Source organism: Saimiri boliviensis, chromosome 6 (genome assembly GCF_048565385.1).
Source record: "Saimiri boliviensis isolate mSaiBol1 chromosome 6, mSaiBol1.pri, whole genome shotgun sequence".
Lineage (NCBI taxonomy): Eukaryota > Metazoa > Chordata > Mammalia > Primates > Cebidae > Saimiri > Saimiri boliviensis.
In genome coordinates, this window is record NC_133454.1 from 92,367,284 (window position 1) to 92,943,999 (window position 576,716).

The following is a 576,716-nucleotide window of genomic DNA, read 5'->3' on the forward strand; positions in this document are numbered from 1 at the left end:
GCATCTATTGAAGTATTCGTACTTATTTTTTTTAATTTACAGGTTGTATTTGTCTAAGAAGGTGCCACAATTTTTAAAAGCTTCAGTTGCCACAAATTATTTTCTTGCTCAGTCACATAATTTCACTTTCTATTTCACTGATTCATTTTGTCAATAAGTAAACATTGGATTGAAAATTAAGTGTCAGGTTCTGTGCTGGAGACAGCTACACAATAACGGTTATGATGCAAATTTATTTAATGTTGCCTCTAAGTTTTATTAAGTACTTTCTCTGTTCTGGGCACAAGAGCCCTAAAAGGTAGGTATTATTATAAAAATATGTTCTTCTTAGAGAATAAGAAACCAAGATGTTTAGAAATTAATGTTTAATAGCCAGTAAGTGGCACAGCAGGATTTACATTTAGGCAGACCAGTGCCACTCAGTGAACAGTGAATAATCTCATGCTCTAGTAAACTGTTTGCAGGAAACTTTCATGTGTCGAGTACTTTGGATGTCTAATATACAAATGCATTAGACATAATTGTGGCCTTCAACAATTCGCTGTAAGCAGGAAAAGTTAAATTTAAACAAGTAAAAGCTGTTACTGAAATTAAGAAGATGTTTTAATAACCAGAAGTTGTTAATAAACAAAGACATCTTTTAGAAATAATTTTATTGTTATTTATGTTCATTTCATCACACCACAAAGCAATTAAATTATAACTACAATAACAACACACTGGTAATGTTATTAATAATTTTATTTTTATTTTTATTTTTATTTTTTTTTTTGAGACGGAGTTTCACTCTTGTTACCCAGGCTGGAGTGCAATGGCGCGATCTCGGCTCACCGCAACCTCCGCCTCCTGGGTTCAAGCAATTCTCCTGCCTCAGCCTCCTGAGTAGCTGGGATTACAGGCACACGCCACCATGCCCAGCTAATTTTTTGTATTTTTAGTAGAGACGGGGTTTCACCATGTTGACTAGGATGATCTCAATCTCTCGACCCCATGATCCACCTGCCTCGGCCTCCCAAATTATTAATAATTTTAAAAGAAAAAAGTAAGCTATAGGAAAGTTATTAGATATAAAAATATAATAGATAACTTCAAGATACAAACACAAGGAGATTAAGTACCACACATAAACACATGGATCAAAGAAGAAATATCCAGAGAATTTTAAAATATTTTGAATTGAATGAAAATGAAACACAGCTTATAAAATTTGTGGAATGCAGCAAAATAATGATACAAGGGTCAATTCTCCAAGGAGACATAACAATCTTTAATACATATGCATCCAATAACAGAGCATCAAGATACATGAGACAAAAACTAACAGAACTACAAGGAGGAAGATACAAATTTACTATTAGAACTGGAGACTTCAATACTACTCTATTAGAAAAGAACAATGTTTGAGGGCAGCAAATCAAAAAGAACTTCGTTGAACTTAACAATACCATCAATCAACTGACTATATTCAACATCTACAGATGACTTCCTCAAACAACAGCACAATACATTCTTCTCAAGCTCACATGGAAGAGTCACTAAGATAGACCAAATTTTGGACCATAAAACACTTTAATGAATTAAAAATAATAGAAACTATACAAGAGTTTATTAGTGAATTCTACAAATGTTTAAAGAATAAGTTATACCGATACTCTACCATCTCTTTCAGAGGAGAGAAGCAGAGAGAATATTTTCTAATTCATTTTTGTGAGGCCAACATTACCCTAAAACCCAAACCAGACAAAGATAGATAGTACAAGGTAAGAAAACTACAGTCTGATATGTCTCATGAATGTGGATATAAAAATCCTCAAAATATTTCGGCAAACCAAATAAATACACCAACGTATAAAAGAATTACATAGTGTGTCCAAGTGGGATTTATTGCAGGGATGCAAGGCTGGCTCACATTCAACAATGAATAAAATGAAAAGGCTATGCATGTGCAGGGGAAGGAAGAAATATAAGATGTCTCTGCACTTTTCCCTCAATTTTGCTGTGAACCTAAAACTTCTAAAAAAGTAAAGTCTGATGAAGTGGCAAGATGACCTACTAGGTTCAGCTGGGAAGTGCTGCTCTCCTGGAGAGAGACCAGAATTTTGACCAAACCAACATAATTTGAACAGAGCTTTAGAGAAAAAATACTGAATGTGGATGAAGATGAGACACAAATGCTGAGGCTGAAAGTGAAGAAGCTGGGAACTGAACCCAGCATGAGGTGCCTGAATCATAGGGCTGGTTTCTACCCTGAACAGTTCCTAGTTAAGCAGTGAGTGAATGAACTAGGGGACTACTTACTCTTGCTGCAGACCTCTAAAATTCTAGTTGCAGGCGACCCCACCCCGGCCCCTTCCTTACCTCTGCCCCCCCACAACTGAATTGATAGGGGAATCTCCTTAAAGATTGGAGAAAGATAGAGCTGCAAGCAGACATGGTGTCAGGAACCTTTGTGTGCAGGATAGCTCCAGCAGAACCTGACCATAAGTACCCACTGCTCAGGGCTACCTGTATCCATCTGACAAGCTCTGGCCCCAGATAACTGCTGGGGAGAAAGCAGAGCCAGCTTTCCCAAGGGACTGGAGCATATCTGTCCTACAGGCCTGGCTGCCTGCCAGCTGCTCACAGAGTTCCTGCCTGGCTCCTCCACAGGGAAGTGTACACAGTGCAGCTTCTGCTGTTCAGCCTTGGTGCTTTGCTCTATCCGAATGCATTTCACCAGCCTAGGAGCCCTTTGAGTTTCACAGCACACCCAGAACCCAACCCCAAGGGTCCAGTGGAGGAAGCTACAAGCAGATCCTGGCATCCCAGGGTGACAGTCCATGGCTCAGGTATGCAGAGCCAGGATCTGTGCCTGGCACGTAAGTGGGGAAGGAGCTCACAGTCCCAGAAAACTGAGAGAGATTAGTCACACAGGTTTGTCAGCTAATGTGGTACTTAGGCTGCCTCCATCTACTGGGCTGGTTTGATAAAGGGATAGCCTAGCTCCCTACTAGACCTCTGCCCAAGGGGGTCATGTGGTCCAAAAGACCTAATGATAACAATGAAAAACATAGGCACAGTGCTAATGATCAGAGGTGGCTCTCCCATGGCCCAGGAGCAAACCTGGGGGAAAGGGTTACCTCTCTCCCCCTCGCATGACAGAGCACAGCTGAAAATGCAAGGATACACAAATAAGCCATATGGCTAAAAGCCTATCTCTCACTCATTGCTCTCAACCACCACATACTAGTTCACAGCCAACACCACAACACCAAAAATCTGCTAATTTTCTACCCTTTGAAACCACGAGCAAGATTCAGCAGTAAGCGATGACCAAGTACAGAGCCTTAACCCTTGGAAAGCTTCTAGAAACAAAGTCAACTGACTATACCCAATTTATACCACAGTTAAAGAAATACCAGCACTCCCAGATGAGAAAAAAATCAGTGCAAAATCTCTGGCAATTGAAAAAGTCAGAGTGTGTCCCTTTTCCTCGAAAGGAGCCCACTGACTGTCCAGCAATGGTTCTTAACCAGTCTGAAATGTCTGAAAAGACAGACATGGAATTCAGAATCTGGATGGCAAGGAAACTCATTGAGGTCAAGGAGAAAGTTGAAACTCAATTTAGGGAAGCCAAACAATCTAGTAAAGTAATTCAAAAGCTGAAAGACAAAATAGCCATTTTTGAAAACACCCAAACTGAACTTTTTGTGCTGAAAAATTCACTACAGGAAGGCCATGTTCAATTGGAAATAACAGTAGAATAGACCAAGCTGAGGAAGGAATCTGAGGGCATGAAGACCATTTCTTTGAGCCAACTCAGTCAGACTAAAACAAAAATGAATTCATTAACCAACATGAATAAAACTTCTGAGAAATATCGATTATGTAAAAACATCAAATCTATGACATGCTGCAATTATTGAGAGAGCAGGAGAGAGAATAAGAAACTTCAAAAATGTATTTGAGGATATAACCTACACAGTTTTTCTTATTCTCATTAGAGAAGCTGGCATGCAGATTCAAGAAATACAGAAAACCTCAGCCAGGGACTGCAAAAACGAGCATTTCCAAGGCATATGGTCGTCAGATTATCAAGGTCAATATAATGGAAAAAAATCTTTTTAAAAATATTTATTTTTATATTAAGTTCTTGGGTACAAGTGCAGGATGTGCAGTTTTGTTACATAGGCGAGCGTGTGCCATGGTGGTTTGCTGCACCTATAAACCTATAACCTAGGTATTAACCCCAGCATGCATTAGCAAAAGCTGCATCACCATTGGAAATGGAATTCTTCACTCCATTTAGTATTTTGGAGTGATTGACACCATCAGTGCTTGACACTATTCAGTATTTTTCTCATAACTATCCATAGTTATAAAAAATCCAGAAATGATTTTCACAGGTTCATTAAGATGAAGTAAATGCAGTACTGAGGCAGGGCTGGGAGTATCTACTGTTCCTGTGTTGCTGTCTGTCTGCTGTGTGGCTCTGGAAGTACAGAAAATATGGGATAATCTGGGTGGAAGCCAAGTGGCAGATCATGCCTAGATATGTACCTAGAAAGACAATGCTTCTACCTTTGTGTAGGTTGTCCTCCTTGCTCATGGCTGGAAAATACAATTTTTGATTGGAAGAATCATTTAAGTGTTCTACTTTTCATGTACTGAGTGCACAAACTTTAGGGATTCTAAGAGTATAACAAAGAATTTCAAGAGCAATCTTGAAATAGGATGTCAGAGAGTTGAAGGGAAAAAGTGCCTGAGAAATATTAGCTGCTCAATAAATTTTCATTGGCTATATCAATAAAAGTGCAATTGCAGCCTGAACTCAACTGGTTTGTTTTCCCTAAAGGCTAATATTCAAATCCCCTCACTCAGTAGGAAATCAGTTGAGAACAAAGAAACTTGTTTTCTTTTCTTTTTTTTTTTCTTTCTCTTTTTTGAGGCAGAGTTTCACTTTTCTTGCCCAGGCTGGAGTACAATGGTGCAATCTTGGCTCACCACAACTTCTGCCTCCCAGGTTCAAGCGATTCTCCTGCCTCAGCCTCCTTAGTAGCTGGGATCAAAGGCATGCACCACCACACCTGGCTAATTTTGTATTTTGTATTTTTTTGTTTTTGAAAGAGAAAGACAAAGGGGGAGAGAGAACAGAAGTCTTGCTCTATTGCCCAGGCTGGAATGCAATCTAAAAATAGGTATTAAAAACCTCTTTTATGCCGATAATTGTACTTAACAGCGGAGACAGGAAGGAATAAGGGAAGAAAATAACAAACAGCCAACCAATATTTCATTTAAATCTGTGAAATGCTATGCAAATGCTGAAGAGTGATTTACTTCTATTTATGTGGTCACTTTCAAAATAGGTGTAATGTGATACTGAAAAAAATGTATGTTCTGTGGACCTGGGGTGAAGAATTCTACAAATATTCACTGAGTTTACTTGTTCCAGGTCTGAGTTCAAATCATAAATGTCCCTGTTAATTTTCTATCTCGTCGATCCGTTGAATATTAACAATATGGTGTCACAGTCTCCCGCTATTATTGTGTGGGAGTCCAAATCTCTTTATAAGTCATTAAGAACTTGTCTTATGTATCTGGGTGCTCCTATATTGGGTGCATATGAATTTATGATCATTGACTCCTGTTGTTACATTGATCCTTTTACCATTATTTTATCAGTATATTGGGTGCATATGTATTTATGATCATTGACTCCTGTTGTTACATTGATCCTTTTACCATTATGTAATGTCCTTCTTTGTTTCTTTTAGTCTTTGTTACTATTAAAGTCTATTTTGTCAGAGATGAAAGTTACAGCTCCTGTTTTTGTTTTTGTTTTTGTTTGCTCTCCATTTGATTGGTGAGTCTTCCTCCAACCTTTTGTTTTGAGTCTTTGTGTGTCCTTGCTTATCAGATGGATCTGGATACAGCATGCCGATGGGTTTTGACTTTTTATTCAATTTGCCTGTCTGTGTCTTTGATTGGGGCATTTAATCCATTTAAATTTAGGATTAATATTGATATTCATGAGTTTATTATTGTCATTTAATGCTAGCTGGCTATTTTGCCCACTAGTTGATACAGATTCTTCATTATAAAGATATTCTTTACCTTTTGGTAAGTTTTTGGGATGACTGATACTGGTTTTCCTTTCTCTGTGTAGTGCTTCTTTCAGAAGCTCTTGTAAAGCAGGCCTGGCGGTGATGAAATCTCTGAGTGCTTCCTTGTTCACAAAAAAATTTATTTTTCCTTCATTTATGAACCTTAATTTAGCTGGGTATGAGATTCTGGGTTGAAAATTCTTTTCTTTGAGGATATTGAATATTGACCCCCACTCTCTTCTAGTTTGTAGGGTTTCAGCTGAGAGATCTGCTATAAGTCTGATATGCTTCCCTTTATGGCTAACCTGACCTTTCTCTCTAACTGCCCTTAGAATTTTCTTCTTTATTTCAACGCTGGTGAATCTAATGATTACGTGTCTTGGGGTTGTTCTTCTTGAGGAATATCTTTGTGGTGTTCTCTGTATTACCTGGAATTGAGTATTATACTGCTTTACTAGGTTAGGAAAATTTTCCTGAATAATATCATGAATATTTTCCAGCTTGGATTCATTCTCTTCATGATATTCAGGTACACCTATCAAACGTAAATTAGGTCTTTTCACATAGTCCCATATTTCTTGGAGACTTTGCTCATTCCTTTTTACTTTTTCTTCTCTAATCTTGTCTTCTCATTTTATTTCATTAAGTTGGGCTTCAACCTTTGATATCCTTTCTTCTGCATGATCAATTCGACTGTTAAAACTTATGCATACTTCACGGAGTTCTCGTATTCTTCAGTTCCATTCATTCACTTATATACCTCTCTCTCTAAATTGTCTATTCTCGTTAGGATTTCATCAAACCTTTTTTTCAAGGTTCTTAGTTTCTTTACATTGGGCTAGAACATGTTCTTTTAACTCACAGAAGTTTCTTATTATCCACCTTCTGAAGACTAATTCTGTTATTGGAACACACTCATTCTCCATCAGGCCTTGTTCCCATGTTGATGAGGAACTGTGATCCACTGTAGAGGGAGAGGCATTATGATTTTGAGTATTCTCAGCCTTTTTACCAAAGATGGTTTCTTCCAATCATTGTAAATTTATCCACCTGTCATCTTTGTAATTACCGACTTTCAAATTAGGTCTCTGAGTGGATGTCCAACTTGTTGATTCCCAGTGCTGAAATCTGAGCAACGACTGTGCTGGCTAAAACAGTGGCATTAAGATTCTTGGTGCTTTCCTGCCTGGGAATCTCTGGTCTGGCTTCCCTCTTTAGGTCCATTTTCAATCAGCTGAATGGGTGACTCTGCCTTCCTGGAGCTCCAAACATCAACCAAAAGGGGACCTAGTCCCATTTACTCTGCACTGAGAACCACCCCGCTGGCCACAAGAGTCGTGCTGGTGACCTGTGAGGCTCCTCTGCTGGGAATCTCCTGGTCCATGAGCAACAAAAATTCCTCTGAAAGTGTGGCATCTTTTCGTTCTCTGTGCTTTCACTGGGAGCTACAATCCTGAGCTGCTAGTAATCGACCATCTTGGATCTCTCTCCTAATTTTGTATTTTTAATAGAGATGGGGTTTCTCCGTGTTTGTCAGGCTGGTCTCAAACTCTCAACCACATGTCATCCACCTGCCTAGCCTCCCAAAGTGCTGAGATTACAGGTGTGAGCCACTGCACCTGGCAGAAACTCAGTTTCTATACTGATTTTAACAATACAATGTTTTATTATTATTATTATTATTATTATTATTATTGAGATAGAATCTCACTCTGTCACCCAGGCTGGGATGCAGTGGCATGATCTCAGCTCACTGCAACCTCTGCCTCTTGGGTTCAAGTGATCCTCCTACCTCAGACTCCTGAGTAGCTGGGATTACAGATATGTGCTACCATGCCTGGCTAATTTCTGTGTTTTTAGTAGAGATGGGGTTTCACCATGTTGGTCAGGTTGGTCTCGAACTCCTGACCCCGTGAACTGCCCGCCTTGGCTTCCCAAAGCACTGGGATTACAGGCGTGAGCCATCGTGCCTGGCCACAGTATTTTATAATTAAGAAATACCTATATAGAAAAGTTCTCAAATATTGCTTACAGACCGGATAGATCAGAATCATTTGGGAGAACTTTTAACAATCCATAATCTTGGATCATACTCCCTACACATTTGAATTAAATGAATCTGAGTTGGGCCAAGTTATCTGAATTTTTAAAAACTACGTAATTTTTTACATGATAGGTTTTATCAAAATCGTTTTTTCTTGGAAGCAAGCTGGAAAATCGTTTAAGTGGTTGATTATTTTAATATGACATAACTAAGTTAATATTTTTAACTGGTTGTTTATTGGATGTCTAGATTTTCCTTTGGGCACATGTTTTATTATATTGGCTGCCAAGTATGAAAAGTTAATTGAAAACAGGGAACTGGGCATGGGAAAACAAAAAAAAAAGATACAAGGATATTTAAAAATGAGTATATATATTTACAAGACATCCTGTAGAGAGGTAACATGAGTTTTCGCAAAATACATTTGCCATGCTGGGAGGAAGGAGTCATTAATTATACAAAAGGCGCTTATGCATAGAGTTTAGAATGTACTGCCTGGATTAATTATACTGTCATGAAGTCATTATGGTTGGAATTAATTTTTTTATTCTCTTAAGTAGGAGGTGAAGTTGAGATTCACTCACTTCTTTCTGTATGCTCAAGTAGAATCTTGCTCAATGAAAATGCACAGAGTATAAAAAATAAATTTCTATCACTTGAAATTACTATTCCTTGATGCAGAGTGATGAGATTTTCTAAGTGGAAGTTAAACAGAAAAACAAACAAACATTTTATTCTGTCCTAGTCTCCCTTAACAGTCAGGGTTCAGTCAGCAAAAGAAAAACCTTTGTAGAATGTTCACATAAAAAGAAGCTGAGATTGGTGTCTCAGGCCTATAATCCCAGCACTTTGGGAGACTGAGGTGGGCAGATCACCTGAGGTCAGAAGTTTGAGACTAGCCTGGTCAAGATGATGAAATCCCATCTCTACTAAAAATACAAAATTTAGCCAGGCATGGTGTTGCAAGCTTGTAATTGCAGCTACTGGAAAGGCTGGGGCAGGAGAATCGTTTGAACCTGGGAGGCAGAGTTTGCAGTGAGCCGAGATCACACCATTGCACTCCAACCTGGAATACAAGAGCAATAGCCCATCTGAAAAAAAAAAAAAAAAAAAAAAAAAAAAAAAAAGATTAACATAGCAAAATACATTGCATTAGAAGGGCTAGTGGAGGGGTCAAGAAGGAGTTCCATTAACTATCAGTCTCTGCAATAGAATCGGGATGTCACTACTGTCAACCAGGTCATGGTAGTCTAGTTCAGAAGGACCTTTAGTACTGAGAAAGGTGAGATTCATGATTCATGCAGAGGACCCAGAAGCTGATGTAAAATGCAGGCTTGAAAAAAATCTATGGGTATCCATCATTGCCACATCAGAAAATTTCCTGCTTTCCCTTTAGCAATCCAAATCTCGTGTGTGTCTCTTTTATTGGTAAACTCTAAGCTAAAATTCTGTAAAGGGAAATTTTAGAAAATGTAATTCCCAGGCTTCCAGTCCCTGGCATACAAGGAAATACCCTTAAGAGGTAGGACTGATCTAGAATATGGAAAAATCTGACACAGCTCTCTTCTTTGGCATTAAGGACAAGAAGTTTTATGTATTTTTGCTACAAACTTTTCTCGTCTAAGGTTCATTCAAGAATAAATAATTATTGACTCTCTGTGGAGCTAGATATGTTCAGGACACAATTATACTGTTGGATGATTTCTGTGTAAAAGTTTATCTGTGGTATAAAGCAGGTTTAATAAAGAAGCATTTTGAGAGCAAATAATTAAACATGAGGAAAACCATGAACTTTAAAGACCAGAGTTTATTAGTTTGCTTGGTCTACCATAACCAAAAAAAAAAAAGAAAGAAAGAAAAAAAAATCACCACAAACTGAGTTACCTAAATGGAAGACATTTATTTTCTTACTGTTTGGAGGATGAAAGATGGAGGTCAAGTTGTCCACATCATTGTTTTCTTGTAAGGACTGTAGGGATAATCTGTTCTGCATCTCTCTTGGCTTCAGATGGTTTGTGGGTAGTCTTTGGTATTCCTTGGCCTATAGGCACATAACCGCAGTGTCTATCATCATGTTCACATGGCATCATTTTTATGTTTCATCACATCATATTTTATCCACATGTCAGTCTGTCTCTATGTCTAAACTTTCCCTTTGTTCAAATACAAAATGTCATGGAGTAAGGGCCCACCCTACTCCAGTAGGACTTCTCTTGAAGAATTACATCTATAAACACCCTATTTCCAAATAAGACCACAGTCTGAGAAACAGGGTGATAGAACTTAAACAGGAACTTTTGCCAGGGGACCCAACTTAACTCGTTACATTGAGTTTGTATTTTAATTCCACTATTTATTAACTTGCAAAAAAATGTGAAATTCCATAGCTTCATTTTTTTTTTTTTTTTTTTTTTTTTTTTTTTTTTTTTTGAGATGGAGTTTCGCTCTTGTTACCCAGGCTGGAGTGCAATGGCGCGATCTCGGCTCACCGCAACCTCCGCCTCCTGGGTTCAGGCAATTCTCCTGCCTCAGCCTCCTGAGTAGCTGGGATTACAGGCATGCACCACCATGCCCAGCTAATTTTTTGTATTTTTAGTAGAGACGGGGTTTCACCATGTTGACCAGGTTGGTCTCGATCTCTCGACCTCGTGATCCACCCACCTCGGCCTCCCAAAGTGCTGGGATTACAGGCTTGAGCCACCGCGCCCGGCCCGATAGCTTCATTTTTTTTCTGACATAAAGAATACCTATTTCATTTCAAAGGGTTTTATGAGAAATAAGAACAAATTACAATTTTTTTGCATTATCTGCTAGAGCAGGTGTCAACTAAATATGAAGGTTTTATTTTTGTTTTCCATTTTTAATAGCAATTCAACTGAAACAATTGAACTGGGATATAAAAGGTAGATACGTTGTCAATAGCAGAGAGATTGAGGAGAAAGAAGCATAGATTCACTAAGCCATTCTAGGTTTGTAATCTGAGTTTAAATTGATGGGTTATTTAGTTTATACTCTATCAGCTGAAGTGGGATGATCTCAGAGAAAGGCAGCTGCTGATAGATTTGGCCATATTTTCTTCTCTAACAGATATTGTGTCACCTTTCTTTAGACCAGGATCCCAATTTTTTTAGTTAACATAAATTTGAAAGGTGAAATTTAATAAATATTAGTTGAAAGATTATTATGCTATAAAACGGAAAACAAAATAGTTCTATAAATAATTTATGCTGTTTATTACATGGAAAAATGTTAAAAATTTAAAATGTAAGTATGCTTACATTCAGTATTTTCCAAGCTTTGCTGTTATGTTAAGGAAAATAATGAGCAAAACATAGAAATGTTCATTATTCCCAAAATAATAACTTCTGCTTGAAGTTAAAATGATAAATATAGATTGAGAAATAAAATTATAAACATTATTCTTTGCTTTTGATAGCCTAGATAATTTTTTATACTGAATTTATTGACATGTGGACAACAATAGTTTTCCAGAAGATAAAATTAGCATTTATAGTCAAATATTTGTTTTTTAATAAAATTATAGATTTTAATAAATGGATTAATTATGTTAACATTTATATAAATCAAATATTTAAAACATTGAATTATTATAAGCAAGTACATTTTAGAATAGCAAGACTTGTTTAAGCAATGGCTTGGAAATTGATGGAAGGATTTGCAAATCAACTCTGTACCCATAAAGAAGAATGAAATGATAATAAATGATATTTATTGATTGCTTTCAATAAGCTTCACATTACCATAAATATTTACATATATTGCTTCAAATGAAAGCACTATAAATTCTCTTTTGGCCTCTGTAATCTCTAACAACTTTCAGCTCTTTGAGTTTCTCATCTGCAAAACAGACTGACTTAATGACTCTTTCCACTGTATCCTGTGCTTATATTCTCTTTTGCCTTTCTTCTGCTTCTAGGCAAATCTTTTCTTTCTTTCATTGTAGTCTTATACTCTGTTTTTTAAAATTCAATTTAATATATGTCAATATACTACTTAGCACAGGATACTGTATTTTTCTTCACACAGTGTTTTTCTTCAATAGACAATATGCTGGCCAAAACCAAAAAGTCTCTTCCACAATAGGCACTTCACATAAGTTTGTCCTTGGTTGTTCTTCAAGCTTCTCTCAACTTGCTTGGTAGGCTACTCTGGATCTGCTTTGAATCTTTCCTCTTTCAAAACACAATGTGTTTTTTTTTCTCTGAATTCTCTTATTAGTAGCATAATTTGGCCATCAGAAAAAAGTTATTTTTTTAATCAATAGTAATTACAATTTCTTACCCATCTATTGAAATCCTGCTACGTACAAGGCAAAGGTCTACATTGTTGTCAGTGAAAGGAAATTCAAAGAGACATAAATTCATCCTCAAGCTCTATACCTTTACTATGCATTGTAAATAATGTATCTACCAAGTAATAATTTAAATTAATCTATATTATGTGCTAACAATGTGTCAGGCTTCTCCTATCACCATCTTTCAGGTTACATTGTGATAATGTTATGAACACAGTACATTGGCACCATTTTATAAATGAGGAATTTGAGATTTAAGTAGATTATCCATGATTTCAGTGCTAGTAAGTACAGTAGAGCCACACTGTCTGATTCCAGAGCTGTGCTTTCAATTTCCCTACAACATGTCTTTCCCAACTTGAAGGAAGAATATGTCAATTGCCACAGCTGAGATATAATTAATAGCTCTGAGAAAGAACAGAAATAATGGATAAAAGTAAGGGAAAACAGTCTATAGCATTAGTAACATAATGCAAATTAAAATATCTCTATCCATTTCAATCTACATCTATAGATGCATATATATTTGTAATATATGTGTACACATAAATGCAGATTGGCAGATTTATATAATGGATAAGAACAGTTATAGAAATAACTTTTAGGTAGATTTAAATCCTTTTTCTACCTCTTAATAACTGTTTGATTTTGGCACTCAGGGAATTATAATAGAACCTAGCTTCTGAAGTCATCATTTCAGAAGGTGATTAATTACTGTGTTAAGTGAGATAATGTATATAAAGTGCTTGGCATAGTTATAGATACATATTCAGAGCTCGTTAAATGTTCGTGGAATAAATGAGTGAATGACTGTGTTCTAGATAGTTTGCTCTACAGGTATCTTAAAGAAAATATTTTTCTTTTTTCTTTATGTAATTTTGAAATTGAATATCTGATGCCTTTTAAATAATACTTTAAATTATACTTACACATCTGAATTTTTTATATTGAAGCTGAAATTTCGTTCTAGTTGTCTGAATTGGGCAACTATTTATAACTGGGAAGTATTTCAGAAGCCCTTTGAACAGGCATAGATCAAAGTGGGAGCTTTCTTCCATGTGGAGGGACATTTGAATGAGTAAACCAAGCCATGGACGTGAGTAAGTTCAGGCAGGGACAGTTCATGTAACGTCACAATAGTAGACAGGATAGTGGTAAGTGTTTGAGGTTCTGGCAAAAAGATAGGATAGAGACAGAGTATTAAGACCATAGAATGCTATGATTTATGATTGGAACCTGCTGTGATAAAACTTAATCTAGTCTTGGTAATGAAGCAAAAGGCAATGTTATGAAAAGAAGGTGTAAAGTGAGGAAGTTACATTCACAAAGAAGGAAACTTCTCTTTGCTAGATGTTGAGCCTCCCTTACCATCCTCACTTTCTTTGCTCATGTCTCAGGTTTGCTGTTCTCCAAGTGAGCAACTCCTGTTCTGCCACTTACCTGGTTTTCTTGTGCTGGACTTAATTTTCTTAATGTTGTCATTCATATTAAAGGCTTTCTACAGTTGTTCGTCTGATTGGTTTCATCACAGTTGGATAATTATGTTTTTCCCAAAGAAAGCCTTTGGTATAGGAGGTTAATATGAGTGTTTTTCTGGCAAAATGGCATCAGGATAATGAATGCCCCAGGAACAAATGCAGAAACTATGTCTCTAATGTGTTCTTTGCCTCTGCTTTAAAGTACCATCAGGGAAAGCAAGCTTTAAAAGATTGTCAACTAGAGTACTTCAGTGTTTGGGATTTTTAAATTATTGATTGAATGTATATAATTTTCACAAGTATTATAAAAGATTTTTTAAGAATCAGAGGTAAAGGAGAGGAATAATTTGCAGTATCCCAATTAAATAATAAATTAACATGCATGTATCAAAAATGATTAGGAAATTTCAAGTTATGTCCTTCTTGAATATCTTGGCCATTTATGTGTTCTTTAACTTATTAGTGGCACAAAAAAAACTCAGAGATTCAAAACTGATCAGATGGTATAAAACTAAGATTTAAGGGACCTGGGATTTTTTATGCTGAGGAAAAAAAAGACTGTTTCTCAAAAATTTTAGCAGAAGAGACCAGGTAGTGACCATCAATTTACCATTTCTATCACTGTTTCTGGCCATAAAAGATGATGAAAACTTTGGTGTGTTATGATTTATTCCTCCTAGAATATACACTCAGGGAACAAAGATGAATGTGGCCTACATTTATTCACATATTCAGACCCTGGCCTTGAAGAAGTCAAATTTAGAAAATTGCATATGAAACATTACATTAGACTATAAAATATTACATACAGTGAAGATGAATTTTAGTATTGGATACATTTATTTTGATATGTTTATAATTAACTACAGATGAAATATTTTAATCAAATCTTCAATATTATAGAAACTTTTTTTTAATACAAAGTTATTGTTTTACCTTTTATTTTTACCAAAAATACATTTTTTTTTCTGGTTGATTCTTTTCTTTTAAATTGCACTTTAGGTTCTTGTGTACATGTGCAGATCATGCAGGATTGTTGCATAGGTACACACATGGCAATGTGGTTTGTTACCTCCATCCCCCCATCAACTACGTCTGGTATTTCTCCCCATGTTATGCCTTCCAGACCTCCCCACCCCAATGCTGTCTCTCCCTTGGCACCCCTCTCCAACAGACCCCAGTGTGTGATGCTTCCTCCCTGTGTCCATGTTTTCTCATTGTTCATCATCGGCCTATAAGTGAGAATATGAGGTGTTTGATTTTCTGATCTTGTGTCAGTTTGCTGAGAATTATGGTTTCCAGATTCATCCCTGTCCCTATAAAGGACACATACTCATTATTTTTTACAGCTTCATGGTATTCCATGGTGTATATGTGCCAAATTTTCCTTGTCCAGTCTATCGTCAGTGGGCATTTGGGTTGGTTCCAGATCTTTGCTATTGTAAGCAGTGCCACTATGAACATATGTGTGCATGTGTCTTTATAACAGAATGATTTATAATCCTCTGGGTATATACCCAGTAATGGGATTGCTGGGTCAAATGTAATTTCTATTTCTAGGTCCTTGAGGTAGTGCCACACTGTCTTCCACAATGGTTGAACTAGTTTACACTCCTACCAACAGTATAAAAGTGTTCCTATTTCTCCAAATCCTCTCCAGCATCTGTTGTCTCCAGATTTTTAATGATTGCCATTCTATCTGGCGTGAGGTGGTATCTCAATGTGGTTTTGATTTGCATTCTCTGATAATCAGTGATGATGAGCATTTTTTCATATGTTTGTTGGCCTCATATATGTCTTCTTTTGAAAACTCTCTGTTCATATCTTTCACTCATTTTGGGATAGATTCTTTTTTTTTTTTCTTGTAAATGTGTTTTAGTTCTTTGTAGATTCTGGATATTAGCCCTTTGTAAGATGGGTATATTGCAAAAATTTTTTCCCATTCTGTTGTTTGCTGGTTCACTCTAATGATTGTTTCTTTTGCTGTACAGAAGTTGTGGAGTTAAATTAGGTCCCATTTGTTTATTTCGGCTTTTGTTGCCATTGCTTTTGGTATTTTAGTCATGAAGTCCTTGCCTATGTCTTTGTCCTGAATGGTTTTGCCTAGGTTTTTTTCTCAGGTTTTTATGGTGTTAGGTCTTATGTTTAAGTCTTTAATCCATCTGGAGTTAATTATATTGTAAGGTGTCATGAAGGTATCTAGTTTCTGCTTTCTGCACATGGCTAGCCAGTTATCCCAAAACCATTTATTAAGCAGGGAATCCTTTTCCCATTGCTTCTTTTTGTAAGGTTGTAGATATGTGGCATTGTCTCCAAGGCCTCTGTTCTGTTTGACTGGTCTATATCTCTGTTTTCGTACCAGTACCATGTATTTTGATTATGGTAGCCTTGTAGTATAGTTTGAAATCAGGTAGCATGATGCCTCTGGCTTTGTTCTTTTTGCTTAGGATTGTCTTGGCTATGCAGGATGTCTTTTGGTTCCATATGAAGTTTAAGGTGGTTTTTCCAAGTCTGTGAAGAAGGTCATTGGTAGCTTGATGGGGATAGGGTTTAATCTATAAATTACTTTTGTCAGTATGGCCATTTTCACGATACTGATTCTTCCTAACCATGAGCATGAAATGTTTCTCCATCTTTTTGTGTCCTCTCTTATTTCCTTGAACAGTGGCTTATAATTCTCCTTGAAGAGGTCCTTTACATCCTTTTAAAATTATCTTCCTAGGTATTTTATTCTCTTTGTAGCAATTGTGAATAGGAGTTTGCTCATGATTTGGTTCTCTGTTAGTCTGTTATTGGTGTATAGAAATTCTTGTGATTTCTGCACATTGATTTTTTTTCCTGAGACTTTGCAGAAGTTGCTTATCAGTTGAAAATTTTGGGCTGAGATGATAGGGTCTTCTAATTATACAATCATATCATCTGCAAATAGAGACAATTTGACTTCCTCTTTTCCTAATTGAATACCCTCCTTTTTTTTTTTTTTTTTTTTTTTTTCCGGCTGAATTACTCTGGCTAGAACTTCCAATACTATATTGAATAGGAGTGGTGACAGAGAGCATCCTTGTCTAGTGCCAGATTTCAAAGGGAATGATTCCAGTTTTTGCCCATTCAGTATAATATTGGCTGTAGGTTTCTCATGAATAGCTTTTATTGTTTTGTGATATGTTCCTTCGATACCTAGTTTATTGAGAGTTTTTAGCATAGAGCGCTGTTGAATTTTGTCGAAGGCCTTCTCTGCATGTATTGAGATAATCATGTGGTTTTTACATTTATAGACTTGTGTATGATGAACCAGTCTTGCATCCCTAGAATGAAGACTACTTGACCATGACAGATAAGCTTTTTGATGTGCTGTTGAAATTGGTTTGCCAGTATTTTATTGAAGATTTTTGCATCTATGTTCGTCATGGATTATTGGCCTGAAGTTTCCTTTTTTCGTTGACTGTTTGCCGGGTTTTGGTATCAGGATGATGTTGGTCTCATAAAATGATTTGGGAAAGATTCTCTCTTCTTGTTGGTCTCATAAAATGATTTGGGAAAGATTCTCTCTTTTTGTACTGTTTGGTATAGTTTCGGAAGGAATGGTACCAGCTCGTCTTTGTATGTCTGGTAGAATTCAGCTGTGAACCTATCTAGACCTGGATCTGGACTTTTTTTGGTTGGTAGGCTATTAATTGCTGCCTCAACTTCATCCCTTGTTATTGGTCTATTCAAGGTTTCAACTTCTTTCTGCTTTAGGCTTGGGAGGGTGCAAGTGTCCAGAAATTTATCCATTTCTTCCCGCTTTGCTGGTTTATTTATGTGCATAGAGATGTTTGTAGTAATCTCTGATTGTGGTTTGTATTTCTGTGGTGATATCCCCTTTATCGTTTTTTATTGCATCTATTTGATTCTTATCCATGTTATTTTTTTATTAATCTGGCTAACAGTCTATTTTGTTGATCTTTTCAAAAAACCAGCTCCTGGGTTTATTTATGTTTTTTAAGGGTTTTTTTTTTTGTGTGTGTCTCTTTCTCCTTCAGTACTGCTCTGATCTTAGTTATTTCTTGTCTTCTGCTAGCTTTTGAGTTTTTTTGATCTTGCTTCTCTAGCTCTTTCAATTTTGACAATAGGGTGTGGATTTTAGATCTTTCCTTGCTTCTCCTGTGGGCATTTATTGCTATAAATTTACCTCTAGACACTACTTTAAATGTGTCCCAGAGATTCTGGTACATTGTGAAGACATTGTGTCTTCATTCTTGTTTGTTTCAAAGAACATCTTTATTTCTGCCTTCATTTCATCGTTTATCCAGTCAACATTCAGGAGCCAGTTGTTCAGTTTCCATGAAGCTGTGTGGTTCTGAGGTAGTTTCTGAATTCTGAGTTCTAATTTGCTTACACTGTGGTCTGAGCGACTGTTATGATTTCCTTTCTTTTGCATTTGCTGAGGAGTCATTTACTTCCAATTATGTGGTCAGTTTTAGAGTAGTTGCAATGTGGTGCTGAGAAGAATGTGTATTCTGTGGATTTGGGGTGGAGATTTCTGCGGATGTCTATTAGGTCCACTTGGTCCAGATCTGAGTGGAAGTCCTGGATATCCTTGTTAATTTTCTGTCTTGGGTCTATCTGATATTGACAGTGGAGTGTTAAAGTCTCTCACTCTTATTGTGTGGGAGTCTAAGTGTCTTTGTAGGTTGATAAGAACTTGCTTTATGAGCCTGGGTGCTCCTGTATTGGGTGTGTATATATTTAGGATCCTTAGCTCTTCTTGATGCATTGATCCTTTTACCATTATGTAATGCCCTTCTTTGTCTCTTTTGATCTTTGTTGGTTTAAAGTCCATTTTATCAGAGACTAGGATTACAAATCCTGCTTTTTTTGCTCTCCATTTGCTTGATAAATCTTCCTCCATCCCTTTATTTTGAGCCTATATGTGTCCTTGCACATGAGTTGGGTTTCCTGAATATAGCACACTGACAAGTCTTGACTTTCTATCCAATTTGCAAGTCTTTGTCTTTTGATTGGGGAATTTAACCCATTTACATTTAAGGTTAATATTGTTATGTGTGAATTTGATCCTGCCGTTTTGATGCTAGCTGGATGTTTTGCCTGTTAGTTGATGCTTTTTGTTGTTGTTGTTTTGATGCTCTTTATCATTTGGTACATTTTTGGAGTGGCTGGTACTGGTTGTTCCTTTCCTTGTTTAGTGCTTCTCTCAGGAGCTCTTATAAGGCATGCCTGGTGTTGATGAAATCTCTCAGCAATTGCTTGTCTATAAAGGATTTTCTTTCCCCTTCACTTATGAAGCTTAGTTTCACTGGATTTGACATTTTAGCTTGAAAGTTCTTTTCTTAAAGGATGTTGAATATTGGCCCCCACTCTCCTCTGGATGGCAGGGTTTCTACCAAGAGATCTGCTGTGAATCTAATGGGATTCCCTTTGTGGGTAACCCGACCTTTATCTCTGGGTGCCCTTAGCATTTTTTCCTTCATTTCAACCCTGGTGAATCTGATGATTTTGTGCCTTGGGTTTGCTGTTTTTGAGGAATATCTTTGTGGCGTTCTCTGTATTTCCTGGACTTGAATATTGGCCTGCCTTGCTAGGTTGGGGAAGTTCTCCTATATAGTATCCTGAAGAGTGTTTTCCAGCTTGGATTCATTCTCTCTGTCACATTCAGGTACACCTATGAAACATAGATTAGGTCTTTTCACATAATTCCATATTTCTTGGAGGCTTCATTCATTTCTTTTCACTCTTTTTTCTCTGTTCTTGCCTTCTCATTTTATTTCATTGAGTCGATCTTCAATCTCTGATATCCTTTCTTCTGCTTGGTCAATTTGGCTATTGAAACTTGTGTATGCTTCACGAAGTTCTTGTGCTGTTTTTCCGCGCCACCAAGTCGTTTATACTCTTCTATAAGCTCTTTATTCTATTTAGCATCTCATCTAACTTTTTTCTAGGTTCTTAGTTTCTTTGCATTGGGTTAGCATATGTTCTTTTAGCTCTGAGAAGTTTTGTTATTACCCACCTTCTGAAGCCTGTTTCTGTCAATTCATCAGATTCATTCTCCATCCATCTTTGATCCTTAGCTGATGAGGAGTTGTGATCCTTTGGAGGAGGACAGGCCTTCTGGTTTTTGGTGTTTCATCATTTTTCTGCTGGTTTCTTCCCATCATAGTGGCTTTATCTACCTGTGGTCTTTGTAGTTGGTGACTTTGGATGGGGTCTCTGAGTGAACGTCCTTTTGTTGATGATGAAGTTATTTCTTTCTGTTTCTTAGTTTTTCTTCTAACAGTCTGGCCACTCTGCTGCAGGACTGCTGGAGGTCCACTCCAGATTCTGCTTGCCTGGGGATCACCTGCAGGGACTGCAGAACAGTAAGGGTTGCTGCCAGTTTCTTCTTCTGTTATCTTCATCCCAGAAGGGTACCTGCCAGATGTTGGCCTGACCTCTCCTTTATGAGGTGTCTCTTTGGGTATAGAGGGGTTGGGGAAGCTTCTTGAGGAGACAGTCTGTCTCTTATAGGAGTTCAGGTGCTGTGCTGTGAACTCCGTTGTTCTGTGCAAAGCTGCTGGGCAGGAACTTTTAAGACTGCTGCAGCGGAACTCATAACTGCCTCTTTTCTCAGGTGCTCTGTCCTAGGAAGGTCAGCTTTATTTAAAAGTTCCTGTCATGCTGCTGACTTTTTTGATAGATGCCCTGCCCCGCACGGATTAGTCCAGTCACAGTCTGCCAGCAGAGGCATTGCTGAGCTGCCGCAGGCTCTGCCCAGCTGCTTTGTGAACTGCCTCGGTAGTGGCAGACTGCCTGGGTAGTGGTGGTCACCCTTCCCCCCACTGACCTGGACCATCCTGGGTCAGCTGCACTTGCTGTGAAACTCTCAATCCAGAGCATTTCAGATTGCTTGTTTTGCTGGGGTGGTACCCACTGAGCTAGATCACCTGGCCCCCTGTCTCTGCCCCCTCCCTTTCAGCTGAATTGGCAGCTCTGTCTCCCAGGCATTCCAGGTGCCAGTTGAAACAGCCACCCAGGTTTGTGTGACTTTCTGTGCACCAGGCCGGCAGTAGCTGAAACCTCCATGCTGAAAACTTGTGGTGCATTTCAGCCTGGGAATCTCCTGGTCTGTGAGTAGTGAAAATTTGTTTGGAAATGCAGTGGGCACTCAACCTCTGTTGTTTTTGCTGGGAACTGTACTTCGGAGGTGTTCCTATTCAGCCATCTTGGATCCTTCCCTATGGAAAATTTCTATATACACTTATTTGTTGCATTCTACTTAGAAAAGGAAGTCCTGTCTCTACTACAAATGCAAAAAAATTAGCTGGGTGTGGTGGTGTACACCTGTAGTCCCAGCTACCTGGGAGGTTGAGGCAGGACAATTGCTTGAACCTGGGAGTTAGAAGTTGCAGTGAACAGAGATTGTGCCACTGCACCCCAGCCTGGCACCTGGTGACAGAGTGAGACTCTGTTTCAAAAAAAAAAAAAAAAAAAAAGTCATTCTTGGTACATCTGAACTGAAAATTCTTAGTAACTTTATGGATTTTTCAGAGTGACTGAATTTCTACATTCATCAAGTACTAATTCTCTAGGTTTATATTGTATAATTCTCAGAAAAACACAAAGAAAGCAATAACATTTTCTCAATATGTACTTGGGCACTGTTGAGCAATGTTCTAGATGTGTAAAATATTGTATACGTGATGTAATTTTCAGAGTAATCTCAATCGGTAAATCTTACTATCCCTACCTTGTGAGGGAGGGCAGAATGAAGAACATCTGAGTGTGGTCCTCAGTGTGGTTGTAGCTCAGTTATAAAAAAGACCTGCTGCAAAGATAATGGAGCAAATACGGAAAGACTCAGTTTGTTCTCAGGCATGTATTTCTAATTTGGCATCATTAGGAATGGTTCTTACAACCTTCATCTAGCAACCACTGCACTAACATTGTCAAATAATTATTTTGTGCTAATTAAAACTCTCATTTCAATTTTATATGAAAGGTGTTTGAACTATTAAGATCATTGCTATAGGTATTCATGCATTGAGGTATAAATTCAAAATTTTAAGAGTCTCATTTCATAAAGCCTGACCTCACAGAAGATAAATTGGCTTTTTGCAATGCTTTGTGGTAAAAAGGTCAGTTCCTAAGGAATCAATCCTGGCCACAACTACGAGCCTTGAATCCTGTTTCATTCTCATGTCATTGGAGAAGCTGGCACTACTACCAAATCTGAATTCTTACCTAAAGTCAATGGTTTACCATGACTCATTGCTATTTCATTCTGGGAACTCTCTAAGAGAAGTCACATTAGCCTCTAAAGGTATTATGGTCCTTTTCATAAATGTTGGTGGAAATACTTACAACTCTAGCATGTAACATTTACTTTTCCCCTGGATGCCCTTGTAAACACAGTAACTACAAATCTACATGCTTATTACTTAGTACAGAACTGGAATCAAATCAATATTCACAGCCCACCCTTAACATGGGTGCAGCCTCTGAAAATTACATACTGTATTGTGGTGGATCATATCTTCTGGTCTCATTAATGACTTTTATGAAATATTCAATCATTGGATTCATAATTCCAGGTGAAGCACCATAATATATGTGTATGAAGTGGCAATAAGCATGTTCATGTGTATCTTCTTTTGTTAACACCTTTGTTGAACTTGTAGTTTGGCAAAGGTAACCAACCTTGTTTTTATTCTCTGTCACCTTACATACACTCATGCAATTCTAACTTCCTTTTATCCCCTAAAAGTATTCACTTAAATATGTATGTCAATGTTTCAGCCAGGCCTTTTCCTCATAGATTGCTTCTTTGTTCTATTGGTGATCAACTGAATAGTAACAGGATTCTAGTCTAAAATGAGTGGCGGCTATAAATGTAATGAGTGTTTTCTTACTAATTATTTCTAAGATAAAACCAAATCATATTATTATCTGGGAGTATTTACTACCTACTTGTGCATTCTCTTTTATTTTTTATGATCTTAATTTTTACATAAATTATTTAAGAATTTTTGTTACTTCTTTTGTGAAACTAAAGCCTTTTTGCAGATAGACAGATATTGACAGAAGAAGGGCATTATCATTATTAAGGATTACAATAATTTGAACTTTGTAAATCTATTTATCCCCATTTGCTTGCTTTAAACACTAAAATAAAAACAGGAGAAATAGAGGCTTACATTTACGATGCAATATGCAATTTAAAAGGAAGGTGGACTGTTGTGATTTTTCTTAAAATAAGCAATAACTTAGGAAGATTACATCTCCCTAAATAAGAGAAAACTTTTAAACTTCGTTAGTAACTGAGCATCCAATCAGCACTTCTACATTGGGAACAGCTCTAAAAGTATACAAGTTATGGGCTGGGCATGGTGGCTTATGCCTGTAATCCCAGCACTTTGGGAGGCTGAGGCAGGTAGATCACCTGAGGTGAGGAGTTCAAGAGCAGCCTGGTCAACATAGTGAAACCCCATCTCTACTAAAAATACAAAAAATTAGCTGAGTATGGTGGCGGGCATCTGTAATCTCAGCTACTCAGGAGGCAGAGGCAGGAGAATCACTTGAACCTGGGAGGCAGAGGTTATTACTGCATTCCAACCTGGGCAACAAGAGCAAAACTCCATCTCAAAAAAAAAAAAAAAAAAGGAAAGAAAAAGAAAAGTATGCAACTTATGTGGAAGAGCTGAAGATAACTGATTTTTTTTTTTTTTTTTTTTTTTAGATGGAGTTTCGCTCGTTACCCAGGCTGGAGTGCAATGGCGCGATCTCGGCTCACCGCAATCTCCGCCTCCCAGGTTAAGGCAATTCTCCTGCCTCAGCCTCCTGAGTAGCTGGGATTACAGGTACGCACCACCACGCCCAGCTAATTTTTTGTATTTTTAGTAGAGACGGGGTTTCACCATGTTGACCAGGATGGTCTTGATCTCTTGACCTCGTGATCCACCCGCCTTGGCCTCCCAAAGTGCTGGGATTACAGGCTTGAGCCACCGCACCCGGCCCATAACTGATTGTTTTTAATTTGTTCTTGCTAAAAAATAAAAAAATAAAAAAAAAGTAACATAGTTATTTTAAAACAATCTAATGCCTTTCACTTGAAAAGTGGAAATTTTACTTGGATTAGATCTTTAAAATGAATGAGTTGAAGACATATTAGAGAAACATTAAAATCAAAGTGAAACATCTTCATATTTCTTCTAAGTACTGTTCTAGGCACTTTTGCTAATATGAAAATATAGACGGTGTACATTCAGTAATTATCTAATTGAGAGCAAGCAAGATATAATTTATTATAATTTAACTAGTAATGTATTAAGAATGCAAACTATGTAGGAAATGACATTTTTATTTACTAACTAAAATGAACAGATAATAGAAGTTATGATTTCAGAGTGGAAGAAATCCCTTTGATAAATACATCAGGTAACTTAATTCATATATTTGACTGCTTTCTGTTTTTGGTAATAATATTTTAGGAAGTAAATTACATTTGAACAATTTTCTTTCTCCAGGAAGAGAGTGTTTATTTTTTTAAAAAAGAATTACAGAATTTTGAAGGTTAGAAATGTTAATTAAAAGAACCGTATTAAAAAAAAAAAGGAAAAACAAAATAAAGATGAAATACCCTTAAAGGTGCCATCAAACATATCCTACCCAATTAAACTCTCTATTAACAAGTTATTATTTTTTTAGTATTGATGGGATGGAGGTGGTAGAGTGAGCAATACTCTACAAGTAGGAGAAAGAAGAAAGTATGAAATAATAAACTTGAGTTAGGAAAATAAAGGAAGTAAAGTTTTCTTCCAGTTGATGTCTTAAGATCAGCACATTTGAGTTCTATTTCCTGATAACTCTGAGATTTTTACTGGAAAAAATAGTAGAGGCTGTTACAATTTAAGTTTAAAAGAAGAAATCTTCATGAAGCATATAAAGTTAGCAAAAACATTACACATGTTATGTGAGATGCTCTGTTACAGGTTACCCTGTTATGAGCTGCCTAGGTAAATAATTCAGTCTACTTAACAGTCCTGTCAAAGAGGACTGTCCCCTCATCCTCCATTATACTGTGCAATATAATGAGAAATAAAGTGCAAAGTAAAAGAAAATGTGTGATTTTGTAAAAGTTAATTTCTTGTTTGAGCTCCCAGAATTCTGAGATGGGCATAATTAAACACTCTTCTACTTTATATTCTAGATAGTTTGATTATTAGTGTAAATTTGGCCCAAAAGATACTCCTGTGAGAAAATATTAGGATGTAACATTGCTCTTCCTTGGAGAGAATCTTGCTGTGATACTATAAGCTATAGATGCTTTTAATTTATTATTTCTAGCTTTTCCCATGACAATTGTTGGAACATCTCAGAATAATAATAGTTACCGTCATCCTACACAAACATAGCATGGCATTTTTGTAATATAAAGTTTTTCAATGCATAGTACATTAGGCATTGTGCTATGATATGCCAAGAATGCAAAAGCAGGGAAATTTTAGGTGGAATTTTAAGATGGCCCCAGAGATGTCTGGCCCTGCACACTTTCTTCCAGTTACTCAATACAAATTCTAACATATATGTTTCTGTGAAGGAATTTTGTATATGTAATTAAGGTTCAAGTCTGTTGGCTTTAATATCCGAAAATTATCATGGTGACTCTGACTTAATTACATAAGCCTTTTAAATCTTGGTTTAAAAGTTAAAGAGAGAGATGTCACAAATTTCAAGCAGAAATGCATGCTGGCTTGAAGTTTGGAGAGGCATGGGGTAAGGAATTCTGGTGGCCTCTAGGAACTGAAAGATAACCTTACCTGACAGCCAGTGAAGATATTGATACCTCAGTCCTACAACTGAATTCTAACAGCAAGAAAAAGCCAAGAAGTGGTTGTCTTCAAAGCCTCCAGATGAGAACCCAGTCTGGCAGACAGTGATTTCAGTTTTGTATTACCCTGATCAGGGAGCCCAGCTATTCTGTTTCAGACTTCTGAATGACATAAAGATGAACTAATATATGGATTTTGTTTTAAATTGCAAAATTTGTGATAACTTGTGATGCAAGTGCTCTCTTTTAAGATAATCACAGGAACGTTGCAGTCAGAGAGACTATTCAAAACGTCTGCTTCACAGGGCCCTAACTTAGAAATAGTAAAACTTTTTTATTCTTAGTTACCTTGTCTGGAAAATAAGAATGGTACATTAGCTCCTTCTATGGCTTATTATAAATATTAGAGAATATATGTAGACAAAGATCCATGAGACAAACTTACAAACAAACCATAGGTAAAATGACCTAATGCAAAGAGGTTTACCAGCTGCTCAGTGGTAGGTGTTACAATTACAAGAAATAAAGGCATTATTACTGTTGTTGAAAAACCTTCTAGTCTTAGAGAAGACACAAGCATGGGGTTAAATCATTTCAGTAAATATATGTGTATAGTTATGTGGTGTTCAGGACATAAAGCAAGTAAATATCTGAGAAGACAAACAGATTAGGAATCTACTTGGTAAAATGCCTCAAATAATGCAATACCCTGAATCTTGGGTAGGACATTTAAGTACATTTGCATAGCATTCCTGTTAAGTCATTTTAGAATGTTTTACAGCTAAAGCTCCTACCAGAATATCCAATTACCAGAGTTGCCAACTTCCTGAATGTTTCTGAGGATTAACTCTACCATGCTGTTTTCAAATCTATTTTTGTTATGTTATTGATAGGGGATTTTGTGAGTCGTTACCTTTACCAATGGTTTATTTAGAGGTTGTTCCCAGATGTCAGTATAGTCCATTTAAACTTTTCCCCTAAATTTCATATTTGAAACAAATGAGTTTTATAACCAAAATGAGATGCACAGTGGAATAAGAAAAGTAAATATAACCTGCTTTGCATCTCTTTTCCTTTATCTTTTGTTTGCCTTCTCATGAACTTTCCATGTGTTTGCTATAAGTACATGTTATTGATAGTGTAACAAGCAAGAGGAGAAAGCAGCAATAGAATTAATTATAAGGCTATGCAGTCCAAGTCCATGCTGGAAAAAAAATTAATGGCTTAAAAGTTTTGCACAATTCTTTCCAAAACTAAGTTAATTTTACATTTGTCACTTAGGTGGAGCTATTCAGTGTACTACTTTGAGACATAGTAGCAATTTCCCAGCACTTGCTAAATCATCTCTACTATTTAAAAAGTGGCTAGAACTCTTATTCCTTATGCTTAGATGAGACTATTCATCACTGAAATAGCCAATTCATGTTATTTTGTTATCCAGTGACCAGTAGAGTTCTTTTATATTTTGCTTAATTTTAGCTCAGCATAATACATGACAAACTGTGCATTACAGAATATACCTATTTATCAGCATCTGTACTCAACAGCTGTGAAATCTATAGATGCTGTTATTTGGTATGTGGTTTTTTGATAAAAGAATGTCAAAGTAAGGTTCTTGGAGATATTTAAACTTTGATGCCTGAATTCTATTTCTAGAAATGCTTCAATAGGCTACTTACTCTCTTTTAAGAACCTATAATGAATAGAAATGCATATTAGATATTTCAGAGACCTCAAAGATAATTTGACATTTCAAAAAAAGTTAGAAAAGTATAAAGCATGTTGGACTTGTCAGTAATTAACTACTTTAAAATCAAAAGTGGCAAATTTTAATCAACATACCAGCTTGGGACTCTAGAGAGGGATAAATGCCAGCTTCAGGTTTTCAGGAGAGCTTATGCTATCTTGTCAGCCCTGAATTATACAATGAAATCATTTCCAGAAAAGAATAACTTAGGAATTGAAAGAAGGATGACATAGTAAATGAAAATAACACATGCTAAATATGTAAGAAATTTAGAGATGAGGAAATATTAGTGGGTATGTGTACCAAATAATATCAGTTCTCTAAAAAGAAGACATACAGTTCTACAGGGACTCCCGAATTTATGACTTTGATTTCTTATGTTAGGGCTTACTATTTTTTAAAGCAAGAATGATAACTGCCCTTCCCAGAACTAAACTGGCTTTATGAAACTAATGAAAGCCCACAAAACTAGGATGTAAATATGACTATTGAAAATACCAGTAAAAATACGGGCAATAGATAGCCTAGTTTAAAAATTAGAAAGGAAACCACTAATTTATATTTTGTGTAATGAAGAATAGGAAGTGGAAGCAAATACAAAGTAATTTAAAAAATTATAATCAGATAGTAAATTGTAATACTCTGGTAACAAATTTGCACATCTGTATGAAATCTTTAGATTTCTATTAAAATTCAGTGAGGTTTAGAAAATTAGATTAAAATCATGGAAGAAACTTACAAATTTGTCAAAAACTCCTATGAAAATTTTACAGGTAAAATCTTTTAAGATATAGATAATTTCTATGTTAAACTGTGTAATGACATTCACATTAAAATTCAACATTATAGTATAAATAGAAATGCATTAATGATAAAGTTCCTGACATTTGATTATCTCCAAACATTTATATCCAACTTTTCACCACCTCCTGATAATGTATCTTTCAAATTTATCCAATTCTCTTTACCTCCAATACATTTACTCATAGAAAGTAGAAAAAAAATTATTCTAACATGGCTTACAGACATTGCCTTCTCTGGCCTCTACCCATCCCTCCAGATTCATCAGGCAATTAATTGTATCATTAACTAATGTCTTGTCAGTCATATGTGGACCGTGGTCTTTACAAGTCCAGTAAATAGGAGCTGAACTTGTGTCAAATTGAGAGGAACCTCACCTAGAACACTGACTGGCAAATTGATATAACCCCAATAAGGGCATCTGTGTAGGTTTGGAGACTGGAAATCTGGAGCTGTTTGGGGGTTGTAAGTGGCCAGATTAAAAAAAAAAAAAAAAACAAGTAAAATGTCAAGAATCTGAAGGTGGAGAGCTTCAGTAATGGAAGGAAGCTTTCAAGTAACCCTAAATTATGAAATATAAGATGGTTAGTAGGCCAGGCCTGGTGGCTCACATCTGTTATCCCAGCTACTTAGGAGGTTGAGGCAGGAGAATCACATGAACCCGGGAAGTGGAGGTTGCATCGGGCTGAGATCCTCCCATTGCACTCCAGCCTGGGCAACAAAAGTGAAACTCCATCTCGATCAGTCAGTAACATGGTTAGTAATGGGGCATGGATTTGAATTTAATACTTGTCTTCTAAATTAAAAATTTCTTCAATTACATCATTTGAGATTAAAAAATAGGTGCCCTTCCTCATCTAAGAGTTTGTTCTGTAATTTCTATTTTAAACTATTAAATTCCATGCTATACAGGGAAATATAAAACATTCCGAGGTATCTTTATGACTAATCCATTTTTTCTGGATGTAAAGTAATACACACCAAAGGATACTTTGCCTAATGCCTAAATAACTGATAACACTAACACCTATCTTTCTCACTTATTTTTCCACTTATTTTCATACTTTACATATATTCTACAGTTTATTTTTAATTACAAACAGTTACGGTTATTTTAAATGCTATAGCTTTATTGTAAAAAATATTTTTAAGAGGCAAGTGAGAAAAAGATACCCTAAAACATAGATGTGATTAAGTAGAAAGCCAAAATTATTATTTTGTTCTGTTAGACATAATGAGACTTTGACTTGGTGACCTCCTTGACTCTCCAAACGTAGAATTTGTTTGAAATAGGAATTGGTCATCCCACTGATCCTTTTATTTAGCTGTTTAGTAACTATTTCAATCTCAGCCATGTCTTTCCTAAATTACAATATAATTACAGCGTTCCCAAGTGTAGAGGAATCAAGTCTTTATTGAAAGGGAAAAATGCTATCTGTTTCTCTTCAGATACATATATTTCTTTTGAGATATAATATATATATATATATTTGTTTTGAGATATATATATTTCTTTTGATATATATATTGAAAGAAACAGCATAATTTTCAAAGCAGATAGCAAAATATATATATATATTCATTTTATATCTGAATATATATATCAAAAGAATATATATATATGTATGTATTTATATTCACCAAGTATTACATTTTGAAAGTGGTTTAGAAAATGCATTGGTAGGGAAGGGGAAAGCAAAAATATATGCAGAGTTCAAAAATCAATGTATAAACATATGAACATTAACATAATTTCAGAATTTTTCATTTTATTTTGCATTTTAATTACTTTATTTGCATACATCTGGAATTATGCTATTTTTAGTATGTTCTTGATTAGATTAGTTGATGGATATGTTACTTGTTTTATATTTAGAGTTAGTAAATTATAGGATGTTTCTGTTCTTGAATAAAGTATAACTAACCTCCAAATGGTTTTTTATCCTGCATTAGCATATTTTGTAAGTTGCCTATTTGCTCTAGAAAAACATGGCAAAACATGGTTGAAAGCTAACTTAACTTAAGATTTAAGTGTTGTATTTCAAAAGCAATAAAAGGACTTTAAAACAGAAAAAAATAAAGCACAATATAACATTATCTCACTTTAAGTTTGAGGAGATTAGCTCATATTTTTTGAATAGTAGATAACTATTCAATGAAAGCAAAATGGTCATTAAGACTTTGCCAGTAAGGATATATATATATATATATCCTTATTTTTACAGAAGTGTATAGTAATGTCCGAGACCTTCATATTTACTCACCAATCACTCACTAACTCACTCAGAGCAAATTCCAGTCCTGCAAGCTCCATTCATGATAAGTGTCCTACGTGAGTGTACAATTTGTTATCTCTTATGTTGTATTTTTATGGTATCTTTTCTATGTTTAGATATGTTTAAATATACAAATACTTAATGCTGTGTTACAGTTGCCTACAGTATTCAATACAGTAACATGCTATACATGTTTGTAACCTTGGAGCAATAAGTCATACAATACATCCTAAGTGTGCAGTAGGCTCTGCCATCTAGGTTTGTGTAAGTATACTTTATGATATTTGCACAATGTCAAAATAGTCTAATAATGGATTTCTCAGGATATATCTCCATCATTAAGCAATGCATGACTGTGTACACACACAAACACACACACACACCCCCCACAGATTTTTGTTTGTGATAGTTTCGGAGACTGTTAGTATTCCTTTTCATTTTTCCCGTCTCTTGCAGATAGGTCATGTGATGGGATTTTGACAAATGGAAATGTGGAAAACAGTATTGGCCATTTCCAAATCTGGCCCCTCAACACATCATACAAATCTCTAGATCTCTTTTTCTCTGCCTTGTCAGCAGTTTTAGAGCCCATATTTTCCAGATGGTATTGCTTGAAGACAGAGGAGGGCCACCCAACATATTATACCATACATAAATAAGAAGGAAACCTCTACACTGTTAAAATATTGTTATTACATGGGGGAAATCCTTACCGGTCTGCAGCAACCTCAATTCTTGCCTCTTCAGAAGAAAGACTTTAACTGAATGTCCTGAGGCAGAAGAAGAGAGCAAGGCAAGATTTAGAGCAGGAGTGAACATTTATTAAAATGCTTTAAAGAAGGAATAAAAATAAAGTACACTTGGAAGAAGGCCAAGCAGGCATCTTGGAGGTAAAGTGCCCAATTTGGCCTTGGGTCTAGGGTTTTATATGCTGGCATCCTTCTGTCCCTTTTCCCTTGACTTTTACCTTGGGGTAGGCTGCCTGCATGTGCAGTGGTCTGCTAGCACTTGGGAGGTGAACATGTGCAGTGTGTTTACTGGAGTTGTATGCATGCTCACCTGAGGTGTTCTTACCTTTACTGGTATAATGCCCCTGGAAGATGATACATGTTCAACTCTGCCATTTGGCCTCTTGATGTGGATGCTTGCGCCTGTTCACCCAACTCTTGAAATCTTATTGGGAAGCTGCTGATTACCAGTTTCAGGTGCTTCCTATCTGTAGGAAGACTACATTTCCCTGGAGCTAGTTGAGACCCATTACAAGAGGCAGTGTGCCAACTGCCTGACGATCACCTGATGGTTGCCTGGCTTTTTTGGTGGGGTGCAGGAACCCTCTCCTTCCCTGTTAGTGTCTGATTAGCTACGCACTATAACACTATGATTTCAGAATTAATTTGTTGTTGCAAGTGGAACAAAATAAATAGAGTAGAAGAAAGTTGATGAACAAAAATGGTATCATTGAGAAGGCAAGATAGCCCAATAGTGAATTCATAAAGTAGAATCAGAAATGTGGTTTTATAGATAACAAATAGAAACACAACCACTGCAAACATTCCCAAAATGATCTGAATAGATGTTATCTTTCTCATGACAACTGGGAAGGTTGTCAAGCCATTTTTATTATAATGTTCAATTTGGCCCTTTTACATGTCAGGCACTGTGTTAAGCATGCATTTGTTTTCATATTCATAAGAATATCCTGAAACGGTGTAATTATAATTCTTCTATATTGATTAAGAAACTGATGCTTAAGCAGATTATATAAATCACCTGTGGAAACAGAGGTGGAGCTGAGGTTTGAGCTCACTGTTCTATTCCAAAATAGGGACATGCAACCCACCATAGATACTACCTCTCTAGAACAGAGAAGTGCTGTCAATAAGTTGAAACAGCATTTCTGTGAACTGTAAATATCAGATGCAGTTTGCACTGCACCACTGAATACTGATACAGATATGATTCTAGTCACTATCCCTCTGTTTTTCATTAAGCTGTCATTATGACACTATAATTTTTTAAAATAACATCTTAAAAGCTAACAGTGGTGGGGTTTAAATGCCATACCTTTAATTCTGGTAACTTTGCTAACTTCCTGACTTTTTAACTCTCATCAGTGCACAAGAAAATAACAAATTTCCTCAATTTAAATAAAACCTTCCTAATGGTTTGCCTGTGCCTTTACAATATGATCTTAACTGCTTTGTCATTGCTTGCAGACTTTTAACATGATTTGTTGTCTGCTTTTTTTTTTTTTGTCTGCTTTTATCTCCAACCTCATCTCACTATAATCTCCATCACCCTGTATATTCTAAGGTTACTTGAACACACCAAGTTAATTCCCTCCAAATGTCTTTGCATCTGCTGTTCCTTCTGTCTAATGGTCCCTCTATTGACTCATCAAATGTTGGTGTTCTTCTCATTATTTTAGTCTCAAGAAAATTTGTCACCTACTCAGAGAGGTTCTTCCTGCTCAAGGGCTATGAAGGGATCCATCCCCATTATACTTGACCCTGTTTTATGTCTTTCATGGAGCTCATGCTGCTGCAAACTGCTCATGCTACTGCAAATAATTGGCTTATTTATTTATTTATTTATCTAACAAGAACATGAGTTCTAAGAGGGCAGTAATTTTTTTTCTACTGCCTTTAATTTGCTGCTGTATTTCTCCACTTGGAACAATGACTGACACAAAGTAAGGACTCAAAATCTTTGTTGAATAAGTAAATCAAAGCATATTTGATGTCTTTTTTAAAAGAACCGAGAAGAAACACTGGAGAATATATGAGGCAGTAGTTAGAAATTTGAAAGTGGGAGACCAGATTTAAGGGGCTGAAACCTGGTTTTGCCATTAGCTATTGTCACGTTGCACAGATTTCTCAAACTTTCTTTTCTTCAATTTCCTCATTTATATAATAGGGAAAAATAATAGAAACTCCCTCAGGGAGTTATTTATATTTACAAATCTAATTTAGAATTGTTCTCAACATACAAAAAACAATACATGTGCATTTGTTACATAAATAAATCATAGACAATATAAATTGTATGTCAAAAGCTTCACGTTTCTTTCTTTGCTTTCAGTTAGTTCAGATCACTGACTTCATTATTCAATTGAGACATAGAACTGGATTAAAGTATGTATTTACCCAGTTTCTATCAAAATTTCTATGTTTGGAACTATGTCCACAGCTGCTATTATTTGTGAGAGTGTGTGACTTCACGGGGTCAGGGTAGGGTAAAGTGACGCAGCCTTGGTCATTTCAGAAAAAAAAAAGGACTGTTTTTCATTTATTTTAATTCATTTTACGAAAAACGTTTGTTAGTTTGCACCCACATATCATTTTGTTTAGATAGAGTTTCTTTTTATAAAACTGCAAGTAGAATTCTTTTCAGAATTATATTATACTTTTTTCTTCTCTAAAAGTACTTTAAACCTTTCTCTGTATAACAATTTTCTAAGGCACTGGAGGAATTTAAATTTCACAATATCACAAACATGCTCGTACAAAACTCTTGTTACCACATTGAAAGACCATGAAAATATATGTTCAAAAACAGATCAATCATTTAAGAAGAACTGGATAGCTCTGACTGAGTCAAAAGTAACTTCTTCCCAGTTCTTCTTTAGATATGTTGTTCTATTGTTGTTTAAATATATAAGCCCAGGGCTGGCTCTGGGCAAAAATGTCAACTTTAAATCTTCAGCCTGTCATATAATGCCCTCCACATCTTGTTCTTTCCCTACTTTTTCATTCTTATTCAGAATACATTGTCCTTTGCATCTTGTTTTTCAGCCTTATTGACTAGTGAGAAGTCTTTTAAAACTCTGTGCAGTATTTTGTGTTTGTTGTCATACATCATTGCTAGAAGAATAAAGCATTGTCAATATGACTCTAGTTGCAGAAGATAACTAAGAGCTGGTGACTAATTTATTTTAGACTCTGCCCTATAAACCTTTTCTCATTGCTGATTTTAGTATGTATTATTTTATTGAAATAAACAATATCATTGAGTGTAACAGCTTTTCTGTGAGTACTTTTATTAAATAATTGAACTTGAGAGGACATCAAATTGTCCCTGTTTGCAGATGACATGATTGTATATTTAGGAAACCCCATTGTCTCAGCCCAAAATCTCCTTAAGCTGATAAGCAACTTCAGCAAAGTCTCAGGATACAAAATCAATGTGCAAAAATCACAAGCATGCCTACGTACCAATAATAGACAAACAGAGAGCCGTATCATGAATGAACTCCCATTCACAATTGCTACAAAGAGCATATAATACCTAGAAATACAACTAACAAAGAACGTGAAGGACCTCTTCAAGGAGAACTACAAACTACTACTCAAGGAAATAAGAGAGGACACAAACAGATGGAGAAGCATTCCATGCTCATGGTTAGGAAGAATCAATATTGTGAAAATGGCCTTACTGCCAAAAGTAATTTATAGATTCAACACTATCACCATCAAGCTACCAATGACCTTCTTCACAGACCTGGAAAAAAACACCTTAAACTTTATATGGAACCAAAAGAGAGCCCGCATAGCCGAGACAATCCTAAGCAAAAAGAACAAAGCCAGAGGCATCATGCTACCTGATATCAAACTATACTACAAGGCTACAGTAATCAAATAGCATGGTACTGGTACCAAAACAGAGACATAGACCAATGGAATAGACCAGAGGCCTCGGAGACAATGCCACACATCTACAACCATCTGATCTTTGACAAACCTGAGAAAAAGAAGCAATGTGGAAAGGATTCCCCATTTAATAAGTGGTGTTGAGATAACTGGCTAGCCATATGCAGACAGCTGAAACTGGAACCCTTCCTTACACCTTATACAAAAATTAACTCTAGATAGATTAAAGATTTAAACATGAGGCCTAACACCATAAAAAATCCAGAAGAATACCTAGGCAATAGCATTCAGGACACAGGCATGGGCAAGGACTTTATGACTAAAACACCGAAAGCATTGGCAACAAAAGCCAAAATAGATAAATGGGATCTAATTAAAATTAAGAGCTTCTGCACAGCAAAGGAAACTATCAATCGAGTGAACCGGAACCAACAGAATGGGAAAAAATTTTTGCAATCTATCCATCTGACAAAGGACTTATATCCAGAATCTATGGAGAACTGAAACAAATTTACAAGAAAAAAAAAAAAAAACGCATAAAAAGTCAACAAAGGATATGAACAGACACTTTTAAAAACAAGACATTTATGCAGCTAACAAACATATGAAAAAAAGCTCATCATCACTGGTCATTAGAGAAATGCAAATCAAAACCACATTGAGATACCACCTCATGCCAGTTAAAATGGTAATCATTAAAAAATAAGGAAACAGATTCTGGAGAGGATGTAGAGAAATAGGAATGCTTTTACACTGTTGGTGGGAGTGTAAATTAATTCAACCATTGTGGAAGACAGTGTGGCGATTCCTCAAGGACCGAGATAATATCATTTGACCAGCAATCCCATTACTGGGTATAGACCCAAAGGATTATAAATCATTCTATTATAAAGACACATGCACACATATGTTTATTGTGGTACTGTTCATAATAGCAAAGACTTGGAACCAACCCAAATGCTCATTAATGATAGACTGGATAAAGAAAATGTGGCACATATACACCGTGGAATACTATGCATCCATAAAAAGGATGATTTCATGTCCTTTGCAGGGACATGGCTGAAGCTGGAAACCATCATTCTCAGCAAACTGGCACAAGAACAGAAAACCAAACACCACATGTTCTCACTTATAAGTGGGTGTTGAACAATGAGAACACATGGACACAGGGAGGGGAAGATCACACACTGGGACCTGGGGGTTGGGGGGCTAGGGGAGGAATAGCATGGGATGGGGGTATTAAGGAGGGATAGCATTAGGGGAAATACCAAATGTAAATGACGGGTGATGGATGCAGCAAACCACCACTATGGCATGTGTATACCTATTTACCAAACCTGCATAATCTGCACATGTACCCAAGAACTTAAAGTATAATAAATAATTTTTTAAATGAGATATGTATGCAGATAAGATTAGGAAAGAAGAAAAAGAAAAGCAAATCAGTACAAAGCAAAAAATTTATAAAACCATATTTATGCATGTAAGTGAAATTAGACATGTTTAATAAAGAATTTAATAATTTGTTTAGAAAAATGATATAATCCTGACAGCAGTGTGAAAAACATTAGAATTAGTTTCAGTATATATGTTAATAGGCTATTACAGAGTTCTAGCGGATAAGTGATGTGTGCTTAGATTAGGAGTTAAAATCAGTAAGACTTGATAATGATTAGATACAGGAAGTTTTAAAGTTGACTGCTACATTCCAGATTGGTGCAGGGCCATCTGGTGCAGTAGGGAATAATGAAAGAGCCAGGTTGTTGGGTGGGAATTTTGTTTAATACATGATGTACCTGTACTACTTTGCAGCACCCAGGTGGAGATATCAAATAGAATGTTGAATGATTGGGTCTAGAACTTGGACTTTAGGCCTCAAAATGGAAATGTATGTATAATCTGTGTAGGCATGTTAATCAAAGCTATGAACTAGAATGAGATTACCTAGGAAGAGATAATATAAGAAGGGGAAAAAACAAAGTCTATGAATGATCTTTGGGTAACATCTTATAATAACAGAGAAAAACAAAATGCAGAAGAAAAGGATAACCAAAATAGAGAAAACACAACAGAGTACTGAGCTAAAGAATCCTTGATAAGACAGTGTTTCAAAAAAAGTCTTCTAATAGTATCAGTAATACTATTCAGTAATGAAAGATGATTGGGATCAATACGCTAAATTGACTAACATAAAGCAGATTGAAACATATTGAGGCACCAGTAAGGGGGTTAGGAAATGGAAATGAGTAATTGTAGACAATTTTTTCCAGCTCTTCAATGGAGCAGAGAGATAAAGTTGCAACTAAAGAACATAGTGTCGAGAGAGGAGCGTTGTTTGTGAGTGTGTGTGAATTTAATATGTTGGAGACAAGAGTATTTGAAATATTGAAGGTAAAGATCCAGTGAAAGGAAAATAGCAATAACAATTATTAAAATAGGATTTCAAGTAAGACAATAATAAATTGAACAGGAAAGAGTTTTAAATAATTTAGCTTAATGGTACAAGCTAGAAATTAATTAATTAATTAAACTTGGATTTTTACCATGCCCTAATATGAAAAGCTCTTCCATTTTATATTACATGAATGTTTTCCTTTAAATCTTATTAATTTAATGAGGTACTCATAATGCTATTTATGTTAATTTCAAGTTTTGATTTTGGCAAATACGGTATACTAATTTTAGGAGGAGTTTCCTTCTTATAAAGAGCTAGAAATGTGAATGGTTGAGTTTTAAATTGATGTTGGTTATCACTCTATCTAAATTGTTTCTTTTGCAAACAGTATGCAAATTTGAGCTAAGATTTAAAGTATGTTTACATTCCATATGCAAATGAAAGGTTTTGGTTTACTTGATAATGTAAATTTGTAAGATGTTATATCGGTTTCTCATTAGAATAATATTGCTAATTATGCCTTTAAAGATTTCTTTCTAATGTATCATTGCTAGGTAAAATATATGATTTAAATATATTTGATGAGCATTTAAATTAAGTAGTGAAGTCTGTGATATTATTTTATTATTATTATTATTTAAGACAGATTTGCACTCTGTTGCCCAGGATGGAGTGCAATGGTGCAATTTTGGCTCACTGCAACCTCTGCCTCCCAGGCTCAAATGATCCGCCTGCCTCAGCCTCCCAAAGTGCTGGAACCTACAGATGTGAGCCACTGCAAACTGCCTGTAATTTTTTATTTTTATTTTTTTTGAGATGGGATCTCACTGTGTTGCCCAGGCTGGAGTGCAGTGGCATGATCTCAGGCTCACTGCAACCTACACCTCCCAGGCTCAAGCAATCCTTCCACCTCAGCCTCCCAAGTAGCTGGGGCCACAGGCACGCATCACCATGCCCAGCTAATTTTTTGTATCTTTGGTAGAGACAAGGTTTCACCATGTTGCTCAGGCTGGTCTCAAACTCTTGAGCTCAAGCAATTCTTGTGCCTTGGCCCTTCAAAGTATTGAGTTTACAGGAGTGAGCCACCCACTGTGCCTGGCCCTGTGATGGTATTTTTAATAGGATTTTTAAAACTTCATTTCTAAGAAAAATTACATTCAGTCTCATTCAGTTTAACATTTTATATTATTTTGTCATGCTCAAATTCTTTTATGAATTAAGCAAAAGTTCCCTGAATGGTAAATGGCACTCAATACGTGATTATTGTTTCATTGACTGTTTATATCACCCTAGGAAGTACTTACCTAGAATTCACTCCACTCAAGTGACTTTAAAAGCTGAAAATTAAAAAAAGAAACCAAACCAAACAAAGCAAAAAACTATCTAAAGAACCTCCCAATTCTCAAGATTAAAAAAGACAAAAATAGTAAGTATTTAACGCATTTCAGGAAGAGTTCATTTTATTTGTACAGATTTGTTAATGATAACTACAACTGCTTAAGAGATTATCTGGATTTTTATTGATAAGTAGATTAAACTTTAAAATCAACCAGAAACTTTTTCCAGATGATATCATCAGGAGGTGCTAGGGCGGAAAGCCCACTCAGTTTATCCTCTCCAAATCCTGTGTTTTTTCAGTCATAGCATACTACTTGAGTATAAGGCTGTCATTTGGAGTTGTGGGTTGTAGTAATGATTAAGTTCCTAATCCTTGTTGCATCTTGAATAAGTAATTTACTATCTTTTGTTTTATGTTTTCTAAACTTTTTTATTTGCTTTTTGCCTTTGCTTTATTTATTTACTTATTATCCTATGTTAAAAATGGGAGTGGGATGAGCTAGATGATTTTTAAGCTATTTTCAATCCTGTATTAACACATAGCTTCTCCTAGGTCACCATTTTTCATGGTTAGCCCAGAAATATTTGTGAGGTTGGTAATGATGAATTTTTTTCTTTCAAGTTTTTTGTGTACATGTGTTTCAGTAAAGAGAATAAATAAGAGGCCCTATGCAGTAATTTTGTCTTTTAATATCTGAATCCTCTTTGCCCATGGGATACTCCACTAACATTTTCTCCTTTTGTCTTCATTTTCTGTCTTAATTATTGATCTGAGATTTAGTTGCCCTTGAAACTTATGCACTCAGCAGCTCCAGGGTGGTGGAGTGAGATGGTTGCTAGGCAACTTCACTGCTATCAAATGGGTCATTGAGATCTTTACCTCTGAGAGTCTTGCTTGTGGAGAATCTAAGGAAAGAGCTACTTCTAACTCTTGTGTTTTTAAGTCTCAGAAAACACAGAGAATTGCAACAAATATACAACATGTTTAGAAAGAATTATTAGAAAAAAAGTAGGTAGAATATTTGTGTTTTATTTTCAGGTTTAAGGAGATTGCTTTAAAAGAATAAGTCTTTTGATCCTGTTCTGGTTTTCTAGTGCTGCATAACAAATCATGGCAAACCTGATGGCATAAAAATATAAAGGTACATCTCACAGTTTCCATGGATTAGAATTGTAGGTATGGTTTCGCTGGGTCTATGCTCAGAGTCTCCTAACACTGTAATCAAGGTGTCTGCTGGGGCTGTGGTCTCATTTAAGGCCTAAGATCTTCCAAATTCTTGTGGTTGTTTGCAGAATTCATTTCCTTGCAGCAACTGGCCTCTTGGTGGTTTATTTATTTAAAGCTAGCAACAGAAAAAGAGAGAGTTTCTGTTGCTTCCAAAATCTGAGCTCAGAAAAGGCCAAAACTCTTTTACAAAGGGCCTAACTAGGTCAGGCTCATACAAGATAATCTTCTCTTTTTAATTGATATGTCATAATTGTATATATTTATGAAGTATGTGTGATGTTTTGATATATGCCTACAATGTGTAATGATCAAATTAGGTTAATTAGAATATTCACCACTTCAAACATTATTTCTTTGTTTTGGGATTGTTTCAAATCTTCTTTTCTGGCTATTTTGAAACATGCAATACATTCTTGTTAACCATAGTCACTCTACTGTGCTGTAGAACGCTAGAATTTATTCCTTCTAATTGTAGTTTTTACCTATTAACCAACTTATAAAGTCCTTTTGATGAACTAAATTTAACTGATTGAGGACCTTAATTGTATCTGATAACTTTCTTCCTTTTTGTCATATAACATAACATAACCATAGAAATAATACCTTATTATTGTCACAGGTCTCACCCACACTCAAGGAAAATAGCTTATTTAAGGATGTAGATTATTGCTGATCCCCTTAAATTTTACCAATGACATATATTTTAAGTGTATGATCAGTGTTCTATTACAATCTCAAAATATGGGCTGAGAGAATAATACAAATATTTTTTTTATTTCTAAGTTCTACTATCAATTGTTTTAACAGTTTAATACTTGCTGTGTGATTTATTTTAAATTTTACAGTTAGAGCTATTTTCTGTAAATCATTCTTATCAGAGCATTATTTCCAGAGAAATGAATGCATAATAAATATTGAAGAATACTATGGGGAGGGTCTAGTATTAGATGATTCTATTTTATGGCTATGCTTATTAGATTAATTTTGACTATGATCCAGGCCCAGGGAAGAAAAAATGAAGGCTGAAAATTTTACATTACTTTTGGTTGATGCAGGTAGTACATTTTTATATCAGATTAGCAACCAAATCTCGACTTCAAGCTTGTAAATTAGGGTAATATTTCCTCTTGGGAATACAAGAGCACAGTCTTTTTTGCCATTGTTCATTTTCTACTTCTCTGATGTTATCACAACACATAAGGGAGAAGTTGATACAGAAATAGGAATTAGTCTATTAAATGTAGTCTGTGTGCAAGGGCCATGAGGATATTGTTGGAGCAATTCTATTGGTTAGTTTGCATTTCTTGGGACCAGAAGAGTTGATGAATAAGAAAACATGGTAATAATATAAAAATAAGAAATAATACAAATAATTATAATTGTCTCAGGGATTTCTTCAGAGACATTTATGAGAGATAACTAGGAATATATTAGAGTCCATATTTTATTGGACTCATAGATTTTCATCTGCAGATAAACTTTCTTCTAAATTAGTTTTGTTTCATTTATAAACTTTATAAAAATTCAAGCTGTTTGTTTCTATTTAAATGATTATATGGACTTCAGAAAGAAATTGACAACCAAAATCATGCCACAATATGTCTGAATATATATTTTCCTTGGTAGACTGATCTACTCAGAAAATGTGTCTACAGATAACCAAGGCAGATGGGAAATATTTGAAAATATTGTTGTCCCCCTTCTTTTCCATCCCTTATGTCCCATCATGGGCCCCTTAAGGCAAATCATAAATATGAGGGGCATAATTTCTTATAAAGATTGCATTATTATTTGTTCCACCACCTAAAAAGAATTTCAAAGGCTACTACTCTAATAATTTTTAAATGTAATTAAGAAGGCAATAAACAGATAAAAAAAAATCACATTGGATGTAGTATTGCCTTGTATTCTATCTGTACTTGGAAAATTGGATAAACAGAATACTATTGCATAAACTATTATCAAAACATACAAATTCATACATATGCACAATTATTAATAGAAGAATACTTAGTAAGCCCTTAAATATGAGCAAAATTATGGACTTTCTAATAAGAAAAAATAAAACTATGTTGGTTGAAAAGTAGTACCATCTGTTAAAAATATTATGTAAGCTATATATGTAATTAACATTTTTAGACATCACATTAAAAAATAGAAAAAGTAAAATTAATATATTTTATTCATTTTCAAGAACCAATACATTTTGAAAGCAAAATATATAAATTATGATCTATAAAAGGGTCTGCTAGGTTCTGAGTATTTCATTGTCATAGTATCTCGAAAATGTCATGTAGTCACACCTAATGAGATGCAGCTGACCCTCTAATAGAGCTTTCTGGATGAATTGTGTGGCTCTTTTGGCATTTCTGGAGAGGCTCTTTCACTATCTTTATACCAGGCACTTCGGCATTTGATTGCAAATGGATGTCTGTGATTCTAGGAATCTACCTCATGATAAAACATCTTGCATGTATACTGAGATCCACTGTTGTTTTCTCAACACATGGCATATCAATTCAATGACACAGCTCTAATCAGCAATGTCATGGGCCTCTTCTTTTTTGTACCTCCCTATGGTCACTTAGACTGATGCTGGTCTGTCCCTTTGAGAGGAGTCCTAGAGTTACTAGAGTTACTACAGAGACTCGTCAGTGCTGCAGAAAATTTCTCGCAAGCGACCACATGAAAGCTCCCTCCCTGTTTTATCTCAGATTAATTTCCTGGTATTCCATCAGCCTGTCTTCTAAACTACACCATCCTAAACAAATTCAGATTGGTAAAAATTCATTTATCCATTTTAAAATGATATTACAAGTGGGCAAATGGAAGCAATTTTATTTTTCTGCAGACAGCAGAATTGATTTCTTAATATAGTTTGAACAGTCATATAAATTTCCCTTAAGTTATCAAAGTTTCTTACCTAGAGATACTTTGACTAATACAGTCAATTTTCCTCATATTTTTAAGCTTTAAATACTAATACAAACAATTGAGACACTGAAAGCTTTCCTTAAAATGATACATTATCTATACTCTCAATGTAGACATCAATTTTGCATTTTTCATAGTCTTCACCTACCAGTTATTTTAATATGTCTTCTATTGATTTCCTTTTTTCACTTACTCTTTATTTCTTGCTATTTACCACTTTCTCTATGGTACCCTACTTCTTCAAGTTTATTTCCAGTTTCTGTTGGAGTTATTTTTACATTTAGATTTTGGGCTGGGAAAAATACAGTAAACAAATTGTGTGAAATATGAGTTTTGAAAACTGTGTGGTCAGGATTATTAAACATACATGTTACTTTACATTTCACTTGATTTTTAAACTCAGATTGAATCTCCATTGAAGGAAGTATTTTACTGGCAGCACATTTAAATAAGGTGAAGAGTGACACTAATTCAAAATATTGCCAACTGAGTGTCTGTATCAGGAGGAGGGAAAATATGAATCTCTTCATGAGTGCTACTTTTTATCTTCAGTGAATATAAAAATATAAAACATGAATAATAAACATAAAAATTTTTGAAAAATACGCATTTGTTCATTTTACTTTACAATTCAAAATAAAATTGCCAGAGGTGAAGCTCCAATGTACAGCCTTTCTCTTCAGTCTGTTCTTTGTGAAATTTTGCATATGTGTATTTTGCATGCATACCTCCTATTAATGCAATGAAATTTATTTCAATAGAATAAATTAAGGAAATATACTGGCATAGCATAGCAGAGTTCTTTTTTCCAAGTATAATGAGGCTGAAATCAAGGTGTTATCCAAGCTGAGTTTTTCTCTGGAAACTCTAGAGAAAAATTCACTTTGGATCATTCATATTGACAGAAATTAGTTTCTTCAGATTGTAAGGCTGAGGTCCCTGCTTCTTTGCTGACTGTCAGCTGGTGGCTACTCAGTTCCTAGAGGATTCCTCTTTTTTTGTCACAGGGCTCTCTTCATTGTCAAATAAGCAATGACATGCCAAATCCTTGTCAAGTGCAAATAAATGCATTTCAAATTTCTTACTTCCCCTATCTCTAACCTCTAGACTTAAATTTAAAGGATTAGTGTGATTGGGGGTGGCCTGTATCAGATAATCTTCTTACTTTAAAGTCCACTGAGCCAGGTGTGGTGGCATGCCCCTGTAGTCTCAGCTACCCAGGAAGCTGATAAGGGAGAGAATGGTTTGAGTTCAGAAGTCTGAGACCAGTCTGGGCAGCATAGTAAGACCCCATCTCTAATAAATACATACATACATACATACATACATACACACACAACCAACCAACCAACCAATTGATTGGGGACCTTAATTACATCTGCAAAATCCCTTCTGTCATATAACATGAAATAATTATCATGTCATTCATCATATTTATAGGTTTCAGGCACAGTCAAGAGGAGGAGATTATATAAGAGTGTGTCTCATTGAAGGCCATGTCGAAATTCTGCCTACCACAATCATTTCATGTATAGTTCACATTTATAGGACAAATTTTATATATGAACAACTATCTGTAAATAAGCCACATGGTTTCAGAATGAAAATGAAAAGACTTATTTTTGTTATTTCAGGAGCTCTATCAACACACATTTTGCTTTTAGCTGTTAATTACAATAACTGCATACTTATGAAGATTCCAATTATAATTTACTTGTTTCTAATTAATCTCTTGCCACCTATCACTTTGAATATTTTATTTCTAATTTTTTTTGGGGGGGCTTTTTTGAACAATTAAATTCAAATTTTCTTTTCAAGGCTTTTAACTACTACTATCAATAAGTATAGGTATGTTAATATGCAACACAAATTTAAATCTGATAGTTATCTGGATTTGTGTTACTTTTACGTCACCTGAAGGGCTTTTAATTCTTATTGCTTAAAAAGTATACAATTTTATTTCTTTGTGTGCTGCATTATTGTGAAATAAATATTTTATGTATGCTATTTTGGAAATGAGCAATTTTGCACACAGTTGAGTAATATTTTGCAGATATCTTCTAGAGCTTCATCTGCAAATTTTGTAACTGATTTTGTTACAGTAGGTAGCTAGTCAGCCATAAGTACAGCAGCTAAGGGTTCTATCCCCATGCCTCCACTCCAACACACACCAGGAATGTCTGGCAACCATGAGGTGATGGTCAGGTGGTTGTTAACTGTCTCTCTAAAGTAATAATTTGTCACAGCCAGCACCAGGGACTGCAGTCTTCCAATAAACAGCAACACCTGAAATGGTGATCAGCAGCCTCTCTGGAGTTATGCCAGTGGGTTCCAGCTGCACATTAAGAGGCAAAATGGTGGAGTTTAACTGGCATATGACCTTGACCTTCTAGGAGTTGGAATTTAATTGGTATATGACTTTCTAGGAACATTTGACTGGTAGGGGAAGAACACATCAAACAAACATGCATACAACTTCAATAAACACATTTCATAGGCTCTGCTCCCAAGTGCTAGCAGGCCACTGCACATGTATACAGTCACCCAAGGGGCAATTCAAGGGAGAAGGAATGCATGACATTGGAAGTATGCCAACTTATAAAACCCCAAGTCCAAAGGTCAAACCATGCTCTTGATCGCTCAAGTTGACTGCTTGGCCCTCTTCCCAACTGTACTTTACTTCCTTTCAAACCTGCTCTAATGCTTTTTTAAAAACTTTCATGCCTTCTGTAAAACATGCCTTAGCCTCTCCTGCCTTATGCACCTCGTAGAATTCTTTCTTCTGAGGAGGCAAGAACTGACTTTGCTACAGACTCAAATGGATTTGCTGCCACTAACAATTTCATAAGATAATTTTGTTTCTGTATTCTATGCTTGCATGAACTTAAATGAGTTAAACTGTGTTTGTATGTGTGTGAAAGAGAGATGCTTTATGGACAGGTGCTGGTTTGATTTCCATAGCATCATTACTTATTTGATAACATTTACACGTAAATAAGACTGAGAAGCTAAGAAAGAGAAGTACTGGGTCATATAAATTAAAATTTAGATAATCCTCATTTATATTATGGAATTAGTAATGTACAAAATTGTTTTATAATTCTTGCATCTTGTAATCCTTATGACTTTATTGCCTTAATTAAAAAGTTATTCAGTGTAGTAGAAAAACATCTATTTACATGAAAATTGCTTAAGAGAGTTTAGGCCTAGGCCTTTATGGCTTTAGAAAATCAATTTGTCAATATAAAGTTGGATATATCTGCAGTCCTAAGATTATTTTAAAGCAGTTCATATTGAGCTTTACTTTTTTGACTGAGCATGCTGTAAGAAAATAGAAAGTGCTAGTTTTCATTGTCAGATGATTAAAATAATTAAAATATATAAAATATAGGTATATTTTACACTCATGTGCAGTGCAAAAGCAAGTTTAAAATGGTGGGGAAGAGGTGGATGTGACTGTAGAAGAATAGGTAGCACAGGGGAGATCTTTGTGGTGATGCAGTAGTTCTGTATCTTGTATACAGTTGTGCTTATATAAATCTCCACATATGAGAACAGTGACACGGAGTTACACACATAGTTTATATCAGTGTCAATTCCCTGGATTTGATACAGTAGTATATTTATATAAGATATGATTAATGTCAAGCCTGTAATGCCAGTGCTTTAGGAGGCTGAGGTGGGCAGATCATGAGATGAGGAGTTCAAGACCAGCCTGGCCAATATGGTGAAAGCTTGTCTCTACTAAAAATACAAAAATTAGCCAGGTGTGGTGGCACGCACCTGTAGTCGCTACTCGGGGGTGATGGGGTGGCTGAGGCAGAAGAATCACTTGAATCTGAGAGGCGGAGGTCGCAATGAGTCGAGATTGTGCCACTGCACTGCAGCCTGGGCAACAGAGCAAGACTCTGTCTTCTGATTAGTGAAAATACAAGTCTGTGTTTATAACTGTTGCAGAATGAATGATGCTGAGAAAAATTTATCTTTCCCTCTCTTATTTTCATACAGTCATCTTCAATTCTCAACTGACCTTTTATAGGAGATGCTAAAAATTTTTTCTGTCATTTTTTTACCCTTTGGCAAGCTAATCACCTACAAAAAGTAATAACCTTTACTCTGCATAGGCCAACTTTTTCTATAATTTACAGAACCATTTGTAAGTTTTCTTTGGTAGCATTTATCTGTGATGTTAATTAATGAAACGATTGACTGCAAGCTCATGTTGAGAGAGAGTGTATCTTTTGAATCTCCAAAACTACTTTAATGTTTAAACATAGCAGGTACTGATTAAATTCTCATTAAATTATTGGATGGATGAGTAAGGATGAGCTTTTCAGAGTATAGACCTAAAAATGCCAGATTTGATTGATCTGAAATCCATCACTTTGGGGATAATGTTTGAGGCCTCCAAATTTCACTACAGGAAGTTTCTGGCCTCCTGGACTGCATAGGCAACTGCAATAACGCATTGAGAATTCAAGAAGTCAACTAATAATTACTGCTAACAATTTATGAAAAGGTGTTGTCTTAAGAGATACTGGGACAATGCAGTGGCATTCACATAGTTCATTAAGCAAAGACTACAGCCTGCTAACTTCCCCAGGTAACTGGTTCTACCTAGGCCCTAAATCTGTAGTGTTTAATCAAATCTGCAACCTTCAAAGAAGTCCCATTCCAGGGAATCATCTTTGTCATTCTTGGTCACCAAACAAATGCAGTCCCCTCTTGCCAATTCCCATGTGATCGTATCCCATTATCATCTATTTTTTTTTCTTTTATTGCAATCTCTAATTCAGTATTTCCCACCACATACTCTGAGAAATCTCAGTACATTTTAACTTTTTGAATAAAGCATTCTACAGTTGCATCTCTCAATACAATGCAATCTCTACTTGCCTGTTTCCACTGCAACCTGGATTGTCTCTGAGGACATCACTCTTCATGTGCCTCTATAAGTAAAAGTAATTTCCTCTCCCATGATACACACACTTAGAAATCTAGATGCGTAAACTGTAATTATCCAGTTTCTGTTCACTGCTTTCTGGCTATTATGTTCTACAAACTTTTCAAAATAGGGAAAGTCAAAACCAAAACAAATAGAAACCTTTTGCCCTCTGCTTTTACCACTATATACTTCTCTTGGCTGTGTTTATTTATATACCTTCTGTCATCACCCATACCAACTAACCAGTTCAGCAATGAAATCTTTGTTTTTATTTACACCCAGACTTTTGTCATCATTACATTGATATCATCCGCATGATTTGTTGTTCATGCAGCTGACCCATAAATTATTTAAGACTCAGTGATTCTTGGTGTTATTCAAAACACAAAAGTTACCTCTTTCCTCTTAAATTCTTTTTAGTTTATTTGAATTCAGAATTCAGCCTCCACTGCCACACCCTGAAACTTTTCAACAACTTTGTTGTGATACAATGCAATTACTTATACCTGGGACAATTATATAAACAAAATTGGAAATGAATCAACAATAAAACTTCAAGTTCATTATCTTTTTCTGTCTCTCTCTCTCTCTCTCTCTCTCTCTCTCTCTCTCTCTCTTAAAACAGGGTGACAAGACTTCTCTTTATAGTCAAAGTCTGTCATGATATCTGACTCTTCAGATTCCTCACTGGGCTTCACAGGAGTTGGTTAAGGTGCAATGTCTTTTTAAGTCATATAAAGCCAAGAACACTTAGAGAAAGAAGAACGCCATGTAAATAGAACACAAGATCAAGCTTCTCAGTTTCCCACAGAACCATAGCTAGGCACTTGCTTTGCTTCTTACATGTTTAAAGGTACATTAAACAAGGTGACTTAAATCAGAGAAAGTTTGTCTCAAAGAGGAATAGATGTCTCCAAGCCTAGTGAGACAGAGAACTGTAACTTACAAATAACAGCTCATACAACTTTAACCTCAAGATACAAAAAAAAAAAAAAAAAAGAAAAGAAAGAAAGAAAGAAAGAAAGGAACAAAATAAAACACAACCTTAGATCAAAATTTAGACAGGGAAAGCAAAAGAGGAGCCACTGTTACTCTAGTTTTAGAACTCCCATGTACCCTGTTCCCTAGACACTATTTACTGTAAGCCACTTCGTGGCCATACCTGCGGTTTCGTGCTTCAGTACATTTTCATATTATTTGTTCAATTTCACGTCTCTTTCCACTTCCACCCACTAACTCCAGACTTACTTTTAAATATTGAACTAATTTAGCATTTGATAAAATATTTATGGTTTAGCATTTGATAAAATATTTATGGCTTGGGAGAACGGTATTACCAATAAAATTCAATGATAAGAACATACTGAGAAGTAGAAGTTAATATTACTAAATTTTTAATAGGAATCTGATCCCTGTCTAATAATATTAACTTGGATAATGAGAAAATGAAAATATTGAGACTTCAGTCCATCACCAATTTTTTAGTGTGACATTCTTCATCTATCATTTAATTCTTCACAAAATAAATTTAGGTACAAACTTTTGGATCACTTGGGAAGACAATGTTAGCTTAGATATGATGGTTTTTATAGTCAGAAAAGTAGCCCCCCAAAGATACCCACTTTCTAACTTATAAAACTTTTGAATATATAAACTTACATGACAAAATAAACTTTTCAGATGGATTAAGGTAAGAATGTTAACATAGAGAAATTGTTTTGAATTATCTAAGTGGACTCAACATAAACTACAGGCTGAAAAAGGCAAAGAATGGAGCCACCTTAAGAAACACAGTTCTTATGACACCTTGATGTTAGTGCAGCAAAAGTCATTTTAGACTTCTAATCTCCAGAACTGTAAGAGTATAATTTTGTATCATGTCATACAAATAAGTTTGGGATAATTTGTTACAGCCACTGGAGAGAACTAATGCAATTAGAAGCAGCTAAACTTAGAAATTTGAAAATGATTTAGGCTACAATTATTGATAATATAAGCCTAATAAATATGGTAGTTAATATTGCTATTCACCATGTATTTCTAACTTTTAGCATACAGAGGACATATAGGCCTGAATTTTTCTTGTCCTTCTTTGAAGTTAGGCAAAGCCGTGTTATTTTCCTAGGGCAATAACATATGGAGATATTGGAATAATTGATGTGTGCCACTTCCAGGGCAGGAGCTTTGAGTCCTTGCTACAGTGTTTCCCTCATTAGGTGATTGAGGAAGTGCAGATTGAGATGGACTTAGCCCACATTCTGCCAACCCTTGGTGCTTATGTAGCATGAACAAGAAATTACATTTTGATAGGACTTCCAAAATGTTAAAATAAGGATCTTCCTACGTCCATTCCCCCATAAAAGCAATGACAATATTGAAAAGATAAATGCAATTTACTATTTCAGAATTCTGAATGTTAGTAATGCCTTGCAACATGCTAAGGATCAATTATTCCAACAAATATGAATGAACTTCAGTGAAAACAATTTTGTAGTACTTTAACTTGGCTTATAACCTTTCCTGTCTCTCCACCTTCAGGATAGTCTTGAAATTCTGCAGATTCTGGGCTGTGCCAGCTGAGAAAACCAACAGTTTTGCAGCGAGCACAAGTGAGCACACTGCATATGGAAATTCTCAAAAGTCTCTTCCCCAAAGAATTGTCACTATTTGACATGTTATGCAGTTCCCAGAAAAAGCCCTATTCACAGAGTAGTATTATTGGACCTGATTCAAAACTCCCTCTCCCAAAAAGATTTTATCCCCAAGGCTGCACTCAGCTGCTTTTGTTTGGAGTATAGCTGTGTAAGGCTAAATACCAATTGGGGGAAACAAAATCCCACACAAATTTTTAAAATTATAATATGATATGGCCATTAAGTGTTCTAGAAAGCTTTGACATATTAATGAGATGTAAAAGAACACCTTCAAATGCAGGGCTATCCACATGGCAAAGAATACTTGAGAGTTTTCTAATCTGTCACTTCTGATTGACCTTGATGCCTTGTGCAAGGAGGAATTAGAGATTAAGGCAGGTAGGAAAAATGCTCAAGTATTAAAGGCTTTTACCAATGCACATTCAGAAGGTCTCAGCAAAGGGTGGAATATTTATTGATTTAAAGCATTTAAACAAATTGCTAAAACATTATTAGCTGACTGCTGAGCAAAGTGAGCAGACGCCTCAGTAGTCACACCCTGCAGAACATACTACAAAGTTAGTTACGTAAAGTTATAAACAAAATAAGGAAAACAAAAACAACCAGTCATGGAGTAATGATGTGATTTGTATAGTTGCCACATTATTTTATCTAAAATGTTTTTTTCTTTTATTTTTCTTTCTTTCTTTTTTTGAGATAGGGTCTCACTCTGTCACCCAGGTGTGGAGTGCAATGACACAATAATATCTCACTGCAGTTTCAAACTCCTGGGCTCAGGTGATCCTCTTACCTCAGGCTCCCAAGTTGCTGGGACTATAGGCACATGCCACCATGCCCCACTAATTAAAAAAATGATTTGTAGAAACACTTTCACACTATATTGCTTAGGCTAAAAATGTTCAGTGTTTGACAAAAAATTATAAGATGTGCAAAGAAAATAGAAAACTATTACCCATACAAAGAGTAAACAGCAGTCAATAGAAGCTGTCACTGAGAGGATAGATTTGGGATTACTAAAAAAAAAAAAAAACCCTTGAAATTGCTGTTATAAATATGCTAAAAATTAATGGTGACCTAACTACAGATTAAAGGTAATTATAAAATTTATGTCTCGTCAAAGAGAGAATATCAATATAATTTTTTTTTTTTTTTTTTGAAACGGAGTCTTGCTCTGTCACCAGGCTGGAGCTCAGTGGTGTGATCTTGACTCATTGCAACCAACCCTGTCTCTACTAAAAATACAAAACTTAGCTGGGCATGGTGGTGTGTGCCTATAGTCCCAGGTACTTGGGAGACTGAGGCAGGAGAATCACTTGAACCCAGGAGGCGGAGGTTGCAGTGACATAAATTTCATAATTGCTTTTAATCTGTAGTCAGGTTACCTTTAATTTTTAACATATTTATAACAGCAATTTAGAGTGTGCCAATGTAATTTCATTGATTGCAATAAACACATCGTCCTGATAGGGGATGTTAATAATGTAGAAGGTTGTGTATGTTTGAAAGCATTGGATACAAGGAATATCTGTATAACTTCTTCTCAAATTTGCTGTAAACTTAAACTTGCTCTTTAAAAATAAAGTTGTTAAAAGACAAAGAAACAAACAACACATGAAGAAATATACATCAGCTGGGCGTGGTGCCCCATACCAGTAATCAGAGCACTTTGGAAGGCTGAGGTGGGTGGATCAACTGTGGTCAAGAGTTCCAGACTAGACTGCCAACATGATGAAACCTGTCTCTACTAAAAATACAAAAATTAGCCAGGCCCAGCTACTCGGAATCTGAGGCAGGAGAATCACTTGAATTGTAGAGGTGGAGGTTGCAGCGAGCGGAGATACTGCCATCGGACTCCAGCCTGAGCAACAAGAGGGAAATGCCATCTCAAAAAAAAAAAAAAAAAAAAAAAAAGAAAGAAAAGAAAAAAGAAAAAAAATATACCTCATGCAAATTATTGACTAAATAACATGGAAATGGCTACATTAATATTAGACAAAATACACTTTAAGAAGTAAATTTTTATCAATCCTCTGTGATTTCAGAGTTGTTTGCTTGTAAAGCATAGAGTCTCATGATAGATATTACAAATCTGAGCCAAACTAATGAAAATAAAATTAACTTCATAATATGGAAAACTAGCTCATAAGTGTTCCTAAAATGTGAGTAGCAAATCAGAAATCAGTATTTTCACTCTTAAAAAAAGATTTTAGTGGCAATTACTGTCTCCGGGCATATATTATGGAATGAAAAAAAAGCTAAACGAACATAAGGACTATATGAATTGAATTTGCTAAAGGCCTGTAGTAATATCTGTGTTCTAGCAGGCATTCATACATGTTAGTTCATAGACCCTCATCAATATTTAATGTCATAGATGTTTCAAAGCATTTTTGTTTAATTCTAATTTCATAGTTCTGTGATTGAGATTGTTATCTAAGACAATTAAAATATAAAAAATAGAAATTGAATTTTAAATAACAGATTTATTAGGAAATCTTGAATAAAGTAATTGATTTCTTGTGGGAGTAGCCAGTTCTAAACCAAAGCTAAACTATGGACTAACAATCATATATATGGTCATAACAAACTTTTAAAAAATAACTTTTATCACAGAGTTCTATTAATGGAAGATATTCATATTTAATATAAAATCAATACAGTGTTTTCACCATGCAAATTAAGGTTTAATTAAAAACATGCTTAGGCAAAAGGCAGATTGTATTCAGTATGCAGAAAAGTTAGACATCACTTGAAAGAATAGGGACAACAAACTACACTAATAGGGAAAAAGGCATGTAAGAAATCATATGTTTCTTACATACAGGACTATAGGAAATAAAATACACATTTATGGTTCTAATAATACAAGAAATAATAAAGAAATAATAAAATATAAATTACTGATTCTTGTTAAAGATGAACACATTATAAGTATTATTTTATGAGAAGATTCTCAGCAGAGATCCCTTCAAGAGTCCATGTGCTCAGGGTTTGTCCACTGCAAAATAAAAGGAAGGGAAATGCCTTATATTCATTTGGCACTTCAGAAAGATTTTAGCATGACACCTTCCTTTGTTATTAAATGAAAAATTTCCCCCAGATTGAATCTTATCTTCTATTTTGACCAGAAAGTAAAGATCTTGTTTGGACAACTGTTGGGAATAATAGGAATAGCAATACAATGAAATTCCAAATTTTACTTACCAATATTTTATTGTGTTTGTTTGTTATTCTCATTAATGTTTACTTTGTTTACTGCCTATTCTACCTTCACTTCTAGATTCTCTCCAAATTGTCTAGTCTTCAAACATACACATACACACACACAGACACACACACACACACACACACACACACACACAGAGAGAGAGAGAGAGAGAGGGAGAGAGAGAGAATTTTTGCTAGGTGCATTCAAGTCACCATGCCCCTTGTTTAGTTTAATTTAATAAACATTGGTAGTGTTATTATTATTAAATTTCCAGGTGAGAAAAGTGAGACTGACATTTAGATGACTCTCCCATCCTCTATCATACAGCTCTAGACTATGAATCTGAAATACAAAATAGGATCAAACGGACCATGATCCAGGTTCTTAAATATAAATTGGAGCATCTTTATAAAATAATTATTCTTAAATACGAAAATATACTGCATTCATGAGCATAAATGGATTACTTTAAATAGTATTTTCATAATTCCATAGAACCTGTAGAAATTGAAATATATATATAATACAGAAATGAAAACTCAATAGAAATGTTGTAAAGTTAGATTGAAAAAAAATTCCAGAAAATATAACAAAAAGACCAAGATACAGGAATAGAAGCAAAAAAGAAAATTAAATGACCAGTGCGATAGATTCTCATAGATCAAAGCCTCAGCCTTGTTATCAGCCTCTCCTAACTTCCCCTTTTTGCTTTGTCCTTCTTAGTATTACCGAGGAAAGCTCCATGGAAACTTATCTTACCTTGTTCTCCTGCAGAGGACAACCACCACTGAGCAGAGACACTTGGGGAAGAGTTGAGGAAATTTTATCTGTATTCCTAGAGGGTCAGAATGCCCAACCTGGCACTGGAAAAAGACACATCCAAAATCGATGACATTCAAAGATAGGCTAAATTACAATAATTTTTCAGGATTTTAGAGATTACATTGAGTTATAAAATTTAGTGAGAATAAACGTTAACATATTCCAAGCTTACTTTTCTTCAGTTTTAAATGTATCCTGATCAGGTACTTTCAAAAAGTTTGTCTTTATTATTTACTGTAACGTTCAGTAAGGTTCCCTATTTGTATCAATCTATCATCTATCTTTCTATGTAGATATTTATATACTTCTGTTTATCTATCATCTATTTACAGGAGAAAATAACTTCTGTTGAATATCACAGAACATAGCTTTTCTTATGTAAATTATTTTAAATGTTGCTATACGATTTTTGGCACTCTTGCTTTTCAAAGCTAAGTTCTGTTCTATTTGGCTTTTCAGATCTAACGTTTCATGGTGATGTTTGCAATCACTTGTTCCAAAATGAGTCAATTTCAAAATAATCTCGGTGCTGATTTCTACAGTAGAGTGAAATGCTTATTGAGTAAAGACACTTTTCTCCTGGTGTCTGCCATACCTGGAATGTTATCTTTAGTGGTTAAATTTTTCTCCTTATTTGAGAATGAGCTAAAGCGTCTTCCTTAAGGAGACATACCTGTGAGCAGGACTAAAAACAGAGTGTAATTGTTGATCCTATTTTTTAATCCATCCTTTAGTTTTTGTATGGTATCTAAAGTACCTGTTTTCATTTTTTCAATAATTGCGCTTCCTTTTTAGTTTTCAGACCTGTGATAGCAAAATTGGCCTTATAAAGTCAAACACCTTATTAATTTTTCATAGTTATTTAAAAAAATCATACTCTGCAGTTCTGTTAATTACGTCTCTTTTCAATTAACTGTCCACAAAAAGTCAAGTATCTCTTAAAGTCCTCAACTTAAATTATATTACTTGCATGGTAAATGCAGAGATTTACTAAACATTAACCATCTGAGTCCTATTTAAAGACAGAAATGATCTAGTGTTTTCTGTGTTCTCTTAGTATAATCTGTTAAGAATTGAAAATGTATCACTTTGTGATTGCGTTTTTACAGCCTCATATTGAAAACAGAAGAGTTCAACAAAATACATTTTAGCTACCAAAGGAAAATAACTACATATTTTTAAATGTTGTAACTAATAGAAGTGTTTTTTATTTTATATTATTTTTATTTTTTTGGAAACAGTTTTTCTATTTTAATTTTATTTTTGGGAGGAAACCAACTTGCTCCATTGGTCAGGGTAGAATACAGTAATGTAATCATAGCTCACTGCAGTCTCCAATTACTGGGCTTAAGCAAGCCTCCTGCCTCAGCCTCCCATGTAGCCAGGATTACAGGCATGGGCCACAGCACCTCTCTAATTTGCTGTTCTCCCACTTTTGGTCTGAAACTATCCTTCCTCCTCTGCCTCTCACAGTGCTGAGATTATAGGCATGAGCCACCATGCCCATTGAGAAGTATCTTTTGTGATCTCTGAGTTAATATCTGCGTAGACCACAATGGGGCTATTCCAGAAATTTTACTGAGTGGATTAATGTTGAGAACATTTACTATTCAGTACATATTTATTAAAGATATTTATTTCACCTCTAAAAATTTTAAAACATTGCTAAATGTTTAATACAGTAGAAAATTTTGAACAAGGGATGAAAAGAAAGAAGCACAGCAGTAGCAGAGTTCTATGATTTAAGCATAAACTTGGTTTCTGAGCTTGCTAACCAGCTGTCTTCTGTTAGGTGGGAGAAATTATGCTAGTCAGGGGATTACAATACTTACTATTGAATTATTCTCAAAATGAGAACAACATGGTAGTAATACCGTATTGCTTACTCCTTCTTCCCAAATGTATTAAAACATGCTTGGAAGCTAATTAAATCTTACAATAAATGAATTAGAAATATTTGAATAGTACTGATGCTCCTTGGCTTATGATAGACTTACATTCTGGTAAATTCATCATAAATTAAATATCTTAAGTTAAAAGTATATCTTGACTTCCAGTATTTTTTAACTTATGATGCATTTATGTGAATATAACCCATTGTGTATTGAGAAATATGTTGAATGTTCATTGTTTTCCTACCATTATAAAGTTTAAAAACTGTAAGTTGAACCATTCTACATCAGGGACCACCTGTATTAAGTGAAACTATTTTAAAATATTAACAAATAGTTTGAAATTTTTTATTAAAGAATGCACTAATTTTAATTGGACTAATTCATTTCAACAGTATTGTTTTCACCATAACATTTTCCAGAAGATAAAGCACAACAGACTTAAGAGAAATTTGAAAATCTTAAATGTAATAACTGTAAAAGCTATCAGTGGCTCAGCCTGTAATCCCAGCACTTTGGGATGCTGAGGTGGATGGATTACAAGGTTAGGAGTTTGAGACCAGCCTGACAAACATGGTGAAACCCCATCTCTACTGAAAATACAAAAATTAGCCAGGTGTGGTGGTGCATAGCTGTAATCTCTGCTACTGTGGGTGGGAGTGGGGGGCTTGCTGAGGCAGGAGAATTTCTTGAATCCAGGAGGTGGAGGTTGAAGTGAGCGGATACGACGCCACTGCACTCCAGCCTGGGCCACAGAGTAAGATTCCATCTTCAAAACATAAAAATAAAATAAAAAATAAACAAGATTATGTAATAGTAAAAGCAGAAAGAACAGGAAAAAGAAAGCATTTTAAACACATTTAAGTGGGAGTTCTTTTTTTTATTGTTTTGTTTGAGTAAACTTGAAGCTCTCAAAAAGGACCTCTGGTATACTCTGTGTCAGGTCAAGCATGAGAAGTGTTGTAAACCGACTCTGTTTTCCAGCACAGACTCTCACACCACACATCCAGACTGGATAAAGCAATACTGTCACATTGTCCCTTCAAAGTGATGTAGTCACCAATACAGTGGTGGCCTAACTCCCGTTACTTTTCCAATGTCTGCCTACTCTGTGTTTTACAACTGTGATTTTTTTCAACACATGAAGAGCATCAGCTCTGCACAGTACTTGATAAGAAATACAATAAACTTAAGTATAATTGTAGTAAGTCTTGAACTCATGGTGTTAGCAAGGGCAACTTCAGTCCCACTGGAAAAAGTGTGACCTTAAGATTGATCGTGGGAAAACCTTCCTATTCTTCAGAACATTCAAGAACTGGAACCAAGACTAACAAAGCCCTGGAATACTGGTTACTGTTTTCTTGTCACTAGGTAAAACTTCAGCTGCCCTATAAATTATTTGTTTATTCAATCAATTATTAATTCCTTTATTTACTCTATAATACTTACTGCACACCTACTATGTACCAGACAGTATGATTGGTACTAAATTACCATAGTACTCAAACAGTAGTTATGGCTTTCCAGGAGCTTAAAATGTAGGAGATAATTTAAAACAACACAATTTCAATACGGTGTAGTAGTGCATTGCTAGGGTTATGCTTTGGATGTAAATGGTTAGGGGCATTAGACATATGTTATGACACTTGGATTAGTTTCCTGTAGCTGCAATACAAATTATCACAAATTTAATAGTGGCTTAAAATAATATGTTACCTTATATTTCTAGATGTCAGAAATATCACTGGGCTAAAAACGGCCATTTTACTGGTAATATTCTATTGATCCGGGAGCTGGTTTTAGAATGGTGTTCAATTTATTAAATTCATCTAGCTTTATACCTATAGTATATTCATGTTTCTTTTATAAAATACTTCCAAAAAGTACTACAAAGGTACCTGGGTCTGTTGTTTTAAAATTGATTACTGTATTAGTTTGTTATTGCTGCTTTAACAAACTACCTCAAACTTAATGACTTAAAGCAGCACACCTTTATTTTCTTAGAAATTTTAGAAGTGCAGATGGTTATCACTGGGCTAAAATAAAGAAGGCAGCAAGCTGGATCCTTTCTGGAGGCTCTATGGGTAAAGTTATTACTTGTATTTTACAGCTTTTAGAGGTGGTCAGCCTTCCTTGGCTCATGTCCCACTTTCATCTTCAAAGTCGGCAATGACTGGTTGTCTTTTTTGCATTGAATCACTCTGATACTGACTGTTCTGCCATTTCTCCCTATTTAGAAACAAAAAACTAAAAACAAAAAAAACTTGTGATTATATTGGAGACTGCTGATTCTTCTCTGTAGCATAGTCTTTCCACTGTGTTGACTTTATACTTGAGGTAGTATTGACAGTATGTGGTAAACATGGTCAGTGGCAACTTTCAGCTAATAGCTTACTAATTTAGGAACTCTGGGCCTGGGCCACAGAGAAAAACTTTTCTCAAAAAAACAAAAAACAGTTACCTAGTGTTCCTTACCCTTAGAAACTAGTGCATATATAGGAAAAAGCCAAATATCCAAATATGCTTATCAAAGCTGTATGACCAACAGTAACTGAAAGATGCTATTTGGTCCCATTAAGAAGGTGTGATTATCTATTTCTGTCACAAAAAAAGTTTTGCTGTGTCAGTAAAAGGGAAGCATTTTTTTGGTAGGAAAAAAAAAAAACAGTGATTAGGAGAGATAAAAGTGTTGCTGATTCAATACACAATGTTGTTTAAAATATTTTTGTACATTTTTGGGAAAAAAGGCTCAAAATTTAGTAGATTCTTGAGAAGAAGCATGGGTGGGTTAATGATGTTAATGATTTTTAGAAAGCAGAGAAGATACCAAAAGGCTTCTAATTTTCATCTCACACCAAGAACAGACATCTTTATTCTATTTTATTTTATTTGTTTATCTCGTATTTCAATTGCTTTTGGATACAAGTGGGTTTTCGTGATATGAATAAATTGTGTAGTAGTAAATTCTGAGATTTTAATGTGCCCATTACCTGAGTAGTGTATTTTGTACTGAATATATAGTTTTTTTATCCCTAACCCCTCTCTAACCTTCCCCATTTCTGAGTCTCCAATGTCCATGATACCATGTTGTATGGATTTGCATACACAACATGTAGCTTCCACTTATAAGTGAGAATATGCAGATACTTGGTTTTTCACTCCTGAATTACATCATTTAGGATAATGGCCTCTAGCTCCAACCAAGTAGGTACAAATGAAATTATTTTGCTTTTTATATGGCTGAGTAGTATTCCATGGTGTATATCATATCATATTTTCTTTATCTACTCATTGGTTGATGGGCACTTATGTTGGTTCCGTATCTTTGCAATTGTGAATTGGGCTGCAATAAACATATGCATGCAGGTGTCTTTTTAATATAATGATTTCTTTTCTTTTGGTTACTCAGTAACAGGATTCCTAGATCAAATGTAAATCTACTTTTAGTTCTTTGAGAAATCTCCATATGTTTTTTCATAAACGTACTAATTTATATTCCCACCAGCAGTTTGTAAGCATTCTGTTTTCACCTTATACATGCTAACATCTATTTTTTTTTTTTGACTTTTTAATGCCATTATGGCTGGGGTAAGGTGGTATCTCCTTGTGTTTTTATTTGCATTTCTCTAATTATTAGTGATGTTGAGCATTTTTTCATATGCCTATTGGTCATTTGTGTATATTCTTTTGAGAAGTGTCTATTCATGTCATTTGTACACTTTTTAATGGGATTTTTTTTCTTGCTAATTTGAATTCCTCGTGGATTCTGGATATTAGTCCTTTGTCAAATGCATAGCTTCAGAATATTTTCTCCCATTCTGTGAGTTGTCTTGTTTATTCTGATGCCTATATATGTTACTGTGCAGAAGATTTTTGGTTTAATTATGTCTCATTTATCTATTTTTCATTTTATTGCATTGCTTTTTGTGTCTTAGTCGTAAGTCCTTTGCCTAAGCCAATGTCTGCTAGAGCTTTTCTTGGGTATTCTTCTAGAATTCTTATGGTTTTCGGTCTTAGATTTAAGTGTTTAATCCATTTTGAGTGAATTTTTATATATAGTGAGGGATTGACATAAGGATTCAGTTTTATTCCTCTACACGTGGGTATCTAGTTTTCCCAGCACCATTTATTGAATAGGGTGTGCTTTTCCAAACTTACGTTTGTGTATGCTTTGTTGAAGATCAGATAGTTGTAAGTATTTGGTTTTGTTTATGGGTTCTCTGTTCTATTCCAGTGGGGTATGTATCTACTTTTATACCAAAGCATTGCTGTTTTGGTTGCTATAGCCTCATGGTATAATTTGAAGTCAGATAATGTAATGCTTCCATGCCTATTCTTTTTGCTTAGGATTGCTTTGGCTGTTTGGGCTCTTTTTTGGTTCCATATGAATATTAAGATTTTTTTAAATTATGTAAAAAATGATATTGGTATTTTGATAGGAATTGCATTGAATCTGTAGATTGATTTAAACAGTATGGTCATTTTCATGATATTGATGTTTCCAATACATGAGCATGTATTGTATTTTCATTTGTTTGTATCATCTATGATTTATCTCAGCAGTGTTTCATAAATCTCTTTATAGAAATGTTTCACCCCTTTGTTTAAGAATATTCCTAGGTTTTGTTTTTTTTTTTCAATAATAGGAATATTCTGTGGTATGTACCTTCAGTGCCTAGTTTGTTGTGGGATTTTATCAGAGGGATGCTGGATTTTACGGTATGCTTTTTCTGCATCAATTGTTATGATCATAAAGTTTTTAATTTTAATTCTATTTATGTGATGAATCACATTTGTTTACTTGTGTATGTTAAACCATCCTTGCATCCCTGAGATGCAACCCACTTGATGATGGTGAATAATCCTTTTTATGTGCTGTTGCATTTAGTTTGCAAGTACTTTTTTTTGTTTGTTTTTAGGATTTTTGCATTTACTTTCAAGGATAATGGTCTGTAGTTGGTTTTCTTTTCTGTTGTTGTTATGTTCTTTCTTGGTTTAGATATCAGGATAATACTGGCTTCATAGAATGATTTGAGGGAGAATTCCCTCTTTCTCAATCTTTAGGAATTGCTTCAATAGGATTAGTATCATTTCTTGCTTGGATATGTGGCAGAATTTAGTTGTGAATCTGTCTGACCCTTGGTTTTTATTTGTTGGCAATTTTTTTTTTTTTTAAATTACTGATTCAATCTCACCACTTGTTATTGGTCTGTTCAGGATTTTTACTTTTTTCCCAATTCAAGCTGGGAGGGTTGTATGTTTTCAGAAATTTACCTGTTTCTTCTATATTTTCTAGCTTGTACGCAGAGATGTGTTAGTAGTCTCAGGTTATCTTTTGTTTGTCTGTGGTGACAGTTGTAATTTCTCCATTTTAATTTCTATTTAAGTTTATTTGAATGTTTTGAATTCCTGGTTAATCTAGCTAATGGTCTATCAAAATTTTGTTTATCTTTTCAAAGAAACAACTTTTTGTTTCAATAATCCTTGATATGTTTTGCTTCAATTTCATTTAGTTCTGCTTTGATCTTTCTTATTTATTTTCTAGTGCTAGCTTAGGGTTTAATTTATTCTTGTTTCTCTAGTTCCTTGAGATATGATATTAGGTTATCAATTTGTGATCTTTCAGACTTTTTGATGTAGAAATTTAGCACTATAATATTTTCTCTTAGCATTGCTTTTGCTGTATCCCAGGAGTTTTAATAACTTGTGTCACTATTATCATTTATTTAGAAGAATTTTTAAATTTTAATCTTAATTTTATTGCTAAACCAAAAATAATTCTGGAGCAGATTGTATAATTTCCATGTACGTGTATTGTTTCTAGGGTTCCTTTTGGAGTTGATCTCTAGTTTCAGTCCACTGTGATCTAAAAAAAATACTTGATGTAATTACAATTTTAAAAAATTATTGAGTCGGGCACAGTGGCTCACATCTGTAATCCCAGCAGTTTGGGAAGCTGAGGCTGGTAGATCACCTGAGGTCAGGAATTCGAGACCAGCCTGACCAACATGGTGAAACCTCAGCTCCACTAAAAATTCAAAATTAGTCGGGCATGGTGGCAAATGCCTATAATCCCAGCTACTTAGGAGGCTGAGGCAGGAGACTTGCTTGAACCCAGGAGCTGGAAGTTGCAGTGAGTTGAGATTGTGCCATTTCACTCAAGCCAGGGCAATAGGATTAAAACTCCATCTTGAAAAAACAAAAAACAAAAATAAAAAAATAAAAATTATTGAGACTTATTTTGTGGCCTATCATATGGTCTGTCTTGGAGAATGTCCCATGTGCTGATGAGAAGGATGTATATTCTGCAGTTCTTGGGTAGAATGTCATATAAATATTTGTTGGGTTTACATGTTTTTGTTTTTCTTTTTGTTTTCACTCAGTGTGAGGCACAAAGGGCTCATGTGTTCTATATTGCAGTTTAAGTTCAGTGTTTCTTTTTTTTTACATTATGCCTTGATTATCTATCTAGTGCTGTCAGTAGATTGTTGAAGTCCCCCACTATAATTTTGTTACTGTCCATCCCTTTTCTTAGTTCTAGTAGTAATTGTTTTATCAATCTAGGAACTTTAGAGTTGGTGCAAATATATTTAGGATTGTAGTATCTTTTTGTTGGATTGATCCTTTTATTATTATATAATGGTTTCTTTATTACTTATTTTTTTTTACTGTTTTTGCTTTAAGTCCATTTTATCTGATATAAGAATAGCCACACCTGCTTGTTCTTGGTTTCTATTTGCATGGAATGTCTTTTTCCACTCCTTTACCCTAAGTCTATATGAGTCCTTATATGACAGGTAAGCCTCTTGAAGATAGCAGGTTTTTGGTTTGTGATCTTTTGTATCCATTCTGCCAATCTGTATCTTTTAACTGAAGAATGTAGACCATTTACATTCAACATAACTACTGAGATGTGACGTACTGTTGTAGTCATCATGTTGTTACCTAGATATTTTATTTTATTTGTTGTGTTACTGTGTTTATTATTTTATAGGCCCTGTGACTATTATTCTTTCAAGAGGTTATTTTTTCATTTCAAAATTTAGAACTTTTTTTTAGCATTTCTTGTAGGGTTCATCTGGTAATGACAAATGTCATCAGCATTTTCCTGTCTAAATAAAGGCTTTTATGAAATTTAGTTTTGCTGAATACAAAATTCTTGATTGATAGCTATTCTGTTTAAGATGGCGTAAGATTAGACTGCAATCCCTGCTAGTTTTTGTGTGTTAGCTTTCTCAGATGCTGGTTGCAGTAACAACGTGTTTGGTGCATGAGCAGGTCCACTGTCTCCTGTGTGGTTGGAATGGCAGAGGTCTTTTAAAACTTATCTCATTCCTAGTTGTGTGCATTTTTTATTTAATTATTTAAATTTCTGAGTATATTATTCACTGTGTTGAACAGTTCAGGCTCCCAGCCAGTAAGGCACATGTCCATGGGTAAAAACTGGCTGTGGCTAAAGCAGGTGGGTAAATGTAATACACAATGTTGGGCAGATGTCTCAGCATTGACAGTGTCAGCTGGGGCCACTTAGTAAAATTCGCTGATGTCTTTTCAGAGGGAAGGGAGGAAGCCACCTCAGCTTCTATGCCAATCCATTAGGAAAGCTATTTGCCTCCGAGTCATGCTCCTGCCACACTGCAGGCTGGTGCTGGGAATACCTGCGAGGGGTTCAGTGATACGATCTGTCCCCAAGACTCCCAGCAGCAGATCCTAGCATCACCTCTGATCGAGCTGGGAGGGGAGTGACAAAGATTCTGTGAGATTATTTGTTTATAAATAGCCTTAGTATACTGGCTTTCATACATGCCAGTTGTAGCAGTAATAAACTGGTCATATAGACTCAGGATCTCCTGGTTAGCCAGGGTTATGCAAGCCATGGTGATAGCTGAGATCATACAGTTTTCTCCTTCTTGGGTGCTGTTATTCTACCTGCAGATGCTGTAATGGACTCTGTCAGTTGCCCTCCAGCCAATATGGAGAACCAGTTGGCCTCCAGCTAGTAGCATCAGCTGTGGTGGTAGTGAAATTTGTGCTTGCCTTCTATGTTAAGTTACCAGGGTGTGTGGATGAGCAAAGCCGGGTGAGGGCTGGGTCAGGCAAGTCTGTGCTCTGGTTCTCTATGTGCAGGTTCTAGCAGTGGCCTCAGTGCGGATTGGAGGGCAGTTCTCTGGTAACTGGGGTAATGTTCCAGTCAGGAGCACGGCTGCCTCTGCAGCACTGAAGAATCCACTTAGAGAGTGGAGAGTAGCAAGTGCCAGTTGGCGCCACCCAACTCTCCCACACTTGGCAAGACAGGTCTCACAACTGCTGTGTTCTACTAGCAGCAGCAAGCTGGGCTTCAGATCGTCTATGCTCAGAACTCAAAACTGCCACAGACCATAAGCCTTCCCACAGAGACTGAAACCACAGCTTTCATGTGTCGCCCCCTCTGGCCTGCCCATGAAGCAGGAGTGCCCAGCTCCTGTGCCTGTGGTTACAGCACGCTTCCCATTTACTCCTTGGTTTGGGCTAATGGGGTTTGTCACTGTAATATTGGGGTTTAGGGGTTCAGGATGCCCTTAGCTCCCCTGAGAGGACATTTTTTTCAGGTTCTTGGTCTCCTGCCCTCTCAAGAATGAGAGGGGGACCATGGTGCAGTGCACAGTAAATTTGCCAGACTTAAGAAGCATTGCAGAAAAGTTATTTATTTTAGGTAGAAAAAGAGAAGAAAGGAGAAGATGAGAGAAATACTTCCACACACACGCACGAGAGAGAATGTGGGGGGACGCCAGAGGAAAAATCCAGGATAAATAAAGATGGCTTCCACAAGAGAGTGTTTGTGGAAGGGGATCCAAACATGGAGTCAGAAGGGGTGTGTAAGAAGGGGACTTTTAACCTGGGAGGAACCCCCACCTTCTCTAAGACCCCTCACCAATGAAAGGAATTCCTTCGAACTTCCGCTGGAGTGATTGACTTTTGTTTCTTTCGGAGCCCACGAAATTTAAACATAAACCAGTAGGAGAGAGATGGAAGTGGGAATGGCGCTGGGAAATTCTTGCCCTTAAAACTTCACCCCCTTGTGGACTCTGGAAAGAGAGCACCTTCCCTCATCACCACTGGACATTACATCGGAAATCTCAGCTGGGAGCTTTTCTCAGCCTGTAACCACCACCTGAATAAGCTGGCAAACTTTCACAAAGTCACTAGTGAGTTAGGATCAGGAATGACTTCTTATGTGGGTCTGGGAGTGCACTCACATGTTCTGATGCTGCTCCTTCTCAAATATTTTCCACTGCTGACTAAATCAGCTCCAGTGCTGGATAGGGTTAAGGCCTGGCCTTGTGGCCTGGACTGCCAGGTTTCCCAGTGAAAGAGTATGTCCCAGAGGTAGTTTGTCCCCTTTTCACACTCTGAGGACTTATGGTTCCCCCCTCTGGCTCACAATGTAGGCTGCCGTTCACCGCTTCTTTCAAAGGGTTTGTGGTTTCTTTCAGTTTTCTGCCAAGATCTGTGTTGCTTCCTGGAGAAAATGTTCACAGTGTGAATCTAAACACACTGATTCGGCTTTCCAAGTGAGAGATGCATGCTCATAATGCCCCCAGTGCGCCATCTTGGAAAAAAGACATTTTTGATAGCGAAACATTTCTTCCCCTGCTGGATGTGCTGCCTCAGGCTGTCAGGGCTGGCCTATGGAATCACAGCATAGCTCCATTCCTCTTGCGGTAACGGCATTTCTCACACAGAGGAGAATAATTTGGAGAGAAGGCATCTTAGTTTACATAGTCTATGAAATTTATCAAATTCAAATAATAGCATTATTCCAAACATCCCCTGAGGTAAATTTTGACTTTGTTTTAATTTCTAGGTGCTATATTGTGAGTTATTATTCAGTGTCTTTTCAGTTTATCTTAGCTGACGAAGCTTAAATTGAATTTTTTTTTTTGCTCTCATCACTTCTCAGCTAAATTGAGTGTAGTTTTATTGTCTGTGCGTACATAATGTTTATAATTATCAAATATCTTATGTCTCTAATCCCATGTCATACTTATTTATTGAAAGTGTCATTTTCTCAAGGAGACTTTTCTGAATCACCTCATGATTCATTCTCTTTCCCTGCTTTATTTCTTCCCTACTATCTGATGTTTTATGTGTTTATTTTTATTTTGTTAAAGTTTGTCTCTTTTCTCTTGGAATGTGCACACCATAAGGGCAGGAAATTATGTTTGTCTCCATCACCACTGTATATCCAGTACCTAAAATTGTATCCAGCCCATATTCAGTATTCAAAATACATGTATATTATAAAACAATCCTGCCAGGCAGGCATAGTATCTTTGTTGATGATAAAGTAAATGCAGTAGGACCTCTTAATTTGCTTAAGATTCAGAGCTAATAAGTACAACAGTCTATTTACCTTCACTACTTTCTGTCTGGGTACTTCCATAGATTTATTTTGAACTCAAGTTCAATTAAACTTGGTATTTTAAAAAAATGATTTGATATGCAGAAGAAGAATCTATAAACAATTTAGAATCATTAACCTTTAAAAGGAGACAAATACTTTTTTTTTTTTTTTTGAGACGGAGTTTTGCTCTTGTTACCCAGGCTGGAGTGCAATGGTGCCATCTTGGCTCACCGCAACCTCCACCTCCTGGGTTCAGGCAATTCTCCTGCCTCAGCCTCCTGAGTAGCTGGGATTACAGGCACATGCCACCATGCCCAGCTAATTTTTTCTATTTTTAGTAGACAACCACTTTTATGGTATAACATAAATGATGTAGATAAGCAACCTTTTTGAATACCCCAGATGCATTAAAACTTTAAAATTAGAAATTTCAATAGTTCAGAATTCTGTAACAAAGATATTTTGGAAGATTTTAAAGAAAGCCTCTCACCAAGCACTTGCCAGACACATCTCCCAGATAATTTCAATTCATGATTTATTTTCGCAATACCTAAAATCACAGTACTGTATCAAATTTCCATTGTAATTAATGTTCATTTCATAGAGACTAATAAAATAGATATATTTTCTGGATGTCTAACACCTTTAACTGTCCCTCCGAATTTATCAGAAATTTCCCTTTTTATGGTAATTATGACTACTGATTCAAGAAGAGATTTAAGATGTCAGTATTAAGTGTTCTGACTCTCTGTGGCCATAGATTTTTAGAAAGATGTTTACAGATATATTAGAATCCACATAGAATGACATATATCTATTTCTGTGATAATGGAATACATTTGAGATTGCTCAAGGACTTCCTACTTCACTAAACATAAAAAATAAATATGTGGATAGTACATTTGGCTGTTTGTGAAAAATTTGTGTTGCTCTCAGAACTCTTAAGGATTCACTCAAAATCATTTAGCTTCTTACCTGTTAGCTGAAAGCAGTGACCTTGAGATAAAGTAAAGGGTAACTTGAAAAGGTTCACCAGCTGTGACTGCACTCAATAGCTTTCCATCTACTCCTTCTAAAACTGCACAAAACACGTTGCTAACACAATATATGTTTAAGCTCTTTGTAATGGTACCCAGGGGTACTCTTCTCCCAGAGCCCTTTCAATTTCACTTATTTCTCTTAGGCCTGGGAGCAGTGAGCAAATTGCCACAAGGCTAAAAATATCACCAACATATGCATGTCCACCTTTTTCAAAAACTCAGTAAAGGGCATATGTTGGTAGTGAATTATTCCTTACTTCCCATTCTGTCCCACTTCTCAGAGTAAATAGAGATACACGACCTGTCTGCAATATTGCTGATGCCTAAAAGTTCAAAACAGAACACCTATTGGGAAGTATTAGAGTCCTTGTGTTTATGTACTGATTTCAGTAGAGCCCCAACCAAATTTCTCCTAATTTTCCCTTTCGTTTTTCACTGTTATTCAAGTGAATTCTGTTTCTTCTTAAACCAGTAAATAAATGTAAAACTACTTTGACCTGTAAAAGAACCTAGCATGCAAAAAGCTATGCAAATATTTGTTTTGATTCTGGACATTGCAAGCCCACACGCAAACATACACTTACACTGGCATAGCCATGAACATGAATTTGCAGCTTGTTTGTACCTTTTTAGCTAAATTCCCATTCTTTTATAAATCATTAATTTGACATATTTATCGTACCAAGGCATGCCAAGAGATTCTCAGGTAAAAGCTTGCTACATGTTTCTACATACTAGTTAGACTAGTGTTTAGAGGGTTCATTGAAATTTTTCCAAATTATTCCTGTGCCCAAATATTTACCTCACTGTCTAACAAAAACAAACTTCCTATTTCCTGAGGATTCTCCACATTTTCTATAAGTCATATTGTATTTTTGCTGTTTTATCTATCATTCATATCTACCTAATTTTTTCCCATCTTTCTCTTCAGTGATCAATTCAAAATTTTGTTCTGTTACGACGATTTCTCCAATTATTTCTTCAACCTGGCTTGGTTTATCATGCTTCATTTGCATTTTGGTTTTGTTTTATATCTTTCTTTAAAAAAAAAAACATTTTTGAGGCATAATTTACCTATCTAGAAATATATTTTGAACACACACAGTTCAGTAAGTTTTAAAAAATGCATTTTTCTATGCAACCCTACATTCTTATAGGAAGTTTATAGAAGTTTCTCCTTCACTCAAGAAAGTTATGTTGAGACCCTTCCCAATAAATCCTCACCAACCTTCTCAGGTAAGACTTGTTTCGATGTCTATCATCATAGCTTAGACTTACCTGTTTTAGAGTTTCTTATAAAATCAGGCAGTAAGTACTCTTTTATATGTGAGTTATGAATTAAAGAACAAAAAATTCTAGACAAGGTAATAGTAAAAGGTTGTCTAAGGTGAGAGAGAAAGCAACAGTTGATATATGCACGTACACATGCACAAACACACATATGTATATGTACCTGTCTCAAGTCACTAGTATAGAATCTGGCTGAGATAGCAGTGCACTGTATAAATATTTGCCTTAAGTAATATATTAATTGTAGAATTTTAGAAACAATAACAGCTTCATGCAGTATTAGAAATTCCATCTCATAAGAGAGACTAACATTACAAGTAGGGATTTCTCATCCTCCTCACATGATATCTTTTTCGCTCTTATATTTGAGAACTTCCTTTGCATTTTAACCATTACTACATGCATTTAGCAGATTATAAAAAAACAAAACCTTGACCCTGCGAAGAAAAAGTTGAGCCTAAAGAGTGCTTTATCTAGTATTTTATCCAAAGTTTATCTAAAGTTCTCCAAAGAAGTTTCATATTAAAAGATAATTTTACGATGTTTATAAAGATCATAATGAAATGCCACGTTGCATAATTTATTACATGATATGCAATATCTTGCTGCCACTGAGTTGATATCTTTTTAATATGTATAAGTAATTCAGCCTTCCCTAAAATATATCATCTTGTCAAAATAAAGAAACTTCAAAGTCCCTTTTGACTATATGCTTGATATACTGTTGCAGGAGAATTTTCCATATTTAGAAGGAATTTAATCTAAAAATATTCAACATTGGCAACTAGGGACTTCAAACCTATAGCTGTCACACAAGTTCAGATTATTCATGGAAACCTCTAAATTAGATTTTATTAACAAAGATGATGTAACTAACATCTGCATAAATACTGCCTACATCCAGTACTCCACATTGGAAGGTTATACACTTATTTCTCACTTCTTATTTCTTATTACAGGAATGATTCAAATACAAAGTTATAGAGCACCAGAATAAAATATTTTTTCTTACTGTATTTCTTGCTTATTTTTAATGCACTACCATTCTAATCACTCAATCCTTATATTGCATCTATACTTGGAAAACAAAGATATGTCACAGCTGGTGAAATCTTAAGAATGTGCTTCAACTTCAAAAAGAAACCCAAAATAAATATTCTAAAAATATAGCATTATTAAAAACACATTGTGAAAATTATATTACTCATGTAGATTACATATAGATACAGAAACTAATACATCAAAAATAAATTTCACAATTAACTATTTTAGTTATAACAACCCTCTGAAAAACCTAGGCCAACAAGATGTTTATTTATTCTCTCTATGACAGGCAAAGGATCTACAATACCAAATAAGACCTACACCTTCCCTACTTCCTTGGTACAGATTCCTAAATAAATAATGACATAAATGATTATTAAATTTATTTTACCTGTGTGCATGAAAAAAATCTCCAAATATATCACTGAACTGAGTATACCTCTTTTTTTATATACTCAGTTCAGTAATATATTCAGATTCTTTTGGCATCTTCTTTCTGTAGACACTCAGTCAGAGCTTTGACTCTCAGAACCATAGCTCAGTTCAATATTATCTAGGTGCTGGTTTTGAAATCTGAGAGTTGGTAGCCATGCCTCCACAACTTCTGCACTCTGTGTACCTTGCGAGTTCACACCGTGTGGATTTTTGCAAAGTTTAGAGCTTGTGACTCCAAACAGCAGTCTGAGCCACAGCTAGAGCTGCTTGAGCTACAGCTGGGTCAGCTAAGGAGAGCTGCACTGGAATTTTAGAGCAGAGATTTTATGCAGCTCTGAGTAGTAAGCCCTAAGTTTCCTTAGGTACCCTTGGTCTCTGAAACTGTTGTGTCCACAAGGTCCTGAGACTCTGAGCCTGTGATGGGAGTGTCAGCACCAATAATTTCTGAAATACTTTAAGGGTCTTTCTTCTGTTGTCTTGATGAATAGCATCTGACTTTCTTCTATCCATACTAATCTTCTTATCAAAACATCACTTGGCCATACCCTTGGTATTCTTTCCTAACACAGCTTTTGATTCTTTAAAATCTGGTCAGGCTGATGGTTTTCCCAATCTTGAAGCTCTGCTTCTCTTTTAATTAAAAATTATGTCTTTAACTCACTCTCCCTTTTCGACTTTTACTATAAGTTGCCAAGAGAAGCCATGCAGCTCCCTGAACGCATTGCTTAGATATGTTTTCTGCCAAATATACTACTAGTTCATTGCTCTTAAATTCTACTTTCCAAAAGGCAGTAAAATATGGACATAATCTAGCCATGTTATTTGCCACGTCATAAGAAAGATTGCCTTTCTCTAATTTCCAATAACATATTTAGCATTTCCATCTAAGACTTCATCAGAATGGCCTTTGCTGTCCATATTTCTAGCAGAATTCAGATTAAAATCACTTAAGTAATCTCTAAGAATATTTAGGCTCTCCCTATAACTCTCCTCTTCTGTGCTCTCAACAGGGTAGTCCTTTACTGTACAGCTTTGCACTAACATCCATTTCTCCATACCAATCTTTGCCTTAGTTTTGTTTCCATTGCTATAACAAAATACCTTAGGCTGTGTAATTTATAAAGAGCAAAGATTTATTTTTGAAAACTCTGAAGTCCAAGATGAAGGTATCAACAGGTTTGATGCTTGATGAGGGCTGCTCTCTGCTTCCAAAATGGTGCCTTGTTGCTGAAATCTCTTCAGGGGATGAACACTGTATCATCACATGACGGGAGGAATGAAAGGGTAAACTTATTCCCCTCAAGTCATTTTATAAAGCAGTAAGCCATCATGAGCACAGAACCCTCATGCCCCAATTGCCTCCTAATGACCCCATCTCTCAATATTTTGCTTTGGGAATTAGTTTTCAAAATGAATTTTGGAGAGTCACAAATACACAAAATTATAGAACCTCCAGAAAAAAGCGAACTCTTTCTTTGCCAGCCTCCAGAACTGTAAGAAAAAAATTTCTGTTCTTTAAAAATTATTCAGTCTAAGATATTTTACTGTGGTAGCATGGGTAAAAATAATGCACTCAAGAAAGAATCTTGCCTATTACAGCTTCTGTAAGCCACCAATTTTTATTAGCTAATAGATCCCTTCTATTTTCTAGGTCAGCAACATAGCATCTCTTTAGCCAGTCTTCCTTTTCTCACATTCTTTTCTTTGATCCCCCTTTTCTGCCTTCCCTTTCTGTTTTCATGGTGATTTAATTACACTTGGCCTACTTGAATAATCTAGCCCAAACCATTTCCCAGATTTCAGAATCTGGGAAAAATTATTTTTGGTCTTGGCACCATTTTTTGGGAGTGTGGCTCTACTGTTAAGTCATCCTTACTTCATCAATAGTAGTACCTAGTTGTAGTTGAGTAGTTTGATTAGCACATTTCTTGCTTTTTGAATTTTGGGGCTCTGCCAATCTTCTTTAACATACTTTTCTGCTCTCTTTAGCCCATCTAGTGATGTTTCTGCTGATACAACATTTTTGAGAACCTTAAGAGTATCTTGTGTATTAGACAAGAGGCTCCTCAATAGATCTTTCTTAGATAATTTCATGTTTACTTTTAGCTTTTACTGAGATAGCAAATGAATCCATTTCTTATTTCTCAGGTATGAAAGAGAGATTGTTCAGCCATACTTTCAGGGTATTTTTTTTTCTCTAAATCAGGCTTTTCTGAAAATAAATTTGTAATTTTAGGATCTTTTGCAATCCAAGTAAGCGGAGAATTTTCAAAGTCATTAAATTCTGATTTATTTTTGGCTTAATAGTTCTTTCCCAAATTGTTTATTTTCCTCTTGCATTTTGCTATAAGCAGCAAGAAGAAAATAAGCTACATATTTAAAACATTGCTTGGAAATCTCAGCTAAGTATTCAAATTTTTCGTTTATGTTTTGCTTTTCACATAACTATAGAACACATTTCAGCTATGCTTTTGCCACTATGCATAAGGGTTCTTTTCCCTCAGTTTTCAAAAACATGTTTCTCTTTTCATCTAAGGAAATACCGACCATACCTTTAATATGTTTTTTTTGTTGTTTGTTTGTTTGTTTTTTTTTGAGATAGGGTCTCTTTTTATCACCTAACCTGGAGTGCAGTTGCATAGTCATGGCTCACTGCAGCCTTGACCTCCCAGGCTCAAGAGATCCTTCAACCTCAGCCTCCCAAGTAGCTGGAACTACAGGTGTGCCCCACCCCACCTGGCTAATTTTTTAAATCTTTTTACAGACAGGGTCTCAACATTTTGCCTAGGTTGGTCTCAAACTCCTGGGCTCAAGCAATCTTTCCAGCTTATCCTCTCAATGTGCTGAGATTAACAGGCATGACCCAGCATGCCTGGCAAATGTGCATATTTTTATTGACATTCTTTTGATGACACTTAAGTCATTCTCTATGATTATATATATTTTTTCTTTCCCATGCTCCTCATTTTCTCCTGAGGCCTCAATAGAAGAATTATGTATATCCATATTTCTACTAACAGTATATCAAAGGCAGCCTAGGATTTTTCTATGATGTTTTTAAAGTTTTTTCAGGCTCTGTTCACTGCTCAAACACAAAGCCACTTTTACATTTTTAGGTATTTGTGATAGTATCACATCACTTCTAGGTAACAAAACCTGCCTTACTTTCCTAATTCTGCTATAACATTATCACTTTGTGACTTAAAGCATATATATTTATTACTTTATAATTTCAAAGATCAGAAATCTCACATGGATTACACTAAACTCAAGTTGTGAACAGGGCTTTTGGAGGCTCTAAAAAGAACCTTGTCTCTTTCAACTTCTAGATTCCACCCGCTTTCCTTGGCTCCTGAACCCCTTCCTCCATCTTCAAAACCAGAAATGTTGGGCTGACTCTTACACTCTGAGGTTCTATTTTTTGACCACTTCTCTCATTTTTAATAATTTGTGTGATGACTTTGGGTGCTATCTTAGTTGGCCCAACTTGGGATAACAAAATACCTTGGGCTCCATAGCTTTTAAGCAACAGAAACTTGTTTCTGGCTGGCACGGTGGCTAATGCCTGTAATCCTAGCACTTTGGGAGGCCAAGGCGGGTGGAAAGCCTGAGCTCATGGGTTCGAGACTAGTCTGGGCAACACAGTGAAACCCCATCTCTACTAAAATACAAAAGAAATTAGTTGGGCATGGTGGCATGCACCTGTAGTTCCAGCTACTCAGGAGGCTGAGACAAGAGAATTGCTTGAATCTGGGAGGCAGAGGTTGCAGGGAGCTGAGATTCCACAACTGCTCTCCAGCTTGGGCTACAGAAGAAGACTCTGTCTCTCCAAAAAACAAAAAGAAAAGAAAAGAAAAAAAAAATTTATTTCTTACAGTTTCAGAGTCTGGGAAGTCCAGGATGAAGGTGCCAGCATGGTCAGGTTCTATGAAGACCCTCTTCTGTTTATACTTATTATTGTGTCCTCACATGGTAGAAGGGGTAAGACAGCTCTCTGGGGCCCCTTTTATAAAGGCACTAATCTAATTCATTAAAATGGAGCCCTCATAACCTGACCACCTCTCAAAGGTTCTACCTTCTAATTTGATCATTTTGGTGATTAGGAGGCATGGTATGAATTTTGTGGGACATGAACATTCAGACCATAACAGGTACACCTGCATTATCTAGGATAATTCTCTCTCTCTCTTTCTCTTTCTTTCTTTTTCTTTTTCTTTTATCTTTTTCATTTTTTTTTTTTTTTTTTTTGACATAGGGTCTCATCCTGTCATCTAGGCTGGAGTGTAGTGACTGGATCACCATTCACTGTAGTCTATACCTCCTGGGTGCAAGCATTTCTCCCACCTCAACTACCGAGGTAGCTGGGACTACAGGTGTGTGCCACTACACCCAGCTAATATTTTGTATTTTTATACTTTTTGGTATGTTTCCCAGGCTGGTCTCGACCTCCAGGCTCAAGCGATCTGTTGGCCTTGGGATCCCAAAAGTGCTGGGATTGCAAGTGTGAGCCACAGAGCTGGCCATACTATTTTAAGAACAGCTGATTATCAACCTTACTTCACTTTAGAATATTTATTTTTCTTTACCATGTAACATGACATAGTCACAAATTTTATAGATTAGAACATGGACATCTTTGAGAGACAAATGTTCAACCTACCACAATGCCCTGTTTTCTTTTACTCTAGGAAATATTTTAATGATATGTTTTCAACATGTTGGTTCTAAGGTTTAATAAATTTGATAAATACATATGGAAGCTTTTTTGTGTTATAAAGTGATAAATATATTGAATTTATTTTGATCAGATAACTTTATTTTACAAAATATTTGAGAAAGATGACTATAAGCATATCTTAAATATTTAAAAACTTGCGTGCATTTAAAGTGATTCCATGAACAAATTAAGATGAAGAAACTTATGGTAAGAATGATTAATAATAATAATAGCATTTTTTTCAGTCATTGAACAGATATACCTGGCAAAAGTATTAGGTTCAGCTTATAGATTAGTTTCAATCCTCACAACAATCAATAAAATGAAGATTCATAATCTGCATTTTATAGACACTAAAACTGGGTCTTTAAAAATGGTCCAATAATGCAACTGCAAAATCACAGTTATTAAGCAGCATAGGCAAAGTTTGAGCTTCAAATTTCTTTGTCTTTTTACTACTATGATCTCTCTTTCTCTCTTTTAACATAAGAAAGCAATACAAATTTTTTAATTTGTCACTTACTGACATTCAGGATGTTTCTGGAGTATAACTTAACCTATCCTGACAGACAAACTTTCCAAATTAAAAAAAAATAATTTTAATATATCTAGTCCAAGTACATATTAGCATTAACATATATTACATGTATAAAATAGAATAAAACCCACATAAAATAAAGGAGAGTTCATTCATATTCAGATTAAGGGTTTAGTTAAGAACAATTTCAGGACAGATGCAGTTTTGTTGTTTTCTTAAGGATGGAATGGGATTTAACCTGAAGAAATTGGTGGTAGGAGAAGACTTGCCGAAAGATGGAAGGTAATTCCAGAAAGTGGAACCAATAAAAACAAATGTAGAATTTGGGAAACTTTAGATATATTTAGAAACTTTCGGCTGAAGCCTACTTTGCATGAGAAGAAGGAGTGAGAAATAAGACTTGGGAGGCAAAGCAGGGACAGACTGGCTCAGAGGCTTCACCATTAAGGTGAGAGGTTTGCACATAATTTAGTAGCCAATTTGGAGTCATGGAAGAATGTTGATTCAGAGGGAATTTCATATAATATAATTAATCTTATATCCTACCATTTTAATGTTAAAAAAATATTTTCTGAGTATCTAATGTACAGACAGACTATAATTAATAAGTGAGGATTTTGAGAAATGGATACAGGTGTTTTTGTTTGTTTCCTTTTCTGAAGTTCTGGCTCCACATATTTCAAACCCTGCCTCTACTGTGTTTCCGCATCTCATACACCATAGAGCATATTCATACTGCAATGCAACTTTAAACTCTTCATCTTGATGTCACTTTGCAAGATTTATTGGCACAGTGAGCAGTAAGAAAAGTCCTAGGAGCCATTTCTATATGAAGCTAGCTAATGTGATTATACATGAATGTGACTACAGGTAAAGAATATCTACTAAACCTGAACAAAATTTATCTCGAGATTCAGTCTTCCCTTGGCTGAGTCTCAAAATTGCCCACAATAACTAGAAATAGGGTGGCAGAAGGGAAGTTTGAATGGAAATAGAAAGCAGTCATAATTAATTTTAGTTAAAATGTTTTATTTTTTTCAAATTTGACAAAATCATATGACCATGTGAACACATTTTCTTTAGAGCACATTTTGGGACTTTAGAAAAGTTCCATTTAAGTGAGAATCTCTGGAACTTTGCTTCATTAGCAACCTAGCTTACTTTCTGTTGTTTACAATAGAATACTCACAAGTGGGTAAGTTTTAAAGAAAAATGAACTTATTTCTTATAGTTATGGTGGTCAAGAAGTCTCAGAATCAGGACTGCATCTGATGAGGGCCTTCTTGCTGGTGGGAACTCTGTAAAATCCTGAGGTAGAAGAGGGCATTATCTGGTGAGGGGGCTGAGTGTGCTAGTTCAGGTCTCTCTTCCTCTTCTTAAAAAGCAACCAGTACCACTACCATGATAACCTTTTAAACCATTAACCCATTAATCCAAGAATCCATGAATGGATTAATCCATTTATGAGGGTACCTCTTAAAGGCCCTACATCTCAGTACTGCCACATTAGGAATTTTTAATATAATTTGAAGGAGACAAACATTCAAACTATAGCCCTAAGTTTTATAATAAACATACTTGTTTTGTTTTTATTTGTTTTGCTAGGGGACCTTATCTGTGGCAACAGAGTTTAGAGGAATTTCCCTGGCCTGTACAGATGAGATTGATAGCACTTTATTAGCATTCATTTCAAATATATGCTCCAGTAGTATAGATCAAGAGGAGGTATTATATCCATATACATTTAAGATACAATTGTTAGGATTATAAGAAAGAAGAAAAATGTGCTTAAAAGCAATCAAAATAGTTTACTTTTCTTTCATTCTTCTTTCTCAGCTACCTGATACTCTTAGAAGTTATTTAAGTATATATTTAAGTCTATCCATATACAATACCTCCTCTTGACTTATACTGCTGGAGCATGTATTTGAAATTAGGGTAGGCTTTGAGCATAAGCTTCATTAGATCAGGGATTCATGCCTGTTGCTGTCCTACATGCCTACATTAGGTATAGTTTAGAATAGGCCTTCCAAAGAGACTTTGGCATGATTGAATACATGAATGAACTGTATCTAACTTTATTTTAATTTTAATGAGTTTTTGGTTATAAAATTGAAGTAATTGATCTATTCATTAACAGTTACACTCTTCTAAAATAGTATATGCAGCTAAATGATTTTAGTGAACATGAATTGTCCTAAAGCTATTCTTTGCATTTCTGACCATTACTACACTCTTATGAAGAAACAATGAAGTAAAATTTAGTTTCCTGCTGAAGAAAATGCCCGATTAGGAATATAAACTTAGAAAGTGGTACGAATTATTTTATGAAGACTAATGCTGGAGGGTTAGGATTATAAGAAAGAAAAAAAAAAGTGCTTAAAAGTAATCAAAATAGGTTACTTTTCTTTCATTCTTCTTTCTTAGCTACCTGAAACTCTTAGAAGTTATTTAAGTATATTTTTAAGGCCTCTAACAAACTTAAAGAAGTAATGATATCACATTAACAGTGAAAGATATTAAGGCTTAGAGCATTTAAATAACTTGCTCAAGATCTCAATGGATGAATGCTGAAGATGAAGTTTGAACTGAGAATTGTCTGGTTCCAAGATCCATGATCATTTCGCCTGATGATTACAGTCTCCTGTGAAATATAAAGAATATGTGAACATCCCATCTGTAACTTAATATATAAGGAGAAATTACAGGCATAATGATCACATATTCTTTAAGTTTCACAACATATTATAAATTTCTTCACTTAGCCTTCTAAAAAGTTAACTTGGGTTGCTCTTTCTGACTTTTTGCTCATTCTTTTATAGAAGGGTGTTTATTTACTTGGGAAAATCCGAAATGGTAATTTTGAAGAAGATGCATTTGATAGTTAATTTTGGCTACTCTTCCTTTTACCTTGTGAACTTTTTAAATCTTTGGTTGAAATAAATGTGGCATTTTACTTTGAGAGAATCTGCAAGATGATAAAAGAATGCTGCAGGTCAAATAGGGAGGAGAGAGAGGGACTGTAGTCACTTCAAAGGTAAGCTAAGTGATTTAAAGCAGGTTAACACAAAGGACAGCAAAGGACACTAATAAAAGGAGAACTAGAATGGGTTGGAAGCAGTCATCAGTCTTTAAAGGAGATCAATTGGATAATAAATGCAATGTATTCACTTCAGATCCTGTAGTGCTAACAATTAATATTTTATTATATTTAAATTATGAAGAGAAGCAAATGGGATGAGGAAAAGTCAGAGCAAAGGACATATTTCCCCAAATGTCAAACAAGAATGTACATAAAATATAGATCACACAAGTATTAGTGATCAAAGAGACACATGAGGCCCAAGGTCTGAGTGGAGCACTGATGCAGTATGACTCATATGAACAGTGTCTGCTGAATTCATACTTAAAGCTTTGAGTATCATAAAGAAATGAAAGAAGTCCCTGGGTCGTCATCACCCTAGTCCCGTGATGTAATTTGCAAAGTCTCAGACTTTCATGGTTTCAATTCTTTCATTGTAATATTGTTTTTAATCCAATTTAACTTGGTCTAACCAAAGCAAAACAGTAAATGTGTGTGTGTAATCTTAAGGAGACATCTTATATATGAAATGTATAAGAAATTTGTTTTACTAGTTTGTCTTAGCTAGTTAGCTAAATTTTGTCTATAGATAAAACCTAAGCTGGGTAAGAAAGGGGCATATTCTGCACATAAACATTAATCATTTCCTGTTTCCTCCAAGCTGTCCAACTTTTTGGAAGATGAGCTCTGCAGTGTCACTCTAGAAGCCAGAGAAACCTGAAAGCAAAATATTACCTTGACCAATGAATAATGTATGAAGAAAATTCATACCATGTAATTTCTTGATGCCAGCACTCAATTTCTGTTTTGATCCTCTTATTTCCCATGCATATTTTATGGTATGTCACTATAAGTCCTTTTAGAAAATAAGTAGTATATACATTATGAATTAATACACAGATAGGCCTGGAAATCAGATGCCTTATAACACAGATTTGCCACTTACTTGCTTTGTAACATCTGTTTATTATTCAATCTCTCTGGGCTACAACTTCATCAGCTCAGTGGTATGAGGTCTAATGTTAAGGCCCAATATTATGTGCTGCCTTGATATCTGCAAAACTGGGAGTTTCTTGAATGGCCTCATTACAAGTTTCCCTCTACAATCTGCTCCCACAGATAAGGTCCCCTAGCAAAACATTTAGTTTATGCTTATCCCTGAGTAATGGGTTTCAGTCCAAGCCAACTACAAAATTATTTAAACAAGCCAGTCTCATCCTCATGTGGAAATAAGGTGTCACTTCACTCTCTTGTTGCTACAAAGCTACCTAATACATTCCCTGCCTATTACCCGTATTTTGTTCCAAGAGCAACCAGGCTATGGCCCTGCATGGTGAGTGATGCACTCCTCCCCTGAGCTGTGAGTGTATGTGGCTAATAAAGTGCTATCAATCTCATCTGTACAGGTTAGGGAACTTCCATTACCCTATTGGAATTCTTTCCTCACTAATTGGGTGAAGAGTTGGTTATCAAAGTAATGTCCCATCCAACTTTGTCATTTTGTAATTGATACATAAAGATACATGGCTACCTTCTTTAGACTTGGAGAAACCTGGTAATCCGACTTCTCACTGGCCACATGATTTCACCCTCAGTCCATTCCCCACATCAACTCCAAGCAGTAGCAAATCTAGAACAGATTTTTTTCTGGTACATAACACAAGTAGGGACTCTTTATATATGAAACTTGTGATATTTATTGTTCTTTGCTCTAAATTAAGTGAAGACAGGTAACAATTTCCTACCTGGCCAAATGAAAATTTATACTGTCATAGTAGTCTTAAAGATCTTTAGGAAACTGTTTTCATTTGTTGTGAAGCTCTTAAAATAACAATCTTTATATTTTCACCTTTGGTAACTCAGTTGTATAAACAGTAAAATTATTGCACTTAATTGTTGGAAAATAACAGATATAAATAGATATGTAAACCTGCTAACAGATCTGCCATAGACTACATCCTGGCAAATTTTTGTTCTTCAAAATTTTCAGCCTAATTTCACAAAATATCTGAAGGCAAATACCATCACTTTAGTCTCAAGCATAATGGTTGAAAATTGTGTGTTATTAATACTTTACTTTAGGGCTTTTGCTGTAGTTATTTCTACTGCCCCAAGTGTTCTATTTTCAAATATCTATGCTACCTCCTTCACCTGATTCAAATGCTATTCATGCTAACAACTATATTTATTATTATAAGAGGTACTCCCTTGGAGCAACTCCACTGTCCTTTACCCACTTCTATGTTTTTTGTTTGTTTGTCTTTACCATTATATTCTTTGCCATCCAATATAGTATATGACTTACTTTTTAAAAAGTATTATATTTTTTATACTTCCACTGGACTATACAGTCCATAAAATTTGGAATATTTATTTTATTAATTGAAGTAATCCAAGTAACTAGACCATGTTTAAAACATAATAGGAGCTCTATAATATGTGTTAAATAAACAAATTATATTTCCATCTGTATCTTCTAAGTGGCTCCAGAAAAGACTATGGGTGAGTTTGGCCACCTTTTAATTTCTTCTGTGACAAGGCCAAATGATAGAATTATTTTCACTGTATATATACAAAAAGCTAAGGATTAGAGATATTTCATGAATAACCCACAAGTATGCAGCTAGTAAATTAGGACGTTGGATTTCAAACCTTAGATTTATCTTCTGTAAAATCAAAATAATTATGGAATCTACCTCTCATGGTATGGTGTTTTAGTCCTTTACCATACTGCTGATAAAGACATGCCTGAGACTGGGCAATTTACAAGAGAAAGAGATTTAATTGGACTTACAGTTCCACATGGCTGGGGAAGCCTTACAATCATATTGAAAGCAAGTCACCTCTTACATAAATGGCAGCAGGCAAAGAGAGAATGAGGAAGATGCAAAAGCAGAACCCCCTGATCAAACCATGAGATCTTGTGAAACTTATTCACTACCATGAGAACAGTATGGGGGAGACCACCCTGATTCAATTATCTCTCACCAGGTCCTTCCCACAACATGTGGGAATTACAAGAGTAGAATTTAAGATGAAATTTGGGTGGGGACACAGAGTCAAACCTTATCATTCTGCCCCTGGTCTCTGCTAAATCTCATGTCCTAACATTTCAAAACCAATCATGCTTTTCCAACAGTCCCCAGATATCTTAACTTATTTCAGCATTAACTCAAAATTCCATAGTCTAATGTCTTGCCTTAGATGACACAAGTTCTTTTCACTTATGAGCCTGGAAAATCAAAAGCCAGCTAGTTGTTTCCTAGATACAATGGGGGTACACAGACGTTGCATAAATACACCCATTTCAAATGGCAGAAACTGGCCAAACAAAAGGGCTACAGGGCCTATGCAAGTCCAAAATCCAGCAGGGCAGTCAAATCTTATAGCTCCAAATGATCTCCTTTGACCCCATGTCTCACATCCAAGTTACACAGTAGGTTCCCATGGTCTTGGGCAGCTTTGCCCCTGTGGCTTTGCAGGGTACAGCCTCCTTCCTGGATGCTTTCATGGGTTGGCATTGAATGTCTTTGGCTTTTCCAGACACACGGTGCAAGCTTTCAGTGGATCTACCATACTGGGATCTGGAGGACAATGGTCCTCTTCTCCCAGCTCTGCTAGGCAGTGCCCTTGTAGGGACTCTTTGTAGGGGTTCTGACCCCACATTTTCCTTCTGCACTGCCCTAGCAGAGGTTCTCTGTGAGAGCCCCACAAACTTCTGCCTGTGTATCCAGACGTTTCCATATACCTTCTGAAATGTAGACGGAGGTTACCAAACCTCAATTCTTGATTTCTTTGTACTCAGAGGCTCAATATCACATGGAAGCTGGCCAGGCTTGGGGCTTCCACCATCTGAAGCCACAGCCTGAGCTCTACATTGGCCTGTTTAAGCCACAGGTGGAGCAGGTTGGGCACAGGGCACATAGTCCCTAGACTGCATACAGCATGAGGACCATGGGCCTGGCCCACAAAACCACATTTTCCTCCTAGGCCTCCAGGCCTGTGATGGGAGAGGCTGCTCTGAAAACATCTGACATGCCCTGAAGGCATTTTCCCCATCATCTTGGGGCTTAACATTTGGCTCCTCATTACTTATGCAAGTTTCTGCAGCAAGCTTGAATTTCTCCTCAAAAAATGGGATTTTCTTTTCTATCTCACATTATCAGACTACAAATTTTTCAAACTTTTGTGCTGTGTTTCCCTTTTAAAATGAATGCTCTTAAAAGCACCCAAGTCATATCTTGAGTGCTTTGCTGCTTAGAAATTTCTTCCACCAGATACCCTGAATCATCTCTCTCAAGTTCAAAGTTCCACAGATCTCTAGGGCAGGGGCGAAATGCCACCAGTCTCTTTGCTAAAACATAACAGGAGTCACCTTTGCTGTAGTTCCCAACAAGTTCCTTATCTCCCTCTGAGACCACCTCAGCCTGAACCTTATTGTCCATATTGTTATCAGCATTTTGGCAAAATTCATTCAACAAGTTTCTAGGGATTTCCAAACTTTCCCACATTTTCTTGTCTTCCTCTGAGCCCTCCAAACTGTCCCATCCTCTGCTTGTTACCCAGTTCCAAAGTCACTTTCACTGAAAATTCATACCTTTTCAGCAACGCCCCATTCTACCTAACATTTACTATGTTAGTTTGTTTTCATGCTGCTGATAAAGACATACCCGAGACTGAGTAATATACAAAAGAAGGAGGTTTAATTGGATTTGTAGTTCCACGTGGCTGGGGAAGCCTCATAATCATGATGGTAGGCAAGGAGGAACAAGTCTCATCTTACTTGGATGGCAGCAGGCAAAGGAAGAATGAAGAAGACACAGAAGCAGAAACCCCTGATCAAACCATCAGATCTTGTGAGACTTATTCACTCCCACAAGAATAGTATGAAGAAAACCACCCACATGATTCAACTGTCTCCCACCAGGTCCCTCCCACAATACAGGGAAATTGTAAGAGTAGAATTCAAGATGAGATTTGGGTGGGGCACAGAGACAAAGCATATAATATGGTAAAATGTGTCTAAGCCTAAAACTGTTGAGATCCGTGCTTATCACATGGCATATACTTCAAAATGTTAGCAGTGATTAATTGCCACTGTTAGTCAATGTTTTATCTCATGAATATATGTGCTTTAATTTATAGTGAATATAAGTAATGTCAAATATTCAATATTAGTTTTTCTAATTTTCTTAGGTCTAATACCCAAATTCTTTATTTTCTATACTTTTAGGTGCCATGGCCATGATAGTTATATTAATGGATTAGACCATTGGTACTCTCATATTAAAATATTATAGACTGGGTAATTTATAAACAACAAAAATTTATTGGCCACGTTTCTGTAGGCTTAGGAGTTTAAGATCAAGGTGCTTGTAGATTCAATGTCTGGTGAAGGGTCTATTCCTCATAGGTGGCTCCTTCTGTGTCTTCATTTGGCAGAAGGACAAAGACAGCTTCTTTCAATTTCTTTTTTAAGAACACTTATCTCATTCATGAGGGTGGAGCTCTCATGACATAAAAACCTCTAAAAAAAAAACCTCACTTTTTAATACTATCGCAATAGCGGTTAGGTTCCGTGAATTTTGGAGGGACACACATTCAAACAATAGCAGTTGTGGCCACCTTCTTTAGGCAACATTTTTGTTTAATAATTTAAAGATCATTATGTAATGATCAATTCCCATGTACTAGTTTCAGCACTATGAAATATCCACATATGGTGTTTTTAAATCCTCATATCAATCCTTTAACTTAGGTAGAACAGATTAAAAACAAATAAACCCGAATTAGGATAAAAGAACAACCTAAACTGAAACACACGACTAGTAAGTGAGCAGAGCTGTTCTTGAACTCCCAGCAAAAACTGCTTTTTAATCATATAAAATGACCAACTCCCAGCTTATTTTGAAACCCCAGGATTCACATGGCAGTGTAACCAGATAAATTTTCTTAAAGGAAGCAGTAGTATTTATTTCCTTTCTCTGGTGGCTCCCATTTCCAACCCCTTCATTCTAAGAAATACTCCCCCAGCCAGATGGGCTATCACTTCCAAATCTCTGCTGAGGCCTTTTCTCTTCAGTCTGATCATTAGCCCTTTTCACTGTGGCAGAATTTCCCACTCAACTCCACAGGTTATCTTTCTTCTTCTTATTTTCTTCTATCTCATAAGAGAATGTGACTTCATCACATTCTGGGTCTTTCTCACATATCTCAGCCGTGAAATTCACATCCAGGACCCTTTGGCCTGCTTTGCAAATGTTCATCCCAGCACCCATAAGAAGATATTCTACATGCTTATTTATTACTTGCACAAAAACAATGCATGAAAAATTGAAGAGCCTACTTTCTGCAAAGGCAAACAAAGGTATTGAGTTTCTTTTACAGTATTGTTTTTCTTTGTTTTTTTCTTACAGCCTTTTGAGGTACACTTGCAGACGCAAACATCAGCAGTAATGTTGCCAATTTCCTTTGCAAAAGAAAAGCAAAGAAAATAGGATTTATTGGTTTGAATATTTGAGCTTTGTTGTTCTTGTTTGTATTTTATTTCTCCTTTAACAAATAATATTAACTCTTTCATCCATTAAAGGACAGAATAAAATTGAGGCAACATTTGCTCAAATTCTGGCAGATTCTAAAATATCCTTATAACCTAATGAGGAGGTATAGTAAGCATAGCTGAGAGACAACAGAGAATAATAAAGGTGATATGGAGAGGAGTCAGGGGCAGTAAGACTAATGAAAGAATTGTGGCCAAGCACAGTGGCTCATGCCTGTAATCCTAGCACTTTGGGAGGCCAAAGTGGGCTGATCGCTTGATCCCAGGACTTTGAAAAAAACCTGGGCAACATGGTGAAACTCTGTCTCTACTAAAAATACAAAAAAAAAAAAAAATAGCTTGGCATGATGGCTTGTACTTGTAGTTTCAACTACTCGGAAGGCTGAGGTGTTAGGATCACCTGGGCCCCAGAAGTTGAGGCTGCAGTGAGCTGCGATGGCACCACTGCACTCCAAACTGGGAGATAAGAGTGTGACTCTGTTAAAAAAAAAAAAAAAATTGCTCAGGTGTTATAGCAGGAATTATCAAGTTGAGGAGTAGGGGATAAAAATGATTTATGGAAGAATGACAGGAATTCAGAAGTGATGATATGGATGAATTTGAAAACACATTTGAGATTATAATACAATTTTATATATGAGAAACATAAGGAAGAATCCGAATATCTTTCTGAGAAATGTTTCGAGTGAAAAATGAAGAGTTGCAAAAAGCTTGAGAAGTGCTGCTTTAAAGAATCTGTGTGCTTAATTAAATAATACTTAAATAATTTGATTCAAATCTGACATAACTGATTGCATCTGCCATGCTCCAAATTCTTTATTATAGTAGGAAAATTTGCAATGATATAATTTAAAATACAGCATTACCCAGCAGTGACCTCATCATGTGTGAAGCAAGATGTAATCAGGGTTTTCTGATAAGAGATAGGAATAAAAAAGAAAAGCCATGAAGCTTGAAAATCCTTATATACTAAACTAGCACTTTTAACATCTTTCACTTAGCAAGCTGATTGTTGATTATGTTAATAGATTTAATTGAATAATAAGAAAGGCAATTGTCTGATAAATTCATGGCTTATATCTTTTAAAAGAGCATTATTTTATTTAAAAATGGAGTACCACTGTGTATAATGTAATAACTTCCTGTAATTATCAACAAAGCTGAAAGTTCACTTATTTTTCTTCTTTAAGATCAAGGATGCAGTATAGCATAGTAATAAAACTTTTGTTCTCAAGTGAGACTGCCTGGGTTTGAATCTTCTTTTCAAAACCCTCCTATTCTATATGATCTTAATGTAGTCACTTCAGTTTTCTGTTTCCTCATGTGCAAAACGGACTTGATGAGAGCACACATCTTATAAGATTGCAGTGAATATTAATTGAGATAATCTAAGAATGCTTTAGTAGAGGATCTAAGACAATAAAGCTCTCAATAAATGTTTTATAATCCTTTCTATTATGTCTTGTCTATACCAGGGCCATGAAGAAAATATTGCACCTTTTTTTGTCTCATCCTTAATCAAAAATCATGGTTTATAATGCCAAATTAAATGATAATTAGAAAGTTCAGGCTTTGAGTTCAGTATTCTCAATTACTGGTAAGTTTGAAAAGTAATTTAACTTCCCTGACTTCCATATTTCTGTTTGTAAAATTAAAATGCCACCCTGAAGAGAAGAATACAGCCTGACTGGCTTTAATACCTGCTTATTGTAGAGCCTCAGCACATTGAGTAAATATAGGTAGTATTCAGGGAGTGGTTGTCACATGCCTTGGGCAAGACTCAGGGCTGGGCTGCCTTCAAGTCTGACCCACCGCAATCCTAGTGGTGGTGACCACAGGGGTGCTTGCATCACCATACACCTATGTCCAGGTGATTCAGCCCAGAGAGAGACAGAGAGACATTGTTTCCGAGAAAGGGAAGAAAACAGAAGTCTCTACCTGATAATCCAGAGTTTCCAAACCTAAAGAAAGAACTTTCCAAACCTAAAGAAAAATATAAATATTCAAGTGTAAGAAGGTTATAGAATGCTGAGCAGATTTAACTCAAAGAAGACTACCTTAAGGCCTTTAATAATCAAACTCCCAAAGGTCAACTTTGAAGAAAAACATCTGAAAGGAGCAAGAGTAAAGAAACAACATGAAACTGAGATCCAATACATCTGGGAGCAGATTTCTCAGTGGGAACTGTATAGGCTAGAAGAGAGTGACACCTTTTGAAGCCTACTTCTGTCAATTCATCAAACTTATTCTCCAGGCAGTTTTGTTCTGTGGCTGGTAAGGAGTTGTGATCTTTTGGAGGAGAAGAGGTGTTCCTGGTTTTCGAATTTTCGGCCTTTTTTGCACTGGTTTCTCCCTATCTTTGTGGATTCATCTACCTTTTGTCTTTGATGTTGGTGACTTTTGTGTGGGTTCTCTGAATGGACATCCTTTTTGTTCATGTTGATGCTATTCCTTTCTGTTTGTTAGTTTTCTTTCTAACAGTCAGGCCTCTCTGGTCCAGGTCTGCTGTAGTTTGCCGCAGGTCCACTTCAGACCCTGTTTGCCTGGGTATTACCAGCAGAGGCTGCAGAACAGCAAAGACTGCTGCCTATTTCTTCCTCTGGAAGCTTCATCCCAGGGGGACACCTGCCAGATGCCAGCAGGAGCTCTCCTGTATGAGGTATCTGCAAGCCCCTACTAGGAAGTTTCTCCCAATCAGGAGACACGGGGGTCAGGGACCCATTTGAGGAGACAGTCTGACCCTTAGCAGAGCTCAAATGCTGTGCTGGGAGATCCAATGCTCTCTTTAGAGCTGTCAGGCAGCAGGCATTTAAGTCTGTTGAAGCTTTGCTTACAGCTGCCCCTTCCCCCAGGGAGGCTCTGTCCCAGGGAGATGGGGGTTTTATCTATAAGCCCCTGACTGGGGCTGCTGCCTTGTTTTTTAGAGATGCCCTGCCCAGAGAGGAGGAATCTAGAGAGGCAGTCTGGCCACAGCAGCCTTGCTGAGCTGTAATGGTCTCTTCATAGCTCAATATTCCTGGCAGCTTTATTTACATTGTGAGAATGTGTGACAGTTTCCACTGTCTACTCAAGCCTTAGCAATGGTGGATGACCTTCCCCACACCAAGTTCAAGCATCCCAGGTTGAGCTTAGACTGCTGTGCTGCCAGCAAGAATTTCAAGCCAATGTATCTGAGGTTACTGGGCTCCATGGGGATGGGACCCACCTAGCTAGACCACTTGGCTACCTGGTTTCTGCCCCATTTTTAGGGGAGCGAACAGTTCTCTCTTGCTGGCATTCCTGGTGCCACTAGGATATGAAAAAAAGACTCCTGCAGCTAGCTCAGTGTCTGCACAAATGGCCACCCAGTTTTGTGCTTGAAACCCAGGGCCCTGGTGCTGTAGGCACCATAGGGAATCTTTTGGTCTGCAGATTGCAAAGACCATGAGAAGAGTGCAGTATCTGGGCCAGAGTGTACCATTTCTTACAGTACAGTTTTTAATGGCTTTCCTTGGCTAGGGGAGGGAGTTCCCTGACCCCTCGTACTCCCTGGGTGAGGCAACACCCCCCCACTCCAGTTCGCCCTCTGTGGGCATCCACTGTCCAACCAATCCCAGTAAAATGAAACAGTTACTTTAGTTGTAAATGCAGAAATCACTCATCTTCTCTGTTGGTCTCACTGGGAGCTGCAGACAGTATCTATTCATATTCAGCCATCTTGCCAGCAATTTGAAAAACAACAAAAATTTTAAAAGCAGGGAAATTAGGTTAAAGTGTAGAGATTTTATTAATTTTATTTTTGTTTGTTTACACAATTGGTATTACATTGTCATTTGTTTAAAATAATGGATTATGTGATAGCATTTGCAAACATCATGGTAACCTCAAATCAAAAAACATACAACAGATACACAAAAAATAAGGCGGATGGATCATGAGGTCAAGAGATCGAGACCATCCTGGTCAACATGGTGAAACCCTGTCTCTACTAAAAATACAAAAAATTAGCTGGGCATGGTGGTGTGTGCCTGTAATCCCAGCTACTCAGGAGGCTGAGGCAGGAGAATTGCCTGAACCCAGGAGGCGGAGGTTGCGGTGAGCTGAGATCGTGCCATTGCACTCCAGCCTGGGTAACAAGAGCAAAACTCCATCTCAAAATAAATAAATAAATAAAATGAGAAGCAATAAATTAAATTATACCATCAAAGAAAATCATGTGGAAAAATCCTGTCTCTACTAAAAAAAAAAAAAAAAAAAACCAGGTGTGGTGGCACACACCTGTGGTCATAGCTGCTCAGGAGGCTGAGGCACAAGACTCGTTTGAACCTGCGGTGGAGGTTTCACTGAGCTGAGATTGTGCCACTGAACTGCTGCCTGGCTGACAGAGCAAGACTCTGTCTCAAAAAAAAAAAAAAAAAAAGAAAAAAAAATACATAAAATGGCTGAATGGGGAAAAAAAAATATCCGGTGATCTCTTGCAGCTGGGCAGTCCTATCTATGTCTTTGGCACTGTTGGAATTATTTGCAAAATCCACAGTGAGCTGTAGCAAAGGCGCCTCCTCACAGGCACTTTTCCTATCTGTGCCTTCATGCCAGTCCTCACCTAAAGGCAGTCTTTGTTTCTGAGTGTCCTGAACTTCTTTTCTCTCTGGACTCTGCCAACTTTCCTCATTCAAAGCTTGGGAAGGTCATAAGGCACAATAACTTAGAATTCCCCGTTACAGATATATATATATTCTTTCCTTTTTCTATCGTTATTAAATAATATTATTTTTATGAAGGAGACATTTTTAAAATATAAACATTTTGCTTTTATGATCAAAGATAACATTCACCAAAAGATTTATTTCTTTTTTGTGCAAATGATACCATTACAACGAAGACTTTCTATGGCTCTTTCATATATAAATCACCATGTGATCTTCATTAAAAATCAAACCCTCTGGATATTCCCTGGCTTATTTAATGTTTTAAAAGACAACTGCCTTTAAATTAAGACCATCTACTTTGCCTAGCTTGACCTTGACAGCAGGATCTTATCAATGCTTTTACTTAGTTATAATTCTGGAAATTGATTAGAGAATTGCATGATCTTAGAACTTCAAAGGACATTGGGAATCATCTCTCCAATCCCTGTTTCTTACACTGTAAGGATAATGAAAATCAAAGTACCTAAATGATCTCTACCCAAATCATTTACTTAATTAACTGTACAGCTTCCAATTTTAGAACTTTCTTCAGTAAGTGCTTTTTAAATACCTCTTGTTCCTCTCTCTCTGTGTTATTCTTTCCACAGCTCCTAAGCTTTGCTGTCATTGAGAAAAAACTGCTTTAGTCAGCTTGGAAACAGTCTTTCTCATCAAGTTGTAAAGAGCCAGTTTTAATACTACGTTCTGATACAACTTGAGAAACTAATTATTGTGACCTTGTCCCAAATTTTCACATGGAGGATGGCTGTCATTGACAGTTGATGGATTACTTTATGGTTTAAACAGAATTGGATGGCTGGCTGTTCTTCAACATTTGATTGCTGTTAATCAAATTATTAAGGTAACACAGAAGTTAGTTCATGTTTTATATATATATATATATATATATATATATATATATATATATATATAATAGAATGGTTAAGCAGAGAGAAAAACAATTGCTGACTATTTAAATATTTTGTATAGGTAGCTTAGTGAAATTTATTTTTATTTCAGCATGTCAGTAGGGGAAATGTATTTATTTCTCTAAGTGTTTTTATTTTTTGAACGTTCTGTTGGTTTATAAATTATCTCACAATACATTTGTGATAATCATCATGGCATATACATTATTTAAAATTAAATTATTTTAAATTAAACTAAAACATGCTTTCAGAAATATAATTGAATTATAAATATAGCAGAATGTTTATTTTTTCTCATTTATTAATTATTGATTAATTTAATAAAAGATACTAAATTTCAATTATATGCTAAGAACTTTTTAAGAATTGAGGACACTCAGTGCCCCCAAGGACTTCAAAATAGATTCAAATACTACTCTTCTCTGAAATGAGGGCATAGAAAAGGAAATGACTTTTACTTGAGCCATCAGAAATGTTGATCAGTGCACTGAACAAACCAGGAAGCGAACAGAGAACATGTGCTTCCTGAATTCTGCCTGGATCAAGACTCCTTCCTACTGCTAATCATTCTATATCTCAGTGATACCTTTTTCTTTGTGCTTACAATATTCTTTTTGTTTGTTTTTCATTTGATGCTTACCTAGAAAGACTTTTATGGATATTTTAATACACACACACACACACACACACACACATATATATATATATATATATATATATATATATATATATATATATACACATTTTTCTCTCCAACAATACTTTCAGAAGAGAAAGAATGTGTTAAATATAAGGCTTCTAAAAATATCTGGCAATGTACATTGGAATTGCAGGTATCAAAAATTATTTATTGACTTATACCAATTAACATCCATGTATTTTTTTTTTCTTAGTGTAAATTTCCTGGTCTAACTTTATAATTGCCTCTCCACAGCCATTTCATGGATATAGACTGGGTGGATCTAGATTTGGTTCACAATCATAAATTCTGCCCACATTTGCTCTAAGTATCTCTTACCCTCCTTGAACCAGCAGTTAACCAAATTGTATTCTTTCTATGAGAAAAGGCAGAAGAAAATAATAGCAACACCAATCATGAAAGCACAATATAAGTCTGATTACATCATGTATGCTATTCCATTGCACAAAGTCACATGGCCAGGCCCAAAGTCTCAAGAGATGAATAACAAATACTTTCTACAATGAGGTTATTTAAAAGTGTGGATTTATAGTACTTTGACTTGAATGTGAAAGTGTGTTTGGAATAAGTTTATCTGCCATACTAATAAAATTTACTTTCCCGATGCATTAGGGTTCTCCAGAGGGACAGAACTAATAGGATAGATATGTATATAAAGGGGAGTTTATTAATTCACATGATCACAAGGTTCCACAATAGCCCATCTGCAACCTGAGGAGCAAGGAGAGGCAGTCCAAGTCCAAAAACTGAAGAACTTGAAGTCCAATATTCAAAGGCAGGAAACATCCAGCACTGGAAAAAAAACGTAGGATGGGAGGTTAGGCCAGTCTAATCCTTTCAGATTTTTTCTGCCTGCTTTATATTCTACCCACACTGGCAGCTGAATAGATGATGCTCATCCAAATTAAGGGTGGGTTTGCATTTCCCACACCACTGACTCAAATGTTAATCCCTTTTGGCAACACCCTCACAGACACACCTAGGATCAGTACTTTGCATCCTTCAATCCAATCAAGTTGACAGTTGGTATTAACCACCACACCCAACTATGCCTATGTTGCACTGCAAAGATAAACAGGCCATTTTCTTTGGAGGTTTTTCTTTGCAGATTTTCTCTAGAGAAACCTTCAAACTTATAGACTGCCTTCACTTTACATTCATGGCCACTCCTCTAAAACAGATACTCAATATTGCCCAACAATCCTACACGATAGCCCATTAAGTTAATTTTGCTACTCTCTTAAAAACAAGTATTTTGTTAATTTCCCTCTCCCTTCAAATGTATTTATAATTTGTCTTTCTCCTCTAGAATGTAATCTAGGAAATCTTTTAAGGTTTTTAACACTGATGCATCCCAAGTGCTTTGAATAGCACCTGGTATATGGTATGTGCTCTGTATATATTTTGAATTTTAAAGATTATTTCTATTTAGATTAAATAATTAATTAATGTAATATAAAATATTTCCCACTGAAGTATAATTAATATTAGGAAAAGGTTTCTCCTTTTAACTAATAAAACCCCAGAACCCAGCACAGTTCCTTAAACAAAATAAGTTTTCCTTGAATGTAATAAATTATTGCAATATTACAAATGCTATTTCAAGCTAGTGAAAACCAGGTTCTGAGACTGCATATTTATTTATATATTCACTTGTGAAAGAGAAAAAAGTTAGAAAGAAGATACATTAATTACAAGGTGTTATTTATTAGACAATGGCTAGCTTGTTCTAAAACATGTCTCATATATATATATATATATATATATACACACACACACACTATAATTCCATAGTAGTTTTGTACTGTGTAACTTTATTTTACATCAAGATAAACTATCATCAAAGGTAAATACAAAATATAAAAATGCAGGACACATTTTATTTGTATTTTTTCTTTAATTATGATGTTACTCCATTCCAAATAAATTGCTTTCAAAAGAGCAATTATTATATTTGCAGATACAATAGCATATTAACTATCATGGGATTAAATGCTGAGACACCGTAGTCTTCTGTTTTGATATATGGAGTAAGATAGATTCAGAATTCATGTTTACTACATTTTTGTAAATTGTTCACCTTAGTTGTTGTAAGCAAAAGAATCAGACAAACATTTAATGACAAAAACACCAAAAGCAATTGCAACAAAAGCAAAAATTGACAAATGAGATCTAATTAAAGTAAAGAGCTTCTGCATAGCAAAAGAAACAATCATGAGAGTGAACAGACAACCTACAGAACAGGAGAAAATTTTTGTAATCTACCCATTCTACAAAGGTCTTATATCCAGAATTTACAAGGAACTTAAATTTACAAGAATAAAACAACCCCATTAAAAAGTGGGCAAAGAACAAGAATGGACATTTCTCAAAAGAAGACATTTATGCAGTCAACAAACATGAAAAATGCTCAGCATCACTGTTTATTAGATAAATGCAAATCAAAACCACAATAAGATACCATCTCACACTAGTCAGAATGGTGATTATTAAAAAGTCAAGAATCAACAGATGTTGGCAAGGCTTTGGAGAAATAGGAACACTTTTAGAGTGTTGGTGGCAATGTAAATTAATTCAACCATTGTGGAAGACGGTGTGGCAATTCCTCAAAGACCTAGAACCAGAAATGCCATTTGACTCAGCAATCTCATTACTGGGTATATACCAAAGGAATATAAACTATTCTATTATCAAACATATATACATGTGTATTGTATGTTCACTACAGCACTATTCATAATAGCAAATACATGAAATCAATCCAAATGCCTATCAATGATAGACTGGACAAAGAAAATATGGCACATATATACTGTGGAATACTATGCAGCCAAAAAAAGAGAATGAGATTATATTCTTTGGAGGGACATGGTTGGAGCTGAGAGCCATCATCCTCGGCAAACTAACAAAGGAACAGAAAACCAAACACTACATGTTCTCACTTATAGGTGGGAGCTGAACAATGAGACTGCATGGACACAGAGAGGGGAACAACACATACTGTGTCTTGCCAAGGGTAGGGGTAGGGGAGGGAGAATAGGAAAAATAGCTAATTAATGCTGGGCTTAATACTTGGGTGATCGGTTGACTAGTGCAGCAAACCACCATGGCACATGTTAACCTATGTAACAAGCCTGCACATCCTGCACATGTATTTCAGAACTTAAAATAAAATAAAAAAATACTTTTAAAAGGGAACAAAAAACCTTTCACTGTTAGCTAGGCTATCCAAGGGAAAAAACAGACTCAAAGAAAATCGGAATTCGGAAAAAGACATTATAAAGTAACATAAAGAATCACTAGAGACTATTATGAATAAGTATATACTAACAATTTAGAAAACCTAGAGGAAAATGCTTAGACACAGATGACATACCAAGATTGAACCAGGAAGAAATAGAAAACCTGAACAGGCCAATAAGGAATAGACACATTTAATCAGTAATAAAATGTCTCCCAACAAAGAAAAGCCCAAACTGGATGGCTTTGCTGCTTAATTCTACAATTTATATAAAACTAAGAATTATTTTCAAACTGTTTCAAAAAATTGAAGAGGACTGAATTCTTCCTACCTCATTCTTTGAGGCCAGCATTACCCTGATACCCAAACTAGACAAGGACACAATTTAAAAAAAGGAAATTACATGCCAGTATAGCTGAAGAACGTAGATGCAAAAAACCTCAACAAACTGAATCCAAAGTACAGCAAAAAGATAATATACCATGATCAAGTTGGATTTACCTGAGGGATGCAAGGATGGTCCAGTACAGGAAAATCAATAAATGTGATACATCACATTTACAGCATGATGGACAAAAGCATATAATCATCTTAACAGACACAGAACGAGCATTTGATAAAATTCAACATCCCTTTATGATAAAAACTCTCAAGAAGTGAGGCATAGAGGGAACATACTACAACATAATAAAGCCTCTGTATGACACACCCACAGCTAATATCATATGAAATGGTGAATACCTAAAGCCTTTCTAAGAACTGGAACAAGAAAAAGATGCATATATTCACCACACTTCATCAACATAGTACTGAAAGTTCTAGCCAGAGAAATCAGCCAAGAGAAAGAAATAAAAGGTATCCAAACTGGAAAAGAGGAAGTCGAATTATTCCTCTTTGCAGATGACATGATCTTATATAGAGAAAAACCTAAAGATACCTTAAAAAAAAATGTTAGAACTGATAAACAAATTTGATAAAGTAGTGGGATGCAAAATCAACATAAAAACAGTAGCATTTTTATACACCAGTAATGAACTCGCTAAAAAAGAAATCAGGACATCAATGCCATTTACACTAGCGACAAAAGGAAAGACAACAAAAACAACAACAATTGGTAGTGTCTTTTTGGTGATTCATTGGGCAGCAATTCACTTGGACAACCAGTAATGATAATTGATATGATTTGACTCTGTGTCCCCACCTAAATCTCATCTTGAATTGTAATCCCGCAATCCCCAGGTATTGAGGGGGGACCAGGTGGGAGGAATCATGGGGTCATTTTTCCCCGTGCTGTTCTCATGTTAGTGAGTGAGTTCTCACAAGATCTGATGGTTTTATAGAGCAGTTTTTTTCTGCTTTCGCTCACCCTCTCTCACCTGCCACCATGTAAGATGTGCCCCTTCCTCTTCTGCCATGATTTTAAGTTTTCCAAAGCCTTGCCAGGCATGCAGGACTGTGAGTCAGTTAAACCTGTTTTCTTTATAAATTATCATCTCAAATATGTCTTTATAGCCGTGTGAAAACAAACTAATACAATAATGTTAAAGTAGGAACTGATGTAGATGGCAAATTTTATGCATTTTTGTCCTTTTATATTTTGTTTATAAGCAAAATTTAATTCAGTTCGATATGTGACATATTTCTCAGTGGCTGGAATATGGTTTCCAGAAATGTGCAAAGGTTGTGTTTAGTAGATAGATCCTCTTGTATTAACAGTTGTTCCAAAGCTAAAGAAGAGAGTTGGTTTTGGAGATTTAAGATTCTATGATATTTACCACTATTCCTAGCGAAAACATTTCACAAAGGATCTAATTTTTTATGGAGCGTTTGTTATTTTCCTACTGACTTATATTCATCTCAGAATTATTTCTTACTGACTTATGTTCATCTCAGAACTATTTTTAGTAGTTATCATTATTAACAGGATCAACGTGATTAGTCTGATGACAGTGCACTAGCAGATAACCAAAATTACCAAGTTTTGTTGGTTGTCTAGTCTCTGCCAGACAAAAGTCTGGCCACTGAGAGTATAATAATGAATAACCTGTGGTCCTCTTCTTAAAAGAATTTCCTATTACAGAAAGACAAAAATGTACATTAGTTAAGTCACACTTTTGTATGATAAGTCACACAACAGAGGCTTAAGACAGCATTGAGAAGATGTTAACTTTGTCTGCACTGGTCACCAGGGTCATAACATTACATGATGAATTTCAGCTGGGTCCTGTATGGTGTGTTTAACGTTACTCGATATAAAAAGCATAACTGCAGCACTAGCACAGAATACATCACAGCTAGAAAGGTGATACACCCAGTTTCTTCATTTAATTATGATAAAACTGAAGGGCAGAGAAGGTACAGGATATAGCCAAAGTCATACAGATTTTGATATTGATCCTATACTAGAATGCACAATTCCCGCTGCTGGTTTTATTCACCTGTAGCAGACACTGCTGTTTATTGTTTGTGTCACTCCTGTCTCATGAAATGCAGGGAAATTCCGATTAGTTCAAGAAAATACATAATTGTGTTTTTTTTTTTTTTTCCCCCCTGGGATGTGGCAGAGATGCTTTTAGAAGAGGTTCTTGGGCTGTGTTCTCACCAGTTAAGGAGAAACAATGAAAGAAACAGATTTATTTTGCTGAGAAATTGTCTATGCTTGTGATGCCTAGTATTTTACAAAGTGAAGGTGAGAGAAGAGAAAGATGAAAAAGCCCTGGGTCCTTGATGACATTTATGGGTCATTGGATTAAACAAGTCTGGAACTGTCCTTTATAGAAACTAAATATATTCACATGATTTGGTTTTCCATATTCACTCTAGCATTTGGTATTGTCATTATTTTATATTTTAGCCTTTCTGATAGATATGCAGTAATAGCTTTTTGTGGTTTCAATTTGCATTTCCCTAATAGCCAAATAGCTAATTATGTTGAACAATTTTTTTGTGTGCACTTATTTGTCCTCTGTATATCCTCTTTGATGAAATGTCTGTTAAAGTCTTTTCTCATTCATTTTTAATTGGATTGTTTCTTATTGATGAGTCAGAGACTCCTTTATATTTTCTAGGTACAAACTCTTTGTCAAAACATGGTTTGCGAATATTTTCTCCCAGTTGACAGTTTGTCTTTTCATACTACTCACATGGGTTTTCTTTGAACAAAAGTGTTAATACATGTTTTAACTGATCAGTTTTTTTTTTTTTTTATTTTGTCAGTTGTGCTTTTGGTATCAATTTTAATAACTTTTTTTCTAACTCTAGATCCAGAATACCTACTCCTATAACTTTTTCTAAGTATTTATACTTTACATTGTACATTTAAGTTTGTAATCTATTTTTAGTTAATAAGTCATTTTCTAACATGTATTTTAGAAAACAGTTTACCTTTTTGAAATGACTGCTCAAGATATCCTTCAATTAGGCAGGGATTAACAAAATAAAAATGTCAAGACTGCAAATGTAAAATATTGATATAAAAGATTCTGGAATATAAAACAAAACTTAAGAAATAGAATTTACTTTCAAAAATTATTCTAAATATGGCTATAAAACAATGTAAGCATAAGACATTGAAAATACTATATATAAATATAAAACAATTTAGTATAAACACTTTTAGAAATTAATCAAGGTTTAAGTGGCCAAGGTTTTATCTTTCCATCTCTACCCTCCCCGAGGTTGTCCAGCTGCTCTGCAACATTGCTGAAAAGATCATCCTTTTCCATTGAATTGCTGTTGCATTTTTGCCAAATTCTATATTATGAGTGTATTTCCTATGGAAAGGCACAACCCCTGGAATATCTAAAATAATCCTAAATTTTTGTAAAAAAGAAATCAGTCTATAATTTCAAGATGCATTTAGAGCTATGAAATCAAGGCTGTGGTATTTGTGTAGGAATAGACACATGTTAATGGAGGAGAATAGAGAATATAGACAAATTCATACTTTCACTTTTTTCTTTCTTTAGTTTTTTGAAGCTTAATTATAGTGCATTAATATGAATTTAGTTAGGGTTATCCTACTTCAATTTCACTTAGCTTTTGAATTTGTAAATCTAGGTCCTTTCATCAAATGTGGGTATTTTCAACTATTATTTATTTTAAATTTCTTTCAATCCAACCACTATCCTCTTTTTCTGGAACTGGAAATATATACATATGGGATCTTTTTTTTTTTTTTTTTAATGTCCCATATGTCCCAGAGGCTCAATTCATTTTGTTTTTCTCTCCATTGGTCAGATTGAGTAAATTGTATTGCTCTGTTCTCACATTCATTGATTCTACATTCTGTCATCTTCACTCCACTACTGACGTCATCAAACAAGGTTTTTATTTATGCTTTTGTATTTTTCATTCTGTAATGTTATTTGTGGGTTTTTTGCCTTTAGATATTTCTATTTTCCTTCTACACAATATTTTAGATTTTTATTTTATTTTATTTTATTTTATTTTATTTTGAGATGGAGTCTCACTCTGTCACCCAGTCTGGAGTCAGGGGTGCGATCTGGGCTCACAGCAATCTCCTCCTCCTGGGTTTAAGTTATTATCTTGCCTTAGCCTCCCTAGTAGCTGGAATTACAGGCACCCATCACCAATCCCAGCTAAGTTTTTTAATTTTAATATATGGTGTTTCACCATGTTGGCCAGGCTGGTCTCAAACCCCTGACCTTAAGTGATCCACCTACCTTGTCCTCCCAAAGTGCTGGAATTACAGGTGTGAACTTCCATGTGGGGCCTAGAATTTTATTTTATTTCTATTTAAATACATTTTTTTGGACCCATTTTATGTTCACAGCAAAATTAAAAGTAAGATACAAAAATATCCTATATGTACACCCCTGACTCCAAACATGCACAGACTCTCCCATTGTCAATATTTCCCACCAGAATGGTACATTCATTACAATTGCTGAACCAAATTGACACATCATAATCACTCAAATCCATAGTTTAGAGTTTACTTTTGGTGTTGCACATCCTATGGGTTTGGATAAAGGTATAAAATGTGTTTACCTTGATAATATCATAGATTATAGATGTATAGACTTAAACATTTTCTGTGCTTCAACCTATTCATCCCTCCTTTGCCACAAAATTCTAGCAGCCAGTGATCTTTTTGGTGTTTACATAGTTTGACATTTCTAGAATGTCATATAGGTGTAATCACACAGTATGTAGCCTTTTCAGAGATTGGCCAGAGACTGTAGGAAGGCATATATGTGTGACTAATTTCATTTAGAAATATACATTTAAGGTTTCTCCATGAATTTCTTGGTTCAATAGTTCATTTCTTTTTAGCACTGAATAGTATTTTATTGTTTGGACATAATACAATTTTTTTCATTCACCTACTTCAGAACATCTTGGTTGCTTCCAAATTTTAGCAGTTATAAACAAAACTTCTATAAACATTTTTGTACAGGTTTTTGTTTGGACATATGTTTTCGGCTTCTTTCAGCAAGTACTGAAGACTATAACACTTGGTCACATGAAAAGAATAGATTTAGTTTTGTAAGAAAACTAACATGGTGGCTGTACTATTTTGCATTTCTAAGATAAGAGTTCCTATTGCTCCACGTTTTCCCTGCATTTGGTATTGTCAGTGTTCTGTATTTTGGTCCTAATAGGTGTGTAATAGATCATATTATTGCTCTAATTTACATTTTCCTGATGATATATGTCTATAATCTTTTCTCATGATTATTTGCCATCTATATATCTTCTTTTGTGAAATGTCTATTAAGTTCTTTCGTCCATTTTAAAATCAGGTTGTTAGTTTTATTGTTGAATTTCAAGATGTTTCTTTGTTTACAAATATTAGCTGACAGTTCTTTATCAAATATGTTTTTAAAAATGTTTTCCCAGTCTGCAGCTTGTCTTTTCTTTTTCTTGACATTGCATTTCGCAAGGCAGAAGTTTTTAATTTTAATGAAGTACAGCTAATCAATTTTTTTTTATACATCATGACTTCACTATTGTGAAGTGAATCTAAAAGTCATTGCCATACCAAAAGTCATCTAGATTTTCTCCTATGTTAATTTCTAGGCATTTTATAGTTTTGTGTTTTATATTGAAATCTCTGATCCACTTTGAGTTAATTTTTTTGAAGGGTCAAAGACCTTTGTCTAGATGCATTATTATTATTATTATTATTATTAATTTTGTCTGTGGATGTCCAATTGTGCCAACACCATTGGTTGAAAAGATCATTTTTGCTCCATTGCACTATCTTTACTCCTATGTCAAATATCAGTTGATTTTATTTATGTGTGTTTATTTCTGGGCTGTCCATTCAATTCAATTTTTCTATATGGCTATTCTTTGGCAAGTGCCATACTGTCTTGATTACTGTAGCTTTGCAGTAAGTCTTGAAGTCAGGTGGTGACAGTGCTAAAACTTTGTTCTTTTCCTTCGATATTATTTTTTTATTGCATTTTAGGTTTGGGGGTACATGTGAAGAACATGCAAGACTGTTGCATAGGTACACATATGGCAGTGTGATTTGCTGCCTTCCTCCCCATCACCTGTATCTGGCATTTCTCCCCATGATACCACTCCCCAACTCCCCATCCCCCACTGTCCCTCTCCTATTTCCCCCTAACATACCCCAGTCTGTAATGCTCCGCTCCCTATGTCCATGTGTTCTCATTGTTCAACACCCGCCTATGAGTGAGAACATGTGGGGTTTGATTTTCTGTTCTTGTGTCAGTTTGCTGAGAATGATGGTTTCCAGGTTCATCCACGTCCCTAGAAAGGACATGAACTCATCGTTTTTGATGAGTAATATTCCATATTACTCATGCATATTATGCATCCATTTGATGCGTAATATTCCATGGTGTATATGTGCCACATTTTCCCTGTCCAGTCTATCATTGATGGGCATTTGGGTTGGTTCCGGATCTTTGCTGTTGTAAACAGTGCTGCAATGAACATTCGTGTGCATGTGTCCTTATAGTAAAATGACTTATAATCCTTTGGATATATACCCAGTAATGGGTATATACAATATAACGGATTGCTGGGTCAAATGGAATTTCTATTTCTAGGTCCTTGAGGAATCACCACACTGTCTTCCACAATGGTTGAACTAATTTACACTCCCATCAACAGTGTAAAAGTGTTCCTATTTCTCCACATCCTCTCCAGCATCTGTTGTCTTGATATTATTTTGGCTACTTTAGTTATTTCACTTCTTCATATAAACTTTAAAATCAGTTTTGTTGATATCCATAAAGTAATCTGCTGAAGATTTGATTGGGATTATATTGAATCTATAGAACAATTCGGAAACTGAACATCTTGATAATATTGAGTCCTTTCGTTAACCATGAAATATTTTTCATTGATTTCATTCTTTGAGTTATTTCATCTTGTACTTATTTTGTTAGATTTATACCTAAATATTTCATTTTAGGGGATGCTCATGTAAATGATATTTTGTTTTAAATTTCAAATTTCATTTGTTCATTGGTGATATATAGGAAAGCAATTTACTTTTGTATGTTAGTTTTGTAAACTGTAACCTTGCAATAAGTTCTGATTAGTTCCTAGAGACTTTTGTTGATTTTTTCACATATTCCACATAGATAGATTATGTCATCAGTGGACAAATACAGCTTTCTTTCTTTCTTCCTAATTATAGTGACTTTTCTTCATTGTCCTATTGCCATAGATTGGACTTCCAGCATGATGTTGAGATGTGGTGAGAATAGACTTTCTTCTCTCTAGTATTCTCACTCTGTCTATATTATAGCTTTTATAGTTCTCCAACAGTCCTTGCATGTTCTGTTCTTTTATTTTTTTCAGTCTTCGTTTTTTTCACATTTCAGTTTTTTGGAGTTTTTATTTTATATTCTTAAACTCAGAGATTATTTCCTGAGGTCTGTATATTCTTCTAAAATCTTATAAAAGGCATTCCATATTTCTTTTTCAGTGTTTTTTTAATCTCCAGCATTTATTTTTGGTATTTCTGTCTGATTACATTACCAATCTGTTTTTGCATGCTATCTGCTTGATTCAATAGATTTTTTTTTTTTTTTTTTTGAGATGGAGTTTCACTCTTGTTGCCCAAGCTGGAGGGCAATGGAATGATCTCAGCTCACTGCAGCCTCCGCCTACTGGGTTCAAGCAATTCTCCTGCCTCAGCCTCCTGAGTAACTAGGATTACAGGCATGTGCCACCACAACCAGCTAATGTTGTATTTTTAGTAGAGACAGGGTTTCTCCATGTTGGTCAGGCTGATCTCAAACTTCCAACCTCAGGTGATCTAACTGCCTCAGCCTCTCAAAGTGCTGGGATTACAGGAGTCAGCCACTGCACCCAGCCATTAAATAGATTTTTTAAAGCATATTAATTTAGTTGCTTGCAATTTCTGGTCTTTTAATTTCAACATCCCTGCCATGTCTGATCCTCGTATTTTCAAATTGCGTTTTGGCTTTTAGTATGCCTTGTAATTCATTTGTTGATAGCCAGGTATGATGCACAGATAAACTGCTGCCAATATGTCTCTAGTAACATAGTGGTAGGGTGTTAGGGGAAGAGACACATTCTCCAGTCCTCTGATGAGTCCTCAGTCTTTTAGTGAGCCGTCACTTTGGGATGTAAAGTTTACAATTGTTTCCCATTAGTTTTCTCCCCACTTAGGTTTGATAGGAGGACTACAGTGGGGTAGAGCTGGATATTTCCTTTCTCCCACATGGAAGGCTGGAGCTGCCTGGAGTCAGGTGTTTTTCTTTCTCCCAGTTAGTTAGGTTCTGATAATATCCCAGAAGGTTAAGATCTAGTTAACTAATTTCTTGAGGGCAGAACTTGTTATGAACTTATTACTCTGACATATTTCAAAATGGTTCCTTTTTCTCTCTCCCTGCCAGAAGCAGAAGGAGATTTTGTGCTAATATTTACTATGAGAACCTGGAGATAAATTTCATAATATTTTCTCCCCACCCATGGCTGAGTCCCTCTGGAGTTTTCAACTTTGAATCTTGTCCACACTGAGCCTCAGGCAATTCATAAACTAGAATTCAGATTTTCCTGCTCAAGTACTGGTTCCCAGGTTGGTTTTTACTCATTAGTTTCTGCTTTTCTGCTGTGATAAGTTGTGACTCAGTCTTGGGGTCAGTGGTTTGCCCTACGTCCTCACCTTTCTTAGGAATCCAAGAGGAATTAATTTTTTATTTTCTTTAGCTTTACACTTGTTGAGATAACATGGCAACTTCCAAGCTCCTTACAAGCAGAACCAGAAACTGAAAGTCTTGGTTCATTTTTTAATAATTTTATTTCATTGCTGAGATTTTATATATGTCTATCTCTCTTGCTGGTCCAACCTAGTGTTTTCAGGTGGACTCTTGTTCAACCTCAGGGAAGAAAGAGCCTACCTAGGTGGCCTTTTAATATCAATATATAAATCAGCAATTACTGGGTCTGGATTGCTTTTGTATTTTGGATGGGGCATTATAGGATGCCATAGTGCTGTAGTGTTTCTCTACTCCTAGAGTTCCTTTTTTTGGTCACTTCTCAGAAGTGCCTTTTGATGATTTCTTACTTTATTTCTCACATTAAGAGTTGTACTTTGTGTAGGGGTAGTATGGAGAGATGAGTCTACATCATCTTGTCTGGACTAGATTTCTCTGTTTAGCTCATCCCCAAAATTTAGTCACAGCTATACCAAAGCATTGAATGTAGCCTATGGCTAGTTTAAATATTTAGTACAACATTCTAGTCTCAAATAGTTTTATTGTGGAATATTAGCATACTTCACAGCAAGTTGTTTGATTAATAATGATTTTTGTTTCAATTATAATACTATACTATTTAATTAGTTGTGTCCTTTAGCCCTCCTATTAATTTATGAGCTAATTTTTAGAGGTCAAAGAAACAAAAAAAAGATATTAAATAAAAACAAAGGTGAAAAGTTAGATGTTGGCCTCCTATGAATCAAGCCACTGCTGATACTAATTTTCCCTAAAATTTGGGAAAATATACTGGACATTAGTAGACTGATTGTTTGCCTCCTTGGTTATATTTTCAGGTATATATAAGAGACCTAAAGGGGTATGTATAAAGGTATTAGAAGTTGTTGTCTCTTGTTGAGTGGGATTTGACAGTATTTTTTATTTTCTTCTTTTTATTTCTCATTTTTCATAATTTTGATGACATGTAAAAGTTTTTCTTTATGTACATATATTTGAATAAAATATTATGTTAAAAATTTATACTTGCACATTGTTGATTTCCCCAAATACTTTAAGAGGTCAGGATAACAGAGTGATTAATGGCCAAGTTACTGAAGTCAACAAATATAGATAGGAACTCTGGTTCTGTTACTCGTAACTTATTGTGATCCTAGGTAGGTAACTTAAGTACACTAGGTCTGTTTTTTAATTTAAAAATTAGGCATAACAATAATATTAAGCCAATTCAATATGAGCAGCAAAGCATATAGCACTAGGGTCCTGGGAGCATCAAAAGCCCTTTATGAATTCCAAATCCACTCTTCTACGGCTATAGTAACACTAACTATTAAGATTAGCATAATCAAGAAGCCCCAAGATGCAGTTACTGGATTTGTTAAGAAGTCTCTAGTCTCTGAACTGCAACTTAGCATCATCTATAACGGACTAGGTGATTGCTTCTCTGGTTTCTTGCAGTTCTAAAGTAATTAATCTACATTTCTTCATACTTGGATTAAAAAATTAGAGAATTCTGAAATGTAGAAAAGACTGATGATTAAAATTAAAAATTTCTTTGAGCAGCTGCCAGCCAGAAATATCCTATGTGTGGAAATCCAAGAGGTTACTCCCTTATAACATAAACATCCTCTAGCCACAGGCGCACAGACACCTGTACATCATAGGCAGAGGCATTATCATTGGAATGGCATAATCTGGAATAATTATTGAGGACCTTGACATTGGATAAAAATTATATTTTGTTTTCAATTTCTTTTGTGCCCGATATTATAGTGGTTACAATTTCATACAGAACTCTGACTTGTGTTTCACCATTTGCACAGCATAGCTAATCTCACAGATTTCATGTTGATGTTAGGTGGGAGGAACTGCACTGTTTTGACCTAACTATATACACAAAATTTTCCATGTGAGAAATGCAAATAGGTATATGATAAATTACTTGTCCTGTGAAATAGGTATGTGATAAATTATCTGTCCTGAATAACTGTTAAGTTTATATGTGAAAATAAATTTCAGAAGTGTAAATTAAGTAGTGGTCAGAAATAAAAATATAGCAGGAATTTTTGGAGACAGATAAACTAAGAGCTAAGACCTAGCTAAACTGCTTATTATTTACATTTGTTTGATCAAAGCTGTTGGCTTTTCTGAACTTATATATATATATATTTCTGTAATACATGCAATGATGCCTAATCTCAAGGCTGTGGGGCTGAAATGAAAGAATATACAGAGCCCTCATGATGGGACTTCACACATAAATGCAAATTTTCTTTTCATTCCCATTAATTTATAACATTTCACAGACTTCAGAGTATATGTATATGCATATATATCTGTATATACATATTTATAATACATGTTTATATAGACAAACATGCATGTGTGCATACACACACATGTGTGTTGCTCATTTCATGCATGTGTTATACTTTAGAGAAATATTCCCAAATCCCCCTGATCCCAGAAGTTTAGAAAAAATAATAGATTTTGAATTCAGAGAAACATATTTATTTAAAACATGAAATTTCTGGGTTTAAGGCTAAATAATGTTGACTATGAATAGTTCAATATGGATTAATCCATTAACTCTCATAGCCTTTATTGCTTGTGGTTGACTAAGTCTACAGAGTGGATTGGGAGCAAGCACTGGCTCTTGAAGCATAGAGGAGATTTAAATAGACAGATGTGAAGAAGCTCATTTGGGGAACACATTCATGCCATGGTGACAGCAAGACTATTCAGAGCTGAACAAGCCAATTCCAGCATACCTGTTTTTCTCTTTGACAGAGGCAAAATTCTGCCCTCCCCACTAAGCTAAAGTATGCAAATTTTAAAGGAGAAAAAGACTTGATAGTTACCAGTAGCTTCTTTAATTATTTTTATTTGCTATTTCCAATTGTATTCAGCTCTTTGAGTATTTGATGGAACAGTGTAAAGTCACTAAAGCTCTTGTTCTTCATGAATGATCTTTCTATTCCCAGGGAAGACATTTTATTTAGTGAGACTCATTACAGTTTAATACCTCATTCCAATCAACTTGTCCATTGCAATTTCCTGGGTGTAAGATGTATGCTCAATCATCAAAGTAGAGCTATTCACTGATCCTCTTATGCTGCCCACAGAATCATACACAGAAAATTATTTGGTGCATAACATGAATTCCCCAATGTATTAAGTGCAAGTGATAAGATGCCTTAGAGACCACTGCAGACACTTGGAGCTAATGAGAAAATCTTACAGAAGAGGGAAAATACCAAGCTGAGAATCTGCTTTATTGCAGTAGATATGTGAAAGAAATTGTCCTCAGGACTCCAGTGTCAGAACTTCTTCTGTCACTTGCTCATTACAGACCTTGGACAATTTTCCTTAATCATTCTATGTTCTAGTTACCTTATGTATGAAATGAATCGGCTCTACAAAATTGTGTCTCTGTTGTGAACCACAAATGTGATAACAGGCATAAAATGCCTTAGAAGATAAAGTGAGATTCAAAAATATTATTTTGTTATAAGCAGATACCATGTTTCAGACACTTTGTCTATTTTGAAATAAAGATTATAATTGGATTGTTCATAACTCAAAGGACAGATGTTTGAGGGGATAGATACCCCATTCTCTGTGATGTGCTTATTTCACATTATATGGCTGGATCAAAACATCTCATGTACCTCATATGTATATACAGTTACTCTGTACCCATATAAAATTTTAAAAACAATTCTAAAAATTTAAAAAGCATTAGACATAGGTACATAAAAACAAACTAAAAGTTTTAAATATCCAAAGAAGGACAATAAATAACTCCATGTAATACAAAGGTTAAACAGAAAAGGAAATTTAATCAAAGTTTTCTGTGTAGCTTAGCTGTAATAATATATAAATGTAAATAACACAGCCATGTCTACAGTAATGGAAACATTAAGTAATGATTAAAATTACAAAATTGATATACTGGAAAACAGAGACAAAAATGTTCATGGGGCTTAGGATGGTCATGAGGAAGGGTGTACAAGAAAGGTAAATCTTCATTTAACACACTAGGAAGTGAATGTATAATGTCTAAATTTTAAAAATGAGTAATGGTTAGTTATATGCATATTATTTAGAAATATGGAAGTAATTAGCAAGGAAAAAGGAACTGAGTTGAAGGTTGTTCTTTCTATGTGCTGAGGACTAGGATTGGGGATGGTGGGGCAGGAGATTACTATAATCCATTCTAAATCTCCTTGTTCCATTTGGTTTATTGTGTTAAGAACACCAAACATGAGCTCTACCCTATTAACAAATTTTTAAGTATATAATACAGTGTTGTTAATTGTAAGTGCAATGCTGTACAGCATAATTTATTCATCTTCCATAATGGAAACTTTATACCTGTTGATTAGCAACTCCCTATTTTTCCCTCCTGCCAATATCTGGAAATCACCATTCTATTCTCTGGTTTCCTAAGTTTGACTACTTTGGATGCTGTTACCCACGTAACAGGTGGGTTTGACCCCTTGGTGATTGGCAGTCCAATGCACGCAACCAACAAGGTTTTAACAAAGGGCATTTTATTTCTTACAGCAAGTAAGGAGGACACTGGGGATAATTCACCAAATCAGTGCCTCCCCAAGCACAGGTGAAACAGGGCTTTTATTGGGCTGGTGAGCTGAGACATTGCATGTGGAGGTGGAGTAAAGGCAGTGCAGGCACCATTGCCAAGCATGCTTCCACATACGTCGCATATATAGAAAATGGTAAACGAATTCCTCCCTCAGTGGGAATTTTAGTATGGTAATGAGAATTTGCCAAAGTTCATCTCCAACTCAGGCATCTCTGGATCCAACATTTTTTTTTCTCCAGGGCTGAGCTCCTTCCTGGAACTTTTTCAAACAACAACTCAAAGTGCAACAGCTATAAGCACTTTTATAAAGTGCATAGGCCAAAACCTGGGATCTTATGTTGGCATATCTCATAGTTTTAGAACAAGAAATAAAATGCTATGGTATGAAGGTCTGTGCCACTCCCCAGATTCATATGTTGAAGCCCTAAACCCCAGTGTGAAAGTATTAGGAAGGAGGACCTTCAGGAGAGAGAATGCGTTCGTAAGGGTGAAGCCCTCATGAATGGGATTAGTACCCTTATAAGAAGAAACAGAATGCTTGTGCACACATATTCTTTCTTCTCTGTCTCTCACTTGCTCTTTCCACCCTCCTGCCCTCTGCCAGAAAATACTCCTCTGCAAACCCGGAACTTGAGGAACTTTATGCCATGGTAAGTGAAATAAGCCTGTCACAGAAGACCAAATACTGCATGATCACATTTATGTGAGAGATCTAAAATAGTCAAACTCACAAAAGGAGAAAATACAATAGTCCTGCGAGGGGCTGGGGAATGAATTTTAATTGTTCAAACAGTATGAAGTTTGTTATGCTAAGTGAATGATTCTAGTGATATAAATACAACATAAGGCCTGCAGTTGACAAGAATACAATTTGCACTTTAGAATTTTTTGAGGGTAGATCTCATCTTATGTGTTCTCACCACAAAACAAACAGAAAGCAAATAACAATGGGACACAAAGAAACTTTGGGAGATGTTAGATATATCTGTGACCTTGATTGTGGTGATGGTATCACAGGTGTTTGCATATATCCAAACTCATCAAATTAAATATGTGAAATTCTTTATATTTCCATTATATTTCAATAAGCTGTTAAAAAATAAAAGATGTTTCTAAAAATACTAAATAGAAAAGAAAGTACTAGAGAAGGCAGATTAATTTAATTAATTTAATTTTGCCAAATTAAAGCCCTTACCAATCATCCTCCCTACAGCACCTTCATTAGAAACAAAAATCAGGTGCATGATCACTGAAATAGGCACTGAAGAGAGTAGAAAAAGTCATGAATTGATGATGGCACACCTCCTCTTTTCCTTTCAGCCCCCACACCCTCATCCCCACAATGGGGTCATGGTGTGCACATGGTGTGTGGAAAGAATCAACATTCACCACAAGCTGACTGAAGAGTCCTCAGGCCTTGAATGAACATGGGTACTTGCCCTAATACTTGCTGAGGCAGTACTTGCTGAAGGCCTGGGACAGTGTTGGCCACAGGGAGATCGTCCTCTGCTTGTGGAAAGAGGAGGAAAGAAAGGAAAAGGCTTTGTGTTGTGGCTTGCTTGTCAGCACAGCAACAGTAAAATAGAGCAGTAGACTCCTAAGGCAGACTGCAGGCACTGACTCCCAGACAGCATCTGTGGACTCACACAGGACCAGGGGATCTTGCCACCTTGAAGGGTAGGAATTTTTACTCCACTATCTTGGTGACATCAGTCCTCTCTAAGATGCATTTAAAAATTTCTTTTTCTTCAACTAGCAGGAAAGTCAATAGAGAAACTGATTTCAAAAACAGTAACAGAAACATTGACCACAAGAATTAAAAATTGATGGGCTTTTAACAGTTCATTTACCCAAAGATGCAATATTTTTATTATTTTGTAATCAAATTATAATAATGACATAGATCCACTAATGTTGTAATTTTTTTAGACAAATTTGTTGGATACAATGAGTTCGAAATTTCTCTTCAAAGAATCAGCATGTCAGTATGTTCAGTTCATTGTCCTCCATTTTAAAGTTTAACCTCCTTGTCATTCCAGTAAACAACCTTTTTTACCAGTTCTAATTAGTAGTTCCCAGCTGTTCCCCTGGTCATCTACTCCTCCCTGACTCACTCCTGGTCACCTGCTCTGACCCAAGTCACCTTATTTAACTGTTCTGTAACTGTGCTTTCTATCAAACTTCTCCCTTTAAAATAGCCAATTGGAATTAGCTTAGACCGTGCAGTCCAACCCTAGCCAATAGGGAAAAAACACAGCACCAGGCATTACCTATGTCAGGAATAAGAATCGCTTCTCCTCCCCTGTTTGGGTGTGCACTCACAATTGCTCCATCTATGAGACACACCCTTCTATAGAAGTACATTGCCTTGCTGAAAAAATTTATATTCAAGTGCTACATCTTTTGCTGCACTGAAAAATTTACATATAACAAATTTGTGCTTGGTCCAAGTATGGAGACTTTAAGATATTTCTAATGTAAATATATACCCATATTTTTAAATAAAAAATGTTGTTTTGTACTCTTAAGTTATGGAATTAGCTGTACATGGAAGACAACTAAATAATAATCAATGTTGCTCTCAAACAGTTTAGCTACCAAACAGATTTTGCAAACCACAATCTCCTAACCTATTTTTAGATAAATTGCTCCTCTCAAGCATGTTCAGCTGTAACTATCACAAGGCTTTGAAACTTTCAGCTAAACAAATTACGTTACTTTCATGAGTCAATAAAGAAGTCAGTTATAAGTGAGAAAGGAGTTGCTCCAACATTAAAATTTAAATACAAAAGTCTGTTCTGCATGGATAAATAATTTTAGAGCATGAAGAAAGAGAACATGCATACTTGTGAGAAAAAAAGCTTATTTCTACCAATACATATTTGTTATGTACTTTTTCCTTGGCCAAATTTGTCATGGAAATAGGAATACTGGAATATTGAAGGCCTAGAACTACATTCAAGTAGTTCTCACATTTCAGTCAAAAAACACATGTATAAACAATAATTTCAAATGTGTGTAAAGTTAAACTATTATCTACATAATGTAAAAGTGTAAAGAAGGAGTGGTAATTTATAATGCTGGCAGAGTGAGGATGGGATGGAAATTTTCACATAAAGAAAATAAGCAGTTTGAGGCTTGTTATATTTTGGCTAAAATATAATAATAAAGGTTAGTACTGTTGATTCCTTAATATGTGATAAATGCATTAATTATTTCATTTAGTCCTCATAACTCTCTTATAAGATAGATAATGTTATCTCTGGTTTACTGATGAAGAACTGAGGTGCATGCCAGGTAGAAAGGGGTAGAGCTAAGATTGCAACACAAGCATGTTTTTTCTAAAGCCATTGCTGCCTCTCATGTAAAAAAAAGGAATGCACTTCTCGTAGAAGTCACATTTGCAAAATTCAAATATGTGAAATAGAATTAAACTTTTGCAGAACTAAAAATAATTCTGCATATTTGAAACAAAAGCTGTACTGGGAAGAGTGAACAAGTATAGAGTCAAATGGAGAATTAGAGCCCAAACCAAGTGGAACCATGTATGCTTTGATTATGGATTAAGAAACGGATAACTGTAAAACTGAAGACACAGAGATTAGATGAGAGGTTCACAATAATCAAGGTAAAATAAATTAAGGCTGCCTAGAGTAAATGAGAAGCAGAAAGGATAAAGAGACAAGAATTGGGTAGATAAATTATAAGAGAGAAGAGTAGACAGGATTTAGAGTTGTATTTGATATTGAGAAGAAGACTAGAATGACTCCTAGGTTTGTAACCTGAGCAACAGAATGTATATTAGTACCATGAACTAGGGCACAAAGGAGAAAGCTGCTTTCCCAGAGTCAGTTTCTTTATGTCCTTGTGTATTTTATCTTCATTATTAAGAAATGTATATGTCTAGTAAATACTTAAGAACTCATTGTCTATCATAAAGAATTCTCCTTTCCAATTTGGATACCCTTTATTTCTTTTTCTTGCCTGATTGCTCTGGCTAGAACTTCCAGTACTATATTGAATAGGAGTGGTGAGAGAGGGCATCCTTGTCTAGTGCCAGATTTCAAAGGGAATGCTTCCAGTTTTTGCCCATTCAGTATGATATTGGCTGTTGGTTTGTCATAAATAGCTTTTATTGTTTTGAGATACATTCTGTCAATACCTAGTTTATTGAGGGTTTTTAGCATAAAGGGTTGTTGAATTTTGTCAAAAGCCTTCTCTGCATCAATCGAGATAATCATGTGGTTTTTGTCTTTGGTTCTGTTTATGTGGTGAATTACGTTTATGGACTTGCGTATGTTGAACCAGCCTTGCATCCCCGGGATGAATCCTACTTGATCATAGTGGATGAGCTTTTTGATATGCTGTTGCAATCGGTTTGCCAGTATTTTATTGAAGATTTTTGCATCTATGTTCATCACGGATATTGGCCTGAAATTTTCTTTTCTTGTTGTTGTCTCTGCCGGGTTTTGGTATCAGGATGATGTTTGTCTCGTAAAATGATTTGACCAAAATGCCAAAAGCAATGGCAACAAAAGCCAAAATAGACAAATGGGACCTAATCAAACTCCACAGATTGTGCACGGCAAAAGAAACAGTCAGTAGAGTGAATCGGCAACCAACAGAATGGGAAAAAATTTTTGCAGCCTACCCATCTGACAAGGGGCTGATATCCAGAACTTACAAAGAACTAAAGCAGATCTACAAGAAAAAAACAAACAAGCCCATTCTAAAATGGGTGAAGGATATGAACAGATACTTTACAAAAGAAGACATACAGGAGGCCAACAAACATATGAAAAAATGCTCATCATCACTGGTCATCAGAGAAATGCAAATCAAAACCACCTTGAGATACCATCTCACACCAGTTAGAATGGCGATTATTAAAAAATCAGGAAACAACAAATGCTGGAGAGGATGTGGAGAAATAGGAACACTTTTACACTGTTGGTGGGAATGTAAATTAATTCAACCATTGTGGAAGACAGTGTGGCAATTCCTCAAGGACCTAAAAATAGAAATCATAGAAATCCCATTTGACCCAGCAATCCCATTACTGGGTATATATCCAAAGGATTATAAATCATTCTACTACAAGGACACGTGCACACGAATGTTCATTGCAGCACTGTTTACAATAGCAAAGACCTGGAACCAACCCAAATGCCCAACGATGATAGACTGGATACAGAAAATGTGGTACATATACACCATGGAATATTACGCAGCCATCAAAAACGATGAGTTCACGTCCTTTGTAGGGACATGGATGAACCTGGAAACCATCATTCTCAGCAAACTGACACAAGAGCAGAAAATCAAACACCGTATATTCTCACTCATAGGCGGGTGTTGAACAATGAGAACACATGGACACAGGGAGGGGAGCGCTACACACTGGGGTCCGTTGGGGGGAATGGGGGAGGGACAGGGGTGGGGAGGTGGGAAGAGATAGCATGGGGAGAAATGACAGATACAGGTGAGGGGACGGAAGGCAGCAAAGCACACTGCCATGTGTGTACCTATGCAACAATCTTGCATGTTCATCACATGTACCCCCAAACCTAAAATGCATTAAAAAAATAAACAAACAAATAAATAAATAAAAGAATTCTCTAAGAGAAGCCTAGCACTCTTTTTGTGCAACCAGAATTTTTATTATGGATTCAAGCTTTTTATTCAGTATTGGTTTATTTGGGTTTTCTATTTCTTCATAGTTCATTTGGGTAGGTTGCATTTGTCTGGAAATTTATCTGTCTCTTCTAGGTTATCTAATTTGAGGTGTGTAATTGTTCATAATGTTCAACCATTATACAACCATAGTTTATTTGGCTACTTTTTCTAGGTAAGAAAACATTTTCCCTTTTCTCCAACTGTCATGAATTTTCTCTTTATATTCTGGGCCATAAAGTTTAGCAGCTTGCTTTGAAAACATACCATATTATGTGTGTCTGAGAGACACATTAGAATTGCTATTTAGTCATGATCTCACAGACAGTAACGTTAGCTCCATGAGGTGAGCCAAGAAACATTTATGTCTGTTTTTAAAAGGCAAAAAAGGGTTAAGTAACTGATTACAGAATTGGAAACAGAAGCTCAGTTTCTGGAGTCAGCACCTAAATGGCTTCATAGTGAGTGCAAATTGAAGTTTATCAATACCTGATGTAGCTTGACTTGTTAGAGTCTTAGTTTACTTATAAACACTGAGCTTAGAAATGAAAGGGGGAATTGAAGAGACTTGCAATGTATGCAGTTTATTTTTTATTTCTTTGTAAGCTTTTTTTTTTTGAGACAGAGTTTCACTTTTGTTGCCCAGGCTGGAGTGCAATAGCGCAATCTAGGCTCACCGCAACTTCCACCTCCCAGGTTCAAATGACTCTCCTGACTCAGCCTCCCAAGTAGCTCTAATTATAGGCCTGAACTACCACTCCTGAAAGTTTGTATTTTTAGTAGAGATGGGGTTTCTCCTTCTTAGTCAGGCTGGTCTCGAACTCCCGACCTTAGGTGATTCGTCCGCCTCAGCCTCCCAAAGTGATGGGGTTGCAGGCATGAGCCACCATGTCCGGCCAAGCTTTTCTTCTGATTTGTGCTTTTTTATAAGCAAGAACCCTAAAGTGATGTTCAGTATCAAAGAAATATTCATAATATGTTTGACAGAAATGTCTACCATGTAAAAGTGCTGTTACATCATGTTTTTTTCTATTCTATCTTTTCTCATATTCTTTTGTCATTTTGTTTATAAGTCATCTCATATAGTATCAGATATGAATATATATCTCAAGCTCAGTTCTTTTTCCTGAATTCTAGACCCACATGTAGAGCTGCTTATGCACTTTCTGGATGACTAATAGGTCTCTCAAAACTTGAATATTCAAAACTCAGTTACTGACATTTCTTCCATCCTGGTTTTGCTGCTCCTACAGACTTCTTCATAGAGTTAATTGCAATTGTTTTCTTTCTGTGCTCAAGTCACAGTTGTGGAGTCCTTCTTAATACCTCTCTTTTACTCAGACCTAAAATTGTGTCTTTGACTGAATTCTACCAGCTATACCTTTAAAATTGATGTGTATTCCAACTACTTTCACCATCTCCATTGTCTAATTAGTTCAAACCACCAACATTCTTTCCTTAAAAATTATGATAGCCTCCTAACTGGGTTTCCCGTTTCAATTTTGCCTCCAAAACCTATTCCTTACATAGTAGCCCGAGTCATTCTATTAAAATGTAATAGCATATTATCACTTCACTTAAACCTTCCAGAGCCTTTCTCCTCCCTTGAAGTTCAACTTAAAGTTATTACATGATTTCCAAGACTGACTGACCTGGCTTCATCACTATTCCTCTGAAATTTCTCCTGCATTCCCTTTAACTCATTCCTTTCTGTTGACACTTGGATCCTTCATACATCATCAGGCAAACTTGTGTTTTGGTGTCTTTGCCTTGACGGGTTCAATCTGCCAGGAATAATATCTTACAGATATTTACATGACTTCATCCCTCACATCCTTCAGATCCTTACTCCTTACTTGGGGCCTTCCTGATTAATTGCTTTAAACTTAGAAGTCTTACTGCAACATACCCCATCCCTCTTCCCTACTCTGTTTTTTTTTTCTTAGCTCTTATTACGACTTATGATACTTAACATGTATTTCTAAAAATTGTATTGTACTCTATAATTTAAGCACCATGAGAACAGGCATATCATCTGTTTTGTTAATGATTTAGTACACAGTAACCACTAAATATTAATTTATTGAATGAAGGGCTATACATTTTATACTTAATAGAATGACCTAGAATTTTGTAAAAGGTACTAATTAGATTTTAAAGAATCCCATCATGGAAGAATGTTTACTGTCATGGCATAGACTTATACAAAATCTATGCCTATCTCATCTATTAGGTAGAGCCTCATGAAAATTCCAGTATGTAATTCTTGTGTTTATCAATTTTTTAAAAGAAAATTGGTAACTTATTTAGTTGTCAATGCTGATTGCTGTTCTCCTTTGACTTCCTCATGGTTTATAATTTCCAAATTCTTAAATCTAAAAAGAAAATGGCTACTGACTACTTTAATTAAAGGAAAAAAGCTGTCAATTACACAGACATTAATTACATTGGAATCCATTGCACCTCTGCTGAAGATTTTGAAATACTGGGTCAACTTCTCAGTTTTCCCCTTTCATCATTGTAATTCCTTTTAAAGTGGCCTTCCTGTGAGCAAAGCTAACATGGAACAAAACTCTGAAGCTTGTCTCCTTTCATTAAAAAAATAATAAAGAAGAAGAAAAAGAGGTTGTGTTAATGCCTCTGTTCTAGTGTGAACAATAATTAGCAGCAAGTTCGATATTTTAAAATAAAATATTCTAATTAGCTATTAAGAACACCCAACTCTCCTCTGTTATTTTTCTTCTACCTTAATAATTGGCTGTCCTCATATTATTTATTTCGTTACAAAAACAAAAATGAAACAAACAAAAAACACTCTCAAGTATGCTCAAAGCAAGGAAGAGAAGACTCCCATTTGAACTAGTCAATGAGGTACAAGAAAGGGAAAAAAATGCCCATGGAATCTGGGGAGCCATTTTCAGGTCAGATACTGTGACAGAAATGGGATGCTGAAATGACAACTTGGATGTCATCAAAATTGTGTTATCTCTGAGGTCTCTGTTCCATTGGTCTACATGTCTGTTTTGGTACAAGTACTATGCTGTTTTGGTTACTTTAGCCTTGTAGTATAGTTTGGAGTTGGGTAGCATGATGCCTCCAGCTTTGTTCTTTTTGCTTAGGATTGTCTTGGCTATATGGCCTCTTCTTTGATTCCATATGAAATTTAAAATAGTTTTTTTTTCTAATTCTGTGAAGAATGTCAATGGCAGTTTGATGGGAATAGCATTGAATCTGTAAATTACTTTGGGCAGTATGACCATTTTCATGACATTGATTCTACCTATCCATGAAGATAAAATGTTTTTCCATTTGTTTGTGTCCTCTTTTATTTCCTTGAGTATTGTTTTGTAGTACTCCTTGGGTAGGTCTTTCATGTCCCTTGTTAGCTGTACTCCTAGATATTTTATACTCTTTCTAGCAATAGTAAATGAGAGCTCATTCATAATTTAGCTCTCTGCTTGTCTGTTGTTGATGTATAGGAATGCTTGTGACTTTTGTATATTGATTTTGTATTCTGAGACTTTGCTGAAGTTGTTTATCAGCTTAAAGAGTTTTTAATAATATCTATTTTTTTCTAAGCTCTTATTACAACTTATGATATGTAACATGTATTTTTAAAAATTTTATTGCACACTATAAGCACATGAGAATAGGCATATTGTCTGTTTTGTCAATGATGTAGTACATAGTAACCACTAAATACTAATTTATTAGCTGGGTATGGTGGTGCATGCCTGTAATCCCAGCTACTCAGGAGGCTGAGGCAGGAGAATTGCCTGAACCCAGGAGGCGGAGGTTGTGGTGAGCCGAGATCGTGCCATTGCACTCCAGCCTGGGTAACAAGAGCAAAACTCCGTCTCAAAATAAATAAATAAATAAATAAATAAATACTAATTTATTGAATGAAGGGCTATGCATTTTATGCTTAATAGAATTACCTAGAATTTTGCAAAATGTACTAAGTAGATTTTAAGGAATCCCATCATGGAAGAATGTTTGCTGTCATGGCATAGACTTATACGAAATCTAATATAGAATCAATAGGGTTTTCTAAATATAGAATCAAGTCACTGCAAACAGAGACAACTTGACTTTCTCTCTTCCTATCTGAATACCTTATATGTCTTTCTCTTGCCTGATTCCCCTGGCTGGAACCAATACTATATTGATTAGGAGTGGTAAGAGAGGACATCTTTGCCATGTGCTGCTTTTCAAAGGGAATGCTTTCAGATTTTGCCCATTCAGTATGGTATTGGCTATGGGTTTGCCATAAATAGCTTTTTGTTGTTTTTGTTTTATTTTTTTTGAGACTGTTTTGCTCTTCTTGTCCAGGCTGGAGTGCAATGGCATGATCTTGGCTCACTGTAACCTCTGCCTCCTGGGTTCAAGTGATTCTCCTGCGTCAGCCTTCCAAGTGGCTAGGATTACAGGCATGTGCTACCATGCCCAGCTAATTTTGTATTTTTAGTAGAGATGGGGTTTCTCCATGTTTGTCAAGCTGGTCTTGAACTCCTGGGCTCAGGTGATCTGTCCTCCTTGGCTTCCTAAAGTGCTGGGATTAAAGGTGTGAGCCACCGGGCCTGGCCTAAATCACCCTTATTATTTTGAGATATGTTCCATCAATACCTAGTTTATTGAGAGTTTTTAACATGAAGGAATGTTGAACTTTATTGAAGGCCTTTTCTGCATCTATTGAGATAATTACATGTTTTTTGGTCATTGGTTCTGTTTATGTGATGGATTACATTTTTTGATTTGCATATGTTGAACCAGCTTGCATCCCAAACATGAAGCTGACTTTAGAATGGAGGAAAAGCTTATTGATGTGCTATTGGATTGGGTTTGCCAGTATTTTATTGAGGATTTTCACACTGACAGTCATCAGGGATACTGGCCTAAATAATATGTGTGTGTGTGTGTGTGTTTGTATGCATGTATGTGTGTGTGTCTGCCAGGTTTTTGTATCAGGATTATGCTGGCTTCATGAAATGAGTTATGTGGAGTCTCTCCTTTTCAATTGTTTGCAACAGTTTCAGAAGGAATGGTACTAGCTCCTCTTTGTACCTCTGGTAAAATTTGGCTGTGAATCTGTGACTTGGTCTGGTCCTGGGCTTTCTTTGGTTGGTAGGCTATTAATTACTGCCCCAATTTCAGAATGTGTTTTTAGTCTTTTCAGGAATTTGACTTCTTCCTGGTTTAGTCTCGGGTGGTATATGTGTCCAGGAATTTATCCATTTATTGTAGATTTTCTAGTTTATTGCATAGAAGTTTTTATAGTATTCTCTGATTGTAGTTTGTATTTCTGTGAGATCAGTGGTGATATCCCCTTTATCATTTTTATTATATTTTATTCTTCTCTCTTTTCTTCTTTATCAGTCTAGCTCGCAGTGTATCTATTTTGTTAAGTTTTTCAAAAACCCACCATCTGGACTTGTTGATTTTTTGAAGGGTTTTTTTAAATGTCTCTATGTCCTTCAGTTCTGCTCATATCTTAGTTATTTCTGCTCGTCTGTTAGCGTTTGGATTTGTTTGCTCTTGCTTCTCTAGTTCTTTTAATTGTGATGTTAGGGTATTGATTTGAGATATTTCCAGCTTTCTTTTGGGGGGATTTAGTACTGTAAATTTTCCTCTTAACACTCCTGTAGCTGTTTCCCAGAGATATGTTGTGTCTTTGTTCTCATTGGTTTCAAAGAACTTTTTAATGTCTGCCTTAATTTTGTTATTTACCCAGAAGTCATTCAGGAGCAAGTTGTTCAGTTTCCATGTAGTTGTGTGTTTTTGAGTGGGTTTCTTAATTCTGAACTCTAATTTAATTGCACTGTGGTCTGAGAGGCTGTTCGTTATAATTTCAGTTCTTTTGCATTTGCTGAGGACAGTTTTACTTCCAATTAAGTGGTCGTTTTTAGAATAAGCACCATGTGAGGCTGAGAAGAATGTATATTCTGTTGATTTGAGGTGGAGAGTTCTTTAAATGTCTATTTAAAGTCCACTTGATCCAGAGCTGAGTTTCTGTCCTGAATATCCTCGTTAAATTTTCTGTCTTGTTGATCTGTCTGATATTGACCGTAGGGTGTTAAAAATTCTCCTGCTATTATTGTTTGGGAGTCTAAGTCTCTTTATAGTTCTCTAATAACTTGTTTTATGAATCTAAATGCTTCTGTATTGGGTGCATATATATTTAGGATAGTTAGCTCTTCTTGTTTTATTGATCACTTTACTATTATATAATGCCCTTCATTGTCTTTTTTGATCTTTGTTGGTTTAAAGTCTGTGTTGCTTGGCATGGTGGCTCATGCCTGTAATGCCAGCTGGGGTAGGTAGATTACCTGAGCTAAGGAATTCGAGACCAGCATTTAAAAACCCCCATCTCTACTAAAAAATGCAAAATTAGTCAGGCATAATGGCACATGCCTATAATCCAAGCTACTTGGGAGGCTGAGTCAAGAGAATCACTTTAACCCAGGAGGCAGAGATTATGGTGAACTGAGATAGCACCAATGCACTCCAGCCTGGGCAATAAGAGTGAAACGCCATCTCAAAATAATAATAAAATCTGTTTTATCAGAGATTAGGATTGCGACCCCTTCTTTTTTTGTTTGTTTGTTTGATTTTCCATTTGCTTGGTAAATATTCATTCATCCCTTTATTTTGAAACTAAATGTGTCTTTGCATGAGAGATGGGTCTTCTGAATACAGCACACCACTGGGTCTTTACTCTATCTAATTTGCCAGTTGGTGTCTTTTAATTTGGGAATTTAGCCCATTTTCATTTAAGGTTAATATTGTTATATGTGAATTTGATCCTGTCTTTATGATGCTAGCTGATTATTTTGCACACTATTTGATGCAGTTTCCTCATAGTGTCCTCGGACTTTATGTTTTGGTGTGGTTTTTCAGTGGCTGGTACTGTTTATTACCTTCCATATTTAGTGCTTCCTCAGGAGCTCTTGCAAAGCAGGCTTGTAGGAGTTTGAGTTTTCATTGTCCTTTGTATAGTGGCTATTCTTGAAAAACCAAAATGAAACAAAAAAACCCTTGAAATTTTGTACCTCAGTTTTATAAAATAAGAGGTAATACCATATCTCAGCCATGGTCTGAGAATGTTGGATTTGCCAACATTAAGAACCTTAAATATCCAAATCAGAATCATTATAATAACACATGATAATATTTTAGTGACTTGCAAGTGGTTATAAGAGAAGCATTTAAGCATTTATTTCAAATTCATTTCCTCTCTATTCAAAAATAATTTGAGGTAATTGGGTTCAGATATGTTACAACAGTACCAAAATAATCATAAGTTGGCTTCCAAAGGCAGCTTAACTGACCTGAATCTAAAGATGAGCATAATTCAAAACTGCACAACTATATGGAAACTGAACAACCTGCTCCTGAATGACTACTGGATGAATAACGAAATGAAGACAGAGATAAAGATGTTCTTTGAAACCAATGAGAACTGAGGCACAACATACCAGAATCTCTGGGACACATGTAAAGCAGTGTCTAGAGGGAAATTTATAGCACTAAATGCCCACATGAGAAGCAAGGAAAGATCTAAAATTGATATCCTATCATCACAATTAAAAGAGCTAGAGGAGCAGGATCAAACAAATACAAAAGCTATCAGAAGACAAGAAATAACTAAGATCAGAGCAGAATGGAAGGAAAGACACAAAAACCCCTTCAAACAATCAGTAAATCCAGGGGCTGTTTTTTTGAAATGATAAAAAAAATAGACCACTTACCAGACTTATGAAAAAGAAAAAAGAGAAGAACTGAATAGATGCAATAAAAAGTGATAAAGGGGATATCACCACTGATTCCACAGAATACAAACTACCATCAGAGATTATGACAAACAACTCTATGCACATAAACCAGTAAATCTAGAAAGAATGAACAAATTCCTGGACACTTACACCTTCTAAAGACAAAAATAGGAAGAACTTGAATCCCTGCATAGACCAAAACAAGGTTTGAAGTGGAGGCAGCAATTAATAGCCTATCAACCAAAAACAGCCTAGGTCCAGATGGGTTCATAGCTGAATTCTACAGGACATAAAAAAAGGAGCTATTACCATTCCTTCTGAAACAATTCCAAACAATACAAAAAGAGAGAATCCTCCCTAACTCATTTTATGAGACCAACATCATCCTGATACCAAAACCAGGCAGAGACACAACTAAAAAGGAAATTTCAGGCCAATATCCAGGATAAGAATCAATAAAAAATCTTCAATAAAATACTGGCAAACTGAAATCAACAGCACATCAAAAAGCTTATCTATCAAAGCTTATCCAGTCTTCATCCCTGGGATGCAAGGCTGGTTCAACACATGCAAATCTGTAAACGTAATCCATCACATAAACAGAACCAAAGACAAAAACCATATGATTATCTCAATAATGCAAAGAAGACCTTCAACAAAATTCAACAGCCCTTTATGTTAAAACTCTCAATAAACTAGGTATTGATGGGAAAGAGCTCAAAATAATAAAAGCTTTTTACAACAAACCTGTAGCCAATATTATACTGAATAGGCAAAAACTAGAGGAATTCCCTTTGAAAACTGGCAGTAGACAAGGGTGCCTTCTCTCACCATTCCCATTCAACATAGTATTGGGCGTTCTAGCCAGATCAGGCAAGAAAAAGAAATAAAGTGTATTCAATTAGGAAAAGAGGAAGTCAAATTGTCTCTATTTGTAAACAACATGATTGTATATTCAGAAGACCCTGACATCTCAGCCTCAAATCTCCTTAAGATGATAAGCAACTTCTGCAAAGTCTCAAGATACAAAATCAATGTGCAAAAATCACAAGCATTCCTGTACACCAATAACAGACAAACAGAGAGCCAAATCCTGAGTGAAATCCCATTCACAATTGCTACAAAGAGAATACAACTAACAAAGGACATGAAAGACCCCTTCAAGGAGAACTACAAACCAATGCTCAAGGAAATGAGAGAGGACACAAACAGATGGAAGAAAATTTCCATGCTCATGGTTAGGAAGAATCAATATTGTGAAAATGGCCATACTGTCCAAAGTAATTTATAGATTCAATGCTATTCTCATCAAGCTACCATTGACCTTCTTCACATAACTGGAAAAAACCATCTTAAACTTCGTATGGAAACAGAAAAGAGCCTGCATAACCAAGACAATCCTAAGCAAAGAGAACAAAGCTGGAAGCATCACACTACCTGACTTCAAACTATACTACAAATCTGCAGTAATCAGAACAGCATGGTATTTGTACCAAAACAGAAATATAAACCAATGAAACAGAACAGAGGCCTCAGAAGTAATGCCACACACCTAGAACCATCTGATCTTTGACAACCTGACAAAAACAAGCAATGGGGAAAGGATTCCCTGTCTGATAAATGTTTTTGGGAAAACTGGCTAGACATGTACAGAAAGCTGAAACTGAACCCCTTTCTTACACCTTATATAAAAATTAACTCCAGATGGATTAAAAATTTAAACACCATAAAAACCTTAGAAGAATACGTAGGCAATACCGTTCATGACATAGGCATAGGCAAAGACTTCATGACTAAAACACCAAAAGTCATAGCAACAAAAGCCATAATAGACAAATGGAATCTAATTAAACTTAAGAGTTTCTGCATAGCAAAAGAAACAATCACTAGAGTGAACTGGCAATGAATAGAAGATGGTATCTCAAAACCGCATTGAGATACCATCTTACTCCAGTTACAATGCCAGCATTAAAATATCTGGAGACAACAGATGCTGGAGAGGATGTGGAGAAATAGGAATGCTTTTTTACTGTTGGTGGGAGTGTAAATTAGTTCAACCACTGTGAAAGACAGTGTGGCAATTCCTCAAGAATTTAGAAGTAGAAATTGCATTTGACCCAGCAATCCATTTATTACTGGGTATATACCCAAAGGATTATAAATCACTCTACTATAAAGACACATGCACACATACATTTATTGCAGCCCTGTTTACAATAGCAAAGACTAGGAACCAACCCAAATGACCATCAAGGATAGACTGGATAAAGAAAATGTGGCACATATACACCATGGAATACTATGCAACCATAAAAAAGGATGAATTAATGTCCTTTGCAGGGACATGGATGAAGCTGTAAACCATCATTCCCAGAGAAATTACACAAGAACAGAAAACCAAACACTGCATGTTCTCACTCATAAGTGGGTGTTGAACAATGAGAACACATGGACACAGGGAGGAGAACATCACCGTCTGTTGTTGGGGGTGGGTAGGGGAGAGATAGCAGAGGGTAGAGAGACTGGGAAGGGATAACATTAGGAGAAATATCTAATGCAGGTTACGGAGTTATGGATGCAGCAGACCACCATGGCATGCGTATACCTATGTAACAATCCTGCAAGATCTGCACATGTGCCGCAGAACTTAAATAAAAAAGAAAGAAAGAAAGAAAGAAAATTTGAAAAAAAAAACATAACCCATTATATAAACTGCAAGTTGTCTAAATATATTTTCATTACAGTTATTATAACTTGTGTTTTATAAACAATGTGAAATTGAGTACTGAGCTTCTTGCATAATCTCCTCCTGAAATATTTCTGGAATCATTTAGATGTCTTTTTTTTTTTTTTTTTTTTTTTTTTTTTTGAGACTGAGTCTTACTATTTCACCTAGGCTGGAGTGCATGATCTTCTCTCTCTGCAACCTCCACCCACAGAGTTTGAGCTATTCTTGTGCCTCAGCCTCCCAAGTAGCTGGAATTACAGGTGTGTACTACCACATACAGCTATGTTTTGCATTTTTAGTAGAGATGGGGTTTTTCCATGTTGACCAGTCTGGTCTCAAATTCCTGGTCTCAAGTGATCTACCATCTCAGCCTCTCAAAGTACTAGAATTACAGGCATGAGCCACCACCCTCATCATTTGATAATGGACATTTTGTTTCTCTTCTAACCAAGGGTTTTTTTTTTTTTTGTCTGTTTGTTTGTTTTTGGTAATGTAACCACTGTGTTAATAGAATAAATATTTCAAGAGTCCCTAACCAAAATAAACCCTATAATGAGAAGTCCAAACCATCTGTATCCATTTTCTATCCTATCTTTCTCAGGGCCATTAAAGAGTACTCTTTGTCTCATCATATATATTGAATGAGGTCTTTGGTAAAACGGGTATTTCTATGTTTGTTCTTGTTGTTTTTCTTGCCAATACTTTTTTATTCCGTAAGTCATACGTAATCCCAAAGAGAGATATACAGGGAGTCACTGCCAGTAAGCAATCCACATAGCATTCTAAAATGGCCTCTATGAACAGATGACTAAGGCTCTTAACTAGGTGAAGCTCTGTCTGAAAAGGCTCCTGTTTACCTTAGCAGGAGTTTCTTTCTAGAAGCTTACCCACACATGAAGATTTCTGATTGAAATTATCCACTATCTTTTTTTTAATTAAAGAGCACTGAATTCCAACCTTGGAAACATCTTTAGCTCAAGCTTCTCTAACCACATAACAATAGTACTAATAGTGTATCCAAAAATGAATTTAAAGTTATAGAAGGGAGTACATTTTATCATATTGACAAATTATATGTTGAAGCTTTTTATTTTCATTGCAAAATTTTCATTAGTTAATCTATTCTTTTTTTTTCTTTGAGACAGAGTCTCATTCTGTTGCCCAGGCTGGAATGCAGGGGTGTAATCTCGGCTCACCACAACCTCCGCCTCCTGGGTTCAAGTCATTCTTGTGCCTCATCCTCCCGAGTAGCTGGAATTGCAGCCATGCCCTACCACACTCAGGTAATTTTTGTATTTTTTAGTAGAGACAGAGTTTTGCCATATTGACTATACTGGTCTCAAACTCCTGACCTCAATTGATCCGCCTGCCTCAGCCTCCCAAAGTGCTGGGGTTACAGGAGTGAGCCACTTTGTCTGACCAAGAAACCAATTCTTGAGGTTCACTAGCCATAACCCAATCAAAATAGACCAAAACATTACTTGACAAATTTTGAGATGGCAAGAAGATTGTAAGTATCAGCACCAGGCCTTGGGTCAAAAGTTCAGAATATGAATCCCGACTAAATCTGAGTTGTGAATCTGCCTCTTTCTATCACTCAGAGTAAGCCAAGCATGTGAGGCTTCAGTTCACTCACCTGGTAAAATATAAAAGTACTGTATGCTTAATGTACTCATTGGGATAGTGGATAAAAAATAAAGTTACAAGTTTTCTTTTGAGGTAAGGTAGGATTTTCACATTGCTGGTTTTGAAAATTAAACATACACGATTGTTTTAAATTGAAAGAAAGTTGCAAGGAATTATAAACTCTGAAATTATATTTCTATACTTTAAATTCTGGTTTCATAAAATACAGACACTATAGTAAATGTATTTAGAAGAATTGATGGAATGAGAATTAAGATGGTATCAACTATATATATATATCACTAGAATCTCCTATTATGCATTCTGGCTTCAGAATTCTGGAGCCTTAAACCTTGGCAGTTATACTAATCTCTGTAAACACTACTTCACTTCTAGATATCACTAATATGGATCAAATTTTTCTCATTAGTAACTTTTGGCAAATAAATTAGATTGGTGATTCTCAAAGTATGTTAAGAGTATTATATGTACTAATCCAACTAGAGGTACCCACCAAAATAGTTTGGAAATTTTAACATGATATTCTTAGCTTAAAGCTATGCAAGATAAATTCAAATTGATATCCTAAAATATCTGAAAAGTCATAAAATAAATAATCCAATTACTATTTGATTAACCCAAATTTTCTCCAAAATGCTTTGACCATGGAATTGTTTTCTAGAGGTAACACATATTAACATAATGTAGTTGACCCTTTACTTGTCTGACTCAGACCCTCTCACTCTTGCAGTTTTACTGGCAGTTTCTCCAAGGGCTAGCATCTGAATCATTTTTCTTGTGGATTTTCTTTGCTTCTCCTACATGTTCCTTTGCCAAGGCTTTCCTCAAGATGGCTTTACCTACCTACCTTGCAGAAGGAAGTGCTGGGAATTAATACTCTCAACTTCCAAACAGCATCGAAGAAGAGATAGTGCACAAATACCCTAGTCTCTCTCAGTTTGTGTGGTGTGTTTTACTTTGTCTTCCAAAGTTTTCCATGAGGTATTAACCTCTAGTACCCATAGTGGTAGGATAGTTAAAAAGATAATCTATCTTGGCTGCCTTTCTTCTAGTCTCACTTCTCCACCACTGGTATTCCTTTTACATCCTAAACAAGCTGCTTGCACTTGAATTCTTGCCTCTGGGCCTACCTCTGCAAAATGCACTGCAACACACATATAGGAAACCTAATGCTTCCTGCTCTACTTTTCAATGACCCAAATATCTGAACAATTACTTTTGAAAACCTCTCAACACAAATTTCCAGGTTTATGCATCCTGAGCTCTTTCCATTATATTACTATACTCTTTTCACATTTTGTAAAAAGTTAAAGTTTACTGACATTCCCCCTTAGGCATTTTGAGTGCTGGGTCCATTAAATTCTGTCAAAGCAAAAATTTTACTGGGCAAATTAAACAGGCAAGACTTTTTTCAAGTCTACTGCAACCAGGAAGAAAGACTGAATTCAATCCTGCTGAAGCAAAATATGGAATGTTTAGGTGAACAAGTAAAAAGCACTGGATGACTTTAGAAGACAGGTTGGTCAATGAGATGTGGAGATCACATTTGGTTATAATTGAGTCTATAATTGTTTTCTTCTGTGATCTGGCCATCCATGTTTGCTAATTGGTGCCAATCCAGGTTAGGTTCCTACCCTGTTACAGAGACGATTTTTTTCAATGTTTATATTTCAAAGAGATAATTCCCAGGTAATTGAAGAAAACATTTATTTGGTTATAAAATTGCCAAGAGACTTGGAGATGATTTATATACACTTCAAAGGGGTAGTGAAAAAACATACAATTGCAAGTTTTTCTTAAAGCAAATGCTCTAAGATAAAGACAAGTCAGGAGCCTATAGTCAGGAAGCAACCTGTCTAAAGTTTAGTCAAACTGAGGTGAATGCTAATGCACACTTGGCTAATTCCTATAAATGAATATCCAAAGATATGCTTTTCCACTTTTCCCTTATGAAGTGGTCAAAGGTAGTGTAAGAGTTGTTCAGATTTGTTCCTCATTAGGTATGTGACCCTGGAACATTAAACCTCTCTAAGCCTCACTGGCAAAATACTGATATTAATCTATATTTTCTTTGGTATGTTATAATGATCAAAATACAAAATGTATGAAAAGTTTTTGACATACTTTTTTAGCTTGCTAGGGATGCCACAACAAAATAGTACAGATTTAGGGTCCTAAGCCACAGCTGGTGTGTGCTATTTAATCCCTAAAGAAAGAAATTTATTTTATCACAATTTTGAGGGCTGAACATCCAAGAAAGGTGCCCCCAAGATTGGTTTCTGATAGACCTTTCTTTTTGACTTGCAAATAGCTATTTTCTGACTACTTTGTCCTCATTGCCTTTCCTCTGTGTAAAGGCACTCCTGGTGTCTCTGTTATATGCACGCCAATCCTACTGAATAATGGCTGTATCTTATAACCTCATTTAATCATAATTACTTCATTAAAGGTCCCATCTCCAAATATATTCACATTAAGGGTTAAGGCTTCAACCCATGAATTTCGTGGAGACACAATTTAGGCCATAACACTTAGTTTTTTGGAACATAATACGAAACCAATATCTAGTATCTATTATCATTCACAAACATGCAGTAACTGGAAATTTTAAATAAAACATACCCCTAAGTTATGTGTTAAGGAGGTCTGATGAGCACAGAATATAAGGTCTTTGGAGGCAAATAGCTCTACTCTAAAAGTAGATACAACTTAGAGGGAGGCATTTTAGGGACAACAAAGTTGAAAATGGAAATTTTCTGATGAACAAATTATTTAGAGAAACCAACTTATTTCTAATTTCTCCTAAATTATAGGACCATCCTTCGACCCTTAGAGTAATTCATATGATTTTCAAAGCCCTTTTAAAGTAAGGTGGGACAATGTTTTTAGTCACTGTTCAGTCTCACACCAGGATCAAGGTATTTTCAGCTATTTGAGAATACAATCAGTAAAACAAACTACATGCTAACATTCCCAGTCACTGATGAGTTTAATGCCAAATAAGACAGTTAAATATATGCCCACTCCTTCATTCATGCTGATCTAGTATATTCAGTAAACCCTGCCTGAACTTGTCTTGAGACAAAGCCATTCGGCAGTTTTTGATGGTAACATAATGTCACAGATGTGATTGGCTTTGTAATCTTTGTCAAATTAATAGTGTGCAAACATTGCAGAATAATACAATGTAACACAGAGTCAGTGAGGCATATGCTGTATGTTGTATAAGGTGGGAGGATACCTCAAAACTCCCTTACAATCATATCCCAACAAACACTTGTGAGAAAACCTGCAAAGAGAGGCTGGAGAGGTGGCGGTTGGGGCAGTTTTACCTTTAGGATATCAAGTATTTATATAAAAAGAGGATAGAGGAAATGCCTTGATGTGTTCACTGCTTCTCAGATTTCATTCCTGACAATTCTTCCTTACAATGAAAGGAAATAAAATGAGGTGGGGATGAATAAGAATGAGAAGTAAGACCAAAAAGTTTGAAAAAATAGTTGTGGTTTTCTGAAACAAAATTAAGGATACCAAATATCTGGACCCCTGACAGCTTCATTTATTATATCTCTGGCATTGCTTATCCCATTAGCTAAATGAATTAAGCACTTCAATTAAAAGTCTCCTGACTGCTGATCAATCAACATGATTTTCAGAGTGCTTAAATTAATCTCTAAGGAAACATCAAATTCGACTAATGCTGTTACTTGGCTCATTCACACACACATAAGCCCAGGATATATTCACATGTACACACACACATATTAATTACAAATGTCATTACTTTGATATCTTAAGGTTAACTCTCTCAGATATTATGTGAAACATTTTGTACATTCTTTTTCTTTAAAAGTCACAACTTTATGACATACATAGGTAATATTATTTACTTAATTTTATGAATGAGGAAACTGAGACTTAGTATGTCTCTTACTTGATTATAGTCCCCAGATTAATGAACTGAAGATTTATAATTTTAGCCTATTTCTGTCTGATTCTGAAACTACTACTGGGAGAAAAGAGTTTCATTATGAAGAGTCTTGAGTCAGACTGCATATTTTTGAATTTTAAATACAGTAATTAGTATAGAAAATGCATGTTTGTCTTAGTGTTGCCCTCTTTAATATGAATATAAAATATTTTGTACCTTAAAGAAATGTTGTGACAATCAAATGAACAACTGCTAGTAATGTACTCAAAAGAGTGCCTGGAATGTAGCACCAGTCTAGTAAATGTTAGTCTTGATGATGAGGAGGAAGATGGTCATGACTGAAGATAATAATAACGGTGATAACTCATCTTGCCTCTGGTGACAAAACAGCTTTCTACACAGTGGGTGATGCTTCTGTCTCTTAGTAGAAACATGTTTTTCTGAAAGACAGTGAGATATGTATAATGGGAAGGCTTACCTCTGCTAAAGCAATCTGTTGAACCTATCCAATATGCACTTTCTACATTGCTGTTACTACGTTGACCACCCTTGACTATAATTTGTAGGATGATTTCTAAAGGAATATGCATATGATGTCCCCTGCTGAAAATGGAAATACAGATTATTTATCATACTCTAGGAAACTTCATCTCTTATTTTCTAATGGATTTTAATACTGGGCAACCTATAGCAGGCAAAAGGGATATAACCAGGCTCCTATAGCTTGTTAACACGACTTTCAGAGGAAAGGCGTATTCTCTCCATCCAAAGCCTCTAAATTTATTCTCCCTCATGCATTCCACTTCTATACTCACCTTCAATATGGATGTGAAGTTAAAGGACCCCTTATACCACATTTAGTCTAAAAGATTATCTGCCAAGTTATTCAAAGTAATCAAAGAAACCTTGGCTTCAAATGTGGAACCTAGCTAAACCCCACAATTTTTCAGAAATTTTTAAAGCACCTTTCTGTTTTAGTGGTTATCATTGCCAAGAAAAATATCTTTTTTAACACAAAGATACTCAATTTTAGAAAATGTGTTCTGTTTTTAGACACCCTATTTATATTGTGTTTGACTTGATATCAGGTAGAGACAGGGATTGTCTTCACAAATAATGATAGCATTAAAACACTTAACATTAAGATGGCTGATCACTAGCAGCTCGGGATTGTAGCTCCCAGTGAAACCGCAGAGAACAAGAGGACGCCACACTTTCAGATGAATTCTTGCTGCTCATGCACCAAGAGATTCCCAGCGGAGGAGCCCCAAGGGTCACCAGCGCGACTCTTGTGACCGGCGAGGTGGTTTTGCCGGTGCCTTGGAGCGTCAGTTCTTGGTGCAGAGTCAGAAAAGCACCATCAATCTTAACGCCGCTGTTTTAGTCGGCGCAGTGGGTTGCTCAGATTTCATTGTTAAGAATGAATAAGTTGGACTTCCACTCAGAAACCCAATTACAAAGACGGTAAATACAAAGACCACAGATGGATAAATTTATAACAAAGGGAAGAAAACAGCCAAAAAAGGCTGAGAATACCCAAGATCAGAATGCCTCTCACTCAGCAGGGGATCGCAGTTTCTCATCAGCAAAGGAAGAAAGGATATCGGAGGTCGAAGATCAACTTAATGAAATGAAACAAGAAGACAAGATTCAAGAAGAAAGAGTAAAAAGGAATGAGCAAAGTCTCCAAGAAATATGGGACTATGTGAAAAGACTTAATCTACACTTGATAGGTGTACCTGAATGTGACGAAGAGAATGAATCCAAGCTGGAAAATACGCTTCAGTATATTATTCAGGAAAATTTTCCCAGTCTAGTAAGGCACGATAATATTCAACTCCAGGTAATACAGAGAACACCACAAAGATATTCCTCAAGAAGAGCAACTCCAAGGCTCATAATTGTCAGATTTATCAGGGTTGAAATGAAGGAGAAAATACTAAGGGCAGCTAGAGAGAAAGGTCAGTTTACCCACAAAGGGAAGCCTATCAGAATTACAGCAGATCTCTTTGCAGAAACCCTACAAGCCAGAAGAGAGTGGGGACCAATATTCAACATCCTTAAAGAAAAGAACTTTCAACCAAGAATTTCACATCCAGCCAAACTAAGCTTCATAAGTGAAGGAAAAATAAAGTTTTTTGTGAATAAGCAAGCACTCAGAGATTTCATCACCACCAGGCCTGCTTTACAAGAGCTTCTGAAAGAACCACTACACATAGAAAGGAACAAACAGTATCAGCCTTTCTAAAAAAAATACCAAAAGTAAAGAGTATCATATAATGAAGAACTTAGATCAACTAATGGGCAAAACAGCCAGCAAATATTAAATGGCAGTATTAAACTCACATATATCATTATTCATTTTAAATTTAAATTGACTAAATCCCCCAATCCAAAAACAGATAGGCAATTTGGATAAAAAATTAAAACCCATTGGTATGCTGCATTCAGACCCATCTTACATGTAAGGATACACAAAGACTCAAAACAAAGGGATGGAGAAATATTTACCAACCAAACGGAGAGCAAAAATAAATAAATAAAAAGCAGAAGTTACAATTTTTGCCTCTGATAAAATAGTCCTTAAAGCAACAGAGATCAAAAGAAGCGAAGAAGGACGTTATATAATGATAGAAGGATCAATGTAATAATAAGAAGAGCTAAAGATCCTAAACATATATGCACCCAATACAGGAATACCCAGATATACAAGACTTATAAAGAGACTTAGACTCCCACACAATAATAGTGGGAGACTTCAACATTAATATTTAACAGATTAATGAGACAGAAAATTAACAACAATATCCAGGACTTGAACTCAGATCTGCAACAGGTAAACTTAATTAACATTTATAGAACTCTCCACTTTAAAAACACAAAATATACACTCTTATTAATACCACATCATATCAACTTAGAAGTTTAAATGAAACATTGATTGGCTCCTAGTTTGTTATTCTCTTCCCTCATTTTCTTTCATGTCTCCATTATTAAGCACAATTATAGGCATACCCATATTTAGACTGCATTCTAGACCGGGCAGATACAGATAAAGCAATACCCCCATTCTCTCTCCCTCTTCCTCTTTCTCTTTCTTTCTCTTCTTTATTCTTTTTCTTATTATTCTTTTTTCTTTCTCTTAAAAAAAAAAGTCATCAAAAATTAAAAAAAAAACACTTAACATTAGTATATGGAGAAAAAGTGAATTCAATAGCATGTTCTCAAATTTAACCCAAACTATTATTACTGACTTACTAGCAAATGTTTAAGGGGAAGTGGAGAAGAGAGTTCCTAAGCTATTTCAGGTTCTCTTTGGAGATCTTATGGAATGAACCTTAGAAGATTATTTTTTATGCTAGCAACATGTAATTTAGAAATTAAGCATAATTAAGACAATAGATGATCAGAACTGAAATAAGCTATGAATAGACAGGAGCATTTTCACAGTATGGAACAGGCTTACTGGGAGGAGAATGGGCTTGAGGTTAGTAACTTAAGTATGATATGAATGAAAAGTAGGTCATTGTGAAAGTTTTCATAGAAGACTATAGTTCCTCAGTCGTTCGTAACTCACAGAAGTTAAGCTACATTTTACCACAAGCAAATCTAACCCAACAGAATTAATCAAACCCTGATTGCAAGCTAAGAATGCTAGTTAGGATTAACATGAGTTTCCCTTCATTTTATCTGTTTTCAGCTCTTGCTTTTCTCTGTCTCTGTCTCTGTCTCTCTCCTTCTCTTTCTCCTGTACACACACACACACACACACACACACACACACACCCCACAAAGATTTTCTTATTTCGAAAGTAGCCTGTAATAGTAATTGATGTGCTATTTTATAAACAATGTATATTAATTGAAAAAGTGAATTACAAAAGGTTAGACGGTGGTAGTCTAATAACATCAAACAAAAAGATAAACTCTCTCTCAGTGGTAGAGAACGTCACTAAAATAGTACATGTTGTCAGGTTATTTAAAAGGACAAATGCAATTAACATTGAAAGAGTGTACCTTAGTTCAAATTTGGTGTTTGTCTAAGGTCTTAAGATTATCTACTAGAGATATTTTATTCTTAGAAATTATGGTCATGCTTGTTAATCAAATTTTGTCACTAGACTGGACCCCAAATGAAATCTAGCTGTATTGAAAATTAAAACTTGCAGTCACAGACAAAGTTATGGTACATTAGAGAAAATACAAAATAATTTGTTTCAATGTCTGAAGACAAGGCCAGGGTTTGTGGAAGGAAATGGATCTCTGGAGGACCATTATGTCAGTAAAATAAGGGGCTTGAATCATTAACTGTTCATAGTTAATAAAATAAGGTTGTAGTCACTATATTTCAAATCTTTCTATAGCAACAAAATCATATTGGGATTAATAGGATATAAATTATGTGGTATTTAATATTAAAATTACTTGGAGAACAGAATTGATTATTTTATCTCAATACAATTTAGTATTTTACATGTTTCTAGGTTTCACTAACTGAATTCAAGCATTTAAGTCCCAATTATATAAGAAAACTGCATTTTCACAGAAGAAGGGTGTAAATATAATAAGATCCTGAAAAAAAAAGGCAATTGGGAGCTGTGGAAAGTGTTCACACTTTACTTTCTCAAGTGATTTCTGGTTCTTGCCATTACTAAGTCTAAGAGCTGTGCTAAGTCACAATTTCTCTAAGCTTTACTTTTTTGATTGTTAACTGTGAGCAATAAATTATTCCTCACACAATTGTAAAGAGAGTTACAAATGAAAAAAATCATAAAAGTGCTTGAAAAGGTACAGAAGTCATCACTTAGTTATTTTATTTGTATTACAATTATTTTTATTCTGTATATATCAGCTAAAGTTGGTGGCTAATTAGTGATACTTATAAGTATAAAAGTAAACACAATATTGCTGATCTTCTAATTTTTTCCCAAGAGAATAAGAGAACAAAAAACCAATAATTGAGAATAAAGAAAACTTTAAAAAATCACTCTGCAGTTTGGAGACAAGTTTTATGTAGCAGAAGATAATGATAAGTAGTAAGAATTAGCATCACTGTTTTTGTAAAAAGCTTGTTTTGTCACTAAGATTGTGAGTGTGTGTGTGTGTGTGTGTGTGTGGTCACAAGATAATGGTCCAGACACAATATGCACAATACGTATAGGCTTTTGGGAACAAAATATGAATACTCAAGAGAGAACAGGGCTAGTTGTTTGAAGAACTACATTCTAGGTTTATTTGCTGCATGAATTTGAGCAATAGTTACCCTCACATTGCTCAAAATCTTTAAGGATAAAAATGAGAAAATTATCCATGCCAAATGATCTCAAAAAGTCATTCAAAATTTAATATTCTGGGAAATTATGAACTGCTTCTAAACTAACACTAGATTCATATCAAAGACATTTTTTATTATCCCATCTTATTAATAATATTATATCAGACATTTCTAAAGGTCAAAAGTTACTTGGATTTCCACCCTTTTGATGGTTGAAAGACTTCTCAGAAAGATAGAACAAATAATAAAATTTCTATTTTGTAGATTAAGAAATTAAAACTAATCTAACAACAGACAACATACTTTATTGTTGTAAATTTGATGTTCTAAGTTGTTCATAATCATTTTATAGTGCTGAAGTGCCTACTTCATTCCAAAACGATTCATTTCAAAATATTTGTGGCTATTTAGCTCAAGTAGAGCACAAAGGATCTGAGGTTGGAGGTTTGCATTTCATTAAAGCTTGTTGTTTCTCTTAACTCCATTTTCATGAGCTCAATTCTAGCCATTCTAAATACGTACAGTGTTGGGCAGTATTATAATCAACTGAAAGAAGAGAATAATTCTATGCACATCCAACTGCTAGTATAAAAACAAACTCAATCTGTGCAGCTGTTTGGATCAGAATTTCTATCTCTATTCCAGAAGGTCAATTGGAATGCAAACATTTACCCCGTCATTTGCATTCTGCTGGATCTAAATTTAGTGATGCCTTCTTCTTCTACTCTCTGTAGGATAACAAAGGGGTTCTGGCAAGGCTAACAGAGCCAGGCTCTCTGGTAAGACTTTTGATCTTTTATTTACTAATCAATAAAAAACTTGACATTTTATCAGCATTATTTTCAAGGGACCACTACTTCATATAAGAATCCCAAGATCAAAATTAGGTAAAATAAATGTTATGACAGTAGCGGTTGTCTTTATGATACTATTAGCCTCACATGAAGCTTCATGTCCTTGAAAAGAAAGAGCGGAATGATAGATTTTGATGGCTAAATAAAATTTTCTATCTACAAGAGAAAAGGTAGGATAGGGAAACAATGATTGGGTATATCAGAATAGGCAGGTTTCATTTCAAAACACTCAAGACATCAGCTGTTAAATAAAGCTCTTATTCATTTGCTTGAAAAAGAGGGATTAACTCGGAAAGTCACATTTACAACGTTAAACTACCTGCTCACTGCTGTTTGGAACTTGGATCACAGAGAAAAGAGGTCTTTGAGATATAAATTCCATTTCCAATTAGTTAACAGGTCTTTAAATGCTATGACTCCAATTTGGAGAGACTAAAATGGTGATTGATGAATGTTTCCTTCCTTTCCATTAAAGACTAACTGGTTAGTTCTTTTCAGATAAAATAAACAATAGAAAGATAAACAAATGAAAATGTATGAAAATATAAATCATCTATTCAAAGCAACTTCCAGTATTTCTTAAGAAGATCAGTTTTGGATAAAAATCTGAGTCTAAGTCAAATCAAACTAAGACCTAAGTTAACTCTTTTGATTTGAATCATGAACTCCTAGATAGTGGGTCCCTTATTTTTTTTTATTTTTATTTTTTAGACGGAGTTTCACTCTTGTTACCCAGGCTGGAGTACACTCGGCTCACCGCAACCTCCACCTCCTGGGTTCAGGCAATTCTCCTGCCTCAGCCTCCTGAGTGGCTGGGATTACAGGCATGTGCCACCATGCCCAGCTAATTTTTTGTATTTTTAGTAGAGACGGAGTTTCACCATGTTGACCAGGATGGTCTCGATCTCTTGACCTCGTGATCCACCCGCCTCGGCCTCCCAAAGTGCTGGGATTTCAGGCTTGAGCCACCGCGCCCGGCCAGTGGGTCCCTTACTTATTGGTTTTACATGTATATCCCATCCAGCATTGAGATTACATGGCAATTTTTGAGCATGAATGATAAATAAGAAAGACAAAGCTTAAGAACTATGCAATATATTAAGCATTGCCTGTCTAAGAACTTTAAAAAATGAAGTCAAAGATGAGTCTTCCATATAACTACAGAGAAAAAATAGAAGTTGTGCAGGAAAAAAATAAGATAAATGATTTATACTTTTGTTTATTGTAAGTGCACTTGTAAAAATGAGATTTATAATAGGTGAACAAAATATAATGGAGGTTTTGATATTATGCTGTGAAATTATATACTATACATAGCTTCCCTCAGATCATGATACAAGTAGCTTATATGTGTATTTGCCAGCTTTCCCCCAATATAGTGTGTATGTGTATAAATACCAATTAAACTTATAAGTAATGTATTTTATATTTTGGAATAGATTTATCTGATCTTGAATAATAATTTTCTAATCAACAGTACTGGGAACGTATGATTAATTACAGAGTAAGCAACTGGAAAAAAAAAAGAGCAAGACAATTTTATTTTTTTCATTAGGCAAGGGATCAAGCTGAGAGAGATGAGTTAAGTCATTGTCAGAAACACCTAGCCTGTCAGTACTGAAAATGAAATAGTAAGAATCACTGGCCAAAGAAACTGGGCAGTAGAATGGTCAATTACATGACCAATTTGATACTGTACATTGCAGTTAGTATAGTTTATCAGTATGTCTTCCAGAAAGCTGAAATGGCTCAGTTTATATATACCCCAAACTCTCTCAGTCACTGTATGTGGCTTTCCCAAGGCAAGGCAGCTTTCTGCATATCCTAAAATAGCTGGCAGATGGCAGCTGTCCATTGACTAAATTAATTGCAGCTGTGCAGCAAATGTGTTTTTGAAAAAAGATAGTGAATGTACAATCCATCTCATGTAGCATTTGGATCTACTCTTCCATATTCATTCAAGGAGCAGCCCAGAGAGACTATTTTGTCAAAAAGCTCATGACGAGTTAAGAGAGCAGCAACCTTAATTCAAGCTATTGATTCACCTTCTTTCTAGGGGTATACATACAAGATAAAAATTAGACAAATTACAGCTTGTCTCTGGGCTAAAAATGATACTAATTATCTTCTTCCTCCTCTGCCCCTTTTAGATTCCAAACACCCTCAGCTACCCAACGTTTTGGCCTTAGTAACTTGCAAGGTGAGATTACCTTTAAACCCTTTCACAGAGAAGTCTGAGCCCTCATTACTCAGCTCTTCTCAGAACATAGTTGTTATTGCTATGTATTTACAGTGATACTTGGCCACAGGTGTTACAAGAAACACCCAAGTATTAACAACTGGCTTCAACATACATTGCAGTCTGCACTCAAATGTGTAACATGGCTCTACATCCTTCTATCAGGGTTTATTACCATTGCCTAGGGTGTGATTCTATTTCTTACACATAGATGACTTTTCTCATCTAAAATGTCTTTTTTACAAGATGGTAGCTGAGTCTTATAATTACCTAACACATTTTACGTGCTTCTTGATGAAAATAGTTTCCTTTTGGAGATCAGGATTTTTGACCTGACAGAGTCAAGAGCTGCAGAGACAAAAAACACACAATTCGCCAGTGGGCCACCAGAAATGATGGTAAATGAGATGACTCCAGCTTCTACTTTGGTTCCTAGAGACAAATATATTTTCTGTTGGAAATTTTTTAGAATTTTAGAATTTTTATTTTTAAATTGACACAAATTTTACGTATTATGCACAACATATTATTTTGAGGTGTATGGTCACTATGGAATGACTAAATTTACTTGACATTCATTTTCTCACATAATTATGATTTTATTTAGTGAGAACACTTTATTTCTAATATCCTAGTATTTTACAAAATTACAACATATTTTGAAATTATAGTCACAGGGTTGTACAATAGAACTCCTAAGCTTATTCCTCCTAGCTCACTGAAATTTTGTATCTGACCTCACTGCATTCTGTTCAGTCACCAAGGAATGTCAAAATTTCCCCTTGTCATTGGAAACATGAGTTAAAATTGATCTTGGAAGATGGTGGCTGGATGGCTCTTGGAGGCTAACCTGAAGTTTGCTGCACTTCAGGAAACAGCAGAGAGAGTTTGGCACAGTTCATTATCTCAGGCTGTAGGATTTTGAAAAAGAACTACCATGCAGTCCATGTCCTGTTGATTAGAGGACTATCTGGGTGGAAAGGAGACAACCTGGGCCACTTGCCTACCATGTGCACAGTGTACCAATTACTTTTATTCTTTTATTTAGAGTGAGGACGGAATATTTAATCTCTTCTAGCCGTGGTATTTTTATCCTGATACTTTGTCTCAATTGCTATGGCTTGCCATAGTTTTTCTTTTTTTTCCTACAACAGAGACTGGTTTTGTAACTGTGTCTAGGAGAAGTGATTGATAGAGAGGTTGAAGGAGCAATAAAGCATAATTCAAAAATTCCTTTAGGATTCTTTCCTAATATAATGGTGTCTATACCACAAATATGACTTAATGAATGGGAAGAGTTTCCAGATGTTGCAATAGCAGTAGCAAGCTGTATAGGATTACACTGGTCAAATTGACAGCTAGAAGGAGTAATTCATTTGGTAAAAATGGGTATATGGTTTTAAGGACTGGAGAAGAATTGTGGAAGCAGTCTATCTTGAACTTTTATTGTTCCATAGGGCATTCAACTAAGTAGAACATAGAGATTCTGTTTTACAGGAACAGAATCTGATTTCCACTAATTAATACAACTACTATTTTCTGGGTTACTATTATATTCACAGGAACTCATTATGTCTTCCTAATCTGAGGAAGTTTAAAAAGGACAGAGATATTTTTCTTAAGTAGTTAACTATCTCTGGTTATGTAAATCTCTACAAAGTATAACTAAACAGGCATCAAAAGGAATAACTTGAGGTGAGTTATATCTGGTTACATTAATAATAGGATGGGAGCAAATGAAAGGAAGAAAAGAAAAATAAAAGGTAGACTAAGCTTTTCTTAACTTTAATTTGGTAGGGCTTGATCCTGGAACAATGGCCCATGATTCCAATGGTGATGATATTTTCTTGTCTCCGGTGTGATGTCCATCCCTTTTCTGCTGTGCAAATGACAGTCTCAGTGGTTAGCAGCACAAGATAGGTTCCTTCTCAGATCTGTTCATCTTTTGATGAGGATGTAGTCTCTAGGCTAGTGCTGATGTACTGGAAATTCTAGATGTGGTAACTGTGCTAAGAGACATTTTATAATCTTTGTTAAAGAGCAGGTTAGTCCTTTAAGAAAAAAAAAACCTGTGCTTTTATTTTAATGTCTAGTTTACAGAAAAACTGGATGATACTACTTTACTTTTAGCCAATATGTTTACACAAAGAATTTCCTTTACAAGTAATGTTTTAAAACTTGCTTAGACCTTCAAAACAAAAATTATGTAAGATTTCTTGCATAAATTCCTTTTGATAACACTTTTCATGACTTTCATAGATAATCTTCGACATGTCTTAACTTTCAGACTTTGTTTTATAACCTTCCTTACTAAAGGTGCATTCTTATATCTATAAATTTCTTCATATTTTCTTTCTCTTCTTCCTACTTTATTTGTATCCTTTGTCTTACTTGTTGTGTCTTTCTCTGCTTTCTGTTTCTTTCAGTCTCTCTCTTATTCATTCTTTCCCTCTATTTCTTTCTCTAATCTTTGTTTCTGTTTAAATCTTTTATTGCCAGACTCATAGGATCTCTTCCCTAAGTCTCTATTTCATTTGTGCTCTTTCTCTCTCTCTCTGGTTCTCCACCTCTGCCCTTTCCTTCCATTTCTCTTTCTGATTTCCTTTCTTACTTTCTCCCTCTTCTTGTTTCTCTTTCCTCTGTGCTTGTCTTTTCCTTGCTGTATATTAAATGTCTGGGTAAGATTCTGGGTTTGGGGTACTGATTTGTTAATTTCCTTTATTATTAATTCCTTAAAGTTCTGCATGTTCTAATGGGGATTTCTTACCTCTTTTTATCCTTCAAGACACCTAGATTAAGGAATAGTTTACCACCCTTGCAACTTCTCTTTCCTTGGTCCTGACCAAGGAATAATTTACCACCTTCCCCATGGCTTCTCTCACTTTGGTATGTCCTGACCAAGGAATATTTTATTAATTCCCAGCTTCTCTTTCCTATCCCTGTCTTTAGAAACATTCCCCATACTTGGTACCAGTTAGACTCAACTGCTCTCAACCCAGAAGTTTCTTGCCTATCCTGTTTTCCAGAGGCCTGCCCTTCTTTTCCCTGGGAAGGATTCTAATTATCCCCCTATCCCATTCCTGGAAGCCTCTTTCACTCCTTTTGTCTCACCTTCTCTGAACTCTAGGCCATGTGAAATGATCACAGAACTTGCATTTATGTTGTTTTGCCCTGTCGGGCCTCTAGGCCATATGAAATGATCACAGATCTTGAAGATCCATTCATTTTGCCCTGTCAGGCCTCTAAACTCGCAGAGAGGACTGCACTCAAGCCGAACTCATGCATGCACACCCACACTCACTCAACTTCCAGAATTTCTACCACCAAGAAAGTACTTTATCACCCCCTTGTGATGTTCCCTACCTTGTTCTATGCACAGAGTTGCCTGGTTGCTGTTGTGCTGCAAGCCTTTTCCCCTTGTTGCCAAGAGTATAGGTTTATTCTTCACACCGGGTGGGTCCTGATTCCTTAATCCTGAGGCCACCAGGAGGCAGTGGGGTGCACCTCCTCACAAGAGAGAACCAGAGACTGCCTCTGGAGGGGAATGGAGGCTAAACCCAATTGGCTAAAAACTTAAAACATTCCTAAATAGGTAAAGGCAATAGAGAACAAAGGAAAAGAGGAAGTTGCTTGCAAAAAAAACTTAGAAAAGTAATAACATTTCCAAATAAGGAAGGGGCATAGGCTGCAAGCTGGGATGTGCCTGTGAGCATGTCCAGCACAAATACCTTGGTTAAAGTACAAGGACATAGAATGTACTTATTCCCTTATATCTAACAGCTGCATAGGATAAGACTTAATAAAGAGTTAATAACAAAAAGCAAGAAGACTTTGAAGAAACTTAGTCTTTAAAATAAATTATTTCTAACATTTATTATTAGTATCCTTTAATAAGAAGAAAAACTTTGAAGAGAAACTTTTAACTTTCTACAAACTTCATACCTTAAATTAGCACTATTCAATAGAAACTCAATGAACTGTATAATTTAATGTTTTTTCTTACCTAATTTATTCATTTGCATTACCTGTCTGTCTCCGTTACTATTTGTGTTTACAATGCTATGTTACAGAACATGAGACATAGGAGGAGCTTTAAGGCATTTTGACTAGTATCTGCTTTGTTCATTGCAATACAGATGTTGGTGACATGTGTTTCCATTGCTATTTTAATAAATCATTAAATATAAAAATAACTTCATTTTTCCTTTGAAATTCAATATTTGGATATTTTAAACTTGAATATAAGTGTGTGAGCAACACTTACGAGAGCAATAGTTAGGGGAAATTAGATAAACACATTTCAATACTGGTACCCATGGAAGTGGTTTTGAACTGAACATCTACATGTTTCTCATTTCTTAAAAAGCATTGTCAATAACACAACATGAAAGGATAATTACATCTAATTGGATATTTCATTTTTGTGAATGAAAATATTTGCAATGTGTTATTCGTGACAAGATACTATAACAAACTGAAACCCTAGCTCTTACGTTGCTATATAACAGAAAATGGAATTAACAAGAAAAACAACAACAGCTTAAGAGGATCAATTTCATATTGTGTTTATCTGTTTTTATGTCTCCATAAAGAAATACCTGAGGCTTGCTTAGTCATTTATTTATTTTTATTTTTTATTTATTTTTTTGAGATGGAGTCTTTCTCTGTCACCCAGCCTGGAGTGCAATGATGCCATCTCAGTGCACTGCCACCTCGACTTCCTGAGTTCAAGCAATTCTTGTCCCTCAGCCCCCTAAGTAGCTAAAATTACATGCATGTATCACCATGCCCAGTTGATTTTTGTATTTTTAGTAGAGACAGGGTTTCCCCATGTTTGCAGGCTGGTCTTAAATTCCTGACCCCAGATGATCCACCTGCCTTGGCCTCCCAAAGGTCTGGGATTACAGGCATTGGCCACTGCACCCAGCAAGGCTGGTAATTTATAAAGAAAAGAGCTTTAACTGGCTCACAGTTTTATAGTCTATATGAACATTTCTCCAGCATCTTCTTCTGGTGAGGGTCTCAGAAGGCTTCCAATCACAATGAAAGGTTAACGGGGAGCACGCATGTTATATATAGAGGGAAGGAGCAAAAGAGAGAGAGAAGAAAGATGCCAAACTCTTTAGGCAACTAGATCTCATGTGAACTGAGTGAGAACTCCTTTGTCACCAAGGGGACAGTACTCTAACCACTCCTGAGGGATTCACCCCTAGGATCCAACCACCTCCCATCAAACCCCACTTCCAACACTGAAAATCACATTGTAATATGAAACTTGGATGTTTGGACAAACATCTAAACCATATACTGCATTTTGATTAAATGTCGTAAGATACAGTTAACTTCAATCTATATTAAATAAAGATATAGATATGGTACAAAACAAATCACAATACATTATGTCATTTTAAATGTATTTGCAGACAAATCATGTAAATTTTTTTTAGCATTAAATTAAATAAGACCTATGAACCTTTGGTTAAATATATCAGAGCAAAGGAATTTCAACCTTAATCACCATCTCTGAAATAATGAAAAGCTGTTGAAATGCATTTTTTAAAATGAGCAAAATGTAAACATATTAATCATTTTTAATATAACTAGGAAATGGTTACGACACCTAAATATAAATTAGGAAGGAGTAATGGTCATAAAATGTGAAGCTCAAAACACATCAAAGAGGAATGACAAAGTACCTGAGGCACATGATCAGATTTGACCAAAAGTACCTTTCTTTCCCTTTGGAAGGGAATTTGGGGGCCCATTCCTCTGGGTCAGGATGCAATAGATTGAGAGGAAGAGCTTAGCTGTGGCTATGTGGAACCTTTTTTTTCTGTTCTGATATTTATATTTTAAACATTAAATAAAGTATCTAACATTTTATTAGATATCCTTTTGGATGTTGATTACCAAATTAGGTTTATATATTACTCTATTGAGGGACACACATAGTTTGCATCATATACCAATTACCAGCTTCCATTGGGAAATTGTCTTCTTAATCACCTTTCCTGTTTTATTCTTGCTATTTTGCATAATAAAAGCAGTTTCTTAAATTATAATTACAATAAGATGAAAAAAAAATCATTATTTTCTACCTGTATTTTAACTATTATGCCTATAAATATTGCCCCAGGCCTCAAGCTGAACTTTTAAAATAAAATCTTATATAATAACTATATGTTTCTTGCTAAGTTACATTATAGTGGTATGAAACATCAAGAGTATAATGTTTGTTTCTTTCAGCATAGCATCAGTGATGTGTTATCAAAATAATTATGAAAAGTCAATTAATATGACAAATAATTATACTTAATGTTCTCAAAAGTAAGCCATAGTATCAGAGGGAAGGAAGAGGAAGACATTTGAAGGAAATGCTCCTTAAACCCTGGGATATCCACGTTTTACATGCATATAAGAAGATTAAGCCATTATGAATATGCAACTAGTATACACAGACACACACACACACACACACACACACACACACACCCACACACACGCAACAATTTAGGTTCTATGTTGATAAATGAAGCAAGAGATAAAAAGGTGTTAGTTTGGAGAAGCTGCTTTTTAAATAGCGTAAAAAGGAGGTTTTCCTGGGAGTGCAAATTAAGCAGAGACCTGAATGGAGTAGGCTGTGCATTTAATATACTTGAAAAATTTGTTTGAATCCTGCGATTGTGTGAAATCTGTCCAAGTTTTCTGGACAGACAAATATGAATACTATGTGTTTAAATTTTTTAACTTCTTAATATGCTGTCAACAAAATTGTGAAAAAATGCAATAACATTGGTATAAATGATGTAAAATCAACACAGGAAAGTTTTAAGAGTAGCAGCTCATATTCATACTATTATTTACTACATTCTTACACTCATGGGAAGTTGCAAGAGTATTAATGGTTTAAGAGATGCCAGCATTTTAAAGTTTGTTTTGTAGAACAACATATAAAATGTGAGATAATTTTAAAAAAATAATTGTAACTCAATTATTTTATTCATTTAAAGACCTTTTACTAGTAAATGTAATCTTTGTGTACTGTATAGGTTTGAACTGGCAGATTGCAGCCAATTAACTTCCTTTGAAATGCAGATTGTCATAAGGATTTTGGGTACACAGTACACTGAAATTATCCCGTAACAGTGGAAAAACCTCTAACTCAAGAAAAGCATTTGACAGCTGCGGTGGCTGTATCCAAATGTTTTCACAAATTTTCATTTCCTAAACAAACAGAAGCATACTGTGTTCAATAAATTTAATTAGCAGGTTGTCCTCTAATTTGGTCTCATAACAATCTGTCCATGTTTTCCTTAAAATAGCTTCATAATAGAATAAAAATGGTATTACTAAGCCATTTTCAATTCCAGTAGGCTAACATTTGGCATTTCTTGGGACTACTATTTTATATTTTCCTCAAGAAACTATTAACTATTATATAGCCAGTGATAAAAATATATGCCTAAATACTGAACTTGAATACATATAATAACATGTAAGCTTATTTATATAGCATATATGTATACATACATACACACACATATATAAGCATATATATATTATATATACATATCATATAATATAACCCAGTCCATTAAGTCCTACCTCTGCCACTTATTAGTCATGTAGTTAAGAACTGGTTACTTTACACTGCTGTATCTCAAAATCTTCATCTATAAAATGTGAATATTAGTAACACCAGGTTCATACTGTCGTTTAAGTGACTAAATAAACCTAACCTTAAGGGCTTAACCTGGCTCCTCTCAAAAGCTCAACAAATGTCACCCCCTCTTGTTTGTCTTCACTGAACTCAGAGTAACTACACTGAACATAAGCTCAGTGTGCACCCCAAAATGAAAAACTAAAAGTTGCCATTGGATATTTAATTTTCCAAAAAACATAAAAGAGTTGTAGCAATTAAGAATGTGTGAATAACAGAAAGTCCAAATAATCTTTCAGTCATTCCATTGCTTTTTCACTTAGCCATTATTCGGGAGATATGCTGTTACAAATACTAGCTTTTCAGCTTCACAGTGCTGTTATCAGGAGACCTGGCTTGAAACCAGCGATTTTAAGATGGCTGCTACAAATGTATTTATCACGAAAATGTTCAAGGCAGAAGAAGGGGTGTGGAAGTGGGGACAGTCACATTTCTTCCTTGTCCTTTTATCAGGAAGTCATTAGATTTCTTACAACTTCTCATGAGAATTTTGCTGATGAATTACTAGTGTTGTCTGTGTTATATGGTTATTCTGAGCTGCAAGAGACACTAACACAAGAAGCTGGGACCTTGCGGTGTTCAAAAAATTCAAGGTTGTTTTAACAGGAAAGAAGGTGAAAAGTAGATGTGGGGTAGTATTTTAGTATGTGTCATAATAGTCATCAAGGGAAGCATCAGAATTCAGTTAGTTTTCCATATACTCATTTTATGGTTTAGTATTTATTGTTTTAATATTGAATTTCCTAACAGAAACTAGTATGACAAACTTTTCATTGCTTAGTTCTTCTGAAGTTTTAATGCAGTACTAATATGAGGAGATTTTACTTTGCCACCGACATTCTTATGTGATTTTGTTTGTTTGTTTTTCTTGAAAAAGAAACAGCAGTTGGGCAAAAGTGCTACTGGGAAAATTGACCCCAATCACTCAGTTCACTCATTACACTGTAGCTATACTGGCTTTACTTATTTTTCTCAAATATGCCAAGCTCATCTCTACCTTATGTCTTTCCTGCCTGTTCTTCCTTCAGTTTAAGAAAACTCTGGAAGACCAGACCTCTAACCATGACTGCCGTTTTCCCAAGCCTGAATTCTTCACTAGGTTTGGTTCAAATGTCCCTTCTTGGGGACACCTTTTCTGACCAGATGCTTCTTCCAGCAAGCCTCATTTCATTAAGCCTATTTTATTAATTTTCCTCTTATAATTTTCTTCCTGGGAAACTGATTTTTATGCATTTACTCTTCCAAATTTAATGTATGTTTCTTGCATTAAGGGACATTTTTCTGATTCATCCTTGAGTTTTCTGAACCTAAAACAAGGCTTAAACTATAGTAGTCACTTAATAAATGTTTGTTAAACAGATTAAGTCATTCTTAACACAGGGATTTTGGTCACCATGTAATTAGAGCAAGAGTATTTATATGCACATTAATATTTAAATATTTAATTTCATCAGGAGGAAATGGATTAATCTGTTCATCTCAGCAATTGAGATGTACAGACTGTGTCCACCTTACTGTGTTTAATTAACTGTTTTAATCTTTACAGTGGTGCAAAAGCAGTACATATTCAGTAGAAACTATACTTCAAACTTTGAATTTCCATCTTTTCTTTGGCTAACTATATACATAGGTATGATAGCTTCTTATCATGCTGGAGAGCAGTGGTGAGATGCAGCTCGCAGTCACCCACACCATCACGAGGGTAAACAATCAATACTGTACTCTGGAATGCACTGTGTTCAATAAGTTACATGAGATATTCAACACCATTATAAAATAGGTTTGTATTAAATGATTTTGCCCAACTATAGGCTAATATAAATGTTCTGAACATGTTTAAGATAGGCTAGCCTAAGCTATGATGTTCAGTAGATTAAGTGATTAAGTGCGTCAAATGCATTTTTGACATATGATATTTTCAACTTATGTTGGATTTGTCAGGAAGAAACCTCTTTGTAAGTGGAGGAGCATATATACTTGAGAGTATGCCTTCTTACACCTAATAGCAATTGATAGACATTGCAGCTCAGGCAGCTTTCATTTATATTATTCCATGGCAAAACAAAACAAAACAAAAACCCTTCTTTTCATTAACACAGACTTCAAATATTCAATCATTTATTTGTCATCAAATCTTCCTGCCTGGGTGTTGTACTCGCCTTTGTCTATAACTGATGTGAAAATTAAATATTAATTTTATAATGTAATTTTCTCCAAATAAAAAGTGGCAATATATCTGGACAGACATCTCACTAAGGAAGGTATACAGATGACAAATACACAAGTTAAAGATACTCAATATCATATATCATCCGGGAAATGCAAATTGAAACAAGATAACATTCATACCTACTTCATTACTTACTGTATTCCTATCATACTGGCAAAAATCCAGAACACTGGCAAAATCAAATGCTGGTGAGGATGTGGAGCAACAGGGACTTTATTTCTGATGAGAATGCAAAACTGTACAGCCACTTTGGAAGACAGTTTGACAGCCTCTGACAAAACTGAAAATACTTTTACCATGTGATCCAGCAATCATACTCCATGGCATTTACCCAAATGACCAGAAAATTTAGGTTCATCTAAAAGTTTGTGCGTAAATGTTTATAGCAGCTTTCTTCAGAATTGTCAAAACTTGGAAGCAACCAAGATATCTGTCAGTGGGTGAATGTATAAACAAACATTCAGGTATACAATGGAATATTGTATGGTACAGGTATATAATGGAATATTCACCAATAAAAAGAAAGACCTAAGCTATCTAGCCATGAAAAGATATGCAGGAATTTTATGTACAAATTTCTAGGTGAAAAGAAGCCATTCTGAAAAGGCTGCATGGAGTATAATTTCAGGTATCTGACTTCTGGAAAAGTCAAAACTATAGGGCCTGTAAAAAAAAAAAAATCAGTATTTGCCATTTGTTGGTGGAATGAGGAGGGATGATTAGTTGAAGTATCGGGATAGTTTATAGCAGTGGAACTATTCTGTATGATACTGCAATGGTGAATATGCATCATTATATGATTATTAAAAGCCATAGAATGTACAACACTAAGAGTGAGGCCTAATATAAACTATGGATTTTAGTTAATAATAATGTATCAGTACTGACTCACCAATTGTAACAGATGACCACACTAATGCAAGATATTTATAAAGAGAAAACTGAGGGTTAGGTGGGGTTAAAACTACTCAAAAACTGATTTATATTTTTAAAATGTAATTATAACAGTAATATTTAATATAGAACACCTCTCTGGTAAGTTCTCTGTTTTAAGAACTTGTTATGAGAACTTGAATGGATGATTTGATTTGTCATTCTTACTGACAAAGACTTTCCTTAGAACAAAACTTTAGTTAGGCTCTTCTGAATCCTTTCTGACTAGGCCTGACCCTGGGCTTCACACTCTGTTCTTGCAGAATCCATTTTGAGCAAGAATCTTGCTAAGTTATTTTAACGAAAATCTCCCACCTTTGGACCTGGCCACCTTCTATATCTCATCCCTGGCCTGACTTCAGCAAGAATTACCTTGAATTTTTCTAACAAGAATTCCCCTTATCTGAGATGTTTTCTCCCAGTAAGTTTCCATCAACTCCTTGTTCCTTGACAATGAATTTCCACATGAACATACTGTGTGTGGAGTCAAGCCCAGTCACTGTTTTTCACTGCAAGACCTCATTGTATATACCTATACCTAATGACAGTTTCCTCTCAAATCGGGGCTTCCTTACCATCTTTACATGATTAGATTTTTTTTCTTTAACACTATCAAATCCATTGATTTATTCTTTTCCATCCCTTAAGTCAGTTAAATAGCAAAAAGCCAACACTTCCCGAAATTCTATTTAATTCAGGACTATAGGAATCTATATTTTTCAAAGTTCTCTTTGGAATGGCTTTTATGATTGTTTACCAAACAAAGTATTTATCTTCTTAGAAGCCATTATGCCTTGGAAAACTTTAATGACAAAAAGTAATTTTAATACCAATTGACCATATCTAAACTAAAAAAGTATTTCATTTTCTTCTTAAAAATGTAAAATTTTGGCTTTGAGGTAAATAAAACTTTCAGTTTTGGAATAGCATGTAGAAACTTAAATATGTCATTTTGTTATTCATGAAATAGAAAATAGTGTTTCCCCTGTTTGAGTGGGAAAACAAATTCCAGCCTGGAGGGTCCCCAGTTCTCCCTCCTTTCTTTCTGTGTCCTGACCTAAAATTGCAGAATGCCGTGACAACTCTGTGACCCAGCTAGCTACAATTTTTTGCAGGCTTGAACCCAAACCCAAGTCTTGAACATTCCTGGGCACTGATAAAGGTAGCTAGATTATTGCGTAAAACATTGGAAGAAATTGGCCCTGACTGTGCCAAATTCCTCAAAACTCCATATCAGCTAACCAGTGGTCATACCTTGACCTCCTTCCTACAGACATAACTGGGTAGAATATCCCTTTCTTTCTGTCCATCAAGAGGATATGCTATGACACTCTGCACATAGTTCACCTAATAAATACTTTGGACTGACCAACCTGGCATTGGTGTTTTCTTCTTTGGAATTTCAGTTTGCCCTATGTATGAATGATTTGTTGAATTCTTTTGTGAGAACTACCTTGTTACCACTTTTGGGGCAAATCCAGCTGTTCCTTCATCAGGACAAGACACAACCCTAGCAGCGCACTAAAATTAAGATAGTTTAATATCTGTTAAGGCTTCCATACTATATGGTGCAATACAGCTCATTTTTTTTTTTACATATGACATAGTTAATAGTTACCGTGTTTTTTTTTTTTTTTACTTTTGGTCATAAACTAGGATGAATCAAGGCTGAATATTAAACCAGAAAATAAAAATTAATGTAATGTTTATCAGAGTTAACAAAAATTGTCATCTCTCTATAAATTTTAATAATTAGCACGATATTATCTAAATTCCATTACTGTTAGACAGTAGAGTAGTTTCATCATGGTTTTATTTAGTTTTTCTTAACAGATATCTATAGTGCAGTAAAGGTTAGGGTTCACGAAAGTGGCCTTGTCATTTACAAAGCCTGTGTGATTCATTGATTGCTGGTTTCCTGACTCACTCTTACAACTAGGCAAAAGGTTATCTTCCCATTGATGAAAGTCTTTTAGGAGACAGGGCAATAGAATATATTGATGAAATGTCTAAAAGTGAAAAATGCAATTGCAATTTACTGCGAGATTCTAATTGGGTATCTGTTTTATACTTCACAGTTGAGAGGTAGTTCCATTTGTTTTCTGTTGCTTTTAAGCCAGTATTTTAAAGCCAGCTGATCGCCAGAGGAAGCTGAAATGACAGGTCTGCAATTTCTTTCCAGGTTATCTCATGGCACAATTGAGAAAATAGAATCATTTCCAGATACTCATTATCTTAACTGAAACCTGACTCCCCCCAGGACCATACACATTTCCAGCTTTTCCCTGTGTCTGATAATAAAATTTGCTGCATACGCATCGTCTTCTACTCAGCTTTTAATAGCTATTACCTCGCTTAACAAGACAATAAGCCTCTGAAGTCAGCATTACTATCCCTATTTTATAGGTGAAGAATCTGAGACTCAAGAATTTTTTTGTTTGTTTTTTGAGACCGAGTTTCACTCCTTTTGCCTAGGCTAGAGTGCAGTGGTGCAATCCTGGGTCACTGCAATCTCTGCCTCCCGAGTTCAATTGATTCTCCTGCCTCATCCTCCCATCTCATCCTCCCGAGTAGCTGGAATTACAGGCACATACCACTATGCCCAGCTAATTTTGTATTTTTGGTAGAGACAGGGTTTTACTATGTTGGTCAAACTAGTCTCAAACCCCTGACCTCAGTTAATCTGCCTGACCCTGCCTCCCAAAGTTCTGGGATGACAAGCATGACCCACCATGCCTGGCCGAGACTCAATAATTTAAATAACCTGCACAAAATTTCAAAACTAAAATGTGGCAACGTTTGACTTGCAGGACCCACTTTTTACAACTAATGTTTTCACTCCCAACATACCCTCAGACCAGCAGAGTGGGAACACTGAAATTTATTGTTGCTGTATCTTGCACATCACTTCCATCTTCATGTACAAATAAGTTCTTTGAATCTAAAGCAATTTTGTTAATCTGTACAGTTCTTAATTGCTACCATTTTATAATTTACTAGTTATACTTCTGTACACACTGTGGCTTCAATCCTGTACTTGAAAGATTTCAGTGTTCCCATTGGTAACCTATTTTATAAACTCTTCCCAGTGTTTCTTAATGTTTACTCCAAGGTTCTTCTCATCCTCTTCAGCAAAGCAGGCTTACAGAAGTGTCGGGACTTTGCTGTTGCTCTAACTGCTTCACTCATTAAGTGGTAAACTCTGTCATCTCACTTTCAGCGTGACTAGACTCTATTACATCTCTCTACCCTTTAACTACTTTTGTTCATTACCTCACAGATACATTGCTCAGTCAATTAGCTCCTTTAGATTCTCACCTGTTTTCCAATGATGGTCTAGTAATAATAGTAGGAGTAAAAATAACGATGTTAATATCACTTATCATTGTTTGTAAATTATTTGCCATGCATTGCAGATAGAACTTTGTATGTTTTGTAAACTATGTATCAGAGAAGTAAAACAAACCATCCAGTGCCATATAGTTAATAATGGAATCCCATGATGAGAAAACATGTTTACTGGTGTCACTCCAAAGCCTCCATTCTTTTTATTACACCATGGTGCCTCATTAGCACAGACCTTTCTGACATGTACCCGTGGTTATCACTGTTGGCTCTCATCACCTGTTCTGCAAAGCTCTACCTCTGAGTCATCACCATGTAGTCATGGTGGGTCTCTAGTGTTGTGTGACTATCTTTCTCTATGACTCCAGTCAGCTTGCATTCCAAGTCATCTCATCTGTGACTGCAAATGTACATTTATTTTAAATCCATCAAATCCTCCACCAAACAAGTACCTATAGATCATACATGATTGCTTGCATAAACACACAGCAGATAACCCTGCATCTTGCTTTATGAGGAAAATTTAGGTTTTTGGAGAAAGGATTCCTCAGCATGCTATCTCTCTTTTACCTCCTATTCGCTTATGTGAACTATGTGCATCATCAGAGCAGTCCTTCCTGTCTCCCTAGAAATTATGTCCTCCATCCTCCTATCCAAAACTATTCTCTCTACCTGAGCTTTAAAATTTCAAATTCTCAGGACCCTGGCCCATCAACATCTTAATATATATATATATATATATATATATATATATATATATATAAACACACACCCATATATGCATATGCATATATATACATATATATATATATATATACTTTATAATCTCTACTAAATCTATGTACATACAATTTTTAAAAATGATTTTGCCTGTGAGTGACAGAAAGCACTTTTATTACTATTACTGGCTTAAGCAAATAGGGTTTAATTTTTTCACATAGTGGTAAATCGGGGACTAGAAATTTGCTGTCATTGGTTTAAGAGTTTAGCAATGTCAGGGACATTGTATTCTTAATTCTCTCAGTTTTATCCTCTCATGTAAATATGCTGCCGCAGTTCTGTGCATCATGATGTTTTAGAAGGCTCCCAGCAAACTTGCACTTTTTTTATTGGTGAATATTTATTAGTAAGATTGGTTTTACAAAGCTAACCAAGATGTATAGTGGATGGTAGGGTAAATAGCTAGGTTTTCAAGGTTAAATAGTGAAGGTAGGGAAGAGTTTGAAAATGGTACTATTCAGTGAACTTTCAGTGTCTATCAAAGCATACATATACACACAAATATATACAGTCTGCTGTCTACTATCTTTATTTTTTAATTTATTTTTTATTTTTATTTTTCTTGAGACAGAGTCTTACTCTGTTGGCCAGGCTGGAGTGCAGTGGCATGATCTGGGCTCACTGCAACCTCTGCCTCTCGTGTTCAAGCAATTCTCTTGCCTCAGCCTCCCAAGTAGGTAGAATTATAGGTGCACACCACCCCATCTGGCTAATTTTTATATTTTTAGTAGAGACAGATTTCACTATGTTGCCTAAGCTGGTCTCAAACTCCCAACCTCAGGTGATCTGCCCGTCAAGAGGCCTCTCAAAGTGCTGGGATTACAGGCGTGAGCCAACATGCCCGGCAAATGTCTACTGTCTTTAAAAGAGGAAGATTATGCAAAAGAAGACTGTGCCTGATATAGGCTTTCAATTATACTTCCTATGTTCAACCTGTGTCTTGTTCTTCCCTCTCTGATATTGAACTGACTGCCTCGGGTTTGACCGCTTTGGGGGTTTGCTGGTCAATTCAGTTTCTTAATTTCTGGTTCCATCTACGTGAGCACTTGGAGTTGTGACTGACTCTGCCCAGACACAGATGTCACAATGGCCCATGTACTTTCTATCTGAAAACTGAATTGGAAATATCTTGTGTGCCTATATATCTTCTCACATTTGCTTTGCAATTACTATTTTATATATATTTAATTTCTATACTCTCACGTTAATATAGTATTTGGAGACATATTTAAAAATGTGTTGAATCTGCCTTCATTAACTCACAGTTTTATCACACTGAGTTATTTTTTATATCTACATTTGACACTAGATTCTGATTGAGAGGAGAATCCATTAATGTATTTTATTTTAGTTCCCTAGTACTGTGTTCAGTTCTTGAATACTTAAATATTGCTGAATGTAAATGGGTGAATTAATTAAAGACTAAAATCTCTCAAGAATTTGAAACTCAAATACCAGAATTGCATCCTACTAGAAATGCAGAATTGCCCCTTTACTATCTGTGTGAAGCAGTGACATTTGTTCCTATCACTGATCTTCAGTTTCCCTACTGTAAATTAAAAATAATACTTTCCCTCCTGTGTACTTCAAAATTTATGCTAAGATAAAGTCAAATAATGGATATAAAATGCTTTATGAATTATAAAATGTTGAAGTTATTATTTGAACATTTTTCTTTTGATAATCATTATGTAGAGGCACTGACAAATTAATTAAATTGACCAAATACTTATTGAGTATTTATTATGTACCAAACATTACTCTCGGTAATGAAGATACAGCAGTGACCATAAGATCAATCTCTGCTCACATAAAGCATACCTTTTTGTCTACCTACAGTCCCTGGGAACAAGTTACAGTCTTTTAATTTATTTTTCCTTTTGTGCTCAGTTGCTCTATTGGGGTATCTTTCTTCTGCACCATAGTTCTCAGCTTATTTGGGGGGGGAAATACTTTGAGCAGAACACAATGGAATAAGAGTCTCACCCCTTGCTGTGCCAAATTCATTTTTTATCCCTTTCTGTCTCAACAAAAATTATATAGAATCAACACCATTGAGCTCTGTGAAAAAAATATAAAAACCTGCTTTTTTTGTTCTGCTGGAAGTTGGAGGGTGCTGGGCCCCTATGTGGTAATGCATAGAATTTTAGTTTTCTTCTGCCTTTCTTTGTGTATTGAGTTCAGAGTACAGTGTCTCTATGTAAATATAGACAGTGACATTTAGCAAAGTGTATTTGTCCACTTTCTGTTGTTTAAAAAGAAATAACATTAAAAATGGGATTATCAAATGTCAACAAAGGGTGGGATTGAGATGTTTGGGTCAGCTAAGTGAGCATTTTGGTAACATGGGTTCTTTGGCAGGTTTAATTGTGATGTTGAATGAATATCCTTGTAGTTTAAGATGACACTGTTAAATAAAATAAATTCTCTCCTAATGATGACTTGAGCCCTACCACTAAATGGGAGAGTAAGCAGAAGCTGTAGGTTCTTATTTGGAATTCATATTTGCTATTATAATTTTGTTTCTGTTTATTTTAAAATTTTCTTTTTGTTTCAATGGAAAGGAAAGATGACACTCGGTTTAAACATTAAAATTGAACAAGTTGCTTTGTTATAATGAAGCTAATTGTGTACACACACAAGAGCACACATACACACACACACACACACACACACACACACACAGAGTAAGAGGGGTTGGGGGAGAGAGAGAGAAAAAAAGACAAGTTAGGTGTATTAGTTTTCCATTTACTGCTGTGGCAAATTACCACCAACTTAGTGGCTTAATGTAGCCAAACTTGATTGTCTTACGCATCCTTTAGATCAAAAGTTCAAAGAACCTCACTGGTTAAAACCAGGGTGTTGACAGCCTCCTTTTTGGAGACTGTAGAGGAGAATCTGTGTCCTTGTCCTTCCAGTTTCCATAAGCCACTTGCATCCCTTGGCTCATGGCCTTTTCCTTCATTTTGCAAGCAGTAGTATTTGGTTGAACTCTTCTCACAGTGATATTCTCTGGTTTTGACACTGACTCTCCTGTCTCTCTCTTTCACTTTTTTTTTTAAATTTTCTTGAGATGGAGTCTTGCTCTGTTACCCAGGCTGGAGTGCAGTGGTGCGATCTCAGCTCATTGCATCCTCTACCTTCTGTGTTTGAGCCATTCTTCTGCCTCAGCCTCTTGAGTAGCTGGGATTACAGGTGCCCACCACCACGCCCAGCTGATTTTTGTATTTTAATAGAGACAGGGTTTAACTATGTAGGTCAAACTGGTCTTGAACTCCTGTCCTCAAATGATCAGCCCACCTCGGCCTCCCAAATTGCTGGGATTACAGGCATGAGCCACTGTGCCCATCCACTCCTTCTTTAACTTTTAAAAACACTTGTGATTACATTGGACTCATCCAGGTAATCCAAGATAATTACTTATTTTGGAGTCAGCTGATTGGTATCCAAACTTAATTCCATATACAACCTTAATTCCCCTTTTCTATGCAAGGCAACATGTTCACAGATTTCAGGGATTAGAATACGGAAATCTTTGAACATCATTATTCTGACCACAACAGAATTACCCTATTGTGCTCCTTTTCATTAAAAATTATCAAATATCATCCTGTGTTTCTTTATGAATCTGTGCTATACAGTTCCACAGCACATGATAAACATATAGACAACACAATTGAACTAAATTTATTTATTAAGAATAACAGTATTACCTTACTCCTAAAGCCCTGATTTTATTGGCTACCTTGACTCAGTTACTCTTTAGTAATCCTTTTGAATTACTGTAAATGTTTTCTTCCTCTAGTTTCTGTAAGAGTATTCTGTCCTGGGACCTGGGGGACGCTTTGCTGCTTTCCTCTTTTTTGACACGTTAATAGTGAGAAGAATACACTGTGATGAAATGTAATATAATAAAAATATAATTTACTAACACTGTAGATAGTTTTGTAGCATATCTATTTTTTATTTCTAAGTTAAAATCTCTTTATTCTAGAACACTTATATATGTTGAGAAATAGAAAAAAGAAGTTAAAAACTCCTTTAGTACTAGGTCAGGTAAGGTACATGTATGTCGACCACAAACCCCAAAAGGTGGTTATTTCTATTCCTTCTTAACATGTGAGTAAACTGACGCTCAAACAAATTAAGTAACTTACCCAAGATACGCTATTATTAATCAGCAGGTCTGGATCTGAAGAAAGCAGCCATTGCTTCTAGTTCCTCCTGCTCACACACTGGTCAGCCATACCCTCCACCTAAATTGTGTGTGGCCTTCCACAGGCATTGACAAAAAAGCTCAGTTACTTAGAAAGAGCAGAACACCAATTTAAGAAAAAAATTTACAAACCATTTTGAGCTCAAATTACTTAAAAAATAAATAAATAAAATTTAAAAAACCTTTCTAGATGACAATTTGAGGAAGATTAAGACCAGATAAGCAGAAAAGTTGAAAAAACAGATACCACACCACTCTGTTATGTAATATGTGTATACCAATAATAGGATTTGAAAAATATTTTCAAAGACTAAAAAATAATTTTTTAAAATCATAGACTTAGAAAAGAGCTAAAGAAAGAGAATACTGGCACATAAGTATTCAAGAATAAGAATCTTCTAAATGGGTATGAGAAATTCTAAGCTTCAGTGGATTTTGAATGAAATGGCTGTATAGAGAACCAAACTTGTGTTGCAAGGATTAATAAAGGATAATCTTCTTTAGAAATGGTTTTAAAAATTCTCAAATCTCAGTAGAAAAATCAAGTCAGACAATAATGGGTCTGCTCAGTGAACTGCTCTTGAGCTATGGAGGCTCAATCGAAAGGGAAAGATTTATTCTTCACAACAAATGCAGTCAGAAGTCAGTGCGTGAATAAAGATTTTGGAGGTGGACAAACTCCAGTCAAATACAGAGAGCTGTTCTGCATGATCTTAAGAAGATTATTGCCTCTCCCTGAATCTCAATGTTCTTATATCTAATGATCAAATTTAAAAAGTGTTCAGCACATGATCCATTATGTGCTAAGTCCAACATAATATGCTTATGTATTCATTCATTTGTGGTCTATATCCTGAGCGTCAGGGAATATAGTCCCTGTACTAAGGAATAATCAGTCTTGAATAACCAACAAGTAATGTGGCAGTACATTACTTTTCACTGTGATAAATGCTTTGATAGTATAAAAATACGGTGCTATGGGAACACACAGGAGAGTCACTCAGCACTGTCTGGGGTGCAAATAAGGCATGTAAGAAAAGGTAGTATCTCACCAAAGAGGCCAAAGAGGAAAAATAGTGATTTGTATCAGAAGTCAGAAAAGTATTGCAGCCCAGGGAAACCGAGTTAAGGCACACTGCAACAGTCCAGTAGAACCTATCTGTAGAGACGAGAACTGGAAAATTAGAAATGTGGAGTCTAAGGAGAAAAGAAAAAAAAAGTTTGTATGGTTTCTATTTCTCCTTTATAAAGATCAAGAAAAAAATAGTGAGGGAGGATTCCACATCTCATTTTGGCTAGATAGGAGGCAATGACATGTTTTCCAACCAAGAAAAAATAATAATGAAAAACTAAAGTGTACTCCTAGCCTAAATTGCTTTACAATCTAATCCCAGGTTGTTTGTCTTAGTTACAACTTATATAATAGACTCATTTGTTTTATAACCAATTATGATATTTTTGTTATAGTATAGATATTCCACATTTCACAAAATATGACGAATTGTGATCAAGCACAAATATATCATTTATTCAGAAAAATATTTATGTGCCAGGTACTCAGCCAGGCGACCTGAGAATATGCAAGTCATGCTTTATGTTCTCAGGAACTGCCAGTCCCAGGAAAGAAACATGGCCCATACATAGAAAAGAATTTTGTTTCAAATTACTAAGTAATTAAAATCAGGAAAAGATTAAGGAAGTTAAAAATAAGAAATTTCAGGGAAGTAAAGACTTTTTTTTTTTTTAATGAGAGATCAGGATGTGTTTCATTAGAGGAGTTGGCACCTTGAAGAGTGGAAGGTTGCATTCTTATTCGAAGGAATCTTAATGAGCTTTTGCTTACATTAATTGTGACTCAAAGATTATTTTGAAAGATCTTTTCTTAATGAGGTACTGTAATTTTGACTCTTAAACCTGGAAGAGGTCAGATTCTTTTATTATTTCATTCATTCGTTTAATCATTGGAGGATTATTATGCCCTGTGCATTGCTGTTTGCTCATGATTGAAGTGTTCCCAGTTCAGAAAAGGTCTCTGCTCTCTTATAGCTTTTATACCATTTGAGGAATAAAATAGCAAAGAAAAAAATATAGCAAATGCAAACTCATTTTCTATCCGAAAAGAGAAAAAAAAAATAAAACAGAGTGATGATATGACTAGCAATAATGAGAGAAGTATTAGGAGGAGGAAGACTAGAATGGTAGTCAGGAAAGGGCTCTTTGAAATAAATGGAACTTGTAAAATAAAACTCTAAGGAAAGGATGTTTTTAGTTAAGAGACGTGACAGTGCAGAGACTTAAGATAGAAAAAAAAATAGTGTTTGAGACTCAGAAAGAAGAACCATGTGGTTAGAGTGGAATAAGATGGGCAGAAAGTAACAGGAGATGAAGTCTAGTTGATAGAGAATAGTCATGTCAAGTAGGGTCTTGTTGGACACAAAAAGGATTTGAATTTTATATTATAAGTCATGAAAAACTCTTGGACAATTTCAGAAAAGAAAGGAATGATATGATGAACATTGTAGAATTATCATTCTGATTAAATACTGACATATTTGGCTAAGATACAGAGCAGTTAATTTCTAGCCTTCTAGATACTATGTGTTTACTTTTGGTAGTTACTAGAAGTGTATAGAGCTCTATCTTAACTCTCTGTTAAGTTTTAAAATAGTTTTAAAAAGTTGTATCTTAGATTTTTATTGATTGGAGAAGTTTGACATAAATAAATAAAGAGATATAGGATAATGAATCTAACATTGTATTCAATACTTATTTTCTAAGAAATATGTCTGCTTAGAACATGCTAAACATGGCACAAGACAAGGATACCCTCTCTCATTACTCTTATTCAACATAGTGTTGGAAGTCCTGGTCAGAGCAATCAGGCAAGAGAAATAAATGGGAAATGGCATGATTCTATATCTAGCAAGCCCCATAGTCTCAATCCAAAACCTTATCCAGCTGATAAACAATTTCAGCAAAGTCTCATGATATAAAATCAATGTATAAAAATCAGTAGCATTTCTATATAGCAACAACAGCCAAGCCAAGAGCCAAATTGGGAACACAGCACCATCCACATTTGGCAAAAAATAAAAATAAAATAAAATACCTAGGAATACAGCTAAACAGGGAGGTGAAAGATCTCTACAATGAGAATTACCTAACACCACTCAAAGAAATCAGATACGACACAAACCAATGAAAAAACATTCCATGCTCATGTGTAGCAGGAATCAATACTGTTAAATTGGCCATACTGCCCAAAGCAATGTATAGATTCAATACTATTCCTATCAAACACTTAACATTCTTCACAGAACTGGAAAAAATGACTTTAAAATTCGTAGGGAACCAAAGGTGCCTGAATAGCTAAGGCGGTAAACAAAAAGAACAAAGCTGGAGGCATCATATTACTCAAATTCAAACTATATTACAGGGCTACAGTAACCAAAACAGCCTGGTACTGGTACAAAAACAGACATATAAACCAATAGAACAAACCAATAGAACAGAATAGAGCCCAGCAATAAGGCTGCCCACCTACAACCATCTGACCTTTGACAATGGTGACAATAACAAACAATGGGGAAAGGACTCCCTATTCAATAAACAGTGCTGGGATGACTAGCTAGCCATATGCAGAAGATTGAAACTGGACCCTTTTCTATACACCATATACAAACATCAACTCCAGTTGGATTAAAGACTTGAATATAAGGCCAGGTGTGATGGCTTACACCTGTAATCTTAGTACTTTGAGTGGCTGAGGTAGGTGGAGCACTTGAGCTCAGGAGTTGTAGACCAAACCTGGGCAACATGGTAAAATGTCGTCTCTATGAAAAATACAAAAATTAGACCAGTGTGGTGGCATGTGCCTGTATTCCCAGCTAATTGGGGAGCTGAGGTGGGAGGATCATTTGAATCTAGGAGGTCGAGGCTGTAGTGAGCCAAGATTGCACCACAGCACTCATCCTGGGTGAAAAAGCAAGACCCTGGGTCAAACAAACAACAAGAAGATTTAAATATAAAAGGCCAAGCTATAAAAACCCTGAAAGACAACCTGGACAATACATTCTGGACATAGGAACAAGCAAAGATTTCATGACAAGGACATCGAAAGCAACTGCGACAAAAGCAAACATGGACAAATGGGATATAATTAAACTTAAGAGCTTCTGCACAGCAAAACAAAGTATCAACAGAGTAAACACACAACCTACAGAATGGGAGAAAATATTTGCAAACTATGCATTTGACAAAGGTCTAGTATCCGCATCTATAAGAAACTTAAATACATTTTCAAGAAAAAGCAACCCCATTATAAAGTAGGCAAATGTCATAAACATATACTTTACAAAATATAACATATATGCAGCCAACCAGCATATGAAGAAAAGCTAAACATCACTGATCATTAGAGAAAAGCAAATCAAAATCACAATGAAATATGCCTTACACCAGACAGAATGGCTGTTATTAAAAGTCAAAAAATACCAGATGCTGGTAAGGCTGCAGAGAAAAGGGAATGCTTATACACTGTTGGTGAGAGTGTAAATTACTTTAACCGTTGTGGAAAGCATTATGTGTCAGTTCCTCAAAGAGCTAAAAACAGAACTACCATTTACCCAGCAATCCCATTACTGGGTATATTCTCAAAGAAATATAAATCATTCCACCATAGAGACACATACATGTGTGCATGTTCATTGCAGCACTATTCACAATAGCAAAGACATGGAATGAACCTAAATGCCCATCAATGACAGATTAGATAAAGAAAATGTAGTACACATGCACCACAGAATACTGTGCAGCCATGAAAAGAAAGAGATCATGTCTTTTGCAGGAACATGGATGAAACTGGAGTACAATTTCTTAGCAAACTAAGGCGGGAACAGAAAGCCAAATACCTTTGAGGTATTTGAGCTCTTTGAGGAACTGTCATTTTCTCACTTGTAAGTGGGAGCTAAATGATCATAATTTTTGGACACAGAGGGAAACAACAGACACGCCTACTTAAGGGTGGAGGGTGGGAAGACGGAGAGAAGCAGAAAAAATAACGATTGGGTATTAGTCTTAGTAATTGGGCAGTAAGTGGGTGACAAAATAATCTGTACGACAAACCCCCATGACATGAGTTTACCTATATAACAAACCTGCACATGTACCCCTGAACCTAAAATAAAAGTTAAAAAAAAATGCCAAACATGGATTTAATCTGGAATGGATGCTAATAGTATAGGAAGTAATCCACAAAAACAAATAATGGATTTCCTTTTATTGTTGTTTAAAATAGTTCACTAATGTTGAATAACACATAATACAGTTCATATTTGAGTGCCTTATTTCTCAAGTATAAAAAAAACTACTTTATTGTTGAATTTGCACTGTAAGAATATATTAATGGCTATCTCTTTCTTTTCTAACATTCTTAGAAAACTTCCTATGGGTGAGGGAACTATTCCGTATATTTAACATACATGATCTCATTTAATTCTTACAACTCCAAGAAGTGGGATATTATCTTCACTTAAAAGAAGCTTGAAAACTTAGAAAATGGTATACCAGCTGAAGGTCGCATAGTTACTGAGTAATAGCATTAATATAGAAATGTAGGGCTTTCTGAGGACTGAGTGTTCTACTTTATTAACTTCTAAACTTTCAGAAAATGCTTTGAGTTTGTAAACCCTAAGAGTGTCAAGAAAAAATAAAGATTATATTAATATTTATTTTCTGTATCACCAATATTTTCAGAGTGGAAAAGAATTTGGAGTAATGGGAGATTCAGCTATATGAGCCCAATCAAATAAAAGACATTTTCATGTCCTGGTTACTTCTTATATATAGTAATGTCAATAAAAAGCCAAGGAAACTCTTCACAAGTATTCCAAAACTTCTTCAGCTAGAATAAGACTTTTCTTATATTCTGTATTTTAAAAGAACATAGAGGAAGCACATTCAAACTGAAGAGGGCATAAAGCCCATACATAAAATGACTTATGATAAACAGTCAGAAGAACTAGTTGTTACTTAGTCTGCATTGGAGATGACTGATGAAGCGTGCCAGCTGTTTTTGAGAATTGGCCAGGTAGGAAGGCAAAATAAAGACTAGGAAATGAGTGGGACTATGAAAGATAGGTTCAACAAATGACAATTGCACAAATAATAAGGAAGGGTTTCATAACAATTAAGATGGCCTAAAGATGAGATGAAGTTCCTTATATGAGAGGATGAACTGTCAAGAGAGGTGCAATTGCCATCTGCCTCAAAACCTAAAAACTGACTGAGCAAACTGATTGCTTTGGTGATACAGAAAAATGTTCTGATGCCAAAAAAGTTCTACCAGTTGAAAGCTGAGAAAACCTAGGACAATTTATTAAATTAATGGTGATTATTGCCAATGTAAACACCAACCATCCCCCTAACCAAAATTAACTGAGGCTGAATTAGTGGTAGAAGCTCTGCTTCTGAACTTCAATAGTCCCCCTTCAGTTTCAGCAACCATCTAACCACGAGAAACCTCACCTTTCTATATGACATTTTCTTCCTGGCCTTCTGTTTCTAGGGCACAATCCAAGCTTTCCATTTGCTGCCAAACAAATGAAGAAATTTATGAACAAAATATAGTGTAAAATTTTTACCAATGAAGGATGAATTAATGAAATCAGAATAAAGACATTCTTTTTTTTATTTATTCAAAATTTATCTGATAGCCACTAAATGCAATGTACTCTGGAAAGTGTATGTACAGAGTGGATATAAACACATTAAAATCTAACTCTGGGGAAATATAATCGATGGCACAAAATATCAAGCCTATTAGAGGTTATGAATTATCTACATAGAGTATTAGTATGTGCAGTGAAGCATGTGATAGAAAGATATATAAAGAATCTAAAGACATTGCTATCAGAAATCTGAACAGAGTACAATTAATTATGACATAAGGGGCAGATGTGGGGAAATTAGTACTAAAGATAAGGTTTAGACACATGGAGAAACATCTGGAGGTGGAGAAAAGAAGGCAAATAAGTACAGATACAATGTGCAGTAAAATAAATAGGATCGACTTTAGCAACTGCGTGGAAACATTAGAAACATACGTTGTCAGAGAGTGACATCTAAAACCCTGACATCGTATCCAGTTAAAGGTGTTAGTAATTTAGGCTGGAAATTGCTACAGGGATTGATGAGATGAGGCTGTAAAGTATTTTGGGGTTGGATCAGGGAAGGCCTTGAATATATTTATTTGGAAAATAATTGGAAGTCAAACATGTTTCAGGAAGATAATCCTCACAATTCTCTGAAGGATAAATGGGAGGCATAAGAAAAGCCAAGACTCTCACTTCAGAAGTTTCCCCACTATGCTCCAAAACTTATTGAGAATGAAGTATCTGTTATGACTCTGAACATGCCAGTCTTCATAAAAAATATCCTAGTTTTTTCTTACTGTGATCCTATTGTCTCATTTTAACTTTTCACTAACTTTTGCCTAAGCAAGGAAAGCAGACTCTAAAGACAAATTATATTTGAAATCGATGTCAAGTCTTACAGGAGAAAAATAATAACAGTTCACTGATACTGTAAGACATTGAGAAATGGGCATTGTTTGACTTCAGGGGATGACTGATATATATTTGTAAAAGCTTTTATTCTAAGAGGAACAAAGCATTCTCCTGAAAGACTAACCTCCTCTTTCTCTCTAATTTTAGTTTCTTTTTTCTACCTCTGTTATTATGTGGCTCCAACTTAAAAAAATAAAATGAAAACCATTTTGCTACCTCTCCTCACACTAGGTAATCCTTTCACAACCAGCATAGTTAGAAGGTAATTTCTATTATGCCTTCTTTCAATCCAGTAAGTGGCAATCACACAAAGGTCTTCTCCCAGCATACTCCATTGCTCCTGTTGGATTACACAGGCAATGCTACAAATATGTTTCCTATAACAGATCTGCATTCAGAGAACCTGTCAGGGACTGTAAGGCAAGGAGAAAAGCTTCTTGATATATTTATGCTCATTTATAATGTAGATAGCCATACTGAGCAAAGAGAGTGGATGCATTTTTGGAAATAAGAAAAATCTTAAAACCGATGTTATTAATTCCTATACTATTTCGCATGCACTATTTTAAATAAACAATTTCATTTAAAAGCATTGTATTCCTGACAATATTACTTTGGGAGACTGTTGAAAAATCTAAATTTCAAATCAAGTATAAAATGTTGCACAATTTCTAATTACCAAATTCTAGAGTAGATACCATTAAATCTAACAGAAAGGTACTTATGGCATGGTGCATTAGAAACATATGTTGTCAGAGAGAGTGACATCTAAAGATCCTGACATAGTCACCCAATTAGAGGTATTAATGAGTAATTTTGGTAAAGTCAGTAAAACTCACAATAAAAAGTTGCTTTAAGCTGAGAGGTAACTGCATAGAATGGGCCTTAGTGTTCTTGTTGTTGTTATTGTTTGTTTTGTCCTTTCATTTCCTGCCCTCCCTATTACTACAGAATTCATTCTTCCAATGGCTCATGATTAATCTACAAAGAATGCAACAGGTTTATTAAACTACAGTCATCATTTGCATACTTGTACTTTAATGAATATTGGCAGGTCTTTGTTTTGGACATCCAAATCTCTTTAAGAGAGTCAAGCCATTAGAAATCAAAGTTCCTTAAAAAGTTTAATAATAATAAACTTTTTCATATTTGAAAATAAGTAACCCCAAACTGACATTTGGTAAAGAAATGTATGTTTGTATATACATATATTTGTAGTAACTATATTTGTAAGACGATCATAAGAATGTGAGGCAGTGTACAAAGAATTTTGAAATCCAAGGATCATATAGTCTGTTAGCTTTACACACTTTAACTGATTTATTTGAAAGTGGTAAGATGATTCTACTGAAAAATTATTTATAAAATTTTTAAACTTCATAAGAGACTTATGTATATTGAATTGGAAAGTAAGTTTTTATATTGGAGAAAGGAGACCACAGAACAATTTTGTTTGCACAAAAATAAAAATATATAATATTCTACAGTGTGGGAGTTTAGTCAGGGTGGTGGTAAAAATATTAAAGGAAAAATATTAGAGATAATGATAGGATATAGTCACTAAACTTGGAAGGTCTGGCAGTTTACATAGCTTCAAATGAAAGGTTGATCCAAAGGCAGCTGGTTCCTACCCTAGGGCATTAGTACATAGAGTAAATATTAGGAATTATAGGAGGCTTCCCCAGGTAAGTCTGTTTACTCTCACCTCCATTAGCAAACCTTTGATTATCCATGTGTACATAACTGCGTCCTACTTGGGGTCCAAAAGTTTATTATCCACAAATGGTGTTGACTTTAGGCCTTGAAACCTGGCCTTTAATCTTTACCCTCTAGTGATGTTGACTCAAAGCCTTTGTCATTGAATGTGTGCTGAATAAAGGGCAGAAGGCTGGAAAGTCAGGGCTAGGAGCTGCTAACTCTTTACAGCACTCTCCTGGAATGTCTGTGAGTGGCCACAGACACACCTAGTCTGCATTCTCATGGTATTCTTTGAGTGAATTTATTTATCTGTTGTGGGGTAGGGGTCTGCCTGTCAGACCCTGTCATTACAGTGTATTAGTCCATTTTCATGCTGCTGATAAGGACATACCTGAGACTGGACAATTTACAAAAGAAAGAGGTTTAATTGGACTTATACTTCCATGTTGCTGGGAAACCTCACAGTGATAGCAGAAGCAAGGAGGAGCAAGTCACATCTTATGTGGACGTCAGCAGGCAAAAAGAGGAGTTTGTGCAGAGAAACTCCAGCTTTTAAAACCGTCAGCTCTCATGAGACCCATTCACAATCAAAAGAACAGCACAGGAGAGACCCACCCCCATGACTCAGTCTTCTCCTACCAGGTCACTCGCATAACGCATGAGAATTATGGGAGCTACAAGATGAGATTTGGGTGGGGACATGGAGCCAAACCACATCATACAGATTAAAAGCATGGCTTAAATACCAAAACATTAGGAGAAAATATTTAATTTATTTCACTCTAAGTAGTTCAGCCATGAACATTATGGCTATCATTTAATTTCCAAAATTTAGTCATTGAGTTAAAATTTTCAGTTCAGAATCAGATGAACTGAAAAGAACTTTTGACAACATCCAATTTTAATACAAACTAAAATTTTTAAAGCAATAGGTCCACTTCAAACTGAGCAAAAAAAGAGAAAACATTTATATCATTTAATATTTTTCAGTGTCTTAATGTCTTTAAAAGTAAGCTACTGTTATCTACTTAGACCAATTTGAAGAAAATTAGAAGACCTTTAAACTAAACTAAGCTGCAAGTTGGGAAAACTAAAGAGTTTCCTGAATTATTTGAGTTTATTCTAAGTACTTATTTATTTATGTAATGCTTACTGAAGTCTGCTTCAACATAAACTAAGACATTTGGAGTCCAAACTAGAAACTTGAATAGCAAGCTCATAAATTATAGATAATAGAGTTCCTCAGCAATGAGAACCTTAGATATTACTGAGTCCTCTTTAATTGAGAGATGGGGAAATTAACAGTGTAAAAATTTCAAAGCATTTTCACATATATCATCTCGATCATTTTCATATAAGCTTTGTGAGGGAGGGTTGTTGATAGTAGTGATGCAGTTTTACAAATGAAGGAAAAAATACTATCTCTTGCTGGTCACTAGTGACAACAAGAAACCTGGGGGACTGTTACGGATACTGGGTCCTTGAAGGCAGGTACAGAAAAATTTGGAGATACCTGTAGTGATGAATAAGAAATAGGAATCAGCAAAAACCTGTAAAACAAACCCAGTAGGAGACTAAAGATGGGATGTTCAATAACTGTGTCACCGTGGACCCCTGAATTTCAGGAGGTGGTATTTAGCTACTCAATAATAGAGAGTAGAATGGAATGGGCTGGCTAGTGGTTAGGCTAATAATCTGTCCAAGTCAGTCTCAGGTATTGAGGAAGCAGAACGGAGCATATTTCCTACCAGCAAGAAGAAAACCCTAAAAGATAGAACTGTTTGTTACTGTAGCTCTTGAAGAAGCCCAGTAAATGGAAAGCAAGACAAACATGAGTGGAAGCTCAGGCTCTACCTCTTTCTTTCGCTTTGGACTTGGAGAAAATTATGTCTCTGCTCAATATTCTCACAGTTTTGCCTTCAGGAAGATTAAAACTTGATGTGATAATTCATGTTCTAATGCTTATTGCAGAGTATTTGAACATAATAAAAGCTCTGAAATAAATAATAAGCTCTTATTTTTATCTCTCAGATTATCATTTAAAATATACCTTCTTGTCTGAAAGATCTCTGCAAGTGAGTCAGGCCTATAAACAACATGCCATCATCTGAACATGGAGTTAGTTGGTGGGAGATGGGCTAAAATATATTCTTCATAGCTTCAGTGTCTGATCTAAAGTTACTGTAGACAGAATGGAAAGCCAGATTCTTTCCTTACAAGTCATTTGTTTCCCTTTCATAAGCCATTATGGCTTTGCAGACTGTTTTTAAATTTAAAAAGAAAAAAAAAGTTCTTTTTTTATTCTCAAAAGTCTCTAAATGAGACCACAAGTATCCATCAGAACATGTGTAACTTATTTTCAATTTGATAAAAAGTCTACTACTAGGGATAAGGTGCTAATTTAATTTACATATGGGTTGATCTAGTTTAACTACTTTAATGCTCCACATTCTGGGATATGTAAACATCTATGGCAGGTGAGTCACTCAATGAACCCATGATTACCTCAAGTGATAAATTCTGGATTTTCAATTAGGGGATGTTTCTGTTTGTTTGTTTTTTAAAGTCAATAATATAGTTGATTAAAACATAAAAAAAATTAAGTTTGTAAATGGATTTACCTGTCTAAATTATTTTTAATTATTAAAAGCAACAGAGATACTACCCAGTTACACAATATCTGTGGTATATATATATACACACACACATATATATGCACATATATATGTATACATATATATACATATATATACATACGTGTATATATGTATGTCACAGATATTGTATATATATTGTGTGTATTCTAACTGTATGTTTGTACCCATTTATCAACCTCTCTTCATCCTCCCTTTCTGCTGCCCTTCCCAGCCTCTCATAACCACTATTCCACTCTCTACTCTCTACCTCTATTAAATTGACATTTTTAGTTTCCATATGTAAGACATGCTATTTGTCTTTCTGTGCCTGACATATTTCACTTAACATAATGTACTCCAGGCTTATTTATGTTGTTGCAAATGGCAGGATTTCATTCTTTTCTATGGCTGAATAATGTTTTATTTTATGTGTGTATGTTTGTATTTGTATTACATATATACACACACATTTATAAATGTTTTTATAAATGTAAATGTATTTATATTCATATTTACATATGTAAGTTCATTATTATATATATATAAATATACATGCATATATTCACAAACACATTTTTCAAGTGTTAACAGGCAGGAAATCTAAACCATAAATTCTATATCCTGAGAAAATATTATTTAAGAATGAAGCAGGGGAAAAGATATTTTCACAAAAAGAAAGACAAAAGGAAATTTTTACTGGCATACTAAAGACATTTCTTCAAATATAAAATAAATGATAAAAGAAGAAATCTTGAAACACTAGGAAGGAATAACAGCATAGAGAGAAGAAATGTGGATAAATGCCATAAAATATTCTTCTCTTGAGTTCCCTAAATAACATGCAGAAATTGAACTAAAATTATAACACCATTTGACACTCAAAACACTGGTGTTTAAAACTGGGGACCATTAAGTGACCTAATGAAAGTAGATTTCAACATTCACTCAAAGTAATAAAATACTGATGATAGCAGACTCTGAAAAGTCAAATGTGTATATTATAATGCCCAGAACACTCAGTAAGGAAAATAAACAAAGTAGTACACCTCCCAAATCTCATAAATAAAACAAGAAGGAATTCTAAAATTGTTCATGTAACTCACAATAAGGCAAGAAAACAGAAGACAAATAAAGAAGAAACACAGGGGGGAAAAAAAAAAAACAGGAAACAGATAAGGAAATGGCAGAGGTAATCTCTAACATATAAATATTTACTTGAATTACAAATGCTGTAAGTAGACCAATTGAAAGGCAGAGATTAGCAGCGTGAATGAAAACAAAAAACCAGACACCCCTTCTAGAGAATAATATAGAACATCTAGTTGACGTTGTGTTAAGCAAAGACTTTTTAGACATGCCTAAGACATGATCCATGGAAAACAAATTGATAGAACTACATTAAAAGTAAAAATTAAAAATTTCTTCTCTGTGAAGAACAAGAGAATGAGAAGATGAGCCACAGACTGGTAGAATAAAAAAAAAAAATTACAGCTAGACAGGGAGAATAAGTTCTAGTGAACATTACTAGTTCTAGGATTCAATTATTTACACATAATTCAATTATTTAATAATACAGTTTCAAATAATTACAAGGAGACTATGTAATGTTCCTAAAATAAAGAAATTATAAATATTTGAGATAACAGATATAATTACCCTGCTCTAATCACTATAATTGTATTTATCAAAATAACACTATATACCCCATATTTTATGTGACATAAATTGACACATAAAAAAATTAAACTTTTAAAATTTTCATAAAAGATTTAAATTGACACATAATAATTGTACAAATTTAAGCTCTATATAGTGATGTTTTGATGCATATATCTGGCACAGTAACTCACACCTGTAATCTTGCAGTTTGGGAGACAGGCAAGAGGATTGGTTGAATCCAGTTTAAAACCAGCCTGGGCAACATAGAGGAACTCTTTCTCTACAAAAATATTTAAAAAATATTAGCCAGGCATGATGGTGCTTGCTGATAGTCCCAGGTACTCTAGAGATTGAGATGGGAGCATCACTTGAGCCTGGGAGTTCAAGGCTGCAGTGAGCCATGATGATGACATTGCACTCCAGCCTGGGTGACAGAGTGAGACCTCATAATAAAACAAAAACTAACTAACTAACTAACTAAATAAATAAATAAATAAACTGATAAAGTACTATTATCCAATGTAGATGAAGAACTTTTAAAGCTCAACAATAAGAAAATAAAATTAAATATTACCAAAGCTTTTAACAGGCACTTCATCAAAAAAGATACACAGATGTGAAGCATATGAAAAATACTCAATATCATATATTACGCAGGATGCAGAAATTAAAGCAACAATGAATATAATTACACACCTATTAGAATGGCTAAAATTCATAACACTGACAACACCAAAGGTTAGCAAGGGTTGGAGCAACAAAAACTCTCATTTGTTGCTGATGGAAATGCAAATTGTACAGCTACTTTGGAAAAGAGCTTGGCAGTTTCTTACATAACTAAACATAGTCTTACCAAAAGATTGAGTCATCAAATTCCTAGTTATTTATACAAATGAGTTAAAAATTAAAACCTGCACACATATGTTTATGTAAGCTTCATTCATAATTGTCAAAACTTGGGAACAACCAAAACAATCAAGATGGCCTTCAGAAGGTGAGTGGATAAATAAGTAGTAGTACATCCAGGCAATGGAATATTTATTCATTACTGAAAGGAAGTGAGCTATCAAGCCATGATAAGACACAGAAGGGCATTACATGGATATTGTTAAGTGAAATGAGCCAATCTTAGAAAAAGCTATCTACTATTTATACTAACTATATTACATTCTGAAAGTTGCAAAACTATGGAGACAATAAAAATATCAGTGGTTTCAGGGGATTGGGAGGAAGGATGAACAGGCAGAGCACAGAAAATTTTTAGAATTTTACAACAGTGAAACTACTCCATATGACATTATAATGGATATATGTCATTGCAAATTTGTCCAAACAACACCAAGAGTGAACCCTGATTTAAATGTGTCAGTGTAGCTCCATCAGTTTTAATAAATGTTTCACTCTGGTAATGTATAAATAATGGGAAGGCTATGAGTAGGGCTAGGGAATAATGGAAATCTTCCAATGAATTTTGCTGTGAACCTAAATTTGCTTTAAAAAATAAAGCCTATTAAATTATTTAAGAAAAAAAAAACAACTTTGCCTCAAACTGACTTCAAATTGAATAATATGGATAGGTCAAATGTAAAATGAGGGAAAAAGCAGCTGTGACTATATGAAGAGCAAAAACAAACTTCTATTTTAATAAGCTTTAACACTTTTTTGTGGATTGTGTTTTAGTATTTTAAGGACCTCCATTTTTAAGACTAAAATAATTTCTGAATGTTACTTTCCTTTGTAACTTATTCATAGGTAATTGAATCAGAATGCTCCTGTTAGGCTCTTTTTAAGCAAGGCTGAAGTTAAGAAATACAACAGAATTCTTTTTTCTAAAATTTAGTATTCAAAAAAGTTTGATACGTGGTGCCAAATAGCTACTTTCTTGATTACTTGGAATATTAAAGCATAAAATGAGGTTTTAAGACAAAAATGTAATTGTCTCTTGCAGTGCACTTTTTAAATATAACCTCTTCACACCCTGCTGCTTTCCATTCCAGTGGTTGATATTAATGGTGCTTAGGAAATGAAGAGGTTATTTTATATATGTATGTATGTATGTATGTATATATATGTATATGCATATGTATATTTATACACACACACATACATATATGTATATGTGTTTATCTTCATACATCTCTCTGAATCAATTGTGAGCTGACTCTTACGGAGTAGAGAAAAACATTGCCTAACATTCTGCCATCCAAAAACTCACTTTCTATTCTTATGATTGTTCAGATCCCTCTAGACTTCTCTGAGATAAAAATGGATCCTGGTTTACTTAACAGGCTAAACAACATAATATGCTACATCAGCAATAGGAATAATGTTTAAGGATGGTCAGTGGTCATCCTGTAACAAAGACCCTTTAACAAGAATACCAAAGAACTAGTATGGAATTCTATGCATAAAGTACTACTTTAAAAGCAGTATGTTTTTTATCATTTCCAATGAGAGGTACCTATTATCAGCATTCCTAGTTGAGAGATGAGAAAACAATGGCATGAATATGTTAAATAACTTTACCAATGTAATACTGTAGAAATCAGAGCAAAGATTTGTGCCAAGAAATCTTAAGTGTTCTGTCTTGTAAATACCTTCATATTCTGCCTCTCTCACAATAGGCACTCTGAACATTGTAAGAACAAAGTCTGTGAGAAGAATGAAGAATAAAGAAACGGATTAAGATTGTTCTTGGCAATTAGCTAATAAATTACTTTTAATTTGATTATTTGTTTCAATTTTGCAATATGTTAGTAATGGGCCTGTCCTGGTATGGAAAGTCTAGGCATAGTTTCCTCTTAATTAGTTCAATTCATAGTTTGACTTTATTTAGTCAGAAACAAAGGAATCCCAGCTATCAAGGAAGGAGAATGGCTGGGAGTTAGCTACAGAAGTTTTCATGAAAATAGTTAATCTTCCTGCCAATTATTATTTTCCCTTTCTAGACTAGGTCAAATCTGAAGAATGCACACATATAGTTAGCCTTCACAGATGTTCTTTCCTCTTGACCCCTATCCCAGTGTAATTCTATCTAGCCTATTCTTATACATTTTTTCCTCCACTATTGAGAATAAGTTACCCAATCTGAATATTGTTGTCAGAGGACTCATCCCTAAGTGATAAGGAAATATTAGAACTGCTGTACTTCTTTATTATATAGGTAGTTTTATAGTTATATATGTTTGTCAAAATGTAGCATTTTGCTAACAATCACTCTTCAATAAAAACATAGCATAAAATAGAATGTGGTACAAGAATCAAATTAGGCAAACTATGTCTTCCAGCAATGCCAGGAGTTGAATTCATCAGCTGTTTTTTCACTTTTACCCTGCCACATTAGTGTTGTTGTTTTTTGTCTTTGTTTTAATTTTACAAAAGGACTACACTTTCCCAACTGTGAGATTTCAGAAGCTTAATTGAAATTTTATTAATATGGAGATTTTGTTACCTAAATTAGCAGAAAGTGTTTTAGCTAACATAGCCAGTTCTCAAATGGACTTCACTACCACATTTAAAAAAGAACATTTGTCATACACACTTGGTTTACTTATTTGATAGAAGAGGCAATGAAGAATAAAATGCATCTTTCCAGGATTCTAGAAAACAGAGAGATAGCTGTCTTGATTTTGATTGCCTGGTCTATAAATTTTGAAGCAAATGGGAGGGGTTTAAACAACGTTCATCTTAAACTGAACCAGAAGATAATAAAACCTAAAGTAAATTCATTCTCACTAAGTGGATGGGCCTCACATAAACAAAAGAAAAAGGGAGAGGGGAAGGAATAAACAAATTAAGTACACAAATTTATATAAATTGAAACATAATTAAATAATAGGGAACTCAGGAAAGCTTAACTTGTAGTAAGTAGAAATAATATTATATCAACTAGGCTACCCTTGGCTTCTGTTAAATATCGAACAATCTATTTAAATAATCTGTTACCAATTTATTTTAAAATGTATACATTACTAAAGCATTCATTTATAAATTATTTATGTATTCATCTATTTCTTAAGTTCATATTATATGTCAGCAACTATACTAAATGCTGCAAATAACATGAGGAATGAGGTATATTTCTTTTTTTTCAGTTTTGGAATTTTTTATTACTTTGAACCCAAGAGCCAGTGATAACTAGCACAATCCATTGAAACTGAGGAAGCAGCAGCTTAAATAAAGTAAAATACATTTAAAATTATAAGTCTGGTTACAACCTTAAAAAATAACCCAGACAGGGATATCATCGCTCAAAAAAAAAAAAAAAAGAAAATCCCCTTATGACCTGGGTACAATTTGCAAAGCCAAAGGTTTGCAATGATATACAAGGGCCAAGGGAGTCTATGAGTTGTCTTTGGTTGTGGGGCCAAAGGATAACTGTTCATAAAAATAGTGAATGTCTGCAGATTGAGAAAATCATGCTGCAGCAGAGGGGAAAGGAGAGGAGGGCAGGAAGGGAAAGGAGGTGCCTCAGTGTCAAAAGCTGGACCCAATCTCTTATATTAAGTCACTGCAATCTACTTTGTAGGCAACATCTGAATATTTTACATGTGATTAGAACAAGTAAGAACATGTAACAGAATTTAGAATCTGTGTCTATTAGGATGTAACGCTCTTCCATTGGACAAGAATATAAGCTTTCTAAATACTTATGTAATAAATAGAAAATAGAATAGACTGTTAATTTTGCATTTATATATCTCTTATAAAATTTATTAATTTAACAAATTAACAAGATACTAATTTGAGATTTTAAAAAATAAATAGGTTGTGAGCGTATCATATTCATTGACATAACTACTTCTTTTTTTTATCTGAAAATAATACCCCAGTGGATTGTCTAAATTGCCATTTTCCTTTAAAAAGAGCAATGATTTTTCTTCTTTCTATATTTATCTGTTGTATTTTAGGAAATAGCCACCTCACTTCCACATGATTTCTAATAGTTATCATATAATGCTTTATAGTTTTTACAATTTTAAGAAAGCATATAAAAGGAGCTCCATGTATTCTTTATAATCTACTATATTTTTTTGGAGGGGGTAAGATTTACACAATGGGACATTCAATGTTTACTGTTATTTATAATATATTTAAGCTTTAATGTATCTAATTCCCAGGAAATCCATGTGACACTCTTTAGTTTACTAATAGCCTTAGGTTTAGAATTAGAAAAACTTGGTTTCAAGATCTAGCTCAGTCCCTTCAAAATTTAGAGCTAACATTTCTGTTTTAATCACACACACACACACACACACACACACAAACACACCCCAAAACCCTTTTCTCCTTTTTTCTTCCGTATTCCCCTTTTTTCCTTACTCTCTGATGTTCCCTTAACATCTTATATCTTCCTTACAGCATTGTTGTTTTGTTAGCAAAGTTCTCAATTTTACTGTGTAAATTGCATTTCTCATCTCAGCCTCCTTTCCATATAAGGGTGAGCATATGATTTAATGAGAGAGGTGAGAGTTTTTGCATGTGACTGCTGGGAATCTCTTTTTTAAAATGGAGGAGAAGACTAGCTAAAATATTTTTACATTTGTTATTTTCCTTCTTCTCTGCAAAGAATACTAAATGCTAGATTTGGAACATGTGTCTTTCCATTATAAACCAATGAGCACATGATAAAGATTACTGAACCTATAAAATATAAACCTATAAAATTTCAGAATTCTGATGGCACCATTGAATAGTACCCAATTTGCCTACTTCCTAAGTTCTGGGTGAGACAAAAAACTTCTCTTTTCACCTTAGCCACTGTTTCCAGATTTGTTATTTGCAGGGAAATGTATTTACTGATAAGCTATGTCACCATTAGTAGATACTATCTTCATTATGAACATTCCTTTTTATTAATTCACAAAATAAGTGTAAAAAATTGATTGTCTTAATGAGAATGGTGGAATGATTAAATAAGAAAATATGTATAAAATGTTCAACATAATGCTTGACAAAGACTAATTATTGAAGTTATGTACCATATGAGAGAAAAGACTTCCCTTCTCCAATTTTGATGTTATATTGAAGAAAAATTTTAACAATTAAATATGTTACTTTAAGATAGAGATAAAAAAGTGTCTCTTTGTAAATGCAATTAATCTGCAATCATAGGAATTATAAGACATGGCCAGGCGAAATGGTTAATGCCTGTAATCCCAGCACGTTAGGAGGCTGAGGCGGGCGGGTTACCTGAGGTTATAGAAAAACCTACATTGTTGAACTTCCACTAAAGAGAATATTGACATAGGCTATTTCATTTCTTCATTGGTTGGGGCAGTCATGTGCTTGCCTCAGGGTTTTCTGTTATTCTTTTATGAAACCCACAAATAAAAGCATACATGTAATTGTTGATTCTGCATTTACTCCAAAGGCTCAGACCAAAAATCCTAAGAGGTTTCAGTGACATTGACAAAGTCATATGTTTCATCAAATCAGATCTTCCACACTTGCATCTATACATGATACTGAAATAAAGTAAAACTAAGCCAAGAATCACCCATCAAATACTGAACGAGTATTGTCTTTGCAAGGAAAACATGAGTTAATGTTATAGACACACACTTTTACATAATGTGTGTGTGTTTATATATATATATAACATATAACAATCAAATATCTACTACATGTGAATAAAATATCAATATATATTAATATATAATTCAGATACTATTCATAGATATATAAGATGTGTGATGTATGCATCAATTTGTAACATCATAGATTCTTGATTATATGTAGCAGAGACTTGTTTTTCATCTGTCTGCCCTATCTTCATTGTACTCCTTTTGAAAGTAGTAGTAGTAGCAAGTAGGTGTGCGTTTGTTCCGTGACAGACCTTAGTTTCATCCACTTGAAGTAAGTCCCAAAGTTTCATTCCCATACTTTGTGTTGCCCTGAAGTTTAGCTGCTGTGCTTTTGAGCTGCATTCTAGACTGCAAATATTGAGATACCTATTTTTTCTATTTATTGCCTTGTTGGATTTATCACAGGGATACTTCAGCACTTCAACTCCCAAATAAGAAAGTATTTATTGACACTTTTTGTCCATTTGATATTCTATTTTTAATTGTAATTCACTATACTGTCTTTCTATGCTGTCAAAGGCAATCAGCTTACCCACTAAACAACAACCAAGGTTTATGCTAGACCTCAGCTAGTCACTGAAAAAACAATCAGGTGAAAATAGGTTTGAAAGAAACTGATTACATAGATCTTTTTGTTCCAATAACCTAACTTGGCTTGATTAGCACTCTGATACTTTTGAAGTATGCAGGGAGAGTAAAGGTATTATAATGGATGGAAAAGAAGTACACTGAGGCAAAGCAATATCCCTAAAGCTACGAAGAAATATCATCCAGAAGCTGAAATTCTGACACAGACAAGAAATTCCAATTTAATGCACATTATAATTCCATAATTTTGCTGTATCAATTTTTAAGTTAAATTTAAACACCAGGTTTATAATAGGAAATGTATTAGTTAATGGGGAGAAAACAAGGATTAATAAGATGTAGCATTTATGCCCTTGTGGAACCCAGAATTTCTTCACATTTTTCTTTATTTGAGCATGAACTGAGCATAATTTAAAAACCTAAAAGTAAAACTACAGAAATTGGGCTCCTTCTTTTTCTGTGTTTCCGAATTCTATTTTTAAAAGTTCACAGTGCTTTTTCTAACTTGTTTTCAGAAACTTCAGTTTGATATATTTATTTCCAAAAGATTATGAAAGTTTTACTATACATAGAATAGAAAGTACCTTAAAAATTAGGTTCAGATAGTCAATGCCCTTCAATGAAAGACCACCAGAAATATACCCGTAATTGAACATATTTTGGTTTATTACTTCTGGCATCTAGGAGAAAAGCACATAATGGAATACCAAGGGGCATCTTAGTAAGATTGTTTTATTATGGGGAAAATGTATTATAGGATTGAGCTTCTATTAGGTAGAATAGAAGAGTTCAAGTTTTGTATTTCAAAACCTGAAGAAACTTCCCCAAAAAAACATGGAGATAGTAAGCATACTGTTGACTTTAATCCTCTAACTCTGAAGCCTGACTACCTGAGTATAAATCTTGGCTATATGAATGACTTTTTAACTGCAGTCCTGGACTACTGCTCAACCTCCTTTCCACAGCTGAGTTTCCTCCTCTGAATCATGGACCTAATAATAGGATTGTTGTGAAAAGTAAAATGAGTAATATAATGTTCTTGGAATACAAACTGCCTGTCCGATAATGTACATTGTAGTTGCTGTTATGAAATGTAACCTTACTGCATCTTAAGTCTGACAGAGGTTAAATAGGACTTTGCTACAGATAACACCCTATGTGAAGGAAAGATATGCACAGTACTGTGGGAGAGTCACAGACACAATGTGTGGACTGAGAACTGGGCCCCTCTATAGGACATCAGGAAGCTGGTAAAGTAAATTTTGAAAGCTATAGTCAAAGAAGGAACATGAGATCGAAATTTAAATAATACAACTAGGTGAAGAGGCAGAGGCATATCTTAGATCAACAGACACTTTTGTTTTACCTTGGGCTATATTCCATGACCCTTCTGCATACATGGGGATTCTTTTTATACAAATCTCCTTATATTAACTGCTTCTACCCTTGCTTTTTGAGACCTGGGATGAAGTTAACTGCTTATCACTGACTAGCCAGGATCATTGACTTACTCTTTGATCGGGCCTGGCACGGTGGCTCAAGCCTGTAATCCCAGCACTTTGGGAGGCCGAGGTGGGTGGATCACAAGGTCGAGAGATGGAGACCAACCTGGACAACATGGTGAAACCCCCTCTCTACTAAAAATACAAAAAATTAGCTGGGCATGGTGGCGCGTGCCTATAATCCCAGATCTGAAAGCCTACCCACAATGGTGTGCTGGTAAATGCTCAGCCACCAGTTCCTGAGGCTTAATGACTTGATCTGCAGTGCTTTCTCATTTATAAGGAGTAAATATTCCTGTCATATGGCGTATATCACTGAATGTAGAGCTGGGAAGAGATGTACACAATTCGATCATGCAAACCAGTTCTAGAAAACTCTAAAGTGGAAAAAATAAACTTCTATTTTGTTTAAAGTTTATTTTATGTTTTGGGTTCCTTCTTGCTCATCATGGCCAGAAATGATCCCAGTTTATTTCTGAGCATTGGTCTGTGAGATGATGAAGGGGGCCATCCAGATTTCTTTTTTACATACTTCAAACTGTAGGTATGGAGAGAGGATCATTGGTTAACAATTGATCATGAATGACACTATGCAGCAAGTCATGTAGTGACAGAGTGGCTGTATAATGTTACAAAAGATACCTGTAATACACCAGCAAACTCCTGTGAGTGCAGGCACCATGAGACTACCTGGCTTCAAGCACCAGCCTTGGAACATGAATGGTGTTGATTTCTGTCAGATTCTAGTCTTCTAGTCTTACTTACTATTTCTGTTTTCATTACTTTCTATTGTTTTTCTGTTTTCTATTTCATTAGTTTCCAATCTTATCTTTATTATTTCCTTCCTCTGCTTTCTTTGGGTTTAATTTGCTATTCCTTTACAAGTTTTGTAAAGTAGAAGCTCAAGTTTTTTATTTAAGACATTTTTTTTTCTATGTTGGGTTTTAAAGCTATAAAATTTTCTCTAAGCATTACTTTAGCTGCATTCCATAAATGTTGATATATTGTCATACAATTTTCATTCAGTTCAGAGTAGTTTTAATTTCTATACTTATTTCTTCTTTGACATGTTATTTAGCAATATGTTTTCTAATATCCACACACTTAGATAATTCACCAAATTCTTTTTAATTTCTAATTTATTTCCATTGTGATTAAAAAACATACTTTGGGCAATTTCAATACTTTTAAATTTATGGAGCCTTGCTTTATTGCCAAGCATATGCTATCTCTTGGAAAATATTCCTGTTGTGGCTGAAAATAATATGTATTTTACTCTCGTTGGATAGTGTGTTCTGTAGATAGCAGCTAGGTCAACTTAGTTGAGAGTGTCACTCAAGTGTTCTATATTCTTGCTGAATTTCCTTCCTTCTGTCCCTCCCTCTCTCCCTTTCTCCCTCCGTCCCTCCCTCCTTTCCTTCCTCTCAGATGGAGTTTTGTTCTTGTTGCACAGGCTGGAGTGCAGTGGCGCAATCTCAGCTCACTGCAACCTATACCTAGCAGGTTCAAGCGATTCTCCTGCCTCAGCTTCCAAGTAACTGGGATTATAAGAGCCCGCCACCACAACTGGCTAATTTTTGTATTTTTCATAGAGACAGGGTTTCACTGTGTTGGCCAGGCTAGCCTGAAACTTCTAATCTCAGATGATCCACTTGCCTCAGTCTTCCAAGTGGGATTACAGGCGTGAGCCACTGTGCCTATAATTTTGAAAATTTAGAAATTGCTAAGTTTCTCTGTAGTAATCCTGTCAAATATTTATAGTGAGATACTGAAGTCCCCAAAATTGGTATTAAATTGCCTGTTTCTTCTTTCGAATAGTGTCAGTTTTTGCATTATATTTTTGAAGAAGTGTTGGTAATTGCATATACATTTATAATTATTATATTTTTCTGATTGACACTTATGATTATGAAGTTTCCTCTTTGTCTCTATAATTATTTCTTATTGTAGAGTCTATTTTATTTGACATTAATTTAACCATTCCAGTTCTTATTATGGCAACTTTTTTGTACCTTATCTTCTTCTATCCTGTTACTTGCAATCTATTTGTGTTTATGAATCTAAATGATCTTTTTTATAGAAAGCATACATTTGGAGACTTTAAAAATCCATTTTGTTTATTTCCCTCTTTTGATAGGTATGTTTGATCCATTCATATGAAATTTAACATTAATTTAATATAATTAATATTGACTTTTAGATGTTATGATTAAACTTAAATTTGTCATTTAGAATTTGTTTTCTATACATCTTAGATTTTTTGTTACTGTGTCTTCCATCCTGCTTCTGTGTCAAACAAATATAGTATATCATGTCAGTTACTCTGATGAATTTTTAAAGAGTATTTTTAGTTTTTTTTTTTTTTTTTTTTAAAAACTCTACATTCTAGACACCTATTCCATGTTCTTCCTGAATCCAGAGGTTTATATGCCTTCGGTCTCATAAAGTTTACTCCTTTTTTCTATATAATTAAATCTGGTGACTTTTATTTGTAATTAAAGGTTCCTAACTAATATAATTGTTTATATATTTAAGCACTTATTAAAACTGTATGATACGTCATTCCACATCTTCTCTTTTTTTAATCTTAATTTTCTTTCTCTTTTGTTTTTCTTGCATCTACCTATGCATATTGTGTTTTGGGGGAATAGGTATCTAGAATGTAGAAGGTCAAACAAGCAGCACCTTTTCTTGATTTCTTTTACTCTATTTCTCTTGGTAAATTGGGTCACATATCTCTGCTTCTGAGTCTACAAGGAGGAAAATATATCCTACAGCTCAGAAACATACATTGGTTAAATTCTACTCATGGCTGTAAATGCATGGTCTCACACTGGAGATTGACAGATGAAATACAAGAAAGAAAGATCTGCTGAGAGAGAAGGAGAAAGGAAGAAACTAGCTAGGCAGAAAGTTAGGGCTGAGTCCTCAGCAGAATTTGTCTTCTAACATAAGAGCAGTCTGAGAGGATCAAGCTGCAAACATGGAAAAGGAAGCCGGGTCCAACACAAAACATCTCATGAGTAATCCATGAAGTTTCACATATGCACGACAGGGTTGAGGAGGGGCTCAGTGAGCACATTCCTTCCCATTTTAGGATATATTCAGATAAGGAAGCTTGTACAAGGCGGGGCACTGATCAAAAGACCTACCCTGGGCCAGGCATGTTCACTTTGAATGGTTCCACTCATGCACAGTAGGGAGAGAGAAGCAACATTGAATAAGAAGCTAAGGGCCCACATGCTCACTAAATGGATGTGGTAGGGATTGCCAGGGATTTGTGCCTTAGCTTTATGTAAATGACACACACAGTCCTGACCCATTTTACATGCCCTATGTAAATAGAGCACAACTCCCTGCTAGCTCATTTATAAAAACCCACGCCCTTCACTGTAAAAAGGCAACATTTTTGGGGGGACCTCTTTCTGCAGCAGAGACTTTTCTCTTACTTTCGCTTATTAAATTTCTGCTTTAATCTTACCCTTGGTTTATCTGTGTCCTTGATTTCCTAGGCTGTGAGACAAAGAATTTTGGGTGGCACTCCAGAAACAAGGCCATTTTACTACCAATAGTATCCCCACTATAGTCATTATGGTAGATGCTGTAATGCAACCACAAGTTATAAAATGCCATCTCAGCTATGAAAAAAGTCAGAGATAGATTTTAGATTATATACATTGTACATATGATCTAAAATCATATATATACTGCAATTTTAAATAACTTTTAAAATACTAGGTATGGCATAAAAGCTAAAAAGACTGTCAAACAAATGTTAAGTATAGGTCAATTTCAGAAAAGAAAAGCTGAAGTATAATATATGACATTTAAAATAACAGAATTGCTTCTCTGAGAAAACACCAAATACCGGGATGATACTGGCACAAGGGGGAAGCCTGGAGGCCCCGGGGACCCTGGGATGGGGAACCGTGATGGCTTCCCCTGAGGCTCTGTCAGTGGCATCTGGGGCTGGGGTTGCCTCGGTGGTCAGGACTGGAGCAGAAGCTGAAGCTCCTGAGTTCAAGGAGGCAAGGCTGAGGTTAAGGAGTAGATGCTGTTCGTCAAGCTGGGCCACCTGGTCAAGGACATAAAGAACAAGTCCCTGGAGGAGATCTGCTTCTTCTCTCTACCCATCAAGGAGTCTGAGATCATTGACCTTTTCCTGGTGGCCTCTCTCAAGGATGAGGTTTTGAAGATTATGCTCATGCAGAAGCAGACCTGTGCCAGCCAGCACACCAGGTTGAAGGCATTTATTGCCATCTAGGAAGGACTACAATGGCCACATCCATCTGGGTGTTAAATGCTCCAAGGAGGTGGCCACTGCCATCCAAGGGGCCATCATACTGGCCAAGCTCTCCATTGTCCCTGTGCACAGAGGCTACTGGGGGAACAGGATTGGCAAACCCCACAGTGTCCCTTGCAAGGTGACAGGCCACTGCAGCTCTGTACTGATGTGCCTCATCTCTGCACCCAGCAGCACTGGCATTGTCTCAGCCCCAGTGCCCAAGAAGCTGCTGCTAATGGACATTATTGATGACTGATACATCTCAGCCAGCAGTTGCACTGCCATCCTGGACACCTTCACCAAGGCCACCTTTTATTACATCTCCAACACTTACAGCTACCTGACCCTGGCCTCTGGAAGGAGAGTGTATTCACCAAGTCTCTTTAGCAGGAATTCATTGACCATCTTGTCAAGACCCACACCATGGTCTCTGAAGAGAGGACTGAGATTCTCACTGTGGCTGCAACATAGGGATTATACACAAAAAATAAAATGAATTAAGCCTGTTAAAAAATAATGAAATGGCTGCATAGTATTCCATGGTGTATATGTACCACATTTTCTTTATCCAGTCTATCATGGATGGGCATTTGGGTTAGTTCCAAGCCTTTGCTATTGTGAACAGTGCTGTAACAAACATATGTGTGCATGTGTCTTTATAGTAGAATGATTTATAACCTTTTGGGTATATACCCAGTAAAGGGATTGCTGGGTCTAATGGTATTTCTGGTTCTAGATACTTGAGAATTGCCACACTGTCTTCCATAATGGTTGACCTAATTTTCACTCCCACAAATAGTGTAAAAGCATTCCTACTTCTCCACATCCTTTCCAGCATCTGTTGTTTCCTTACTTTTTAATGAGTCCATGTTCTTTGCAGGGACATGGATAAAACTGGAAACCGTCATTCTCAGCAAACTAACACAGGAACAGAAAACCAAACAGTACATGCTCTCACTCGTAAGTGGAAGTTGAAAAATGAGAACATATGGGCAGAGAGAAGGGACCATCACACAGCAGGGCCTGTCGGGGGTGGGAAGGAATGGGAGAGATAGCATTAGGAGAAACACCTAAAGTGAATGATGGGTTGATAGGTGCAGCAAACCACCATAGCAGGTGTATAGCTATGTAACAAACCTGCACGTTCTGCATGTTTCCCAGAACTTAAAGTATAAAATAATAAAAATAAAAAATAAAATAGCTAAATTAACAAATATATAAAAGAAGGATAGCCCATGGTATGTGAAATCTGGGTAGCAAATCAGTGGCAGAGATACATACCTGAAAAAAAAATGTTTTATAAAATTTTAACCACTCCAAAAAAGAGAAGCCAGCTTGCTTTTCTGCCATGGATCACTGAGCCTGGCCATAAAATTCCAGTGCCAAGTATTACTTTCCTCTAGAATATCTCCTTTTATGTAATAAATTTTTTGCTGTTTTCAATCACTGTGCTTCTTTTTTCCTCTTATAGAGAATTATTTGCATGAAAGATAGATTTGCTCACATTTTATTCCAATGCGTGGCTTTGACTATTTTACCTTAATTACAGTCTTGTTTCTTTCTTGCAGGCCTTAAAGACATAAGTCTTTATGGTTATAATTAAATCCTGCTGCTAATAAAATTTGTATGTGCTCCCATGGTCCTATTTAAATAACTCATTTCTAGAATTTCCTTGGTGTAGTAGCTAGGCTTTTTAAAAAAATCAGGGAGGAGAGGGCTTTATTAGTATTATTTGTGAAGAATAGTTCCTCCTGGTTATATATATATATATATATATATATATATATATATATATATATATAAAATGAAAAAGGATATTAAGAATTTTATCATGTGAATAGAACTATGAAATGGGTAAAGAGCTCAGCTTCACTTGAAAACCTTTTAATGCACTTCATTTTGGAGAAAGCTTTCTCAGACTCCAGCAGAAGTAGCATCTGCAGGCTTTTGCTATGATCATACTTATTCCTAGTCATTTTTATTCTGTAACAAATAGGCTGAATCACATTAACCACCTAGTTATGCAGCATTCATAGTTTATATAATGACATTGAAATCTGCTATTAATCTCAGAAAGCACCAGGATAGTGTCAAGTTATATAAAACGGGAATGCATTTTTTCAGTTTCTAGTTCTCAATTGCTGATTGACTTATTGTTAGCTTTTTAAAAGGTCTCCAGTGACAAAGTAAAATTGGAACCGTGTCTACTGTAATAAGATTTTGCATCTGAAAAAGGCCTTTAGCTACTTGAAGTACCATTACATGCAAAATTCATTTTACCTAAAACCCAGTCTAGTCTGGAAGGGATAGGAATGGTAGAGAAAGTGAAACAGAGGGTTTTGATGTTTTCATAAGGTCAGGATTGTGTTAATATCCCAAAACTCATAAATGTAAAAGAGAATTAAACTGGCATTTATTGACTAGTATGGACAGGCCTTGTACAATGCACAAAAGGTAATTTTTGTCTCATCCAAAAAACAAACAAATGAAAAACAAAACAGTGAGTTAGGAGTTCTCTATCAAGATGATTTTACTACCAGAATTTGAGACTCTGAATTGCAAAGCAATTTACCCAAGTTTATGTCTCCAAAAGAATTGGAATTAAAACCTAAAATGTCAGATTGCTAGTTCTACATATGATTATACTCCGCCTTTCCTTAAATGAGAATCAGCAATTATATTTTCTGACATGCATTAAGCACTTACTGACTTACTATATCACAAGCATTGTATGAAGAACTTTTAAGTTGGTTATCGTTTTTCTCTGAGAGCAGTTCTACTCTCCTTAAAGAAATAGCACCACCTCTTCCTACCCATTCCTATCAGGATTCTTCCCTAGGATTATTTTTATTGAGTTGAAAAAAAAGAAAACTCTCTTTATTTTCTGATCATGAGACTATAAGGATGAGAACCTAGAATCGAGGGAAGGCAAATCTATCTCATGGAGAAAGACAATGACAACAAAAGACATCTGTCATTTAATAGCAGAGTAGATCCAACTGGCTTCATGTCTTGGTGGATCGAAATAGTGCAAATACTTCTCTATCATTCTGGTATTGCAGATTTTATTGTTTGAAGTGGTATTCCTTGGTGTTGGAATTGGAGCATAACATGTAATATCTTCTTTGAAATGGTGCAGTTTTATTTAATCTGCAAAAGCTGAGATAAAATTATTATCCAAGTTTTCACTTACTAATATAATAATAATGTCATTGCTGTGGGGAAATAAAGAAAGCCATATTTGCATTAGGAGTATTCTGTTGTGTATGCCACCATAATTTTCTTGCAATTTGATAAAGATGGGTTGGATTAATCAATCTGAGTATTAATTTCCTTAAGTTTCTTAAATTGAAGCTGCAAACAACACTTGTAATTGGTCATGGAAAAACAAGGCAGATAGAACATCTCCATAAAGGCAACTTTTGACTGCTCAATAGGTTAACCATCATAATAGAAAATTAAATCAGCTTTGTGAGTTTCATTGCTATTAACATTACTTTCTTAAACCTGTTTACTGGAAAGGCGTTTGTTAATGTTGTCTGATATGGCTGCATTACTAATTCAATATCTAACTATAAATCAAGTCTATTCAAATGCCAAAGAAATGGCAGCATTTGCTTTTTATTTCTTACTGGATACATATATTTTAGGAAAATAATTTCAGCATTTAAATGAAATGAAGATCATATATTAATTATTAATTGGATTATTAAATTTCTGCAAATATAATGTCATGCTCTAGAATTATTCTTATGAAGTGTAGTTATTCACATAGCAAGTTAAATCACATTTGATGCATTGTCACTTTGTTTAGGTGTTCTTGAAGAGTAATCTTGATGAAGCTGACAAGGAAACTTTTTTTCTCTCTGTTAGTGTTGCGTAAATGACACTAAGCATTATGAATTATTAATCTTGCAAAAAAGCTTCAAATTTAACTTTTTAGAGCTTCTATTTGGGGATCAAAGAGTATATATTTTTTGCAAAATGGCACCTCTATTGATTATATTTTTGATATTTGTAACTAATGTTTTAAAAAAAAGACTAAAGTTACAAACAAATGTAAAATAATCTTCCTTGGCTTCCAAAGAGAAGCTTGCTTAGAATTTTTGAGCGAAAATGAAGTGTTTTAACTTCTCTGAATATAAAGCATTAGTTTTTCATTCCTGTTAGTCAGAGAGCTTCACTTTAACATGGAATATCTTCAAAACACAATTTAATTAATAATTGGTTGTAATATTAATGAAACAAAAATTGAGAATCCTCTGAAACATATCTGTCCTTTGGTCTTTTGAAAACAAAACTTTTTAAATAATTTGTCTAGATGAATTATTAAAAATGTTTTTAATCCCCTTTTATTTTCCTATTGGTTGCTTTCCTCATGTGGACTTAGTTTTAAAAATTTGTATTTGGAAATAAATGCATATTTAAAAATGCAAAAATAGCTCAATTTAAAAAATGTATAAAATATCTTTCTTTTTTATTAACTTTTTAAATTATTATACTTTAAGTTCTGGGATTCAAGTGCAGAACATGCAGTTTTATTACATAGGTATATACCTGCTACGGTGGTTTGCTGCACCCATCAACCCGTCATCTACATTAGGTATTTCTCCTAATGCTGTCTCTCTCATTACCCCCAACCCCCTGACAGGCCCTGGTGTGTGTGTGATGTTGCCCTCCCTGGGTCCATGTGTTCTCATAGTTCAACTCCCACTTATGAGTGAAAACATGCGGTGTTTGTTTTTCTGTTCTTGTGTCAGTTTGCTGAGAATGATGGTTTCCAGTTTCATCCATGTCTGCAAAGGACATGAACTCATCCTTTTTTTATGGCTGCATAGTGTTTTTTGAAAAACAATGCAATCAAACATACCATAAAAAACCCTCCTGAAAGAATAAGCTACACTGAAGCTTTTACAGCTCTCAGAAAGGTACACTCCACCCTGGAAAACAAGATGAAATAAACAAACACCAAAACAAGATACACACTGACATTTCTATATTGATTATCTTGTAAATTGAAAAAAAAAAGAAAGAAACCAAAACATCTTTAATGCATAAATGCTTCAAGGAAAGAAATATGGTAATTGCTGATTTGTGTTGTTAAAAATCTTTAATAAAAAATTATTCAGTCAGAGATTATCTTTCCTGTGGTGATTAATTTTATGTGTCAATGTTACTGGACCACAGAATGATCAGATGTTCATTTATTTATTTATTTATTTGAGATGGAGTTTTGCTCTTATTGCCCAGGCTTGAGTGCAGTGGTGCACTCTCACCTCACCACAACCTCTGCCTCCCAGGTTCAAGAGATTCTCCTGTGTCACCCTCCGAGTAGCTGGGAATACAGGCACGCACCACCACACAGGGCTACAGTTATTTATTAGGCATTATTTCTGGGTGTGACTGCAGTGTTTTTTTTTTTCTTAAATAGATTAATATTTGAATTAGGCTCTCCCTCATATAGGCAGGCCACATTCATTCAATCCTTTGAAAGTCCCAAGAGAATAAAACTGAATAAAAAAGAATTGTTTCTTTTTCTGCATTATGATCTTCAAGCTGCAGCATTAGTCTTCTGTCTTCAGATTTAGATTGGATCCAAATCACACTCTTGGCTCTCCTGCTTCTTAGGTCTTTGAACTTGGACTGGAACTATGTTACTGAACCTCCTCAGTCTGGATTTCTCAGCCTCCATAATATGTGAGTCAATTCCTTAACATATATATTCCCTATTGTTTCTTTTTCTCTGGAGAAACTAACCAATATAGCTTTCAGTAGCAAAAGTGATTCTAAAGGAACAAAATTTTAAGAATGTGTTTTCTAATTTGTTTCTGGGATTGTCTTTCTAATCTGATTAGACTTAAAGACACTAATGACTCTATTTCCTGTAGTAAAAGGAAAAATAATAGTCTATGGAATGATTCCAAAATAGATATACACAAATAGCTCTATTGGATACTCCTAATAAACAACTTATAAAAAGCAAAGAACTGAGTAACTATGTATATGATATTTTAAAACAATTTCGAAAATCTAATGGATATAATGCAGTTGTTTGGTTGGTCCTAATGTTGCTGGACAAAGTGGTGACAGAAAGAAATGAATTCAGTGATTCTAATAACCAGCTCAATCACTGTATGAATAACTTGATAGGTTCTGTGCATACCCTAAAGAAAAATCCTTATGTCCTATAGCTGTAGAGGTAAGACTGCTGATTTCTTACAACTCTTTGCATTTATTATATTATGATATTTAAGTATTTATGTAAACATATAGCTTCTAGATAATAATCTTGGCTCCTTGAGAGAATGAAGATTTTCTTAACATTTTCAGATATCTCATAGCTTCATCTATGCCCATTGAATAATTAGAATTCAATCATAAAAAAGTGAGTTGATTTTTCAGGTGCCAAGGAAATTAGTTAATTGGAATGTAGATAATCTTCATGCTATGGTCACCTTGTCTTATTTCCTACTTTTTAGAGAAATGCTTTTCTAATGCTTACATTTTTTTGTCACACAAAACAAAATAAATAATAACTATGTTTTATTTCATTTGAGGCATCCTTAAAATATAACAGGGAAAATGTATTTAGATAGAGAGTTTAAATATACTTAAATCTAATCACAACTTTGTGAGGTAAATCATGCTGTCTTTATTTGATATGCTGAGTAAATTTCCAATTTCTTATGGCTAACAAAATGTAGCTAGGATTCTGTCTGCTTGGATTCAAATATTTTCCTTATGATTTGGATACTCTATACTTAATCAGCATGCCTAAAAGGATCTGTGATCTATGAAATCTTCTTTTCTTATCTAAGATTGCTATTTTGCAGCACTTGAGTGAGTTTTTTGTTGTTGTTGTTATTGTTGAGACGAAGTCTTGCTCTGTGGCCAGGCTGGAGTCCAATGGCACGATCTTGGCTCACTACAACCTCTTCCTCCAGGTTCAAGAGATTCTCTGCCTCATCCTCTTGCATAGCTGTGACTACAGGTGCACACCACCATGCCCAACTAATTTTTTGTATTTTAGTGGAAACTGAGTTTCACCATATTGGCTAGGATGATCTCGATCTCCTGACCTTGTGATCTGCCCTCCTCTGCCTCCCAAAGTGCTGAGATTACATCCATGAGCCACTGGGCCCAGCCAGCACTTGTAGTTCTAATGAGGCATGTTATTAGCTTCCCAAATTGTGAGCTGGAGTGTATTTGCCATTTCACTGCAGGTATTTGAGAACATAATAGATTTTTTTCATATGAATGTGAAATATTTCAGACAAAAGGTAAAAACTCTTCCAAGTTCTCCAAAATTTCTGAACATCTTTTTCTGTCTAGAATGGCCTGTTCTTACTAAGTTCAATTTCAAAGACATATATAATCATAGTTACTGTAAAATTGAAGTTAGAAATCTAATAATGAAAAATAAATGTGAGCACACTTTTAACCATATTTACTCAATACAGGTTATACTCATTGCTCCAGGAAAACTTGATCTGTTTGTTACGAGAAAAAATGATTCATATGCAATAAAAACTGAAATTCTAAAAATGCAGATAATGAGAGCACATTAGTAAGAGGGGTGGGTAAAAACTAGTTATTTCCTAAAATTAAATTACTTATTTACTTAAAATTAATGCACATTTAACATTTGTTAACAAAAGATAAATGTATAATGTAGAATTCAATCTTTCTACTCCCCTCCTCTGATACTCTTGGTATTAACTTTGAGCTTAACATTTTTTTAAAATAGTTTTTAGATACTGCACAGACATAAAAAACGATGAGTTTGTGTCCTTCATAAGGACATGGATGAATCTGGAAATCGTCATTCTCAGCAAACTGACACAAGAGCAGAAAACCAAACACTGCATGTCATCACTCATAGGGAGGTGTTGAACAATTAGAACACGTGGACACAGGGAGGGGAGCATCACACACTGCGGTCAGTTGGAGGGTGCTAGGGAAGGGACAGCGGGGTTGGGGAGGGTGGGGAGGGATAACGAGGGGAGAAATACAAGATATAGGTGATGGGAGGATGAAGGCAGCAAACCACCTTGCCATGTATGTACCTATGCAACAGTCCTGCATGATCTGCGCATGTTGCCCAGAACCTAAACTACAATTAAAAAAAAAAAAAGAATTGAACAACAAAAATATAGTTTTTAGAAATCAATAAGTTAAAGGAAAAAAAAAACTACGCTAATGGAAACTTGAAAAAATACAGGAAAAAAATGAGCTGAATTACTGTTTAAATGACCTGATTGCTTCTATTCTATATTGGACCAACATACAAAAAAATCATTTATTTTTTCTAAAGCAACTACTTATATAATTTTAATTTTTTCTCTAGAATTACCTAGATTTAACCAAATGGAAAAGTGTGATTTTTACTAGTAAGATATATTTTCTTGAGTTGTGATACACATCATATGTGGGAAGAAAGTGTTCCTCTGAAACTAATTTAAACATTATGTTTTATTTTATTGATATTATATTTTATTTCACTAAGTTTTTACTAACACTTTTGTGACTTTTAAATGAATTTAAAATAAGTATGTCCTTTCAATTCGCTTGGATGGATAAATAAAAAATAAGAAAGGGACAAACAATAATAGATAATAAAGAGTAGGAAAAAATATGCAATTGATGTTTGTAAAGTGGAAAACAGAAGCTTGCTCTGTATATTAGGACAGCAAAACTTACAGTGCCTATGTAGAACCATATGAAGAGCAAGCCCAAAAATAAAATGCTACTAATAAAGTAGAACAGAGGAAAATAAATAATTTGCTCTTTATGGGATGGAAATAACAATTAAGCTTACCTTAACTCTGTAATTTCCAGCTACATGAACCAGCAAATTTACTTTATTGTGTAAGCCAATTTGAACTTGGCCCTTGGGTTATTTGCAACTGAAAACATTCTAAGTAATAGGCTGTATGCATTATATAATTACCTCATCAGCTTAAAATATTATCCTAGTTTACAAAAGCAAATTAAAATACCATCTTACTTGCTATCCCAGAGTTTGCATGGAATAAAGATAGAGTGTTTGCTGTTGATCAGTTGACTTTATTTAACTCTGTATCTTGTTTTTGATTTTTCTTTGACTCTGTGCTCTTCAAGACTGAATAATCAACTCCTTTTCTCAAATGAGTTTATGACAATGTTCCCAAATTCCCCTTCTGTTGTGATTAGAAATTAAAGATAAGCAGGAGCTCACCTTCCTGACAATCACTCTGACTCACATTAGCAGAAGTCATCTTTTTCTTAAGACAGTTGCCAGCCTGCAAGCTACTCCCAGAAGCTCAGAGTGATTGTTTGGAATTACAATAAAATAATTGATACAGGCTAATCAAAACATACTTGCTCTTATTTAGAAGCAAAGACATGAATGAGCCTTTGGAGCTGGACAAAATGATCAAGTAAGGGAGATAGATCCCATTCAATCAGGTTTAGAGGGAGCTCAGGTAAAGGCAAAAAATGACCATGTGCCACCAGCTGTGTAGAGTTGGCCCTGTAGAACTTTTAACAGCAATGTGGGATCTTCATATCTTAGAATATTATGTTTTGGGAGAAGTTGGACTGGAAAAATTGGGCTGCAGTAAGCGTTCAAGGTCTTCAGACAAAAATGCCAAATTTAAGTCATGATGCACATGTACATTGAGTTAAAGAAGTACAATATGAATTTAGGACAGTAAGGGAAACCGAGTAAGTAAGGTTTGAGAAGCATGTACATAGACCCAAATAATTTGCTAGTGAAATCCTCTATGTAATAAAATCATTTTACAAAATCTTAATCCTGAAATTCGTACTTCAGGGGAGTGGCAGAGTTGGAGGGAGGCAGAAGAGGGGGATACACTAGCTCTTTGTTCTGGGCAAACAGGAAGGTGGTTTCATACACCATTGCAAAGAAAGGCTGGAGAGTGTGAGTCAAAAGAAAAGCATGAGAAAGAATGTGAACATTTTCTAGAAGCAAAAACTGGCTTGGCTCCCAGGCTGACAACCAGCTAGGAAACAGGTACCTTCCAACAGCAGGAAACTTAATTTGACCAATAGCCTAAATGAGCTTAGAAGCAGATTTATTCCCAAAGCTTGCAGAAGGGATTGCAGACTGCTGATTCCTTGGTTTGAGCATTGTAACATTCTAAACAGTGCACCTTTTTAATCTATGCTACACCCAGACTCTAATCTACAGAACTGTGTGATAGTTAAGTTTTAAGTGTTGTGATAGTATAATTTTAAGACACTAAATGTGTGGTAATCTGTTATAGTAGCAACAGGCAACTAACACTCCAGCATCAGATAGCTCACTGACATTTTAGTGCGCATCTTTCTTTTTCTAGCTTTCTTTGCTTTTCTTAGCTCTCTTTCTTCTGTTTGCAATTATTTCTCTCTCTTCTTTAAATGAGAAACTCTTTTTTATTTTTTCCAGCAAATATGTTTTAGAACCTCTTTAACAGCAAGATTGGGTGAATTTTACATCTGCTAGTGTCCTAGCATACTAGCAACATCACTATTACTGCAAATTAATGCAGTAACTGATCCAAGGGTGCTAAAGTTAAATGGATTAGAAGTTATTTCCAGCTCTACTCTTCACTCGTTTTGTAACAAAATGTTAACTCCTAAAATAGTTCTTATATTAAATTGAAATTACCTTTTACTGAATTCTGGTCTACACTAAGAATTCTGAGAGCAGGGATCATTATTTATTTATTTATTTATTTATTTATTTATTTATTTATTGAGACAGGGTCTCACTCTGTCACCCAGGCTGCAGTGCAGTGGCACGATCTCTGCTCACTGCAATCTCTGCCACTTGGGCTCAATCCATCCTCCCACCTCAGCCTGCAAGTAGCTAGAAGTACAAGCACGAGCCACTATGCCCCAGCTAAGTTTTGTATTTTCTATAGAGACAGGATTTTATCTTGTTGCCCAAGCTGGTCTCTAAGTCCCGAGTTCAAGCAACTCACTCACCTTGACCTCCCAAAGTACTACATTACATGCCTGAGCCATGACGCCTGGCCAAGGTACCATGGTCTGTTCTTGTGTCTCCAGGTTTAGACATACTGCCTGGTACCTAGTAAGTACTTACTATCTGTTTACCAAATTAAACTTTTACGTCTATGTTCTTTAGCACTTATAAAGAATATTTATGACTCTTATCTTAATTGGGGCTACCAATGAACTCATTCAGCTTTATATAAGATTTCTCTATATATGTACTTTATAGATGAGGAAAGCAAGGCAAGGGGTTAAATGTCCAAGTTAATATATAAGAGAACAGTTTTCACTCTGGAAGGTTTTAGTCCAAAGTCTATGTTACATGCACTCTGTCACAGCATATTATTAGCATGGAAACGCTTCTTGTACAGCAGACTTTCTCATTAGCTTTAAACATCAGACCTGGATATAAGGCTTGCTGTCATTTGCTTCATGGGATTTAAATTATGCACCAGATAATTCTACTGGAGACATAAGGGGCATGGTGAATGGCCCTACATCAGTGCTTGAGCACACCTTACACCTCCCAAATTAAAGTGGACAACTTGATTGGAATTAAGCACTGTACTCATATGACTATCCTTTATAAAATGACTGTTCAGAGAATAAAAATCATTCATGAGGAACAAGAGCTCATTGACTTTATACTGTCCTATCAGGTATCCTGAGAGCTGCTCACAAGTGAACCAGAATGAATAAAAGTAATTAAAGCAGTTACTGATAAGTATCAAGTCATTTCCTTTTATAAAGTTTGAATATATTAGATGAGCAATAAAGGTGTAGTTTTTGCTTTTATCTTGGGCAATACTAAGCAACCTACAATTGATTTATTTTTTTCGGAATGCTTTTGCTGTGAACAGATATTTTTTGACCTGTATAAAGAATTTTCCTTTCAACTATTGTGTATCTTGCTCTTATCCGTCCTTTGAAACTAGCACAGGTTCTTTCTCTATAACCTTCCCCAATTATAATGTGATCGATTAGGTTGAACTGTGCAAAAATGCTAGCAACTATTTTTGACTTAAAAATATAATTTATGTTTTAACCTAATATATTTGCTCTGAGCACACCACCTATTATCTTCTTTACTCTTCTGAGATTCAAGGGATTTGAAAGTGCTTTAGAAAGCTATTAAGTAATCATACAAAAAGCTCTAAACTATATACAGAAAGTTACCTACTTGTCCGTTTGTGTGTATGTTTATACACAAACACACACACACACATATAGTGTACACAATCTAGTAAAAAACTATTTTTAGAAAAGAAGGGAAATAAGTGTTAATTGAAAGCTTATTAAGTAAGTGTTTAACCCTTGTTAGGGGCTTTAGCCACATTCTTATTTTTATCTATAATCTTTGAGAGTTAGATGTCATTGCATCAACTTTAGAAACAAAATAGATTCAGAAAACTTAAATAGTTAAATAAAATCCATGCAGGTTATAAGGAGTATAGCTAATTTTTAGGTCCAATCATCTGTACCCAGAACTCTCCCAAGCGTGGCACACTGTTTTTCCTTCTCTCTTGTTGCTGATAAGCAACATATCTTTGGAAGATGAAAGAACTACTTCAAGGAAGAAACCTGGATTTTAAAAACATGCTTGATAAAGACTGCCCACTGCTTAGGAATGCATAATCCTGACACTTTACATGAATAAAACAATGAATAAAACAATAAACTTCTATTACATCAAGCTATTGAAATTTAGAGAGCTATCTCTTCCAGCATCCAATGTTATCCTAAGTAAAACAACTGCTTTGCATTGTGCCTTAATTGTGTTCAATTTGTTACCTGAGCTACAGTGTAAGATTTTGAGTAAAGAATCCTTATTTTAACATAGGTCTCCTTCTATTGTCTTATAGAGAGATGCAGAACCAGTTCAATCTCCTTGAGCCAGTGCAAACGGTTTGATAGTACTCCTCAGAGTACCGGGTAGAAAAGGATTCTGAGGCTGCATCTTTCTTGTCTAGTATATCTAATATGTAAATTGAGAAAGAGGGACACAGTTACACAAAGACTAATTCCCTTGGTTTCCTGGAGATCTTGACAGGGTGAGGCTTAGGTGTTATTAGTTCTGGTAGATTCCGTAGATCTTTGCTACTACTCAGTATGGTAGGCACTAAGAATGGCTCCCAGCGTGAGTCCATTTGTTTAAGTGATACCTAAGGAGTGGGCTTCTGATCTATGAATAGTGACATAGAACACTAAAACATTAAAACAAATGAAAGATTTCCAGTTTCCCCTGCAAAATATAAAGAGCTTGAATTCATCACTCTCATTCTCACAAAAAGAAAAAAATCTGAACAAATTGAAAAACAACAATTCTTCTTAGATCTATCAGAGGATTAAGGTCACAAGGCAAACTGCCCCCAAATTTAGGGAGATGGGCAAAAACAGAAAATTATACTGTATTTGTTCAATTTTTCTGTAAATCCAAAACTGCCCTAAAAATAGTCCATTATAAAATAAATAAATAAGAAAATGAAGATGAGGCTAAAAAACTTTCCCAGCTTCATCCAGTATAAATGCGAGATCTATAATTCAAAACCTGTAATTTTAATTCAGGGTTGTTTGTTATAAAGCAATGTTACTCGTACAGGATGAGACAAAACATGAGGTGCAATATTATCTTAATATTATTGGAACAGATAAGATGTATGCAAAGGAGAAAAGAAAGCAGATAAATCATAACAGTTAACATTTTTGAGATCTACAATATTCAAGGCACTGTCCTAATCATTCTTCTTGGATTGCCTCAGTTCATTACTTCAGTTAATTTTCACAACAACCTTAGTAGGTATGTGCTATTACTATGCCTGTTTTATATGTGAGAAAACCACAGTTAAGAAAGCTCAATTAACTTCACTGATGTCACAGAGTAGACAAGTTTTAAGAATGAGATTTAAAGTCCTTCGGTTTAACATCTGATTGTATTGTCTTAATACCATGAAAGCTCTACTGTTATCTCAAGGACAAAGAATAAAATGAAATGAACATTTAGTTTTGCTGATAATTGCAGAAAATCACTTAAGTAGACTCAATTGCAATCCATTGTTGAAAATCAAGTTATTCAAAATGACGCATTTCAAGCGTGTGTTACATTACTTCCTTTCTTATCTATTTAGTTGCCTACCTTAAAATAATCAGTAATACTTCACTATGCTAAATGTGTATGAATGATTTTTAAAAAGTTTTTAAAAATCTTATATTTTCTTTCCCTTACAAGAAAAATCTTGATCACATCTTGCTGTACGTATTTCAGTCACTGCTGTGTAATTTTGTGGTATTTAAAATGATGAATTATAACTTTTCTTATTACTGTAAGAAATTAAGGGTAGGAAGATACAATAAATTTTGATAGGTTTTAATCAAATAATTTATTTCTGTATTCATTTAATTAAGAAAGCTCATTTTTAAAAAGTTTTCAACTTTTTAAACCTGGTATTCTTTATTTTGGATATTCCTTAAAACTATTTGTTTTCTGACTTTTATTATTAGAACAATGACTGTCATCCTTGTGTTTCCCAGATATCCAGTTTTTGTTATTTGAAGAATAGATATCATTATTGTATATCTCAGATGTAAAATGATATTCTAACTTTAAATATCTCCACTCAGACTAATACTATCCTCCTTTCTCTCACCTGTCTCCTAGAGAATACTAGATATTACCCCCTGATAACCTTTTTACCAGCCCTTACCTCCAGTTTTCATAGGGCAGGTTCTTTACCTCCCCTCAATCCCATACCAGATCCCGATAAACAGTGTTTTTTTTTTTTTTTTTTTTGAGACGAAGTTTCACTCTTGTTACCCAGGCTGGAGTGCAATGGCACGATCTCAGCTCACCGCAACCTCCACCTCCTGAGTTCAGGCAATTCTCCTGCCTCAGCCTCCTGAGTAGCTGGGATTATAGGCACGTGCCACCATGCCCAGCTAATTTTTTGTATTTTTAGTAGAGACGGGGTTTCACCATGTTGACCAGGATGGTCTCAATCTCTTGACCTTTTGATCCACCTGCCTCGGCCTCCCAAAGAACTCAGTTTGTTTTTAAGTCCATCAATATTTCACCATTTCTCTGTAATATTAAAAAAGATTACATGATGTAACAATTGTATCCTGTCTTTTTATAGGCTGCCTTTGAAATTGTTACCTAATTCATTAGAAGGCAAATAAAGAAAGAAGTACAAACATAACAAAAGAGCACAGATGTTCAAATCCCATTCTCTTTAGTATTTTTTCTTTAAGAAAATTAGCAACATTCTTGATTAGGCCAGATCATTCTAAACACACAGAAGTGAATCTTAAAACATTGTATTTTCAAGAGGCTCAATACAAAAAAACGAAAACAAAGGAAATGTAATTTTCTCTTTCTGAAATATTCTCGTTCCAATCATTTTTTGATGTCTAGTTTGAAAATATTTTCTTCTAGTCTATAGCTTATCTTTTCATTTCTTAACAAAGTCTTTCATAAAGTTTAAAATTTGATAAAGGCGAATTTATTAATTTTTTATGATTACGTCTTTGGTGTTGAATTTAATAACGATTTTCTTAACCCTAAATCCAAAAGATTTGTTTCATATTTTTAAATAATATGATCTATTTTGAATTCATTATATGAATTATAAGAGTTGTATTGAGACTTTTGTTTTGTTTTGCCCTATGAATAATGCAGATCTCTAGGACTATTTTTTAAATTATTTTTTTATTGGAAGAGGATGTGAGAGATTCACAGAGAAACTGACATAATTAGGTGTCCTGCTCTGGGTCAGGGTGTAGGATCTAGGACCATTTTTTAAATGATTCTCTTTCTTATATTGAATTTTTTTTTTTTTACGTCTTTGTCAAAAATCAGTTGGGCATATTTGTTTGTGTCGACTTCTTTGTTCTGTATTTATTGATCTTTCCTATTTTTTTGATCTGTCTTCAGACAATACCACACAACATTAATTATGGTAGCTATGTAATAAGTCTTGAAATAAAATAGATTTATATATACCACTTTATACATTATTTTCAGAATTATTTTATCTATTCTAAGGCCTCAGCTTTTTGATAAAAATTTTAGAATAGCCGGGTGCGGTGGCTCAAGCCTGTAATCCCAGCACTTTGGGAGGCCGAGGCGGGTGGATCACGAGGTCGAGAGTTCGAGACCATCCTGGTCGACATGGTGAAACCCCGTCTCTACTAAAAATACAAAAAATTAGCTGGGCATGGTGGCTCGTGCCTGTAATCCCAGCTACTCAGGAAGCTGAGGCAGGAGAATTGCCTGAACCCAGGAGGCGGAGGTTGCGGTGAGCCGAGATCGCGCCATTGCACCCCAGCCTGGGTAACAAGAGTGAAACTCCGTCTCAAAAAAAAAAAAAAAAAAAAAAAAAAAAATTTTAGAATAAGCTCGACTATATATACAAAAGTACACTTTCTTGGAATTTGGTGAAACATTATTAAACTTTTATATCAACTGAGGGTAACTGACATCTTTACCATGTTGAGTCTTCCAATTCATGAACATAATATGTCTCTTTATTTAGGTATTATTTGACTTCTTTCATCAGTGTTTCAGTGTTTTCAGCATTCAAGTCTTAAATGTGTTTTATAAGATTTCCATCTATTTTGCTTTTTAAGTGATTATAAATGGCATTGTATTTTTATTGTGTAATTTACATGTCCATTGCTGCTACATAGAAATACAATTGTTTTATATGTTTATTCTTGTATAACACAAAAATAGGAAATCTTGTAATTTAAAAATAGGAGCAGCTTTATTTCCTTCTTTCCAGTTTGTAGGCCTTTTATTTGCTCTTCTTGCCTTATAAACTGGTTAGAATGTCCACAACTGTTTTGAATAAGAGTAGTGAAAACCAGCATTATAGTCATGTTTCTAATCTTAGGGAAAAAGCACCCAGTTTAATTACTATGTACAGTGTTAGCTGTAGGATTTTCTTTTTGTTTGTTTTGTTTTGTTTTTTTTGATGGAGTCTTACTCTGTCACTCAGGCTGGAATGCAGTGGCATGATCTTGGCTCACTGCAACCTCCACCTCCCTGGTTCAAGTAATTCTCCTGCCTCAGCTTCCCAGGTTTCTGGGAATACAGGTGCCCACCACCACACCAGGCTAATATTTGTATTTTTTTTTTTTTTTTTTTTTTTTGAGACGGAGTCTCGCTCTTGTTACCCAGGCTGGAGTGCAATGGCGCGATCTCGGCTCACCGCAACCTCCGCCTCCTGGGTTCAGGCAATTCTCCTGCCTCAGCCTCCTGAGTAGCTGGGATTACAGGCACGCGCCACCATGCCCAGCTAATTTTTGTATTTTTAGTAGAGACAGGGTTTCACAATATTAGCGAGACTGATCTCGAACTCCTGACCTTGTGATCCTCCTGCCTCAGCCCACCAAAGTGCTGGGATTACAGGATGAACCACTATGCCCAGCCAACTGTTGGTGTTCTTATAGGTGCTGTTTACCAAATTGAAGAAATCTCACTCTACTTTGTTGTTTCTGAGAATTTAATTCATGAAATGGTGTTAAATCTTGCCAAATGTTTTTTTCTGCATTTAATTATATAATGCTGTAAATTTTCTTTATTAGTTTATTGATATGGTATCATTGTGGCAGTTTTTACATATTGGCATTGATTAGTTTTTAAATATTAAATCTCCTATGAATATCTGAAATAAACCCAACCTGGTCATTACGTATATTTCTTTTTATACATTACTAACATTTTAGTAGTTAATATTTTTTCAGGCGTTTTACATCTGTACATGTGGAATATTGATTTGTAGTTTCCTTTCTTTGTGCTATCTTCAACTGGTTTTATTATCAGGATAATCCTAGCTTCTTCTATTTTCTGTAAAATATTTTTGATTTTTTGCTAATTCTTTTTAAAATATTTGGTAGAATTCTCCAGTAAATTCATCTGTGCTTAAAGATTTCTTTTTGGGAGAGTTTTTAATTACAAGGAAATTCCTTGATAATTATAGAACTACCCATTACCTGTTTTATTTTGAATGAGTTGTGGTTCTTTGTGTTTTCCAGTGAGTGGCTAATTACATCTAAGTTTTTAAATTTAGGTGTGTAGAAATGTTAATTCTATTCACTTACTATCATTTTGATGCCTTTTAGACTCTCTGATAATATTCTCTCTCATTTTTGTTGGTAATTTTTGTAATCTCTGTTTTTTTCTGAGTCTTGTTAGAAGTTTGTCAATTTTATTAATCTTTTTAACGTCTCTCCGTTTTATTTTCCTTTTTCAATTTGATCAATTTCTCCTCTTACCTTTATTATTCCTTTTTTATTTTTGCTTTGGGTTTATCTTGCTCTTCTTTTTCTAGTTTTTTGAGCTGTGATCATAGTATATTGATTAGACATTTCTTCTTTCATGACATAAACATCAGTACTCAAAATAGTCCTCTGAGCAAAACTTTGCTGTGTCCAAAACCTTTGATATGTTGCATTTGCATTTCCTTCAGCTAAAAGTATTTGTTGATTTCCCTTGAGAATACTTTTTTGATCAATGAATTATTTTAAAATATGTTGTTTAATTTTGAAATGTTTGTTATCTTTCTGTAACTGATATTCACTTTCATTCCATTGTTTATAGAGAAAACAATGTGAATATTATTAATTTTTCAAAAAAATTTTAATTTTTTTATGGCTCAAGATATAGTTGGCTATCTTGATGTGTATTGGGTGTAGTAGAAAATAATGTGCATTCTGCTATGGTGGGGTATAGTATTCTACAGATGTTAATTAAATCCTGTTTGTTGCTTATGTTTTAAATCCTTTATACTTTGCTGATTTTTTTTCTAGTTTTATTAATTGTTGAGAGAAGGGTATTGAAATCTCTAAAGCACATATTTGCATATTTTTAATTTTATTTTTATCAATTTTTGCTTTACATTATTTTATAGCTCTGCTCTTTGTTGCTTATACGTTTAGGATTTCTATATCTTCCTGATAAATTAAAACTTTTATCATACATGATGTATCCCTTTGTCTCTGATACACATTTTTTCTCTAACCTCTAGTTTATTTGATATTAATGTAGCTGCTGTTGTCTTATTTTGATTGTTTGCATAACATATGTTTTTCCATCCTTTTGCTTTTAACCTGTATATATCATTATATTTGAAGTTAGTTTTTTGTAGGCACAAATAGGTGGTGTGTGTTATATTCAACTCTGCCTATCCCTCGGTTTGTTGGTATATTTAGGCCATTTATAAGTTATGTGCTTATTGAATAAGGCTTAAGCGTTCATTATATTTAATTATTTGTTTTATGTTTATTTTGTTATAATTTATCTATTTTCTCCTGTCTTCCTGTGAGTTATCTGAAATTTTAAGCAATTTTGTTTAGCTTTTTAATTAATTTCTCAGTTTTTATACTATATATACATAATTTACCATAGTATAATGATGTTATAAGAGTCAAATGTAGAAATGCTGCCTCCTTTTATATCTTTTTCCCTATTCCATTTATCATATAATTTTTATGAATATTTTCTCTATCTACGTGAAAATACTCATAAGACAGTGTTGTCATTTTGACTTCAACTCTCAAATATTTTTAGAAATCTCAATAGGGGAACACCTATTTAATTTATTGACTATGTTCTTTAGTCAATCCTAATATTCTTTCTCCATGCCTGATATTCCAACATTTCTTTTTTCATTGCTTCTTTTTGTTTAGAGAACTCTGCTTAATCAGTCTTTAAGATAGATCTGCTGAAGAAAAATTTATTTAGGAATGTTTAAAATTTGGAATGTTTTAATTTTTCCTTCAGACTTAAAAAATATTTTTGTTGGATATACAATTTTAGATTGACAGTTCTTTTGTTTCAACACTTAAAAAATGTCTTATCACACAGATACAGGTGAAGGGACGGAAGGCAGCAAACCACACTGTACCTATGCAACAATCTTGCATGTTCATCACATGTACCCCAAAACCTAAAATGCAATAAAAAAAAAAAGAATAAACACATACTATATGGCAAGCAAAAAAAAATGTCTTATCACTTAATTTTGGTTATCCTGTTTAGTTTAGTTTTGTTTTTTAGATGAAGTTTAGCTCTGTTGTCCAAGCCAGAGTGCTGTGGTGCAATCTTGGCTCACTGAAACATTCACCACTTGGATTCAAGCGCTTCTCCTCCCTCACCTCCTGAGTAGCTCGGATTACAGGCACCTGCCACCATGCTCAGCTAATTTTTTTTTTTTTTTCATAGAGACAAGGTTTCACCATTTTGGCTAGGCTGGACTAGAACTCCTGACTTCAAATAATCCACCTGCCTCAGCCTCCCAAAGTGCTGAGATTACTGGTGTGAACCACCACGCCTAGCAATCTTCCTGTTTTCTGTTTGTTTGTTTGTTTTAATGTGTAATCTTCTATCACTGGAATTGCTTTTGTCTTAAAGTTTCATGTCTTTGTCACCACTTTTAGTATTTTTTTGACTGTGATTTTCAGAAGTTTAACTATAATTTGTTGGAATGTGGATTTTTTTGGGTTTATCCTGTTTGCAGTTCTGTCACTTTTTTGAACCTGCAGGTTTGTATATATATATATATATATATATATATATATATATATATATATATAATTTTTTTCCCCCAAATTTTTGAAGGTTTCAATGGTAATTTCCTTCAGCATTTGTTTAGCTTTGTCTTCTTTCTTCCCTATTCCTGGGACTCCGATGACATTAATTTTAGATTATTTATTATGTTCCCACAGTTCTTTGAGTTTGCTTATTTATTTTTTGTGATGTTCTCTGTTATTCACTTCTAGTTTATTGATTCTTTCCTCTTTCATCTCCATTATGGTGTTAAGACATAAGGTTCATTAAGGATTTTATTTTTCCTTTTAAAAATACTATTATGGCATCTTTTTCTGTTTTAACATTTCTACCAGTTTTTAAGTTACGATCTTTTATTTGCTTAAGGGTTTTTTTTTTTTTTCTGAGACTTTCCATTTTTTCATTTGTTCTACACATTTACAATTGCTAGTTGAACCATTTTATTATGGCTTCTCTAAAATATTTGCTGACTAACCCTCTCATCTCTGTCGTCTCAGTATTGTCATCTATTGTCTTTTTTTATTCATTGGTAATTTTCCAGGTTCTTGATTTGACAAGTGAATTTCAGTTGAAACCTGGACATGTTAGATATTATGTAACTAGACTCTGAACCTTATTTAAACCTATTTTAGCCAGTTTCCTCTTAGCAAAGGAAGGGGAGGGCACTCTGTCTCTAATACCAAACAGGGGTAGAAGATCAGCTTCTTCTCTTGGCCTTGGTTGATACCTAAGGTAGGGACGAAGGTATCAAGGTACTTAGTTGTTACTGCTAGGTGAGATTAAAAATTCTGGCCCCTCATATAGAAATGCCTGCTCAATATGCAATATAAGTTATGCTATGTGGCCTCCACTAGTATCATAGGGGGCAAGGGATAATGTTGTTAACACTGGGCAGTGATGAAAGTCCTGACCCTCCATTAGGCATGTTTAGTTGGAAGTGAGAGGAATGCCTTATTATTCCCAGGTAAATGTAAAACTCCAAGTTCCTCATACAATTTCCACTGTTGTCATGGTATGTCAAGCCACAGCTTTCCATGGTCTTTTACTGCAGTAGGGTGATTAATGACCAAAAATATGTTGTCTTGCTATTATGCCCCTACCTGTTCCATTGACTGGAGAGAGCAGGATGGTATCAAGCTTTTTTTTTTTTTGTCTGAAGCCATTGATATTTCTATGACTCTGGCTTTTGTGATATGTGAGACAAAAAATAAAAATAAAAAAAAGAACTTAAATAGTTTATAATACTTTCCTCATAGGTTTGTTTCTATATACTGTTCTGGATTTTTAATTTTATTTAGATAGGAGATAGGGAAGAGTCTATTTACTCTACTTTCCCAATACCAGAAGTTTCTTATTTGTTGATTTTTAAAAGTATCTATCATAATATATACTTTATTTTTTTATTATTTATGTTCAGTCTATTTGCTATGCTTTAAATGTTTCTAGGTAAAAATAGGTTAAAATTTAATTCTCAATGCAATGATATTGGAAGGTGTTCAAGTCATGAGAGCTCTCATGAATGAATTAATGCCAATATAAAAGGGCTTGTGGGAGGGGACCCACTTCTTTTTCCCTTCTGCCAAGTGAGAAACAGGCTCTCCTAAGGATTCAACAACGGGCCACCATCTTAGAAGTGAAAATTGGGCCCTTACCAGCCACCAAACCTGTTGGTGCCTTAATCTTGTACTTCCCAACCTCTAGAACTGTGAGAAGTAAATGTCTATTCTTTATAGATTATGCAGTTTTGTGGTTTTCTGTTACAGCAGCACAAGTGATAAAGACACTATTCCAACTAGAAGATAAGCTCCTCAGGCAGTGACCATTGTCTGTTTACTAAAGCAGAAGAGGTTTTCTTCTCTTCATTATTTTGGTGATTGTGTCAATTTACTATTGGTCTTATAATAAATTGCAAAAAAAAAAAGCTACTTAAAACAAGACGTATTTATTTTGTCACAGTTTTATTAATATATCTCAGAAATCCAGGAGTCAACTGTTTATTTTGCTGTTTCTCACAAGGACAGTATCTAAATGTCAGCTGGCCTGGGCACCTAACTGGAGGCTCTAAGAAAGAATTTACTTTCAAAGTCATTCAGATTCTTAGCAACATTCTTGCTCTTGCATTGTAGGACTTAGGTTCCTGTTCCCTGAATGTCTGGCTGCCTTGAGCCTTCCTCAGCTCTGTTAGATACTTCATTCCTTATCATGTTGTTCCTAAGCAGGAGCTTGTTTGTTGAGTTATTCTCATGTTTCTAACCTCTCTGTGCTTTCTGCTGCATCATTTCTACTTAGTAGGAGAAAGTTTTAAAGGCTCATTAGCCTTACCAGGCTAATTCAAGACAATTTCTCTATTTTAAGGTTCATAACTTTAATTACCTCTACAAAGTCCCTTTGTCATATAATGTAACATATTCACAGATTCCAGGAATTAAAATATGAACATTTCTGGGGAGTCATTCTGCTTAATGTGGGAATGTTACAAATTTTCCTATAAAAATTATTGAAATTTAAATTGCCATTTGCTATGAGAGGATCATGAACCCAAAATAGCTTGAAAAGAGGCTGGGTGATTGGCTGATGTTCAGGCATTGAAAAATCAATATGATATTATGTGACATCAACCTTTGCCCAGTAGTGATGTGGTATTAAAAGCTGAAAACCAGAATTATTTTCCCTAGTACCTAATTAGATGCAGAATCAGAAACTTGAGGCCCACATAACTCTTCTTCACTAACTGCAAACTGTTCGTGAATGTGCAACCTGATCACAAATAAGCATGAAGATAAATCTAAAAGCCCTTTTCTTATTCAAAATTTAGGTAAGTTCAAGTGGTTTTTTAGTTGTGTGTGTGTGTGTGTGCGCGCGCGCGCACACGCGTGTGTGTGTGATGTGTATTATGGTTTCTATTGCATAGTATATTCCTTTTCGTTTCCAGAAACTTTCCTTTGTCATACGGTATGAGTCCCTATTGACACTGCTGATAAAGACGTACCCAAGACTGGGGAGAAAAAGAAGTTTAATTGGACTTAAAGTTCCACATGACTGGGGAGGTCTCAGAATCATGGCAGAGGGCAAAAGGCACTTCTTACATGGCAGCAGCAAGGATGAATAAGGAAGAAACAAAAGGAGAAACCCCTGATAAACGCATCAGATCTCATGAGTCTTATTCACTATCATGAGAATATCATGGGAAAGAATGGCTGCCATGATTCAATTACCTCGCCCAGGGTCCCTCCCACAACAGATGGGAATTCTGGGAGTTACAATTCAAGTTGAGATTTGGGTTGGAACGCAGCCAAACCATATCACATACCTAAGCCTTTACTGTGTTTATTATTACTGTTGAGAGACAAAATCAAAGTAGCAGTCTTACCTGGAGCTTTCCTTGGCTAATACTAGAATATATCAAAGACCTACCATATAATAGATATCTATTTTATTCTGTTTCTTGTGGCTTCAGCTCATGAAATCTCTTTTGATCTCTATCTCTGCTCAGCAATAGGCATTTTATAAATTGTATCCCCATTTTCTTTAATCTTTCACCCAGCAATGCTAGAGTTGATTCACTTTCAGTGAATAAGGATAAAAGAACATTAAATTTGTAGCTGGATGTTCTTGATTTTTCACTCTTTTAACAAAATCATAAATTTTCATTTTGTGCTGTATTGATCTTCACTATTATTTGACTTAAATTAGACAGGTGACTTCTCACATGTTTCACTCTGTTTATGGCAGTTAGTCACATAGTTAAAACAGCTAACCTTCACACAGGAATTGCAAACTTCTACTGTTTTTATTGGAGTGTTTAAATTCTGATTTTCTTTCATTTACTTAGCAATCATTTAATACGTGCATACTATGTTTCAGAAAGGGTTCCAAGGTTTAGGCTATAGTCGAGGAAAAAACAGCCCCACATTTCTACTTTCATGGAGCTTACAATGTTTCAGCAGGGCAGAACCTTGTCCCAGAATCCTGAGAGCCATGCCCTGTACAATTCCAGGGAATGCTCTTCATATTAACCACAGCATAGATAGTGCCCTCTGGAGGTAGATAATGTGGCAATTTTAGTAACTTCAGATCAACAGTAAAATAACTAAATGATATCCAGTTTATTCTACAAATATTATTGTTTAGTGTGTACTGATATACATTCTAGTTACTTGGAATAGCTCAATGAATAAAATAGAAACTTTTCAGTTTCATAAATTTTATATTTCATTAACATCTTTTTCTTTCTGATTGAAGTATGCCCTTTAACATTTTTTATAGGACAGTTCTGGTATTAATGAAATCCCTTAGCTTCTGTTTGTCTGAGAAAGCCTCTAGTTCTCCTTCAAGTTTGAAGAATATTTTTACTAGATATACTACTATAGGATAAAAGTTATTTTATTTCAGTGCTTTAAGTATGTCATCCCACTCTCTTCTGGCCTGGAAGGTTTTCACTGAAAAGTCTGTTGCCAGACATGTTGGAGCTCCATTGCATGTTATTTGTTCCTTTTCTCTTGCTGGTTTTAGGATTCTTTTTTATCCTTGACCTTTGGGAGTCTAATTGTTAAATGCCTTGAGGTAGTGTACTTTAAGTTAAATATTTGGTACTTCTTGTGCTCGGATATTGTTATCTTTCTCTAGGTTTGGAAAAGTCTCTGTTATTATCCCTTTGAATAAACTTTCTACCCCTATTACATTCTTTACCTCCTCTCTAAGGCCAGTAACTATCATATTTGCCTGTTTGAGGCTGTTTTCTAGACCCCATAAGCATGTTTCATTGCTTTTTACTTTCTTAACTTTTGTCTCCTCTGACTGTGTATTTTCATATAACCTTCCTTCAAGCCCACTAATTATTTCTTCTACTCAATTAATTCCATTATTGAAATACTCTGATGAATTCTTCAGTAGGCTTATTGCATTTTTTAGGTTCAGAATTTCTGCTTGATTCTTTTTAATTATTTCAATCTCTTCGTTAAATTTATCTGATAGAATTCTGAATTTCCTCTTTGTATTATCTTTAATTTCTTTGAGTTCCCCAAGAAAGCTATTTTGCATTTTCTGTCTGAAGGGTCAGATATTTCTGTTTCTTCAGGATTTGTCCCTGGTGCCTTATTTAGTTCATTTAGTGAAATCATGTTTTTCTGGATTGACTTGATAGTTGTACATGTTCATCTGTGTCTTGGCATGAAAGAATTAGGTATTTATAGTAGTCTTTGCAGTCTGGACTTGTTTGTGTTCATCTTTCTAGGGGAGGCTTTCCAGATATTGCACATATTAAAGACTTGGGTCTTGTGGTCTAAGCTGTATCTGCTTTATGGGGCACCCCAATCCAAGTAATTCTGTGATTCTTGCAGATTCATAGAGGTACCACCTTGACAGTCTCGGACAAGATACAGGAGAATTCTCTGGATTACCAGGCAAAGAGTTTGTTCTCTTCCTTTACTTTCTCCCAGAGAAATAAGAGTCTCTCTTTTTTCTCTGAGCCATCTGAACCTGGGGGTAGAGAGACACAAGAACCCTGCGGCCACCACCAGTATGACTTCACTGGATCAGACCTCAAACCAGCACAACATTGAGTTTCAGTGAAGCCCTGCTGTAACTACTCCCTGGCTACTGTTTATGTGTGCTCAAGGCCCTGGCATTCTACAATTAGCAGATGGCAAAGCCACATAGGCCTGTGTCCTTTATTTCAGTGTAGTCAGTTCTTCCAGGCCCAGGGAGGTCCAGAGGTGCCTTCCAGGAGCCAGAGACTAGATTTAAAAAAAAGTCTACCATGGTGTCCTACTATATTGCAGCTGAGCTGGCACTCAAAGCACTAGACAAAGTTCTTCTCATTCTTCCCTTTCCTCATCAAAGGCAGAAGAACCTCACTCTGTGGCCACTGCCACAACAAGCCCATAAGAAGTAATGTCAGATGATTTCCAGTGTTCCCTTAAGGCCCAAGAGCCCTTTAATCAGCTTGTGGTGAATGCTGCCTGACCTGGGACTCACCCTTCAGGACTCACTCTGGCCCAGGGAAGGTCTAGAAATGTTGTCCAAAAGCCATGTCCTAGAATCTGAAAACCCAAGAGCCTGCTTAATGCTCTACCTCCTTGTGACTGAGAAGGGACTTGAAGCTAGCAAGTCTCAAACTCTTACCCAAAGCTGTTAACATAGTACCTGGATATTTCTTCTGGGACCCAGGGGGAGGTACTGCTTCTGGTTATTCATAGCCTGAGGGCTCTTTAGTTAGCAGGTGAGGAATGTTGCTAGGACTGTGATTTTTATTCAATGTAGCAGCTTTCCTCAGGCCCATAGTGTGTTAATATTGTTGTTCAGGAGCTAGGGACTGGAAATGGATCCTCAGGACTCTGCCCTATCTGGCTTATGGCTGAGGTGGTATCAAAAACATGAGACAAAGTGTTCCCCACCCTCTGCCTTTGCTGCTTAGGGTCTCTTTTGGAGCTGCAAATTGTGCAGCCTGGGGCTAGGGGAGGGATGATGCAAGCACTCCCTTAGCTGCCCCAGCTGGTGTCTCAGTGGGTCACATCCCCCTAGTCCACTGTCTCTGGGTCCAGTTCCACACTAGAATTCATCTAGAGGTTGCAGTCCTTGTGCCTAGATGGCCTTTTGAGTTTATTTGGATCCCTGGAGCATTTTAGCCAACTGTGGCAAGGCCTGCAGGAGCTATGAAGGTGTGTTTTTTTGGTAGATAGTTATCAAACTGGTGTTCTTGTTGCGGGGGATGGGTAGAGATGTTCAGTGGTGACTTCCCCACCATTATCGTGATCTACCTCCTATATGTCATTTTAAAAACAGGTATTTGGTGAGTATCTTCAATTGCCATGTACATTTCTAGAAACCCTGGAAGATGTCAAGAGAAATAAAGCATATCTCTTTAACTTAAGAAACTATGGTTGTGTAGGAAATAAAACTGTTGGATATGCAACAAGTAGACATATGAGGAATGTGGTAAAATGAATCATTATATAACATTAGATAACTTCATATAAAATATTAGCTTCATTATATAATATTAGATGACTTCATAAAAAAAATACTGTCTGAGACTAAAACTTTGGGTTAAATTCCATGAATGAGATTGCCTTGGGGTATAGCTAAAATTGTCACAAAAATTTTAGTGAGTATATATGGAATTCTACTATTTTAAATCACTAAGCACATGGCTTAGTAAAAAGAAAAATAACATAAATATTAAAATAAATTAAAAGCCAAAAGTTAATAATGATCTCAAATACACAATTTGAACTTTTGTTTTCCATTAGCCCACCCAACGTTTATTAGCTTTTCATCCTCATTTTCTAGCTTGAACAATGCCACTACTATCTACCAACTGCTACCAATGCATAGAAATATGCGTGGCAATTGAAGGCACTTATCAAATACTTATTTTAAAAATGATGAGAATATTACTAATAAGCATCCTCTTCAGAAAGAAGTTCATTATACCTATATATCATTTTTTATCTGTAGTAATAAACTGTAGCTTTAAACTATATCCTAAACCACTAAATTTGTTACTGTAAAATATGCTGCCCTAGCATCCATGTTTTTCCCTGAGTAGCTTGTAGTCTATTCTTTTTAAAAGCACTTTTTAAATCCTCTCACTTAAATAATAACACTATCATCTACCCAGTTGTCTTCACTAGAAATATAAGCCTTGTACTCAATTCCTCATTTTTCATGCACCATTACTCATACCTTTTGTTAATTTCTCCATCATGATTTCATACACTGATCATTCATTTAGCAAATTTTGGGTACTATATATGGCTAAGACTTTATCTGGCAGCTTCAAATTCCAAAGACAGTAACACAATGGACAAGGCCTTCATCCTCTAATCTCAGGAACACTGCTTCAATTTTGACCCTCATTATCTTTCCCACTAATGTGTTTATTTGATGTCCTTTTTCTCTGCTCTCTAAATCATAGAAATATATCATACTAATATCAGAGCAATGGTGATCTACACAAAATATACATGTAAAAACATAAATGTATATTCATATGATGTTTTTATCAATATTTATTTTTTTGGTTACACATGAAAGAAACTCAATTTATACTAAAAATGCCAAGTTCATTCTGGATTTTACAGTGGTGAATTCAGCCACTACTCAGTCTTTTTCTAGCTTTTAGTTATGTTCACTGATCCATATACCAAATTCTCAGTGGAAAACCTTAAGTTATTTTTATTCATCTCTCAACCAATCACCATCACCACCTGGGTAAAATATTCTGGCTTAAACGTATAGTTTACTTGCCTACTCTTGGATAAAAAATCCAGAGATTTCTTCTCCTCCTGAACCATATCTCCAAGGGATAATTGTAGTGCAATTATTAGAAGAAAAAATACAGAGTAGGGGACAGATGCTGGGTAAGCAAAATCAAAATATGTCTACTAAATCTTCTTAAAAATTAGTCTGGAGCTAAGTTTTAAGCAGAGTCAGCATTGCTCAAATCCTTAGGTTGGTATACAAGCCATTTATAAGGTTGTTCCAAAATACTTAATAAGCTTTTTGCTTGTCACTTCCTTGTTGAGCAACCTTCTATTCTAATAGTACCAGGTTGCCATCATTCTCTAAATTTCCTAGCAACTCTCCCTCCTCTACATCTCTGCAATGGTTATTTGCTCTGATTGGAATGCCCTCTTTACCCTTCTCTCCTGGAGCACTTTCACTCTCGAGGAAAAAAAAAATTACCCTCATTCAAGACTTCTTCTATTTCAGAGATACTTCTTTGTCTCTCCCAAGCAGAGTTAATTTGTCCCCTCTTTCTGTTCTCAGAGTCATCTTGTGCTGTATTTGGACTCTAATTATTTCTGGAGAAATTATTTTATATGCCTTCCTGCCTCTTTAACTACCAGATGCCAGGTATCCATTTAAATTAAAATAGTCTGCCTTATTCATTCCTGTTTTTGGTGGCTAGCATAATGTCTGAGCATATTAGATTTCCAATAAATTTGTATTGGATTTTAGAAACATTAGGGTAAAAGAAGAGATATAAACTTAACCTTCATTTAAAAAGCCACAATAATGGGACTCACCTTCAGATATTTTCTAAACAGTAGATTGAATATTTTGTAAAAACAAATAATAATGCCCGAGATGTGGCCCTTTACAAATTCTTGCTAAGAATAAATTTTAGTTATGGTTCCCTAGGCATGTATCTACTATTTCCTAATGATTAAACACAACGTATTTTACTATTGTTTGACAGGATTGTCAAGGGGGATGATAAGGACCTTTGTTTAAATAGCTTTACGGTAAATAGAAACAGATTCCCCTGAAGGCCTTTAAGACTGGCATGGAAAAATAGATTTTTATTTGGCCAGGTAGGCAGTTATGATCCATCTATTCACTGACCCCCAAAAAAGCTATTGAAAAGGAACAAAGGCAAACAAATTTCCTAAATTTCCCTCATAAATTATATTTATGTAGTAGAAGAAAGTATGCTATATTTGTTCCTGCTTAGAGATAGAGAGTAGGAGAAACCTGGAGTAATAGAATTTGAGGGACCTAGTGTGGGCAGTGTTTTCCAAATTGCAATAAACTTATAGAAAGTTGCCAAGTATCTTTTTAAATACATTCTGTATCATTTACAATATGTCTGCCTTGCATGTTCAATGTTCTATGTTCTATTTCAGTTACTGATTTTATGAACTCAGAATTACACAGTAAATAGGTACAAAACTGTCTCTGACTTTATATTAAACCATAGAGGCCTTTATATTAAACCATAATTTATATTCCACCTAGTTTCTAAAATAATTTGTAGCAGTTTTTAATAACATGCATATAAACAGCATCACAGATATCATGAGGTAGGAGAGGATATTGCCCATCCAGTCATTGCTTTTTGAATTAGTTTATTCACGTTTACTCTACTTTGGGGCTTTCAGGCTGCTGGCAAAAGGTTGCAAAACTCATTCTTCAATAAGCTCTATAGCTTGAAGTAAATAGACAAAATGCAGTTTAGAGTTTATTTTATACTCAGGATACCAACCCTGCCCTCACCTTCATTGAGTTTTGTCTGTAAAATCAGAATAACTAGTTAGTAGGATCAATTTCATCCAATTATGTTCTCTTTCTTTATTTTATTTTATTTTTTTTTTTGAGACGGAGTTTCGCTCTTGTTGCCCAGGCTGGAGTGCAATGGCGCGATCTGGGCTCACCGCAACCTCCGCCTCCTGGGTTCAGGCAATTCTCCTGCCTCAGCCTCCTGAGTAGCTGGGATTACAGGCACACGCCACCATGCCCAGCTAATTTTTAGTATTTTTAGTAGAGACGGGGTTTCACCATGTTGACCAGGATGGTCTCGATCTCTTGACCTCGTGATCCACCCGCCTCGGCCTCCCAAAGTGCTGGGATTACAGGCTTGAGCCACCGCGCCCGGCCTCTTTATTCTTAAAAATGATACATGTGTATATGTTGTGTGTGTGTGTGTGTGTGTGTGTGTGTATTCTTTTTATTATTATACTTTAAATTCTGGGGTACATGTGCAGATTGTGCAGACTTGTTATATATGTATGCATATGCCATGGTGGTGTGCTGCACCCATCAACCCAGCATCTACATTAGGTATTTCTCCTAAAGCTATCCCTCCCCTAGGCCTCCATCCCCTGACAGGCCCTGATATGTGATATTTCCCTCCCTGTGTCCATGTGTTCTCATTTTTCAACTTCTACTTATGAGTGAGAGTTGAACTTTCTGTTCTTGTCTTAGTTTGCTTAAAATGATAGTTTCCAGCTTCATCCATGTCCCTGCAAGGGACATGAATTCATCCTTTTTTATAGCTGAATAGTATTCCATGGTATATATGTGTCACATTTTCTTTATCCAGTTTATCACTTTGATGGGCATTTGGGTTGATTCCAAATCTTTGCTATTGTGAACAGTGCTGCAATAAACATATGTGTCCACATGTCTTTACAGTGGAATGATTTGATTTATACTACTTTGAGTATATACCCGGTAATAGGATTGCTGGGTCAAATGGTACTTCTGGTTCTAGATTCTTGAGAAATTGCTACACTGTCTTTTACAATGGTTGAACTAGTTTAGTCTCCCACCAGCAGTGTAAAGGCATTACTATTTCTTTTTTGTTTTAATAATAATTATTTCTTTAATGGATGGATCATTTTATCATTATAAAATGTCCTCTTTGTCTCAACTACTAATTTCATTTTAAAGTCTATTTTATTCAATATTCGTATAGCCACTCCAGACCTCTTGATTACCATTGTATGGTATATGTTTTTCTACCTTTTTTTTTTCTCTGAAAGAAACAAAGAGAAAGAGAAGGGGGAGAGAGAACAGGAGTCTTGCTCTATTACCCAGGCCAGAAGGCAGTCTAAAAATAGGTATTAAAAACCTCTTTTATGCTGATAATTGTGCTTAACAGCAGAGACAGGAAGGAATAAGGGAAGAAAATAACAAACAGCCAACCAATATTTCATTTAAGTCTGTGAAATGCTATGCAAATGCTGAAGAGTGATTTACTTCCAATTATGTGGTCACTTTCAAAATGGATGTAATATGATACTGAGAAAGATGTATGTTCTGTGGACCTGGGGTGAAGAATTCTATAAATATTCACTGAGTTTACTTGTTCCAGGTCTGAGTTCAAATCATAGATGTCCCTGTTATTTTTCTATCTTGTTGATCTGTCAAATATTAACAATGTGATGTCAAAGTCTCCCGCTATTATTGTGCGGGAGTCCAAGTCTCTTTATAAGTCATTAAGAACTTGTCTTACGTATCTGGGTGTTCCTATATTGGGTGCATATATATTTATGATCATTGACTCCTGCTGCTGCATTGATGCTTTTACCATTATGTAATGTCCTTCTTTGTTTCTTTTAGTCTTTGTTACTATTAAAGTCTATTTTGTCAGAGACGAAAGTTACAACTCCTGTTTTCTTTTTTTTCTTTTTTTGCTCTCCATTTGATTGGTAAATCGTCCACCAACCCTTTGTTATGAGTTTTTGTGTGTCCTTGCTTATGAGATAGATCTGGATACAGTGAACCGATGGGTTTGACTTTTTATTCAATTTTCCTGTCTGTGTCTTTGGGACATTTAATCCATTTAAACTTAGGATTAATATTGATATTTGTGAGTTTAATATTGTCATTTAATGCTAGCTGGCTATTTTGCCCATTAGTTGATATAGATTCTTCATTATGGAGACATTCTTTACCTTTTGGTAAGTTTTTGGGATGACTGATACTGGTTGTTCCTTTCTGTGTGTAGTGCTTCTTTCAGAAATTCTTGTAAAGCAGGCCTGGTGGTGATGAAATCTCTGAGTGTTTGCTTGTCCATGAAAAATTTTATTTTTCCTTCATTTATGAAGCTTAATTTGGCTGGATATGAGATTCTGGGTTGAAAATTCTTTTCTTTGATGATATTGAATATTGACCCCCACTCTCTTCTAGTTTGTAGGGTTTCAGCTGAGAGATCTGCTATGAGTCTGATAGGCTTCCCTTTACGGCTAACCTGACCTTTCTCTCTAGCTGCCCTTAGAATTTTCTCCTTTATTTCAACCCTGGTGAATCTAATGATTATGTGTCTTGGGGTTGCTCTACTTGAGGAATATCTTTGTGGTGTTCTCTGTATTACCTGGAGTTGAGTATTGTCCTGCCTTACTAGGTCAGGAAAGTTTTCCTGAATAATATCCTGAAGAATATTTTCCAGCTTGGATTCATTCTCTTCATAACATTCAGGTACACCTATCAAACATAAATTAGGTCTTTTCACATAGTCCAATATTTCTTGGAGACTTTGCTCATTCCTTTTTACTCTTTCTTCTCGAATCTTGTATTCTCGTTTCATTTCATTAAGTTAGTCTTCAATCTCTGATATCCTTTTCTTCTGCTTGATCAATTCAACTGTTAAAACCTGTGCATACTTCATGGAGTTCTCATATTGTATTCTTCAGTTCCATTAATTCACTTATATTCCTCTCTAGATTGTCTATTCTCCTTAGGATTTCGTCAAACTTTTTTTCAAGGTTCTTAGTTTCTTTACATTGGGCTAGAACATGTTCTTTTAACTCACAGAAGTTTCTTATTATCCACCTTCTGAAGCCTAAATCTGTTAATGGAACGCACTCGTTCTCCATCAGACCTTGTTCCCTTGTTGATGAGGAACTGTGATCCCCTGTAGAGGGAGAGCCATTCTGATTTTGGGTATTCTCAGCCTTTTTACGCTGGTTTCTTCCCATCATTGTAAATGTATCCACCTGTCGTCTTTGTAATTACCAACTTTCAAATTAGGTCTCTGAGTGGACATCCAACTTGTTGATTCCCAGTGACAGAATCTGAGCAACTCACTGCACTGGCCAAAACAGCGGTATTTAAGATTCATTGTGCTTTCCTGCCCGCGAATCTCCTGTCTGGCTTCCTTCTTGAGTCCCTTTTTCGATCAGCTGAATAGGCCACTCTGCCTTCCCAGAGCGCCAAACGTTGACCAAAAGGGGAGTCAGTCCCATTTACTCTGCACCAAGAACTGCCGCGTGGGCCACAGGAGTTGGGGCTCCGCTGGGAATCTCCTGGTCTGTGAGCAACAAAAATTCTTCTGAAAGTGAGGCATCCTTTTGTTCTCTGCGCTTTCACTGGGAGCTATAATCCTGAGCTGCTAGTAATCAGCCATCTTGGATCTCTCCAAAGCATTCCTATTTCTACACATCCTCTCCAGCATCTGTTGTTTCCTGACATTTAATGATCACCACCTAACTAGCATGAGACGGTATGTAATTGTAGTTTTGATTTGCATTTCTCTAATGACCAGTGATGATGAGCTTTTTTATTTGTGTGTTGGCTGCATAAATGTCTTCTTATGAGAAGTGTCTGTTCACATTCTTCACCCACTTTTTGATGGAGTTGTTTGTTTTTTTCTTGTAAATTTGTTTAAGTTCTTTGTAGATTCTGGATATTAGCCCTTTGTCACATGGATACATTGCAAAAATGTTCTCCCATTCTGTATGTTGCCTGTTCACTCTAATGACAGTTTATTTTGCTGTGCAGAAGCCCTTTAGTTTAATTATAATTTTTGCTTTTGTTGTCATGGCTTTTGGTGTTTTAGTCATCAAGTCTTTGCCCATGCCTATGTCCTGAATAGCATTGCCTAGGTTTTCTTCTAGGGTTTTTTGTGTATGTTTAGACCAAGCATGAGCTAAATTTAAATATATTCAGAAACTCTTACAATGGGAAGAGAAGACACTCGGTTTCTCCAGCAATACTGTAGATTACCAGTCAATGATGACTATGGCACTGTACTTCCTAGAGTGAAAGTGCTGTGAGTGAGAATTCAGCAGACAGGCACATCTAACTTCATCTGCAGCTCTGCTCTGTCCTTGGGATTCCCTGGCTTCACCTACCTTTTTGATTAGTGATGCTAGTGTGTTCTTTATTTTATGCAAATTATTCACTTTCTCTTAAGAAACATGTGCTTCATTTTATCTCTTCCACTTTCCAGGTACTATTCTCACTAGTCTTAAAAAAAAAAAAAGTTTTGAGCACTATCTATAACTTTATGTATCTGTAACTGTTACCAAACTTCTCTAGACTTCCTTTCATTAGTACCCTTTATGTCCTTTCTTGACAATACTCTGAGTACAATACTTTCTGTCTTAAGCAGCTTTCAGCCATTCTCACTCCTCTCTACTCAACTTTTCATCTTCTGTTTTCAACTTGCACTTATTTTTTCCAAGTAATATATGTACCTCAACCTGCAGTTTAAAAATCCATAAGATTTGAAGTAAAATAGAGAGATATTCCTGCTGAGTGCATTTTCTCCAAAATTAACATTTGGAACCTTAAAGTACAAAGCCCTTTTAAAAAATAAAGTTCACAGTCAAAAGAAACAAATTTAATTATAAGTCATTTTATTAGTAGCCTAAGTAAGAAAGGATATATTTAACATATATCCATAGATTTGAAGTCATAATGGATTTTCTTGATGCTATATACTAAATTATACTCCCTCTCCACCACTAAATTCATTTATTGAGGCCCTTAACCCCAATGTGAATTTACTTGAAAATGGGGTCCTTGCTTGAAAACCCTATTAATAATTAGATTTTGATGAGGTCATGATTGCAGAGCACTCATGATGGGAAAAGTCCACATGTAAGAAAAGATTGAGACACCAGAGTTCTGTCTCTGTGCAAGCACAAAAGAAAGGCCATGCTAGGATGGAGTAGGAAGTCATCCATCTGCAACTTTATGAAGAGAGCCCTCACTAGACTCTGGCCCTCTTGACACCTTTATCTTGAGACTTGTTGTCTCGAGAACTGTAAGAAAATAAATTTAGGTTATTTAAGGCACTCAGGCTATAGTATTTTGTTATGGCCACCCAAGCTGAATAAGCCACTTGAAATACCATGTGTAAGTTTCATTTAGGACAGGAAAGATAATCATGAGTTTAGGAACTAGAGTTCTCTGTGAAATTCTCAGCTTCGTTACTTACTCATTGAGAACTTGAGCAAACTATTTAATTTTTCTTAGTTTTCTTTTTCTTTTTCTTTTCTTTTTTTTTTTTGAGATGGAGTTTCGCTCTTGTTACCCAGGCTGGAGTGCAATGGCCCAATCTTGGCTCACCGCAACCTCCGCCTCCTGGGTTCAGGCAATTCTCCTGCCTCAGCCTCCTGAGTAGCTGGGATTACAGGCACACGCCACCATGCCCAGCTAATTTTTTGTATTTTTAGTAGAGACGGGGTTTCACCATGTTGACTGGGATGGTCTCGATCTCTTGACCTTGTGATCCACCCGCCTTGGCCTCCCAAAATGCTGAGATTACAGGCTTGAGCCACCACGCCCGGCCTTAGTTTTATTTTTCTTTATTATTATGAGTAGGTAAGAATATATCTTCAATGTGGAAAGAGATAATTTTGGGGCTGCAGCAATGTCTGTATATAGATGAATTTTTAAAGTTCATCTTGGTGTAGAAATGGCTTTGGAGATTCTCCCCACTCTTCAATTGTCACTCAGCTGGAAAATTGACTTGAAAGTGTGGGGGCCAAAGGCCATGATGTGGTATGAACATGTTCTACAGTGATTAGCACTGGAAGTAAGTGAACATAATATAGTAGGGATGAGGTTTGAAATACAAACAACCACAACTTACTCTTCAGAAAGTTTATTCAAATTTATAGCTCATACATAAAAGATTTGACAGAAATATTCCCAAATTTAAAAACAATCTTCAGAGTTTCTTCACATTACCAAATTCAAGGTTAAAAACTTTTCCATACAATTAAGAATAAAATCATGTTTTAGTAAACCATGTAGGAGAAAAATTTAGTTACTTTTATATAAAACCTATAGAAAACAATTTTTTAGAATTTTTATTATTGAGGACCTAATCGAACTATGCAGTTAGATAATATATGTAAATGTATTATAGAAACATGTGAGGCATGGCCTAAAAAATTTGTTTTTTTTTCTGAACTGCATTATATTTGTAGTGTTTTTATTTTTTACTAATTTTTAGTTTGTTTGATTTCCTTTATAATTTTTTCTTTTTAATGGACTTATACATATTTATGGGATACACACTGGCTTTCCATGCATGTATATAATGTGTAATGATCAAATCAGAGAAATTTTCTACTTTCTCATCTTAAAGAGACATTCAATTGCATTATCAAATCAAGTGTTTTGTAAAATTTATCTCATTAAATCTGGATCTACTCCAGATTCTTCAAAGCCTAGCTTGTGTTCTAAATTTTCAGTGAAACTTTCCATATTCTTTATTATAGCGCTGGTCTATTCCTCCTCTAGAACCTTAGTGTTTTATATCACTGTGGCGATTCTCAGATGACTGTAAATGTATATAATTCTATGTCTTTCAGTATTCACTAGGAGTCTTTTGAGAGCAAGAATGATTGCCCTGCAAACTTATGTAGTCAGAGTCCTAGGACAGAAGGGGTGCTCAAGCAATGTTTGTTCAACTGTATTGTTGAAAAGTCATCCAAATTTGATAAGACCAGCAGTGACATTCAAGATGGCTACTTGTCAAGAGAGATCAGTTTGGGAACAGATAGGAAGGATTTAAAAAGTGAAAGAGTGTGAGCAAGTAAAGCAGCAAAAGCAAATTATGCCCACACGTTTTGCAGTGGATGGTGCTATAATTTTGAAGTGAAAGGTTTCCAAGACCACTGCTGTGGTAATTGGCATTAGTGCTGCATATAGCTGGCAATTTAAGTGAAAATTACTACCTTGGTCCGTACTCCTACTGTGATTATTTAAAGACTGAGCTATCTCTCATGATTTAGAGCTATTAGTACCCCAAAATGGTTTTAGATATTTTAGAACTTTTTTATTTTACTTTTCATGTTTTTTTAATCTTAATAATCTACCACTCCTGCCTTTTAAATGAGTTTTTCGGAATCTGAGGAAAGCCCAACATCTCATACAGTATTTATTCTTGAAAGGGCATATGATGTTCTACTGCATATAAAGCCACTTTGTCATGTTATGTCTGCCCCTGGAAACTACTACATGGTAGGATAAATTGTATTACCTACCTATGACATCAGACTCAAATAATTTATGTAAGTAGAATCATGTTTTTATCTTTATGTGTAAATTGCTGCATTAACCTGCAAAACTGGATGTTTAGATACCTAACTAAATTGTGAGAATATGTTTGGTATGGTGTTGCCCACACGACAGGTAGATTTGATCCTTTGATGAGGGTCACTCCAATAACTAAAGCCAAGGAGGATTTAGGAAAGGGATTTGATTACTTGCAACAAGTCAGAAGGACACCAGAGGTAGTGCTTCCCAAAGCAGTGCTTCCCCACACCAAGGAGAAAGCAGGGATACTATTGGGCTGTCATTGTATGTAGAGGTAAATGCAGTGCAGACGTTGTCATTGATCATGCTTCTACAGAAAGTCAACTCCTCCCTGGGTGAGGGTTTTAATATGATAATGAGGAGAGTTTACCAAAGTTCATTTCCAACTGATTATTGTTTTTCCAAGGCCGAGCTTCTTCCTGGGACTTTCTGAAGCAATAAGAACTCAAGGTGTAATAATTACAAGTGGGCACATTTTCACAGTGTGTAACCAAAATCTTAGGGACTATGGGTTACAACAATATTACTTAAAATATAAGCTATGTAGGTATGTATATATCTGCAAGGAGGGATCCTTGGGAATACCTTAAAATGATAGAATAAACATGTTTATTAATTTTAAGCTGATTGCTTTTTTTCTTCCTGTGGTTATAAATAAGAGTATATATATATATATATATATATATATATATATATGTCTATATATATATTTATGCATACATATATATGTGTCTATATATTCATATATATGTATATTTATACATATCTGACAAAAATTTATAGTAAATATAAACTAAACATAGATTTCTGTAAGCAAAAATATATATTAATACGATACATTGAGAGAACCTGAATTGGGATAAAGATATATGCTATGAATAACAAAGAAATGGAGTAAGTTTTGACTACCTAAAAACACAGGCCATCATTGTTTTTCTAAGTGAAAACTGAGGCCAAACAAGTGAACTGTGGGACTGTGGATTGAGAGTGCTATTTTATGTATTCTGTAGATAAAATTCACAAGAAAGAGCAATGTCTAACTAATGATTGGAAGAGACTGCTCAATATCAGTTTTCCATAGACACAAGAAAGATGCTTTCAAATATAATTTATTCCATATTATATGAAAAAATTATTTAATCAGATTCCCTATATAAAATTTGCAACTCATTTAAAATTTTGATCTGGAAAGGGTAACTAATGGATTATAGACCAATAGTGGAGTCTTATTTGAATCAATTATTTTATTCCCCATTTAAGTTTTTGTTGTCTTTTGAAAATGGCATTGAATCTATTTCAGTGTATGTTAATAATGCTAAAGGAATGAAATTAACATATATCTATATCTGAAGTATCAATCAAACTTTCGTTAATACAAATTCCATTATTATTGGATTCTCTTACCACTTTTTTTTTTTAACACAGAATTGTTATCATAGAAAGATGAAGAAAAACTGTCTTCTCTCCCACCATTTAGTGGGAGACCTGAATCATTTCTCCTTATCACTTCCCTAACTCTGCCACAAATTCTCTGACATGGAGGAAATTGTCTTGGGAAACTTAATTTCCATACCAGGGAAATGACAGTTTTTCTTTATAGTCATGGCATCTCATTCAATAGAAAACGATGATTTTAGCTTTATGACAAGGATAGTGATATATGTCTTTTCACTCTATTAGCAAGTGAAAAAATAAATTTGTCTCTGAAATATTTTACTTATTAATATATTTTTCTTTAATCAAAATATTCAGAAAAGCATTTATTAGTTTTACCCTGGAAATTATGGCAACTTGAATGCAAATAGTACATATGGTTCCCTGTATCTCAAAGGTTTCCATTGGTACTCTGTTGTCTATTAGATTAAATGCAAACCACTAATCAAATAAGCCAGTTTTAAAAAATAATGCACAGATTTGGAAACCAAATAATTCAGAATGAGTGGACTAAGGACAAAGAGAATTTAATTAAGGAGAAGATTCTGTCTTGACTCTTCATTAGAAGTCAGTTACCCCTGGCCAGACACAGTGGCTCATGCCTGTTATCCCAGCACTTTGGGAGACCAAGGCAGGGGCATCATTTGATGTCAGGAATTCAAGACCAGCTTGGCTATCATGGTGAAACTCAATCTGTACCGAAAAATAAAAAAAAAAAAAGCCAGGCATGGTAATATACAACTGTACTCCCAACTACTGGGGAGGCTGAAGCACCAGAATCACTTGAACCCAGGAGTTGGAGGTTGCAGTGAGCCGAGATCATGCCACTGTACTCCAGCCTGGGCAGCAGAGTGAAGCCATGTCTCAAAAAAAAAAAAAAAAAAAAAAAAAGAAGTCATTTACCGTTTACCTGGACTGGACGTCTTCCATTTCCTTCAGACTGTTTGGCTCGTGCACTTTACAACTTTTAGTGCAATAATTCTTAAGACTTTTTCACTTAAATAATAGAATATGGGACAATGTTGCTAGTATATGTGGACATTTCTAAGGGATATGTATTTTCTATAATTTTTCACTTCTGATAGTCTTGATAGCTACCTTGTATTTGACTTCTTAAACAACTGTCTCTTCCATTCCAAATTTGTGATCTAAGGTAGAAGCCTGTATCAACAGTTTGAGTCAGTAGAAGCGATATATTGTTACATATTACAGGCATAAAATGATAAAATTTAGTTTTAGCAATTCTTATTCCTAAAAGCCTCTCAACATTTTTTCCTAGAGACCCTACCTACAGTCCTCTAATTTGACTGCATTCTCCGCTTTCTTTGACTGCTGCCCTTTCATCTGACACAAATTTATATCCATTTCTACAAAAGCATGTTAATTATCTCCATGTGCTGCTTTGACTTACCTAAAGGTAGATGTTTTGAAATATCATCTAACAAAATTTTCACTATCTGATTTTTAATTGAATCCTTGAAAGTTATGATAGTATCAGCATATTAAAACTCAGTCAAGGACGTTGTCCACATATTTTAAAAATATATTTTAGTCAATTAGAAAAACACATAACATTCACATAAGCACTGCTTAACTATTTATGACATATTGATATATGTTATTCTACCTAGGTCCTAAACATATTTCCTGGCATTCCTCTACCAGTCTGTGATTACAGAAGATAGCAGACCTAATATTGACATCTTGGAACTTCCCTTTAAATAGGATCCATGATTATCATAAAGAGAAAAAAGGTGTGACAAACTTGGAGAGACAGAATAAGGTAGTAGAAAGTTAGAAAACTATTTCTGTGTATCCTTATTAAGGGAAAATTAATTATAATGACAGTTAAATGGATTGTGATGATGACAGGTGCTATGCAATTAAACCCTAAGCTCAAATGATTTTGAAGTATGACAGGTGCTAAGCAGAGAAACATTAAGAAAAGTCTCAGAATTATCTGCTTTAGTTTAATCCTGAGTTTGCAAGTTTTATTTATTTATTTATTTATTTATTTATTTATTTTAAGGTCAGTGAATCAAGGCTATGCCCATAGATTGTTTTTCTATGCCCTCATTTTCTAACTGAGATTGTTTTTCTGTATACCCTCATTTTCTAACTGACCATACAAATGATAGTCTCTTTCTCAAGGTAATACCACTCAATCTTTTCTCCATTTGGTATATTTAACAGTATTTATAAATATGAAGTATCTGGCTTGATTTCCTAACACTATTTGCATGAGTAAGACAACCAAGTACAAAACAATATTAAGCTCGGGAGGTGCCAAGAGAGAAGGAGCAAAGGCAAACAGACAAATTTCCTTCCTTATTGTGTACTTCAATCCAGTCAAGTTTTAATTTGCTTTACCATCAACAAAATATGGGTTATCCCATTCTCATAAATTTCTTTAATATATTTGCTGCCTCAACATTCATTTTTAGGCCTGACATGAGTTGTCTGAAACTCAGCCGTACCCTATCATCTTTGGCCTAGTTGAAACTTCCCCTACCAATGTGAGGTAATTGATTGCCATTTAATCCACTTGTTCCTTAACCCACAGACGCAAAGCCCAACAGATCTCACAGCTGTTGACCATGGGAAAACCTAATGGTTAACACCAGAGTCATGTAAAGAAGTATCCACTTCTGCACTTTTTTAAAAACAAACCAATCCTCAACCCCCTTGGGAAAACTTAAGGGCCAATGCCATGTGCCTTAATAAAGACATAGTTGTACAGGTCCTTTCTCTCTCATGCTTTCCATCCACTGGTTGAGCTCTCAGCCTCCTGCAGATTTCCTGTCAGCCCTCGACTGGCACCCCTATCCTCTCTGGGATTTGTAAGTAACAAACATATGCTATTTTATGCATTTTTGTTTTAACTCCTCATTGTGTCTCATTGGAACCTAAATTTCCACCAATCAGGGCCCTCCTACAGAGTGGTTACCTTGGCTTGTGGCCATTCTTGACAAGGAGACATTAAGAACAAATTAGAAAGAAACCATATAAAACAAAATCATAAGTCATGTTACCCATAATATTTGTATGTAATAAATATTCACTGAGCATTGAATCTTTGTCTGATACAGTCCTAGGGACATAATGGTGAAAAAGACAGAGAAAAATGCCCACTGTCATGGAGAATATATTTTAGTAGAAAAGACAGTAAAATAAATGAATTCATAAAGAAAAATAAAACATGATAAATGAATGAACAGTACTATTTCACATAAAGTGATCAGGAAATGGCCCTCTGAGGAAGGGATATGTGAACAAAGTCGTTAATGAAGTGAGGTTGAACTGTAATAATAGGTTAAAGGAGCTTTGAAAATTGTAATACAGATATACACATGTGTGTCTGTATGTGTACAGATTTATGTGTGTATGTATATTTATACAGAATCACACAAATATCACCTTCTACTATTAGTGAAAAAATCCTAAAAAGTGGTGAGTGTCAGTTCTGTCCATGCTGTGATGGCCCAAATTATAGTCCAAAAGTCATCTTAGAAAACTTTTTGGACTGGTATTGTTTTCTGGCTTTTGGAACATTTTAGAAACCCTATCACAAAACAAACAAACAAAAAACCCAACCAAAAAAATGAAAATCAAGAAGCCACTATCTCTGATATTCTTTCCAGCCATGGCACAAAAATAAGGTGCAATAAGAGCATGGAAATTGTCTTTGTTCTTTCCACTAACTTGGTTAGATGGTTAGCTAGTGACAGCCCATGGCAGTACATCAATAAGGTAGAAATTGTCTGTCTGTATTAGAGATTTCTGCTCTGGATGTAAGGGCAAGGAATGGAGGCTTGCCAGAAATCTGTTCACCATTGCTGCTCTATAAAATAATCTAAATGCCAATGCTGCATCTCAAGAAATTTTTTTAAAATGATTCATTTTTAAATATATTCCAAAATAAACTCTTAATAACTATTTGATGAATGAGCAACCAAAGATCAGTTTTCATGATAGTCTTCCTGCTAAATATATAAGAAAATACTAGTAAATTATGTTCAAAAAGCTCACAACAACTGCTGATAGAGGAGCCAATCTAAGCCTTTAATTTGTCAGAAAAGTCCAGGCAAGAAAAACATTCAAGTATAATTCAGGCGAAAACGTACTCTCAGGATGTGCCACAATATCGGTATCAGAGTTCTATGCATCCAAGCAGTTTCAAATAAGCATACAGTGGTCAATACACTCTCACCCCTCTTCTGGAACAAATGCAGAACATTTTAATTATAACTCTGAGCCCACAAACCCATGACAGCAGTGAAATAAATAAATGGGCTCAGATGGAAATTATAATATCATTATCCCTTATTCATTGAAGATCCTTTCCCATTTCATAGTATTTAATAGGTGCATTTTTGCCATTTCTCTTCTCACAAAGTAGAAAATTAATTTAGAAGTATATAGTCAATTTTGTTATTTTAAAACTTTCATTTACAATTCAGGGGTGCACATGCTGGTTTGTTATATATGTAAACTCATGTCACAAGGATTTGGTGAACAGATTGTTTTGTCATCCATATACTAAACATAGTATTTAATAGTTTTTTTTTTTTTCTGATCCTCTTTGTCTTCCCACCCTCCATCCTCAAGTAGGCCCCAGTGTCTGTGGCCATGTGTTTCCATTTTGTGTCCATGTGTTTTCATTATTTAGCTACCACTTATAAGTGAGAACATGCAGTATTTGGTTTTTTTGTTTCTGTGTTATTTTGCTAAAGATAATGGCCTCTAGCTCCATCCATGTTCCTGTTAAGGACATGATCTCATTATTTTTTAGGGCTTCATTTTTGTACATTGACCACATTTTCTTTATACAGTCTGCTGTTGATGTTTTTGCTATTGTGCATACTGCTGTGATGAACATACATGTGTCTTTATGGCAGAACAATTTCTACTCTTTTGGATATATGGCTGGTAATGGATTTCTGAGTTAAATGGTAGTTCTGTTTTTAGTTCTTTGAGGAATTGCTGCACTGCTTTCCACAGTGGTTTAACTAATATACGGTCCTACTAGTAGTATATAAATCTATTTTCTCTGCAACCTTGGCAGCATCTGGTATTTTTTTACTTTTAATAATACCCACTCGGACTGGTGTGAGATGGTACCTCATTGTGGTTTTAATTTGCCTATCTCTAATGATACTGATACTGAGCATATTTTCATATGCTTGTTGGCTGCATGTCTGTCTTCTTTTAAAAGTATCTGTTCATGTCCTTTGCCCACATTTTAATGGGGTTGTTTGTATTTTTCCTGTAAATTTAAGTTTCTTATAGATGCTGGATATTAGACCTTTGTCAGACATGTAGTTTGCAAACATTTTCCACCATTCTGCAAATGTTCTCTTCACTCTACTTTTTCTTGCTGTGCAGATGCTCTTTCATTTAATGAGATCCCATTTGTCAACCTTTGCTTTTGTTGCAATTGCTTTGTCATGGAATCTTTGCCAGTTTCTATATTAAGAAGGTAGTTCTTAGGTCATTTTCCAAGGCTTTTACATTTAAGTCTTTAATCTACTTTGAGTTAATATTTGTATATGGTATAAGAAAGACTTCCAGTTTCAATCTTCTGCCTATGCCGAGCTAGTCATCCCAGTACCATTTATTGAATAGGGAGTCCTTTCCCATTGCTTGTTTTTGTCATCTTTGTTGAAGGTCAGATGGCTGTAGGCATGTGGCCTTATTTCTGGGCTCTATTCTGTTCCACTGATCTATGTGTCTGATTTTGTACCAGTATGATGCTGTTTGAGATACTGTAGCTTTATAGTATAGTTTGAAGTTGGGTGACGTGATGCCTCCAGTTTTGTTCTTTTTGCTTAGGATTGCCTTGGATACTTGGGTTCCTTTTTGGTTCCATGTGAATTTTAAAATAGTTTTCACTAGTTCTGTGAAGATAGACATTTGTAGTTTAATCATAATAGCATTAAATTTGTAATTTTTGAAAGGCAGTATGGCCATTTTAACAATGTTAATTCTTCCTATTTAAAAGCATGGAATGTTTTTCCACTTTTTGATGTCATCTCCTGTTTTTTTAAAGCAGTGTTTTGTAATTCTCTTTGTAGAGACCTTACACCTCCTGGTTAGCTGTATTCCTAGGTATTCTATTATTTTTGTAGCAATTGTGAATGAGATTGCTTTCCTGATTTGGTTCTGGGCTTGGATGTCGATGATGTATAAGAATGCTACTGACTTTTGTATGTTGATTTTTTAGCCTGAGATTTTGATGAAGTTGTTATCAGCTCTAGGAGCTTTTGGGCACTGACTATCAGGTTTTCTTGATATAGAATCATCTAATTTGCAAATAGACATAGTTGGACCTCCTCTCTTTTTATATGATCGACTTTTTATTTCCTTATCCTGCCTGATTCCTCTGCCCAGGGCTTCTAATGCTATGTTAAATAGAAGTGGTGAATTTGCTGAGGATTGTTATGCATCTGATTGCATGGTCAATTTTAGAGAATGTGCTAAGTGGCAATGAGAAGAGTGTATATTCTGTTGTTTTGTCATGGATACTTCTGTAGATGTCTATCAGGTTTATTTGATCAAATGTTCAGTTCAGGTCCCGAATATCTTTGTTAACTTTCTGCCTCGATGATCTAATACTGTCAGTGGGATGTGGAAATCTCTCACTATTATTGTATGGGAATCTAAGTCTCTTCATAGTTTTCTAAGAACTTGCTTTGTAAATCTGGGTGTTCCTGTGGTGGGTGCATATATACTTAGCATAGTTAGATCTTCTTGTTGTATTGAAGAATTTTTCTTTTATAATCTTTTTGGCTTAAGGTCTATCAGTTCTTTTGTTTGTGTTTTAGTTGCTGAACATCTTTTTTTTTTTTGCAATTGAATCATAATTTTTAAATGAATTATTGTAAAATGAATAATTCCTTTAATAATGTGAACCTAAATGTCTTAAACTCCATCAAAAAAGGCAATACTTATTTTAACATATCAAATAAAATCACTCAATTATTTCATCCTGCTTTACTGTGGGGAGTCTTGGTTTTCTGTTTGCTTATTTGTTTCCATAACCACCTGCTAAGTATATCTTGGACTAAAACGAAGATATTCCCATCTGTCACAAACTTGTCCTGGATATGTGGCCCACTGCTCCAAATGGCTACTGCCTACTCTCTCCACAGGCCTTGGCTCTTTGCAGTGCAATTTCCTTCAAAGTTCCTGGACATACATCTTCCCTCATGCTGCCACTGTTCTCCTCTTTATTGCTTTGTCCAGACTGTGGTCACAGGATCTTGCTTTAATTACCCATAATGATAGCTGAGAGCAGATGGTAAATTGTGAGGAGAATGAACCAAACGTTTAGAAATAATCAAAGAGAAGTACAACCCAAGAGTATCAGAAGTGATTTATGATTTCCTATAGCCCACAGACAGATTCATCTCATTCCCTTAGGCTCCTATAGGATGTAGAACTTCTCTTTTTTTTTTTTTTTTTTTACAGAAGGTGTTAGTTTATACCTGTTTTTTCCATGGCTCTTACTACTAGGCATTATCAATGTCTTAATTGTGAAAATATGAAAGATAAGAAATAGTATACTACTACATTTTAACTAGCATTTTAAAAGCTTTGGATTAATTTAAAAATTTCAACATGCTATAGATACATTTATTTTTACATGATGTTTATCCTCTTCACCTTTGTTTAATTTGTAGTCTTTTCAGCCCTTTTGTACATTACAATTCTATTTTATTTTATTGTCAGTTTATATTCTACCAAATTTCCACAAACTCATAGCTTAACCCCAAAACTAGAAAATTACTAATAACTTGAATTTCCTAGGTGTTCCTCTATTGCATAAGCATCTAGACTCCTTCTGACAGATAATCATTATTGTTGCACACACTATTATTTGTCCTTCTACATTCATTTTCTCTCTTCTTATTTTATTATAGTAATAGAATTTAAAATAGGCATTCAGATATCCAGCTAAAATACATCATTCCCAATCCAGCTAGAATAGCCACATGACTAATTGATTTTTTAGGTATAAAATATAAGGTGAAAGATTAGGTTTTAAGTATACAACTCAGTTTTTACAAATGCTAAAGCTTGTGTAATCTGTATCATTTACCAGAGAATATTTTCATCTTCCCAGAGAGTTACCTTGTGCCCCTTGCAAGGTAATCTATACCCACATCAAAACAACCAGTGATGTAAATTTTATCACCATATCTTAATTTGTTTTCTTCTGGAATTTGTATAAATGTGAATACATTTTTGTGTATGCCTTCTTCCATGTAAGTTTTTGAGATTGCCATGTATTTTAACAGTTTGTTCTTTTTCTTTGCTGAGGAGTATTTCATTGTATGAATATACTGCAATTCTTTATTCAACCTCCTATTGATGGACAGACACATGGCTTGTTTGTAGTTTTTGTCTATTATGAATAAAATACCCATGAACATTGTTATTCAAGGTTTAATATATATAGGTAGTTTCATCTTTCTTGAATAAAGAGCCAGAAAAAGGGCATTGCTGAGTCTTAGAGTAGATATAGCTTCTTAAATAAATTATAAAATGTTTTTTCCAAAGTTTTAAAAAATATATTTTGCCTGCCAATCAACCATCTATGAAGAGTTCTGATAATATTGCATTAGGGGATCAATAAATTCTTTCTGTAAGGGATTAGCTAATTATTTTTGTCTTTGTGAGTTATACAGGCTCCATAGCAACTACCTAATTCTGCCATTGTAGTGTGAAAGCATCTACAGACAATACATAAATGAATGAGCATTGTTGTGTTCTAATAAAATTTTCTTTGTATTAAGAAAACACTCCACAAACAGATTTTTCTCCTGGGTTACATTTGAAACACCTACTCTGCATTATCTCCAATATTTGGTGTCATCAATATTTTTTATTTTAACCATTCAAGTAGATGTGATTTTACTTTGCACTCCTCTGATAACTAATGATATTGAAAATAAAATCATAGGCTTATTGGACGTTTAGTCATCTTTCTTTCTGAAATGTCAGTTCAAATTTGATTCTCCTTTTTATTGTATTGTTTATCATTTTATTATAGAAAGCATGTAAGTCTTTTTTTATTGTATGTTTATAAATATTTCTTCTCTCCCATTATGTGGTTGGCTATTTATTTTCTTAGTGGTACCTCTTAGTGAACAAATGTTTACTTTTTCAAAAGTTCAAATATATTATCATATATATATATATATATATATATATATATATATTTAAATTGCTTTTCTTTGTGTTTTCTTTTTTTCCTCTGTGAAATCTTTGCTCAATTATGATTTGTAAAGATATTCTCCAATTTTATTTTCTAGAATTTGTATAGTTTGGTTCTACATTTAAATCTATAATCCAACAATGTTAAATAGAAGTCATTAGAGTAAATATTCTTGTCTTGTATCTGGACTTACAGGTAAAAATTGTCTTTCATGAGCTACAATTTTTTTGAAAATGTCATTTATAAAATTGCAAAAGTTCTATTTTATTATATTTCTATGTTGATACTTTCTATCATCAATGTTGAATATTGTCAAATATTTTCTCTTCATATATGAACATAATTACAGCTAGTAAATGTTAAAACTGGAATTAAAACTAAAGTACTCTATCACTGGGGCCTACAATCTTAATGTATATAATAAGCGATAAATTTGAAAAAAAGGTTATTGAGAATGTATACAAGATACCGTCACATGTTTCTGAGTCTGATATGACCAAAGTAAGGGCACAGACAAGACCTTCCGACTCAGTAGATAAAATAATTTTATTCAAGTTGAATATTCAACTCCAAGATTTTCCTGGAGTTATCCAAAGAGAGGCTGAGAACATACAACAACAAAAAAAGTTGTAACAATGTCAGAAGTAAATAGAAATATGGAAGGTATGATGTGTAAATTCCTTTCTGTTTCTGAGTTTTAATAAGTAAATATTTCAAATATAAAGAAAGGACAATTATGCATGATTTATTAGAATAGAATTGATAGTGTGACTCAGTTCTTCAGTCTGTCACTACAGCTATGAGTGAGATAATGATTTCTCTATAATTTTTCTCTTCAGTATCTATACAGTGTCGTTAAAATCAACCAATAAGTGGCAGAGGCTGACTTTAGTGAGTTAAATTCAAGTTGACAATAAGATGAACAAGAACCAGTTCAGTACTCAGTATTATTGAAATGAACAATGACCCTTAAGCTAATGTCTTGATGTTCTGCTGCTGATAAAAGATGTAACAATTTTTCAACAGTTGTTAAAGAGGACCTTAGGAAATACACACCACCAGCTTCACAGAAATGAATACACATTATGAACTTCAGATAATTCTATTTCTGGATGTACTGAGTATATAGACCAAATATACTTGTCATTTTAGAAAAAAAATTAATTTCAGACACATAAGTAACTGCTTACATAAGTAACTACTTACTTTCTGAAAGGGAAGGTTCACTTTATTACTTGTAATAGTCCTAAATATTTATGTTATGTATAGTAAATAAAACACGTTTTGTGAACTGAATGGTATAGAGAAAATATAATTGCAACATTAGGTTTTTTTAAGTAGCAGGGCACATATAACATCTAAAATTTTAATAGATACGTGTTAGAATACTATTCTATTTTTAGTTACCAAATGCTGGATTTATTGACTTTAAAGACCATGCAATTAGTAGCATATATTGAGAAGCATACAGAATGATAACAAATAAAATAATAATTGAGATAATTAGAAAAGGCTATATTATCTATACTTTAGTGTGTGAAAATCAACTAACTAAACACTGAAATCAGTGTCAAAGAGAAATCGGCATTCTCATGTTCAATTAAGCATTATTCACCTTAGCCACGATATGGAATCAACTTAAGTGTCCATCAGTGGATGAATGGGTAAAGTGTGGTGCATATACACAGTATACTAGTCATCCTTAAAAAAGAATAAATTCTGTTATTTACAAAAACCTGAATGAAACTGGACGACATTATGCTAAGTGAAATGAGTAAGGCACAGAAAGGCAAATACCACATGATCTCACTGACATGTGGAATCTAAAAAATTTTAACTCAAAGAAGTAGAGTAGACTAGTGGTTACTAGGGGTTGGAGGTGGGTGGAGAGTTGGGGAAATGTTTGTTAAAGGAGACAAAATTTTGCTTCGTTAGGAGGAATAATTGCAAGAGATATATTTTACAACAGTGACTATAATAAATTATAGTATGTTTTGAAAATCTCTAAGAGAATAGATTTTAAGTGTTTTTACCCAAAATGATAAGTATATGAGGATGAGGTAATATGTATGTTAATTACTCAAATGAGCTGTTTCACAGTGTATACATATTTTAAAACATCATTTTGTGCACAATAAGTAAAAATATAATTTCAATTTGTCAATTAAAATTGAAACAAAAACCAAAATTATGAATATTTGAATGTTATTCTACTTAAAGTTCAATTATAATTATAAATGTTGAACCATTAAGAAGCTAAAATATATGCGAAAAACTATCATCATAATTATTTGATTCTTCAAATAATTATGTGTTTGGCTTTTAAGAATTCATCTTAGAGTAAACAAAAATATATTTTTATATTTGGAAACAGATGTTAACAGTATTATTAAGAATTGATATTTTAAAAATTGTTCTTATTTAAAAAATGAAGAAATTGTTTGAACTCACAATAATTATTAACATATTACCTAGAGTGATGGTTTTAGATAATGAAATAAAAGAAATAGTAAAATGAAAAAAAAAAGTCAGCAAATAACTAAAAACATCATGAAATATTTGACTTGTTTTGTCCTCACTTGCACCAAATGTTACAGGCATAATACTTTTATGTTGGCTTTAATGTTTGGATACATATGCCCAGGTTATAACCTGATCTATGATTCTTAAAACACAATTTTACAACTGTATGTATTATAACTGCTTTAATGTTTCCTATGTCCTTATAATACAATCCCAAGTTATACAGAACACCAAGAACAGTTCAAAATATGGTGTACCTGTTTTGCTCATTAATAATTTTAAAACATGATGTACTCGGTTGACCCAACTTTGAAAATAACTCTCTTAAGAGCCATCTCACTTAGAATCCAACACTTTCTCATTGATTTAACTACCAATACCTTCTTTTACTCACTTTCATCTACTCTTGGACATTTAAAAATTTCTGTACAACCTAATCAGCACCTATAGGCTAACTTCCTGGACAGAGTGGGATAATTAATTATGGCTGTATTAATCCTTTACACATTTGGAATAATATCAGTGTGATTTAATTTCCATGTGGTTGAATAGAGTATTTGGAGAATCCATATGAGCAACATTGCTCTTTTGTGTCAAATTGTCTATTGAACACCTGATCTGTTTCAGCACTGTGCTAGGCATCAAAAGAAATCTCAAAGAACATTTAGTTTTCTGGGGAAGACAGATATCTATAAATCTTTGGATGAAGCAGTGTGCTAAGAATTATAGTAGTGATGCTTGAAAACTATTCAAATACAAAGAAGGCAAAGGTATTTCTAAGGAAATGTTATTTAAGCTAGATTTCTGAGTTAAGTAGGATTTTGCTAGAGGAAAGAGTGTTTGAAGGTAAGGTGGAATAGAGTATTATCTGGAGAAAGCATAGCAGATAAAAAGGCACAAAGGTGAAAAGCTATTGTTTGCATAGTATGTTCATACAGATGCCACTATCATTCCACAATAACCGTAACATTGCAGTCCACAGTCACTTTTATCCAGGGTGTAGATGTAACTCAGTTGGATTTTACATCTGCTTTCACTCTTGAAACTGCACTACTTAGCACATACCCTGCGCTGTTGTCTTAACACCTCAACTTTTTATAACAATTGAAATTCATCATGAAGAAAAAAGTTCTGAGACAAAGTGAAAAATTGCATTCTTTTCAAAATATTGCCCTATTCAACTAATTAATCATAGTAAATGTGATATTGCTGTGAAGTTTTAGCCAATTTAAGACTAATATTTAACATTTGTTTTTGTTTGTTTGTTTATAATTGAACCAATTATGTTAACTAAATTCAATAACATCATTGAGACTTCTAATACTAGAGATACATGATGGACTACATTTCCAGTCCTGTATCAGCTTTCAGCATTGCCTGACACAAAAACAGCCAGCATCTTGACCTTTCTGAATATTGATTTTGGCAGTAGACCATGCACAAAACATAACACAGCCAGTAAACTAGTCACAGAAGCACTTTAACCAGAATTAATAGGTATTTCATCAAGCAATTCCCAATTTCAAATATGGTAAAAATGATAGCTAATATTAACAGGAGGCAAACAATAACAAAACCAGAGTTTAGACCTCATTAATACTTTGAAAATATCCCTGCTGCTTAGACAGCAGAAGAGGTAAATAGCTCATGCTTTTCCACTTCATCTTCTCCATATTTCTTGATAATATACTAGACGGAAGTTTCCTTCCTTTAAGTGAGTTAAGTGAGATATTTGCAGGAATGGATTTGGTATGTAGAGACACAAAGCATTGAGATTTCCAGCAGCATGAGAACTGAATGATGGCAAAAGTATAAAAAGTGTTGACAGTTATCAGCTGTGCAATTGCCCCCAAATATTCACATGCCCACCACTAATGGCACCATTGTCCTCAGTTGAGATAACTAAATGCATTTCAATGGTTTAAAATTCATCTAAATTCTAAATTTTTATTTGAAGACCAATGTTCTAGTCTTTGCTATAACATTTAGCAGTGATGCAAATTTTGTTAACATTTTCTACCCTATCTCAATTTTCTCCTCTCAAGGTGATTTAGTAACAACTTACCTGTCTGGTAAAACTGTTTCATTATGGGAATACAGAAAATGTAATAAACCTTGAAATTGTTTATTTGTATTTTCTATGAAAAGTATATAGGACTTTGTAATATGTATATAGACACACACGCATGCATACATAAACACAAACACACACACATGTCTGTATCTGTCTATCTATCTATGTATGTATCTATATGAAAGTTTTGTTTTGTCCTAGGAAGAAGTATATTGGAGTTCTGATGAATGCCTGTCTAAAACATACAGAGGAGTAAGGTAGGAATCAAGCTATTCATTGTTAAAATGTATTTAGGTAACCTGGCTTGTACTTAGCTACAAAGAATATTCAACAGTGCATTTTGTAGTATGAGATAATTAAAAAGTATGAGGTGTGTTGCATGGGTGTGTACATAGTGAAAAAATCTGGAAAACCATCCTTTAACCAATACGTCGGGACACAGAATTCTCTGCTACAGAATTCACACAAAGCTATTCATATTGTCTGGCTATTTAAAGTGAATTTATATTATTTTGTACTTAATGTATATACTAAAAAAATAAATCACTGCACAATATCGTCATGCAATAATGTGAAAATAGATATCTATTCAAATCGTTTTCAATTCAAGTTAAAATCAAATTGTGAAAACAATGGGATTATTAGGTCTCACCGCGGAATTCTATGCAAACCCTACACAGGGTTTTCACATGCTCTGTCTACACAGTATTATCCATCACTCACATTCAGTGTTAAGACTGTTAAAGCAGGTGATGATTCCTAAATTCAATCTTAATCCATGGCTCATGGGAGAAAGCATCTTCCTAAGAATTACATGGATAGTTTCAATTTAGCACAACCTTGTTCCCTAATGGAATAGTTACTGTATTAAATACATATGAGGCAAGGTGACTCTTATTGGAAATGTTTCTCAACTATATTTTTAAGGACAACTTTACCTTTAAATTACCAACTCAAAACCATAAATTTAATTCTTAGGCTTTAAACTATTGTATTTTAAGGTACATAAATATGGGTTATCAAATATCAATGCTATAGTAACATCCTGAAACAAAACAAGCACAAAGGTATACAAGCCATAACTGGAGGAAATTTGAAACCTTCATGCTAAATCTTAAATGTAGTATTTCTAACTTGTGAAGACAGACTGGTAGGCAGCCATTTTTTTGTGTCTTAAAATAACTGGGGGCATAGTTACAATTTTATACATCAAGTGATTGCTTATTGACTGTTGCATGTGAGATGTGCTATTTTTTAGTTTATTTGAAATGTTTGACTGGAAAGGGGAGAGGAGAAAGAAAATATTTGAAATCTGGAAAACCCTAAACTTTGGTATGAAATTGTCACTTTCGCTTACATTTTCTTTAAGGATATAAAAGGTTTATAATTTTTGTAGTTAAATTGAGCAATAACCATTGGTGACTATAGAACAGGTAATTAGAGACTGCAGAAAAAGTTGTAGTCTAGGAATTGAAAAAATAAGATCCTGAAGTTGTTAAATTGTGTCAATGTCTGTATTTATGTGAATATACAAACTGCAGTAACTTTTGAATGAGATTAATCTTCTTTAATATAAGTTAACAAGTCTGTAGACTGTGATCTCCCCAAACTAAAAAGTACGACGTTTGGAACTGTGCTTTTTATGGTTGCAGTGTTGATAAAACACTAATATGCAGAAAATAAAGGAATTACACAGTGCCAATAAATAAAAAATTACCAACAAATATACTTTCTATGAAATAGAAGTTATACATGAAAGATCTCTTCTCTGCATGAAAGTGCAGAAGGTTGGAGAAAAGACTATTCATTCTACATCTTCAAACCATAGAACAAAACAGAAAAGGCAAACAAGGAAATTAATATTTGGAACTCCCGATAATGTATTTTAATCATGCCATAGGCACTAAACTTAAATGTATTCTTTATTTTTTTAAATTAAAAGTGCTTACAAATGAAAAGTATAAGATTTTCTTGTCATTTTGCCCTTCAGCGGCCACTAGTCTAGACTAGGAAAGAGAATAAGTGAACTTTCTCTCCTACCCACTTACTGTCTTACTCTTTTTCAGTTCTGGGCTTTGCTTAAGAATCATGTTAGCACAGTGATGAGATACATAATATGGCATTGAGACATTGAGACATGATACACTTCCCCCCCATGCCTACAATTTAAAATTATTCTTGTAGATCTCTTGGGAAAGATAACTGTATCAGGATATAGCCCAAGATGGCAACAACCTCAAGATCTGTAGAAGAGCCACATTTATAACAGTAAATCCTATCCTATTTGTTGTGGTTGTTTGTGTTCACCACCTTCTTTCCTGTCCTCTATGATAATCACCTCTTGACTTCATTTTGTTTTTAATCCCTTTAAGATGTCAGCAACTTCTCTTGCTTGAATTTAGATATAGGCAGACTAAAAGCCTAAAAAGTTAAAGGGACGTAACACTGGACATGGAGTTGCAAAGTTTTTATCACTCCAAGTCAAAGATATTCATGCAAGAGTCTCAAAAAGTGTTTTCGCAAAAGTAGGTATTTACCTCTTCCTACACAGAAATCTGGTCCTGAAAAACAGGAATAAATAATTATATAAAACTCTTGGGAAGCTATGAAATTCTTTAGTGGCACCGTTTCAGAGACTCACAAACAAAATGAGGCAGAGGAGATCTTAGGAATCGTCTAGAACAGTTTTTTAACCTTTAACTTAATTTATCTTTCTCCAAGGAGTTATTTTAGACATTATTTTATAACTCTTCACCTATTAAATTTTAACACTAAAGAAACACAGTATATTAGTTTATATACTGTATGTACATCTATATACATAAAAAGAACAATATTTGTTTTGCCTTTGAATAAAAAAATTCCCTTGTGGGCAATATTGTTCCTATTAAGAAGCATAACATGTAACAAACGAGAAGTACAATTAGAATGTTTGTAACACAAAGAAATGATGAATGCTTGAGATGATGGGTAACCCATTTTCTCTGATGTCATTCTTACGCATTGTATGCCTGTATCAAAAAATCTCACGTATCCCAAATATATACTATGTACCCATAAAAATGAAAAATAAATAAACCCTAAAAACTGGGGAAATCAAAGCTCTCAAAGGCAAAGCAATTTATCTATCATTACAAATCAAATTAATAATGAAAAATGAACTAGAATTCTGATATACTGTTTTTCAATAAATAGTGCTTAGCACATAGCCACCTTATGACACCAAATATGTATGCACAATTCTGCAAACAATCAAATATAATTTTGACTGGATAAGCAGTAAAATAAGTATTAGCATTAATGTGAATTCATAGTTTAAAGTTATTTGAGAAAAGGAACTATGATTTGTTGTAATTGTTAATATCCTTATGTACAAGGTATCAATTGCTATTCTCATAATCATAATGGAATGATACATTCATAAAAATGTGACTTCCTTCAGAACAAATACTTTATATTTATTAGATATTTTAGGAGAATTACTTTAATTCAATTTTTATTATAAACTCAAAATTAAAATGTTATAACTGAATGTATTAATGGCTAACTTAATAAATAATTAAAAATATCTTACCCGTAATGAAATTCTGTGAAAATTGATAAATGAACCTGTCCTAAATGTACTCAGACAAATAAATTATGTGTCTAGTTATATATTATATATTGTAGCCTAAATTTATATATTTATATTATAAAATAGAAACAATTGATCTGTAATATAAATCTATATTTATATAGAATAGAAATGTATATGGAGAATAAGCAAAAAATCATTTCATCAATGATAGGAAAGTTTGTCTTTAATTTTTATGCTTATTTCTAATATTATTTGTTTTAGGGATCAGAAGGCATATATTTTTCTTGTGAAAACTCTTGGAAACTATAAAAATACAACTATAGAATTTGGTTCTTTCTCAAGGTCTACTTTTACAATAAGTGGCAACACCAAAAACTAGAGAGACATTTTTGACCATCATTTTTATGATGCAGTTTAACAAAAAGTTCCACTGAATGAACTTTTACAATATATATTTACTCACTGGTTTCTATGTCTGTTTTCACATCTTACACTAAGCTAGCAAAATTTAGGACATTAACTTGTTTTACTGATCCCAGTTATGGATTTTCCAGGCATTTATCTCATCAACAGCCAAATTCAATAATTTTAAAGGAAAAAATAAGCTATTAAGTTAAAAATCATTTAAAATTGTATTTTATATAAGTAATATATAGTATTTATTATATTAAAACATTTATTCTATATACTATTTTATATAGAATACAGTTATATATTTTTTATGTTTTCCCATATGTTACTGAAGTCACTTTTTGGATTTCAGTGGGTCACTTAGTAACTTCAGACTCCTGAATGGTTAAATAAAAAATGCCTAAAATAAAAAGACTAGGTTAAAATTCTGATTGATGTTTGACCTTAGTCAATTTACTTTAACAATTTGTATCACATTTTTATCATCTTAGAAATCATCATAATTATAGTACCTACCTCATTAATTAAGGTTACTACTATAATTATCAAGCTTATAATAATGCCTGTCATATAGTAAATAACATAGTTGTTAGACATCATTTCTTCACCCACCAAAGTCTCTGAAGTAGAGTATCTCCAATGTTCTTCCAGCACCAGCTTCCTAAGTTTATAATTCTACATTGTTTTTTTCTCTCTACAATAGTTTTCACCTACCACATTTAAGATAGCTTTCCTGTGAGCCATATATTATTTAAATATTGTATATGTTTATTTCATATTTCATATTTCAGAACAAACCTTGATTTACTAATACAGATTCTATTGTTTTTAGTTCCATATTCATATAGCATACAAGTTGACAACATCAGTTTTTAAAGATAATTGTACTTATCAGTTTTTCTAAAAGATTGTAAGTTAAGATGGGTTCTTCTTTAATTTTAAATTTTGAATCAAGATTTCCTAGCTTCTCATTTCAGTGATAAAATTTGACTCCAGGTTCATTTAAGGAGAATAAAAAGAAAGAGGAAAAATCTAGAGCAATGTGCTTTTTTTCATATTTGTATTCTGTTCTCTTTCTTACTATCTTTATTTATGCTAAGGCAGGGAGGATCACTACATTGTGTCTCCACAATATTTATATGTTGTGAATCTCCAGTGACTGGATTTAGACATAGGGTCAATAAAAAAGTAATTGTAGGTAAAAGGGGTCATAAGGGCTGGCACTCTTAGAAGAAAAGGAAAGATGCCATAGCATTCTCACTCTGTCATGTGAGGATGCAACAAGAAGGCAGCCCATCTGCAAACCATGAAGAGAACCCTCAATGGAAACAAAACCCTACTGAAATCTATCTTGGCCTTATGGCTTCCAGAATTGTGAGAAATAAATTTCTCTTGTTTAGCTCAATACTTTGGTGTAGCAGCTTGAGCAGACTAATGTAACATTTTATTATTTTCAAGTTATTAATAATATTTATAAAGTATTCCCTTCATACCAGATAATTCTTAGTCTTACACTGCCATAATTTTAATAAATATACATGTTGTTTTTGTTTTCAGATCATAAGAATTTTTTTAAAAACATGATTTTTCATATCTTTTTTTCCAACCACATGTTTATTTTTAATGGTTTAGGATGACTCAAAGTTTTTAGTATTTTTAAAGATGTATTATTTGCTTTATAAAAATATTAGAATTTTGCATAAAATCCATTCTCAGGAAAGGCTATTATATCTTAAATAGATAAATTGGAGATTCTAGTAAATACACTGAAAAGTATATGGATGAAAATATAGAGCCAAATACTTGTTCTTAACATTATTGCATAATGAGAGGAATACAGAAAATGTAAATTATATTTAACTTACAAAAAATTGTGAAAAGAGTTTAGGCAGAGCATTATCTTATGAATAAATAGCCCCTTCTGTGCTCTACAGAACTTATTTAAACAATAGAGTGAAGGGTCCTTGTAACTTAATATAACCTGGAATGACACAAAACACTTGGTGGTCTCCTTTGTATAGCGTAGAAGGAAGCTACCTTCTATTTCTGTAGAAACTTGAAATATTCTGTAGATACACTGTAGAATGCTGTGCCAAGCACATGATTCCATATTTTTGTCCTCATTCATACCATATGAATAAGACACTATGTATTCTAGATGAAAAAAAAAAAAAAAAAGACTAAAAGGTTCATCTGTTTGCCTGGTGTCACACAACTATTACATCTTAGCCAGAAATCAAATTTAAGCAGTTGACCCAAGAACCCACATAATGAAGTGTATATTATTCAGTCCTCATAACATATAATTGCTTAAATATACAATATTTGTTTACATTATTTGTTAATGATAGTCATGGAGTATGTTGCCCAATTTTCACCATTACAATAAACATATATGTTTGATTTTTAACTTTTACATGGTCATATTTTTTAGCTAAATGCATGCTACCTAGCATTTGTGGTAATGAATTCAAATGAAATATAGCTCTGTATTTTCTCTTCCAAATAAAACCTGTTTGTTCATCATTCTTTTTCTTGACATCTTAAAAAGAGCAATCAAATTTCCATGACTCACTGTGCAGTTGCTAAGTATGCATAATAAATAACTTTAAAAAATAAAAAGGAAACAGAATAAAAACATATTTGAGCACAGTGAAATAGCGATAATATCTAAGTTCAATAAAAGCAGGAACTACAAAACTTTTAATTTGCTGACAAATACTCAAAATTATTACTCTAAGTAGTTGTTGAATGACTGAATAAAAATAGATTCTTTCCACAAGATTGCATCACATAGTTGAGTTAAAAGCCAACCGTAAATAATAATCACTGCCATTATGTAAAATCAAAGATGCACCAGACCGAGCTAATTATTTTATATGGATTTTGCCATTTAATTCTGATTTTTAAAAAGTGAGTATTATAATTGACTCTCTTATATAGGACTGAAAAGACAAATTTATCTTATTCAAAGGAACAAAGTCAGACTGGGAGTAGAGTCAAAATTATAATAAACAGCAAGTTAGCGGGGGAAAAAAGAAGAGAGAAGTTCAGTCTGAAGACTTCTGCTCACTGGGAGAAACAGCTTTTAGGAATAATGAAGAATTAGGTTCTAGAGGTAGATAAGCAAGGCACTTTACAACCATTGAAGCAAGACATTTTATATGGTGAAAGCTGCAGGCAACACGGAACCTGAGAATCTTTATGATCTTCTTGTGACATTTGGTCTTACAATGTTGTAATACAGCATGTTACTTTCTTTCATTCATTTGTACTTGCACATATGTAAACCTTAGGCCAAGAATCCTATTTCTTTTCTTCCATCTCCATTTTTATCCAAGCCTGGGCTCCAGTGAATGTTTCTTCTTCTATATCCCTATTCCTGCTTTGTCTTAAAATAGTTTTTCTCTCCACCCAAGATACTATTGACTGCATTATAAAGCCTCTATGAAGTCATTATGTTTATGTATGTCTGTCTCTTTTGCCAGCTTGTGAGCTCTGTTGTAAATCCCTGGAGTTAGCATTGTATCTAATATACAAAAGGTCTAAAATAAACCATGATTACATATTAAATAAAAGGCGATTCAAACAAGACCTTTAATCTGAATTGTTTAGTTTAGCTCAGCAAACATAAGGCAAAACATATTATGAAATTTAAAATAAATAAAAGAACATTTTTGTTGAAATAATAAGGAAGAAAAATAAAAGTTCTGCTTCTCCATATTTAAGAATATAGTGACTAAGGAGGAATCCAAGTGCCTCGTTATTCTTTTGAGATCTACTATTGACAAGTGAAGAGGTTTTTATATCTTTATAAATATTCACACTGGTAACGTAATCCAGTCACCTTGGCTTACTTATTTTAGAAGAGGTTTTAGAGTGGGGTAATGGGGTATGTTCAAGGTCTATTTTCCATTCTTATTGTACAACATTTGTTTTAAATGTACTAAAAAGAGAATACAATAAAAATGTACTCGATTTGTTTTAACACAGTATGAATATTTGTTGGAGAAATTTATTGGTCTTAAGACAAAAATGATAGAGTAAATATTTGACTTATGTTATTTGTGTTATATATCTCTGGGATTTGTCATGATGTTCTAGTTTCTCCTTTGGAGGGGAAGACTTCCAGTGGAACCTGGAAAAAGGTTTCTAGATGCAAAGGGAATATAGTTGATCTCTGAGAGTTTAACTAGTAAAATCAATACAATGAGATGAGGGTGAAAGTTTTCTAAGCCATGTGAAATTACTATCTGATTGAATCTGTTTAAAGAAACAAAGTATCAACAGAAGGAACTAGTCAGTTTAGAAATCAAGATTTATAGCATCTACTCCATTCTGACTTTGCTTTAATTTTTTGCTTACCAAAGATTCCTCTTATTACTATTTTGACTTTTATGTGCCTAGATATAATAAAATTGTATGTATATGTTTGGAAAGGTTTTGGGGGAATCCCTAGCCATGAGCACTTTTACTTCCAGAACAAGACTAATAAATAGATCCTGAGCTGTGATATATTCAATAAGAAAATGCCACATTGTCACATGACCTGCTGCTCAAAACATCTTTTCATCTCAGTGGCAATGTAAATGATCTTCCAACTTTGAATATTCTTTGGCTTTTATTCTAAATGCTTGAAGCTGTCTCACTATATATGTTTGCTTTTGTCTTCGAGTGTGAAAATCAGGACCTTAATAGCTACAGAAATGATACTCATTTTACCTTTCTGGAATCTAATACATAGGCTTGATTTTATGGTTTGGCTCAGAATCAACTATTAAACATTTCTTCAAATGTGAACAATATAACCCAGCTCTCAAATGAGAGGTTTAGGTGACTACATAAAATGTAACAAAATGCCACTTCATAAAACATTTTTACCTTGACAACATTATGCAAGCAAAGGTTACAAGAGAATCATAAAGATTCTCAGATTCAGCTTTTGCCTGCAGCTTTCACCATATAAAATGTCTTGCTTCAAAGTTTGTAAAGTGATCACTTATCTACCTCCAGAACCCCATTCTTCACTATCTCTGGAAGCTCTTTCTCCCGGTGAGTATAAGTCTTCAGACTGAATTTCTCATTCTTTTTTCAATGTGGTATTTATTACAGTTTCAACTCCTCCCAGATGCCCCACTCCTTTAAATGAATTAAATGTGTTTGTTTTGGTCTTAAAAATAATACTCTGAAATGAATGTAATATTCCAATGACATTCTGATTCTAGCACAGAGCATTCTTATTTCTATCTCCTATTCAGAAATCTTGCAACAGCAATTGTTATTTTGAAGGTATGGAGAGGGTATGCATATCTCACTGTTGACGGATAGGGATTTCCTTGTAAATCCCCAAATGCCTTATTATCTTACTTGAAATAGTAGTGTCATGTTCCACTGATTCTACATCCATGCACCAATGGGTTACAATGAGGAATCTTGTTTTTTCTTGTTAACTATAAAATCATAGTTGTGTGTTACAGTAAAATTTCAGGGTACCTTTCTGAAAAGCTCCCATATTGTGTATTTGTTAATTAAGTTGCTGCTATGATCTTAAGAAGCTGTGGATAATCTCATTTGAGGTGTGATCTTGGATATTTAGGATTGTGTGTGTGTGTGTGTGTGTGTGTGTGTGAGAGAGAGAGAGAGAGAGAGACAGAGACAGAGACAGAGACAGAGAGACAGAGAGATGGGGATGGAAGTATGGGAGTGGGGCTCTGAAATAGAATCTTGCAATTCCTTAGAAACAACTTAGTGGCTAAAGTCTATTCCTAGCTCTGCTTCTTGATGGTGATGCTTTGGGGAGCTCTGACACTGTAGAAACTATGCAATGTTCTTGTCATATGACTGAAATCTCCATTTTGCTACAGGAAAATTTAGACTTCTTCAGAAGGGACTGCATGTTTGTGGAGGGGTGTTATATGGGTCTCTAAGATAATAATGTATCATTATGGCTGCATAAATAATCACAGTATACATTTTTCTTGATTATGGTCTTGAGAATCACCTATTGTTTGATAGTAACCACAAGGTGACTGGTAAAGATGAGTTTAAACAAGGTGAAAAAGCTCATATTTCCAAGTGGTTAAGCACATATGTTACTGAGAAGTGTGGGGGTCCTCAATTCTTGTATTCTTGGAGCAAAGAATTCAGCCAGGAGGCCAATTAGTAAAGCAAGCCAAACTTTATTAAGGAAATAAAAGTAGATTCCAAGAGAGGAGTGGGATGACCCTGCTGGGAGCAGCCACAAGAGTTCTGCACTACGGTTTTTGTTATGTTGGACTGTTTCTTTAAGGCCTCACTTCTGTCTTTAGTCCCCACTTTTGTCCCCAACTAGTTTCTACCCTTGTTTGTGAAGAGAGAGGAGGAGGGAGAGGAGAAAGAAGAGAAAAAGGGGAAAAGGAGGAGGTGTAGGAGGAAGAGGAGGGAGAAGGAAGAAGAAAAGAAAGGTATAAAACAGAATTTCTCAGAAAAGAGCAGTGTCAGCAATGACCCTGATTTTTGCAATATACTTGATATGTTTCTGGAACAGTAAAGAGGTCAGAGAGGCTCCAGTGCATTAAGGAGTGTAGGAGAAAGATGAGGAAAACAAAGCAGACAGGACCCAATCACATGGACTTTGTATTTTATATTTTGGAAATTAGATTTTAATCTACACATGATTAAAAGCCTCAGAAAGTTTGGAGCAGAGATATCCTGAATATTAAATTTTACAAGAATAATTCTGAAAGATTTGTGTAAGATAGACTGAGAAGGCATATAACAAAATATGTCATTTTGTTCTCACATTTTTAAGGTTTACAAGAGACACAAAACTTCAATATACATTGTTTGAAGATGTATCTTCTCTGGAATCATATAAATTCTGCTATTCTCAGCCCATTTGACAATAGGCATCCAATTGAATAGTCATTGTTCACTATGATAGTCTTTTCTAAGTCTTTCTTTGAAATGATCCACAGAATAGTTAATTTTCTCTACCTTTTCAATATAATGTTATCAAATTTTTAGTCTGATCACTATACATTAAGTAACTATGTGGCTCCTAATATATCTCGGCGGTGTGGTAGAAATTTGATGGATAACTTCAACATTCCTTGTAAAAATGGGAAAAATTAAGAACAAAAATATAATTGACTCTCCAAGTGTGTGTAAACTTACCTGTTTTGAAAAATCTGTCAATGAAATTTTCTGTTCTTTCATTTAGCTGAAAAATCATAATGGTAGCATTGCCTTGAGCAAGGCATTCTTGACATGGACAGATAAATTTGGAGAGCATCTGTGCAGAACATAACTGCTTCTTGTGGAGCACAAGGCTCCAGGCTGATTTTGAGCTTGCAGGCAGGGAGTGTTGTAAGTAGTGACAGATACTGCACATCATGCAAATGACACCAAGCAATAAAGTTCTCATGTGCCTTTCTGCATAGAATGGACACTTTGTCCCTACATTGCCCTGTTTTGTTTTATCTGATCTTTGAAGTTACCTTGGTGAATACTGTCAGCACTGAAATAGAAGGTTAAAACCAAAATCAGGGATAACATGTTGTTCAGAATGAGATAATGGCATGAAGATGATACTAACACTGCTTTCAAGCAGTCTGAGTAGGTTTGAACATATGGTAACAGTTGGATAATGAATGAGATAATGAATGAGACATGACAAAATTGGAGATAGATAGACTAATTATGGCTACATATGGGGCTAAAACCCAAAGATGTAAACAAAGTGAAAGCAAATGAGTATCAAAAGTTTAGATCAGTTGCGAGAGTGTATTTCTTAACAGTCATTTTATATACTGAACTTCTTTTTGTATATCCGTGCTCCATTTTCAAAAACCCACCACAGACCATTCAGAAATAAAAGTTCTCTGAGCCCAGCATCTAAATTGCTTTCAAGATCTTAGAATAATACATTATTTTCAAATTCATAAATTATATCATTTTGCTATTCTTTTGCATTTAATTGACAGATGTAACAATAAAAATTTGAATATGAAGTTCTGAAAAAAATCCAGATCATTAAATAAAAATCACATTTTGTTTATTCATGTCTTTTTTATTAATGATAATGTAATGCCTTAATATTTGGCATAAATATAGATATTTTCTTATAAATATTTTAAGTAATTTATTATATTTAATTAAATATTATTTTATTAAAAACATGAAGATTATACTACTTTCTAGGAAATCAACATAGCCTATTTCATAAAGGGCTACAAAACTATGAACTGAAAGTACATTTTCTGTGCTTTAGGCCACTGAAAAGCTCTACTAATATGGCAAGCTATGTAACTATAAATCTTTTTTCAAAACAAGGTCTCAAACGTATTCAAAGCGATATTGAGAATGTGTTTCAGTTAGACAAAGACCTTCTAAGAACGTTAAAGATGTATTTAACAGTAATCAAGAAACTTCCAATATTTGCAAACATTAATTTTAGAATTGCTATGGACCAGTAACTCAATGCCTCCAATTTTCTCCCATTTTTAAATGATAACATACATAGTGATTATTTTATGCATGTTCTACCATTGTACCTTAGTTGTGTCAGGAAAGATTACTCTTGTTAGTTTTACAGGTGAGAGGACTTGTATTCTAGCAGTCATACTTAATGAGCTATCCCCAGGGAGCATCATCTACATATTGTTTTACATTTAACTCAATGACAAGTTTCTGGACCATGAAAGGGAGTGAGTTTATGTTGCATAAATATAACATGAGAGGGAGCAACATGAATCATTGTGAACCAGAGAGCATGCTGTAAAACACAGATTCCAAGATAGTCCCAAATGATCTCTGCTTGCCTCTGGTATTCAAATCTTTGTGCTGTCTTCTCTCATATTGTACTAAAATTGTTCCTGTGTAACTAGTAACATATGGCAGAAGTGATGGTCTGCAACTTCTGATTTTCATAGGTTATAAAACATACTGTAGCTTCTCTTTTTATTTCTTTTGCTTGCTCTCTCTCTCTCTCTCTCTCTCTTTCTCTCTTTCTCTCTTTCCCTTCCTCCTTCCCTCCTCCCCTCTCTGAAAATAGGAAGGTACTATTTGGAAAAGCCCTATGAAGATGCCCACATGAAAGGTTGCTGAAGAATGCAGCCAATGGCCAATAAAGAACGAAGGCCTGCCAAGAACCACATACATGGGTTTAGAATAACATTCTCCACCCCAAGCAAAGCCTTATGATGACTGAAGTCTTACTCTACAAACTGACTGTAATCTTGTCAAAGATACTGACTCGAAACTACCCAACGGAGCATCTACTGGGTCCTGGAAACTGTGTTAGACAGTAACTGTTGTTTTAAAGTGTTAATCTTGGGGGATAATTTGTTATGCGGCATTTGAAAATGAATGCCTAGATCTAAAATTAAAATTTACCTTTTTATGGAAGATGAATCTTCCATTGCAATTATAATATTGCAGTATGATAATTTATAAATTGCTATAATGTGAGGGCAAGTATGTTTCGTTTAAGTCTGTTTCTTCAGGGGTCATCCTAGCATCACATAACAAATACTACATGTTTACACAAAGGAGGAAAGGAGATAAGAAATAAAGTAATTGTTTTCTTAACATTTTTGTCAAATTTTCAGACACAAACTAGACTAAAAAATAAACTAAGATTCCACCAGTCCAAATGAAAGAACCTGTTTTTTTTTTTTCTGTGTCGCATATCTTGGAGAAATGCACAAATAATGAGGTCATGCATGAGGAAGTAATTAAGCAGGTCTCAGTTTAAAAGTTAAAGGCCAGATTGCCCACACAATTGTGTGATAGGTAAAGAAAACTGTTCTCTATCTCAAATTGCCACCTCATTTTTTTTTTTAATAATAATTAGTTTCTTTACAAAGTGTGGTGAAAGAGAAAATATTTTCTACTGCAATTACTAAACATTTTCACTGGACATAAAGTGATCTTTACCTCCAATGTAATTTTTTTTTTCCTGTTTGAAAAATAATAAAAAAGACATCCTCAAAGAAATAAATGGTGGTGGAAAGTGGCATAAATAACACTACCAATATGTAGTACAATTACATACTTTCCAACAAAATTCAGGCTGAGATAGATACAAATACCAAAGGAGCAGACTTAACAGGCAAAAGAGAAAGGTTCTGATATAATTCCTGACAGAGGAGCTCAGCTCTGCAAACTGGCAATCCCGTCAATCCTCTTCTCAATTAAAAGTATGAAGGGAGGGGAACAAGGCATACTCACTGGGGCCTGTGGGCAGTGGGGAGGTAGAGCATCAGGACAAATAGCTAATGCATGCAGAACTTAAAACCCAGATCATGTGGTGATAGGTGCAGCAAACCACCATGGCACACATATACCTAGGTAAGAAACCTGCATGTTCTGCACATGTATACCAGAACTTAAAATAAAATAAAAAATTATTTTAAAAAGTATGCTCCACACTTTCTTCCCACACCTAAGGAGAAGCCCTCTGGCAATTGTGAGGAAAGAATTATAGGGTTTAATATTATCAGGTAATCAGGTAACCTTGATATGGTCTCACTAATGCAGGCTGTCCCCTGTCAAACTAGATCATTGATATTCTTCAAACTAGGTCTGTGCTTTCCTACTTCTTCGTATTATTCTCTCTACTTGGAGTATTTTCCCTTGCCTATAACTCACACATTTCTGACTTCTAAATATTGTTAATTTTTCAATCTTTAGAGGTCACTTTACACATGAAGAATTACCTAATAATGATAGAACTTTATCCTTTTAAATCTCTTGGAAGACACTGGCAATACAATTTACAAGGATTTTATAGAGTATTTATTGTGTTATACACCTACACAAATCACAGAACAGGATTTGACGACCAAACACCTCTAAAAGAAGCCCAAGCTAAACACTGTGTTTGAGACAAGAGAAGGGAACTAAATGAGAAGATATAAATAAAAGAGAAGGGCAAGTGCTTTTGTACTTGATTCATTATATCTTATTAAACCTTTAACATTTTTAAAGCTTGGAATAAATTAATATGATTATGTAATTAGTGTTAAGAGTTGAAATATACTTTTTACCAAAAATTAGCAAAATTTTAAATACAAGAATTAGTAAAAAATAGTCACACTCATGATTTAATGAGATAGAATCTACATTGTTAGAACTTCAGAAGAGACATCTAAAATTACTACTAAAATCCCATAACAGTGAACCTGGAAAAAAAAAGACAACTGCTCATTCATGCTCAAAATATATTTAAATATATGTAAATGTATGATAACCCATTGAAAGGATTTTTAAAACTTTGCAAACAGCAGAAATTCATTTAGCAGCAATGTAATTTAACACAACAAAGCAATGACCAAAATAACAGTATAATCATTTTTAATAAAACCCTAAATCATATAGAAAAACAGTCTTTAAAAAAAGCTGTTGTCATTAACTTAGGGAAGATTAGAATCTCTAAGGCCAGTTGCAACAGAAAACAGGAAGAATCAAACACTCTGCCTTCACAACCGACTTTATAAAATGAATTTAGTGCTTATTTGTATTAGTTAATGTGCCAGGCACTTATGGTACAAAAATAAATATGATATGAGCTTCATCTTAGAGGGCACAATAGTTGAGAGAATGTGATAACAACACAGAAGTAAATGTTTCCCTAAAGTAAAAGACATACAATCAAGATAGGCATGTGTGCAGGGCTTCAGAATCCCTTTAACTAGGATTCTCAGAGTAAAGTATCCCTACATTTCAGATAGAGGAGCAGTGGGAGCATGTAAAGTATTACATTTCATACATTATTAGGCATTCAAGGCTGAGAGAACAACATGAAAAAGAACAAAAATGTGCTACATGGTGGTATGAGGCACCATAATCAGTTTGATATGATTATAGCATCACCTAAAGATAGAACCAAATACATAAATTGCGGGGCACAGTACGAAATTAAAATGTTCAAAAATGCTTAGGAATTTCAACATCATTTCTGAACATTAAAGTAAGTGCTGCCCCCTCTGAGCATCAGGGCCTCAGTTCACATGCCAAAGGTCCATATGCCATATTATGGTTAAAAATTGAGCTCAAGAGTGAAGCCGACTGAAATTCACATCCTAGCTCTGCTCTTTATATTGTAATTTTAAAAACACAGAAATGCTGTCTACAAAGTGGCAGTGGGAAGCCCCACATTTAATTCCTATTATATAAGAAGTCCAAAAAAATAAAAACCCCAAGTAGAGATCCTTGAAGTAAGCCTGCATCCTGGGCAGAGAAACTTAAAGTGAAGTTATATCTTAAGAGGAGAGAGTCAGGTCGTAGTTGCCGTTAAAGAAACAAAGGAGGGTTCATCACACAAAAGAAGCAGAAGGTAAGGGAACCAGAAGATACAGTCAAAAGATCTGGGAGGAACATCATTTGAGAGGAAAAATAAGGGAGGGAGACAGAGAGAACGAGAGAGAGGGAATATACATGAAGAAAGAAATGTGCAATAGATCAACAGAAATTAGTAAAAACATCAAATTGTGGAATATGGTTCTCTACTTTTACATTTACTTTGATGATATGATGATGTCTATTTGAAATATTCTGTGATGATTACTTTATAACTCTATTTTTGCTATTTACTGTAGGTTTAAGTTATGGGCAAACTCAAATTCAGTCTTATGTAAGATTATTTAATTTATTAAACTAGATTTCCATAACATGGCTGATTTTGCTACTGTAATTAAACCCAATTATTAAGAATAATTAAAATTTAATAAGAATAGTGATTTATAAAAATAATACCACAAACAAAAGCAAAGACTACTTTCTGTAAATTAATCTATTTACTAATCAGAAAGAATACCGACACACAAAAAATTAAATTTTGTCCTATTGGTTATTTAATATAGACATACAAGTTTGCCTTTAAAGATATTACATTCCCCTTTGAATCTATATATAGAGAAAAAGGAGCAGGAGAGAAAAAGAAATGAAGCATTTAAGTGGAAGAAGGGAATAAGTAAACATGGTATATGATGGGAAAACATTCTTTTAAAGCACAGATATGGTAAGAACTAATCAGTGTTTGCTGATCATCTGTCTTGTAACAAACTTGGTCATAATAGGAAAGCAAAACATCATTACCCTATATCATCTTTCAAAGCATGCCGGTAGCTACATTTGTCTTTACTTTTATTTGTTTGTCTCTGCCAATATAAATGAAATAGCTAGGATGAATTCGTTTAAAGTCCACTGACCAAGGGTAACCAGAAATATGTTCATAGTGAAAAAGGAAGCAGGGAAGGAAGAGAGAGAGGAAGGAAGCAGGGAGGCAGAGAGAGAGAGAGAGAGAGAGAGAGAGAGAGAGAGAGATGGGGGAGAGAGAAAGAGAGAGAGAGAGAGAGATGGGGGAGAGAGAAAGAGAGAGAGAGAGAGAGAGAGAGAGAGAGAGAGAGAGAGAAAGTGGAAACCAGCTCTGAATTGAACACTCAAGAAACAGGAGCAGTTTGTGCTGGGAATACCCTTGGTGAAGAAAACAATCACTCAGAAAAAGGATTTACTTGTCATTTTGTCTTATCCTCTTAGAGAGGTGGTTTTCTCATGGCCTTGGCACCGTCCAAAAAATACCTCCAGAAAACAAAACCAAAAAATCACTTGTTTATATTTTATTAGAAATGTTGTAGTCTGACAACCAGAAAAGCTGACTTTTACTTAATTGTACCATTAGGGAAAAAAAAAAAGCAATTTGAGGCACAGAAAGAATACAGAATTTAAAAGTTATTTAAATAATCACTTAATTCATTATAAGTTTATTTAGCACTGAAATCTGGTTTCTTGACTCTCAAGAAAGTAATATAATACTAACAAGAAACTAATGCTAACATGAAAATAATTATAAACATTTAGTTGATTTTTGTGTTGGTGTATTTTCTGATTAGTAAACAGATTAATTTACAGGAAGTATCCTTTGCTTTTATTTGTGGAAAAATATTTATAAGTCACCATTCTTATTAAATTTTAATTAAATATATTCTTAGTAATTGGGTTTATGTATATATGAAGAAAAACAAGTTTGTTCTGCAACAAAACCACCAATTTTCAGTTTTCCCCTCCTTAAAGATACCTACAGAAATTATTATATTAAATACCCAAAGCATGAGAGAACTCTTCTGCTTCATTGCATGGCAAACTACTCAGCTAAGTGTTTCAGCCTCTGGCCTCCTACATTAACACAGCTCAGGGAAATGGCCCAAAGTGTAAATAGAAGCTCCGGCTCATTGGAAAGGTGCTCAACCTGAAACTCAAAGGACTTCTTGGTAATATACTTATTTGTCATTGTTAACAAAGAAGTTTCTTCTCATTTGTAAAGTCATATATAGAAGCAGAGAATATCATTTATGCACACAAATCCTCACCGTGAAATGAAGGTCAGAATGGTGCATTAGCCACAGTCTCTTATTGCAATTTAGAGATGAGATATCACCTTATGTGAATTTTCAGGATCTGGAAGGTTAAATGAAATTTGTTTCGGGTAATTTTTTTTAAAAAAACAGTAAAATACTCCATTCCTCATTTGGGTGTCATATACCCAGCAGCCAGTTTTACTCTTTTTTTTTTTTTTATTTAGTTTTTTTCATATTAGTCCAAAGTGCCTTTATGCAAATACAAGAAAACGTGACTATATATTGTTATTTGCTCCCCACACAAGCTAACATATGATATGTACTCTTTGAGCCCTTCCTTTGCTATTTTACTTTATTTTATTTTAAAATTTATTTTTTATTTCAATAGGTTTTTGAAGAACAGGTGGTGTTTGATTACATGAATAAGTTATTTAGTGGTGATTTCCAAGATTTTGGTGCCATTTGAGCAGTGTACACTGTATCCTATGTATAGTCTTTTATCCCTCACTGGCCTCAAACCCTTTCCCTTTAGTCCCTAAAGTCCATTGTATTATTCTTAGGCATTTGTGTCCTCCTAGCTTAGCTCCCATTTATGAGTGAGAAATGCAATGTTTTGTTTTCCATTCCTGGGTTACTTCACTTCCATCCAGGTTTCTGTGGATGACATTATTTTGTTCCTTTTTATGGATGAGTAGTATTCCATGGTATATATCTGTACCACATTTTCTTTATCCACTTACTGATTGATGGGAATTTGGGCCGGTTCCATATTTTTGCAATTGCAAATTTTGCTGCTATAAACATGAATGTACAAGTATCTTCTGTGTATAATGACTTCTTTTTCTCTGGCTAGATAATCAGTAGTGGGATTACTGGATCAAACAGTAGGTCTACTTTTGGCTATTTAAGGAATCTCCACATTCTTTTGCATAGTTTTACTAGTTTACATTCCTGCTAACAGTGTAAAAGTGTTCCCTTTTCACCACATCCATGCCAACATCTATTATTTTTTTATTTTTGATTATGAACATTCTTCCAGGAGTAAGTTGGTATCACATTGTGGTTTTGCTTTTTTCTGATAATTAGTGATGTTGAGCATTTTTTTTTGTTTGTTGGCCATTTGTATATCTTGAGAATTGTCTATTCATGTCATTAGCCCACTTTTTCATGGGATTGTTTGTTTTTTTCTTGGCTAATTTGAGTTCCTTGTAGATTCTGGATATTAGTCCTTTATCAGATGAATAGATTGCAAAGATTTTCTCCCACTCCGTGGGTTGTCTTTTTACTCTGCTGATTGTTTCTTTTGCAGTGCAGAAGCATTTTAGTTTAATTAAGCCTCATACATTTATCTTTCTTTCTGTTGCATTTGCTTTTGAGTTCTTGGTCATGAATTCTTTGCCTAAGCCAGTGTCTAGAAGGGTTTTTCCAATATTATCTTCTAAAATTTTATGGTTTTAGGTCTTAAATTTAAGTCCTTAAGCTATCTTGAGTTGATTTTTGTGTGAGGTGAGAGATGAGGATCCAGTGTCATATTTCTACATGTGGCTAGCCAGTTATCCCAGCACCATTTGATGAAAAGGGTGTCTTTTCCCCGCTTTAAGTTTTTGTTTGCTTTGTCAAAGATCAATTGGCTCTAAGTACGTAGCTCTATTTCCAGGTTATTTATTCTGTTCCATTAGTCTATGTGCGTATTTTTATGCCAGTACCATGCTGTTTTGGTGACTACGGCCATATAGCATAGCTTGAAGTCAGGTAAGGTAATGCTTCCAGATTTTTTTTTTTTTTTTTTTTTTTTTTTTTTTTTTTTTGCTTAGTCTCACTTTGACTATGCAGGCTCTTTTTAGGTTCCATATGAATTTTAGGATTGTGTTTTCTAATTCTTTGAAGAATATAGGTGGTATTTTCATGCAAACTGCATTGAATTCATAGCTTACTTTTGACAATATGATAATTTATACTATTTTGATTCTAACCATCCATGAGCATGGATGTGTTTTCATTTGTTTGTGTCAGCTATGATTTCTTTCAGCAGTGTTTTGTAGTTTTTCTTGTAGATGTCTTTTACCTCCTTGGTTAGGTATATTCTAAAGTATTTATTTGCTGTTTTGCAGCTATTGTAAAAAAGGTTTGAGTTCTTAATTTCATTCTCAGCTTGGTCATTGTTGGTGTATAGCGGAGCTATTGATTTGTGGACACTAATTTTGTATCCTGAAATTTTGCTGAAATCACTTACAGTTCTAGGAGCTTTTTGGATGCATCTTTAGGGTTTTCTAGGTATACAATCATATCATCAGCAAACAATGACAATTTGATTTCTTCATTATTTATTTGGATGTCCTTTATTTCTTTCTCTTCTCTAATTGCTCTGACTAGGTCTTTCGGTACTATGCCAAATAAAAATGATGAAAGTGGGCATTCTTGCTTGGTTCCAGTTCTCAGCGAGGGATGCTTTCAACATTTCCCTTTCGGTATAATGTTGGGTATGGGTTTGTCATAGCTGGTTTTTATTACATTAAGTTATGTCCCTTCTATGCCAGTTTTGCTGAGGGTTTTAATCATAAAGTGATGCTGGATTTTTCTTGTGTCTAATGAGATAATCATTTGATTTTTGTTTTAATTGTGTATCACATTTATTGATTTCCATATGTTAAAGCATACCTGCATCTCTGGTATGAAACCCACTTGAGCATGGTAGATTATCTTGATGTGCTGTTAAATTCAGGTAGCTAGTATTTTGTTGAGGATTTTTGTATCTATGTTCATCAGTAATATTGGTCTGTAGTTTTCGTTTTGTTATGTCCTTTCCTGGTTTTGATATTAGGGTAATACTGGCTTCATATAATTATTTAGGTAGGTTTCCCTCTTTTCTATCTTGTGGAATAGTGTCAATAGGATTGGTACCAATTATTCTTTCAATGTCTAATAAAATTCAGCTGTGAATCTATCTGATCCTCGAATTTTTTGTTGACAATGTTGTTATTACCATTTCATTCTCGCTGCTTGTTATTAGTCTGATTAGGGTTTGTATTCCTGATTTAATCTAGAAGGGTTGTATATTTCCAGGAATTTATCCATCTCCTCTACGTTTTCTAGTTTATACATGTAAAGGTGTTCATAGTACCTTGAATGATCTTTTGTATTTCTGTGGTATCCCTTGTAATATCTCCCATTTCGTTTCTAATTGAGCTTATTTTGATATTCTCACTTCTTTTCTTGGTTAACTTCACTAATGTTCTATCAATTTTATTTCATCTTTTTACAGAACCAGCATTTTGTTTCACATATCTTTTGTATTGTTTTTTTTTGTTTGTTTGTTTTCAATTTTATTTAGTTCTGCTCTGATCTTTGTTATTTCTTTTCTTCTGCTGGGTTTGGGTTTGATTTCTTCTTGTTTCCCCAGTTCCTTGAGGTTTGCTTACATTGTCTATTTGTGCTCTTTTAGACTTTTTATGTAGGCATTTAAAGCAATAAACTTCTTTTAGTGCCACCTTTGCTGTATCTCAGTGGTTTTTTTAGGTTATGCCGTTATTATTTTTCAGTTCGAAGAACTTTTTAATTTCCATCTTAATTTTATTGTTGACTCAATGATCATTCAGGAGCAGGTTATTTAATTTTCATGTATTTGCATGGATTTGAGGGTTCCTTTTGGAGTTGATTTCCAATTTAATTCCACTGTTGTCTGATAGATTACTTGACATAATTTTAACTTTCTCAAATTTAATGTGATGTCAATCAGTGTATAGTCTCAAATCCTGCTTGACTGTGTTACATTATGCATTAATTAGCACGTAATCCCAAACTTGGCTTATGTACAAGTCTCATATCTTGCCCTAGTGCATTTATATGTTCTTAACAATGTTTCCTCTTGGTTTGCTTATCTCATGTTGTTTCTTGATATTCACCCTGTTTTTTACCTATAATGTTTTCACCAGTTTTTTTTTCCTAAAGGATTGTTCAGTTTTCTCAATCCTGTTGCCAGAGACATTTGCAAACACTAAGCTTTAGTTTGTTATTAAATGCAAGGAAAATGTTGGATTGTAATAGCAAAATATCAGTTCTACTGTTTATCTTGGGTTATTAATTTTCCACTCCTGTCTCCTAAATAATGTGCTGAATATAGTAATTGTCATTGTATAAGTTAAAAATGCTAGCTATTATAATCATCACTGTTAATGAACAGATATCTGAGTAATGGAACAAAATGAATTGTGTTTGTTTTGGGGGCTAGAAACTCTCATTAAATGTCCCTGTGAACTTAACCTTTAGTATCAGTAAAGTTAATAAATTTGCCACCTACAGAGGCATTTTATAATCCCAAGTTAGTGCCAAAATGTCTCGCTTAATTTTTAAACCTCCTCCTTTATCTTCTTGCCAAAAGCCTTTAGTTCATATGATCTCTCCAGCTGAAATATCTGCCCCCCATTTTGACCGCCTAAAGCCATATTATCTATCCAAATTAAAAATAAGTGCCAAGACTTTCATGAAGCTTCAAAAGTCTATGCTTAGTTGCTCAGTGTCAAATGTCAAGTGTCATCTTTGAATGTTCCTCATTTTACTCCCTCCATGTCCAATCCATCAGCAAGTTCTGCAGATTTTTGAAAAACTCCAAAATATTTCTCAATGTATCTCAAACCTATACACTCCTTTACATTTCCATTACAAGGGTCCAAACTGTGATCATCATTCTCTTCTGCATTAATAGGATCCACTATTATCTGACAGCACTCTTAGTTCATGCCCCACATAACAACCTACCAGACATTAAAAAAATGAAACTAAATTTATCTTTCTCTAGTTTATCGTCCTTTCATTTTACATAGATTAGTATCTCAACTTAGAACAGCCACTACGGTCTTAGAAAAATAGCTCAGTGTGCCATCTCTCTGCCTTCATCTATATTTCTTTCTATTGCAACATTGAACTACACTGCAGTCTCTTTATATTCTGAAATGAGAAGAATTTTCTTCATAAGGATTTTTGAACTTCTCTTTGCCTAGAGTGCTCTTCCCCTGGGTATGCACATCATTAAGTCTTGGCTTCAGTTCACCTCCAGAGAGGCCTTCTTTAACTACCCTTTATAAAGCATGCTGCTCACTCTCTGCTGTCTCATAGTCACTTTATTTCAGATCATCTTGTTCTATCATCTCCATGATTTTTCATCACTTGAAAAATTTTTAAATAAAATCTGTTTATGTACAGCATTATATAGCTCCGTGGGTTAACATTGTGCTCTCAATAATTAATAATTGCAGTCTGGAAATTTTTTTTCTGAAATTAAATTTGTGTATTTGTGATATGGCTTTAATAATAGCCCTTAGAATTATTAAAATTAAATTACTACTATATCAAGTATCTGGGAAGTTGACATCCAAATGATACATGTATGTATCAATTAGTTTTTTTATAATGTCTAACACATTTTCTGGGACATAGACATAAATAAAAATTTACTTATTAGTAATAAAGCAAAAACTTTTTTGAACACCTATTATGTTCTAGGAATTATACTAGATATTTCTCTTGAATTACCTTCCATTTTCCTAATAGCTCTAAAATAGAAATATTATACTTATTTTATAAACAAACTGAAAGTGTAAGATAATAAACAATTTTCCCATATGAGTTGACTGTTATGTAGAAGATTAAATATTTGAAACCATGTTTGTCTTTGAACTACATGATTATTTAATTCATTTATGTATCATTTATCTAGAACTGTGAGTGTTTTTTAGATTGGGATCAGTATTAAGAAAAGTAAAATGTAAATTCTAAAAGGAAAAGTTAAAGAAATCATTTCAAGTTAAAAATTTATCATTTTTTAAAAGTTAAAAAATTTTAATCATTGAAATTTTATTAAATTTCATTTTAATTAGAGTTTTCTTTCTTATGTGTCTTTAGGTTAGGTATAAATAGAACTGGCATAGCATATGGATGTGGTAGGTCACACCTGTAATCCCAGCACTTTTGTGAGGCCGAGGCCGTTGAATTATGAGATCATGAGATTGAGACCACCCTGGCTGATTAGGTGAAATTTCAACTCTACTCAAAAAAAAAAAATACAAACATTAGCTGGGCATGGTGGTGGGTGCCTATAATCCCAGCTACTCAGGAGGCTGAGGCAGGAGAATCACCTGAACCTGGGAGGCAGAGGTTGCAATGAGCTGGAATCATGCCACTGCATTTCAGCCTAGGTGAGAGAGTGAGACTCCATCGCAAAAAAAAAAAAAAAAAAAAAAAAAATGTAGCTTCAATAGATTTATGCTTTATCTTGGGTTATGCTATTTTTGTTATGTAAATATTTTAATTACAAATTATAGAAAATGATGATAAAGTTAATTCATCAGTTTTCAGCATAACTCATCATTTCAGATAATGTTTGGAGATAATATTGCTTTATTAATTAGATAATGTTTTTCATGTTTGTATTCTTTAAACAAAAAAGATTAAAACCTTACACTACAGTTAAGTTCCTAGAATGGGTCACTTTCTCTTCTGGACAATTGATCTCATTGTGTAATTTTTAAGAGAAAAGAATAACTATTGAATTTACCTCAAAATGAAATAGCTTTCAATATCTCAGTACTACAACTATGTAAATCTCAGTCTTTTTCTATGAAACACAAATTAATCTCACGGTGATGCCATGGAATTGATATATAATCTACCAACTGACCCTCTGAGGGATGTATCATTAGATAAATAAATTTCTACTTTGCTGCATTTTGATCCATTTGTTGGGCCATAAATTCAAAGAGCACTATGTTCAGGGACTAATTATGTTTATTTAGGATATTCCTCTTTGCAGTCAATACCCTGTACTTTTCTACTAATCGAGATGACCTCTGCAGCTAGGAACTATTGCATAATTCAGTGTATAACAAGATGGAAAAAGTCATAAATAATTACTATGGACTCCGTTTGTGTGACTTTTCAGTTGTGTGACTTTTCTCTAGTTTTGACTTCCTGGATATTATCTGATCATCAATAAATTTCTTTACAGAAAACCTTTCCTTTTTATTTTAATACTTTTTTTTTCAGTTAATCTAGTTTGCTGCAAAAGAAACAGATGAGGTAGAAAGCTATTGAGCTTGCTATTCATTTCACATTTAATCACTGTTCAGAATATCTCATCACCAGCATTCCCTTTTTCTATGCTGTGAGCAGTTACAACTGGTGGAACTTAAGTCAGGGGGCCACACATTCCATTTTCCAAACCAACCCATTTTTAATCATAAAAGAGAACTATTGGTATTTACACTAGAATAGCAGGTGTGATACAGGGCTGTCCTCTGCAATCTGGGTTATATGTCAATGTAAGCATAAGGAATGGATATGAAATCTGTTATTAGATATGCCTTTAAATCCCACTTCTGCCCCTTATTGGCTCTGTGAATTTATGTGTATTACTTAACCTCCTGAGACTCAGTTTTCTTATCTGAAAAATCAAAAAAGGAATCTGATTGATCTTAAAATTTGTTATGATTATACACTAAAATTATATCAAGTACAAAGAAAAAGGGGGCTCAAAAGTGTTAGTTATTTTATTGCTATATTTCTATTCTCTATATTTACAATAACATCTGATACATGGCTGGTGATCAATCAAGATTGCTGAATGAATGACTGAGTGAATGAACAAAGTATTCAACTAATGAATGCAATGACAAATGAGTGGACATATTAATTGAATACTAAATGAAATCATAGGCCCCACTACAGTAATCCTACACATGATAGATGGGTCAGTAAGCTGATAAACCATGTATCCTTGTGAAATGTCATCCAGACACAAATAATGCAATAAAGGAAACAATCCAAAATTTAATAATATCCATCAAAAAATCTAAATTCTAATCTGTATATATTTAAATCTCTAGGATAATTGTAATCATTTTTATGTATTTGTATTAATCCTATTAAGATTATGAAATTTTCTACTTTTAATTAAGAAATACTCTTGTTATTTTCTCTATGGTGTCTTAATAGATTCTGAAGTAATTAGAATAGGCTGTCATGCTGCATGAAACAAATAACCACTCAAAAGTAGCAATGACTTATATTCTACATGTGCACAGGCCTTTGTGGTTCCAGATGATTCTATAGGGCAGCTGTCCTCAATAAGTAACTAAGCATCTGAAGGTGCCTAGAACTTGTGGCTCCATTATCTCATCACTTCATCTCTGATTTCTCTTTGATGAGATATTGATACCTGTTGCCTATTTTTTTTTTCTGTGAAATCAGTAATACCGGATATTTTTCAAATTATACAGTAGCAATTCAGGACACTTGATTATCCACCCCGTCCTTCTCAGAACTTGTTTTTGTTACTGTTTACTTGTTTGTTTAGTGACTTTGCTAGACTATTTTAGTAAATACTTGCCCTGCATATTATACAGCTCTTGATGTTGCTGCTCAGAAGATGCAGACTTGGGTATGCGCATGGTCATCCTAGAATGACAGCAATTGTAGCAGGGTTCTTTTTGCATCTTTCGTCTCTTTGCTAAGATGTCTACCTCTGTATAATAAGCAGCTGTTAGCCTCCACTTTCCGCCAGCTGATTGCCCTCTATTGTTTTGCCAGTGCCTTGGGGCGTAAATTGTTCTACATTCTGATCCAATTAAATTTGGGCTGGTTTGCAGGAATAATTTTTGAGACTAATCTCTTAAGTTTACTTTATTTTAAAATCTTTGAATCTTTCTGTTCTTATAGTCTGTCTTTCTTCCATGGCGAAGTATCTGCCACTACTGTGGAGTTCAGGTGACAGAAAGTGGCTGTCTTTTCTCTGACTGACACTTACTTTACAAACTATGGTGCAGAGTTGGAATAGTAACTTCTGGTTTTCTTGGCTCTGGTTTTATTATGGTATGGAACCTCCACTCTGTGAGTGAACTTGAGCAAGAGCAATTGGGGTACCAGTATTCAGAGTCTGCTGGGTGGAGCATCCATCCTACCAGTTAGGACAGAGGAAAAGAGTCCCTTAGTTCTTACCCTTTCTTGCCTAGAATTTAATAACTCAAGGAAGAAGAAAGGGAGGATGAGTAATGATGGCAGTCTTCCCATCTTGAGAAAATGCCATAGCTATAGGCCAGAGCTAGGAGGAAGGGGACTTTCATCTTTTTGGTAACTCTTGCCTGGAGCAGAACTTACATTACACTGAGCTTGGGAGGAGGGAAACATGTTGTTGCTCAAATCCCACAAACTCCATTCTTACCTAGTTTTAATTTTTTCTTGAATAAATATCTCTTTATTTGGTATATGTTCTTAGAACAATTTCCAAATATATTAAATTTTTGTTGTGATTTTGATGTTTTGTCAGTTATGTTTGTTTTGCTGTAATATGTGTTGTTGGAGCTCCTCAGACTCATTCTTTACATAGGTACCTCTATGAATGCTTCATACTCTTTGCTAGACATTCCAGTAACTTAGGAAGCTTTATAAGAATATAAGCTTTAAGAGAATACCCAAGCCTGCAGATATTCTGATTCAACTTACTGAATGACATTAAAGGAAAGTAAAATTAATGGTCATGACCACATTTAGTAACATAATAATTCAGTATCCTGTTATGTAGAGGTAGTAGTTATATAGATAGATAGATAGTATATAGATATAGAGAGATACAGTAGCTATATGTATTTATATATAGATACATGCAGTAGCCATATATATATATATATATATATATATATATATATATATATATAGTCCCACAGACTATATAGAGGTAGTAGTTATATATATTATATATGTATATATATATATATAGTCCCACAGACTATATAGAGGTAGTAGTTATATAGATACACACACACACACATACACACATATATATGTACATACACACACATGCACATATCATTTTGAAATAACATATCATTTTGGGGACTAAATATGTAAGGACACATATGTGTGTGTGTGTGTGTATCTATATAACTACTACCTCTATATAGTCTGTGGGACTATATATATATATGTATACTATATAGTCTCACAGATGCTGAAAATACAAGGAACTACTTTTCCTTTCCCTTTTCAAAGTTAGATAGATACATGTGACCAGGTATTATAAAAGCTAAGAAATAACATATCATTTTGGGGACTAAATATGTAAGGACTGATGCTCAATTTCTACCCTCTTTTTAATTATTTTTTCTTGCTCTTGTAAATCTTGAAACCCTATCTTGAGATGGAGGTGTTACAAGAACAGATCTAGCCTGGAGTTCTGAATCCCTGACAGAGGTCAGTGGCCATAAAGAAGTATCTGAGCCTATAAAAGAGAAATAAAATGTTGTTATATTAGCATTCTTATTTTTGTAGAAACATTTACCTTAACCTGACTTATACAATCGTTATTATCAATTCTGTTCAAAGCGGTTTATAGGTTGAATGCTATTTGAATAGTGATTCCAACAAATATTTTTGAAAAACTTGAGAATTTGATGCTAACATTTACAGGCATAAGCAAAAGATGTGTTAATTAAGATGAAAAATATGCTAGTAACAATAGTTTTGTGGAAATTGAGTACATGAATTGAAGTTATCTTATCACAACCAATTACATCTGAGTTCAAAGGCAGGACTATGGAAAAGATTATCTGCAAGCCAGCTGCCAAAAGGACCTACTATAACCTCTAGACCAATTTTACCTAGTAGCTGCTGAAACAAAATGCCACAACTCTAAGATTGGTTTCACCTACTGTCATCACTCAACAATCAGCTACCAAAAACTTGGCTAATACCAATGACTTTTCTTATATAACAATAGGCAATATTTCTATTTAAATGAAACCCCCAATCTCTATATTCTTTTTTTTATTGCATTTTAGGTTTTGGGGTACATGTGATGAACATGCAAGATTGTTGCATAGGTACACACATGGCAGTGTGGTTTGCTGCCTTCTGTCCCCTCACCTGTATCTGTCATTTCTCCCCATGCTATCTCTTCCCACCTCCCCACCCCCCCGCCCCTCCCCCATTTCCCCCCAACGGACCCTAGTGTGTAGTGCTCCCCTCCCTGTGTCCATGTGTTCTCATTGTTCAACACCCGCCTATGAGTGAGAATATACGGTGTTTGATTTTCTGCTCTTGTGTCAGTTTGCTGAGAATGATGGTTTCCAGGTTCATCCATGTCCCTACAAAGGACGTGAACTCATCGTTTTTGATGGCTGCGTAATATTCCATGGTGTATATGTACCACATTTTCCCTATCCAGTCTACCATCGTTGGGCATTTGGGTTGGTTCCAGGTCTTTGCTACTGTAAACAGTGCTGCAATGAACATTCGTGTGCACGTGTCCTTGTAGTAGAATGATTTATAATCCTTTGAATATATACCCAGTATCCCATTTGACCCAGCAATCCCATTACTGGGTATATATCCAATCTCTATATTCTTTGGACATACCAAAGACCATCCAGGTCTGTGTGTATGCCTTGAACTGCAAATCTGTTTTCCAAAATAAAACTTTCATTTGAAGATTCATCTTTATAATTTATTTGCTTTTGCACAGTCATTTGACTACATTGGGGTTAAGAACAATGTTCCTCAAAAGATACCTTAAAGCAACTATAAATCCAAACTATAAACAGAAAGTATTTTCCAATATCTATGACTTACAAAGGATTCATATCACAATATATGAGGTTAAACTTTACAAGAAAAAGGCAAAAAAAAACCCCAGATATAAAAATTAGCATTTCATAAAAAGAAAAATACAAATTAGGTATTCAATCTCACTAGAAATTCAGAAAATGAAATTTAAGACCATAATGACATGCATTTTTTAAATCATTCAATGAGATTCAATAAACAATCTTAAAAAAATTTTGGATAGATTTTGTTTCAATTCAGTTTGTTACACATTCTTGCTGGTAGTATAAATTCATCATTTAATTTGAAAAAACCTCTGGCACTGTCTTTTAAAATTGAACATGCATAGAATCCCATAATTTTACACCAAAGAAATATGGATGTGTATGTATTCAATAATATTCACAACAGATGATTACAATAGCAAAACTATGTAGGCATAACCATGTGTTGACAGAAGAAGAAAATAATATATTTACACAATATAATATTAAATAACAATACAAAAAATGAACTTCTGTCATGTGTAAGAACATGGATAAATCTTTAGAATGTAATGTTGACTAAATAAATGAAAGAACCTTGAGATAGTATTTAATATGATAATTTTTTAAGCTTAACAGTCGCAACATTAAACAACATATCATCTTTATCTCAAATATTTGAGAGGATGGATATCCCAATTACCCAAATTTGATCACTACACATTGTATTCTAAATATTGCATGCACTCTGTTAATATGTACTACTAATTATGTATCTATAATGCTTAGAAATTAATTTTTTTTAATTTGATTCCCCATTTTCAATGGAAGTAAACATGTATGTTAGTGATTTCTTAAAACAACTTCGATAAAAGTAAATGGAAGCCAAGTCCAGTGGCTCACGCCTGTAATCCAGAATTTTGGGAGGCCAAGGCGGGTGGATTATGAGGTCAGGAGTTCAAGACCAGCCTGACCAAGATAGTGAAAGCCAGTCTGTACAAAAAATACAAAAATTAGCCAGGCATGGTGGCTACTTGGGAGACTGAAGCAGAGATTTGCTTGAACCTAGGAGGCAGAGGTTGCAGTGAGCAGAGATCACTACACTGCACTCCAGCCTGGGTGAGAGAATGAGATTCTGTCTCAAAAAAGAAAAGAAAAAGAAAAAGGAGACTGTTTTATTTGCAGAATATCATGTAAATTTTCTGAAGTCATTTTGTTCTTACACACTTAGACAATCTAGTGAATGGAAAATTGGAAAATCTATGTGAATTATAATATGTATTAAACATCATTCTGTAAATATTTTATTATATACTTGAAATCCAATATTTAGGATAAATAATTTATAGTTTTTGCTTACCAAAAATTTAATTATGCTTACTTGCATTTGTGGCTAGGTGTATATTTTAGAGTGATAATGTTACTACAAAGTAATAACATTATTTTGTAATAATGTTACTACAAAGAGGTTCTAAAGAAAATCAATAGATGATCATTTCATTAATTTCCAGATGAGACTTTAATTAGGTATATTATGAAAATATTATCATTCTCAAAGCATGAAACATGCAGTGTTAATTTTTTCCTAAGCATCATTTATAGAACGTGGGCATGTGAAATACATAAGAAAATGGAGCAGAACTGGTAATTTACAATTGAAGTTTACCTGTCAAACAAGTAAACATTGAAAGTTTATATAAACAGTATTAGAAGAATTTCAGAAACTTTAGCATATCTAAAACTATTCTAGTTTTTGAAATTGTGCTATCACCATTCAGAAAGACTAAGCTCTTGCTATTTTTACGAACAACAGCCATTAATTAGAAGATGTCCTCACCATCTCAAATACATCTGCTGGAGACAGATGTTGCACTTGTGTGTAGAGCTAGCAGCAATTTACACCTTTGTTGCCCTAGATAATAATGTATTTTTAGTAGGCAAGCTGTTTTACTTTCATTTAAAATGCACTGCTAAATAAAAATGTACTTACATTTTTTCACAAATTGAATTAATAATTATTTATTACTTTTAACACTGTATAAAGCAGATTGAACTTATTGTGCCTTATATTTCCTGTGAGAAGTTTAAAAAAAATTAAAAATATTTTCTGTGCTGACAGTGAAAGTTAGATACTACACTCACAAAGACACTAGAAAAATATCACAAAGAACAATAGAAACATAAGTATTAATAAAACATAGGTGGGTGGCTTTGGTAATCACCTTTTGCAGCCATTTGGCTGTTATTTTCTTTTAACTTTCCATATATAAAGTGAACGTTTGTATTAATAACTCTGTAAGCTAATGGCATATTTATTTATATACTTCTTTGATATGCATCTTTAAAAATGTATACATCGACACACCATGAGATTTTACATGAACAATACTAGAAACTGTCATTGACTGTCACTTTCTGTTTAATTTTCAAGGCTTCTCTCTATAAGCATGCAAATATTTTAGAGCATTATAATACCATTCATTCTCTTCATTATAGCTTACTTTGCATTTTATTAACTTCATCCTATGGAGAATGAGGTTAATAAAATGCCAAGTGAGCTATAATGTCATCATAGTAACATCTACAAATCCAAGACAATGCTAACAAATCTTTAAGATGGGCATTCAATAATTAAAGTTTGGGAAATGTTAAGTTAGGCAAAGATAAACAGACATCTTTCCTGAAGGATTTCTCATGCACATCATATGGTTGTGCAATTTTAAGCTTTAGGATTAAGATTTACCATGTAGTGGTTCATAAAAGTCTTTGTTGTTGCTATTTTGAGACAGGGTCTGGCACTGTAACCGAGGCTACAAGTGCAGTGGAACAATTATGGCTCACTGAAGCCTTCCCTCCCGGGCTCAAGTGATCCTTCTTCCTCAGCCTCCCAGGTAGCTGGGACCACATATACACACCACCACATCTGTTTACTTTTTGTATTTTTAATAGAGACAGCGTTTTGCCATGTTGCTCAGGCTGGTCTCAACTTCTGAGCTCAAGTAATATGCCCATCTCAGCCTCCCAAGGTGACAGAATTATGGGTGTGAGCCACTGCTAATATAATTCTGTTAATGACTTTAAGGCTAGTGATTTCAAGAGAAATAGTTTGGAAAAAGCAGTTTCTGAAGATTAATCAGAGCAGGCAAGTAAAAGAGAGGTAAATATTTTGGAGGCTGCTGTTTAGGCAAGGTGTAAGATCATATTTTTGAAGTGTATGAGTAGAAACTTATCATTATTATCCATCTAGGACATTCTAACCAGTCTTTCAATCCCCCAAATGGCATATCCAATATGAACCAGGAGTGGATCAAGGCAAGACTCAAGTGTTGTTACCTACTTTTTTACCAGGTTATTTCCCCCTATTTTATACATTTCATTTTCTTCATAGCATATATTTGCTATTTGCTAATATTATCATTTACTTACTTTCTTACTCCCCTGTTAGATTATTGAGCCCACTTGTGCTAGACCAATGCCTGGCATGAGAAGGTAGGCATTCAGTCTACATTTTTGAGTGAATAATTTAATAACAAAATATGGTAATGTATTGCTTGAGGTTTTTTAAAAATCATGTATTTTGCTTTTTTATTTATTCAGTTATTTATTGATTTATTAACTCATTATGATTTGAAGATAGTCAGCAATTGTTTCTCCACTTCACCTGTAATTTTGCTCTATATTACTTTATATTATAGGAGCTAATTTCTGCAGAAGTTGCTGGCTAAATATAATGAGCCATAATTTGCTAATTTTAATTGTAAAGATGTAGTGTTATTTGAATTTAAATTTATGTGACTGAATTCCTGTTTTTAAAATGAACATTAAAATAAAAACATTGTATTATGTGTATTGATGCATATTTCTGAGGCACTTTTATCTGGTTTTCCCATAGATAAGATGAGGGAGGCATGAGACAAGGAGGAAATGTTCTTGAGAGTAAAGCAGCACCCCCTGGTTAGGATACAGAGTGCATTTGTGCAATAACCTTTATAATTAGGAGTACTACATTCTGAAGCACCTAAGGCAAGAATTGTAATTTGAACTTTATCCAGTTGTCAGTGAGCTTGAAGGCCAATGTTGTTTACTTCTTAGCCAGGGAAAAAAAATGATTAAATTATGTATTCACCCTCCATTGATTGCCTTTTTTCATCTTCTGAAAATTATTAATGCTTTTCTGAGGAAGATGTTTTGGAAATACTTGGAGGGTAAATTGAAACATAAAATATACAGAGAAAAAGATTCACATAACAGCCTAAAATTTAGCAACTCCCAGGTTTGCGTTCAAATTCTGAGTGTCTAAAACAGTAGCAGTTGGCCATAGGCATGTCAAGTCCTCTCTCTGAGCCTCACCTTCCTTGCTAGTAAAATGAGAGATATCTACACCATTTTCTTCCAGAGGAGTAAATAATGCATTTATAACAATTAGCACAGAACTCCATACATGGTATTCACTCAGCAAAATCTATCTTCCTATCATTTTATTGTAATATTAATAATAAAATAATTGACTATTATACAAATAAAATGAGTTATGGTATTTTATGTCATATATCTTAAAAATTTTTAAAACATATTTATTTCATTTATAATAAACGATACTACTTTTATATTTTAGCCATTTTTGTCATTTTTGTTCTTTTCTGAATTGTACAGCACCCCGTATCAATAGCATTCTTAAAAAAATATACAGGTTAATGTTCGTTCTCACCCCCAAAATTTTAAATGTAAATTATTATGAATACATTGTGATGTTTAAAAAAATAAATAAAAAATCAGACAGTTTATTAGCTGGCTGTCCATCTGACTTACCTATAGTACAAATCTGAAAATGGATATAACTTTGAATGCAGAGAATCACTCCTGACAGATACTATATGCATTTGTTTTTCCTTATTATACATTACTGTTATCAGTCATAATAGTTTTACACAGAATAGGAAGAAGGGAGACCTTGGAAATGTTCTGTTGTGAGGATAACCCAATGTCATGAGCCCTAATATCTCCTCAAAATTAAATGAGAAGAGTAACCATGAAATGGGATTTAAAGCTTAAAATAAAGAGGCATTGAAAAATGAATGTATTATGGAATTCCAAAATTGAAAAAAATAGCAGAATCCAGTATTAATGCTTATAAAAAAATCAACCTTGTATTCTGAATATGGTACGTGATGTATTTTAAAAATTACAGATATTAAGTAATCTTTTCTTTTCCAAATTCAAGTCAGAGTGTGTCTTATAGCTATGCAATTATCAGACTTTGTGGAGATAGTGACAAATTGATTTTACTGTCAATGACTTAATAACTAAATATAGATTGAGTAGATAGCAGTTAAATAGTAATGTTTCAGCAAAACAACTTGATGCTTACGTAAAACCATGCAACTTCAAACTCCATGAATGTAGAAGAATGGGAAGATAAAAACAAGGGAATTTTCTTCATCTGACCTGCCACTGGTTTGCTGTACGTTCCTGGACAGACTGATACTTAGTCTCAGTTTCCTTCTCTGGGAGATTATCCCTAAAATCCCTTCCACTAAGAAAATTCTTCCATTCTGCATTATTCTCTGTTCTTCTTTTTCATTTATTTATCTATCTTTCTCTTCCATTTCTCTCTTTTCTTTCCAATCATGCTTTCTTTCTTCCTTTTTCATTTGTGTGTGTATATGTATATACACAGACACAAAAGTATATATAAACACACACACAGATGTAATACATATTTTATTATAATCATATAATTTTTAAATAATTGCTCAATCATTAGAAGGTTTTGAGCTATAAAAAATTTAAAATTATGTTTGAGTTCTAAATGCAAAAGATGGAAGAGTGAGAAATAGTTTTATCTTTGCTTTTTATGCATTATCTTATCATTAAGTTAATAGAATAGGAGATTAATGATCCAAAATAGAAATAGCCTATAATCCTGTCACTCCTGGCTAAGTGATTTAATTGAGTAGGAAATAAGATAGATTAGGATAAACAGACATATGTACATTCTAAAACATAAATGGATTTGTGTTTGGTTTTATGAAGGAATTCATTTTAAAATGCCACAAGTTTGTCCTTCCTCCCTCCCTTCCCTGCCTCCCTCCCTCCCTTCCTTCCTTCCTTTCTCCCTTCCTTCCTTTTTTCCTCCCATCCTTCTTTCCTTTCCTTCTCTCTCTTTCTCTCTTTCATTATTTTCTTTCTCTCCCTTTTTCTTTCTCTATTTTTTTCACTTCAATACTTTCATATAACCTGGATAATAAAATGTGCTTTCCTCCAAAGCAAACCTGAGTAAAAAAGCTGGAAAGATCTACTTTGAAATAAAAATGAGAAAGAGAGTAGTTGAAGGAAATGAAATAAATAGCTAAAGCAGTGTTTAAATAACTTTTATCTCTGGCTGGGTACAGTGTCTCATGCCTGTAATCTCAGCACTGGAAGGCCGAGGTGGGCCCATCACCTGAGGCCAGGAGTTGGAGACCAACCTGGCAACAGGGAAAAACCCTGTCTCTACTAAAAATACAATAATTAGCTGAGTGTGGTGGTGGGTGCCTTTAATTCCAGTTGCTCAGGAGGCTGAGGCTAGAGAATCCCATGAACCTGGGAGGCAGAGGTTCCATTGCACTCCAGCCTGGGCAACAGAGCAAGACTCCATTTTGGGGGGAAAAAAAAGCAAAAAACTACTTTTCTCTCTGGATTACTGCTTCTGTCAGAGAAGAACAATAAGGTTGTACCTGTAGTAGGTCTATGGGAACCCCTGGAAGTTACCCATTTCAAGTACACTTGTTTGAACTCTCAAGTTATTGTTTAGGAAAGCAGATCCTACATTCTGCTATGTAACCTGGCTGCTTACTATTATGTATAATTAATAGTTTAATTAAATTAATTATTATTAAATTATGCCAACAGTTGCCCCCCAAAAAGAATCTTGCAATAAATATTGTTACAGAAAGGTTCTCCAAGTTTATTCCGAGACTTCACTAAACTCCCGACATGCTAGAAACACCTTAACTGCTTATTAAATAAGCAGTCTTAGACATGGCCTTCCTACCCTACATAAAAACAATTTGCCTAATATCCGCGGGACTGAGCCAGTAAAGAGTGCAATTGGTAATTTTTAAGAATATGAGTTATAAAAATAAAATCACATACATTTTGAAATAATGAAAGTCTTAAATCCTCTGCTGATATGGCTAATAAATTTTTGTGGTTTTTTTTGAGAAATTTGTCAAATCTTTAGCCCATTTTACTATGTTTTTATTTTTAGAAACTTTATAAAATTTAAATATAAGATTATTCACAATTTTACTGTGAATTATGCTATAGATATTTTCCCTGTATCATCATCAAACTTTTATTTTTATAATGCTGTTATGAAATATTTTTAAATCAATCAAGCTCATATTTTTCTCTGACATGTTTGGATTTTACGAAATCACTGTACATATTTGCTAGTACTCATATTCTACTGTTTACATGATTTCATTTGGAATTTAGCCTTCTGAATGATAGTTTAAAACATGTATTTGTTACTTTCTATTTTCCACATGGCTATCACATAATCCCATCACCATTTGTGACAAAAGGTTATCTTTTCCTCATCAATTTCAAGTTAGCCTTTTGCGTTTATTAATTCCCATAAGGAGTTGGATTTATGTTTAAATTTTCTAATCTGTTCCTTTCACTGTCTATCCTTTCAGTATCTCTACTGTTTTCCCCCTTTCCTCAGAATTTTCAATGCTATTTTGCTTGATTGTTCTTCTAAATAGATTTTATAATTATATTGCCTACTTTTAAAGACAAAAATACTGAGACTATTTTAATTGTGTTAAATGTATACGTTAATTTAGGAAAAACTAATAATTTAATAATAGATTATTTTATTCAATAACAAAATGTTATAGCATATTTGATATATTTTATTGTATCCTATAGTTAGAAAAATACAATTTTGGAAGCTTCTTGATAAGTTTATGCCTAGGTGTTTTATGTTCTTTTTGCTTTTTTAAATGAGTTTTTTCCAATATGTTTTCTAACACATATTCTGATTTTTTATGTTTACGTTCATATATATTTGTAAGAGTGTGCTACACACACATTCACACATAATGTAAAAAGAAAAAAATATTCCATGAGCAATTTATGTTTACTTTTATTTTTTTTAATTTATTATACTTTAAGTTCTGGGGTACATGTGTAGAATGTGCAACAATTTATCAGTAAAATAAGAAATTTAATCTTAAATGCTATTTGTATGTATGCTCTCTTGTTTTATGAAGCATCCAATACATGCCAATTAGTTCAAGTTAGTTGATAGTGTTCTTTAGGACTTTTGTGTTCTTACTAATTTTCTGTCTGCATTTTTGGTTAATTATTGAGAGGAGCACTGACATCTCTATGTATAATTTCAGATTTATATTTTTTATTTTCAGTTCTATTAGATTTTTATGTATTTTTAAGTTACATGCATATAGATAAGATTGGTATTTTTTTCTCGGAGAATAGACACCCATCTTTATCATTATGAAGTGATACAGTGATTCTGTTAATGTGCATGTTAAAGAGGATGAAATAAAGACAACAGCATTATGTATGCCAGATACTGTGTTAATAATACAAGTTGGGCATCAATCTAAGGGAGATTGCTATTTTATGATTGATTTGGCTAATACTTTCTTTCAAAAAAGCCAAAGTCAATTTTCATTCATTTTGTTAGCTTTCAGTAACTTTTTCCATGCTCCAATAGAGATATTTATATTATTGTAAGCTGCTTATTGTAAACTTAGTGAGGAAAAATTTAAATGTGACTCTATTGAAAGGTACTGTTATCATGAAATTGATGGTGTTAATATAATGTTAACATCTCAACATGAATACCAAGCTAAGAATGAGTTACAAACTCTTATTAATCATATGACCACTGGAGAGTAGTTAATTAATCCAACTGATATACAAAGCCTAGCAAAAACATTAAAATTATTAGTCATAACTTGAGCCAGTGCAACTAGAGACATTTCTCAACCAAAGCCTAAGTTATCTTCCAGCTCAAAAACAAAAGCAAAAGGTGCATAAATTGATGGAATTGTTTAGTTTCTAGAGAAAGAATGTACTGCTTCTGTTATGTTATTAGTCCCAATACATCAAGTTACTATGAAACAAATGCCAAAGAATCATAACACAATAAAGTCCTAAGTACCTTACAATTCCCATGCTCAAATTATGTTGGAAAGATCTGTAATCTGCAGTTATGTTAACTCAGGACTTTTTGCATAAAGCTATGATCCTTACCCAGTGTGACTACTGGCATCTTAAACTAGAAAGTGCATGACACTTCAAAATATATCCCATTTAAAAGGTAAATTTTGGCCTGTACCTACACTTTAAATTACTGTGAGAAACAGTGTAGAGATTCCTTAAAGACCTGAAAGTAGATCTACTGTTCGATCCAGCAGTCCCACTACCAGGTATCTATGCAGAAGAAAAAATAGTTATTATACAGAAAGACACTTGCACACACATGTTTTTAGCAGCACAATTTGCAAACATCATATGTTCTCACTCATATCAGAGCTAAGCTATGAAGATGCAACGGCATAAGAAATGCTACATAGTACTTTGGGGACTCGGGAAAGGGTGGGGGTGGAAAAAATTATAAATAATTTTAAAAAGTAGTTATATTACAAAAACTTAATATCCATTTAAGACCTAGAATATTCATTTAGAGGTGTGAAAAATTCATTCCCACAAAAAGGTAAATGCAGAGAAGTGATTCCTTGTCAAAAAACATGTAACAGAGAAGGGCACTGGGCATGTCCATTGCTGTGTTTTGAATGTTTGACCTCTCCAAATCCCATGTTGGAACTTGACCCCCAGTGTTGAAGGGGAGAATAATGATATGACTTGGACCTTCTTTTTATCTGTCTAGAGTGAGACTGACATTTCTGCCTCTTCTATAGCCAGTGGATAAAACAATTCCACAATTGTTTTATCCACTGGCTATAGAAGAGGCAGAAATTGTCAGTCTGTACCTCTCCTACTCTATTTCATTGGATTGGGAATGAAAAAATGAAACGAAAATTACCAAACTTAAATTAATGCCAGCTATCTGGGTCACCTCTCTGACTAAATCTAAAGTACAGGAGAGTCTGGGTGAAAGTCAGTAACAAATGTGATTAAGAAAGTGCTATTATCTCTTACATATATTTATGTATGCCTATAAATGACAGAGATGTTTGATTGTAGAGAGCTACTTTTGAGGCTGAAGAATGTAAGGTGTCTTTTGATTACAGTTAAATAACTTGTAAATGGACACTTAGAACAATTCTAATGTTACTGTGGTTTTGGTCCTCATTTTAAACACCTTTGGAAGTTAACACGGAAACTATTGACTCCAATATGTAAACAAACAACTTAGTTCAAAAACAGTTATAGATTACTGTGTAACTATTAACCTAGGTGATAAGATTTTGAAGACAGACCTGCATGATGAACATAAATATCTTCTGTGTGTCCACATTTGATAGTATTGCACAACCTGACAGTCATAGAAAGCATTTGTTTTTGTGGTGAATGGTGGGCAAAGCTAAGGGAAAAAAATACTGTATTTGAAAATCTGACATCAATGTCAATTTTTGAGCAATTTTGTGGGCTCACATACCTGCCACTTATAGCACCAATGTTTGTAGACTGCCTTGGGGAATCTCTTTGGCAAAGTCAAACAAAAGTTTGTGTGGGTTGAGTACTAAACATATTGCTATCCCAAGGAACTCAACATTTTGATGTTCAAAATATGCTCAATAAATAAGCACTCAAAAACAACAAAATATTTGGCCAATAAATCAACATTGGGAAAAACCCTCTTAAAATTCCTTAAGCAAAATTAGTGCACTATTTGAATCATAAGAGAAGATGTAAGTTCTTTTAACAAAGACAGCCATACTGAGCAAATGATATATTGGCTGACATGGATTGCTTATGGATGTTACTTTAGCAGTAAGAGAAAGAAAGTAGACTAAAGAATCAGTACAGGTTTAGAAAAAATGGATAAATCACACTAAAGAGATAACATACTAGAGAAGAAATACGGGGAACTCACCAAAAAGAGTTTGTAAAATATACTTCTCCAGCTAAGGGAAAGTAGCAGGGGGAAACTAAAGGACAATAGCCTGCAATTTCATTAGTAGATGCACAGGAATAAACTTCAAAGACGTATTGTCCCTCTGGTCTATGGAAATGTATAAATAGAGGGTATGATTTAAATTGGTGCTCTGAAATTTTCAAGATTCCGTACCTAAACAAAATCAGGCATACCCAATAGCGCAGTTTGTCACAATTAGAAACCTATTAAACTTAGCTAAAATTGTAGTGGTAGGAGAAGAATTATTTAAAAATAACTCACAAGGAGGTGGAGCAAGGTAGTGGAGTAGAAAGCTCCACTGATAGTCCCCTCCACAAAGACACCAAGTTAACAACTATCTACATAGGAAAAAACACTCTTATAAGAACTGAAAATCAGGTGAACACTCACAGTACCTGGCTTTAACTTCATATTACTGAAAGAGGCACTGAAAAAATAGAAGAAGACAGTAATGCATCACTGACATCACCCCTCCCCAACCCCTGGCTGGGTGGGTGCTGAGGGAGGGAGAGCACAGCAATCGTCAGGCATTGAACTCAGTGCTATTCTGTTAAAGCAGACCACATTCAGCTGCCACCTTCCTACAGAGGGAGCATTTAAACCAGCACTAGCTAGGAGTGAATTGCACATCCCCATGATTGGAAAATGAAGGCCTGCAAACCTCACCACCTAAGGCCACAATGCTCCCAATCTCTAAGTAAACTTGAAAGGCAGTCTAGGCTGTAAGGACTGAAACTCTTAGGCAAGTCTTAGGGCTAAACTAGGACTAGTGACAGTGGAGGCACATGACATGCTTAGACACTAAGTGGGGAAGGCAAGGCAGTGCTGGCATCACTCCCTGGTGGAGGGGCATGCACTCCTTCCCTAAACCCAGGCTGCACAACTTGTGACTCCAAAGAAGACCCCTTCCTTCTGCTTGACAAGAGAAGGAGTGGGGAGGACTTTGTCTTACATCTTGGATACCATCTCAGCCACAAAAGGATAGAGCACTGATCAGATTCATGAGTGCTCCATTCCAGGTCCAAGCACCCTGATGACATTTACAGACACACACTTGGGCCAGAAAAGAACCAGCTGCCATCAGGGAAAGGACACTGTCCTGCCAGCATTCATCACCTGCTAACCGAAGAGCCCTTGGGCCCTGAATAACCAGGAGCAATACCTAGGTAGTACATCTAGGACCTTGGTGAACCTCTGAGACTTACTGGCTTCAGAAGAGACTCAACACATCACCAACTGTGACAGTTATGGGGCAAAACTCTTGCTTAAGAGAAGCAGAGGGAAAAATAAAGAGGACTTTGTCTTGTACCTTAGGTACCAACACCACCACAGCAGGGTAGAGCACCAAGTGGGTTCTTGCGCTCCCCAATTTGAGGACTTGACTCTTGGATAGTGTTTCTGTACTTTCTGGGCTGGAAGGAAGCCCACTGCTCTGAAGAATGGGTCCTAGGCCAGACAGCATTCATCACAGGCTGACTTAAGAGTCCTTAAAGAAAAATAAGTGGTAGTCTGGCAGTACTTTTGGCTGGGGTGGTGATGGCTATAAAGTGAGGCTCCTTTGCTTTTGGAAAGGGGAGGAAAGAGTAGGAGAAACTGTGTCTTGTGATTTGAGTGCCAGTTCAGCTGCAATACAATGGAAGACCAGGTAGACGTCTAAGTTTTTTAATTCCAGTTCCTGATTTCTTGATGGTACTTCTGGACCAACCCAGCACCAGGGGAACTCACCACACTAAAGGGAAAGACAAAGAACTGAATAGTTTGCTGCCTGTTTATTGTAGAGTCCCAGGGCCTTGAGCAAACATAGACAATAGCCAGGATGCCTTTACCATAGGTGTTGGGCAAGTCACAGTGCTTTGCTGGCTTCAAGTATGACCCAGCACAATTATAATGGTGGTGACCACAGGGAGCTGTGTCATTCCAGCCCAGTTTCAGGTGGCTTAAAGAAGAGAAAGAGACTCCATTTATTTGGGAGAAAGTAGGGGAAGAGAACAAGAGTTTCTGCCTGGTAATCCAGAGAATTCTCCCAGATCTTTTCCAAGACCATGAAGGCAGTACATCTATGAATCTTTAAGAACCACAGCATTACTGGGCTAGGGTATCAGCTAAAACGTAAACAGGTTAGATCATAACAACCAAGTTCTTTCAAATATCTTGGAAGCCTTTCTAAGAAGGATGACTACAAATAAGAACAGACAGTGAAGGCTACAATAAATATGTGACTCTTCAATACCCAGAGACCAAAGAACATCTACTAGGATCAACACCATCCAGAAAAACATGACTTCACACATTGAATGGAATGAGATCCCATGGACCAATGCTGGAGTAACAACAATGTGTGACTCTTTAGACAGAGGTTTCAAAATAGCCATGCTGAGAAAACTCAAAGAAATTCAAGGTAACACAGATAAAAAATCAGGTAAATTTAACAAAGATTGAAATAATTAAAAAGCCTTAAGCAGAAATTCTACACCTGAAAAATGTAATTGGTATATTGAACAATGCATCTGAGTCCTTTGATTGAATGGATCAAACAGAAAAATTAGTGATCTCAAAGACAGGCTATTTGAAAAAATACAGAGTAGACAAATGACAAAAAAAGAAAATGAAGCACACCTACAGGGTCTAGAAAATACCTCCAACAGGACAAATTAAAGCATTATTGGGCTTAAAGAGGAAGTACAAAAAGAGATAGGGATAGAAGGTTTATTCAGGGGGATAATAACAGAAAATTCCCAAAACCTAGAGAAAGATATTAATACCTAAGTACAAGAAGGTTATAAAACACCAAAGAGATTTAACCCAAAGACACTGCCTCAAGGCATTTAACAATCAAACTCCCAAACGTCAAGGATAAAGAACAGATCCTAAAAGCAGAAAGACAAAAGAAACAAATAACATGCAATGGAGCTTCCATGTCTGACAACAGACTTCTCAGTGGAAACCTTACAGGGCAGGAGAGAGTGGCATGACATATTTAAGGTACTGAAAGAAAAAAAACTTTCATCCTAGAATAGTTTCTCTGGCAAAAATATCCTTCAAACATGAAGGAGAACTAAAGACTTTCTCAGACAAACAAAAACTAAGGGATTCATCAATACTAGAACTGTCCTACAAGAAATGCTAAAAGGTATACTTCAATCAGAAAAAAAGAACCTTAATAAGCAGTAAATAATCACTTGGAGGCAAAAATGTACTGGTAATAGTATACAGAAAAATAAAGAATATAAAAACACTGAAACTATGGTGTGTAAATTAGACTTATTCAAAGTAGAAAGGCTAAATGATAAACCAATCAAAGTAATACAACAAATTTTTAAGACAGTACAGTAAGATATAAATAGAAACAGCAAAAGTTAAAATGTTAGGGCAGGAAGTTAGGGTGAGCTTTTATTTGTTTTCTTTCTGCTTGTTTGTTTATGCACATAGTGTCTGGTTGTTATCAGGTTAAAATAATGGGTTGTAAGATAGTATTAGCAAGTCTCATGGTAACTTCAAAGGAAAAAACATACAATGAATGCAAGGAAAATAAAAATCAAGAAACTAAAACATTTCACTAGAGAAAATCATCTTCACAAATTGAAAACAGGAAAAAAAAATAGGAAGGGACCACAAAAAAATAGAAAACAAATAACAAAATTACAGGAATAAGTCCTTAGTTATTAATAACAACATTGAATGTAAATGGAATTAAGTCTCTAAGCAAAAGATATAGATTGGCTGAATGGATGAATAAAGAAAAAAGACACATAGATCATTTTCCAACAAGAAACACACTTCACCTATACAGACACATGTAGACAGAAAATAAAGCAATGTAAAAAGATATTACAGGCCAGAGGAAGCCCCCAAAAGCCAGTGTCACTATACTTGTATCAGACAAAAAATATTTTAAGAAAAACTACAAGAAGAGACAAAGAAGGTAGTATATTATGGTAAAGGGATCAAGTCAGTAAGAGATAACAATTGTAAATATATATGCATCCAACACTGGAACACCCAGATATATAAAGGAAATATTATTAGAGCTGAAAAGAGAGATAGGCCCCAATAAAAATGAGAGTTGGAGACTTCAACACCCCACTTTCAGCATTTGATGAAGAAAATCAACAAAGAAACATCAGACTTAATCTGTACTATGGACCAAATAGATTTGATAGATATTCACAAAACATTTTATTTAAGAACTACAGAATATATATTATTATTCTCAGCACATAGATTATTCTCAAGGATAGACCATCTCTTGGGTCACAAAACAAGTTTTCAAACCTTCAAAAAATTTAAATAATAGTATCAAGCATCTTCTCTAGACACAATGGAATAACACTTGAAATTAACAAAAAGGGAAATTTTAGAAACCATACAAATACATGGAAATTAAACAATATGCTTCTTAATGACCAGTGGGTGAATGAAGAAATTAGGAAGGAAATTAAAAAATTTCTGGAAACACATGAACACATGATAATGGACACTCAAAATATTAAAACCTGTAGGATACACTAAAAGCAGTAGTAAGAAGGAAGATTATAGCTGTAAGTCTGCAAGTGTCTTCATCAAAAAAAAGAAAAGAAAAACTTCAAATAGTCTAATGATGCTTCCTAAAGAATTAGGAAAGTAAGAGAAAACCAAATTCCAAATTAGTAGAAGAAAAGAGATAATAAAGATCAGAAATAAATAAAATAAATAAATAAAATTGACGTAAAAATGTATTATTCCTTTCTCATACTTCTTTAAAGAACTACATAAGGCTGTATAATTTATGAAGATAAGAGGTTTAATTGAGTCACAATTCCGGAATCATGGCTGGTTAGGCCTCAGGAAACTTAAAATCATGGTATCAGGGCAAAGCAAAGCAAGCAGCTTCTTCATATGGCAGCAGGAGAGAGAACAAAGTGGGAAGTGCTACACACTTTTAAAAACCCAGATCTTGTGAAAACTCATGTATGATCATGAGAACAGTTAAGAGGAAGTCTGCCCTCATGATTCAATCATCACTTCTAACCAGGTCCCTCCTCTAGCATGTGAGGACTATAATTCAACATAAGTTTTAGGTAGGGTCTCAGAGCCAAACCACATCGTCCCACCCCTGCACTTTCCAAAGCTTGTCTTTCTCATATTTCAATACCAGTCATGCCTTCTCAAGAATCCCCAATTCTTAACTCATTTGAGCATTAATTCAACATTTCAATTCCGAAGTCTGAGACTAGGCAAGTTCCTTCTGCTTATGAGCCTGTAAAATTAAAAACAAGTGAGTTACTTTCAAGAATCAATGGAGTAGCAGACACTGGTTTAATAGACCTCATCCAGGAGGGAAAATCAGCCAAAACAAAGAGGTTGAAGGCCCCATCCAAGTCCAAAACCCAATAAGGCAGTCATTCAATCTTAGAACTTCAAGAAAATCTCCTCTGACTACATGTCTCATATTCAAAGCACATTGATATAAGGGATGGGCTCCCAAGGCCTTAAGCAGCTCTGCCCCTGTGACTCTGCAGGGAATAGCCTCTACAGCTGCTTTAATAGGCTGGCATTGTGTGTGCCTACAGCTTTTCAAGACAAATAGTCCAATCTGTTGCTGGGTCTACCATTCTGGGATCTGGAGGATGGTGGCCAATTCTCACAGCTCCACTAGGTAGTACCCCAGTGGGGACTCTGTGTGGGGGCTCCAACCCTACATTTCCCCTTTGCACTGCTCTAGTAAAGGTTCCACTGTTCTTGCAGCAGACTTCAAGCCTGGACATCTAGGCATTTCCATACATCCTCTGAAATCTACACAGAGGTCCCCAAATCTCAATTCTTGCCTTCAGTGCACATTCTTCTGATTGATTTTAACTATTCCAACCTGTGCCCAATACCCAGTTTCAAAGCCACTTCCACATGTACAGGTATGTGGAATGTCCCAATTCCTGGTACTTCCTTTATAGCAATGTCCCACTTCCCTGGTACTAATTTTCTGTATTAGTTCATTCTCACCCTGCCATAAAGAACTACTTGAGACTGGGTAATTTATTTTAAAAAGAGGTTTAATCGACTCAGTTCCATGGGACATACAGGAGCATGACTAGAGAGGTCTTGGGAAACTTAATCATGAAGAAGGGCAAAGGGGAGGCAAGCACTTTTTTCACACAGTGATAGGAGAGAAAGGGAGAAATTGACGTGGGATGCACTACACACTTTTAAATGACCAGATCTCGTGAGATATCATTCACTACCATGAGAACGGTAAGGGGAAAATTTGCCCCCATGATTCAATCACCTCCCATCAGGCCCCTTTTTCAACATGTGGGGATTGCAATTCAACATATAATTTGATTGGGAACAAAGAACCATACTGTATCAAATATGTAAGCTCAATGAAACAAATGTTTGTTGTTATTTAGAAAAGTTAAAGAAAATTGACAAACCTTCAGGAAGACTAACATCAATAACAGTGAAAAGATACAAATAAATAATGTCAGAAATAAAAAGAAGACATAACTGATAGTGCAGAAATTCAAAGGTTCATTAGTGGCTACTGTGAGCAACTATATGCCAATAAATAGGAAAATCTAGAAGGAATTGACAAATTCATAGATTCATAAAACCTACTAACAGACCAATGACAGGCAATGAGATCAAAGTCCTAATAAAAAGTCCCCCAGTAAAGAAAAGCCTGGGACCTCATGGCTTTTCTACTGAACATTTGAAGAAGAGCTAATACCAGTCCTAGTCAAACTACTCCAGAAAAAAAAGGGAAGGAGGGAATACTTCCAAACTCAGACTCATTGTATGAGGCCAGTATTACCTTGATACCATAGCCAAACAAAGACATTTCAAAAAAGAAAACTACAGGCCAATATCTCTGATTAATATTGATGCAAATTTCCTTAAGAAAATAATAGTAAACCAACTTCAAGAATACGTTAAAGATCTTTCATCATGACTGATATTGTTTTGCTGTGTTCACACAATTCTCACTTTGAATAGTAGTTTTTATAATCCCGATGTATCATGGGAAGGAGCTGGTGGAAGGTAATTGAATCGTGGGAAGATTACCCCATGCTCATCATAGTGAATGAATTCTCATGAGATCTGATGGTTTTATAAGGAGCCTTTTTTCCCTTTGCTCAGCACTCATTCTCTTTCCTTCTGCCATGTGAAGAAGAACATGTTTGCTTCCTCTTCTGCCATGATTGTAAATTTCCTGAGGCCTCCCCAACCATGCTGAACTATGAGGCAATTAAACCTCCTTTCTTTATAAATTATCCAGTCTCAGGTATGTCTTCATGAGCAGTTGAGAACAGACTGACACAATGACCAAGTGGAATGTATCCCAGGGATGCAAGGAAGTTTCGACATACAAAAATCCATTAATATGATACATCATATCAAAAGAATGAAAAATAAAAATTATATGATCATTTCAATTGATGCTGAAAAAGGATTTGATAAAATTCAACATTAATTCATGATAAAAATCCTCAAAAAACTGAAGATAGAAGGAACAAACCTCAATATAATAAAAAGTATATATAGCAGAACTGCTGCAAGAGTCATCCTGAAGGGCAAAAATTTGAAAACCTGTTCTCTTATGATCTGAGACATGACAAGGATGCTCACCTTCAATGCCATTCAACATAGTACTGGAAGTACTAGCTGAAGTAATCTGACAAGAGAATGATATAAAGAGCTTCCAAATTAAAAATGAAAGAATCATATTATCCTTGTTTGTAGAAAATATGATCTTATATTTGAAAAAACCTAAAGATTCCACAAGAAAACTGTTAGAATTAATAAACAAATTAAGTTGCAGGATACACGATCAATAATCAAAAAACAGGAGCATTTCTATATGCCAACAGCAAACAATGTGAAAAAGAAATTTTAAAAGTAATTCCATTTACCATAGCCAGACATACAATTGAATACCTAGAAATTAATGAAACAAGTGAAAGATCTCTATAATAAACACTTTAAAACCCCAAGAAATGAAGGTGAAGAAGACACCAAAAAAGCAAAAATGTTTTATGTTCATCAATTGGAAGAATCAATATTGTTCACATGTCCATCCTACCCAAAACAATCTACAGGTTCAATTTAATCCCTATCAAAATACAAGTAACATTCTGCACAAAAGAAGATAATTAAAAATTCTAAATTTATATGGAATCACAAAGGAACCAGAATATCCAAAATTATCCTGAGCAAAGTTAAAAAACTGAAGGAATCACATATCCTGACTTGAAATTAAACTATGGAGCTATAAAAAAACAAAACAGCATGGTACCGGCATAAAAGCAAATACACAGATAAATGGAATAGAATAGAGAACCAATAAAAAAAATCCACACACTAGCAATGATCTAATTTTCAACAAATGTGCCAAGGCATATACCAGGGAAAGGACAGTCTCTGTAATAAATAGGACCAGAAAAATCTGAGTATCCATATGCAAAATAAAACTAGACTCCTATCTCTTTCCATATACAAATATCAAATCAAAATAAGTTGAGGGCTTAAATCTGAGATCTCAAACCAAGAAATTACTACAAGACAACTTGGAAGAAGATCTCCAAGACATTGGTCTGGGCAACACTTTCTTTAGCAATACCGAACAAGCACAGGCAACCAAAGAAAACATGAACAAATAGAATCACAAGATAAAAAGCTCTGCACAGGCTCATCTCAAACTTCTGACCTCAAGTGATCCACCCACCTGGGCCTCCCAAAGGGCTGGGATTGCAGGCATGAGCCACATGGCGAAAACCTGTCTCGACTAAAAATACAAAAATTAGCCAGGCATGGTGACGTTCACTTGTAATCAGAGCTACTCAGGAGGCTGAGGCAGGAGAATCGCTTGAACCTGGGAGGTGGAGGGTGCAGTGAGCTGAGGTTGCACCGCTGGACTCCAGCCTCAGGGACAGAGGAAGACTCCAGAAAAAAAAAGCTCTGCAAAGCAAAGGATACAATCAACAAAGCGAGGAGACAACTTACACAATATGTGAAAATATTTGCATACTACTCATCTGATAAGGGATTAATAACCAGAATATATGAGGAGCTCAAACAACTCTGCAGGACAAAATTGAATAATCTGATGAAAAGATAGGGAAACTATTTGAATGGACTTTTTTTTTTAAAAAAAAGAAGACATACAAATGACAAATATCATTGATCATCAGAGAAATGAAAATCAAAACTACAGTGAGATATCATATCACTCCAATTAAATTGGCTTATGTCCACAAGACAGGCAATAGCAAATGCTGGCTAGGGTTTGGAGAAAACGAAACACTTGTACACTCTTAGTGGGAATGTAAATTACTACGAACATTATGGAGAACAGTTTGTAGATTCCTCAAAAAACTAAAAATGTTGCTACCATATGATCCAGTCATCCCACTACTGGGTATATACTCCAGGAAAGGAAATCAGTATATTCAAGAAATATTTGCACTTCTATGTTTGTTGCAGCACTGTTTACAATAGCTAAGATTTGGGAAATAAGTGTATATCAAAAGATGAATGGATAAAGCAACTGTGGTACATATATACTGTGGAGTACTACTTATCCATAAACAGAATGAGAAGACCTTCTATTTGATAGTACAACAAGGTGACTACAGCCAATAATTATTTGACCATGCATTTCAAAGTAACTTAGAGTGTAACTGGATTCTTTGCATCTCAGTGGATAAATGTCTGAGGTGATAGACCCCCCATTCATCATGATGTGCTTATTTCACATTGCGTGCCTGTAGCAAAACATCTCATGTACCCCATAAATAAATACACTTACTATGTACCAATAAAAATCAGAAACAAAAAAAAATAAGTTAAAACAGAAACTTGTGTTGCTACAACACTGGAATATGAAATAAGTTTTGTCCACATGAAACTTGAAATCCAGACTTAACTGAGACTAAGTCCTTATTTTATTCCTAAATCTATCACAGCATTTTGAATGTAAACAAAAAACATTTTCATTGAAAGAGTCAAGAAAACATTAGTACATTTATAATAGAAAAATATTGTGGTAGTCATGAGATGTCTGATGAGCAACTTGGTTCTTTCACTGCTTCTATCACAAATAATCATCTAGTTCTCTGTGTGTGCTCAGCAATAAATAAGACACAGAAGTTAATGCAACAGTTTGACTTTTTAACAACTATAGGGATTTGCTTTCAACTTATGGGTTTTAGATGTACAACCCTTTTCTTACTTTATTCATGAAGTAACACACACAAGAATATAGCTTGTATTTTCCAAGGAGTGAACTTTCCTTTCTATAAATACATCTGTGATAATAGAATTTTAAAAGGATTATAATTGTGTCAGCACCAATTTTCTAAGATGCTGATTTCTTTTCTCAGAAAAGTTAAATCCAGAAAAATGTATGGATTTGAAATTTGTTGCTGCTTATAATAGAAACTAAATAGGTGTTCATTTCTTGGTAATCCAGTTTAAAGCAAGCTGAATCTATTTTTATTTCCTTCTTTTTTTCTAACTTATCTTTGAATTACAGAAGAAAGCAATTGCTTCTCTTTGTAATGAGGATCAACCTCAAGAAAGGTGAACACTCCATATCATCATATTCAACTGAAAAATAAAGCACAGATATTGATACTATTCTAAAAATTAATAAATCTTCCTCAGGATGTGAACTTACATGGCCTCATCAAGAGTTAACTGAAAAGGGCCTCAAAGGACTAAGGTTAGATGCAAGTATACCATTGATTTGCTGATGTCCACGAGGATGTGGCTCCATAAGCTTCAGTAAGAGCATCTCTAAAAGGAAGTGAATAGGTTAGTTATATGATTTAAAAATCATGTCCTTTTCTAAAAGCCTTTTATATGATCCTAAAAGCAAGGAACTTGGGTGTTTCTACATTCCCAATTTTAGAATTTTTTATTATTTCTTTAAAAGAGTGCAATTTTGCTACTTCAGTTGCCATTCTGCACATTTAAGACCAAATTATTTGTAATGCTCATGTGCACAGTTTCAATGGCCTAGTGATGAGGAGTACATGTGCAATGTCAATTTTTCCTTCCATTGAATTTATGGTCACTGAAGTAACTTTAAATGAGAGGAAATGGTTTTAAAATGTCATGTTATCAAATAATCAGTTATAGATGTGGCTTCATTATACTGAGATTTATTTGCATGACGAACCTTCTGTTCATTGTTCAGATAACAGTGCACTAGTAATGAAGCCTTGGGATTTGTTGGCCTAGTTGGATATCATTCTATTCACTCACCCTTCACATAAGTCACATCTGAACTTTTAGTTTGCATTAGTTCATTTTTAACAGAATTCTAATGACTGCAATTAGTGATCTAAAGATAAGTACTTTAGTTTCCTCAGGAGAAACTGATACATATAATATCAATTTGTGTCTCTCTATATAATTCAGCTTTTCTTTAATGAAGCAGCAAAAGGAAATTTCAGTGGAATCTATGTGAAATGTTCATGCTTGATATTTCCCTTGTATGAATTAAACTTAATCAGCAAATCTAGTGGAAAATTTAAGTTTTTAAGTTGGACAATTTGTACTGTGTAATTATTGTCATTCAATATAAGCCATATTCTCAAATTTGGAAAATTTAAGTTTGTAAGTTGGACAATTCGTAGTGTGTAATAATTGTCATTCAGTATAAGCCATATCCTCAAATTTAATGACATTCATTGCATTGTATAAATAAGCTGAGTCACCTATTTGCATGAGATAAAACTTTACTAGGAACTAATTTGAATGATCACAAAACGACAACAATGGCTTAATTCCTGTATGACAAAAATCAGCTCAGTTTCTTTGCAAATTCATGGGTTTAATATCCTGAAATAATTTTACCTATGCACATAATATTTAAGAATCTCACTTTGTATGAGACTTTTTATTTTATACATTTGTAATTTTACCTAATATCATTTAAAGTAAAAGATTTTTAAAGTATAGCCACATGACAATCTACATAAAGAATCTAAAGCATACATTTGGAAAAAAATAAAATCCTTTTGGAATAATTTTCATTCAGTGCCTCAGAACCTGTAGTAGAGCCTTAAGGTCCAATGAGTCAGCATACACTTTTGTACATACTTGAAGTTCATGTGGCCAATGTAGCATTTCAGTGTTCTCAATCTTTTTGTTTCCCTTGATCCTGAGACTATATACATAACAATTTCTGGCCTCAGCACAAACTTACTGAAGTGTGATTTCCTTTTACTGCATAGGAAGGGCAATTCTTATTGTTATAAATTCCTTTCCCTTTAATGCTATTGTCTACTGCTGAAGTCTCAGGATATCACATGATGTTGAAAACATTAATTTGTTAAGCGATCTAAGAATTAGAAATAGCTATCTTACATCCTTGACGTTTTATGTTCATAGTATTTTGTTTAAAATGTCTTCAATTGACATTTTAATGTTGTTATTTCAACTAAGTCAGGCATTTGAATAGGCATAAAAATTCCTTTCTGCTTTTATCTGAGTAACTTAAATTCTATAGACTCTCCATTTGGTTATTGCTGAAATAAGCTAATTTCCATCATCATTTAACAAAACAAATTTCTCCTCTTTGTAGAACCAAAATGTGAGATTGTTAGTTTTGAAAAATAATTTAACAACTTAAGTGTCCTTAATTATATAAATATCTAGAAACCAACACTGAACATATTTCACTAAGGGTAAATAAGTTTTATTAAGAATATTGGCAACATGTTTTACCAAACAATAAATTTTGGGATATTTTATTCAACAGGTATTAAACTTTTCCTGCTATATATTCATAAAACTACATCGGTATTTTATTAAAGAACATATTTAAATTGTATATTTTTTGTTGCTTTAGTTTCTTTCAAGTTATTTGGTTGGAATCTGTCAAATGCTAGCTCCCCAAAAGAACTTCTAAAATAATTTGTTGATAAGGGAAGCTAAATATATCACTTATGGCAGTAAATGGGATCACCTTTTTGACAGTGCCTTTGTGGCATCTCAGAATGATGAGAGCAAAGTTTGGATATTTATGAAACTTTTCTTAGGGGTCATGTTTAAGGCAGCTTTCTCATGTGGGGACTTGAATTGACTTGGTAAGGACTATAATACGAAATTTAGAATTGGTGGACTCGCTGGGCGCGGTGGCTCAAGCCTGTAATCCCAGCACTTTGGGAGGCCGAGGCGGGTGGATCACGAGGTCGAGAGATCGAGACCATCCTGGTCAACATGGTGAAACCCCGTCTCTACTAAAAAACTACAAAAAATTAGCTGGGCATGGTGGCGCGTGCCTGTAATTCCAGCTACTCAGGAGGCTGAGGCAGGAGAATTGCTTGAACCCAGGAGGCGGAGGTTGCAGTGAGCCAAGATCGCACCATTGCACTCCAGCCTGGGTAACAAGAGCTAAACTCCGTATCAAAAAAAAAAAAAAAAAAAAAAAAGAATTGGTGGACTCAGGGTGGTAAGACTTGCAAGATAAGATTTTTATAGCAAGTCTGAGAAAGTAACTGTCGTTTGATGCTATCCATTAAGAAGTTGAGTAGTCTGATGTTTGTTTAAAAAGACTTGCTAAAAGTTCCTTAAAAATGTTCATTTAAATAAGTTTTCAGAAGTCTCCTAAAACAATGGTATCATTATTTCCATCGTTGATCTTACCAGGCAAGAAACAAGAGTTTCTTAGAAGACCAAAGTTTTGTTAATGTACACAGTAAATTACACAAGGTAGATGGTTTCGATTCTCAGTATCTCTCTACTCCTAACTCCTCCTAACACCAGCCAGCCCCACCAGCTACCACTTGTGATCACTCTCATCTTGATCTAAATAATGTATCATTAACAACTAGGAACATGATCAACCCCGAACTTCATAGATGTTTATTGGATGATGCTCACGTATCTGTTTTTCTAGGGTAGTTGTTTCCACTAAATAAGGCCTAGGTTTCCTGTTCTGTTTATTTGACGATCATTTGTTGGATCATTGAATAAAGTATAAATTGCACAATAGAATACAGGGCTCCATATATGACATAGCTGAATACTACAACATAGGCAAATAGTAATAGAAAGATTATCACTGGGTTTTTTAGTACATTTCTCAACCAATAGCAAATAATACCCAAATTGTCTACATAAAAATATCTTATTACCAATATAAAGAGCCTGCACAACCAGATAAGAATGATTAGCTCATTTTTCTAATTGTGTTTGTTTGCTTCGCAAATATTTTTATTAATATTTAAGAACCCAGAAAGGTATGCATGGACGTAACAACATCTTTCTCCACACAGAATAGCAGAGATTCCCCTCAAAGGCTAATATTGTATCTAAAATGTCTCTATTCTGAATATGTCCAATTCATAATCCTCTTGGATAATAAGAGCTCTGGCACTAGGAGCATTCTTTAACTCTACTGCTGGTTTTTAAGCAAACAAATGTTGGCATCTACCTATTTCCTGAGCCTGTTGTAAAGCATAAAAGTGAGGAAACTTTCAATTCAGCATTCCCCTTGAATGGCTGGGCCAATTGAGGCTAAGTTTTTTTCCTTGCATTAATTTATTCAATGATTTTATTTTCATCCAAGAGGGAAAACTAATATGAAGACCGTGAGTGATGTCAGAGACTATCTTGAAAGGGGGCACCAAACTACAAAGTTATCAAATTCCTATATAATTTCCAGGTAGTAGCCAGTTGGCTTTTGAGCTTCAAATCTCTTATCTGTTTATTTCATCCAATGATCCAGTCTCAGTCAAAATAATCCTATGAGTTTTTTAATTGTATTATAACACTTTGGCACTCCTAATCTTTTGGATCTTCAGTTTTTAGCTTGATTTACAAAAATACCAGCAAGTCAACATTTAGATCATCTAATAACCACATGAATTCGGGAATCCTCAGAGATAACAAAGAAGAGATCAGCAAGAGAACATTTAATCCAGTAGCTTCATCTGTACTTAAAATCCCTCTTTATTAAATTAGTGGATGTGGTATTCCAAAATTGGAAAAAATGTTTCTCAATTGAAGCTTAAGGGTGACAGTGATGGGCTATGACATCAAGACTGAGGATTATTAGAGATATTCACTACCTGACTAGTGAATCCAAATGAGAGGGTATGTAACCAGCCAGGTTTAAAATTGATATTGTAGCATCCCTATTAATAAAAGAATAATGTAGGGTTATATTTTAATGTTTAGAAAATATTTCTTCTTATAGATTTCAAGGTGAAATAGGAAATAGGGTGTGGATTCTTTCTCACAGATACTGTTTTTCAGAAAACTTGTTCAAATATTTTACATAAATACAATTTCAAAATAGATATTTGGCACTTTAAACTACAGAAAATCTGATGAATCTTCAGATGGTATAAATATGAAAGATTTCTAGTTTCTAAGATATTTTATATGATCCATGGTATGTAGACATAAACCCTAATAAGACCTATGAAGAAACAAATGAAGAGGTCAGATATAGGACGAAGTCTTGGGATAATAATCCAGTTCCATTTAGAAATACATGGAAATAAAAGATCATAGAAAATAGTAAGCTGTTGTTGAGAATAATTTCAGCAAGGCAAAATTGAATTTATATAATTCAACAGAAAGCAGTAAATCTAAGAAAAATAATAGACTCGATTATTCATTCTTTAGTGACTATACTAGGCACTTTATCAGAATTACCTCAGTTCTCTTTTATAATCCATCCAAAATTCCTATGAGATGAGCATTGTCAGTATTACCATTTACAGGTGAAGATCCTAAGCCATGAGAAGTTAAATGAATACGCCACAATTACACAGACAGTAAATGTGGAAACCCTGATTAGTCTACATGCAAAGCTGTATTCTCCACCAGGATATATGACCTAATAAGGAGCTTCTAATGATATAGATACAATGTCATAGAACCAAACGTTCTCAGTGGATATCTGATCCAACCTTCCAGAAAAAAGTTGGAATCCAGTCTATAAATACTTCCATTTAACCTTTTAAAAACACTTTCTTTTTTATCTTTTGAAATTTTTGAAAACTTATAAGACATTATGTATCTATATGTGTATATATATGCTTACATAACTTGATAAAACATATTACATAAATTTATGTAATCTATAATTATTAAAAATATAATTACATATGTGTGTATATATACAAGTACATATGTAAATACATGTAATTTTTAAGAGCTTAGTAGGTTTCACCTACATTTTTAGGCTCTAAGATTTCATGGAAAAAATAAGCATTGATGATGTTTTTGAAGAAAATAAAACACAGTGATGGATAATAATTGATGGGTGATTACTTTAGATACAATTATAAGAAGCAATTCGTGTAAGGGAATTTCACGTAAGGTAAAACAAGAATAATAATACAAAACCAAGCATATAAAAATAGGGGGAAAAAGTATACTTAATGCACCCAAAACTGTTCTTACGAATTGTCTAAGGTTGTCAATGAACTACATATAGTATATAAAGAAAAGGAGATTTGTGTCTTTATAGCAAACTGCATGAAGGTAAAAACTGAAAAATAATGTTTGAGAAGTAAGCAGAGGAAATCGTTTATATGACCTGCCATGACTTGTTGAGAATTAAAAATTTTAAGAGTCAATGGAGGGTTTTGAGTAGAAAATGATAATCTGATTTATTTTTAAAAATCATTCTGTATTGGTTTGAAATGTGTTTCTTATTGCAATAGCTCCAGAAAAGAATAGAAGCAGACAAGTCTGTTGCATTATCCCAAATGAAATATAATGGTTACTTGGACTAGGGCTACCCAAATGGAGATATTCAGAAGTGGATAGTGTTGGGATAGGTTTTGGAGTTTGCTCTAAAAGGACTTGGTCATAGAGTAGGTACAAAAAGAAAAAAAAAAGTGTGAATTAATCTTAGATTTTTAGTTAGAGTAAATAGGATTGCCATATACAAAGATGACAATTACTGGAGAAAAGCATTTGACTGGGGAGAAAATTGAGGGCTCCAGGTTGATATTGATTAGACTTAAGTGATGAAAGCTTTTTCTCTGTAGTATTTGCTCATATGCTTCTTCTAGGCATGCCATAGTCAAAAAGATTTCTGTTTCCTATACATATGTCCTCTTTCAGGTCATTGACACTGGTATTCTACTGTCTTATGACTTGTTTTCCTTAGCTTTTTTGCCATCCTTCATATATAATTCACTTTTAATATAATTATCCAAAATGAGGGGCTATATGTAGGAAAACCAACTGTTTTCCTTTAACATTCACGCCACTCTCAATACTTCACTTCTGTGACCAGATTTGTGTTTGTGTTTTCCAACACTGATCAGTTTTCTGACACCAGCTGGGTTTCCAACATCTCAATTCAATTCAATTCTGTCATTGCAGGTTAAGAGATAAATTCTACAACACAGGTACTCACTTCAGACACAATAGAAAATAGTAAGTCTCTAGATAACCCACAACTTCTGTCTGACTTGGATGTAGCTCGAAGGTTCCCATAACCCCTCCATTTTTAGGTTTGGTAATTTGCTAGATTGGTTCACAGAATGTAGAAATATAGTTGCCTGTTTATTACAAATAATATTCTGAAAATACAAATGAACAGCCAGATAAAGAGATATACAAGGTGAGATCTTGAAGGATGCCGAGCACAAAGCTTCTGTGCTTGTGAAGTTGCAGTGAACCACCCTCAAAGTACACGTATAATTCTCCAACTTAGAGGCTCTCAGAATTCCGTCATTCAGAGAATTTATAGTGAGGCTTTCATCACATAGGCATGATCAGTTATTCATTCAATCTCCAGCCCCTTTCTCCTTCCTGGAGAATGTAGGTGGAAAGGAGCTGATAGTTCCAAGCTTCTAATCATGATTTGGCCTTCAGGTGATCAGCCCCACCCCATCCAGCAACTCACCAAGATTTGTTTTATTGGAAAGAAACACATTCCTGTTATCCAGGAAATTTCAAGGGATTAAAAGCACTGAATCAGGAACTGGTGTAAAAATCTAAATATTAGAACAAAAGATGTACCTATCACTTATCACTTAGGAAATTGTGTTTCAGGAGCTCTTTGTCAGGAACTAAAAATAAAAATAAAAACCAAAATATGTATTTCTTATTATAAGTCACAATATCACAAGTATAAGAGGTAAACATAGTAGGACACAGAAAAAATTGTGAAATATTTTGAAAAGCTGAATTTTTCAGCTTTTATGTGGTTATATCACATAAAAGCTTTCTTTGTAATATTGACAGATTCTAACGTCGTCAACTCTAATGAGTCTCAAAATATGAAATTATGCCTCTAAACTGTAAAGGCTTTAGTGAGGAGGATAGTTTAGAAACCCATAATATAAATCACTTTATTAATATATTTAAAAATAAAAATCATAGTTATTTCTACACATACAGAAAAAGTCTTTAGCATAATTCAGCACCCACCTCTCATAAAAACCGCACAAGAAAATGGGATTGGTCAACCTTGTTGTAATAGGAACATAGATAGAGACTTTTTGTTGTTGTTGTTCCATCCTTTTTTCTATTTTTCTGGGACCCCCACATCAAATACTCATACATTTGATCAATGCTAGATAGTAATCTGATAATTAATGAAGGCTAAAGAATCCTAAATATTTAGTATAAATTTTATAGAAAGCATGAGAAAATTACAGTTTTTATTATATCATCTCACTGTAACATGATCTCTGCATGGTCATTAATACCTAAGCTTTATGGGGAAATCAAATACTGTAGAGTCAATCTATTGGTCAGAAGTATTTGCAAAAGACCTATATAATGGCTTTATATTAACCAATACTGTTATTATTTAATGCAGTTAACATTCTTGAGGGGATAAAATAATTTTATTACGAGCCTATGTTCCCCACTGTGCCTAGTCCAGTGAGAACCTGCACAAAAGTCTTTTGCTGGTTGCTCTTATGTCCCCTAATAACCTTGCCATTTAATTCTCTGTCTTCCCTCAGCCTACTGCAGTTACATTAGACAAGCTCCAGAGAGTAGAGAAACAGTATAGCATATTATATATGTTCGTATTAATAACATTTTATTAAAAATACAGATTATTCAAGCAACATTGTAATAACAAAAATGCAAGGGCAAAACTCAGAATAATCCTATGTCCTTAACAAATCAACTTTCTTATTCCTTTGTTGCTTTCCAGCCTTTATTACTATGCTTTACAATTTTGCATACCAATAATAATAAGTAGGTTAAAATTTAATGCTCAGCATTGATTACATTTTAACAAGACATATCTGAATGTCAGTTATGTGTATGACACCCAGCTACAAGTGGAGCCCTGGAAATTCATAGAGATATTGAATTTAATAAACAAGTACTTTGAAATGTCTATGAAACTAAGAATAGAAAAAAACATGAGGTAAAATGCTATATTTTTAGGTTATGAATAATTAGTCTCTTAAAATTAAGGATGACAATACATATGTATGCATATTTTATTTCTTAACAAGGCTCTTTGAAGAAAATGCAGCCCAAAATTGCAGGAGAAATTACTTCAAAAACCTGGGTTGAAAATACTTTTAAATCTGGTAATAGCCAAGAAAGAAGTTTAAGAAATAAAATAAGATCACAGTATCAGTTATATATTATATGATTATTTTACTTGGTTGATTATTTTTACTCTCTTCTTCCAAAGAAGACAGTTTGGATCTCAATTGCCAAATAGTAAAATAAAAGGTATGGGCAAATAAAGAATATCAAAGTTCTTTTCTACTCTAATGTTCTAGATGGCACTATATTACATGACTTAAATAATGTAGCCTAGAGAAATATATGGACTGAATCAATTCCCAAATCACCTAGACTTTTATTTGGTCTTTCGCCTGATTATATACAGCCTAAGTGTTTTTTTAATATGTAATAAATAATCTAATTGTTTTTACAGAAGCCACTCCTGGGGGGATAGACTACTTGCATTCCCTCTTAATATGTAGCATTAATATTTTCTTTGCTAATGTACTGTATTTGACATTGATTCTACTATGGCATCTGTGTCATGTGCTTGTTACCTTTTTTAAATATTCACTCACGTCTTGCATTTTTAATGGGAAGATAATGGAATCTGAGGAGAAGACTGAAAAACACTGAAATTATTTCTTAAATCTCTCACAGTCAAATATAAATATTTCCAGTTAATACAATCTTTTATTCTCAGGAATAAAAAATCAGCTGGATTCAATGTGACAAATGCCAAATCTTTACAAAATTGCTATAGAGATAGAATTCTTTACTTGCAAATGTAGAATGCAAAATTGACACAAGCAATCATTCATACTGAAAATGTACTGAGCAAACACCTTTAGTCATGTGTATTCTTAAGTAATTTTCATATACAATTCTTTATACTCGAAATAGCCCTGAAAATATTGCTTTATTCTAGTTTATCAGTAAAAACCAGAGTTCTAGTGTAATTAAAAAGAATTATCTAAAATTTTACACCCAGGAAGTTTACACACAGGTATGTTTCAGTTCAAAAATTCTGTTATATTCATGCCCAGTAAAAAATTGGAACTCTTTTCCATTATTACCAATAAAGGTTATATTGGAGAAAGTACCACCCACACCTTTCCAATTAATTAGCAGAATGATTTACACATGTACATAAATACTAACAATTAGATTACTTTCAATCTGTTACTGAATTTAAGTCACTAACTTTCAATAACTGATATGGTTTGGCTTTGTATCCCCACTCGAATCTCAAGTTGAATTGCAATCCCCAGTGATGGGAGAGGTACCTGGTTGGAGATGATTGGATCATGGGGACGACTTCTAATGGTTTAGCACTATCCCCCTAGTGCTGCATCAGTTGAGTTCTTAGGAGGTCTGGCTATTTAGAAGTGTGTAGCACATTGCCTTTCTCTATCTCTTATTCCTACTCCAGCCATGTAGGACATGCTAGCTTTCCCTTTGACTTCCACCATGATCATATGTTTCCCAAGACCTCCCCCAGCCAGGCTTTCCATACAGCCTGCAGAACTGTAAGCCAATTAGATCTCCTTTCTTTGTAAATTGCCCAGTCTCAGATAGTTCATAGCAATGAAATTTTATTAGGTGATAGTATACTTAAGAAAAAGTAGCATACACATTGTTCCTTTGCTGAACAGAAAATTTTCACTTGACTGGCAAGTATTGTGTGACTACAGCAGTAAAATCCACTGTACTAATGATATTAATAACTGGGTATTAATGATTATATTAATAAATGAATAACAACTTCTGAATTCAGAAACACCTGAGTTGGAATTCTGATTCTGTGTGAAGCCTTGGTTCATCTCTCAGATTCATAATTAACTAATATTTAAACTTGAGATAATGCCTTTTTACTTAACCATAATATTAATTATTAAATAAAATAATTTGTATCTGATATTTCAGAGTTCTGAATAGTTAATTAGTACTCAATCTTTTCTTATTTTTTATTTCTCTAATCCTTGGATTTCCCAAATTGAACACTTTATGGCATTTGGATTTCTGATATTTATATTCAAATAACTATTTTAGTTTATAATAGAACAAGATGGTTTTATTTCACATTTCTAAAATGAGATGATTTATGTTGTCACATATGGCAGAATTTCTTTCTTTTTTGAAGCTGAATGATAGTACATTTTATAAACATACCACATTTTAAAATCTATTCATCCATTGAACATTTAAGCAATTTTGGTTTCTTGACTGTTGTAAATAATGCTGCAAGACATGTGAAGTACAAATATCTCTTCAGCACATGATTTCGATTGTTTGGATATATACTGATATGGTCTGGTGGTGTCCCCACCCAAATCTCATCTTGAATTTCCACTTGTTGTAGGAGGGACCCAGTGGGAGGTAACTGAAACATGGGGACAAGGCTTTTCCATACTGATCTCATGAGAATGAATAAATATCATGATTTTAAAAAGAGGAGATCTCATGGTTTTAAAAAGAGGTGTTTCCCTGCACAGGTTCTCTCTTTTTGTCTGCTGCCATTCATGTAAGATGTGACTTGCTCCTCCTTCCCTTCCTCCATGAATGTGAAGCTTCCCCAGCCATGTGAATCTTTAAGTTCAATTAAACTGCTTTCTTTTGTAAATTGCCCTGTCTTGGGTATGTCTTTATCAGTAACATAAAAAAAAAAGACTAATACATATAGCTAGCAGTGGGATTGCTGGGTCACATAGTAGGTCTATTTTTCATTTTTGGTGGAACTTCTGTACTGTTTTTCATAGTGTCTACACCATTATACATCCCACTGAAAGTGTGCAAGTGTTACAATTTTTCCAGATCCTCAACATGTTATCTTTTGTTTTTGTTTATTTTAATAATAACCATCCTAGCAAGTGTGAGGTGGTATCTCAATTGTGGTTTTGATTTTCACTTTTCTGTTGATTGGTGATGTTAAGCATTTTGTCATTTAATTGTTGGCCATTTGTATATCTACTTTTGAAAAATGTCTAAGTATAAAGTTTCAGTTACACAACCTGGATAAACTCTACAGAACTCTATAGAGCATAGAGCCTATAGTTAACAATAATGCATTGTACACTTAAATATTTGTTAGAGTGTAGACATGAAGTTGTGTTTTTTTATTTTCAACTTTTATTTTACATATATTGTTGGATGCATGGTATATTAATATTTTCTTTCATTATGTAGGTTATATGTTCCTCCGTTGATAGCTTCTTTTGATGTATAGAAGTTCTTTAGTTTAATTAGGTCAATTAGGTTCAACTTGTCAATTTTTGTTTTTGCTGCAATTGCTTTTCAAGACTTAGTCATAAATACTTTCCCAAGTCCAATGTCCGGAATATTGTTTCTTAGTATTTTTTTCCAAGATTCTTAGAGTTTGAGATCATACATTTAAATCTTTTATCCAGCTGGAGTTAATTTTTGAATATGTTGAAAGGTAGTTGTCCAGTTTAATTCTTCTGCATTGGCTAGTCAGCTCTCCCAGCACCATTCATTGAACAGGGAGTTGTTTCCCTATTGCTTATTTGCCTCGACTTTGTGGAATATGAGATGGTTGTAAGTGTTGGTTTTATTTCTGGGTTCTCTTTTCTGTTTTATTAATCTATATTTTTTTTACAAGTACTATGCTGTTTTGGGTTACTTTAACCTTATATTATCATTAGAAATTGGGTAATATAATGGCTCTAGAGTTCCTGGGCTGATTCTTTCCCATGTGAAAGGCTTGGTGTTCCTTTAACTGTAGTGTAAGTTGAGTACACTTAGTTGTCTCCATTTCTGAATATTTTCAGAGGGTCAACGCTCTGTACATAGTCTATTTGTGTCTGAATTCATGCCCTTGGTTTTACAGTGGGGTATATTAGCAAAGTATTTTTGATGTTTTAGTTTGGGCTGTGATCCGAATGATGACAATTAAGGATAATGGGCAGTAGACAGGCTCTTTCTCTGCCATGCAGCTCCTCTGTATTTCTTAATATTTGTAGCCATTTTCTGCAGAGCAGAGGAGAGACAGAGGTGACTCTGTCACCAGGTCTGCTCCTGGGCAGAGCCCTCTTTCATCACTAACACTGCACTCACATTTCGTTAGACGTTCTGAGCCATGGGGCTCCCTTGGGAAGTGGCTGGGGCAGGGAGATAGTCCATACCGTTTCTGGGCCAGCCCTGTGTAGAGAGGCATGGCCCAGGCCTACAGCAGCCCATGAAGCCATGCGACTTACTCCCCACAGTGCTCTGAGACTGTGGACTTTCCTGCTATAGTACAAGCCTCAGGTTTTCACTCAGCATTCCCAAGCTGCACATCACAGCCCTGGGCCACCTTGATCAGCTAGTGGCTTCACCCTCTGGACCTCCAAAGTTGGGTTCTAGGGGATTTGAAGTGGTGCTCCCAGGCTGCTGGAAACATACTCTGGAGGAGCAGAACACTTAGGTTGGGCACCAGAGGCTACTATGTGCACACACTCTCATGAGGTGGCCCGGCAAAGGCCTGGGAAGAGCTAATAGGGAGAAGAGCCTGCAGAACAGATGTTCCCTAGTCCCTACTTTCTCCTAGCTCAGTGGTCAGCTGTGACTAGAGCTTCTTGGAGGGTGGGGGCCTTGGTAGATGGGCATCTATGTCCATAAATTGCAGGAGCTGTGCCATGTACAAAGGCCTCTAGCTCCATACCCCCTGAAGGTCTGTCTCTGTCTACTCTCTGAGTATATCCTCCTGTCAGTTCAGGCTTTCATGGGAGCTGTGGGGGACCCCATTAGCTATGATCTTAGAGGTCCATGGCAAGAGTAGGTGGTCTGACAGACCCTTCACTTATCCCTTCCCCAGGAGCTGTTCAAGGCAAAGAAATAGTCCTAGCACTCAAGTACTCTGCATAGGATTCTCAACCTCCACCCTTCTCAGCCTTAGCATCTGTATCACATTTCCATCCACTCCCAAGTGATTTCTCTCCAAAGATCTCTTGAAATTATGTTAGTTTACTCAAACACTTGGCCTCTATTGGTGGGAGTGGTGCCTCCTGGCTGCATGTAATCAGCCACTTTTCCCCATTAAGTGTTCTTACACAAACCAAGAAGGGAGCAAGAGGAAACATTGGAGATGATGAATATAATTATTACCTTGATTGTGGTTATGGTTTCATAGGAATGCATTTGTTCAAATCCATCAAATTGTATCATTAGATATGTGCAGTGTTTTGTGTAACAGTTACCTCAATAAAACTGTTAAAGATATGTTCACAAATACAAACTCAAATATCTCCTTAAGCAAAGAAAATATTTTATTTTTCTTCTTCTTTTATAACATTTTAAAACATGAGATGACTTATTTCATCAACATTCATATACACTTCTGAATTCCATTCAATTTAACCTAAAATTCCATTTAAATATACTTTTCTATATGACCAAAAAAGGGGAATTATTGATAAGTGCTGAAATACTGCATGCTCTTTCTGAATTCCCTAGAAAACAGCAGCAGTTCTGAGATTATCATAATTGAAAAAGTCCTGAAGAGTTGAAAACTCAGATAAATAAATAAATTTTAGACAATAGCAGTATTATAAAACAAGTCAAAGTACTTCCTTTGGATCTTAGTATAAAATAAAAATATAGATCAACTAAAGAAACTAAGTAAATAAGATAAAATATTAAAAAGCAAACTTGGTATTCATTCTGGTTGGTTGCTTGGTTTCCTTCATTATGAAAAACTATTGGTGAATGGGCAATGCAGATTTAAAAGTGTTCGATGCTTTAGATTTTAAAATTTGGATAGAAAAAAATCCTCTTCTTGTCGGGCGCGGTGGCTCAAGCCTGTAATCCCAGCACTCTGGGAGGCTGAGGTGGGTGGATCACGAGGTCGAGAGATCGAGACCATCCTGGTCAACATGGTGAAACCCCGCCTCTACTAAAAATACAAAAAACTAGCTGGGCGTGGTGGCGCGTGCCTGTAATCCCAGCTACTTAGGAGGCTGAGGCAGGAGAATTGCCTGAGCCCAGGAGGCAGAGGTTGCAGTGAGCCGAGACCACGCCATTGCACTCCAGCCTGGGTAACAAGAGCGAAACTCCGTCTCAAAAAAAAAAAAAAAAGAAAAAAATCCTCTTCTTTAAAGTTTGAGACAAGTATTAGTGAGTTTCAAACAAATGCAGGATTTAACCTAAATATGTTCCCTTGAATAGAATGAGTCTATAACTTACTACACATGTGAGATATTTCTGAGAATGAAAGGTGATCCTGTTAGAAATTATTCCATGATAATCAGTATATCCTCGGCCAGCCCTTGGCAGACCAAAACATATTCTTGGCACACTGCAACCTCCACCTCCCAGGTTCAAGCAATTCTCCTGTCTCCACCTCCCGAATAGCTGGAATTACAGGCACGCAACGAACCTCCGCACACCAGGCTGATTTTTGCATTTTTAGTAGAGATGGGATTTCATGATGTTGGCCAGGCTGGTCTAGAATTCCTGTGATCCACCTGCCTCCCAAAGTGCTGGAATTACAGGCGTGAGCTGCCGCGCTGGATCCCTGGTTTAAATTCTAACAGGTGTAACAACTATAACTGTTACCAAAACTGCTGTGCAAATTGCACAATCCATACTGGATTCTATTCAATATGTCACTACTCACATAACATTCAATGAAAAATCTGTACCCTAGAGTTATGGACTGGGTCCTTGCATCTAGTTTAGCACTTATAAAAGTCTCTACATAGTTTAAATTATTTATTCTTCATAAGAATTCTGAGATAGTTATTATTATACTCACTTTTCAGGTGAAAAAATAGATAAACATCTTTAATTAATCTTTCTGTTATCTCACAGCATGTAACTGATGCAATTGGTGTGAGCACAAAAAAACTTTCCCTCTGTTTCATACTTTAACCATTACACTATACTTTTCTCTATTAATGTTTTTTCTCCAGCATGTCTTTCTCAGTACCAAGCACAATGCTCTATAGGTATAAACATTTAGAAATTCAATATACTTATCCATAATTTATTCTATTCATTTTCATTGTATTAGTCAAAATTAAGCATACAAATTTTACAGTAGTGAATTGATATGCACATAGAATAGTTTGGATGACAGACTGCATAAGTCAGAGCTTCAAGACTGCTGCTTTTATTTTGAATTTTAAAACAAATTACATATTCTTAGAATACATTCTTTTGTTTATTATTCAGCTACATAAATTTCCACTCATTTAAAGATTCAAAACATCTCTCCCTTGACATAATCACTCAGTTGGCAGTAGTTTGACCTAGTAGTCACTACTCAATGATCTAAACATACCCTCCAAAAATGTTCCTTTAAAAGAAAAATTAAATCAATCTCAATTTTAAAACTATATCAAATGTGAAGTCAAATGTATGTTTAGGTTTCCTAAACTTGTGATTTTTAAAATTAATTTTAAAATATTTATATATAATACTCTGCATTCAAATTGAAATCTGAATATACAAATTACTCAAGAGATGAGTGGATGCATAATGGAAAGAAAGTAGCAAGTGAAAAATGAAGTGAATTAATGTATTAAATTTTAAATATTTATTATGAATATGTCTCCTTCTTCTTTTAAACAGTTACTCTCAATAGTTGGATAATGCAAAATGATGTTAACATGGCAAATATTAAAAGATTTACCAATACGTATAAAGCTTAGAAAAAAGTGCCAAATTCTTTTAATAATATTTAGTCTTAATTAGCAACAAATAGACTCTCATTTATCTATCTATCTATATTATTTTTCAGATAAGAAACCTTAATAATTTAGAAATGTATGTGAAGACTGGCTCTGGATACATAGATATAAATGTATATACATACAGATTATTATGTTGTAAACATATATATGTATGTAGACATATACAGATTATTATTATTTGATTCTTTTTGTATCTAATATTTTTTCTATTTCTTTCTATATCATTTGAAAAAGCATAGAGAGGTCAACATATTTTTAGGCTATGTCTTGACTTATCCTAGTGTACGTGACACTAATTAAGCTCTGCTCTACACAAGCAGTAAAGTTGTAAGCAAGGAAAGACAGGCAAATTAATGTTATTTAAATAATAAATGGGTAATTAAAGAGTGACAGTGTTCATATCATATAATGAGTAATTTCAGACTTGTTAGAAAAATTTAATTAAGCATATATTTAAAAATATAGTAGTAGCCACTAAAAGTATAGCAATAAAATAAATATATTTCCTGAAAGTGGAGGAAAAAGATTAAGAAACCATTAATCTATTTAAAAAAAAGAAAAATATATAACAAATTAATAATGATAATGAAACATAGATTTTCTTATTAAATTATATGTAATAATTTTTTTATAATAAATATTTCTACATGTTCAATATGTTTAGCAATTCTTTACAGAGTAAATAAGTACTTGGTAGGACATCAGCCAGGCCTGGGTCCTCTTCCTTGCCTTGACTCTAACTGGCTTTGTGCTGTGTGGCCTTAAACAATTCATCTCATCATTTCTCAATTCCATCTCTCATTCTAATTGTAGTTCTTAAGTTGGCAAAAAATAGGTATTTATATAAATACACACACCTATATGTATATAATCGCATATATATTACAAACTTTCCAGAAGTTAAGCAAAGGATTCAATTCATTAATACATTTATTAATATATATACATACACACACATGTTTGTACAAAAATTTAATATATGTTTTATATATACATATTATATGTTATATATGTACATCAATATATATAAAACATATATTAAATTTTTAAACATCACTGTAAATTTTCTCTAGCAAGATATTTAACAATTACCTTTTGGATCCTAAAATACCTAACATAATGTTTTCTGTTTGGAAAGTATTGTCCTATATTTAAATGTTAAATCAAGATTTTTTTAAAATGGGCTTTTGTGTGGAGAATTCAGACTACACATGAGTAACGGGAAAACTAGTTTTCATGCTGCTTCTTTCATCTCCTAATTGCAAGGATTCTCATCATGAAGAAATAAAACAGTTAAACCACTGTGGTGGAAATACAAATACCTTGATGGAGAAGAGGGTATTGGACACAGATCACTGGTAAGAATTGCCCAGCAGAACACATTTTTAGTTCCTTCTAATAAGTGTTGTAGTACTGTCTGGTCTAGAAAAAAGACCACTCTTTGGTGCTTGCTTTCTATAGTCCTGGCTCCTAGCAGTAATGACCAGGCATTTCTAAGGTAACCTTCCAATGTACCTGCAAATCTCTCTATTGTTCAAATTATATGGCTAAAAGCACATCCACAGCTAATATAATGAATGGGCAAAAATTGGAAGCATTCCCTTTGAAAACTGGCAAAGGCAAGGATGCCCTCTCTCACCACTCCTATTCAATATGGTATGGGAAGTACTGGCTGGGGCCATCAGGCAAAATAAAGAAATATATGGTACTCAAATAGGAAGAGAGGATGTCAAATTGTCCCTGCTTGCAGATGACATGATTGTGTATTTAGAAAACCCCATCATCTCAGCCCAAAATCTCCTTAAGCTGATAAGCAACTTCAGCAAAGTCTCAGGATACAAAATCAATGGGCAAAAGTTGCAGGCATTCCTATACAGCAATAATAGACAGAGAGCCAAATCATGAGTGAACTCCCATTCACAATTGCTACAAAAGATAAAATACTGAGGAATACAACTAACAAGGGATGTGAAGGACCTCCTCAAGGAGCACTACAAACCACTGCTCAAGGAAATAAGAGAGGACACGAACAGGCGAAAAAACATTCCATGCTTATGGTTAGAAAGAATCAATATCGTGAAAATGGCCATACTGCACAAAGTAATTTATAGATTCAATGCTATCCCCATCAAGCTTCCAATGACTTTCTTCACAGAATTGGAAAAAAAACAACTTAAACTTCATATGGAACCAAGAAAAGGGCCCACATAGCCAAGACAATCCTAAGCAAAAAAATTAAAAACAAAGGTGGGGGCATCATGCTATCTGACTTCAAACTGTATTACAAGGCTATGTAATCAAACAGCATGCTACTGGTACCAAAACAGAGATATAGACCAATGGAAAAGAACAGAGGACTCAGAAAGAATGCCACACGACTACAACCATCTGATATTTTATATACCTGACAAAAATAAGCAATAGAGAAAGGATTCACTATTCAATAAATGGTGTTGGGAAAACTGGCTAGACATATGCAGAAAGCTGAAACTGTATACCTTCCTTACACCTTATACAAAAATTAACTCTAGGTGGATTAAAGATTTAAACATGAAACCTAACATCATGAAAACCTAGGCAGTGCCATTCAGGACATAGGCATAGGCAAGGACTTCATGACTAGAACACCAAAAGCAATAGCAACAAAAGCCAAAATAGATAAATGGATCTAATTAAACTTAAGAGCTTCTGCACAGCAAAAGAAACTCAATAGAGTGAACCGGCAACCAACAGAATGGGAAAACAAATTTTCAATCTACTTATATGTCAAAGGGCTAATATCCAGAATCTACAGAGAACTTAAAGTTAAAAGCAAAAAACAAACAACTCCATCAAAACATGAGCAAAGGTTATAAACAGACACTTCTCAAAAGAAGACATTTATGCAGCCAACAAACATATGAAAAAAAAGCTCATCATCACTGGTCATTAGAGAAATGCAAATCAAAACCACATAGAGATACCACCTAAAGCCATTTAGACTGCTGATCACTAAAAAATCAGGAGACAATAGATGCTAGAGAGGATGTGGAGAAATAGGAACACCTTTGCACTGTTGGTGGGAATATAAATTAATTCAACCATTGTGTAAGACAGTGTGGAAATTCCTCAAGGATCTACAAATAGAAATACCATTTGACCCAGCAATCCCATTACTGGGGACATACCCAAAGGATTATAAATCATTCTATTATAAAGAGTGCACATGTATATTTATTGCAGCACTGTTCATAATAGCAAAGACTTGGAACCAACCCAAATGCCCATCATTGATAGACTGGATAAAGAAAATGTGGTACGTATACAGCATGAAATGCTATGCAGCCATAAAAAAGGATGAGTTCATGTCCTTTGCAAAGATGTAGGTGAAACTGGAAACCATCATTCTCAGCAAATTGACACAAGAACAGAAACAAAACACCACATCTTCTCACTCATAAGTGGGTGTTGAACAATGAGAACACACGGACACAGGGAGGGGAATATCACACACAGGAGCCTGGTGGGTGGGGGGCTAAGGGATATCTGTGTTCATATTTCATATAAAAAAATTCTAACTTCGTAAATATAGCTATAATTCATGCCAACGTCACAGTTTTCTCATGTTTTTCTATGTTTTTTAAATAATCTTCTAGATAATTCTTTTCTTAGTAGGAGTTATTGTCAACACCAGTAACCCCAAGTCTGAGGATGTAGGAAACTCTGTTGAAACAAAGTTGCATATTGTTACATTAGAAATTTTAATACACTTAAAAGATATATATTACTTAGTTTCCTCTTGATGTATGTTTTTGATTGTATATATGTGTTCATATTTCATATAAAAATTCTAACCTCGTAAATATAGCTATAATTCATGCCAATGTCACATTTTTCTCATGTTTTACAATGTTTTTGAATAACAGATTGAGCTAAGAGAATTTCAGGCTCACTGTCTACCTAGAATTACTTTTCCTTGCAGAAATAAAAACAATTTATTTTTATCATTGCAAACTAAGCTGCTTCCTTGGAGACTGAATCTCATTTATAGCAATGTTGAGTAGAGGATACGATACTGCATTTGAAGAAAGTAGCAATTGCCTTGAAATTCTTATTACCCAGAGAATTTTTAGAACAGATAACTGTGCATCCTGCCAAAGTCAAAATGCTAAACTCTCATCTTTATCTTTGCCCTTTTATCATTAACCTTTTTATATTTATGGTATTTTGGACATAAAGATCGGTGCCACACAGATAACCAGTACCATATCTTCCAAAATGCCTGTTTATTAGATAATGTCTCTATTTAGATCTCTTCTGCCAAGTGGAAAACATATATACAGAGAGACTCTCTGTCAACGTACCTTATTTTTTCCCCAATTAATGTGCTAAATTTCTGTCAGTTTTCTCTTCTAATGTCAAGGAAGAGCTACTTCATTACAAGCAGTGAGTCTGATGAGTCTGGCTTTCTCATACAAATTTTTTTTTTTTTTTTTTTTTGAGAAGGAGTATCACTCTATCACCCAGGCTGGAGTGCAGTGGCATGATCTCAGCTAATTGCAACTTCCACCTCCTGCATTCAAGCAATACTTCTGCCTCAGCCTCCTGAGTAGCTGGGACTACAAGCATGCACCACCATGCCCAGCTAATTTTTGTATTTTTAGTAGAGATGAGTTTTTACCATGTTGGCCAGGATTGTCTTGATCTCTTGACCTTATGATCTGCCTGCCTTGGCCACCCAAAGTGCTAGGATTACAGGCATAAGACACTGCGTCTGGCCTTTCATACAACTTCTAAATACAGAAAGACAAAACTGACTTAGGAGTAAGTTTTCTGAAGATGAAAATAAAGGAAAGCTCAAGAAAATATGAACTCTAATATTTGCATAATTTTTCTTAAAAATACTCTGAAGAAAACCCTGGAAGTATAATTCTTAGCAACTGTTTCTGTTTTTCTATTACTGCCATGTCTGCATATTCATCAGCTCCTCAATTTCAGAAAAACAAGCAAGTAAACAGAAGTGCTAGAACAGCCTCCTTATTGCCTTTGTGTGCAAGTCACATTTGACACACTGCTTCATGTTTTTGAGTCTCATGCTTTGAGGTCCTATTAAGAAGACATGAAATTTTCCATTTCTATCACCCTGAGAGTCATATGCTGAAGCCCAAATCTCCAGTGTGATTTATAGTTGAAGGCTGGCCTTTTGGGAAGTAATTATAGTTAGATGAGGTGTTGAGGCTGAAGCTCCCATGGTAGAATTATTCCCCTTACAGAAAGAGGGAGACCAGAGCCTCCCCCCTCCCTCTTTCCCTCTCCCCCACTCTCTCTGTCACATGAGGATATATCAAGAAAATGGCCATGTGAAGCCAAAAGAGGGCCCTTAACAGAACTAAATGGACTGGCACTTTGATCTTGGACTTCACAGCTTCTAGAACTGTGAGAAATAAACATTTATTGATCAAACCATCCATGTATTATACTTTAGTTATTAAATTTTTACGGATACATAAGAGTTGTACATATGTGTACAGCAGAATTTGGTTATAGCAGCCTAGACTGACTAATAGAGAGTCCTCACACATCCACCCTTAAGAAAATACTTATATTTAAAGACTGAAAAACATTTGGCTATTAGTCAAATACCAGCATTTACTACTTCTATAGTTAATGTTTTTTCTGGCTTTATCTCTCCCTTGTATTGATTCATAGTCAATATAAGGTCCTGTAAAAATACCCAGTATATTGGTTCATCCAAAATAGAACAATAAATATTCTCAGAATTTGTTTATAATAATTCATGTTTCAGTACGATCTTACAATTAAAAATAGCTTGTTACAACACAAATAATTATAACTATGATATTATACATTGAGCATCCCCAATCCAAAAATCCAAGATTTATAATTTTCCAAAATCTGAAACTTTTTGAGTGCTAACAGGATACCACAAGTGAAAAATTTCAGGCATAACATCTAGCACCAACTTCATTTTGTGCATAAAATTATGAAGAATACTGTATAAAATTATTTTCAGGGTACATGTATGAGATGTATATAAAACATAAATGAATATTATGTTTAGACTTGGGTACCATGTCCAAGATATTTCATTACGTATATGTAAATACTTCTAAATTAAAATAAAAAATCTAAAATTTAAAGCAGTTTTGGTTCCAAGTATCTCATAATGAATAGTTAATCTGTATTTAAGATACATGAAATAATTATTAGGCTGTGATATGGAAAACAGAAAAGCCTGCCAGAATAACCTGGTAATAAAAATTACATACATAATTTTCTTTGAGATCTTTATAAAACAGTGACAATATTAAATACGTAATGAAAGACTGTGCAGGTATTTGGGTTTTTGTTTGTTTGTTTGTTTGTGTTTTTAGAAAGTCACCTGGTGTGGAAGAATAAAAATAAAACATAGATTTTTGTTCCTGTTTAGAAAATAGATTATTTTTCTCTTTGATAATCTTTTTTAACACTTTAAGTTACATTCTCAATATCTGTCTTTTCTAAGCCCAAAAGCCACATAACTTAGAAGAGAATCTTCCCTCATTCTTCCCAATGTGCTAGAGGTTAAAGGTCCAGCAACCTATCAGTCATGGATAAGGTTGCCCAGCAACCATCACCTCCCCCACTTTGGAGCTGACTCAGTATATCAGTCCCAGGAATAACTATGCTGTAGATCAATTATTAAGACAGGCAATGAAGACATAAGAAAAAATGTTAACCCAAATGCCCTCAGCCCTGCCTTCAGCTTCCCCTACCAATGCTTGTCAGCGCCCAAAGTCTGGAAGGGGCCACGGTGGCAGGGCCCCAGCTTATGTACAAAAAGCCAGGCTGTGACAGCACCTGGACTCAGCCATAACCCTCCTATGAGATCAGAGCTGGGGTTGGGAGGAGGAAACAGGCAGGCAGTGGGATCAGGCACCTCCAAGCCTGGAAGGAAAATATGGGGGCCAGTCTTCATTTGCCCCCAAGAGTGCAGAGAGGCCTAGGTCCACAGCCTCCACTTGGGTAGCTGCAGCTGTGAGGGGAAGTGGGTCGGAGCTCCTACCTGCTCTTCACCCCCAAGAGCATGGGGAAGCCTGGGGGCAACTGCAGCTGCACCCACCTGGGGGAGCGGGGTTGCTGCCTGCTCCTGCCTCCTGCTGGCTCTGTGGAGAGTGCAGCCCAGCCACTTTTCTTCACAGTCTGTGTGGGTACTCCAGGACCTCACTGGGCCTGGGCTGGCAGCCAGGTTAGGGGTAGTGTCTTTGCAACCTCCACCAGTGGCTCCAGCATACAGGGGTGGCCAGGATCTACCCCTCACCCAGCTTGTGGCCCTGCCCAGGGTGCCTCTGGGAGCAGATTTTGGCCCCCAGGCGTGGCCCTCCAGAGTGTCAAGACTGGCAGTCACCCTTTGTGATGGACCCCAGGGACATGGCCCCTGACAGCCCTGTTCAGAGCCTTCTCTTGAGCTGCAGGAACCCCCGCCCTTGGTGGGTGGGCCCACTGCCCTGCCAGAGGGTCCCTGAAGTGTGCTTTCCTCTCACTTCCCATCCTAATCAGAAGCACAGCCTCAGCTCCACCTCCTCCCTTTTCCTTCCCCGCAGAAGCAGACAGCAAGAAGGGCAAGGTGGGTCCAGGGCAGAGGCCCCAGGTCTAGAGGTGGTCCTGGGCAGGTCCTACCAGGCTGTGCAAGGGTAGGGGTGGTGCAGTCAGCTGCCTCGGGGATGCGGGGGTCAGGGGTTCCACCCACATCCACCAACTAACACCACTGTCTGAGCTTGGGGTGCTCAGACAAACCAACTGCCTGCTACTGCCTTCCAAACCAAGATTCAATGTTTTACAGAAACAAGAAAAAACAAACAAAGAACAACAACAACAAAAAAAACCTCTGTAGTTTTCCTAAACAATGAAATAAACTTAAATGAGGGGAAAAAAAAAAAAAAAAAACAACCAACCTGTAATTCACCTGACAACCCATTTTTGCCATAACAGATGAGAGCAAAATTTTGGATTCTTTTTTAAAAAGATGAATGTAGTATTTTATTTTTTAATGTTTTTTTCTTTCATTCATTTTTTATTTTTTCATGATGTTGGTCCATAAAAAATAAATATTAATTTAATCTCCATAAAAGCTGGCATTTGTGAAAATAAGCAAATAGATTACATGGCTTTCTTCCCCCAAACATAACACTTTCACTTATTAAAAAAAATCAAGATGGCCTTCCTTTCTGAACAAATTATATATGATCTCTGAAATATTTTCTCATTTCTTACAACCTGTATTTTGAAAAGTGTGAAAATGAATTTTCTTGTGATATCAGTGTGCACTCAAGGGCTTTGCAAAATAAATCTCTGCTTGTTGGGAATGACTGGTGCTTTGTTTATTGTGAAAAAATATATAATAATTAAGTAACAAAATATACAGAGATGTAGGATAATAAGCTTTTGGAGATGATAGACCAGGGTAGTTTAATGTTTCCTGACTAAATTCCTAGAAAAATGATACTTCATGTTGCTGTTGCTTAGTAGAACATATTTATTCTATAGGAGCTCTTTCATATCTTGATTCATTTTTCTTTACCTTCTATGAAACCACTGTAATGGTTTGCTTCTAGATAATAGCTGCAGTTCTCTCTGCTCTGCTCCATGGTATAGAAATTAATAGATGTAGCAAAATCTTACGTTTCTCAACTTGCTTAAATTCAGTCAGGCTCAAAAGACATACACTTTTTTTGTCTAAATCGCTTGGTAATCCCTCAGTATGAGACCTTCCACCTACTTAGGTAGAATTGTTGTAATAAAAAGTAAATTAAAATCTCTGTAGAAATCATGGGACTTGTTGATCCGTCTCCTCATTGATATCTTGGGAGGAATATATATTCTGAAATAGTGGTTTTATACAAGTTGCTGCAGAGCTTCAAATTAGTAAGTTCTTAAATGATTCAGTCCATGTTTCTTTTGAAAAATACATAAATATTGTTACATGTCACTTTAATAGCATTTTGTTAGCATTAAGAAAAACACTTAGGACTTCTTTACAGCTATATCCTATTGGCTCAGCAAAGAAATCTGAACTTTGCTTTGTTAAATTTTGAATATTTATAACATATACAAGGACTAGGAATATGAAGATAACGTTTGCCTGGGGGATCAAAAAATGGGAACTTTGTATAGTTCAGAAAATCTACTAAAAATGCATATGCTGAATTCCAATGTATTATTTCCAAGGTATGTGATACTGGCTGACATAAAAATACAATTACATCATGAATATTCATCATCTCTCTGGATATTTACTTTTGCACAATTAAGATTCAGGTAATTAGGAGAATGGAAGCTATTTAAATGAGAAATTTAAATTATAACATTATAGGTCTTAGATATTAGGAAGTATAATTCTTCTAACAGCAGGAGAGGCTGAAACAAGGCTGAGGAGAATTTGGGGCTTAAAACCTGGTGTAGACAATATCCTTATCCTATCAGGGTACTTACAACATCGGAGTGCTATGACTAGCTTCTGGGAAAAAAGTGAGGCCATGTAAGATGGGATATCAGGAAACCTCAGGTTCTCTGAGGATTCTAGAATATTTACCACTGTAACATGGGGTAGCAGACACAGAAGAGAGAAAAGTATCTTCAGAAAAGAAGGGGGTCTCTCCTCACATTTCAAATTAAGAAAGCTTGAGAAGAACCAACCCCCAAAAGTAATAAGAACATCTAATTGTTGGCACAAGTTATGTGAAAACTGCTATGTCCCCTGGAATGGGTAGGTAACCTGGGCCATGTGATCATCACATACTGTATTTCACATTGATGTGAAAACTAGAATGAGGAAGATGAGACCAGAGTCCCAGTCCTACTCATTCCATCTCATCAGCAAGCATATAAGACAGCAGATAATTGGCATAGCTAATAGGAGAGAAGTGAAAATCTCAAATACATCTAAGTGCTAAGCAAAGACTAAAAGGATACCATGATTAATAAAAACAGTGGAACACCAGTAGAAAATATTCTAGAAAAAAATGTATATGGTAGAAACAATGTTAAAAGCAAAATGGGGATGATGTATAAACAAGGAAGTATTCCTTTAATCAAGCTGATTAAGAAATTTTTAAAACTTTTTCAGTGAATTGGAATTAGAAATTAGCACTGAAACAAGTAAAAGATCTCTTTTGAGGTGTGGTATATTTATATGTATAACAGTATGCATTTTGAAAGCAGACTCAGTTGTTCTAGAAAATCATTTTGTTTTTATCAAAAATTTTCAGGAGAAAGAAGTTGCCAAATATTGCTTTACTGTGGTGTTTATATCCCAGTTTATTTTTTAATGATATTTTTATAAAGAGTGATGCAGATTTTTACATAGACCTATACTGGATAAACCTCACTATCCACTTTTTTAAAAATTACAGAATATAAAAAATTGCTTAGTGCTATTACTTATAAAATTTTATTTTAAAAAGTTTTTTATCTTATTTGAGTATATATATGCAGTTAATACAAAGTTAAATCTGATTATGTGTCATAACTATACATAGTTTCTAAGATTGCGCTAGAGAAAGTAGTGAATGTGGCAGGCATTCACTATGATTATTCATTTTTTGGAATCCCCATTGTTCTTGTCCCATATCTGATTTGAAAAATGGCATCCTTCTGTATCAAGTTGTTTACAAATAATTACAGAGAAAATAACATCTTTGTAAGCATTTGCTCAAATTTAATTGTAGCTGAATCACAGATTCAGATTTTAGGAATACTTTGTTTCCTCAATGTGCATTTAAAAAGCCTGACAATAGTTATTTGTGAACAGCATTTTTTAATGTGGGGCTGCAATTTTTTAATGTGTGTTCATTTTTCTCTTAAATATACCATCTGTTCAGTCTCTTTGTTCTTGTGTCAGTGTCTGGTGTTTTCCTGAATTGGTATTTGAAGGTGCCGTGGTGAGGAGGGGTACTTATAGTTTATACTTGCCTCAGTTCAGCATCAAAGATGACCTTCAGATTGAATATGAGTTGGAAATGATACCCAGACCAAATGGGCAGTCATAGCCACCTTGAAAAATCATTGAACTAATACTTGTCTGCCAATTGGGCTTTTAATATTTAATCACTTCAAGCCATTACTAGGATACACAGAAATTATGGTCACACTGGTAGTAAGAGGGAAAGGAAGCACTTGAGACATTTTACTGTGTTAATGTTTCTGATATGACTCCCAAGAACTCCATAAAACCCCATGAAAAAGAAATGCTTGGTGGGGATCAGAATTTCTTTGTGTCAGGATTCTTAGCATTTTTTTTTTTTTTTTTTTTTTTTTGCCAGCTCATGAGTCCATGTAAAATTTGGCTAAAGTTTCTCTGGATTATACTGATCTCTATTTATAGTAAGTTCTTCTTTGAATTGTTCTGCATATGGACGATAAGAACTATTGGACTCTGTTGTCCTATGTGTGTAACTTGTCAGTTTCTAAAGTTTAACTAAATGAGGCTTCTTTGTTTCCTCAGCTCTTTGGTAAGTTTGAAAAACTATGAGTTATCTGGATTTTTCTAGAGCCTTGGAACAAGTAATGCTCTGTTTTTGTTTTTGTTTTTGTTTTTGTTTTGTTTTTGTTTTTTGACTTGCTAAGTCTGTTTTATGAACATAACTACTGGTAACAGTTATTTTCGAAGTTATTTTCTAGTCCTTCTAACACCTAAGCCACCTGTATGTACAATTACATTAACTTTTTTCCTCTTGATTGTATCACATTTTGTTGCTTCTTTATATATCTTATAACGCTTTTTCTGTCTTAAGCATGGTGTAAATTTCCTCTAAGTAGAATACATGCCTCTTGCTAGGCTTCTCAGCACTCACAAGAATTCAGAAATGTCCCATGCTTTTTGCTGTAATTCTCAGCCATGAACTTTCTCAACTGTGTGAGATTGTACTTTGCTGTTAGAACTTCACTACCAGTGTTTCTGGGACCGGGAGTAGGGGGTGGGGAAGTAGGGGAAAGGGACCTCTACTGGAGGTCCCTATGGGGATTTTTTTGCTCTCCTCGGCCATTCCAACTTTCTGCATCTGAGATTTCTTTTGTTTATTTGTTTGTTTGTTTTTATTTTTTTTAAATTACATTTTTTTATTGCATTTTAGGGTTTGGGGTATGTGTGAAGAACATGCAAGATTGTTGCATAGGTACACACATGGCAGTGTGATTTGCTGCCTTCCTCCCCATCACCTACATTTGGCATTTCTCCCCATGCTATCTCTCCCCACCTCCCTAACCCCTGCCCCTCCTCCATTTCCCCCCCAACAGATCCCAGTGTGTGATGCTCCCCTCCTTGTGTCCATGTGTTCTCATTGTTCAACACCCACCTATGAGTGAGAACATGCAGTGTTTGATTTTCTGCTCTTGTGTCCATTTGCTGAGAATGATGGTTTCCAGGTTCATCCATGTCCCTACAAAGGACAGGAACTCATCGTTTTTGATGGCTGCGTAATATTCCATGGTGTATACGTACCACGTTTTCCCTGTCCAGTCTATCATCAATGGGCATTTGGGTTGGTTCCAGGTCTTTGCTGTTGTAAACAGTGCTGCAATGAACATTCGCGTGCATGTGTCATTATAGTAGAACGATTTATAATCCTTTGGATATATATACCCAGTAATGGGATTGCTGGGTCAAATGGAATTTCTATTTTTAGGTCCTTAAGGAATTGCCACACTGTCTTCCACAATGGTTGAACTAATTTACACTCCCATTGAGGAGATTTCTTTCATGCTATAGCTCTTCTCCAGATGTTGAAGGGCTGCTATACTCCAGTGATGAATTAGTATTCCTCAGGGGGAATTTCTTTGATATCCTCTGCAGTCTGGTCAGCACTTAGTGAACTTCTATTTACTCAGTTAAACATGCCTACAGCACCGTGCATCTGTCTATAGTACTTACTATTTGAGTTTTGCATTTACATCTGTAATTATTTGTTAATGGCAATCTCCTTGACTAGATTATAATTTCTATGAGTTCAGGGATTTTGGTTTTGTCTATTTTTTTTTAGTATTTTTTCTTGTCATTGCCATTGAACCCCAAGCACCTAGCACAAAATACTATACATAGCACACTCAATATATATTACACAAATGAGTAGATATATGGTATAATTACATATAATAAAGATATTAAACCCCCTATAATAACTAAAATATAGGACTATTGGAACTATAAATTAATATTCAAAATAGAGAAATGAGAAAGAGACTAAAACAAAAATAAGTAAGCTGTAAATTGCTACATATTTGCCAAAGCAGATTTGATTTTTATTTTGAAGTTTCTTAATGGCAAATCAAAAGAGAATCTTTACAGAAAATATGTATGTTCTTAGAGAAGCTTAATTCCTAGCAATTAACTCCAAAAGAAATCTTTTTACCTGGACTTTTCACATGATAACATTTTCTAGAAATTTTTCTCTTCTCCCATTTTCTGAGAGACATAGCATGTAACTTTGGTATAAAAATATTACTGACAACAACAACAATCATTATAGGAAATACTTACGTGGCACCTACTCTGAAAGAATGCAATTGTTCTGTATCATTATCTTATTTAATCATCCCAACCAGCTGCAGGAAAGAGGGACAATTATTGTCCACATTATAGTCAAGATAAATCTTTATCTAAAACACACAGAGTCTAAGATTCTGCAGCTAACAAGTGTTGAAGATTGTATTTATTGCTTTATCTAATATGGTCAAAATGATAACCAGTACTAGTGAGGAAAAGAGATTGTATATATATTATATATAAAATATAATTTTATATGTATATTTATTGCCTTACTAATATGGTCAAAATGATTACCAATGCTAGTGAGGAAATCAGATTTTTTAATATATATAATCAGATTTTATATATATTACACATAATTATATATAATATGCAATCAGATTATATATAATCTGTTTTCTATAAGTAATATATAGAAAATCTAGAAATGGTTTGTACTTCAGTTTTTGTTTGCTTTTTGCTCAACATTTTAAAAACTAGATTATATATTAAGCAAATTGAGTGATTGCTCTATATTTCCCTTCTATTGCTTTAGCTCCCTATACTATATTGCAACCACTATAAAAATAGTAATATAGGAAAATGAATGTAATATGAAAAATGAGATAAATACAAGTCTTAATAATTCACACTTTGGGGCAATGAATATATTATTTTCCTTCTCTAAAATCTATTTTGCTTAATAGCTATTGTTACATTCAGCACAATTCAGAAATATTGATTCATTATGTAAAATGGCTTAATTACTCCCTCAAATAATTAAGAGTTATTTACCTAAGTAACTGGTTTCCCTTAACTATAAAATTTTTGAACCTAGAGAAAGAACTTTAAAAGTATGTAAAAGATGTCCAATTCAGTTATAAATAATAAATAATAATATCAAGTGTACACTCTGCTCTGTGCTAAGGACTTTCTTTTATTTGATCCTTTAAACAAGTCTATGAGGTATGTATATTTTTTTCAGTTACCATTTTAGAGTGGTGGGAATTTGGGTTTGCATCACTAGGAAAACACTAACTCTAAGCTGACTTAAGTACCAAATCTCATAAGCACTACAAAAGAGGTAGAAATGCCAACAAGAGGGTGGAAAGAGGGAAATACCTCAGTGACTTTTACTTCATATTTTTGAAATCATAGCAACCCCTTCATAGTATGGTAACAAATTTTACCTTCCTATAGTTATTACAAAAGATTTATTCTGCCCTTCTTCAATGATGTCTCCATTATTCCAATAGCACATATTACACTTTTTTATTGGTCATTACAATGCTGTTACCCTTTTGTTTAACAGAAGCAAGTATGCTAAGGAGTATCATTGGACTTCTAAATGTTAACTATAATATTTAAACTAGAAGTGTAGACATAGACTTCCACCTAAAGGTTGCATTATCATATTAAGAATTAGTTAAAGTAAATGATATCAGTAAATAAAGGTAAGACAAATTTGAGATGTGGAACTTTACCCTAAATTGTAGAAGAAAAGGGAGAAAGCACCCAAAAATGCAGAAAGAGTGGAATGTCAGTAATCGATGCCTATATCACATTTTGTAGTTTACTAAATACTTTCACAATATTATGTCCTTTAATGTAGACAGTCTGCATTTATACAGATTAAGCAAATTCAATCTGAAGTTGTCCTGATCATGATACAGACTAAAAACAATCTATGCCTTCAGGCTTTCAAATCTAGATGCCTTGGTTCTTTCGATATGGTCCTATTCAGCAAGCATGATTTAACAGGCACCCCTTCCAAAGCATTGCACACAGGACCACAGTAGATAATAACTACAGGTACAGAGTCTCAGTAGCTCACAATGAAACAAATCATTACATGTAAATACGTTATTAGGTTCAAAGATCATACTGATGTCTCAATAGAGATGGAAAAATATATGAAGAAGCAAGAGAGACATAAAATTCTTGGGTATATCCATGAACGCATCTTGGAGACTGTAAATGTGAATGGGCAAGGAAAAAATATTATCTTATATGGAGTCAAAGAAATAGTTTAGGCAGAAGTAACAACTTGCACAAAAAGCCAGAGGCAGTAAAGGGGAAAGATGTTTCACAGGACAGCCTGAAAGTTAATAAGGGCAGCCTGGGGCACAAGGGAAAATCAGCTTTAAGACTGAAAATGTAGAGAAGGGACAAAATGTGCAAGGCTTTGAACAAAAGGCTGAAGATTTCCAACTTGACATTTTGCTCAGAGCCAGCCTTGGGCTTGCTTTTCTAAAACTTAGCAGAGACAACACAGATAAGAGAGAATCAGGATACATTTGCTTGGACTCACTTCACAGTGTCCAACTACTGTCAAATGTTTGATGTGTTTCAGAACAGGCCTTTCCATGGCTTTCAAATGTGGTGACAAAGGATTTGGACAACCATATTTTTAATGCAAACAAACTCAAATTTCTCTAGGGAATTTTATTGAAAAGTATTGTGATCAGATAAAAAATATAAGATTCACTTAATCAAATGACAAAGTATGATGGAATTCTGAAAATCGTCTTTTTCCTGGTTTAAAAAATATCCACTTATATAAAATTATGTCTGGCAATTATCTAGTAAATGTGATTATTGCAAATAATCATGATAAATTCAGAGCTTAAAGAGCCACTAAATTGAAAACATAATGCATTACCTAATCTCATATATCATACCCTGTAAGAGCCTGAAACCAGGCAGCTGTGAACATAATGCAAACACCAGAAAATTTGAGGGGAAAAATGCCTAATGTTTGTGCCTTAACTTTGTACTTCTTTGTGATTGAAGAAAATAGTTCATGAGTAGAAAATAACTGAAAATGAAAACTCGAAGTTTTAAAATGTAGTTTGAGTTATTTATTCTATCTTTGTTTAAAGAACATATATAGCCCTTACTAAATGCTTTGCACAGTTCTAAGAATATATAGCACCTTGTTTCTTCAAGGCAAGCTGGAAGGTCCTTCTTCCAGTTGGCTAAGATCATGGAATGACTATCCTGTCACCTTTGCCTTGTTCTGTTGGCTAGAAGGAAGTCACTGGCTCTTCCCATACTCAAGAGGAAGAGATTTTCCAAAGAAATGACTCAGAATCTTAGATTTCTGCTTAGTGTTCTCCTAAGATGGTTTCACATTATTTTCTGTTTAGAAACTTACAGAGATGAAAGAACAAATGATATTCTGTCCTACTTTTGACATCCTTAGACTACATTATCACATTTTTTCTTAGTATAAATAACCTTGTCCCTGAAATCTTATTTATCAACCGCTTGCATTTGAAATCCTTTTCAGATTGTTTATGTTACCAATAATCACATCAAAGTATTTAAGAGAGGGAGAAATCAGAATGACATTTTCTGCTTTGTAATTCAAATATATTAATCATATATATTGAGAAAAGTTGTTATACATTACTTAAACATATAAGAGGAGCATTCTAAATTCATCTCCTGCTATGGTTTAATAGCTAACATATCACCAGTAAAGAATTAAAATCCCAAACACTACAATTTCCAGTAAAGAAACAATTTTAAAGCTTACATTCTGAATAGTGCTTTAAGGCAGAGAAACAGAACACACTAAAAAGTTCAGTATAGTGTATTCTCACCCTGTGCTGATTGTTCTGATATTATTCTGTCAGGAAGACAGTCATTTTCTTTTCTTACAACAAAAGACTTTCTTTGAGAAATTTACAATCCCTCAACTGTGACAAAACTAGCCAGAAAAAGGAAGACAGGAATCCTTTAATGTGAATGTCAATAGAACAAAAATTGAGTGTAACACAAAGGCAATAAACTCAGGGGTGGGAAAGACATTGTAGAATTTAAGCAGCACCGAACTGTAACAGCATCAGGAAGAAGACAGCATTGGAGGAGATATAGAATCCGCCAAGAACAAATTCTCATTCCATAAATTTTCCTTTCAAAATTAGCCTTTTCCTTTTTCAGGTCTGAGATCTCCTTAAAATAGTTAACATTTTGGTTTTAGTGTGTCTGTCCAAACTTCCACCAAGGCATTCAATGGGCTCCCCATATGCTGATTTACCTACTATTCCAGGCAAAACCCTTAGCTCACTACCAACACTCCTTGTTCTCTGACTACACTATATCATGTACCATTCCATAAATATGCCTTATTCTTTTCAGCTGTAAATTGGTTCTTACCTCACAGAAGTAAGGAGTAAGCAAGTGAGGTGGCTGTAGTATGCCTGACTTGGCACAAAGGGTTTTGAATTAAACTCATTTTTTAAAACAAAAAGATAACTGTTACTTTCACTGTGAATGAGCCAAAACGTCAAAGAATTAGAGCAAGACCTCTTGTGACATGGAGAGAAAAGAGGTCCACAGCAGAGCCGAAAGAAGAAGCTAGAAGCAGCCCAAAGAGCAACCAAACATAAACAGAGTATTTGCTGTGTGATGGATGGACTTGTGTTTGTGCCTGGCTTCCTGTTGAACCAACATACAAATTATAATGAGGTATGCTAATTGATATATTTAAGATATTCCAAAGTGTGTTATAAAAAAGGATATTGTAGTGACTTAGGAGAAGTAGAGATATACTTTCTTAAAGAGTAAAGAGACATTCAGAAGAGAAAATAGGAGCATTTAATGTCTTGGAAAAAGCCACCCAGTCCAGTCAATGCCCCATTTTTCAGGTGAGAAACCTGACACCAAGAAAGTTGAAAATTACTTGAGATCACATAGCTAAAAACAAAATTTAAAGTGGTTTAATTTTAAGCCATACATATAAAGATATAAAACAATATCCAATTTATATCTTTATATAAAGATATAAAACAGTATCCAATGCTGAGTTCATTGCAAGTACTCAAAACATGCTAGCAAGAACCATTGCAGTCACTGTTATTAACAGTTCTATAGTTGATTTGAAGTCTGTGTGTTTTAGTTTCCAAACTAATTGTCTTTCCATCATGTCTCACAATTCTTGGGCTGACCCTACTGATGAAGTACACTGCTACTAATAATTGTTTAGTTCTTTTAAAATTATCTTATTATTTTCTTCTTCTGCTAGAAACAATATTCAATCCATCCTTTGCAAAACTTCTAGTATCTGAATTGTAATCAATTTAGTACAACACAAAATTAATTAAGGCTAATATTGTTTTAAAGGAATATTATTTTGATTTCCATTCTTTACTTATTACTTACAAGTTTAAAAAGTATATATTTTGCATAAAATGACTTTCTGTTTTCTGTGACATAGTTTTGGTGTCATTGCAGTTTTTCCATGACAGTTGCTTTGCATGTAACCCAAAGCAAAAGCCAGAGCAGATTAAATGTAAGCATTTTCATTTAAGATTTTCAACATTTGTTATCCAAATTAAAATATGAGATATAGATTTTTCACTTCTATTGCACTGAATAATAGTCTGTTATGCCATACATGATAAAATTTACATTTCAAACTTATAGTACCATCAAAACTGAAATTCTGATCCACAATGAGTGATAGAAATTTTTAAAAGAAGGATGTAAACAAACTTACAAACTTTGAACAGATTATTTTTTAGCTAACTAAACCTTAGTGGAGATAGTTGAATCTAAATTTTCTATTACTTAACCTTAGATAGAAAACTGAACATAACTCTATGAACCATTTTTCTGCAATCCCCAATCTGTCCAAATTTAAAATTGTATTCACCCTTCAGGTATATTTCCATTCTCCATGAAAAACAACAAAACACCAGGATTAAAAAAATGTGTTTAGTTAGCATGTATTTTATACCAGACATGCTATTATTTAATCCCAGTGGCAACATATATGATTAAGAAAAAAAAAGCTAAAAACTATTGTGTCTTACACAAGTTAGTAAGTAATGGAGCTGGAATTCAAACCTAGGCTTCATGCCGCATTTGAAATGAAGAATTTTAAATTATTTGTTCTCAAAATACTTTTCTCTTTAAAGTGTCTTTGCATAACAGTCGACAATTTGCTTACGAATATTTAAGAAAAGGTCAAGACCATCCCTTGATCCCATCTGTTGCTGCCACACACTGTACAGTATGTTGCATGTGGTAAGGACACAACAAAAACTCAGGTTGTTTGTTTATTTTGTTTTGGTGTGTGAGTTTTAATTAATCCCTGAGGAAGAAGTTTATCGCAAAGCATTTTATAAATCCTGGCTCCTGATGCCAAGGAACAGATGTAAAATAGGCAGTTGGCAACCAGCATGATACTTACTTATTTTATTTTTGACAAAAGCAATCTTAATGTTCTCCCTCATCTTGACTAAACTTTACACAGGCTTCTTCCTGAGTCTAGGCCTTTGACTTTTTCTTAAGACAATTATTTTAGAAAACTTGTACTTTTATATATATTTTTTTGCCCCTTTGTGATGAAAATCTTTAAAAATGTTTCTTGATCATTTTGTTGTTTTTACTGTTTTGCTGTTGTTTTCCTTCAACAACTCAAATATGTCTGGGAGCCATCCCTTTGAAATGTAATGATTAAGGAAGATAAGCCCCCCAGTTTCCATGGGATAGTAGGATCCCACCTATGTGCCTTTCTCCGGATTGTAAAACTATCTCCTGACACAAAGATTTCAGGAACTTTGTTTTTTCTTTGGGTAAAGCCAATGAGTGAACACAGATGGCGTGTATTCTCCCTATCACCACAAAGCTAAAAATCCCCAGCTTTTGTTTGTTTCAGTGCAGATGAAGTTAGGCTGAGCTCTGATATCTCTCCTCTATTGCAAATGCCTTGAATGAATCAACTTTGCCTGTTTAACATTATTTGGTGCAATTTTTGCTTTTACAATTTATTCCCACTATCACAGAAATAGAAGACAAGAAACTACATTTCAGATCTTTCTCCCGTAGGATCCTAATCAGAGAGCACCAATGAAAGGCACTCACATAAAATCTGCAATGCTGAAGGAAAGTATAAAACATTAATATTTTCTGGCATTAGCAGGCAGATGCATGGAGATTGCCAGACATCTGATCATTTCTCTGCAAATTGCCTACATTAATGGGTCAATGTACTGTGACCATCACTGACAGTTTTCTTACTGGACGGTAGTGACCTTCTGATTCTCTGAGGGCTATGAATGAACCTAAAGGTAGCTTTTTCTAACTAATCCTATGGCCCTATGACAACTTTATAAGCAGTTAATTGTCTGTGTTAGTCTTCTTTCTTGAAAAGACCAGAGGGGTTCCTATATTTCTAAATGAATCCTGACTATACCATAAAAAGAAGAGAAATAATTCAAGAAGTTTGGTTTTTCTTAGTTAGAACCCAGTTAAAGGAACATATCACTAGCTTTGTACAAATTGAGAAAAACTTAGATTCTAGAGAAAAAAATTGCATAACATTCTTTATCACCTTCTAGACATTTTCACTGGCATAGCTTCCTTTCATGTATCTGGAGGCAGTGACAATGTTTCTCCACTAGACAAAACTATGTAAACAAAACTTGATGACTCTATAACAAGACCAAACAAACACTATACCTTTGGGATCTTTATCATCAATCCCTTTTAGCAGACCTCAGATTTTCCCACTGAGTCTTGCCAGATATACTGTTTTAGCTATCTTATCTCGCTGAAGTCTACATTTCAAAACAAACCCTTTCTGTGCTGTAGTCACTGTTTTTTTTTTTTTCCTCTTTCCAAACCCTAATTCCATCATCTCTAATTTTCTTGCCCGGCTAGTATGATAAAACACATGCTGAAAGGGGAATATAAAAATCTTTTAAACTGCCAGTTGAAGAGCACAGCTCAGGAGATTCATGATTTAAAAGTTCTTATCAGTTGATCTTTCAAATTACCTTCATTTCTGCTAAGATTAATATATGAAAATAGAACTTTTTTCTTTCACAAATTGAATTATGTTGGTTTTAATAAGTAGAGTGACCTTTACAGTTGTTTAAAGGAAATCATTTTTTCTTAAATATGAAAAGACTATATTTTTCTAAGAGAATATTTCTATATTTCAAGCATTACTTTACAGAAAATTACATAACTAATAAATATTATTTTTAATTTTTTTTTATCATTAAGGGGTCTTGTCTTAGTAATAATACTAATAGAGGTTATTGTGACTCATCTTAAAACTCCAAAAATCTACACTTTAATAGTATACAGTATTTTGCTTCTTAGGAAATTCTAATTGGGTAGATTTTTTTTTCTTTTAGGTAATGTTGTAATTCTGATTTAATATTGTGGAGCACTGTTCTTTTTTATCATTCACATTCTTGAAAACAACAATAAAAAAAGCTGGAATTATAAAGACTAAACATTTAATCATCTCTATGAATTTCAAAGAAAAAGTCACTTTGCCATTAATGAATGTGATGAAGAGCTCTTCTCTGGATCTAAATAAGCTCTGTTAGAGTTAGTTAGTGAAAATAGCCTAAGAGTGGAAACATGAAGGAAATTCATGTTTTCTGAAACTAAAAAGGTAAAAGTACCTGGGTTATAGAGGTGACCATCTAGAATTGCTTGAACATCATAGAAATTTTTTAAGAAAATAACAAATGAAAAAATATTATTTGTCTTAAATCTTAGTGTTTTTATTCTAATTATAGAATATATCATTTAAAATACATATAGTCTACCTAAATTTCCTTTTTAATACTAAACAGTCTAGGTAAAAGAGTTTATTTAGTTGAATAACCCAACATAAAAAAATACCACTTATGGTATAAAAATAAGTGAATATGTCTGATTTAATGTATGTACTTAACTGTATATATTATCTGTTTATAATTTCCTTGTTTAAGGGATTATTTAGAACAGCAGCAACAAAGAAAACTGTTTAAATGCCTAAAATTATGTACCAATATTATACCTACGTTTCTGAATTGGCACCCTTATTAAGAAAGTATGTATTGTGCTGATACTTTTTCATTTTTCTGCATGCCTATTATACTCATGCAAATTAACATTTTAAAATATGATATTAGGCATCTTCATACTTCTGGGAAATATATATTGTTTATTTCACAATTAAAAATTAATTATGGAAATGCACAACTATTTAAAAGAATAAAATAAATATTTTCTATTCAAAAGAGAGAAAAGATTTTTCTAAGGAAGATCATACTGAGATTAAATAACAAACAGGATGAGAAAGTTCTTTGTTTCGTATACCAATTTCTTTTGTATACCTGATAACATGTTACAGAGAAAACATCCTTCCTATCTATAATATGACAGGTTCACCAGTCGTTTGATAAAACATAATTTTTAATTAAAATAACACAGAATTAGAATTTAAAGAAAAGTTACCTGAATTATTATATATTTATAATTGTACTCTCTCTCTCTCTCTCTCTCTCTCTCTCTCTCTCTCTCTGTGTGTGTGTGTGTGTGTGTGTGTGTGTGTGTGTGTGTGTGTATTCATGTATAGACATGGGGTGGTTAAAAGTAGGGACTCTTGGTCAAATGGACAACATTGCAAATCCTGTCTTACTCTCTTTACTTTCACATATTTAAATATGTGATCTTAGAAAAGTCATTTAGCTTTCTCTACCTTAATTTCCTCACCATGTAAAATGAGAAAAATAAAACACACCTAGAGCTACATATCTGTTACATTAACAAGATAGAAGGTATAGAAGTTTATACTGAAATTTGACATGTATATGTTAATGAAATGGAAGCTTAGAAACATTTTAGAAGTATATAGATATAGAAATAGATATAGATATAGATATAGATATAGATTTTTTTTTGAGATGGAATTTTGCTTTGTTACCCAGGCTGGAGTGCAGTGGTGTGATCTCGGCTCACTGCAACCTCCGCCTTCTGGGTTCAAGCAATTCTCCCACCTCAGCTTCCCGAGTAGCTGGGACTACAGGCGTGCGCCACCATTCCCAGCTAATTTTTGTATTTTTAGTAGAGACGGGGTTTCACCATGTTGAACAGGATGGTCTCAATCTCTTGACCTCGTGATCCACCCTCCTCAGCCTCCCAACGTGCTGGGATTATAAGTATGAACCACCGTGCTCAGCCTAGAAGTATGTTTTCTAAAGTTGATCTATACTTAACTTTAATCTCTGAGAGGCTATTTTTGCAAGATTTTCAATATTTCATAAAATGTTTGATACACTTTGGTATACAATCACTGTTACTTTCCACTATTGTGCAAAGTAATTATCCATAGCTGTATAACCATAAGTTTTGAGTACAAAGTAATTAATTGATTTGAAAAATAGTGAGTTCTTTGCCACATAATCAATGCATATACATGATGGCAAATGACCTTTCTAAGTCACTGAAGTAAGGAATACATTTGGAAGCAGAGCTAAAGTAATGGTCTCCAAACATAGCAGCTCTTTATAGTTATCAGAAAGCATTTAAACATACAGATAACTTGATCTAACCCTGATCAAATAAACCTAAACATTTTGAGGGTAATTGTTGAGAATTTTGAATAAAGTTTACGTGGTAGTTTTGATAAAAATAGTCTTTAAGCAGCAATTCAAACCATTGAATTAGATTTTTCTTTATCTACTGTGAGAATATGAAAAAAAACCCAAGATTTTCCTTTAGTAAATCTATAGCAAATAAAGCACATTTTAGAACTTTATTTGGTTATGGACCCCTACATCTTTAATATTAATACCAAAAAAAATTGTTCTGTATCATAACCTTAACAACTCTTAGCCATCTGGTAAAGGTTACAGCATTTGAAGAAAACAAATTATTTATTTTGAGTTCAAGATGCAGTTGTGCTTTCTTTTGAACATACAAAAAATTATGGAAAAATTATAATAGTTCAGGCACTATATTTTTCAACTGAAATTGTTCCAAATTCAGGCCTATGCACCCCAAATCTCCTAAACTGCTCTTCTTGGTCACTCAGCCCACTGAAAGTCCTGCTGACCTAAAATTCTGTTTTCACCGGCAAGAAAAAATATAGGGAGGAAGGCTCACCACGCAAAGGCTCAACATGACATGCAGTGTGGTCCCTGTCTGCATTATTGCACAATGGATGGCAAGAAGGAGACAGTAGCCATTGTCAGACCCTTCCAGGGCTGTGTCTACCTCAATTTAATGTATATGTGAAAATAATTTCTATATAGTTTACAGTTGAGGCTAATTGTGCTAGAAACTCAAAAGCATACCAAGCATGCAAAGATGCTAAATGAATTGAAGAGCATTGGTAATAACATAGGTACAAGATATGAGAGGAAAAAAAATTCTTTAAATATAGTTAAATAAAATGTAGCAGATGCCCTTCTGTAAATACAGTAACTTCTCATTCAGCCATCTGTGCTACAATTTGCTTAGTCAAAAACATGCATTTACAAAGTTTTACTCCCTTTGTAGGAAGCTACCCTTGTTGGGTTTGCGTATAGGTTGTTTCTGGATTCCAAGCTGTTTTCATTCAACAAGCATACAACTTGTGAAACAAGAGAATCAAAGCATATATTTACTTAGTTTGCAACCTTGTGTCTAAATAAGATCCCATGAAGTCTCTGTGCTTCCTTAACTCCATTGTTTTGTTTAACTGAACTTTAATATTTTGAGATAATTGTAGATTCACATTGTAATTGCAGAAAATAATACCTTCTCTGATATACTCTATTAGATATTATCTATACATCCAATGTTGATATATAATTTATGTTTATTAAGAGATATTATATACTCCTTACTAGTTTCCCTCAATGATAATATCTTGGAAATCTATCACAATTCTATTTTTACCCCTATATCAACTCTCTTACAAATCAGCTAACATAGAGGAGAGACAGTATTTTTTTCACTTTTGTATAATCACTGACTGTTTAATAATATAGTGACAGTTGTAACTGAATTACTGTTTGGAATTACTGGTCTTTGGAATTATTACCAGGGCTGCATTACAAAGAGATAAGGATCCAGATGGTGGTCATATTTCTGTTTCTTCGTAAGATAAGGTCATGTTTCCCTTCATGACCGATGACTAAAATACCAGTAGAACCAGCTTGACCTAACATTTTGTCTCTGAACTAAAACAAGGGTCTATTTGATAATTTTGGTTAAAACTAGAGTCAACATAAAATGTTCCAAATGACCTGCTATGGAATCCAAAATAAGTATTCCATACACTTATATTTAAAACCCTCCAAACACAGGCTTTTAATAATAATAATTGTCATATGTTTATAATCAAAATATAAAAATGTGACTACTGTATTTCATTTGACTTTTATTAGCTTCCAATCTTCAGATTTCAAGGAGTGAAATATATTTTTTTAATTGCATTTTAGGTTTGGGGGTACATGTGAAGAACATGCAAGATTGTTGCATAGGTACACACATGGCAGTGTGGTTTGCTGCCTTCCTTCCCCTCACCTGTATCTGTCATTTCTCCCCATGCTGTCTCTTCCCACCTCCCCACCTCCCCGTCCCTCCCCCATTTCCCCCCAATGGACCCCAGCGTGTAGTGCTCCCCTCCCTGTGTCCATGTGTTCTCATTGTTCAATACCCGCCTATGAGTGAGAACATGCAGTGTTTGATTTTCTGCTCTTGTGTCAGTTTGCTGAGAATGATGGTTTCCAGGTTCATCCATGTCCCTACAAAGGACGCAAACTCATCGTTTTTGATGGCTGCGTAATATTCCATGGTATATATGTACCACATTTTCCCTATCCAGTCTATCTTCGATGGGCATTTGGGTTGGTTCCAGGTCTTTGCTATTGTAAACAGTGCTGCAATGAACATTCGTGTGCATGTGTCCTTATAGTAGAATGATTTATAATCCTTTGGATATATACTCAGTAATGGGATTGCTGGGTAGGAGTGAAATATTTTTAACATATATGAATAAATAAATGTATATAAATATATGTACTTATCTATAAAAGAATTATGACAAATTTAAACTATTTACAATAGGTACAAAATTTTAGTTAATTCAGAATGTAACTTACATTATGTTTGGCACATAAATTAGATTTCTTGGTTTATTCTGCTTCTTCCATTAACTGCTCACATTTTAACTTTTTTTCCTACTTTGCTACTAATAGAAACAAGTAAAACATCATATGTTCACAGTCCATTTTTGCTTGTTAACAACTCTGGGAATTAAAATAGAGTACAATGAAGATGTACTTTTTTGAGATTTATTATAATAGTTTTATAAGCCATAGAGGTGAGTACTTCAGTCTTGATATTAGTCAATGAAATTAAATTAAAATGACTGGCTAATAACAGGGAAAAATAACACTTGGTTCATTGAAAGACCCGTTTTCTATAGCTATTGTCACAAATTATTGCAAACTCAGTGGCTTAACAAACACAAGTAATCTTATAGGTTTTTAGCTTACAGTTTTGTGAAATGGGTCTCACTAGGCTAAAATTAAGATGTCAGCAGGGCCTCATTTGTTTCTGAAGGATCCAGGGAAGAATCTATGTTTTTGTCCTTGCCAGGTTCCAGAAGTTTCTTATATTTATTGCTCATGGCTCTCTTGCTCCATCTTCAAAGCCAACAATTGTTGGCTGAGTTCTTACACACATTACTCTGATCTCCACTTCTGTAATAATTTTTTTCCTCTGGCTCTTTCTTGTGACTTCTCTTTCACTTTTAAGAACCATTGTGATTACACTGGGCTCAACAGGATAGTCCAGAATAATTTCCCCATCTCAAGATCCTTAATTATATCTCTTAATCAAGGCTCTTCTTCATTTAAGGTAAAATATACTTAACTTCTGGAAAGAACAAATATGAAGGCATCACATTACCTGATTTCAAACTATATTATAAGGCCATAGTCACCAAAACGGAATGGTACTGGAAAAACAGGCATCTAGATGAGTGGAACAGAATAGAGAACCCAGAAATAAACCCAAATACTTACAGATGACTAATCTTTGGCAAAACAAATGAAAACATAAAATGGGAAAAGGACATTCTATTCAACAAAAGGCACTGGGATAATTGGCAAGACACAAGCAGGAGAATGAAACTGGATCCTCATCTCTCACCTTACAAAAAAATCAACTCAAGATGAAGCAAAAACTTAAATCTTGAACCTTAAACTATAAATATTCTAGAAGGTAACATTGGAAACACCCTTCTAGGTATTGTCTTAGGCAAAGATTTCATAACCAAGAACCCAAAAGCAAATCCAACAAAAACAAAATTAAATAGGTGGCACTTCATTCTGAAAAGGTTTTGCATGGAAAAAGGAACAGTCAGCAGAGTAAACAGACAACCCACAGAGTGGGAGAAAATCTTTGCAATCTATATATCTGACAAAGGACCAATATCCAAAACGTACAAGGTACTCAAACAAATTAGCAAGAAAAAAGCCAAATGGGACAGACCTGGTGATTTAAGCCTGTAAACCCAGCACTTTGGGAAGCCAAACAGGTGGATCACTTGAGGTCAGGAGATCAAGACCAGCCTGGCTAACATGGTGAAACCCTAGCTTTACCACAAAATAAAAAAATAGATAAATAAATGCAAAAATTAGCTGGGTGTGGTGGTATATGCTTGTAGTCCCTGCTACTTGGGAAACTGAGGTGGGAGAATCTCTTGAACCCAGGAAGCAGAGGTTGTAGTAAGCCCAGATTGTGCCACTGCATGGCAGCCTGGGTTACAGAGAAAAAAATCCATCTCAAAAAAAATTAATAATAGCAATAATAATAACACTATGATACAAAGAAATGGTAGATTCATTATTATTACTTTAGTGTCCACTTTTAAACCTGGAAGTTATCTATGACACCTTTCTTTATCTGTCCCCAACCTTATCCCCTCAATTAACCAGTCTCATTGATTTTACCTCCTAAATATATCTTCAATCTTCTGCTACTACTACATTGACCTAACAGACTTTGTACTGAAAGGGCATTAAAGCCAGGATTATTACCTCTCCTTCTTAAGATTTAATGCAGTGAGTTAAAAAATTGATCATTGATCAAGAGAAATACAAGTAGTTCCCAGTCTAGGACAGAAAGAATAAAAATGAAAAGAGAAGTATAACTCTTGCCATTAATGATAATATAATATATGATTAATATTGAATAAACTAATATTTTACTATTTTGTGATATATAGGAAACTTTAAAATTATGTGGTCTCTCTGTGTTTACATTACTAAAGCCCAATATTAATGCAGAAGTTTCATTTTTTTAGAAATCTTGGTATTAATATTAATGAATTTTGATATGAAGATTAAGTTCATGGAAAAGGAAAGTGATACCTATTTTTACATGGGAAAAGAAAAAAAAATGTGAACTGAAATTTTTATTGTAGGCCTATTTTGAGAAAAATTAAAAACAACCTAAATGTTAAATGTGTGAAAATAAATACAATATACCTGCTAGATAAAATATAAGGTAGTGGGAAAAAATATACATCTTCATTTGGAGTACCTATCTGATCAGCTGTTCAGGCATTATAGAGGGTCTTAGGAATTTTCTTTTTCTGTGTCTTTTTTTCTTTCTTTCTTTTCTTTTTTTTTTCTTGGTGACAGATTCTCACTCTGTTGCCCAGGCTAGAGTTGAGTGACACGATCATAGGTCATTGCAGCCTGGATTTCCCAGGCTCAAGTGAAGCAATCCTCCTGCCCTAGCTTCCCAAGCAGCTGGAACTACAGATAAGTAGACAAGCTTGATAATTGTTTCTACATTTTTAGTAAAGACAAGGTCTTGCCATGTTGCCCAGGTTGGTCTTGAACTTGAGCTCTAGCGATCCTCCTGCCTCAGCCTTTCAAAGTGCTGAGATTACATGTGTGAGCCATTGCACCTGGTCGCTCTTAAAAATTTTCTACAACAGTAGCAGCCAGCATGGGATCTTGTATAGACTAAATGGGATATTGGATTTGGAAGTGACGCATTAAACTAAAAATACTGTTTATTACTGTTGAATGCTAAATTGAGTGGTACAGACTGAAAGCCTTGTTGGAAGAGTCTAGATAGGTAAGAGGAAATGAAAGTGAGAAGGCATTATTTCATAAATCATGAAAAGCCTGTACAAAGACAAAGAGGCTTGTTAGTGTAGGAAGAATGAAGTAACTAGAGAAAAACAAAAATCTATTCCCAGAGTCTTCCTCCAGATCCCTAAAGCTGTTCATTTGTCTTCTGAAGGGCTACAGTTTCTCAATCAGTCTCTTAGCAAAGACATTCATGTTGAGTAAATAAACTTGAATGAGACTAGCACCATCCATTGCAAGCAAAAGCAAAAAATAAAAGTAAGCTTTATGAAAATATAAATGCTTGTGGTCTATAGATTTGTAAATGGAAAGATTAAAGGTAAGAACAATCAGCCTTCCCAATAAGCAAAGAATAACAGTAAAAGGGTGGACACTTCAGGCTGAGAAACTTACTATTTATAGGAAAACCAAAAGAGGGAAATAAAGAAAGAAACAATTTAAAGCATGTGTCAATAGAATTGGTACTTCAAAGACAACAGGGATTATAAAAGATGATTCCATGATTTAGACCTCATAGAATAATTGAGTGGATTTGAATAAATAAGAAAAAGGATGAAAATAACTATCATCTGTTTCCATCTAGCATTGTTATCTCATTTTTTTGTAAATAAACAAAAAAGTAAGACAGTTTATTGTACATAACTGGGCTAGTCCACGCAGACAAAAAAATAGAAAGTTCATTTATCTCATGGTTTTTTAATAGTATTGTTGAATGAGAGGAGGAGAAGTATAAAGAAATGTTATTTTAAATGGAATGAAATGAAGATTTCCAAACAGATTAGCAGATTTTCAGATATCTGATATAACAGCAGTCACCTAAATCCCCAAATACCAAACTTGCTTGAAAAAATACACAGTCTCCCCTGCAAAAAAAATTGATTAAATAAATATGTGAGACTGTAATAAAATAGTATGTTAATGACATGTAAATGAAACATAAAAGTTTATAAACAAGCTAAAATGCTTATGAAAATTCAGTATACCATATCACTGGGCCAAAGGTGTATTGAAATGACATTATACACATGAACAAGTTTCAAAATGAGTAAGAAGTCTAAAGATTATAAAACAAATAGACAAAAATATAATGAAAATACTAAGAAACCATGAGTGACTTTCTCTACAATTTGAGCAAAATAGAATCTTTCTAAACATGGTTCAAAAACCAGATTCAATAAAAGAAAAAAATTGATAAATTTTACATCTACAAATAAAACCTTTTGATGTGTCAGTGATTATCAAAAGCAAACCCAAGATAAGAAAGAAATTAGGATCAGAGATATCATAACTAAAGGGATACAATTTTACAATATATTAGTAGATGTGAAACATTGAGGAAGAAAGGCCAAAACATGAAAAAAAAACAAAACAAAAAACAGGAAACATGAAAATAAATTTAAATAATAGAGATGTAAAGTGGACCTTAAAATATGGCTATATTTTTACTTTAAATAAAAATGCATATCTATACTTTTCTGAGTAATTTCTTAATTATCATACTGGAAATATTAAAAGTTTGACAACATTCTCTTGGGGAGGCTACAGGAAGCAATTACTATCATAAACTGCAGGTATTCATGCAAAGCGGCAAGTGCTTTTCTTTTTGGTGGCTGAATCAGCCTTGACCACCAACCGCCTTCCCCAACTACCCTGGAACAAGATTAGTTAGAGGAGCACAGGAGGGATTTTAGAAACCACCTTCCCCTTGGCATACCAGCAACTATTCAAAGCCACTCTGTTTTCATTATTTACTGAAAACTATGCAATCTTTCTTTAATATTACTTTCAATTGTATTTGATATAAGCAGCCCACTGGCCCATTTGTATTTCTGAAAAGCTGAATTTGTTTAGAAGGATTCTCAAAAGCCTTTTAAACCACTCTGGTTATCTTATACTTCTCTGAACTTCCATACTTAACGGACTACACAGTACCCTTCATGTGCTAGACTTTCAATATTAGCATATGATTTCTATACTTAAAAAGGCAAAATAAAATGTATGCAACATAATCTTTAGACTTTCATTTAATAAAGCTGACATTAGGAAAGATTTTTTTCTCACCAAATCAATGCCATTCTCTATTTTAAATCACACAAATTAAATTCATTTTCAAATAATCCCCTTTACAATGTGGTCGTGACTTTCATAATTAATCTTATTCTTAATAGTTTCCAGTTATATTTAGAAAACATATTAGACCATCATAAAACCATTTTATTTTAACTGGAGTCTGTTAACTTTTAGATTACCTTATAGCTTTCTGTACGTAGCGGTTACACTTCCTATAAAACTAAGCCCATTTTCTCTTCTCCCTGGGCACATAGCTATATTATATGGTTCAGTGTTCCTTGCAGAAATGTGACCATATAACTGAGTTTTAGCCAATGGAATATGAGAGATGTGACATGAGCTGCTTCTAGACCTAGCGTGTAAGACCATTAATGGATGATCCCCATGTCCTTTCCTCTTCTGCTTGCTTAATGCTGTCATCACTGTGAATTTGGAGGCCCTCTAAAAAGGTAGTAAGCCATGATGTGGAAGACTCCTAGATGCTCAAATCATCTTCTAAGTGGAGGGGAGATAACTGCCTATCAGGAAAAACTCGTTTTGAACTTTAAAGAACTCAGCATTAGTTACTTATTATTTTCCATCAATTTTTAAAAAATTCTTTTTGACTTTCTCTCCTGGTCTTCTCTTATCCTTTCTGCAGGTCACTTCTTCAACCCCTTCATTTTTCTGGTTTATAGTTTGCTAGGGTCTTGCTTCTGCATATGAATCCTTCCATAAGTTGTATCAAAACTATCATGGGAGATATTTTTCTTCTTTGGCTTGAGAGCTTTTGGCATTTTCACAGATAATTCATAAAGGTCATCGGATGCCAGACGTGTGCTCCTCAGAACCAGATCCAATGAGGGTCCCATCCCTTCCAATTCAATCCGTGGTGTTCGGGAACCAGATTTCTTCAACAGCAGCTTATAGCTTCGAAAGTAAATATTCCCATTCAGTGCAGTAAAGTGTGGAACATACTCTGATGCAGCGAGGTGGATATTTGATACTGTGGGGCCTCTGAAGAAATCAGTAAGAAGAGTTTTTAGTCTTTTATAATCTGTTACATCAAAATCATCACCAGCAAATATTAACATGGATTTTGTTCCCTCAGGACATTTACTGTTCTTAATGTCTTTTAGAGAGACAAAATTCTCAATACCTGATTCAATCATATACAGCACATGGTAGTCATACATACGACCTATGACTAGCTAATTTGGCCGCTTCTTATTGTGGGAGCCAAATATGAACAAAGAACAATCTGACTTCTTTGAAAAGAATTCCAGTGATGTCTGATCCTCAAAAGGTCTTGTAATATTTTTCTTTTTATACAGTACACCATATGGTTTTTTCAGTGCATACATATCTTTATATATATATATATATATATATATATATATATATATATACACGTATACGTATATACATATATATGTGTGTGTATATATATATGTATATACATATATAGAGAATTGCGTTTTAGGTTTTGGGGTACATGTATGTCACTGTTGCATTTGCATTTCTGCCTTTAATCAGTGTGGCATTTTCAATATTTTCATTGAGCTTCGGTTCACTCTTCTCAAGGAACCTCTTGGCTCTTTTCGTTTTGGGCTTTACAACTCAATCCAGAGAGTCCATTGCTACCGCTACCTGCAACTCTTAACTGGGTGAATGCCAACATTAGTTATTTTTTAGCAATCATGGATTTGGGGCTTCCTCTTATAGAAACTATCATTAACAGAATGAATACACGGCCATCGAAAAGAAGAAAAATATCTTACCAGAAAGTAAACAGAGATGTCTTACACACTGATTGGCACTAGATTATGCACATTGAATGAAGGAATGTTTTGGCAAAACTGTATTTTATTGATCTGCATTTTAATCCAAGTGTTTTGTCTTCAGCAAAGCGAGAAGAAGAAAAGAGATGGGACATAGGTGGAGGTAAAGACAGATAAGTTGTTAAAGTATAAGAAAATGATAGATCAGGTAGATAAACAAGAGTATGGCAAAAGAAACAAGGAGAATTAGTATTAATCACACTCAGTTAAGGCACTTTGAACTGCTACATTCCTTTCTTCCTACATCTCTTATGAGGAACATATTATTACAAATATAAACAATGTTGTCTTTTGCTTTTCACATTGGTTTGATGCCATATTTTCTTGACCCCATTTTACTCAGAAATATTTATGTCATAAGTCTGATTTGATAAATATTTTAAGTCTCAAGATAGCTAAAAGATTAAAACTGAAAAAGATTATGTTGTTCAAACTTTCTGTGAATCCCTGACAGGTTAACTTTTTATAGAGATTTGATTGATTTTTGAGTGAACTTTTAGTTGTCAGAAATAGATCTTCTGTCTCAAATGATGCCATGCAACCTTTATAACCTTTATATCTAAAAGTACTGTGCAACTGCTTTTTGATGATTTTCAAAGAAGTTAGGATTTGATGTGAAAATCAGAGATCTTTTTTTTTTTTTTTTTCATTTGGGGATAGAGAAATGAGGATTCTAAGCCAGTAATTGGCAACTGAATCATTAAATTGTCAATATTCCAAAAATTGTTTAACTGTTCAAAATATAATTTGAAATAATCTTTGTAGGAATTTTCAGTGATAAATCACTTAAACACACTGGCAATTATAGCAGACCCATGTGATCTCTTTACACATTTAAACTTTCCTTCTAAATAAGCTTTTAAATGCCTATGTAACAATTCTTTTACATCTAACAAATTATGATGATATTTAATCTATATCTATCAATGAAATAATATTTTCTTGATAGTATGTGGATTATAATACACTTACATTAGCTTATTTTAGAAAAAATAGACAATGGTAGAAACTTTAGAGAAATAGATTTTAATTTTCAGTCATCTAAGATCAAGACAATGGTCTTTTCTTGATATTGAGTAATGTTGAAGATAGTTTTTTTTTTTTAATTTGGAAAATAAATTTTGGAAACAAGAAAAGTATCTGCTTTTAGGTTCATGCTTAAAGCAATTTTCAGGAATTATAATACTTCAATACAACATTAACCTGACTTTTTTCTGTGTAGACAAAAGTAATACACTCAGTATTTTTCATACCAGATGGACAACTTTGGTGACAGATAAATTCGCTTCATTCTTTTGACTGTCAATATCTTATTATTCTGGCAACATCTATGAAGTGAAAAGCCTAACATCCTTGCATGCTACTATATATTTATCCAGGATTCTACTTGAACTTAGGTTGATATATATATATATATATATATATATATATAAAACCTATTCAAGAGAGGAAATATTCAGGTATTTAAACTTATAAACAAAACTAGGAAAACATGCTAGCAGTAAGTACTAGCAGTATTTGCAGTAAAAGCCAAAAATATATTATATAACAGAAAAATTTGTTATATCTATTATTTTTTGTGTTATATATTTCTGGACCCATGTTCCAGTTTTTAATTTTAATATTAGTTAACAATTTTGTACATTTACCAGGTACTCTCCATTTAATCTTGGCAACCATCCTATGGGATAGACACTATTGTTACATGAAATATAACAAATTTTACAAAAGAGGAAACTTTTTTTCTTAAGAAATCCTTTCTTGGAGTGCATTATATGCCATACATTATATTGAACATTGAAAAAATCACTTAATCCTAACAATTCTTTGAGGTAGGCACTTTGACTATCTTCACTTTAAAGATAAAAAATTGGGTTAAGTAAAAAAAAAAGTTAAATAATTTTTCCAGTATCATACAACTACTAAGTAGTACAGCAAAATTACAGACTCAATCAGTCTGGCTTCAGACTACTGCTTCAAACCTTCTTCTCAAATGTCATTTTTCATTTATTATTTCCCTCTATTATTTTCATTAAGAGGCTAAGGAACCTTTTTAGGCCCCATTTTTTTCTAATTTTCTCCATTTCCTCCATGAAATTTTAATAGCACAAATATACTTTTTAAGTATTCTATGTCTATATGTGCCTTGTGTATAAAAGAAAAAGATTTTGTTTATACCTCAGGAGGCAATTTTTGCACCTATTGGAAAGATAGCATTTCTGCTGTGGGGGTATGGCTTAGAGGGATGGAAAATAAATTTAAACTGAGGCCTCTATGTAATACCACCTTTAAACTCTAACAGAGGGGCCCCTTCCCTGGCTCCTACACATTAGGAAATCCTACTTAAGTCCTGTGTCCATGTCTCTTGCCATGGGGCAAGGAAACCAAGATACTCATGGATATACAATCCCATCCTTTACCTTTCAACTGAACAAAAAATGAGATAATAAGAATTTCCAGTTAAATTGGACTGGCTCCTGCTTCTACTTTGGCCAGAAGTTTAAGTTTAATACATGGTAGGATGTGCACTTCTGACCATAAGTGCAGTGGTTACAGGAATCTTTAAACAGAGTTTAGATATACAAGCTAGGATGTTCATATATGTGTGCAATAAGTCTTCTGTGACGCACAACACAGCAGGCAGAAGAAAAGTTAGTAGTCTATAGGCCAGGATAGGGGTTCCAGGATTCTTCTGGTCATTCTCAGTGTAGAACTTTAAGAAGTTTGAGAATTCTAAACTGGAATATTGTCTTTAAAAAAGAATGTTATAGGCCAAGCACGGTGGCTCATGCCTGTAATTTCAGCACTTTGGGAGGCCAAGTTGGCTGGATCACTTGAAGCCAGGAGTTCGAGACCAGCCTGACCAACATGGTAAAATATTGTCTCTACCAAAAATACAAAAATTAGCTACACATAGTGACACAAACCTATAATCCCAGCTACTCAACTGGCTGAGGCATGAGAATAGCTTCAACCTGAGAAGCTGAGGTTACAGAGAGCTGTGATCTTGGCACTGCCACTCCAACCTGCACGACAGAGCAAGACCCTCTAAAAACAAAAAGGAAGGAAGGGAGGGAGGAAAGGAGAAAGGGAGGAAGGAAGGGAAGAAGGGAGGGAGGGAGGGAAGGAAGAAAGAAATGAAGAGTTGGAAAGAATAGTATTTACTATTTTGTTAGCCTGATTTATAAGTTTCAAATACTGTGACACAGAGCATATAGACTTTTAATTGCACTCTTAAATCAGAAAAGAAGTGATCTTCCCTATCTAACTCCAGAAAAATACACAATCTTAATCCTTATGTTGAGTTGCTTCTTCAAATCCGGATGGAAAATGGGTTGATGAAAATAAATGCCATTTATTTGAAAAGTCTTTGTAAATTGTATGTGTAAGCAGTATACAAGAAAGCATGAGGGAATCGTTTTGTGAGCTCATGAGTGGTGCCTTTGAAAATAGTGTCTAAAATGGAGTCTATCTCAAAATTTCCTAGAACTATGGACTTTATTCTGTTCCACTGCTTTCTCCAACTATTTCTTGTTGGTAAAGAAATTCAGTGATTTTCATTTACTAATTAGTCTTTAAGGCATCACTTATGAGACTCGGCAAGGTTTCCTGTGAATTTCTGTTACTGTAATTTAGAAGTTTCAAGAGTTTTTATAGATATCCTATCATGTTGACAGTCTGTCTTGTTCAAAGCCTTCTTGCAGTTTAAAAATTACTATATTGTTGATCTTAAAAAGCTTCCAATTTTCAACGAAGCACAACTTCAAAAAAGTCAATATTATAGTAGCTCAGTGCTTAGCAATGATTTATGAAGAATAGAAAACAAACATAGTAAGAATAACCAGAGAGAATAAAAAAGAAAAGACATTCATACAAGGTCAGATTTTCTTGATAAATAGAGAATGTCCAACCAAAAAAAATCATTAAAAGTTGATACACATTCATTTTGAAAATGTCCTCTGAAATTTCTATTTACACATGAATAAACCCAACACCCAAATCCTCTACAGGAAAGCTGTATGCTTTGAGAAAAAAAAATGTTAATATAAAAGTTGTTCAGAAACTTTATATATTCTATTAAAAAGATTTCTATCTAATCATTTTAATAGCTTTTCCATTAGAACATTGTGATTTTATGAAGTTAAAATTAAGGTGCTGGTTATATCTAGCACTATGAAAATTATTCTTAATTCTATAGAGGGAAGCCCACTTGAATATAGAGTAAGATTTTAGCTGTTTTTGCCTGTAAAATCTCCTCACCAGAATGCTGCTAATACTTCTGAATCAGCCAATTTGAAAAATAGCTAATGTTACTTACCATGTTGCTAAACTGCTTGTGGATAAATGCTAAGCAAAGCATAATTGAGGTGATTTGTGTTACTATGTGTTATATGCATAGTGTTACTATGAATATAATATTTATTTTCTGATTATTTGCTGATGACTCAATTTAATAAATCTTTAAGCACATGGGAGAATTTGCTAAGTCTCACTTGTGAATGGAAAATGAAATAAAAGTAAATTCAGATGTCCTTGAAAAAGTACTTTAAGAACCATAGTGCAGTTACCTTTGGAGATGGTGTCATAGTGACATTAACAACATCTGACAATGCTGATATGTATTAATGGTAGATTCTAAATACAACAATAAATAGGACATGGTCCTTGCCTTGCAGTTTTTCATAGGCAAATTTCTGGTTATGGGTTAGTGATGTCTGGACTAAGCCTGCTGGTGTGTACAATAATATACGTGACTTTTGTGATCACACTCATTAAATATCCAAACACAATCATGGTAGTTCACATTCCATTAATCAGGGTCAAAAGTCACTTTGGAATAGCTTGATATTAAAATCACAGAAGTGAGATGCTGGTTATATTCTGTGAGGGTTACTATTGTCAACCAGATTGGACTGGAGGATGCAAAATGGGAAAACAGTGCTTCTTTAATTCTCCCTTTTCTTCTTTGAATAATGAATGCTTCTCATCCACATCATTATAGCCATTTACTTCAGTATCTTTTATATTTTGAAAACGTTACCTGACAGCTTCTAGTTACCAGGCATTTTCTCTGCTCCCCTTTAAGTTATACTCTTAGAAAATTTTCTACGTTCACATTCTTAACCTCCTCTCTTCCAGGTATCTCTCTTAAAGCCATTTAAAGTGGGCCTTTAATCCTCTACTACACAGAAACCATTCTAGTTAAAGGCATACTGGAATCACTATGTGAAATAGAACACCACCACAAAGGGTTTTATCATCTGGCAAAAAGAGGCTTTCATTTTCTGTCAGGTGTGCATTTAGATAGCCAGACCATTATAAAAGTATATTTTTGAAAAAATATGATTTATAGTAATGTATGGAAAGATAACAGAGAATATTCACAGTAGCATATGTGGCAGTAATAGGTTGGAAGCACAGCTGGTTAGTAAAGGCATTTTTGTCAAACTTGTGAATCAATCTACATACAAAGCAAACAGAAACAAGATGTTGCATACCTGCTTGAAGACTCTGGATATTGATTTTTGTTATTTCTGTAAAAATTAAACATTTAACAAAGCAAACAGATATTGGGTTCTTAGCATTCATATACAAAGAAAGATATTTTGTATGTATTCATACTGGTCGGAATTATCACATGAACTTTGGTATATTCATGGACATCTTAAATTTAGAAAAAATTTAAATGTTATATTTTTGTAAATTGATGCCTTTTAAAAAAATATGGAAAGACACAGTTGGAATGATACTGTTATTTATATTCTTTGATACTTATAATTTCACTTTTAAAAAATCATCACATATAAAAAATTAAACAAGGAAAATAAGAAATGACCAGAATTTCACTGCAAGATTATCTGAGGTAGCACAAACCTTAAAAAGGCAGATACAGACTAACATAGAAAAACAACAACAACAACAACAACAAATATCCAATAAAAGGGAGATGTTGGTATAATATGTGTGTATGTTATATAATATGGTGATGTCCATTCAGATGCAGAAGAAATATTTACACTATAGTTTCAAAGCAGAAATAAATAATGTGCAACAAATAATATAATTGTAATAAAATGGAATATTATTAGCATTTATCTTCTCACAATATTATTATCATTGCATTGTTTTATTTATAATTATAAAAAACCATACCATTGCAAAATTGTTAGATTTGGCACTTCAATTTAAAACATTTGTAGATTACATAAAATTTTACTTACATAGGGCTGTTTCTTATTTGGGTGATATGCACTTTGGTGATATTTTACCTTTACATAAATCTTCAAGACAGAATATTTAATACTCTAAATTTGGGGCTTGAATTATAATTTACTTTGGATGATGGAAAGAGACAAAATTAATAGTGTGCTAAATTTGAGCTTACATTGTAAGAGTCCATGAATATTTCCACTTGCCAATGTAATCCTCTGCCATTGCCTTGAGAAGAGTGTGTCATGAGTAGTTCACTGGGGCCAAGAAGGGACAGGCATGTAAAGCAGAGCCTTCCAACCTGCCCATATTACCTGATACATGGAACAGAGCCACCTCGCTGAGCCAATTAAAGATTAACCAAACTTCTTATAAACCTAGAGAGATAAGAGTAAGCTTGATCCTGAGAGCAAGTGTTGCCCCAGAAAACTGCATATGAGTAAGCATTATAGTTTTTTTAAGCCACTGAAGTTTGGGCAGTTTGTTATCCAAGCATTCATATAAAAATAGCTAACTGACACACATAGCTATTGCTTGCCACAGCAGGGAAGCACAAAACACAAATAAAAGTACCTAAAAGGAAAGTGCAGAATGAGTGCAGAATGAGATGAGGCAAATCAGTCAAAATGAGCCTTACATTTGAAAAATGGGGCTAGGTAAAACACCTGTGGATTTGAAAATGTGCTTACTGCAAATGTCTTTCTGGCTATGTTATAGACTTGTGATATCTTCCCTTTTTTGGGATTTTGGAATGCAGCATGAAGCTGAATCTAAAGTGTACACTTCTTGTGTTTTGTTTTTTAACAATAAGGGAACATGAACATGTAAATTTTTCATTTTTATAAGCTTTATTTTTTGGAGAAAAATGGAGTTAGGGTTTATTTCTAGGCAGCAAAACCATGTATAACAAGGTTTGTGAGTTTCTGTGATATGGTTTGTCAATAAAAAAGTTTTACAGTTAGTGGAGGTGGCCATTTGAATTTCATTAAAATTCTCACATCTTCATTTAAAATGACTAACATATTAACTTTTCTTATTTTTAAGACATGGGGCCTCAGTCTATTGCCCAGGTTGGAAAATCATAGCTCACTGCAGCCTCAAACTCCTGAACTTAATTAAACCTCCCAACTTAGCCTCCAGAATAGCTAGGACTACAGGTATACAACATTATGCCTGTCATTTTGTTTTTGTTTTTGTTTTTTTTTTTAATTTTCATTTTTTTGTAAAGACAAGGATCTCACTTTGCTACATATACTGGCCTTTAACTCTTTGCTTCAAGCAATCCTCCTGCTTCAGCCTACCAAATGGTTGGGCTTACAGGAGTGAACTACCATGCCCAGCCTTTTAAATTTTTTAAAGATTTTTCTGATTGACATAAAAGTATTCATTGAGTGAAAGAATGAATAACTTTATAAAACAAACTGGTGAGCATCATCCAGGATTGCTCATCATCCAAGAACTGTGAAAATAAGAGAATGGGAACAGTGAGTACCAAACTCTATAAACCAAACAATAGTTATAAAATTTTATGAAGATGCGATTTCCTTTGTTTCTTCATTGAAACTATGACTAAGACTGTCTTGGTTTACTATAATCTTAACAAGACCTAGCCAACTCTATATTTAGTCACCAGTCTTTGATAACTATAAACTGTGAGTGGAAGTAGAGTATTTAAATATATCTTGGCTTTAAAAAATAAATGTGTCTGAATCTAAAACTCTTTGTTGTAAGATTTTTACCTTTATGTCAAATATTATGCAACTCATTCATGATTTTATGGGTTTTTAAAAAACCTATCTTTATTTTTAATCTTGCCAAAGGAAAGGATTATCTTATATTTTAGGAACATCAGAACAATCCTAAGGATTATCTCACATTTTTAGGACATTTTAGCAATCCTAAAGAAAGACTCTTATAGAAAAGCATTTGTGAAGCCAGAGCATTTTTAGAATTGCAGAGATCCATCAGTTAAAAAAATGTTTTACTCTGTTTTTAAAATAATGTACAATGTTTCCTATAACATATCATACATAAAAGCTATCTTTAAACAATTTATGCATTTTCAAAGTTCTAATGACAGAATCCCCAAAGAGTGGAAAAAAGTCTAATAATGATTACTCAACCTTATAAAATTTTCATATAAACCTAAATAAATCATCTCCTGTAATAGTTTACAAATAAAATACTTTTCTATTTATCTATAACACATTTTTCTTTTTCTCTCTTTTGTAGAAAGTCTCATTAGAATTACTGGCATTTGTACTCTTTATAAAGTTACTGGATGTTCACTCTTGTAATAACTTCAGTAGATTTTTTTGTTTGTTCTAAATAATATACAATGCAATTATACTTTCATTTACATTCTACTTCTATTACTTTTAGCAACTCAGTGAGTTTCTTAATGTGATACAGTGTTATAAATGTGATTTTATAGTAGTTGATAAAATAGGGATTTTGTTGGCATACTTATTCTTTTCGATGTAAATAATTTTTCTTTATGAGTCTATTATACTATATGATGTTGTTTTCCTCTTTGTAAAAATTGTACTTTTAAAATAGGACATAATAAAGGATTCATTCATTGTTCTACTCATGTGCAACTACCCTTTTAAAATATTATAAATATGCATATAGTCATCACATTTAAAATTTCTTATACAAAATTGGATTGATATTCTTTATAAACTCGAGTTTATAAAGAGTTAGTAATAGAAAATAACTTTAGGATTGAGTTATTCTGAAATTTGTTAAATATTTGAAGCCACTGTATTAGTCCATTTCCTACTGCTGTAAAGAAATACCTGAGACTGTGTAATTTATAAAGCAAAGAGGTTTAATTGACTCACAGTTTCACATGGTTTGGGAGACCTGAGTAAACTTACAATCATGGCAGAAGGGAAAGTCGGCACCTTGTTCACCAGGTGGCAGGAGCAGGAAAGAGTGTGTGAAGAAGGGACTGTCAAACAGGTATAAAACCATCAAATCTCATGAGAACTTACTATCATAAGAACAGCATGAGGGAAACCAACCTCATGACACAATTACCTCCCACTGTATCCTTCCCTTGATACTGGGGATTGTGGCGATTACAATACAAGATTTGGGTGGGGATACTGCCATAACATATCAGCCACTAATATGTATTATTTCAAAAATATTTCATTTTTGAAGCTTAAAGTTTAGAGAGTACAGCAATATTTCATTTTTGAAGTTTAAAGTTCAGAGAATACAATAACCTGAGGCAGCACCAAAAGCACGGAATATGAGCAGCTGCCAATTTGAGTAGTTCAAGAAGTACATGCTGTTTATGCCTGCACAATGGGCCAAGGGCACTTTCTATAATGGCACATAGAGATGTGCAAACTGCCTCAACAGTCTCTTAATGGGGTTCAATGAAAGCAGATATTTCGTACCTTCATGGTCTCCAAAAACAGTTCCTACAAAATTACTCAGGAGTTTAAGCTTTAAAAGGCTTCTAGGAGACACCTTGGAGATAAAAGCAGGCCTAGGTACTAGGCTGGTAACTCAGTACCCATTGGGAGAAACTAGAGACTAAAATGATGTGTTTCTGTGAATCATATCTCCCCTTGCCTGCCCTTCTTCTTCTTGTCTTCCTTGTTTGTGGTAGAAAAGGGATAGTTCTGTAGAAATAAACAAAGACAAAACCCCAAAAACAAACAAACAAACAAAAATCGGCTGCATTTAACTCTTAGGCCATCTTTGCAAATATCTAATATAAAAAAGAAATTACATGCAATCCATATTTCACATATGGCTAGCACACACCTAAGATAGATTAAATTCACTTTGAACCCTCATTCCTTGATTTTTCGGCAGTTCAGTGACTTAATTGAAAAATTTTCATGAATTTCCAAATGTTCACATTCTTGGAATTACCTCTGCCTCTTAATTAGTTAAGTTGAGTCATGGTCTTATTCTATGTATTCATTTAAGAATTTGTTCCACAACAAATTTGTTTGCCCACAAAAGAAAACCATCATTTATTGGATTATTTGTTGCAAATAACAGATAACCCAAAAAATTATGGCTTCACACATGGATGTTGTTTTCCTTACATTATAAGAAATTCCATGATATGAGCCCCAGCCTGGTAGAGCAGTTCAATAATGCCATAAGCAAGACAGACTCTTTCATATTTAGTTTGTTGTTTTTAATATACAGGTTTTTCTCATGATGGTTATCTCCTCATGTTGCAAGTTTTCTGGTACACATTCAGATTTTCACTCTATCCAGGCAGAAGAAAGTAGAAAGGCAGAAGCTAGAAGGGATGCTAGTGGATTTCATCCTTTCAAAGGTGCATTCCAGCAAGTCTTAACTAACAGCTTGTACTGTACCTCCTTGGAAGGGTGATTTTAATAATGTGGAATATAAGACAGTACCTGGTGGGGGGGAGGGACGGGGTCTTCCCAAAGACAGCTGACTAGAAGCAATGCTGTTAAGAGGCTCCCATCGAGAAAAACCATAATAAGCATGTGAATCCTTCATTGGCAACCAAGTTTCTCTCATCAAAATTGACTAAAAGGCAGGCATGACCCATGGAGAGAAAGAGCAGTGTGGTTCAGCAGCCCACCTGAGAGCCACACGGGGAAGGGGAACCCCCTGTCCCCAGCCAAGGAAAGTGGTGAGTAAGCACAACTCATTCAGAGAAACCGTGCTTTTTCCACAGAACTGGGCAACCCATGAATTGGTGTATGCCACTCATGAACCCATGCCACGGGGACCTAGTGTCTCGACCCCAGAACATGAAGATTCTTACAGCCTCTCTGCTGGAATCTGTTTAAGCCTACTGAACTCCTGGGGAGGGGCAACAGTCCCAGCTATGGCTGCCTTCTGTCTAAGCCATTAGAGCTCCTTGAGGGAGAAACAGGAGCCAGCACTGGGACTGGCACTGCCTAACATGCTAAGCTCCCTAGGCAGAGGAAGGATGGCACCCATCTCTATAGCTTCAGCCTGCACTTTTGCCCTGCCGGAGCCAGGAGGCAAGATGGCTTCATACCAAGACTTGTCCCCCATAGCCCAACACACCAACTGTGGTATTCTGTGGGCAGAGTGACTCTTCAGACCTGACTCTGACTCATCCTTCCTCACTGGGCAGGGCTTCTCTACAAGATCTTTATTAACTCCAGCCAGTGGTTCAGGGACGGAACTCAGATCTACCTGGGCCTGAGCACCTAGCAGGAGAGGTGGCCTCAGTCTTTGCAGACCAGTAGACTTAACCTCTCCTCCTGGTAGATTTTAGGAGTCCAGTCAACCCAGATGAGTGAGTTTCCCACAAGTAAAACACACCCTCTCCCACAAAGGGACAAAGTGCTTCATTAAATGCATCATGCTCCCCATGCCACTGAACTGAGTGAGACCCCCCAACAGGGGTTGTCAGACACCCTATACAAGAGCAATCCTACTGGCATCAGGTTGGTGCCCCTCAAAGTCAGAGGTCCCAGAAGAAGGAGCAGGCACTGATCTTTGCTGCTCTCCAGCCTCCTTGAATGACATCTCCAGTCACAGGAGCAAATCAGATCAACAGGGTGTTAAGTGAACCCACCAGCAAACTGCAGAAGGGAGATCTGACTATTAAAAGAAAAACAAGTGGAAAGTGACAACAACAGCATCATCAACAACAACAAGAAGCCCACACAAGATCCCCATCCAAAGGTCAGCAGCCTCAAAGACCAAAACTAGACAAACTCATGAAAATAAGAAAGAATCAATGAAAAACGTACTGAAAACCCAAAGGCTAGAGTGCCTCCTCTCCTCCAGATGATTCCAGCATCTTGCCATTGAAGGCACAGAACTGGAAGGAGGATCAGATGGATAAATGGACAGAAGTAAGCTTTAAAAGATGGGTAATAAAAAACGATGATAAGGAGCATGTTCGAACCCAATGCAAAGAAGCTAAGAACCTTGATAAAAGCTTAGAGGAATTGCTGACTAGAGTAACCAGTTTAGAGAGAAACATAAATGACATGAGGGAGCTGAAAAACACTGCACAAGAACTTCGTGAAGCATACACAAATATCAACATCTGAATTGACCAAGCAGAAGAAAGGATATCAGAGTTTGAAGAGTACCTTACTGAAATAAGACATGCAGAAATGAATATAGAAAAAAGAATGAAAAGGAATGAACAAAGTTAAGAAATATGTGACTTCATAAAAAGACTGAATGTATGACTGATTGGAGTACCAGAAGAAGATGGGGAGAATGGAAACAAACCGTAAAACAACTTTAGCATATTATCCAGGAGAACTTGCCCAACCTAGCAAGACAGGCCAACATGTAAATTCAGGAAATACAGAGAACAGCATTAAGAAACTCCATGAGAAGACCAAACCCAAGACACACAATTGTCAGCTTCCCCAAAGTCAAAATGAAAGAAAAACTAAGGGCAGCCAGAAAGTCCAGGTCACATACAAAGGGAAGCCCATCAGACTAACAGTGGACTTCTCAGCAGAAACCATGCAAGCCAGAAGAGATTGGGGACCAATATTCAACATTCTTAAATAAAAGGATTTTCAACCCAGAATTTCATATCTAGCCAAACTATGCTTCGTAAGGGAAGTAGAAATAAAATCCTTTCCAGACGAGCAAATGCTGAGGGATTTTGTTACCACCAGACCTGCCCTGCAAGAGCTGCTGAAAGAAGCACTAAATATGAAAAGGAAAAAGCAGTACCAGCCACTGCAAAAACACAGCAAAATACAAGGACCAACGACACTGCAAAGAAACTGCATCAAGTAGTGTGCAAAATAACCAAATAGCACCATGATGACAGGATCAAATTCAAACATAACCATACTATACTTAAATGTAAATGGGCTAAATGCCCCAATTAAAAGACAAAGACTGGCAAATTGGATAATGAGTCAAGACCTTTTGGTGCGTTGTATTTAGGAGACCCATCTTATATGCAAAGACACACACAGGCTCAAAATAAAGAGATGGAGGAAAATTTACCCTGCAAATGGAAAGCAAAAAAAAAAAAAAGCTGGGCTTGCAATCCTAGTCTCTGATATCTCTGATAAAATAGATTTTAAACCAACAAAGATTAAAAAGGACAAAGATGTGCATTACATAATGGTAAAGGGAACAATTCACCAAGAAAAGCTAACTACTCTGAATATATATGAACCCAATAAGGAGCACCCAGCTTCATAAAACAAGTTCTTACAGACCTACAGAGACGTAGACTCCCACACAGTAATAGTGGGAGACTGTAACACCCCACGTTATTATTAGACAGATCAATGAGACAGAATATTAACACAGATATTCAGGACATAAACTCAGCTCTGGATTAAGTGGACTTAATAGACATTTACAGAACTGTTTACCCCAATCAGCAGATATACATGTGCCACATGGCACTTATTCCAAAATTGACCACATAATTGGAAGTAAAACACTCCTCAGCAAATGCAAAAAAAGAAACCGAATTTATAACAAACAGTCTTTCAGACCACAGTGCAATCAAATTAGAACTCAGGATATAAGAAACTCACTCAAAACCACACAATTTCATGGAAATTGAACAACCTTCTCTTGAATGACTCCTGTGTAAATAACAAAGTTAAGGCAGAAATCAAAAAGTTATTTGACACCAATGAGAACAAAGAGATAACATATCAGAATCTCTGGGACACAGCTAAAGCAGGGTTCAAAGTGAAATTTATAGTGCTAAATGCCTACATCAGAAAGCTAGAAATATCTCAAATTGATGCCCTAATATCACAATTAGAACAGCTAGAGAGGCAAGAGCAAATTAATCCAAAAGCTAATAGAAAACAAGAAATAACTAAGATCAGAGAAGATTTGAAGGATATAAAGACACAAAAAAAGCACTCTAAAAACAATCAATGAATCTAGGAGGTGGTTTTTTGAAATAATTAGCAAAATCAATAGACTGCTAGCTAGACTAATAAAGAAGAGAGAGAAGAATCATATAGACACAATAAAGAAGGTAAAGAAGATATCACCACTAACCTCACAGAAACACCAGCTACCATCAGAAAATACTATAAACACTTCTGCACAACCAAACTAGAAACTCTAGAAGAAATGGATAAGTTCCTGAATGCATACACCCTACCAAGACTAAGAAGTTGAATCCCTGAATAGGTCAATAACAAGCTCTGAAATTGAAGCCGTAATTAATAGACTACCAACCAAAAAAAAGCTCAGGACCAGATGGATTCACAGCCAAATTCTATTCTTTCTTCTATCTCTTTCCCCTTGATTTGTAGAGGGGAAAATTATAGCATTCACTGCAGCATTATGCAAAACACATTAATTGACAAACAGTGAAAGGCCCCTCTAAAAATTCCTGACCCGGAGAAAACTGCAGGAACCATGAGAATTTTCAGAAGCCTATTTTATGTAGAAGAACTATAGAATCGTCTTACATACAGAAACATTGATGTGATTTGAAATAAAACAGGCCTGGTATCAAAATAGAATTATAATTGATGGACTGTCTACCGTTTTAAGATTATCTCAGCAAAGATTTACAGTAGTTTAGCTTCTTACTAGCTTAAGCATTAAGAGATTGGAAAGATACTGAGATGCCTTGCAAAATGTAAGGAAGGGTTGTAAGAATAGGCCAGGTCTCAAGACCATAGGGACTGACATGAAGTAGTCATCATCTACAAAACTCTGTTTTCCTTATATATTTTATTCTCTTACCTTACCCCACAAATGGCATTCATTCTCTGATGGCTCAGGTAGGACTACCCTCCACTCTAGGGCTGCATCCTTAAACTCATGACTAAAGTTAAAGAAAGAGTTTTCACTACTAACTGCAGCAAAAATCAAGAGAAGCAACACTAATTGTACCACCTGGGATCTATTTACTCCCTCACAATAATAGTGGGAAACTTAAACAGTCCACTTTCAATATTAGACAGAACAAGGAGACAGAAAATTAACAAGGATATCCAGGACTTGAACTCAGATCTGGACCAAGCGGACCTTGGAGACATCTACAGAACCCTCCATCCCAAATCCACATAATATACATTCTTTTTGGCACCACATTGCACTTACTCTAAAATTCACTACATAATTAGAAGTAAATCACTCCTCCGCAAATGCAAGAAAATGGAAATCATACCCTTCTATCCAACTGTCCAATTACTGCTGCCATGAGTGTTTACTCCTTTTATAGAAAGAAGAGTTTGTTATGTGAAAATAAAAATTATGAGGATTGTGCCAAGTAAAATTAATACATAACATGAGGTCTTATATTTGCATCTAAAAAATTACATAGTTATCCAACTTACAGGTTTATGATAAGATCTACAATGAGGATAAATGAAATAATGAACAAAGAGCAATTGGAACACTATAGAGACTGAACAACTATTTGTTTATCATCCCTCTTACCCTTTGTTCTTGCCCTGGACAGCTGCTATTCAAGACGAGGAGTAAGTAGGTGAGAAAAATAGGAAAGGCAGGAGAGGACTTGCTATTTTACTTCTTCTCTACCAACATTTGCTATCCTATGTTCTGAACACTTTGCAACTCAAGTATGAAAGTGGCAATGGACCAAGATGCATCTTCTCTTTGGAGTTTTATTTCTTTGTTTCTGTTTTTCTAGCATTTTACATTTTGCTTCATTATGGTTACATCACAATGCATTATATAGCTATTTGTTTACATATTTTTCTCCCCCAGAAGACTGTTAGATGATAGGAACCACATTTTATTTATATATTAACCCCTATGTGGTAATGCTCAAAGATAAATAATGATTACTATGGTTATGGAGTTTATCCTGTGATTATTTTTCTACTGTATTGCTTATGACAAGTGGATAATTATTACCATAATTTTAAAAGTGATATGTGTCATTAAGAAGTTACTATACAACAGATAGTACTTTTTTCATACTTTATTCAATTCTATAATTATGCAAAGTTGAAATATTATTCTTACCCATTCTTTTCTCCTCTTCACATCACTTAATTTTTAAATACAAGGCAGAATTAAAAAGGCAAAGTGATTTTTCTATAGCACCAAATTAGAAAGTATCAGAGTCCAGATTTTGGAATATTTTTCAGCATAATATTTGTATAAGTGCTATATACTTCACAAGATAAATATACGGATAGGCAGCAATATACACTGCTAAAGACTTTGTTGTTAAACTTTGTTTGCAATTTGTACACCTGAGAGCATTCTTCTCTGGCAGGATTGTGCTACACATACAGGCTGAAGGTTGTGTAGTAGTTGTGCTATTGTTATGCCTCTCACTTGTTAACCTGTTTTTTTTTAAGCACTTTAAAAAGCACCTGTGTATTTAGCCTGTCTTGTAGTATTTAACTCAGAGTCCCCTCAGCACAACACTCTGTTAATGTGATACAGTAAAGCCAGGCTTAAGACCAGGAGAGCTTTGGCCAATCACTGACACATCATTGAATTTATAAGACTTTCCCACCCACAGGTCACAATACGCTTATTCTTTCTCATATATAATTATGACCTGGTAACAGACTTTTTTCCACAAACAAAATTTAGGTTAGAGAGACAGATAAACCTGGAGTCCATGAGCTTCTGTTTGTTTTTGTTATTTACTAATGTATTATTTGTATAAATTATTAAATTTGTACAAAGCACAAACGCAGTTTTGCTGCATGGATATATTATGTAGTGGTGATGTCTGGGCTTTTAGAGTAATCTTCACCTGAATAATGTACATGGTACCCTTTAATAACTTCTCATCCCTGTTCCCTACTCCCATGCTTCTGAGTCTCCAAAAAAGTACTTTTTGGACATCTGAGAAAGGACTAATATCCAGACTTTATAAGGAATTTAAACAAATCAATAAGAAAAATATAAAATAGCCCATTAAAAAGTGAGCAAAGCATGTGGACAGACACTTCCCAACAGAAGACATATAAGTGGCCAACAAACATGAAAATATGCTTGACAGCACTAATCATCAGAGAAATGTAAATCAAAACGACAATTAGATACCATCTCATACCAGTGAGAATGGCTAAAACGACAATTAGATACCATCTCATACCAGTGAGAATGGCTATTACTGCAAAGTTTAAAAATAATGGATGTTTGCAAGTTTGCAGGATAAAGAGGAATGCTTATACAGTGTTGGTGGGAATGTAAATTAGTTCAGCCCCAGTGAAAACAAGTTTGAAGTTTTCTCAAATAACTAAATATAAAGCTATTATTTTACCCAGCAATCCCATTAATGGATATATATGCAAGGAAAAATAAATCATTCTTTCAAATCGTGCCTGCATCCATATGTTTATCACAGCACTATTCACAATTGCAAAGACAAGGAACCAACTTAGATGCCATCAATGATGGATTGGATAAGGAAAATATGGTACATGGAATACAATGCAGCCATACAAATAATGAAGTCATGTTATTTGCAGTAACATGGATGCAGCTGAGGCCATTATTCTAAGTGATTTAATGATTTAATATAGAAACAGAAGATCAGATATTGCATGTTCTCACTTATAGGGGAGAGATGGACATTGCATACACATGGCATAAAGATCAGAAAAATAGGCACTGGGTACTCAAAATGTGGGGGAGCAGGAAGGAGAAAGGGGCTGAAAAACTTCCTATTGCACACTATGTTCTATATATGAGTGATGGGATCAATCGTACACCAAACCTCAGCATCACACAATGCAGCCTTCTAAAAAACCTGCACGTGTACACCTGAATCTAAAGAAAAAAAGGAAGAAAAAGAAAAAGAAAACCCGGTAAATAAATTCATGTAGTTACAACCAATCCATTAAATCCATTTTCATCATAGATACTGTATTAGTCTGTTTTCACACTACTGAAAAGACATAGTCACAACTGGGCAATTTAAAAAGGAAAGAGGTTTAATATAAACTTACAGTTTCATGTGACTGAGAAAGCCTCATAATCATGGCAGAAGGCAAGAAGGATCAAATCACCTCTTACATGAAGAGAAAAAGAGTTTGTTTACAGAAACCCCTCCTCGTAATACCATCAGATCTCATGAAACAACCTACCATCAGGACAACACCATGGGAAAGACCTGCCCCCATGATCCAGTTACCTCCCATCAGGTCCCTCCAGCAATACATGGGAATTCAAGATGAGATTTGGGTGAGGACCCAGCCAAACCATATCATACACCAAGAATATACATTGGGGAAAGGACAGTTCCTAATAAATGTTGCTGGAAAAGCCGTATATCTATATGCCAAGGTGTAAAACTAGACCCCATTTTTCACCTTAACAAAAATCAACTCAAAATATATTAACAACTTACATGCAAGACAAAAAACTATGTAACTGCTGGAAGAAAACATTGGGAAAATTCCCCAGGGAATTTGATTGGACAAAAATATTTGGAGTAAGATCTCAAAAGCAGAAGCAAAAAAGTAAATAAATAAAAAGCAAAAGTAGATAAATGGGATTGCATAGAGCTGAAAACTTCTTCATAGCAAAGAAAACAAACAAAATGAAGAGACAATCTACCCAATGGGAGAAAATATTTACAAATTAGTCTATGAAAATCTTTACAGATTTATAAGGTGCTATCTTTGTAGCACTTGGAACATTGTGGTTGGTTGCATAGCCACCAAGCTAATACATAAGTTGAGATATTTTAGGACATACGTTGTGATATTTATGATGTTTTAAAAATGATTTGAAGACAATTTATATCGATGATTTCTCTTCACAGCTTTGAAGTGGATGATAAAGTCCCTATTGATGTTTACTCTCCAAAAACTAAATCATAGATGTTTATTTTATAATATATTAGAAAACATTATATCAGATATTTCATAGTTACTTTAAAGGGGAAAAAAAGCTAGTTTGAAAAAAAGTGTGTATTTTGTTTTATTTTTATGTATTTACTTCCAAAATTCTTGATGTTCTGGCAGAATTCATCTTAATGTAACAAGAAAATTGAGGAATTTATTCAAGGCCAAAAGGAAAAGGTCTGCCTCCAATCTGCTAAAATAGAGTCATATAATGTAATATAATATAATATAATATAATATAATATAATATAATACAATATAATGTAACACTATACATATATAAAATATAATGAAATTATGGAAGTGACATCTCATCATCTTTGCCATATTTGTTAGAAGTGTATCATAGATCCTGACTGAATTCAAGTGGTGGGGATTACAAAGCTACATAGTTGATTAAGGGTAACTTAGTGTTCAAGATAGAATGTGTCTGCCTCAGAAATGACCATCCACATCTCTGTCCCTGTTTCATTGCATCATATTTGAGCCATAGTATAATATAGGAGTGACAACAGCAGCAGCAGAACTAGGATATTCACATGAAGAATATAAATCACACCAATACTTTTTTTCTGCAGGATCCTGGTCACAGCAGGTGAAGGGTATCCACTTCATGTGGAGACAGATGAACCAAAGGTAGATTTAAATCTCACTTTAAAAGTGCCACCTGGCTCTGAGGAATCTATAGACACAGTCTGTAGTGATGGATTTCAAAAAAAGAAGAAAGAGGAATTTAGCAGGAAACTATTCTGATTGCACCACAGAAGTACTTCTGACTTGCTGTGATATCTGTTAAAATAGAAGGCTATAGAATAGATGTCTAAAACAGAATTTATTACACTAAAAGCTCTCAATCAATATCTATGCTGGTAGCATAGTTTGCAGTTGCATGTGTGAACAGAATAGAATGGGCTGGAATAATCTTTACACAGTAGTAGCTTTGCTGTGATCTTTTACTTTCTTGTCATATTATCTGATATATTAAGTGATCTTGAACCTGAGGCACAATTTTTATTTCATCCTTAACAAGTGCATTTGAAAAATCTCAATGTATAATAACCACAAAAAAGTTTGTATCAATTGAGTTTTAAGGCAGCTAATTAAACTAGTAGAAGTATATAGGAAAATCTATTAGACTTTTCATTTGCCAGACTAGAAGAAATAGCAATCAATATAATACTTACAATTTATCTTTAATGTATTGATCTTTATGCACTAAATACCTTGCTTCTCTTGTATTATAGCTAATGGTTAACAAAATTAAGTCATAAAAATAAATAAAGTTAAATTTAATATAATTTTCTCATGGCTGTGAAGCTAGTAGGAAGTAGAATGGGTCTTTAAACCCAGGTTTGTCTGGCAAAACAGTGTTTGTCATGATACCAATCATAGTTTGAACCAGTAAAAAAAATAGATATTTTCTTCTAAGGATTATAGGCATGAGGAAGAGGAAAATGGAGGATCATAATAAAGAAAAATTACAAGACTCATTTCATCAGGAGCAAAGAAAGAATTTAGCAAATGTTTTTCTTATAGCATCAGAAATAACATTTGAGAAATGTTACACTGAATAGAAGAATATTAACTAGGTAACTTAAAACTTGTAATAAATTTTGCTTCAGAATCTTACTATTGGCAACATTAATAAAGCAAATATTTTTAGATTATTATAAAATTTCTTCCATCATATGAAATTATGGAACCATCTCAAAGAATATCAACTTATTCAATTAAAGATTTATTAAGCATCTAATATATGTCAGATAATATGTTAAACGTTATAGTTAAAATAGTTAACATTGATTCCTCTGCTTAAGAGGCTTCTATTCTAATGAATGAAACTTTGAAAGCATTGTAGCTATATAAACAAGTAAGTGAAGATATAGATAATTACAGCTTGTTTTCCACCATTTGCTTTATCATCAGCCTGACATTTATTCACCATTGCCTTTGGTTTGATGAAAAGGAGTTACATAATACATTTAAGCTTTTATTCTAACATCTGTCTGCTATTTCAGATAAATTCTTACCCACAATAGTCATATTTAAAAAGTATTTCTGATAAATAATAATTTCTTTTTGGAAATGCAGTGCAATGCATTAGTAGTACAAGAAATATAAACCATACTAACTTAAGTAAATAGTTTAATAGAGTTTTTAAGATAATTATGTACTTTCATAAAATATTTGGACATACACATGACACATAGGGACTGAAGTCATATACAGATCCTTGCTCAGTGAAATAAACTATCATTAGTTAATTATTCACAGGAACATGGGGAAAAGCATGTACTTTTAATTGAGACCTGCGTACTAGCAACTGTCGAGTTAAAGTTGATCTGAGAAATCAACTTGTATTTACAAGACCCAAGTGCCAATACTTTGCTTTAATTGTAATAATGTCGAGTTATTATAAATATTAAAAGTGAGAAACTAAAGGTATTCATGAAGAGTGACTTTAATTATTTTTATGCCTTTAAAGACTTGAAAGGACACAGAGAAGCTGTCACCTCAAAGTTGTAAGAAGCTTCAAATTCTATTTTTTTAATCTTATTTGTTTTTCTTTGGGATGGGAATTTCTAGAAAAATGCAGAGAAAAGTGTTTCCAGATGCCTCTCCCATGGCCCACAGTACACCAACAGCCCACAACAATATGTAACATCAACATATGTTAAAACTATTTGTGTTAATCTGTTTTGGGTTGCTAGAGCAGACTACCTGAGGCTAGATAATTCACAAAGAAATTAGGTTTATTTGGCTCATAATTCTGGTACCTGAAAGGTTGAAGGCTGAGCAGCTATATCTGCTGAGAACCTCAGGCTGCTTCTAATCATGGCAGAAAGCAAAAGGGGAGCAGATGTGTGCAAAGAGACCACATGATATGATAGGAGGTAAGAGAGAGAAACTGAGAAAGCCAAACTCTTTTTAACAACTTGCTCTCACAGAAGCCGATTCATTCCCACCTGAAGAAGAACTTACCCCATGGGAAGGCATTAATCTACTCATGAGGGATCCCGCCTTATGACCAAATGCCTCCACTATGTCCAATCTCCCAACATTGCCACACCACAAATAAATTTCAACAAAAATTTTAGTGGAGACAAACTAAATGCAAATGACGGCACTATTACTGAAAAATAACCTGAGATTCATTCAGTGATTTCTTGCTCTCATTAAGTAAGCATCTGCAGTTATCCAGAATACAAAGTATATTCTTTCTGTTGAAGATTAGCCAAAATGATCTTTGGATATTTCATTGAAGAAAACAGACCTAACCAGGCAAAAAAGGCAAAAAAAAAGAAAAAGAAAAAAAAAAAAACAACGGACATTTGCCTAACTTCTGTTTGTTTCGTTTTCTGTCTATCCCATTTTTCCGAATAACACACTTAAAAAGACAACTTAGTTAGTAAGAACTGTGATTGGATAACATTGTATCTCCTGAAGGTGATCAGTGATGGATGTGCTTTTTATGGTCTTTGATTCTGGAAAACAAGTCTCAGATTTTGATAACTATTTCTTAGAATACCACATAAGAATAAAGAGAGTAAGAGAAATAAATACTAAAAAATAGGCTTCTTCTGCATAAAAAAGTCATGAAACTTTAGTGATGGATGAACTCTGTCTTGCTCCATTTCTTCATTTTAGAAATAGGGTCCCTGAAATTCAAGGAACCTAAACAATCAGCCTAAGATCAAATAGCTACTAGAGAAGGGGCTTAAAACAATAGATCTCATTTCTGAGCCTGGCACTCTTTCTTACCTGTTAACTATAAATATTGTAGTTGACTATTTATAAAAATCATAAACATAATGAATTGGCAGGAATAGGGGAAAACTACAAAACACGAAATTGAAGTGCATGTTTTTCTAAATAATGTATTATTTTTCTTTTCTACATGGTCCTTTAGTATTTTGTAAATGGACAATTTCTTCTATATTTAGAAGTTTCATTTCTCTTTATATCTGGGACATGAAATATATGTATTAAACATATTTTGATTTGCTCATATATTTTTATTCATACATTAATTTTATGCATATAAATGCATTTATATTCTGTTACAAAAGATTTGATACAAATGAACATGTTTAGCAAGTATATGTATGTATAATACTCAAATGAACATTTGGAAGCCCATTACCTGACTTAAGAATTTGAATATTACTAATATACTTTGTTAACTTGTGTGTCCTTCCTGAACCAATTCCTCTCACTCTTCTGTGTCTACATCCTCAAGAGATAGTAATATCTTTAACTTTTTGCTTGTTTGCTTTGATTCTATTTTTAAATTATCCCTTTGCTTTTCTTCATAAAGTCATATACCATTCATTTTTACTTGTTTTTATCTCCATAGATATTACTTCATGTTTATGTTACATTTTCATATTTGGTAAAATTCAAACACTCTCATATCAAACAGAATATTAGAAAGCTAAAGAAATAAAATTGATCATAACGTCTAAATTGATTTGAGAAAAAAGTTGTCTTTATGCTAAGTGTATGTAAAAAAAATTCTATATTTTATTTTTATGTTGGTAAATAACATGTAACATAAAATATACTCTATTAAATTTTTAATTACACAGAACAGTATTATTGACTGTGCATTGTTGTAGAACAGATCTCTAGAACTCTTTTATATTGCATGACTGAAAACATATCCATTGTACAGCAAATTTCTGTTTATCTCTCCACTCTGCTTCTAGCAGCCACCATTCTATTTTCTGCTTATGTAAGTTTGACTATTTTAGATACTTCATATAAGTGGAATCATAAAGGATTTGTTCATCTTTGAGCAACTTATTTCACTTAGCGTAATGTCTTTAAGGTTCATCTACGTTGCAGCATATGGCAATATTTTCTTCTTTTTCAAGATGGATTAATATTCCATGGTATGCATATATCACATTTTCTTTATCCATTCAGCTGCTGATAAACATTTAGGTTGTTTCCACCTCTTGGCTATCGTAAATAATGCTATAATAAACATGGGAGTGCAAATATTTCTTCAAGATTGTCTTTTCAATTATCTTGAACATATACCCCAAAGTGAGATTGCTGGGTTAGATGGTAGTTCTATGTTTAATTTTCTAGGGACCTTCCATGCTGTATTTCATGGCAAAAACACCATTTTACATTTCAACTAACACTTCAAAAGTTCCAGAGAGAAGAGGAGCAAGATGGCAGAATAGAAAGCTCCACAGATCATTACCCCCAACCCACAAATGATCCCAAGTGAAAAACTATCTATGCTTAAAAAATCACTTTCATAAGAACCATTAATCATGTGAATACTCATAGTACCTCATTTTAACTTCATAGCCCTGAAAGAGTCACTGAGGAGATAGAAAAAACAGTCCTGAATGCCAACACCGCCTCTCTCCCACCCCCAGCAGCTGCAATGTGGTGCAGAGAGCCTCTTTGGGCACTGGGGGAGGGAGAACAAAGTAATTGTAAGGCACTGAATTCAGTGCTATTCTGTTAGACCAAAAAAAAAAAATAAAAATTAAAAAACAGACCAACTCAACTGACACTATCTCACAGAGGAAGAAGCATTTAAACCAGCCCCGGCCAGAAGGGAATTGTCCATCTCAGTGATCAGAAATTGAATGCCTGCAAACCTTGTCCACCGAGGGCCAAAGTCCCCTCAGTCTCTAAGTTGAAAGGCAGGCTAGCCCATAAGGACTGCAACTCTTAGGCAAGTTTTGGGGATGAACTAAAGACAGTGGACTGGGTGGGGGGAGGGGGATGTGACATAGTAAGACACCGGCTGTGGAAGCCAAGGGAGTACTTGCTTCACCCATCCCAGGCTGCACAGCTCCTGGCTCCAAGAGAACCTTCCTTCTGCTTGAGGAGAAGAGAGGGAAGAGTGGGGAGGACTTCATCTTGCATCTTGGATACCATCTCAGCCACAGCACGATCAGAGTCATGAGGCCCCTTTTCTAGGCCCAGCACCCAGATTACATTTACAGACACAACTTAGGCCAGAAGATTACCCATTTCCTTGAAGGAAAGTACCCAGCCCTGCCAGCATTCATCACCTGCTAACTGAAGAGTCCTTGAACCCTGAATAACCAGTAGCAATACCCAGGTACTACATCTAGGGTCTTGGTGAGCCTCTGAGACTTGTTGGCTTCAGGTGAGACTCAGCACATTACCAACTGTGATGGCTACCAGGCGAAACTCTTTCTGCTGGAGAAAAGCAGAGGGGAACGTAAAGAGGACTTTATCTTTCACCTTAGCTAACAACACAACCACAGTGGGGCAGAGAATCAAGCAAGCTCTTGGGATCCCCAATTTCAGGACTTGACTCTTGGACAGCATTTCTGGACCTGCCTTTAGGAGGGCAGAACACCGTCCTGAAGGGTGAGTTCTAAGCCAGGCAACATTCACTATGAGCTTACTTAAGAGCCCTTGAGCCTTAAGGGAATATTAGTGGTAGTCTGGCAGTGCTTCTCATGGCAAGAGTTGGCAGTGGCTATAGGGTGAGGCTCCTCTGCCTCTAGAAAAGAGAGGAAAGAGTGGGAAGGACTGTGTCTTGTGGTTTGAGTGCAGGGTCAGCCACAATATGATTAAATACCAGATAGACTTCTCAGGGATTTGATTCTAGTCCCTGACCAATCGAGGGGAGTTTTGGACCCACCCAGTGCCTGGGGACCTCACACCCTAAAGGGAAGAACACAGGCCTGGCTGGCTTTGTCACCTGCTGATTGCAGAGTCCCAGGGCCTTGAGCAAACATAGGCAGTAGCCAGAGAGTGGTTCCAGTAGGCTTTGGGCAAGACACGGCACTGTGCTGACTTCAGGTCTGACCCAGTGCAGTCATAGTGGTGGCAGCCATAGGGGTGTATGTGTCACGTTATGTATAGCTTTAGATGGTTCCGAAGGGAAACAGACTCCCTATGTTTTGGAAAAAGGAAGGAAGAACAACAAGAGTCTGTTCCTGGCAATTCAGAGAATTCTCCCAGATCTTGTCCAAGACCATCAAGGAGATCTCTCTCTGAATTTGCAAGAATCACAGTGTTACTGGGCTTGAAGTGTCTCCTAAAGGAGAGATGGATTAGATCACAACACTGTAGTCCTTTCAAACATTTGAAATGCCTTCCCAAGAAGAATGGCTGCAAATAAACCCAGACAGTGAAGACCACAATAAATCCTTAATTCTTCAATGCTCAGACACCAAAGGACTTTTACTAGGATCAACATCACCCAAAAAAGCATTTCCTCACCAAATGAACTAAATAAGACACCATGGATCAATCTTGAAGAAACAGAGATATGTGTGACCTGTTAGACAGAGAATTCAAAATAACTATAATGAGAAAAATGCAAAGAAATTCAAGATATTACAAAAAAGGAATTAACAATTCTATCAGATACACTTAATAAAGATGTGAAAATAATTTTTAAAAATCTAGCAGAAATTCTGGAACTGAAAAATGCAACTGTCAAACTGACTAATGCATCAGAGTCTGTTAATAGCAGAATAAATCAAGCAAACGAATTAGTGAGCATGAAGACAGGTTATTTGAAAATAGAAGAGACAAAAAGAAGGAATACAAAATGAAGCACTCCTGCAGGAACTAGAAAATAGCCTCAAAGGGGAAAATCTAAGAGTTATTGGCTTTAAAGAGTAGGTAGAGAAAGAGATAGGAGTAGAAAGTTTATTCAAAGGGATAATGACAGATAACTTTCAAACTTACAGAAAAATATCAATATCTAAGTACAAGAAGGTTATAGAAAACCAAGCAGATTTAACCCAGAAAAGACTGTCTCAAGGCATTTAATAATCAAACTTCCAAAGGTCAAGAATAAAGAAAGGATCCTAAAAGCACCAAGAGCAAAGAAAGAATGTATAGTGGACATCTATATATCTGGCAGCAGACTTTTTAGTGGAAACCTTACAGGCCAGAAGACAGTGGGATTACATACTTAAAAGTGCTGAAAAATTTAAAACTTTTATCTACTTTTCTTGAGCCCAGTTGTTGAAGAGAATCCCTTTCCTTACTGTATATTCCTGGCACCTTTATCAAAGTCCAATTGATCATATATACTGGGTTTTTCTGGGCGTTCTATTCTATACTATTGGTGTAAAGTCCAGTTTGTCTTTATGCCAATACCATACTTTTCGATTACTGTGGATTTATAATGTTTCCAAATCAGGAACTATAAGGCCTCCAGATTTATTATTCTTTCTTAAGATTGTTTTGGCTAGTCAAGGTCCTTTAAGATTGCATATGAATTTAATCATTTTTTTCTGTGTCTGTAAATAATATTATTGAGATTTTGATAGAAATTGCATTGAATCTGTAGGTCTTTGGGGGTATGATGGATATTTTAATAATGTTAAGTACTCCATTCTATGAACACAGGATGTCATTCTATATATCTGTGTCTTTCTTAATTTCTTTCAGCAATATTTTGTAGTTTTGAGCATATAAATAATTTATCTCTTTGGTTAAGTTTATTCTTAAGTATTTTATGCTATTATAAAGAAACTAGTTTTTTTACAATTTCTTTTTCAGATTGTTCATTGTTAGTGTATAGCTGATTTTTGTATGTTGATCATATATACTGTAATATTGCTGAATTCATTTATTAGCTCTATTTTTTTTCTGTGTGGAAGATTTAGAGTATTTTATGTATATGATTATGTCCTCTGTAAATAATATTATTTCTTCATTTCCAACTTGGGTGCCTCTTTCTTTCCCTCCCTCCCTCCCTCTTTCTTTCTCTTTCTCCCTCACTTGCTCCTTTTCTTCCTTTCTAAGAGCTGTAAACCTTCCAGTACTATGTTGCACAGAAGTGATGGGAGTGAGAGTCCTTGCTTTGTTAATAATCATCAAGAAAATTCTTTTAGTTCTTTACTGTTGACTGAGATAGCTGTGGGCTTTTCATATGTGGACTTTATTATATCAAAGTAGCATTATTCTATTTCTAGTTTTTTTGAATAATTTTATCATGAAAGGGTGTTTAATTTTGTCATATGCTTTTCTTTTGCATCAGTTGAAATTATCATATGACTTTCTACTGATTTGCTGTTAGTTTTTTGTTTTTTTTTTTTGAGAATTTTCACATTAGTGTCTATCAGGGATACTGATTTATAATTTCTTCTTTTGACTTACTTTGGTATGAGAGTCATACTGGCCTAATAAAATGAATTTGGAAGTATTTTCTTTTCTCCAGTTTTTGGAAAAGTTCAATAAAGTTTGGCATTAACTTTTTAACCCCATAAATATATAAAAGTACTATGTACCCACAAAAATCAAAATGAAAAATAAAATAAAATAAATGCTTGGTAGAATTTACCAGTGAAGCCATCTTTTCCTGACCTTTTCTTTATTGAGATATTCTTGATTACTGATTTAATCTTTTAACTAGTTGTAAGCCTGTTCAGATTTTCTATTTTTTCATAAATCTCTTGGTAGGTTGTATGTTTCTAAGAATTTATTTCTTCTAGGTTATTCAACTTGTTGCTGAGTAATTGTTCATATTTGTCTCGTATAGTCATTTTTAAAAAAATATCTATTACATCAGTTGTAATGTCTCCTCTTTCATTTTTGATATTAGTTATTTGAATCCTCTCTCTTTCTTACTTAGTAAACATAGCTAAAAGTATTTCAATTTTGTTTTTTAAACATCAGATATCCGTTTTGTTATTTCTTTTTAAATATTTTATATTATTTATTTATTTCTGTTCCTAATCTATTATTTTCTTCATTTTGCTACAATTGAGCTTAGTGTCTTCTTCTTTTTGTTTTTTCTTCCTTCTCCTTCTCCTTCTTTTCCTTCTCCCTTAAGGCAGGTGTCCCAAACCTCACCCACAGCCACCAGTACCAGTCTCTGTCCTGTCAGGGAGGAAGCCACACAGCAGGAGGTGAGCAGCAAGCTGGTGAACAAAGCTTCCTCTGTATTTACAGCAGCACCCCCCCTCATCAATCTTATTACCACCTGAGCTCCACCACCTATCAGATCAGCCTTAGCATTAGATTATCATCAGAATGCAAATGCTATTATGAACTTCCTATATTAGGGATCTAGGTTGCACTCTTCTTATGAGAATCTGATGCCTAATGATCTGTCCCTGTCTCCCATCACCCACAGATGGGACCATCTAGTTGTAGGAAAAGAAGTTCAGAATTCCCACTGATTCTACATTATGGTGACTTGTATATTTTATTATATTTTACAATGCAATAATAATAAATAAGGTACACAATCAAATGTAATGCACTTGAATCATCAAAACTGTCCTCCTCAACCCCTGGTTCATGGAAAAATTGTCTTCCAAAAAACTAGTTCTTGGTGCCAAACAGGTCACTGCCTTAAGGTAAAATATTAGATTGTTTATTTGGGATATTTCTTCTTCTTCTCCTCCTCCTCCTTTCTTCTACTCCTCCTCTTCCTCTTTCTCCTCCTCTTCCTCATTCTTCTTCTCCTTCTTCTTCTCCTTCTTCTTTCTTATTCTTCTTCTCCTTCAGCTTCCTCTTCCTCCTCCTCCTCTTATTGTTGTTGTTCTTCTTCTTATTCTTCTTCCTCCTCCTCTTCCTCTTCCTCCTCTACTTCTTTTCCTTTCTTCCTATTCTTGTAAATGTTTACATTTGCTGCTATAAGCTTTTCTTTAGTACTACATTTTTTGTATCCTGTAAGATTCGTTATGCTTTTTATTTTTTTTTAATTTGTCTCAAATTATTTTCTAATCTTCCTTCTGATTTTTTATTTGACCCATTGGTTGCTCGGGGGTGTGCTGTTTAATTTATTTTTTTTAATAATTTCAACATTTATTTTAAATTCAGCAGGGTACATGTGTGGGTTTGTTATGTGGAGTTATGACATAATGCTAAGTTTGGAATACAAATAATCCTGTCACCCAGGTAGTAAGCATAGAACACAACCATTTTGGTTTTCTTTTAACTCTTCCTTTATTCTTTCCTTTCCCCTTTAGTAGTCCCCAGTGTCTGTTGTTCCCATCCCATCTTTCTTTTTTTGTTTTTAGACAAGGTCTTGCTCTGTTGCCTAGGCTGTTGTGCAGTGGCATGACCATGGTTCATTGCAGTCTCCACTCCTGGACTCAAGCAATCCTTCCAACTCAGCTTGTCAAGAAGCTGGGACTTGCAGGCACACACCACCACACCCAGCTAATTTACATATCTTAAATATATATATATATATTTAAAATATATATATTTAATATATATATATACTTGATATATATATATATATTTTAATAGAGACGAGGTCTTTGCATCTTGCTCAGGTTGGTCTCAAACTTCTAGGCTCAAGTACTCCATCCACCTTGGCCTCCCAAAATGCTGAGATTACAGTTGTGAGCCATCATTCCAGGCTGGCTATTATTCCCTCTTTATGTCCACATGTGCTCACTGTTTAGCTTTCACATATAAGTGAGAATAGGCAGTTATTTGTTTCTTTAATTGTTTAAGTTACTCATAGATTATGAATATTAGACCTTTGTCAGATCCATAGTTTACAAATATTTTCTATGATTCTGTAGGTTCTCTGTTTATTCTATTAATAATAGTCTCCTTTGCTGTGCAGAAGCTCTTTGGTTTAATTAGGTCACATGTGTTAATTTTTGTTTTTGTTTCAATTGTTTTTGAGAGCTTAGTCAAATCATTTTCCAAGGCTGATATCCAGAATGGTGTTTCCTAGGTTTTCTTCTAGGATTCTTACACTTTGTATTCTTATACATTTAAATCCGTAATCCATCCTGAGTTAAATTTTGTATATGGTGAAAGGTAGAGAAACAGTTTTATCTTTATGCATATGGCTAGCCCAACTATTCTAACACCGTTTATTGACTAGGGAGTTCTTTCTCCATTGCTTATTTTTGTCTATTTCATCAAAGATCAGAAGGTTGTAAGTGTGTAGCTTTATTTCTGGGTTCTCTATTATATTTTGTAAGTCTGTGTGTCTGGTTTGTGCCAGTACTATGCTGTTTTAATTACTGTAGCCCTGTAGTATAGTTTGAAGTCACGTAATGTGATGCTTTTAACTTTGTTGTTTTTGCATAGAATTGCTTTAGCTGTTGAAGCTCCTTTTTGGTGCCACATGAATTTTGGAGTAGTTTGTTCTAATTCTATAAAAACTAAAATTGGGAGTTTGACTGGAATAGTGTTGAATCTGTAGGTTGCTTTGGGCAGTATGTCTAACTTTAACAATATTGCTTCTCCCAATTTATGAACACAGAATGTTTTTCCATTTTGTGTGTGTGTGTGTGTGATCTCTAATTTCTTGCAGCAATGTTTTCTTCTCCTTGTAAAGATCGTTTACCTCCTTGGTTAGATGCATTTGTATTTTTTTTTGTCTCTGTGTGTGTGTGTGTGTGTGTGTGTGTTTGTGTGTGTGCGTGTGCGCATGCATGCGTGTCTATTATAAAAGGGATTGTTTTCTTGATTTGGCTCTCAGCTTGAACGTTATTGGTGTATTAAAATGCTACAGAATTTTACACATTTATTTTGTATCTTGAAACTTTACTGAAGTTATTTTTCAGTTCCAGAAGCCTATTGTCAGGGTCATTAGGATTTTCTGGGAATAGAATCATATTCTTGTGAAGAAAGATACTTTGACTTCTTTTTATATTTGGATATGTTTTCTTTCCTTTTCTTGTCTGATTTAATTATCACATTTATGAAATTTTCAGTTTTTCTTCTGGTCTCAATTTCTAGTTTCATTCCGTTGTCATAACAGAAGTTACTCATTATGATTTCAATCTTAAATATGTTAAAATGTGTTTTGTGCCCTAACATTTATCTTGAAGAATATCTTGTGTGCATTTAAGAAGAATGTGTATTCTGTTCTTTGGAGGTGTCAAGTTCTGTACAAATCTGTTAGATCCATTTGGTCTATAGTGTTGTTCAAGTTCTCTGCTTCCTCAATGATATTTATGTCTGATTTTTCTATTCATTATTGAATATAGGATATTAAAATATTCTGCTGCTATTGTATTGTGGTCTATTTCTCTGTTCAATTCTGCTAATGTTTGCTGCACATATTTGAGTACATCAATGTCAGGTGCATGTATGTTTATCATTGTTTTATTTTCCTGGAGAACTGATGTTTTTGTTATTACATAATATCTTTTTTTGTCTCTTGTGAAAGTTTTTGACTTACAGTCTATTTTGTCTGATATAAGTATGACCACCCCTGCTCCCATATGGTTACCATTTGCATTGAATAGCTTTTTTTCATCCTTTCACTTTCAATTTACATATATCCTGAAATCTAACATGAATCTGTTATAGAGAGAATATAGTTGGATTTTGCTTTTGTTGTTTTTTAAATCTATCAAGCCACTTTGTTTCTTTTGACTGGGAAATTTAATCCATTTACCTGTAAAATGATTACTGATAGGGAAAGAATCACTACTGCCATTTTGTTAACTGTATTCTGTCTGTTTTGTAGGTTTTCTTGTCTTACTGCTTTGATAATGGTTATTGTTCTTTTCCTCTCTTGTTTTCTTCTATGTTTCATTAATTTTTTATTGTTACATGCGTTGATTTCTTTCTCATTTTCTCTTGTGCATCTTATATAAATATTTTCTTTGTAGCTACCATGTGCTGTACATAAAAATCTTATATTGATAAAAGTATATTTTAAGCTGATACTATGATCATTTCAAATGCATAAAGAAACAATACTTTTTGCTGCTTCCTCCCTGACATACTCATACTTTATGTTAAGTGGTTCATACACTGTTTTTAAACTAATATCTCTGTGTAGGAAGGAGGGTCTTGTGCTTCCATTTCTGTCATCTTGGTGATGTCACTCCTCTAAGAAATTTTACATTTCTGATAAATAACACTTATCCTCATGAATTAGATGGATAATTATGAAGAAATATATTGTTTCAACAAGATGGTTACTTTAGGTATAAAAAAATTAAAAACCTGTATATATTGGTCCACTTATTTTGTTTTTTTCCTCTCTTTTAAAAAAAGATTATTATCCTTTAAGTTTTGGAGTACATGTGCAGAATGTACAGGTTTGTTACATAGATATACACATGCCATGGTGTTTGCTGCATCCATCACCCCATCATCTACATTAGGTATTTCTCCTAATGCTATCCCTCCCCAATCTCCCCAACCCCTGCTATCCCTCCCCTAGCCCCCCACCCCCCGACATGCCCTGGTGTGTGATGTTTCCTTCTCTGTGTCCATGTGTTCTCATTGTTCAACTCCTACTTATGAATGAGAATATGTGGTGTTTGGTTATTTTGTTTTTTAAAGTACCTATTAGCTCTCATAGTTGGATTAACAAATTTACTTGAACTTCTCTGTTCTATAATAGATACAAGATTAAATTTTTTAAATCCCAAGTGAAAATATAAGAAATTAAAAGTTGTCTGTGAAGATAGGTCAGTCATCATTAAAACTGAATTTCTGGTTAGTTATAATACCCACAAGAAATCTAAAAATATTGATTTTTTTTTTCTTGAGGAAAATAGTATAACCTGCCTTAAACTTAAAATATATGTAAGTATGCATGCCTGTTACTCAAATTAGATTATCAGATTTCAATTTTATAACAGCCTTGAACACTAATGACTAGGAATAAATTAAGTATGGAGGGGATTGCTGCTTTCTTTGCCTATAATGTCAAAGATTAATAAAAAGAGTATCTGCTTGATATGGTGTGGCTCTATGTCCACACTTATATCTCATCTTGAATTGCATTTGCCATAATTACCATGTATTGTAGGAGGAGTCTGGTGTTAACTGAAACATAGGGGCAGTTTCCCCAGAACTGTTCTCTTGGTAGTGAATACGTCTGAGGAGATCTGATGGTTTTATAAGGGGAAATCTTTTACTTGGTTCTCATTTTCTCTTGCCTGCTGCGATATAAGATGTGCCTTTCACCTTCTGCTATGTTTGTGAGGCCTCCCCAGCCATGTGGAACTCTGAGTCCATTAGACCTTTCTTTCTTTATAAATTATCCAATCTCAGGTATGTCTTTATAAGCAGCATAAAAACAGACTAATACAAGCTATATTCTCAAATGCCTGACATCTATGAATATAAAGAAAAGCATGCTTAAACATTCCAGAAATCAACAGTGCATTAACATTTGTTATGTTAAATAGAGAAATGTAAAAAGGCTGTACAGAATAATTTTGGAGGCTAATATTTATCTTATCAAAATTAAAAGTTATTTAAAATGGCATGCAAAAGATGTAGTAAACATAAGTACATTGCATACATAAAACCTTGGAATATTGAATAGAATTAAATGCCCATGTGAACTTTTAAATTTGGACCATTTACTTATCCTGCCTAAGTTTTAATGTCCTTAGCTACAAAATGAAAATCATAAGTTTGACTCCATAGGGTTGTCATGAGTATTTAAAAAGATACAGTAATACATACAAATTTTATAGCACAAGCCCCAGTACATATTCGGAGGTTTAATCAATTATAGTTATACTTTGTCAGATTAGCAAATACCATAAAAAGTATAGCCTTTTGCAATTTAATAGGGAAAAAACTCACAACATTATTTTAAGAAATAATATATCCTACATCTTTTTTCCCCTTCATATCTTTAACGCCTCCTTAATTCTGTGTTTTGAGCATGAGGACCAAGTGAAACTATGGAAAATACGAAAAGTGGTAGAGAGCAGGAAGCCTCATTCCTCAAAAAACTTACAATCTGAGTTAGACTTTAACATAAATAAGCTAATACAGAGATCCATAATAAAATTATAGTGTTTGAAGAGGTAAATTATAGAAGGATGATCTGGTATGATTTTAACAGCACAGACCCAGCCAGTTGAAATATTTTCGTCATTGTTCAACTCACATATTTAAAATTTTCCATTTTACCTACAGAAAAAAGATAATATAAAAGGACTGCTGTGTTCTGCTAAATGCCTCTAAAGTCTTCAGAGCATTTTAGCTTTTAAGGAGAGTCATATGTGCTACAATTGAATTTGCTATTCAAAATAAAAAAGCAGTAAGTCTAAAGAACAAAAGATGGATTCATGCTCCAGTAAACCCAAGCAAAAATCTTGGTCTCACGAATACGACAAATTATTAAGAATAATTGTACTTTCAGAAATTTACATGTTAGAGTTGAAAAACTTACTGTCGATGTGATAAGGAGGCTTATACTTGTTGCTAACTGGGGTAACAGTTACGTGGCATTCATTGAAGCTGAAACGCCTTTTATTTTTCCAAATCTATCAACATGCTACTCTTCTGGAGCAAAAGATTATAAATTTTGGGTTTTAGAATGATATAAATTATCTTCTGGGAAAGGAGTTGACAATAATTTTAGTTCCGTATGATACCAAAATGCTTCAAGGTTGAAAATTTGTCTGTATTCTAATATGAGATGCTTAGCCAAGATTTTTGATTGTTGAATAATCTTAAGTCCTTCACTTCACATGCCATCACTGTACAGATTTAGTCAAATACTAATAATCTTTCTGAGTGTTATTTATTATCTGTGAATGGAAATATATATTGTTGAATAATCTTAAGTCCTTCACTTCACATGCCATCACCATACAGATTTAGTCAAATACTAATAATCTTTCTGAGTGTTATTTATTATCTGTGAATGGAAATATATATTGTTGAATAATCTTAAGTCCTTCACTTCACATGCCATCACCATACAGATTTAGTCAAATACTAATAATCTTTCTGAGTGTTATTTATTATCTGTGAATGGAAATATATAAGCTAAGTTAAGGTCAGAGTGTTTTGTAAATATTAAATAAGGTATTAGCATTAATTTAAGAGTTGATATCTATTTTCTTTAAAGATGATCAAATTAGTGAGCTCCTTAAACACCCAAGCATCTTGCAGAATTTCCTACAGTGGTTTCAAGGCCTGAAAATGGGCTGGTGGTGAATGTTGAGATAAGCAAGCAGGAAAAATACTAAAATGTTAAATGTGCCAATATTGTCCTGAATGGTTTATATCATGCTATGTCATTAAGAGTTTCTTTGTTTTCCAATGCTTAATTCAGAAATTTTATTATTACATTCAGGTTTTGAATCAATCATAATTATCTGTGAATGGTACTGAGTTGAAATCTCATTTTATTAATATATTTATTTCTATTTAATTAAATAATCCTTCTAGAGTCATTATATGAATAATGTATACTTTCTCTCTGTTAGTGCCGTCACTTTCTGAATCTTAATCTTTTTATTCCCTACTGCAGGCTTCTTTTATCATGGAAAAATTATTTGACCTCTCATAGATTAAGTTTCATCCACAAACTTTATTTTTAAAACCGGAATGTATCAATAAGTAATGTTAGAGGCTAAATAAATCCCCAACACAGAATTTCCTCTGGGACACTGCCTAGTGGAACTATGAGAATAGGATCACCATTCCTCAGACCCTGAAATACTAGATCCACTGACAGCTTGCACTGTGCTCCTAGAGAAACCCCCAAATACATATGTTAAAATCTTAACACCTCAGTAGCTCAGAAGGTGATCATATTTAGATATAAGATTTTTGAAAAGGTAATTAAGTAAAAATGAAGTCATTAGGGTGAGCCTAATCCAATATAGCTGGTTTCCATATAGGAAGAGGAAATTTGCACATCAACGTGTACAGAGGGAAAACCATATGAAGATACAGGGAGAAGATTTGAATTTGTGTCCCCACTCAAAATCTCATGTCAAACTGGAAGAGGGGCTTGGTGAGAAATTAATGGTTCATGCTAGCAGATTTTCCCCTTGCTGGTCTCATGACAATGAGTGAGTTCTCATGAGATTTGACTGTTTAAAAATGTAGGGTGCTTCTATTACTCTCCTTCTCTCCTGCCACCATATGAAGGAGGTGGCAAGAGACTTCACCATGTGAAGGAGGTGGCAGGAAACTTACAGTCATAGTGGAGGGAGAAGGGGAAGCAAATGCTTGGTGCTTGCTTCCCCTTCTCTCTCCACCATGACTGTAAGTTTCCTGAGGCCACCAAGTCATGCTTCCTGTTAGTCTTGTGGAACTGAGGGTCAGTGAACCCTCTTTTCTTCATAAATTGCCCAGTCCCAAATGGTTCTTCAGAGCAGTGTGAAAATGATCTAACACAGAAAATTGGTAAGAGAAGAGTGGGGCACTGCTATAAAGATGCCTGACAGTATGGAAGCAACTTTGGAACTGGGTAATAGGCAGAGGTTTGAACAGTTTGGAGGACACAGAATAAGATAGGAAGATGTGGAAAATTATGAAACCTTGAGAGGTGTCGAATGGTTTTGACCAAAATGCTTATAGTGATGTGGGCAATGAAGTCCAAGCTGAGATGGTTTCAGATGGAGATGTGGAACTTTTTGGAAACTGGAGTAAAGGTCACTTTTGCTATGCTTTAACAAAGAGTGTGGCAGCATTTTGCCCTTGCCTTAGAAATCTCTGGAATTTGAATGAAAGAGATGATTTAGGGTATCTGGTGTAATAAATTTCTAAGCAGCAAAGCATTCAAACTGTGACCTAGATATTTTTTAAAGTGTATGCTCATATACATGAACAAAGAGATTATCTGAAACTAGAACATATATTTTAAAGGTAAACAGTACATAAAAGTTTGAAAAATTTGCAGTCCTGCCATGTGTTAGAAGAATAAACCCCATTTTTTTTTTCAGGAGAAATTAAAGCCCAAGCTTACTGCAGGTATTTGCCTAAGTAAAAGGGGCTGACCGTTAATAGCCAAGACATTAGGAGAAATGTTTCCGAGCATTTTAGAGGAGAACATCAAGGCATCTCCTCCTATCACAGATTTCAAAGCTTAAAAGGGAAAAATAGTTTCCTGGATCAGACCCAAGGCCTAGCCCCTCTGTGCAGCTTCAGGACATGGTGCCATGTGTCCCAGCCACTACAGCTCTAGCAGTGGCTAAAAGGGGGCCAAAGTACAGCTCAGGCTATTGCTTCAGAGAGTGCAAGCCCCAAGCCTTGACAACTTCCACACAGTGTTGGGCCTGTAGGTACTCAGAAGGCAAGACTTGAGGTTTAGGAACCTCCTCCTAAAGTTCAGAGGATGTATAGAAACTTTTGGATGTCCAAGCAGATGTCTGCTGTAGGGGCAGAGCCCACAGGGAGAACTACTACTAGGGCAGTGCAAATGGGAAATGTGGGGTTGAGGCCCCAACACAGAGTTCCCACTGGGATGCTGCCTAGTGGAACTGTGAGAAGAGGGTCAGCATTCTTCAGACCCCAAAATATTATATCCACTGACAGCTTGCACTGTGCTCCTAGAAAAGCCACTTTGGGAGGCCGAGGTGGGTGAATCACCTGAGGTCAGGAGTTCTAGACCAGCCTGACCAACATGGTGAAACCCCATCTCAACTAAAAATACAATAATTACCAGGTGTGATGGCAGGCACCTGTAATCTCAGCTACTGAGGAGGCTGAGACAGTGGAATCATTTGAAACCAGAAGGTGGAGGTTTCAATGAGCCAAGATCACAACACTGCACTCCAGTGTGGGTGACAATAGTGAAACTCTGTCTCAAAAAAAAGAAAAGCCACAGGCTCTCTTTGCCAGTTTGTGAAAGCAGCCTTGGGGCTGTACCCTGCACAGCCATAGAGTCAGAGCTGCCCAAGACCTTAGGAGCACACCAGTTGCATCAGCATGGCCTGGCTGTGAGACAGGTAATCAAAGATCATTTTGGGGCTTTAAGATTTAATGACTCCCCTCTTGCACTTTTGACTTGCATGGGAGCATTTACCAATGCCTTACTCTGATTATATCTTAGAAGTAACTAAATTGTTTTGGTTTTATAGGCTCTGAGGCAGAAGAGACTTACCTTGTCATAGATGAGACTTTGGACTGACTTTTGAGTTAATGCTAAAATGAGTTAAGACTAGAGAACTGTTGAGGAGGGATAATTGTATTTTCATCATGAAAAGGTTATGAGACTTGGGAGGGGCCAATAGCAGAATCACATGGATTGAATTTGTATCCCTGATCAAATCTCATGTCGAATTGTAATTCCCAATGTTAGGGGAGAGGCTTGGTGGGAGGTGATTGGATCATGGGGACAGATTTCCCCTTTGCTATTTTCGTAATGGTGAGTTCTCATGAGATCTTAAGGTTTACAAGTGTGTGGCACCTCGCCTTTCCCTCTCTGTGTCTCTTCTGCCACCATGGGAAAGAAGGTGCTTGCTTTCCCTTCACCCTACACAATGCTTGTAAGTTTCCAGAGGCCTCTAAATTACGGTTCTTGGTAAGCCTATGGAACTGTGAGTCAATTAAACATTTTTTCTTCATAAATTACCCAGTCTTGGGTAGTTCTTTATAGCAGTGTGAGAATAGACCAATACAGCCACCTTTAAGTCAAGGAGAAAAACCAACTCTGCCAACACATTCTAGCCTCCATAACTGTTAGTAGGTAAATTTCTGTTCTTTAAGTCACTTTACTATAACAGTCCTAGTAACATAATACAGGTGGTATGCTTCAAATGTACTAAAATTTTGTTTTTCAATTTATCCAGTGGTATGTAAATGAAAAAGAGCATTGATACAATTTATAAAACTACTACAATATTTGGTCATCTGTTTTATTTCTTGCTTTATATTTACATAAAATTTAAAAAGAAAACAACTAGTTTATGAACATGTTTTCTGAAATAGATACAAAATATCTGCCTATTTTTTTCACACTTGAAATCAAGTATGAAAACTGGAAACAGAATCCCTCCCTTTGTGGTGTTTGAACTCTTTTCCTCTGATTTATGTCCTACAACCCGTATTGCCATGCTTCAGTACTGAGCTGACACATCATCCGTCTTTCTTTGTTTTCAGATGATATCATTGCTGACTGGAGGTTGCCTATATCTGTAGTCTTTGAAAAGCTTTTCATCCCTTTCCTTTTGTAAATCCACTTTCCATGATAATTAGTGCTCCATTTTGTGACCAACCTGAAATACTGGGCCTACAGAGTTCAGGGTTGTTCTTGCTTTTAAGGAAAATGAGATGGAAGATTATGAAAGAGTTTAGAGGATCCCTGAAATTTCCCTGGCTGTTGGTCTCAAAAGGAGTTGCCATTTAATGCAAATACTACCTCTCTATCACCGGGTACCTGTAAAACATTCACTTGGCTTTCCTGAGTCTCCATGTCCCTATACGTATGTAAAATGAGAATTTAAAATATCTCCATTAAGGGCTTGTAAGGATTACATTAGAAAATGGCTGTAATTGGGAGTGGTGGCATGATCCGGTAGTACCAGCTATTCAAGAGGCTGAGGTAAGCAGATTGCTTGAGCTCAGGAATTCAAGACTAACCTTGGCTTTTGAAAACATTTAGTTGATTACTTTTTATATTATATATATTTGGTAATTCTAATAAAGAATTCCCACTTGGCTTCATTCTGTAGACCTTTAACTTTTTGATTTTTTAAATTTTATTCATACCTGAAGCTTTAGCAACTATATTTTTTAAACGTATATGGTGTCTCAATCTTTCATTATATTTTCAAGAGGAGGGACGGTGTTTTGCTCTTTGCTATATTTTAAGTAGCAAGGATACTGCCATTTATCATCTGCTAAGATTTCTGAATAAAATAATAGAAACATTATTCTTTAATCTTTAGAATGAATCTTGGAATAAAAAAACACAATATTATTATATTTTGGCTGTTGTCACTCTATTTATTGCTGACATACCCAGCAGAGTCTGTGCTGACTTAAATATTTTAAAAATCAAAAACAATGAAGATAAAGAAAGGTACCACAATGTCTTATTCTATTTGATATCTCATATGTGTTATCACTATAATTATAAACCAGCTCTAGAGTAACTATACAGGGAATAATTAAACCAAAAAATGGGGCCTTAATGTGTTCTGTTTCTCCACTTTTTAAACTATAATTACACTCCAAAATCACTGGCCTTTAAATCTGAAGGGCCCTAAGATCTTGTTTTTACCTATTACAAACACTGTTAACCATTCATATATCAGTTGAACACTTAGCCTACACTGAAAAGAGGTAAATTTTTTAAAATCTCTTTTTTGTTATTCTTTTAAAAGGTATATGCCCCTAGATGGGATATAGTCATTTCTTCATCTATCATGTGTTTATTTGATGCCAACCAATCTATCTTGGGCTACATTTTCTGCTGTGAGAATAAAAGACACTGTCTCTCCATGCAAATAGTCACAGTCTGAAGAAGGCATCACACAAATAAACCAGATATTACTACAATATCATGTAATTTGCATATATTTGTATTCCTTTTTTAGTTTTGATTAGAGACAAACTTCCACAGTATATGGTAATAGTAATGTAACTGGGGGAGAGTCAACATCCCCAGCTCCCAGGTCTGAAAAGGTTCTTAGCCTCGCTAACCCTGAAGAATGGGGAAAGGGGCCCTGGAGGTGCAGTGAGTTTGCTGTTCAAATAAGTATCATGTACCCAAAGAGTTTTGTGGAAAAGTGATTATTAGACACACAGAGTGAAAGAAAGACAGCTCCCACACTGTAGTGGGAGGAGATCCAGAGAAAGAATCCCTTCAGGTAAGGAGCAGATGAATTTTAACACTTGAGTTATTCCCTCCCCATTCATGTTCCATCCAATGAGAGGAGTTGATTCAAACGACCTCTGAAGTGATTGATCTTTGACTCTGACACCAGATTGGCTGCTTGGTCCACAACTCTGAGTTATAGAGCCACCTCCTCCCTGAGCTTTCAGGGAATTTTTAAGACAAAGGAGCTCATATGGCTTTCCCCAGCTAACCTGCAGGCGGGAAAGCTAGACAAAGAACTTTACATTTGAAACCCCTCTGGTTTCTGGATGGAGGCATGGAGCCTGGGAAATTCCTGCTTTTCAAGCCACGCCCCTCACAAACCCGGGAAAAGAAGTCCCTCAGTAAGATAAACGTTTCTTGGGCTCAAAATTAGATTAGGATATTAGAAGAAAAATATAAAACTGTCCCTTGAAGAAAGCTAGGAGTGGAAACTCTTAGATTTTCATAGTTTGTAATTACTTAATTATTCATGTTTTAGAAAAATTGCCTTGAAGGCACTGTTGAGAGTCAGATAGATTTGGAACATCTGGAGGTTGAAGTACTGTGGATTAATGGGGAGGCCGTTGAAATATCCACCTAAAATGTGATGATTGTCATTCGTTTTTTTTTTTTTTTTTGAGATGGAGTCTCACTCTGTCGCCCAGGTTGGAGTGCAGTGATGCTATCTCAGCTCACTAAAACCTCTGCCCCCCAGGTTCAAGTGATTCTCCTGTCTCAACCTCCTGAGTAGCTGAGATTACAGGCGCGCACCACCATGCTCGGCTAATCTTTGTACCAGCTAATACTTGTATATTTCATATTGATGTGGTTTCACCATGTTGGTCAGGCTGGTCTCAAACTTTTGACCTCATGATCTGTCTGCCTCACTCTCCTAAAGTGTTGGGATTACAGGCATGAGCCACCACAATTGGCCATGAGTGTCATTCTTGATCATGTACTTTCAAGCTAGGTACACTCATCCATCACCCATAATCTGAAGGGAGGTAAGTAGAAACAAGCATCAAATTTAAAGAATATATATATATATGTATATATATATATATATATATATATATAAAACAGCAGTCAAGAATGTTAGTATAGAAATGAATGACAAAAAGTCAAAAACGAATTGCAAAACTTACAAATTCCAAACCAGTAGCAACCTGGGGCTTATGATGCAAGTGATAGAAAATGCAAGCTGGGATATTTTTGTAAATTTTTTAAAAATTATTTTCCAAAGATTTAGGATACAGCAGAAGTAATCATAGACCAAGGGCATTAATTCCAGGATAGGAATATGGAAAGAAAGCAGCTATCAGAATTCAGAGGGAGAACTACTTTAATAGTGGGACATAAAAGAGACTTCAGGGAAAGAATCCCTGTGAACTCCTGCAGATGTCTAATTGGCTGAACTCTACCAGAAGCTAGTTTCCAAGGAAGACTGATGATACTCCCTTTAAAGGTCAGATTCCTAGAGCACAGAGCATATTAGGGAAGGTGGATAAAATGTATCAAATGGCAAAACATTAGCTAAAAATTACATAAGACACCATGGGAAGTATATATTTGCAGGAAAGCAAACCTCTAGTAACTGAGGAGTGTGCAGCTGAGTAGTTGTCTCTATTATATGACATTGTTAAGATCACAACTACCAATAATAAAACAGGCCGTCACTGAATGTCAAGTTCTTGATACTTAGAAAATATGTAATAACTTTTTTATCAATGAATTAATGAAATGATGAATAATTCAACTTACCTTTATTTTCTTTTCTATGCTTCTTCTCTTATTTGTGAGTATACTGTTTTATTCTGGACTTGAATATACTCACCTCCTCCCCCCCACACACTGTATATATATGTATGTATGTATATGTGTGTGTGTGTATACATAAACATACATATATATATGTATATATGTAGTCACACAGTATGAATGTGAGTGATGCTCATTAAAAAACCGTAACATCACAGTTAATTTTTATCTACCAAAATCTTTCTATTCTTCAAGGACTATATATTACCAATTTTTTAAACACATAGCATGTTGGTTATATTTAGATTAAAACTTAGTACTTGCAATATATTAGTTGATCAATAAATGCTGGTTTAGATAAAATAAATTGCATTATTAATTTTATTGAGATTTGTCCAATAGTTAAGTCTGCATCCTCCATTAAATCATGAGATATCTGTGGTCAAGGACCAGACCTAAGTCATATTTATACCCAGAACAGTGTTTTGTATGTGACAGTATTGAAATAATTGTTTGTTAATACATTTATCAAATTTAATATTCATTTAGTGCAGGGAGTGAAGTGACACATGTTGAAACCTTTAAATGCCAATTGGTCTCTTGTAAAGAAGATACAATAGAATATAGAGACCTAAAATGTTGGAAAATTTGATACAATGAATCCAGAAAGGTTGTCAAATCATTTGTATTGGTGATATGGAAGCATACAACAAAGAATTATTTACATGGCTAAAAGTAAATGAATGTGACTCATTTAGCCATGTGACTAAGTCAGGCTCACAAGGTAATTTCTCTAGAGTAAAGTAAGCTTAACAGTAAGCTTAATTGCGTCTTCAGAATCCCCGTTCCTATATAATATAACATAATCTTGGGCATATCAATAGGGCACATAAATCATCTTAAAATTCCTTCCACTAAAGGTAGAAAAACACAATACGTAAGAAGAGATCATTATAAAATTTTGAAATGAGACCTGAGATAAAAGAGTATTCAAAGGGTGCTGGTCTAGAGAGATCTGAATTCCATAGTCCTCAGGGAAAACTTAAAAATAGACTTTTCATTCATATAACTTATAGACATTTTCTCTTATAGATAAGCAAAACTCAAGACATTAGACAAGTAGACAGGAGAAACAGGTGTCAAAAGGCCAGAAAATAATTTTTCTAAAGAACAATAGCAGTATTATTCAATAACCAAAAATTCCCAGGTGACCTCGTTCTTAACAATACAAGTATAATAAACCCAGTCCTTAAGAGTCTCAAAAAACATGAGAATGCAATTCAGCATCAATTTACCTTCCATCCATGGACAGAGCTGCACCTCAAACAGATAAAAGAGGTCTCAGATGTGTGTATTACTATGAAATCTATGGTCTGGTCAGAAGTAAAAAGAACTCAGATAAATAATTTTGAAACTTCGTATCTATCAATACTGTCCAGCTGAAGACTACCAGAACCATGCTTTTAGTTTAATAATATAGGGTTTATTAGTTTGTTCAGTGAGGGAGAAATCGTTGAACAAACTAATAAACCTTATATTATTAAACTATTTATGACTATATTAACAATAACTATATTATAAACTATTATTATTGAGAAATCCCCTTGAGGAAATATGGAACATCTCACTGAAAATGTACAATAAAAGGCCTAGATACAGAATTTGCTGTGGTTTAAGGCTTTTCTATGAATTGATTTTGTCAGCAAAGATAATCCTGTGATTGGTATCTTTGTAATTCTAAGGTCAAGCTATACGACAAGTTTTAAGCTATAATTTGTAAAGAAACAATGAAGGTCGGTTCCTTTTTCCTTTGCTTTTGACAATGTGCCTGTGCTTTTATGTTCAATGGTAGTCTGTGGCCTAGCTTGAGTGCCAGGCCAAGTCTTGGCTGTCAATGCTGCTTTTCTTCTCACTAGTGAGTGACAGAACCAAGCCCAAGTCCAGGCTTCCATGTGGTAGGTTGAGATAGAGGAAATTTCTTGGTGAATATGAGCATCACTATCCCCACTTGCTGTTGTCCAGTCATCATCTTCACCACAGTTTATTACTGTGGTCTGGGCATGGTGGCTCAGACCTATAATCCCAGCATTTTGGGAGGCCAAGGTGGCAGGAAAATTTGCATATAGGAGTTCAAGACCAGACTAGGCAACATAGTAAGACCCTGTCTCTACAAAAAAAAATTAAAAAATTAGCTGGGTTTGGTGCCACACACTTGTAATCCCAGCTACTCGGGAGGCTGTGGTGGCAGAATTGCTTGAGCCCAGGAGTTCAAGGTTGCAATGACCTATAATCACAACACAGCACTCCAGCCTGGATGACAGAGTAAGACCCTGTCTCAAAAAAAAAAAAAAAAAAAAAAAAGTTTATTATTGTGCATGCACTTTGTGCCTAAAACTGTACTTAGAGATTTGCAATCATTATCTTAGTTAATCCTCACAGGAACCTTACGGACTAAGTACTGTTATTGTCATTACTTTACAGACCATGAAACTACCAAGCCCAAGACGACACAACTAATAATTGGTAATTCGTTCACTCAATCACCCTAAATTACTTCCCCTCTATAGTCAAATTACAGCTCTACCAGCAGTCTAAAATTTGAATTGTTACAATTTCTAAGCAATTTCACAAATGTTAGAAAGATTAAGTCACATTTAGCATATTTAAGAAATGTAGAGAATTTGACACACTGCCTAGGACAGAGCAGAACCTACTCAACAAATGCTGATTCACTCTCCTATCCCTGTATTTAATGCAGATTATTTTCAATCAATGCAGAGCATTTATGCTTTTCTAGGACAACTCAAACTATGAGAAAATTATAAAATTGAAATTATGAAATCAATTCATCCCAGTAATACATACTTTTTTGGAGGAGTAAACTTTTCAGTACTTTGTACTACCTAAAATTTCTTAATTCTACTGATATCTAAGGCAGATTTCCGGAAAAGAATGAAGAGCAAAAAAGTAGCCAACTCCTTGCAATTCATAATATTAATGTATTTAAATTATCTGAGATCATTGAGTCTGTGACCCTGAACTCAGATCTAGTCCATATTTTCCATTTAAAGTTTTTGTCATCCTTTCGAAAAAGAAATATCTATATTATGAAATATTACATTTTAAAAGCAGTTATAAAAGAGATATAGCATTTGTCAAACAAATAGGATGAGGAGGAAATGAGAGCTTAATTATTTAAATTCATTTATAGCTTTTAAAAAATAGTTTATGTTCAAATACATAAAAAGAAAAAGAAAAATATTTGAGGTAGACAGTACATTGCTGAGAGGCATCTTATTAATTTCTACATTCTCCACAACACCTATTACAGGAGTAACATATAGAAGCACTCAATAAAAATAATACTTGCAGAAGGGTTATAGCAGGTAGACCAGTAAATTGGATTCTCTTGTACTATATCAAAATCCCAGCTCACTGATCAACATTCAGGGTGACTTTGGGAATATTACTTTCACTTCCTGTGCTTCATTTTCCATATAGCCTAATAATACTTGCTTTTATGCCCTGCATGCTTTGACAGTGTCAGAGTGTTATAAAGGCCAAGTTTTATTGTCAAATGCATTTGTATTCAATTTTAGTCAAAAACATTTCAGTCAGTTTCTTTTCTTTTTTTTTTTTTCAAAGAGATATGTTCCCTATTTGAATTGTTTGATTTTTTTCCTTGAATGGCTAAGTCCTCATCATAATTCCAGGTAGTTGTTTACAGGCAGCTTGATTTCCTTAGACAGCATAGTAATAGTACAGTGGGTGTGAATGTAAGACAGATAATCAAATAAAAAACAAAGGCCTGATTTAAATAATAACTTAAATGTTACGAGGATTTTAAAATTACTTGACAGGCTACAGTACAATAAATGGAAATGTGCCTTTGATAATTCCAAAGAGGCAGTGCATGGAAATATAAGAAATCTCAGTAGTTATAGTCTGAAACTAAAGATCATAAAAACAAAAACTAAACTTCAGGACATGATTCCATATGGCAATTAAACTTTGGAAACTCACTCAATTGGACACAAGTAGTTCCTAGTAGCCATATCAAAAGTTACAAAGAATCAAGAAAAAGTAAAATGAACTAGACAGATGCCATCATTTTCAAATTTCACAGAAGGCAGGAAAAAATAGGGTAAAATGAAATTTCAAGTGTGGTCTAGAAAGTCTTCACAGATTGATGAGATATTTTGTCTAGCAGGCTTTTATAACAAAACCTATGAATTTACACATAAAATATCTCTTTCAATATTCATAAAAGTCTATGCCTGACACTATCTTTGTAACCTGAAACAGAATATGCCAATTGGTCAGGTTTGACATGTAAGTGTGCCGCTAAGAGTTAGCAGTGCTTTTAATCCCATTTAAAACACAAGGACTGAGAAAAATAAGAAAACCAGTGTTATTTTGGAAGTAGGATAATGTACATTAAGTGAGCAAAAGAAAAATAAATATATGTTAAGTGACCATAATATACATATGCATATACACACACATTATAAATGCATAAACATGTATATATGTATGTATATGCACATATGCACACATACACTACACTAACTTACTTCTTACTCTGTGTTAAATCTCTTTGAGCATCAGTGAAGTGAGTATTTGATGCTAATTATCTTTGTGTGAAGCCAGCTTTGGTGGGGATGTTCATAGAGACTCGAGCTTTGATTTCCATGCTTAGTGCAGAGGCATGTTTGAGTGATCAGGTTTCATAAGTCTTCTAGCTCTCTCTCACATTTGTTGGTCTAGACCTTTGAGGAAATGCAGACACCCAAAACACAGACAGCCAAAAACACATCAATAAAAAATTAATAAAGTAAGTATTAATATCTACTTTAGTGCTATTCTCACACTGTGGATTTTTCTAAGTTAATGAATTTAAAAAAAAAAACAAGATACTGCCTCCATAAAAGGTAAAAATAAGCAGTTTTAATGAGAGGGAAACTTATGAAATTTCATATTAGCTTATTTTATTGCATTTAAAATCAGAACAGCTTAAGATAAGCTTAGATAACATACTTAGTGTGTTGATTGTTAATAGCAGGTATTATAGCTCTAACACTTGGCACTTAACAGTTGATATACATTGATTTAATTAAGAACTTTGGAAAAAATAGTAATAGTAATGAGCTTACGTCTCTATTTACTCTGTTTAGATATTTTTATTCATATATTTTGTCTAAATATTTTATATTTATATTTATTTTTCTGTCTATATAATTTTTGAAGTTTGTAGTGTTAGCAGAAAGAGACAATTTACTGCTAATGGGAATACACTATTGTGATTTGTTATATATATTGTGTATTGTGGAATAATGTAAATCCACACACTATTGACCTCAGGCCAAATGCCTCCCCTGACACTTGCACGCGCATGCACACACACACACACACACACACACACACACACACACAGAGAGAGAACATTCTTAAATTTTTAAAGAATTTTTTGTTTTAAGAAAAATAGTGTTGATCTGGTTTAAGGTCAGAGTCAATTGTCTATTTGCTTTGTGACTCTGGAAAAGAAAACTTTAATAAATTTCTTTCTCTTCTTTATATAGTCATTGAAAAGGTCCTAGGCCGGGCGCGGTGGCTCAAGCCTGTAATCCCAGCACTTTGGGAGGCTGAGGCGGGTGGATCACAAGGTCAAGAGATCGAGACCATCCTGGTCAACATGGTGAAACCCTGTCTCCACTAAAAATACAAAAAAAGTAGCTGGGCATGGTGGCATATGCCTGTAATCCAAGCTACTCAGGAGGCTGAGGCAGGAGAATTGCCTGAACCCAGGAGGCGGAGGTTGTGGTGAGCCGAGATTGCGCCATTGCACTCCAGCCTGGGTAACAAGAGCGAAACTCCATTTCAAAAAAAAAAAAAAAAGAAAGAAAAAGAAAAGGTCCTATATGTAAAAAGAATATAGAAGTTAGTGCTCCTGGTGAAAGAATATAATCAGCCCTTGAAAATCAATGAGAAAAAAAATCATCTGGAGAATCTCCAATCCAGTAGAATTTAGCAAGTAACCCAGTGGGTTAAATTCCAAGTATAACTTCTGTTTTAAAACACATGATACATAAGTTTTTAATAAGAGTTTATTAGGAGAATGAAGAGAGTCCATTGTAAGAGAAGAGGTAAACAGAATAGGTGTACAGAAACCAAGGCCAAACTCATTAAACATATTCAGAGTTTACCCAAGTCAAATCCATTCCACAGGCTAAATTATTTACAAGGAAAGTCTGCTCGATGCAATTAGCCTCTGTGATTCCCAATCCTATTAGATTATGGAGGCTGGGATCTCATTGTAATTGCATGGATTCTCCTGATGCTATTTATCCAGGATAGGGTTTAGGTTTTGCAAAGAGCTGTTGCTTCAGCAATGTTTGATTAAGTAAAGTACAAATGCTGTCATGCTAAGTATCTGCTTAGCAGTTTAATCTTTAAAACTTTTGTACTAACTCTTTGAAGCCGTAGAGTCAATTATGGATTTGCCTATCCCCATGATAGGGTGGTAAGGCTGTCATGGATGATGAAAGGTTGTGGCTTTACAATGCTCCAAAGAAAAGAGAATTCTGCTAAGAGACAAAGTTGTACCAGAGTCCAGGGTATAATTCTTCAATCCTCTAAGATTACAAAAATTTCCCAAGTATCACTTCAGATCATTTTTCAACATATGCTTCCCAATCTTCTAAATTACATGGCATATTTCTACTTTCAGAAAATGAACAGGCCCAATAATTTCTAAGTTATTTGTGAGTATCCAATGCAATGGAACACTATGGACAGACTTTTTGTCAAAAAATCTAAAAAAAAAATAATAGTTCATTCTGGTATTTCTTGAGTTAATGCTAATGATAATGATTGTTGTTTAATGCTGGTTTATGAAGTAAAAAGTAACACCATAGAATTAGACATTGGTATAATGTGTGGTCATAGTTCTGTTGTAGGATTTTTTAAATGGCCTCTCAAAGATAAATTGACTTCTAAATCTTCAGCATCTGCAAATATTACTTAATATCTCAAAAGATTAAATATACTGCAAAATATGTAATCAAGGATCTTGAAAGAAGCAGCTTAACTTGGATTATTCCAATGGGCCTTAAATGCCATCACAGTAGAAAGGAACCAAAGGAAATGATACATATAGATAGAAGAGAAGGCTGTGTGGATAGGAAGCCAAGAGAGATAAGCTAAGAAATGCTGATAACTACTAAAAACTGAAAGACATAAGTAACAAATTATCCTCTAGAGCCTCCAAAGGAAGTGCAGCCATGACAATACCTTGATTTCAGCCCAAAGATACTGTGATTTTGAACTCCTGGTCATTAGAAGTGTGAGAGAATACATTTCTGTTGTTTTTAGCCATCCCAGTGTGTAGTCATTTGTTACAGCAGCCACAAGCAACAAATACAAGTTCTATCTCATTTTATCACATGGGGAAGTTTGTGTAACTACAACTGCAATCTGGATGCAGAACTATTTCCATCACTACAAAAATTTTCCTTGTATTAATTATTTGTTATCAATTGATAATAATTAATTATTATCAATCCCACTCTCCCCTACCATCTTTTGTTTCTTTTAAGTTCGAGTATACATGTGCAGAGCATGTAGGTTGTTTACATGGGTATACGCATGCCATGGTGGTTTGCTGCACCTATCAACAGGTCATCTAGGTTTTAAGCCCTGCCTGCATTAGCTGTTTGTCCTAATGCTTCACCCTCCACCCCCTAACTGGCTCTGATGTGTGTTGTTTCCTTCCCTGAGTCCATGTCCCCCACCATCTTTTATCTCTAGTATCTTCTAATCAGTCTAATTACCTCCACAATATTTTCAGTTTGAGAATTTTATATAAGTGGAATTATGTCTTATGTGACCTTTTAATCATAGCTTTTTCATCCAACATGATGCCCTTGTGATCCATCCTATTTGCTGTATGTTTCAATCATTCATTTTGTTTTATTGCTGAGAGGTATTCCATGGGATAGTGGTAACATAGTTTAGCTATATATATTTTGAGATGCATTTTGGTTGTTCTAATTATTAACTATAAAAAATAAAGCTGCTATGCATGTTCATGCAAGGGATTTTATATGGAAGTAAATTTTCCTTTGTCTGGGTTATATCATAAGTATTTTGAGCTTGTTAGAAACTGCCAAATGTGTTCCAGAATGGATGTACAATTTTACATACCACCAGCAATATATGTAAAATTTAGTATCTCTACATTCCACAGCACTTGATATTGTCACTTTAAAAATAATAACTACTCAAACAGATATGGAATTATATTGTATTGTTATCCTAATTTTCCTTTATAGAATAACTAGTGATGTTGAATATCTTTTCATGTGCTTATTTACCATCGGTACACTGTTTTCATTGAAATGTCTCTTCATGTAGCTTTCCCAATTTCTAATTGGATTGTTTGTTTTTTTTCAAGGTTGAGTTATGATAGTGCTTTATTAATTACAGATCTGAACTTTATTCATTATAGATATGAATCCTTGATCAGATTTGTGTCTTGTAAATATTCCAATATGTAACTTGTCTTTTCATGGCCATGAGAGGGTCTTTCATGCAGAAAAAAATTAATTTTGATAAAATTCAATTTATTGATTTATTTCTTTTATAGACCATGGTTTGAGTATCATGTCTTAGAATTCTTCATCAAGCTATATATATAACATATATTGTATATACCATACATATATTGGCTGTGAGTAGCCGATTGCTATACTATCATTTCTTAAAATGGTTATTCTAACTCCATTAAATTACTTTTGCACTTCTGTCAAAAATCTGTTTGCTGTATTTGTGTGGAGCTTTTTCCAGATTCTCTATTCTGTTCTATGGATCTATACTTCATATCTTTTCACTAATAACTCAGAGTCTTGATTAATTGTAACTATATAATGAATACTTACCAGGTGGAATACTTACTCCTGCTTTATTCTTCCATTTTAAAATTGTCTGAGGTATTCTAATTCCATTGTCATTCCTTATAAATCTTAGTATGCTCTTGTCTTTATACACAAAAAATTTTGCTGAAAGTTTCCTAGAAATTGTGTTGAAAATGTACAATAATTTGAGGATAATTGACATATTAACTATTTTAAGTCTTCCAATTTATGAACATGGAATGTCTCTCCATTTGTTAGATCTTTTCTCTCTTTCATCAACATTTTGCAGCTTTTATCATAAAAGTACATGTTTTCTTAGATTTCCCAATGATTTCATTTATTTTTTAATAATTATAAATAATATAGTTTTTTAAAATTTCAAGTTTTATGTATTTATTGTTAACATATAGAAAAACTATTGCTAGTTTTATGTTGATCTTGAATCCTTTATTTTATTTATTTTGAACTTGTATTCAGTAAGTTCCTGCAGAGATTTTGTTTATTGGGCTTGCTAGCTAAATTTTGTGTTTTATTATTATTATTAATTTTGTTTGTTTTTGTGGATTCCTTTATATTTTCTATGCAGAACATCATATCATTCGCAACTGGAAACTTAACTTCTTTCTTGTGATCTCTATGAATTTTATTTCTTTCCTTATTGAACTGATTATGACTGCCAGTACCATGCCGAATAGCAATAGTGATAAGGGATATTTCTGCCTTGTTCTTGATCTCAGGATGAAAGCATTTATTCTTCCACAGTTATGTGTGATATTAGCCGTAGATTTTATATCAAGCTAAAGAACTTCAATATATCCTGGCTTTCTTAGAGTGTTTGTTATGAAAAGGTGTTGAATTTTGTCAAATGATTTGTAGCACTAATTGACAATACCACATTATTATTTTATTTAGCTCATGGGAAATAATATTACTTAAGTTTTAAATATTAAGCCTTGCAAAGTTAAAATTAGCTCTCATTGATTATATTGTGTATGTAGCTTTATTTATTGCTGAATTTAGTATTTAATATTTGATTAAGGATTTTTATACCTACATTTATAAGAAGAATTGATCTATTTTACTTTTCTTATCTTTTTTTGTTATACTTTGTCTATCCAGTTTTAGTATCAGGTTATATTAGCTCATGATATCTTAAAAATTGTCATAGACTAGGTGGCTTTAACCACAGAAATTTATTTTCTTACAGTCCTAGAAACTGAAAGACTAAGATTGTGCTGCGAGCATGGCTGAATTCTGGTCTTTCTGGCTCTTGTAATTTTGACTTGGTGATTTTCACTTGAAATATGGACGTTTAGGGTGTCATAGGACTCTGGATTATATTTTCATCTTGCATTTTAGCAGGCTTCCTCTGATGTCACTCTGATAAGGGAAGGTATGCTATCTCATTATTTCCAGGCGAGAGTAGACGTTCACCTTGTTGAAACCTAGTGGAAATGAGAGTCTTAGCTCCCCACTTGACTTTTACTGGGAATGGGCTGATACCAGATTTGCCTATATTTTTGTGGTGTTTGACTGGTGTGGAGCAGTATTGTTTAAATTTTCTTTTGTGTTGCAAGCTTGTCCCTTTCCTGGTCCTTTGGCCAAGTTGAATAGGCTTTTGGGGGCACTTGATTGAATGGTTTTAATCATTGTTATTTCTAAGTTTCTAGTTTTCCCAGCCTTAGATAGATAAGGTAACAATGACAACAAAACATAGCTCAAAACCTTGTCATTCCCTGTGCCCTGAAGTCTTGAGCCTCTTTCTCTGCCTTTAAGAGTTTTCTTATGTGTTCTTAGTATATGATATCTAGCATTTTTATTTGAATTTAGAGAGAGGATAGATGACATGTTAAATATAAATGATTATCAAATGTTCTTATTGGAAATGGAGGTCTCCAGAGTTCTGTTTTTAACAAAGCATACTGCCTTTTTTTTTTCTCCCAAATAACATGTAGTTTGCAGGTGAGTTCATTTTCACGTCTATGTCTGTTATGAATTGTACTGTTACCCAAGGGGCAAGTATTTAGCTCACAAAACTATTCATGTATTTCACTAGGCTGGACTATTGAGACATTAATTCTGCTCTGTATTTATGTTTTAAATTTAAATTTTCCTCATTAAAAGTTAGAAAAGAAATGAGTTTAGAAAACTGCTTCTTTTTCAATTTTTTAATTTTTAAAAATTGAGATGGGGTCTCACTATGTTGCCCAGGCTGGTCTCAACAATCCTGGGCTCAAGCAATTCTTCTGCCTTGGCCTCCAGAAGAGTTAGGATTACAGATGTGAGCCACCACACCAGGACAAAAACTGCTTCTTTTTTATAATAAAGCTTCAAAAAGGAGATTAGGTATATTTGCTCCAAAAATAACCATTTGAATTTTTTAAATGAGATTTATTTTTTCCAATTTTATTTTTCAAAATAAAGACCATGAAGTGCCTCATTCTTATAGGAAATCTAAATAGAAAATATTCAAAACATAGTAACTCCTATCATCCAATCTCGGCCACTGTGAGTTAATTACTGATGCATTTTCATTCAATTTTTTTCATGTGATGAGTTTCACTTGAGGAAAGGGACCCCGTTAAGGAGTTGGCAAGTGCCATTATAGCCTCAAAAGTGCAAGAGTGTGCATTCCTGGGGGCTGTTCACTCGTGCTATCCACCTTCATCTCTCCCTTTAGTGTCTGCCTCAGGCTGATTACCATGCCTCTTTAGTCAAATTAACATTTCAAATGCCGTTTCTAAAACATTGTTTTTTCAAACACTACAACTACCTGCGACTCAAATCGTCAGAGTTTTTCCCACTTCCTGCCAAGCAGGTGGGTTCCAGTGCTGGCCGCCCGCCCCTCCTACTCCCGGGAGAAGCGGGACTACAGGATCAAGCGGAGGTGGTGGCGGCAGCGCTTCCTATCGCTGGCTACCAGCGCCGCTGCCGCGCAGCCGTGATCTCCGGCTCCGGAGCGGCAGCGCTAAACAAGCCCTTCAGAGCTGGGCCGCCAGTGACACCACTCCCGGAGCTAATTCCCTGTGCCCAGCTCTTTTCTTGGCGTTGCATAAGTCCCTCAGTTGGCCTCCGTCTGTCCACCTTCGGAGAGGTCTGAGCGCTGGCCGGAGACAGAGGTAGACACAGAGAAGTGACAGGACCCAGAGGAAGCTGGAGGGCAAGACAGCAGGGAAGAAGGAGGGCCTGGGCAGGCAGCAGCATGAAATTCAGCCCAGTGCCTTACCTGCCGCCTCTCCTGCCAGCGCGGGTCTTCAGCACTAGATGCCTCCAGGAGCGTGAGTAACCTGAGCCCAGGGACGCCCTGTCCGGACGAAGTTGGTCCTACTGCGAGCCACAAGAAGTCAAAGGCAGTCACCTGACCTCTGAATTTCCTTCCTCAGAGTTTCTGTGATTAGGACTCTAATAACACTATAGCATCAAAGGCCTTTTGGAGGAAATCTCAGGGACAAAAGTGTTTTGTTTTGTTTTCCTACCAAAGGCAAAGTGTTTCTCTCCAACCTTAATTGTATGAACAAGCAATCCACAGATAACAGAGAACAAAGAAGTGAAATAGAATCAAAATAAGAGGGAAATTCTCACTAAGCATTGCCCTTACACTGGAGCTGTCTCAGTTAAAGGCCCTCCCAAAACAGGTGTTTGATTTTAGGGTGTAAGGAGCCAGAGACGACAGATAGGTTCTGGGATATGTGTAACCTTGCTTTTGTTTGTTTGTTTTTAATGTCTCTGGACCTCAGAAATGACTTGTTTCAATGTCTGGAAGAGGCTAAATGGTGAGAGAATCCATAAATTTGTATGTGTCCTATAAGCCAAACTAAAAAAGGCATGGACAAGGCAATTTACAGTTCGAAACTCTTCCAAAGTACTGATTGATACTCCCTTAATGACCCCAGAAGGGATTTTTAAAGATATTATTTATATATAAAAGAATATATGTTTTTTCCTAGGCAAGGTGGTTGAATAGGAACAGCTCCAGTCTGAATCTCCCAGCCAGACCAATGCAGAAAGTGGGTGATTCCTGAATTTCCAACTGAGGTTCCTGGCTCATCTCATTGGGACTGGTTAAACAGTGGGTATAGCCCACAGAGGGTGAGCCTAAGTAGGGTGGGGAATCAGCTTACCCAGGAAGCACAAGAGGTCGGGAACTCCCTTCCCTACCCAAGGGAAGCCATGAGGGACCATGCCATGAGAGACAGTGCTATCCCACACAGATAATACACATTTTTTACAGTCTTCGCAACCCACAGACCAGGAGATTCCCTAGGGTACCTACATCACATGGGTCCAGGATTCCAAGCACAAAATTGTGGGTAGCCATTCGGGCAGACACTGAGGTAGCTGCAGGAGGTTTTTCTTTGCACCCCACTGGTGCCTGGAACCCCAACGAGACAGAACCATTCACTCCCCTGGAAATGGCCCTGAAGCCAGGGAGCCAAGTTATCTCTTGCTCAGCAGATCCCACCCCCATGGAGCCCAGCAAGCTAAGATCCACTGGCTTGAAATTGTCACTGCCAGGACAGCAGTCTGAAGTTGACCTGCAACACCCGAGCTTGGTGGTGGGGAGGTGCATCCACCATTACTGAGACTTGAGTAGGTGGTTTTACCCTCACAGTGTAAATAAAGCCACCAGGAAGTTTGGACTGGACTAAGCCCACCACAGTACCACAAAGCCATTATAGCCAGACTGCCTCTCTGGGTTCCTCCTCTCTGGGCAGGGCATCTCTGAAATAAAGGCAGCAACACCAGTCAAGGGCTTATAGATAAAACTCCCATCTAGTGGGACAGAACACCTGAAGGAAGGTGTGGCTGTGAGCACAACTTCAGCAGACTTAAATGTTTCTGCCTACCAGCTCTGAAGAGAGCAGTGGATCTCCCAGCACAGTGCTCGAGCTCTGCTAAGGGACAGACTGCCTCCTCAAGTGGGTCCCTGACCCATGCGCCTCCTGACCAGGAGACACCTCCCAGGTGGGATCAATAGACACCTCATACAAGAGGACTCCGGCTGGCATCTTGTGGGTGGTCCTCTGGGAAGAAGCTTCCAGAGGAAGGAGCAGCAGCAAACTTTGTTTTTTCTGTAGCCTCTGCTGATACTATACCCAGGCAAACAGGTACTGTAGTGGACCCCCAGCAAACTCCATCAGTCCTGCATAAGAGGAGCCTGATGGTAGAAGGGAAACTAACAAAGCAAAAGCAATAACATCAACATCAACAAAATGAAAACCAGGCAAAAACTCTATCCGAATGTCACCAATGGCAAAGACCAAAGTTAGATAAATACACAAAGATGAGGAAAAATCAATGCAAAAAAGGCTGAAAATTCAAAAAACCAGAATGCCTCTTCTCCTCCGAAAGATCACAGCTCCTCACCATCAGGGGATCAAAACTGGATGGAGAATGAGTTTGACAAATTGACATAAGGAGGCTTCAGAAGATAGGTAATAACAAACTCCTTCAAGCTAAAGGAGCATGTTATAACCCAATACAAGGAAGCTAAGAACCTTGATAAAAGGTTAAGGAAATTTCTAACTATAATAACCAGTTTAGAGAAGAAATGACCTGATGGAGCTGAAAAACATAGCACAAGAACATCCATACACAGGTATCAATAGCGAAATTGATCAAGCAAAAGAAAGAAAGTAGAAGCATATCAGAGATTGAAGGTAAACTTAATGAAATAAAGGGTGAAGACAAGATTAGAGAAAAAAAGAATAAAAAGGAACAAACAAAGCCTCCAAGAAATATGGAACTATGTGAAATGACCAAATCTATGTTTGATTGGTGTACCTGAAAGTGACAAAGAGAATGGAACAAGTTAGAAACCACACTTCAGGATATTATCCAGGATAACTTCTCCAACATAGCAAGATAGGCCATCATTTAAATTCAGAAAATACAGAGAACACCACAAAGATACTCCTCAGGAAGAGCAGCCTCAAGACACATAATTGTCAGATTCACCAAGGTTGAAATTATGAAAAAAATTGTTAAGGGCAGCCAGAGAGAAAGATTGAGTTACCCACAAATGGAAGCCCATCAGACTAACAGCAGATCTCTCTGCAGAAACCTTATAAGTCAGAGGAGAGTGGGGAACAATATTCAACATTCTGAAATAAAGAAATTTTAAACCCAGAATTTCATATCCAGCCAAACTAAGCTTCATAAGTGAAGGAGAAATAAAATCCTTTCCAGACAAGCAAATGCTGAGGGATTTTTGTTACCACCAGGCCTGCGTTACGAGAGCTCCTGAAGGAAGTACTAAATATGGAAAGCAAAAAGTGGTACCAGACCCTGCAAAAACAAACCAAAATGTAGAACCCATCAACATGGAAAAAATTGCATCAACTAATGGGCAAAATAATCAGCTAGCATTATAATGACAGGATTAAATTCACACATAACAATGTTAACCTTAAATGTAAATGGGCTAAATGCCCCAATTGAAAGGCATAGACTGGCAAATTGGATAAAGAGTCAGACCTATCAGTGTGCTATATTCAGGAGACTCACCTCACATGCAAAGACACACATAGGCTCAAAATAAAGGGGCCGAGGAAGAATTACCAAGCTAATGTAAAGAAAAAAAAAAAAAAAGCAGGTGTTGCAATCCTAGTCTCTGGTAGAACAGATTTTAAACCAACAAATATCAGAAAAGACAAGGACATAATGGTAAAGGGATCAATGCAACAAGAAGAACTATCCTAAATATATATGCACCCAATACAGAAGCACCCAGATTCATAGAGTAAGTTCTTAGACACCTACAAAGAGACTTATATTCCCACACCATGTGTTGGGAGACTTTAACATCCCACTGTCATTATTAGATCAGTGAGATTGAATATTAACAAGGATATTCAGAATTGAACTCAGCTCAGGACCAACAGAACTAATAGACACATACAGAACTCTTTACCTCAAATCAACAGAATATATATTCTTCTCAGAACCATATCACACTTATTCTAAAATCAACCATATAATTGGAAGTAAAAGACTCCTTAGCAAATGCAAAAGAATGGAAATCATAACAGTCTCTCAAACCACAGTGCAATCAAATTAGAACACAGGATTAAGAAACTGCTTCACCACTGGAATGCAAGGCTGGTTAAACACATGCAAATTAATAAACATAATCCATCACATAAACAGACCCAATGACAAAAAACATATGATTATTTCAATAGATGCAGAAAAGGCCTTCAATAAAATTCAACAATGCTTCAATGTGCCTTTGAAAACTGGCACAAGGCAAGGATGTCTCTTTCATCACTCCTGTTCAACATAGTATTGGAAGTTCTGGCCAGGTCAATCAGGCAAGAAGAAACAAATAAATAGTATTCCAATAGAAAGAGAGGAAGTCAAATTATCTCTGTTTGCAGATGACATGATTGTATATTGAGAAAACCACCCATCTCAGCCTAAAAACTTTTTAAGCTGATAAGAATCTTCAGAAAAGTGTCGGGATACAAAATCAGAGTGCAAATAATAGAGAGCCAAATCATGAGCAAACTCTCATTCACAATTGCTACAATGAGAATAAAATACCTAGGAATACAACTTACAAGGGATGTGAAGGACTTCTTCAAGTAGAACTACAAATCAGTGCTCAAGGAAATAAGACAGGACACAAACAAATGCAAAAACATTCCATGCTTATGAATAGGAGGAATCAATATCATAAAAATGGGCATACTGCCCAAAGTAATTTATAGATTGAATGTTATTCATATCAAGCTACTGTTCACTTTCTTCACAGAATTAGAAAAAACTTTAAATTTTATATGGAACCAAAAAAGAGCTTGCATAGCCAAAACAATCCTAAGCAAAAAGAACAAAACAGAAAACATCATGCTATCTGACTTCAAACTATGCTATAGGGTTATAGTGACCAAAACAGTATGGTACTGGTAGCAAAACAGATGTGTAGACCAATAGAACAGAAAAGAGGCCTCAGAAATAACACCACACATCTACAACTACCTGATCTTTGACAGACCTGATAAAAACAAGCAATGGGGAAAAGATTCCCTGTTTAATAAATGGTGTTGGGGAAACTGGCTAACCTCATACAGAAAGCTGAAACTAGACACCTTTCTTACACCTTATTAAAAAATTAACTCAAGATGGATTAAAGATTTAAATGTAAGACTTAAAACCATAAAAACCCTAGGAGGAAATCCAGGAAATACCATTCAGGACATAGACATGGGCAAAGACTTTGTGACTAAAACACCAAAAGCAATGGCAACAAAAGGCAAAATAGACAAATATAATCTAATTAAAATAGCTTCTAGACAGCAAAAGAAATTATCATCAGAGTGAACAGGCAACCTACAGAATGGGAGAAAATGTTTGCAATCTATCCATCTGACAAATGTCTAATATCCAGAGTCTAGAAGAAACTTAAACAAATTTACAAGAACAAAACAAATAACCACATCAAAAATTGTTGAAGAACATGAACATACAGTTTTCAAAAGAAGACATTTATATGGTTAACAAACATATAAAAAAAACTTATCATCACTAGTTATTAGAGAAATGCAAATCAAAACCACAATGTGGTACCATCTCATGCCAGTTAGAATGGCAATTATTAAAAAGTCAGGAGAAAACAGATGCTGGAGAAGATATGGAGAAATCAGAATGCTTTACACTGTTGGTAGCAGTGTAAATTCATTCAACCATTGTGGAAGACAGTGTGTGATTCCTCAAAGGTCTAGAATCAGAAATACCATTTGACCCAGCAATCCCTTTGCTGAGTATGTAGCCAAAGGATTATAAATCATTCTGCTGTAAAGACACATGTACACATATGTTTATTGCAGCACTGTTCACAATAGCAAGGACTTGTAACCAACCCAAATGCCCATCAATGATAGATTAGATAAAGAAAATGTGGCATATGTACACCATGGAATAGTATGCAGCCATAATAAAGGATGAGTTCATGTCCTTTTCAGGGACATGGATGAAGCTGGAAACCATCATTCTCAGCAAACTACACAGGAACAAAAAACACTACATGTTCTCACTCATAAGTGGGAGTTGAACAATGAGAACACATGAACACAGAGAGAGGAAAATCGCACACCAGGGCCTGTCAGGGGGTAGGGGAGGCATGGCATTAGGAGAAATACCTATGTACATGATAGGTTGATGGGTGCAGCAAACCACCATGGCACGTGTGTATCTATGTAACAAACCTGCACATTCTGCATATGTATCCCAGAAGGTAAAGTATAATAATAAAAAATTATACTTGAAAATGTAACAATAAAAAAAGAATATACAAATTTTAGTTGTACAGCTGAAGGAGTTTTGACAGAGTATATTAACACAGAATATTTACATCACCCCATGTGCCCCCTTTCAGGGAAATACCCACTCAAAGTAAAGACTTCTAAAAATTCCAGTCTTTATAGAGGTAAATTTGCCTGTTCTTTGTATTTATATGAATAGCATTATACAGTATATATAATTTTGCTTCTAGCTTCCTTCACTTAATAAAATACTCCCGATTCATGTATGTTGTTAAATCAGTAATTTACTACTTTTTATTGTAGAGTGGTATTGCATTATATGACAAGACCTTAAATTGTTTTAACATTTTATTTGTTTATGACAGTGGGATATTTTTTACTGTTTGCCATTTATAAAATAAAGTTGCTAAGAACATTCCTATACAACATTTCTGTAGATATTTGTTTTTAATTCACCCTGGGAGAATATATATAATATGTATATTATATGAATTACTGGGCTATAAAATAGTTATAGTTTAACATTAATGAACACAAGCCACCTGGTTTTGGAAGTGGTTGCATAGTTTTTACTCTGACCAGCGACATATGATAGATCTAGCTCCTCCACATCCTTGACTACATTTGGTATTTCAGTCTTTTTAATTGTAGCAATTCTAGTCTATAGTTTGCATTTTCATTTTATTTCTTGTGCCCTCTGCAAAACAGACTTTATTTTTTATTTTGAAGAAGTCCAACATTTAAGTTTTTGTGGTTAGTGCCAAGTTTGGTGAGGGTATTATTCAGAGATTCTGTATTCTTTTGTATTTTTTGTCTGCTTGATTTATTAATTATGAAAAGAGGAAGATAAAAATCTTCAACTACACAGTAATAACTAAGTACTGTTCATTTTTAAAAATTGTTTTCTGAAATACTTTATTGAGAGACAAATACTTTTAGATTTTTATTGATGCATAAATAATTTTACCATTATGACAGAAGCTTTTCTTCCCTTTGGGACAGTTACTTCATGTATTTCCTCCAATCAACTCCAGGCATTAAACAGACACATTGCTTAGAGATGGTGCATGGTGCACTAAGGTAGGATGAAAAGGTTTCTAAACTGTGTCTCTGGGAGGGAAATCAGAGGGCAAAGGGTGGCATAAATCCTTTGACTTTTTTGTAATTTAAAAGATTTTATATGTATGTATTTTTCTACGCAGATCTAAATTTTCTCCAGAAAACGGATTTTCCTGCACTAAAAGAAAAACAAAAAAACAAACAAACAAAAAACTAAAGCAATATTCTTAAATATATAACTTGTATGGGCAGTTTCTTCTTTACAATTTTTATAGATTTAAGGGGTACAAGTGTACTTTTCTTACATGAATATGTGGACTAGCGGTGAAATCTGGGCTTTTAGTTTTAGCTGTCACCTGAATAGTATACATTGTACCCACTAAGTATTTTCTCATTCTTTGCCTCCTCCCACACGCTAACCCTTCAAACTCTCTGGTGTCTATTCCACACTCCCCATCCATGTGTACCTATTTAGTTCTTATAAGTGAGAACGTTGATATTTGACTTTGTGTTTCTGAGTTATTTCACTTAAGACAATGGCCTCCAGTCTCATCCAAGTTGCGGCAAGGGACATGATTTTATTCATTCATTATGGCTAAGTAGTATTCATGGGGGTGTGGAGGTGTGGGGGTGTGGGTGTGTGTGTGTGTGTCTGTGTGTGTGTGTGTGTGTTTTTTTTTTTTTTTTGCTGTGTCCCCACTTAAATCTCATCTTGAATAGTAGCTCCCATAATCCCACATGTAGTGAGAGGGATGCAGTGGGAGGTAATTGAATCATGGGGGCAAGTTTTATAGTGCTGTTCTCGTGATAGTGAATAAGTCTCTATGAGATCTGATGCTTTTATAAAGGGCAGTTTCTCTGCATGTGCTCTCTTGCCTGTCGCCATGTAAGACATGCCTTTGCTTCTCCTTTGCTTTCCACCATGATTGTGAGAACTCCCCAGCCATGTGGAACTGTGAGTCCATTAAATTTTTTTTTAAATAAATTACCCCATCTCATAGTAGAATGAAAATGGATGAATGAAATATATGACTTTTTTATCCAGTCATCCATTGACAGACATGTAGGTTGATTTCAAATCTTTGCTATTGTGAATAGTGTTGTGATAAATATATAAGTGATATAAAGTATATCTTTTTGATATAATAATTTATTTTCCTTTGGGTAGATACTTAGCAGTGCAGACATGTAGGTTGATTTCAAATCTTTGCTATTGTGAATAGTGTTGTGATAAATATATAAGTGATATAAAGTATATCTTTTTGATATAATAATTTATTTTCCTTTGGGTAGATACTTAGCAGTGGGATAGCTGCATTGAATGGTAGTTCTACTTTTAATTCTTCCAGAAATCTCCATACTGTTTCCCACAGAGATTTATTAATTTATATTCCTACCAACAGTATATAAATGTTACCTTTTCTCCACATCCTCACCAACATCTGTGTTTTTTTGCCTTTTTGCACATTCTAACTGGCATAAAATGATATCTCATTATATTATAATTTGCATTTTTTGGATGATTAGTAATGCTCAGCATTTTTACTTATGCTTGTTGATTACTTGTATGTCTTCTTTTGAAAAATATTCCTGTCCTTTGCCCACTTTTTAAAAGACTGGTTTTATTTTTCCTTGTTAAGTTGTTTGAGTTATTCGTAGAGTCTGAATATTAATTCTTTGTTGGTTGCATAGTTTGCCAATATCTTCCCCCATTCTGGTTGTGTGTTTACTCTGTTTATTATTTCTTTTGCTCTGCAGAAGGATTTTAGTTTAGTTAAGTCCCATGTATCTATTTTTGGTATTGTTGCATTTGCTTTTCAATTAATTTGTTATTGTTGCATTTGCTTTCAGTTACAAATTTTTGCCTAAGTTAATGCCCAGGAGAGTTTTTCCTAGGTTTTCTTCTAGAGTTTTTAGATTTGTTTACATAGTTAGCTCCCATGGTCTTACATTTAAGTCTTTAATCCATCTTGAGTTAATTTCTGTATATTATGAGAGATAGAAGGGGTTCATTTCCATCCTTCAGCATATGGCAATCCACTTTTCTCAGAAGTAATTACTAAATAGAGTGTCCTTTCTTCAGTGTATGTTTTTGGCAACTTTTTCAAAGACGAGTTGGCTGTAGGTATGTGACTCTATTTCTAGGTTCTCCATTCTGTTCCATCCATATATGTGTTTATCTTTATAGCAGTACCATGCTGTTTTGGTTACTATATCATTGTAGTGTAATTTGAACTTAGATAATGCAATATCTCCAGCTTTATTCTTTGTGCTTAGGATTGCTTCGAACATTTATGTTCTTTTGTTCCTCCTTATACACTTTAGGATAATTTTCTCTAATTCTATGAAAAATAATGTTATTTTGGTAGAAATTGCATTGAATATGTAGGTTGCTTTGCTCAGTATGGTCATTTTAACAATATTGATTTCTCTGATCCATGAGCATGGAATATTTTTCCATTTATTTGTGTCATCTACAATTTCTTTCATCACTGTTTTGTAGATTTCCCTGCAGAACTCTTTTACCTCATTGGTTACATAAATTCCTAGGTATTGTATTTTGTATGTGTGGCTGTTGTAAATGAGATTGACTTCTTGATTTGGTTTTCAGCTTGATTTTTATTGATGTATAGAAATGCTACTGACATTGTAGGTTGATTGCATATCCTAAAATGTTACTTAAATTTATTTATTAAGCCTAGGAATGTTCTGGAAGAGTCTTTAGATTTTTTGAGATATAAGATCATATCATCAGCAAATAGATATAATTTGACTTCCTGTTTTCCAATTTAGATACTGAAATAAAACACATGTGTTTCCCCAATATCTTTATAATTTACTCCATCTGTAGGCATTTTAATACTTTCAATTAGTTCTATAAGTACCATGCAAATTTTGAATTATTTATTGTAATTTTGTGCTCTTTTTTCTTACTCTAGTGCTGAAACTGAATAAATTACGTGTTTATTTTCTAGAGAAAAGAAATACACAAAATAGTGAACTTAGGCAAATACCTGTCAACATATGCTTAAGTGTATTTTCCAAAGAAAATTTATAAACATAACAGTACAATAGTATAAAAGACAGAGGAAATAAAATTCTTAGAGTTGCAAGAATATTTTGCCTTTTGAACATGCTATAATTTAACTGTCCCAGAAATCTTTTAAGTTTCTGGCTTTCAAAATATTAATGATGGTTAAATTAGGCAAAGAAAATAACTGTAATCTTGTATTGCTGTGGTGAGTTTCTATGAGTTTAATTTTAAATTTAACATGTTTACTTGAACAAAAATTGGCATAGTCATTCACAGTAGTTCATTAGGATAGGAAACATGAATTTTAGATTATATATGAAGACTGTGATAGGTTCTTCCTCAAATTGTCTTCCATTCATTGACAATTGTCAACAAAACAAAAACAAAGAAGGCTTAAAAAAAAAAGGAAATAATCAAAGCATGTCTTGCTGGTGTGGTTACTCTTAAATTATTTATGAGAATTCCATAGCCTTCATCACTGTGAGCTAATTTGAAAATCATATTGTGCTAACAGTGTTTCATTTTGCAAAAAGAAATTAACCTTTAATTGGCTGTAATGGAAAAAACTATTCTTCTCTTTCTTCTGCTCTTTCCCCTACCTCTCCTTTCTCTCCAGTTCCCCTCACTTTCCCATGCTATTCCTTCATTTGTTCTTGAATACATTCAATTAATATGCAGACTAAAGTCTGAACCAGACTAGTTTAGAAGAAATATTGTAGTTGTAGGCAGGCAAGTTATTTTTTCTGCTGGTAAAAACTGCTTAGCTTATCAATGGCCACCAGTTACAGGAGATTTTCTCTCAAGACTTTTTAAACTTAAGTTGTTTTCTTAAAGCAATTTAATTGCTATGCTTAGTCAATGTTGAGTGTTTTTGTTTGTTTGTTTTTGTTCAGTTTTAGGGCAATATGGAGTTGAGTCTTTTGATTCAAAAACATATTATATTACTCAATATTTTGCTACCTTTTCTTTGGTAGGCTAAAAGCTTAACAGTGTTCAAAAGAAAAGTGTTCAGTCTAATTCGAGAAATTATAGTCATTATAAAATACTATTGTAAGTAGAGGGATAAAATCTCTTTAATATAAAATTGTATATTATTTTCAATTCCTCCCCCCTCCCATTTTTCCATTTGCAACTGTGGAAGCTTCATCATTGTTCGACTTATTAGCTCATAATAGTCTACATAATAAACAATATCAGGACCTCTAGTTAAATGTTCCTTGGTTGTCCTGAAGAAAGGTTCAATACTGAGGCTTCAGCAAAAGCCAAGCATTTTTCACTTTTAAACTGATAAATCTCATAGAGATAAAGAAAGCTATTTAATCTTAACAATTGTATTTTTCTCTAAGAAGAGGACATGTGTACTCATTAAAATGCAATTTATGACAAGAATAATGTAGCTAATATTGAAACTCATCAAACATACACATAACCAACTGTGGTCAAAGAAAGTCAACGTGTTAGTTTAATACATGCACTATAGAATAACTGTGCTTTTTAAATACCCTCATTCCTGTAAAAGTATTAAATTGTAATTATAAGGCAGCCAGTAATTCACTGCAGAAGGAAAGAGTCTGAGTATTGGCCAGGCGCGGTGGCTCACGCCTGTAATCCCAGCACTTTGGGAGGCCAAGGCGGGTGGATCACGAGGTCAAGAGATCGAGACCATCCTGGTCAACATGGTGAAACCCCGTCTCTACTAAAAATACAAAAAATTAGCTGGGCATGGTGGCGTGTGCCTGTAATACCAGCTACTCAGGAGGCTGAGGCAGTAGAATTGCCTGAACCCAGGAGGCGGAGGTTGCGGTGAGCCGAGATCGCGCCATTGCACTCCAGCCTGGGTAACAAGAGTGAAACTCCGTCTCAAAAAAAAAAAAGAGTCTGAGTATTGGAAAAAAGAAAAAGAAAAAAGAAAGTAACACGTGAAAAGTTTTTCAGTAGTTCTTAATGAAAAGATACCTATGGGATGCATGAGAAGGCTGGTGCTTTGTTCTGCTGAACCTATGTTCCTTTATGTTGTTGTTCTACTTTTTCAGTTTGTTAAATTTTAAGGGATTTGTAGAAAGAAACACTCTAGTAAGGGGGTGAAATTCTAACTGTAGATGATTTTGTGCCAAGCAGACAGTTATATTTGGTCATAGTCCTCCCAATAGAAGTCACCATCAAGGGTCTCTCTTGGGCCCTCTGATCTTAAGTGACTATATAACATGTTTATTTGTATTCTGTTTTTTTTTAAAAATGATATGTTTTGGTGATGTTCCAGGCTCCTCTTCTTCTGTCCTTTAATCTAAACTTAGTTTCAAGTAAATAAATCATGATTTTTAAACCAGTTCAAATTTAACTCCTCTGAAATAGTCTTGGGAGAATTTGAGTTAGTTTTCCCAGCTCTATTCACAAAATAAGGCTGGCACACCCCACTTCATATGGCTTTATATACAATAATTTAGTTGTGGTCAGTTTTGTACCATGCTGAACAGTGAGATTATGAAAACTTCTTCCTGTATTTAAGAGATCTGAGTATGCCATTTTTTTTCTTTTCTTTTGTTTTTACTTTTCTGGAAGAAGGTTTAAAATGTTACTAATAGTATATATACATTTTCCATTTTTCTCAAATCTGCCATTTTGATCGATTAAAATTGTAAAAATACTGTTTTCTCTTGCATTGTTTTAAGATAAAATGGAAGCAAATTAAATTTCACATAAGAATTTGCATTGAGTATCTTAACTGTTCTGATATTTTCTTTTTTGTTTTTGTTTGTAATAGATGAAAAACAGGAGGTTTGAATAAAAGATGTACACTGTCACTTGAAAAGTCTAGGACGTAGAATCATGTTCAATGAGAGAAAAACATCAAATTATCTTGCTTTCTTTACTCTTCTGACATCATAGCAGGCATATCAAGTATCTGCATTAAATTGTTGAGTATTTTGCATATTTTGAGAGAAACAAAAATCTGACACACGCATCTAAATACAAGGCCTAAAAGTATAAATTGCTTCAGACAATGTAAAAGTTTCTATAATGAAGTTCCAGACATGTGAACTTAAGTGGAAGCTTCTGGATCTGGAAGAAACTCCTTTGAGGACAAGGTCTGAGTCTTAGTATTCTTAATGCCCTGCCTGGATTATTTTAAAGGCCTGGCACAGGTGCTGCATACATATTTACTTGATGAATAAAGCCAGGTGTTCTTTATTCTCAGCTGACCTCTAAACACTATGTTTACTTCTAAGATGCTGTATCTTTTGGATTTTATATAATAAATAGGAAGAAGTTGATAGGTGCAGTAAATTAGAATGCCAAGAGTCTCATGATCATACTTTTTAACAACAAGAAGCTCATTGGGTTTTTAAATTGTACTTATAGTTATTGTCTTTTGCAGGATAATTATGATAAATTCCAAATACACTTTACCTAATAAAACTATTTCTGATTTCTGACTTTGAGGAGCAAACAGATACATTTAAAAATATGCCCTTGACCTACTCATGCTTACTGCATCTAAGAGCCACTTAATTTATCTCCATAATTATCTGCATAACTATCTCCACTTAATTATCTCCACTTAAGAGAGAGAGGGATTTTCTCTTTCTCTTACTCTGTCTCTATAGCTTTCTTTCTCAGTTAGTCTCACACACACACACACACACACACACACACACACAGATATGCTCACCAGTACTTGCTTCCAAACTATTACTTCCAACCTTTTTTTCTTCTCCTATGTAATACAATCTAAACCTGAAACACCTTCCTTGCTACTTCTTTCTACTCAATTGCTTCTTCATCTTTCAAAACTCTAATCATCTCATTGAATGTTTCTAAAAATGTCTTCCCCTGACCAGTTTTCAGTCAGTATCAGTTGTGGAGTGTGAATCTCTCTCTAATCATATGATTAAATATGTATTGCCTTCTATGTGTATTTGTATTTACTCTTAAATTTAAGAAATATAATTTCTGTCTATATTCTGTGTCCCAGTAATTTGTGCCTTATATATTCAGTGTCCTTAAATATAGAACTCTAGAAAGTGCATTCTTTCTTTTTAAGGAGACGTGTTGTTTCCAGAATGCTAAGATACACTTCCTCCTGCAAGAATAAAAATTAAAACCACATGTAATTCTAGCACTTGAGGTCTGTTGCCATTTTGATGGAATCTTTTTATAATGATGGGATCATAGAAAATAATTAAGAATGATTTGTGATTAGATCTATATGTTAATTTACTTATCAAGTTGTAAATGCCTTGATATAAATCAAGCTCTTTATTTTGGATAATTAGAAAACTGCAATTATTTTTTGAATTTGATACTTCACATTTAACAATTTCTTACAATGCAGATTTTGACAATGGTATTCAGCCTATCAGAGTAGCATATTTACAATGGATGTTTAATTCCCATTAGGGATTCTGTAACCAAGATTTACAAGTAAATGCAGCAAATGAGATAGTTTTATCGTAGTAGTTAAATGAGATTTTACCTAATTTCTCTCAGTCAGTTTTAATTGACTTGGTTTTCAGTTCATGCTTGCATTATAACTTCCGTAGCATGTACAAACTCTGGGTTTATTCAAATATCTCTAATCTTGGACTTTAGAAGTAGTGGGAGAAAACATTAAACAAAATGCAACTTTTGCTGAAAAATTATTTTGTTTAGACAATATAAACAAAGTTTTCTTAATTTATTCTCCTTGTGTGAAAACATCAAAATGCTTCAGGTTAAGTGAAGCATAAGGAGAGAATTAAATTTATTTTTTGTTTACTTGTTTGTTACAGGAATGAGTCAGAATTTAATTTACCCTAAACAAGGATGTTAGACAAATACTGATATGGGATAAGAGTTTGGTTCTCAAATTAATTATCTTGATCCTGGAAGTGCTTCAGGAGTTGAGCTGGCCAGTTGTGTCACTTTCTGCCAAGTCAAAGAGATTTTATTTGCTACATTTCATTAGGAAAAAAGAATACAACAAAGTATGTTTTAAACTAAAACATAGTTTTCACAGGTTTCAGACTGTAGTTCAAATCACTATTACACACCTCTTACACTGACCACGTAGTATAATGAAATGGGACTGATTTAACCATGTATAGCCTACCTTGAAAAATGATACGTTTACCTTGTTGAAAGTCAAGCTGTTTTGAAATAGGCTGGCAGCAGAACTTCCTTGAACAGGCACAACCTTTTTCATGGAAATATTCTTCTCTCTCAACCATTATCTATTACTTTTTCTTTGCAATTCTGAGGTTGAATCTATTATGCAGACTCTTAAGTAAATAATAGTCAAATGATAATCAACTCTTTCCCTGGGATACTCTGTATATGATAATAATTATGCCTTTAATGAGCAGAAAAGAGCATCGTTCGTACTTAGGTCATTAATTGTTTTAAATTCATTTGTACAATAGCCAAAGAGAAAACAAACTTTCAACTCAAATAACAGTTCCAAAATCAAATCAGTCAGCCAGCTTAATTGTAAACTATTGAAAAGCAGTTTTTCAGGATTAAAATGATAGGCCGTTGTGGGTTAGGCTTATGAAACTATAAAAATCCTGGCCTCAAATATCATGCAATATAAATATATTTTTTGTTAATTTGCAGGAGCCAAAAGCAAGCATTTCATTCTTTTATCAGTCCTTAGTGTTATGATCTCAAAAATCACTTAAGCTTTACACATTTGATCCTGAATAAAATAGTTTACAAAGCATAAGTTATAAGTCATGGAGCAGAGACAATTAAAGTGACCTTGAAAAAGAATGCAGAATCTTCTCTCGTTTTTTGTTGAACTGGAAGAATCTATCTTTTAGCTTTCAATATTTTTATATGGAACCACCATTTGATATGAAATCTCCAATGAATAATAATCTCTACTTGAGGGAAAGTATCCAAAAGTCTTGCTAAATCAAACTTTCCTTGATTTGATGAAGGCAATTATGACAATGTCATTTCCCGAAATATCTTAAATAAATGTAGATTTTGAACAACTATACAGGCTAGTGAGCTCATAAAGATAAGTGCAGCTGCAATTACCAGCAAGGACATCTCCTCCCAATCTCCACTGTCAAGAAAACACTCATTCTTCTTAGATTAAGTCAATAAAGATTTTTATTTGTTTGTATGTCAAATTGTCCCTAAAATTATGTACATGTAATTTTACAGTAGATTACTTTTATAGTAGATGAACAAATATGGACAGATAGATAGGTAGGAAGGTAGGTAAGTAGACAGATATAGATAGGTAGGTATGTAGATGATACATAGATAAATAGATTGATAAATAGATAGATAGATAGATAGATAGATAGATAGATAGATAGATAGATAGAGTAAACCTTTTTAGATGTAGTCCACAGAATTGTCTTTTAAAATATTGGGAGCCCTAGGCAAGGCATGATGATAATGCTTGTAATCTCAGCACTTTGGAAGGCCAAAGCAGTTTGATAGATTCAGCCCAGGAGTTCATAACCAGCTCAGGAAACATAGCAAAACCTTGTGTCTACAAGGAATACAAAATTTAGGTGGGCATGCCGGCTCATACCTGTAGACACAGCTACGCAGGAAGCTGAACTGGGAGAATAGCATGAATCTAGGAGGCAAAGGTTGTAGTAAGCTGTCATCACACCATTGCACTCCAGCTCAGGCAATACAGCAAGACTCTGTCAAAAAAAAAAAAAAAAAAAAAAGAAAAGAAAAGAAAAGAAGAAAAAAGAAGCCCTACAGAAGGAACCATAACAATCTATATATCTCCAATTCATGTAACTAAATTGTTTCTATCTGCAAACATAAGATTTCAAATAACTTTCCTAAAAATGAAGTGCCATATTATCAGAGCTTTCAAATTAAAAATCTATAATATTTTTAATATACAAAGTTTAGTGAATATTGTAATGGCATCACAAGTTTTATTTTAACTTTTCCCTTTCTGATTTTCAAGTACTCAGTTAAACAATACAGACACAAACACGTTTATACATTTGCCTTTTGCCTTACTGCTTCACATGTATTTAAATTTTTTCTGTTCAATTGCTCATGTTTCAATTAATATTTCAAAGAGTTAGCTTTTAGAATGTTAATTTATAATATTTACAATCCTTAAAGTTATATTTATAAATGTTTGAAATTTGACTATGTTTGAGTATTTTTAATTCATTAATACAAATGGCATTTTTCCCTTATCATCAAGAATATAGATTGAGATACTAAACATTTTTTACTTTTTCAGCTTTATTGACTGTCTGTATTTTTCTTTACCCTACTGAGTATAAGAATTTACTTCTGGTTATGTGTAATTCCAAACTGATGCATAGTATGTTATATTAGCCTATCCCTATATAAAGAATTATATCATTTATATTTCATGAGTCATTCAGTTTAACCAAAATACTTTAAGAATTGTATTTGACTAAACTGAATCATTTTTACTTCTAAAAGTTTTTATAAATGTCTATTTCTTTCTTTGGATCTTTAATATTTAAGTTGTCTAAGAAAGGGCAAGTTTAGTAATGACGTAAACTCTACTAAAATCCTTTATTAGCTTAATAGATTTCAATTTTAAAAAGTCAAACATCCTGTTTCATCTTTAGAATATTCTTACTAATTTCTGATGATATTCACAGCAGTGTCTGATTTTGTTTTATATTATTTTTCCAATGTATATATTTTGTTTTTAGCCAAAGGCACATCAAATATAGAAGAATTTTGTCTACTAATTACAGAAGTAAAATATGGCTATTTGATCTTGATTTTAGACTACTACAAAATTACATAAAGAAAAAAGGCACAGGCACATACTCTCCCATGTGCTTCACAAGAACACTTATGCCAAGTAGTGGATCAACGTGGAAAAAACTAAATTTAAGAAAGGAATAAGTTAAATAATACATAGTATAGAATATTCGACAGCATTAGAAAAGATGGTATGCACTGAAGTGAGACTTTCCATGGTGTGATAAATTCAAGATAAGTATATGAATACATCCATTTAATATACTTCACTAGGCATTAAAAAAATTACAAAAACGTGCAAAGTAAACATGTTCAGAGGTAGAAATACATTTTAGAACTGCATTTAAAACTAGTTATGTTCACTTGAATCTGTTCCAACTTTTAGTAATAATGTTTTCAGTATAATAGAAATAGTTAATATTAAAATATTAATTTTATTTTATTATAGAAAGTTTGGATTTAAAAATTTAAACATAAAGTTAAATCATAGTATCTAATGATATAAAATATTTTGGCACTCCTTAAAAGTATTGTATTCTTGGATTTTTAATTTTTCCCAAACTATCTGAAAATAGAAAAGAAGACATACATAATAAACATAGGTGTCTTTGGGAAAATCTTGATCGGTGTAATAATTTCACTTTAATTTTCTAACAGATAAGCTAAGAAATTTCAATTACCAGTGTTATTACATAACATTGGATCTTACGTACAAGGGCCAATTATTAGTGGCCACCTCAACACAGTGCTGTATCATCTTTGATGTCTGCTGTTCTATCTGCTCAACAATTAGATGATTAAGTTGTTTCATAAATGGGATTTTCCCATATACTAATTATCTTTCAGAACTTTCTATTTTTGGATGTGGGGATTTCCATTCATTTTTAATAAAATCCTGAGGTTTTCATCACAAATGCCAAGATTGACTATTCATTTAGAAATTTTACTTTGTCTTCTCTTCTTTATTTATAGTACACAGCGCTTATTGATAAAGTTCTGTGTGTATTTTTGTATGTGTATGTGTGTGTGAGAGAGAATTATTGCTTATCCAGTATTTAAATAATTTTTATTCTAAACTCTTTTTTATCTTTTATTGACATTCCTTCAAAAAATATGCCTGGAAGTTAGAAAAAAAGTGTTTTTTATCCCAACATCATCACTTCTAGCTGAGCATTGCCATGGATTTCAGTCATCTAACCACTCATTCCACAGTGCTGCCAGAGCATTTCACAACGGCCTTTTATCATATTTGTTTAAAACAATAACATTTTGTTAGCTATGACTTTGTTGCTAAGGTTTATCAATAGTTTATAATGATTTACTAAATGTCTTTACTAACTTTTGGTGTATTCATGTCTAAAAGATAATTTGATAATGCATTGCAGACAGAGTTTAGGATAATATGAAATAACATGTTTACAGCATTCACTTTGTTCATAGTACAATAAACATGTTTGTATTTATTTGCGTCTTCCCTCCATGTATCTATCCACTCATCTCTTCTATTTACTTTACCATTTGTTTTTCCTATCCTCTTTTGTAAAATTATTTTTAGTTTTTTTATCTTTTCAGTGCATGTTACATGGTTGGAAAAAGTACAAATTTGAAAAAATATACATAGACTTTAAAAATGGAAGTTTGTTCAATACAAAATACATTATATTGTGAGGAAGAAAAAAGAAACATCTACCTAATGCCTCATGTTTGTTCATATCTCTATATTTTCCTAATGCCAGGTTAGAGTTGAAGATTTAAGTTGAAGAATTAATTTTCATAATAAATATAGATGCAATTTATTATATTTTATATCTCTTTTTACAAAGGATTTGAAGTACAGACAAATGAAATACATACACAAAATGTATGAGATGCATATTTCTATGTATTTATACATACATGTAAACTCATATATTTTTTTTAGTTGCATTTTCGGTTTTGGGGTACATGTGAAGAACATGCAAGATTGTTGTATAGGTACACACATGGCAGTGTGATTTGCTGCCTTCCTTCCCCTCAGCTATATCTGTCATTTCTCCCCATGCTATCTCTCTCCACCTCCCCACCCTCCCATCCCTCCCCCATTTCCCCCCAATGGACCCCAGTGGGTAGTGCTCCCCTACCTGTGTCCATATGTTCTCATTGTTCAACACCCGCCTATGAGTGAGAACATGCGGTGTTTGATTTTCTGTTCTTGTGTCAGTTTGCTGAAACTCATACATATATAGAAATAGCTATAGAAAATAAAGATCTTAAAAAGGAAGACAGATAAATATTCCTGAAGGGGAAAGTAATTCAATATTAAATTTGTTTCTGAGTTTTCTTGCAGAAAGAAACATAACTAAGCTCCTACCATTCTTTTGATATAATTATGAGAAATAAGTCATATTGATATTTACAGAGAAAATATTTTTTCATTGCGTTAAATTGTAAAACAAGTATTTTGTAGATCCATCTTCAGGAAATGCTTAGCAGCAAGTTGGGCATCTCAAAGTGACAGAACGACTATGGAAGTTACTGTTTCTTTGGACTGACCCTTTGTAATGCAGACTATTGGATGTCTGATGAATTCAATTTCTAAACCTCCCTTAAGACAGTTCCCTCTGCAAATTACATAAAGATCGATCTTGGCTTTTTGATTTGTTTGTAGTAAGCTCTATGAAAAAAGTCAGTGTGTTGACTTTTCAGTGCTACCAATTTAAACAGAATAAAAACTGTTGAACCTTAAATGATGTAGTTATTAAATAAATGTTGTTGACAAGTTAAATACAAACCTGTTTCTTAAACAAAATCAATGGTTATTTCTGAAGAAAATACCTTTACATATGTTTGTAAAAATTCTCACATCCAAAAAATATGGTTTTAATAATGGATGCTTTACTTGTTTTCTTCACATGTGATTTTGAAACATTTCTAATCTCATAATGGTTTAGGTACAATATTTTTATTTTAACGGAGATATTTTTGCTAAAATCTAGAGTATAGGTACTCAAGTCATATTGCATTTATTTATATTAAGGAGAGATTGGGTACTAAAAACAATAGAGCCTTTTTCTTAAGAACAGCTTCACACACTGGGTCTGCACATTTTGTAAGGCAAGAGCCACAGAAAATGGTTTCTTTTTTCTATGGGTAGAATCTACCTCAGTTTTAAATGTGTACTTTGAACCACTATGTTGCTGCCTAGCTTTATTATTCAAAAAGCTAAGTTATATCAGATAAAAGATATATTGATTTGAGCTACGTATGTGATTTCCTCGAGAGTAATTATGTGTACTCATTACAAATACCCTAGTATAATTTTTTATTGTTGTTGTTCATCTCTTCATAATTCTTCTATAAAAGATAACAAAAGGTTGGTCACATTTCTATCACTTATTAAAATAGTTACAATTATTGATATACATTATTAGAAGAATTAATCAAGGACACAAATAGAAAACTCCTAGGAGAAGATAATTTAAATATAAAGTAAATAAATAAAATGTTCTTAACCTCTAAACAATTAAAATTGTACAAACAAAAACATAATTACTATTATTTCTTATACACCAAACTTGCAAATTAAAAAAGAGAAATTCAGTACTGACCAGTAACTAGTCACATGGGAACTTACACCTAGTCAAAATAGAGTGTTAGAGTGTAAAGTGGTATAACTTTTGGGAAAAAAAATGTATATTATTAGCCCTTTATATTTAAATACTAAAAAAATTCTACCTTGTATAATGTGTTCAGTATAAATATTTTTATAGCAAAATTATATTAAAATATGCATTTTGATATCTGGAACATCTGAAAGAATACAAAACAGGATAACAGTTGTTTTTATGTTATATAATTAATTTTTATTGAATCACAAATATATTAAATTTCCCATTGATAAAGTAAAATTTATTTAGTATTAGCTTTTACTCCAGTTACATGCTAGGGTAATGTTTAGGTTCTAATTAGCTTCTGAGAAGTGCATACCACTCTTCCATGAAGTTCATCCTTAACACCTGCTTACATTATCTGTGTTACAATGGAAATAATTCAATAAAATTAACTTTTGCTGTCAACATTGTCTCTTTCATCATCTGTCATTATCATCACCACCATCTATCTTATTTTCCTTGTTCTCCACTTTCCCTCACACACATACACTCTGAGTGAAAACTAAATGAAACATTTAACATTTTCTGAAAAAAGAAAAAATAAGTTTTCAAAAATCACGTAGAATACTTTAATGGATATGTAAAATGAGTATGTAAGTATTCTTATAAAAGGAATTTTCAACTTTGGAATAAATACAGCATTTAGGATCTGCGTCTTAAGAATAGAGCACAATAATGTCATAAACACTAAACTATGTAAATCATCTCTTTCTGCTTTTAATCTTTGGTTATACAAAAATCCCAGGCTAAGTACTGTGGTGCTCTACAACATCTTATTGGGTTAGCTGTCTTGGATAGTGAAAAGTAGAGGAATGAAGCTGGGAAAAAAATGAATTTGAAGACTTTTTAAAGTCTTTCTTAGTACTATGATTGTTATTCCATGCCAAAATCTTAAATGGATGTGGTTGTGATAAAGACTAAATGGAATAAGAATTTTTAAACATGACAAAGAAAATGAAAAACATTTGTAGCTATCCCAAAGATGCTAAAATAAAACAATTTGCAGTGTGTTGAGGGTATTTTTATCCATATAGTAAGATATCAAATTACTGATGACTATCTATTGAAAAGAATGTTTATTAATGTTTAACTGCCTATTGAAAAGAATATCTGAGTTCTAATTTTGCAGATCTCATTTAATTAGATCCCATGTTTCTAATAATTCAGAATTTAGACATCCTATGAAAAGTTGAGACTAAAGAAAATCTTTTCTCTGCTGAAAAAATTCTCTGAGGTAGATATTTACAATTTGCCAACTTTTTGTCTTTTTTTAATTTGCTTACCTCTGCCCTGCTATCTTTTCCACTGCTAAGTATGTGCCTATCTATGCTTTCCCCTTAATGCCTGAGAAAATCAAATGGCAATATGTTTCTAACAATACCTAGTGGTTTATCTGAGATTATGAGTTTTTTGGGTTTTGTTTGTTTGTTTGAAAAAGGGTTCTCACTTTGTCACTCAGGATGGAGTGCAGTGGCACTATTACATCTCAAGGCAGCCTCAATCTCCTGGGCTCAGGTGATCCTCTTGCCTCAGCCTCCAGAGTAGACAGGACTACAGATTTCTGCACCACACCTGGCTAGTTTTTCTATTTTTGTAGAGAGAGGGTTTAGCCGTGTTGGCCAGCCTGGTCTCAAACTCCTGGGTACAAGCAATCAGCCCACATTGGCCTCCCAAAGTGCTAGGATTACAGACATGAGCCATGGTGCCCAGCCAGAGAGATGAGTTTTAATTTCATGGTCTTAGTATTTATGTGCTGAGGTAGCGATGGTAAAACAAAGGTGAGGCTCTTCAACTTGTGGCCAAATAGAACCGTGTTCAAATACTGCTTTTTAATGTGCCATTTCCATAATGTCTAATGACCGATCTAAGCACAGTCATGTGTAGCTTAACAATAGGGATATGTTCTAAAAACTGCGAGATATTGCAGCCTACTAAACACCTAGGCCATATAGTATAGCCTATTGCTCCTAAGCTACGAACCTGTAGAACATGTTATTTTACTAAATGTCTCAGGCAACTATACCACAATGCTAAGTATTTGTGTATCTAAACATAACTAAACACAGAAAAGGTATAGTGAAAATATTATATAAAAGATATTTAAAATATTACTATTATATGGGGCATTTATCATGAATGGAGCTTGCAATTCTGGAAGTTGCTCTGAGTGTCAGTGGGTGATTGGTGAGTGAATGTAAAGGCCAGGACATTAATACTGTAGACTGTAAATTTAAGCTACACTAAATTTACTTTAATTTTTTTCTTCAATAACAACCTTAGCTTAACTGTATCTGTGTTACTTTACAATTATTTAACATTTTTAAATGTTTTTACTCTTTTGTAGTAATACTTAGCTTAAAACCCAACATATTTTTACAGCTATACAAAATATTTTCTTTCTTTACATCCTTATTCAAGCTTTTTTTCCATTTTTTTGTTATTAAAATGTTTTTTTTATAAAATAAGACACACACATTAGCTTAGGCCTATGTAGGATTACACCTCCACGTCTCTTTCCACTGGAAGGGTTTCAGGGCAATAGTATACATGGAGACATCATATTCTATGATAACAGTGCCTTCTTCTCAATACCTTCTGAAGGACCTGAAACTCCTTTATAATCAACTATTTTAGATAAGTAGATAGACTACACTTTGAAATATTTATAAAAAGTGTAGTAAATTCATAAAACAGTAACATAATCATTATCATTGTCTAGTGTTATGTACTGTACATAATTGTATGTGTTATACTTTTATGTGACTGGCAACACAGATTTGTTTATACCTGTATCACCACAAATAAGTGAGTAATATGTTGGGCTACGATGTTAGGATGACTATGACATCACTAGGTGATAGGAATTTTTTAGCTCTGATATAATCTTAGGTAACTACCATTGTATATGTGGTCCACTGTTTACCCAAACATTATTATGCAGTGTATGACTTTACAAAGACTAATAAAGTAGGGATGTCCTAGCAGAAATAAAGGTAGGACCTGAAAGATTGAGTGGCTTCACTTTTCATGGATTTTCTACCTTTGCACTTATTGATAGATAAGAAAAACAATATTCTGTTTGTTTTCCCTAAGTCTAATGCATATGCATTCTTCAGAAATATAATAGGTTTATTACAGAACATTGCTGACATATCAGTGATGCTAATTTACATGAATGCTTTTTAATTAATTAAATATACATTATTTGATATGCTGATAATATAGTAATTAATATATATTATAAGCCAAGCAAAAATGTGCTAATATACAATATGTGTGTGTGTTGCTGTGGTTTATGAGTATACCTAACTATCAAGGATATAGAGATGGAATTAAAGTACAAACTAGAGTAAGAAAGACACTAAGGAAATAAAAGATATGTTTGAAAAAATATAAATTCTCTATTGAAGATATAATAGGCTAGTTAGAAAAAGGAAGTGATATTAGTTAATAAATTTCCAAAATAAATGAAAGTATTTAGGAACAACCTGGAGCAGTACCCTTATAGAGTGCTTTAAATAATTATACAAAACACCTTCCATTCCAACAAAGAGGCAGTGATAAAGATTTACTAAGCAAACATATTAAATAAGAAACAAAACAAGCTGGACAGAGAAAACTGGAATAAATAACTAATTATTTAAGGAAAAGACATAGATGGATACCCACAACAAACAGCAGCAAGCAGGGAACCAGGACCTCCCCAAAAAGGCAAAGCAAAAATCCCATGACTTGCCCTAATGACAGCAATTTGTGAGCTCTCAGTTAAATAATTCAAAATAGCAGTCTTAATGGAAACTCAGTGACCTTCAGGATAATACCGTAAAACAATTCCAACATTTATTTATCAGAGAAATTTGACAAAGGATTGAAATACTAACAGCAACAATAACAAAATCTTGGAAATGAGAAAAACATTTGCTGAATGGAAGGACTCTTTAAAGGTTCTCAACAACGCAGTGGATCAGGCAGAGAAAAGAATCAGTGAACTTGAAGACTTGTTATTTGAATATACACAGTCAGAGAAGGAAAAAAAAGAACAAAAAGAAATGAATACCACCTACATGTTATAGAAAATGACCTCAAAGGAACAATTCTAAGAATTATTGGTGTTCAAGAGAAATTTCAACAACACAATGGGGTAGAAAGCTTATTCAAATAAATAATAAAACTTTCCAAAACATGAGAAAGATACAAATATCCAGATACAGAAAGATCTTAGAGCACCAAACAGATTCAGACTATCCTAAGAAATATAGTAATCAAACTCTCAAAGGTCAAGGACAAAGATGGGAATCTAAAAGTAAGAGTAAAGAAGCAAGTAAGATATAAAAGAGCTTTAGTTTGGCAACAGACTTCTCAATGGAAAATATCGAGGCCAGAAAGAAAGAGAATAATGATTGGGACTAGCTATAAAGAAAAAATATACCATCTAAGAATTTACATTTTAAGAGCATCACATGGATAGATAAGTAGTGTTTGTCTCACTTCAGAATACAAAATTAGTGGCAGCTGTAGAGGAATATATTGTAGCTGATTAAAAACTCAACTTGCTATTTTAGCATTCTTCAGAAGTTTCAGATAAGAGTATTAATCAGTTCTTGCATTGTTATAAAGAAATACCCAAGAGTGGGTAATTTACAAATAAAAGAGGTTTAATTTTTTTTTTTTTTTGAGGTAGGGTATCACTGTGTCACCCAGGCTGGAGTACAGTGGTGTGGTCTCAGCTCAGTGCAGTGAGCAACCTCCACCTCCCAGGTTCAAACGATTCTCCTGCCTCAGCCTCCTGAGTAGCTGGGATTACACATGAACACCATCATGCCCAGCTACTTTTTGTATTTTTAGTAGAGATGGGTTTTTGCCATGTTTGCCAGACTGGTTTCAAACTCCAGGGCTCAAGTGATCCACCTGCCTTAGCCTCCCAAAATGCTGGAATTACAGGTGTGAGCCAATGTGCCAGGCATGAAACCTTGTCTCTCTGAAACATGCAAAAGGTCAGGCAGGAGGGCTCAGCCTGTAATCTCAGCACTTTGGGAGTGGAGGTGGGTGGATAACCTAGCTCAAGAGTTTAAGGCCAGCCTGACCAACATGGTGAAATCCCATCTCTACTAAAAATACAAAAAATTAGCATGACATGGTGGCATGTGCGTGTAGTCCCAGCTACTCAAAAGGCTAAAATAGGAGAATCCCTTGAACCCAGGAGGTTGAGGTTGCAGTGAGCTGAAATTGCACCACTGCACACCAGTTTGGGTGACAGAATGAGACTCCATAACAACAACAGCAACAAAAATAGCCAAGTGTGTTGGCAAGTGCCTGTAATCCTAGCTATTCAGGAAGCTCAGGTGGGGGGATCACCTGAGCCCAGGGGTGGAGACTGCAGTGAGCCAAGATCACACTCGTATGCTGCAGCCTTGGCAGCAGAGTGAAACCCTGTGTAAAATAAATAAATAAATAAATTACCTTATGGAATCATAAAATTCAAAAATATGTGAGTAAAATCGCATGTAAGTATGTGAATAAAGTTATCCCAACTTTTTAAGATCCAGCTAATTTTTTTCTGGAGTGATGAACACAATATGATGTATATGTAATATCTCAAAAATGCACATTCATGTGTATCCCCAAGAAAAAGCATCATTTGAATAGACAATAAATAAATTTGCAAATCAATGAAATATTTTAACTTGATAGAAGAATTTAAATAATATGTATATTTTAAACTTGTTTATTCTTTTGAGAAATAAGTCTAAGGAAAATTTCCAAGCTCTATCTTCTGCTTAGGTTTCATTGAGCTTCCTAGATCTGTGGATTTATAGTTTACTTCACATTGGAAGATTTAAAAAAAATTTTTTTAACTGTTTTCTCTGAGTCCTTTTGATTGAGGACGCCAATTTTATGTATATAAAACTGTTTCAAATGGTTCTATGACTCACTGATGCTCTGTTTACGTTTATGTTTTAGTTCCTCGTTTTGGATTTTTTATTTTTGGTTCTGGATTTTATTCTAGATAATTTCTAGGGCCATGACATCAAGTTCACTAATATTTTCTTTAACAGCAGTTTATTTGTTCTTTATCTCCTCATTTGTATTTGTTATTTGAATGTCTATTTTTTCATCCTTATAAATTTGATTTAGATTATTTTTTGCATTTTCTATATTCTCTACTCAACATTTTCAATGGCTCCTCTACCACCTTGAACTATACATATATGCAGTTTAGCAGCACTTTTCCTGTTCTCTTTAATTACATTTATTATTTGTATCATTTGTGAATCTGCTTTCACTAACTAAATTTTCAACTCCTTATGGATGGCCTGCTTCTTGGCATACAGTTCATTTTTATTTATTGGACATTAGCGTCTGTGAATTTTACTTTCTTGAGTGATAGATCCTTTTTATTAATTCCCTATAAACTTTCTTGAAATTCTTCTGAGGTATAGTTACATTTCTTTAAAAGGGTTGATATTTTGGATAATTGTTTTTAAAATCTGTTTGATGATACCAGAGCAATTATTAGTTTAAGACTAATTCTGTCACATTACTGATTCAGTACTCTTCTGATTACTTTGTGCCTTGTGAATCACAAGTCTTTTTCCTCTTGGTTAGTGGCAACAAGAATTATTCCTGGCCTTGGTTATGTTTAAAGTGATAAAATAATCTTTCCAGGAGGTTCTTTCACTGGCCTTGAATCATTTCCTCAACCTTATATGCTGATCATTTCCTTAAGAGCTTCTAGGGTGAACTTCTACAGATTTCTGGAGGTTTCCTTTTGTGCAGCTCTCTTTTCCATGGTATTTTCTACAACAAATTCTAGATACCTTTATGTCCATAGACATTCACTTCTCTTTCCTCAACTCTGCAAGACCACTAGGATCTATCTGGGTTTCCTCTACCTGTGCTGCATCTTGAAAATTTCTCTAGGTGGTAAACCAGAACAATTGTGGGTCTTCCCTTACTTTTTCCTGCTCTCTCAGAATTAACTTTCTGTATTCCATGATATTCAATATTTTAAAATTATTTCCAGCTATGTGTCCCCAACCAAATTTCATCTTGAATTGTGATCTGAATTACAATTCCCATGTGTTGAGGAAGTTCTCATGATAGTGAGTTCTCATGAGATCTGATGGTTTCATAAGGAACTTTCCACCACTTCACTTGTAACTTCTCTTCTGCTGTGATATGAATAAGGACATGTTTGCTTCTCCTTCTGCCATAATTGTAAGTTTTATGAGGCTTCCCCAGCCATGCTGAACAGTGAGTCAATTAAAACTTTCTCTTTATAAATTACCCAATCTCAGGTATTCATCCAGGCAGCATAAAAATGAACTAATATAGAAAATTGGTACCACAGACAGTGGGAAGGCAAATTTAAAGATACTGAAAATTGTGAAAGCAATTTCGATATTAGGTAATAGGAAGAGGTTGGAACAGTTTAGAGGGCTCCGAAGAAGGCAGGACAATGTGGGAATGTTTAGAACTTCCTAGAGATTTGGAGGACTCAGAAGACAGGAAGATGTGGGAAAGTTTGGAACTTCCTAAAGACTTATTGAATAGCTTTAACCAAAATACTGATAGTGATATGGAAAACAAAATCCAGACTCTGGTGGTCTCAGGTGAAAATGAGGAACTTGTGTGGAAGTGGAGTAGAGGTCACTCATGCTATGCAAAGAGACTGGTGGCATTTTATCCCTGCCCCAGAGATCTGTGGAACTTTGTACTTGAGAGAGATGATTTAGGGTATCTAGTGGAAGAAATATCTAAGCAGCAAAATACTCAAGAAGAAGCAGAGCATAAAACTTTATTCTACCTGATTATGTGATAGAAAAGAAAACCTCATTTTCTGGGGAGAAATTCAAGCTGGCTGCATAAATGTGCATAAGTAATGAGAATCCAAATGTTAATCACTAAGAAAATGGGGAAAATGTCTGCAGGGCATATCAGAGACCTTCACAGCAGTTCCTCCCTTCACAGGCCTAGAGGCCTAGAAGGGAAATGTGGTTTCCTGGGCTAGGTCCAGGGCGTCCCTACTGTGTGTAGCCTTGGGACTTGGTGTCCTGCATTCCAGCTGCTCCAACCATGACTAAAAGGGGCTAATATACAGTGCAGGGTATTGCTTCAGAGGGTGCAAAGCTGCAAGCCTTGAGCTTCCACATGGTATTGGGCCTGCAGGTGCACAGAAGGTAAGAATTAAGTTTTGGGAAACTCCCCCTAGATTTCAAAGAATGTATGGAAACATCTGGATGTCCACGGAGAAATTTGTTGCAGGAGGAGGTTTCATGGAGAACCTCTTCTGGGGCTGTGCAGTAGGGAAATGTGGGGTCAGAGCTCCCACACAGAGTTCCCACTGGGGCTCTGCCTAGTGGAGCTATGAGAAAAGGGCCACCATCCTTCAGATCCTAGAATGGTAGATCTACCACAGCTTGCACTGTGTTCCTGGAAAAGCTGCAGACACTCAATGCCAGCTGGTGAAAACAGCCACCGAGGGAGGGGTGCCTGCAAAGGCACAGGAGCAGGGCTGCTCAAGCCATGGGAGCCCTCATCTTACATTACATTGACCTGAATGTGAGACATGGAGTCAAAGGAGATTATTTTGGAGCTTTAATGTTTAATGACTGCCCTATTGGATTTTGGACTTGCATGGGGCCTATAGCCCCTTCATTTTGGTCAATTTATCACTTTTGGAATGGCTCTTATTTACCCAATGCCTGTACCCCCACTATATCTAGCAAGTAATTAACTTGCGTTTGATTTTACAGGCTCATAGGAGTCGTAAATGACTTGTGTTTCCTCAGATGAGACTTGGACTTTTGGGTTAATGCTGTAATTAGTTAAGGCTTTCGAGAACTGTTGGAAAAGCACAATTGTGTTTTTAATTGTGAGGACATGAAATTTAGGAGGGGCCAGTGCAGAATAATACATTTTGACTGTGTCTCTACCTGAATCTTATCTTGAATTGTAATCCGAGTTGTAATCCTGTGTGTTGGGGTAGGGACCTCTTGGAAGGTGATTAGATCATAGAGGCTGTTCTCCCATGCTGTTCTCATGATAATGAGTAAGTTCTCATGAGACTTGATGGTTTTATAGGGAGCTTCCCCCTTTCACTTGGCACTTCTTTCTCTTGTCACCATGTGAAGAAGGATGTGCTTGATGTCCCTTCCACCATGATTATGTTTCCTGAGACATTCCCAGCCATGGGGTACTGTGAGTCAATTAAGCTTCCTTCCTTTATAAATTACCCAGTCTCTGATATTTCTTCAGAGCAGCAGGAAAATAAACTAATACAGATTTCTTCTGATGGCAGTATAAATTCAATCATGTCTGCTTCATGTTAGCTGGGAGAGAAGACATATTAATGACTGAAATAGCAGTTTCTCCTATAATCCCACCATAGAATGAAACAATTATTTTTTTTAAATGTATTGGTTCTTTTGACTCTAGATAATTGCATTTTACCACAAAAGTTTTTAAGATTTTCTTTCTGTATATTGGTCACATGTTCCCGACCTCTTTAAAAAAAAAAACATTATTATGTACATGGTATGTGTTGGTTTCTGCTATTCAGTAATTCAGTTTCCAACAGCCCCTTTCTTGAAAACTACATAATCGATAGGCATAATACTAGGAAGTGTTTAGATAGTTGGGTGCTCCATTCCTCTCAACTTATTGTTTTATGTCTTGCTTTTTAACTCAGAATGTCTATCATAGAATTGTTCCTTGTTATGATAATATTTTTGAATATTTTTATGTAATTATGGCAGAAAGTATAAACTTACAGAATTTGCATTATTTCAAGCCAAGATAGGCAAACCACCACTCAGAGGCAAAATCTGAATGCAACCTGTTTTTATTAATAAAATTTTATTTTATTTGCTTACATGTTGTTCATGGTTGCTTTTTAAGGACAGTGGCAACATTGGCTAATTGGGACACAACCCATACATCCTGCAAAGCCTGAAATATTTTCTTTCTGAACCTTTACTGAAAGTTTGTGCAAAGTTCACAAGCCTGTTTCAGTCTTTAAGTATAGTATGTTTGTGTTTGTGTCTGTGTGTGTGTGTGTGTGTGTTTAAGTTTAAGTGTCCAAGCATGTATGTGTATTTGGATTTTATAAAGCAAAACCAGAATTGTTTTAAGAATCAGTATCGCTTTTTCGCAACAGGTTTGCCACCAGAACACACTTGTCATGAAAACTACCCCTAAAAACCAAAATGGAAAAGGAAAAGACTCATATCAACATTGTTGTCATTGGACACATGTTGTGCATTTTAGATGCACATTTTAGATAGATTTGGGCAAGTCTACCACCACTGGCCATCTAATCTACAAATGCAGTGGCATTGACAAAAGAACCATTGAAAAATTTGAGAAGGAGACTGCTTAGATGGGAAAGGGCTCCTTCAAGTATGCCTGGGTCTTGGATAAACTGAAAGCCAAGCATGAACATGTTATCAACATTGATATCTCCTTGTGGAAATTCGAGACCAGCAAGTACTACATGACTATCACTGATGCCTCAGGACACAGAGACTTCATCAAAAACATGTTTACAAGGACATCTCAGGCTGACTGTGCTGTCCTGATTGTTGCTGCTGGTGTTGGTGAATTTGAAGCTAGTATCTCCAAGAATGGGCAGACCCGAGAGCATGCCCTTCTGGCTTAGAGACTGGGTATGAAACAGCTAATTGTTGGTGTTAACAAAATGGATTCCACTGAGCTACCCTACAGCCGGAAGAGATATGAGGAAATCATTAAGGAAGTCAGGACTTACGTTAAGAAAATTGGCTACAACCCTCCCAGAGTAGCATTTGTGTGAATTTCTGGTTGGAATAGTGACAACATGCCAGAGCCAAGTGCTAACATGCCTTGGTTCAAGGGTTGGAAAGTCACCCGTAAGGATAGCAATGCTAGTGGAACTACTCTGCTTGAGGCTCTGGATTTCAACCTACCACCAACTTGTCCAACTGACAAGCCCTTGTGCCTGCCTCTCCAGGATGTCTATAAAATTGGTGGTATTGGTACTGTTCCTGGTGGCCAAGCAAATACTGGTGTTCTCAAACCTGGTATGGTGGTTACCTTTGCTCCAGTCAATGTTACAACTGAAGTGAAATCTGTTTAAATGCACCATGAAGCTTTGAATGAAGCTCTTCCTGGGGACAATGTGGGCTTCAATATCAAGAATGTGTCTGTCAAGGATGTTCGCCATGGCAACGTTGCTGGTAACAGCAAGAACAACCTGCCAATAGAAGCAGCTGGCTTCATTGTTTAGGTGATTATCTGAACCATCCAGGCCAAATCAGTGCTGGCTATGCCACTGTACTGGATTGCCACACGGCTCACATTGCATACAAGTTTGTTGAGCTGAAGGAAAAGACTGATTGCTGTTCTGGTAAAAAGCTGGAAGATGGTCAAACTTCTTGAAGTCTGGTGATGCTGCCATCATTGATATGGTTCCTGGCAAGCCCATGTGTGTTGAGAGCTTCTCAGACTATCCAGCTCTGGGTCACTTTGCCATTCGTGATATGAGAGAGACAGTTGCAGTGGGTGTCATTAAAGCAGTGGACAAGAAGGCTGCTGGAGCTGGCAAGGACACCAAGTCTGCCCAGAAAGCTCAGAAGGCTAAATGAATATTATCCCTAATACCTGCCACCTCAGTCTTAATCAGTGGTAGAAGAACAGTCTCAGAACTGTTTGTTTCAATTGGCCATTTAAGTTTAGTAATAAAAGACTGGTTAATGATAACAATGCATTGTAAAACCTTCAGAAGGAAAGGAGGATGTTTTGTGGACCACTTTGGTTTTCTTCTTTGCGTGTGACAGTTTTAAGTTACTAGTTTTTAAAATCAGTACTTTTTAATTGCAGCAACTTGATAAAAGATTTGTCACAGAATTTTGAGACCAATTTAAAAAGTTTAATGAGGAAAAAAAAGAATTAGTATCTATGTAACTGAATTAGAATTTCAACTGCAAAGCTTATCAATTATTTTATTTTGGTCAAGTTAACTAACCTGTTTCAAATAGCCTGTATTCAAAATGGGAATATTTATATCTTTAATACCTTTAATTAGGAATCAGTGATAAAATACACAGAAAGCGCTTCATGCATAGTATATATTGAGTATCATCCTTATTACCTCCATTCCTGGAATGAAATTGTAAAGTATAAAATACCCTGTAGGAAATATATATGTTACTTTGATAATTGGAAATTTATTTTTTCATTTTTGTCTAAGTGCCTGAGGTTAACCTCTAAATATTAAATTCTTATAAAAAGCAAGTCACTTATACAAAAACCTTCAATCAGTGCCTTATTTATAGGCTGAGGTTTTTGGCAAATTAATTCACTTACAACTATGTGATATTATAAGGAAGGTTATTCTTTACAGTGTACAGATGTGTTTTATAGCGGTAATCATTCTTCAAAATCTTCCTGTTGAAAAGCAGTCTTCTCTCTGTGTTTTCTTTCCTCCTTTGGGAGTTTATTTACTATTCAGTGTATAATGTTTTAGAGACCCAGAATCACAACAAGAAAAAGATCTCTTCTAAGCTGAGTTAAAGTATATTATGCCTATACCATTTCTGTTCACTCCTATCTTCACCTTTTTAAGTGTTAAAAATCCATTTTCACATTTGAGTTATTTAATCAGTTCATTTCCCTTAGTGGCAACTTCTTCCTGTATTAAACAAAATGAGGAAAGTTTTTATAGTTGTGAATATCCTCTAGCTCTTTTGAGACTGAAAAGACCTTGAAAGTGTTTCTCTCTATAGGACTGAGGAAGAAAGTCTTTGTGCAGGCTACACGAGGGAACTGTTTTTTCTCTTGGCACATTTACTGTGTAGTGCACAGAAGTTTGATGTTTGCTTTTCTCTGTAAATCTGACGCTGAAGTACTGATGGCTAGGCTTTAGCTTCTGTATCCAGTCTAAAGTGCCCATAGGGAGAACATAAAGAACTAAATTAAAAATTGCAACTGCAGAGAACTGAAATCATTTGGCTAGGCAAAGCTTTGATTTCTGCTAGTCTTCTTCACATCCTCAATGTTATAAGGATATATAATTTCCTGTGGTACATAATTCTAGAATTAGAGAAAAATATTTAAAAATGCACTTATATTATTCATGTATAGGGATTAAAACCAAGAGAAAACTGGAAAATGAGTATAGTCTGATTGGTTTGGTCATGGGTTTGGAACACATTATTTATTTTTAAAGTTTTGAAATGTTTTATGAGAAAATAACATTTTATAACATTGACAATTGAGTAAATGATAAAATGTGAAATTATTTTTTTGAAAAAAACTATGCTTTGCATATAACTTTAAAACACAAATTCAATTTTTATTTAGTATGTATTAAGAAAATACTTTTCGTGCTCGCTTCGGCAGCACATATACTAAAATTGGAACGATACAGAGAAGATTAGCATGGCCCCGTGCGAGGATGGCACACAAATTCGTGAGGCGTTCCATATTTAAAAAAAAAAAAAAGAAAATACTTTTCATTTAAGTGTTTCTCCTGTTTCAATTTAGCCATGTTGAAAATCAAATTTTGTCCCAAACTTTTTTCTTAAAAATTATTCACTAATTAATTGACCACTTAATGTTGATGTTATTAATGCTGAGATAGATATCTGAAGTTATATACCAAAATGGGTAAGTCTCAGCCTTAGCTATTCAGTGCTTTAAATAAAGGATAATTAGAATCAGAATTTAAAATGATATCAGTAGACTAGTATTTACCTTGTGGACATCTTGCATCTGGTCAAACAGCCATAGTAGCCAAGATAGAAGATATGGCTGTGTGTATAACACACATTGAAAACATATTGGGCATCTTAGTTAACACATTGATTAAAATATTTAGTTACAGGTAAGTGTAATTTAGCTGCACAGAAAAGTAATATAACTCAATGGAAAATTTCCCAGAAAAAGAATTTCCCAGAAAAGATATTGAGAGTCCCATTCATCTGGCTAAATGGTATCTTTAACATCTTATTCATTTCTGGCTACTGGATTTTAGGAGAAATAAATTCACAACTGAACCCATTAAGGACAGTGAACACATTCTGAAAACATCATTTAGCAAAATAGTTGAAGGAATTAGGCAGGTCTACCCTGGAAAATGAAACAAGCCAGGAGGAACATGTTTGTTATGTTACTCCCAAATATTTAAAGAATGACACATAGTAAAGAGATAGAAATGTTTTGCTCTGGCTGTAGGATAACATAATTAAGATCAACTGACAGTTTAGGGAGATGTGTGTGTGCTCAAAAGGAAGCAGAAATTTTGTACAATCTAGAGGTAAATATTGGTAGTTTTGAGTGGTGCCAATTTCCCAGACACTCTGAGATCATCTGTCAAGAACATGTTAATAGAATTGAGGGATAGTTAGTTAAATCATTTAAGGTTCTTCCAAATTCATAGAGCATGTAAGCTGCAAATTTCTTCATAAAAAAGCAAAAGCTTATTCTTATTATTTGCACAGAATTATCTGCCCTTATTCTTTAGGTTTTATACTTGCTATTTACATTATATCTAGTCTAGAAAAGCACTAAATAGGTTAGAATAATTTAAGTTGAATGCAAATCTGAATAGATTTTGATTTTTTTTTTAAATGTTATTTCTTAAGTTTTCAAAGTCTACATTTTTTGGAACAGTGAAGGTGAAAACAACTTAACGGGAGATGCAGGCTCTGAAGGAGAATGCAGGCTTAGGCAAAGTAGCACCACTATTTACTGTGTGCAGTTGAGCAGCCTAATATTGCAGCATCTATTGGTAAAGAACTTGGGTACTGAAGTCATACTGAGTGCACATTCTAGCCTTGCCTTTTTCAAGCTATGTGCTTGAGCAATTTGGCTCAATTCTTTTAGTTTCAGTTTTTTATCTGCAAAACTGAAATAGCACAATACATAATTATAGATCGTAAAAAGGAAAAAATGAAATAACTGTAAATGGTTTGGCCCCTTGAAATCATTGGTATTATTGAACATTTAGTACTGTTAGACTCTTCTTAGTGAATTTCTTTACACTAAGAAATTCTCAACTTCAATAGATACAAATATACTATTCACACTGAGAACAGAAGTGTATGAGTTTACCAGAAGAATAGTTATAAATTTTAGTTGATGTAGAAATTAGAATTCCATGTTTTTGTTGTTGTTTGCTGTTAATAACAGAATTTGGTCCTCTGCTAATCAATGAGGAATAATCAATTCTTTCTTACCTAAACAAGAAAAAGATATTTTTCACGTGTCCAAAATTTGTTGAGTAAGCATTTTATATCAAAGCAAATATTCAGATTAAAGAAATGCATTTAGATATTTGACTCATCTTTACTTACTAGAAAGAAATGCAGCTTAAAAGTAGACATAATTCCTTTCATTTAAGCTCCTTTTATTTAATCCACCCACCAGCTAGTGTTTCCTTTAGTTCTTCAATTGGTGGCAAATAATGCTCTTTCAACTAAAAAAGTACATTCTAAATTACAGTTACAGTAGCATCAGCTAAACTGACAATAAGAATTAAATGAATGTAAGAAAAGAATGTAAATAAATATAAAAGTGAATGAATGAGTGAATGTTTAAAAAAGTGTGAATTTTTAGTTGCTCCACTTTAAATAATCTTACAAGTTTTGTGAAGATAAAAGTTTACTGTGATATGTAAGCCTTATGAAGAATTATAATTTCCAATTTTTAATGTTTTCCTCCTTCTAAGTAAACAGAAGTATTTAATTCATTTTGAATAACCATATATAGGAGATTCTAAAATATGTAAGACATGACCTAAAGAAGCCAGTTTAATGGAAAGGGGAGATAAGTTTATCAGCTGTATATATCAAATATATACAGCTCAAGAAGAGATGTTTGAGGTATTATATTAGAGGGGGAAAAACTGAGCAGTTATACAGATTTAGAGAAAAGAGAGAATGTGCTTACTCTATGAATTCAATGAAAGATTTAATGAGGGAAGTGGTATATGATGGATACATCAAACTAGAATGTGACATTTAGACAGAGATGATGGAAGGCATTCACAAAAGGAAGGGTGAAAGAAACAGCAATATGGAAAATCATGCATGCTTAGGTTACATCAACCATTTTTCTATGACTGGAGTATAGAACTTGTAGAAGCCTAGAAAACTACAGTCTTGTACCAAACAACTTTCCTAATTTAAGGTGCATTCACTCTATCAACAGTACGAGTTTCCAGGTCCTCCTAGGTTTTATTTTAACTCACTACCCCAGGCTTTTCTTGTAGAGCTTCTTTGCCAACTTACACTACACGGAAATAATAAACATAACCAGTCTCTTTCCTTCTCTTTGTTTCTTTCTCTTTCTTTCTTTTCTTTTTCTTTCTTTCTTTCTCTTCCTTTCTTTCTCTCTTCCCTCTTTCCTCCTTCCTCTCCTCTCCTCTCCTTCCCTCTCCTCTCCTCTCTTCTCATCTCCTCTCCTCTCTCTTTCTCTCTTTTCTCTTTTTCTCTTATTTTCCCTCAGGATATATCATATTAATTTCACTTTCTCAACTCTGCTAAACTCTTTCTGATCCCTCTGACTGGAATGTTATTATTTTATTTTTTTATTTCTTTTAGAGACAGAGTCTCACTCTGAGGCCTAGGCTAGAGTGCAGTAATGTGATTATAGCTCATTGAAACTTTGAATTCCTGGGCTCAAGCGATTCTCCCACCTTAGCCTCTAACATAGTTATTACTGCAGGTGCTCACCAGTGTACTTGGCTAACTTTTTAAAAGTTTGTTGTATAAATTTGGTCTTACTATATTCCCAAGGATGGACTCCAAATCCTAGCTTCAAGCAGTCTTCCCACCTCAGCCTTCCAAAGCACTGGGATTATAAGTGTGAGCAATCACTCCCATAACTGGACTATATCTTTATCTACCCATGCCAGCCTATTTTACCTAGTTAATTTCTCTTTGATTTTTGTGTTATAGCTACTGTTTTTCTCAGAAAGTCTTTCTTGGCATCCCATCTTGGGAACTTCCTATGTGCTTCATTTCATCAGGAATTTACACCATTATAGCTTTATATTAGTCAAGATTCTCCAGAGAAACATAACCAATAGGATATATAAAATGAAAGGATATATACATGAAAGGAGATTTATTAGGGGAGTTGGCTTATCTTGAGATTTTAGAGATTGGAAAGTTCTACAAAATGTTGTCTTCAAGCTGGACAACTAGGAAAACAGTAGCATGGCTCAGCCCAGATCTGAAGGCCACAGAAGCTGGAGGGCTACTGGTGGAAGTCTGGAAGTCCAAAGGTTGAAGAATCTGAAGGTCTGAAATCTAAAGACAAAATGAAAACGGTGTCCCATATATAAAAGAGAAAAAGAAAGAGAGAGACAGAGGGAGATTTTGCCTTTTTTCTGCCTTTTTGTGCTAGCTGCCTCTCCACAATGAGATTTTTTGAGATCCTTCCTTGTGTAGTTCACTTATTTAAGTGCCAATCTCTTGCAGAAACACTCTCATCATACCCAGAAATAGTGCTTTCCCAGTGCTGGGACCACAGGCTCTTGGCCCCTGAAAGGTTCTCTGAAACATCACTGACATGAGGTAGATTGATTAATAGGAAAAAAAGCATACTTATTTATTTAATATGTATACATGGGAGCCTTCAGAAAGAAGACTCATCTTCCCAATGAGTTATAGAAATACCATTCTGAAGCCACAGTAAAGAAGCCAGAAATAGGTTATATTGGTCAATCAGATTCAGGACCGTAATGAGATAAAAGTGAGAGAAAGAAAGAAACTTGGGTAGCAAAAGCAGCCTCGTTATGTAGATGAGGCTGCCCTCAGAGAGAATAGGTGATAAATGTTTCTTTTCAGATTTTTAAAGAGGTCAGACTCTCAATTTCTCCTGGATCTGGGAAAAGCATAGAAAGTAGGGGGAGCATGGAGATTCTTACAGATAAAAAATTACCTCAGAAAGGACAGCTTTACAAGTCAACTTCTGTTTTCTGGCCAAGTCGCAGTCATTTCAAAATATATAAAACAAATATATTTTGGAGTATAATATTTCAATTTCTTTCACCAGCTACCTAGATATCTTTAAATATAGTGTAAACAACAAAAAAATTTCTATGTTCTCCAACCAACTGCATAGACCACCTCTTGCTCAATGGGACATAAAAAAAACCTGAAAAGCTAGCTCAGGCCATGAAAGTAAGTGAGGTCAAACATGTCTCATTATGCTCTCTGCCCTTTGGTGTTTAGGCACAACTGACCAACATTAACTTTAAAACAGAGATCTTAAGACTGGCAAAACGGCCAGGAGCGGTGGCTCAAGCCCGTAATCCCAGCACTTTGGGAGGCCGAGGCGGGTGGATCATGAAGTCAACAGATCGAGACCATCCTGGTCAACATGGTGAAACCCTGTCCTTACTAAAAATACAAAAAAGTAGCTAGGCATGGTGGCACATGCCTGTAATCCGAGCTACTCAGGAGGCTGAGGCAGGAGAATTGCCTGAACCCAGGAGGCGGAGGTTGCGGTGAGCCGAGATCGTGCCATTGCACTCCAGCCTGGGTAACAAGAGCGAAACTCCGTCTCAAAAAAAAAAAAAAAAAAAAGACTGGCGAAACAGAATCTTTGTACCAATAAGATACCAGATTCCAAATTAACTCTAGTATAGAATCATATGACAGAGAGCAGATTCCAAAGGAAATAAAAATGTTTGATTCCAAAATACATTTCTTTGACATATTTTGAATGTCCCTGAAAAGCTCTCTTTGTGTGGGGGGAAATTTTGCATATGTAAATAATATCTATTAACATAACTAGATTTTTCTTCTTCCAGGCCTTCTCAATTCCTATGAAATTAACTGAAAGTCTAGCACCTTTTAAAGGCAGACACTTATGACATTTCATCTACATAATAGGAACTCTGGTCTCAACAACCACTTATCTTAACCCAGATTCTCCTTTCTATTGATTCTGGATCTTTAGTTAATAACTTAACTCTTTAAATCATTGCCAATCAGAAAATCTTTGAATCCATGTATGACCTGTAAGTCCTCCCTTACTCCCATCATCTACACCTTCATTTCTAGTTGTCCTTTTCAGAACCTAACCAATGTGTATTTCACATGTGTTCATTAATGTCTTACATCCTCCTAAAATGTATAAAATAAAACTGTAACATAGTCACCTTTGGCACATGTTCTTAATACCTCTTAAGCCTGAGCCTGAGGCCATGGTCACTCATGATCCATTTATTTGGATCAGAATAAATCTCTTAAAATATTTTACAAAGTTTGCCTTTTTTTCTCAACAGTAATTGACAAGTAAAATCAATCATCATAAGCATTCATCACACTTCATTGCAATTTTATTTTTCCCGTCTGTATTCACTATTATCCTGCAAATGCACGAGAGCAGGAGCACTATTGCTCTTATTTCTCCATTTAGCACTGTGGCTTCCAAGTACTGTATATGCACACAGCAGTTATTTTCAGGTCAGTGAGTGAGTCAGCATATGAATACTGAAGAAATAAGCATCTTAATATATTGAAAATTATTAATGTATAAATATGGACCAAAGCTAGTGGCATAGAGAGTTTCTGTGGTTAGAGACTCTGAACAGACTGGATGGCTAAAATATCTTCCTGATTAGACTCTTGATAACTAGTCAGTGAGACAACCCTTTGGAATTCATTCTTAAAGAAGCAAATGGTGAGATAAATGTGAGAAAATGAGATTTATAGTGATACAGTGATAGGAAAAATACTATACTTCCACTTTTTATGCCAAATAAAGGCAAACTGACAGTCCAAGTCATTGATCAAAAAGGGATATTAATTACACAGCTGTGGGAAAAAAATCAATAATAGACTATATTTAAAAAAAAAATAATGACTGTGTTACTAGAAAATGATTCCAATCCAGACCCCAAGAGAGGGTTCTTGGATCTCACCCAAGAAAGAATTCAGTGTCAGTCCACAGAGTGAAGTGAAAGCAATTTCATTAAGAAGACAGAGGAATAAAAGAATGTCTACTTAATAGATAGAGCAGCTCCAAAGGCTACTGGTTGCCTATTTTAATGGTTACTTTTTTCATTATACGCTAAACAAGGGATGGATTCTTCATGCCTCCCCTTTTTGGACCATATATGGTAACTTCCTAACATTGCTATGGCATTTGTACTGTCACGGTGCTGGTAAGAGTGTAGCAGGGAGGACAACTGGAGGTTGCTCTCATCACCATCTTGCTTTTGGTGGTTTTAGCTGGCTTCTTTACTGCAGACTGTTTTATCATCAAGGTCTTTATGACCTGTATCTTGTGCTGACCTCCTTTCTCACCCTGTGTCTTAGCATGCCTAACTGTCTTGAAATGCAGCCCAATAGGTTTCAGCTTTATTTTACCCAGCTCAGGATTGATGGTGGGTAAAACAAGACTCAAACTTATTGGGCTGCCTTCCAAGATGGTGTTCCTCTTGCTCAAACTCCTTTGACATTTTCTCCCTCCTTTTTATAAGAGAATCCTTAATTCTAAGTGTTGCAGAGGGGTGAAGAACCATCTTCTGTAACTTCTTCAGGGTGAGTAAGGGTGATCATATTCCTGCCTATTAGGGTGTCTTGTATTCAGGGTAGAGAGGAAGTCAGTCAGAAAGAATCAGTATGGTGAGGGCCATTCATAACTCCAAGTTTTGACAAAAGGTAATATCTGAAAGATTAATAAGTGTTCAATTTAAGAAAATGTCGAGTTAGCTTAACCTGCATTCCTACACAAAAGTACCACAACAATATATTCCACAGAGTAAAGCAAAATAAGTAAAATTATCCCATGTGAACTAAATTTGAAGGCTTTCCATGAACTGGGCAATTGTTGGAAACAAACCGATATGGGGTGATAGCTGATTCCATTGTGCCCAGAATTAGAATATTGACTCATATTTTTACATTACCCAACACTTTTATTTATTCTGAGTAGCATTGATTCACAAGAATAAGCAATCAGTCTAAACTGCAGAAAAAACAAAAAAAAAAAACTAAAAACAACTCATGAGACTAGAATCTAATAGCAGGTATACTGTAGTTCTCAAAACATAATTTTTTGCTCTTCAGTTTCTCATTTTTACTAAAGACAAATCATAGTGTGACTTATTTTCTTTCTTATACTTGGCTTGATTATTTGTGTAAAGAGCAGCAAGAATAATGTTTTTTCACATAAGCTCTTTTTAAATTGGCCTTGATGGAACTCTGTGTCATAGAAGGAATTTTAGATAAGACTTTTTAGAGCTGAGCCATGGGTTTATACCTTCAAATATCTGTGAGTTAAGTAAATTCTTCTCTTCTTGTGGTTCCAAGATAACTTGGGCCTCTTGGCCCTGTTAGAAAGTGACATTCTTTACTCACCACAGGTCAGAAACCTGGTATACAGACTGTGTAGATAAGGTATGAGGCCAGTTTTTCCAAGGGGCTTTCACTGGCTTTACAAATAAAATTTGATTACTTAAAGGAAAACACACCATTCTAGTCAAAGTTTTAGTAAATAACCAGTTTTTCCATTTGTGTCCTGTTACAAAGGAAAACCGATTCTTATTGCATTTATGCAATTAACTATGTTACCACAAATTAAGAATATTTACAACTAGTTTCTAAATTCTGGAGAAATCAGATATAGAGAAACAAATATGGTCCGAATTTGTTCAAAAGAGTATACTTTCCTTAATTGCCTAAAGCTGTAAATAACTCAAAATAAAAGTTTCCTTGACTCCGAAAAACAAAACAAAAGTTCAGAAACCTTTTAAGTAAAAAGTTAAAAGATCACTTTAGTCTTCTATTAGTTTAGTTCATGCAGTTAACTTCTGTTCTGTTTTATAGTCATAAACACTTGAGCTTTCCCTGTGCCCTGAAAGTGTTTACCTCTGTTTTGGTGTCACAATCTCCAAAGTTATCAAAAAACTTGCATTTAAGTGGACCTGTCAAAGTCCTATAGTTGATTATAAAACCACTTTTAAAGAGGGTTAAAACAAGACAACAATTATTTGTGAATGGCAAAAGGTCTTAGGACAGCCAGTCAAAAACATGATTGACAAAGAAATTTGTTTACCTCTGTGACATACAATAATTTTATGTAACAATCATAATTATTAATAAAATACTCTAAGTCATATCAGAATAGGAGTTTCCACTATTTTAGAACTTATACCAACAAGATATTTATGCAAATATAGCCCAAAGACAGCCAAACACTTTCATATTTGACAATGTTTCCTGTATTATTTTGTTAAACTCAATTTTTAAAACCTTATAGACATACCTGCCCAATTTTAATGTTTGACCATAAGGTAAGATTCTCATAATCATTTTATAACCCTTTACAAATTTTTGTTAGGTGTTTGCTCTAGGAAAAAATCTGTTGTGTTTTTATTTCGATGTTTAATTTGCAGAAAATCTGAACGATATCCCTTTAACTTTGGCAATATGTTTATTCACAGAATCTATTTTACAATTAATTTTTCACAAACTTTCCATAACTTGCTTAAACCTTCAGCTTTATTCTATCTAACATAAAACAATCCTTTAACCCTTTAAGCTCAGGCAAGAAATCCACATTCCCATATCTTCTTATAATCTTTTACTGAAAGTATCTTCTACTTTTATACACCTTGCACATAGAACTGTTCTTTTCAGTAGTCTCAAATAGATGTTACACTGTTAACTCTTCGCAACTTTTACTTTTGGTAGAAAACTTGGTTAGTAAGAAATTTTAATTATGTTCCACGTGTGGAGCCTAGGATACGAGAAGTCTAACTCTTTCCAGCATATCTAGAGGGCCCAGTTAAATCCAGGTGTCCCAGGCTTTATCTAGCTGTAATACAAGCAAATTGTATAATAAGAGTCATAATGGCATTTTATGAAGCATTTAGGAGGCCTTACAACCTTTAAATTTTACAACATTTCTTGCATAAATTCCTTTTCATAAATCCTTTCACAATTTGCACAGATCATCTGCTTCATGCTTAGATTTTCTGACTTGCCCTAAAAATCCCTCTTTTTAAACAACCAGTCATTTTACTCTAGGACAAGAATTTACCATACAACATTCTTTCTTATATAAAATCTCTTTTCTTTATAACCTTCTTTGCATAGCTAGGGGGCATGGCTAATTCCACATGTCCCCAGGCCTTATATGGAATCTGATGTCTCCAAGATAGAAAAATTAAACAATTTTTAAAAATAAGAGAAGTAGTGTATGATCTTAAAGCATTTAGTAAACTTGATATCTGACCTAATTTAGACTAAACATGTAAAATTCAAAGAATTTTTTTTTTTTACCAAAATAATTAGAACTGTTTTTATTTTCCAAAGATTACTTAGGTCACATGAACTAAAAAGCTGTACACTTTACATTTCTGACAAAATATTTAAGAACTTATTTTTAAACCAATCATTCAAAGTTATTTCATATATAAATATGACACAAACAGCACATCCATATAAACGGACACACAGGTGATAAAGGACTCATTCCCTAAACTAGGAATTGAACCCTGAAACCAGTCTACCATTAAGAAAAGAGAAAGTATGGCCCCTTGGTTATAAGGTAAAGTTCCCAAGGACATACATGACAAGAAGGAAACCTCATCCATTATTTCTTTGTTGTTTTTGTTGTTGTTTTCTTTTTTAGGGACCTGTAGAAAAGTTTGTAACTGACCGGTTTACTAGGCCATCTCAAAAAGTAGGCTTACAGGTGCCCTAAGCCCATTTTCTATCCTAAGGTATCCCTCTTTATGACAGAACAATACAGAAAGACACACAAAGCACACCAGATTCACTATAGCTACTGTCACAAATCCCTTTTCCCATTAATCAAAACTTAACAGATGAGACACATAGTGATTTTTACCATCCATTCAACTGGTCTGCACAGAGTGAGACTGAGGCCGGAAGTCTGACTGGTAAGAACTTCTTACCCTTTTGCTGACATGCCAGGCTTCTGGGTCCTCTTTCCCTGAGTGGCCCTAATGACCTGGCTTGCTGGCCCATAGCCCTGGGGGCCAAGCTGCAACACAAAGGAAAATTATATTTTTCCCCTCTGTCCAGAGAAAAATACATGTGACAAAACAAAGACATTAGCTACTCTGCTTAGCACCCAATATCAAACTGGCAAGACTCAAACTTGCTGCAGGTTGGGCCACATCATTGTTAATCCAACCTCTGACCATGAGTTTCAACTTGTGATCTCTGGGCAAGATTGTTGGCCTGAGTAACACAAAAGATAGAAAAGAAAAAGAAGAGCAAGGCCTGCTGGAGGGTGGGGAAGGCCGAGAGCTCAGGGAGACCAGAGAAAGACCCGCCCATTGCAGTGACCCTGAAAAGATTTGGCTGGCGATCTTTCCCAGTAGTCTCATTAGATCTCAAATTTCCCCCTTTGGGTAGGAAAAATCTCCCCATGTCCCATGATCCTGTACCTGCCTAATTCTGTCATCTATAGCCATGAGCAAAGAGTGCAAGGCAGATTAATTCAGAGAGAAAAGCAGTTAACATCTTGTAGTGCCAAAACCATTCTCATCTGAAAGGGACTTTACAGAGAGGGACCTCTAACACCCTAAAACTTAGGAAAGACTAACCTTCCTAAATTGGGCCTTGCTTTTTTTTTGAGAGGAGACTTTAACTCTGTCTGTCTTAGCAAAGACTCTAAATCCTCTAAGTTGGGTCTCGAACCCAGTCCTATCCTTTATCCAGGAACCCCACCACTTGCCCAAAGTCAGCTAATCAGTGCTGCAGTCTACTTCAGTTCTGTTGGGAGGATTTATTCAGTACCATCTCTTCCATGATTCACCAGAAAGATGTCAGCAGACCCTACCATTTACCCAAAGTTAGCCTTTGAATAGGTGGTTTTCTTATTCTTGATTCGTGGTCTCCAGGAAGATGTTACCAGAAAAGGGACCTAATCCAGACCCCAAGCGGGGATTCTTGGATCTTGCACAAGAAAGAATGTAGGGCAAGTCCATAGAGTAAAGTGAAAGCAAGTTTATTAAGAAAGTAAAGGAATAAAAAATGACTACTCCGTAAACAAGGCATCCCCAAGGGCTGTTGGTTATACATTTTTATGGTTATTTCTTGATTATATGCTAAACAAGGGTGGATTGTTCATGCCTCCCCTTTTTAGACTATATAGGGTAATGTCCTGACGTTGCCATGGCATTTTTTACTGCCTTGGTGTGGGTGTGAGTGTAGCAATGAAGACGACCAAAAGCCACTCTTGTCATCATCTTGGTTTTGATGGGTTTTAGCTGGCTTCTTTACTGCAACATGTTTTATCAGCAAGGTCTTTTTGACCTGTATCTTATGTTGACCACTTTTCATTCTGTGACTTAGAATTCCTAAACATCTGAGAATATAGCCCAGCAGGTTTTAGCTTTATTTTATCCAGCTCCTATTCAAGATGTAATTGTTCTGGTTCAAATGCCTCTGTGAATTGTATCAGGCTGGTTTACATGAGTAATGGCTCATATTAATTATTGAAGTTTTAAATAAGCTAGTTAACTATGTTTTTTTTTTCACTTAAAATCAAGTTTTTATTTTGCAATTATGTTTCAATTTTTGTTGTTTTATTTTATTTTATTAAACATTAGTGAAAGGAAGTCTACATATGAAATTGTGGAAATAGTTTTAGCTAGGTTGGAAAAGCTCCGTCTTTATTTCTGAGTATAGCTGGATGTCTACATTTTGACTCTTGGCCAAGATAAGACAGTTGAATTTAAGATAAACTGTTTAAGATCAGAAATACTCTGGAGACTTTCTGGGTCAAGTTTTTTTTGTGTTTTTTTTGTGTTTTGTTTTGTTTTTTTTTAACTAAGGATTTCCAACTGGCCTAATTGGTTTGACAAGCTTAGCATGATCACTTAAGAGAGCTTCTCTTGAGTTTTGCCAAAACCAAGAATTCTTGCATGTATCTTGGTGGTTCAAGCCAGAGATCTATGAAAGAGCCTGTAGGGGACTTGTACATTGGGTGTCTCTTGGTGAGATTAGTGTCTACACTCTCTTTCTCTTGTTGTGCCACATTCCTTGCCTTTAAAATAAAATCTTTACACAAGTATTTCTTGAAATGGTATATGGAGAAGCCAAGCTTAATTTGGAACACCGTGAGAAAGATTTTGAGAATATGATAGTTTAGATAACACTAAGTTAGACCTATGGTTAATATACTGATGAGCAGAAAAAAAGCTAATACAGATTTAACAAATAGAGCAGAAAAAAGCTAATACAGATTTAACAAATAAAGAAATTAGTCCTGCATATGAAGAATGAATTTTGATGGGAACATAGAATTGTATGCTTAGGACAAGTGTGTATGTGTGTGTGTGTGTGTGTGTGTGTGTGTGCATGTGTGTTTGTAACATTTAGAATAATCAACCAGGAACAAAACTGCCTAGGAATAAATAGCAGAAACAAACAAAAAGTCTGAAGGCTATGACTGACCACAGTTTAAATCAAAATACTTAGAATTGTAAAGCTTTATGACATTTCAAAATAATTGGATTCCCTTTGAGAAAAACCATTTACGAATAAGAACCAGGAAAACCAATTGTTCTAAGTATATTTATAGGTTGTGCCACAGTATAAAATCCTGAAAGACTACTATGACTACAGAGATGTAGAGTGAGAATTGTCTGTCACAATGGAAAGCAAGTATAGTTTGTGCAAAACATGTCAGAAAAGACCTTCTCTCCAGTAGTGGATTAGAAATTAGTACTTTTTATACTAGTTTTAAACTCAGAAGTTTATGTTTAAGTTTTCAAATCCCTTGTAACTATTAGATGTAAACTTTGACATAAACTTTGTCTTTTCTTTGTCTACTTAGGCAGAATAAGTTTTGGGCAAATGCTGTAAGTGCAAGAAGATCTATTCTAAAATAAAGTCACATTTTTTTTTCATGCTGAGTTGCTAGCAAGTGATTAAAGCCTTTTGATTTCCAGCTGTTTTGAGAACCGACTGATGAAATCCTGACTTAAGTGAAATAGGATAAAAGTCAAGAAAGTATATAAAGGACAAGGCTTTTCTAGTTCTGAAACAGACATGAGAAAAGTTCAAAATATCTCCTTCAAAGAGAATAAGGAAAAATCTGAGTTAAATCAATATATGGTAGGTAAAAGTTGATGTTTAGTGTGAACAATGGCATGCCTTTAAAGATGGGATTAGTGTTAAGCTTTTATTGTGCATAAGTCACTGTGCAGGGGCTGAATAAAAACACAATGATAAGGCACAATTCCTGCATTTAAGACTATTGTCTGTGAGGGAGGTAGACCAAAACAACATATGCAGAAGATCTTGCTAGCGCCCTAAAGTGGATATGTAGCCTAGAGGGGATGATGGAACATTGTCAGTAATGGTACAGAATCACATGGGAAGGTTAAAACATGGATGCTTTGGCTCCATATCTGACATTCTGATTTAATGCATCTTACATTATTTTGAAAAAAAAAATTATGAAATTAAGCATGACTATTTGAAATCAAATGAAATATGCTGTATAAACAGTTTTTAAATACTCAGATTTAGGGTTTTGGATAAAAACAGAAATAGATATTTAATTCAAGACTGAGATAAATTCTAACAAAATGCAAGAACAATAACAAAGTGAAGGGATAATTAATAAAAAACAGTAAATTAGAATATACCAGAAGTCAAAATAAAAGTAATGAATATATCCAATAGTTTTATATCTGGAGTTGGGTAAGCAATACAATTGATTAGCATTTAGAATAGCAGTCCCCAAACTTTTTGGCATGGGGGACTGGTTTCATGAAAGACAATTTTTCCATAGATGGGGTGTGGGATGGGCATGGTTTCTGAATGAAACTGTTACACCTAAGATCATCAGAGATTGGATTATTATAAAGAGCACATGACCTAGATCCCTTGTATGTGAGGTTCACAGTAGGATTCACACTCCTGTGAGAATCTAATGCCTGCTGCTGATCTGACAGGTGGCAGGCTACAGGAGGCAATGCTTGCTTGCCTGCTTCTCACCTCCTGTGTGACCTGGTTCCTAACAGGCAGGAACTCATGCTGTTAAACAGCCCAGGGGATCAGCATTCTCTAAATTGAAGATTATATTCTGTGAAATATTATGGCCAATAATATTTGGCAATTGTTCTATTAAATAAACAGTTTATTTTGTATTATATAAAACAGTTGTATTAAATAAACAGTATATTTAAATAAATATTTGGCAAATGTTGTATTAAATAAACAGTTTATTTACTCTCAACCTTCTTAGAGACTTTACTTTTTTAAACCAGAATACTATTTTAACTTTGAAAGGCCAGTGATGAAAGTATGCCATCTATTTAGAGGGAGAAAACTAGACAGTAAGTTGTACTATTTTTCTAACTAATCATCACCTGTGAAATCTTTTTCTGAGTGCAATGATGGTGTCATAGGAAAGGTGAAACCATTTTTAAAGTGTGAAGCCCAGATACTGAGGCAGCTTGATCTGATCCACAGCAAGGATCTCAGATGAGAATGTCTTTGGTGCCTTTTCATTCATATTCCAAACATGCTAATTCTGAGAGAGAGATGGTGGAGGTATGGTTCAGTTGATAATTACACTTAACCAGAGATACAAAATAAGATGCACTTGTTAAGCTTGGTATTGTGGGAAATTATTTTTCCTTTTTTTATCTTAAAAAAAAAAGAATAAAACGGAAAACTGTGCTTCTTTTTCTAGAAAGGTACCATTGCAATTTCATGAAAGCTATTGAAATTCAGAAGGTTCAACCTTAGATAGCAGATGCAATTTTCTGTCTTGTAAGTAGAAAACAGTATCATGGTACGATGGAGGGAAAGAGGAAATAAACTCATACAAGAGATCCATAATTATTTCCAAGTGTGTAATTTAGCAGGAACTTTTCTAAGAACAAGTAGGGTTATTTAAGAAGAAAAAAATAAGAATTCATAAATCTCTTCTTAATGTAAATGAATTTTTTTTTCATACTCCTGTAGTCCACAAATTATGGACTCTTCTTCAAGTTCCTTATAGGATTACAAACCAGGATTCTAATTATGTTAAAGACAGCATAGTTTAGTGATGAGAACTTTAGGCATCAGGCTCACTTGGGATTATATTTCAGTTCTGCGATTTACTAGAGGAAGAAGTTCTCTAAATCTCTATTACAAAACTTGAAAATAATAATAATAATAGTATCCTATATGAAAGTTTAATGGAGAATGAACTTTATTTCAGTTAGACATAAGGAATAGGTTCAAGGGATATGTTGAATGACGTGATGAATATAGTAAAAGACAATGTATTGTATACCGAAAATAGCTAAGAGAGATTTTAATTTAAGCATTCCCACAACAAAAAAAGGATATGTATATGAGGTATTGCATATGTTACTTAGCTCAGTTTAGCCACTCTGCAAAACATCATGTTGTACACAATAAATATACACAGTTTTTATCTATTAAAAATAAATACATCAACAAAACAAAGATAAAATTGTAAAAATGAAAAACAAAAAACATCTAAATGACTTACTGTAGTGCTTAGTACTTTACATGCTTGACAAATATTAAACATTATTATTGCCAGGGGTGGTAACTGACACCTTTAATCCTAGCAGCTTAAGGAGGCTGAGAGGAGAGCATTGTTTCAAGCTAAGAGTTCTAGAGCAGCCTTGGCAAATAGCAAGATCCAGTCTTTATAAAATTTACAGTATTTTAAAAATATTACCCTGACATGCCTGTAGTCCCTACTACTTGGGAGACTGAGGTGAGAGGATGGCTAGAGCCCAGGAGTCCAAGGCTACAGTGAGCTATGATGATGGGGCTGCACTCTAGCCTGGGCAACAGAATGAGACCCTCTGTCTCTCTGTGTGTTTGTATACACAAACATACACACACACACACACACACACACAAATACACTTTTTCAGTATACAATGTATGTAGCATGTATATTGCATACTGGAAATAGCTAAAACAGTAGATTTTAAGTGTTCTCATCATAAAAAGGATATAAAAGAATTATATTTTTTATTTATGAAAACATACATATGTATAATTATCTGCTTTGTATTATAATGCTGAGTTTAATTTCTAGTCTAGTATTAGAGCTAATATACCTTATAATTCAGTGCATCATTTATTTCTTCAGAGGTGCTAAGGATACACCAAGGATAAATATCAAACAACACCCCTGGACCTCTTCCCCCAAATTTTCTTGCATAGGGGACTCTTAACTCTAACCAAATTCTCTCCTCATTTTAATTTGACCTCTAGATTTTTTTTTAATTTTCTTCTTCATTCTCTTTTCTTTTTTTATCTTGCTGATATTTTGTGAACTTAAACTGTTTATATAAAAAAGACAAAAATGAAAAGAAACAGAAAACTAGAGTTGTTATTTGATTCTAATTATGTCACTTTACTGAGTAGTCCTTACTAAATTAAATGCCTTAAATAATTGCTTTCATTTTGTCTTAAAGTTTTTTTCAATATGTATTATTTATTACCCTTACCTCAGTTTCTAGTTTTATTTTATTCTTTTACATTGAGATGGCTAAGGCAGGACCTAGGGTTTTAATATGGGGTTGATCCATATGGAATGAAAGAATCCTTGCACACATTCTCATCCTTTCTGAGTATCCTTAGCTTTGTCTACCAGGGATTGAACTTAACGTTCTGCTTTGAAAGTCCTTTAGTTATTTCTTTGTTTTGCATTTGCATTTTTACTTGCTCTATTGGGTTTCATTATTTTGAGTTTTTAACAGATGTGAGTTATTTTAGATTTTAGAGTTTCGAGTTCACATAACTTCATCATTTTGTCCGACAAAATTGGGTTGGTCTTGAGTCCTGTTTTCACCAACAAGGATTGAGGATAGAATGTGCCTCCAAACTGAAGATTCTTATTTTATATTTGGCCTACTGTTTGAAATTCCTTGTATTAAGTATTGACTATGTATCGGGTACTTTGTAGCGATGATCTTACTTAATCCTCACAAGGATTCTATGGAGTTCAGATGAGGGAATGAGGCCCAAGAACAGGTGGTAAATATAAAAGTTGGCTTTAGAGGTAAGATCTATCTTCTGCAAAGGCCATGCTTCGATTTACCATGAGGCATTGTCTCTCACTGACCTTTTCTTCCTTTCCTGCCTTAATGTCATCTTCTTTATTACCATGTTGTCACCTTTGTTCCTCTATAGGATTCCTTTTATTTCTGTGTTAAAAGATAAAGGAATCAAAGATGAAACAGACAGGGACCTGGCACTCAGGTAATTCACAGGTTCATTTTTTATTTAATCATATAACATATATGTAATTGGCATTTTCTAAATATTTTTAAATAAATAAAAAAATTGAACTTCAATTTATCTCAAGAAAGCTTAAATTCTTCCATTTCTGTTTTAGTTAAGCAAATAATGTAGTTATAGCTTTTGATAATTTGCTATATTTTAGAACTCTCTCAACTCGTATTGTGTTCATTACTATTTTTTCTGCAGTTAAATATTTTTGTTTCTTATTATACAGATTAAAGCGACATATTTTAGACTCTGTAATCAGAATGTCTAGATGAGAGGAGGAAGCATCAGTTTGGAAAATTTTCAGAAGAGTTTGGTGGGGAGAATATGTATTTGAATAAGTCTGTGTCTGATTGTCAATGTCAACAATTGCTTTTTGGAAGTAATTGACAGTTTCAGAATTGAAAATGTCAAATGAAATATTAAAACAACTCAATTAAATAAGCCAGAGAAACTGATGAGTAATAGAAAATTACTTTTCTGAGTGAATTTGGAAAGAATTGCAACAGGTGAAAAAGAAAGACAAAGTGGTAAATGGAGTTCATCAAGTAGTCTAGTTGTGCAAAGAGGTAATTTAAAGTGTTAAATATTAAGATTGCAATAATATTCTGTTTTGAAATTCTATGATTCTTTGAAATATAAATGAAAAAATAATTACTTAAACATAAATTAATTTATATTAATTCATCAGAAGCTGGTCACTGAAATTGAGATAACACAGTGAAAATAATGAATAAGGATTCAGCTTTTCATAGAACATGTAGAGTCAGGATTCGGGCTTTTTCTTAGTTTTTCTTTTTTCTTAAAATAGTCTCTTCAAATCATTAAATTAATTTGCTACAGTAATTCTTTCTAGTTCTTGGTTTATTTGAAACAATTCATATACTGTCTAAATTGATACCACTTATGCCTTTCTAGGGCCTTATAAAAAGCCAAACATTCATTTAGAAGGCATGGAAACTCAAGTTATACTTAAATTTTTTAAATTTTTTCTTCTTTTTTTATTCATAAAATCATCAGTTTAATCTTAAAGCAATCATTGTTTCAGTATTTTGAAATAAATAGTAATATGCACACGGGATTTTTCAAAGGCTTAAATTCAGATTAAGTTTTGGAAAAACAAACTTTAAAAGTAATTCATCATGCATGACTGCTGATATTCACCCAGCTAAATAACTGTACTAATTGTACCCATAATTCATATAATTCATAATTATTTAGAATAACCAATAAATAGTTATACTTAAAAATTAGAGACTTGTGAAGACACGATTGTACTTATGTTAAAATTAAGTCATTAAATAATTGGTTGCCTTTTTAGTTTCTCAGATGTAACATATCAAGTGGACAATTTAAAAGAAAAAGAAGAAAAGGAGTGGCAAGTTTCTTTCTTTGAAATAGCACACAACAATAATTATTACGATTCATTGACAGCAAGCATTGTGATAGTCCCTCCCTCATTGTTCTTATTTGATTCACTCACTTATTGAAGTAATTTCTGATAGAAACGTTTTATGAATGAAGAATTTTTTTTAATTTTGAGCTGAATTTCAGATTTAATATCATAACCATGAGGATAAAACTAATTTATTAATTAGGAATTACATTTATCTAATAGGACTAAACCAAGTAAGCAGTAGATTAAACAAAATAAGAATTTTATTTTTATTACACGTTTAAAAGTAGAAGTAAGAAATTCTTACTGGAAGTAAGAATTTCAAGGTATGATGGTGGCTCCATGATGAAATCAGGATTTTGGACTTTGATATTTCTGTAAACCTGTCAATCAGTACTATGTGCTCACTCTTTCATAGTCAACTAAAAAAACAACAGCTTCAATTCTAGGCAGTTTTTCTTTTCCTCTCAGATAGAAAAAAAGAAAGGCCAGAAGTCAGTGGGTTCTTTTCCTCTGAGTCCCTGTCTTCATATTAAGATACTTTCCCAAGCCCCTTCTGAAAACTTCCAAATATCATCAGCCTAAAACCTATTACATAGTCAGATTTAATAGCAAAGGAAGCTAGGAATACAACTTTTAACTGAGCAATTTACTACTACAGCAATATCAAGATTCTAGTTGTAAAAAAGAATGGAAGAATAGGTCTTATAGCAACCAAAAAGCTAGATCATAAAGGAGAGCAGAGCTAGGATTGAAAGCCAGATTTTCTAATGTCAAACCCTGGGCAGATAATCACTACCTTACAGAACATCCCATAGTTTCCCTACCCTCAGTCACATTAAAAAAAACGCAATAGAATGTGAGAAATATTTTTTTGCATCAGACAAATGTCACAAATGTCAGTATATAAATTGGGAGTGAAGTAGTAAGCAAAAGAAAGCTTTATAAATATGGCAGGTCATAAACAATACGTGAAGGGCTTCTCTTTTTTTGGTTTATTCTCCTGAAAATTGAAACCCTATAAAATATTTCCAATTTGCCATGCTGACCCTACTTAACTGAACAGAAGTGTAACTGTCAGAGAAAATTGTGAAATGTCAAGAATGAGAGAAATATGCTATGTAAGTATAAGAAATAATTTATTTTGCGTTCATGAGTGAAATCTAAGTCTACTATAGCAATGTTGATTTATTACTTTCCATTCCCTATTTCATAGGGCATAGAAAGGTATTTCTGCAGAAGTTTTTGAGCAAAGTTATTATAAATGCTCAAGTTCCTTCTAGTTTTAGAATTCAATTCCTTCATCCTAGAAGCCTACATTTCTGACTTTAATCAAACCTTGAATCATGGTGGTATCTGAAATAATTGCATGCTCATTGGAGATTATATTTTTAGGGGGAGTGGTGGAGAGACCTTGCTTGAAAATTGAGGACTTTACATGATAAATTGATAAAGTATGCTAATTAGCAGCCGGTACACTGGCTCATGCCTATAATCCCAGCACTCTGGGAGGCCAAGGCGGGTGGATCACTTGATGTCAGAAGTTTGAGACCAGTCTGGCTAACATGAAGAAACCCGCTTCTACTAAAAATACAAAATAAATAAATAAATAAATAAATAAATAAATAAATAAATAAATAAAAATTCACAGGAAGTGGTGGTGCATGCGTATAATCCCAGCTTCTCAGGATGCTGAGGCAAAGAGAATTGCTTGAATCCAGGAAGCAGAGGTTGTGGTGAGCCAAGACTGTGCCACTGCACTCCAGCCTGGGTGACACAGTGAGGCTCCATCTCAAATTTTAAAAAAGGTATGCTAAGAAGCAAAACAAGTTCATGAAGGATTAAGTCAGTTAATTATATCCCAACCACAACTAAATACATTAAATAGAACATCACTTGTTTGTTAGGAATACAGCAGTTTGCAAAAATTCATTTATAGTGTTTACTTTAAAATATGAAGAAAATAGTTCAATTACTGTAGTCAATTCTAAAACCAATTTATTGTATTTAAACAAAACTACAATCTCTCAAGCAATGTTGAAATTTAGGAATCTATTATCTTTATCTATGCTACTCTCAATATTTAAGCAACATTTGTCTTTCAGTCAATTTCATTATATCTCAATAGATAAAAATACCAAGTTACTTCTATATGTTCATGTGCATTTATATACAAAATTCTCAGAAACTTTTATAAAGCAGATTATTAGGGAGGAACTGATGCAAAAGACAGACATGTGCTCTTTCTCATACTTATGTTTGTTGCATTTAGCATGGTTATTGGCATGGAATAGGAATTCAATATATGAATAAATTAATATATATTAAAATATTAAATGAAACTGGTGACAGATTTTCTATATAGACATATTTCATGATATTTAAAAGAAGCACACAATAGCCTAGGTTTTTCAAATTTATGTCTGTTTAGTATGATGTAAGTTATCATATATACGCTGAAGCTTGTATACAACCTATGTCTGTTTATACATATATCTGCAAAATTATTTCATTTATGTAGTTCTGTAAAGCTAGTCAGCTTAGCGGGACTTACTTTAGGTGTTGTTACATTTTGGTTCGGTTAAGAAACGAAAGTGTTCATAACTTTTATATTTGCTTCAAGACTTCTAAAGCAGATTATTAGACACAAGATGCTGTGCGTCTTGCCTACAATACTGTGAAGATTCATTTTCCTTCTTCATTGAATCTCATATCAAATACATAGTCTGGGATTTTATCTGTGATAAATGCACTCTATTTTATGCAATGAGACAGTCTCTTAATTTGAGTACCTAGCATAGTTTCAGCTAAATCTCCTCTGCTGATTTAATTAGAAAGAGCTTAATATTAATTACTTTGCGTCTAAATTTTTGGAGTCTTGCAAATGAAAAATATATGTAACCCTTTTACAGAATGAAAAAAAACACTCAGTTATAAAAAGATTTTGCATGGTTTTTAAGTGTGTATAAATGTGTTAAGCAGCTAATGAATTATTCAACATTCTGCATCCTTGGAAGATGTACAGATTTTAATGAGCCTCCCTAATTTAACTTTCATACCAAATTATTTTATTTCCAGTTGTTTTTATTGAATAGTATTCGTTAGAATAATTTATTTCTCAATTTACCATATCTTGCAAATAAGGACAGCTAAATATGTATTTTCAGCAAGTTTTGCAGTTTTTGCTCTAGAATTTCCAGTACGGATAAATATTGTTTTAATTATCTTATTGCGATATAGAAATGTAAGCAAAATGTAAGTGGAAATCTCTTCAGTTTGATTATGCTTTACCCAGAAGCTATGTGTAAAACAATTACACAGAGCTCAACTTTAAGTATGTGTCAATACTCTCTGCTATTTTAATATGCCTCACTCTTGAGCTGCCTGGCTCAGACAAAGCTTAGTGAAGAAAACTGCTAGATATGCAAAGGCTAGCTTAAAAAAAAAAAAAAAAAAATATATATATATATATATATATATATATATATGTATGCATATAAACATATTTGCATATATATTTTTAATTAGTATACTATGTATACTGATACATATTAATGTGTATAGTTAATACATACATACATAGTAATACATTATCTATCTATGTATCTATGTATGTATCTATCTATCTATGTATTAGTCCGTTCTCACATTGCTATAAAGAACTACCCGAGACAGTGTAATTTATAAAGAAGAGAGGTTTTGGCCGGGTGCAGTGGCTCATGTCTGTAATCCAAGCACTTTGGGAGGCTGAGGTGGGCCAATCACAAGGTGAGAATTTCGAGACCAGCCTGGCCAACATAGTGAAACACTGTTGCTATTAAAAATACAAAAACAAAAAAATTAGCCAGTCATGGTGGCAGGTGCCTGTAATCCTAGCTACTCAGGAGGTTGAAGCAGAAGAATCACTTGAATCTGGGAGGTGGAGGTTGCAGTGAGCCGAGATAGCACCACTACACACCAGCCTGGACAACGGTGAGAGACTCCATCTCAGAGAAAAAAAAAAAGAGGTTTATTAATTGGCTCACAGTTCCACATGCTGTACAGGAAGCACAGCTGGGGAGGTTTAAGGAAATTTTCAACCATGGGAAAAGGTGAAGGGGAAGCCGGCACATCCTAGATGGCTGAAGCAGGAGGAAGAGAGACAGTGAAGTGGGAAGTGCTACACATTTTTAAACAACCAGATTTCATGAGAACAGCATCACAAGAACAGCAAGGGGGATGTCACTGTCCCCCATTCGCCAATGATTCAGTCACCTCCCAGCAGGCTCCTTCTTCAAAATGTGGGAATTACAACTGGTCATGAGATTTGGTTGGGGACATAGAGCCAAACCATATCATTTTTTTTTTCAGAAGGTCATAAAACATGTTTTATTATTTTTGGGGGCAAAGCAACATTGAGAGGTATTTGGATGGTTCTAATCACTTTATGCTATTAAAAAAGGTTTTTAAAACTCAACCGTACTTGTCTTTTGTAATTTTTACACCATAGATCTCATTAAAGTAGAAATACACTAATACTGAGAACAATAAAAGCATATTAGGAACTTTTATTAGTTTTACACACACACACACACACATACACACACATACTTTTTCTAATTTAATCCTCCCAGGAAGCAGTGCTATAATGTAGGAGTATTATTTTCTCCACATTGTTGATAAAGAACTGAGGTGCAGATAAGTGAAGTGACTTGCCTATGTCATACTCAGCAGTTTAGCAAAGGGGTAAATAGTTACTTCTGCAAGTCATTCTGGTAATGTATTCTTCTGAGTTGAAGCCATTATTTTATTTTTTCATTGCTTTAATTTGAAGGAAGTAAAGTGTGTGTTTTCCTAACAGCTGTACAGTAACTCTTGTAATAGTCTTTAAGAATCTTGCTAACTTATAAAATGTACATTGTCTCATCAACTCTAATTACAACCTACATGATAATTTTGAAAATACTTTTCCAATATTTTTCTGAGTATAATTGAGGCTGGCAACTAACACAATTTTAAATTGGATTTTTCTCACTTTAATTCTGAGATTGTTTTCTGTAAGAGAACAGATTAGAGAAATGAAACTAAATAAAGTGAATCTGTAGTCCTCCAAGAGATATATTTGACATTTTATTATAAAATTTTAGCTTTCAAATTTTCAGTAATAAGAAATAAAGAACCAATTTTTTAAAATTTTCATCACTTTGATTTTTTATTTTACGTATATTAAAAAATTGACTTAATCTTAAAAATTTGTATTTCTTATAAATAACAGTAGCACCAATAAATGTTAGTTTAGTTATACCTTCCTCCAAAACTCTGTAAAAGCTATTAAAAATGGTTTTATATTAAATTTAAGAATAATATACATGATAAAATTCTAGCAAAAATGTATATTTTCTGATTTGGGTGGCAGACTGATAATCTATGACTTACATGTTCTGGTTTTGACTTTGTTGCTACAGTAAGATATATAAAATTTTTTATATTTTCCATTTTTTATGTGCCAGTAAACTTACAAGATAAACATAAAAACAATCTATTTTTTCAATTATTAGCAAGTTGAAAAGGAATGTATAATACCATACAAATCCTTCCCGTGGATTTATGGTTGACATTAGATGAGGAGGAGAGAGCATTTGAGAAAAGTGGTTCTATGAAGCCATTTTTCTGGCTTGACCAAGGGGTCAAAGGGCAGTAATGCATGAAGAAGGGTGTTAAATGTGCTTTTGTGAAATCCTCTGTGACTCTTGTCATCTTTGATCCTTGATTACTGGCCTTCCTTTATAATTCACACAATAAAATTTAAACTAATCCCCTTAAAAGTTACTCTCTGTGTCTCTACTATTTTTCCTATAGACACAGAGAGACTATTACACATTTTGAAGTTACGTAACGGCCATGGGGTTCTTCCCGCTCACTGTACAAATAAAGAAAACAGCATTACAGTAAAGAAAGAATTTAATAGATATAAGGCCAGACACATCACATGGAAGACAGTGTCAGTACTCATATCATCTCCTCCAAAGCTCCTAGGTTAGAGGTTTTTCAAAAGCAGTTTGGAGAAGGGTGGGGATGGCTTGTCTTGCTGCTGATTGGTTGAGACAGAGAGGAAATCAGAGTCAAAGCTGTCCTCCTGTCTGCTAAATAGCTTGTAGGTGGTACTGTAGGAGCAGGTAGGTCTATGAGGAGCCATGGGTGTCAGACATGCAAAAAACCTGAAAAGATATCTCATAAGGCCAATTTTAGGTTCTACAGGAGTGATGTTATTTGCGAAAGTAATTGAAGAAGTTACATATCTTATAACTTCTGCAATAATGACTGACAGACAATCATTTGTGTCTGCACCTTAGCAGCACGCAGGCTTCTCTCCTGTCTTCAGCCTAACACTCCCATTAGCTTTTCTAAAGTTGTTGAATTTTGGGGGAAAACCTATTATCATTTATATTATATCCTGTATATTGGTGTTGCGAGGTTCTTTGTCTAGGATGCCTTACTTACTCTTAAATATAATTAAACTTTATTCCTTTGCTGATACACTGCTATGAGTATGTGAACCCTAATTTTATGTTGCCATAGCCGATAAGGGGACTGAGACCACTTTTCCTCCTACAAGTCTTGACTTTCTGGGTCCTAAACAAATATGATTCTACACTGACATCATTTAAATGGCAAAATCTTAGCCTATATGGCTTCCTCTATCCAACTCAAGACTCCAGATTAAAACCTGACTTGGAAAGGGACTAACAGCGTAAGTTTTAAAAGTTCACAACCTTGTAGGTAATTAAATGGGGAACCTTAACAGGAAAGCTACTATGAAATGTTACCTTGAGATGTTTTATTTGCCCTTTAATATTATACAAATGCAAAGAAAAGACTTGGCACTGCATGTTAAAGCCCTCCAGGCACTAAATTTCTGGATTTTATCTCCCTGTCTACATTTGCATTTTCATTCTCTTTCTCTCTCTTTCTTTCTCTCTCTCTCTGTCCCTTTGTGTGTATGTGTATGTGTGTGAGTGTGTGTGTGTGTGTGTGTGTGTGTGTATTATGAAATTACAATTAAAGATGAGATCTGGGTATGGATATGAAATTACAATTAAAGATGAGATCTGGGTGGGGACACAAAACCAAACCATATGATTTTGCCACTAGCCCCTCCCAAATCTCATGTCCTTTCATTTCAAAACACAATCATGCCCTTCCAACAGTCCCCCAAAGTCTTAACCCATTTCAGCATTAACCCAAAAGTCCGAGTCCAAACTCTCATCTGAAACAAGGCAAATCCCTTTCCCCTACAGCTTTTGGCTGTAAAGCCAAAAGCAAGTTAGTTATTTCCTAGATACAATGGAGGTACAGGCATTGGGTAAATACACCCATTCCAAAAGGGAGAAGTTGGCCACAACAAAGAGGCCACAGGCCCCATGCAAGTTTGAAATCTAATCGGGCAGTCATTAAACCTTAATGTTCCAAAATGATCTCCCTTGACTCCATGTCTCACAGGCAGATCAAAGTGATGTAAGAGGTGGGTTCCCACAGCCTTGGGCAGCTCCACCCCTGTGGCTTTTCTGGGTACAGCCCACCTCCCAGCTGCTATCACAGGCTGCATTGAGTGTCTGCAGCTTTTCTGGATGCACAGTACAAGCTGTCAGTGGATCTTCTATGCTGGGGTTTGGAGGACAGTGACCCTTTTCTCACACCTTCACTAGTCAGTACCCCACTGGAGACTGTATGGGGTCTCCAACCCCACATTTCCCTTCTGCACTGCCCTAACAGAGGTTATCCATAAGGGCTCTGCCCCTGCAGAAAATGTCTGCCTGGACATCCAGGCTTTTCCACACATCCTCTGAAAACTAGGCAGAGGTTCCCAAATCTCAATTCTTATTTTCTATGCACCCGCAGGACCAACACCATGTGGAAACTTCCAGGGCTGGGTCTTGCGCCCTCTGAAGCAATGGCCTGAGCTGTTCTTTGGCCCTTTTAGCAATAGCTGGAGTTTCTGGGTTGCACAGCAGGCACTGTGCATGGCTCCAGCTCAGGAAAGCATTTTCCCTCCTAGGCTTCCTGGCCTGTGTTGGGAGGGGCTGCCAGGAAGGTCTCTGACATGCCCTTGAGGCATTTTTCCCCATTGTCTTGGTGATTAACATTGGGCTCCTAGTTACTTATGCAAATTTCTGCAGGTGGCTTGAATTTCTCCCCAGAAAATGGGGTTTTCTTCTGTACTTCCTCATGAGGCTGAAAATTTAACAAACTTTTATTCACTGTTACCTCTCGAACACTTTGCTGCTTAGAAATTTTTCTGCCAGATGCCCTAAATCATCTCTTTCAAGTTCAAAATTCCACAAATCTCTAGGCAAGGGCAAAATGCAGCCAGTCTCTTTGATAAAGCATAGCAAGAGTGACCTTTACTCCAGTTACCAGTAAGTTCCTCATCTCCATCTGAGACCACCTCAGCCTGGATTTCACTGTCCATATAACTATCAGCATTTTTGTCAAAGCTACTCAACAAGTCTCTAGGAAGTTCCAAACTTTCTCACACTTTCTATTCAACAAAAGTCATAGCAAGAATAACACTAAAACCTATTTACGTTTCAGGTACACCCTAAATAGATTTGGCCATCTGTTGTCCAGAATATATTGACCTCTAATTAAAAACAGATATCTTCCAATATTCATTGAAGTACATTTTGACCAACTGTAATTGGTCTGTAAGAGTTCCTCACAGGTTAGCAAAGAGCCTTTGGGCAACAGCACTGGACTGTGCTGGCAGGAAAGGGAAATCCTACCAGGACACATTCCATGTACAATTACCAATCAATCAGCAGCACTTCGCACTGAGATTTTATAATACTTCAACTGAGAAAACATTAATCACTTTAACCTGGATAATTTGCCAGGATTTTAGATTATATAATGTCTGACATCAGTATATGCCAAGTAATATGGCTCTGTAAATTTCTTAGTATTACGTTTAAACAGAACAATATTTGTCTTGTCTGTCAGTAATATCTCTGAGACTGTTTTGCATTGAATTTGATTTTTCTTTATATCTGTAGAAGGACTATTATGAGCAGTAAAATTTTTTTTACTGCAATTGTTTATTTAAACACTGGAACAAAACAATGTGTGCAAAAACATGCTATGTGATTATTAAGGAAGTCAGCATATTTTATGATATGTTTTGAATATTTAGAGATGTCTCAGCTACCATTGTTTTTATATAGCTTACTACATATGGCTTTTTAAATTGTATCTGCAAGTATTTCCCTAAACCAGATTGGGTGCCTGAACATGTTCTACCGAATGCTAAATGATTTAATAAGGTACATGAGCACTCTGAAGAGTGATGTCTTTATATTCGCAGGAGCATGGTAGGAGAAAAACATTGAGTGTCTTTCTCTGCATTGAAAAAGAAAGAATAACATAAGTGACCTACTAAATGTGTTGATGGCCAAGTTATTACCTAGTTTATAAAGAGGAAAAGCATTCATTTTAAAAGTCAGAGCCAAATGATAACTGAAGTAAAGAAGGGAAGGAAAATTAGAGAAAGAAAAAGAAAAAAAAAAGGAGAATTCTTTGTGCTTTTAAGAATAGAATCAATTAAAGATACATATCAGTGATGCACAAAATTCAAACAATGCCCATTTTTCAGTTTCTACTGATTCACATACACTTTTAACTTTTTTCTATAAAACCTGAATGTTATTTTAAAAGGAAATGATTTGTCAGAGTATGTTTTTCATTTTTCAGAAAGTCAAATGAAAAGTGTTGGAGAATAAAAAGGATCCCTGTTTGTAATGCTGAGCATATTCAGAATTTTAAAGGCTAGCTCATGCTCAGTATCAGGGAGACACTGATGGTGATGATCTCCCAGTAGGACTTGCATCTTTTCTCATATCTCCCATCTATCCTTTAAGGAACTCCTAATATACTCTTCCTAAAGCATGCTGGCTCCTAGTAATTTTCCAGATAAATGCATTCAAGGCCTATGATGATCTCATCTCCAGTTTACTTTATGACCTCTTCTCACTGATCCTTTACACTTATTTGGCTTTGCAGTCAAGTGACCTCCTGACTGAAACATCCATACACTTTCTCACTTCCATTATTTTCTTCATATTTCACATGCTGTCTACAAAGTTTTGACTTTGCTGCAACTTTTCTATTTCCACTTGTCAATGTTTGTTATTTTCCTTTCAAATATTACTCTGATTACCTTTGTTCCTTAAGACACAATTATTTTTACTCTCTTAAAAACTCCCATAGCAATGTATCTAGATCTTTCCCAGGGTATTTTATCATATTCTATGTCCTACATTAACTCATTTATGTAGATATCCTTCACAACTGATGATATTTTCTTCCATGTATTACATAATCTCTCTGAGATCAGAATTCAATTTGTTGTTATGTCAGCTCTCTGCATCTACCTTTGAGAGTACATTGCATATAATGAATGTTATATAACTCATTTAATAAATACAAAATGAATATTATGATCTCAATTCCATTCTTTCCTCTTTCATTGCTACAGTTTTATTTGTTTATATTTTTTAATATGGTCTATTGGAAATAAAGTTGGTTCGAGGCCTAGAAACAGGAGATTAAAGAGAACAGGCCATAGAGTAACTATTGAAGGCTAGAAAAGGAGGTTTCAAAACTACCGGGATCCAGGAATTAAGGGACAGAGACTGAAGCAACAGTTTCATAGTGGAAACAATCTAGTTAAGATATCTCTGGTCACAGAAAATGGAAAAACAAAACATTTCTACTGAACTCTCAAATACTGAGAAAGGGAACTTGCATTGGTTTAATTGTTCATGGGAGACCTGCATTTGGGAAGACATGACTACTGCCTACACTCTATGCCTGAAAATTTTCTTTCATAATGAAGACATAGTTGCCTTAAAAAAAGGAAAGGAAGGAAAAATAAGAATTGTAAAAAAAAAGGCATATATATATATATATATATACACACTACTGATGATCTATCATGTGGAGATAATTAGGTAAAGCATGGGAGATTATTATTTTTATAAAATGTAACTAATAAGCATGTTCTTCAAGTGTTTTATTACAGTCCATTGTAATACATTAGACTAAGGCTGTGTTTACTGCACAAAGTGAATATCTTGCATGGGTATCAACATGACTGCCACAGAATGACTTTATTCAAAATTCCCTCAAATATGATATAATGAGATTTTCTGTATTCCGGGTTAGCATGTACTCAAAGATACCAGACTTTCTGACTATACGTATAGTATGCTAGACAGTGTGGGTTTAAAAATCAGGTATAAGACGGTTTAAGGATATAAATAGTAGCTTATTTATGAAGAAGATGAGATATGAGTCTCTACAAAGAGAGACTGTGTGACAAAAAAGTACACTTCTAGTCAAAGGAACAGACTTTACTTGAGACCTAAGACTAGATGAGCTTAACAAAAAGAAATTCTACATTGTGTAAAGTAAAATAAAAGCATTTTTCTTTGGGTATTCGCTAGAAATAGCCCTCTCCAGTGTCTTTACTTCAAAAAGAAGTTCAGGCTGTAAATAACATCTTTTCTTATACCTCCCATCTATCCTTAACAGGGTATCTAAATTATTAAAGACATTATTAATACATATCTCAGAGGAGTAAGTTTCTCAGATGTTCTTGCATTTTGATAAGAACATAGAGAAAATGCGTAACATATTCTAACTAAGGAAAGTGAGGAGAAAGAACAAATATGATGTGATGTATAAGTGATGATTTATGCAGAATTGGGCTAACAAACTTTCACCAAGTGCCTATCCTTTGTCTTGTAGAAACAGACTCTTTGGGACAGATTCTGAAAAGGTAGTGACAATAACCAAAGCTTATACCTCTCAGCAGCATTTTTTAATTCTTGATAAGAGACAGGCAAATACATGTTAGAGTGACTGTGGTAGAAATTTTTATGAGAACCTGAAGAAGGGCTCCCAAGAAGTCAAGGAGAAGGTTGACTGAATGACTTCTAGAAAGCTGAAGTTTTAGCTGATATATTGAAGCAAGATTTAGAGTAATTCAGATGAAGAAGGTAAGTAAGTGGGTTGGGAGGGGGTAAAGTTGAGTAGAAACTAGAAGTTGGAGGTACACATTTCTTATGTGTTGATAGAATAAAAATAAATTCTTCCATATTGTCCCTGAAAATGAGCTAAATTAGTTACAGCCAAAAAAAGATATCTTTTAAAAGCATAACTCCCCTGCAGATATGTATGGCATACATCTTTAGAAAAAGAGGTTTGCTAAAGTAAGGAAGCAATCTGGTTTGTGTCTACCTAAAATAAAACATCATGAGTTATGGAAAATCTGCAGCTGTTGAAAGCACACTGGGATATGACTTCCTCCTGTCTCCAGAAAATCAATCTCAAAGATAGACTTTCTGCTAATATGAAAGAACAAATAAGGGGTTGGCATGGTAATCGTGTTGGCATCTTTAGATCTGTACAAATGGCCAAATGGTGGTTTTCTATTCTTTCAAGCCATGCTGTGCTCTTTGAAATTTTTCTTCTAAATTAGTTATTTAGGTAGACAGCTCATGACAGTGTTTCTTTAGCTTTATAGTGTTTGTATTATCAACTAAGGCTTCTCAGCCTTAATTTAAGACAGAATTATCTCTATCAATAAAAAATGATGTTAAGACAATAACTCCTTTGTTTTTGAAGCACTCAAGTTGAAGAAAAATGCTCATACATAAACACAAAAGGAGTTGGCTTCTCTAGAATTGAACTTGGAAGAAATTTCAGTGTTATTAGTTAATATCTTACAGTAATATCATCCCTCCAACTCTGAATTGATCAGTGAATCCATGCCAGAACTTCTCTGACAGGTAGACAGCTGAATTCTCTTTGATTAGTTATTCTACTCTCAGATGATAGCCTATTTTGTGTTTGAGGCACTTTAACTGGTAGGAACTCCTTCCATAGTTTTGCTAGCATTTGTTATCTGTTGAACCTACCCTGTAATGTCTTGTTTATGGTGTAACTGTTGTTCTGTGTGTAGACCCTTTTTGTGCTTACACATAGCAAATGTGCTCCATAATTTTATACTACTCAGGCTGAACAACTTGTCTTTTCAAATGTTTCTCATGTGATCATATGTGTTCTTTCTCCTCACTTTCCTTAGTTAGAATACATTTTCTCTATGTTTTTATCAAAATGCAAGAACATCCATGAATCTTACTCATCTGAGATATGTATTAATAATGTCCTTAATAATTTAGAGACCCTATTAAATTTGGGAAGAAACAAAGATATGAAAACTTATTTTATATGTATTGCTTTTATGCAGTTATAATCTGTAATAAATGAATAAACTAAATCTTTACACAATAATTTGCACATTCATGTAAGGGTTTTCATTTGTTGACAGGGGAGTGAGACTTAAATGTTAATTCCTTCTTATTTGCTTAAGTTGTTTAGGGCTCACATGTAAGAAAAAGCCTCCTTGATGTTTGGGATTTTGTATAATACAGCAGAAAATTCAGTTCTCAGAGAGCTGTAAATGTAAATCCCTGTTCTGACATGGTGTAATTTTGTGGCCTTCAACTAGCTATTAACTTTTCTGATGATTAATGGTTGTATCTACAAAGCAAAGACAACTTTTAAGGAGTTATGCAAAGATTAAATGAGATTATGAATGTAAGATAACAAGAATAGATAGTGTCTTGTTCACAGGAAATGCTCTGTGAATGTTAGCGACATTCAGGGAAGAACAAGACATTCACATGTAATTTAACAATCAAGCTATGTTTTCTAGATGTGACAAACAGTAAGACCCTCAAAACCCAACATGTCTTGCATGAAGTTTCACAGCTTCTTAACATAAGAAACAAAATAATAACCCTAATCCTCTGTGTTTTGTCTTTCTTTCAATAACAGTTATGATTATAGACAAACGCATGTTTCTGTTGCTGTGAACAAATTTAAGAAAATGAATATTGAAAAAAATCATATACATGCTATTTTATCAAATATCCTATCAGATTTATTTCAAAATAACTGTCTGTAATAAAAATGTAAGATATTACTGTCATAAAAGCATAAATAGTGTTTTAATGTTTAATATGAGCATAACACTAAACTAGAGCTTGTTGATAGCAAATGCTGGAGGTAAGGATACAACTGAAAGATTATAAATGATTTCCTTGTGTCTCAGCCAGACCTTTCAGTTAGAACATTCCAGAATTATGGTAATTATATTTTTACATGATCTCTATTTATGATTTTATGATTGAGGTTTAAGAATGAAAATTACTTATAGCCTATTTATAATTCTTTCCATATTCTAAACTTATAATAAAAAATATGGATGCAGAAAATAAACACTTTATCCTATATTTTGTTTATGATGTTCTCCGGCTCATCCTGCGTAATAGCTTTTCTGATATGTTTAAGTTTATCAGGTTTTAGTGACATCCTTGCCACCAATTAGCCTTGTTACATCTAAGGTAAGTTAGCTGCAAAGATGTAGCTCTATCACTCATTTTAGGTATATTTCCCTATGTGTAAAATATTGATAATTGCTTTCCTAAATATTCTATGAAAATATAAAAAAGTCTCAAATATAGTAGGAGAGAAATGAGTTATAGAAACCAAGTTCCAGGTGCCAGTTATACCTATCACTTGAGTAAACTATAAATCACTTAACCTAACGGAGCCTCTTTTTCTCCATCTATCAAAGAGGGCATTGAGCTAGATCTTAAAAACCTCTTACATAGTAAAGCTTAAGGTAAAAAATATAATGTGTATGTATTTTTAATATACATATTAAGGAATTATATGCATAATGTATGTGTATTTCTTAATATATATTTTAAAAATCCTTATGACATTGTATATGTAAAATTGTGTGCATATATACACATTATAAGGATTTCTTGTAAGAAATATATGCATTATATATGATATATAAATTGTGTATATGCACACAATATTATAAGGATTAAAGTATATACACACACAGTATTGTAAGGATTTCTTTCCATGTGCTTTCATTGTCTAATAATAACAGATACACTTGGAGTTTTGATAAAATACATTCACCTTGTAATAAAAGTTAATTTATATAGCAATTGTGCTTTAGAAATACGTAGATTAACATCAGTATGATACTTTGTTGTTTAGAAAATATGTTAACTGTTTAGAACTATTGGTAAGTATACGACATGGTAAAAAGAGCATGAAAAATGGAATAGAAGCCAAGTTTGAGTAAAATTTCTATATTCACATAACCACCTCAAGAGTTTTTCTTCTTCTGTAAAATGGACCCAAATCAGTACTTGTTAGAAGAATTTGTTGGAGTCACAATTATGACCTTTCTGAAGTAAAAGCCTTGGCTGTTTAACAGCTAGTCTTATTCAGTGTTTTACATGGATGGATGTTCAGAGCCTATTATCCTTTCTTTATCCTTTTCACTGTTATAACATCCACTCCTGAAATAAAGACCAGAGAAGCCATGTGAGCACAAGTTACTGAGGAATTCAAGCTGGGTCAGGTTGAAAATTCCTGGCTGGGATAATCCACAGTATATACAAGCCACATATTAGAACGTAAAATATAGAAAAGTCATAATCACTGTCCTCAAATTGGGTAGTCTGTGAGGGCTTTCCACAAAATAAATAAATATATATATATTTTCTTGCTTGTCAGTCTTAGTGTTCTTTTTAAATTTTAGATGGGCCTTTACTCTTTGATAGTTAACATATGCTGTTACATTTTAATAGTGTCCTATAAATTTAAAGCAGAGGAAATTTCAATGATGAGATAAGGAAAATAAATGCATTGACACACAGAGTGATGGCCACTTCCTTTTCTGGGTTCAGAATTGTGTTTTTCACTGTGATCCGCTCTGGCTAGCATCAAGTGTATTAGGTAACTCTACTTTCCTGCCCATAAAGACAATATTTTCAGTATTAAAGACCATCATCAATGATGGACTGGGTAAAGAAAATGTGGCACATATACGCCATGGAATACTCTGCAGCCATAAAACGGATGAGTCCATATCCTTTGTAGGGACATGGGTGAAACTGGAAACCATCATTTTCGGCAAACTGGCACAAGAACAGAAAACCAAACACCACGTGTTCCGCTCATAAGTGGGTGTTGAACAATGAGAACAGAGGGACACCGGGAGGGGAACATCACATACGGGGGCCTGGGGTGTGGGGAGCTAAGGAAGGAATAGCAGGGGATGGGGGGATTGGTAGGGGATAGCATTAGGAGAAATACCTAATGTAGATGACAGGGTGATAGAGAGGAGTGCAGGGGATAGTGGATGGTTTCAGAGTGAAACTATTCCATCTCAGATCATGAGGCATTAGATTCTCATAAGGAGTGCACAACCTAGATCCCTTGCATGCACAGTTCATAATAGAGTTTGTGCTCCTTTGAGAATCTAAGACTATGGCTGATCTGACAGGACATGGAGCACAGGTGATAATGCTTGCTCCCCATCACCACCTCCTGCTGTCAGGCCCAGTTTGTAACAGGCCAGAGACCAGTACTGGTCCCTAGCCTGTGAGTTGGGGATCTCTGATCTATAATAAATATCTATGAGCTCAGACAAGATTTGTTTAATTGTGTGAAACTTTGCCTATGTCTTAAAATATGACTCAGCTTGCAAAGCAGAGAAATACAGTGAAAAAAATGAATGTTTCTGAAAAAGAAAACCCATTCACAGAAGTTTTGAGAGTTGCTTCTGCATCAATATCATCATAGCTAACACTTATTGAGCAATCACTTTATGTCATATCTGTCCTTAAATTATTGATGAGGAATAGCCCTTTTAATAGTCACAATAGATAAAGATGTAGATAACACATTTATCACCATTTTATAGATAAAGAAATATAGGCACAGACAGAGCATCCTAAGTTAGCTGCTAATAGGTAGCAAAGCAGAATTTAAACTAGGATGTCCAAACCTAGAGGCCATGGTTTTAACCATTAAATACATTGACTCTCAATGAGGAGCATGACATATTTGTGAAGTGGCAAAAGTTAGATATGGATGTAATGTTAAGTTAATAATAGGATATAAAGGGTATAAAAATCTTGGAACTTATCATGTATGTGATGCCAATATAGTTAGATGTGGAAATACTGAGTCATTGATAATTGCGTAAAAATATCTAGGTTTTCAAAAGGTCACTCTGGGGATATGGCTCAGGTTGGGAAGATATTTGAGAAACAGATAAACTGGGAGATAAGTATAATAGCCTAAGGAGATGAGAGTTTGAACCAAGAGAATGGTCATGGAATAGAAAGAAGAAGAAATTTGAAACAGAATAAATTAACGACAAAATACAGCTCATGTGAAACTCAGTTCACATCAAGGAATTAGAGAATGAAAAGAGAAAACGTTTTCTACTTGGACAAATTGTGGAGGCCAGGGCCATTAGCAAGGACAGGAAATGCAAGGGGAAGAATCAATTTTGAAGAAAGATGATAACTTAAGTTTTGGAACATCTGAAAAATTCTAAAATTTCCTGAGCTTTGTTTATTTAGAAAATGACAAAATTTATGATCTCAAATCCACTCTCGTCAGTATAGAACCATTTTGTCATGTGCTTTCTTCCTATTAAAGGTGGCCTAACTGTAGTTTCCAATGTAACCATGTTTACATTAAAGTAAATCTATTGGCACTAGTCTTCCCATTCTGAAAATAATTTATCATGCAGGTCTCAACTTGTCTTGGAAACTGCATATTTATGAATGACGTAGTTTCATTATCCTTTCCAAGGGAATAAATGGTTTCTCAAGCATCTAAAGCTTGGTAAACATTGAACACATTTTTTTGTTTTTTGTTTTTTATTTTTTGTTTTGATGGATAGAAAAATTCCAATGAGAGATGCATGTTTCTTATCAATTAATCAATTTTTCTTCAGAATGTATTGTAATATTTAATTCCCTATATATGACCAGCTTAGCACAGACATTTTATGGGTTGAAACACAAGGTGTTTTTGAAAATCTTAATGCCTGTAATATAGCTGGCATTCTTTTAAGATTCAAAAAGACTCATGTATTGAGATCAGTTGCTTTAATTTTTATCACCAAGTTGTACAGACCCTCAAGTGTGGTAAGATTTGGTTGGTGGACTTTGCGGCGATGCCATACCGAATGACTCCCTATAGCTATAAAGCTTTCTCTTTTTCCTGTCCCTTTTCTGTTAACGGCGATGATATCATCACTCTGTTTTATTTTCCTTAGTTTTATAAATCTGAAAGGGACTTGTACTTACTTTGTAAAATCATGGTGTATTTTTTTCTTTATAAATTCCCCCCTCAAACAGTACAGAAGCTGAAAGACAACATGGTTTTATCTACCATATATATCTTTGCTCCCAGCACAGAGAACAATTCCTAGCACATAATAAACCTTGGTAATCCTTTGTTAAATGAATGAAAGAATAAAGGAATGGATGAAACATTAAGTTTGTTTCCAATATGTTATTGTTTTGTTTTTATTTATTATTATTTTAAATAATTTCAGACTTAGAGAAGAGTTTCAAATGTAATAAAGTATCTCACATACCCTTCACCCTAATTCTCCAGTATTACTAACTTACACGAGAGCACAAATATCAACATCAGAAAAGTTAATTGACAACAATTCTATTACATAATCTATAGGCCTACTAAAACTTACCAAATGGTCTCACTTCTCATTTACTAATATAAGATCCAATTTAGGATCAAAGATTGAATACAGTTTGCTATGTTTATCTGGTTTCTTCCAGTCTGAGACAGCCCTCACACTTTATATACATTGATAACTTTGACACCTGTTAAGAGTACTATTTTGTACATGTTTTACCAGTTTGGGTTTGTCTGATGTTGTCTCATGTTTACATTGAGATTATGCATTTTGGAGTAGATTGCCCTGTGAATGATGTTATACTTTTCTCAGTGCATTGCATTGAGTGATACACAATGTTGAAATTTCTTATTGTTTATGATGTTAATTTTGATTACTTAAGACAGTTGGTATAAATCACATTTCTCCTCTGCAACATCACAATTTTTTTTCATTATAATCAAAAATTATCTTGGGAAATATACTTTGAAACAATAAAAATATTCTTTTTTCTCATTATTAATATATACTTGCTCCCTAATTTATTATTCTTTGATGAATTTTTCCTACAATAAATGTTACTCTGGTACATGATAATTTTCTGTATCATGTCTGTCACATCATAATTTTCTTCAGCATTTTTATGTTTGTTAGTTTAAATTCTAATGTGACTAGGGCAGTTTCTTTACCTCATTTATTTATCCAATTATTTGTGTTATACAGATTCCCTAATGTTTGTTTTATTTAATGGCTTTTAATCTATTACTATTCTTCTTTATTTAGCTCTATTGTCCCAGATTTAAACACTAGCTTCTATGTAATTTCAACATGACCTTATCATTTTTTAACCACTTTCTTACCTTCTGGCACCTCAAGATATTTAAGACTCATATTATATTTGCCCTGCCCGACTCCTGGAATCTGCCTATTTCTCTCAGGAGTTCTCATTTCTGTGATATAATAGTGATACTAGGAAGGCAAGACTCTTAACTGCCATCATAGCTACCCAGGTGTCACTTATTTCTGGATCCTCTCACTGGACATAGCTAGGAAATATATGTACTATTCACACATAAATGTACACCTTATACCATGTATGCACATATTTTAACTATTTCTGTAGCTGTTATTTATATCTATTTATCTATTTCTCCTATTTCTGAATCCAGTCCAACACCAAAAGGTTTATTCTAGGCTTCTCTCTATGATTATTTGTAAAATCTTTTTTGTATAGTGAGTTATACATAATATATTAATTTTTTGTTTAAATATGTAATCTACATAATTCCAGAAATGTTAACCTGTATTCTTGTGAAAAATAACTAGGGTACAGTATTTGTGTACAGATATTTTGATTTTCTATAAAAATTCTGTTTCTAGAATTCACTTTGTTTCTTCTATATCTCTCATAAAGTTAAGCAAGGTATGCTAATACATGTATATGTAAACAATTTAGGGTTATTTGTTACCATATGTATTCCATTTTGTCCTCTTTTTCTTTCTAGCTGATATTATCTAATTTCTTTTGGAGGTATATGAAATTTTATCAGCGTTTAAAGACTAAAATATAAAAACTGTGTAATTAGAGCTGTATCACTGTCCCCTCTCTCTTCTTAACTGCTTCCATTTCCCTATTTGTTTTACCCCTTCCCAATCTATGCCCTCTAGGTAGCATATCTCATTTCCGAGTTTTCCTTCCTCCTCCTATAGTTCTTTTTTATATACATGTATATTATTACATATGTGCTTAGTCTTACATAAAGAGAAACAGAAACGCTATTTTGCACTTTAATTTTTTAAATTTAACAGTATGTGCTGAAAACCACTTATCTGAGTTCATAGAGATCGTCTTCCTCCATTTGAATGGCTGCCTAACACTCCAATGTGTGGATGTACTGTAGTTTATTCAACCACTGTGTTATGTAAGACATTTAGGCTGTTTCCAATGTTTTATAATTATAAACAATTCTACAATGAGTGACCTTCCACACACACATATTTGTGTTGTTGATTCTTTAAAGTTAACTACCAGAAGTGGGATTTCTGGGTAACATGGGCAAGTGCTAATGTAGTTTCTACATTTTTCACTAGGAGGATTGTATCAGGTTTTATTCCCATCAGCAATGTGTGACAATGCCTATTTACTCAGAGCATTCAAACAGAATGTGTTGTCACTTTAATTTTTGCCAATCTAGTGTGAAAAAATAATGTTTCAATGATATTTTTACTTGCATGTTTTAAATTGTGAGTTTTAATATCTTTTCATGACCATTAACAAAAGTCCTTCCCAAATATTTTTTAAATGGGGAATAAAGGACAAAAGCATGATAGGAAAATGAGAAAAATCATGAACAGACAATTCACACACACAAAAAGATTAGATAAGACCCATAACTCAAATAATTAAAACTACTCTGGTTTTATATTCATAAACCAGTCTGGTTTATCTGTTTAATATTCTGATTTCTTATTTTATCTTCTCAGCATTTTACTGTTTGCTCTTGCCTATTTGTTTATTCATATGAACTTTTGAACCAACTTATCTAACAGCATACAAAGTCTGCTTTATATTCTTTTAGAATTGTATTAAATTTGTAAATCAACTTAGAGATAACATCTTCGTACAGTGAGACTCTCTAACCAAAACCAGGGATATGTTAATAATTGTTAATGCCTACTTTTGGATTTTTCAGAAGTACTTTTAAGCTTTCAGAAGTTTTTATGCTTCATTTGTAATTCATCTACTTCATCAAATGAATCAGTATTTCCTTTTAGCTCATTATATTATCATTTTCTGTGAGTTGCTTGAGTACCCAAAAAGTTATATTCTTCATTATTAAGGTGTAACATTTGACATACCCATAAGATCTGTCCAGCTGATTACATTTTTTAGGCTAGAATTCCACTTTATCTACCCTCAGGATCATTATCAATGCTGTCTTATCTCTTTCACACACCTTATTCATTCCTTTATTTTTAGCCTTTTTAATTTATTTGCCTTTAGGTTTTTCTCTCATGGGCCACGCATAGTTGAACCTTGATTTGTAAGTCAAATGGAAGAATCTGTCTTTAAATGGATAGATTTAGTCCATTTACCTTTATTTGTATGACTGATTTATCTGATCTTGACTGTATCATAGTATGTTTAAATTATGTATGTTGTGTTATATTTTCCATGTTTCTATAGAAGATGCATATTCTTTGCTCTATAATTCACAAACACTTTTTTGAGAATATTTAAAGAGGTTTTTTTTGTTGTTGTTGTTCTAGTATTATCAGTTGTACATTTTTTAATGTTCTTAGTTTCCTTGTAGCTTATTTTATGTTAAACTAGGCACTATGCCCATTTTTAAAATTAGTTTTTAATTTATGTTTTCTGCATGCATCACTCATCCACTAGTGTTTTTTAATGTAAGTATTTAACTTTCACTTTTTCACTAATAAATGAGTTTTTTCTTTCCCCTTTTTCTCTTACTCCTCTTATATTTTACTAGTATTATATGTATTTTGTAACAATCTATAATATTTTTACATATTATATTTTGTAGGTACTAACCCTTCAAAATAAATTTGCCAAGAATACACAAGTAGAAAGTGTATCTGCTATCTTTGAATTTCTTATTTTTGACTTTTACGGTGTTTTTCTCTTATCTCAATTACAGTATTTTTATAATGCTCCTTTATATGTATGTGCTATATCAGAAATAGTTCTATGAGTATAGCAGTCTTATCTTCTGTATCCTCAGAGCTCCTCAATAATTATTTAGTACAATCAGTGTTAGTAATAAGTTTTACCAAGACCGTAAGAGTGGCTGGAAATAAGTTTACTGAAAGTAAGCATTATTTTATCCATACAGTAGTCTTTCATTTGTTCCCATTTGGAATCCTTGTTGTTACCTCATGTATAACCAAAGAATTTTGTAAATTCTAGCTTCAAAGTTCTACTAAATAGACATATTTAATTACTGATTCCAAAACCAAATTCTAAACTTCAAATCCATGTTAAACTGGTATACTGAAAAGCAGTTTTTCAGATGAAAATCTAGTTCCAAAATTTGTGTGCTTCAGAGATCTTTGAGGAATGGCCTTTTTAAAAATTATAAAGACTGAAATGAGAACACTTGTGAAAGTTCTTTCATTTTGAAATTTTATGTCCACATATATTTCTTTGGATTTTTCTGTCTGGAGATACCAAACTCATTTTGCCTGTCAAGATGCATTTTATCTCTCAGATTTCAAGTTACACTTTACAAAGTGAATGTAATGATAATACACATCCCTCTTTGCTCCTGGTGATATGAAAGTTCACTTGAAGAGTGTTTATAAATTATTGAATAGCTGCTCCATTCTACCACACCAAATTAATATGAGATTACATTTCATAATATGAAAGTGCTTTGGAAATAGAAAAATTATATACAAATGTGATTGTCACTGATTTGTAAGTCAATTTAGATGAATGACACAGTCTTCATCATGCCAGCATCATAAATTTTATACCATAAATTTTATTAACTATTCAATGTCATAAAATAAGAAATTTATTTTTTGAAACCTGACCTATCCATTGCTAGCTAACATACAGATCCTGTGGCTCACACACACATACACACAGAGAAGATGGGGAGAAAATGTCAAATTATAATAAAGTAAGTTTAAAAAAAAATAAATTCAAACCATAATCTAATTTACCAGTCTTTTAACGTAATTCCAGGACTGACATTTAGCTGGTACACAAAAGCAATATCATTCTTGGTAAGTGTTGAAATTTCTGTATGGGAATTTTAAATAGCTTCTGTGCCGAGCTCCCCAAGAGCCTCCACATAATCCTGATTCTACATCCCTAGAACTCCCATCATCCAGCCACCAATGATTAGTCCCTGGATTAACAGGGTCTGTGGATCTTGCTGCAGTGCTGTGGCGCTGTGGCACTGTGGCACTGTTCTTACTGATTGGTGCCTTAAGTATTTTATCTCTCACATTTCCCTATCTCTTTAAGGCAAAAGATGAATAAATGAATGAGATTTCCTCTCCAGCTTCCATATCTCTCATCCACAGGATCCACTTTTAGAGACTAGCAGCAGTATGCTTTGACTTGGCCACTTCCAATTTCCTCTAGTTTGAGAATACTTTCCTTATCCTTCATCTGTTTTCATTCTTCATTCAGTTTAGTCTTCCTGAAAGTTTCCGCTGACACTCTGGCATATCTGAATGGCCCATATATGTGTTCTTCTACCACCATGTACTTTTTACATCATATCTTTAGAATTTTACACTATAATCACATAATTCCTTGTATGTCTTTCTTTCTGGATTCCCATTCCTTAGGTAAGATCTTAGTTGTCTTGTGTTTAGCATATAATGTTATAAATAAAATAATAGATACAGCTAATATGTTAAGTACATATTAGCCCATCTGATAAGCTGGTTCTAAATTTTATATTTCTACATCACTGTTTCAAAGACAAAATAAAAAATTCAGCAAAAGAAAACAAACCTACTTGAGTACACACTGCCTGAAGTTGAACTGGCATGTGCTTGAATGTAATACTCTTATCCTTCCAGCAACACCGTGCTGCTTATCTACTAACTTGTAAACATTTCATTTTCCATTTGGCATCTAGAGCACTGGGCACATAATCCACACTGGATTCAACAAACAAAATAAGAAATGGCTGGTGTTTAAAATTTTCCATCAACAGTTAAAATTCTGAGACTCTCTCTATTGAAAGCATTTACTTTCATATTCACTTACTTTCTTTTCCTTCTGTGTAAATTGAAAAATCTTCTGAGATCCGACTTTCAAGATGGCCGCCTAAGAACAGCTCAGGACTTCAGCTCCCAGTGAAAGTGCAGAGGGTGAGTGGACGCCGCATTTCCAGACGAACTCTTATTGCCCACAGACCAGGAGATACCCAGGCAGAGGGGTCGCCAGCGTCGCAGTCCCAGCCGGTGCGGCTGTTTTGGCCCCCGCGGGGCTGATTCCGCCCGCGCGGCTGCTGTGACCACTCCCTGTTGCTGCCGTTCTCCGTAAAAAAGCCACTGGTCTGGGAGCCCTCTTAGCAGGCGAGCAGAGCCTTGAGACGGCAGAATAGCCCATTCATCTGAAATAGCGAGTCAGGCCAGGAGATTCCTAGGCAAAAAATCCGCCAGGAGCCGGCGCCGCGGTTCGAGCCGACTCCGTGAGTCGCAGCACGGGAGATCCCGGCGCCTTTTCAACAAGCGACCAGAACGCGGGGTCGTTCAACTTAAAAGAAAAGACTCTGAGTCAGGGAGCCAGGTGATCAGGCTCAGTTGGTCCCACCCCTCCACCCCCAACAACAACCAAAACAAAAACAGTAATTGGAAACCCTCTGGGTTGAGCCCTTCAAACCACGCACAGCTGAACCGGGACGGTTCGGCTCCGTGGGGGAGGGGCTTCCGCCATACTGAGACTCTCCACCGCTACGGAGGCAGGCTGCCGTTGCCGAGGCAACCCGCCGTTGCCGAGGCAACCTGCCACAACAGAGAGAGTCCGCCATAACAGAGGCGGGGCCACCATTGCCCAGACAGTTCTAACTACGCCCATATAAAAAGGACTACAGGGAAGAGCTCAGGGCAGCTGGGCGGAGCCCACAGCAGCTCAGCAAAGCCCCTGCGGGCAGGCAGAGGCTAGGCGTGCTGCTAGCTGGGCGGGTCCGACCTGAAAAAAAAAAATCAAAAAAAGGCAGTAGTGCAACGGAAACTCATAAAGCTCCAACTCCCTGGGACAGAGACAGACAACAGGTGGATAAACCCACAAAAATGGGTAGAAACCAGCGTAAAAAGGATGAAAACTCCCGAAACCAGAACACCTCTCCTCCTAAAAGTGATCACAACTCCTCACCAGCAAGGGAACCAGACCGGATGGAGAAGGAGGGTGATGAAATGACAGAATCAGACTTCAGAAGATGGGTAGTAAGAAACTACAATGAGCTAAAAGAACATGTTCTAACCCATCGCAAAGAAAATAGGAACCTTGAAAAAAGATTGGACGAACTGCTGACGAGAATGGACAGCATAGAGAGGAGAATAAGTGAATTGATGGAGCTGAAAAACGCAACACGAGAACTTCGTGAAGCATGCACAAGCTTCAACAGCCGAATTGACCAAGCAGAAGAAAGGATATCAGAGGTCGAAGACCAACTCAATGAAATAAAAAGAGAAGGCAAGAACAGAGAAAAAAGCGCAAAAAGGAATGAACAAAATCTTCAAGAAATGTGGGACTATGTGAAAAGACCTAATCTACGTCTGATAGGTGTACCTGAATGTGATGAAGAGAATGAATCCAAGCTGGAAAATACTCTTCAGGATATTATCCAGGAAAACTTCCCCAACCTAGCAAGGCAGACCAATATTCAAATCCAGGAAATACAGAGAACACCACAGAGATATTCCTCAAGAAGAGCAACCCCAAGGCACATAATCGTCAGATTCACCAGGGTTGAAATGAAAGAGAAAATGCTAAGGGCAGCCAGAGAGAAAGGTCGGGTTACCCACAAAGGGAAGCCCATTAGACTCACAGCAGATCTCTCAGCAGAAACCCTACAAGCCAGAAGAGACTGGGGGCCAATATTCAACATCCTTAAAGAAAAGAACTTTCAACCCAGAATCTCCTATCCAGCCAAACTCAGCTTCATAAGTGAAGGAAAAATAAAATCCTTTGTGAACAAGCAAGCACTCAGAGATTTCATCACCACCAAACCTGCTCTACAAGAACTCCTGAAAGAGGCTCTACACATATAAAGGAACAACCAGTACCAGCCACTCCAAAAACACACCAAATGGTAAAAAAGCAGCAACACAATCAAGAATCTGCATCAACTAACCAACAAAACAGCCAGGTAGCATCAAAATGACAGCATCAAATTCACACATAACAATACTATCCCTAAATGTCAATGGACTAAATGCCCCAATCAAAAGACACAGACTGGCAAATTGGATAAAAAGCCAAAACCCATCAGTGTGCTGTATCCAGGAAACCCATCTTACATGCAAGGATACACAAAGGCTCAAAATAAAGGGATGGAGGAAGATCTACCAAGCAAATGGAGAGCAAAAAAAGGCAGGAGTTGCAATTCTCATCTCTGATAAAATAGACTTTAAAGCAACAAAGATCAAAAGAGACAAAGAAGGACATTACATAATGGTAAAAGGATCACTGCAACAAGAAGAGCTAACGATCCTAAATATATATGCACCCAATACAGGAGCACCCAGATACATAAGGCAAGTTCTTAATGACTTACAAAGAGACTTAGACTCCCACACAATAATAGTGGGAGACTTTAACACCCCATTGTCAATATTAGACAGATCAACCAGACAGAAAATCAACAAGGATATCCAGGACCTGAACACAGACCTGGAACGAGCAAACCTAATAGACATTTACAGAACTCTCCACCCCAAATCCACAGAATATACATTCTTCTCAGCACCACATCACACCTACTCTAAAATTGACCACATAATTGGCAATAAATCACTCCTCAGCAAATGCAAAAGAACAGAAATCATAACAAACAGTCTCTCAGACCACAGTGCAATCGAGTTAGAACTCAGAATGCAGAAACTAACTCAGAACCGCACAGCTTCATGGAAACTGAACAACTTGCTCTTGAATGTTGACTGGATAAACAATGAAATGAAGGCAGAAATAAAGATGTTCTTCGAAACCAATGAGAACGAAGACACAACATACCAGAATCTCTGGGACACATTTAAAGCAGTCTCTAGAGGAAAATATATAGCAATGAGTGCCCACATGAGAAGAAAGGAGAGATCTAAAATTGACACCCTATCATCAAAATTGAAAGAGCTAGAGGAGCAAGATCAAAAAAACTCAAAACCTAGCAGAAGACAGGAAATAACTAAGATCAGAGCAGAACTGAAGGAAATAGAGACACAAAAAACTCTTCAAAAAATCAATAAATCCAGGAGCTGGTTTTTTGAAAAGATCAACAAAATAGACAGACCACTAGCCAGATTAATAAAAAAGAAAAGAGAGAATAACCAAATTGATGCAATAAAAAACGATAAAGGGGATATCACCACAGATTCCACAGAAATCCAAACCATCATCAGAGATTATTACAAACAACTCTATGCACATAAACTAGTAAACCTGGAAGAAATGGATAAATTCCTGGACACCTGCAACCTCCCAAGCCTAAACCTGGAAGAAGCCGAAACCCTGAATAGACCAATAACATGGTCTGAAGTCGAGGCAGCAATAAAGAGCCTACCACCCAAAAAAAGCCCAGGTCCAGATGGGTTCACAGCTGAATTCTACCAGACATACAAGGAGGAGCTGATACCATTCCTTCTGAAACTATTCCAGACAATCCAAAAAGAGGGAATCCTTCCCAAATCATTTTACGAGACAAACATCACCCTGATACCAAAACCCGGCAGAGACTCAACAAGAAAAGAAAATTTCAGGCCAATATCCATGATGAACATAGATGCAAAAATCTTCAATAAAATACTGGCAAACCGATTGCAACAGCATATCAAAAAGCTCATCCACCATGATCAAGTAGGATTCATCCCGGGGATGCAAGGCTGGTTCAACATACGCAAGTCCATAAACGTAATTCACCACATAAACAGAACCAAAGACAAAAACCACATGATTATCTCGATTGATGCAGAGAAGGCTTTTGACAAAATTCAACAACCCTTTATGCTAAAAACCCTCAATAAACTAGGTATTGACGGAACGTATCTCAAAACAATAAAAGCTATTTACGACAAACCAACAGCCAATATCATACTGAATGGGCAAAAACTGGAAGCATTCCCTTTGAAATCTGGCACTAGACAAGGGTGCCCTCTCTCACCACTCCTATTCAATATAGTACTGGAAGTTCTAGCCAGAGCAATCAGGCAAGAAAAAGAAATAAAGGGTATCCAAATTGGAAAGGAGGAAATCAAATTGTCTCTATTTGCAGATGACATGATTGTATATCTGGAAGACCCCATCATCTCAGCCCAAAATCTCCTGAAACTGATAAACAACTTCAGCAAAGTCTCAGGATACAAAATCAACGTGCAAAAATCACAAGCATTCCTATACACCAGTAATAGACTTCAAGAGAGCCAAATCAAGAACGAACTGCCATTCACAATTGCTACAAAGAGAATAAAGTACCTAGGAATACAACTAACAAGGAACGTAAAGGACCTCTTCAAGGAGAACTACAAGCCATTGCTCAACGAAATAAGAGAGGATACAAACAGATGGAGAAACATTCCATGTTCATGGTTAGGAAGAATCAACATCGTGAAAATGGCCATACTGCCCAAAGTAATTTACAGATTCAACGCTATTCCCATCAAGCTACCAATGACCTTCTTCACAGAACTGGAAAAAAACACCTTAAACTTCATATGGAACCAAAAGAGAGCCCGCATAGCCAAGTCAATTCTAAGCAAAAAGAACAAAGCGGGAGGCATCACACTACCGGACTTCAAACTATACTACAAGGCTACAGTAATCAAAACAGCATGGTACTGGTACCAAAACAGAGATATAGACCAATGGAACAGAACAGAGGCCTCACAGGAAATACAACATACCCACAACCATCTGATCTTCGACAAACCTGACAAAAACAAGCAATGGGGAAAGGACTCCCTGTTTAATAAATGGTGTTGGGAAAACTGGCTAGCCATGTGCAGAAAGCAGAAACAGGACCCCTTCCTGACACCTTACACCAAAATTAACTCCAGATGGATTAAAGACTTAAACATCAGACCTAATACCATAAAAACCTTAGAAGAAAATCTAGGCAAAACCATTCAGGACATAGGTGTAGGCAAGGACTTCATGACCAAAACGCCAAAAGCAATGGCAACAAAAGCCAAAATAGACAAATGGGACCTAATCAAACTCCACAGCTTCTGCACGGCAAAAGAAACAGTCAGTAGAGTGAATCGGCAACCAACAGAATGGGAAAAAATTTTTGCAGTCTACCCATCTGACAAGGGGCTGATATCCAGAATTTACAAAGAACTAAAGCAGATCTACAAGAAAAAAACAAACAAGCCCATTCAAAAATGGGCAAAGGATATGAACAGATACTTTACAAAAGAAGACATACAGGAGGCCAACAAACATATGAAAAAATGCTCATCATCACTGGTCATCAGAGAAATGCAAATCAAAACCACATTGAGATACCATCTCACACCAGTTAGAATGGCGATCATTAAAAAATCGGGAAACAATAGATGCTGGAGAGGATGTGGAGAAATAGGAACACTTTTACACTGTTGGTGGGAATGTAAATTAATTCAACCATTGTGGAAGACAGTGTGGCGATTCCTCAAGGACCTAAAAATAGAAATCCCATTTGACCCAGCAATCCCATTACTGGGTATATATCCAAAGGATTATAAATCATTCTACTACAAGGACACGTGCACACGAATGTTCATTGCAGCACTGTTTACAATAGCAAAGACCTGGAACCAACCCAAAAGCCCAACGATGATAGACTGGATAGGGAAAATGTGGTACATATACACCATGGAATATTATGCAGCCATTAAAAAGGATGAGCTCACGTCCTTTATAGGGACATGGATGAACCTGGAAACCATCATTCTCAGCAAACTGACACAAGAGCAGAAAATCAAACACCGTATATTCTCGCTCATAGGCGGGTGTTGAACAATGAGAACACATGGACACAGGGAGGGGAGCACTACACACTGGGGTCTGTTGGGGGGAAATGGGGGAGGGGCGGGGGGTGGGGAGGTGGGAAGAGATAGCATGGGGAGAAATGACAGATACAGGTGAGGGGACGGAAGGCAGCAAACCACACTGCCATGTGTGTACCTATGCAACAATCTTGCATGTTCATCACATGTACCCCAAAACCTAAAATGCAATAAAAAAAGAAAAAAAAGAAAAAAAAAAAAAAAAAAAAAAAAGAAAAAAAAAAAAGAAAAATCTTCTGTACAAGTGTAGCTCTTTCAAAGCATTTTCTAATTTCCCATACTAACACAGAAAGGTTACATAATAGGTTGTATGCTATCTTTTTACTTTTCTTAATGAAACACTATCTTCAAAACATGTGTCTTTTGCTTGTCTTAATCTGAAATTTAGAACAAGCTTATCAGAGGGGCCAATATGTACTTAACCTCAACATATTAACTATCTATTCTTGTTTTTTAATAACACTATATGCTACACAGAAGACAACTTTATTATCCATATCACTATCAGCATTCTGGTCAAAGCCATTCAACTTTCTAGGATGTTCCAAACTTTCCCACGTTTTTCTGTTTTTTTTTTTTTTCTGAGCCCTCAAAAATGTTCCAAACTCTGTTTGTTACCCAGTTCCAAAGTTGCTTTCACATTTTCAGGTATCTTTACAGCAGCACTCCACTCTACTGGTACCAATTTACTGTATTATTCTGTTCTCACATTCCTAATAAAGACAAGTGTGAGACTAAGTAATTTATAAAGAGAAGAGGTTTAATTGACTCACAGTTCCATGTAGCTAGGGAGGCCTCACAATAATGGTGGAAGGCAAACAAGGAACAAAGTCACATCTTACAGGATGGCAGGTAAGAGAGCTTGTTGAAGGGAACTCCCCCTTATAAAAACCATCAGATCTCACAAGACTTATTCACTATCATAGACCAGCATGGCAAAGACACACCCCCATCATTCAATTACCTCCTGCTGGGTCCCTCCCACAACATGTGGGAATTATGGGAGCTACAATTGAAGATGAGATTTGGGTGGGAACACAGAAAAACCACACCAAAAGTAAAAGTAAAAATATATAGGCAGGGCACGGTAGCTCATGCCTGTAATCCCAGCACTTTGGGAGGCAGAGGTGGGCAGATCATCTGAGGTCAGGAGTTCGAGACCAGGCTAGCCAATGTGATGAACCCCCATCTCCACTAAAAATACAAAACAAATTAGCCAGGTATGGTGGGCAGGTGCCTGTAATTCAAACTACTCTGGAGGCTGAGGCATGAGAATCCCTTGAACCCAGGAGGTGGATGTTGCAGCAAGCCAGGATCACACCACTGCACTCCAGACTGAGAGAAAGAATGAGACTCTCTCTCTCTCTCTCTCTCTCTCTATATATATATATATACATATATATATATATATATATATATATATATATATGTGTGTGTGTGTGTGTGTGTGTGTGTGTGTGTATGTGTGTGTGTGTGTATCTCTTGCAAGTGAGGAAAGACACATGTTTTACTGGGATGGGAAGAAGATATCAGCATGGGTATAGTTTCATATAAGAAGATGCCAAGTAAGGAGGGGTAGACTATTAAAAAATGTCTTGTCTAAAACTTAGTTTTCTTTATGAAGGGAGATGTGAAGTCATCTATTAATTCTGTGTACAAATGTGTGGTATTTTGCATCTGCTTGTTTGCTGAAAGATTGAGTCATCTAAGAAATAATAAAGTTTGTTGTAAAAGTTGAAGTGAATTAGAATTGTAAGTGACTGAAATAGCACAGATAGCTTATACACAAACTGGGGACACAGCTGTAGTTTCAAACGTGACCTAAGTGCAGTGTTTCTCCATGGCTTTTCATTCCCTCAGTAAACTTTTTAAGTATGCTTTCCTCCTTGTTTTCTCCATAAAGTTTTAATGCTTTGATATACTCATTATGATGTGATGTATAATTAATGTTTTGATATACTCATTATATAAATTTTAATGCTTTGATATACTCATTTTTATGTTTTTTTAATACTCAATTTTGCCATTAGAGGTCAAAAAACCATTATAATATCTCAAGTTTTTTGCATCCTTCCCCCAAGCCAATAATCAATTTTCACCCTTATGAAATAAATGATTAGTTAGAGGAAGAGTTTTCTTACTTGGTTTCCACTAAAAATAGGTGAAAGATTACTAAAGTATGATATCCTCTTACTGTTATCATAGAAGCAACATAGCATAATGAAAGAAGCATGACTTTGAAATCGCAAAAACAGACATGTTTCTTTATCTTATTTAGTCATTTCTTCAAACTTCTGGTTTGAATTTGGGAACTTTGCTTCACCTTTATGAGCTTCAGTTGTAATCACATATAAAGTTTCTGTCACGTGGTTGTTAAAAATTAACAGATGGTGTTTTTTTAATGCTTTTGCTATATTGAGAAAGTAATACAAAAAAATTGAGTTAACAGATTAAAATTTTTTTAAAAGTCAAAACATGAAACAATGATGAGGAAAAGAAAATAAGAGGTAAAAGTAATAGAGATGGAACAACTAGTTGTGTTAAGAGTGAGATGCTGGAGTATAATATTTTATGTGTGAAGAATTTTGGGGTAAGGACACAGCCTAGGCATATTTGTGGGTATAGTTTGCTGGAGTGGACATTTTCAGGCCGTTGAAGAGATTAATTAAGAGATATTAATATGAAGCAATAAAGTAGGTGGTCAACAGGAATATTAAAATCATCTAAGGCCAGAAACAAAGGTTCAGTATAGATAGTAACCAGCAGATTAGCAGATGACATCATTAGCAGTTGACAGAGAGAAACTTAACAAGATACCATAATATTTACAATGAAAACTTTTCATACACAACAAGGTGGAAGCACAGTGAACAAGAAGCAATATTATGGCCTGGAGAATACTGCTGTTTCCTCCATTTCATGCCATTATGAATGTGGAGAGAGGACAAATCGAAGGTAAAGAGCAAGTTTTACAACTCAAATGCTATTTACAACCCATATACTAGGTTTCTAACATAATGAAGTTTTGAAGGTTTCTGAGTCTCAGGTTATATAGAATTGGAATAATAATGTTAAACTCAGGGAATTATTATTCTGATAAATATAACTATCAATGAAATGCTGAGTAAAGGACTGGACACTGGTGATCCTTCAAAAAAGTGGCAGCTCTTTCTATTATTAACCTCTGCTGGGAAAAGCATGAAAAGATATGGTCCTGGGGAAAAGTGATGTTGCAGTTAAGATAAAGAATAGTGGGAAAGAGAGTGTAAGAAATTTGGAAACTGTCATTGTAGCATCCTGCTGCAATAACCTATGATATAAAACACTGACTTACAAGCAGGAGAAAACAGATAAAGCTACTTCTCAACTGTGAAGTCTTAAAACAGATCCCTAATTGCAATTCCACAGTATATCACAATTGCATTTTCCCCGTTTAGACATTTTATCAATAGCTTCTATTGCTGTGCTTCCTGGTAGACATTTATCAATAAGAAAGTAACCTTTTATCCAGGTATAGAATCAGATAGGAGGACAGCAATCAATGAAACTTACAGGTTTTATAAATGACACAGCCATTTTCACAGTTTCTAAAGTCCTGCACTTGACTCAATTATTTCTAGAGAAAGAACAAACATGAAAAATATCTATACCATTCATATAATTATGGCAATAAAATTTCATGATAGAGATAAAAGATAACTTTTTGTTAGATATGATATGAATACATACTCTTATTGTCATGACTAACAATTTGAGCCTTGATTCAAAGTACGACTTGGTGAATGGCTAAAGGCCATCGGGACTACTTACTAAGTCATTGCATGTGTTATATAAAAGTTTGTCACAGGATCTTAATTTTTACTGGTCTGCTAAGACAGGAATTTGTTTTTATATCCAAACTTGAGATCATGATTTTTTATCATTTAATATGAAAATGATATATTACACATACTATAGCCTTTAAATATACATTCATTTTGTCTTAGAGCTGCATAATCATGTTTTAGAATAAATCCATTTTGTATTTTAGTTTAGATGCATTTGGTCAATTTTACTACTAAATTTTCACAAAAATTTCCAAAAGCAATCTGTTCTTTGAGAAACACAGAATCATAGACCTGAAGTAAATAAAGTTTGGGAACTTTGGGACTCTTATGTTTTTTAATATACATAAAAGGAGAAAGATGATAAATCAGCATTTTGGTAGATACAAATGACAAAGTAAGGCACCATTTTAAAGCATTCCTAATGCATACCTTTTAGAATGCAAAGAATACAGACAGGTGCTCCAATGTACAAGAAATATGTGAAATTTTATTATCTGAGAATTGTTTTTAAATAATGCTTAAGGCTGTAGAGGAGACATAAGTAAAGACGAATAGTTGTCATGAGGGCAAGATGTAACCATGACAAGTTCCCTGAATATTGGAAAGAAATGCCCACAAAATGAAGAAAATTTTTAAGACATATAATAATAATATTTTATTGCAGCCAGAGTCATATTGCAAGTAATAAATTCGATGTAGGAATACATTTAAAAGCCACAAACAGTACAGCTTAAACACAGAAAAGCTTGAGTCTGCTGTTATCACTGAGCAACAAAAATGATGCTAGCAGCAACACACGTCATCATTATTTCCTACCACATGAGGAAGTAATACCCCTATATGTGCAGACTGGTGGTTGGACTTTGGTCCCTTACAAATAAAACACTTTTCTAATTGCTGCAACCACCTGTTACTTTGAAAATCTAATATGAAATATTCAGTTCAGTTTTCTGTCCTTTTTTTTCTTTCTGGTTCCCTTTTTTGTTTGTTACCTCATCACACTTGTGCTCAATCTAGTTGCTCTGAGCTTAATGATAAACAGGAGGAGTCTACATTTATTGCACCCTTCTTTTGTGCCTGGCTAAGATCTTAAGCCAGGTCTCATTTATTCATTGTAGCAACCTTAAGAATACCGTGCTATTATTGTGAATAGTTTATACATTGCTGTGGTCTGAATGTTTGTGTCACCTCCAAAATTTGTATGTTGAAATTTAATTACCAAAGTGATGGTATTAGAAGGTGAGGCCTTTGGGAGATGATTAGGTCATAAGGGCCTCCCCTCATGAATGGCATTAATATCTTATAACAGAGGCTTCAGGAAGTGTTTGCTCCTTTTGCCTTCTGTTCCTTCAGCCACATGAGAACATAGCATTCTTTACCTCTGCAAGACACAGTGTTAATGGTGCTATCTTGGAAGCAGAGACTGGACTTTTACCAGACACCAAGTCTGCCAGAATCTTGATTTTGAACATTACAGTTACCAGAACTATGAGAAATAAATTTCTATTATTTATAAATTACAAAGTCTAATTCACTTTTTATAGCAGCATAGACTAGAGATGCGTGGAGTCTTGGATTGAAAACCATGAAGTAACTAGTCAGAGGCTATGTAATTAATGACTGTAGAATGTAGATTTGAACCCGGGTTTGTCTTACATCTACTTTTAATCATGATGCAACATCACCTACTAGAATTAATGATTTGTTATATGACACAAGGTATAAGGGATCAAAATATATAGACTCAGTATGCAAACCCTGATTTGTTAAGGATTGATGGAAAAGGAAGAGAAAACAGAATCTAAGACAATACATATATTTGTTTTCTATACTTACATTTGTTGTTTATGAACACTTTTTACTTTTCTACATAAAATCGTCTTCCACGAAATACTTGTAAGCAAAATGCCAAAATTTAGCCCTAATAAAATGAAAATGGCCAAGAAATCCATGCTCTAAGTTTTTTGAAATGCTACTTCATGGAAAATACAAACAAGTTATTTAGAGACCAATTACTCAACACTTTGTAATTAGATTTATTGAACAAAATGTGTTTCTATCTGTTTTGAAACTGATATCTGAACACTGCCACAGCAGCACTCAAATATTCATCTTGAGTTAGTACTCTCATCCCCTCACTTTTCCCGCCCTAGGTACTATGGCCTGATTTCAGTATCTTGTATAGTAAAGTAACCAAGGCCAATTTGTATTTCGAGAAACGTGAGTGGCTTCAGTCTTGACAGTTCATATTTTTACAATTATGCAAATAAAAATTATATAATAAGAGACTTTTATATAAATGAGTTAATTAGCTGACAAAATATTCAAGAGACCTGTCACATAGTTTTTAACTTTAATGCAAAGAAACAAGAAAATACTTGATGATATGACAATACTAAGTTTGTATACTTCCTTCTTCCTATGTCCTGCCCCTCTCACGCTATCCTTTACTTTGAAAACATGTTTTATTCTTTCATTAATAAATTGGCAATAGGTAGGCAAATTATGCAGTGAGAATACAAATAATTATTGCACACAATTCCAGTAGGCTTCACAATAGCTAGTATATACCTAAAGACAAATGAAACATGAAAACACTTTGTAAGCAGAAGTAGACAAATAAAATATATGTGAAAGGAAAAAGAATAGTAAGAACACTAGATAGGGACATGAAACTTACTTCCTCCCACCCCCAAATCTTCAGGATAATAGTAGATTTATGCTAAATTTTGTTTGCATCTTTGTTTTGAAGACTTTTTTTAATTAGAAATACTTTAACATCTAAAACTTTCCTTCCTGAGGTTAATCATATTTGTTAATTCTGGCAAGGATGAAGTAAAAAAAGAGACAATATTAGTTGTTTTTAATGTCATTGCATTTGTATTCAACTCAACTACATGATATAATGAACCTCTATTTTAGATGATAAAATCTAAGTACATGTTTAAGTAAGATATGCTAATATACAAGTAAATATGTTAAATATTTTCTCAATGTTATACAGCTAGAAAATGTTGAAGCCGGAATTCCACTTAGGTTCTGTTGACATTAATGTTGTTTTATTTTCACCTTAGATATCACAGAAGTCTTAAAGTATTTGAATATCGCACAATGCATTTTTATAAACATTAAGGAGCAATTAAACTACTAGAAATTGGTTTACTCAGATAATATCAGTTGAGGTTTTTTTTTTCTGATAAGATACTAAAAGGAAAACCTTTATTTTATTACTTCTCACAAAGAAACAACAGCATCAAGTAAAAACTAAATAATCAAAAGAAATCAAACTTAAAAATAATTAATTATTATTATTAGCACTAAATTATTTCCTGCTAATCATAGATAAAGTAGATATTCAGGATGCAGAGTAAACTAAGATTGACTTCATAATTGTATAGAATTTAATGAGACAAAATAAAATATGAAAGCCATTGCATTATGGAGAATTATTTTTTAATTGTAAAGACAAATTTGTTTTTTATAAACACTGGATAATATAGCACTTTATCTTGAATGCATATTGTTTGTGCATGCAACATATGTTCCAGTAAATTGATGTAGGATTTTACTTGCAGAGAAAAAATTGGTTTGATGGGAAATATTGTAAAATCAAATGTACAACACAGTGTGCAAATTGACAAGAACACAGGCTTGGGCTTTAAGCTAAATGAAATTCAAATCCCAGTTCTACCTCTAGTTGGTTTTTAGTTTTTATTTTTATTTCTTCTGTAAGCCCCACTTTGTATTATCTACAAAACAAAGGTAAGGGTATATACAAAATACTCTTGAGAAATAAATTATAACACAAACAACAAACATTCAAGATAAACTGCTAAAGTTCTTGAATATAGCCAAGGTATTACTACAGTGTTTGGTGTTTGTGGATGTTTAAAGAATATATGTGAAGTAGTCTGTTTTCATGCTGCTATAAAGAACTACCTGAGACTGGGTCATTTATAAAGAAAAGAGGTTTAATTGACTCAAAGTTCCACATAGCTAAGGACAACTCAGAAAACTTACAATCATAGTAGAAGGCAAAGAGGAAGCAAGCATCTTCTTACATGATGGCAGGAGAGATAGAAGGAGAGGAAACTGACAAACATTTGTAAAGTATCAGATATCATGAGAACTCACTCACTATCACGAGAACATCATGGGGTAACAGCCTCCTTGGTCCAATCACCTCCCACCTGGTCAGTCCTTCCACATGAAGGGATTACAACTTGAGATGAGATTTGGGTGGGGACACAGAGCCACACCATATAATTCTGCCCCTAGCCCCTCCCAAATCCCATGTCCTTTTTTCATTTTAAAACCAATCATGCCTTGAGATGTGGGTTACCACCTGCGGAAGTCTGACCTGCAGCCCTGACTCAACAACTATGGATGAATGAATGCACTCTCACACTGTTACAGTGTTTCCAGTCAGCTAGAGATGGCGGTCAGCTGCTTTCAGAGGGCTAAATGCAAACAATGACCAAGACTCCTTGTTCATCCACACATTTATTCCATCAAGGTTTTACAACGGAGGTTCTAAGTTAACACACTTGTGATAATTAACATGGTTAAAAGAGTGATTTTACTACTGATAAAAGCGTTAGGTTAGGGGCCCAGAGTAAATCCTATTAACAGCAAATTCCCCTTTGATCTCCCACTGAGAGACCAGCCAGCACAAAGTTTCCGTGAGCAAACAGAGTGAGACAAATGGGTGTGGGGTAAGGCCTTTGATCAGTCTCTATGTCTTTCCTATGCTAATGTTAATGAGGCCACTGCCTTCAACCTACCTCAGTCAAATCTTTGGCCTTCCAAAAGGTTTGAGACTATGTAACTTTCCTAAATATTTTCTGTAATATTTTGCCAGCCACTTTGGGTGAATATCAACATCGCTTTCCCAACAATTCCCAAAGGCTTAACCCATTCTAGTATTAACTCAAAAGTCCAAGTCCAAAGTCTCACCTGAGACAAGTCCCTTCTGCCTATGAGCCTGTAAAATCAAAAACGAGTTAGTTACTTCCAAGATACAACTGGGGTACAGGTATTGCGTAGATGTTCCCATTCAAAATGGGAGAAATTGACCAAAACAAATGGCCACAGGCCTCATGCAAGTACAAAACCCAGTAGGGCACTTATCAAATCTTAAAGCTCCAAAATAATACGTTTTGGCTCCACGTCTTACATCTGGGGCACACTGATGCAAGGTATGGGCTCCCAAGGCCCACTTTGCAAGGTTCAGCTCTCATGGCTGCTTTCACAGGCTGGCATTGAATGCCCATGGCTTTTTCAGACCCTTGGTGCAAGCCAGAATGGTGGATCTGCCATTCTGGGGTCTGGAGGATGATGGTCCTCTTCTCACAACTCCACTAGGCAGTTCCCCATTGGTAATTCTGTCGGGGGGCTCCAACCCCACATTTCCTCTCTGCATTGCCCTAGTAGATGTTCTCCATGAAGGCTCTGCCCCTGCAGCAGTCATGTCTGGACATGCAGACATTTCCATACATTCTCTGAACTAGGCGGAGGTTTCTTAACCCCACTCTCAATATCAATTTTATGTATTAGTCCATTTCACAAGCTATAAAGGACTACCTAAGACTGGATCATTTATTATTTTTTTTAAAGACGAGGTTTAACTGACTAACAGTTTTACATGGCTGGTGAGGCCTCAAGAAAGGTACAATTACGGCAGAAGGCAAAGGGCAAGCAAACACTTTCTTATGTGGTGTCAGGAGACAGAGAGAGAGAGAGCAATGGAGAAAGTGCCAAACACTTTGAAAGCATCAGATTTCATGAGAACACATTCACTATCATGAGAACAGCATGGGAAAAATGGCCCTCATGATCTAATTACCTCCCACTAGGTTCCTCCCTCTACATATGAAAGTTACAATTTGAGTTGAGCTAAACTATGTCAGTAAATTTCTTATATTTAAGTGAGATTTTCCTAGACAACAAATCAAAATACCTTTCTTGGGTATTGAGCAACCTGCTCAGTCAATAATTTGAGGAATTAGGAAAACATTCAAGGATTATTATCATTTAGAGCAGGCATCCCCAAACTGTGGCCCGCAGGCCACATGCGACCCCCTGAGGCCATTAATCCGGCCCCCCGCCGCACTTCAGGAAGGGACACCTCTTTCATTGGTGGTCAGTGAGAGGAGCACAGTATGTGGCTGCCCTCCAACGGTCTGAGGGACAGTGAACTGGCCCCCTGTGTAAAAAATTTGGGGATGCCTGATTTAGAGTATAGATAATGTGGGAAATTTCAAAGTCAAGTGTTTTGCAATTTTTTTATGACAAGTACAATTGCAGTGCTGTTCTAATGAAAATGGATTATCAAAGAATTTATGCACTGGCATAGCCTAGGCAAAAATTACACCTGTCCTTTCTGAGTTTTCTGTCATCTGGTGCTTTTTGATTTGGCTGTCTTGAAACCTGGCGTGAGTGTTAATGTGGCATATCCAACCCTGCTTGAGTCTCTTGTTTGCAAATAAACATGCTGCTATTCTAACTACTCCTTACAGCTGTTCTCATATGGTTTGGGTGGCTGTGCATAAATGGACAGTTGTAGATGGTGGAGGATGGGAAAGTGGTGCCTTCTTCTTGATGTAGCAGGAAGAGGAGAATAATTGATGAAGTACTTACTCTTTACTGCCTAATTGTAAGCAGCATCTCAGTATGTTTTGTCAAAGCTCCCAGGGAAGGCAAACTGTTAATTATTCCCTTCATGCTGTCCCTTTAGCTCTTATCTGAAATTTCTAGCATGGTAGTGTGTAAGTATGCCTGGCTGCCAGTATGTGACATGATAAAAACACAAGAAAGAGCCAAGGAATATCTCCTATTCAAGCAGAGCAAAAAGAATGTTGGCTGGAAAGTCTGAATTTTTTGAAATGTGCCAGGAAAGTTGCAGACACATTGTATAGCACGAAGGACAAAGATCAAGGTTAGAATTATGTTACCTGAGAAATCAGTGCAGGGACTTGGGAGCTATTTTATTTAATTTACAGAAGTCATTATTAAATTGAGAGGGTAAATTTGAAAACTGCATGTATATTTGAAATCAGTATGAAAATAAAAGAGAAATCAGACTTTGTTTTGTGTGGCTCTGGAATATAGGTAAATCCAGGATCATTTGTTGAGAGGAAGGGCCATTTCAGTTTGAATCAAAAGAGAACATTCTAATATTTACAATTATCAAGAGAAAAAGAAAATTCCTCATCACTTGGAAGCATTTGAGGAAAGGCAGCAACAAACATGATGTAGAGAATACTCAATCTTAAATATGTATTTTGCAACAATGAGGGTCATTATTTAGCCAACTAATGGTGAGGTGAAGAAAATGTACCTAGTCTACCTAATTCTATCTGTGTTACAAGATTCTCTCAGGGTTCAGGATCATTTTACTCAGCTCCTTATTATCAAGTCCATCCATAGTCTCAGTTTGATGAGATGAAGAGGCTCTGTATTTGCCATGATGTAGAAAGAGGATTTTAGGTTTAAGCCAAATCTGTCCTGAGTTTGATGAGAATATTGACCCTTTCACTGCTCACATAGGACACAAAGCTATGGTGTTTACTTTCACGAGAATACTTTTTTAGTCATGGTTTTTATTCAATAATTAATTATATGATAAATCTTAGAACTGTGGATGTCATATCAATATAAAAAAATTTATACATTTGTTCCCTGCTTCTAATCAACAAAAACATTTTTATTTCATTGCAGAAATAACTCTGAATCCATCTGAGTCATTTCCCTCATCTAAATTTCTATTATCATTCTCATAATTCAGATTCTCATTACTTATGCTCTGCAATTCCATAATACAGTTCTGACTGTTCTCCTAGCCTCCCATCATACCTACTTTGTTAGACTTTTTACTTTCCAGCCTTATGGAGCTATCTAAATTCAAATATGGTTCTTTGTAAAATGCTTTGATGGCTCCATAATTTCCATAAAACTGATTTTCAGATATTTCTGGCTGAGAATTAATTTATTTTTCATTGTCATATGTTAATCACCAATACAATCAAATAATTACATATTTCTATGTCATTACATGTGTATCTATGACACTATTTCAACATTTGCTTATTATAATGCCAATTATTAATTTATTTTAGAATCATTTTGATTTTAATAATGTTTTAAAACTAGATTTCTAGGTAACAGCTGCATTTTTTAATCAATGTCTTTCTTGTTCAGAGTTCTCTATAAACCTTTAAGAAAATATTGTAGCCAACCATTCTCATCATAAATTACTATAAATTATAACACTATGTACTTCCTAACCTTTCAATGTTCAGTTCACATGATCTAGAAGTTTAAAAACTGAAATAAAACGTCATTTTGTTTTTAAATTTGAGATTTTAATACAAATTGCCCACTTATTTGAATTAGTAAATTTTCCATTTAGGAGTTGATGAATAGATTCTCAGCAAGTTTAGTTTATTTTTCAGATTGTGAGTATCTTTACAAATACATCATATTATATTTCTACATGTCCAGGTATATTCATTAAAAATCTCGGCTATTGTATTGCATATCTTTAAATTAATTCATACAAAATTATAGATGTTCAGATTGGTTAGTCAGTCCAAACATTGTTTGAATTTTCTCATTGAATTCTGAGTACTTATCTCTTGAAAAACAGCAAAGGATGCTGGTTGGTATAATCATGTTATATCAGAGAAGTATTTCAATAATGGATTTTCTTTGTCATGAAAAATAGTGATTTTTTGTCTCCTTAGAAACATGTATAGCAGCTCCTTCCCTCAGGACAGCCAATGAGCTTCAGCAGAAAAAAAGCACATTCTGCAAAGAACTTTTTGTTTTATTAAAAATAAATTTGGAATGTCAGCAATTTCAAAACCTAATGAGTTCACATTTATTTGCCATTATTTAACACATTATTTGTTAATGCTGGCATCAACTACATTACCACTGCTTATCTCTTGGGGAAGCAGCAAAGGAGAAAGGACTTACAGAATGCCTACATAAATTGGTTATGAGTAACATAAACAAGGAACAACAAACTTCCTCTAAGAAGGAAGGCCTCTCCATGCCTCATGTTCTGATGCACGGTGAGGTAGCTTCTGTTACCATAAACATTGCACTCAAGGACACAAAACCCCTTCATAGCACTATGACATAGCCATACTTGTAGGCTCCTTGTAAAGCCCACATTCCACCGGCTGCACGTAGATAACAGGCTAAAGATAACCACATGTTGTTGTTTCGTAAAAACTCCCAAACTGCCGTTGTTACCAGTCTTTAGAATGACACACCAGTTCTGGCTCACAGATTCAGTTCCAGCTCACTGGAACACTGATTCACCCCACCATCATGTCATCCTCTCCCCATCATCACTCCACTCCTACCCTATAGATCAAAGTGAATGTAACTAGTAAATAGTGTGAGAGACCAGAGCAAAGGGCTTTCACTCCAGTAATAAGTGATGATTGCCCCCTGGTCCCACTTGCTCTCTTAATCTGTCTTTTTCTTATTCCTTTGTTGCCACTGAACTCGGGGTACCCACAGGTGTGATGTGGGGCTGGTTCCCTACATTCTGGCACCCAACGTGTGGGGCTCTTGAATCCCTACACTTATCTACATAATATCTCTTTTCTATCTGAATGTATTTCAATAGATTTCATATGAGCTGGTGCTTCTCTAATTTTGTGCCATTGTTCTTACTCCATCAGTACAATTGTTCTCTGTGTTTTCACTACTTAGTTGATGGTGTATTAAAATTTATCTAAATACACAAAAATATTGTATTATATTGCATGTTACATTTTGTAAAAATATTTTTAAAATACCTAAACTGTCAAGCAGATAAACTGAAAATATTCTACACAAATGAAATCTTCCAAACTATTTCATCAAATAAATGCATAAATCAACTCATTTAGTTGTCTTTGAAAAGTAGCATATCAAGTAGTCACATATCTCTCTATATCCTTTGTCCTAATTCACTGTTTTTCATAAAAACGGTGAGTTTTTATGAAACAGTGAGTTTTCTGTAAGTATACTGAGTATTTATTTGTCTGCTTATATGTGATCTACCACTCATTCTGGAGTATAAGACTGTATGTGACTAATTGTCTGCTATATCCTCTGAATCTAGAAAAGTGCTATTCTCAGAGTCAGAGCTCCATAGCATATTTTTAAAGAATTAATGATGTACATTCCTGGTTTCTTCTTTGATATTTTTGAAAAAATGAATGATGTACATCTCTGATTTCATCTTTGAACTAAATTATACCAATTGGAGTTTTATAGTGGCTTTCTTATTTTTAACACATAGAACATTAACAGCACTATAAAATCTAATTAATATTTCTTCCTGAAGATGTATGTCTGTTTATTACATTTGTGTATTTACATTATCAGATTAAATTTTCTTTGCTTAATTATTCTGGTAATACAGAACAATTAAATTTAGGTTGAAAGCAACAAGAATTAGTTAAGGCTTATCATGTTTTCATTCAATGTCATATAATTTAACAAAGACAATATAATATTTTGCAAAAATCCTTGTAAAAATTTATCTAGTGCACAGGCAATATATATTGACATAATAATTAAACCCAAATAAAAATATATTTTTAAATTTTTTCATATCTTTTTTGGTAATGTTTTATGATTGCAGTTACTATATGGATAAAACAATGAAAATGAACATCCTGCATTAACTTCTTCCAATAAAAGCAGATGCTGTATGTACTCATGCTGAATCAGGGGTATAGTGCAAACTCCAAGAATACCCCTCCATGGCGGTGAGATATAACTCTTATTTGGTGGGGAAAACTTAACAAGACACTTAAAATACTACTGAAAAAAAATTCCAATAACATATTTTCAGAGTCTCAATTGATTTATCCGTCAATGTTTGCAATGCAGACACACATACATACACACACACACAAAAACACACACACACACACACACACACATACACACACACACACAGAGAGAGAGAGAGAGAGAGAGAGAGAGAATAGTTCAGCAAGGAAGACAAACTAGCTGTAGCTAAGGTGACACTGAAGTGTTGGAGGTTTCCCATGTAGTGTAATAAAGAAAAGAGATTATATTAAATCTCCTAGGCAAATAAACTAAAATAAAAAAAAGTAAAAGGAATAAAATTTACATGCAGGAGACAGGTAAGAAATGCTAAGACAAGAAATTAACTTCTCTAGGTATAAAATTCAGACACAAAAAATTTATTCAGGAAAATTTGCTGTTAAAAGTATAATTCACTATGACAAGATCACAAAGATATAAAGATAGAACAACAGAGATAAAAATGGAGATTGCAGTACTAAGAAAACAAATTGATAAACAAAATAAACCCATCATATAAGTAATATAAAAATGAGGTAATTATAATTGATAAATGAAATTCCTTCTATAGAAAAATAGATCTGTATTTTATTACATAAAACAATTCACTTAAAGTAATGAAGAGAAAGATGGATGCAAATGCCAAAAAATGTTCCAACAGAAACATTAGTAACAAAAATTAATATTTAAAAAAATGTTAAATATTATAATAAAAAATAGTTTTTAAGAGAATCTTCAGATTTAAAGGGCTAAACATGTTTTAGAGAAAAAAATATATATATATAATGAACAAATTAAGCCCTAGCTTCATTACGTTATTGAATGTCCAGTGAAAAATAAAAATATATGTTCAGAACCAAAGCAATGCAATGTAATCATCTCTAATGGGTGAAACAACATGACTATCCTTTGACTTTCAACATAGCAACATGCAATGTCTACAGATAGTAGAAATGTATACACCATATTGAGTGGGACAAAAAGAGCATCTGGATAGTATCATACCAAGGCTATTTGTCATTTATGTGTAAACACGATAAGTGAGCATTTGTAAATTTGAAAACAAAATCTAGGATTGACTTGGTCACAAAATCCAGCTAAGAGATAATGAGAAGGCCACGACCAATGGCCTAACAACATCCAAAGACAGAAGCCAGATGATCTATACCTATATGTGAGAAAAAGTATGGCCCCCAAATTTTATACCTACTATAGTTGTTCAAGTTTAAGGGACATGGTAACTCAAAAACTACAGCACCAATAAGCTCTCTTATAGGTACCGAGGCTGGTCAGCTGTGGTTAAGTTCAAAGAGAATAGCAATACATTAATATTCAGAACTTGGTTTGGATAAATTTGTTCGTAAAGAATGGTGAATATTTAATTCATTTATATAGGAAACTACAAAAAATTACCTTTTGTGAATTATGTTTATAAAGGACAATATGAATGGTCTAAACTTAAACAGTCTGAAACATTAGAATAATTAAATTTTAGCCTGGGAGAAAGAGAATAAGGTGAAAATCCTTAGAGCTAAAACATTATAATATTAAATCCCACAGTTAATTGTGACTTTTTAAACATTGTCAGAATTTTAAATTATACAGTGGTCATCTTGAAATAAAATATTCTATTGGAAATAGGCAACTATCTATACTAGTTTTGTCTAATACATTACTACGTGTGGTTATTGAGCAGTTGAGCTTGGGCTGGTCTGAGATGAGATGTATTTAAGTGTAAAACATACACTGATTTCAGAGAGTTATATAAAAGCAAGAATGAGAAACATCTTATTAGATATTTTATATTAATTAAGTATTTGAAATCATAGTTTTTTGGGTATATTGAATTAAGTATAATATATATTAAAATTAACTTCCCTTGTTAGTTTTTACACTGCTGAAATATGGTTATAAAAACTTTATAATTATATGTTGTTCACATTGTATTTCTGTTGGACAACACTAGACTGGACAACACTATTGGACCTCAGAGATATTGTGGGTTTGGCTCAAAAAAAGTGAGTTTCACATATTTTGGGGTTTTTCAATACATATAAAAGTTACATTTACTGTATATTGAATGTGCAATAGTATTGTCTAAAAATGTACATATCTTAGTTTTTGAAATACTTTATTGCTAAAAATGCTAATAATGATTTGATCATTCAGAGAGCTGTAATCCTTTTGCTGGTGGAGGGAATGTCTTGACTCAATGCTAATGTCAGCTAATGGATCAGCTTGGTACTTGTGGAAGATAGGAATGACTGTGGCAATTGCTTATAATAAGACAACAATAACGTTTGTCACATCAGTTGACTTTCTCTGTCACAAACGAATTATCTGTAGCATGTGTTGCTGTTTGGTATCGGTTTACTTGCAGTAGAACAGATTTCAGAACTGGAGTCAGTCCTCTCAAACCCTGCTGCTGCTTCATCAACTACGTTTATGAAATATTCTAAATTCTTTGCTGACACTTCAATAATATTAACATTATCTTCACTAGGAGTAGACTCACCTCAAGAAAACTTTTTTTAAATTCATCTGTAAGAAGGAACTCTTCATCCATTCAAGTTGGTTCAAGAGATTGCAGTAATTCAGCCACATCTTCAGGCTCCACTTCTAATTGTAATTATCTTACTATTTCCACATTTGTAGTTACTTCCTTCACTGAAATCTTGAACCCCTCAAAATCATCTATGAGAGTTGGAAATAACTTCTTCCACATGCCTGTTAACGTTGATATTTTGCATCCTCCCATGAATTGCAAATATTTTTTTCACGTCGTGAATAGTTAATCTTTTCCAAAAGGTTTCAATTTGTTATGCACAAATCTATCAGAAGAATCACTATGTATGACAGATGTAGAGTTACAAAATGTATTTCTTAAATAATAAGACTTGAAAGTCAAAATTATTCCTTGATCCATGGTTACAGAATGATTTAAAATGTATTCTGCAGCACAGGCAGAATAGATTTAGCATAATTCTTAGGGGTCCTAGAATTTGAGGAATGGTAAATGAGCATTAGATTTAATTAAAATCACTAGCTGAATTATTCCCCAACAAGAGAGTCAGCCTGTCCTTTGAAGCTTTAAAGCCAGACATTGAAATTTCCTCTCTAGCTAGTGAAGTCTGACATGACATCTCCTTCCAATATAAAGCTGTTTTATCTATGTTGAAAATCTGTTATTTAGTGTAGCCACCTTCATCAATTACCTTAGCTAGCATTTCTATATAACTTTCTGCAGCTTCTACATCATCTCTTGTTGCTTCATTTGCACTTCCATGTAATAAATTTGGCTTCTGTCCTTAAACCTCCATGTTGGTCAGGCTGGTATCAAACTCCAAATTCAGGTGATCTTCCTGCCTTGGCCTCCCAAAGTGCTGGGATTACAGACGTGAGCCACTGCACCAGGCCAAGTTAGCCATCTTATACAACATGACTCCTGGTGCCCCAAAACAATTATAATAATAACATCAAATATCACCAGTCATAGATCATCATAACAGATAAAGAGAAAATTTGAAATATTCCAAGAATTATCAAAATGTGACACAGAGACACAAGGTGAGTACACAATGTTTGAAAAATTGTACCAGTGGACTTGCTGGATGAAGGGTTGCCACAAACTTTCTATTTTAAAAAAACGCAATGATATATGAAGCACAATAAAGTGGAGAGCAATGTAACTAGATATGCATGGATTTAATATGTGGTAATGTGGTATCTTTGCAAGAATTTTCAGGGAGACTTTATATATATATACACACACACATTATATATATGTTATATATATATAGTATACATATATATATACTAATTTTATACAAACTTAAGAAATAAATCCAAATGATCTAATATAAAGATAACAAAATAATAAGAAGCTACTAAGATACAATGTTTTCTCATTTGATATTTGACTGTCCCAGTCAAATTACTTCATATTATTGTAATGTTATATTATGCCAACATTTCTTGATTGAATATCACTTCCACAGGAATCCACTGGTGAGAAACAAAATCTCAACACTTCAAATATGTGGGTTTTGTTATTTAACTTTTAAGATGTTATTTTGTAACTTCAGAACTGTTATTAATATGCTGCTTTGTTGTATGTATTTTATTTTAAGGATAATGTTTCCCATTATTATTGTCTGTTACTAGTTGAGAAGTTGCTATATTGAATTCTTATTACCATTTACAGCTATCAGTTGCAACTTTATATACTCAGAGAAGTATGTAAAAAAAAAAAAACTTGATTCTATTTTTGTATCACCTATCTCTTCCTTAGTACCCTGTTGTTGAAGCACTGTGAATTCCCCTTTACTTTGTTTACTCTAATAAAGCAAATTGCATTAAGTTCACTTCCTAAACTAAATACCTCACTTTCTTTGATGTTCATTAAGGTTTCGTCTTGTTATCTTACCTTTTGTTTTCTACATTTTGTGTCAGTGTCCTTCTTCCTCTGGGAATCCGTGTTTGGGTATGCTATGTTCCTGCTATAAGTCCTGTAGCTTCGTTTATCTTCTCTAAGATTATGACCTTTAACCCTCTATCCCTGGCCTGAACTCTTACTGATCTCCACATCTGTGTTCACTCCTGACTCAAGGGCCTCTCTGTTTAAACATGTCAGCTCCAGTTCAGTGTGCACAGAGATGAAGACAACTTGCCTTTGTAAGTCCATAATACTTTGCCTTTTCCATTTTTATTAATAGCATTGTCATTCTGTACCTATGCAGGCATTGAACTCGATAGTTTTTACCCTTTTATCCCTCTTACCCACCCTGAAACCAAATCGTTTTGTTGTATATGTCATCATTCAATTATAAGCTCCTGTTTAATTTGATTTTCACCACCATCTTTACTTTTCCTTATCTGGACAGTTGACATGATAAAAATAATCATTCAGTCTCCTGGCTCTTTTTCTCTTTTTCTCCTGGCTCTTTTCTCCAATTATTGACTACTGTATCCAATAGCATATGAGATAGGGGCTACCAAATGTGCTGACTCTGAAATTTGTCTTAATCTTTGTAGCACTTTCCCATCCATCCATTATTAATAATTTTCATATGTTGATTTACATGATATTGTACAAATTTCTGCTAAATATGAATATGAATTGTGTCAACATATGGTTTTAGACACTGCATTAGTTTTCTTTTCATCACTACTATAACAAATTATGATTAATTTAGCAACTTAAAACAATGCACATTTACTATCTCACAGTTCTAAATGGTTTCTCTGCCCCAAGTTTCACAATGACAAAACCAAAGTGTGGGCCTGCCATGTTCTTATAGGAAGACTCTTAGAATCTGCTTGCAAACTTATTCAGGTTGTCACTTTCTTCTTTCTTCTTTGTAATTATAAGACTGAAGTCCCCATTTCTTTGCTGATTATCATTCTCAGCTTCTAGAGGCCTCCTGCATTTCTTGTTTGGAGGCCTCCCGTCTCTTCAAAGCTAGCACTGTGGGTCAAGTTAATTTTATCCATTTTACTGACCTCCCCTTCTGCCTCAGGTCTCCTGCCTCCTCCTCTGTTGCATTTCTTTGCTGTTTCCTGCCAGGGAATGTTTTCTCATTTCATTATCCAAGTGATAAGACTGGGCGCACTCAGATAATCAGAATAACATTCCTATTTTAGGGTTCACAACCTTAAAGGCATCTGTAAAATGTGCAGATCTTTGCAGTAGGAACATTTTTTCTGCCTACCACAGACATATTCAGTTATATAGAGCAATTTTAAGATGAGAGATTAGTTTTGTAATCTAATCCATAAATGAAACTTCAGAACCACTAGTAAAGAATGTACCATAGCAAAAGAAATCAGCAACTGTTAGTCAGTATAATATGTTATATATTACAGCAGAGAAGTCTTTTCAAGAACTCTATAAACTCTGGTGATTGAACATGTAAGTTCTTTGGGAATAAAATAAAAGCACTACTAAAATCCTCTGGAGCAGAAATTTGTGTCAATAAGAAATATTTTTCTTTCTCTAACACTTCTTTAAATATGAGGAGAAATTAATCTTCATTTGTTTATGATACTTCCATAAGCATCCAAATGGCATTTAAGCAGATCAGAAACCTGCAAGAGCATCTTCTGGGCTGCAAATGCAGGCCAAGAAGGATCCATTTTTTACTCTGCAAAAAACTTTCCCTAAGTCAATGGAGGACAACATTTGTTTTCCTTTTTAAAATTAAGGAGAAAAAAATATGTAGAATGTACAAACTTAATATCTTGCCATATCTGATCCTAATAAATCTTTATATACAGCAAACAAAATGAGCTGCCTTATCTCCTCCCATAGGAGTGTGATGTGTGTTGATGGACAGTCAGACCCTTCAGAAGAGTCACTATCATAGAAATAGGAAAGCCTGGCTGGGTGAGAGTATTCTTATTTCTAGCCTCCGGAATTGATGTGTTGGGGCAATCTTTTTTTATATCAAGAACATTTCTTGCCTATCTCCTTGGAGAGACAATTTTATTTTGAGGATTACTCTCTATATAAACCTCGACTCCATCACAGGACCTTGGAACGTTTCACAGGTCTGAATAGATCTCTCATAACCATATAGGTAACTTGGAATGGGCTTTACTTAAAAATATTTATGTGAGGATTAAATTTCCCATTTTGTACTCTGGGCTAGTTCCCAGTTGGATTCTCCAGACATAATCTTTTTATCCCTAAAGTTCCCATAACTTAGGATTTATTAAAAAACTGTAAAGGCCTTGTAGGCTGGATTTTTTTAGAGTTACTCGTATGTTTTAGCTATAAATGTTTTTAATTTCTGCACTATTTTGGTTGTGACCTTCACAAATATTCATGGGTACATTCTCCCAGGACATGTATATTTTCTATAGCTAACTTTAACTATAAGCAAAGGATGTCCTTGCAGCCTTTTCCAATATATGCCTCAAGTCCCAAGTGATATTTTCTGTTTTCAGTGATGGTTCACTTGGACCATTGTATGTCCTCTTTCATCAGAAAAAAGATAACTCTGCTTTCAAGAACCCAGAATGTTAAAGACTTCCTTAATCTTCACCTCTTTTATCCATCCTTTTACGAAATTTTGTTTATGGTAACTACCTTATTTTTTAACCAGGACTTTAAGGACTTCTGGAGAAGTATGTAATTTTTCATCCATTTTAAACCTTAATTTCAGTGTCTAATAAATTGTCTTCCATTTTATGGCTATAATGTTTTATTTAAATAATTTGTTAATCAAACTATTGGAAACATTTTCTATGCTCAGTATCTTTACAGGCATTTTATAAAAATAAATTAATATTTTATTAGGATAAATTCTCAGAAATAATGGAGTAAAATAATAACACTCAATTTTTCATCTTTTAATACACATTGCTAAATGGTTCTCCAGAAATCTTTTTAAAAGCTTCATTCTCACCAACCTGGTAGAGAAATATAATTTTTTATGAACTATTACATGCAATATTTATCATTTGTACCTAATTTCTTGTTACTTTATTTTTAGATGTTACAAGCGGTGGGAATTCTATAAATGTTCAAATTATTTTTATAGAAAAATAAATACATATTTTTGTTTATCTGCAGGAGATTTTGTGACCTCAGCTTAATACATTCCATATATATATATATATATATATATATATATATATAATATATATGTACTCTAATAAACATAAAAAGTTAAAACAGTAAAAAGCATATATAAAAGTTAAAAGCTAATTTTCTACAAAAAGTACATTATGTTTTTAATTGATTTGAACTTGCTTCATTGTTAAAAGCAGTAACAATAAATTGTAAAAATAATTTTAAAGTATTTAAAAATTTTTATGTTGTATTTTATTTCAGTTAATATACTACTATGCTAAGTCCTTAACTCAGTTATGTCAACAAGGACCTGAATTGTAGCGAAAAACAATGATAGTTTATTTATTTACTTATCTTTATATACTTATTTATTTTTTGAGATGGAGTTTTGCTTTTGTTGCCCAAGTTGGAATGCAATGGCATGATCTCAGCTCACCACAACTACCGCCTCCCAGCTTCAAGCAATTCTCCTGCCACAGCCTACCAAGTAGCTGGGATTACAGGCATGTGCCACGCTGCCCAGCTAATTTTTTTATCTTTAGTAGAGATGAGGTTTCTCCATGTTGGTCAGGCTGAACTCAAATTCCCGATCTCAGGTGATCCTCCTGCCCCGGCCCCCCAGTGATACTTCATTAAGTATATATAAATGGTTAGAAGTCTACGTATACTTGATTTCAGTTACCTGGAGCACCTGAACTAGAGATTTGGGAAATGGCAGTCTTTCTATGTTTCCAAATCATAATATCACTATTATATGTTTTCTCCATTATTGTTTCTGGAATAATTAGATGCACAGAGACTGTTTTGGATTATGATCTAGAAATGAATTGAGAGTGCTGAATTGCAAATTATTGTTAAACATTCAGGGCCTAGACATCATAGTCTTAGATTGCAGATACTTAAATATATATATTTATATTTATATAAATTATATAAGGGATGTTATAAGGGAATTATAAAGATTATAAAAGATAATAGAAAAATAATTGATAAAGTGGCAGATGAAATATTAGACTGTCAAAGGCAAACCATGAGAAAATGAGTGCAGAGACAGGTGATCCCTTGCTAAGTTTGTGTGCTGTGTGTGAAATCCCAAAAGGAAACATATGTATAATTTATATGTCAAGATTCACTGTTGGAAATTTAGTGACTAGTGCTAGTTCTTCAAAATGACTTTTTTCCTTTGTAAACTTTTAAAATTTGTTTCATCTCTTTTCTTAGAAGCCTCAGAGGCTGACTTTTGAATCTGTAATTTTTTAATGTTTCTTAGTTGTCAGGCACCCTCTTGTTTAGTTTTTTCTATGGTATAACCATTAGTACAATAGTCCAGTTAGAAATTATACTCAAGTCTTGAAGACTAAATGATTTGCTCACATTCAAATATAGGAGGATAGAGCTGAGATTTTAGCAACCATTTTTTGGGTTCGGAAGTCCACATTCATTTTGACAAGTTGTAAAGACAAATGTACAAGAACTTATTATAATTACTTAAAGTTTCTATTCAGACTTCAGGTTGAGTAGTTCATGTCAAAATGAAAATGATAAATCTATTAATACCAAAAACATACTTCTAAAGGTTATCTTTGAAGGATAATTACTTACTTACTTTTAGTTAGGTAATGGCATATACCAAAACAAATAATTTCACTCATCAAAATTAAGTCTGGCCCCATGATTCAATCACCTCTCACAAGATCCCTCTTCTAGTACTGGAAATTACAATTCAACTTGAAATTTGGGTGGGGACACAGAGCCAAACCATATCAGTGGGATATTGAGGTTTCCAGCTATTGGAGGGTCTACCTCTCTTTAGCTCTAATAATATTTGCTTTATATATATCTGAGTATGCTAATGTTGGGTGCTTATGTACTTAACAATTGTTATATCCTCTTGCTGAATGTATCCCTTTATCATTATATAGTAATTTTTTTCATATCTTTTTAGAGTTTTTGTCTCAAGATTTATTTTGTCTGATAAATGTGTAGCCACTTCTGCTTTTTATTATTTCCACTTGTATACAATATTTTTTTTGTCTCTTTATTTTCATTCTGTGTGTTTCCTTATAGATGAAGTTAATTTATTCTAGTCAGCATAGAGTTGGGTTTTGTTTTTATCCATTTAGCCACTTGATGCCTTTTGATTGGACAGTTTAGTACATTTATATTTAATGTTATTATTGATAGGCAAGGACTTGCTACTGTTATTTTGTTATTTATTCTGTGACTATCTTGTGGTCTTTGATTTTTCTTCCTTCTTTCCTGTCTTCTTTTGAGTAAAAGTGATTTTCTCTGGTATAAATTGTTATTTCTTGCTTGTGTGTATGTGTGTGTATCTGTTGTAGGCTTTTTGATTTTAGATTACAATGAGGCTTGAAAATAACACAACCAAGTATTTTAAACTGATGATTATTGAACTCTGATTGTAAAATGAAGAGAAAACTAATGCAGACTCAGTTGAGCCCCATCACTCCTTGTTTTCTAACTTTTAGTTGTTTCTTTTTTTGTCCATTTATACCATCTATCCTTTTAAAAAGTTGCAGCTATTATTTTGATAGGTTTTTCTTTTCATTTTCCCACTCAACATATGAGTGGTTTACACAGTAAATTATAGTGTTAGAGGATTCTGTATTTGTGTACTTACTGTTACTATGAGTTTTGTACTTTCACATGATTGCTTATTGCTCTTTAATGTCTTTTCTCTCAGATTGAAAAGCTTCCTTTAGCATTTTCTGTAGAAGATATATGGTGTTTATGAACTCCCTCAGCTTTTGTTGTCTTGGAATCTTTATTTTTTTCTTCATATTTTGATAATATTTTCACTGGATATAATATTTTAGGGGAAAAAAAATTTCTCTAGTACTTTACATATGTCCTGACACTCTCTTGGCCTGTTACGTTTCCACTGAGAAGTCTGCTGCTAGAAGTGTTGAAGCTTTTATGCGTTGTCTCTTTTCTCTTATTGCTTTTAGAAACTGTTCCTTATCCGTTACCTTTGGGAATTTGATTATTAAATGTATTTAATTGATCCTATTTGGGTTAAATCTGCTTTGTGGTCTATTACTTTCTTGTGCCTGAATATTAACATTTTTCTCTAAATTTAAAAAGTTCTTAGTTATTTCGTAGAACAAATTTTCTACCCCAGTCTCTTTTTTTATCTTCTCATTAAGACCAATAACTTTTTTAAATTTAATGTTACTTTTTAGATCTTTTAGGCATGCTTCCTTCTTATGTCTTCCTTTTTTACTTCTCTGATTGTATATTTTTATATAGCATATCTTCAGGCTTACTAATTATTTCTTCTGCTTGATCAGTTGTGTTGTTCATAGACTCTAATGTATTTTTCAGTTTCATTTGATTTTTTTCAGCTTTAAAATTTCTCCTTTTTTTATTATTATTTTAACCTCTGTTAAATTTCTCCGAGATAGGTTCCGAATTTCTTCTCTGTGTTATCATGCAGTTCATTAAGCTTTCTCAGAAAAACTATTTTGACTTATCTGTATGAAATATCACATATCTTTGTCATTCCAAAATTCATCACAGATGTCTTACATGGTTTCCTTGGTAAAGTCATGTTTTCCTGAATATTTTTGATGCTTGTGGATATTTGTTGATATATGAGCATTAAACAGTTTAAACAGGTGTTTATTTTAATCTTCATCCTCTGGGCTTGTTTGTACGCATGGTTTTTAAGAAGGACTTTTAGATATTTGGGAATTTAGTTTTGTGAACGATGTCTTTAGTCACTGCAACTGTACCTGCTCTAGGGAGTACCCCAAGCCAGTAACGATGTGACTACTGCACCCTCATAGAGGTACTTATTGCCTTGGTGGGTTTGGGTTAGATACAGGAAAATTATTTGGATTACCAGGCAAATGCTCTCATTTTCTTTCTTCACTTTTCCCCAAACAGAAAGAGTGTCCAACTCCATGCTGGGCTGTCTGGTTTTGTGGGCGGGGTGATGCTAGCATTCCTGTGGCCACCATAGTTGGGACTGTTCTAGATCACACCTTAAGCCTGCACAGTAGGCACAGGCTTGGGTCTCACCCAAGGTTCATGGTGACTACTGCCTGGCTGCCACTAATGATTATTCAAGGTCTATAAGTTCTTTACTCAGCAGGTGGTGCATTCTACCAGGACTGAGTCTTTTCCTTCAGGCTACAGTTTCTCCTTTGGTTCAGGGGAAGGGTAGAGAGAGGTTGGGGTGGAGAGTGGGTGTCTGAAATGTGATCTAGGAGCAAGGGCCTAGAACTGGGGGCTTCAGAAATCTTCTTGGTGCTTTACATGTGATTGAGCTGGTTCCCAGAGGTGCCAGTTAAAGTTCTCTTTACTCTTTCCTCTCCTTTCCACAAATGGAAGGAGACTTATCAAGAACTGCACTACCTGTAGTTAAGGGAGAGGTGACTCACGCTCTCCCTTGGCTGCCACAGCTTGTGTCTCACTGAGTTGTATGCACTGGCTCCAAGCCCAACACAGCACCAGGACTTGCCAAAAGACTGTAGTCCTTATGATCTGATTGCCTTTCAAATTTGCTCATGACCTCAGGGCCCTTTAGCTCTGTATTGGGGCTAGCCTGAACTCAGGTCTTTACCACTGGAACAGAGGAGTATGCCCCTCTAGGTTATGTTATGCTAAATGCTCCCTCTCTAGGCATTGACAGAATTCTGCCCTATGTCGTGTTTCTGCTGTGACAAGGCAGCACTGAGTTTCAGTGAAAAGTCCCATACCCACTTCAGTCTCCCTCCCGCAAGCATACAGACCTACTGAGAGATGGGGGAAGGTGGTGTAGGCAATGCCAGACTGTCTTTCCTTCCCTTTTAAGTGTGTATTTTTTTAATACAATGTAAAAACAAGATACTGTGGTCCTCACCTGATTTTTGGCTCTTATGAAAGTGCTTTATTGTATAGATAGTTGTTCAATTTGGTGTTTCTGCAGGGAGAGTGATTGCTGGAGAGTTCTATCTGGTCCCCTTGCTTTGCCTTCTCAAAGCATGGTTTTTAATATGCTTTTTTCTATTATTATTTACCTCATATCATAATGAAACAAATACAACAGTTTCATAAATGGTTTCTTTTTATTAACATAGAAATACATCCTTCTGGTTGTAAAGCTTGAAGCTTACATTCGTTTTACACCAGATCACCACATCTAGACAATGAGTTGCCGCACCCATCATTCATCATAAATGCTTTCCTGGCCTACTCTGGTTCCTGCTTTCTTACACATTGTTACATTTCTTCTCTGCAATATAAACTTCTCATTTGGGTCAATTAGGAAAATGGATTTGAGACTGATGTCCCATCTCCTTGGCTGCAGCACCCAATTAAACCCTTTTTCCTTGGCAATAATTGTTGTCTCAGTGATTAGCTTTCTGTGCCATGAGTAGTAGGACCCAGACCAAACGCCAAGTGTTTTGGTAACAATGGTTCTATACATGCTGAGTGACTTGTGCTTACCTAAAAGCCATGATGTCACCAATATTTTCTGCTCTGTATTGCTAAAATGCTTCATTCTCTCTAGTCTCCAAGCATGGCCTATTACCAACTATCTCCCAGTTAACTTCTTTGTTTTTTGTTTTTTTGTTTTTGAGACGGAGTTTCACTCTTGTTACCCAGGCTGGAGTGCAATGGTGCGATCTCGGCTCACCACAACCTCTACCTCCTGGGTTCAGGCAATTCTCCTGCCTCAGCCTCCCGAGTAGGACTACAGGCCATGCCATCATGCCCAACTAATTTTTTTTTTGGGGTGGGGACGGAGTTTTGCTCTTGTAATCCAGGCTGGAGTGCAATGGCGTGATCTTGGCTCACCGCAACCTCCGCCTCCTAGGTTCAGGCAATTCTCCTGCCTCAGCCTCCTGAGTAACTGGGATTACAGGCACGAGCCACCATGCCCAGCTAATTTTTTGTATTTTTAGTAGAGACGGGGTCTCACCATGTTGACCAGGATGGTCTTGATCTCTTGACATCATGATCCACCTGCCTCGGCCTCCCAAAGTGCTGGGATTACAGGCGTGAGCCACCGTACCCAGCCTCTCCCAGTTAACTTCTACTCATCCTTTAGGTTTTTTTGTTTTTCCTGAGATAATTATTCCTCCTCTGTGATATTTCTTACTTATCCTTACTGTACCACTTAATATACCACACTTTAATTTTCTATTAACTTTTCTGTCTTTCCCAATAGAATTTGCATACTTGAAGGGCAGGATCTTCCCTTAATCATAATCATGATTGCAATCCACCCTGATTAAGGGCTGGCATATAGCAGATATTAAACACACACACACACACACACACACACACACACACACACACTGAATGAATTATTAAACAAACAGGGCAAACCAATTCTACTTAAAATGTACCCTCTCTATGAATGTTTCTACCATATTATCCTCTAGGTCTTTAAAATCTAATCACTTACAGTGACTTCTTTTTATTAATCTCTTGCATTCACATATAACGACTGAGTCAGTGTTCTGTTCAAAAACATTTTTACTCATTCTTATTACCATGGTCATTATTGCTGCTAGTTGTACAGAGAATATTTAGACTATTCTGTTAGTTTTATATTCATGTTTTTTTCTCCTACTTCAGGCTTTTCCCTTTATTATTAATTCTGTTTATTAGGCTAGTTATGCATTGCTATAAAGAAATACCTGAGACTGAATAATTAATAAGAAAAGAGGTTTAATTGGCTCACAGTTGTGCAGGCTGTGAGGCATGATGTCAGTACATGCTTTTCAGGAGGGCTTAGGAAGTGTGCCATCATGGCTGAAGGCAAAGAAGGACCAGGCACTTTACATAGAAAAAGCAGTAGCAAGATAGAGAGAGTGATGTGCTACACCATTTTAAACAGCCAGATCTCATGACAAATCACTCACTATGGTAAAGATAGCACCAAGCTAATGGTACTAAACTATTAATGAGAAATTGACTCCCATTATTTAATCACCTCCCACTAGGCCTCACTTCTAATACTGGGGATTACAATTTAACATGAGATTTGGGTGGAAACATATATCCAAACTATATCACCTGTAGGGTTAAGTGAGAATATAATAGCTCTTGGCATGTTAGAGATAGGACAGCCGAGAGACTTAAAAGATTAAGCTGGACTTTTTGCAGTCATGCTGGGCCATGTCCTCCCAGTAGAAAAGCCTGACGGACTATGCTTACTCTGGATTAAACTGTTCAATAGGTTACACTTTAGGCGGAAGCATGAACTGGTTGGACCCTCTTAGGGTTAGCAGCTCAGCTTCAAATAGTCTCAATCTCTGAAACTGGATTAAGGTGATCTTGGATTGAATGCTTTCACAGAAGCTCTGTCTGAACACAACATCATTCTAGGTTTTGTAGGTCACCCTGAGCTACTATTTTAGGGGAAATGACTTTTGATACCTAAAAGAAATGAGTAAGCCCCAAAAAATCTGGGAGTAGAACATTTTAAATTCTAGAACTTAGGTATCAAATGTCTCTAAGTGAAGAAAAAGCATGGTCTCTTAAAACCAAAGCAAGGCTAGTGTAGCTGGGTCAGAGTAAGTGAGAAGAGAAATTCATAGACACAGTTAGGGGCTAGGTCATGCAAGACTTTGTAGGACACGGCAGGGAGTAGTGGATTTTCTTCTAAATGTTATGCGAATCTGTGGAAAGGGATTTATGTAGGGATGGAACCTGATTTGCCTTGCATTTTGTTTTTTGGTTTTGGAGTTTTTAACATTACCATGATCCTTATGTGATGACAACTACAGAGTAGGGTTCCTCAATTTAGGCACTGTTGACATTTGACCAGGTAAATTTTTGTTGTGTAGGTAGGGTCTATGCATGGTATGGTGTTATCAGTATCTCTAACCTCTACTTAATTAACAGTAGCAGCACCCTAGTACATTGACAACCAAAAAAGCCCACAGATTTATTAAATGTCCTTGGCAGGGGTCACAATCACCCCTAGTTGAGATACATTGCTATGGAAGTCAAGGACAGACAAGAAGATTGATAAAAATGCTATTGCAGTTGTGTCAATACAAGTGTTTGACTTAAGAGAGTAGTAATGGAAATGATTAAAAGTCATTGATGTTAATGGATTTGAGATACAGTCTGAAGGTAGAAAGGACAAGTCAAGTTGGTATCAAATTTGGAGTATGAAAGAAAGAGGAAAGTTCTGTAGTGGAGCTGGGGAATCTCAAAATTGCATTATGATATAGACCACTGTCAGTTTGATGAAGTATATTTATGTTTCTCAGAATATTAGTGAACAAATATATAATATTAAAAATGGCATCAATGCTTGCTTCAGCAGCACATATGCTAAAATTGGAATGACACAGAGAATTTTAATGTGGTCCCTGCACGAAGATAACATGAAAATTCATTAAGAATTTTATATAAATATTTTTTAAAATTAAATATATTGAAATAAAGTTTTCAAAATATTTTAAACAAGATATAGCAATAAGTATAATAATAACTATAGTCATTTTAAAGTTGTTAATATATAAAAATACTTTGAGGTATCTATTGTAACAATCACATTTTTAATGAACATTTCTCTGATTTCTGTTAGGAATAAAATCACAAGTTCTGCTAATGCAACTGTTGACTTTGCTGTATCCATAATGGTAGGAAATACTAAATACTAGTTAGAAGTAAGGGAAATGAAGATACAACATGTTTTTATTCAAATCCATGAATCTTTTGATATGTATTCAAGGACACTGTATTAAGAACCACTGCTCTGGAGTGGCCTTTTTTACATCAGAATATTCATCAGAATTCTGTGTGAAGTTTGTAAATTGTTTCTGAAATAGATTTTACTGAAATTCTCAACCAGGAATAATCAGTTAAGCAAGGTTCTCAATTCCATTTAATACATGTTTTACTATGCTCTTTGATACAACTAAAACATACAAGTTGTTTCCAAACTTCATTATTTTTACTCTTTCCAACAAAGACTAAGTTTATTTAAGTTTATGAGAGACATAAATTGTACTGTTTAAATTAAGACCTGAATTTAAATCATATGACAATGAGACATCTACAGAAAGTCTTATTAGAAATCTAAAAATATTCCTAGCTATTACCGTAATCTTTAATATTATAGAAGTGTATTCCATATTTTATGCCATAAAAAATTTTTCATAAATTACACTTCTATTATTTTTCTTATACATATTTTTTATTCATGTATTTTTACTAAGGCATTGAATTTATAATTCCTCAAGAGGGAAAACATAAATCTCTAAGAGAGCACAGATTTAAATTGTCAAGTGATAAGTGGATATGTTATAAATTATTAAAAATTGACTTTTATTGTTCTCAAAAAGAATCTAAAGGATCTAATTCTTTTTAGATTTTTGAAGGACATACCAGAAAAAGCTTGATGCTGTGGTATACTAAAAATGCGACATGCTTTGTTACTTTCTCCTTCAGCAGTTCCCCACAATTTGTAGGCAGTCTTGAATACTGAATCCCAGGAAATTTTCAGCTTGAGCTACTCAGCCTCATTGTCAAGTGATTGCCAATTAAGAGAAAAATTCTTGTAAATGTTGACCTGTGAAGTTAAATGAAACTTCATGAGGATTGTTCCAATTTAGATGCACACTCAACACCTGCTGCTTTTTTGAAATAATTAACATCATTTTGGAGTTTCTATGAGCTTGCTCAGTGGGCTGCTGACAGATGTGTGGATCAGATGTCACCTAGAACAGCTGGGGCTGCCAAGTTAGCATATACATTTTTTGCTCCACTCTTCTTTCCTTGTCTGCACAGCTGTAATTTTCAGTTGACTAGGTTATGGCTCAGTTTTCTTTTTGGTTGAAGGCTCATCAGACATAGACTGACCATTATCATTTAATTCTGTGCTTATCTGACTTTTGCTCACATTCTCCTAGGACTCTTTATTTACAGGTTTCAATAATAGGGCTCATGAAAAACAAATGCTTCCAAAATAAGGCAAATCTGTAACAATTTGAGAAAATAGATGAAGGTCTTTCATGAGTTTGTTATACACATCTTTCAATTTTTTTATTATTTTGAAATATTTCAAAATAAAAGTTTGCAGAAAACTTTAAAAGGATTTAGAAGGCCAGGCATGGTGGCTCATGCCTGTAATCCCAGCACTTTGGGAGGCTGAGGCAGGTGGATCACCTGGGATCAGGAGTTCAAGACCAGCCTGATCAACATGGTCAAACCCCATCTCTACTAAAATTACAAAAAAAAAAAAAAAAATTAATGAGGCATGGTGGCAATTCCTGTAATCCCAGCTACTTGGGATTTGGGAGAATGAGGCTGGAGAATCACTTGAACCTGGAAGGTGGAGATTTCAGTGAGCTGAGATTGTGGCATTGCACTCCAGCCGAGGCAAAAAGAGTGAAACATCATCTCAAAAACAAACAATCAAACAGTTTAGCAAAGCTAAATTTTATTTTTCATTGCTTAAAGTCCTACCTATTTATACAAAAATTTGGAAGGAAACATGGAGCCATGTTTTAAATGGCCATCCACCCCAAAAAAAGTGAGAGTAAACCACAAATAACCAAGAGAGAAATTAAATTAATGGGATGCTCCTTTTACATCTTCCACACTCACATAGAAATTTTAGAATTTTATTCAATATTGCAAAATACAGTTTATGGTAAACTGAAACAATCTTTACAAACAAGCACGTGAGTATCTTTAAATAAAAAGGCACAGAATTAATAGTCAGCAAAAACTTCTACAAAGCACATGGATGAGAAGCACCAATAACAAAAATGAAAATACCCCCAAAACTTGAATATATAAAATAAAAAGTTCAAAAGGCACCTATGAACTGTTAAAAAACTATTAGTTGCCGGATTCTGACCCACAGACACAGGCTTGCATAATACATGAATAACATACGCTGACACAGATATTTTTGCCTGTCAGTCTGGCTAAGGGTCCAGGCCACTCATAGATCCTGAGGAGGATCTGGTAAAGAGTTAGCAGCCATGGGCCTGATCAGCCAGTGAAGTGTGAAGTTATTTAGTATAGATTAAATGACAAAGGTCTTGGATAAACACCACTAGAGGGTAATTAACACTGCCCAATGTCTGGAGTAGAGAGCAGTCATGCACCTATGGATAATCAAAAGTTGGTCTTAAGACCACATGAGTAAACAAGCTATTTAGATAAACTCCTCTACATTCCTATGTATCTGCCTAAGCTTTTAAGAGATTTCAGCTGCCTTTAGCCAAACCTTTTACTGAAGCTGTGAAAACCTCTCAGACTTCCAAGAAGGTCTGTGACTAATTCCTATAATTATCTTGATAATTTTCCTCTCAAATTTTTCCCACCACCCTGACTGAACTCCCACAATTAGTAGCCTAAAAGGGATAAATATTTACATCTATAAAACAAAATTTTTCATCTGAAAAGGTCAATTCAAGACAGTAAGAATTGCTAATGTAATTTATATTTAAAATATCTAAGTTTGAGCTGAATAAAAGGAAGATGGCAGCTACAGAAAAAAATAGAAAGTACAGTCTAAATATTACCCCTAGGAAAAACATTATCAGAGAAAAACATAAGTTATTATAAATACTTTCCAGGGAAGAATTGAGAAAATAAAATATTGAATACACATAGATATAAAGATATTAAAAATATAGACTGAAGACTGCTATCAGGGGGTTAGGAATGGGCTAAAATGCTACCTATTGGGTATTATGCACACTACCTGGATGATGGAGCCATCCATACCCCAAACCTCAGCATCATGTAATGTATACGCCTGGCTGACATATCTCAATTCTCTTAATCACATTATACTATTACATATTAATATTATTTTACTATTTTCTTTACATGTAAAATTTTTATTTTTGTTTAAATATTTGAATTTGAAATAACAGATAGAAAAAAACAAGCAACCCATTTATATCTTGGTTTTAGACACAGGTTCAAGTTGGGATAAGAAAAACATATGTTGTTTACTTGTGCTTTTATGAAATTATCCATTTCTATTGGTCAGCCTTTTCTTTTAGTTGTTTACATATAGAATTGCTATTTAATATTAAATCTCTTTAGCGGTATTAAAGCAATCTCAAAGTTCCTTTTCTTTTCCTCAGTTGATTTTTCTACTTGAAATAAGAGTGAGCTTGAGTCTTGTGTTGAGAATAAAATTAGAATTATTTATTACTGAAGTTAGACCAGATATCCTGATTGACAAACTAAATAGAACCATGTCTTAGAATTGTAAAATCCTTCTCATCTACTTCGGCAAATTTCTTTATTTTTAAAATGCATCTAATCATTCTCTGATAAAATGAAATATGCAAATGATTTATAAACAATCAGAGTGAAGCAAATTATAAATATTATTGTTTAATAGAAGAGCTTGGTCACATGTAATCATTGTCCAAAGGCCAACGTAAAATGCTTATTTAAATGTAGAATTCCGACTGAAACTGCTCTTGTTTTGAGTCTTCTGGGTGATCTTGTACAAACTGCCTTGCCAGTTAAACCAATTGTTTTCATATTTAAAATGTGGTGAATACCTCAAATCAAATGATTGTTGAGTAAAAACAAGTCAAAACATTAAATATCCTATTTGTAATTACGTTATTTTATTTATTTGTTTATTTATTTTTGAGACCGCGTCTCACTCTGTTGCCAGTCTGGAGTGCAGTGGCATGATCTCAGCTCACTGCCTTCTCTGCCTCTGGGGTTCAAGTAATTCTCCTGCCTCAGCCTCCCAGTATTTATTTATTAATGAATTAAATAAAAGTTACTTCTCGAATCTTGTTAAAACCTAAAAGACTAAAAATTTACTGTTAGATTTTGAAGTCACATACATATTATATATTCTTAATTTATGAACTTTTCTTATGAAGTTTGTTAAGCCAGTTTACTATATTAAATTGCTCTCTGTCTTTCATGTCCAAATTAGTTCTTCATTTAGGATTTTTTTTTTCTCCACTGGAAATTTACAGCAAAGACTCTAATTGGCCTCCATGGATGCTGTTTTCATTGCAGGAATATTTCAATGGGTACGTAACAGAAGTTTCTATTGTTTGTTTATGCTTCATTTTGTTTAGGCTTCGTTTTTGTGGGGTTTTTTGTTTGTGTTTTTGGGGAGTTTTGTTTGTTTTTTTTTTTGGTATAGATCAGAGTGAGAAGAGCCACATTTCCTAAACTTTACATTCATCTTGTTGTAAGTTTGTTTGCAAATCTTAGAGACTATTAAAAGTCTTTAATGCCATTAATGATGGTAAGATATCACAGAAATTAAAAATTAGTAAAGAATTATTGCTTTAATTTAGCTTTCCAAAAATAGAAGACAAGCTTTTCTCCCCTTTTAGTTATTAGAAAGACAAACATACACATGCACACACACACACACACACACACACACACACACACCATTTTGTATGCACAAAATGTATTAATAGAAAGACAAAATATGTTGTAGGGGAATGGGTTCTTCAACAAAGTATAATGTGGATCACTTGCACTTGTAATTCAAAGATGTGTCACATATTAAATGTTGTACAATGGAGTTTTGGATAAGTATTAAATGCACTCTTATACTCACATAATGCTGGGAGGAATTTATGTCATTATATATTAAAATATGTAATGAGTCCAACATGTTTCTTGTTTATTGAGGCAAAACATCCACTGAAGTTGTAGGGTTCTTCATAAGTTATTGCAAATTTACCAATAAGAGTGTGTGGTGAAATTAGGCTCTCTAAGCAAAATGTGTTCATAATCATGATAAATGACTTTAAATCACAATTTATTTAAGTTTACTGGTTATTATTTTGTGTAAAAGCAAAATGAATTTATTAATGCATACCTTCAAGGAAAACAATTAGTATAAAACTATTGTGTGCATTTAGCATAAGCATGTTCATTTAATCTTTTAAATAGCCATAGGTATTGCTAGAAGCAGCTCACGAAATGACTTTCCCAAGATCAAATAATGAGTAATTTATAGAATTGTGATTTTCTTTTCTTAAATCGTTTTCTAGAGGCAAGCTATCTGTTTCTCTCTTGTTTTTTAGAGACAAACAGAGGAACAATCATTTTCTGTCACCTAGGCTGGAGTTCAGTGGCAGGATCATAGCTCACTGCAGCCTTACACTCCTAGGCTCAAGCAATCCTCTTGTCTCATCCCATCTGAGTAGCTGTAATTATTATGGCTATACATTATTCAGAATTTTTATATTCAGAGACAAAACATGGAGTAAAAAATTTTTTAATTGATTTAGACATGAGGGCTTTCCATGTTGCCCAGGATGGTCTGGTTAGAATTGTGATTTTAATTTAGAATATTCTCTTGCAAATTTCCAGATTTATTTACTCTTATTTTTGTCTCTGAATATAACAGAACGTATACATATATATGGAAGGAAGTGCTTAGAGAGCAACACAGAAAAAAATTATGGTCCATCATAATTACAAATGCATAAATAGATTCTCACACTGTTAAATGAGTCTCATTGTCTCCTGATCAGCATGCTCTTATTTGTAGACTACTGGTCTGAATCTTTCTTCCTGGGAATATGATTACCTTACTCATAGAAACCCTGCTGGGTGGCCTAAGGAACTACCTTTTCTCTTCTGTTTCCATGGAAATCTCCCCTGTCTCTCATCTCCAGGAATCCCCAAACTGTGTTAGAAGCCAATTGAGCTCCTATCCAACTTTGATTCTTCCTCCTGAGGGAGTCTGAACCAAGTATTCTTTGCTTTAAATCTCAATCTAGTCTTTGCCAAGGTCTTGTTTGTGAGAGTAGACTTTTTTCTTCTGCATCTTTGACTCCTCTATTTCTACTGACATTTTTCTCTCTTCATGTGAACTTATTTTTTTTTCTACAGCTTAAAAGAAACACTTCTTTTAACTTATGCTTATATCTACTTCATTTACCTCAAAATCAAGCTACAGAGATTAAGATTTTCTTCCTATACTCATATTTTTTATCACAAATACACTCACTAGTTTACTTAAAGTTAGCTGCTACTGTTATCTTCGTTTTGAAATTTAATATCATTATTAAACTCCTAATTGTTAAATTCATTGAATGCCTCCTTTTCTTGAGTTCTGATGTATCTGACACTGCTGAGCACCCTTTATTTTAGCATACTTTATGAATAGTCACACATGACAAATGAGGTTTTTTTTTTTCCTTGAAGGAAAATAACCATTTTACATGACTATGTACAAGAAACATTGTTGGCTATTTTTTTTCCTCAGAATATGTCCTTGGCTCTGGAATCATTTTTATCCTTTTCTGCACTGTTGAACAATGTCGTCTTCTTGAAATCCACTTCCTCACTAGTTACCTCTTATATTTTGGTTTTGGGGTCTTAGCTTGCATCCAGATTTACTTGTATCTACCCTGCTCTCCCACCCCAACTGGACTTGCGAATTTAACATGCATTTTTTATTGGATTTGCTACAAATTTATCCTTTAAATACATTTACATTACATGCTGATTGCAGCACTGCAGAGTGAAATACAATCACCTCCTCTGCCCTTTTGTGATATTCCCAAAGACAAAGGCCAGGCTTGTTTGGTTTTACCACATTTTTTTCTTTCAAAAGTAGCTATATTGAGATATAATTCACATATCATACAATACACTCAATTAGAATATGCTATTCTGTGGTTTTTAGAATTTTCATGGAGCCGTGCAACTATCTTCCAAATTGATTTTCGTACATTTTCATCATCTAATATAGAAACTCCATAAACAGTAGTGGTCATTCCCTTTTTCTTTCAATTATAAGGAAACAATAACAGTCTGCACTATATCAAAATCAGCAGCAACAACAATGACAATAGCAGTGAACATGGATGATGAGCTAATGTGAGGAAACATGGTTTCTAAGTTGAGATAGTGTGGGTCACAATTTCCTTAGATTGAGTAACCTAATTTGCTTCTTCTGTTCTGGCTGCTCTATGAAATGTGGATTGTATGAAAGCAACTGCAAGCTGCTTCTGCAAATCATCTCTTAAAAACACTTAGATTTCTGCATTGCCTGCTTTCATCAGGCAAAACCTTTTTCTAGCTTGCTTTCCTGTAGGTGTTGTTCATACGTATATACAATTTTGGTGTGTATGATTCTCCATTTAAATATATAATCCAGATGCAGTGATTCACACCTGTAGTCCCAGCACTTTGGGAGGCCCAGGTGGGAGGATCACAAGGTCCAGAGATCAAGATCCTGGCCAACATGTAAAGCCTAGTCTCTACTAAAAGTACAAAAAATTAGCTGGATGTGGTGGTGCATGCCTGTAGTTCCAGCTACACAGGAGGCTGAGGAAAGGAGGATCACTTGAACCGGGGAGCTAGAAATTACAGCAAGCTGAGATTGTGCCGCTATACTCCAGCCTGGCAACAGAGCAAGGCTCTGTCTCAAAAAACAAAACAAAACTAAATAAATAAGTAAATAAATATACAATCCAATGAGAAGTGAGAAATGATGGTAGAAGATAAAGTTTACTTTTTAATGATGTAATATGTGCAAAGTAGCAAATACATTCTATGAGTTCAAAACTATATGTGGATGCAAATATGTATTGTCTATTCTCATGCTGCTATAAAAAACTGCCCAAGACTGGGTAATTTATAAAGAAAAGAGGTTTAATTGACTAACAGTTGTGCATCGCTCGGGCAGCCTCAGGAAACTTAAAAACAATCACAGCAGAAGGAACCTCTTGAGCAAAGAGGAAAAGCCCCTTATAAAACCATCAGAACTCAGTCACTATCATGAGAACAGCATGACAGTAATCACTCCTATGATTAATTACTTCCCACCAGGTGACTCCCGAGATATGTGGCGATTATAGCAAGGACAATTCAAGATGAGATGGTGTGGGGACATGGTCAACGTGTATACTTACATGGATGCAAATTTGTGTGCCTATGCACTGATAGCCAATTGTTCCTGGGCAACATTGTTCAAATGTTATTCTTGCAAACTTTATTTTGATCACTTTTATTATCAGATTATTGTCCTTTGGGCAAGTTCAGAAGTAAATCTTTATAGCTTGACTCAAAATAGTACTTTTTCTCTCCCCCATTTATTTTCCTTCTTCTGTTCATTCACTGCCCTTTTTCTCATTGCACCCCTTTTGCCTTGTCCCTCTAACCCTTAACTCCAGTGTGAAATTCAGTAGGTCTCAGTATCCTAAAATTTAATGTGCTTTTCTCATATACTTGCTATGGAGAAATAGTACATTCTTTAAAGCATATAGTATATAATGGCATTTAAAATGTTGTATGTAATATATATACAGATTCTGAGACCATGGTAGGTTTTTTTTAAAGAGCAGCTCTATACATATAAGAAGGTAATTATAGGCCGGGCGCAGTGGCTCAAGCCTGTAATCCCAGCACTTTGGGAGGCCGAGGCGGGTGGATCACGAGGTCGAGAGATCGAGACCATGCTGGTCAACAAGGTGAAACCCCGTCTCTACTAAAAATACAAAAAGTTAGCTGGGCATGGTGGTGCGTGCCTGTAATCCCAGCTACTTAGGAGGCTGAGGCAGGAGAATTGCCTGAGCCCAGGAGGTGGAGGTTGCGGTGAGCCGAGATCGCGCCATTGCACTCCAGCCTGGGTAACAAGAGCGAAACTCCGTCTCAAAAAAAAAAAAAAAAAAAAGAAGGTAATTATAATGAAAACAATGTAGACTAGCTTTACTTCATAGACTACCACATAAATGGGAAAATTTCAGGATCTTATATTCATTATCTCTCTACCACATACAATATTAATTTCATTAACACCTACTATTTGCCAGGCAATATGCCAAGTGCTACATGTACATTTGAACATAAAACTACTGTGTTTCCTAACCTCTCAGAGCTGACACTCTCAGGCTTTGGTTTTCACATTTTCTTTATTGTTCTGTTAAAAAACATGCTTTGTTTTTTGAATAAAAATGATGATAATTTTTTTTTCTTACTTGTCTTAGACATTTTTAGGTGGAATGACTTTCTAAATCATCCTCTGTAAATCTTTGGATTTCAAAGTTCACACAGTTCTATGCAATTCATTACAGTGTAATTAAGGTAGATAAAATGGTAAGCTCTGCTTGAATATAAGCTTCTTATATGTATGAGCTATATCTTATTTTTACCTTTACCTTATTAGTGCCCACCAGAGTACACACACTAGCCACTCACTGTCTATTGTATACATAAATTAATACAATAATAGCACTATTGTTTAAGATAGTGATAGGGCCAGGAATCAGGGAAATTCTGGGCAGAAGAGGGTAGATCCCTGGTGAAGGCTCTACCCTCAAACTGAAAAGCTGATACCATGGCCTAAAGAGAAAACATACATCCCTGTTTACCCCTTCAAATGTTGCCTTTTCCAAAACCACCCATGGCCCTGCCTATCCCCTATTCTATGCCCGTAAAAACCCCAGGCTCGAATGACAGAGAGAGAAGAAGCAGCTGGACATCTGAGACTAAAGTTGGATTCAGAGAGAAGCAGCTTGACTTCAGAGGGACAGCTTGACAAAGTAGCTTCAGAAGGAGCCTGGCCAGAGGTGGCTAGATGTGAGAGGAGGATTACCTTCTCCCTTTTTCAGCTCTGCTTCCCAATGAGAGCCAGTTTTATTGGCAATAAAATTCCAGGATTTACCATCAGTTCATTTGTGTGGCCTCATTCCTACTGGATACCAGACAAGAACTCGGCCATGAGTATGGATGCAAAAACCTGTTATGGCAAAGCTAAAAGGACACTGTAACACTTGCTCTTGGGCTTCAGGGCTTGTGGGAACCCTCCTCTAGAGACTGTTGTGGGGTCAGTACAGAGTTTGTTCCTGCCTGCACCCAAACGTGCTTGTCCCAGCTCCTGCACCCACTCACCTGTGAGCTCCCTGTCCTGCAAGGGGTGGAGCACAGCATGTCAAGTGAGTGGAGTTTGCCCCTAACAGCACCTATGCACTCCACTTCCCACCTGTGAAAAAGTCAGGAAAATACCCTGCTTCAATAAGAGCTAAATGTTCATACTTCATCTAGAAACACTAACACAAGAGGGAAAGAAAAAAATTGGCACATTCTGGAATCAACATTGATAACATTTTACTTCACCTGGCATTGAGTAGAAAGAAATCTAAGAAATTTAAGATCAATGGGTCTAACATATATCAAATAGGTTGCCATATTATCTAGGGATTTGGATAAATCAAGATTCATAACTAACCAAGCTCTTAAAATTAAAAAATGCTGACACTCACTATAAATTGATAATGTGTGAAAGGGATAATGTGATTAATTCAATTCCTAAATAAGCCCCTAAACATATCACAGACCCTCAGTTGATTTTTCTTCCTAAAAAATATTGAGACACTTGTAGAGAAGATAGTGAAATGAAGTAACATGATCGTTGTCTCTTCTCCTTGCCAAGCCTTCCAACACTCTCAAAAAGTATAAAAACTCAACAAAGACAGGACTAAAGGGAAGGAAATCAAAATGCTTAGAAAATTTTTAATACCATCAATTAAAGAGTTACAAGTTGGAAATAGATTATATTCTTAGTTTTCCAGTGAATTCATGTAATTCATAGGCATAGCATATACTGATTTTTTTTCTAAAATATATAAAACATGTCACCAATTATTGAATTGTGCTCTTTTTAAACATGTACTATATTATTGTGCTCTTTTTAAACATGTAGTATATTATTCGTATAATCTTTGTGACATTTCCAGCAGAATCTACTAAATGTGAATCTGTAACCAATCAGCAGGTACTTTTTGCCCAAGGCCCAGATAAAGCTGATTTATGAAAACAAGGGAATTGCAATAGAGAAGAAGTTTAAGGCACACAGAGCCAGCAACACTGTAGCCTGGAGTTGTATCCCAAATTAGCCTCTCTCATTATTCAGAGTCAGTGGTTATTTAGAGATAATTTGGCTTGTAAAGGACTGGAGAGTGGGGAGTACTGATTAGTCAGGTCAGAGATGAAATAATAAGGGATTGAAGTAGATTCTTCTTGCTATATTTTGTTCCTAGGTGGGATTGCAAAACTAGTTAAGCCAGATTGCAGGTCCGGATAATCCCAGTGGTTTCATCAGAATGCAGGGTCTGAGAAATATTTCAAATACTAATCTTAGGTTTTATAACAGTGATGTCATCTCTAGAAGCAATTGAGCAGGATATGAATCTTGTGGACTCTGGCTACATGATTCCTAAACCAGAATTTCTAATCTTATGCTAATTTTTTAGTTGCATAAAGGCAGTGTGGTCCCCCCTCCACAAAAGGGGGTTTGTTTTCAGAAAGAGCTGTCATCGTTTCTTTTTTTGTAAAGTTAGACTATAAACTAGATAACAACTATAGTTAGCTCAGACTGTGCCAAGGAATGGACAAGGTTAGCTGGTTAGGTCAGTTTTTTTTCACTGTCATAATTTCCTAACTGTTCTAATTTTTGCAAAGGCAGCTTTAGAATATCTTACAAATAAATCCTATTGTTATGATCTCAGTGCTGTCTTTGCTTTCTTCTAAGATGGATTTAAAATGTTGTGAAGATAAGAAAACTCCAAGAAAACGGTGTTGAATGATGCTGAATCAATTTTTTCCAAGTAAAGGAACACTGAAAATGTTACTGCTTGCATTTGGATGATCTGCATTTTAACTAAGGCTACATATTAGCACAATGTTTAACGCAAAGAAATAAAATAGTAATACATTTTATATTCTATGAAACATTGCATATATGCTGACAACTAAAGATTGTTAACAATGAAGCTAATCATTCTTATCGTAGTGAATGTGATTTACCTCTCCATGATAACAGTTCGCAAATTGAGTAAAAAAAAAAAACAAAAACCATACATTATAGGTAAATAATGTGATTGTAGCAATAAACTGTTAGTGCCTAAAAAATCACCTCAAAACTGCATGGCTTAAAATAGTTGTATAATTTACACGAAATTTTGTTGCTCTGCTAGGCAATGTTCTTGGGTCACATGTGGCTGTGCTAGTCTAACTACTCACCACTAATCTCCTGGGTCATTTATCTCCAACAAGGTAGTCCTTGTCGTGCTTTGTCACGTTGATAGCATTCCAAGAAGACAAACCCTAAAGTGCAAGTGCCTGTGCTTATGTCCTGTTTGCTGAAGTCTCATTGGCCAAAGCAAATTATGTGAGCAAGCCCAAGACAAGTGAGGGCGAGGACTATGGAATGGCATGCATCGTTGGAGGAATGATTTATTGGTGGCCATTACTGTATGGGGGCAAAGGTTCTTTACCCGTAGAGTTCACGGAAAAATCACCATTAGCTATATTGATTAACAGGAGAAAAGGCATACTTAATTTAGTGTGCATACCTAGGAACCTGGAGTCTTTAGAAGACCCACCCCCTAATAAGATACAGAAGCTTATGTACCATCTCGAGGTTGAAGGTGTAGAGCATGGCCGAAAACAGATTATGGTGATACATGGGGTTTTAGTAGCATAACAGGTTACAGGAAGGGAAAGAGTAAAAGGCCTGGCTATCAAAACTGGCCTTATAATTTAGGTGAAGCATCATAGGTAGACTTCCTCAGATAGAATAGATGATAAACGTTTCTTTTCAGATTTTTAAAGGTGTCAGACTCTTAAGTTAATCTTCCTTAGATACAGGAAAGTCCCAGAAAGGGAATTCCTGGAAGCCTTAATGGAAATTCTCTACAGATACAAACTTTTCTCACCTCAGTCTGCTGGCCCTGAAGCAACCATTTCAAAATATGTCAAATAAATCTATTTTGGGGTAAAATATTTGATTTCCTTCAACTGCAATGCTTTGGTACAATGATTCATCTATCTATATATCTGTCTATGTGTACAGCTATCTCTATCTTTATCTATCTATATCTCCACATATATTTCTAATCTGTTCCTACCATCATCTTGGACATGGTAGGTAGGTAGTAAGGTGTTGATGAATGCCTTACTTACTCCAAAATCTTTAAAATATCTTTTAAAAAATGTATTCTGAGCCAAATGTGAGTTCCATGGCCCAGAGCACAGTCTTAAGAATACCTGAGGGCATGTGCCCAAGGTGGTTGGGTTGCAGCTTGGTTTTATACACTTACAGAGTAATGTGTTTCTAGCAATAAACAAGTGTTGTCAATTTATATTAATACATGTGAGGTATCAATACATGTGAGGTACACATTGGTTTGGTCCAAAAGGTTGGGACATCTCCAGCTGGGAGCTTTCAAGTCACATGTGGATTCAAAAGTTTACTAATTGGCAATTGGTTAAAAGAGTTACCTTTTGCCTAAAATTGAAGCCAAAACAATGAAATGCTTGGGGTTAAGGCATCCAGGGATTTATGGAGCCAAAGTTTTTGTTATGTAAATAAAACCTCCAGGTAGCAAGCTTCAGAGTATGGATGGTAAATTTCTCCTAGCAGACTTAAGAGATGTCATCCTCTTTTTTATACCTCTCCTGAATTAAGAAAAGACCTGGAAAGGGAAGGGAATTTTCTACAGATTTTACATTTTCACTAGATGAGCCAGCTTTGCAGGACCATTTCAAAATATGCCAAAGAAATATATTTGGGGGCAAAATGCTTTGACTTTCTTCAGGGGCTGTTATCTGTTATGTATGTTATACTACAATCAGGTTCGAATTTGTATCTTATTGCTACAAAGCAAACATTATGATCTTTGTTTTAATGTTAATATTGGTGAAACCAAGCTAATTGTTCCATAGAATTGATGTTTATGGTTTTTAAAATAAACTAGATATTGATCCTCCTAGTCTTAAAACTTCAGAAAGTTTTATTTGTCTTATCTGAATTCCTTTTTCAGGAAACCAACCCTCAGGCCTCTCAGATAGCAGCAAGGAGCTAAGACTTACCAGATTACTGTATATGGACACTAACACTTCAAACCCCTCACCTGTCATGATTGCATAACTGACAATCTGTTTTCTGTTAACCAAATACTCCTCCTCATCTTTCTTTAATTCTTGTCTTCCCACAAAGTGATTACATTTCTTCCCTACCATATACTCCTAATCTCAGTCAGTGAGGAAGATGGATTAGAAACTGACCTCCCATCTCCTTGGCTAGAGCACCCAATGAAAGCCTTCTTCCTTGGCAACACTAATTTCTCCATGATTGGTTTTCTGTGCAGCAAGTAGTAGGACCTAGACTGAATGCGTGGTAATTTGGTAACACTGGTCAGTTTTGCCTAAACCCCAAAGGATAGAGAGTATGAGACATGTCTGGACCTCACATTTCCCTTAATGGCCTGAACTGTTTTTTTTTTTTTTTCCAAGTTTTTGGAATCCCCTTGGCTAAGTAGGGGTCCCTTTCAGGTGGCTGAGGGACTTAGAATTACACTTTTAGTTTATAGAAGGAAATGACATAGTGAACAAAAGCCATAGAGACCATAAAAAGGTGAGAATTATCTTCCTTTAATCTCTAGTAACCTCAAAGGAAAAATTTATCATCACCTCTCTTTTTAAACTGCTTAGCTATTGGCCACCTAAGTCTTCTTGCAGAACATAAAAACTTTAAAACAATGATATTAGGCATATAATAGACATCTCAGAAGCATGATCTTTTAGAAAAATAATTTAATCACAAACTTATAGAGTGTTTTTCAATTTCAGCATCTTCATTCTTCATGACAGGTGATTTCCTGCTCAAAAGTAGTGCAGGGGAATGGGAAAAAAATGGATTTCAGAGTCAGGTAGATCCAGTTCAAACGGAATTTAGTCTCCAAGCCATATATATATTACTGAGGAAAACATCACCGATTGCATAATCACTTTGCAAATATTATATGTAAATATTTTTAATGACCCAGAGTAATTTTTACTGTCTTGAGCGGAGAGATTTATTATCACTGACCTCACAACAGGAATTTTTCAGTTAACGATCTCAAAGAATAGTTAAAAATTCTAACTCCAGGAATGCTGCAGGCAGAAAGTAGAGATGGATGTAGAACTAAGATTCCATAGTTGGCGTATTCCCTGTTCACTCTTGAGATTCTTTCTTTTGTTTCATTGACCATTGGTTTAGCATTGTGTGGACTGAAGGGGTAAAAAGATAGCTGGGGCCTGGAGAAGTCTGAGTTGTGCTAGAGCTGAATCCTACTGAGGAAGCACATTCAGGGCATTGTTAATCTTTCTCTCTGAAGTGGAGGCCCTTGGGTGATACTTTTTAAAAAAAAATTTAAAACTATCTGATATGTTTGCCTCCCAAGCAAGTTTAGTACTGCTACACAAGCAGCCCAGGGAAGCTGGGAGCAGGTTTCAAAATGCGGAGATAATGAGCCTTGCTCCTTTTCTATCATACGAGCATCAGGGAAGCTTTTCTTCCCTTTTGCATGCCTAGAGGAAGGAATTTTATCTAGCACTCATATTTTCTTCTTTTCTTTTTCGTTTTTTTCTTTCTTACGTTTCCTTTCTCCTTAATTCCCTGCTCCAAGTCAGCCATCATATAATGGTTATCTATTGTTAGTAATGCCCAATGGTGCCAAGCCTTACAAGTCATGAAATCTGAATTGCTGTTTTCTGTCTTCTATCAGACATGTTCCTGTAGGAGCAATGTATTTCCATGAAATCAGACCTTGTCTCTCAGCACCACATAACATGAGCTGTTGGCTTTAGTTAGAAAGAGATTAATTTGTCTTTCCTCATTTATAGCTCATTCATTCTTCCCCACTGGCATCTACCTTCCTCAGGCACATACCTTACCCTTCCAGCAGTGTCAACCTTCTTCTTTAAAGGAATCAGTTCACCTCAACGCATCCAAAGTTGGATTTTTCTTGGCATGTGTGTTGATTTTCTAGCTTTCCAACTAACATTTAATAGTCAGTTCATTTGAAATTGGACTCATCATTCCCTCATCATCACCTCCTCACCACACCAAAAATGGTTTTCTAACTTCTTGATCTGAACTGACAGTACCATTCCAAAGTCATATTGACTTCATTTTCACTTGTGCCTTTTGTAGCCGTATTTGTCAAGTCCTGGTTATTCTACCTCTTTAATATTTTACTTATCTTCCTATGTTTCTTTCTTCTCTCTGTCCATTAATTTTTCCCTAAAACAAACTGTCAAGTCCTTTCTCTTGTGATTTCTATAATTGCTTCTCATTCCTCTTCCCTTTCAATCACTCCTACAACTAAGTGCCAAACTCATCTCTCTGAAGCCTAGTCTTGCTCACATTCCTTTACTTGCTTTCTCTTGCTGATAGGAAAAACAAAACAAACAAACAAAAATTGTTCCAGAAGCTTGAATTTGAATCCTAACAACCATATCCTATTAATATTTCTGGGGATCTCAAGGGGTTATGCTTTCTCAGTCACTTTCATTCTATCGCCCCTCTCTTTACTGAAGCTGTTCTCTTTTCTCAGCCCCAGGTTAACTCAAAGCAGTCACTTTTCCCATAACTACCTTCACCCCAAAGTGCCGGCTCTATGTAGCACTATGTACTAATAAAATCTGCTAAGGATTATTGAAGCAACAGACAGTGGTATACTTAATAATATTGTATATTAAAATACATTAGGATTTTTTTCATCTGTGCTGGACAATGTAAATAACTTATTGTGCACTTTTGTTCCTAGCAGCTTGACCCCATGCTGCGTTTCTGAGGCCTTTTCTAAATTAACAACTCTTTTTTGTCAACCTTACCCAACTCTCTCAAAGAACCAAATTTCTCATATTTTCTTCCAGGTATAAATTTAACCTTCACAGATTGATGCTTATAGGGGGCCAATGGAAATGGTAGACAGATAGCCATGATCTTCAGAATAGAATTCAAGTTCTTTTCTCCTTTATAATTCAGCATCTGCATACTTATCAACTCTTTCTCTCCCTCACACCTTCCCCACACATGTCCTTTTCTTAATCAACATTTTAAAAGTTGCAATTTTTGAAAAGCACCATGCTTTCTTTCCTCAGTACATTTGTACTTGCTGTGACTTCTATCTGTAGCATGAGTATAGAGTTTCCCCTCTCTCACATTGTAACCTGTTCAGCCCTCCTCTTCTAGAAGACTTTCCTTATCGCCTACCCATTCTGTTTCTGTTTGCTCATCTTCTCTGCGCTCTGCAACTGAAACTGCTGCTGCAAAAATTATAACAGTGAGAAATTTATGACAGTGAAGAGATCTAACAAACTCTGCCTTGCCTTCAACATCGTAAGTGTGCTTAGTCATTCCTGGGTATAGGCCAAGCTAACTTTGAGAGAAATTTGGTTTATAGTTTAAGTGATCATATAACTTCTCAGAACTTTAAAGAACATGTTTATAAAACTAATATAAGGCTACAAAGTTAAAATTACAAGATAGTTCTGAATTCTCTTTAGGTGTAGGAATAGTTACGTGATTACCAGCCATTGTTCCAGAGGTCACAGTATTTGTAACTTTCCCAATTACTCCTGTAAAAAACATGACTACTGTAGACCCTAAAGTTGGCCTTTTGAGGTACCTATTCATACTTTTGCATTATTTACAGCTGGATGACTTCACCTGGACTTGATGCTCAAGACTCAACAGGTCCTGTGGTCCTCATCCACAAATGGACTCTGCAAAAGGATCATTTTCCACACCTCTATGATAGTATCCTCAATCAGCAGCACCTCTTCCCTAGTCTTCTGTCCACCAAACTATCCTTGAAAAACTCCAGCCTCTGAATTTTCAAAGATGTTAATTTGAGTGAAAACAATACTTCAGACTCCTGTTCAGCCATCTCAACATGTATTAAACTCTTTCTTTGTTACCACCCACCTGTCTTGATAAACTGACTCTATCTAAGCAGCTGGCAAGATGAAGCAATCAGGCAGTTTTACATTGATCCTGATGAAAGTCCTTTTTACCTGTGTTCTGATAAGTAGTTTATACTGTGTTTGTTCTTGAGAGCTGACACTATTTTAATTGATGTGAATCCTCAGCTTTTATTGCCATGATAGTACCCTGTAGAAAATAGATAACCAATAAATGTTTCTGAATGAATGAATAACTTATACACACCATCTTACAGAGTTTAAATCATCCTTAGATTACTTATAATTTCTAATATAATTGTGACATGGTAAAAGCCCCATAAACCTGCATACCTCAGCCATACCTTGGCTCTCTGTAACCTAAATATAACAGGCAAGCAGTCCAAACCCACGACATCTTGGCCCCTGCGACTTGTAATTTCCACCCTACCCAGACAATGTGTAAACAAATGCTTATCTTGACTTTTGTGAATTGCTTAAGTAACAATCAGAATGTCAAAAGTCCCCTGGCCCTCGGAATGTCCAGAGCCCCTCACCCTCATCTCTGCCCAGGTGATTTACAGAATCCACCAGAATGTCCAGAGTCCCTCTTCCTCATCTCCACCCAGGAGGTAATTTACAGAATCCACTAGCCCTCCGAATGTCTGAAGCCCTTCACCCTCACCCCTGCCCCTCACCCTCACTCCCGAGGTGGTTTTACGGGTATAAAAGGTCTTGACATCCTCCTTTTGGGGCCTTGGGTTGGAGAGACACGAGTCCTCCCTGGCCGCTGGCAATAAAGACCCGGCAATTTGGCATACTTTTGTCTTGGTGTTGACTTTCTATGCTCAGACCAGTACAACACAATGTAAATTCTATATAAATAGTAGTTGTTATACTGTATTGTTCAGGGAATCATGATAAAAGTTGGTACATATTCAGTACAAATACAATAAAAACATTTTTTTTGATTGACAGTTGGTTGAATCCATGGATGCAGAAGCCATGGATACAGTGAGGACTGACTACTGAGGTTGGCAAACATCCTCTTATGCCTTTGTTTCTCTTTGCAATAAGGGTAAGTCGGTAGTTGTTTTATAATACATTGGTAGGCAAGTTTTTAGCAGCATTTGGAAAGGAAAAATGTGATTTGCAAAGTGACAATTCACTGAGTTGATTTCTTTGTCATTTAAACAGTTCAGCTTTTAATTTCCTTTCACTAGACAATATTCTCTGTGGTATCATTTAGTTTTTGGAACAGTTGCTTTCCAGTTGTCTAAACAAAAGTTGTCTAAACAAAGGCAGATTCAGAATATTCCCAAGTTAGTGATAAGTTGTACTGGAAGAGGAACTTCAGTATGTTTTGTGAAGTCCCTTTTCCCTTTTTAAAGTTAAGCACCACAGCTTTTCAAAATCATTCCCTTTCTCAGTTCCTGTCCAAAATATATTTGTATTTTTCTCCCATTCAATTTGTTCTATGTCACGCATCCAAAGGGTCCCTTATCTGGTATCTACAGAAAACAATCTAATACTTCTTAGGAGTTTGACTTCTCAAATACTAGCTTCTAGCTATTCGCAGTTATATGGTCTCATGCCTTTGAGAATAGTGACATCCAAAATTCTGCTACTTTTATGGAATGTTCACTTCTGTGGACATTTACAAATTTCCATGTTCTATGGACATTTAAAAATTCATCCTAACATATCTGGGTCTTAACCTCCTTACCGCATAACTGGAAACTTTGCAGTTTTCATGCTAAAGGCTTTCCTTCTTTCCTTAGCCCTTCTCAGAGATGCAGAGAAAGTTTACATGGGGATCCATATATGGAACTTTGCAGTGGAAGTTTTATTATCATTTGTATGGTCAAAGTATTAATTGGGCTCTGCCTAAAAACTGGTTTATGACAAAGGTTTCATATCTCTGATTTAAATAAATGAGAAAGAGGAAGTAAAAACAGTGTACCCCTGAGTTTCCCATTAAACTACTTTGGGCAATTTAATGGATGATCTTTTATTTTGGGAGAATCACTTTTCCTAAGTTCTTTGTGTTAAAATATCCTTTGTCCTCTGAAATAGTGGTGACAGGAGATGGGCGTTAATTACTTTTAAATGTTCTTGCTTGGAAAAATCAAAAGTTAGGAGTAATATGTTGCCTATAAAAACATTTTTGGAAGTTATATACTTGTCTGCAAAATTCAAAATCAGCAGTAAATCTTACAATCAAGAAAACTACTATATTTCGGACACTCTCTAGCACTTTGTACACATGAACTCTTCTAATCCTCATGGTATCTCTGTGAGGCACTATTTTTAGGTTCATTGTACATATTAAAAAAGAAAAAAACCTGAGGCCCAGAGTTTTATACATTTCTTAAGACCACAGGGAAAATTAATGCTAGAGGCAGGTTTGGGACTGAAGTGGATTTTCTGGAATCTGTGCTGCTAAACCTCTATGCTAAGTCAGTATACTCTATTCTCTAATATTTCACTGGGTCCCTTGGTTATCCAGTCAGCTGATTCTCTTGATTTACTACACTGGCACCGTAGCCCACAGATGTAATGAGATCTCTCTATGTACAAACATATATTGCTCGTTTATAAATAAGCTACACAATCTCTCTGAGACAAATTTTACTGTGAAATACATAAACCAGAAACACAAATGGCAATGCCCAAAAGACGTGTGAAGACATAAAAATTTTTGAAGCTCTTAGGATAATTTATAATGCATAGAATTTGCTTTATAAATGGGCTTATGAAACCTATCATTTTTCAATCTCTCTATCTAATGTTCTGTAATTTCTTGCCTGGAGATAGGTTCCTGACTCTTGGTTATTCCTTCAATCTCCATCACTTTCTATTTACCAGTCAATGCTTTTCACTCTCAGGGCTGTTCACATGTGAAATATAACTCCTTCCCCTACCCCCACATTATTTTAACCAAAAATAGATTAAGAAAACAGCAACGATGGCAAACAAAAATATTTAACATTTGTTGAGCATCTGTGTCACATACTCCACTAAACATTTTACATATTCATATAATCGAATGTAATCATCACAACCAATTCATCATTACAATACCCAATTTAGCAAAAAAGAAAATAGGAATATAGGAGTTTGTAACTGGTCTAATGTCACCTAGCTAATAAATTATTTAATGTGAATTTAAACTCAGGCATAAAAATTTGTACATATTTTGGTCTATAAGAATGTCTAAAATGTTATTTGGCTAGTCACCAATATTATAGTTTTAATAATGAGACTTAACACCTGCTAGCTAGTGCTAGTACCTGGTTGCATTTCGCATTTATTTTTCTGAAGACTGGAATCTTGTTTGTGGTTCCCCAATTGCCTACTGACGGATTCTTCCCAATGTTGACTACAGCATGTGATAAGGTCTGGCTCTGTGTCCCCACCCAAATCTCATCTTGAATGGTAAACAAAGTTGTAATCTCCATGTATTGAGGGACGGACCTCACGGGAGGTAATTAGATGATAGGGGCAGTCCCCTCATGATAGCGAGTGAGTTCTCATGAGATCTAATGGTTTTATAAGGGGCTTTCTCCCTTATTGCTTGGTATTTCTCCCTCCTGCTACCTTGTGAAGAAGGGTATGTTTGCTTCCTGTTCTGCCATGATGGTAAGTTTCCTGAGGCCTTCCCAGCCATGAGGAAATGTGAGTCAATTAAACCTCTTTCCTTTGTAAATTATCCAGTCTTGGGTATTTCTTCATAGCAGCATGAGAACAAACTAATACAGTAAATGGGTACAGGGTAGTGGGGTGCTGTTGTAAAGATACCTGAAACTGGGTAACAGATAAATGTTGAAACAATTTGGAGGGTACAGAAGAAGACCAGAATATGTGAGAAAGTTTAGAACTTCCTAGAGAACTGTTGCATCGTTGTAACCAAAATGCTGATGATAATTTGGACAGTGAAGTCCAGGTTGAGGTGGTCTCAGATGGAGATAAGGAACATATTGGGAACCGAAGCAAGGGTCATTCTTGCTATACTTTCACAAAGAGACTGACGGCATTTTGCCTCTGCCCTAGAGATCTGTGAAACTTTGAACTTGAGATAGATGAGTTAGGGTATCTGACTGAAGAATTTTCTAAGTGGCAAGGTGTTCAAGAGGAAGCAGAGCATAAAAGTTTGGAAAATTTGCAGGCTGGCAATATGATAGAAAAGAAAAACACATTTTGAGGGGCTTTATTTAAGCTTGGTTCAGAAATCTGCCTAAGTAACAAGGAGCCAAATAACCAAGATGATGGGAAAAATGTCAGACACCTTCATGGCAGCATTTCCTATCAAAGGCCTAGAGGCCTAGGAGGGAGAAATGATTTCGTTGGCCAGGCCCAGGACCCCTCTCCGGTTCAACTTTGGGACATGGTGCCCTGTGTCCCAGTATGGTTGAAGCAGCTCCAGCCATGGCTAAAAGGGTCCAATGTACAACTCAGGCTGTCACTATGAGGCTGTAAGCCCCAAGCATTGGTTGCTTACATCTAGTGTTGAGCCTGTGAGTGCACAGAAGTCAAGCATTGAGGTTTGGGAACCTCTACCTAGATTTCAGAGGATGTATGGAAACACTTGGATATCCAGGCAGAAGTCTGCTGCAGGGGCAAAGCCCTCATGGAGAACCTCTGCTAGGGCAGTGGGGAAGGAAAATATGGGGTTAGAGTTCTCACACAGCATTCCTAATAGGGCATTATTTAGTGGAGCTGTGAGAAGAGGGCCACCATTCTCCAGACCCCAGAATGGTAAATCGAGTGACAGCTTGCACCATGCACCTGTAAATGCCACACACACTCAACACCAGCCCATGAAAGCAGCCAGGAGGGGCTGTACTCTGAAAAGCCACAGGGGTGGAGCTGCGCAAGGCTATGGAAGTCCAGCTCTTGTATCAGCATGCTCTGGCTGTGAGACATGGAGTCAAAGGAGATCATTTCAGAGCTTTATTATTTGACCATTCCACTGGATTTTGGACTTCTATGGGCCAGGTAGACCCTCTGTTTTGGCCAACTTTCTCCCATTTGATATGGGAACATTTATCCAATGTCTGTACCCCCCATTGCATCTAAGAAGTAACTAACTTGCTTTTGATTTTACAGGCTCATAGGCGAAAGAGGCTTTCCTTTTCTCCAATGAGAATTTGGATTGTTTACTTTTGAGTTAATGCTGAAATGAATTAAGATTTGGGGGAATTATGGGGAAGCCACAATTGTGTTTTGAAATATGGAAAGATAAGATTTTGGAGGGGCCAAGGGTGGAAGGATATGGTCTGGCTTTGTGTCCCCACCCAAATCTCATCTTGAATTGTAATCTGAATTGTAGTCTCTACATGGGGGAGAGACCTCGTGGGAGGTAATTTTATCATGGGAGCAGTCCTCTAATACTGTTCTCGTGATAGTGAGTGAGTTCTCATGAAATTTGATGGTTTTATAAAAGGGCTTCTTCCCCCTTTGCACAGCACTTCTTCCTGCCACCATGTGACAAAGGATATGTTTGCTTCTCCTTCTACCATGAGTAACTTTCCTGAGGCCTTTCCAAACATGTGAAACTGTGAGTCAATTAAACCTGTTTCCTCTATAAATTACCCAGTCTTGGATATTTCTTCATAGGAGTGTGGGAACAGACTAATATACCATGGATTACTGCATAAAACTTTGCCCTGGGCTCTTGTCTTCATGTTCTGCTTGTTCATCCATAACCCATAGATACAAATAGAAGCCTTTCATGCCAGCATTGCTGTTGGTCTTTCATCTGCTTTCTGCTGTTATATCTTCCAGGTACCATACTGTGTATGTTGACCTTGGCTTCTCCCCTAATGTGAAAAGTATTGTTGACAATTATTCTCAGGCATATTGTTTATTTTGACTGCTTACCTCACTGCTGTCAAATGGGTCTCCCCTTGAAATTATAATATTTTTCATGATACAACTTTAGATGTCATTTGTCTTTGGCTTATCAGAAATAGACACATGTTTCTTCCCCCAATTTTGTTCAATTCTATATTTATTCCATTTTAATAATTATCTCATGTTATACCTAACCATTTTCTTTTTCCTCTGTCCAAATTATCTAATGTAACCAAATATTTAAGTATCATAATAACTTTCTTCCCAATATTTTAGAAACATTAGGTATTATTATAGTAACTAATATTGTAAAGCATCCAGTATAAACTTTTCATTTTACACATAAATTAATGGAAGCATAGGAAAGCTAAATAACTAAAGTAAGAAATGACAAGTCAAACCTAGGCTAGAAAGTCACTGACCACTGTACGAACTCACCAGGTATCATGACCTGAAGATTCAATTTCAGAAGGCTAGCTGAGATTTAATTGTATACTTTGAGTACAGGAAATATAAGGGCAGTAGAAGAGGAATATGTTTGAAAAGTACAGAAAGAGAACCTAATACATGGAAAATCCCATAAGCTTCTAGAGTGTATTATATGGTTTGGCTTTGTCCTAACCCAAATCTCATCTTGAATTGTTGTTCCCATGATCCCCATGTGTCATGGGAGGGAAAGGGAGATAATTGAATCATGGGAGTGATTTTCCCCACCCTGCTCTTGTGATAGTGCATTATCACAAGATCTGATGGTTTCATAAGGGGCTTTCCCCTTTACTGGGCATTCATTCCCTCACCTGCTGCCCTGTGAAGAGGTGCCTTCCATCATGATTTTAAACGTCCCGAGGCCTCTCCAGCCATGCAAAACTGTGAATTAATTGAACCTCTTTTCTTTATAAAGTACCCAGTCTCAGGTATTCCTTCATAACAGCATGAGAACAGACTAACCCCTAAGCAGAGGATTCAATTCACACTGTAGACTAGTCATCATCAAAGTTTACTTCTGCTAGGAGTGTACCTAATGGTGAAGCATATACATCTGTAAAAATATTATACTTTTGTTTTGGTGTAAATATCCAGAAATAATCAGTCTGCAATGTTCATACACATTTGTGCATGTTGAAATTTTCCAGACACAATCAGAAATTAATCAGAACTTCTTTGTTCCTTGCAACACACAACATCCACATCTGTGTATGAAATCTTATCTTATACATTCCACTGAATTGAAATCACTTCTTACAGTATTTAACACATCTTGTCCTGATGAAACTGAGTGACTCTAGATAAAAATCCGGTATAAGTCATGGCAGGGTTAAATGCACCAAAATGAAGTGAAGTGCCTTAAGAAAAAGTTCCTATGTGTAGTTTTTCCATGAGTCAATAAGAACAGTATAAGTTATAGCAGATAATTGAATAAAATATTAGGCTGGGTTTTTGTTGAATATTGTGATTTTTTATCATTTATCATCATTTTAAAATTAGTATTTTAAAAATGTTTACATATTTATTCTTAAATCTTAGCTTGTATCTGTTATCTTCTTTAAAAAGGGAATGAGGAAAGTGGGGGCTGGATACAGGGAGGGGAACATCACACACAGGGGCCTGTTGGGGGCAGGGGACTGGGGGGGGATAGCAGCAGGTGGGGGATAGAGGAGAGACATCATTAGGAAAAATATCTAATGTAGATGATGGGGTGCTGGATGTAGCAAACTATCATGGCATGTGTATACCTATGTAACAAACGTGCATGTTCTGCACATGCACCCCAGAACTTAAAATATAATTTAAAAAATGAAGTATTTCGCCGGGTGCGGTTGCTCATGCCTGTAATCCCAGCACTTTGGGAGGCCAAGGTGGGTGGATCACGAGGTCAAGAGATCGAGATCATCCTGATCAACACGGTGAAACCCCGTCTCTACTAAAAATACAAAAAATTAGCTGGGCATGGTGGTGTGTGCCTGTAATCCCAGCTACTTGGGAGACTGAGGCAGGAGAATTGCCTGAACCCAGGAGGCGGAGGTTGCAGTGAGCCGAGATCGTGCCATTGCACGCCAGCTTGGGTAACAAGAGCGAAACTCCATCTCAAAAATAAAATAAAATAAAATAAATAAATAAATAAATAATAAAGTATTTCTCCCAAAAAAAAAGCAGTGGAATGAGAAGTTGTAAAAGCTTTAGGTCTACAAACATGAATCTGCTCCCAAAGGAAAAAGACTAAAACATAAGTATAAAAATCCCTCCCATTGAGCAATGGCATAGGATGAGAGGGTGTCTTGTCCTGATGGAAACTTGGGGAATAAGTTAATCCCTTTCTGATAAAAAAAAAAAAGGACAGTTTTCAGTTATGCAGGATGAACATTTGGAAATGGTGAATGAAAACTTAGAAAACTATTATAATTTCGGAACTTATAAAACTATAGGAACTATTTCCCAGTGTTGGTCTTAGAGTAACATATAACTTGTTATCAATAGCATAGAATTTTGCATGAACTAATGAAACTCAATGAAATTCAGCTAGAAAAAGAAATCTTTCTTGCGATTACAATTGTACTGTCTTCCTAATAACCACAACTTTGTAATGTGGTATACACTAGTAGTTGATGGGGATTGAAAATTAAAAGGCTGATTTTCTTAGTTCATTATAGAAGAAAAACTATGATAATAATTATAATAGGACTATATACAGGAAAAAAATACCTTAAACAATATGCTGTACCTTCTAAATATTTTATGACATTGTTTTAATCATGTAATTTTATAATAATCTATAGCCATATATACATATTTTAGATGTCTTTTCTTGCCAATTGTTTTCCTTGTATTTACTTGCATCCAAATACTTTTTAAACAGTTTCTTTTTGAATTGACAACTCCCAGGACAATCCAATGTTCTTGAAAAAAATTAGGACATTTTTAGAGTGAAGCTATAATTTTTTAAGTTATGTTGCACAAGCCACCAAAATGGCTGCATTTCATTAAGATTCTCAAGCACAACATTTTGTTGTCTTGACTACTTCATAATACTATGTATTGGCCTTGTCCATGAAAGTGAAACAATGCAACACAAGTAGAAATTTTATTTTATATTCATTGCACCATTACTTATACAACTAAAAACAATAGGAACATCTTGATGTTAGAGCCTTAATCTCTACAACGTATTTCATTGCACGGTGTGATAATTATTTCATATTTTATCTTATAGCCCATAATCCTTCCTTGGAACAAAAGAAAATTAAATTTTATATTGGTCTTACATTTACATTTTTAATTAATTTTGAGTTAATTTTTGTATAAGGTGAGATATAGGGGTACAGTTTTATTCTGCATATAGCTAGCCAATTCTCCTTGCACCATTTATTGAATAGGATTTCCTTTCTCAAGCATATATTTTCATTGACTGTGTCAAAGATCAGTTGATTGTAAACATATGGCTTTATTTCTGTGTTCACTATTCTGTACCATTGTTCTATGTGTCTGTTTTTATGTTAGTACCATGCTGTTTTGGTTACTGTAGCCTTCTAGTATAATTTGAAGTCAGGTAATGTGGTGCCTCTAGTTTTGTTCTTTTTATTTATTTATATTATATTTTGACTCTACTGGGACAAAGTAGAGACGTAAGAAACATTTACATTTCAATTAAAATTCTGGTGAAGTAATAGATATATACACATAAATATAAATAAATGATTGAAATGAAAAATTAATACAAATGGCCAATAGTTATATGAAATTTGCTTATCCTCACTGATAATTACAGAAATATGAAATTTGACACCAGCCTGGGAAATAGTGAAACTCCATCTCTAAAAAAATTACAAAAATTAGCTAAGCATATTGGTATGTGTCTGTATTCCCAGCTACATGGGAAGCTGAGTTGAAAGGATCACTTGAGCCTGGGAGGTAGAGGCCACAGTGAGCCATGATTGTGACAGTGCATTCCAGCCTGGGTGACAGAGTGAGACCATGTCTCAAAAAATGAAAACAAATACAAAACAAAACCCTTTAATTATGTATGCTTTTTAATAATCAGATTAGCAAAATTTAAGAGGACTGGAGCCAGCTGTCATTAGGATGAGGGGAAAAGACACTTTTAAACACTATTGATGAGCTAGGAATATTACTCAAAATTTAGAGAGAGTAATTAAGATGTATACATAAAATTTTAAATAAGTACATTCATATCACAGCAATTCTATGTGTAGTTAGCTATTCTGACATAGCAATCACAGTGTACTTGTCTGTTCTCATACTGCCATGAAGAAATATCTGAGACTAGGTAATGCATAAAGGAAACAGCTCTAATTGACTCACAGTTTTGCAAAGATGCAGAGACCTCAGGAAACTTACAATGATGGTGGAAGGGGAAGCAAATACATCCATGTTCATAGGTGGCAGGAAAGAGAAGAATGAGAGAACTGTAGAGCAAAGTGGTGGAAAAACTCCTCACAAAACCATCAGATCTCGTGAGAACTTACTAACTGTCATAGGAACAGCATGGGGGAACTATCCCTATAATTAAGTCACCTCCAACAAAGTCCCTCCCCCAACACGTGGGGATTATAAGATTTGGGTGCAGAAATGAAGCCAGATCATATCACATAGTATAACTTTACTTGAATTAAAAACCTTGTAAATTATCACTATCAATTCAGAAAATGTCAGGTTTTTAATATCTTCCTTGTGTGGAGTAAAGACAGCAGTGATTACTTTAAAACCTTATGTCTGTTTTAACAAATTGTCTTCCTTTTAATTTTTTGTGGTTAAAGTGGGTTGTACTTGCCACTAAAATACAATAAAATAGGCAATGGAAGAAAAGACTAAGGAGAAAAAAGTCAAGTGGATTTGTGGAAGAAGCTTTCAGTCATGTTTTATTTTCCTTAACAATTCTCCAAATTCCTCCCTTTATAGCTAAACATTTTTACAATCATTCTTTTGTAGAAGACAAATCCTATCTACACCGATAGACTAATTAACTAGCTTATAAAATTTTGGAAATCCAGAGTTAGGTAGTGTTCTCTGAAGATATAAGGCTAAACAGTTTTGAAGCTCCTGGTTTTAATATCTGCTGAAAGTAGACCTTTCAACATAGATTTACTGTGTCTGGTAGTAAGAAACAGCTGTGCCTGTTTGAAACCATTTGAAAGGAATAACCTAGTGACAAAGAAATGCTATGTGAATTGATCATGCTCCAGAATAATCAGTTAATAACTGATACTAAACAGTAACTGAAATGTGGCAAATAGTTTCAAAACTGATACTAAAAAATTACAATTAAAATGTTGCAAATAAATTAAAAACTGATACTAAATAATTACCACTAAAGTCTTGGCAAATGCAGTGATTAGATTATTGCCAGTTGTAAAAACTGCTCTTCTTGATTAATACTTGTTTGCTATTCCTCCATCTGCAATGTTAAAAAGCGGCACTACATTTTCAAGCTTGGCTATTAATGTAATCAGTGAAAATGTTAATTCAATAACTCAGAATCATGATGTATGCGTGAATGAGTATTCCAAATGCATATGACATAGGCAAATATATAACAAACTTTCTAGTTGAAATTATGATTTTTAACTGAAATATATGTTCACAATGCTACACAAATAAAAGCGTCTTGAAGCTTCGGATTTTAGAAAGTGCTGAGTTAGAGCTAAACTAGTGCATGTAACCCTCAGAGGGAGACTACCTCCTGGAGCAATGGAGAATTTTTCCTTGTGAGTTGTGTGGTAAATTGTACTTGGCACTCCCTTTCCAGATCAGTGACGAAATAGACACATTTTGAGGGCCCTAGCATTTTAACAGTTTGTGTCTCTGTTACATACAATGCTTTTGTTAAAACAATAAGATAGTAATAAGGATGATGATACGCCCTTTGAAAATTACTGCATATTTGAGAACAATAAATACAGAGTTGAAAGAACATGAGTGTCAAATAATTTTCACATATATCATATCTTTAACAGAAATATTATTAGCTGGAGTACCCCCAAGAGGTCCGGTTTTGTTTGTAAAAAATCAATTAAAAATTATCTTGATCCCCAGTCACATCATATGCAAATGGAAATCCAATATTCTCTAAAAAATATCACTAAAAATTTTCTAGAATCTTCCTTTTCTCCTAAGAAACTTTTTGTTAAATTGTCTTATTTCCACTTATGGTTGTTTGCTCTTCTCTATGTTGCCTTATTATCTAATCTATATTTATATAAACCCTCAAAAAAGCTTTTACTTTCTTTCAGTGATTTTTCATATCCAAAAAAAATAAGACAGCTATCAAAAATATTGTTGAATCATGAAACAGCATAGTTCACAAACAAATGGAAAATGTAAAACCATATAATACAACTTTGCTCTAGAAAGTTTATTGGCTGTTCTTCTTGCTGGCAATTTACCATTGCCCCAATTTTTTGCCTAGTTCTTGTTCTTTAGCCACTTGCTCACTCATCTCTCTATCTCCTTACATTTTTCTCTTGACTTTCCCTTCTTGCTTCCTTCCACTCCTTACTCAACAGTACCTCTTCAGTGAACTTTTCACTTTTCCCATCTTTCCTCAAAAAAATATAATTCTTATTACTTTTTCATAGATCAAACCAGCCATTCATTTTTTTAGGAATCCTCAGGAAACCATGAGTTCACCATTAACTTCAACCTATATTTTACACTAAAATAGCCAATCAATGTAGTTTGCAAAATAAAATAATAAGTACAAAGTATCTATCTAAAAGAAATTTTGTATTAAAAATCTAACCTTTAAGCAAACAAGGTGTAATATCCTTACTTTTAAAGTTAAAAAGAACTCAGAAGCTAAGAGAGATTAATTAGCCCAAGTTATACAGTTAGTAGATATCAGAATTTACATTTAAATAAGTATGTCTATTTCTATGAGCTTTTTGTTTTTTGCTTGTTTATTGTTGCTGGTGATGTTTTTATATACAAACTAACTTGTAATATATATGTAGTCAATGAATAACTGAACATCATGGCCTAGATGCCTCTGATTGAATCTATTGGTCATTTATAATTTCTCCATCTGAATAATCCCTGTTTAACACTCATGCTTTGGAGACCTATTGGTTCTTTCATAACAGTGAAAGTGCCACAATTAATTTTTTTGTTATCTGGTTTCAGGTCAGAACTAGTGGCTCTGAAAGCATATTAGTAAAGTTGCCTTGAATATAAAGTTTTCATCACCATGAATCTAATAGTCAGGTATTAAACTATGAAGTCTTTCAACAAATAACATTTGAGGTGCTATGGGAGGCAATAATGCATTTTTAAAAACTATTAAAGTACACAATTGACCTTTGACTATTACAGTTTAAAATTTTTTGTTGTCCATTCCCCAGTGTATGTTTTGCTGCTTTGTAGAACATCAATTGGTTATAAGTATTAGGATTTGTTTCTGAATTTTCTATTCTGTACCAGTGGTCTGTATGTCTTCTTTCATACTAGCACCATGCTGTTTTGGTTACTATAGCCTTGTAGTATGATTTGAGGTCAGGTAACGTGATGCTTCCAGATTTGTTCTTTTTGTTTAGGATTGCTTTGGCTATTGGAGATTTTGTTGTTGTTGTTGTTGTTGTTGTTGTTGTTGTTATATATGTATTTTAAGATTGATTTTTCTAATTCTGTGAAAAATTATATCAGTATTTTGATAGGAAATGAAACCAAATGTAACAAAAATAAATAAATAAATAAATGGAACCTAATTCAACTAAAAAGTTTCTGCACAGCAAAAGTGCTCATCAAAAGAGTAAACAGACTTACAGAATGAGAGAAAATGTTTGCAACTATACCTCTGATAAAGGACTAATATCAAGAATCTATAGGGAACTCAAATCAGCATGAAAGCAGAAAAAGAAAACAAGCAAATAATCCCATTAAAAAGTAGGGAAATGACATGAATAAACATCTTTCAAAAGAATATATACAAATATCCAAGAAACATTATAAAAATTGCTCACCATCACTAATCATCAGGGAAATGCAAATGAAGACCACAATAAAATAACACCTTACCCCAGTTAGAATGGCCATTATCAAAAAACAGATAACAATAGATGTTAGTGCAGATGTGGTGAAAAGGGGACACTTACAGATTACTGGTGGGATTGTAAATCAGAATAACCGCTATAAAACAGCATGAAGATTTCTCAAACAACTAAAAGTAAATCTACCATTCAATCCAGCAATACCACTAATGAGTATCTAACCCAAAAGAAGTCCCTGTATGTGTATGTTTATCACAGCACAACACACAATTGTAAAGACATGAGATCAATGTAAGTGTTCATCAACTGATGAATGGATAAACAAAATGTGGTGCACACATATATATATACCGTGTGTGTGTGTGCTTGCGTTTATAGTGGAACACTAGTTAGCCATAGAAAAGAATGAAATAATGTCTTGCAGTAACTTGGATGAAATTGGAGATCATTATCCTAAGTGAAATAACTTAGGAATGGAAAACCAAATATCACATGTTCTCACTTATAAGTGGGAGCTAAGCTATGGGTATCCAATGACACACAAAGTGGTATAATGGACATTGAAAACTTAGAAGCAAGGAGACTGAGAGGAAGTTCAGGAATGAAAATTACCTAATGAGTACAATGTACACTATTTGGTTGATGGCTGCACTAAAAGTTCAGACTTCACCACAACAATGCAATTCATCCATGTAACAAGAAAACACATTTACCCCTGAAGATATTCAAATAAATAAATAAATAAATAAATAAATAAAATTGTTTTAAAATAATATGTAGTGGGCAGTTAAATAACTACCAGAGAGTGAGAAAATCTGTGAGCCCACCAAACAAGCATCTCCATGAGGATTCTGTCTATCAAATAAACATAAAGAAGCAAGTTATATTTAAAGTTCACATGGAATAAATTGCCATTGTTTTTTCACATTTTGTTATTATTATTTTTTTTGCATCCCTGTATCAAGCTTGTATTTCAACTGTTTTTTTGGTCTGTTTGTGCTGCCATAACGAAATACCACAGACTAATTTATTTAAAAATTGATGGTTGTTTCTCCTGGTTCTGGAGACTGGGAAGTCCAAGATCCAGGCACTGACAGGTTTGGAGTTTGGTAACTGGTCAGGGGTGCTCTCTGCTTCCAAGATGGTCCTTTCATGCTGCATCCTCCAGAGGGGAAGAATGTTGTGTTCTCACATCGTAGAAGAGACAGAAGGAATAAACTTGCCCCCTCAACCCCCTTTATAAGGCAATAATTCATTCATGGGATGCCCTAGTTATCTCCTAAGGGCTCTACCTCTTAATATTAATGCATTTAGGACTAAGTATCAACATATTTTGGAGGGGACACAAACATTGAGACCATAACACTGCCTTATAAGTTTTTTTCAGGTATATGTTGAACACTTCTGTTTAAGAATGAAGAGAGATTCAGGGGCCACGGTGTATTAGTCAGGGTTTTCCAAAGAAACATAACCAATAAAATATATACATATGTCCTATAATATCATGTGTGTGTGTATATAAGGATAGAAATACAATATATAAAAATGTATATTTTGAAAATATTATTTTTAGCAGAATAAATAGACTACTTTTATTATTATACTTTAAGTTCTGGGGAGCATGTGCACATTGTGCAGGATTGTTACATAGGTATAATTGGTTAACATGGTGAAGAAGGCTAACAAGTCCCACAATCTGCTGTCTGCAAGCTGGAGAACCAATAAAGCCAGTAGTATAATTTAATATGAGTCCAGAGGTTCTAAGAATTAAAGGCCTGATGATGTAAGCCCGCATCTGTGTCTGAAAGTCCAAGAACCAGAGCACTGATGACACAAGGAAAGAGACAATGAATGTCTCAACTCATCCAGAGAAGTCAAATTCACTCTTACTCTACCTTTTAGTTCTATGCAGGACCTCAACAGATTTGATGATGTCTACCTGCATTGGAGGAGGCAAATTTTTTTACTGCATTTGCCAATACAAATGCTAATCTCTTCTGGAGAGATCGTCACAGACACACCCAGAAATAATGTTTTACCAGGTATTGATGCATCCCCTAATCCAGTCTAGTTCACTTATAAGTTATCCATCACACACAGATACAGACAACTTGTCTGCACTCTTCTATCTTTTCCCATGATTATACCTACTAATGTCCTAGTATTCTAGAACTTTGAGAACAAAATCCCACAGATCAGAATTTAAGATTAGGTGGCTTAAAGAATAGAAATTAACTTTCTCGCAGTTCTGAAGGCTGGAAAGTTAAAAATCAAGGTTCTTGCAGGGTTTGGTTTCTGGTGAAGGCTCTCCTCCTGACTTGCAGACAATTGCCTTCTTACTGTGTTCTCACGTGGTGGAGAGAGGAAGAACTCTAATGTATCTTCCTCTTCCTATTACGGCATCAGCCCTATCTAATTAGGGCCTCACACTTATGAACACATTTATCCTTAATTACCTCCTAAAGGCCCTGTTCTGAATATGAATTTTGGGAAGATGCAATTTAGTCCATAGCAACTCTCTTATTTCTATTTATGAGCAAAATCTGGAAACCTTATAAATGTTTTGTTAATTTTTCTAGGACTAATATAGAATATATTGCTTTTTTGGTAATTGAAATTGATTTTATACAATTAATTTCAATCCAAATAAAACATACTTGTTTTTAAAAAGAGGCAGAGTATTTCAGAAAGGCTTTCTGCAGCATAAAAGATGAGACTATTAATTACAAAACCAAATGACCCTGTCAATACCTAATCAATGTGTAGTCTTCTGATTAACTTTGTATGCCCATATAAAAATATATTTCACAAGTATGCATGGTATCCGTTGCTATCCGTCCTGTTAGTCATATGAAATGAATTTTCTGCTTCATGTTTCTGACTGAGGAAGTTGTATTGATTTGGTAATCCTGATATGCTGTGTGGTTTCAGACTGTCATTCAATACTTTGTATCCAGTTCAGAAAAGACTCTTCGATGAGAAAATGAAAAAGCTATACGGCCTGCATGATCCCACTGCTTGTACATGTAGAAATATCCAAAGGCACCTTTATAGTAGTGAAATTATCACTTTTCATTTTTATCAATCCTTTCATTTCAGGAGCTCACAGTAGTTCAGAAATGCTATTCCACTGATCCTCACCATCACTCTTAGAGACACTGACAGTCGCTTATTAAAATGGTGAGTGGATCCAGTTCCAGCAAATGATAATCATGGTTAACTTCGGGGCAAAAGAAAATGTTCTTGCTAGAGAAATAAATTTATATTCCTTCCCAAAGTGGGAACATTTAACTAGAGGATGAGACCCTGGTGCGTGGTTACTGCAGTGTCTCACATTCTAAGGATACGATTAACCCAGCAGCTGAGATAAGCCAGACCCCACAGCATCTGTTTAACTCACTACCGCCTCCAGGGAACTCAATTTGTTGCTGAATATAAATCTGACCAAAATTCTCCCAAAAGTTTCCTCTTTCTCCTTTATGACTGTGACTGTGTTTGAGGCCAACAAATATAAATATGTCTAAATATACAAATAACATATCGATGTAAAGAAAAGCTGTGGCTACTTGCATATCTCTTCTATCAGTACAGCTATCAGATGAGCCACCCTTATTTACTTTTTGAAATCCATCTAACAAGAATCCAAATGACTCTAATTAGGGCAGGGTTTTGCGTTGTTATTGCAGTTTAGAAGAAGTCTACAGTGTGCTAGTGGGTGCTCACATAGGTTACCAGGGACCCACAGAAAGGTTTCAGGAGGCCAGTACCTCCTGCCCTTTTTGAGAATGAAATTTTGGATGTGCATTAGTGCCATTTTTTGTGTTGAGTGTTCATACATTTCATAACATTTTCAAAGACAGGGTAAATCTCAATGTTTAAGAACTACAGCTCTTCAGCTTTGATACAGTGGAGTAAAGCAGTTAAGTTACAATATCAAAAAGTAAAGTAAAAGTCAGTAAAACACAAATTACATTGTAGATTGGAGCATATCAAAAGGATGCAGACCCAAGTTGAAAGAGCTTTCAGTAGTCAATCACCTTAACAAGTAATCCATGTTTCTAGTGATACTCCATTTTGATATAAGGTACCCCCTTACATTATGTGAAGAAAAAGTTATTTCATATTTATTTTGTTGTTCTCCAAGTTCCTTAACTCCAGTCTAATCTTGAGAAAGCATTAGGCAAACCCAAATTAAGAGACATTATTCAAAATGTATGACAAGTACTCTTCAAAACTGTTATGGTTACCAAAAAAACAAGGAAGGCAGTCCAGGCTCAGTGGCTCATGCCTGTAATCCTAGCACTTTGGGAGGCTGAGGTAGGTGGATTGCCTGAGCTTAGGAGTTTGAGACCAGTCTTGGCAATATGGTGAATCCCTGTCTCTAATAAAATACAAAAAAAAATAATTAGCCGGGCATGGTGGCATGTGCCTGTAGTCCCAGCTACTCGGGATGTTGAGGCAGGAGAATTGCTTGACCCCGGGAGGCAGAGGCTGCAGTGAGCTGAGCTCACATCATTGCACTCCAGCCTGAGGTGACAGAGGGAAACTCTATCTCAAAAAGGAAAAAAAAAAAAAGGAAAGCCTTGGTATGTGTCACAGACTGGAGAAGACTAAAGAGCCATAACAAAATGCAATATTGTATTTTGGACAGGATCCTGGAATTTAGAAATAAAAAGGACATTAGTGAGAAAACTGGTCAATTCTGAATAAAGTTGTATTATGTAATAGTGCTGAACCATTGTTAAGTATTAATCTGGGCAATTGTACCATGATTATATGTGATGCTGCAATATTAAATAAAATGAGATTAAGAGTATATGGGAATTCTCTATATCTTCTTTAAACACCATATATTCTCACTCATAGGTGGGTGTTGAACAATGAGAACACATGGACACAGGGAGGGGAGCACTACACACTGGGGTCCGTTGGGGGGAAATGGGGGAGGGGCGGGGGGGTGGGGAGGTGGGAAGAGATAGCATGGGGAGAAATGACAGATACAGGTGAGGGGACGGAAGGCAGCAAACCACACTGCCAAGTGTGTACCTGTGCAACAATCTTGCATGTTCATCACATGTACCCCAAAACCTAAAATGCAATAAAAAAAAAGAAGAAGTATGAAAGACCCAATTAAAAAAAAATAATAATAATAATGTTCCTTTGACAACAATTTTTAAAAGTTGTGTCAAGTTCACTTTATTTATTATTTTGTTAATTGTATTTCTGTTATCAAATCCAAGACTCCACTGCCACATCCTATGTTGTGAAGATTTACCCCTAAGTTTTATTCTGCTAGTTTTATAGCTTTAGCTCTGATGCTTAGTCTGTTGATTTTGAGTTAATTCTTATAGATAGAGTGAAGTTGAAGTCTGATTTTATTCTTTTACAGTTTTCTGATCATCATTGCTCTAGTAATTATTTTTTATCATTGAGTGATTTTGGAATCCTTATCAAACATCCATTGGTCATAGATGTGAGTTTATTTCTACTCTGATTTATATTCCATTGGTCACCATGTCTATCCCTCATAGCAGTGCCACATTGTTTTGATTACTGGAGCTTTGTTAAGTTTTGAAACTGGCAAATGTGAGTCCTCCTCCTTTGTTTATTCATTTTCAATATTGTTTTGACTATTCAGAGCCTTTTGAAATTCTATGTAAATTTGAGGATGGGCTTTTCCATTTCTGAAAGAAAAGAGGACCATAAGTTTTTAAATACATATTCTTTGTGTGCCTTTGAAAAGTGGTTATCTGTACATAATTCCACAATGTCACACCCAAATTTACCTCACTTGAGGCTATCTAGATTTCCTTTCTATTTTTCTTGAATGAATTTCATCTATAGTCATTTATAATATATCCAAATAAGCCAATAAAACAAGAGCATACCAGTCAGACCATCGCCTGTGTTCAAATACTCAAGATACCACTTATTTTAATAAAAGTGTTACCTTGGGCAGGTTACTTAATCTTACTGTGTTTTGAATTTCTCTGCGTGAAACAAGGCTAATATTCATACTTCATGGGGTTGTTTTAAAGGTTAAATCAGTTAGTGTGTTAGTGTAATAAGAACACCATTTAGCACCCAGTATGTTCTCTGTAAATGATCCCATTATGATAAGCTGCAATCACTTGAAACAGCATTGGAGCTGTGTTAATTGCCACACATATTTGGAAAAAACAAACTGAATTATGAACAGACATTGTGTAATTGGAAGAAAATGGAAAAGTAGCTTGCTATTTGTTATGTGACTTACCAGTGGGACTGAAAGAAAACCTGGAAACATTAATAACAGTCTGATTACTGGCTGATTACTGTTAGTCAGTGTAAATTACAATGTCAGAAAGAAATACTGTGGTTCCTAAAAATAAATGATTCCAATGCCTCTGAAAGGACACAGATGATATCAGTTCTAAAGACCTACATAGAGAAAGGTGAAAGGAGTAATTGTAACAAACTCACCGTGGATGAGAATAGGATGTTGTTGAGAAATGATAAGTGTATGATTGCTGAGAAATGCTGAGTGTATGATAAATACATAGTTTGCTAAGAGGAACAATGGCAAGGAAAATCTGGCCCCCACTCCCCTCCACTCCCCACAAGTGGAAAACTACTTGGGGCATTCTAAAGTGGCAGAACAAAGTATAAATATCATACACTGGTTAAAATAATTCTTTAAACGCTGGACATCTGACCCTGCCCCTGTGGCTCCCTCATGGAGAACACTTTTTAGTTTGTCAGTGATCAGTGGAAAGCAGGCACCAGCTGCCTACTTGGTACATTTTTGTGTTATGAGAAAATACCCAACATCTGTTTGTTAATAATAATCACCTGTTCAGAGAGAATAAATGCATGGGTCAGAGTCTGCTTGAGGCCCTCAGCCTGGAATGCTGTCAGCCCCTGAGGCTCGGAAGGCTATTGCCAACCACTATCCCCCACCCCCACATAGAGAGACCCATTTTGCTGTTCTATCTAGGTGTCTGCTTCTCAGTTCTTTCAGCACCACCTGGGTGAGGGTCTCTACGGCCGAGCTGTTTCTCAGTAGGGTGTATTTATTAATTACTAATATCACCTTCAAAAAATAGAGCTGCTTTTTATATCTGCAAAGATCTGTGAAGCATTTTTTTTAGGTGGCTGATATAGTCTCAGTGGTTTAAAAAGCTTATTGCAAAATGAAATATGTCATAAATCTGCTTTATTGTTAGCCACTTTTTAAAGCAATAATAATATATTTGTAAATAAGACATGCGTTGCTCTAGATTTTTCTAAAAATGCAGTGGGTTATAATTATGACCGTGGGTTCTTGACCTTGATAAAATTTGAGGTTAAAAATGCCAAGGGCAACCAACTCAAAGGATGAGGGACTCATGTCTCTCTCTCTCTCTCTCTCTCTCTCTCTCTCTCTCTCTCTCTCTCTCTCTCTCTGTGTGTGTGTGTGTGTGTGTGTGTGTGTGTGTGTGTGTGTGTGAGATAACTTTTAAAATCTGACAAATAGCTCAAATAAGTCTTTAATGAAGAACAGATACCATCTTCCCACATCCCCAGCCCCAACACAGTGCTATAGAAAAGGACTTGGAGACAACTCGAATTAAAATAACTTTCAGGTGAGATTGCTTTCCCCAGTGGCAAAATATCTGATTTACCCATTTGTATTAACATGTCAAGACTTCTGGATTTTGAGTAAATATCTAGAATTAAGCATGGCAGTTGTTATTACATAAGTTCCAAACAGAAATATCATTTGAAATTCATTTTTGCAATTTGAAGATTTCAAATAAAAGAATGAGAAAATGTACTTTGCTAGCCATGAATACCTCATGGGTTAATTTGACTCTAGTGCATGTTCATACTATTAAATAATTAAAAAGCAATAACCAATAGATAAATAACCTCTAATCCCAGCACTTTGGGAGGCCGAGGCAGGTGGATCACGAGGTCAAGAGATCGAGACCATCCTGGCCAACATGGTGAAACCCCGTCTCTACTAAATATACAAAAAATTAGCTGGGCATGGTGGCATGTGCCTGTAATCCCAGCTACTCAGGAGGCTGAGGCAGGAGAATTGCCTGAACCCAGGAGTTGGAGGTTACGGTGAGCCGAGATCGTGCTATTGCACTCCAGCCTGGGTAACCAGAGCGAAACTCCATCTCAAAAAAAAAAAAAAATCTGGAGAATATAAATAACAATATTAATAATCTCTAATAGATAATTTTAAATAGACTCCCAATAAAATTTTCAGAAGACCACATTACTAAAAATGAGGAAATGCTAAAGAGAAAAGAATTGTAAAAATGTTTTGACAGTGCATGAAGCCTAAATCAATACATTAGACATTTTTTAAATGCACCCACCCACAGATGGACATTTAGGTCATTTCCATATCATAAATATTGTGTGTAATACCACTGCAATGAAAATGGAAATGCAGATATCTGAAATGGAATATTATTCAGCTTTAATAAAGGAAATCTTTCCATTTGTGAAAACATGAATGAACCTAGAACACATGCTAAATTAAATAATTCAGACACATAAGACAAATGTCACATGATCTCACTCATTTGTGAAACATACTTTAATGAATACATAAAAACAGAGTATAATGTTGGTTACAAAGGAAGAGAGTGACGGGAAATGAGATGGTAGCCAAACGATACAAAGCTGCAGTTTAGGATGAGTAAAGCTAGAGATATAATGTACAGCATGATGACTAAAGTTAGTAATATTGTATTGTATCCTGAAAATTTGGCAAGAGTATATTTCAAATGCTCTTCACACACACACATCTCTCTCTCTCTCTCTCACACACACACACACATGCATACACACACAGAGTTAATTATGTGAAATAATGGATACATTAATTTGCTTGTCTGTAGTAATTACTTCACTATGTATATCAAAATATCATGTTTTATACCTTAAATATATACAATAAAAATAAATAAAAGTTTAAAAAGAAATGAAGAACAATAATTATACAAAGATCTTTAAAAATCTGATGCAGTATCATCTTCATTATAGCTAATATATTTTTTGAGTATTTACTGTGGTCCTGTCCTAAGAGTTTCATGTTTCTTATTTCATTTCACTGGCTTAGCAAATTAAAGAGGTGGAAACTATTATCATTATCTCTCAGACTAAGGTGAGGAAACAGGCTTAAATTGGATGCTACATCAACTAGCACACAGTTAATAAGAAATAAATTAACTAGTCTGACATCAGAATCTGAATTTAACTATGGTGATGAACTTGTTCTGAACTGCCACAGTCACAACTGTCTGCCATTTTCCCACATTTTTCTTAGCTGTCTGTATATTCATATGATGTGGTGATGATAATATCAAATCAACATCTTTAATTTACTAAATATCCTCAAGGTGCTGGTTATTCTATCTATATGATAATATGTAACTCTTACAGAAGGACTACTATTGTTATTCTCATGTGAAATGTGAGAAAGCATTGAGGTCTAAAAAATGTAGTGATTTTCCTAGTGACACAGAATGGCTGATAGAATTTGAACTCAAAGCTCATGTTTTGAACCACATGTCAAGAAAGTTGTAAAGAAAGTGGAACCAAGAGAAAATGTCATTCGTGGTCCAGAGGGGTACAGAGCCATGGGATCTAGGTGGCAGAGATAGACAAATGCTATTTATAGCATGATAGAAATGTTGTTGATGGGCACATGGCCCAGTCTGGATCAAAAGGGGGTGTGCAGAAACGCGTTTGTCATGGAGCATTTTAGGCACTGTCTTGACTTTGAATGAATAATTTTCCAGATGAATAAACGTGGTGACTCATTAGAGTCATGGGAAACATGGTGCATTTAGAGCAATGCACATACATTCTGGAATTCTGTAACTTTGTGTAATGAGGACTGATTCTGAAGGAATTTGTGTTTAAAACACTCCTGGGTCACTAGGTGTCTTCTTGGCTAAAAGCTTTGAGCAAGATACCTTATTACAGGCTAGAAAAATGCTTGATAAACACACTCCTAAGAAATAATATATATGCCACATATTCTTTTTCATATGTGAGAGACAAAAATTTAATTCATGGAGCTACAGATTAGAGTATGAACATTTTAACATTATTGATTCTTCCAACTTATGAACATGAAGTAGTTTTCTTTTTTCATTTTTTTACTGATTTCAATTTTTTCCTCAGTGTTTTAAAATTTTCATTACAAAGATCTTTCGCATTCCTATATTTTTAACTGTATATGTAGTTATTGCAAATGGGAAACTTTTAAAATTTCTTTTTCACATAGTTCAGTGTTGGCATATAGAAATGCTCCAGATTTTTAATGTTGATTTTTTTTAATCCTGCAACTTTAATGAATTTGTTTGTTATTTTTAATAGTTTTCTTGTGGGAGTCCTAAGGATTTTCTTAAATATAAGATCAGATTATCTGCAAACAAAGATAATTTGTCTTCTTTTTATCTTTATCTTGTCTGATTGCTCAAGTTAGTACTTCTAGTACTATGTTAAGTAACTGGTAAGAGTGGAGTATCCTTGCATGTTCCCAATCTTAGAGCAAAGGCTTTCAGCTTTTTTCTTATTCAGTATAATTCTGCTGTAGGTCTTTCATATGTGATTTTTATTATATTGAGGTAAGTTCTTTCTATCTCTAGTTTTGTGGGGGTTTTTTTGAGGGTTTTTATCATGAAGGGATGTTAAAATGCATCAAATTCTTTTTAGCATCAATTGAAATTATCATACAGTTTTATTCTTCATTCTTTTGATACAATATATCACCAGTATGGTTGGGCTGTATCCTACACAAATTTCACTTTTAATTGTAATAATCCCCATGTATCAAGGGTGGGGCCAGGTGGAGATGAATCTTGGGGACAGCTTCTCTCATATTGTTCTCATGGTAGTGAATAAGTCTCATGAGATCTAGTGGTTTTATACATGAAGTTTTCCTGCTCAAGCTCTCCCACCTGCCACCATGTAAGATGTTACTCTGCTTATCATTCGCCTTCTGCCATGACTTTGCAGCCTCCTCAGCCATGTGAAACTGTGAGCCAATTAAAACTCTTTCCTTTGTAAGTTACCCATTCCTGGGTATGTCTTTATTAGCAGCATGAGAACAGTCTAATACAATCACATTAATTAATTTATGTATGTTAAAACTTCCTTGCTCCCAAGGATATATTTCTCTAGGTCAAGCTGAGTGCTCTTTAATGCATTAATTCTATTTGCTAGTATTTTGTTAAGGATTTTTATTAATATTTATCAGAGATTTGGCCTGTGGTTTTATTTTTTTCATATGTCTTTGTCTCATTTTGGTATCAGGGTAATACTCGCGTCACAGAATGAGTATGGAAGTATTCCCTTCTCCTCTATTTTTTGAAGTAGTTTGAGTAGAATTGATATTAGTTCTTCTTTAAATATTTCATAGAATTCAAAAGTGAAGCCATCAGGTCCTAGGCTTTCTTTACTGAGAGACTTATTATGGTTTTAGTCTTGTTACCTGTTACTGGTCTGTTCAGGTTCTGAATTTCTTCCTGGTTCAATCCGGTAGGATGTATGTGTTTAGAAATTTGTCAATCTCTTCTAGATTATCCAGTGTATGGGTATATAGTTGCTCATTGTAGCTACTACTTATCCTTTAATTTCTGGAGTAACAGTTGCAATGACTTCTTTTTCATTTTCGATTTTATTTATTTGGTTCTTCTCTTTTTCTTAGTTTGCCAAAAGGTTTGTCAAATTTGTTTACCTTTTCAAAAAAGAAAAACACTTTTTTTAATTGATCTTCTGTATTTTTTTTCATTTCAGTTTTATTTATTTCTGCTCTAATTTACATTAAATTGTTTCTTCCACTAATTTTGTGTATGGTTTTCTCTTGCTTTTCTATTTCTTTACAATGTATCTTTAGGTTGTTTATTTGAAGTTTTCCTCCTTTACTGAGCTAGGCACTTATAGCTATAAACGTCCCTATAAGTACTGCTTGTAAGAAGGTTTGTAAAGCTTAGAAGAGTTGGGATGTGGAGAAACACTGCCATAGACAAGGGAAATAGTATTTTCATAATATCTGTGGTTAAGATCCCAGGCTTCACAGAAACCCCTCTTTCCAATAAGGAATAAACAAAAGAGGAGACAAAGTTATATACAGTAAGACACAGGAAAGAGAAGGAACTCGATGTGCTATGAAGCAGAACTGTGGGCACTGAAAACTCAGGATCTCTGCCCCAGCTCACTTTCAAGGACAGGTAGCATTGCTCAGCTCACTAATGAAATTAATTAAGCACTTCAGTTAAAAGTCACCTTGACTCTAGCAATCAGTCAATCAATCAGCAAGGTTCTCCTTATTTCTACACTTTTCTCAATGGAAAACATTAAATTTTGATTAACACTTTCTGGGCAAACAGACACACACAGTCTACAAAAGTATTCCTTTGTTATCCTAATTCCCATTGCAAGAAACTATGGTTAGAAACAAATATAAAATATATGTAATTATTTACATCATTCTAAGGAAGAACAAATTTAGTCTTAGTGTATTTTAGATACTTTGCCATAGTCACAAATTATAGACCTAATATTTGAAATCACTTCTGCTTATTTCTAATCAAGATCTAAACCACTTATCACAGCTCTTTTAACTATATAATTAAAAGGAAACAGTTTTACCATTTGTAAATTATACTTCAATAAGCCTGATTTTTTTAAGTATATTGAAGCTATATGGGACAATATAAATGTGAGTCATTTTTGCTCTTACAAATTTTTAGATTAAATTTACATTAATAAATGCTACTTAAAAACAATAATAAAAGAGCTAAATAACTTACAGAAGGCAAATAGTATTGAGAGTAAGAGATGAACTTTGGGGTCCTTCACGTCCATTTAGAAACCTGTCTCTGCCACTAAATAGTTGTATGACTTTGGGAAGGATTACTTAAAATCTCTGAGTCCGTTTTTTTGTTTTGTTTTGTTTTGTTTTTTTATCTGCCAAATGAGCTAACAATATTTCCAAATGAACTAACATTACTTCTTTGAAGACTTAATGAAATTGTGTGTGTGTGTGTGTGTGTGTGTGTGTGTATACACACATCATGGTGCAAAAGATAAGTTCTCAATGAGTGGCATTATTATTGGATTTAGTGAGAGCCTTTACCTCCAATTGTTAAAAATGAATTGCAAGGACATAGAGGAACTGAAAGCTTCTTATGTATTCTTCAAACTGAAAGTGTGGAGAGGGAAGAAAGAGCAATGAGCCATTGCATCCCTGGAGACAACCGAGATGGTAGATACTAAGAGGCCAAGTGATATTGGCCAATCAAAGAGACAGTGAACAAACAGGACACAGCCTATATGTCCATTAAGTCTCTCAAGAGATAGGAAAGTTAAAATTGTTGTCCTCTGAGTTTGTGCTTTTTCCTTTGTCAAGAAAAGTTATTGGTATTTCCCTCTGCTGAAATTAATTTATTCGGCAAACATTTATTAAGTGACACATAGAAGACAGGTACTGGAGACTTCTGCCCTGAAACTGTCACAAATAATATCTTAATATATTTGGGTCATTGAATGTGGAACACTAAGGTAGTGTATCCAACTACTTTCCAAATATGTGTCTTAAATTTGATTCTGCTCCCACCCCACCCCAAGCCAACATTGAGTGGAAATCACTCATTCAGGGGGTAAAATCAGAAAGAACAGATGAGGAAGGAATATCAGCCTAAAGAATACACTATGGCCCCAAATTTCACTTAGGGCAATTGAAGCTTATTTCTTGGGGAATCTCTAGAAGCAAGTGTCATGCACACCTTTCAGTACATGAAGGATCTTGAATATACCAGCACAGCAACTCCTGTAAAGGGATGCTGGGGGTGGGCTTTAGGGTTAATTCCTCTGCATTTCTGGCCCACTTATGAGCATGCAAAATACTGGAGATAAGGAAAAAGAAAGCCATCAGGCAAAGGAAAGCAGGTGCTGGCTGACTTTGCACTAAAATACTACGAGGAAAAGCTAAGGTGGGATTAAAAGCTTGATAAGTGTCACTTTATTAAGAACTAGATTAAGAAAACACAAATAGGTTTCCTTACTTCAGTTATTCTCACTTCTATTAGTATGTGAATGTAAATATACATTATATAGCTTCAATATAGGTGTGTGTATTATAAGTGTTTCTCAAACTATTTAACAGAATCTTTTGATTTCCCAATCATTTTGTAAGATTAGAGTTTCTTATAAATATATAGGATCTAGGATTCTAATCCAATTGCCTATATTTTACAAATGATGAAAATTAGGTCTAGATAAGTAATAATGTATTAATAATGACTAAAAATGCAGAAATGTGGAAGAGGAGATTAGCTTTTTACACAAAGTTAAGTCAGTGAGAAATCCAGAACATGTGACAGGGTTTCCTATTAAACACATCCTTGTGATTACCTTTCTCATTCTAGTTTTATCTGTTTTCTTATTAGCCTTTTTTTTATACTGGCTCTGTTCTTTGAGATCAAACCTTTCATGTCCAAGCACCTATAGCTAAAATGTATATTTTGTTATACCCATTATATAAGTTATAATTGTTTAACAAAATGTATATTGAATACTACATATGTAATATTAATTAATATATTTATAGTTAATATGTTGATACCAAGGCATTCTGTCACTTTTTTGATAATTCCACTTCCACTCAACAAAGAATGTACAAATCTTTATTTTCTAATCATTATCCCTATGAGTTGATTATACATGTAAGATTACTTCTGTTTATTAGGTGAGGACACTGAGGTCTAAAAACATTGGCATTTTCTAAAAGTGACAAAATAACTTGTATTCAGAGCCAAGATTCAAAATCAAGAACCAAATTCTTGCCTTTTGATCAGTCGAATACTACTTCAGGTTCACTCAATCTCCCTCTGTTCTCAAAGTTCTTGAATTAATGTTTTTGGATATTTTAGTTGGGATTATGAATGGCCTGGCTATTGCTCTTTCAAACACTTTTAGTACTGGTGGTGGTCATTCATGCGTTTCTGGCATTTTGCATGGCATACCTTATAATATTTTATAAGGTTAAGAGAACATGAAGAAAGGCAGGCCAAGTAGCCCCAACACAATCAGGCAATAAACAACAAGTGTATAATTAAAAGTTTAATATCACTGATTATTAGAGAAATGCAAATCAAAACCACAGTGGATACTATCTGACACCAGTCAGAATGGCTATTAGGAAAAAGTCAACAAATAACATATGATGGAAAGGTTGTGGAGAAAAAGGAACACTTTTATACACTATTGGTGAGAGCATAAATTAGTTCAATTATTGTGGAAAGTGGTGTGGTGATTCCTAAATAAGGAAATCAGAAATAGCATTTGACTCAGCGATATAAATCATTCTACCATAAAGACACATGCACAGGTGTGTTCATTGTAACACTATTAACAATAGCAAAGACATGGAATCAACCTAAATGCCTATCAGTAGCAGACTGGATAAAGAAAATACGGTACATATATACCATAGAACACTATGCCATAAAAAAATAATAAGATCATGCCCTTTCTAGGAACACTGATGGAGATTGAGGCCATTATCATTAGCAAAGTAAAACAGAAACCAAAAACCAAATACCACATGTTTTCTCTCTTATAAACGAGAGCTAAATGATGAGATCACATGAACACAAGGAGGAAAACAACAGACACGGAGCCTATGTGAAGATCAATGGTGGGAATAGGGAGAGGATTTGAAAATAATAACTACTGAGTACTAGACCTAGTACTTGGGTGATAAAATAATTTGTACAACAAACCCCTGTGACATGAGTTTATCTATATGACAAACATACACATGCACCTTAAACCTAAAAATAAAAGTTAAAAAACCCAGTTGGACAATAAAGTAAACATTTCATCTAAATATTCAAAGTGTTTATCTGAATGTATTATTTTTATTTATATTGACCTTAAGTTATTTATAGTCCTCGGAATCCATCACCTCTAGAAAACTGGTGGCTAAAGTCAAACAGAAATCCACATAAAGTGAGCTAAAACACCTTGGAAGGAACTGATCCTAGCAGAACCCAGCCCCACCAATCTTTACTGTAATAGAAAAGACAGTACACTGAAAAGAGAGAACATTTTGAAAACTGTAGCTTTGTTGTTTAAAGAAGCTCCATATACGTACCCCTGTGGAATAATGCATACATTATTTGGTGATAGAGAAGTACCCAGTTGAGGGAAAAAAATAGTATTAGTTACAACAGGAAAAAAATAGTATTAGTTACTTCATTTAAAACATTGCTAGACATTTTGAGATGCAAACTACTTTAGTATCTATCAGAAACAGCAAAGGGCAGAAAGAGTAAGAAATTATCTGGATATATTACATCAGGGCACCTACTTGTATGGCCCATTGTGCTGTATTGTAACTGGAAAAGACTATGAAATCAGTGGTCGGATTATATGCCGTATGAATGGTAAATGAGGTCAGAAGTGAAATAAAATCATACTCATCCGGCGGAGACGATGTCACACCAGAAATAGATATGGGGACAACTTTTTGCTGGAGGTCTAGTACTGCCTTATAAAATGCACTGAGGACACATAAAATGGAAGTTATGATGATAATAACAGTAACATAAACAGTGATGCATATTTATGGACATTTACAGTTTTCAAAACTTTCACATACGTAATTTTCTTTAGTTTCAAATTATTTAAATTACTATTGAAAAATAGAGAAGATCCAAATTGTTATTATTTCCATATTCTTAAATACATTTTAATAGAGAAAGTAATTCCAAATAAATGTTTTTCTCAGATCCAGAACATCGTTATAATGCGTTAAGTTGGTACTCTTAACCAGATGTGTGATCTACTTGATTGTGAAGGCTGACAAATAATTTTCATGCTCATAATAACCATTTCCATAGATATATTTGCTTATCTGATACAACCGAAATTAAGAATTTTTTTTCTCAAGAACTACCAATCTGCAAAGTGATAGAAAAAAGACTCAAAACAAACTCAGGCTCTAAATTCAATTGCTACATTTTCTTTGCAGATGATAAACTGTGTAATGCAAAGTTCATACTATAAAAGCTTTATTTAAATATAAAATGTACATTTACTCTATGGTGCATGTTGCATGAATGGATTGACCTAGCCCACTCAGTAATTTGACATTTTTTCTTGAGTTCACAACTGAAGTTGGTTTCCACCATTGCCACAACTCAACAAGATGTTGAAGATCATCATTCCTTAACTATGACTTTTCAACCAGCCATAAAACATGCATTTCTGACCTCCCAAATGTATTAGCTTTCCTGAACAAAAATGTTTTAAAAACCTATTGGCTTAAAATAAATCTCATGGTTAAATCACAGTTATATAGGTCAGGAGTTTGAGTGTGCTCTAATGTGTCTTACACTTCATGTGCAAGGCTGAAATCATGTTGTCAGCCAGGCTGGGGTCTTATTTGGAGGGTATGGTGAACAGTACTTGTTTATGTTTATTGCAGTTGTTGGCTAAATTCAGTTTCTGCAGTCATGGGACTAAGGACTCTATTTCTTTGCTGGCTTCCAGCTGGAGGTATCTCTAGCTCCTTAAGAACAATCTCAATCCTTCTCATTTAGCACCCTTTCTCTTCAAAGTCATAACAATGTGAGCCCGTCTCAAACTTCAGATCTCTCTTACTTCCCTTTTGCTCCCAGTCAAAATCCTCTGCTTTTAATCATTCATTTTTTTTATTTTTTAAATTGACAAATAAAAATTGTATATAGTTATGTATAACACGTTTTGAAATATGTATCCATTATGGAATGAATAAATATCATCACAAAATATGATAAGGGCCAGGTGCAGTGGCTCACACTATTAATCCCAGAACTTTGGGAGGCCAAGGCAGGCAGATCACCTTAGGTCAAAAGTTCAAGACCAGCCTGACCAACATGGAGAAACTCATCTCTACTAAAAATACAAAATTAGCCAGGTGTGGTGGCACATGCCTGTATTCCCAGCTACTTCAGAGGCTAAGGCAGGACAATTGCTTGAACCTGGGAGGCAGAAGTTGCAGTGAGCCGAGATCATGCCACTGCACTGCAGTCTGGGCAACAAGAGCGAAACTCCATCTCAAAAATAAAATAAAGAAAATAATATAAAAGATAAGTAAGTATGTAAGATAATACATGTGCTATTTATTCACATGCATTACCTCACATACCTCACTTATTTTTTTGCGATGAGAACGCTTAAAATCTACTCTTAGAAGCTTTCAGGAATATAATACATTGTTTTTAACTATAGTCATCACATTGTGCAATAGATCAATTGAATTCATTTCTTCTATCTAACTGAACTTTTGGATCCTATGACCAACATCTCCCCAGTCCCTCATCTCTCGCCTCACACCCCTGGTACCCACCATTCTATTCTCTCCTTCAATCAATTTAACTGAAAAGTTCTCTGCTTTTAAGAGTATGTGTGATTATATTAGACCTATGCAAACACTCCAGAAAAAATCTTATTCCCAGATACTAGAGATTAAGATAGGATATTTTTCTGAGGTCATTTACAAAATTGTACCTATCATGCCAAATTTAATTTTAGTTTTCTTTTGAGACAGGGTTTAACTCCCATTGCACAGGCCGCTTAGCAGTGATGCGATCACATCTCAATGCAGCCTCGACCTCCCTGGCCCAGGTGGATTCTCCCACCTCAGCCTCCTGATTAGCTGGGACTACAGGCATGTACCACATATCCAGCTATTTTTGATATTTTTTGTAGAGTTTTGCCATGTCACCCAGGCCGATCTTAAACTTCTGGTTCAAGTGATCTGTCTGCTTTGGCCTCCCAAATTGCTGCAATAACAGGTGTGGGCTACCATGCCCGACCAACTTTAATTTTTTAAAAAGTAAAAACAAAAACACTTAACCTTAATAAATTATCCATGCATGTTTTAGTAGCAAATGACTTTTTATGGATACACCTATAATGTACTCAATACATGAAATGACCTTAACATCAAAAGCATATACTTGCTTTTTAAACATTTAATATTATATTTGACATGCAAGTAATATATTTGTACTTGAGTAAATAAATATGCATTAAAATAGGTTTGGAAGACAATCATATGTGTGAAAACATCTAAAGATATGCATATGTCTCACAGCTTCAGATTCAAGTAGCTAAAATCTGAGAAAAGTTGACTTTCTTTAGATTTGGTTTTGTGGCATCCTTTTAAGTGAACAGAACTAGTTCAGGCTAAAAATTTCCATCATAGGGTTAATAAAATAGATTACTGAATTTTGCAAGCTACAGAAATGGTCACTAAAGAAACTGCAAGTAGACTCTAGGAAAAACAACATGGCTTTTCTATGAAGTTAAGAACTTTTTTTTTTTTAATTGCATTTTAGGTTTTGGGGTACATGTGAAGAACATGCAAGATTGTTGCATAGGTACACACATGGCAGTGTGGTTTGCTGCATTCCTTCCCCTCACCTGTATCTGTCATTTCTCCCCATGCTATCTCTTCCCACCTCCCCACCCCCCGGTCCCTCCCCCATTTTCCCCCAACAGACCCCAGTGTGTAGTGCTCCCCTCCCTGTGTCCATATGTTCTCATTGTTCAACACCCACCTATGATTAAGAACATGCGGTGTTTTTCTGTTCTTGTGTCAGTTATCTGAAAGCTGTTTTACCGTAAATAAAACCACAAAGTTTATAAAATGATAGAGCCCCTTTAGAAAAGTTCTTAACTTCCTTTAAGCTGAATTGACCAAGCAGAAGAAAGGAAGTTAAGAACTTTTCTAAAGGGGATCTATCATTTTGTAAACTTTGTGGTTTTATTTACGGTAAAACAGCTTTCGGATGAGTCATAACCATCCCAATTCCTTTTGGATTAGAGAGGATGCAGACATTACAACCTTGACCACACTTTCCATAATTTTGTTACTTTAAGTTCTTTTGGGTGGAGGAAAAAATGAATCCTTAACAAATATTTGCATGGCCATTAATCTGATTTCAAATACTGAAGGTGTTGCAGCATTGTTCATAGACAGACCCAAAATCTTATGTCAAACAGAACTAGGTTCTAATTTTAGCTCTTTACCTTACTAATTATACTACCTTAATCTGTATTTTATCTTTTTTTCTACCAGACAGCATACATATTATAGACAAAATATATGTTAGCTTGGACAAGTTTATTCTCCTTAGATTATTTATGTGAATAACAGAGATGGGAAAATCTTCCCTTGCAACTTTTTTTTTTTTGAAAAGTCCTAGTGCAATGATGATCACATCACAGGTGATCAATGTTAGTTTTACTTTTTAAACTGTCCACTCAGGTTAACATCTCCCTGAAACTTCCCTCCTATAATTCCAAAGGCATTTCCTGCTTTTCCACACTCTACTGTTTACCGTAAGTGGAAGGTTCATATCCCATTTGTTTGAATGTACTTGATGGTTTTTATATTACACAAAAGAGATAGACTACGACTTGCACTGCCACTTGCTAAGGTGGAAAATACATACTGGAAGAGATTTTTGGCATGAGTTTTAAATTTTATTTTTTAATATGTGTCAAACCCACTGGTGATCCTTTTACATTCAAGGACAAAACAGTAGAAGCGTTTTTTCCTTTCCTTTTATTTTCTCCTTCACTTGCCTTTCCTCCTTGAAAAGAGACAAGGTACAGTTTCTCCTAATCCAAAGTAGTTAATTTGCTCAGGGAAAGACTAGTGAAAGGAAAACTGCAAAGATAAATGGGGAAAAAATCAACATTTCACTCAACCTTTCAAAATCTTTAATAGATTTGATTTATTTTCTCTGTATTTCTTTAATACAAAAAAGAAACCTGTTAACTAATCATCTTTTCATGAAGATATGAGAAAGCAGATGAGTTCAAGGATAGCCATTTCCCTGCTAGGCAACTTAGTGTCAGCATTTAACTTGCTGGTAGAGGCAGGTTCATGTCATATGAGGTTGTGTTTTTTTTTTCTTTTTAATGCAAGTAATAGGTATCTATGTAGTTTGCAGATTTCATAATTAAAGAACTATACTTATAAACCTCAGAAGGTCAAAGGAGAAAACAAACATCACTAAGGAAGAAACAGAACAATTTTATTCATAGGATATTCGCCTAATTGCTGTCCATTTTTTCCCTGGGTGTCATTTTACATTTAGGTTGAACTATATAAAATTGATGTTTTCATAGTTCAAGATGAGTCAATTATTGGCAATTTGACATGATTCAATCTGAAAAAAATCAAATAGGCACAACACTTTTGATGGGCCTGTGACAAGTAGTGATTATTTTTCTGTGAAGAGTTTGCTTAAATTCTGATTAACATATATTATAAAATTTGGGGCTAGTCTGTGAATCATAGAACTAATTTTTCTTTATTCATTTAATATTTATTGAGTGATAACTATGTGCCAGATGCTGTCTTATGTGTAAGGCATAGTACACAACAGTGCCCTTGCTATCACGAATTGTACACTGCAGTGGATAGATGGAATATAAGTAAACGATATAAAATCTATATTTAGCATGTTAAGTAGTAATAACTTCAAAGCAGAGAAAAAGACAACAAAGAGGATTGGTTTGTAGGAGTAGAAAGAGGAGTTTAAAGTGTTTGACCTCTAGGAATAGGAAAGGCCTGAATGGGATGAGGAAATGTTTACAGTGAATGTCTATCAAAAATAATGACAGACAGAACCATCAGCAAGTATGTGCAAAGGCCCCAAGTGCTCATGGTGAGAACAGTGGGCACAGTATGGATAGATAAAAACGAATGAGCCTCAGGGAGAATAGAGACTCAATGAGGTCACTTAGGGCCTGAGTGCACACAGCAGATAGCATGGGTATGAGGGCTAAACCTTGGAACATCTCAAGACTTAGATTTTAGTAATTTGAGGAGAAATGAGGAAACATATGAAGAATGAATCTTCAGGAGTACAGAAAGACAATCAAGTGATTGTGGAATCTTAAATGTCATATTAAAAAGATAGTTTGAGAAAGAAAACCTGATAATTTGCTATATTTTCAAAATTGTGGCCTTTTAAAATTAGGAATGGGTACTACACTTTCACATTCAAGATGTTACTGAAATATAATGAAAAATACGGAAACAATATCAGTTCTTAGGATGTTTTTGCATGGCAGAAACATCTGGATCATATACTATCATTACATATTATATATAATCTATACCACTCTATCTTGAAATAATGATGAGTAGCCAGAAAGGTGATACATTATTATAAAATACTTCAAACATAGTAAATGTTTCAGTCCACATGCTGCAGATATTCCATTGATTTTGAAAATTACCTTCAGAATCTTATTTATAGAATAGGATTTTATATTTTATTCTATATTTTGTAAGTTTATTCTATATTTTATAAACTTTGCTCCATGGGTCAGAGCAAAGCTTATAAAATATAGAATAAACTGTCTACCTTCAAAAAACAATTTTCAATTGATGTCCCATTTCTGAGCTCTTTGTTTACCAGTAAATAATGACTCCAACAACACAAGTCTTGTGAAATATCAATAACCAGTCATTCGGCAGTTGCTTTTATACACGGAGGTGATCCCAGACAGTGAGCTGGTATTTCCAGCTACCCAGATGAGTCATTTAACCTCTTTTTATCCTTTAAAGATAAGAATATATTGTTCTTTGGCCTACCTCACTGGGATGAAATGACTATTGGTGAGATAATGTCTATGAAACAATTTGACTGTCTCACAAAATAATGCCAAGTGTTTTTCAAAGCAACTCGCTAGAGTTTCTGATCCAAAGGCTGAAAAGGAAACCCATGAAACTAGTTTGTTTTTTTTTTTCACTGACATTGTAAAGATTGGGAATAAAGGGAGGTTCTTTCTTTTCTGCAAAAGGGAAACCATTTCTCTAAGACTGCAAAAAGATTCATGGAGAGAAATTTATTCATGCTGTCTTGAATAGTTACTGCATTCACAAGGGTTTAGTAGGCATAGGCATGTCAAAAGATGCACATGAAACTGTCCCAGACAAGAAACTGGAGGAATTTAACTTCTGGGATAGCAACTCTCTTCCATTCCATGTTTATGACACTGGCATTTACTAGGTTGGTGTAACTTACAAATATGAGAGTCATACGTGTGTGTGTGTGTGTGTGTGTGTGTGTGTGTGTGCATGTGTGTTTTGAGAGGCAGTCTCGCTCTCGCTCTGTTGTCAGGCTGGAGTGCAGTGGTATGACCTTGGCTCACTGCAACCTCTGCTTTCCGGGTTCAAGTGGTTCTCCTGCCTCAGCTTCCCAAATAGGTGGGACTGCAGGTGCATGCCATCATGCCCAGCTAATTTTGTATTTTCAGTAGAGATGGGGTTTCACCACGTTGGCCACGATGGTCTAGATCTCGACCTTGTGATCCACCTGCCTCAGCCTCCCAAAGTGCTGGGATTATAGGTGTGAGCCACTGCACCCAGCCGCATTCTTGTGTTCTTTTTTATTTTTATTTTACTTATTTTTTTTAAAGACAGAGTTTCACCATGTTGGTGAGGCTGGTCTTGAACTCCCGACCTCAGGTGTTCTTTATTCACCATATCCAATCCACCTCCAAACCCTGTCTTCTGTCTGTCATCACTTTCTTGCTAAGCACCACCTATCTTTTGGTACTTAGTATTTTGCTTTATTCAGTCTACTAGCATCCTCTCATCTTGATTATTGCGGTTAATTACTGTGGCCAGTTCTCATTACCTGACCGACTGTACTGTATTTCTCCATTCCATCCTTCACATCCAAAGCACATGCCATCCTTTTTGTCTTGGTCCACTTTTTACCTTACAACTTCTGAAATATAGCCATTGCTCCAGCCATGCTGAATTATTAATAGTTCTACAACAGCACGATGCCGTTTCATACCTCTGGCTTTTATACACATGACCTCTGCCAGGAATGCCCTTCCCTTCATCTACAGGAGTAATAATATAGTATGGTGCTTGGAGCAAGGGCTTTGGTAAGGATTAAATGCCATCCTTTTCTTCCCAACTATGTGTCTTTGGACAAAATTCTGAATTTCTGTGTGTCTCAGTACCACCTCTTTAATATAGAGATAACAATAAAACCTATATCATAGGTTTTGATGAGATTAAATGGAAAAATTTGTGCAAATAATGTGCTTAGTACCTATTAGAAGATTCATAGCACCTGCTATTACTAATGTATTTTGTGTAAGTCTTACACTATACCTTGAAACTTGTTGGTTTCCTTTTTATAAACGTTTGTTATTATCCTCCTTGCTCTGCCAAAGGGTGACTGTTTATTTCCCCTTTTCTCCTACTCTTTTATCTTATGTGGATAATACAGTAATTCTAATACATGTTTGAAATTCTTTGTTTAAATAGGTGTTATGTACACTGGATTGCAAAAAATTTTGTTAAAAGTAGATCCTTTTTATAGTCTTAGTTATTTACCAATTTCTGGCAAATAATGTATTGAAGGAAAAAAAGAAAATTAAAGTCCTTGTTCTTTATATCCTACAGAGATCAAAGAAATGCTGCTCCTCTTATCTCCTGGGAAATGTGTGGTTCCCTAGAGCTTCATGGTAGAAACATTGATTTTTATTTTTCCCTAAGAGTTATGTTTTCTTGGCAACTGACTTACTCATGGACATACAAAGCTACAATGTTTTGTTCTGTAGAAAGTTCCCAATGGCTTGTGGTAGTTAGGATGTATCCTACTCCAAAGCTGAGACTGTTATTATTGCATGTCCTGAGTTTTATATTTTATCATTGCTAAAATATTTGGAATGAAACCTGGTTATTACTAATCTATCTTTACTGAACCATATTGATCACATAGCTTAAGAATGGGATCCTGGACACTTATTTTTAAAATGAGGGTTTATATGTAAACTGAAAAATTTCCAATGACCTACCATTAAGCTCTAACATACAAATTTGCATATCAAAATTCCAGAATTAATAGATCTTTTTTTTTTTCTTTTTTGAGATGGGTCTCACTCTGTCACCCAGGCTGGAGTGCAGTGGTGTGATCTTGGCTCACTGCAACATCTGTCTCCCGGGTTCAAGGAATTCTCCTGCCTCAGCCTCCCAGGTAGCTGGGACTACAGGCATGTGCCACCACATCCAGCTAATTTTCGTATTTTTAGTAGAGACAGGGTTTCACCGTATTGCTCAGGCTGGTCTTGAACTCCTGACCTTGTGATCTGCCCGCCTTGGCCTCCCAAAGTGCTAGGATTACAGGTGTGAGCCACCATACCCAGCAGATCTTTCATTATATCTATAATTTCATTATAAAATGATAAATTATCACAATTAAATTGAAAAAAGCATAAAAGGTCAACAATTTTGAATTTTTTTCTTTTTCTTCTTTTTTTGAGATGGGATCTCAGTCTGTCACCCAGTTTGGAGTGCAGTGGCACAATCTCAGCTCACTGCAACCTCTGCCTCCCAGGCTTAAGTGATCCTCTCACCTCAGCCTCCTGAGTAGCTGGGATCACAGGCATGTATCACCATGCATGACAATTTTTAAAAATATTTTTGGTAGAGACAGGTTTTTACCATATTGCCCAGGTTGATCTCAAACCCATAACCTCAAGTGAGCCATCCACCTCAGTCTCCCAAAGGCCGGGATTACAGGTGTAAGCCACCATGCCAGGCCAATTTTTAATCAATGCTGCTTTAATATTTCTTTTTTTAAAAAATATTTTTTCTCTTTTCTTTTCTTTTCTCTTCTTTTTTTTTAACCCCCCACCCGGCCACCCCTCACTGCTTTAATATTTCTAAAAGCAATTTCTTTACTGAAGGTGTTATATGTTGAAAAAATAGAACAACTGTATCTTTGGTGGCAATAAAAACATTTAAAAAGAATTTTATCTTTAGGCATTTGAAATATATTGAATTAAATTTTCTAGTAACTTAAAATTTGTCGTTAATGAGCAAGCTGAAAAAAAAAAGTGACCCAAAACAAATTGTCACAATAATATAATTTGTCAGTTCCATTAGGCCATATATATAAAAGCTGTAGGTAGGATACTCCTTGTTGACGGTTTCTAGTTTTTTTGTTTTTTGGTTTTTTTTCTTCTTCTTCTTTTTCTTTCTGTATAGCTTTGAGCATCTCAAAACAGCCACATCCCTTCTAAAGCAAGAATGGATGGTGGGTTTTCAGGCTTTATGCCTCTTGGTTCTCATGTGCTAACGTACCCTGTGTTAGCCAGACAGACTCCAGATAGACACCATCTTGACCTCCACCTCACCCCTCCTGCCACTCCTCCCTTAAGTGCATACCTGTGTCTTGCTACTGTGCTGGGTTGTGCTATACTTAGAACTATAGAAACATATAACCTTGTAACCATAGCCTGCTTGGCAAGCCCACTTGCCACTGTGAATGCCCCAGCCCCTGATTGATTATATGACAAGTATCAAATACCCCCGTTGGTAACCAGCAATTATGGGAACCACTTGTGTATACACACCTTAAAAAAATCAACAATCATGAAAACCGCCTGCCTCTTAGTTACCAGCCTCCTTATCTAACTTGCTTATTCTTCTTCTGTAAACTCTGCTCCTGCTAGGCTCCCCCTTCCCTACCTTAAGCAAGGTTTAAAAAAGAATCCAGTTCCTTCCTTGGGGCTGAGATAATTTTGAGCATTAGCTCTCTCGGTCGCCAGCTAATTAATAAAGGACTTGCAGTCAGGCGTGGTGGCTGATGCCTGTAATCCAAGCACTTTGGAGGCCAAGGTGGGCGGATCACCTGATGTCGGGGGTTCAAGACCAGCCTGACCAACATGGTGAAACCCCATCTTTTAAAAAAAATAAAATAAAATAAAAATAAAAATAAAAAAATTTCAAACTCAGAGTGTGGCTCTGTTCCATCTAACTCACCGGGGTACAACACCCACTTAGCTCAATAAATTAACAAGCAATGTACCCTTTACGAATTTTAAAGTACTTGTTGTCCTTTGTAGCATCATAATAGCTTAGAAAAATGTTCCTTATAAGAAAAGTAATACTTAATTTTCATCCTATAATACCTGACAATTACAACTAAAGTATCTAGATCAGAAGCATTTAAACATTTTAGTTACTGAATGCAGTTTTTAGAGATATGAACCAACTCTGAATTACCTATTTTGGTGTAGTGCCTTCCTCCTTTGCTTTTTGATAAAGATAGAAAACATTTATAATCCTAGTTCTTTGGCTTACTAACTGTATATGGAATAAGTTACTCTATCTTTCAGTGACTTCGTTCTTGTAAGAGAGTTTGATGACACCAACTGTATTAGTTACTATTGCTGATGTAAAGAATTACCACAAACAGAATGGCTTAAACCAAACAAAAAAAAAATTGTCTTAGAGTTTCAAAGGTTTAAAGTCTTAAAAACCTTACCAGGCTAAAATAAAGGTGTTATAAGGGCTATATTATTTTCTGGATGCTCTGGGAAAGAATTTGTTTCCTTTCTTTTTTCCAGATTCTAGAGACTTCCCACATTCCAAAGTCCATGGCTGACTTCCTGTATCTCAAAGCCAGCTGCATTGCATCTCTCTGATGATGCTTCCATAATGACATTTCCCTCTAAAGCCACATTTCCCTCATACAACCAGGAAAGGCTTTCTTCCTAATGCAGATTCAGCAGTTAAAATTGGGAATACCTATATAATTAAAGATTCTCTCCAATTCAATCAGTGTCCTAAACTAATCACATCTCAAAGTCCCTTTGCTATGTAAGGTAACATATTCACAGGTTCCAGAGATAAGGATGTGTTACATGTGTGGGGATTCACTAGTTGACCTACCACACCTATTGGAGAGGATTTCCCTGCCAATTAGAGATAATTTTATTAGGCTCCTAGCACTTTGTATGAGCTGTACACCCAATAGGGTGGTTACAGTAATTGGGAAAAATTCCCTTCTTCTTCAGGCTTTTCATCCTTTCTGAAATTTGGTGCATAGACTATTTTAAGTTCTTTTCCTAGCTGTTACATTTTTTAACCCTGTGATAGTAATTCCTAAAATAAAAAAGTGTTTGAAGATGACCAAATTAAATGGAGAAAAGTGATTTAATCTCCTTAAAGCTCATTTAGCCTTTATTAACATCTAGGTTAAGTTCCATCTTTATTTAAATTGGTATATTTGGTCCCCAATTATACATTTTAGTTTTCTAGTGTCTTACACAAGCATTTCTACATTTTTATAAAATTGATATTTTATGTCTTTAATTATTTCTCAGGGGTCCCTGAAGAAGAAAAAAAAGTGTATTTAAAATTCTATAAAACTCATTCTATCTTACAAATATTCTGTTAATCTTGAATTCTTTTATGAATGTAAGATACTTTATCAGATCTTGGTGATCTCACTTTTTCCCAGTATCTTAAAACATTTTGCTATTTCATTTATCTTGAAATCTATTTCATTATATACCACTATCAATTGACTATAACCAACAATATTGTAAAAATACAAAAATTATTTAGAAAATAATGAAACCACTCTACCAAACTATCATCTGTTTGTCTCACACCTTCTTGCCTTTTATATGCTATTTCTTCTTGCCAGAATGTCTTCCTCCGACATCCATCCAAATACTTAATTTTTAAGTCTCATTTCTAGCCATGTCTCCTCTGCAAAAATTTCAATATCAATCCTAGTTCACTGTGGAAACTTTCATTTTCTTATTTCTGTTTCCAGAAAAACTTGTGAATAACTTCAGCACAGCACATATCACCTCAAAATAATTGTTTGCTTCCCTGCATGTGTAGCCCTGTAGGACTCATAGCAAATGTTTAATGAATATTAAAAATCATCATAATTCATATTTATCAACTGAATATATTAAATTAGTATAAGCATTAACCTGAATTAGTCACCAATTTTATATTAACAAATGCTAGGAAACCATGAGCAGGTGAGAGACTGAGTGACTTTGTCCAAGATAACACAATTATCTCAATGTCAGCAGCTTCATAAACGTAACCTTAAAGATAAGTTCTGCTGATTTACTGTTTAAATAAAAAACCAGTCATGAATGAGCTTCTGAGAAAGACTTGCTATTTTCTTGATAGAGGATAAAAATTACCCGTAAGGGCCTGCTGTATTCTTAACTATTTAAATCTCACCTTCGAGTATAGGTAAATACATACCCCATATTTGACTATTACTTTCTTATTAAACAAACCAGGAAACAAAGCATTTTCTGGGAACGTCTGGATCTGAACTTTTGATATGGGAGGGCGGGGAAGGGAAAAGCGTGGTCCCTTTAAATGCTGCAGAAGAGGAGAAGGGAAGTGCTGGGTGGAGGACAGCCTGGTCCCTGGCTACGCCTCCACCCCCACGGACCTAGCTGAGGACAGGATTCCTGCCTTCACGCCTGAATGCTGCATTCCCAAAACCACCCTGCACCACCATGCTCCTATCCTGTGCCTATAAAAACCCCAGACCCCAGCAGGCACACACTCACAAGCTGCTGAACGTGTAGAGGAACAGATCTGTGGAAGAAGACACAGGCGGCTAGATGCAGAGAGAACGTTGAGGGGAGCAGTCTGGCAGAAGAGCACATAGCAGGCACCAGCACGCTGGCAGGCCACTGGCCAGCCGAATCAGGTGGCGTTTGACAGGAACAGTTCGAGGAGAGCCAGGGTCGCAGAGCGGCCCAGCTCCAGGGGTAAACCATTTCTCTCTGGCTCGCCTATCGGCAGAGAGCTAATTCCACTCAATACAACTTTGCGCTCATTCTCCAAGACCACGTGTGACCCGATTCTTCCCGTACACCAAGACAAGGACCCCAGATACAGAAAGTCCTCTGTTCTTGCCAGAAGGTAGAGGGTCTAACTGAGCTGGTTAACACAAGCCACCTATAGACAGCAAACTAAAAGAGCACCCTGTAACACATGCCCACGGGGGCTTCAGGAGCTGTGAGCATTCATTCTGAGAACTGCTGTGGAGTTGGAGCCCCACAGCCTGCATGCCTGTATGCTTCCCTGTAGATCCGAGCAGCAGGGCACTGAAGAAGCGAGGCAGCCCTCACCGTATGCCCTGTGAGGGGGACGAGGGAACCTTTCCCGTATCAGTTTCAAAACCTGGCCTCAACTTACTTTAGTTACTGATTAATGTATTTATGTATTTTTTGACTCTAACCTCTCTTCTGCTACTCTGATTCCATAAATCCCTGGAATGAAAAATGACTAATACGTAATCTTTAGACTGCCTATGCACTTTTTAAGATCTATACTTTTTCCCATCCTATTTTCTTTCATGCAGGATATCCCTTGTTCATATCAACCCATTAAATAATATTTATTCTCGAGCTCTAACTTAAGTGCCAATTCTTCCCTTACTTCATCTGTCGGAATGTTTATATCTACCCTCTGGGCTTCCAAAGCACTTCATTCAAACAATGATACAGGAAAAAGAAAAATAATAATTGATGACATTGATTCAGTAACTACAATGTGCCAGGCATAGTTTAAGCTTCGATTCAATTCCATGAAGTGAGGACAATAATTATTCACATATCAAGATGTGGAAACTGGAGCACAGTGTGTTACGTAGGTTATTTAAATTCACAAAGGTATTAAATAGCAAAGCTCAGGCTTTCAACACAGATGTTCGATTTATAGACTGTGTTCTTAAATTCTGTATTGTGTCATTAGACATAAACACATGTTTTACATGACTGAAAGGAAAAGACTATTAGCTCTTTGAGGCCACAGTTCATAACTTAGTATGTTGCTGGGAAAGGCTACTGTATTATTTGCAAGTATTCAGTGCTCAGTAAAACATAAACAGAATTGATAAAAGCTAGAGGTAAGTGTTTTCTATGGAAGTAAAGGTGCTATGTGGCAGAAACATACCTTGTTTGAAGTGTTAAATGAATTTGGACAGACCAACTATAGTAAAAGCCAAAATTAATTCAAACAGCTATAGCCTCACCTTTCTCACACCCACAAACTCACATATACATAGTTTGTCATTTGTTATTTTTGAATGCCTCAGATGGGCATTGCACTGTCTCTTATTCTAGTGTGTATGACATTCTAATAATAATAAGGAAATGATTCAGAAATCTATGAATTAACTACATTTTAATTTGAAATTCTACAAGAAAATATTTTTAAAGTTTTCAGCAATCATCACCTCAGAAACATAATAATTTTTCCTTTGTTTTATTTTTAACTTAAAGTTAATGGGGGGCACACAATTTTTAAAATGTAAATTACCTTTTAGTACTTTTTATTGATATTGTTTCTTACAAAAGCAACAGAATCAGTTCACATTTATTACATGTATATGTGTGTATATACGGAAACTATAAACTCCAAAACACTGGAATATTTTTATAACTTTGTAAATTTGGTATATAACTTGTCAACTTGTACTCTTTATATATACATTCATGTGCTCACTAGAAAACACCTTCCTATAACTCTTTTACAGTCTTTTCTCCCATTTAACAATATATTTTACATAGATATGCATACCATTAAATGATCCCCATCAACATCATTTTAATTGGTTAAATATTTTCCTGTATAAAATGATATATGCTTTATTTAACCAAATCTTTGTTGTTGTTTATTTATATTATCTCAAATTTTTATTTAGATAATATAAATAACACTTGAGCCATGCTATGATAAAGATCATTACTTGTACGTTTATATAATTCCTTCATTTTTTTTCTCCCTTCAGGGCACAGAAGAGAATCAAAAACAATGAGAGAGAGATTACAGATTTGCTCACTAAACACCGACTCTGACCCCCTTCTAGTTTTCCTTCTGAACTATGGTGTTTGAGAAGCTCAGTTGACCAGATTGCAGGGTTCTATATTGTATCAGTTTCCATGAAGTAAAATCATTTTTGCAGAATGTAAAGATGGAAGTGTGAAACAGAGGTGGTAGATGTTGGCTGGGAGATGAGCTGTTTTACAAGCATAGTGGTAGTGATGTTTTAGTTTAGTCCCCTGTAGTATCTGTGACTGATTTTTTTCTTTACAGGCCCTCAGCATCATGGTTACTGAGTGATGTGCAGCAGTAGCAGTGGTACAGTTCTTCAGTGGTGCAGGCATGTTTCCCCACTGGATTGTACCAGGATTTATGGCATCAAAGTTGGTTCCTTAGCCCTTCATAGAATTCTATAAATGAATATTTTTTAATACAATTTATTTGGCATAAATCAGCTAGAGTGAATATTGTTGTTATCTGTCAAGAATCTGGAATGAAGAGAGTCATGGTTTTGAAACTTCAGTCTTTTAAATATATATTGCCTACTTATCTCTAAAATACTTGTTACCATTTACATTCGGACGAGCTATTAACAAAAGCTTCCAGTTTTCTGATCCTTTATCATCACTAGGTGTTATTGTTCTAAAAAAATTTGAGAAAGGCACTCTGAACCACCCCTCTCCTTTATATCCATGCCTCTTTCCAGAGGCTTGAACTCTTTAAAGTCATTCATTTTCACAATAACATATTTAAAGTTATTACTTATTTTTCTTTAAGACTCTTTAGTATTACATATAGAATGCCTGCTATGTGCATACATAATGTACATACATTACCTAATTAAATACTACTAAACTCAATTGTTTCATCTTTTAGTCACCCTTCTACAAAGTGACATCAACAAGGCTTGCTATGTGAAGTACTTAACTCATCGATTCACAGCAAGTAAATGAAAGAACAAGAATCCAGAATCAGGTAACCTGACCCATTAGCTCATGCTGATTCCAGTTCTTTATCTGTCCTGTAGCATCATCTCTTACTATCTGTTCTCCTCCTTTGTGATATATGTAATTTTTAAATTATATAAAATTGTCTTACTTTTAATTATTTCTGGTGGTCAAAGAAGCAGTTTGTAAGTAAACACATAGACACACGTATATACATATTGAAGTTTTAATCCAGTTGCTAGTGTGTAAGGCTGTTTTACTAAAAGATAAGCACTTGTTGTTTATAATGGTAGCTTCACTCAATGAAAAACCTGTGTTCCTTAGGCCACCTATTTTCTGGCAACTGCCTGCTATGCATACATACTGGAAACTATTACATTGTAAGAATGTTTATGAAAATATGATTTGCATACAAATAACATGTGTAAGTCCAATCCCTGTTTACTAGAAAAATCAAAGTAGTGATAAGGATGACATAATATTAAGCCAACAGAATGTAAAGCATTTCTAAATTGCTCAGATCTCTAATTAGCATAAAAAATCCAGTCTGAAATGGAACACCCGAAAGCAGCATTTTTTTTTTTCTCAGATCTCTCTGAAGAGCACAGAGCTGGCTGCACACTAAAGACAGGTCATTTCTATCACCTTGCATTGTGTAATTGAAGAACACATCCAAGCAAAGGATCACTTCAATGCAGTAATTGAAAGCAAACAGGTTGCAAAAGCCTTAATATCTCACATCAAGGTCGCGTTGCAAAGTGACTATGGTTTTACTACAAGGTAGTGCATGCCTTCCTTTCTGTTGGTTCACATCTCTGTTTCAGTGTTGAATTGATTGCGTGATTAGCTTGTTAAATGAAAATGGATATATGTAACAAAGAAAATGGTTCATAGCTTTCAGGTTGCCTTTTCTGACTGATATCTTAAAAGCAAGTCTTCTTCAACCTTCAACTAAAATCTAAGTCTAAAATGAGCATTGAAATATAATAATTGACATTTGTCTCAACTGAAATATCCATCTTCCAGGCAAAGTCAATATCTGCCTCATCTCTGCTTCCTTAGCACTTTGTGTTTATTTCATTTATTGCACTTTTTATATTGTGTTATTTTATGAATATATTTTTACTCCCCAGATATTTTGCTGCTTGAGATGTCTTAAGTGCTTTGCCTCTTAATTCAGTAGTAGGCATTATGAAATAAAAATAAAATAGATAAATAAAAAAATAAACATTCTTCAAATGCTAACAAGCAGGCTCTAGAAACCAGGGTTATAGCATAAAGGAAGAAAAAAAGATACCAAAAGAGAGTTTGAGGCTTTTTCAACATTTCCTAGGGTGTGTTTTTTGGTAAGGGATTATATAGATAACAGAGATCTAAAACTAATGCTATATTCTCATGTGTTTGGTTAGGAAAAAATGGTAAACTATTCAATATTGTGAAAATGGCCATACTGCCCAAAGTAATTTATAGATTCAATGCTGTCCCCATCAAGTTACCTATGACCCTCTTCACAGAACTGGAAGAAAAAAACCACCTTAAACTTCATATGGAACCAAAAGAGAGCCTGCATAGCCAAGATGATCCTAAGCAAAACAAACAAAGCTAGAGGCATCATATGCTACCTGACTTCAAACTATACTACAAGGCTACAGTAATCAAAACAGCATGGTATTGGTACCAAAACAGAGATATAGACCAATGGAACAGAACTGAGGCC

The 576,716-nt window shown here is 34.9% G+C and overlaps 1 long non-coding RNA gene, 2 other non-coding genes and 2 pseudogenes across 4 annotated transcripts in view; 4 read left to right on the top strand and 1 right to left on the bottom strand.

Moving 5' to 3' along the window:
* The window catches only part of LOC141584870 (uncharacterized), a 400,256-nt gene extending 376,498 nt beyond the window's left edge, over window positions 1-23,758 (top strand). For both annotated transcript variants that reach the window (XR_012518123.1, XR_012518122.1), the window contains one exon: window positions 23,633-23,758. This is a non-coding gene — a long non-coding RNA (uncharacterized LOC141584870). The remainder of the gene's footprint in view (window positions 1-23,632) is intronic.
* Window positions 23,759-126,361: 102,603 nt separating this feature from the next.
* LOC101033307 (elongation factor 1-alpha 1 pseudogene) lies at window positions 126,362-429,778 on the top strand (annotated as a pseudogene).
* Window positions 338,456-339,241, bottom strand: LOC101050796 (ribosome production factor 2 homolog pseudogene; annotated as a pseudogene).
* Window positions 429,779-429,960: 182 nt separating the features above from the next.
* On the top strand, window positions 429,961-430,066 carry LOC120364754 (U6 spliceosomal RNA). The gene has a single exon (XR_005579901.1). It is a non-coding gene; the product is annotated as a U6 spliceosomal RNA (small nuclear RNA).
* An 80,036-nt stretch (window positions 430,067-510,102) lies between these two features.
* LOC120364786 (U6 spliceosomal RNA) lies at window positions 510,103-510,205 on the top strand. The gene has a single exon (XR_005579927.1). It is a non-coding gene; the product is annotated as a U6 spliceosomal RNA (small nuclear RNA).
* Window positions 510,206-576,716: the final 66,511 nt, after the last annotated feature.